This window comes from Myotis myotis, unplaced genomic scaffold (genome assembly GCF_014108235.1).
Source record: "Myotis myotis isolate mMyoMyo1 unplaced genomic scaffold, mMyoMyo1.p scaffold_m19_p_13, whole genome shotgun sequence".
NCBI lineage: Eukaryota > Metazoa > Chordata > Mammalia > Chiroptera > Vespertilionidae > Myotis > Myotis myotis.
This window is the reverse complement of record NW_023416317.1, coordinates 14,434,059-14,920,129: the sequence shown is the minus strand read 5'-3', so window position 1 is coordinate 14,920,129 and position 486,071 is coordinate 14,434,059. Positions and strand designations below refer to the sequence as shown.

Sequence of the window (486,071 nt, the reverse complement as noted above, 5' to 3'; positions counted from 1 at the left end):
CTACTGCCTCCCAAGCCTGCTACGGCTATCAGACGATTCTTGAAATTTTTAAACCTCACATTTGTAGGTAACTTTCTTTTCCCGGATGAACATGTGAACATGTACATCAATTCTCATCCATCAGCAGTGTGTGTGTGTGTGTGTGTGTGTTTTCTTTTTACTTCCTCCATAATAAATCTTTTTTAAGTTGTCTAAATAACTCAAAACACAACAGGCCTATTCTGTCTTTTAGATCTTCCTGTACCCAAATGGATTTTTTTTAAAGCAGCTTTGACCTTTGGGGCCCAGCTGGAATTTTTTTATATTTTAAAACTCTGGACAAATGATAAAAGTTTCACCTGCTGTCCACTTTCTCTCCCTGTGAGTCAGAGGCAGGTAGTTAGACTGCTTTTCTGCAGGCGAATAAATACAGATGAAATCTCTTTGTAGACATACCATTTTGATAGTGATCATTTTCTACCTGGATTTTCATCTTTGAAGTTCAAAAGGAAGCTAGAAAAAACAGTTCAACTCAACAAACAATGTTTGCATGGTTCTCCTAGCTGAGACTTCTCCGGGGATAAGTCTAAGCCTAAATTGGATTTAAAAAGCAACTTCACTTAAAGGGATCTGTTTCTAAGAGCAGCCAAAATGGTAGGAGTCGTGTGAAAGAGTTCCGAGAACACCGTATTTCCCTGAATCCAGAGTCATACATCTATTCTGAGTTATTCATCTATTCTGAATAATTAATTCCTTCTGCTCTGTGTTCTCTACTCCTATGGCAGTTAGAGGTGGTAAAGTTGATTTACCTGGCCAGTGCGGGCATCAATGAGCTGCTTGTAGCATGTCTACAGGATAACAACAAGTAGATTCAGATTATTGGGTAACTTATCTTAACCCAGAATACATCTGGTTGCCAGATAAAATGCGTGCCAGCTATTGCACGGGAGTTGTGTTGCTTTATTCAAATATTCACAATCAATCAGTAGCTGACACACTCACTGATCTTTTAGAATAGAAACGTCCCCAGAGGCATTTTGAAACAAACATGTTAAACTAGTTTTAAGAACTATTTTCAAAGAAATCCAGCGTTTGCACTTCTGTGGTCAAAGGAAAAGTCTATTGTTTGACTTGTTCTCTGTGACAGGCCCTTTTTAAACATATACTTATCACCTGCAGAACAAGTATTATCATTATCCATATCTTAGTGATGAGGACACGGCGCAGAGAAAGAGGCTGCACTGCCAAGGACATACAGCTGATGTCTAAACTGTGGTTATTTGGCACCACTTCCTGGGCTCTTTTTACCCCCACCAAGTTTATTAACCTTTTTTTTTAGGTTCAGCAGACTCATCAGTGACTTCTTGGACTTCACAACTTTGAATTCATTTAGGTCTTTATCTTTCTAGCAAGGAACTGAACTCCCTCTATAATTTCATTTCAGGTCATTTGCCATCAAGATTACAAATGACTCCCTTTCAAAATGAAACAACGTTGATGTAGTTATAATCATTCCTCTGGTTTGCAGACCTTGGCTGCATTTAATCTCTAGTCACAGAAGAGGTACTTCTGGTCTTGCATTATAGTTTATAGAACTGTTAACATATGAAAACATTCAAAGCTGTAAAGAATTTTTGTGAGTTTGTTTGAACCAATTTGTGGACAATTGCTGGGAAGCAGAATCTCAAGAATATTGGGGTTATGCTCCGGAGAATGGTGGCTTTTCACCTAATTTTATAAATTACCACTAATGGTGGAGAGGGAAGTGAGTTTCATGAAATCCATTGGTGATAGATGAGGGAGGTGGGAGAAAGCAAAGGGGGCAGGGTGGGGGGGCAGCCTCTGGGATTGGATAAAAAGTAAAATGATAAATACTAAAAGAAAAAGAAAAAAAGTAAAATGATAGCCATCTGCTTCTTTTACATAGGTGGGTACAGGATAGTTAACAGTCAACAATTAACAAAATAACAATAACAATGAGGGAATTTGTGGCGCCAATTATTGTGCTCTGAGGGGTCCAGAAAAAGGGAAGTTACAAGTTACCCTGACATTCCACAGGTACGTTATCTTAAATGCAAAAAGACAATAGGCTCAGTAAAGATCAAAGTTGATCTTTGTCAGGGAAGGTACTGGCCTAGGACAGTGATGGCGAACCTATGACACGTGTGTCAAAGGTGACACGTGAACTCATTTTTTTGGTTGATTTTTCTTTGTTAAATGGCATTTAAATATATAAAATAAATATCAAAATTATAAGTCTTTGTTTTACTATGGTTGCAAATATTAAAAAATTTCTATATGTGACACTGCACCAGAGTTAAGTTAGGGTTTTTCAAAATGCTGACATGCCGAGTTCAAAAGGTTCGCCATCACTGGCCTAGGACATGACTACCCACTATAAACTACTTTTTAATTAAACGTTTTAATTTCAGACCATCCTTTGTGGTTATGTTAGATCTCTTGAGTTTGCAAGACCACCATGCAGGCCTCTCCTGAGCTTGTCAGGTTAGCATGTGTCCCCTTTTCATCCATGTTAGGTCGGAGAGAGCCCAGGATCGGATACATGCAGACATGACAAGATAATGGACTTCCCCTGGAATTTCTCACAGATCAAGGTGCCAGACACAGATACCAGCTTCTTCTCCCTGAATTCACATACCCCCACACAGATAAGAACTTCGTCCTGAATATTCCGCCCATTCCCTGCAGCAGAGAATTCCTCAGCTCATGTCCCCGCCCCTCACCCAACCGCAGTATAAAAAAGCGCCCCCCTCCCTGTTGGTGTGAATCCACGTGCCCTGTCCTTGGGGTACGTGGGTCTCCCGGGGACGCAGAATAAACCTTTTCCTTTCCTTTCTTTTCTGATTCACTGGACTCTATTTCTTGCGCCGCCTCCTGAGCCACCTAACCTAACATTTGGTGCCTTGAAACCCGGGTGGCGCGAGCACTCCCTTTGGCCGTCCCTCCACGGCTCTGGGTGCCCGCCTCTCCCTCCTCGTGGCTCTGGACCCATCAGGACCTCATCTCTTCAGCTCAGCAACTTTTCCCAGTTTGGCAGCATCAGCGGTGAGTCCCGCCCCGCCCCGTGCCGGTCCCAGGTGGCCGCCCGCCCGCCGGCATCTCTGTCCGTAAACCGTGGCCACGTCAGAGATTGCCTCTCCGGACCCTTCCAGGAAGGCTCCTCCGGACCTGGGGGGGGTAGCAGGGACGCCTCTACCCCGCCCACGGTCCCTCCGTCCCTCCGTAGCGTGGGTTAAACCGCTGGGACGCCAGCCTTTAGCCCCGCTACAGGCCACAGGGGTCAAGCACAGGGGGAATCCAAATTCCAAACCTGACCTGAGCACACCTCTAGGGTGCCTGCTCGCTGATCTGGCTAAACGCTGGGCCTGCCCCGGACCTGCGTCCTCAGTATGAAAACGGGACCCTGACTTTACCGTCACACCGACCTCAGTAATTTCTGCCAGCGAACTGGGAAATTTGCCCAAGTCTCTCTCTCAGTCTCTCTCAGTCTCTCTCAGTCTCTCTTTCAGCCTCTCTCCATCTCTCTGCGTTCCCCGTCCCTCCCCCAAAGTTCCTTCCGCCATTTCTCCTCCTCCTGTCCTTCCTCCTCCCTCCGGGCTGTCCCTGCGCCGTGCCGCTCCCCGCACCGCTGAGCCCGCGGTGTGTGTGGTGCATGTGGGGGTGGGTTCATGTGCTGTGTGTGGGTGGCGGAGCGCCGTAATCATCATCATTGTCTCTGTGCTCTCCGACCCCCCCTTCACCAGAGGCCACCACAAATTCCCCCGGCATAAGCCGCCGCTCTCCCACCGGCCTCGTGCCCCTGTCCTTGGGGTACGTGGGTCTCCCGGGGACGCAGAATAAACCTTTTCCTTTCCTTTCTTTTCTGATTCACTGGACTCTATTTCTTGCGCCGCCTCCTGAGCCACCTAACCTAACAATCCAAAGAACAAAAATGGAAATTATATGGAACATGTGCTGCCCCCTGCCTCTGTCAGATGAGGAAGACATTGATAAACAAAGATGGTAGTGTTGAGAAGGCAAGCTGAGAGCAGATAACGCTCCCCTTACTTGCTCCACCATAACCACGCCCTTGGATTCTGTAATCTCACTTGCTTCTTGCATCAGCCAACCGCCCTGGCTGCCACATGTTTGGACAGATTCCTAAATACCCAGAAGCTTATCTAATCTATATATATAAAAGCCTAAGCGACCAGCAGACTGGCCGACCGGCCGGTAGCTATGATGTGCAATGATCACCAGGCAACAGACGCTCAATGGACAGGCATAGAAACATGGAACAGACTGATGAATCTCAGAGGGGAGACGGGAGGAAGGAGAGTGGGAAGATATTAACCAAAGATCTTATATGCATACTAGAGGCCTGGTGTACAGATTTGTGTACCAGTGGGGTCCCTTGGCCTGGCCTGTGGGCATCGGGCCAAAACCGGCTCTCCAACATCCGGTTGCACCGGGCCTCTAGTCATGTATAAAAGAAGGTCAGAACCTGGACATGGTGCTCAGCCTCTGGAGGTGACTCCCCTGAGCCAGCACCAGTGCAGAATAAACAGTTGTTTTCTGAACCTCCAAGTGCATAAGGTTTGTCGCTTCCCACCAACCTGATTTCTGCCGTCAGTGTGACCAGACAATCAATGGGTCCAGGCTGCCGGCACTACTTCAGCTAATTAAGCAGAGACAGGGTTGAATCATATATGAGCATTTATTCCAATACTGCCAGCATTATGGGAGAGCTGCAGGTCATCCACAAAAATCTGCTCTGCCCTCTGCTATGAACCAGCTATTTATATTGGGTAGAAGGAGGAAGATTACATGGGGAAATAGGCAAAAGGGATAAGAATGGGCATGCAAAATAGGCAGTTTACAGGTAATTCGGGGTGGGGGTTTGCAACGACCTAGGGCAGTGGTTCTCAACCTTCCTAATGCCTCGAACCTTTAATACAGTTCCTCTTGTTGTGGTGACCCCAACCATAAAATTATTTTCATTGCTACTTCATAACTGTAATTTTGCTACTGTAAACAACAGGTAATTATATATGTGTTTTCCGATGGTCTTAGGCAACCCCTGTGAAAGCGTCGTTTGACCCCCAAAGGGGTCGCGACCCACAGGTTGAGAACCGCTGACCTAGGGTTATGCAAAGGGCTGGGGTTTTTCAAAGAGCTGGTGCTTCTGCTTCCTGCAACAAGGTTGTTAATCTTCCCATGATAATAGGCAGCTCCTGGATGTAGAAGATGGGCCTCATTTCCAGGTGAACTCCCAGGTTTCACCCAGGTCCCACGTGCAACTCCCAGCCGGGTTAGAATATGCTTTCTTTATTCAGAACAAAACATGGTTAACAGAGCATGATTAATATTTCTTATAATTATAGCTGGTCCTCAATATTCTATCTCTGTCCCTAACAGTAGCCTTCCCTACAGGGTTCAGGGCTGGGCTCACAATCCTCAACCTGACATTTCAGGCAAATCAATCAATTAAAATTGGCCAGAGATGAAATTGCCTTGCTATCACCGATACAGAAAAACCTCCTTTAAGCTTATTATATGCAGAAACCTCTCTTAATTAGTAAAATGTCCGAAGTACCAAAAATCATCCAAAAAAAATAACTGCTAAGTATGCACGTCTGAAATTCAGATTGTCTTATGTGAATCAAGAGGTAGCCCATAATCAAGAAGAATTTGTAATTAAATCAGAGCACTGGCCAAATAGGCTTTCAATGTAATCCTAGAAGCACCTGGTGCTACTTCTCAGAAAGCTGAGGTCTCTGGACACCCAAAGTCCTTGTCTGCTTTTTAGTGGGCGTTGGGATCTTTAGCATTTCAAATGCAATTCTGAGTCAACCAATCAAAGGAGCTGTCAAAATAATCTGATCAGAAAGGCAGGGGGATTAAATTCCTCTCTTTTTTTCTAAGAACCTTTTTTGTTTATTCATTCACGTAGCAAATACTTACTGAGTGCCAACTCTGCCGGCCAGTGCTCAGTGCTGGGGATGCAAATGAGACCATGGAAGGGGCAACTCTGCCCTCCTGGTTGTGCTCCCTGGCAGCAGCTTCACCTGTGGGCAGTCAAGAGGAGCAGGGGGCACAGGGAAGGGAGAAGGAGGCCTACAAACTGCTGATTTTGCTTGTTGTAGATGCTGCTGCAAAGAGCTTCAGAAGCTTCCTGATACTTCTTTTTGAACCACATGGGCATTTAACAGCTGACATATATCAAGGGGGGAAAAAACCCACAAAACCATGAGCACAAATATGGTCTTTCAAGCTGCCTTTTTCCATGGAGAACGCCAATGTAGTAATTCCTTGAAAGAATTATTCACTATAACTTGAGAATAACAGACCCATATCCAAATGTTTGAAGAATCCCTAATTTCTCCATCTTATTTTAAAGAGAAAGAAATGAAATTAGGGGAAATGGGCATGTGAGTGAAAGGTAGGAAAAAGAGAAATAAATACTGTATATTAATTCCCAAATGTGAAATAAGAATTCTTTTGGACTCTGCTGTGGACTTTGGCAGTTTTTTGACTTGGATATTTGAAATATTTGACCAGTCAAGCTATATATTTTCTTCTAAGTTAAGCTAACACTAGACTGTGCTAACTCCACACGGGCAGGGATTGTCCCCATCCCCAGCACCTAGCACCCAGCTCCATACCTGGCACAGAGTAGACGCTTGATAAATAATTAAGGAATAAATAAGTGAATAAGCAGGAGACTGGTGAATTATAATCTACTTTCTTTACATTTTACCTTTGTGGCTGGCGTGGTTCAGTGGTTGAGCGTTGATCTATGAACCAGGAGGTCACAGTTAAATTCCATGGTCAGGGCACATGCTTGGGTTGTGGGTTTGATCCCCAGTAGGAAGCATGCAGGAGGCAACTGATCAATGATTCTCTTTCATCATTGATGTTTCTATCTCTTTCTCCCTCTCCTTTTCTGAAATCAATAAAAATATTTTTTTAAATAAATAAAATCAGATTGCTCTAGTGCTTTCTCTAATACATCATGTGCATAGCCATTTCTCTGGGCATTACTGAGCTTAGGTGATTTCCTTCCTGACATATTCTACTGCTTTGATCTGGGGGGAAATCTGCAGCTTTGAAGGGTACTATAACTGTGAAAACAAATTTCAACATATTGGTTTTACAATTCAGGCCTACCTGATATCTTTCCACTAAGTCCTAGCTTGTTTTGTTTTGTGTTTTGCTTAGATTGGCCAGAATCAGTTGTCTTGTTGCTTGCAACCCCAAAATCCTGGCACTAAGGCCCCTAACCTTTTGAGTTCAGAGTTATTGAAACTTATCTGATAGTCTGGAGTTAAAAGAGTGCATGGTTAGACCCACTGTGGACCCATTGGCATAGGCCCTGGCCCAGGTTGGGGGCTCAATCCCCAAGGGATGTCGGGGGCATGCAGGAGGCAGCCCATCAATGATTCTCTCTCATCATTGATGCTTTTATCTCTCTCTTTCTCTCCCTTCCTCTAAGAAATCAATAAAAATACATTAAAAAAAAAAAAGATGTAGAAGAAAAACTGGAAGCAAGTTATATCACAGAAGCCAAAGGCTTACATAGTAATTAACAACCATAAATGCCTAAGAGGTGTTGATTGAAATGAAAGTCATTGGTGAACTGAGAGCAGTTTTAATGGAATGATTGAGGATGGGCAACAGTCTAGTTGAATATCCATACAACAAATAAATAGTAAAGGAAATTCAAGAGTTAGAAGGGTTTGTTAAACTGGATTATCCTTTTCAGGTTCCTTCCTCCCCTGAGATGATGTGATTCCAGATGCCCTCCAAGGAAGATCCCTCAAGCCCTCCTGATCTGCTGGTGGCTCCTCACTTTGTTTACATGTAAAACCAGCCAAGTCTCTGCTTGCCCTACTCATGTCACATGGAATAAAAATCCAAGGAACTACCAGTTGCTATGTGGTCTGGACCCATGATGAAAACTAAATATCGCTTTCTTTATGTCATCACATAACCAACAGTTAAACAATAAAAATTTACCAGACTTTAAAGGAAGCTGTGGTTTAGAAAGAGGCTGAGTTCATAAGTGAATCTGAAGGTGTCAGGTTTAAGGTTAGTCTGAGAAGAAAGGAGTTGAGTTAAAGTCACCTGAGGGCCTGTTGGAAGGATTGTGTATGGTCCAACTACTCCAGACTTCATCCCAGGGGCTGGCGCGGAAGAGGAGAGTCCTTTCCACAGATCAAACCAGCGGGAGCTGACATGCTCTGAGAGGGCCCAGGGAGCTGGCATGGCCAACAGCCTACACAATCGCCAGCACTCTTTTCTGGGTTTTGAATAATAAAAATAACTTGTAGAGTAAAAAAAAAAAAAAATTGAAAGCAAAGATCAGGTTTTCCAACTAAGTCAGAAAGAAAGCATAGCAGAGATATTTTTTTAAATGCTGATTTAAGAAACAAGAGTTTTAGTCCTGGTTTAGTTACTAATAAAAAGTGAATCACAACCCTTCTCTGCACTCAATGTCTACACCTATAAAATCGGGGGTTAGCACTAAGTGGTAAGCAAACCCTTCTGCTTCTCTAGTGGGAGTAGGGCGTTCCTAGCATGTGTTTCTACTGTGGAGGTTCTTATTACACGTTATAGTCACAGACTGGCTTGTTTAATCGGCCGTCCTCCCACCAGACTGTCAGCCCCAGAGGAGGCACAAGCCTCTCTGTCCACCACTGGGACCCAGCACCCTGCAGTGCTTGATAGATACCTGTTGGAGGAAGTGAATACCAAATGCCAGCTCCAATGCCTGGAAAAGGCAGCTCCAGGAAAAGGTATCAATCTTTAAGAAGTGAGCCAAGGTCAGAGCCTCCCCCTTCACTTTGCCTCTTTACGTTTTTATAGAAGCCCAGCAACAGTACATAATCGGTGGCAACATCTTAAAACATTCCCCACATCTCTGACACGGATAGAACTACCATCCTGTCTTATGACTTCCAGATAAACCACAATTAGAAACTGCATCTCAAGTCAGTTACTTTGGGAAAAAAAATGCTGTTATATATGTTTCTGGCATGTTCTGAAGAGGTTAATTTGCCTTGGGATGCTAGGAGGATGAACAAAAGAACAAAAAAGAAAATACTTTAAGATAAAACATTTTGTTTGTGATTTTTCCTATAGGATAGGTCACTAGGAGCAGGATTACTAAACACTGAGAAACTCTATAAGTTTCCAGAGTTACCCCCAAGGATTATTCACGTTAAAGTGATTAATTTGATATTATGTGAATTTCACCTCAATAAATTCTTTTATTTATTGATTGATTTGAGAGAGAGAGAGAGGGAGAAAAACGTCAGTTTGTTGTTCCATATATTTTTGTATTCATTGATTGATTTTTATATGTGTCCTGACCAGGGATGGAACCCGCAATCTTGGCATATGGGGACTACTCTTTAACCAATTGAGCTACCCAGCCAGGATAAAAAAGAATAAATTATTATTTTAAAAAGATAACATCTTAAATATATATTTTTTTCTTGTGAATGTGCAGTTTCAAAAAAACCCCCTCTGTATTAAACATTTAATTGAATACAAAAATTAATTCCAAATTAAATAATTCTTTTTGGAGAAAGGCCCAGAAAAAGAAGATAGAGCTGTTCATAACTCATTGTTAACTTGCAAAGGCTTCTGCATAATGAGGTTCAGTCAAGTGTTTGATAATGAGCAGTTCCTTTGGAGCTATTTTTCCAAAATAGAGGATGCTATTTATGAAATGATCCTTCGGGTATTTATAGTTAAATGGCAATCTTTGTTTTTTTAGTTTATGGGAGACTCCTTTTTGGAAATTCCAAGTTGTGACTTGAGTAACTAAAAGAGCCTAAGGATGCTTTTCATTGATGATGGATCCTTCCTGCTCCTCAGATCCCAGGTATTTAGGCCAATGTAATACTTTGCGAGGGCTACCACAACAGAAATTCAATTTCTCACAGTTCTGGAGGCTAGAAGTTCGAGATCAAGGAGTTAGCAGGTTTGGTTTTCCTTGATGCCTCTCTCCTTGGCTTGCAGATGGCACATTCTCATTGTGTCTGCATAGGTCTCTTTCCTGTGTGCACACATCCCTGGTGTTCCTCTGTGTGTCCAAGTTTCCTTTCCTTATAAGGACACCAGTCACACTGTGTTAGGGCCCACCCTGACAGCCTCATTTTAACTACTCACCTCTTCAAAGTCCCTGCTTCCAAATATAGTCGCATACCAAGGTAGGGGGGGTGGGGAGGGGGGTGGGGGAGGGGGGAGAGGGAGGGGACTTTAGGGCTTCAACATGTGACTTGGAAGGAATACAATTCAGTCCATAACAGGCAGTACCTAAACTGACCCAACAGATTACAAAAGTTTCAAATAACAGCACAATATTAAAATAGAATCAACCTTACCATTGGCAAAGACAGGCAGTTTCAAGATATTTTTCTTATTTTGCTTCTGTAGCCAAAAGAAAAAACATAATTATTTAAAATAGCATAAAGATGCTTTTACTTTCCAAGAATCTAATTTTTTGCTAGGCAAGGCCTAGTTATCAATGAAGTAATGAATCCTAAAATTATCAAGTTCTGGATAATTTTAATTCTCTTTTAAAGTAATGGCACATTGTAGATTTAACTAAATGAATATTAGAAGACAGAGAGACTTATTCCCATTGGGAAATTCATGACTTCTGAGCCTGATTCCCAATTTGTAAAGCAGGAGTGATACCCATCTTGTCTTTATCACTAGATAGTATTGGAAAGACTTAGAAATAACACATAAGAACAGTGATTCTAATCTATGAAATGCAACATTAATACAAGGTGAAATTATTAATAATGATATCCAGTGTAACAAATGGCAGGTAATGTGATAGTTTGAACAAAAAACTTCCATGACCGAAAGCTTTTCTTTTTTTAAAAAAAAAATATATATATTTTATTGATTTTTTTACAGAGAGGAAGGGAGAGAGATAGAGAGTTAGAAACATCGATGAGAGAGAAACATTGATCAGCTGTCTCCTGCACATCTCCCACTGGGGATGTGCCCACAACCCAGGTACATGCCCTTGACTGGAATCGAACCTGGGACCCTTCAGTCTGCAAGCCGACGCTCTATCCACTGAGCCAAACCAGTTTCGGTCAAAAGCTTTTCTTAAAGAAAGAGTTTATTGATCCAAATTCTAGCCAAAAAAGACCAGGTTCTGGAGGCATGTAGTCTGTACCGCCAACAGTAGGGCTAGGTATAAAAGACAACCATATCCGTGGTCCACTTTCCCAAGCTGACAGGAGTTTTTACACATTATGTTTCTGGGAAGAAAGATGTAAGTTGTTTTAAAATGCCAGAAGCCGATCCATCCTTGCTGCTTGACACAGTCGCTGCAGGGAAGAAATATCTGCACAGCATATGTTTCAAGGGACCTGGTGTATATGGCATACTGTTCTTAATATGTTTGCTCCCCTTCTTAGTGCTATGTGTTTTAACCAAGGTCACCTCTCTGAGAAAGGTTGTTTCCTCAGGTGGGGATTTTTCCTTGGAGTTAGGGATTAACAGAACTAAAAAAGGGAATAAAACCCCCTAACTAAGTGCCAGGCGGGTAATTAATCACTTTAACTACAAACAATCACTTTTAAGCTACATAATCTTTACTTAGGATAATCTCCTTCAGTTACTTCCTTGTAGCTTAACAGAACAATAGAGTAGTGACCTTGGAATGGAGATAACAAACGCCCTAACCTTTGGAATAGAATGGATAGGATTAAAATCAACTGGTATAAATACAGATGTAACAAGAGAATAAAGACAGAACCTGGCTGGAGATCCTGGCTAGAGAATCTGGCTAGGCTGCTGATCAACTGAACGCTGCCTCCGTGTCCTTCATTCTTCGCCGACTCCGTCCACACCTTTGGGAACCCCTGGACCTGCTGGGGCTGGACCCCAACATTAAAAGAATTTACATTGACTACTGATGAGGAAGGTGGGAAAAAGTGAGGGCAGGGATATCCTATGATAGACACCCAGTCTGTAAGTGAGAAATATTTACTACTTTTGCTGGTTATAGGCAACAGTCCTGAAAGTTCATGCATATGCAGGATGCAGAGGCGTTTGTGGTGGCTACAGAAGTTCATTCAAAGCTGTAACATTCATTCAGAAAGGTGAGCGGTCTACTGTTAGTTGCCCCACAGCTATTAACTGGTTAAATGTCCGTGTCTCTGTCACCATAATTTAATTTAGGACATCTCAGAATTTTTCTCTTGTCAAATTAAGTAAGAAGTTTGTAACAAAACAGAATTTTCGTGTGGCCTGTACTTTTTCATCTTGGTTTTTACTTCAAGGATTATTGAGTGAGTTTAGAAGTAGTGAGGTGTATTTTTTGCCATTGAGCAAGCTGCTCCTTCCATTAACTAAGAAAAGAGTCTGGAGGTGGGGGGTTGGAAAAGGAAGACTCTCAGCCAGATTCTAATTTTGTGTCTCTCTATGTATGCATTTTTTTGGATTGAGTTTGAACTCAATCAGTACTCCCTTTGTGACGGAAATGTGTGAAATGAAGGGGTTGAGAATTGGACCAGTGTCTATGGCAGCACATCGTTTTAAGAAACAGCAGTGCACTGCAGTATGTACTACCTGATGGCAAAGGAGAGGAGCTGGGTGGATGTCTGGAGAAAGGTAGCAATCAGCTGCAATTTGTCTTCTGTAAATAAGGGTTTTCTTTCTTTCAATGGAAGTTCAAAGCTTTCCTTTTTTGTCGTTCCTCTCTACAGAATGCTCATCAAGGAAGCCTTAGGCTTAGAGAAGAGTCTCACAATTAGTAATTGGTTTCTCTTTTCTCTCTTGTGAGTTGCATGTTGTGAATACTGTAGGAAGACTGAGTTGTTAACACTAATTATTTCCACCCTGATTTATTATTCAACTTTGCAAATGTCATTCCTCATATATCTCTTTCTACACTTTACTACTCTGAAGGTTATAGGCAAGATAAAGATATATACATTAAAACAGCGGTTCTCAACCTGTGGGTCACGAACAATGAAAATCAGATATTTACATTACGATTCATAACAGTAGCAAAATTACAGTTATGAAGTAGCAACAAAAATAATTTTATGGTTGGGGGTCACCACAATATGAGGAACTGTATTAAAGGGTTGCGGCATTAGGAAGGTTGAGAACCACTGCATTAAAATGTTCAGTGAACAAATAATGTCAATCTTACATAAATCTCCCCAGAGAATAAAAAAAAAAAAAAACAAAGAAAAAATTCCACATCATAATTTAAACTTAATATAACCCTGGTATCAAAACAAAATAAGGAATATACAAGAAAAGAAAGTTCCATGCCAATTACATTCATAAACATCAAAACAAGAATCCTGACAACATGGTAAACTAAATTATACACTGTCATCATAACCAAGTTGGGTTTATACAAGAAATGTAAGATTGGCCTAACATTAGAAAAAAATTTTAGTGTACTCAATGACATTTATAGATTAAAGGAGAAAAAAAATCATAAGATCAAGTCAATAGGTTCAGAAAAAGTATTTGATAAGATTTAATACACACACAACAAAAATTCTCATAAGTCTCACTTTTCCTTAACCTGTAAAAAAGATAACTATAAAATATCTACAGCAAATATATATCTTTTAAAGATGTTGTCTTTAGTTTTGTGTGTTTTTTAAATCTTCACCCAAGAATTTTTTTCCCATTGATTTTTAGAGAGAGTGGAAGGGAGGGGGAGAGACAGAGTGAGAGAAACTTTGATGTGAGAGAGAACTGAGGTACATGCCCTTGACCAGAATCAAATCCAGGACCCTTTAGCCTGTGGGCCTATACTCTATCCACTGAGTCAAACTGGCTAAGGCTTTTTTTCTTTTTTAAAGGTTTGGATGAGAAGTTGATGAGTTAAATGAGTTGGTTTTGCTTTTTTTTAATATATATTTTTATTGATTTCAGAGAGGAAGAATGAGGGAGAGAGAGAAAGAAACATCCATGATGAGAGAGAATCATTGATCGCCTGCCTCCTGCCCACCCCACACTGTGGGGGATGGAGCCTGTAACCTGGGCATGTGTTCTGATCAGGAATCAAACCATGATCTCCTAGTAGTTCATAGGTTGATTCTCAACCATTAAACCATACCAACCCAGCACAAATAATTTTTGTAATGGCAAAATCTCAAGTCTACCACCATCATCAATTCTACTTAGCATTATACAGAAATCCTAACCAGAAGAGTAAGAGTGAAATGAAATGAAAAAGAAATAAAAGTTACTGAGATTGGAAAGGAAAAAAAAATAAGTTGTTTATTTGAAAATGACATAACTGTTTACATAGAAAAACAAAATAATAATAATAATAAATCTATAGCCCTGGCATGTGTGGCTCAGTTGGTTGGGTATCTTCCTGTGCACCTAGTTCAATTCCCGGTCAGGGCACATGCCCGGGTTGCAGCTCAATCCCAGGGGACATGCAGGAGGCAGCCAATGGACGTTTCACTCTCACATTATGTTCCTCTTTCTCTCTCCCTCTCCCTTCCTCTCTCTCTAAAAATCAATTAAAATATTTTTAAAAATCTACAGATTACTGAATTAATAAAGTTATGAAATATAAGATTAAGAAACCCATGAATAATAAATACACAATATATTTTTTAAAGATACTATTTACAGAAGCAAAAGCAACTATAAAGATGCCATTTGCAGAGTCAAAAACTGTGAAGTACTTTAACAAGTGGTTCAAAGACTTTAATGTAAAAAACACACAAGTTGGAGGGCAGGGGGAGATTAGTAGGTGGAGCATAGAGGATTTTTAGGGCAATGAAAATACTCTGTGATATTATAATGATGGCTATACGTCATTATACATTTGACTAAACCCATAGAATGTACAACACCGAGAGTAAAACCTAATGTAAACTATGGACTTTGGGTAATAATGACATGTCAATGTAAATTCATCAGTTATAACAAATGCATCACTCTGGTGGGGTATGATGATGGTGGGGGAGGCTTTGCATTTGTGGGGGCAGGGTGTATGTGGGAAATCTCTATACTTTCCTCTCAATTTTGCTGTACACTTAAAACTGCTCTAAAAATTGTCTTTAAATTAAGAAAAAAAAAGCACACACACACAACTTGGGAATGTTCTGGGGTAGGGAAAATTTTCTTAAGTAAGAGACAATATATGTTAATAATAAAGAAAAATATTTACATATTTTACTATATTAAGCTTAAAAATTTTGGTTAACAAATACACCATAAAGAAAGTGAAAAGACAGGTAACAAACTGAGAACATATTTGTGCAATTCATGTAAGTCACAAAGGATTAGTATTGGGAATATATATAAGGATATGTCAATAAGAAAAAGACAACCCAATATAAAGAGTAGCAAATAAGAGGAGAATGCACATCTCATATGTAAAAGAGCAAAATATAAGTGACGTTTCACAGAAGAGGATATACAAGTAATTAATAAAATAGAAAAAAGATGAAACATTTTCTTAATAATTAGAAAAAATGCCAACTAAAACCAATCAGATACCATTACCTATTTTCCAGATTGGCCAAAATTAACACATCTGAAATACCAAATGTTGATGAGGATTTGGAACAGCAGGAATGCTGGTGTACTGGAAACAATTTAAAAAACACTTGGTGGGAGTATAACTGGAAACAATTTTAAAAAACACTGGCTCTATCTGGCAAAGTTGAGTTTGCATGAGCAGAAAGAAACCAGTATAAAATTATTTATAGCAGCATTGTTTCTGAGAAGAAACAAAAACTAACAAACAAAAAATCAGGTAAACACTCTAGTGTACATTAATAGGTAAATGGATTTTTTAAAAGTGGCATGTTCAAAGAATTATGTTCTATACAGCAATAAAAGAGTGAACATCGATATGGGTGGATCTTAGAAACAGGACATTGTGTGAAAAAACAAGTCACAGACTACTTGGAGTATGAACCTATTTATTCACAGTTCAAGAAAAAATTAAATTAAACAACATACTGTGAAGGATACTATATTAATTTGCTAGGACTGCCATAACAAAGTACCACAGATTGGGTGGATTAAACAGCAGGAATGTATTTTCTTATAATTCTGGAGGCTTGAAGTCCAAGAACAATGTATGAGCATAAACGGGTTCTTTTTTAAAAATATATATATATTATTGATTTTTTACAGAGAGGAAGGAAGATAGTTAGAAACATCAATGAGAGAGAAACATCCATCAGTTGCCTCCTGCATACCTCCTACTGGGGATGTGCCTGCAACCAAGGTACATGCCCTTGACTGGAATTGAACCTGGGACCCTTCAGTCCACAGGCCGACACTCTATTCACTGAGCTAAATCTGTCAGCGCAGAAATGGGTTCTTTTGAGGCCCTTCTTGTGGATGGCTGCCTTCTCCCTATATCTTTACATGTCCTTACCTGTGTGCATGTGTGTGTCCAAATTTCCTCTTCTATAAGGACACCAGTCATATTGAAGTTAAGGCCCACCTTAATGACCTCATTTTAACTTAATTATCTCTTTAAAGACCCTATCTCCAAATACAATCATTTTCTGAGGTACTGGGGGGGGGGGGGGCGGGCATTAGGACTTCAACCAATGAATTTTGAGGGAACACAATTTAGCTACACACACACACACACACACACACACACACACACACACAAAGTTAAAATAAAAAGCAAAAAATAATTAAATAGATAATCAAAATAGTGGGTCTTCTTGGGGCTGGGTGAGAGATGAACCCAGGAAAAAGCACACAGGAGACTCCAATGGTCTTTGTGATGCTCTGCTTATGTGAGTGCCCTGATATTCATTTATTGTGTCCATTAGGTATGTTCTTGTGTGTGCTTGAAAATTTCATAATAATAAACTTCTTTTAAAAAAGAAACTAGAAGATACTTATATCAGAACAGCTTGTGCATGCAACAGGAATCTAACCAAGTTAGCTTAGAAAATGTATTGGCTCAATATCTGAGAATATTAGAAATCAAGATGGCTTAAACATGGATGGATCCTAGGACTCAAATGTTATCATCAGATTCCTCACTTGCTCACTCTCTCCTCTCTTGCATACTTCCCTCCATTGACAGAAAGAAGTTCCTTTGGTTTTGAGCACAAAATTTGCTCAGTTTACCTGAATATTTTTCATTGTTAATTGTCATTCATATTTAAATTATTTGGGTTACTTTACAATGAAATAGTAAATTAGTATCCTGGATAAATTGTTATGCCTCCCCAATGCTTTTTTTTTAAAATCTATAAATAAAGAACATTTCAGATTAAAGTTATGGTTTTCCTGTTTCCATAGCTAATTCATTTCAGACAATAATAGGGTCCTCAAGTTCATAGTCTCATAGTTTTGGAATATGTAGCTAAGTCTATAAAAGATGCAGAGTAAATTCCTGAACATGTGTTAATTGTGAAAGTTCCATACTAGCTCATCTTTTCAAAATTTGTACTATACCATAATTAGACAACAAATTCTAATATTCACATTTGTTTCTTTTGAAATATCCATAACCCAGAAAAAAGTAATTATGTGTAAATGACTAGATAAAATGTTTTCTTTTGAATTGGAAATGCGATCACTCTAAAAATCCAATCTCAAAAATACTGAGCTTCAAATTCTTACACTCGGAAAAAAATTACCAAGAAAAGAGAAATAAACAAAATAAGAAAAAAAGAAAGAAAAAGAAAGAAAGAGAGAAAGAAAGAAAGAAAGAAAGAAAGAAAGAAAGAAAGAAAGAAAGAAAGAAAGAAAGAAAGACAGGCATAGGGTGGGTGTGGGCTAGAAGGGGTCAATGGGGAAAAAAAGAGGGACATCTTTAATACTTTCAACAATAAAGATAATTTTTTTAAAAAAGAAAAGAGAAATAAGGACCTTTACATGATGAAATGAAACTACTTTTGTTTGTTGTTGCAATATTAAACCCGAATGGGCTCATGCAAATTTGAAGAGAGATAACTTCAGGGCTTTCCTGCTTTATTTCTGGTGGTATTTATACCTCCAGAAAGAGACAATAGATGAGATGACAATTACAGAGGGCTCTCATTGACAATGGAAACATTCAAGAAGATTTAAGCAAAGCACCTGAAAGGATAGAATTGGATCGTATTTCTCTTCTTTATAACTCTTAAAGATATATTGTTTTGCACACTGGTCCAAGAAGGAAAGAAATATTAAAAAGTAACTACAATACATTCAGCAGACATTATACATGCAATGTACCAGAGACTCCATTTATTGAGCTCTTATTATGTGCCATGGACATGTTAAACTACAGTATATGCAATTTCTTCCACATTTTTCTCTGGCTTAATTGAATTTAACTAGGACAAAAACTTCTGTAAAGGAACAAAAAGTAGATCAGTGGTTGCCTGGGGCAGAGGAGGGAGTGTAGATTGGATGCCATTTATTTTTGAAATTGGATTTTTGAGATTGATGGGCTTGCCTAATCAACAACAAACATTTTATAGTAGTCATTTACATATAATTTTCTTTTCAGGCTATGATTGTTTCAAAAGAAAAACATAAATTTAAGAGGGAACTTTTTGGAGTAATGGTAGTGTTTTAAAACTGGATGGTGGCTTGCGTGCTTCAGTGGTTGAGCGTAACCAAGAGGTTACGGTTCAATTCCCAGTCAGGGCACATGCTCAGATTGTGGGCTCATCCCCAGTTTTGTGCCTGCAGGAGGCAGCCAATTAATAATTCTCCCTCATCACTGATGTTTCTATCTCTCCCTTCCTCTCTGAAACCAATAAAAATATATTTTCAAATAAATAAAAAATAACTAGATGGTGGTTATGAATGACTTTTAAAAAGGTTTCCCCCCAAATCCTATGAATTTAAAAATATGGCCTGATGTGATACTGAAACTTTGAACTAGTGTTAAAAACGCTTCTATGTACCAGCCTTTACATGAAATAGGTATTTGTGCATAAAAAAATGTTTCTAAAGAACAATTACAAAGTTTGATCTATGTTTTCTTCACTTTTTATTTTACAGTTAATAATATATTGCTAGAATTTTTAAAACCCAAGCAAAATATTTATGTCTAGAATAAACATTTAATTCTATTTAGTAGACACGTTTTAAGGTGTCATGTTTAATAATTACAGACACAGATACAAAAACATCTATCTTAGTTCTTGCAATTTATGCAAATTTCATATAATTATTCTCTACAGAGAGTTCATTTAAAATAATTTTTTAAACTTTCATTTGCATTTATTTTATGCTGAATTTATTCCCGTGCCATTAGTTTTTGCTTCTTCAATTTCTTCTGGGGTATCTTTTTCTTCTGTGCCACCTACTCTTCTGGTTTAGGAACCATCTGCTCTTTTTTCAATAGGATTACCTCCATGTGGCAGGGAAAGCTTATGTGGGGGTTAATCAGCCCATGAGCTTTGTAAATTCTGCACCATTTCTTGGGGGTTTTATTCACCTAGATGTGCTCAATGACCAGAGAATCTACATCTAAACCCTTAAATTGAGCATTACTCTCTGCAGTAAAAATTCAGCTCTCTTTTTGGGCCTCTGACCCTGTGTCCAGCCCCAATTTTTTGCTTGGGCACACCTACCAACTCCACCATTGTAAGGACTGAATGGCACACTTTGCTCCTACAAAGGGACACCCTTCAGACGCTTGGTGGCTTTTTGAATATGCATACCCTTGATAGCCTGGGCAGTTTCACAAGTATTCTTAAAGTAAACATGAAGACTTAAATCTTTTGATTTGCATGATTTTGTACGATTATTTCAAGTGAATGGTGAGCCATCAAGCCATTTATAGGAAAAGCTAAAACAAAATTTCTTTAGCCCTGGCTGGTTAGCTCAGTTGATTAGAGTGTTGTTCTAATATGTCAAGGTTGTGGGTTTGATCATTGGTCAGGACACATACAAGAATCAACCAATGAATGCATAAATAAGTGAAACAATAAAGCTCTCTCAAAAGCAAAACAAAACACAAAACAAAGAAAACTTGCTTTAAATTATGTATTTTCCTCATTGTGAGTTACATAACATGATCATTAATATCATACCACAGAAAGCTACAACTTGATAAAATTTGACTTAATTTTACTGCAAAATGTTTATTCAACCTCTAGGTGTGTATCAGCTAAAATACAATAAAAAAGTAATCATTTGTGTCCTCAGGAAAGTAGGTGACCTCATGAACCCACATTTTAAATTTTCTCTCATTAATTGAGGTACCCTCATATCACAAATAGGAACAGGTGGAGTCAACTGTAAATCTGTGTTTATGTCAAGCTTGCCAGATGCTGAGAGAGAAGTTGCCACTAGGGTATAACGTAGGCTCCTCCAGCCCCGGGTGTTTCGCGCACTCTGTTAGCTTTGTAGCCATACTCTTCATTCAGCCCTCAGATCTCAGTTTTGGCATCTATTCTGGTAGAAAGTCTTTCCTCAGCTCCCAAGTTAGATCAGGCTCCTTTGTTGTACACTGTCCTAGAGGCATTCATTTCCTTCAGAGCATTTCTGTGGTTTGCAATTGTATAATCATTAAGTTAAATGATTATACAATTGCAAACCACAGTTCTACCCTAGAGGGGAGCAGAGCCTGTGTCTGATTTTCTGGGTCATCTCAGGCCTACCCTCAGTCCTACTCTCCAGGGAAGCAGAGCCCCTGTCTGGCTTTGCTCTTTATTGAAGACTAGAGGCCCGGTGCATGAAATACTTGCACAGGTGGGGGGGTCCCTCAGTCCAGCCTGCACCCTCTCGCAATCCAGGACCACTGGCTCCTAACCGCTTGTGTGCCTGCCTGATTTCCCCTAACTGCTGGCCTGCCTGATTTCCCCTAACCATTCTGCCTGTCTGCCTGATTGCCCCTAACTGTTCGCCTGCCTGCCTTATCGCCCCTAACCACCTCTGCCTCAGCCCCTGCCACAATGGCTTCATCCGGAAGCACGTCTGTAATGATGTCCGGAAGGTTGTTCAGCTGTCCAGTCTACTTAACATATTACCCTTTTATTATATATATCTCTTTCTCCTAAGAAGCACCTGGCACATAGCAGATGCATAATGTACACACTGAAGAAGGAAAAGAAAAACACACTAGATTTATTTTCCTAGAGCCACCCTTCCTCAGGTCCAGCCAACCTTACTAAGAGCAAATGGGACCCTGGCTGGTTTGGCTCAGTTGATAAAGCACAGACTGAAGGGTCCTGGGTTCAATTTCAGTCAAGGGCACATATCTCGGTTGCAGACTCAATCCCTGACCCTGGTCCGGGTGGGTGCGGGAGGCAACCAATGGATGCGTCTCTCTCACATCGATGTTTCTCTCTCTGTCTCTCCTCTTTCCACTCTCTCTAAAAATCAATGGAAAAATATACTTGGGTGATGATTAACAACAACAACAAGAGCGAATAGGGATGATTAAAGTTACATATTCAGTGCCCTAAACTAAGCACGTCAGACTTGCAGAAGAAGCCTGCACCAGAGGAAGCTGAGGATGACTGCGCAAAAGCCAGCCCTTCCACGTGCAATTTCCCTCTGATAGTTCCTGGGTACTGTTGCCACGGTGATAATGACTGTCCCGTGTCATTTCTATCCACCAACAGTAAGAGAAGCTTTGCAGTTGAGATATCATTTAGCAGACAGAGTGGTTCCTGTTGGACACTAAGTACTGCTACAAATTTTAAAATAAATAAATAAAGTTATGTATTTGGAAAGCCATCTGATTGTGACCATATGCCTGGAAGCAAGTCCATCAGATCTGTTCTGGAATTTAAATTTTCAGGGGATTACACAGGAGGACAAACCCTTGGAGATGCGGCTGTCATCTGGAAGGACTGAGGCCCTGTGGAGATGGGCTGCCAGCTTTTGTTCCATTGGGCCCTTTGGGTCTATGCCAGGGGTGGGCAAACTTTTTGACTCGAGGGCCACAATGGGTTCTTAAACTGGACTGGAGGGCCGGAACAAAAGCATGGATGGACTGTTTGTGTGAACTAATATAAATTCAAAGTAAACATCATTACATAAAAGGGTACGGTCTTTTTTTTCAATAGTTTTATTCATTTCAAACGGGCCGGATCTGGCCCGAGGGCCGTAGTTTGCCCACGGCTGGTCTATGCTCTCTGAGATATGAGTCTCCAACTTTAAATCCTGTGAGCTACTCCAAAAATTTTTATTTTTGCTTAATTTTGCCCGAGTTCATTTCTTTTGCCCAATAGCCAAAGATCCCCAGCTGTTATATCTTCCCACTTCTTTTACTGTGATCAGATGTGAAGACTTCTACATTGCATACTTCTCAAGACTAGGGATTAATGCTGTAAGTTTCAGAAGAGCAGCTAAAGGAATATACTACATTTAACCAACGCAAATGCTCAAACTAAATGGTTGTTTCCACCTGTCTGGGTGGTTTTGAACTCACCCAGAGCACACCCTTTTCTAGCCACCCCCCTAGTGCGTCTCTAGCACACCTTCCTGAACCCCAAATCCTCCTTCATTTTTCATGTCTGAGCTGTGATGTGTGGTTCCTTCCAATGATACTTCATCAAAATTCAAACAGCTTTTTAAGCCTCACACCCCTAAAATAATAAAACCCCAGTCGCATGAACTCCCTCATTTCTCTCTAGGTTCTTACCTCCACCTCATCCTTCCTCCTTCCCTTCTATCAGAATAACAGACTCCTTCCCATCAAGGCCACTTGCCACCTCCCACTTGTCTGGTCTCTGTGGTCCCATCCTTTGGGTCACAGCTAGCATTCATTGAGCCACGGACAGTTCCAAACACTTGTGTGGATTACCTCTTTAAATTCTGAAAACATCCCTGTGAAGTTGAAAGTATTATTGCAAGTCAGGGAAATAAATCTCAGAGAAGTTAACTTACTTGAGTAAGTTCTGTAAACATTTGGTCAAGACAATTTAACTCCTGAGCATGTGCCTGGAATATTTTTCTGCCTCAATATTTTTTTTTCTACCTCAATATTTTTAAAGTTTCTCAGTATTGTTCAAATCAGCCCCCACCCCCACCCCCCAATGAAAAATTTTCTTGATTCTACATCTTCCTGGGGCCTTTTTTTTTTTTTTAATCTTCCATTTTTCACTGAATCCAGGTCCAAGAGCCACTTCGGCCACTTTTCAGCTTTTCTCCTACTTAATCGCTGCAGTACTAGTCATGCCAACCATTTCCTCCTTAAAATTTGGGGCTTTCTTGGTTTCCATGAAGCTTCTGACACTTGCTCTTTCTCTCCTTCCAGGACCACATCTTCTCAATCACTCTAATAAATTCCTTCTTTTTTCTGTCGACCCCTTAAACATTGGAATTTCTAAGAGTTTTATCAATAAAAGCCCGAAACTCAATTTCCCCCCACCCCATTCACATCTTTCTATCCTTATTCCTTGTTCTTGTTAAAGCAGCATATGTCACCCAATCTGCCTCTCCCTGTCTGCCCCCACACTCTCATCCAATGGTTAGAAAATCCTGGTAGTATTTTTCCTCTGTAGAAGTTTACTTTGGGTCTTTTAAAAAATATATGTTTTTACTGATTTTAGAGCGAGAAGAAAGGAGAGAAAGAGGAGAGAGAAAGAGAGAGAGAGAGAGAGAGAGAGAGAGAGAGAGAGAGAGAGAGACATCAATGTGAGAGAAACATCGCTCAGTTGCCTCCCTACGAACCCAGACCAGGGACTGAACCCGAAACCTGGGTATGTGCCTTGACCAGGAATCGTACTGGTGACCTTTCAGTACCCAGGACGATGCTCAACTCACTGAACACTAGCCAGTGAGTGTTGAAAACTGGTATATCTTCTATATCTCTATTTCACTTTTTAAATATATGCAGTAGTTATAATAACTTTTTATGTCATTCTCTGTTAATTTTAACATCTGTGTGGGTTCCCAGCCAGTTTCAATTGATTGATTATTCCTCTTATTGTGAACCATGTTTTCCTATTTCTTTGTATGCCTGGTCATCTTTAATTGAATGCCAGACGTTGTAACTTTTGCCTGTTGCATACTGAATATTTTTATATTTCTATAAATCTTCCTGAGCTTTGTTCTGGCATGCACTTAAGTAACACAGACACAGTTTGATCCTGTTAGGGCTAGCTTTTTTGATTAGTTAGGTAGGTCCCAAGCGGTGTTCAGTCCAGAGATAATTATTCCTTAGTCCTGAGACAAAACCTTCCTGTTTGACCTGATCTGCCCAGTGCCATGAATCATTGGACTTTCTAACAGTGCGGCTGATGGGAGGAGGTACTGCTCCTGGCTTTGCAGGGGCATCAGGCACTGTTCACTCTACACTACTTGACCTCACACGTGTGCTGATCAGTACTCTGTTCTCTGTCCTGTGAACTCAGTCCTCTCTGCTCTGTCCTAGGAGCTCAGCTGTCCTGATCTCTCCAGACTCTTAGCTCTATCTCCTCAATTGCTGGGGTCCAACCCCAGCAGGTCCAGGGGTCCCCAAAGGTGTGGACGGAGTCGGCGAAGAAGGAATGACACGGAGACAACGTTCAGTTGATCAGCAGCCTAGCCAGGATCTCTAGTCACAATCTCCAGCCAAGTTCTGTTTAGGATCTCCAGCCAGGTTCTGTGTCCATGTTCTCTTGCTAGGTTCTCCAGCCAGGTTCTGTAGCCATGTTCCCTCGCTAGGTTCTCCAGCCAGGTTCTGTCCAGGTTCTCCAGCCAGGTTCTCTTGCCATGTTCTATGCAGGTTCTGTAGCCAGGTTCTGTCTCTAGGATCTTCAGCCATGTTCTCTCGCTAGGTTCTGTCTCTAGGTTCTGTCTCCAGTTTCTGTCCAGGATCTTTTGCCATGTTCTCTCCAGCGAAGTTCTTCTGTCTCTAGGTTCTGTTTAGGTTCTGTGTCTAGGTTCTGTGTCCTGTTGTCTTGTTACATCTGTATTTATACCAGTTGATTCCAATCCTATCAATCTCTATTCCAAGGGTTAGGGCGTTTCTTATCTCCATTCCAGGGAGTAAAGATTATGTAACTTAAGCACGTAGTTAAAGTGATTAATTACCCGCCTGGCACTTAGTTAAGGGGTTTTATTCCCTCCCTAACTTCAGGGGAAAATCCCTACCTGGGGAAACAACCTTTCTCAGAGAGGTGACCTTGGTTAAAACACATAGTGCCAAGAAGGTGAGCAGACATATTAAGAACAGTATGCCATATATGCCAGGTCCCTTGAAACAGCAAGGATGGACTGGCTCCCATCACTCAATCTGGGAGACCACGAGCCCAATCGGGTTTTCCCTCCCTCGCAACACAGTCTGGAAACTTTCTCAAGGCAGTGAGCTGGGGCAATCAATCATAAGGCTCATCTCATTTGTTTCCTTTGTCACAGGGATTTCTGTCCTTTGTTGCCTGATGTCCAGTGTTTTGTAAGCCATTGTTTTATATATATTGTTTTATATCCATTGTTTGTTTTATATGTATTGTTGGTTGTTGTTTCAGGTAGGAGGGTAAAGCCAGACTTGTTATCCCATACTCACCAGAAAAGGAAGTCTATGAAATCTAATGGATCAGCTTGTCTCAAACATTAGCAATCCATTTTCTTTTCACTTTACCAGAGCTTTATTTTTTCCTAAAATATTAATCTCTTATTATTCCCCTGCTCCAGATCCTTTTATAGCACCCTGATTGTTTATAGAATAACGTTGGAGCTGCTTAGCATGGCATATTTTATGCCTTCATGACGAGGCCCCTTCCCATCCCTCTACCGCCCCCACCCCTGCCATTTCCCCATATGTTCCATTGGCTCTAACCAAATCAAGGTATTTATAGTCCTCTCCATCCCACTAATCAGCACTTACCAGCACCTGCCTCCGGGTCTTTGCCCATATTGTTTTTTCTGCCTGGAATATTCTTTCTCATCTTCCACCTGGTGAACACTTCTTTAACCTAGAAGATCCCTTTAAGCACATGTAAACTTTGCCACCAAGTACAATTGCTCCCCTGCCTATTGTACCATTATGAACTAAATATTGTGCATGTCCATTTTATAGCACTTATCACTCTGTATTATATATATATTGCTTATCTGTTTCCACTAATATATAGAACATTCTAAGAGGGTAAAGAATGTACTATCTTTATATGCCCACTGTTCAACTTATCCAACCAATAACTATTTACTGAGTTCTTCGCCATGTCCAGGCACTGTTCAATGTCATAGAGATACAGCATTGAATAAGACAGAGTCCTTGCCCTCATGGATTTTACACGGGGGTGAAAGAGGCAGTTAATGCATGTAGAAAAATATAGCATATTTACAGAACAGAAGTTAGGATGTTACTGTCATCTGGGGAACAGAGGTGATATTACCTTGGAATAGGACGAGGGAGGAGAAGGGGGAAAGAACTGGATCCACGTGAGATGCATTTCTGAGATAAAGTTAATGGGGTTTATACATGGATTTTTTGGAGGTGAGGAGGGAAAAGAAGAAAAAAGATGACTTTTATATGATAGATACCTAAAAAATTCATGTGTGAATAAGCTCCTTGATAACTGAATACTAGTTTTAAAAAGATGAACCTATGGATTTGGTTCAGAAGCTAAGTGGCCAGTAGACTAGTTACTAGAGAATAGTAAACATGGAGCAAAATGGGTGAAGGTGGTCAAAATGTACAAGCTTCCCGTTATAATATAAATAAGTCCTGTGGATGTAATGTGTAGCATAGTGATTATAGCTAATAATACTGCATTGCATATTTGAAAGTTGGTAGAAGAGTAGATCTTAAAATTACTAATAAATAATTATAACTGTGTGGTGATGGATGTGAACTAGACTTATTGTGTTGATCATTTTGCAATATATGCATATATAGAATCATTATGTTGTACACCTGAAACTAATATAATTTTATACATTAATTACATCTCAATAATGAAAAAGAATAGTAATATTGAGGTTACCCTTACTGTCTGACCTTACTGACCTCAAGTCATGTAACTTCTCTAAGCCTCAGTTTTATCATCTGTAATGTAGAGATAATTCTAGTATCTACAGTTGAGTTTTTCTTTTTTTAGGAAGAAATTGAAGTAACACTTTTAAGTTATTTAGTACTATGTCTAAAATATAGTAACTGGGAGCTTATTTCAGTATGTTACTAGTGAAACAACCAATCATTTGTTCAAGAAGAATATCATGATTAAAACTTTGGTGATTCTCTGTAAAATAAAGTTAGGTAATTCTTGCTGTGATATATAGTTTGTGTTCTAGAAAAATTAACAGAGCTTTCAAAAATATATACAAAATAAAATAACAAAATTAAACTGTCACAAAAACCTCTCCCACTGAATGAAAATTCTATAATGATTTAATATCTCCAAGCATCTTTCTAAAGTGGCCCATTTTCAAATATTTCTAACACTGGGAGAAAAGTCACTCTGGTCAATCTCCTGGATGAAGCAAGGAGTTCTCAGTTCTCCTGAGCCTTTGGGGGGACAGGGGAGAAAGGTGGGTGGACCCAAAGAGAAGATGGCTGTATCCCCAGCAGGGAAGGAATAAACAAAGTCTGTCACCAATTTCTTTGGAAATTAGGAGCAAACGAAGACAAACACTGGTAAACAAAATGAGAGAGAAGAGTTTCAGAATAGGAAAGAGAATGAGAAGGAAAGAGAAACAATCAGTGCCTAATGAAGGGCAGCTCCAAAGGCGGGGAAGGGAAGGTGCTGGGTGATGGGTGTGTGTACACATTCTGTGAAAGGGGAAGTGGAGGGAGACAAAAGAGAACCCTCCAGGAAGGTTACAGTGAGAGTGGAGGGAGCCTGGCAATCCCCCGAACACTCACCCGTGGTAATATTGTGTACCGATTGTCACAATAAACCTAAATGCTAATTGCTATTATTACCTCCATTGTACAGGGAACGAAACTGAGGCTCAGGAAAGCCAGTTAGCTTCCCCTCACAGCAGTGAGCAGCAAAGCAGGAATTTGAATCTGATTCTGTTTAACCAGGGCTTGTACTCTCCTGCATCTGGCTGCACTGCCTCTAGTTCTTGCTAATGCAGCGGTTCTCAACCTGTGGGTCGCGACCCCTTTGGGGGTCAAACGAGCCTTTCACAGGGGTCGCCTAAGACCATCGGAAAACACATATATAATTACATATTGTTTTTGTGATTAATCACTATGCTTTAATTATGTTCAATTTGTAACAATGAAATTGGGGGTCACCACAACATGAGGAATTGTATTAAAGGGTCTCGGCATTAGGAAGGTTGAGAACCACTGGGCTAATGGGAGGAAAGCAGCAGGGTCAAAAGAATCTGCAGAGAGGAAACAGAATCTGGGAAATGAGGGAAATGCAAACAGAAAGTACTGGCAAAATGTTGTATCTAGTTAAACAAAAATCGATTTAATCTTTGTGTTTAACTTAAAAAAAAAAGTCTTGCAAAAAATGTAATCTTACACCGTGGAAATAAAACATGAAGATTCTTAAGTACTTTTCTGTAAGGGGATTATTTGCCAAAGACAGACTGGAAGTACTAGTTCAGACAATCACTCAAATCTTGTGAGAATGAGGGTTGCTCAGTATCTCTTAAGAGGTGATGATTCCCAATTTTTAATGGGTTTAATATAATTAGAAAATATGTCTCTAAATCCCCAGGAAGAGTCATGACACTATAATTTTATATTTTCTATGTTAACCATATAAAATCACATTTTCTTCAGCTAAAATAAGTTTTATCTGTGAACATGTCTGCATGTTATTAATTGTATAAGAAACTGGACCTACACTGCCATCTGCTGTATCACGATTAGGTGAAAATCTCCCACATAAACTGGGCTTGAGCAATGCAAAATATACATATGAAAGCCTGTATAACTTTGCTTTGTGGACAATTAGTGCAGTTACATATTTCAAATTGTATTGTAAGCATGAGGAGGGATTGTGTGTGTGTGTGTTTACTATGACATGAAAAAAATAATAAATAATAATGTAACAAAACTTGTATCCCCACCACCTGTCCTTGAGGAATCTGTGAGACCTTTAGTGGATGCCTGATATGGTGGATACTATTGAACACTATATATACTACTAGAGGCCTGGTGCACGAAATTCGTGCATGGGTGCAGTCCCTAGGCCTGGCCAGTGATCGAAGCATGAACGTCTGGCACGGAAGGGCAGGTCCCAGCTGACCTCTGGGCCCTGGGCAGCACCTAGGCCTCTGGGCCCCCACATGCACCCCCCTCTGCCTGAGTCATGACACCCGAGTCCCCACGTGGAGATGTGGTGATCACGGCCAGACGCTGCAGGCCGGGGGAGAGCATGGGCCTCTGGGCCACCCAGTGGTGCTGCACGGAAGCTGGGCAGGCAGCGTGCTCTCTCCTGGCCAGCCTTGCAGACTGGCTCCTGCGTGAACCCACGGGGAGCTCGACTGGTCCCTGCAGTCCTGCGGCTGCAGCCTGGCTCACCAGGAAGACGCTGTATGGGTGCGGGGTGTGCTCCTTGCGGGCGCCTGGCACCTGAGCCCATTTCAAAGGGCACTTGGGCCCTTTGAGCATGTTTCCTTTGTAGCTGACAGGATGTTAAGCTTTCTCAGTAGAGGGGGGGCTGGAGAGACACTGCAACAAGAAAAAGTCCTGTTCCTGAGTCCAGTGTACTTACATGGCAGGGTCCCCAGAATCCAGCTCCTCTGCAAATGAGGCTTCCCCCAGTTCCCAGCTCCTGCAGCATGGAGTCTCCAGCCCCCAGCACTCAACTCCTGTAGAGCACAGTGGTCCGCAGCACACAGCCACCTGCAGTTCCCCAGCAACCTGCTCAGGCAGTTTTGTAGTGGAGGGCCGCTGGTGAGACACCTTCGTGAACAGATTCCTCCAGGACCCTGGAGAGGCACAAACCTCCAGCAAGGTCAGCAATCTCAGTCCTGGGGACAAGGAGGCTCTCCCGTGGGTATTTTGTCTAGCTGCTTCTTATATCTGTTATTCCTGTAGTTTATAGAGCTCTCTTTACTTCTTACTACCCAACCTCTCATTACACCAATCTCCTGTTAGAATGAACAATTCTCATATTAAACGTTCCCTGTTCAAATTATGGTGTGAATTCTCTCTCCTGATTGGACCCAGGTTGATGCAAACTCCCAGAAGCAAAATAAAAACATGATTTTAACTTAAGACTACCTTATCAGGCACTTGATAAAAGCACCAATTTATTCATACAGAGATGAAATACACACAGTATTTAAAGAAGGAAATGATTTACACATTTGGAATTTAGGTGACTAAGCAAAACTAATGCATATGAAGAGATTTTTCTTATGCTTTTTTTTTACTGATATAAACTATTCAAATAATCATAATTACTTTTGTTTACTTTGTGATGAGAAAGATGTATACATTCATCATCTTAGGAAAGTCTTGCACTGCCCTTAAAATTGACTTAATTGAAAGTTAAATTCAGGGGAGTACAGACAACTAAGTAAGTTATAAGCTCTCTTCCCTTCATAGTAAAAAGTTTTCAAAACCTACTGTAATTTTAAAGAAATCATTTCTTTTAAAAAAATGTTTTTATTGATTTCATTGAGGAAGGGAGAAGGAGAAAGAGATAGAAACATCAATGATGAGAGAAAGTCATTGATCCACTGCCTCCTGCATACCCCACACTGGGGATCAAACCCATAACCCAGGCATGTGCCCTGACCAGGAATTGAACCGTGACCTCATAGTTCATAGGTCAACACTCAACCACTGAGCCACGCTGTTCAGGCAGAAAATATTTCTTTGTAAAAGCTCTCTCTCTCTCTCTCTCTCTCTCTCTCTCTCTCTCTCTCTCTCTCTCTCACACACACACACACACACACACACACACACACACACACTATTGGTTCTGTTTCTCTGGAGAACCCTGACTAACACACAGGGATTCAAACAGACATCAACATTCACTGCAGCATCATTATTCACAAGAGCTAAAACATGGAAACAACCCACCTGCCCATAGAAGAATGATACACAGATGTGGTATATATAAACACAATGGAATATTATTTGGCCATAAAAAGGAGTGAAGTTCTCATATAGGCCACAATACGGATGAACCTTGAACATTATGCTAGAAAGAAGCCAGGTACAAAAGGACAAATATTATATGACCCCACTTGCCGGGGTCCAACCCCAGCAGGTCCAGGGGTTCCCAAAGGCATAGACGGAGTCGGCGAAGGAAGGAAGGACACGGAGATAGCGTTCAGTTGATCAGCAGCCTAGCCAGGATCTCTAGCCAGGATCTCCAGCCAAGTTCTGGTCTGGATCTCCAGCGAAGTTCTGCTTAGGATCTCCAGCCAGGTTCTGTGTCCATGTTCTCTTGCTAGGTTCTCCAGGTTCTCCAGCCAGGTTCTGTAGCCATGTTCCCTCACTAGGTTCTCCAGCCAGGTTCTGTCCAGGTTCTCCAGCCAGGTTCAGTTACCAGGTTCTAGTCAGGTTCTCTTGCCAATTTCTGTAGTCAGGTTCAGTCCAGGATCTTTTGCCATGTTCTCTCGCTAGGTTCTGTCTCTAGGTTCTGAGGCCAGTTTCTGTCCAGGATCTTTTGCCATGTTCTCTCCAGCGAAGTTCTTCTGTCTCTAGAGAACGTTCTGTGTAGGTTCTGTGCCTAGGTTCTGTCTCTCTTAGTTCTGTGTTCTAAGCTCTGTATTCTAAGTTCTGAGTCTTGCTGTCTTATTACATCTGTATTTATACCAGTTGATTCAATCCTATCAATCTCTATTACAAAGGTTAGGGCGTTTCTTATCTCCATTCCAGGGAGTAAAGATTATGTAGCTTAAGCATGATTGTTCGTAGTTAAAGTGATTAATTACCCACCTAGCACTTAGTTAAGAAGTTTTATTCCCTCCCTAACTTCAGGGGAAAATCCCTACCTGGGGAAACAACCTTTCTCAGAGACCTTGGTTAAAACACATAGTGCCAAGAAGGTGAGCAAACATATTAAGAACAGTATGCCATATGCCAGGTCCCTTGAAACAGCAAGCATGGACCGGCTCCCGGCACCCACTTATGTGAAATATCTAGAATAGACTAATTCATAAAGAGACAGAATGAGATTAGAAATTTCCAGGGGTTTGGGGAAAAGAAGAATTGGAGAATTGTTTCTTAATGAGTATACAATTTCTGTTTGAGGTAATGCATTTTGGAAACTGATATTGGTGATGGTTGCACAACATTGTGCCACTGAATTGTACACTTGAAAATGGTTTAAATAGAAATTTTTGTTATAAATATTTCTATAGTAAAAAATAAAATATGTAAAGGTTAATCGTTTATTAATAAATATACTGTGTTTTTCAGGAAAGAGAGGGAGATAGAGATAGAGAGAGGAAGGATCCTTAATGCCATGTGTAATCCTTGATTGGCTCTGGCTTTCTCAATAAAAAGCTGTAAGATATTCTTAGTATAAGTGGGAAAGTTAAATAGAGATGAAACATAAATAGGGACAGAACATTTGATGTTATCATGAAATTGCTAACTTTCTTTGGTGTAATAATAATGCTACGATTAATAGAAGATCATATTCTTAGGAGATACAGACTTTTAATGTTTATGGGAAGTGTTATAATGTCTGTAACTAACTTGCAAATAGTGATGCAAAAAGAAGTGTGTGTGTATTTAGGGAGATGGGGATGGGTGTGCCTGCCTGCTCCTGTGGGGGGGGAGGGGAAGAGAATGATAAAGGAAATGTGCAAAACATTAACAACTGTCAGATCTAGGCAGAGGATCCAGTTGTTCATTGTACTATTCTGTCATTTTTTTGTTGTTTACTTAAACATTTTCATAATAAGTTAGAAACAAAATAAAAAATTTAAAGTCACACCATCCTACCTCCCAGAAATACTCCTGTTAACATGTTGCTTTAAATCCTTTAAACCTTTTTTTAATATATAGATATATCGATAAGAATTCCTTAAAAACAAAAACATGGGGTCAAATGTACATTGGTACCTCTTTATTTATTCAGTCAAGTAAGTTAACAAATGTTTACTTAAACATATCCTCTACGTCCCAGGTACATAGTAAATATTAAAAATCTCTGAGTTTTCACTGAATGTCCCAAGAGAATTCAATGTGCCTAATTTATTACAACTATAGTTTGTAAAAAATCACATAAGAGTAGATGAAAAAACTGTGAACTTTTAGTAACTGCATTGTCATCCAGGGGCATCTTCATCATGAAATATAATTCAGTCGAATTTTATAAAGTTGTCTTTTTTTTTTTTTTTTTTTTTTTTTTTGCTGTTCATTCGTTTAAGAAATATGTGCTGTCTATACTGCTCCGCGATCGAGGCGAATGGTGGCAACTGTCTGCCCGGAAGCTCATGCTGACACAGGATCTCCGATGCATTAGGATCTGATTGGGGAGGTCAGAGAACCGGCTCCTGTTCTACCGGCTAGTGGCCTCCGGAGGCGCTCAGGGTGGTATTTGGAGGAGGAATAGGAGTTAGACTCAGGTAACACTAGATTGGGCCCTGCACGGGCTCTGGATCAGCGAGGGACCCTGGGACAAGTTGCTTCACTTCTCTGTGCCTCAAGGATGATGTTGTAAAGCTTCAATAGTAGACACGAGGGGCCTAGATCCATGTCTGGCATCTGAAAGCTTAATTTGCTGAGCACCTGTAACTGTTGCTGCTAATTTACAAAGAGCTACAATGTGCTAGGCTTCGTGCTTGAGGTCAGGGCAAGAAACAAGCCATGCCCTGCACCCGCCCTAGTGGTTTCCTCCCGTACCCTTCTCACTTATTGTACCCTTAAACAAGCCTCTATTCCGGGTATAAAACTTAGAAAACGTTAAATTCCTAAAAACGTGTATGCTTTTTGTTTCTCCCTGTTTTTGCCACCTCCACCTGGGCTGAGGCACTTCTCCGAGGGCTTGACCTCTGGGGCGGGCACTATTCCGAGGCACGGAGCCCTCTCCCACCCACGTGTGCGGACCCGGAGCGCCAGGTGGGGCACGGGAAGCCGGTCCCCGCACAGCTGCGCCCCATGAGCTCACCCACCAGCAAACCCAACCCCGATTGGTCCTCTCTCCGCCTCGCCGGCATGGCTGTACCCAATCGGCGTCGAGCTTCTTGATCCGCTCCGGCAACCGACGTACACAAGGGGCTTGGGCGTCCGTGGAGGGAGCGAGAGGTCAGGCCATGAACTTGGGGTAAGCCGGGCTGGGAAAGGGGCCCCACTTGAGAGGGCGTGAGGCTGGGTGGGCCCCGGGGCTCCCCGGAGAACCTTCGGGGCCTGCGGCGCCCTGAGGTGAAGTGGGCGGGGCTCCGGGGCGGCCTTCACCGTCCGCCACTGCCCTCGCTTTCCACTTCGCAACGGAGTTAAAGCCCCTTTTCCCTCCTGAGGGAGGAGCGGCGTGCAGGAGTGGGGTAAACGCGGGGGAGGAGGGGGATGGCGGGTTCCGGGGAGGAGCCTGGCCCAGGCCGGTTCTCTGCACCTGCCGTGGTGGTCTGCAGGTTGTGCGGGCGCGCGGAGGAGGTGAACGCCCGCCGCGGGGCCCGGGCCCCTCGGAACCGGCCTTGCCTGTGCGCCGCGCAGGACCGGCCCCTCCGTCGGCGCTGAGTAAATACAGAGGACTGCTGCCTGGTGTTCATCCCTGAGAAGTTTAATATTTTAAGGAGGCGAAAAGTCACCGAACGCAGGCCACTTCCCATCGTCTGGCATGTAGACTTTTTGTTCCAGGATTCAGGAACAAGAAAACAGGGCAGCCGGTCGGGATTTACCGCGCGCGGTGCTGCCCAACAGGTGTTCTCTGCGGTTTCATTTAAAGCAGCGGTTCTCAACCTGTGGGTCGCGACCCCTTTGGGGGTCGAACGACCCTTTCACAGGGGCTGCCTAAGACCATCGGAAAACACATACATAATTACATATTGTTGTTGTGATTAGTCACTATGCTTTAATTATGTTCAATCTGTAACAATGAACATACATCCTGCATATCAGATATTTATATGACGATTCATAACAGTAGCAACATTACAGTTATGAAGTAGCCACGAAAATAATTTTATGGTTGGGGGTCACCGCAACATGGGGAACTAACTGTATGAAAGGGTCGCGGCATTAGGAAGGTTGAGAACCGCTGATTTAAAGTGTGTGTTTCACCGATGTCAGCACGGACTCTTGGTATCCCCGCAGCAGGGGAGCCCTCGGAGCCGCCTTTCCCAGCGTTTTATCTTGGTCGGCACCTCGAGGTGACGTGTGTCCCCCTTCTCCCCCCCAAACACCTCCTTTTCGTGTTCCTAGTCAGACCTTCCCAACCGCGCTCTTCGTTGACTGGCCCGCCGGAGTGAGTTTTGTCTCTTGGAAGTCACTTTTGTCCCACCTTTTTTTTTTTTTTTAAGCTAAAATAGTAAATTAACTTTGTGGGCTGCTGCTGTTGTTTTTAGAGGAGTTTTTATGAGGACCTTCACAGATGCACGCGTTTATCGGCAGCTTCTGCCGGGACCCTGCTCTCTGCTTTGACGCGCACAAGTGAAGAGTAGAGGAGCCGGCCGGCCTGTGTGCTCAGGGGGTTGGACGCCGTCCCATCCCGAGCCCCGAAGGGTTGCCGGTTGCATCCCCCCCCCCCCCAATCGGGGCACGGGCTCCATCCCCAGTAGGGGGCGTGCTGGAGGCCGCCGATGTTTTCCTCTCTCGCCCTCTGTCCATAAAATCAGTTTAAAAATCTTTAAAAAATGTATAGCAGCCACAGTTTCTTGTAGCGGGCAGGGCAAAAGTAGATTTACAGTTGTTCGTATGGAAAGTAATACAATAATTAACAAATAACACAAGAATCAATTATTTTGAATACTCAAAACTGTGAAGCTACATTTGCCCCTCCCTGTAGATTTATTGTTGTGATAAATGTGTCAGTAAATGTGAATATATATTCGTTGAATATTGAAAGCATCTGCGCTCAAACAGTGAGTAACTGGGGTGGCAGTGTGATAGCTCATTTTCAAATAATGCACTAGCATGCCATAAAATAGGTTCATCAGGAGACCATTATGAAACTAATAAATGGAGTTAGACATGTTTTGCTCCTTTAACTTGAGTTTTGTTAGCATTGCTTTTTCCAGTCTAGAGTTATAAGAATTAAGTGATAATATAATAACTGAATTAATTTGTTGCTTACTAGTAACAAAATGAAGTGTCAGGTTAAAGATAATTCTTTTAATTATTGGAAAGTTTCAATAATGTGGATCTCCCTGTAGTTTCAGTTTTATCTTTGATTGAAAATGTTTTTAATTAAAAGAATGGTTTAATATTTACAAGATTCCTGTGTAACTCAAAAGAACATTTACTTTCAGGTTCAATTGAGCATTTCTGGCTATTTAAAATGTTGCTGTTTCTTACAGACAATTTTCTTTTATTTTGCAGAGATGGTTTAAAGCTTGAAACTGAATTATTGGATGGAAAAACCAAGCTAATATTGTCTCCATATGGTATGCTCTGTTACTGGAATCTAAAAATGTTAACTTTTAAAATTCCTATATAAAATTTTTACTACTTTAACTGACTTTTTACTTGTAGTAGAGGGATATTTAAATGGTACTTTGAAAAAAAGCAGTTTACCCTAACTTCCTCAAATTGATTTTTAGCCAATTCAGGGTACATCACTGCTTACCACTGTCAGTATTCATGAAATTTAATGTTCCAATATAGTTCATGCGTTATATATCTCTTCATTATATTTGCATATGGCAAATATCCCAATTGCCTAATGTATAACCTAAGTGAAAATGTACTTAAGTTCTGTGCATGTAAAGAATGTAATGTTTGAGAAAATCTACAGTAAGACCACAGTTGCTAAAGCCATTTTTCATATTAATTTTAAAACTCAGAGTATATACTTTGGTCATCTTCTCATTCACATTATTTTCTTTTTCCCTGACCTGTTTATAGTTTTTACCTTGGAAAATAAAAATGAAGTAGAAATGTTTGAGCCATACTATAAAACAGCACTCAGGACCTAAAGTTAATGCTTTTTGGGGTTAATATTTCTACTGGTAATAATATCTTAAAACAATGCTAATTTAATTTTATAACTGCCTTAGTCTGTTTTCAGTTGATAGTTTAGTAATTTTTTTTTTTCTTTTTTAGAACGTAAATCAAACATTTCTGTAAAGGTAAGCCAAACAAATGACTTTGACCTGACCTATTTTCAAATGTAAAATGTGTTTTCTTACAGTGATTTGAAAATAATCTGTGCTAAAATATTATAAGGAGTTAGGAGTGATGGTAAGAAGTTATTGTTCCCTTGTCTTCAGGCTGGTTCTTTCACAGGAATGGAATAATAATTTTTCTGTTGTAAAAGCCTTTTAGAACCCTTTTCTCTAGTTCAATGCTGGAAATGTTCTAAAAATAGTGCTTTCAATATGGTAGCGACCCTCTAGTGGTATGTTGACTGAGGAAGTGAATTTTAAATTTTATTTAATTTTAAATGTAATAGCTACTGTACTGGACAGTACAGTTCCCAAGATGTTTAAAAATAGATATTCATACTTGAAAACAAAAATATTTTCTTTCGTACTCATTCCATTTTTTAACATTTTTATTTTTCAATTGCAGTTGATATTAGTTTCAGGTGTACCGCATAGTGATTAGACAATAATAAACTTTAAAAAGCATACTCACCTGGCACAATACACAGATAATACAACATGGACTATGTTCCCTATACTATACATCCTCATACTGATGCCATTTTTCCACACCAAAAGGGTATATTTGATTCACAAATTCTTAATATGCATTTAGCTTTCTCCTTTAAGAGATCAAACTTGAGCTTAATGATGATTTTTCTTTAACATTTTATTTTTTTTAAATCAGGGAACCATAGTGCCTTTTTCTTTCTTTCTTTTTTCTTTTTCTTAATCCTCACCAAGGATATTTTTCCATTGATTTTTAGAGAGCGTGGAAAGGAGAGGGAGAGAAAGAGAGAGAAACATCTATGTGAGAGAGAGACATTGATTGGTTGCCTCCTTCACGCACCCCAACCAGGGCCGGGTAACCTGAAACAAGGTACATGCCCTTGAAAGAAATCGGAATTGAAACTGGGACCCTTCAGTTGGTGGGCTGACGCTCTAGCTCAGGGGTGGGCAACCTTTTCGTGAGTGCGTGCCAAAGCCAGCAAAATCTGACTCAAAATTCTTCTGGTGCCAACCTAATTTTTTGAGAACATGTTACGCCTACTTGATATCTCTTAAGGTGTACGTATGTGAAGAACCTTGAAGAAATAATAAAATTCATTCGAGCGACAAAAACACAGTATATAATGATGAAAAATACATTTATTTTTTGGTGTATACATGTACACTGATAGTCCGACAGAAAACTATATGACTCCATTTGATATTATCAGTGGGACTTTTGCTGCTGCATCACTGATGACAGAGATTTTACATCAGGTTTATATTTCGTGACCTTTGGAGATATGCACGAGCTACTACTTTCATCCGTCAGGCTACTCCTATTACGAGACTTAACAAAATTCATCACTGAGAACAAAAGCGTATGTGGATGAAAACAGGGAGAGTAACGCTGTTGCAAAGTTTTTTAAACAGAAAAAATTTTCTGGAATGGCATTCCAAGTCCTCAATAGTTCGTTTTCGACACTTCTCTCTGGTACTCCTGTCTCTAATCGCTTTTTTTCAATGTTTTCCAAGTCAACTCTAAGGTCAATAAATTTCTGCTTCCAACTTGAGCTACTCTGAAATTCAATCAACTGCATTTCAAAGTCAGCCATGTCTATGGTCTTTAAGATAACTTGTTAACGTATAATTATTTATCTAAGATGCACCTACACTGAATTTATCTGAAATATAAACAAGTCGATATTCAGAAAAAAATTGTAAATGGAAGATTATAAGAGAGGGTTTCACGTGCCAGCAAAAGTTGCTGGCGTGCCATCTTTGGCACGCATGCCAGGGGTTTCCCACCCCTGCTCTAGCCACTGAGCCAAACCGGCTAGGGCAGCTGTGGGCAAACTACAGCCCGCGAGCCGGATCCGGCCCATATGAAATGAATAAAACTATTGAAAAAAAAGACCGTACCCTTTTATGTAATGATGTTAACTTTGAATTTATATTAGTTCACACAAACACTCCATCCATACTTTTGTTCCGGCCCTCCGGTCCAGTTTAAGAACCCATTGTGGCCCTCGAGTCAAAAAGTTTGCCCACCCCTGGGCTAGGGCCATAGTGCCTTTTTCAACAAAATTACATTACCAACTATTAAAAAAATGTTTGATATCACTACTTTGCCTGTACTCTTTTTTTTTATTTTTAGATTAACATCAGCAGAAATTTCTACTCTTCCTTAACTTTATTCCCTTTTTTCCTTTTTCTTTGCAGCATCTTAAAGTTTTTCTTGCATGATTATGAATGGAGCCCTTTGGGGATGATATGGCACTTTTCAACTCTGAGCCCTTGATGTCTTTGCTGTTTCTTCCAGGTTTAATCAAGGGGGAGAGTTTGCTTTAGTACCCACCATATTGATAAATGGATGATGATGATTAGAATAATTCCACAAGCTACCAATAAAAATTATTTCTCTCTGTACATGGTATATACTTACATACATTGTGTTTCTTAATGTTTGACTACAGATTGTGTATTTTTTCCTGGCCCTGCCCTGTTAAAATATTGCAACTATTTTTATTTGAGCCACATTAACCAGTACAGTGCCCCTTTAAGCTTCTAAATTAAAAGCTACTTGTACTAGATGATTTCTACCTCCCCTAGCCTCTATTCTCTCTCACATGTTCCCTCTTTCGTTGTTGTCCTTGATGGACTTGCTAGCTACACCACTTTTGTGAAGACATTTAATTGTTTTTTTAACGTAGAACATCTGGAGATGCCTTTCATGCCTATAAGTAAATAAAGTTACTAGTCAGACTTTTGGTAGAATCATTACAAAATTTTATCTGTGGTCTAGGGATATTTTACTCTAGTTTCTAGAGTAACTAATAAGTCACAGATGATGTTGATTTTAAATTATATATCTTAAAGCAAGTTGTTTGGATTTATCCCTCTTGCTTTTGAAACTCCAAAATACTGATAAATGGTAACCATGAGGTGAAGGTTATGTTAATTTAGCTTGAGTATGGTGATTATTTCAGTGTAGACATGTAACAAATTATCGTTGTATACCTTGAATAAACACAATTTTTAAATTGTCAATTATACCTCAGTAAAACTGGAAAAAAATACTGATGCAACCTAAGTTTTCCTTCGATATTGATTTTATTTCAGGGAGCTTTTCTTCCCTTGTTTACAGAGCTTGCCGAGATCCTCATTTCTTTCTTCACAGAAGATAAAAATCCCAAACACTAGTATTTGTTTTCCTTTTTTGTGTTAGTCAGTTTTTTAACTTAAACTTCACAATTTGGCAGCTATATGTTTAATTCTTTTTTTTTAGTAAGTTATTCATGAATTCTCTCTTCATGGTGCTTTTCTTTTTTCCCACTGGGGTAAGTTCCTACAATACCTATCTACAATTGTTTTGCCCATTCCTCACGGGTTGAATTACTACCGTCTTCGTGATGTGCTCTTTAAACACAGCTGAACTCTCCCATCTAGTTTAACACGTGTGGTCAGAGAACTTTCTTAATTCTATCAAAATCTCTTTTGCATTTTGAATCTGTATTAATGAATATGAAGTGAAGATAGTTACCAGCCTTATTTCTTAGGCTTATAGGAAGATAAATGAAAAAAAAATTAATGATTTAATGTCATGAATAATTTATGAATTCTAAACTTAAAATTATCTCACAAATTATTTGAAATATAAAACATTAAAAATTTTTGTATAGGTTTTTCTACATGTGAAAATTAGTGACACATTAAAGATATATACAATATTAGTGCTAGGAAGTACATTTTATATACTAGTATATATTTTTAATCCTCACCGGAGGAGTGAGGATATTTTTTCCATTGATTTTTAGAGGGAGTGAGAGAGAAACATCAATGTGACAAAGACACAGTGATTGGTTGCCTCCCACACGTGCCAATGGGGGAGGGGATTGGACCTGCCGCCCAGGTAGTGCTCTTGACTGAAGCTCCAACCACTGAGAATGCCAGCCAGGACTACACATTTTCTATTTTAAAATGTTACTTTTCTCTGATTCTGGCCTTGGGATCCTTGCCTCAGAAATTGTGAAATCAGCCAATATTAAACCACTGCATTGGATACTGTCTTTATATTATGAAAAATATTGGTAGAATTAAACTAGGTAAAAGAGCAACATGCTACTTAAAAATGTTTATGACAAAGACCCTCCTTTTTGAGCTATTAAAGTCATCTTATTCCATAACCACTGGGGAAATGATTTGGGCTACATTTTTTTCTTATTGGGTAACTTGAATATAATTGAATAGTTATTTGGTAGTTTACAATTTTTTTGCTGCCTCTTTTCATTATTCTTTGGCATTAAGCTACAAAAAGTATTCAGAGTTGAGCTGAATGTATAGTGTCCTTGTGCCAAGTTTTTTCTTATCCACCCCTTTGTTAAATATTTTTGAAGATCTTCTCCGTATATTCTTTGTTTTTGCATTTTTTGTTTCTTATTTCTTTTCTTTTTGTGTGTATATTATTTCTGATGTAATTGGAATGTGGTGAAGTAATTCTAGTTAAATTAGAGCTCCAATTAGTAGGTTTCTGTTTAACAAGGATTTACTACACTGTAAAAGTCCAATATATGTGTAGAGCTGTATTCTTGGCTTTATTCTGTGACTGGGAGAGAAGAGTAAAACCTAGTCCTTGTTTCCTGGAAGTGGGAGTATCAATCAGGTAAATAACTATATAATACAAGAATAAAATGGGTGTCATATTAGGGTTATAAATAGAAGAAAACAGCCCTTGCTGGTTTGGCTCAGTGGATAGAGTGTCAGCCTGCGTTCGATTCCGGTCAAGGGCACATGCCTGAGTTGTGGGCTCCATCCCGAGTAGAGGACGTGCAGGAGGCAACCGATCAATGATTCTCATCATTGATGTTTCTCTCCCTCTCCGTTCCTCTATGAAATCAATAACATATATATATATATATATATTGAAAACATTGAAAAGAGCAACTCTTTGTGGTTTGAAAAGACCAGGGAATACTTCATAAATGAAGTGACATTTTAATTAGAACTTAAAAGATGAGGGAGATATTTACAGCCAAAGAAGTAAGGAAGCATATTCTGAGCTCAAAATGGTGGGCAAAATACTGAGCTACAAAGCATAATTTGCATTTGAGGAATAGTGTGTACCTTGGGGAAGTGTAGAACATAAAGCTTGGTGGGATTACAATCATGAAGAGTTAAAATGAATACTCAGTTTGAATTTATTTTACCTTCATGTTGGGAACATTAAAGAATTTTTGAAAAGTGGGCTAGATATATTTTAATTTGTGTTGTAGAGCTTCAGGCAACTCTGAAGGATAGTTATAACAGATTCGTTAAAGAAGGGGACAGAAGTGAATGGTTTTCAAGATATGTTAAGGGAATGCACTGCATTTAGCAGTTCGAGTGAGACACTAATTAGAGAAATGAAATGCTTAACTGCTAATGACTCAAAAAAAAAAAAGGCTGGTATAAGTCAAAGAAGGGTGAGATTAGTAGGTGCTGTAGTAGTTGGAAACTAAATGAGGTGTTAGGGTTCAGTTGTATAAGCTATGTGCAGTCTGCTGATAATTTGCTTAATCCACAAAGTGGTTTTCAAAAACTAGAATGAGGTGCCAATATCTAAAAATTGGAAAATTTAGCCCAGACCGGTTTGGCTCAGTGGATATAGCGTTGGCCTGCAGACCGAAGGGTCCTGGGTTCGATTCTGGTCAAGGGCATGTACCTCGGTTGCGGGCACATCCCCAGTGGGGGGCGTGCAGGAGGCAGCTTATCGATGTTTCTCTCTCATCGATGCTTCTAACTATCCCTCTCTCTTCCTCTCTGTAAAAAAAAATCAATAAAATATATTTTAAAAAAATATATTGGAAAGTTTAAAATAAAATATGGCATTCTTGGTTTCCTTGAAATATTGGATGATCTAGTACAGTGGTTGGCAAACCACGGCTCGCAAGCCACATACAGCTCTTTGGCCCCTTGAGTGTGGCTCTTCCACAAAATACCATGTGTGGGCACGCACGTACAGTGCAATTGAAACTTCGTGGCCCCTGCGCAGAAGTCGGTTTTTGGCCTGGGTGAGTCCATTTTGAAGAAGTGGTGTTAGAAGAAGTGGGGGGTGTCGGTCGGTTGGGCGACAGGAGACGTGGCCCAGGCGGGCTGCGGGATACACAGCGCAGGGGAGGCGCACGCAATTCATGCACGAGTGAGCCAGTCATTCAGCAGTCTCGTAGTGCAGTGGTTAGTGCTAGTGACAAAAGTACCTACTCGAAGCATAAAGTTACCAGTATTTTTCCAACCAGCTGCAAATCCTACAGGTATTTTTGTCATCAATTTAAGAATTGTAATTATTTTGTGTTGGTGGCTTTATTGTTATAAAATGAGGATGTTTTTAGCAAAGGCCAGCTTAGGAGTACCCTAATTAAGTTAATAACAATATACCTACCTATATAGTTTAAGTTTAAAAAATTTGGCTCTCTTGCCGAAACCGGTTTGGCTCAGTGGATGGAGCGTCGGCCTGCGGACTGAAGGGTCCCAGGTTCGATTCCGGTCGGGGGCATGTGCCTGGGTTGCGGGCACATCCCCAGTGGGAGATGTGCAGGAGGCAGCTGATCGATGTCTCTCTCTCATCGATGTTTCTGACTCTCTGTCTCTCTTCCTTCCTCTCTGTGAAAAATCAATAAAATATATTTAAAAAAAAAAAATTTGGCTCTCAAAAGAAATTCCAGTCGTTGTACTGTTGATAATTGGCTCTGTTGACTAATGAGTTTGCCGACCACTGACCTAGTAAATAGATTTTTTTTTTAGTATAGTATTTTTTTGTTTTTGTTTTGTGTGTGTGTGTGTGTGTGTGTGTGTGTGTGTGTGTTTGGTAGTGTAGTTTAGTTCTCCTTTAGGCAGAAAAGTGCTGTTCAGTTTATCCTAGCTCCCACCCAGTCTGCAATACAATAGGTATTTGAGTTTTCTACCTCTCATTTACAGAATTCGTTATATTAAAACAGCCACAGGGATAGGAGAACACAAAGGTATTTTAGATTGCGGTATCAAAGCCTAAAGCCAGCAATAAATAGGTGTAGGTGAGGTGAATAAGATAATAAAGGAATCTTGTGGCTGATTTTACAGGGCCATTTTGAAAAGTAAGACAAAATGGGATTGGTGAATTGGTCAAGTTTGGTTGTGTATTATGTAATTTATTGTAAGACAGGGAAAATTGGGATGATAAGCTAGATGAAAGCCATGTGCATCTACTTCATTCCTTGATAGCAAGACTATTATCTTAATTCAACTTTACAGGTCCAATTCTTTTTCCCATGGTGGTGAGCCCATAAAAAACAACACTTAATAATTAAATGACTGTTGACTTATTTTAGGTTGGTTGGGTTTGCAGAAATGTTTAGTGGATTAAATGGGATAAATTTGAGATAGTCTGGCTGTGAACTAGAAATGAAATGAAAACCTGGTTTTAGGCTTATTGTTGTGTAAATGGTGAGAATAAGGCTTGAAAGTAAGAACCAATACTTGCTGGTTAGCTAAAGAAGACTATAAAAGGAGGATAAAGAGTCAAAGATAACTCCATGGTTTCTGGTATGAGAGATTAGCAGAGCCACAGAAATGGGATATTTTGGAAAGGGGAGCTAATTTGGAGGAGAGAGGAGAAAGAATTGATTTTCTAAAATGGCATAGTTAAGGATAGTCATTGAACAAAAATTTATTGAACACCTACTGGGAAAAAAGAGGTAGGGAGGTGGGAGTGAAAATAGAGCAGGAAACCTGCCGTTTTAAATAGAGCGGTCAGAGAGGACCTCACTAAGCTGGTGATATTGGAGCACATATTTGAAGGAGGTGAGTGAATGAACCATGTAGAATCTGAAGGAAGAATATTCCAGGTAGAGGAGCTGACTAGCGCTAAGGACTAAGACTGCAGGTTCTTGTTGAATTTAAGGAACAAGATGCCCTGGTGGCTAGAGGCTAAGAGAGAGAGAATGAGATTAGAGATGAGATAATGGAGACAAATGGGAGTGTGCCAGATCATTATGTCTTTTTTGGTCAGAGTGAGAAGTTCAGTTTTTCTTCTAAGTGAGATGGGAAGCTTTTGAAGAAAGTGGCATGCCCTGACTTAACATACTATATAATAAAGAGGTAATATGCAAATTAGCCCTCACAAAATGGCTCCATATGACTAGGCTGGCAGGGGGGTTAGTGAGGGACGACCAAACGACTGAACAAGCAGGCTGCGTGGGGCGACCAGGCTGGCAGAGGGGGACAGTTGGGGGCAACCAGACTGGCAAGGGGGGCAGTAAGGGGTGACCAGGCCTACGGGGGGGGGGGGGGGGTGGTGCAGTTAGGAGCAACCAGGCCAGCAGGGAGGAGGCAGTAGTGGGCAACCTGGCCAGCAGCAGGGGACAGTTAGGGGCGACCAGGCAGGCAGGTAGGTGAGCGATTAGAAGCCAGCGGCCCAGGATTGTGAGAGGTACGTCCGATTCCCTGGGATCGGGCCTAAACCGGCAGTTGGACATCCCCCAAGGGGCCCCGGATTGGAGAGTGTGCACACTGGGCTAAGGGGACCTCACCCACCCCCCGCACGAATTTCGGGCCTCTAGTCTATATCATAACAGGCCTGTGGTCATCACACCACAATGCGATTATGACCAAACAAGCAGCAGCCTCTCGGTGGGTGGGATGTGAGCTACTAACAGTGGGGAGCTACCATCAGTGGAGGGCGGGGCGTGAGCTACTAGTGGCCAAGAGCTATAGCAGCAGAGAGCTAGGAACGGCTGAGGGCACTGCGAGATGGGTGGGGCGGCCAGCTGAGGCAAGTGGAAATGAATCGTGCGTGCTGGGCCTCTAGTATTAAGATAATCACAGTGGCTGCTGTGTTGAGAATAGACTGTGGAGCAAGGGTAGAAGCAGGAAAACCAGTTAGAAGATTTTTCAGTAATTTCGATGAGGTAGTTGGCTTAGAACAGAGAGGTGGCAAGAGATGTTTTAAAGTAGTGTCAGATTCAGGATATATTTTGGAAATGGAGCAAAACAAGGTTTGATGACAAGGTAAATGAAGCATATCAGAGATGATTCAAGGATAATTGTAAAATTTTTGGCATTAGTAACTGAGATAGGAAAGACTGAGGGGAGGAAGTTATTAAGGGCAAGAAGAAGATCAAGAGTTTAATTTGGGACATGGTGAGTTTGAAGTGTCTGTTAGAAACCCAAGAAGAGTTCTTGGGACTGAGCCTTAGGCATTCCAGGTTTAAGAGATCTGAGAGAAAAGGAGAAACCACTAAAGACTGAGAAGGAGCAGCAAGAAGAACCAGGATTGTGGAGTCCTATAAGTGAAATAGAGAAAGGGCTTCAAAATGGAAGGAATAATCAACTCTGTAGGACACTGCCAGTAGGTCGAGTAAGATGAGAGTTTGAGGATTGGTAATTGAATTTAGCAATATACAAATTATTAGTGACCTTGATGAGCAGTTTGGGTCAGGTGGTTGGGTGAAAGCTTGTTTGGAATGGGATTATAGAAGATGAGAAAGTGGGATCAAGAATTTTTTTTTAAGATGGCAAAAAAGATGTGAACAGTGGAAAAGAAATGGTGATGATTCGCCGAAACCGGTTTGGCTCAGTGGATAGAGCGTCAGCTTGCGGACTGAAGGGTCCCGGGTTCGATTCCGGTCAAGGGCATGTACCTGGGTTGCGGGCACATCCCCAGTAGGAGATGTGCAGGAGGCAGCTGATCGATGTTTCTCTCTCATCGATGTTTCTAACTATCTCTCTCCCTTCCTCTCTGTAAAAAAAATCAATAAAATATATTAAAAAAAAAAAAAAGAAATGGTGATGATTCAAGAAAAAGCAAAGTATTGCTAGAGAGAGAGCCTTGAGAAAAAGGGTTATGGGATGTGTCCAAGTAACAGGAGGGCAATCAGCTTGCCTGAGTACAGATGCTGGTATAGATTTGATGGTAGAAATAAAGTTTTTTCTAAATACTTCCTTGTGAGATTTTCAGTGAAATATTAATCAAGGTCTTCAGCTGAGAATGAGTATGAAAGAAAGTATTAGGGGCTAGGACAGTGGTTCTCAACCTTCCTAATGCCGCGACCCTTTAATACAGTTCCTCATGTTGTGGTGAGTCCCAACCATAAAATTATTTTCGTTGCTCCTTCATAACTGTAATTTTGCTACTGTTATGAATCGTTGTAAATATCTGATATGCAGGATTTAGGCAACCCCTGTGAAAGGGTCGTTCGACCCCCAAAGGGGTCATGACCCACAGGTTGAGAACCGCTGGGCTAGGAGAAAGTTGAGATGATTGCTAAATGAATGAGATGAGACTAAATGAACTTTGGAAATGTGTGCTTGCCAGGTAGCATGAAGAGCCCATTGGTTGTTCTTGGGTATGTATTTAAGATGAAATCAGATGTTGTAACTGTGTGTTTTTCTCCTTGGATGCGGGCACAGAGTAGGTGAAAAGTTAGATTTTACCAGGTTTGGGATTTGCCATGTATATGTGGCATAGAGCAGAGGAGTTGAGAATGGAAAACAGTGATGGTTTTGGTTGATCATGGAATTTAAGATTGGTAAGGAGGGATGCAAGGACAAGAGGAAGGGGGTAGGATCAACAGATTATAGATCCCAGCAGAGTTAGAGAATTGTTGGGATATGTTAAGAAAGTTAAGCTGGAAAAAATAGGAGGTGGTGGTCATGTGCAGTGCTTGAAATAGATTATGGAGGCCGAAACCGGTTTGGCTCAGTGGATAGAGCGTCGGCCTGTGGACTGAGAGGTCCTAGGTTCGATTCCAGTCAAGGGCATGTACCTGGGTTGCGGGCACATCCCCAGTAGGAGATGTGCAGGAGGCGGCTGATTGATGTTTCTCTCTCATCGATGTTTCTAACTCTCTATCTCTCTCCCTTCCTCTCTGTAAAAAATCAATAAAATATATTAAAAAAAAAAAAAGAAATAGATTATGGAGGAATTGCAATTATGAGTAGTTACAAAGTCAGTATAAGATATCACTATGGGAATGAGTAACTGAGGTAGCATGAAGGACAAGAGTATAGGAGCAGTGTTCAAGGAAATGAGAGACCAAGATATTGGAAGCATGATCTATGGATATGAAAGCACTGATAATTAAGGCAGAGTTATGTTAGAGGGGTGATGACCCATGGGTTAAATTATTCAAGGAATAAGGGCTAGTAGCCTATGGGTCTATAATTGCTTATGAAGAGGAGAGGTAGTGTGGATGATATAATCACGACATGAGATTCAGTGCTGAAGTAGAATGGAGATGTCCTATAACAACTAGAATAAAAGTTCTATATACTTTATTATCCTATATAATAAAAGGGTAATATACAAATTGACCCTAACGGCAGAACAACCAGAACAACCGCTGGATGAGTCACTATGAGGTCCACTGACCACCTCTTGGTGCCTTTCCCGGGCTGGCAGGCTCTGATTGCCTGATGGCCACCTATGGCAGGGGTGGGGCTGGCGAGTGGGTGGGAACAGCCAACCTCTCAGTCCTTTACCCCGGTTGTCAGGCACCGGTCATCCAATTGCAAATGGAGAACTAGGAGTGGGTTGCGGCGGGGGGGGAAGGGCCAGCTGTGGGCAGCTGGGGAAGATGGCCCTGAATGCAGGCCTGGCCTAGGGACCATACCTGCACATGAATTTCATGCACCAGCCCTCTAGTTCTGAATAAAATAATAATTTCCAGTATTAAATAAAGCTTTCAAGTGAAGATTTGCAAAGGTTAAAAGTTAGTTTCTTTTGGGTATATATTAGCTAAATGGGAAAAAGATTAAAGGCCTGATTTATCATATATATCAAGATAATTATTGGTTTTTCATGGGCTGTTATAAAGAATAAATTTTTGGTATCTTAACAGATGGGAAATAAGACCAAGATTGGAAAATGTCCTTTAAGAACAAAACAAACCAGATGCATTCTAAAATCAACACAAAATACTTGTATCAGTAGTGAAAAACTTTTGGAAAAGAAGAGAATTGGTTCAGAAACGTCACTGGTAAAAGGTGAAAAAAATAGTATGGCTAAGGATTTATGCAAGCAGTATGCTGATAAAGACTGTCTTCATATCCGGAAAGAGAGTTCACCTACAACCCCTAAACTACAGAAGACTGGGAACACCTTAAGTACACCTGTAATAGCTAAACAGAAGCCTTGCAAAAATCACATCACAGGTGAAAATATGAAGAGTAGTTTGGTGTGTCTAACAAAAGACCAGCTACAACAGATTTTGATAAATGTAAACCACGGAAATAGACCCATGTTTCTGACAGAGAATGGAAAGGAGGAGGAAACAAGTAAGACTTTCTGAAGTTTTAATACATTTTATTGACATAAAATGTTTTAGAATTTCAGGTTCATTGAATTTTACATAACTGTGCCTCTTAAATTCTATTTTACATGTAACAATTTTTCAAAATGATTGGTCTCTTAAGGTAAATAAATATACAGAATTACTTTTATAATATGCTATATTTTACAGTTAATGCCCAGAATATTATTCTCATGAACCATAACCTTAAGAAATCCAGTTTTCTGTGAACTCTAGAAAAGATGTTAATACAGAACACTATTGTACTTATTTTAGAATGTAGAAAAACCTTACTTACATTAAAAAGAATTATATAAAATGTTCCAACAAACCATTATAGTACTTCTAGTGAAAATTGAGGGATCCCTACTATGAAGATTTGACTTGCTTGTTGAAAATGTTGATTTTCCTGGCCCCTACATTTTGCTTTTCCTAATTCTCAATCCATGCTAAGGATTGGCAGCACTACCTTTAAAACACAAACTTGAAAGGAGTAGTAGAATATTACATGCCTTCTGTTTCACTAATCATAATTGTACTTAAAAGCCTTCTTGTTTCAGCTTTGAGCTGAAGAATTGTGAATATGAGTAGAAATATAATTAACATTTTGTGAGTCAATAGTGAAATAAATAAATAAAAAATTAACGGTCACCAGGAAGAGTTCCCACAACTGGTTTGGAGACCAGGTAGTTCCTATATACTCCTAAGGTGCTGAGATAGTGTAATCTACTGTCTCTTGGTCTAGATCAGTGGTCAGCAAACCGCAGCTCGCGAGCCACATGCGGCTTTTTGGCCCCTTGAGTGTGGCTCTTCCACAAAATACCAACTTCTGCGCATGGGCCACAAAGTTTCAATCGCACTGTACATGCGCGCCCGCACATGGTATTTTGTGGAAGAGCCACACTCAAGGGACCAAAGAGCCACATGTGGCTCATGAGCCGCAGTTTGCCAACCACTGGTCTAGATTATCCTTTGTAAAATGAGAAAGCTAAATTTTGTCTTATAAGTCTAGAATTCTAGTTCAGAGAACAAAAAAATAAAAACTTAGCAAAGATAGTGAGAGAAAATATCAATAAAGTTAAAAGAATTTTCCTAGTCATATAATGACCTACATATTAGATATGCTTTTTCTTCACTAGGAGAACTAGCATGTTAAGGAGCAATGTAGAATAGTTTTTGAGCCAAGCATGAGTCCAAAATATTTGGAATAGCTATAGCTGGGGTATAAAGCCTGTGGTCCATGGTAAAGTTTTTCACTGATTTCCCAGCTAAATTAGGAAAAGGTAGTGAGTTTTTCATAGAGCTATTTGCTTTTATTCTCAATAAAGTCAATTGTGTTTTTGTTTATATTATTTTTAAAAGTGATGTTGGCAGGAATAAATGGAGGTTTATTTTTGTTGTTGTTGCTTGTTTGGTACAGGAATTTGTATGGCTGTGGCCATACATCTGGGTCATTAAATCTCTGAGGCTCAGTTTCCTTTTTGACAAAAAGGGAGTCATAATGCCCACTGCAAAGATTGCTGTGAGAAATAATTAGGTGATGTGTAAGGCAATGTTTTTTAAACTGTATAGCAGTATGCTAAAATAAGGTATTGTAATAGATGCAATTATACTGTTAATTTTAAAGCATGCATTTTATTTCCTAGGTCAGTACAGTCTACATTTAAACAGTATTCCTAATCAGCAAAAGGATGAGAACATTATGGGACTACTCCAAAAAACTGAGGTTGTTTCATGTGTCCAAGATGAAAATAAATCTGTTTTAAATAAAAGTCAGGAGACATCTAAGCAGTCTGAGCATAAAATTGCCATGTATGTAACTCATATCTTATGAATATGATTTTTGCTTGACTTTCTTATGAAATATTAACTCTGAAGACTAAGAGCTAGTTAAAAGTTTATTACGGAATACTATGGAGTATGTTGTGTCGAAATGTGTAATAAGGTTTCAGTCATTATTTTGTGTTTTGTCTCAGAGAGAATGTGTGGAAACCAGCGGACATATTCAGTACTCTAGGGGAAAGAGAACGTGATAGAAATTTGTTGGAAGCAAAAAAAGCCCAGTGGAGGAAAGAGCTTGGTAAGTAATTATTAACACCTATTATTGTAGTTTGGTTGACTTACAGAATATATATAAAGGATGAAATATATCCTTCAATATAATATTATCAAAAGTCTTGTGTTATAACATTTGCCATTTAGAGGAGTTCTCTGTAAATGTATAAGAAGATTGTGGCCGAAACCGGTTTGGCTCAGTGGATGGAGCGTCGGCCTGCGGACTGAGGGGTCCCAGGTTCGATTCCGGTCGGGGCCGTGTGCCTGGGTTGCGGGCACATCCCCAGTGGGAGATGTGCGGGAGGCGGCTGATCGATGTTTCTCTCTCGTCGATGTTTCTAGCTTTCTGTCTCTCTCCCTTCCTCTCTGTGAAAAATCAATAAATATATATAAAAAAAAAAAAAAAAAAAAAAGAAGAAGATTGTGGTTTCACATTCGCTCACATTGTACCTTTTTGTTTGGCACTCTGTGGTGTGTACCAAAAGCCAGAGGTGAGCATTGATGTCATCAGTATCATTCTAGAGCTCCTGGATCTCAAAAGATTCCTAAACTTTTCTCATTTCTTGAAAATCCACTTATCATATTTTTTCATTACAGAAATCCTATGGGTTTAAAGATGGTTTTATTTAAAAATAATTGAGTTCATTTTTTAAAAATAATTAAAATGTTCTAATGACAAGTTATCAGTATGATATCAATTAGTGTATTCCACACAAAAATAAGCTTATTGTTTTTTGTCAGCCTGTAGAAACTGTATAACAGAAATATTTATAATTTTTGTTAGGGTCTTAAAATATTGATAATAACTAAGAAACTCCCATTGCTTCTTGGACTAGACTTGGAGTCCATAGTTTGGAAAATACATGAAGTGACAGTTGTACTTTTAGAAATAGCTGTACTAAGAGCATGAAGATGGGCTTCACCCTCCTGTGAGGCAGCCATGCTGGTACAGGATAGGTGATGTAGAAAAAGAGATAAGCAGAAGAATTAGGGAATGAATTGATATTGGAAGTGATGGTAATAGAAGAATGAAGAAATTTAATATATGGTAACAGAGTGAGAAGATTTGGAGATCTGATCTGTGTTTATAGCATAATTTCAGCTTTAAATATTTTTAAATAAAATTCAGCTTATCAAAATACAATACAAAACTTCTGAAGTAAGATATGGAGCTACTTGGAAATGACTGAAGTGTTTTATGCTTTAATTATCTTTAAAAATACAATTTACTGTTACTTGATACTGTTAGTAAAAGCACATCTTTCTTTCTTAAAGCTTTGCTTTCATTCGTTTTCTTGGAATTTAAACTTATATATCTTTGACATTTTAAGAACTATTGATTTGGGGTCTTGTTTATTTATATTGTTCTGTTAACACAAGATTTTATATTTTTTACTTTTTTTACAGTTATGAATAATGCTGACATTTATTAAATATTTATTTTGTGCCAGGTCCTGTACTGAAATAGGCACTATTATTACTCTCTTTTTACAGAAGAACAAACAGGTTTAGAGAAGTGAACAGTAATTTGTCCATAGACATATTGTGGGGAAATAGTTGAACTTGGATTTGACCCCCAGATTTCTCTGAATCCAGAGTTTTTACTTTTGAGTCTCTTACTAAAAATTGACTGAACATTTCAGGAAAGTAGAACCTCAGAATAATTAGCATGATATAAACTATGTTGTCCTGAAAAAATCTCTTTATTGATAATTATAGTAGACATTATTACATCCATTGGTGCCATACTTAAATTTGGTTCTGATTAAATGTTTTATTCCATCTCCTTTAAAATTTTTCTTTATCTTGTGAGTTAATCTCCTCCGTACAAAACAATTTTAATCTGTGTTGGAATCTGCACTCTTTAAGAAGGTCATGATTTGTTTACATGATTTTTTTTGCAGTTATTGTACATTTTTTTAAAAGGGACATTATTTCCAGATGAACAGGTTGCTTTAAAGAAGAAAGAAAAAGAAACTCCTGAAAAATGGAATAATACTTGGGAAAAATCTGAAAGTGATAAAATAGTATGGGAAAAACTTCAAATTCTTGACCAGTCTAAGGTAAGAGTATCAAAAGCAAGCATTTATGGAATATAAGACATCTTAATTAATTGAAATTTTGTAATGCTAAGTCATGTTCAGATCATAAGTTTATTTTTAAAGCACATTTATTATTTCTATTTACTAAAGGTACACTTTGTTGTTTTTTTACTTTGTTTTTATTGTTTGCACTATTACAAATGTCCCCATTTTCCACCCCTTCCCTCTGGCCATCACCGCATTGCTTTCTGTGTCCATGAGCTATGCATATTTGTTCTTTGGCTAATTCCTTTATCCCCTTTCATCCAGTCCTGCCTCCCCCTGACATATTTATTTAAAAAAAAAAAAAAATTAAAAATAAATATATATGTATGTATATATATATAATTCTATTAAATATTTTTAAAAGCATATTCTTTTTAAAAAACTTATTTTTCAGATGCTATTTGAGAACACTGTTATCTTGAATTTAATTATGATCTCAACTAGTCTCTGTTTGCATTCTGTAAATTATCTTACTATGTTAGTAGTTATCAGCCTTTAGGCACCATCTTTAGGCTCTTATAAAAACTACAATTTTTAGATGTCCACAAAATTCTACCACTGACCATGTGGTATCAACTATAAGCTTATCAAATTGAATATAAGTACATACCAGGTGTCCCTCAGGGCTTGCTTTGATGAACTTTAAATTTTTGCCTGTGTTTGATATGAGAGGAAGAAAATGTGCCCTTGTTTTTCTATTTGTTTTTAGACTTCTCCTAGTGTTTCCAGCATTCTGTCACAGTCTCCCAGACAGGTAACGGTGGTCCAGGCTGATAGTCACTCACCATCTAGAGCTAGTCACATTTTAGAGGTAAGTCCGAAGTGTCATTACTTTGAATATATATGGTTTTTAGTACTTGATCACTATGTAACCTATTTTCCTTGAAGTAGTGAATTTAAGTATTATTTTTAATTACCAGATAATATTTACTGAGTACATTGTGCTCTTTAAATTTAAAAAATGTTATAAGCTATTTCTTTTTTACACATATAATCCCTTCTTCCTAGTGGACATTTACATTTTAACAAATGTGTTCTGAAAATAATACAGTAACCTAAAGGGATGATTCTGGTGGTAGACATTTTCATTCAGCACTGTAGGTTTTTTTTAAAGGCCTCTCCAGATTAGATTGTTTGCATGGCTGTTTATTCTGCTCCATATAGGGTTGACTTACCTACATCAGTTTTGTAGTTTGTTGATAATTTTACATTAACAAAAGAATGAAACTTCAATTGTATTTTGCCATGTTTCCAAAAGCACTTTGACTCTTGAAAGGCAGTAAATTAGTATTGATAGACATAATTTGGAAAAAAATCTATATTTCTGGGTGATAATTTAAGTGTAAAGTTTAGAAATTAATGCATATAGATACTACTGAAAACTACACTAAAACTTCATGAAGTTGGTGAAAATAGGCTTATTTACTTTTTAAAATTAGGATTGAAGAATCTTTAATGCTAAAAATATTAAGTATTTCCCATTACCAAAATTTAGGTTGAAATGATAGAATATTTTTTATTTTTATTGATTTGCATGGTTCTTTAGGTCATTTATTACCTTAAAGTAACCCATACTATTTTTATTAGTGCAAATAAAGAACCATTTGAGGTGACGTTATTTGCAAATAAGGAAATAACTAGCCCTGACCAGTTTGGCTCAGTGGATAGAGCATCGGCCTGTAGACTGAAGGGTCCCAGGTTCAATTCCAGTCAAGGGCATGTACCTTGGTTGCAGGAAGCAGCTGAATCGATGTTTCTCTCTCATCAATGTTTCTAACTCTCTATCCCTCTCCTTGTCCCTTCCTCTCTGTAAAAAAAAAAAAAAAAAAAAAAAAATCAATAAAAGAAATAACTGTGTGTGTGTGTGTATACACCAGGGGTGGGCAAACTTTTTGACTGGAGGGCCACAATGGGTTCTTAAACTGGACCGGAGGGCCGGAACAAAAGCATGGATGGAGTGTTTGTGTGAACTAATATAAATTCGAAGTTAACATCATTACATAAAAGGGTACGGTCTTTTTTTTCAATAGTTTTATTCATTTCAAACGGGCCAGATTCGGCCCGCGGGCCGTAGTTTGCCCACGGCTGGTATACACACACACACACACACACACACACACACACACACACACACACACACGCTAGAAGCCCGGTGCATGAAATTCGAGGATGGGTAGGGTCCTTAGGCCTGGCCGGCGGGGCGATTGGGACCCCTGCTTGCACCCCCCTTGGCCTGGTGCCACCCGCTCACCTGCTCCACCATCCCGCAGCAGTCCTGCTTACATTGGGGCCCATCGGGGCCTGCAGCGCTCCACTGCCTCCCACTGCCAGCTCTGGGTCACCGACACCCGCCATGTTCCACGCTGCCCCCTGGTGGTCCGTGCACATCTAACTCCCAGTCAGTCAAATTACTGCCCGTGGGGACAATTTGCATATTATCCTTTTATTATATAGGATATTTAATAAAAGCATGTGTCCCTTTTTTTATAACCCCAAAACAATAAAGTTATTTATATTTTGGAGTCAGAGTTGGGGGTTGAGAGTGGGAGAAGGACAAGAAAGCAAAACACACACTAAATCTATGGCTGAATAACCAAAGGTTAAGGAGTACCTACTTATTCTTTTACTATTTAAATGCAGTTTTTTGTTTGTTTGTTTTTAATATATATATATATATATATATATATATATATATATATATATTTTTATTAAGATATTACAAATGTGTCCTCATCCCCCCCATTAACCCCCAACCTCTCCCCCCCCCACACACAAACTCATGCTCCCATCCCCCTGTTGTCCATGTCCATTGGTATGGCTTATATACATGTATACAAGTCCTTCGGTTGATCTCTTCCCCTTACCCCCGCCCTCCCCTACCTTCCTTCTGGGGATTGATAGCCTGATTGCTGTTTCTCAGTCTTTGGGTCTGTCCCTTTTCATCAGTCTATGTTCTCTATAATCCACAAATGAGTGAGATCATGTGGTATTTATCTTTCTCTGACTGGCTTACTTCACTTAGCATAATGCTCTCCAGTTCCTTGATTTTTTACAGAGAGAGGAAGGGAGAGAGATAGAGAGTTAGAAACATCGATGAGAGAGAAACATCGATCAGCTGCCTCCTGCACATCTCCCACTGGGGATATGCCCGCAACCCAGGCACATGCCCTTGACCGGAATCGAACCTGGGACCCTTCAGTCCGCAGGCCGACGCTCTATCCACTGAGCCAAACCGGTTTCGGCTTAAATGCAGTTTTTATGTATTTATTAATGAATGTGGTAAGATACCTGAAAGATGTTGTTGAGGGAAAATGAGTTGTGTTTTCAAAAAGAAAAACACCCTTTCTTAAACCTGCAAGCAGTTGGTTTCAGAAATCCCAGCTATACCAGGACTATTTTATACTATTTGAATATTAAGTTAACCTCTTCATGTAATTGAGAGGCGGAGAAGTTTGGTTGTCGGCAGGATCACCAAGACCCATTTTGTTAGAACAGTGGCTGACATATAACAAGTGCTTAATGAAGGTGTCAAACAAACTCAAAAAGAGTCTGGAGGCTTTGACTAGAAATAAATGATAAAGATTTATTCAAGGGTCTTAGGCTTTGCAAAACAAAAATACAACTAGGCAAAAACCCAGAAGTGTTCCATAGAAGATAGACAAGTTAAGAGTTTTTATAGTAAAAATATATTCTTGAGAATAATAAGTTCTGCATTCTTAGCCCTAGGATTGGTCCAGGACAGTTATCGGTCAGATATTGGGCAGTCTGGATAGTATGGAGGATGGGCGCCAGGAGATCTGATCACATCTGGTGGTCTGGATAGTGGATATCAGGTGGTCTGTATACATGAGTCCTTGAGGGGGTGGAGGTCTGATTTATATCCAGGCATTGGTGTAGGACTGGAAAGTTCAAAAGTTTTAAGTTCTCAGGCTAGATAAAACCTACTTGATTTTAGTAATTTAGCAGCTTGACTATAGTGACTTCATTATATTGCTTCACTGTATTCCTCAGAGGTTTGCTGTAGTTGTAGTGTACAAAACTGGTCTATTTGGAACTCTGAGGCTGTTGAGGGTCAATTCCCTTAACAGGTTTCTTTCCTCTCTCTCCTCTATTCTCAATCTCCTACCTTAATTGAATAGCCCTGTATTCTCATCCTTGTATTGTTCAGCCCAAAACATTCTTTTACACTGTGTAGCTTAAAACTCCTTTTGTGATTCTTAGACATTTAATTACAGCCTCAGCCTTTTTGAGAATGCCTTACCTTCATAAAACTTGTCTTTTCCCTAATAACTACCAATCCCTGAGAAATCTTTTAAGTACAGGGAGTATATCCTAATGTACTCTCTAACAGGGGGTAGAATGTGAGGCTGTCATTCTACCAGCTTCTTATTGCTACTACCAAACCATAGTTCTTCAGTTGGCCAACAACAAATTCTATCTAAATGTTTCCTTTTTATTTTTACCTTTTTTATTGTGTAAAATGTATATAACATTTTTATCATTTTAAAATTCAGTGGCGCCCTGACCGGTTTGGCTCAGTGGATAGAGCGTTGGCCTGCGGACTTAAGGGTCCCAGGTTCGGTTCCGGTCAAGGGCATGTACCTTGGTTGCGGGCACATCCCCGGTGGGGAGTGTGCAGGAGGCAGCTGATCGATGTTTCTCTCTCATCGATGTTTCTGACTCTCTATCCCTCTCCCTTCTTCTCTGTAAAAAATCAATAAAATATTAAAAATAAATAAATAAATAAATAAAATTCAGTGGCACTAACTACATTTACATTGTCACGCAACCATCACCACTGTCCATCTTCTGAATTCTTTCATCATCCCAAATTGAAACTACTCATTAAACAATAACTCCCCATTTCTCTCTAGCAAATCACCATTCTACTTTCTGTCTCTATGAATTTGACTATTCTAGGTACCTTTAAGTGTAATCACACAATATTTGTTCTTTGTGTCTGACATATTTCACTTAGCATAATGTTTTTAAGGTTTGTTTAAGCTGTAGCATGTATCAGAATTTCATTTATTTTTTAAGGCTGAATAATATTCCATTGTATGTGTAATACTAAATTTTGTTTATCCATCCAAATGTTGGTGGATATTTGAGTTGTTAGCACCTTTAGGCTGGTAATAGGAATGATGCAATTGTATACATTGCTGTACAAATAATCCCTGAGTCTCTGCTTTCAGTTCTTTTGGGTATATACCTATAGTGGAATTGCTAGACCATCTGGTAATTTCATGTTTAATTTTTATGTTAAATTTTTACCTATTCGGTGGTTTTATATTTCTTGGCTGTAAAAAAGAAGGAAACCTTACCGTCTGCGACAGCATGGATGGACTTGGAGAGCATTATGCTAAGTGAAATAAGCCAGTCATAGAAAGACAAGTACCATATGATTTCACTCATCTGTGGAATCTAATAAACAAAATAAACTTACATACAAAATAGAAACAAACTCATAGAGAACAGACTGACAGCTGTCAGGGGGAGGTGTTGCCGAGCTGAGTGAAAATGGTGAAAGGAATAAGCAAAAAGAGAAACAAGCTTATAGACACAGACAACACTATGGTGATTATCAGAGGGAAATGGGGGCCAGGAAAGAGGGGATTAATGGTGATGGAAGGAGACTTGACTTGGGGTGGTGAACACACAATACAATATATATATGATGTATTATGGAAATGTACAACTGAAACCTGTATAATTTTGTTAACCAGTGCCACCCCAATACATTTAATAAAAAAGAAAAAAATTTAAAAAAATGTAAGTTAATAAAAAGAAAACAGTTGTGAATGAAGCTCTTAATCAAAGGTAAGGCAAATTGAAGAAGCATTTGTAAGAAATCTGAAATTTTATACCTTGGTGTAGAGTTTATTGTTATCTATACAATGTGCTAAAACTAAAAGGAGAAAATACTTTTTTTAAAATTTTAAATAATTTGTACTGACTTATAGAGAGAGGAAGGGAGAGGGAGAAAGAGAAACATCGATGTGATAGTGGAACATCAATCGCTGCCTTCTGCACACCCCAGTCATGGGGATCAAGCCCATAACCCAGGCATGTGCCCTGATTAGGAATCAAACCAGCCACCTTTTGGTGCATGGGATGACATCCATCCAACTCAACCATACCAGCTAAGGCAAAAATTTATATATTTTTATTGATTTCAGAGAGGAAGGGAGAGGGAGAGAGAGAGAAACATCAATAATGAGAGAGAATCATTTGTCAGCTCCCTCTTGCAGGCCTCCAACTGGGGATTGAGCTAGGACCAGGAATTTGAACCCTTACCCTCCTTGTTCATAGGTATTGGTCAACCACCGAGCAACACCAGCCAGGTAGAAAATATATTCTTAATAACTAAGAAAAGTCTAGTTAATATCAACATTGATGAGTTGGTAGAAGATGGCAAGATCAGAGGATTTGAGAGCATACTAAAGTTCTTGTGTTATTAGAAGAAGACATTTATAGACATCAAATTAAAGAGAGGCTTAAAAATAAAGTGGGAGAAACTGAAATGTAAAATTAAGATAAAAGAAATAGGACCATCAATAAATATAATAAATCTAAGTGAACTAACATTCACTAGTCAACATATACTGACAGGTTGGAATAAAGAAATCTAGAGATTTTCTAGAATACAAGACATACCTAATGCATAAGAACACAGCAAGGTGGAAAATAATAGGATTTTAAGAACCACAATAAAGTTGGTATTGTTACACTAATAAAAATAAGAAAACATTATTGGGGATAGTGGGGGTTATAAATATTAATAGAAGATCCAACATCAAAAAGGTATAGCAGTTTTTAACATGCATGTACCTAGCAGATGAATAAAACCTTAAATATATGAATTGAGAAATTACTAAAACTTCAGAGAAATTTACAAATTTTTTATTAAAGGTAGATTTCAACATGGAAATCAGCAATATAGCAAGTTGATTTTAATTAACATATCAGATTCTATGTCCAACAATTAGAAAACATTTTTTTCAAGCACACATGAATATTTATAAAAAGTGATACTGTGTTGAGCCACAAAGACTCAGTAAAATTTTAAGTAGCTATTATATAAACAGTGATTTCTACCTATAAAGCAAGTAATTTAGAAGTTACTAAAAAAAAAGATTTTTTAAGCCACTACATATTTGGAAATTAAAGACCACAGCACTAAATAATTTGAGAGTTAAAGAAAAAAAAATTGAAATCACAAATATTTGGAACAGAAAGATAGTGGTTATGTACATACATCAAAATGTAAGATAGAGTAGGATTCAAGGAAAATTACATTAAATAAGGAAACCTTTAAATCAATATGCCAGGTGCCCATCTTAAGTTAGAATTAAACTAAAATAGAAGAAACATCATGAAAAATAGGAGCATCTGTAAAATGCATAACATACAAAGCTGAAAATTGCCTTTTAAAGTACAAAATCTTTCAAGACTGATTAAGAATACAGAATCAAGAGTGAAAATGCAATAATTGTAAGTAGAAAGTAAATCATTAGTAAATGAATATCTTATGCCAACAATTGTGAAAACTTACATGAAATGGATAAATTCCAGTAAAAATTAATAACTTACAGGAGCTGACTTAAAAAACTTGAGTACTTTTGTAACTGTTAAAGTAAATTTAGATCTTATTAAAAAAGTTTTCCCACAAGTGGAACAAAATGTCCACATACTCTGACATTTTCTACCAAATTTTAAAGGAGTGAATACCAAATTTATTTAGATTACTAGGCAGTAGAAGTATAGACTAGCCCACAATTAATTTTAAAAGCCTGGTATAAACTTGATATTAAAGCCAGAAAAATAAATAACAGAAAAGGAAGATTAGGTTTATTTTGTTTCATGAATATACACACAAAAATCTTAAAATATTAGCAAGTAAAATTCAATAATGCGTATCATCAGTAAGATAGGTTCATACTAGGTAGTTAAGGAAATGTTTTAAATCCACAAATGTAATGTTTCTTTTAACCCAACAAAAGAAAATATCTCAGTACAATAGGAAAAGCATTTGCTAAAATTCAAAACCAGTTCATTAAGAAAAATGCCTCTGGAAATTAGACTAGAAGGGATTACCAATTGAGCATTAAAAGCAAAAAAGACCTAAAACAAACATCATCCTAAGTAAGCCATTTTAGAAATATTCCATTTAAAATAAAAAAAATGAGATGCCCTGGCCTGTGATTAGAGCATTGGCCCATGCACCAAATGATCGCAGGTTCAATTCCTGGTAGGAGCACATGCCTGGATTGTGGGTTCTATCCCCAGTGGGGGGCGTGCATGAGGCAGCTGATCGATGATTCTCATTATTGATGTTTCTATCTCTCCCTCTGTCTTCCTCTCAGAAATCAATAAAAAAATATATTTTTAAAAATGAGTATATTATGAGCAACTTCTGCCAGTACATTAGAGAATTTAGATGAAAAATTGAGAAGTTATTAGACATCACTAAAATTGACACAAGAAATAGAAATGAATGAATGTATATTTATTAAAGAAATGGAACTTGTAATTAAAAAATTCACAATGTAGACTCAGGCCCAGGTAAGTTTAATGGTGAATTCTTCCAGAAAATAAGGTAGAAGGCAAAACTTTCCAAGGTTCTTTATGAGGGCAGTATCCTCCTATATAATAAAACCCTAATATGCAAATTGACCGAACAGTGGAATGACTGTTTGCTATGACACACACTGACCACCAGGGGGCAGATGCTCAATGCAGGAGCTGCCCACGGTGGTCAGTGTGCTCTCAAAGGAGTGCCATTCAGCCAGAAACCGGGCTCATAGCTGGCAAGCGCAGCGGTGGTGGTGGGAGCCACTCCCCCCTCTGCTGCAGGCGGGCAGTAAGGAGCGAGGGGTCCCGGACTGCAAGAGCCGGAATGTGAGGGGGAATATCTGACTGCTGGATTAGGCCCAATCCAGGGATCAGGCCTAAGCCAGCAAGCGGACATCCCCTAAGGAGTCCCAGACTGCGAGAGGGCACAGGCCAGGCTCAGGGACCCCCCTGAGTGCATGAATTTCATGTACCGGGCCTCTAGTAATTAAATAAAAACCCAATGCCCAAAGCTATTAAGACCAATAAGTTTTATAATAAAGCCTGACAAAAAAAAATACAAGAAAGAAAAACATTAAAAATAATATATCATGATGAATTGGGTTTAAGTAACACAAACTAGGTTTAACATTCAGAAATTGAGGCACTAAATTTGTAGAAATAATAGGTAAATTTAATCACAATGGCTGGATATAAAATGAATACACAAGTGTCACTGCACAAAATTGAAAGCTGGGTGAAACCAAGATGGCGGCATAGGTAAACACCAGAAATTGCTGCCTCGCACAACCACGTCAAAAATACAACTAAAAGACAAAACGGACATCATCCAGAACCACAGGAAGGCTGGCTGAGTGGAAATTCTACAACTAGAAGGAAAGAGAAAGCACACTGAGACTCAGAGGAGGTACAGAAGTAAAGTGCAGAGGTAGGGAGGCGCATGTGGAAAGGGCTGGCAACTGAGGACAAGGTTGTCTTTTTCAATCGGGAGGGAGTCTCAAGCTCCTGACTGCTCTGAACTCACGTTCCAGGCGAGTCTCTGAGGACCCAGACTCATACGGGGAGAAACTGGACTGTCTGGCATCGGTCGGAACTCAAGGACGGCTTTCTCTCAGAGGTGCTTGCAGTGATTACCCTGGGACACTGAGACGTGGGGCTTCTTAGGGTAGGACTGAAGATCTGCCATAGCCGTTTGCTCCGCCCTGTTGATTCCCTGAGACCTCGCCCCACCCAAGCTGTGTGCAGAGGCTTTTGCATATGAAAGGCCTGGCCGTTTGCAATCTGAAAATTACCTAACAAACTGCAGCTGGGTTAGAGAGACCCAGAACTTCCAAAAGAAGGCCCCAAGGCCCCACAGCAGCTTGCATTGCTTCAGAACTGGGCCTCATCTGGGCACCTCCAAATCCCAAACAAAGAAGAGGAATCTGCAGATCTCTCCGTAGCTCCTGTTGGGCAGCCTCAGGCAGAGGCTAAATTAGCACCTCCTTAGAGATCCAAGAGCCAGTGTACCCAGTGATCAGAGTGGGACCATCCAGATTACAACTCCTCAGATCCATAAGGGACACACTCGGGGGGCAGACTCAGTGAGCACCAAAGCCCCACTGAAGCAAGTCTTGCCCCAGAAGGGTGTCTCCAGCACAGAAGTTCTCCTACTGTAGACACAGCTGATTCTCACAGCCAATTGGCCTGGAGGTCAATTCCTCCCAGTGATACCTACAACAATCAAGGCTTAACTACAACAAGACTGTGCACAAAGCCCACAAATGGGTGCACCAAGAGTGTCCACCTCAGGTAATTGGGGAGGCTGAGCCACTGGGCCCTATAGGACACCTAGCACTGAAAGCCACTCTATTAACACAGGGAAGCATAAAAAATGCAGAGACAAACAGGTCACAAATGACAGAAATGGAGGAAAGCACACTACTGGATATAGAGTTCAAAACCAAACTTATAAGGTTTTTCACGAATTTTCTAGAAACCACCGATAAATGTAGTGAGACCCTCAAGAAAACTAGTGAGACCCTCGAGGATATGAACAAGGACCAACTAGGAATTAAGCATACACCGACTGAAATAAAGAATAATATACAGACTCCCAAAAGCAGACTAGAGGATTGCAAGAATCAAGTCAAAGATTTGAAATACGAAGAAGCAAAAATCACCCAACTGGAAAAGCAAACAGAAAAAAGAATCCAAAAATATGAAGATAGTGTAAGGGGCCTCTGGGGCAACTTCAAGCATACCAACATCCGAATTATGGGGGTGACAGAAGAAGAGAGAGAGCAAGATATTGGAATCCTATTTGAAGAAATAATGATAGAAAACTTCCCCTACCTGGTGAAAGAAATAGACTTACAGGTCCAGGAAGCACAGAGAACCTCAAACAAAAGGAATCCAAAGAGGACCACACCAAGACACATCATAATTAAAATGCCAAGAGCAAAACACAAAGAGAGAATCTTAAAAGCAGCAAGAGAAAAAAAGTCAGTTACCTACAAGGGAGTACCCATACAACTGTCAGCTGATTTCTCAACAGAAACTATGCAGGCCAGAAGGGAGTGGCAAGAAATATTCAAAGTGATGAATAGCAAGAACCTACAGCCTAGATTACTTTATCCAGCAAAGCTATCATTCAGAGTTGAAGGTTAGATAAAGAGCTTCACAGATAAGAAAAAGCTAAAGGAGTTCATCACCACCAAACCAGTATTATATGAAATGCTGAAAGGTATCCTTTAAGAAGAGGAAGAAGTAGAAAAAGGTAAAGATACAATTATGAACAACAAATACACATCTATCAACAAGTGAATCTAAAAATCAAGTGAATAAATAATCTGATGAACTGAATAAACTGGTGAATATAATAGAATCAGGGACATAGAAAGGGAGTGGACTTACTATTCCCGGAGGGAAAGGGGTGTGGGGCGTGCGGAAAGAGACGACAAAAATCGTACACCTATGGATGCAGACAGTGGCAGGGGGGTTAAGGGCAGAGGGTGGGATGGGAACCGGGTGGAGGGGAGCTATGGGGGGGAGGGGAAGAAGGAACAACTGTAATAATCTGAATAAAGATTCAATTAAAAAAAATTGAAAGCTGGCATAAACAGTGAACAATTTGTAAAATAAAAAGATGATAAATCCCCTTAATCAAAAGTTCTTTTTTTTGTTGTTGTTGTTTTTTGAGGCAGCTCTTCCTCTGTATCTATTTTTGTTCATAAGTTTATAATGGTCTTTATTATCCATGAATGAGTGAGATCATGTGGTATTTTTCCTTCATTGACTGGCTTATTTCACTTAGCATAATGCTCTCCAGTTCCATCCATGCTGTTGCAAATGGTAAGAGTTCCTTCTTTTTTACAGCAGCATAGTATTCCATCGTGTAGATGTACCACAGTTTTCTAATCCATTCATCTACTGATGAGCACTTAGGCTGTTTCCAGATCTTAGCTATGGTGAATTGTGCTGCTATGAACATATGGGTGCATATATCCTTTCTGATTGGTGTTTCTGGTTTCTTGGGATATATTCCTAGAAGTGGGATCACAGGGTCAAATGGGAGTTCCATTTTTAGTCTTTTGAGGAATCTCCATAGTGGCTGCACCAGTCTGCATTCCCACCAGCAGTGCATGAGTGTTCCTTTTCCTCCACATCCTCTCCAGCACTTGTCATTTGTTGATTTGTTGATGATAGTCAGTCTGACATGTGTGAGATGGTACCTCATTGTTGTTTTGATTTGCATCTCTCGGATGATTAGTGACTTTGAGCATGCTTTCATATGTCTCCTGGCTTTCTGAATGTCCTCTTTTGAAAGGTGTCTATTTAGATCCTTTGCCCATTTTTTGATTGAATTGTTTACCTTCCTTTTGTTAAGTTGTATGAGTTTCCTATAAATTTTGGAGATTAGGCCCTTATCAGATATGACATTGGCAAATATGTTTTCCCACGCAGTGGGCTTTCTTGTTGTTTTGTTGATGGATTCTTTTGCTGTGCAGAAGCTTTTTATTTTGATGTAGTCACATTTGTTCATTTTCTCTTTAGTTTCAAGTGCCCTAGGAGCTGTATCAGTGAAGAAATCGCTTCGACGTATGTCTGAGATTTTGTTGCCTTTGGATTCTTCTAGAATTTTTATGGTTTCCCGTCGTACATTTAAGTCCTTTATCTATTTTGAGTTTATTTTTGTGTATGGTGTAAGTTGGTGGTCTAGTTTCATTTTCTTGCATGTATCTGTCCAATTTTCCCAACACCATTTATTGAAGAGACTATCTTGACTCCATTGTATGTTCTTGCTTCCTTTGTCAAATATTAATTGAGCATATTGGTTCGGGCTGATTTCTGGGCTCTCTATTCTATTCCATTGATCTATATGTCTGTTCTTGTGCCAGTACCAGGCAGTTTTGAGAACAGTGGCTTTGTAATACAGCTTGATATCTGGTATTGAGATCCCACTTACTTTGTTCTTTCTCAGGATCGCTGCAGTCATTCGGGGTCTTTTTTTTTTTTTTTTTTTTTAATATATTTTATTGATGTTTTACAGAGAGGAAGGGAGAGAGACAGAGAGCTAGAAACATCGACGAGAGAGAAACATCGATCAGCTGCCTCCTGCACATCCCCCGCTGGGGATATGCCCACAACCAAGGCACATGCCCTTGACCGGAATCGAACCGGGGACCCCCTAGTCCGCAGGCCGACGCTCCATCCACTGAGCCAAACCGGTTTCGGCAGGGGGTCTTTTTTTATTCAAATGAATTTTTGGAGAGTTCGTTCTAGATCTGTGAAATATGCCGTAGGTATTTTGATGGGAAGTGCGTTGAATTTATAAATTGCTTTGGGTAGTATGGACATTTGAATGATGTTGATTCTACCAGTCCATGAACACGGTATGTTCTTCCATCTGTTTATGTCTTCCTCTATCTCTTTTTTCAACGTCTTGTAGTTTTCTGAGTAGAGGTCTTTTACCTCTTTAGTTAAGTTTATTCCTAGGTAGCTTAATTTTTTGGTGCGATGGTAAGTGGGATTTTTTTTTAGTCTCTCTGAAAGTTCACTATTGGTGTATAGAAATGCCTTAGATTTCTTGGGGTTAATTTTGTATACTGCTACATTGCCAAATTTATGTATTAAGTATAGTTGTTTTTTGATGGAGTCTTTAGGGTTTTGTATGTATAATACCATGTTGTCTGCAAATAAGGACAGTTTTACTTCCTCTTTTCCAATTTGGATGCCTTTTATTTCTTCTTCTTCTCTAATTGCAATGGCTAATACTTCCAGTACTATGTTGAACAGGAGTGATGAGAGTGGGCATCTCTGTCTTGTTCCTGTTCTTAGGGGAAATGGTGTTAGTTTTTGTCCATTGAGTATGATGTTGGCTGTGGGCTTGTCATATATGGCTTTTATTATGTTGAGGTATGATCCTTCTATTCCCACCTTGCTGAGAGTTTTTATCAAAAACGGGTGTTTGATTTTGTCAAATGCTTTTTCTGCATCAATTTATATGACTGTGTAGTTTTTTTCTTTCAATTTGTTTATGTGATATATCACCTTTACTGATTTTCGGATATTGTACCATCCTTGCATCCCTGGGGTAAATCCTACTTGGTCATGGTGTATGCTCTTTCTGATGTACTGCTGGATCCTATTTGCTAAGATTTTGTTGAGGATTTTGGCATCTATGTTCATGAGGGATATTGGCCTGTAATTCTCTTTTGTGTTGTTTTTACCTGGTTTTGGTATTAGGGTGATGCTGGCTTCATAGAATGAGCTTGGAAACATTCCATCCTCTTGAATTTTTTGTAGCAGTCTGAGGAGGATAGTTTTTAGTTCTTCCTTAAATGTTTGGTAAAACTCCCCTGTGAAGCCGTCTGGTCCTGGGCTTTTGTTTGCTGGAAGCTTTTTGATGACTGCTTCAATTTCTTCCATAGTTATTGGCCTGTTGAGATTTTTAGATTCTTCCTGATTGAGTTTTGGAATGTTGTATTTTTCTAGGAATTTGTCCATTTCCTCCAGGTTGTCTAGTTTGTTGGAGTAGAGTTGTCCATAGTATTTTTTAACAATCATTTGTATTTCTGTGGGGTCTGTTGTTATTTCGCCTCTATCATTTCTGATTCTGTTTATTTCAGTCCTCTCTCTTTGCTTCTTGGTGAGCCTGGCTAGAGGTTCGTCAATCTTGTTTATCCTTTCAAAGAACCAGCTCTTGGTTTCATTGATTTTCTGTATTGTTTTTTAGGTCTCTATGTCATTTATTTCTGCTCTAATCTTTATTATCTCCTTCCCTCTGCTCACTCTGGGTTTTTCTTGTTGCTCTCTTTCTAATTCTTTGAGATATAGAGTTAGATGATTTACTACCATTTTTTCTTGTTTTTTGAGGTAGGCCTGTAGAGCTATAAACTTCCCTCTCAGGACTGCTTTCATTGTGTCTCATAGGTTTTGGATTGTTGTGTTTTCATTGTCATTAGTTTCCGGGATGTTTTTAATTTCTTCTTTGACTCATTGGTAACCCAATCAATATTTAATAACATGCTATTCAGCTTCCAAGTGTTTGAGTATTTTGGGTTGTTTTTATTGTAGTTTACTTCTAATATTATGCCCTTGTGGTCTGAGAAGATGGTTGGTATGATTTCAGTCTTCTTGAATTTGGGGAGACTTTGTTTGTGACCCAATATGTGGTCTATTTTTGAATATGTCCTATGAGCACTTGAGTAGAATGTATATCTGGGGTTATTGTTCTGGGGTGAAGTGTTCTGAAGATGTCAATTAAGTCCATCTGATCTAGTGAGTCATTTAGGATTGCTGTTTCTTTGCTGATTGTTTGTCTAGAGGATTTGTCCAGTGATGTCAGTGGTGTATTAAAGTCCCCTGCTATGATTGTAGTGTTGTTGATCTCTCCTTTGATATCTTCCAGGAGTTTTTTTTATGAATTTGGGTGCTCCTGCATTGGGTGCATATATGTTTATCAGGGTTATATCTTCTTGTTGTATTGATCCCTTTAGTATTATGAAGTGGCCTTCCTTATCTCTTATTATGGCCTTCACTTTGAGGTCTATTTTGTCCGATATAAGTATTGCTACCCCAGCTTTCTTTTCATTTCCATTTGCCTGAAAGATATTTTTCCATCCCTTCACTTTCAGTCTATGTGAGTCCCTTCTTCTGAAGTGGGTCTCTTGTAGACAGCAGATGTATGGGTCATGTTTTTATATCCATTCAGCCACTCGATGTCTTTTGGTTGGAGCATTTAGTCCATTTACGTTTAAAGTTATTATTGAAAGGTACTTGTGTGTAGCCATTTCTTTTTTTGTGTTACTGTTTTCTTTCTGAGCTTTTTATTTCTTCTTTTTACACCAGTCCCTTTAGCATTTCTTGCATTGCTGGCTTGGTGGTGATAAACTCCCTTAGCCTTTTTTTGTCTGTGAAGCTTCTTATTTCCCCTTCAATTTTGAATGATAGCCTTGCTGGATAGAGTATTCTTGGATTCAGTCCTTTACTTTGCATCACTTTGTAAATTTCTGTCCACTCTTTTCTGGCCTGATGTGTTTCTGTTGAGAAATCATTTGATAATCTAATGGAAGATCCTTGTATGTAACTTTCCATCTCTCTCTTGCAGCCTGTAAGACTCTCTCTTTGTTCTGAACAGTTGCCATGGTAATTATGATGTGTCTTGGAGTGGGTCTTTTCAGGTTCACCTTGTTTGGGACTCTCGGGGCTTGTGTGACTTTTTTCTTCCCCACCTCAGGGAAGTTTTCTGATATTATTTCTTTGAATAGGTTTTCTAATCCTTGTTCCTCTTTCTGTTGTTCTGGCACCCCTATTATTCGTATGTTGTTTCGTTTCATTTTGTCCCAAAGCTCCCTTAGGCTCTCCTCCTGTCTTTTAATTTTTTTCTCCAATTGCAGTTCAGTTTGGGTGTGTTTTGCTTCCTTGTCTTCTAATTCACTAATTCGGTCCTCTGCTTCTCCTAGTCTACTGTTGAAACTTTCAATGGTGTTTTTTATTGCAGCTATATCGCTCTTCATTTCTTCTTGGTTCTTACATAAGTTATTGATTTTTTCATCTGTTTCTTCTTGCTTCTTGCATAAGTTGTTGATTTTTTTCCCCTCCATCCGGTTTATGCACTCTAGGAGCCTTATTCTGAATTCTTTTTCTGTCATGTTGCATGCCTCTGTATCACTTAGCTGCTTTTCTGGCGAGTCCTCCTTTTCTTTTCTCTGGGGGTTTCTTTGTCTACCCATGTTTGATCTCACTGACATATCTAGATGTTGAGTCATTCAGGGGCTGCTCCTTGGGTGGCAGTGGCTCCTCGGGCTGTGGTTGCTCCTTGGGCGGTTGTGGTAGTCGCTGCTCCTCAGTTGGCAGCAGCTCCTCTGGTGGGTGCTGTTCACAGCTGTGGTGGTTTTTCTGGCTGGTAAGGGGAGGCTTCACGTACAGCTGCTGTTCCTCAGGCAGAGGGTGTGGTGATCAGGAGGCTGCTGTTGCTTGGATCTGCTGCGTTGATTTAAAGGCACAAAATACAATACAACAAGGCACAACGTACCAGGCACTGAACACAAATGTATTCACGATCTTAATAACCCCAAATAGAGGTGACCACCCGAGCTAAGAGAATTAGGGGATAAGGAAGAAAGAAGAGAAAAAGATAAAAGAGGAAAAAAAAAGGAGTGTAAAAATGAAATTGGGAAAAAGGAGGCAAAAAGAGTAAGAGCAAAAAGAGCGAATGAAGTAGAAGAGGGGAAGAGACTACTTATATGAGGAGAAAACTCCAATAGGACCGCCACTACTCCCAACAAATTCCAGCAACAGATCCCTGGAGATGAATGCAAAGTATAAACAACCAATAATATGAAGCGAGGCAAGGGAAAACAGAAGCACGAAAATAACCGGGGGGGGGGGGGGGGGGGAACCAGCAGAAAAAGAAAAAGAAAAACAAAAACAACCTCACAAACAACCCTAAAAATAAAAACCCAATATACTCAACAATCAAGCAAACAACAACAAAACAATAGAAAAAGAAAAAAAAATTTGGATAGTGAAGAAAGATAAGGGAGAGGTGTATAAGGATTTAGAGCAGGGGATTGGAAATAGGATATATAAGTAGGGTGAAATTTTGACAGGGTAAAAAGAGTGAGTAGGGAAAATCTAATGCAGGAATAGGGTAAGAGAAACAGGACAACAAAAGGGGAAAAGTGAGGAAGAGGGTTTTAGCATAGAGGCAAAATTGAGGTAGAGAAAAATGATGCTAAAGGAATGATGAAAATAGAATGTAGAACACTAATCCCAAAATAAAATAAAGAGAAAATAAAATGACACTTTAAAAAATGGTAAAATGGTAGCAGTAACAATACTGGTTAAAGGTAAAAATGTAGTAGTTAGAAGGGTAAAATCGGGTGATGGAAAAAGACAAAAAAATGGTTTCTTAGTTAAAAGGTGAAAAAATTAAATAAAAAAAAAAACAACACAAAAATTTGCAATAGGGAAGGTCCTTCGGTTCTTCTACTCTTCAGTCTGGCACGCCTTAGTCCTGCCAGGTGTTCAGGAGAATGATGAATTTCCCTGCGATACACTGTTCCTCTGTGTTGTAAACCACAGTCCTGATTTTAAAGCAGGCCGTATTTGTTTCCCAGACTGCCTTAATTTGTGTTTACCTAAGAGTCAGTTTGTGGCTCAGCCTCTGGGTGGCAGTGTGTCTGGATTGACCTTCGAGGCTATATGGCCTCTCTGTCCAGTTTAGGGTTTATTTTCTCTATTGCACTTAAAACTGGTTTGGGGAAGTCCCCTGCCCAGAGCTGGTTCTTTAATTGTTACCCCGCTCTGTGTTGTTGCTGGGACTCCAAAAGTTCTGTCTTTTGATGATTACCATTATATTGTAAAATATAGAGAGGGAAAAAATTATCTAATTGAAATGGATTTACATCTAGAATATATCTTTTTTTAAAAAGCAAATTAACGGAAAACTCAATTTTTTAAAATAGGCAAAAGATTTTGAACCGACATGGCTTTATGACAGATAAGCACATGAAAACTAGGATTTTTAGCCAGAGGATTTCAAATTTTCAAATTCAAATTACCTCTACCCACCCCCCAAAAAGTGTTGTTAGCTCTTTGTTTTGCTACTTTTCCTCTAGGACAGCGGTTCTCAACCTGTGGGTCGCGACCCTTTTCAGAGAGAAAGCCTCTCTCGAGTTCCGACTGATGCCTAAGACCATCGGAAAACACATATATAGTTACATATTGTTTTTGTGATTAATCACTATGCTTTAATTATGTTAAATTTGTAACAATAAAATTGGGGGTCACCACAACATGAGGAACTGTATTAAAGGGTTGCGGCATTAGGAAGGTTGAGAACCATTGATCTAGGAAGATCCTGTTTTTTCTAGCCCAGTGCCATCAGCGGATATGTGTGGTGGCTTGCTGGCCCCGATCACCCCTGAGGGCTTCTCCACCTCCCCCTGCTCCTGAGAGGTGATTGGGCCAGCAGCCGCTGCTCGCACCCACTGACAGCTCCGGCCCCAATCGTTCTGCACAGTCAGCGGGTGCGAGTGGGGCTGGCACTGTCAATGCATGGGAGCAGCAGCGACGGGAGTGGGGCTGCTGCAGGAGGGGCCAGGCAGGGGTGCGGAGGATAGGCCGAGACCTGCCCCTGTGCCCACTGCAGCCTCACGGCCCACAGTGCCTTTAAAGGTGCATGAATTTGTGCACTGGGCTCTTAGTAAGGGGATAATTAAATAAAACTGAACCAGGCATTTAATGTAGTGGACCATTTGAAAAGCCATCTACTTTCAGTTTGGATTTAGCTGCTGACATTTATACTGTACTTGTTTTAGGAGTAAGACTTAATGTTTTCTAACATAGAATAAGTTGAAGGTGGGGAAGGTTTTAGTGAATATCTATGAAAATAAGTTTTCACTCAAGGCTGTCATTTGAGAATTAGGCTCGAAATGGATGTTTTAAAAATGAGTTTTTATATAGGAGAAAGGAAAGTCTCAGGTCAATAGTATGAGGGAGATAAAGTGAAAAAGTGTGAGTGAGCCTGGGGAAAAAGGGTTCTTTCTTTAACCATATGGAAGAATTAGAGGAAGGGGGTGCTAGATGTGGCCAAAACACATTTGTTAAACAGTGTGTCTTGCATGAGCATATTTGCCTTAGCTTAAACCAAATGAGCTCAGTGACCAAAAGGAGATTCCATTCCTACCACTTCTCTCCACCCCACAAATCCTTATACTTTCATTCCTCTAACTGAATACACATTGGGGAAAACTTAAGAAAAAGAAAAGAATAAAATGTTTCCTAGACATTCCGCAGACGTTGAGACTGCTGAAGTTTACAGCATGCTGCCCTGCCTGCCTGACACTGAAGGTTTCCAGCCCATGAAGGCCTGGCTCTCCTTTCTCCTTTCTCTGGTCTGGAGAGACTTGGCATCCCACAGCAGGAAGCCCTGCCTGATGAGATAGAGGTGATAGAGGAAATGGTGGCTGAGATGTCTGAGGTACCCATGGGAGCCAACCCCGTCCAGGTCAAAGTAGTAGAGTTTGATGAAAGTACTGAAGAAGCTAAAAAGGAGGTGGTGGTTGAAAACCCTGCCAGAACCAGCACTGCAAACTTGTCAAGGTGTGTGAACTGGATGAAAACAACACCCCCATGTACATTTGTCAGGACCATGCCCCCATTTGTGAGTTTGAGAAGGTGTGCAGCAATGACAAACAAGACCTTCGACTCTTCCTGCTACTTTTTGCCATCAAGTGCACCCTGAAGGGCACCAAGAAGGGCCACAAGCTCCCCTGGACTATGTCGGATCCCTCCCTGGACTCTGAGCTGACTGAATTTCCCCTGTGCATGCGGGGCTGGCTCAAGAACACTCTGGTCACTCTGTATGAAAGGGATGAGGACAACAACCTTCTAACCACAAAGCAGAAGCTATGTGTAAACATGAGAATGAGAAGCACCTAGAGGCTGGAGATCACCCCATGTTGTTGCTGCTGGCCGGGGACTTCAAGAAGGAACTACAACATAAACATCTTCCCTGTGCACTGGCAGTTCAGTCAGTTGGACCAATACCCCATTAACAGGCACCTGTCCTATACTGAGCTGGCAGCACTGCGTGCACCTCTCATCCCCATGGAGCACTACACCACCTGCTTTTTTGAGATCTGGATGAGTGGTCTAGCTCCTTCGGCATCAAGGAGCAGGATATCAATATGTGATCTACAGTACCTCCTTACACAGTACTGGTATTATTGGTGGGGTAATCTCCACGTCTCCACTGGTTGCTAGTGGGAGTGGGCTGCTTGTGATATCCCGAGAAAATGAATTTTCTGAGAGTCCCACAGGAGGATGAGATATTGTAGAAAGCTTTATTTCTGTGGAATCAAATCAGAGTTTCCATAGTTTCATTTTGCTCAGGCCTGCCATTAAAGAAGTCCCATTTTGCTTTCAGCATAGCTAAAATGAAAGCCAATGTCCAGAGTTTCCATTCCATCTCTGCACAGTCCAATGCAGCATCAGGCTAGCTTAATTTGTGTTCCCAGCTGCAGTTCATTAGTCCATTGCATGTGGGGTCTGCATGGCCATGGGCCATGTGGTTATAGAGGACACACAGGCAGGAGCAAAGCCAAAGGAACCAGAGAGAGCGAGCAAGCTCCTTTGTCTGCAGGATTATGCATTCCCAAATTTTCACGGGCTTGCAATGGCCCTGCCTACTCTATCCAACCCATCGTTCCCTAGTCTTGACTGAGGCACTTTCCCTTGTCACCCCAACTCATTGCACATGTGCCCATTTCCCCCTTTGTTGGACCCCTTCCCACAGTAACCTGCAGGGAATGGACTGGTGGTTCACTGGAGAGTTTGAAATTGTAGCTTCTTGGTGATACTGCCCAAATGGCCATGCTTATAATATCTGGCCTCCCTTTTGCTCCTTTCCTATTATTAATAACTACCTAATTACAACAGCATCACTGGATTCTCTTTAACCTTTCCCTTTCCATTGCCTCTAGCATTTAAGATGTTTGGGTGGTTTGTTGTTCTGCCTGGGGAATATACTAATTTAGATTTAAATGAACACATTAACGGTGCTAAAAATGGACATTGTAAACAAGTCATGACATCTTAGTTGTAACTCTGCCCCTTGCTCACCCACTAACCATCCCGTTTTTCTCTGGCCATTTGAACCACTGCCCATTGTGTTAGTGGCAGATAGGTGAGAACTTTGATCTGCTCACATCTGCCATCAACACTTATTGCATCTTCATATTTGTTAGGGTTGCTGAAGGAGGAATGCACGAGGCCAAAAGGGGTAAAACATTATGAATTTATTAGGTCATCTGTAAACCCAGATGGGCTGAACCCCAAAATGGTGCCAACCCCCAAAGACGGGGAGTCAACGGTTTTTAAAGGACTCTAGGCAGGCTTTCTCTGGGCAGAGAATTCTCTATGCAGGCCCGGATTCTGGAAGAGATAATGGTCTTAGCAAGTGGAATGTGGTCTAAGCAAGTGGAATGTCCATTGTGAAGTGACCTAAAGGTCTGTTCCCAGGGGAGGGTTATCGATTCAATTATTTGATCAGACCTAACATTCTAGCCTTTTTGTTTAATGGACTATGGACAAAGGTCATATCTTTCGTAATTTCTTCCTGCTGATGTGGGACGTCTCAATCACAGGGGGATGGAATTTGATAGTAGTCTGCTGGCTGAGGGGTCGCAGCAGCATCATTTCCCCAAGAGACTGGTTGGTGAAGGCTTGAAAACGGCCCTGTTGAGTGACTTGGGAAGTAAAAGCTGGTCCTGAGGCTTCCATAGCGTCACTTGTGTGGTTTTGCTGCTTTTCTGGGCCTGGAGCTGAAACAAAACTGAGGCCTAGATGTTATCTTTAGGGAGGAAAAAATCAGGGGTGTAAGTTGCCTGACTAGTGATATGAAAGGGGAGCATAGGTTACCCTGGGGGTGGGGTTCTTGTTTTCCCAGTTTTTCCCCTTGCTAGGCATCCAGAGCGTTCGTGTGGGTCCCGAGACAGGATTTCAAAATAGGATGAGCAGTGGTTAGGCCCCCTATGCCAGTTCCAAACTTTTCTGTGATGCCAAAGGTTATTAGGAGAGGGATTATCTGAACTGCCCTTTTGTAGGATATGGTGGGTTATGGGGACCAGTAAAGACTGATTATTGGGGGCTACATCTACATTGGGTGAGTGATAGATGAGAGTACAGGTTCCTGTCCAGTTGGTGGGGAGACAGATGTATGTGTTCTCCCCACAGAGGAAGAAGGATCCCTGATCATGGAGACAAGCTGAAAGGTATTGAGAGAAGATGTGGACTAAAGGGTATGAGGTTCCCTTTCCTGGTTCCATGCTCCAAGCTGAGAGGGTAGTCCCCATGGCACTACCAATAAGGGGTGACAGATGAGTGGTTGAGATTTTATTGCAGTGAAAGTGGGATGGAATGCTAGAATGGGCTGTTATCCAAGGGAAAATAGAAAGGAAAGGAAAGGAAAGGAAAGGAAAGGAAAGGAAAGGAAAGGAAAGGAAAGGAAAGGAAAGGAAAGGAAAGGAGCAGTTGAAGCCTGGGGCCTGCTTGGTTGGACAAGAAGTAAAATGGACTGGTTGTAGGAAAGAACCATTGGCTTCTAGAGAGACCTGGTAGTCAACCCATTGGGACCAATGGCCATTTGGCAGTTCTTGGTTAACTGGTTAACAGTGGTGTTGCAAGCTGATGATGGGAGATGGCCTTTTGTTATATTGCCCTGTGAAATTGTAGCATAAAGGGGACTGGGCAATTAGTGGGGTGTGTACTTTGATAGGACCTGCGACTTGGAGGGAAGAAGGAGCTACTTTAGTAAGAGATAGAATATGAGTATAGAAAAGAAGGTAGGCTTGATTTGCCTGTGCTGTAGGATAATTACCTAGAAGGGTGTCTGCCTTTTCGAGAAATATAGTTCCCTTTTCCTTTTTATAAGCTAGAGAGTTTTCTGTCTGATTCCATCTCTTGATTGGTATAGTGGTGGTGGTATACACTGAAGAGGAGAGGGAAAGGCAGAGCCAGCAATTCCTGGCTAAGGAGGGTATGGGTAAGGTTAAGTGTTCCTTCAAGATGAGTGGAGGTGAGAAAGTTCCTTGTGGGTGTAGGAGAGGAGGGCTAGGATAGGATGAGAAGGAGAGCTAATTCATACTTCCAGGGTTGGGATTGTCCCAAGGCCTGTGGGGGGCGGGGAGGAGTGTATGTTTAGGATCTAGAAAGAAGGAAATCTCGTCCCATGGGTAATCGAAGTCCCCTTGTAGAAGGAAGTCCCATAGAAAGGTGAGAATCCTGATGTAAAGGGAGGGGGGACAGTAGCTAGGACCTGGAGGATTTGTATTGTGAGAGAAGGTGGGCTTCCGGGGAAGTCAGGGTTGGTAGGGTCAGTACATAGGGGGCACGTGCATGGGTGCTCACTCATTCGTCTTCTTCCTCTGGGATGTGGGCAAGTTGGAGTCTGATGGGCCCAATCTGGTGGCTGTAAAGTTAGGGGACTCCAGCTCATGTGATGGAGGTGTTCTGGGGATGGGTTTTAATCTGGAAAGGTGGAATCATGGGGTATATCCTGATAGTTTAGCTGCAGTTGGAGCAGTTAAGAGTACCTGATAAGGGCCTTGCCACGAGGGCTGTTAATTATTGATGGATTTCCTTTAGGAGGAGTAGGGGGGATGTCTCCTGTAAAAGTTGAGGGAAGACCTGATCAGCATGTTCTTCAGTAATTGTATGATGAGATTTAAAATGGGGACTTGGTCTCTGAGAGGGATCTCTGTGGAAGGGAAGTTTCCTAATAAGAAGGGTCTTCCATACATGAGTTCAAAGGGACTAAGAAAGGAGGGTGCATGGGGGGGATTGCCCTGATGTGCATAAGGGCTAGAGGTAGGAGAGTAGTTTAAGATTCTTTAGTTTTGAGAGTTAATTTAGTTAGATGAGACTTAATTAAGGAATTTGCCTTTTCTACCTTGCCTGAAGATTGTGGCTAGTGGGGGAGGGGGATGTAAGTTCCACTGGATGTTCAGAATAGAGGAGACCTGTTGAGTCATTTGAGGTATGAAAATAGGGTCATTATCTAATTGTAATGAGGTGGGTCAGACGTAGTGGGGAATGGCTTCTACCCAGCCTGAGACTGGGTTAAAAGATATTTGAGGATTAAAAGATAATTTGGTTCTTTTAATAGGGGGCATGCGAGTGAAATCAATTTTCCAGTCTTGTCCAGGGATTTGGCCCCTTGACTGATGAATGGGGAAAGAAGGAGGTCTAACCTGTCCTGGGGGAGATACTGAGTAATAAGCAGAACAGGTTTTGGTGATATCTTGCAGTAGGGAGACTAGGCTAGGACATGTGATGAAGGGGTTTAGGAGTTGTAAAAGCAGTCTTTCCTATATGTAGGTAATTATGAATAGCCCGTAAGATATCATAGGCCTGTTCCTGGGGAAGGATATATTTTCCCTGAAATTTTAACCATGGATCTTCCTGAGTGGCCCCAAGAGCTAATAGGGACTGAATTCCTCTGAAGTGTATTAGGGTGTTATATGAGGTATAGCTAATAGTTGGGGACATGGGGGGTTCCTCTGAGCCGCTGCCTTGGCTTCCTGGTCTGCTTTGTTATTTCCCTGTATTACGGATTCATTCCTGGCTTGGTATCCTTTGAAGTGTATGACTTTTAAGAAGGCTAGAAAAGGGGAGAGAGGCTCCTAAATACCAAGCAGGAAGACCTATTGAGACTTTCAGTGATAGTGTCAAGGACTGTGAATGAGCGGTGGAAATAAAGTCTAGGCTCAGATATAAGGCCTTAAGCAACAGGAGAGAGCCTGGGTGGGGCTGCTTTAGCTTACTAGGAGAGAAGGGGTCCCTTTGGACATTAGGTGATCAGGTCCTGACTTAATGGACAACATAAAACCTTCTACCTATTCACAGATAACCAGCTGTAGCCAAAAAGTAAACAACCAGCATTTACATTTATGAACACACTCTTACTTTTAAGAAAATATACATTCAACAAAGTACAAGAGGTCTTCTATAATAAAAACTAAGAGCAGGAGAATTAAAACTTGTCTAGCAATCAGTGTTTCAGTATTTTATGTTATTTAAAAATATTTAGATGTTTATCATTTAACCCAGCAATGCTCCAAAGACTTTAAGTTATTAAGACTTTGGAAAATTATGTATAGACATATGAGGCTGGAGAAAAGGCAGGGGGAGGAGGGAGCAGGCCCAGTAGCCTGTTCTAGGACTGCAGTTTCCAGGTTTCTAGCAGCTTGTATTTAAACTATCACATTTTTCCTTAGAGATAACATGCTAAGGTTTGGGTAATAATGAGTTCAACTTCTGATAGTAGCAGGACTGCTAAGTAAGCTTTTGCAGTTCTGTAGTAAAGACAGCTGTTCTTTGGGAAGAGGGGTTGAGAAGGTGCTGAGGTGAGAGCAGTTTTCAGAGTATTAAAGGGTGAGAATGCTGGCCTTGGAATCTAAAGGCTCAGTGAGGGGGGTCCCTTTGCCATGTCATGTCAGAGGAGCTTTGCGAGAAGGCTAAAGTTAGGAACTCAGAGGCGAGAGTACCCAGCGAGCCTGAGAGAAGAGGAGGGGACAGTCATGGAGGAGATAAGGCATTTACAGTCTAAGGATTGGCGCAGCTTTGTGGGGTGAGAGTGAAACTGAGGTAGGTCATTTGGGACAACTGGGTTTTATGAGGGGATGCATGGTATCCCTGGCCGGACACCGAGGGAGAGTGAGAAAAGAGTGAATGGGGGTATTTAGTAAGATGCCGTGTAGAGGTGATGTGGCTAATGACTGAGGGGCTAGTCTGTCAACCCCCATAATAGAGACTGAGGACAAGGGTCCCAGTGAACTTGGGGAGGGCAGAGTAAGTGGCTGCTGTGTCAGTTAAGACGAGATCGGCTTACCTGCCACCACAGTCGTTACCCGAGGCTCTGTCCTGGTGATGTAAGTCTGTGGGGCCCTGTCAGGGCCTGGGCAGCTTCTTCAGAGGCCAGTCCAAGGAGGTCTGGGGGTTCCAAACCGGATCCAGAGGGCTGCCGTGCTGGACTGGCTGAGGTCCGACCCAGAGGGGCCAGAGTACAGTCTGATTTCCAGTGGCCTTTCCTTCCGCACCTTGGGCAGGGCCCAGGCGGGGGTCTCGGGCTTGGGCAGAACTTGGCTCAGTGTCCTTCCTTGTTGCATTTGAAGCATGGGCCCAGAGGAGGCTGAGCCCCTGACTTACCCTGGGTTCAGGAGGAGGACTGGCACTTTGTTTGGGGTTCATGAGAGTGTTGGCTAGGAGCTAGAAGGATTCCTTCTGGGCCTCAGCCTTGGCCTGATCTCACCTTTGTTTTGGGATTTGGGTCTCCTTATCTCTATTATTAAAGACTTTAAAAGTCAGGTTAACGAGGTCTTGTCGAGCGGTTTGTGGACCTGTGTCTATTTGTCAAAGTTTGTGGCGTATGTTGGGAACTGATTGGTATTATAAAATGGGTGTTCAGAAGAAGGGCTCATTTGGGGAGGTGGAGTCTAAGGAGGTAAATTTCTGTAAGGCCTCCATGAGGAGGAAGAGACAGAGAGCTGGGTTTTCATCAGGGTCTTGAGTGATTTCACTAAGTTTGTCATAATTGACCACAATATCCTCAGTTCCTGCTGCCTCCCTCAGGTGTAGAATGGGGGCAGGAATAGAAGGGGCTGTTGAGGAAGGTGGTCTTTGGGTGGCAGGAGAGCAAGTGTTAGGTGGGAAAAGGCTGTTTTGGAGCATGCATTTTGGGGATTTGGGCTCTCAGGGGCTAGGGGAGATGGTGGTTGCTGGTTAGGAGGGTCTGGGTTTGGGGGATCTACTGCAGGTGAGGGAGGGGATGTGTAAGTGGTTAGAGGTTGGTGGTCTGCTGGGTCAAAAGTAGATTCAGAATTAGAAGTGTTAGGGAGGGGTATGATGTTTTGTGTGAAGGAGAAAGACCTGATGGGGAGAGCAGGACTGAGAGAGAGGATTGGGATTAAAGGGTGAAAAAGGCCCGGACGTAGGGAGTCTCTGACCATTTTCCATTGCAGTGACAGCAATTATCTAAATTGTGCAATGTGTTAAAATTAAAAGTGCTGTTTGAGACTTATTATCTAGTTTATATTGTGGCCAAGCAGTGTTACAAAATAAAATGAGTTGGTTGGGCATGATCTCGCTCGTGAGTGTGCAAAGGGAGTGTTGGCATGGCTCACGAGAGAGGAAAGGTGACAGACCACAAATCCACAGTTGACTATTTAGGGCCGGTGTCCCACTGCTAAACAAATCACCATGAGAAATGAGAGGTGACCCTCTGGACTGGGCGTCCCCAATCTAGAAGGACCCAAAGCAAAATGGCTGAGGAGTCTTCTGGTCTAGCACTAGGACTTTTGAGACAAGAGACTTTCGAGAAGTCAGTGAGAGAGAGAGGGCGGAAGACTCGAGACAAGGGAAATTGTGGAACGTCAGTCACTTAGAGAAGATTGACTGGTGTGAGATGGAGGGACAGCAATGGAGAAGGAGAGATTCCTGATCCAGCATCCTCCTTGGCTGGTTCGGGAGGGTCCTTAAGGGAGGGAGGCCTAATCAAGGCCAGCAACTGAGTCACCCGAGTAGGATTCAGAGGTAAGCCCAGGTCCAGCTGCCGCTGCCTACTGCTCTCCGAGTAGCAAACTCAGGATGATCAAAGCCGGATGGCTCCCTATCCCAGTGGAACCCTCCCAGGTTTCGGCACCAAATGTTAGGACTGCCGAAGGAGGAATGCATGAGGCCAAAAGGGGTAAAGAATTATGAATTTATTAGGTCATTTGGAAATCCAGATGAGCCGAGCCCTAAAATGGCATCAGCCCCCAAAGACGGGGAGTCAGAGGTTTTTAAAGGAATCTAGGTGGGCTTTTTCTGAGCAAGAATTCTCTGTGCAGGTCTGGATTCTGAGAAACTCCATAGGGGAGAGAGAATGGTCTTAGCAAGTGGAATGTGGTCTAAGCAAGTGGAATGTCCATTGTGAAGTGGCCTAAAGGTCAATTCCCGGGGGAAGGGTTATCGATTCAATTATTTGATCAGACCTAATAATATTTGCTCTCTATTTTTCTGTTTCAAATTAATGTTCACCAAGTGAGACTTTGGTGTTAATTTTATTTCAGGGTGGCGGCTGGGGGGAGAGAGGTCTTCCCCACATAGCCTGAAAATAGGCAAAGGGAAGTAAGAGACCTGTGAGGGTGGCAAGAAGGTTTCTGGGCCTAGATGATCAGTGGGGGAAGAATTCCCTGGAAAATCGACCAACCAGAATAGCAGACAAGTACCCTTGCTTGCCTGGGCTGGCTACGTTAACAAAATTATATATGCTCTCGCTTAAACCCAGTTCCTCACCATTTTCTTTCTCATCTTCCAGTGGATTTTTTTTTCGCCATTTTTTGGTTTTCCAACACACTTTTTCAACACCATCAGTTCTCTGGAATCCACCAAGCCTAAGGGGCGAGGGGGGGTTGGATCACCACATCCTACTGTCGTTGGGAGAGGCAGGACTGGGAAGCTGTTTCAGCCAGGAAGGCCAAAATCAAGAGTGAGGTGTAGGCCCGGCCATCATTGCTCAGTGGTTGAGCATTGACCTATGAACCAGGAGGTCACGGTTCCATTCCTTGTCAGGGCACATACCAGGGCTGTGGCTTGATCCCTAGTATGGGGTGTGCAGGAGGCAGCCGATCAATGATTCTCTCTCACTGATGTTCCTATCTCCCTGTCCCTTCCTCTCTGAAATAAAAACATATTTTTTAAAAAGATTGAGGTATAGAAAGTTGTAAAATAGAAAAAGTGGAGTTCGTGAATTGGTTTTGTTTTTGAGGTGTTTTGTGGGGGTTTTTTCAGTTCTGGATGGCTGTCATGAGGAATGTTTCCTTTGGTTTTAGCATGCTCCTCCTCCTCCCCTCCCCCTTGTTTTTTTTATTCAAGAGAATCTTCAGTCAATGGGATGGTCAGATCATACAGGTTGAGAACTCACTCCCCTCCAAGCATTTCATGAAAAAGCTGCTTATTAATCATGTAAACTATCACCAGGATGTGGAAAGTTTGACAAATCTTTTTAAATAAAAGAAGAAAAAAAGAATTCAACTGAAATGATTTATTCAGGTGGCAAGCAAGTGGGTGGTAATGGCTTTGTAAACATCCATGAATAAGAAATTGAAGACTGCCCTGAGCAGTGTACTCAGTTGGTTGGAGCATCATCCCATACACCAAAAGGTAGCAAGGCTTCGATCCCTGTTGGGGTGTGTGTGCGAGACAAAACTATCCATGTTTTTCTCTTTCTTAAAAAAAAAGAATCAATTAAAAAAATTTAAGACTTAATCCAGAGAGCTGATTATTAAATTTCCCACTCGGTTGTGTAAATATTTGTGTATAAGACATTTTTTTGAGCCATTTTAGGAATTTTCAAGGTATTTTTGATTTGTGCTAAATAATTTGCAGCTCCACTGAAATTTGAAACCAGATCTGGTTACATCAAACTTCAGAAACTGATTACAGAATTCTAAGGTGATACAGTGCCAATGCTGAGAATTTCTTACAAGGAGTTCAGAGGGCCCACATGTTTTTCTTTTCCATTTTGACCTCTAAAATAACATTTCTAGAGATAGAAGACTTGTTGAATCACTTACCTGAAGATAATCTTCCTTTTGAAGTTTCTCTTTTAGGCTTAAATAAATATGATGGCTTTTTTTTTTTTTAAATCTGTTAAAGATATGTAGGCGTACCTGAGATATTAAAAGATTTTATTTTTGTATAAATATATCCTTTTATGAAAGTAATTGTAAACTATGAGCTTTTGTCTTTATTTCTTGTATAAACAAGGGCAGATAGTAACATTTGGAGGTTTATTGCCATTGTATTCTGTCAAACTATTTGGAATTACGTCTTGCAGTTATTTCACAACAAAATGCTTGTTGCTTAGCTGTTGCATTTAAGGCAATTTGAGTAGAATACAGTACATTCTTTTCTTTTTGTTAGAGCATACTAACTCTCATAAGGTAAAGCAACAACAAATTTTTATAGTACTTTTTTATTTTTTGCTTTCTTAGAATTCAAAATTTAATCTGGACACTATAATAAGTTTTTTGATAATTCTACTTTTTTATTATCATTGATTTTTTTGAGAGTGGGAGGGAAAAAGGGAGGAAGGGAGAGAGAGAGAAACATCAATGTGAGAGACAAACATTGATTGGTTGTGTCCTGTATGTACCCCAACCAGGCATCGAACCCACAATTTGGGTATGTGCCCTGACTGGGAATTGAACCAATAACCTCTGGTGCACGGGATGACACTCAACCAACTGGGCCACATCAGTCACGGCACAATATGTTTTTCTTATTGAAATGACATAGATTGTGATAGGGCTATAGTAGCAGAAATGGAAAAGAAGGGCATCCTAGAAAAAGACATTACTATTCAATAGAGAAAGTTGGTCTCCTATCCTCCTGGCTCTGGATCCAAAGGCAATATTTTTTGTATTTTGAAGCCAAATGTAGAACAGTATTCATCTATTTTAAATTATCAATATAACTCCTTTCCAAATCTAAGTGAGACTATTTTAGGTTAGAATTTTGGAAACTATCATTGCTTTGGAGAAATAATTTTCTATTTTTTCATTAGAAAATTTCCTTTCCTTATACAGGGTAGGGTACAAGTAGGTTTACAGTTGTACGTATAGAAAATAATACAATAATTAATAATAATACAAGAATAAACTGTTTTTTTGTACTCAGAACTGTAAACCTACTTTCACCCACCCTGTATTTATCTTGTATCTTTTAGTATATGTTACAAATATGATTCTGAAAATCAAAACATATCTGCTTAATTCTTGTATACTAGAATTTTTTGTTTAAAATTATTTCTGTTCTTAGAAATAAATTTATTATATTAAATTTGTGTAAACTATGGTTAAGATTTGTAAATATAAAGTCGTTAGAAAAAAAAATCTGTACTTTAAATGGTATTGATGACTATTATTTAGGAAGCAGTCCTGCCAGAACACCCTTTCAGTGGTGTGAAACAAGAACAGAGCAAATGGATTGAAGAGTTGAACAAACAAATAGAAGATAACGGGCAAAGAAAAATAGAAGAAAAAATTGTATCTTCAAAGGTAGCTTACAAAGTTTTATGGATATAAATGGAAAAAATAATTTCAAAGTGAAAAAATTTTTTTCAATTACAGTTGACATTCAATATTACATTAGTTTCAGGTATACAGCATAGTGGTTAGACATTTATATAATTCATGAAGTGATTCTCCCTTGCCATAAGTGCAGTACCCACCTGGCACCATACATAGTTATTATATTATTAGAGGCCTGATGTACGAAATTCTGCAAGAGTGGGCCTTCCTTCCCCCGGCTGATGGCACCGGCTTCCCTTTGGCACCCAGAACCCAGGCTTCCCTCCAGCCGCCAGCAGGCCACCCGGGCTTCGTCCAAAAGGACGTCCGGTCTAATTAGCATATTATGCTTTTATTATTATAGATTGAATACTAGTATATTCCCTGTGCTGTCTTTTACACCCTGTAACTATTCTGTAACTGCCGATTTGTACTTATTAATCCCTTTATCTTTTTCACTTAGCTCCCAAATCCCCTCTCATCCGGCAACTGTCAGTCAGCTTGTTCTCTGTATCTGTGAGTCCATTTCTGTTTTGTTTTTTATTTTTGTTAATCCTCACCCAAGGATATTTTTTCCATTGATTTTTTTTATTTTTTATTTTTTGAGAGAGTGGAAGGGAGAGGGAAAGACAGAGAGAGAAACATTATTGTGAGAGAGACACATTGATTGGTTGCCTCCCACACACACCCCACCAGGGCCGGGGAGGAGCCTGCAACCGAGGTACGTGTCCTTGACTGGAATTGAACTCTGGACCCTTCTGTTTGCAGACTGATGCTCTACCCACTGAGCTAATCTGGGCTTTTTTTTTTTTTTTTTTTTTTTTTTTTTAATATTTGACAGCCCGACTGGTGTGGCTCAGTGGTTGAGCATTGACCTATGAACCAGGAGTTCAGGGTTCGATTCCAGGTCTGGGCACATGCCTGGGTTGTGTGCTCTATACTCAGTGTGGGGCATGCAGGAGGCAGCCAAACAATGATTCTCTCTCATCATTGATGTTTCTCTCTCTCTCTCCTTCTCCCTTCCTCTCTGAAATCAATAAAAATATATTTTTTTAAAAAATATTTCACGTATAAGAAATCATGTGGTATTTTTCTTTCTCTGTCTGACTTTATTTACTTAGCATAATACCCTCTAGGTTCATCCATGTTGTTGCAAATGGTAAAATTTCATTTTTTTTATGGCTGAGTATTGTCCTATTGTGTGTGTGTGTATGCGTGTATGCATATATATATGCATCTCTTCATATATATATAATATATATATTTATATACTATATATATATATATATATATATATATATATATATATATATATTTATATACCACATCATCTTTATCCAGTTGTCTGTTGATGGACATTTAGGTTGCTTCCATATCTGGTCTATTGTAAATAATGCAACAATGAACAGAGGGATGCATGTATCTTTCTGAATTAGTATTTTTTTATTTATTCAGATAAATACCCAGAAGTGGAACTGATGGGTCATAAGATAGTTCTGTTTTTAATTTTTTGAGGAACCGCCATACTTTTCCATAGTGGATGCACCAATTTACATTCCCACCAACAGTTCCCTTTCCCCCATATCCTCACCAACATTTGTTGTTTGTTGATTTATTGATGCTAGCCATTTTGACAGGTGTGAATTTCAAAGTTTTTAATCTTAAAGATATTCTGAAACTATTTGACAAGACTAGATTATATGAGTTATTCTACATTTATTCTTGTGACCCTTTCATTGATGCATTTAATACTGCATTTTGCATAGTTTCTTGTAACTTTTTAGAAATTTCCTAATTCTTTGAATTTCTCTTATTCTCCAAGCTATTTATCTAAATGTATATGGAATCAATACAAAAAGCAGTTTTGTTAATTTTTATGATGCTTATTCTGCATGGTGACTTAGAAATCATGTTTGATTGTCATTTAAGATTTTATATGTGAGAACAATTGGAAACATTCTTAGCAATTCTTATTTGTCATAATTAGGGTGAGGAACATGACAGATGGGCAGTGCATTTTGATTCTCAGTCTCAGCTGTCCTCTCGGTCAACATACAAACAACCAGAGTACTTCTGTATCTCTCCGGACCCTCAGGAGCTGGCTGATGTCAGCAGTGTTTATACACCTACAACTGGAAGCCAGATTGAACCTTTAGAAGAGGAGTATATAGCAAAACCTGTTAGAGGTGTAGCAATCCCAAACAGTCAAAAAACAAAGTAAGTTTATACTTCAGTATTTATTGATGTTTTAAAAAGTATGCTTTTTTAGGACTTATTATATTTATAGTATTTCAGTTGATATTCTATTTCAGGTTTGGTATTTTTCTGTAAAGTAGAAATGATTATAGATATATTCCAAACAAAAATGATTTAGTATCTTGTTAAATTCATATTTTGGTGGTTTTAAATAGCTAATGTATCTATCTTGCCAGCTTTCTCCGTTCTATGACTGCTCTCTTGGACCCAGCTCAAATTGAAGAACGAGACAAGCGGCGACAAAAACAGTTAGAACATCAGGTATTGCATTGTAAAGTATTGTTCTTTGCCTTATTTATGGCCAATAGATACCTAAGTAAATGGAAATTAAAAATTCATTATAAACTTACAGCATTGGCCCTGTCCAATCCCTTGATCAATCTAATCCCTACTCCAACTGGTATTATATTAGGTTAATACTCATAGTACAGCTACCTGCTTTCCAGAAGGGAAGATTTTTAAAAATATGTTTTTATTGATGTTAGACACAGAGGAAGACAGAGGGGGAGGGAGAGAGAAACACTGATAGGCTGCCTCCTATATGTCTTCTACTGGGGATCGAGCCCACAACCCGGGCATCTGCCTTTCCTGGGAATCAAACCAGTAACATCTTGGTATATGGGATGATGCTCAACCAACTGAACCATACCGGCTGGCAGAAGGGAAGAATTTTTTTTTAAGCAGGAGAAAAGCATATAGATAGATTTATTTATTTATTTATAATATATCTTTTATTGATGATACTATTACAGATATCTACCATTTTCCTCCTCCCAGCCCCTCCCCACACCCCCAGGCCTTCACTACTCTGTTGCCTGTGTCCATGCATATCGATATCTATAAAAGGTTAATATGTTAAGTGTCCCTCTGGCTATGAAGTGTACTGACCACCAGGGGTAGACACTCAATGCAGGAGCTGCTGTGACGTGCACTGGTCATTTACAAAGAGACGGCACCACAGACCTGGTGCCGACAAAGCAATACTCGGCTTCCCCCAAGTAGGACACAGGCCCTGCCACCACCCTGGAGTGACAGCCCACCAAATCGCAGCCAATGCTGCCAAGACTCCATGGCACAAAATGCGGCCCACAGCCCAGCCCAGCCTGGAAACAGTGGCTGTGGGCACTGGGTAGTGACATAATGTAGCAACGCCCGTCTTCCTCTCCCTAGTGACAGGCCATCTTACCTAATAGACAAACATGTAAATTGACCGTCCCTCCACTACGCTCACCAGCGAATCAGGAGAATATGCAAATTAACCCAACAAAGATGGTGGTTAATTTGCATACGCAGGTGTGGAGCGAAGACTGCAGGCTCCGGCCGGAGCAGCGAAGACTGAAGGCTGAAGAGGCTTCGCTTCTCGGCTGCAGCCGGAGCGAAGGCCTGGGTCCCGGGTGCCAGAGGAAAACCGGTGTCAGCAGCCAGGGGATGGAAGGCCTATTGCATGAATCTCTTTGTGCAACGGGTCTCTAGTTTAACAATAATCGGCACCATGGACCTGGCACCCACAGAGCAACACTTGGCTTCCCCCAAGTGGGACACAGCCCCGCCACCACCTGGAGCGACACCCCAACAAATCGCAGCTGACGCTGCCGAGACCCGATGGTGCAAAATATGACCCCCAGCCCAGCCTGGAAATAGTCGCTGTGGGCACCTCATGTAGCAATGCCTGGCTTCTTATCCCTAGTGACTAGCCTCCTTGCAGTTTCTTCAGCCCAGGAACATGACTTGTATAATAGCCAGGTGGAAACATTTTACACTTTAATCAAATATCTGTGAAGCGTTTTCACATGTCTCATCTCATTTGATCCTCACAGAAGGCCTGGAGTAGGTAGATAGGAGACTCGGTGGAATCCTATTTTCATTAGCCAGAAAACGGAGATTTAGAAACTTGACCCAACTGAAAAGAAGTAAGAAATGGTGGACCTTGAAAATGACTTCAGGTTTTCTGACTGCGCAGAATATAGTCAAACACTGCTGCAGTTAAGTATTTTACTCTTTGTTCTCCCTGCGTGATCTACAATAATAATCTTTGTGTTGATATTTACTGCTGTGTTGCTGAAAATTACCTGAAAGAGAAGTTGGGGTGCTTCACTGGGCTGGAAAAAGTTTAACTAAATCAGAAAGCAGGTCTAATTAAGCAAGTTTAATTTATATATATAAGAGGCTTAGTTGACTCCCGCATGCATGATACAGACAAAGCTCTCGGTGGCACCAATCACACATGTGTTTCAATCTGTCATTTGTTGATCGTGAATTTGGTTAACACTTATGTTGTAGAGAAAGGGCAAATAGCGATATCAAAATATTGTAATTAATTTCCTTTCGATGTGCACAAATTCGTGCACTGGGCCACTAGTAAGTATATAAGTTCTTTGGTTTATCTCTTCTCTTTGGGTCTTATTTTGTTAATCAATTCATTTTGTTCATTAGATTCCACAAATAAGTGAGATCATGTGATATTTGCCTTTCTCAGATTGGCTTAATATTTTGAGAAGATTTTTAATATATAGATTGCATATATGAAATGGTACTAAATCTTAAGTTAATATTGGATATTTTTCGTTCTCCTGAATTCCGTCAGAATGAGAATTACTTTCTGTATACTGATAAACTTATTTGTTTTGGTGTTTGGTTTAGAAACACCAAAGCAAATGCATCCTGGGTTTTTTTAAGTTTGTGGCAGTGATTTATATGATTATTTATGTCTAGAAAGCCATCTCTGCTCAGGTAGAAGAAAAGCGTAGGAAGAAGCAGTTGCAAGAAGAGCAAAGAAAGAAGGAAGAACAAGAAGAGGAGCTTCGCCTAGCACGGGAACGAGAAGAGATGCAGAAACAGTATGAAGAAGACATACTTAAGCAAAAACAAAAGGAAGTAGGTATTTATATTCTAACTGTAATATTTTAGAGTAAAAGTGGATGTGTTCTTAAAGTAAAAATAACCGAAAGTTAAACATTTTCATGTATTTTGAAATTGTAAAGCTTTATGGGGAAACATTAAAGATTTGCATAAAGAAAGTTATGAAAGTTAAGGAGCATTCTGGAGAAGGTTTTATTTCAAATGATTAGTGATTAGTTCACAAATGTTATATTGCTTGGGTTTTTTTCTCCACTAAGAAGGAAGTCAAGATGAGTTGTTATAGCACAAAACAAAAATTATCCACGTGCTTGGTCTTGAAATGTTTCTAAGTGATTTTTAATATATTAATGTTCTAGAAATGTTAAGAAAATGATTGGCCTTTTTGTCTGTATTCTCTGGTGAATAGGAGCATTTATATGTAGAGTGATTGACAGGGATTGATAATACAGTTTGTTGCTATGTTAGAGGTTTCCTCTGTGCTAATTAAGGGTCTTTTAAAAAGACTAGATATCCAAAAAATAAATACGTGAAAATAAAAAGAGTAGATATCTGGTTGGCTTGGAGAATTGCTATATTAAATGGTACAGACAGTATAGGTATGGTGGTGTCAAGCTGAGTTGACAAAGAGCAACTCATACATTGACATCAATTACCAAAGATTCTTGAGGTTTACAAAGTAGAACATAGAGCACTTCCTTTGGAGTAGGGAGGTGGGGCTGAAAGCCAACATTTCTTGCCTTTTGCACTTGCAGCCTTCAAAATTAGTGAAGGGACACATGGTCTGGGTTCTGATTTCATTATGTTGAATAGGCTGAGTCAACTACTATGAAATAGTTAACTATGTGGTGTTTTTTCATGTATAGCTATATACATGAAAAAAATCAAAGTATCTTTTGCTTGAATTGCAATAAATGCCCATAAGATTTGTGTTTTACCTCTTAGTAATCTATTTTTAATCTTAATAGAATTCTGATGGAATTGACCATTGGTTTAGAAACTTTGAAAGCTTTATTAGTATAAATTGAATGTAAACTAGTTCTTATATTTGTGGTCTAACGAAGCTGTAGAAAAAGTTTAAACTTCTGGTCAAGATGTTGGAGTAGGTAAATGTGCTCATCTCCTCCCACGATTACATCCAAATTACAGCTAAACTGCAGAACAGCTATCATTGATTATCACCTGAAGTCTAGCTGAACAGAAGTCTTATAACTAAGGATATACAGAAGAAGCCACGTGGAGACTGGTAGGAAGCACAGAGATGTGGATCTGGCTGTTTCCACACCTGCATGTAGTGGTTAAAAATTGAGAGGGATGTCTCAGCTGCAGAGGTCCCCCTGAGGAGCGAGGAGTCCCAGCTCCATAGCAGGCTCCCCAGCCCAGGGTTCCATTGCCAGGAAGAGAAGTCCCCCCTAACTTTGACTTCAAAACCAGCAGAGATTGTGGAGTAAGATGGAGGTGTCCTAGAGTGCACAGACTTACTTGCTGACAGTCACTCACTCTGATCTTCAGCTCTGGGGCAGCAACTTGAAAAGCTCAGTGGACATATGGAGTAGAACTGAATTGTCTGGCTTCAGGCCAAGGGTTGTATGGTCAGCTTTCTCCTAGACTTAAGTGCTGGCAGAAGCCATTGTTTCTTTGTTGTGCCCAACCCACACCCAGCCTGCAGGCTTAAGCGATGCCAGATCTGACTATTCATCATTCTGGCTAATAGCAGTCATCCCATCTATTGATTCCCTGATACCCTGCCCCACCCAACTTTTGGGCCCACCCAAGTTGCTTCCAGTGGCTTTTCCATACAAACAGCCTGTCTTAGCTCATGCCTCAGACAGTCCTGAAATCTCAAGGGTTCACAAACTCCAGATAAGTAACATCGGGCCTCAATGTGTTCTGTATCTCTTGCTAGGCAGCCCCAACTCTGGCACTAGTGGCAGCTTGCCTCAGCTCATAGCTTAGCCTCTCCCACATACCACCAAGCCCAGCATCAATGGCAACCATCCTCAGGTCACTTTGTCTTATACCAAGTGGCCCCGGGCAGGGCATAGGCAGTAGCCTACCTTGGCTGCACCAGAGCCTCTCCTAAGATGCTCCAGAACAAATACACCCAGTGCCAGCTTCAGACCACACCAGAGTACCACGCAATCACCTCCACAAAGGATACACCGAAACGGTAGACTCTGCAGGCACCAGAGCCTTGATAAAATTAGGGAAAATCCCTGCACAAGAGTTCCTGTGCTGTAAACAAGGCCAGCCTTCACAACCAGTCAGCCTGAGGGTCAATTCCACAGAACACACAACCCACACATAGGACCAGGTAGATTGAGCCAGTCAGTACCATAGGACACCTATTACATAAGGCCACTGTACTAAGACTGGGAGACATAGCAGTTCTACATAATACATATAAATAAATGCAGGAAGGCAGGCAAATGAGGAGACTAAGAACCATGTCCCAAATGAAAGAACAGAACAAAATACCAGAAAACTAATTAAATAAAATGGAGACATGCAGTCTACGAGATGTAGAGTTCAAAACACTCGTTATAAGGATGATCAGTGAAATTCAGGGAAGAATGAATAGTTAGATTATCTCAGTGAGAACTTCAACAAAGAGACAGGAAACATAAAAATGGAGATAGAAAATATAAAAAAAGAGCCAATCAGATGTGCAGAATACAATGACTGAAATGAAGAATATATTCAAGGGAATCAATAATAGTTTAAATGAAGCAGAGATTTGGAAGATAAAGTAGCAGAAAATCAGAACAGCAACAAGAAAAAAAATCCCCAAAAATGAGGCTACATTAAGGGGTCTCTGGGACTACTTCAATCATACTAACATTCTTAACACAGGAGTACTAGAAGGGGAAGAGAGAGCAAGGAACTGGAAATCTATTTAAAGAAATAATGATGGGAAATTTTCCTAAACTGGTGAAGAATATAGACATACAAGCCCAGGAAGCACTGAGAGTCCTAAACAAGATGAACCCAAAGAGGACCACACCAAGACACATCATAATTAAAATGTCAAAGGTTAAAGACAAAGAATCTTTAAATCAGCAAGACAAAATCAGTTAATTACGTACAAAGGAGCTACCACAAACCGTCAGCCGATTTCTCAAGGAAACTGGTAGGCCAGAAGGGATTGGTATGAAATATTTAAAGTGATGAAAAGCAAGGACCTACAACCAAGATTACTTTATCTAGCAAAGCTGTCATTTAGAATCAAAGGACAATTAAAGAGCTTGCCAGATAAGAAAAGGCTAAAGGCATTCATCATCAAACCAGTATTACAAGAAATGTTCAAGGGACATCGAACATTTGTAATTCAAAAGACAAAAAATAAAAATATAAAACATGAGTAACTACATACCTACCAATAGTTACTTTAAATGAAAATCAATTAAATGCTCCAAATGAAAGAAATAGGGTGGCTGAATGGATAAGAAAACAAGATCCATACATATACTACATACAGGAGACCCGCTTCAGCTAGGAAGACACAGACTGAAAATAAAGCAATGAAAAAAGATATTTCATGCACTGGAAACAGCAAAAAAACTGGGGTAGCAATATTTATATCAGACAAAATAGACTATAAAACAAAGGCTATAGCAAGAGACAAAGAAGGACCCAGCAATTCCACTTCTGGGTATTTATCTGAAGAAACCCCAAACACTGATTCATGAAGACATATATATCCCTATGCTCATTGCAACATTATTTACAGCAGCCAAGATATGGAATTAAACTAAGTGTCCATTAATAGACAAATGTGTAAAACAGGTGGTACATATGTACAATGGAATATTACTAAGTCACAAATAAAGAATGGAATCTTGCCATCTCCAACAACATGGAATTGATGTAGAGGGAATTATGCTAAATGAAGTGAGTGAGTAAGAGAAAAGTCAATACCATGATTTCACTTGCATGTGGAATCTAAAAACCAAAATAAACAGCACATAGAGAGACTCATAGATAAAGAGATAATTTTGATGGTTTGGCAGATGGAGAGGAGGGTTAGGTGAAAAAGGGGAATGGTTTAAGATGTGCAAATTGCCAGTCATAAAAACAGTCATGGGGATGTAAAGTACAGCAGTGGGAATATGGTCAATAATATTGTAATGTCTATGTGGTGTCAGATGGGTAGGTACTACTAGACTTGTTGGTATGTTGTAAGTATATAAATGTCTAGTCACTATGTTGTACTCCTGAAAGTAATATAATATTGTATGTCAACTCTAATTGAAAAATAGCCTGGCCAGTGTGCCTTAAATGGTTGAGCGTTGACCTATGAACCAGGAGGTCACGGTTCGATTCCTAGTCAGGGCATATGCCTGAGTTGTGGGCTCTATTCCCCATGGGGGTCATGCGGGAGGCAGCCAATCAGTGATTCTCTCTCACTGATGTTTCTAGCTCTCTTTCTCCCTTCCTTTCTGAAATCAATAATAATAATCTTAAAAAATTAAAATTGTATAAACCAACAACAAAAAAGACAAAAACCCAATGGAAGAATGAGCAAAAGTCTGGAACAGGTACTTTACCACTTTACAGAAGAAAAACAGCCAGTGAATATTTAAAAATAGCTCAGTCCCATTTGTTATCAGTGAAATGTAAATTAAAACCACAATGAAATGCCATTTTATATCTACCAGAGTGACTGAAATTAAAGACTGACTGCTTTAAAAAAACAGATATTAAAATGTAAGCTACCAAAGGGAAGGAATTTTCTCTGTTGACTCTTCTAGTATCTTGAATACAACTGGGTACATAGAAGGAGCTTAGAAAATATCTACTGAGAGAGAATATTTAAGTTTGTATGTGTTTGGTAATTTACTTAATACATTTCTTTACTTTAATATTGATAGGAAATTATAACTGTCAAGACAAATGAACTCTTCCAGACAGTGCAGAGAGCACAGGAGCTGGCACAGAGACTAAAGCAAGAACAGAGGATCCGAGAATTGGCTCAAAAGGGACATGACCCTTCTAGGCTGATTAAAAATCTTGGCGGTAAATACTTAACTAGAATTCTATTTGTAATATTTTTTGAAGTTGATTTTAAATAATTGACTATTTTTAATACTTTTAACACAACTATTAATTAAATATTTTTAAAAGAATTTTAGACCTTGAACTAATGTATCTTTATAATACGCATTTTATTTGGGAAATTGTCTTAAGAGTACAACTAAATAATAATATACTTTTCATATATGTTTTTTTATTTTGCTCAGAGTATGTAAAGTGAATATTTTGTACCTATTTTTATCGAGACATCTATTGAGTAGTCTCCCTATATTCAAGAAGGGATTAGAATGAAGGTAACTTTTTATAAGAAACATTAGGCTAGCCCTTCTAAATTATTTTGCATTGTTCATATTGATTAATTAAAGACTTGCGCATAGTTACTGCTACTCATAATTTCTATTAATATTCCTGAACTATTATGTTATCACAAAATTTATTTCTCTTCCATTTGATACAGTTCAAGTGGAATTTAATGAATCTACTAAGAACATTTCAAATTCAAGACATGGCTTGGATGAAGTCAGTGGTAAAATGAACACCTGTATCAATTCTACGAACTCTCCTAAGAAGGATACTGGTGTGCAAACAGGTATTTGTTTAGAAATTGTTATTTGGTTTAAATTTTACTTAAGATTAAAGTCATAATTGTAATTAAGTTCAAGTAATTTAAAGTTTAATAATTTAAGGAAGTCAAAGTTTTTGGTAAGTTAAAAAGTAAAAGGATCTCTTGGTTTTTCACTTCTTTATAACAATTTTATTGAGATATAATCCCATAGTATAAAATGAAACCTTTTTATAAACTAGTGTTTTTTAAAGAGTACAGTTCAGTTTTTGTATTGAGTTGTATAACCATCATCACAATGAATTTTAGAACATTTTTATCGCTCTAAAAAGAAACCCAGTACCCATCAGCAGTCATTCCATTTCCTCCCTCCTCTCCATGTCTAGGCAACCACTAATCTACTTTCTAGCTCTAGATTTGCCTATTCCAGACATTTCATATAATTGGAATCATACCTAATGTGTGGTCTTTTTGTGTCTGGGTTTTTTTTTTCACTTTATCATAATGTTTTAAAGTTCATCCATGTTGTGTTATGGGTTAATACTTCATTTTCTTTTATTACTGAAAAATACTCATTTTATGAATTTCCTATAATTTGTTTATTCCTTCATTAGTTGATGGGCATTTGGGTTACTTCTACTTTTTGGCTATTATGAGTATACTGCTATGAACATTCATGTGCAAGTTATTATGTAGAGATATACTTGCAGGTGTCTTGGGAGAGATGAATAGCATTGCTAAGCCATATAGTAACTGTATGTTTAGCATTTTGAGGAACTATCAAACTGTTTTCCAGAATACTTGTACCATTTTATATTTCCACATCTGCAGTGTATGAGGGTTCCAATTACTCTATATCTTTGTTCACAATTATAATTGTGAACTAATGATATTGAGTAACTAATTATGTTGAGCATGTTTTTACATGCTCATTTAAAAGTTTTACATAGTAATAAGGTAATATCCATGTTAGGTGGGTACCATTATCATAGGTCTTCATGCTTACATGAATTCTTTCAGGCCTCTACCTATCTATCTCAAAAATCGTTTTTTCTGTTTTTAAAATAACTTTCTGCTCTCTTTACCTTTTTTTTCAATTGATGTATAACTGACATGTATATTAGTTTCAGGTGTACAACATCATGATTTAAAAATTTTATATTTTTGAAATGATCACAAGAACATTTAGCACCATAGTTAAAACTTTTTCTTTTCATGAGATCTTTTAAGATTTATGCTTTTAGCAACTTGCAAATATTCAATATGGTATTTTTAATACAATTGACCATTGAACAACATGGGTTTGAATTGCACTGGTCCAGTTATATGTGGGTTTTTTCTAATTGACTTGTGTAGCTCCATTGATCCACACAGTTTCAAACCTGTGTTGTTCAAGGGTTACTCTGCTGCCAGAAATCTGAATATGCAGGGCCAACTGAAGTTATATGTGGATTTTCAATTTTGCTGGAAGTTGATGCCTCTAACCTTCACACTGTTGAATGGTCAGCTGTAGTTACCATGATGTAAGTTATGTCTCCATGTCTTATTGTATAGCTGGTAGCTTGTTTGTTTTGACCCTTCTTTCACCCACTTCCTCTACCACACCAACTGTTCTCTATATCTATGCGTTTGTTTTTTTGTTTCCACATATAAGTGAGATTATTAGTATATGGTGTTTGTCTTTCTCTGACTTATTTCACGTAGCATAATGTCCTCAGGGTCCATCCATGTTGACTCAAATACTAAGATTTCATTTTTTTATGGCAGAATAATATTCCATTGTGTGTATGAATATTGTATGTATTCATACTAAATTTCTTCATTCATTCATTCATAGACACTTAAGTTGCTTCCCTATCTTAGCTATCTACATATATATCAGCCTAAGCAACTGAACAACCGGTTGACTGCAGCCGCTTCCCCTCCTTAGACGCTCCATAAGGATGAAATAAAAGCGGCTGCCAGGTGGCTCCCAACAACCAGTGCTAAGGCCAGCAGGATGGATCCAGATCCCAGGCTGGCAAGGGTGTCCCACAGAGCTTCCCCAGATCAGGACTGACTGGGCGTGAGCTGCAGCAGGCACACTGGGGACAGGTTGAGCAGGAGCGGCAGGTGGCATTGGATTGTCGGTTTCATCCTGATCCCTGCAGGCCATGCTGAAGGACCCCACCTGTGCATGAATTTGTGCACAGGGCCTCTATACTAATAAAATGGTAATATGCTAATTAGACCAAATGTCTTTTGGACGTCCTCCCTGACAAAGCCAGGGGTGTGGCTGGCCTGCAAACTGCCCAGGGCCACGCCCCCCAGTGGGGACCCCCACCCTGATTGGAGGAGTGGCCGACCTGCAAGCCACCCCAGGCCCGTCGTCGCTCAGGCTGGCCCCGCCCCCCAGTGGGGACCCCCACCCCAATTGGCATGGCCAGCCTGAAAACTGCCTGTGGCTTCTCGCCCAGGCCAGCCCCCGCCCCCAGCAGGGACCCCCACCCCGATCCAGAGCCCCCTTTAGGGGAGGCCAGCTGATCCCCACCCATGCACCAGGCCTCTATACTAATAAAAGGTTAATATGCGAATTAGACGGGGACACCTTCTGGACATCCTTCCAGACAAAGCCATGGTGGCAGGGTCAAGGCAGAGGCGGTTGGGGGCAAGCAGGCTGGCGGGGGGGGGGGGGGGGGGGCGTGCAGTTGAGGGCAAGCAGGCCGGCAGGCAGAGTGGTTAGGGGCAAGCAGGCAGGCAGGAAGGTAAGTGGTTAGGAGCCAGTGGTCCCGGTTTGCGAGAGGGATGTCCAACTGCCAGTTTAGGCCCTATCCCTCAGGGGTGTCCCAGATTGGAGAGGGTGCAGGCCGGGCTGAGGGACACCCCCCCCCCCCCCGTGTGCACGAATTTCATGCACTGGGCCACTAGTCCTATATATGCAAAGTGATCCTAACGGCAGAATGACTGCTAGACCAGTCACTGTGCGGCGCCCTGACCATCTCTTGGTTGTTTTCCTGGCCGGCAGTCTCCAATTGCCTGATGGCCACCCACAGCAGGGGCGGGGCCAGCAAGCAGGCGGGAACAGCCGACCTCTTGGTTCCTTCTCCCAGCCGTCAGGCACAGATCACCCAATAGCAAAAGCGGAACCGGGGATTGGTGGCGGTGGGGGGCGGAGCCGGCTACAAGCAGCTCGGGAAGATGGCCCTGATAGGCCAGGCCTAGGGATCATACCTGCACACAAATTCCGTGTGCTGGGCCTCTAGTATATACTAGGTGTACAGTGTACAGGTTAATAATGAGGATTTTGTAACTAAAGAAAACATGATAATTTCAAGGGAAACATCAAAAGTGCTTTATTCAAAGTAATGTCTATCGCTAGCTACACATTTCCTCATCTTTCAGGTAATTTGTAGATACCGTCCCAATAGAACTTTTCTTGTTTTGAGGCAAACCATTCAGAGACCCAATTTTCCACTTCTTCAAATGTTTTAAAGTGCTGCTCAGAAAGTGCATGTGCCATCAATCAGAACAAGTGGTAATCTGAAGGAGCAAGGTCTGGTATATACTGTAGGTGGGTTAACACTTCCTAGGCAAGATCTTTTAACGTATCTTTAACTGGTTTTGAAGTGTGTGATGGTGCGTCATCATGAAGCAAAATTACTTTGCCGTGTCTTCTGGAACATTCAGATCGTTTCATCATCAAAGCGTGGTTCAAATTGATTATTTGTTGTCGGTAGCAATCAGTATCAACAGTTTCACCTTATTTTAGAAGCTCATAATACACCTCCCCTTCCTGATCCCACCAAACACAGAGCATTGTCTTCTCTCGGAAGCGATTTGGCCTTGCAGTTGATGTTGATGGTTGACCTGTATCAACCCATGATTTTTGTGCATTTGGGATTCTCAAGTCCCCTTTTCATCGCCAGTCACAATTCGATTTCTTTTGTGCCATTGAAGCAACATTTTATTGATGACTTCTCAGTTTTCCATTTGTCTTTCATTCAGTTGATGTGGCACCCATTTTCTTTCCTTTAAAATCTTTCCCATTGTTTGTACACGGTTGGAAATTGTTTGCTGAGCAACATTTAATCTTTCTGCAAGTTGTTTTTGAGTTTGACACAAATCTTCATCCAATAATGCTTGTCATTGTTAGTCTTCAAAATTCTTTGGTTGACCTGGACGTTCTTTGTCTTTCATACCGAAATCATCACTTTTAAAGCGTTTAAACCAGTGTTTACAGTATCTTGAGATGGAGCATGTTCACCATAAGCTTCCCGAAATATTCAGCAGCACTTCTCTTCAAAATAATGAATTAAAAAGTCCCGCAAATGCTCTATTTTTGGCATGAAATTTGACATTTTTAAGTGTAAAGATATCTATGATGTTAATACCTTCAGCAAATTTGACATAAGTTTTGAAGCTTGTCAATACAACAAAATAGCATACATATCAAACCGCATATATATCAACATATGTGTTACTACACCTAGTAAATAAAAGCCTATGCGACCATTTGGTCACTATGACACACACTGACCACCAGGGGCAGATGCTCAACACAGGAGCTGCCCGCTGGCAGTCAGTGCGCTCCCACAGTGCGAGAGCCACTCAGCTGACTGACGAGTGGCAGACGCTGGGCTCATAGCTGGCGAGCACAGCGCGACGGTGTGAGCCTCTCCTGCCTCTGTGGCATTGTCCTACTGAGTGGCAGCAGGCGCAGCAGGGCCGGGATGAGTGGAGCGTTATGGCGCCCTGCCCAGCCTTGGGTTCCTCCCTGGCTGCCTACTGCGTTGTTGGGGGATGGTAGACTGCTGGTTTTAGCCCGATCTCCGCAGGCCCTGGAGATTGGACGGAAACCGGTAGTCCAACATCCCCTAAGGCAGTGGTTCTCAACCATAAAATTATTTTCGTTGCTACTTCATAACTGTAATGTTGCTACTGTTATGAATCGTAATGTAAATATCTGATATGCAGGATGGTCTTAGGCGACCCCTGTGAAAGGGTCATTTGACTGCCAAAGGGGTCGCGACCCACAGATTGAGAACCGCTGCCTTAAGGGGTCCCGGATTCTAAGAGGGTGCAGGCCAGGCTGAGAGACCCCACCATTGCACGAATCTGTGCACCGGGCCTCTAGTCTTGAATCAAAGTGGCGAGAGTGAGCAAACTTTGTCTTGTTCCTGTCTTAAAATAAGCTTTCAACTTTTCATCATTGCATATGTAAACCTCTGTTATGTTGAGGTACATTTCCTCTCTACTCACTTGGAGAGTTTTTATTATAAACTAGAGGCCAGGTCATGAAATTCGTGCACTGGGGGGGTGTCCTTCAGACCGGACTGCACCATCTCGCAGTCTGGGAGCCCTCGGGGGATTTCCGACTGATGGCTTAGGCCCCCTCTCTGTGGGCCTAAGTTGTCAGTTGGACATCCTTTGCGTTGCCACGGAGGCGGGACAGGCTCCTGCCATCGCTGCTGCGCTTGCCAGCCATGAGCCCCGCCCAGGGCTTCTGGCTGAGTGGCACTCTGCCTATGGGAGCACACTGACCACCAGGGGGCAGTTCCTGTGTTGCTGTCCCCTGGGGGTCAGTGCACATCATATTGACCGGTTGTCCCGTTGTTCGGTCTATTTGCATATTAGCCTTTTATTATATAGGATGTAAGTTGAATTTTGTCAAATGCTTTTCTGCCTCTGTTGAGATGATCATATAATCTGTATTCTTTATTTATTAAAGTGGTATATCTCATTGATTTGCGTGTATTGAATCATCCTTGTATCCCTGAAATAAATCAAACTTCCTCATGGTGTATAATTATTTTAATGTATTGTTGAATTCACTTTGTTAATATTTGCTGGTGATTTTTGCATGTGTGTTCATGAGGGGTATTGGGTTGTGATTATACTTTCTTGTGGCATACTTTTCTGGTTTCAGTATCAGGGTAATATTCATTTCATAAAATTAGCTTTGAAGCATTCCCTTATTCAATTTTCTTGTAAGGTATTGGTAATAATTCTTCTTTGAATGTTTGGTATAACTTACTAGTGAAGCCATCTGGTTGTGGACTTATTGGGAGGTTTTTGATTACTCATTCTCCTTACTAGTCTGTTTATTCTATTCATAATTTAGTCTTGTTAGATTTATGTTGCTAGGAATTTATCCATTATAGATTCCAAAATCTCTTGGTATATAATTTTTCATAGTCTTCTCATGATTCTTCACATTTCTGTGGTATCAGCTATAACATAGCTTTCATTTTTGCTTTGAGATCTTTTTTCTTGGTGAATCTAGCTGAAGATTTGTCAATTTTATCTTTTCAAAGAACCAGCTCTTAGTTTCATTTATCTTTTGTATTGTCTTTTTAGTCTATTTTATTTCTGCTGTGTTATTTCCTAACGTCTACTAACTTTTTTTAAAAATTCTTTATTAGTTAAGGTATTACAAATGTGTCCTAATCCCCCATTAAACCTCCATCTCCCCCCCCCCCCCCACTCATGCTACGTCTACTAACTTGTCATTTTTCTTTTTCTAGTTCCTTAAGGTATAGATTGAGATTTTTCTTGTTTCTTGATGTAGGCATTTATTGTTGGAATTGCTGTTACTACATCTCATAACTTTCGGTTGTTGTATTTCCATTTTGTCTTAGGGTATTTTTTGAAATTTTTTTGATTTCCTCTTTGACCCATTGGTTATTGAGTGGCATGTTGTTTAATATCCACGTTTGTGATTTTTCAGTTTCCTTCTAATTCATTTTTAGTTTCATACTATTGTGGTTGGAAAACAGTGTTTGGTATTATTTCAGTCTTCAAAAATTTATTGACCTGTTTTGTGTTCTTACGCATGATCTATCCTGGATAATATTCTGTGTGCACTCAAGAAAAATGTGCATTCTGTTGCTTTTGGTTAGGCTGTTTTGTATATATCTGTGAATTACATCTGGTCTAACATTTCATGTATGGTCAATATTTTCTTACTGATTTTCTGATATAAGTGGGTATTAACATCTATTATTACATTGCTATTTCCCCCTTTATGTCTGTTAATAATTGCTTCATATATTTATGGGTACATAAATATTTATACATTATATCCTCTTGTTTGATTGACCTTTTTATCATTATATAATGTCCTTCTTTTATCATCTCTTTTAGTTTGTGTGTGTCTTTACATCTGAAGTGAGTCTCTTAAAGTCCTCCCTTATCCACATATTCACTTTACGTTCTGTTAACTTTGATTAACTGTGGTGCAAAAATTTTATATGAAAAATTCCAGAAAGAAACAATACATTTTTAATTGCATGCCATTCTGAGTGGTATGATGAAATCTTGTACTGTCCCACCTAGGACATGAATCATTCTTTTGTCCAGGAAACCTACTCTGTATCTGTGTGCTACCTTCTCATTAGTCATTTTGTTATCAGACACATAGGTCAATGGAACAGAATAAAGAACCCTTTAGTTACTTGTAAATTTAAAATTCTAATCATAAGTTAAAGTCTTTGCAAGGTGGTTGTTCAGTTGTTTATATAGTACAGCTGTGCTAGCTGAGCACATCACTGAATATTAAAATTTAACTAGTGGCCCGGTGCACAGATTCTTGCACATTGAAAGGAAATTAATTAGAAGAAATATTTTAATATCACTATTCGCCCTTTCTCTATAGTAGAATGTCAGAGATGAAAGAAAATTAGTAAAATATATATGAAAATAAATTGATAAACATTATAACAAAGACATGATATAAAAACATTGATAAAAACAATGACTGATAAATTGATTAAACTTATTCTAATATCTCCCTGTATACCACATTAAGAGTAAAAACACTTTGAGTGCTTGACTAATTTCCCTTGTGATGAAGTATTTACAACTTTAATGTCACACGCTGTTTGAACTTGAGAGAAAGCAACATTATAACTGACCATGTCCGAAAACTTGTTCAGGTAGGAATATTCCTACTCTGTCTAGATTGGCACCAGCGAGTGCTTTATATGTATCGCACACACACGAGTCAACATTTATTTTTAAATTGCCATTGCACGTCATATGTACCAGTCAGACGGACATACAATAGGTAACTTAGCCATATATATATATATATATATAGAGAGAGAGAGAGAGAGAGAGAGAGAGAGAGAGAGAGAGAGAGAGAAAATTTTCAGTATCTCTTTTTCTTGAGTGGTGAAACTTTTCCTGTTTTTTAGAATGGAAAAAAGTGAAAGGTTGTATGTGATTCAGCAATGATCTGCAGGGAAAGCACAATGGTACGTGAGATATGAGATAAGGACTTAAACTAGTTAACTGCCACACTATTTTGAATTTAAAAAGGCCCGTCACTTGAGTCTATAGATGCTTATGGCATAGGAATGGTAAAAGAACATGAAATGCAACATGACTTTATATCAACAACATTTCCCTAAAAATTTGGTTCCAAGAGAGGAGTTCTTTTCCCCCAGTTCCTCTGGAATGAAAACTGAAGGATATTTTCCAGATCCTTTTATTTTTATGTACTTTGCTAATTTCAAACCAAGAAAACTTCACATCTCACAAGATATTTTTTACATTGCTTTTGATGAAAAGTTTGTCAGTTACCGTTGATAGAAAAAATGTAGACTTTTTCTCAGAAGTATACTTAAGTATATAAGATGGTATTACATATGGTGTTTATATATTCAAGTGAAAGCCAAGACAATCCTGTGGGGTTCTGTTTAAAAAATGGTCTAAAAGAAAATGGTCTATATTATGTGATGCTACGAATGAATCATACGAAGTTCTGATATATAGTATAACATAATCAAGAGTGGGGAACATCCGGCCTGCAGATTGTATAAAGCCTTGCCAAGGCATTAGGGATGAGTTAATTACATGTTTGACCAAATATAGCAGGCTAATTTTTAAGTTGATTATTTATATGGCCTACGAATGTTATAATTATCCAAATGGCCCTTGGCAGAAAAAAGATTGCCCACCCCTGGCATAGATGATCCACTTGTTTGAGAAACCTAGGGTGGGTGAACAAATTTAGAGACGGAAAGTGGAGTGGAGCTTGCTGGGCCTGGGAGAGTGTATGAAATGGGAGATTCTGCTTAGTGGGTACAGGGTTTCTGTTTGGGGTGTTGAAAGTTTCTAAAATTGTGTGGCATTGAAGGTGTGCTTGATGCCACTGAACTGTACACTTAATGGTTTAAAAGCCCAGCCACAGGCTCAGTGGTTGAGTTTTGACCTATGAACCAGGTGGTCACGGTTTGATTCCCAGTGTGGAAGGAGGAAGCCGATCATTCATTCTTTCTCATCATTGATGTTTCTATCTCCTTTTTCCTTCCTCTCTAAAATCAATAAAAATAGATTTTTTAAAATGGTTTAATGGAGGAAATTGGAACCCTTGTGCATTATTGGTGGGAATGTAAAATGGTGCATATAGAAAATCATATGATCTAGGAATTCTTGTATACCTGCAAGAACTGGAAAGTAAGATCTCTAAAAGATATCTGGACACCCATATTCATAGCAGCGTTATTAACAATGGGAACAACCTATGTGTCCCTTGACAAATGAGTGGATAAACAAATGTGGTATACAGTGTATTATTGAGCCTTAAAAAGGGAAGAAATTCTGACACATTCTACAACATGGATAAACTTTGAGGACATTATGCTAAGTGAAAAATAGCCAGTCACAAGAAGACAAATACTGTGTGACTACTTACATGAGGCACTTAGTAATAAAATTCATAGAAACAAGTAGAATGGTGGTTGCCAGGGACTCTGAAGTGGGAGGCATGGGGAGATATTTAATGGGTATAGAATGTGTTTTAAGAATTTTAAGAAAAACATTTTAGAGGGCAGTAATACAACAATTATTATTTTAAAATGGTAAATCCTGTTAGGTATATTTTAACCACAATTTTAAGAATCATATTAAGCTCTTTTTTCAGATGACTTAAATATTGCAATATTCACCAGCGCAGAATCACAGTGTGGATCAGTAATGGAAAGGGAAATTATACATTGTTCATCTCCCGAGATTCCTGCAGAATTTAATGAACAGTTTAACACTCAGAAAAAACAAGAACTAAGAAGTCAGAATAAAGGAGCCAACTTAGAAAAAGAAAACAGTTGGTGTAATGACCAGTGTAGTCAGTTCACAAGAACAGAGAAACAAACAAAACATATGAAGAAATGTTCTAAAAGACCTGAATGGAATATAAATAAACCACTCAAAGGGTATATTCCAGCATCAGAAAAGTACCCTAAACAGCTTCAAAAGCAGAGAGAAGAAAAAAAAGTAAGAAGGCAAATGGAACTGCTACATTTAGTAGAAAGAAATAATCCTGGAAACCTCTCTCAAAACAGAGGCACTTCACCAGTTCTTCATTCATCTCATCAAGACACAGAGCCAAAGTTCAGGTGGCATTTAGTCAAAAAGGTAAAGAAAGCTCTTCTATCTTAAAATATATTTAAGAACATGTACTGATGTTCTAGATTGAAAACACAGTTCCCCACATGCATGTTTTCACAAGGCTCTTTCTATGTCTGAACTGGAGTTGGTTTACACTGGGGGATGGCAAACTATGGCCCATGGGCAAATCCATCCTGCTGCCAGCTCTTGTAAATAAAATTGTTGATACACAGCTATGCTTATTCTTTTATGTATTACTTTGGCTGGCTTCACACAACAGCTGCTATTTATAGTAGTTGAAACAGAGATCACATGGCCTAGAAAGGCAAGTGTTCACTATCCGGTCCTTTATAGAAAAAGTTTACCCTTAAACCTTATATAGATTAAAGCTGTTCTTTATTCAAATACCCATTCAGAACTTATGATCCATATAGACAGAGGATAATTTATAAAATCAGAAAATAATGGATTGGTTCTGACTCTGGAAAATTACAAAGTCCATCTAGTATCTTTTATCCAAATATTATCCTTAGGTTTTTTTCAACAAATAAACACAAAGTATTGTGGAAACATATGCAAATACTATTACTATTTTCTGCATTTATCCATCTTTTAGGAAGAAGAACCTCTGAAAATTAATTATTTCAGCAAAGAAAGGTATGTTATGAATAGATTGATTTCCATAGTTAGTACTGTGTATGTGGTACAAGAGATACAACATATTTGCTCAAAATATAGGTGAGGTCAAGTATATATGTATTTGAAGACAGAAACAGGAAAGTGTGATTTTGAGGTGAGGAATAGAGGTTTAAGGGAAAGGGTAGCTGGCATTTAAAATTACCTAGATTTTGAAGGCTAAGTTGGATTGGGTTTAGGTATGTAAACAAGTGTCAATCTAAGACATTCTGCTTGGATTGTGTGGGGGGAGGGAAGAAATGACTGGTGTGAATAATGAAAAATTCAATTAACCAATGAGAGATTTATAACTTAGAATTTTTATGTCTGTATGTAAGAAATAGCTGGTTCAGAGTTGTCTCAGAATGTGGCTCTAACAGCAAGTTTAGGTCAGATGTAAGTATATTACTTTATGATGAATTGAGAAACATTAGAATTAAATAACCTAGTGTTGACCCCCAGGATCTAGTAGTTTAATCCCTATCCCACTCCACCCCCAGGAGAGTATACATATCTTTAGCAAGTACTATTAAAAACTCAAATTAATCCCGTTCTGTTTCTAAAGGTGTTATAAGTACATTTAGGATAAATTGAAATGTAATTAAAGATTAGGTATGGTTAATCTGAAATATACAATTTACATTGGTCCTTATGCTTTTTTTTTGAAAAATACAGGTGTCAATCACCACCAGTTCCTGTGATGAAAAACAGAACTCAACAGACACTGAAAAAGAGTAATTACGAAAGAGAGGATCTGATCTCAGGAGGCAATCAAACAGAGTTATCACCCAGGATTTCTGAACCATCTCATTTTATTCCCTATGTTCGAACCAATGAGATCTATTACCTTGATCCAGATGCGCCATTGTCTAGGCCTCTAACCCAGGATCCTCAGTATCAAAATCCACATAGTAAGTATTCTCCCCTTTAATTGTAAATTCAAAATTGGTATTCCTATCCTAGAAAGTATCTTAAGGTTTGCCCAAGTTTTTTGAGGTCCATTATTAAATTTTGCTTGGTGCTTTCCTAGGATATAAATTTATTATGAATCCTTAGAATATATTATAGCATAGTGCTATATATATATCATAGAAATTTTTTTGTCATTTTCATCTGGCTTTAGATTGTGACCAAGAACGACAGCTATTTGACTTGGACAGGGACCCACTTCTTAATCCTAACTTGGTGAAAAACAGGGATAGACAGCAAGCAATCCTAAAGGGACTATCAGAACTGAGACAGGTATGAACTTTTCTTTTATGAAGTGTGGATATGACTTTTCTGTGTCGGGATGACTGTTTTACCAAATGCCAGGTTGGTTACATGATTTATGTGACTGCATCCCAGTTAAAAATCATTATCTACAGGGATGGAGAAAAAGTAGGTTTATAGTTTATATTTTTGTATTATTTTCTATAAGAGCTGTAAATCTACTTTAGCCCCACCCTATATATGTTATTCTTGAATTGAAACAACTTTCAGTTTGCTTCACTTAGCCATGCTTTAAGAATTTCCAGCATCAAATAATGATACAGTTCAAATATTAAGACATTTTTATTGAATGAAAAACAAATTCATACATTGTAAGACATGACCAATCAATAAGGCCCTAAAACCAAAGGCAGAAAATAAATATACAATTATGGTATAAGAGATTCTTAGAAATGCAGTTCACACTTTTAAAAAGTGGATGTGTTGGCAGTGTTTAGAATTGAACATTGACACAAGTCCCAAAGAATAGAATGCAATATGAAATTATATGTATAACCTTACTCAGACTACTTTTTATCCCAGACCAATTACTGTGAATTTTAATCTTTCTCCATCAGTTAGCTTTAAAAAAAAAAAAGGCTCGCAAAATTTTTTCTGCTGTTTTGATTCACAGTGTGCCTTTTGTATTTGGGGAAAATACACTGCCATTTTAGGAATGCCTTTTTCCATGTTAAGTCATTTATCAGCAATGCCTCTTGCATTGCAAATTGGTGATTCAAGTATTGCTTACTAGTTCTTTCTGTAGACCTAGAAAATAATCCTTACTAACACAGGATTATGAAGAAAACTGTTTTGTTTTTTTAAATGATAGGTTTGGTTTCATACAGATTTAGATTTTTTACCTAACACAACTTTGTGGAGACAGGTCAGGATGAAGGAATATGATGTACACATTCATCCCCATATTATTTCAGCAGGGTTTTGTATTAGCACTAATGTTAGTGCAGGCAAGATAAACACTAGGCAGTGATGGCGAACCTTTTGAACTCGGCGTGTCAGCAGCGTGTCAGCATTTTGAAAAAACCCTAACTTAACTCTGGTGCTATCTCACGTATAGAAATTTTTTTATATTTATTTTATATATTTAAATGCCATTTAACAAAGAAAAATCAACCAAAAGAGTTCACGTGTCATAGGTTCGCCATCACTGCACTAGAGCATTTGGCGGACAGAAAGGGGGGAATTTCAGCCCCATAAATATATTGACTTTAAGAATAAAGTCATCCCTATTTGTTTCTATACTAAAAATATAATCTTCAAATATTGTAATAGCTACACACCTTACTAACATATCGATGTGATTTCAGGGCCTTCTCCAGAAGCAAAGGGAGTTGGAAACTAATCTCATGCCTTTAGCTGCCAATCAAGAAGATAACTTTAGTTCTTCATTTTCAATATAGAAAAATCCTTCACATTTGTCTTCCAAATTATAAAATGTCCTCGTTGCTTAACTGTATTTTTTCAAATAGCCTAGATTTATTTTTAAATGCTTATTTAAAATTTGTATATTCTGTAGTAAAATGCTGTATATGTATATATAATAATTTTTTAACAATAAAACACTTTTCTGCTCTGTCACAATCTGGGTATTAAGTCCTATAAAAACACATTCCTACTTACCTTAACACAGCCTGGAGTCTGTAATCTGTTAATAGACAATGTTGTTCCACACTTTTTAAATGCCTATGTATTTTGCTCTATAAAACATTTAAAGGTCTTCTTTTGAAGTGCCAAAGGAAAAGTCTGGTTTAACAGATCCCAACTTTTATGACTTTTACAAGTTTGCATTAGTAATGGGGAGGCAGTTATTGGCAATAGCTGTGGGTTTAAAATTTGTCTCCACCACATACTTTATCTGTGAATTTAAAAAGTTATTTTAATCTAGCATTAAAGTACTTACCACCTCAGAAAGATACTTCTTTTCTAAGACTACCAGTTTATAAATTTATAGGCAAAGGGTTTGTTCCAAATTGTCCAGTGCCTTTAATAAACCTATTTTTTGAAATTGAATTAGGATAAGTCAAGGGTCACATAAGCACTGGAAATAATTATCAAGTACTCTAAAATAATAGGTTGACCAGAATTTTAGCAACATGCCAGAAGATAAAAAATAATGCTGCCTGGTATTAAGGCCTAAGTCTTATGTACATAGTTTATAATCTAAAAATGAAACGGAATTGTTAGATAAATCTTGAGGTATTGAGCCAAAATCCTGTAAATATTAGTATCACTGGCTTATACCTGTGTAAAAACACTATACAAAAGCTTAAGTGAAAATAAATACAATAGTTGATACATCATTTCAGCAAAAGTAGTTGGTATCATCTAACAATAGAGGAAAGCCATTGCTGTTCACTATCCTTTTGCAAACACCTTGTTTTATATATAAAAGACTTCAATTTGAAGCCAAAGTACAGATAACATACAAACATAAAACTTAAAAAGTGCCAACATGAGATAATTCAAGTACAATATATGTTAAAAATATATATATATATTTATTTCAATTTTCATATGCTTTAACTGTAACAGGCCATCATGATTTAAATAAGAGGGGGAAAAACATTTGAGAAAGGACAGAAACCTCTTGCTTAAAGAATGAAATATAAATTGTTAATTCACTTTTAAGAAACAGAAAAAAAGTCCATTAACAACCTATGTAAAAAAAGTTAACTGTAATTATTTCTCTTTTGAAGATGGCCTGCAAAATCATTTTTCCCCCAAGCTTTCAGTATAAGCAGATAAAAAGTAATTTTCACTTTCTTGAGACTGACTCGATGAAAGGGCATATGGTGTTCCCAAAAATGTCTGGTGAGTGAGAACATTAAAATGACTACACTGATGGGACATATTTAATTGATTTTGATAAACCTGAAAGTTGCTATATGAATCTTGTTCAGCTGAATTGTTGTTCTGTCCTTCAGAGCTTGCATCAACCGAAGCTCTCTCTTCAGAATCAATTTGATAAGTCTTATCTTCTAATAAACTTTTTTGCACGTCAAGAGACGATTGCAACTCAATTTGAATATTCTTATTTAGATCTGTTCCACGTGATCCTTTGGTCTCTTTCGCCAATATTTCTGAACTGCTGTACACTTCTATTTTTGAGATTTCATCCCCTGAATCCAGAGACATATCCTCTTCATCCTTTTCATCGTTTTCTAAAAGAGCTACATTTAAAAAACAAAAAGTCCTACTCTATTGAAATACACAATTTAAATTTTAAAATTATACACTACTCACACAATATAATGCGTCAGGGTCTGCAAGTCCACAATCCCTTAAATCTTGGTCTTCTGCCACAAGTTCACTTAGTCACAACACTCACACTAGGTGTGAATGTCCAGATAATCCGATGCTAAAAGCTTCTGCGAAATGTGTTCACGTTTAATGTTGGGAAATCCCAACTCCCAGCTCCAAAGGGGTTAATGTCAAAACAGCATCTAAAGTTATACGGTAATTCAGTATTTGACAAGACAAATACAAAATAAAAATTCTGACATCTAGCTTCACTGGATTACTAAACTGGTTAGCTCTATCAAATGATCTCTGCTTTTCATCAAAAACAAAAAGGCATCTTTTACATAAAACCTGGAACCAAAGCAGAGGCCATTAATGGCATGAAAGACTAAAGCTATGGATATCCCTACTACTTTGTATTAAATTACTTTGTACATCTGGGGATATTTAGTACCCCAATGCCAAATCCCCACTTCTGGTGTCCTTTTAAAAAATATAACCCCTTCGCTGACAACAGCAGCCAATAAAGCTTACAATACCTCAAAGAGAAAATGCCTACTTTATAGTGTGTAGGTCACAGAAACGAACAGCTTGTATTGACTACTGTATAATAAATGAGATTTTGTGTATACTAAAAATGATAAATTCATTGAAACACTTCCCTGAAGCTGTTTACCTGTGGTGTGAGTGGTTTCAAAATAGGCATCTCATCATATGAAAAGAGTGAAAACATTCCTCTTTCTGTCTGCCTTAAAGAAAAGGAAAACTACTAAAACATTACCTGACTGCGACTCAAGAGTCTCATTAGCACCAAGCAGTGGAAGGTTTTCTTCTGTGACTGAGTTGTGATAGCCCACGAGATTTTTAAAGTTTTGCATAAAAGCTTCAGCAGATGCAACTACTATTCCACTATCTGTATAACTGGAGGGCATCTGGATATTCTTTTCTAAATTAAAAAGAAAATGTTCTGAGTGTAAAATACTTAAAAATGTGCATGGACAAATGATGCCTCCTCCCAGCCCTCCTAAAATTCTTTCCACCACCCTTATCAGAATCATAGCTTAGCAATCAATACCCACTATGGCCCCACAAAATCCTTTCATCTACATTCTTATATTACTAGTAGAAAGCTGAAGACCACTGCTTACCTGTTAAAAAGACTATGTGTCGTTGCTGTATATTCTGCGCCTGAAGTCTGATAAGGCAGTCCAATTCTGGAGCATTTCGTGTTTGTGAATCACAATTGTGGTAAGACAAAATTTCAACCAGATGTTTCTTCTGATAGACATTCAGAAGCGTCAACAGACTTAGAGCTTTAGCATTCAACCTGTGAAAATAAGTAGTTCAGTATCTCCTAAAATTTACTGTGGAAGTTTCTGCTTCAAATTAAAACTATAATCTCTAACTTGAGGCAACTAATGACAACTGCATTGCTTAGCCCACTGCCTGATAAAGGGGTGCTTCTTAGGGGAGAGGGGGAGAGAGCAGCAATTGTGCAAACCACATGTAAAGTTCAGGGGCTTTCTCTGCAGGCAAAGCTTGAGGGCCAGCTATTCAGTGTAGACTAAAATCTCAACCAGTCACTTATTAAGTAACGAATTTACAGTTTTTATTTTCCCCAATTTAGAACTTTAGTGAAGGCATAAATGGGTAACAAAAAAAATAAATGAACAATAAATAGTACAAACGACTGACTACTGTCAGGAACAGGATGGTATTAACTTTGTACAAGTTAGAACTTTGGGCCTCAGTACTGCTATGTTATGTAAAGATAAGATCTGAAGGTGAAACAAGCTTTTAAAACGTGAATTACTACCGCCAGGCTGGGTGGCTTCAGTTAGTTGGCATGTTGTCTCCTACACCAAAAAGGTTGCAGGTTCAATTGGTCAGGTCACATGCCTAGGCTGTGGGTTTGATCTCTGGTTGGACCACATATGGCAGCCAACCAATCCATGTTTCTCTCCCCCCGTCCCCGCCCTCCCCGTTTCTCTCCCTCTAAAATCTGTGAAACTAAGTATTCTCAGGTGAGGATTAAAAGAAAAAAAAAGAATTACTATCAAAAGTTAAATACTTTAAAATTATTTAAGCATAAATTTCCCTAAGTGTGTACCATGGAATATCAATAAATATTAGAAATATTTTGTGATCTAAGTTTAAGAAATGCTGGTTGACAAAATGTAAAACAGAATTCTTAACTACAGAGTTGGTCAGATCCTTACATATGTGAATACATTGTATGGACTCTCTAGTAGCCTCCCAAAGTGATTGTTGCTCCAAGGTTCACACTTTGAAAAGTGACTTCTGGCCGAAACCGGTTTGGCTCAGTGGATAGAGCATCGGCCTGTGGACTGAAAGGTCCCAGGTTCGATTCCGGTCAAGGGAATGTGCCTGGGTTGCGGGCACATCCCCAGTAGGAGATGTGCAGGGGGCAGCTGATCGATGTTTCTCTCTCATCGATGTTTCTAACTATCTCTCTCCCTCTCTCTCTGTAAAAAAATCAATAAAATATATTTAAAAAAAAAAAAAGAAAGAAAGAAAAGTGACTTCTGGCCATGTAGGTGATTAGGACATAAGTGAATGTCCTGATCACAAATCCCCATATCATGTTGAGACCAATCTTTGTCTCAGTTAAGTGAGCTGTTATTAAATTAGCAGCCTAAGGTAACCCTCAAATGGGAGAAAGCCTGATTTAGTTAGCATACACACTTCAGTAAAAACAATAAAGACTACTGATTATTCCATTTTGATTATTATTCAAAACCCCCAAGTAGCAAAGATTAAACCAATTTTACCTATATATATAACTAGAACTATCAGCAAACTTCTACCTAAACAATATCACTTGCAAATAGGCTAGAATAATTTAGTATCACATTCCCTTATGGCTGGTTAAGGAAAAACTGAACAGCATCCATAATCTAAAAAAACAGAAATTCAGAAAGAAATTTTGTCAACATCCACATGCACAAAATGTTAAGTCAACAACCATCATATAGTTTTTTTTGAAATCTCACCTTCCCAGTTCCTTAAGTTTTTTCTGAAATTTACAGTGGACTTTCCATTGCCATTTTCCTTCTGGAGTACTAAGTTCTTCAAGGAATGTCAAAAAATTTTTAAGGTTCTCTGTTAGAGATAATGAAGTTGATTTTAAATTCAATAAATTACAATCACCCAAACTTAATTACAAAAGAAGTGTCTGGTGATATTGTTTAGAAACACCTACATTCCTAAGTAGTATTTTCTTTCCCTCCCTCACCTCTAAAGACACATTTTTATATTCTCTTTTAGATCTAAGAACATCACATCTACACATTATAAAAAAGAACATGTTGATAACAATAAACCAGAAGTAATCCAAGTGCAGTAGAGAGCCTTGCTTGCTTTAGATCAAATTAGAGGAAATTATTTGTAAAGACTAAGAATGGGGAATTTGAGGTAAAAAGCTCAAGAAAATGAATGGAAATGTACTAGTTATCTGTGATTGGCTGAATGGATAATACATAAACAAATGTGAGTCATTATTGAGAAAAACTTAGGCAAGACAGAAGTTACATGCTCAAAAGAATGCATAAATCTTACCAATTGTGATAACTTCTGGATTTAGAATGGATTCATCGGACACAATAAAACCTCCAGATATAAATAATTCATTGTATGTATGATTTTTAACATCATCCAGACTATCAACACCAGCAAAACTAACACAAGGGAGCTTCTTTAAAGTCACCAGGCCAGGTACCTATTTAAGTAGCAAAATAAAAACAGAAATAAGGACAGACAAGGGAATGAACTGACCCTAGTGTGAAGTAACCTACAAGAGAAGCCTTAACAAAATGCACCATGACTAACCTAAGCCAAGCACAAAATAATATTCCCAACATTATTTCCAAATATATAAACCAAGATTTATGTAATGGGTACCTACCATGACTAGAGAACACTCTAAGGAAAAGGCACAATAGATCTGAAACACAATTAAAAATGCTAACTTGTCTGGCCCTGTGAGTACAATGAGAATTCAAATGACAGCAAGAACCTACATACTGAACAGTTAGGAAAGGCTTCAAAGGGCAGCAGGACTTGAGAGAGGCTCAAAAGACTAAATGGGTATGCATGCATATAAGCATAACTAATGGATACAGACACTAGGGGGGTGAGGGCACCAGTGGGGGGTAGGGGAACAATGAGGGCATAAGGACATATATGTAATACCTTAATCAATAAAGAATAAAAAAAAAGGGCTAAATGGGATACCTCCAAATCCAAGGGATAACGGCCAGTTTGGCAAAGGGGGTAAAATTGGGTTTTACCTGGGACATACAAATGAAGAGATGACAACAATATAAAGAGAGTCAGCAGACTTGAGTGACATAGAAGGTCTGTGATGTGCTGCCATTTAAAATTTTGCAGGGGGGTACAGACTTGAATCTCACAAGCTGATTCACAGAAGGGTTGTTTAGGTCTCAAGCCCTAAATATCCAAACCTCAAGTTTTATCTCCTCTAAAGTTTATGAGGATATTTTAAAAATAAACAGTTTTAGTTTCAAAGGCAGTAAGATTCTATAATAAGGATGTTTTTGTAACCAAAATAAGTGATAAATTTGACTTAATGTACCTTGTGGATGAAGCCTGCAATGTCTTCATTTTGAATAATAATTAATAGTTTATCTAATTTTGATCTTCTTTCCAAAAACTGTTCTGGATGACATTCTGTATTGCCTAACTTGATAAGATATTCCTGTTAAGAAAAGAAAACTAAATCAACATTACAAAGGTCTTTTGCAAGCATCCATTTAACAGAACTGCAAAATAAACTGATAAACTTAAGCTAGATCCAAGGGCCTCAGGGATCATCAAGTCTGCTCTTACTGAATCTAAAGCTCAGAGCTTGAATGGTCACAGTCACATGTTACAATGCTATGCAATCAAAGCTAAGTAAATGCCAGTGTGGGGTATAAAAATAAACACAGTAGAAACAATGGATTAGCCCAGGTTCTTAACCCAGCTCCACTACTTATTCTGGGCAACCCAGAGTCCAATCATTAACCATTTCCTCACTCCCATTTTCCTTTTCTTTCAAAGCAGGCCCTTGGTTATCTGCAGCCATGTTATTGGTATACTCCCTCCTTCAGAGTTACAAACCCCTTTTCTGACCACTGTAGCTCATTTAACTCACAACATTCCCAAAATCTTTTATAAGGAGCTTCAGGACGTACAATGGTATTCATACTATAATTAGTCATGCCTGCCCAGTTTACACCTCCGAGCAAAATAGACTCCCATCTAATACCTCCCTCCATGCCGATGACATGGTACTACTACCTTTCAAAGGACACAAGGTAGTAGGTTCAGGCAGAGCTCCCTTTGCTTGCTGGAGGAATCCTGAACTCTGAAGCAAACTGCAGGATCCTGGAAGTCACATTCCTCATTTCACAGACACAGGAGCAAATTCATATTCTCAAGGTTGGCAGGCTAGTTAGCATAAATCTAAACCCAGCTTACCTCACAACCAGTCTACTGCTCTTTGTATCACACCCAAAGGGGCTGTTTCTATGGAGCCCCAAACTAAAGTAGATCAAAACAGTTTGGTTTTGATTTAACCTGTAAAGCTTCTGGGCAGATCTGAGAGCAGCTTACGGTCAGGTAATAAAAAGATAAATTACTATCAGGCCTGCTTATAATTTTTGGTCTTTTTACATTAAGAACTTTAAATGACAGTTCATTTTAATGCATACAGTAAACCCTCGATTTAATGGATTTTGGATTTAACGGACAAATTTTTCAGTCTGTATTGTCATGTGAAAATTAACACCCTGTTAATTTTAAAATGCTTTTAACCAAGATTTGCCTATAATTAAATTAACAGGTTATTTTTTTGTTATTAATTCACTGTTATTTTAAACAAACTTAGCGAATAGGCCTATGTTGGAAAAAAACACTGGTAATTTCGCCAACATAGACATTACATATCTACAACTACAGTATACATATTTAAATCCAAGTCACTGCTCATAAACAGTGTTCAGCAAATGATCTGTTGTCACGTAGCGTGACTTTCTGCAGCAGTTTCAACACATGCCAGTCGATGTTCTGACGTGCGCTACGCCATGCCCCAGTAATGTGCATTTGTTTATTCTCGGTGACTAGTGCAAGCATTTACTAGCCCTATTCAGTATAAATTTTAAATTGCTGTAATAGAAAACATTTCTGTGAAATTAAACGTTTCACATATAGTTAATTTTAATTACACAAATGTGTCTAAGTAAAAACAGGTAAACTTGCCGTAACCAGTTTGGCTCAGTGGATAGAGCGTCGGCCTGCGGACTGAAAGGTCCCAGGTTCGATTCGGTCAAGGGCATGTACCTTGGTTGCGGGCACATCCCCAGTAGGGAGTGTGCAGGAGGCAGCTGATCGATGTTTCTCTCTCAACAATGTTTCTAACTCTCTATCCCTCTTCCCTTCCTCTCTGTAAAAAATAAAATATTAAAAAAAACAGGTAAACTAATTTATCAATTTCTTAACATACGCATTCGGAAAACCTACTTTATTATATAACGGACTTTTGGCTTTAACAGACACCCCCTCACCCTAATTAGTCCTTTATATCGAGGTTTTACTGTACAATAACAAATCAGGTTGACTCCAGAAATCTTTAGGAAACTTAACCTTTTATTCACAGTTTTCATTCCTTGTAACATTTTTCCCAGAAATATTCCAATGGATATTGATTAAAAGAATTAAAGTTCCAATCTGATTTCCTATCAGATTTGTAAATCAGAGCTTTACCTCCCCTAAACAACAGAAATATGACTTAATCCATGCCAGAATGAATTAAAAGCATTTCCTATGTGTTATCATCAGTTTCAATTGTGGTGGGGGGAGGTGGAGTAATGCTGAGTACACTAGGCCCAGGGTTCTCATCTAGCCCCACACCAACACGCAGTTATGGCCCAAAGAGTATACCGTGCTTGGGCACATGTTGCTGGCAGTGGGAAAAAATCGAGAAGCTCTATGTTCAATCATACAAGGCAAAATGCAACCAAGGAATTGAATTCCTAGTAAGTCTGGTTGCATCCTCCCAAGAAACCACCGGGAATTAAAGACACACCGAGCACTCTCTTTCATTTCCATGCTCTGTTCTCCTGGGCACACCACATGAAGCATGCTGACATCAATAGGAGATCCCCAAATTGACAAAGGCTCAGGACATAGCAGCAGCATGGAGTTTCTGGGCCACTCTAGGTTTATAAGCCACTGATTTATAGTTTCTTCTGCTTCCTCTTACAAAACAATCAGAAATTCATCATGGCAAGTAAATTCCATAATTGGGAGCACATATTTAAAACCTAAGGCATTCCCTTAAGAAATTAAAATCCTACAGTTTAGTGAATTCTAATTGCTTAATATTAAACCCATAGAACTGTTTGGATATATAATTTACACACCCATTATTACAAATTTTATAGACCTATGTCTAACCCTATACACACATAAATACATGTGGTGGTGTTTTTTTAAAACCAAAAATCCCATCTACTCTGTAGCTTCAGTAGAAAAAAAACATATCTTGCAGTGAAGAATCTTTCATGACTGGGGAGTCTTTCAGGATCATAGTATTTTTTTTTTTTTTATCAATAAAGGCTATAGGGAACCTGACATAATCAGGTATCAAGAAACACCAAAATATATTATCATTAGGTTATTCCTGGACAGTTTTATTTTTTTATTTGATTGATAAAACCCATAGGGTATATAATGACAATTTCCTTTTCCCCTCTGTATCTTTCCTTCCCTGTCATTAAAAACCCAAGTATGAAATATTTAAAATCTTTGAACAATTTAAAGGTATTTGCAGTATGTAACAACAGTCTTTAAACAATAATCTAAATTCTAAGATATTTACATCACAGGGTTTCAGTTTAGTTGAACTTAGTCTTTCATTCCATTCTGCATTAAATTATGAAAATATATTTAAAAAAACAAAATAATTCTTTATAGAGGTCAAACCCAACATGACAAGTTCATACAACATGACTATAAACTTCTCTTTTAGTTACCTTTATTTCTTTACAGAGCATGCTCTCTTCTTCTTCATGAATGTAAAATTTCACAGTATTTCTCTGGACATCTTTCATGATTTTAACCAAACTGTTAAATACTTCAGGTTCTAACTTGCTTATAAAATTTGAAAGAGCTGGCTGGGCAGAAATGTCTACATCACTGGGTGATTTTGTTTCTTTTTCTTCTGGTTCCTGAGCAGTATCATCAGGTACAGTATGATCAGAAGTCACCATTAGCTCCGTGGCATGGTGTGGCTGGTTCACTTCTACTTCAGTTAAACCCAAAGTTGAAGAAGAATGCTGCTCATTAGAGTTGGTGTCTTTCAAAGTATCACTACAAAGTGGTTCAAAGTGTTTACTGAAGTCACTTGAGGAAACTGGTATGACATTTCTTCCTAAAGGATTCAATGCTATCTTAGTACCAGAACCATTATGACTGACTGGTGGCAAATTCCCACCCTTGGCTGATGCTTTGATAATAATAGAATTTAGTTTCTCATGCAAGCCATCTACAAACTCCTGTACACCCGTTTTGGAAGTCTTAGAATACATGAACTCAGAAAGTCGTTTCATCTTCTCTTGTGTTGAAAAGATAGGTGTGGGAATTCTACTGACATATGAAACATTCTTTTGCTTCAAAATCTCTTCTATCTTCCTAGAAAAGAGATTGTATTCTCCTAACACTGTCCTCTCTGTGGTTTCGTTCACTGCAGGCGGCTCTGCTGCTGGCACACACTGCTCCTCCACTGTCATCACCTGACCTGTTAACACGTCCTCCTCAGTGGTGCCCTTTAGTGTGTCTGTAAATGGAGAGGATGGAAACTGGTAATCAGAACTTCTCTGTCTACTTACTACCCGCGGGTCGTTAGGAAAGGTCTCCTGTGGTGGCAGATACACCAGTGGTTCTTCTGGTGATTTCATACCTATACAGGAAGAGTTTTTTATTATAAGAGTAATTGAAAAAAATAACATTTGAAAAAACAAACATTTTTTGAGGGAAAAAAAAAGTCAGGTCATTAGAACTAATTACACATTGGAAGATAGAATAAAAATCACAAATAATGGTGTGAAATGGGCCAATTTGGCATTAATACAAGTTATTTCTGCTTCCCTACCTTCTGTCTGACTTTAATAGACATGTTTTAATCAGGACAGTCAGCTGCAATAGATTGCTCCACCCCTATATTCTTTGCCAAGTAATGTCTACTATTGTAATACTAGAGGCCTGGTGCACAAAATTTGTGTGGGGGGTGTGTGTGGGGGCGGGAAGAGGCAGTCCCCTCAGCCCAGCCTGCACCCTCTCCAATCTGGGACCCCTCGGACATCCCTCTCACAATCCTGGACCAGTGGCTCCTAACTGCTCACCTGCCTGCCTGCCTGATCACCCCTAACTGTCTGCCCCTGCCTGCCTGGTCACCCCTCACTGCCCCCCCCTGCCGGCCTGGTTGCCCCATGCAGCCTGCTGTTCGGTCGTTTGGTCGTCCCTCACTGCCCCCCCTTCCAGCCTTGGTCGCCCCATACAGACTGTTTGGTCATCCATCCAGTTGTTTCGGTCGTGAGCACCCCTGGCTTTTTATATATTAGGATAGTCTTGATATGAAAATTTGAGAGTAAGACAATTGAAAGAATGCCAAACTAAAATGATGGGGGAATAATGTCCAACTTAAGAGATGCATTCAAGATGTAGGATAATTAATTTTATGCTTCCAGATTATTCTCTCCTATGAAGTTGCTTAATGGATTTCCTACAATGTTAGGAACTTCAATTTATCAGGGGGAAAAAGGCTCAATAATACAGGAAGAGAACATATTTCAAAGCTGCATTAAAGAGTAACATTTTTGATAATGCTTTCTTAAGTATTTTTATTTTGTTTCAAAATAATTTCTAGAGAAATCACAATAGCTAATATCCCATTTAAAATAAAGATCTCATTCAGCTAGTTGATGCTAATAGAATTATTTAACTTTTGACTCTTTTTTTTTTTTAAATATATTTTATTGATTTTTTACAGAGAGGAAGGGAGAGAGATAGAGAGCTAGAAACATCGATGAGAGAGAAACATCGATCAGCCGCCTCCTGCACATCTCCCACTGGGGATATGCCCGCAACCCAGGCACATGCCCTTGACCGGAATCGAACCTGGGACCCTTCAGTCCGCAGGCCGACGCTCTATCCACTGAGCCAAACCGGTCTCGGCTAACTTTTGACTCTTAACAACTAGTTCAACGCATACAATCATAATTCCCTCCCTGACCACAAATCCTAAATTCAAACAAAATGTTTTTGAAATTACATTTCAAAACAGGTACCCAAGTCCCTTTTTAAAAACAAGGGGAAAAGATCTTTAACAACCATTTAATATTATATTTTAGACAAATAAAAAATTTCTGATCTTTGCCTTTAAGATTGATACTACACAATTTTATCCTTTAAAAAATTACTAATTTTTAAAAAATCTTAGCCAACATTCCATAACAAATTGCTATTCCAGTATATGGAATGGTGCCTCTAAATCAGAAAGTCCAGGTACTAGTTTTCAAAACTACAGTACTTTAAAGATACAATGAATTCCCTATTCACCTAGGTGTAGCAGCATGTCCTCTTTACACAAAATTCAGATTTTATTTTCCCACACTCATACTTATCTAAAGGTTTTAAACAGCCTCAGTAGCAGTCAGCTTGTGACATTTCTCTATCAACGCCAGTGGTTACCATGAACCACTGTAACCATTAACTGCTATAAAGGTACCAGTCTGCAGGGTAAGAAGACCATAGCAGGTTTGTAGGTGGAAGAGAAGGGGAGCAAAATATCCAATACCATGGTATGAATTAAAACTGTATAAACTGATAAATCAGAAAATTCAAGTTCCAGAAAATAACTCAGTAATACTGAATATTCTTCTTAAGTTTCAATATGGGGTCTAGTGCATATGTAAAATGTTTGTGCTAGGAGTGGAAGATATACTTTTTGAAGTATTTTTTGTACTTCTTCAATTATGTATGTCAAAATACCTGATTTGGTTAAATAAAAAGATTTTTAATTGTACCTCATAAAACAAATGGGTTGAGGACCACCTGTAATTTAAAAATTTCTGAATCATTTATTATTTTAAATGAAATAGTTGCTCCTAAAAATCTATAGCTATAGTTCAGACCTATAAACTTATTCTTGAAGGGCTATCAATAAAGGGAATTTTTAAAAGATGAAATATAACTTAAATCTACCTGGGGAATTCTCCATATTAAAAAAACTCTAAACCAAGTCCATTTAAAAAATGCAAATGATCACTACCTAATTTTATTTTGCACAAATTTCCCCTATATGATTTTAACTGGTAGGTTGACTTTATTATTTTTAAAATGTCTTCCTCAATTATTTAAAAGAAACATGTCAATATCCATAATAATGCATGTTTTCTATTGTTATTCAAGCATTGCAGTACTTTGACTTTTAAGTGAAAAGGGAGTGGTATTCAGATATTTGTACTTTCAATCACAATATATGAAGATGGCATGCCAAATAAGAGGATTGCTGATGCTGATGAAGCATTTTGAAGCATAAAGATAGCTCCTGCTCCTAAAGAGAAAGAATTACTGATAGATACAAAACACGGGTGAATCGCACACATAATACTCAGTGAAAGACTCCAAAACAAGAGGATAGGTAGGTTCCATATATCTTAAATTCAAGAACAGGTAAAACTAACCTATGATGAAAGAAGTCAGATTTAGTGGTTACTACTAGGGGCAGGGAGAGCACTAACTAGGAAGATGCAAAAGCAAGCCTCAGGTGCTGCAAGTGTTCTACACATTGATCTGAATGGTATCACCTAAGTGTACACATTTAGATCATCTTTTTCTAGGAAATATAATAGCTTTCTTCAAGAGAATCTTGAACTAAAAGTCTTTTTAATTTCCAAAAGAGAGGAATAACTGTAAAGAACTACTAAAAATAAAAAATCATTTAGCTTTCCTTCCCACGCAAAAACCACTTAACACGTTAAGCACCATGTCAGTCACCGGTGATTGAAACGGAAAGGAAGACAAAACAGGCTTGGTGCTTAACATGCTAAGATTTCTAAAAGAGTAAGATCAACAAAATGAAAACAAGTAAAAAAGTCCCAGTACCAAACTCTAAGAAAACAAAGCCTATGACCATGCAGGGATGTTGAATTGACTGAGCTCAGACAGAAGGAAGACTCTTTTAGTTGCACCCATTGCAACTAGCTAATCATTACTACCTGTAAATGTTTCTGGAATCCAAAAGTTCCCTAATCTCTGATTTAAATTATCTGCAGAAATTAGCTTTACAATTAGAAGAAGAATTAGGTAAAAAAATTTCAAGATTAGGAATAATGTACCTAAAAGATAAATGGCTTCACCTCCATGTATTTGTATAAATTTAAGAGAAACTTAAAGACTGCTTCACATAAAATATCCTACCGAAATGGATTAAGAAAAATATTCCCAAATCATCATGTCAGATAGAATTGATTGTAGGTGAAGAAAACACCTGTAATCTCTATGAATATGTAGTCACTTCTTTGAACACATTATTTATATAAGAATATTTGATAGAAATCAAGTAATGATATAAATATGATATAATCCAAATTTTCTGTAATTAGCAGAACTTAAGTTGATGCCCTATTGATAGAAGACCAGAAATACAAGTAGCAATTCTGAAAAAGGGCACAGTGGGAGGGAGGAAAAGCAAAGAGAGCCTTCTCACCTGGCGTTTGTTTTTCACCATGTTTCCCCAGCTGGTCTTCTGGGCTTCTTGCATTCCCTCCTGACAGAAAGCATCCATTAGATTTGTAGACTCTCTTCAGATATGGTGATACCTATTAAGCAGCTTTGAGACAACCCCAAATGCTAACAAATCCAAGTAGTCCTTCTTTTGTCTAAAATAATCCTGAAGGCTCATTCAGAAATGGGAAGTTGCTTCCCTTTCTATTCAGGTGATGATGGAATATCAACACCTAGATATTGTGCCTTCAAATGGTTCTGAAATTAACTGTAAAGGTTAAGTTTGAGTGGGAGAAACTGACACCTTCAGCTCCCAAATGAGAAACAGTTGCCATCATTTCTAGGCCTCTTACCCTCTCTGGTAAGGTACTAAGTAGAGAATGGTGCTGAAGCCCAAGGAAATTCATCAAAGTTTTAGAAATTCTTCTCAGAATCCTTTCAAGTCTCAGTAGCTTCTAGGTTACAAATCAATCTACTTTTTTCCCTTTTAAAGGTTAAATAAAGGTCTAGAAATGGAAAAGATGTGCCCTGAAATATTTCAAAAAATGCTTAGCTAACAAAGATGAATAAGAACTTAGAATATTAAGATTATGTACATATGTGCTCATATATGTGTTTGCACAGAGAAATTAGGATACTGCAAAATGATCTTTCAACATTTGCTAAACTATTCTTACCTCATGGTTCATTAAGCTTCCCAGAATATTTGCATTTCAGGACATTCTCCACAATGATCCAATTATGCCAAGATAATCCAATACTAAGAAATCAAATTTCTTTTAAATAGATGAACCTCAATATGACCACTTCTTTGAGGACAGCTTGTTATAATGAAGCTTATACTTTGAGCAGACAGCATTTACTGGCTGTCCAAAGACCATCACTGCATCTCTGTATCTACCTCACCTTATTAGAAACTCAATTTCTGCCAACAATTTTCATTTGGAAATTTACATGCTAAACTCCATAGAGAGAATAAGCATGTTTTAAATCCCTATTTTTAATAGGGCTTTTTGCAGATACTTGCTGATGCTGCCCAAGAACAGTAACATTCAATAAACATTATATTGCTCAAAATAAGACACTGAAGATGTCGGAGCCAAGTAAGACAAAGCACTCAAGAGTGGAATCTAGAAAAGATGAAACCTTTCATGAAACTGGTCCCTAAGTAAAACCAAGCGAACCTAATTCCCAGTACACTTGTTCTTACCTGTAATTGGAATCAGTTTCCAATGTATTTCAGTCTCTTCAACATTACTAGACTTAGATTGTTTATGGAATCCATGTTCAATGGGAATGGTGGGACACAAACTGCAATCTTCAAAATTATTCATGCTAATTAAATTTGGTTCCTAAAAATTGGAGGACATATTCATTAGCTTTCTTTTCAATTCATCTTAATGTCAAGAATAAACAACCATTTTTCACAGCAAACTCACAACCTTCACTCTGAACACTGAAAATTAGTCATTCAAACATGGTAAATTAATAATACTTCAGCCTTACATTAAAACACCTTTCCTTCAAAACATAATTTAATATTGATTTAGAACTGAGGTTGCTCAACTTATTCAGTCAAGCACTAAGTATTTGAGGCTTTGCGGGCCATATATTCAGATACTCAGCACTGTCATTGTAGTGCAAAAGCAGCCAAGGCAATACCTAAACGAATGGGCATGGTTGTGTTCCAACAGAACTTTAGTTACAAACATAGGTGGTGAGCGGAGTTTGGCCTATATCAACCCAATTTAGAGAAAAAACATGTTAGGAAATGCTAACAACATAAATTAGTTTCTCAGTGCCTATTTTACACTTCTCCCCATGTGAGCCTCCTACAATCATCCTCCCCCTAAATTAAATGTCTGAAAACTACATGGACAAAGGCTAGGGACATATATATGACTTTTAGCCAAAGGCAGAGAAGAGAAAATGAAGGAAGAGTAAATTAGAAATAAGCCCTTAGGATGGTGCCATCCTAGTATTGTTCCTCAGTGATGCAGCCACTTCTTGGGGGAATAGAAGGCTACTTCTCAGCTAGACATCAGTACTCTAAACAGAAGTCATAAATAAACTGGATGCCCTGTCAAGCAAGGCCAAGTGTCACTTCAGTGGTAATCCTAAAGGCAATTCATTTTCCATTCCTATTTGTAAGAGAAAGACAAAGTACCTAACCTTGTTTGTAACACTAGTGCACTGACTTTAGTCACCTCATCTGCTTCACCTATGGGTTATGGTATTTCCAGCAGAAAGCCAATGTTTCAAGAATTCAATTTTATTATGAAACGATATGGAATTAACTCCCAATAAGCCATTTCTGAAAAATAGATTGTCTAGCCTTAACTTTAGCACCATAGGTAAATCTTGGACTATCCATAAACTTGTAAGCAGGAAGGAAAACAACTACTTCTATAGTTAACTCTTTGTAAAAAGGAGTAACTTAGAAATACTATCCTGGACACTTTTATTGAAATGTTTATTTCTTTTTAAAAGGGAGAAAAAACCCATTAAAGCAAATCCTCTCTTTCACACACACATTCACAAAAGCAAACAATATAATCAAAAGATATAAGCTTACTTCTTTCAAATGTAGTTTATGGTCAGTGCCTACTTCACTGGTAGAAAGAGCAATAGGATACTTTACAGATGATGTATCAGCTTCTAACAATGGGATCTGAGTGCCCTTAAAATGAGCATTTTCAATTTTTGCACAAGTAAGCTGCTCATATTCTTTCTTATCTGGGTTAGAATTCAACTCATATTCATGCTTTTGCCTCAGCTCTTCATAGGCACCATCAGAACTCAATCCTAAGGCTTTGTTGACCGTGTCTGTCAGGGATGCATCCGAATTGCGTGCATTTGCCAGTGTTTCTGATAGCCAATTAAACAGCCTATGGATTCCAGCAACACCAGAGTTAGAGGTATCCTCCTGCTGCAAGTCAGTGTCATGCCCAAGTGAGCCAATGGGCTGTGGAGACTCTGAAGGGAAAAGAGAAAGAAGTCATCTCTTAAAGTTGAGTTTGGAAGGCTAGCATAATAATTTTAAAACTTAATGTACATAAAAATTAATCATCATAGACATTTATGGGCAGGAATTCAGTAGACTTTACATGTACATCCACCCCTTACTTTAAAATATGACTGGTTCTAAACTTTTGCACATAAGTCAAAATTCCTATTAAATGAAAATTTATTTACATAATTTGAAAAATCTATTAATGGATAAATGAGCTCAAACATCAAGTTGATAATATGGATAATATATTTATTAATGACCATACTATAGCTACCTTAAAATCTACTAACAAAATCCCTAAGTCAACCAGATGCTTGACAAGAGATAAAATATTTGTTGCTACTTTGCAAAATATCAGGAAGATATGCAGATTATACTGAAAGAAAAAAAGAACTCATGACTTAATTTGAGTTCTATCTCCTTTATAGCTATTACGTTTTGTCCTTAAGATACTGTCTGACATTCTTATCATCTAACCCTTATCTCAACTGACTAGATTACCTAAAGAAATCTGCACTAACTTTGCACTAAGAACAGAAAGCACTGTAAGAGCTGGCTCAAAGCAGGTACAAATCAGGGAATTCTGCACAACAATATATTTAAAAACTTTCAAAGGGTGTAGACATTCAGAAAGTCATGTGCTTTTAATGCTAAAGAAAGGAAAAACCTGGGTAGGGTATAATGTACCACAGTGAAAAACAAAACATCAAAGAGCAGAGTACATACTGTATGATTCTAATTACATGTACATATAGAGCAGACAAAACTAATCAACAGAGACAGAAAACAGATCAGTGTTGGGGTGAGATTAGCTACAAAGGAGTATAAGGCAGTGTAATAAAAATGTTTTATATACTGGAGTGGTAGTAACATGAAAAATGTTCTATATATTGGAGTAGTATTAACATAGCTATAAAAATTCATCAAACTGCACTTAAAATGGGTACAATGTACATCAATCATATCTTAAAAAGTTTATGTTAAAGAGGTCAGGGAGGATAGGATTATAAAATGAGTGGGTTCACTACCAAATCAAGATCAGGCTATTTTAGCCCTGGCTGGTGTGGCTCAGTCGACTGAAGCATTTTCCTGTACACCAAAAGGTGGCAGAGCACATACCCAGGTTATGGAACAATCCTCAGTCCGGTCGGAGCACATACGGGAAGCAACCAATCAATGTTTCTCTCACATGTATGTTTTTTCTCTCTCTCAAAAAAAATCAATAAAATTTACTTAAAAAAAAGATCAGCGAATACAATCTTTACATCTCTAAGTTTAGTAATCAGAACTAAAGTGTGCAAAATGACTACAAAGAAACAAGTGAGGAACACCTAGAAATGCAAGTCTGATCATCACTGTTCTAGTTTAATTAACCTATCCACCCCTTCTCCCTGCTGCATTTCTCCTTTGGTCTATTATAATTAGCATGGCTTCACCATCACTTTAATTATTGATAAAGACTGATTTTCACCCACACTTTTTCACAGGTACAAAATTAGTCAGTATCAGCTAAAAATGGCACCAAACTTTATTTATCTTGCCTCTCATGTGCTCAGTGCTAGGAAATAGAGCCAAGTTTAGGAACAATGCTTTAGAGTTAGTCAAACTGAGTTCAATCATGGATTAGTGAACTACATAGCTTTAGATACTTATTTAATTTCTCTGGAATTACTTTCTCATCTGTAAAATAAGGGTAGTAATGTCTAGCATTCAAGAACTAAATGAGTCCACATATGTAAAGCGCCTTGTACATAGGAAGTTCTTAAGTCTCATGATACATGTTGACAGTATGGACCAGACAGAGTCAATAGGTTCAGCACACAGCAGAAATCCAACATAAGCTAAAGGAGAAGAAAACCATCAAGGAGCACAACACCCAGAAATTTATTCTGGAGGGATCTGAACTGCAAAGATATGAACACTTGAGAGAAATTAAAGATGCTTCAAGAAGAAAGAGAAGTAAAGTGCTAATCATGACATATTCTCAGAAAGATAAGCTTTAACCAAGGAGCATGTGAAGGAAGAATGGGAAATATGGCTATTCAGGATAGATGTTGCCAGCCCAAAAAAAACCTGAAAGATGAATACAGAAGCTGAGATTGGTGGCAAATCAGCAAAGCAATATTGAGAAGAACATCATACTGAAGTGAGTTATAGAAGCCAGGAAGGCCACCCAGGTGATAAGAATATAGACAAAGATGATACATTATAAAGAAAAAGTAAAAAACGTTATTGAAAACAACACAGTCAAATAAAACTCTCTGCAAGGATGCAAATGTTCTTGATCTGTGCTGTTCAATACAGTAGTGTAGCTGGTTTAACAAAGGAAATGGATTTTTGTTACATAAAACTTTCTGCACTATCCAATATGGCAGCCACTAGCCACATGTTATTTAAGATCTGCCTAGTTAATAAGAACAGTAGCAGTCCTAACTGGTTTGGCTCAGTGGATAGAGCGTCGGCCTGCGAACTGATAGGTCCCTGGTTCGATTCCAGTCAAGGGTATGTACCTTGGTTGCGGGCACATCCCCAGTAGGGGGTGGGCAGGAGGGAGGTGATCGATGTTTCTCTCATTGATGTTTCTAACTATCCTTCTCCCCTCCTCTCTGTAAAAAATCAATAAAATATATTTTAAAAAAAAACACAGTAGCTGCCCTAACCAGTTTGGCTCAGTGGATAGAGCGTCAGCCTGCGGATTCAAGGGTCCCAGGTTCGATTCCGGTCAAGGGCATGTACCTTGGTTGTGGGCACATCTCCAGTGGCGGGTGTGCAGGAGGCAGCTGATCGATGTTTCTCTCTCATTGATGTTTCTAACTCTATCCCTCTCCCTTCTTCTCTGTAAAAAATCAATAAAATATAAAAAACAAAACAAAAAAAACCAGTAGCAGCAGCATAAAATGTAGACTGTTACATCAAAGGTGCCTGAATATAAAGAAACATATTTCATGCTTATGTGCTAAAAGACCTCCCATTTCTTATGTCAACTAAAACAAAAAACAAACAAAAAACAAACAAACAAAAAAGCAAAGAAAACTAGGAAAAAATGGAGGGGGGGGGGGGAAGCATACATATTACTGGGCTCCCAGGGTAGAAAAAAACATGTATGCATCTAAGAAATTTAATTTTTTAAAATATATTTTATTGATTTTTTACAGAGAGGAAGGGAGAAGGAGTGAGAGTTAGAAACATCCGTCAGCTGCCTCCTGCATACTCCCCACTGGGGATATGCCCACAACCAAGGTACATGCCCTTAACCGGAGTCGAATCTGGGACCCTTGAGTCCACAGGCCGATGCTCTATCCATTGAGCCAAACTGGTTAGGGCATAAGACATTTTATTTTAAAGCTAAGAAGATTCCTTTCATTAAGTAACTCCCCTCAAACCCCCCAATATTCTATACTTTTCCAATTATAAAATTAAAGAAATATAAAAGCAAAGAAACCAAGATGGCGGCATAGGTAAACACCGGAAATTGCTGCCTCACACAACATCAAAAATACAACTAAAGGACAAAACAGACATCATCCAGGACCACAGGAAGGCAGGCTGAGTGGAAATTCTACAACTAGAAGGAAAGAGAAAAGCACACTGAGACTCAGAGGAGGTGCGGAAGTGCAGTGGTACGGAGGCGCGTGTGGAAAGGGCTGGCAACTGAGGACATGGCTGTCTTTTTCAATCGAGAGGGAGTCTCAAGCTCCTGAATGCTCTGAACTCCAGTTCCGGGTGAGTCTCTGGGAACCCAGACTCATAAGGGGAGAAACTGGACTGTCTGGCATCAGTCGGAACTTGAGGGCGGCTTTCTCTCAGAGGTGCTTGCAGTGATTACCTCAGGACACTGAGACGCGGGACCTCTTAGGGTAGGACTGAGGATCTGCCATAGCCGTTTGCTCCGCCCTGTTAATTCCCTGAGACCCCGCCCCACCCAAGCTGTGCGCAGAGGCTTTTGCATATGAAAGGCCTGGCCATTCGCAATCTGAAAATTACCTAACAAACTGCAGCTGGGTCAGAGAGACCCAGAACTTCCAAAAGAAGGCCCCAAGGCCCCACAGCAGCTTGCATTGCTTCACAACTGGGCCTCATCTGGGCACTTCCAAATCCCAAACAAAGAAGAGGAATCTGCAGATCTCTCCGTAGCTCCTGTTGGGTAGCCTCAGGAAGAGGTTAAATTAGCACCTCCTTAGAGATCCAAGAGCCAGTGTACCCAGTGATCAGAGTGGGACCATCTAGATTACAACTCCTCAGATCCATAAGGGACATACTCAGGGGACAGACTCAGTGAGCACCAAAGCCCCACTGAAGCAAGTCTTGCCCCAGAAGGGCGTCTCCAGCACAGAAGTTCTCCCACTGTAGACACAGCTGATTCTCACAGCCAATTGGCCTGGAGATCAGTTCCTGCCAGTGATACCTACAACAATCAAGGCTTAACTACAACAAGACTGTGCACAAAGCCCACAAAGGTGTGCACCAAGAGTGTCCACCTCAGGTAATTGGGGAGGCTGAGCCACTGGGCCCTATAGGAGGACACTTAGCACAGAAAGCCACTCTATCAACACAGGGAAGCATAAAAAATGCGGAGACAAAGAAACAGGTCACAAATGACAGAAATGGAGGAAACCAAACTACTGGATATAGAGTTCAAAACCAAACTTATAAGGTTTTTCACGAATTTTCTAGAAACCGCCGATAAATGTAGTGAGACCCTCAAGAAATCTAGTGAGACCCTCGAGGATATGAAAAAGGACCAATTAGAAATTAAGCATACACTGACTGAAACAAAGAATATTATACAGAGTTCCAACAGCAGACTAGAGGATCCCAAGAATCAAGTCAAAGTTTTGATATACAAAGAAGCAAAAATCACCCAACCAGAAATACAAAAAGAAAAAAGAATCCAAAAATATGAAGATAGTGTAAGAAGCCTCTGGGACAACTTCAAGCGTACCAACATCCGAATTATGGGGGTGACAGAAGATGAGAGAGAGCAAGATATTGAATACCTATTTGAAGAAATAATGACAGAAAACTTCCCCTACCTGGTGAAAGAAATAGACTTACAAGTCCAGGAAGCACAGAGAACCCCAAACAAAAGGAATCCAAAGAGGACCACACCAAGACACATCATAATTAAAATGCCAAGAGCAAAACACAAAGAGAGAATCTTAAAAGCAGCAAGAGAAAAAAAGTCAGTTACCTACAAGGGAGTACCCATACAACTGTCAGCTGATTTCTCAACAGAAACTATGCAGGTCAGAAGGGAGTGGCAAGAAATATTCAAAGTGATGAATAGCAAGAACCTACAACCTAGATTACTTTACCCAGCAAAGCTGTCATTCAGAATTGAAGGTCAGATAAAGAGCTTCACAGACAAGAAAAAGCTAAAGGAGTGCATCACCACCAAACCAGTATTATATGAAATGCTGAAAGGTATCCTTTAAGAAGAGGAAGTAGAAAAAGGTAAAGATACAAATTATGAACAACAAATACACATCTATCAACAAGTGAATCTAAAAATCAAGTGAATAAATAATCTGATGAACAGAATAAACTGGTGAATATAATAGAATCAGGGGCATAGAAAGGGAGTGGACTGACTATTCCCGGGGGGAAAGGGGTGTGGGGGGTGCGGGAAGAGACTGCACAAAAATCGTACACCTATGGATGAGGACAGTGGGGGGGAGGGTAAGGGCAGAGGTTGGGGTGGGAACTGGGTGGAGGGGAGCTATAGGGGGAAAACAGAGGAACAACTGTAATAACCTGGACAATAAAGATTTAATTTAAAAAAAAAAAGAAATACAAAAGGACAGGTGGTCCAATTAGTAGGCTAAAAGCTGAGAATACTGTATTTTCTCACATTTGTCTAAGCTACACAATTCAGAAATCCAATGTGCTAAGGTAGGAGTTGGCAAATAACTGTATTTTCTGTGAAGGACCGGACAGTAAATATTTTAGGCTTTTGGGCCATAAAATCTCTGTCCCAACTCTGCCATTATAATGTGAAAGCAACTATGTATACACATAAATGAATAGGCATGGCTGTATTCCAATACTTTCTTTACAAAAACAGAAAACAGGCTGGATTGGTTTTCACTTTGTAATCTGCAGACCCCTATGCTAGAAGAAAGGACAGAACTACTTTACTATATTTTTGGTTATTATTTTTATACTGTGTAAGAGCAAACTGATATTTTACCTTCATACAGATGGCAATTTTCAGCTAAATTACTGGTTTTGGCGAACTTTCTCATATTTTCAGGTAGATCCTCAAGCTTCCTCTTCAAGACAGTTTTGCTTCTCATATCTTCTGTGTCTGAGTCCCCACCCACATTTTTTTTCCTAGACTGAATCAAATTAATCAATTCTTTGAATCTATCCTTATCATGATCCAAAGAGTGAGATGACTTCTGCTTTCCAGGTTTAATAGTCTCACCCCTTGAGTTATTTCGTTTCCCAAATTTCTTTTTTGTGCCATTCATTTCTTCGTGGCCTTCATAATCTGAAAGTTGACCGAACTGTTGAAGTTTTCTATTGTCTTCAAATAGCTCTTTTAACTGACAAATAGGTAACTGATACATTTCAGGCCGAAAAATATAGGTATGCAAACAATCATCAATATGGGATTTATTTCTTGGAGCTGGGTATAAGAATTTTTTATCATCTAATCGTGAATCATATGGAAACATAATAAACTCTCGTTTACCTGAACCAAAACCTCGCTTAAAAAACTCACTTACATACTTTTCAACACCAGAATGAAAATTTATACTATTTATATCTTTTAATTCCTTTCGACACCGAATCAAAGCAAACTGTAAAAACTGAGTTATTTTCAATATATCTGGCATGCTCTCGTGTCTCTCTGGTGGTGCTACATTGGTTGAACCTTTTTGTGCTGGTGCTACATTGGTTGAACCTTTTTGTGCTGTAAACAAACAAAAAGAGTAAGCCATGTTAGCAATGAAGAAACTAATCAAATACTGATCTACATATTGTCAAAGAAATGTTAACAACATTCATACATTAACGGTGAACCAAACTCGTATGTACCTTAATACATGTATGTAACATAGAAATATATGAATCACATGTTTCTAAGTCTAGGGAACTAAAACAAGCCGATGAGAAACTAAAACAAAGGAAATTATAGAACATATTTTTAAAGGGGAAAATATCCACTCATTGAAGATCTCATTTCCTTTTGTAACTAGGCCTTTCAACTTGGGGCAAGCAAAATGTCAGGAGAAATAAAGAAGTAGGGCAAGATATGAGGCTCCTCGCAAGATAGTCCTACCCAGGATAGCAATGGCATTCCTTTCTGTTAAAACAGCTTCGTAAGAACTCTATCCCCATAAGGAGATATGCAGGCACTGAGTGTTACAACTGAGAATCTCATTCTTAATCTAACAGTGAAAGCCATTAGTGGGAATTTTATCTTAATATAGCACTAAAGTTAGTTCTTAGGAATGGTGAAAAGCAAATTTTGTCTGATATCAGTGTGAAAAATTCTAATTAATTTTGAATGGCCTAATATTTAACCCAGCACATGATGCTTTTATAGTTGTTAAATCTGAATGCAAAAATGAACTAAGATTTTTAAAAAATCATATTTTATAAAACCCTGAAAAATTAAGCTATTGTGTTATAACGATTACAATCAACATTTAGTGAAAAAAACGATTAAAACCCAAATAATTTTTCATAGTAAAAATAACAAATCAAGTCATATAGTTTGTACTTTACTTTGCTAATAGCTCTTACTACCCCCAGTATTTCCTAAAACATGATGTAAGAAAAACAAACTGCTTAGGGAGTTATCTGGAAATTTCAATATAGGTATCTATAAGCCTAGACAGTCAAAGAACTTACAAGTAACTATGCCTCTAGGTTCTTGAAATAGAAACAAAGCATGTAGGATTCGAGATCTGGCAGTTTGATGTTCTAAAAAAAAATAAAATAAAGAAGTCAAATTAATTGGCAATGTGTTTTACCTAAAAACTTAAAAAAGAATTATAAAAATTAAAGACATTACCTACCATATGGAGAAACCATTTGATAAGGAGAGAGAAGAAAAAGGTATCCTCGGTCTCCCAAAGGTTTAACCAGAACCTGCATTTTTAGAAGAGGGAAGAAGTTCAATCTGCTTTATTATTACTAACCATAAGGCAGACACAGAAGTTTCTGCTAATTGGTTCTTGATCATCTTTAGAAAAAATATTGTTCCTTAATTGTTAAAAACTCTTTTCCAACTCTGCTAATTCACAGAATTCTAATAAAATATTCTTTAGTTTTTGTAACTTAAGTGAGAAAATTCCTCTAATTTACTATGAAACCAACTTACTGATTTCCCCTTGACACTAAAATATAAGGATCAAACTAAAGCCTTCAAAAGCAATTCAAAAGACATGTTAATTGCAAAGGCAGTGTGCTGGATGTTGGAAATATAAAACAAGTATGACACAAATGCTGCCTTTAAGAGTTCAGGCTAATCACAAATGAAATGTGTTGCTAATTCGTCAGATACTTAATGAAAATCTTTCACACGTAAGGCAAATTGCCTTGCCAGAAATAACTTCAAAGACAAAACAAAATATCTGATCACTAGTTTATAATTGGGTGGACAGAGCAACACAGGAAATATCAATAATTAGATTAAGTGAGACGAATTCTTAAAAAGATTTACAAAGCAACATGAAGGGAAAAATACAGTTCATTTATGATCAGAAAAGAAACTGAAAGTGTACTGGAGGTGAATTTTGAAGGATGGGTACAGTGCCAAGAGCCTGAGGTTGGGGGAAGGACATTTCAACAGAGGCAACATCATGAACAAAGGCAGAGTTATAATATGATAGACATCAGAATACCTATGACTGGCAAAAGGGTGAGAACAGATTAAGACAAATGTATAAGACAAGTATACAAAGAAAGATCCTAGGATAAATTATAAAAAGACGAGAATGCCTGGTTAGCCAGGAATGCACTGGAGAGTATACCCTTTTGAACTGGAATGATTCCCTTGAAAGAAAACTTGTGCTACAAATCCCTATTAAATAATTCCAATAAACAAAATTTGTGTAAGGACCCATAATTTAAAGGCTGAAAACTGACTGTGCTACCAATTTACATTTAATAAAAACACTGTTTGAACACTCAAAAAAAAGGTAGACAGTGTACATGAAAATTTTGTTTCAGACTCAAACACTTTTATCTAAAAGTTTTCTATATCACTAGAGGCCCAGTGCACAAAAATTTGTGCACTCTGGGGGGAGGGGGGGTCCCTCAGCCTGACCTGTGCCCTCTCGCAGTCTGGGACCCCTTGGGAGATAACGACCTGCTGGCTTAGGCCTGCTCCCGGGTGGCAGAGGGCAGGCCCAATCCCTAGGTGCAGCCCCTGGTCGGGCTCAGAGCAGGGCCGATTGGGAAGTTGGGGTGCCTCCCCTTGTCATGCACAGAGCAGGGTGGATCGGGAGGTTGCGATGCCACCCTCAGTCACGCTCAGGGTAGGGCCGATTGGGGGGTTGGGACACCACCCCCGTCACACTCAAGGCAGGGTCGATGGGGAGGTTGGGCGCCACCCTCTGTCACGCACAGAGCAGGGCCAATCCGGGGGTTTGGCACTGCCCCCTGTCACACACACAGCAGGGCCCATCAGGGGTGTTGGGGCTCCGTACCCTGTCATACATAGAGCAGGGCCCATCAGGGGGTTGGGGAGCTCCCCGCTGTCACGCACAGAGTAGGTCCGATAGGGGAGTTGGGGCACCGTCCCCTGTCACACACAGAGCAGGGCCGATCAGGGGGTTGGGGCGCCGCCCTCTATCACCCACAGAGCAGGGCCGATCAGGGGGTTGGGGCACCGTCACTCTCACACTCAGGGCAGGGCTGATGGGGAGGTTATGGCTCTACTCCGTCACACACAGAGCAGGGCCCGTGGGGGGGCAGGGGGGTTGGGGTGCCAACCTCTATCACCCACAGAGCAGGGCCGATCAGGGGGTTGGGCCGCCGCCACTCTCACACTCAGGGCAGGGCCAATGGGGAGGTTATGGCTCTACCCCATCACACACAGAGCAGGGCTCGTGGGAGGGGGTTGGGACACTGCACCCTGTCACACACAGAGCAGGGCCGATCAGGGGGTTGGGGAGTTCCCTCCTATCGGGCACAGAGCAGGGCTGATCAGCAGGTTGGGGCGCCTTCCCCTGTCACGAAGAGAGCAGGGCGGATAGGGAGGTTGTGGCCCCGCCCCGTCACACACAGAGCCACAGGGCGATCAGGGGATTTGGGCGCTGCCCCCTGTCACGTTGATCCCAGTGCCGGGAGGCCTCGCAGCTCTGCTGATCCTGGTGCTGGGAGGCATATTACCCTTTTACTATATAGGATAGAGGCCTGGTGCACGGGTGGGGGCCGGCTGGTTTGCCCTGAAGGGTGTCCTGGATCAGGGTGGGGGTCCCCACTGGGGTGCCTGGCCAGTCTGGGTGAGGGGCTGAGGGCCATTTTCAGGATGGCGGGTGACTGAAGCTCCCAACCGCTCCTTTTTTCCTTTTTCTTTTTTATTCTGGGCCAGCTTTAGCTCTGGCTCCAGCTCTGAGGCCTCTGCTGCTGAAAGCAGGTATCTGGTTTGTTTGGGTTCTATAATCGAAAGACTGTATCAACTCCAGCTCTGAGATCTGGGCTGGCTGAAAGCCCGGCTGGGGTTTTGTTTAGCTTCTATAGCTTCTATATTTGTAACAATGTTTCAAACTGCAAGCTCAGAGGCCGGCAAGGCAGGCGGGAACGTTGGAGTCCTCCGTCACTGAAGTAAGCAAGCCTCATGTTAGCTTCAAGCTGCCTGGCTGCCGGCCACCATCTTGGCTGGCAGTTAATTTGCATATCGCCCTGATTAGCCAATGGGAAGGGTAGCGGACGTACACTAATTACCATGTTTCTCTTTTATTAGATAGGATATCCTTTATAACATTTTGTCCGACTCCTGGTTGTCAAAACAGGAAGTTGGAAAACACAAATAAAATTTTCATATTTTGTGTGGTCACTGAGGAAAAACAATTAGATTCTTTTAATGTTTCACCTACTCCAAATACTAGGCTTTTAAAATTTCCCTGGCTCCCCTGACTGGTTTGGCTCAGTGGAAAAGTGGAAAGAGTGTCGGCCTGCAGACTGAAGGGTCCCAGGTTCGATTCCAGTCAAGGGCATGTACCTTGGTTGCAGGCACATCCCCAGTAGGGAGTGTGCAGGAGGCAGCTGATCGATGTTTCTCTCTCATTGATGTTTCTGACTCTCTGTCCCTCTCCCTTACTCTCTGTAAAAAATCAGTAAAATATATTTTTTTAAAAAGAAAGTATTAAAATTTCCCTGGCTTAGTGGTCTTTATAAAGACCACTGTCCTCAACTCTAAGGGAATCAACACCCTAAAAACACCCAGGCAGACAGGCTTTAGAAGTAATATCTGTGGCTTTAGCTCAAAGAAAGTTTAAGCCCTCTAGAAAAGGAAATACAGCTGGTCAGCATGGCTGAGTGGTTGAGCATTGATCTATGAACCAGGAAATCATGATTCCCGGTCAGGGAACATGACTGGGTTGCAGGCTCAATCCTCAGTAGAGGTGTGCAGGAGAATCAATGATTCTCTCTCATCATCAATGTTCCTATCTTTCTCTCCCTCTCCTTTCTTCTCTGAAATCAACAAAAATATATTTTAAAAAAGAAAGAAAAGGAAACACATACCTATAAACTCTGTGCTCCTACTGCCTCTATTTGTTACATCTTACTGTTTCCTTCAGAAAACAGTATTAACCCAGTCTGTGCATTTTTATTACTAGAGGCCCAGTGCACAAAATTCATGCACTTGGGGGGCCGGGGGGGGGGGGGTTCCCTCAGTCCAGCCTGAGAGACTCCCACCACTGCCATTGTGCTTGCCAGCCGTGAGCCCAGTTTCTGGCTGAGTAGCGCTCCCCCTGTGGGAGTGCACTGACCACCAGGAGGCAGCTCCTGCATTGAGCATCTGCTCCCTGGTGGTCAGTGTGCATCATAGCAACTGGTCGTTCTGAAGTTTGGTCAATTTGCATATTAGCCTTTTATTATATAGGGTTCTACTATTTTCACTTTTCAATAACAAAACAGGTAATTAATATGGTACAAAAATGCATTAAAACATAAAATATTTTAGCTCACAATCTTAAATGACCAAGCTTACTTAGGAGGAAAAAATCTACTCTAAGTGACTCAGCAGAAACAAGATTCAAGCACCTAAGAGCTTCAAATTGGAATTATCAGATGCAATATATACAACAACAGATATGAAATGTTCAAAGAAATAAACAAAATAAGTGGCATAAATGAAAACACGTTCACACAAAAATTAGTATACAAATATTCAAAACAACAATATTCATAATAGCTAACGCATTATAGCTGATGAATGGACAAAATGTGGCATTATACATACAATGAAATATGATTCAGCCATAAAAAGGAATGAAGTACTGATATATGCTACAACATGGATGGCCCTTAAAAGTACTATGCTAAGTGAAAGCAGCCAGGTACTACAGGCCACATAATGCATGATTCCACTCATATAAAATGCCCTGAATAGACAATCTCATACAGACAGAGGTAGATTAATGGTTGCCAGGGGCTGGAGGGAGGAAGAAATGCAAAGTAAATGCTTAATGGGTATGAGGTGTCTTTATAGGGTGATGAAAATACTCTGGAATTAGATAGTGGTGATGTTTGCACAACACTCTGAATCTACTAAAAAATCACCGAATTATACATTTTAAAATGGCTAAAATGGTGAATCTTATATTTAGATAAAAAAACAACAGCAAGAAATTATCAGAATATAACCTCCATCTCCTAGAACAGTGACTAGTACATAATAGGTTTTCAACAAGTATTTCTGAAAGAATTAACAAGAATGTTATAATAAAATGAGACAGATCTCAAAAAGAATCAAATATAACTTTCAGAAATAAAAATACTCTGTGAAATTAGAAATTCTATGAATGGATTAAACAGCAAATTAGACATAGCTAGACAGAATTTATAAACTTGAAGATAGCTATGATGAAATTATTTGGAATGCAACACAGATAAATAAAAGTAGATGAAAAATACTAGTACAAGAGAAATTAACAAACATGAAGAACAGAATGAAAAGGTCTGACATATGCTGGTTCATAGTCTTAGAAAGACAGTCTAAAGAAAAGAAGGAGCCCTGGCCAGTTTGGCTCAGTGGTAAGAGTGTCGGCCTTCTGACTGAAGGATTGCAGGTTCAATTGATTCTGGTCAAGGGCACGTACCTCGGTTGCAGGCTCAATCCAATCCCCAGCCCTGGTCAGGGCAAGTGCAGGAGGCAACCAATCGATGTCTCTCTCTCACAGTGATGTTTTTCTCTCTCTCTCTGTCTCTCCCACTCCCTTCCACTCTGAAAATCAATAGAAAAAATATCCTTGGGTGAGGATTAACAACAAAACAACAACAAAAAACAAAACAAAAAAGAAAAAGAAAGAAGAAATGAAGTCGATATAAATCCGAGATAATGACTAATATTCCAAAATGAAGATATAAGTCCACAGATACAAAAGAATATATACCACGCTGCTTAAATGAGAAATCTACACCTAGATATACTTAATGTTAACTGCAAAACATCAAAAACAAAGATTTTAAAAGCAATCGGAAAAAAAAGAGGTTCTACAAAGGAATAATTACACTAAGAGCTGACCTCTCAATAAAAATAGAAGCCAGAAGATACTGTAGTATATAATCAAAGTGCTAAGAGAATATCAATCCAGAATTGTGTACCCAGATCCCAACAATGCATTAAAGATATGCATTTTTCTCAAATACAAGGGCATGTACAAAAATTGACTACGAAGTAAATTTTATATCAAATCTCAATAAATTTCAACTAATCACCACCTGTTCTGATTACAATGGAATTAAATTAGAAAAAAAAAAAGACAAAAATATTCTTATAATTTGGATATTTAAAAATATACCTATATATCTGTGTCAAAGTGGAAATCATAATAAAAACTAAGAAATACTTAGAACTGAATAATAAAAATACTACATAATAAAACATGTGGAATGCTCACCCCCTCAAAAACCACACTTAACCTTATTGGGATTTTTTTAAACTGGAATTGTATTAAATCTGTAGATCAAATCTGAGAAAATTAACATCTTTATGATACTGCCTTAACCATTAGCAAGATTATCTCTTTACATTTTTTTTTTTTTTTTTTTTAAATATCCTCACCTGAGGATATTTTTCCATTGGTATTTAGGGAGAAGAGAGAGGGAAATACAGAAATATCGATGTGGGAGAAACACATTGATCATTTGCCTCTTGCACGGGTCCTGACCAGGTACATGCCCGTGACAGGAATTGAACCTGGGACCCTGTGGTCCACAGGCCCACACTCTATCCACTGAGCCAAATCAGCTAGGACTCTTTACTTCTTTAGAGTATTCTTGGAATAGAATTTTATAATTTTCTGGATCTAAGTCTTGCTTATTTTGTTAGATTTATCTATTGCCAGGCATCTTATATTGTAAACAGTATTTTTCATGTCAGTACACTTTCTATTATGTATACAGAAATGTAATTGATATTTATATGTTGATTTTATGTCAGATCTATATATAAAATTTGAATTATTTTTTTTTGTACATTCTTTAGGCTTGCTATATAGATTTTATTATCTGGGAACAATACTGTTTTGATTTGTCTTCTCCAGTCTTCATAGTTTTTATTTTTTTCTTGTGTTACTGTGCAATCTAGGATCTGTAGCATGATGCTGAATAAAAGTGGTGATTGTAGGTATTTCTGTCTTCTTGATTTTCAAAAGAACACTTGCAATATTACCCATTAAGTAGAAAGTTTGCAGGTTTTTCATAGATACCTTTTATTTTTTCAGTTTAAATTTTTTTCTTGATTTTTTTAAACCATACTGGGTTTTGAATTTTATTCTTTTTTTTTTTTTTTTTTTTGCATTTACAAGATAGCCACATAGTGTCCTTTCTTCTAGTATGGAGATCTGCAGATTACAACTTGAAAGCCAACCCAGCCTGTTTTCTGTTTTTGTAAAGAAAGTACTGGGTCCTGACCGGTTTGGCTCAGTGGATAGAGCATCGGCCTGTGGATTCAAGGGTCCCAGGTTCAATTCCAGTCAAGGGCATGTACCTTGGTTGTGGGCACATCCCCAGTAGGGGGTGTGTAGGAGGCAGCTGATCGATGTTTCTCTCTCATCGATATTTCTAACTCTCTATCTCTCACCCTTCCTCTCTGTAAAAAGTCAATAGAATGTATTAAAAAAAAAAAAGTACTGGAATACAGCCATGCCTATTCATTTATGTGTATAGATAATGGCAGAATTGGGACAGAGACTTATGGCCCACAAAGCCTAAAATATTTACTATCTAGTCCTTCACAGAAAATTGCCAACTCCTGCCCTTATTAGCACACTGGATTTGTTTGTTGTTGTTGTTTTTGTTAATCCTCATCCAAGGATATTTTTCCATTGATTTTTACTTATTTTTTCACATTGATTTTTAGAGTGGAAGGGAGAGGGAGAAATATTGAGAGAGAAACATCGATGTGAGGGAGATACATCAATTGGTTGCCTCCCACATGTGCCATGACTGGGGCCAAGATGGAGCCTGCAACCAAGGTACCTGCCCTTGACCAGGATCAACACTCTATCCACTGAACCAAACCGGCTAGGGCACACATTGGATTTCTGAATTGGGTAGCTTAGACTAATGTGAGAAAAGAAAGTATACTTAGCTTTTATCCTACCAATTGGCATTCCTGTCCTTTTATATTCCTTTAATTTTATAATTGGAAAAGTAACACATAGAATATTGGGGGGTTTGCAGAGTATTGCTTAATAAAAGGAATCTTTTTAGCTTTAAGATAAAATTTCTTAGATGAATACACGTTTTCCCCCCCTAGGAGTCCAATAATATATTTGGCTTTTCTTTTTTTTTCTATACTATATGTGACGCTTAGTTTTATGTGTCAACTTGACTGGGCCACAGGGTGTCAAGATATGTAGTCAAACTTTACTCTGGATGTTTCTGAGGATGTTTTTGGATGAGTTTAACATATATATGGATAGCCTGAGGAAAGCAGATTACCCTCCCCAAGGTGGGTGATCTCATCTAATTAACTGAAGGTTCGAATAGAAAAAAAAAGACTGACCCTTCCTGGAGTAAGGGGGAATTCCTCCTGCCTACCTGCCTGGCTTTGAGTTAGAATATCAGTGCTCTTTTCCCCACATCTTTGGACTCAAACTGAAACATCAGCTCTCCTGAATCTCTAACACTCAGACTCAGACTGGAACTACACCATCAAACTCTCCTCAGTCTCCAACTTGCCAAATGCAAATTTTGGGACTTTTTAGTCTCCATAACTGTGAGCCAAGTCATTTCTTTTGTGTGTTTGTTTTTTGTTAATCCTCACCCGATTTTTAGGGAGAGAGGGAAAGACAGAGAGAAACATTGATATGAGGGAAACACATCGATTGGTTGCCTCCTGCATGGGTCCTGACCAGGGCCTGGGGCAGGGAAGAGCCTGCAACCAAGGTACGTGCCCAAATCCAGGACTCTTTGGTCTGCAGGCCAATCTCTATCCACTGAGACAAACTGGCTAATTCTTTATAATAAATCTCTCTGTCTTTCTCTCTATATATATCCCATTGGATTAGTTTCTCTGGAAAACCCTTACTAATACACCATGTAACTATCTTGATAAATGCAAGAGAGAGAGAGAGAGAGAGAGAGAGAGAAGCATTAAATAAAATTCAAAACCCACTCATGGTTAAAAAATAAAGAAAAAATTTAAACTGAGGTATCTATGAAGAATGTTCACAGCAGAAACAATATTCAAATTTAGGTACATTGCTCTCATAGGTTTTTTATATTAAAGTCAACTTTTAAATTAACTTGAGTTATCATCAACCAAAAGAGCTAAATATAATTTTACTTATTTTATAACTCTCCCTGTGGGAAAATAAAACTTCCTCAGATTCCTCAGTGCTTCTGCCAAAAGCCCTCACCTTCCATCTACACTAATAAAAGAGAAACATGGTAATTGGCGTACGACCGCTACCCTTTTCATTGGCTAATCAGCGAGATATGCAAATTAGCTGCCAGCCAAGATAGCAGCCGGCAGCCAGGCAGCTTGAAACTAACATGAGGCTTGGTTGCCTCAGTGACGGAGGAAACCAACGTTCCCCGCCTGCCACTGCAGGCCTCTGAGCCTGCAGTTTCAAACATTGTAACAAATACCGCTGGACTTCAGCCAGCAGATTCGCAACATTGTATGCAAAGGCCAGAAACCTACTTTCAGGAGCGGAGGCCTAAGAGCTGGAGCCAAGCCTCAAGCTAAACCTGGCCCAGAATAAAAAAAAAAAAAGGAAAAAAGGAGCGTTTGGGAGTTCAGTCACCCCCAGCCTGAAAACAGCCCTCAGCCCCTCACCCAGACTTGCCAGGTACCCCAGTGGGGACCCCCACCCTGAAGAGTGTGTGGCCAGCTGCAAACAGCCATCATCCCCTCATCCAGGCTGGCCAGGCACCCCAGTGGGGACCCCCACCCTGATCCAGGACACCCTTCAGGGCAAACGAGTTGGCCCCCACCTGTGCACCAGGCCTCTACCCTATATAGTAAAAGGGTAATATGCCTCCCAGCACCGGGATCAGCGGAGCCGCGAGGCCTCCCGGCACCGGGATCAGCATGACAGGGGGCAGCGCCCAAACACCCTGATTGGCCCTGCTCTGTGTGTGACGGGGCGGGGCCACAACCCTCCCCTGCCCCCCGGGCCCTGCTCTGTGTGTGACGGGGTAGAGCTATAACCTCCCCATCGGCCCTGCCCTGAGTGTGAGAGTGGCGGCGGCCCAACCCCCTGATCGGCCCTGCTCTGTGGGTGATAGAGGGTGGCACCCCAACCCCCCTGCCCCCCCCACGGGCCCTGCTCTGTGTGTGACGGAGTAGAGCCATAACCTCCCCATCAGCCCTGCCCTGAGTGTGAGAGTGGCGGCGCCCCAACCCCCTGATCGGCCCTGCTCTGTGTGTGACAGGGGACGGTGCCCCAACTCCCCTATCGGACCTACTCTGTGCGTGACAGCGGGGAGCTCCCCAACCCCCTGATGGGCCCTGCTCTATGCATGACAGGGTACGGAGCCCCAACACCCCTGATGGGCCCTGCTATGTGTGTGACAGGGGGCAGTGCCAAACCCCCGGATTGGCCCTGCTCTGTGCGTGACAGAGGGTGGCACCCAACCTCCCCATCGACCCTGCCTTGAGTGTGACAGGGGGTGGTGTCCCAACCCCCCAATTGGCCCTACCCTGAGCGTGACTGAGGGTGGCATCGCAACCTCCCGATCCACCCTGCTCTGTGCATGACAAGGGGAGGCACCCCAACTCCCCAATCGGCCCTGCTCTGAGCCCGACCAGGGGCTGCACCTAGGGATTGGGCCTGCCCTCTGCCACCCGGGAGCAGGCCTAAGCCAGCAGGTCGTTATCTCCCAAGGGGTCCCAGACTGCGAGAGGGCACAGGCTGGGCTGAGGGACCCCCCCCCCTTCCCCCCGAGTGCACAAATTTTTGTGCACCGGGCCTCTAGTATTATATAAAGAGGGAATGTTGCTTTCATTTTTACCAGAAATATTTTGCTGTTTACATACCTTAAGAATTAGATCTGTAGCAAATTATACAGTTAAATGCTCTAATCCAAAGGAGAATTAAATTTTTCTTGTTCCCCTGAGAGTGTCAAGTGGTTCCCCAAGAAGGCAGAGGTGAATGCACAGATTAATTCCTAGTTTCAGTCCCAAGATGCCAGGAAGATAGAGCTTTCTCCTATTTACATTTTAAGCAAGAATGAGTCCTCGGAATTTAGAGATGTCATTAGAACAAAGAGAGCTAACTGACTCCTGTAAAGATATGATTTATTTACCAAAGGGTTAGAGTTAATATTCATTAACATTTTCAGAGGCCTTTTCAGGGGCGGAGGGAGAGAGCTACTTCCTTTCCTTTATAAGCAAAGAAAAGTCACTGTTTCTCACCCCTTATCTATGGGATGGCTACTCCATAAATAAATGACCTGTACCTTGTTGCATTTCCCTAACAGTAATGACTAGAGCAGTGATCGGCAAACTGCGGCCCCTTGAGTGTGGCTCTTCCACAAAATACCACGTGCAGGCGCGCACATACAGTGCGATTGAAACTTTATGGCCACACTCAAGGGGCCAAAGAGCCACATGTGGCTCGCAAGCCGCAGTTTGCCAACTACTAGACTAGGGCAAAGGAGGGCCAATACATTTATTACTTACTATAAGGTATTCACTATATTTGTCTGATCCAGAACACCTCATGTAGATCCAAGATAAAATTATTAACAACCCAATAGTTCTCAATGCACCTCTCATTATGAGAAATATGAAAAAAGTAACTATAATTAGAGTAATTTCCAATGAGGTGCACGAAAAGGAATGCTACACAAAATACCTAGGTCTATTAGATTCAGGTAGTGTATTCTTATGGAATGCCCATAGCCTCTGTTACTTCACTTCTTGATTCTGGAAAGACCCAGTCCTCCACAAACCTTGCTCAGATTAAGAACAAAATGCCAGCATCCTTCTTATCCTTCCAATGATTCTCATTATTAGGAACTGAGGAGATACTATGATTTTCTGATAAACTCCTCACTGTTAAGATTCTCAATACTCATTCTCTGAAATGTAAAAATTATATGATTTGGATAACTCACGACATCCAAACTATCTAAACTTTCACTTTTACTTTCTGAACTCAGTAATTGAATAGATTTTGATCATGAGGAACACTTGTATTATAGACAGGCTTTCAGAGGAAAACAAGAAATCCTCCTATATAATAAAAGGCTAATATGCAAATTGACTGAATGATGGAACGACTGGTCACTACGATGCGCACTGACCACCAGGGGGCAGACACACACTGGTGGTCAGTGCACTTCCTCAGCCAGAAGCCGGGCTCACAGCTGGTGAGCACAGCAGCGGTGGCAGGAGCCTCTCCCACCTCCGTGGCAGTTGGTCAACCCCCAAGAGCTCCTGGACGCAAGAGGGCGCAGGCCAGTCTGAGACCTCCCCCCCCCCCAGCCCCCCCCATAAGTGCACCGGGTCTCTAGTGTCTAGTGTAATTATAAACGTATATTCACATGTATTGAATGTGTATGCATGTGTATGTATGTGTATGTTGTAAGATGCCTAGCCCAAAGGTTTCTACCCAGTTGTTCAAAGTGTTATTGCTGGGTGTCCACCAATTCATAAGGTTACAAATTCTGCCTACAAATTTGTATATAACTTGACGCTCCCATCTATAAACAATGTATTGGTTAAGCAAATCTATATGCATACAATGAAAAATCTATGTAGACAATAAAAATGAAGTTGTGGGTTCTGAAAATCAGTAATACAAATCTCCATTTGAATACCTGGAAACTGAGGCTCAATAACATGAGGAGTAAAAATAAGTCAACTGCTGAGTAAACTGTATTAAATGGCATACCTGTGCAAAAAAAACCCTCTTTCTTTCTACTGGAACATCTGATCAGCATTTAAACACGAGTTCACCTATATCTCATATTAACAGAAACCTTGGGATAGCCACTACTCTATCAACCACTTCATCTCCTTCACTAAACTGTACATATTAGCATCACTCCTGAACCCATCACAATCTGATCCCTGAAGTAATTTAATTTCTCTACCTAAACTCAATATATTCCACACCCATTGACCTGGATACTACCTACTAAATATGTCTTAAACCAGTCTCTTCTTATATCATCATTCTTACTTTTCTCATCCAAACATACATCACCCTCTATGGTAATAGTTTCCTACCTCATCTCTCTCTCCCTCCTTCAATTCATCCTCTACATAATAACCAAGGTAAGCACAAAACAGATTTGATCATGCTGCATACATAATCAAAACCTCATCCAACTCCCTTTAAAAACCATTGCTCTTAGGATCAAGTCCAAACTTCTAAATATTTGAACATTGCCTGCATGATGCTGTAGGATATAGCCTCCTATACCCTTTTCCAGCCTCATGTTCTACCACTTTCTCCCAATTACTATGATGTTCTTTTATTTCTTCAGCCTCACAAATCATCTTTTTTTTGAATCTTTAAATATGGCACTGTCTCTTCTGGAACCACATCTATCTGAGTAATTCCACTTACCACTCTGTGTAGTCCAGGAGAACAGAGTCTCTTTCCTTCATTTTTTTACTGAACTATACACCTGACATAAATACATGACATTCAAGAAGTATTTTTTTAATATCACAGTCACAATTACAAAATACAACAAAGATACTTCACAGAAAGACTGGTCTGTAGAAGGTCTAAGTATCATGGCTATAAAGGAGAGTACCAAAGGCCATAGTAAAATGCTGTTAACTAAATGGCAGCAACAAAAACAGACTTTGTGGTATTTTCAGAGATAAAAATGAAATAAATTGAAATATTATATGATCACTTATTAATAGTTTCTAAGGGAGAAAAAAGAACATTTTAAATTTTACTCACAAGTTTTTCTTTCTCTAGTTTTTGCAGTAAACTCTCCATGTTACTTCCAATTCTTGTCTTTTCTACAACTTCATAAAGACTGCAATACATTCCATTCTTCAAAACTGACATAAGAAAAAATACATAGTAAATATTCAGATTCAAGTCTGCTTCTTATATTTCAGTAAAATTACATTACTTTACCTTCATTTGAACCGAAGTATGCTTCCCTGTAAAACAGCGCTGGAGGAATTTTCTGTTTCAGATGATCAATACTCATAACTGTTTCAACATCTAGCTTCTCAGGACTGAAAGAAAATTAAAAAAGCCTATTTCCTTACATGTATTTTTAACTCTAGCAATGGTATCTCTCTCTCTCTCTCTCTCTCTCTCTCTCTCTCTCTCTCTCTCTCTCTTTTATAGACACACACACACACACACACACACCCGTCTTGCTGGAAAACAAAGAGCATATTTATTAGCACCGTACTTTAAAGAAGATTTGATATGGGAAGTCCAGATGTACAGGTAAATAGATACATAGCCTGGCAATACTACCAACCTTCCAAATGTAAGGCAGAAGCTAATTCTACATGCCAATATTACTAATAACAAAAGATATAAGGTTGTCATTTTATTAAAAACAATTCAAGTATCTACTGTTTACATAGTCCTCAAACATTTATGAAGGTTCATGTTTATTGTGATGGTAGCAAAAGATCATTTTATTTTCATTTTTTAAATTGATTTTTAGAGAGAGAGAAAAGGGGGAGAGAGGCAGGTAGAGATGGAGGGAAGAGGGAAGTAGAGAGGGAGAAGGAGCGAAAAAAAAAAGAGAAACATCAATGTCAGAGCAAAACATGAATCGACTGCCTACTGGGGATAAGCCCTCAACCTGGGTATGTGCCCAGACAGTAAATTGAACGACAACCTTTCGTTGCATGGAATGATGCCCAAACAACTGAGCCACACCACAGGGCAGCAAAAGATCATTTTAGACTTTTCTATTCTAGCATATTCCCAAGACTGAAAACAGCCTATAAATTTTAATTTAAAACATCAAAGCTGTTTCCAACAAACAACTGATAAATTTTAAGTCTATCATGTTCAAATTGCCAAATGGAAAATATATCTAATAAAGATAAGAATTTTTGTATTGATTTTAGAAAGAAAAAAGGGGAGAGGGAGAAAGAAAGAAACATCGATATGAGAGAGAAACATCAATCGATTAGGTTGCCTCCTGAACGTACCCTCACCAGGGATTCGAACTTGCCACCTCTCAACAACACTCCAACCAACTGAGCCAAACCAGCCAGGGCTTGGATAAAACTTTTTAAAATCAGAGAAAATAAGAGTCCATTAAAATCTCTGTCAATTACTTTGTTTTAGTGATCAGATTCAAAGAAATGGCCTCAATACATTTTTAAATGTAGTCATTAATCATTCAATAAATATTTACTAATATTCTAAGTAAAAGGACTACAGGGATGAATAAGTCCCCTGCCTTCATAGAGCTTATAATCTTACGAGGCAGACAGACAACAATAAGAAAGGTATTTACCAGATGGTGATGGTTTAAGTTCTAAGGAGTAAAAAAAGACACTAAGAGTACACAGGATAAAACTTTTTAAAATCACTTTTAAGATTTAAATTCATTAAGAAAAAGTTTTATGCCACGAATGTGTATGACTTTTTAGCCCATCCTCAAACCAAGACAGAAAACCAGAGGGCTCATTATGCCAATTAAGTTTCTAAAGATATCAAATCAATCTTTTTAAAAAACAAACCAATATTGATATCGAAGTTCTTATGGACTAAAGTACCAAATAAAATTTAAATATAAGTAAGAAAGAAAAGGAAATAGGGAAATAACTATTTTTTGGTAATATACCATACTTACAGTTTGATAGGCAAAAAAGCACGAGTGGCTGACCTCAGAGAAATATAGCACAAAAGCTTTCCTTTATTTAAAAGCTGTCCTTTCCACAATGTGTAGTGAAATTTATCTTAAATAAAAAAAGAAAAGGACACAATTCTTGGCAACCCAGAAGCAAATATATGTTTACTAGAAAAAAGGAAAAAAAAAATCTAGAAACAAGGTTTTGTAGAACAAAACAAAATATTTGACATTTATATTTACAGGAGAGTCCAAATATTAGGATTTTTTGTTTAAACTATCGTTTCCCCTACAAAATCATTCCAGCTGCAAAGAATAACAATTTTGTCTAAATGTCTTCACATCAGAAAGCTGAGGAGCAAAGACAAATAGTCTGCCCTCTTATTTCCCCCAAAAGAACCTATATGAAATTCGGTTAACTACATGAATCCATACAATGTCTCATATCTTCTTCTGAATCTCTTTTCATTGTGGAGAAACCTGACTTAAACCTTTGATGAATTTAATACTTTTAAAGGCTGAATTGTGAAACTTGTATTGTTTACTATTATCGATCCAAGTGGTCAAACATGATCTATTCACAGCAGCAGCAGCTTCTCAAGGACACCTTATGCCTGGATGACCAAATGTTGATGCTATATCATAGCATGGCCTCACCCTTCTTTTCATACTTTGCAGATTCTCATTCATTATGAAAATAAATCAAAGCACTTAATGTATTAATTTTTTACTATGTGCATGTACTCTTTCAATTTAGAAAACTAAAGAATCTTACCTGTGTTTCTATCTGCATTAAAGCTGTTAGATCTACAAAAAAAAAAATTTATTTTTAAATTACTAATTGTTAATATAAAAGTTAACACTCAGGACCTTGAGATAGGTGCTATTTTTAATGGCATACTATACAAGAGAATTAAATTCTCCTTCCAAGTAGGAGGAAGCAGTTAACTACTTACTATAACATTTAATAAATCCAAGTTTACTTGGAGAAAAGAATTACTTACTTGACTTGAATTACCTTATTTGCCCAAAATTAAGGTACTGTTTTACCCAAAAATATCCATCAGGAGAAAATAAGAGTCCATTAAAATCTGTCAATTACTTTGTTTTAGTGTTAAGATTCAAAGAAATGGCCTCAATACTTATTTAAATGTAGTCATTAATCATTCAATAAATATTTACTAATATTCTAAGTAAAAGGACTACAGGGATGAATAAGTCCCCTGCCTTCATAGAGCTTATAACAGCCGTGGGCAAACTACACCGGTGTATCCGGCCCGTTTGAAATGAATAAAACTAAAAAAGACCGTACCCTTTTATGTAATGATGTTTACTTTGAATTTATATTAGTTCACACAAACACTCCATCCATGCTTTTGTTTCGGCCCTCCGGTCCAGTTTAAGAACCCATTGTGGCCCTCGAGTCAAAAAGTTTGCCCACCCCTGGCTTATAATCTCACGAGGCAGATAGACAACAATAAGAAAGGTATTAACCAGATGGCGATGGTTTTAAGTTCTAAGGAGTAAAAAAAGACACTAAGAGTACACAGGTTAAAAAAAAAATCACAGAAGACCTCACTGATAAGGTCACCTTTAAGGAAGTGTAAGTGTAAATTATGCAGCTAATTGGGGAAAGAGAAGAACAGCAAATGCAGAGGCCCTGAGGCAGGCACATTAACGGGTGGCATTCAAGGTACAGCAAGGATGTTCAATCAATGCTTGTTTTAAATGCTTTGAAGGTAAAAAGATGGAATCAAACAGGAGGCAAAGAAAATTAATGGATAATCATTATTCCTGGGAGTATGACCTCATAATTATTAAAGCGCTGAGTACCTTCTGAAGATCACTGCTGAAAGGCAGCATAACAAATGTATCATGGAGATGATAAATACAGACACATACACACACACAGAAAAACCCAAATGTCTGGATATTATGTGAATCCATACTTGTGGCTGTGGATGGTTTCCAGGACTAATCACGATATGAAAAAAGTGTTAGATCTCAAACAAGTAAAATGAAGATGATGCTTTGATCTGGAAACTAATAAAGAAGTCAACCTCAAAAATGTCTAGTATGTTTAAGAATGTGGCTTTAAAAACAGCAATATTTCTAAACGAATGTATATCACACACGACTTTGACTATGGGTACTCAAATTAAAAATACGTAGATATTTGACCATTTCACCTATATTCTTACTTAATTTTGCCAAAACATTTTCTGGAATAACTACATGGGAACAAAAAAAGGGGAAACTACTTTATATTTGGTCACCTTATATTAGAGCTTACAGGAAATCAATAGTACTCAACTCTGACTAAAAATCAGAATCAGCCTGGCCCGTTTGGCTCAGTGGTTGAGCGTCCAAGAGGTCACTGTTTCAATTCCCAGTCAGGGCATAAACCCGGGGTTGAGGGCTCAATCCCCAGTAGGGGGCGTGCAGGAGGCAGCCAATCAATGATTTTTCTCTCTCACTGATGTTTCTATCTCTCTATCTCTTTCCCTTCCTCTCTCTAGAAAAAAAAAATCAGAAATCACTTGGAAGCTTTTAAAAACTACCAATGCCTAGGCTACTTAATACCTGATTTTGGTTTAACTGGTTTGAGGGGGGAGCTGGGGCTTCTTTAGTAGAAGCTCCCGATTTCCAGGAGAGCTAACATACAAAATTTCACTTTTAAAAACTACATTTACTCAACTATGCAAACCTTCAATATCAAGGAAAAAGAGGTTTAACTGTGAGGTTCAAGTAAACTTTAGCTTATATTTCCATATAGTTTCAGTATCTGTCCTTTATATTAACATTTTAAATATATTTTTACTGATTTCAGAGAGAGGGAGAGAGAGATAGAAACACTAATGATGAGAGAGAATCACTGATTGGCTGCCTCCTGCATGCCACTGGGGGGTCAAACCTACAACTTGGGCATATGCCCTGACCGGGAATCGAACATGACCTCTTGGTTCATAGGTCGATGCTCAACCACTGAGCCACACCAGCTGGGCTACACTGACCTTTTAAATCACAATGAACATTTATGTATCTAATTAATATTAAGGGGGGGAAAAAATAGGAACAAAACAAAGTGTTCCTTCTAACTATGCAGTCCAGGTTATATAATATAAATACCATTCTGGATGATGCCCAAAACTCCTAAACCTTACCTTAATGAAGGTACAAACTTCGGAGGTTGTATGTCATCTTGGTAAGTAAAAGACACAACAGCATATGGACACACGTGTCTTGGTCTTTGCCTTAGTTCATCAAAGCCATACTCATAGAAGTAATACTAAAATAAAAAAATGCAAAATTAACTTCATTAAGAAAGCAAAAGTACAGAGTGGGAATCTTGTATTTATCTGCCTAGTTTTTGAAAAATATAACACTTAAATGTGCCTCTACCAGAAAATATCCTTAAACACTGCTTGCCAATTTAACTATAATAATTTATACTTTATATTCATTTTAGGATATAAATTTTATACACACACACACACACACACACACACACACACACACACACACATATATGCCAGAATACTAGTAGGTATTCCAAAAGTTTACTTCTGAAGACTTGACAATCAGGAATATGGTCAACAAATTTCCTCATAAAAAAATGTTACAAATGGGGCTCCCAAATCAGCTCAGAAAAGCCAATTTGATACAAAATTAAAATACTACAGACACAACCTCAACCAAACCTACCATGTTGTTCATGTCAAAAGGAAAACATAGTCTTGGCTCTAACTGCAAACAAAGTAGCAAGAGAAATCACAAACAGAGGTAGCCGACCCTCTTCCTACTGCCCATCTGCATCTCCCCTTCACCTATTCACAACATTCATTAGACCAGGGTTTTGTGACTTGCAGACTAGTAGTTTGGTCAACCCATGAACCAGGAGGTTATGGTTCAGATCCCTGGTCAGGGCACAGGCCTGGGTTGTGGGCTCGATCCCTAGTAGGGGGGTGTGCAGGAGGCAGCCGAGCAATGATTCTCTCTCATCATTGATGTTTCTATCCTTTTTTCCCTTTCGCTTCCTCTCTGAAATCAATAAAAACATATTTAAAAAAAAAAAAGAGTGCCCCAGTTTATAAACAAGGCATTATCCTTCGAAGTCCATTCCCTTGGGGTAATGATTTCAATAATGTTGTTGCTCTGAAAACGCCTGGAAAGTTTTTTGAAATACAAACCAGTTTACAAGTTCTGCTAAAAAAAGCCAATCCTATCTAATAACAGAGAAACATGGTAATTAACCGTAACTTTGCTACCCTTCCCATTGGCTAATCAGCGAGATATGCAAATTAACTGCCAGCCAAGATGGCGGCCAGCAGCCACACAGCTGAAGCGAACATGAGGCTTGGTTGCTCCAGTGACGGAGGAAGCCAAGGTTCCCCACCTACCACAGCCCAGCTCTGAGCTCCGGATGCAACAATGTTGAAATTATAGAAGCTAAACAAACTCCAGATACCTGCTTTCAGCCAGCCACAGCCTCAGAGCTGGAGCTGTCTCTCAGCTCCAGTGACAGCCATAGAAGGTAAATAAATCCCAGAATTAAAAAAAAAAAGAAAAAAAGAGGCTGGGAGCTTCAGTCACCCGTCAGCCTGAAAACGGCCCTCAGCCCCTCACCCAGACTGGCCAGGCACCCCAGTGGGGACCCCCACCCTGAAGGGGGTGTGACCAGCTGCAAACAGCCATCAGCCCGTCATCCAGGCTGGCCAGGCACCCCAGTGGGGACCCCCAAACTGAAGGGGGTGTGACCAGCTGCAAACAGCCATCAGCCCCTCACCCAGGCTGGCCAGGCACCCAAGCGGGACCCCCACCCTGATCCGGGACATCCTTCAGAGCAAACCAGCTGGCCCCCTCCCATGCACCAGGCCTCTATCCTATATAGTAAAAGGGTAATATGCAAACTGACCCTAACAGCAGAAAGACTGGGAATGACTGGTCACTATGACACACACTGACCACCAGGAGGCAGACGCTCAATGCAGGAGCTGCCCTCTGGTGGTCAGTGCGCTCTCACTGGGGGGAGCTCTGCTCAGCCACAAGCCAGGCTGACGGCTGCCAGTACAGCAGTGGTGGTGGGAGCCTCTCCTGCCTCCTCAGCAGTCCTAAGGATGTCCGACTGCAGCTTAGTCCTGCTCCCCGCTGGCAAGTGGACATCCCCTGAGGGCTGCCAGAGGGATGTCTGATTGCCATCTTAGGCCTAAGATGGCAATCAGACATTGGGATACAAAATTAGTAATCCCCCGGGGAGCAGGCCTAAGCCAGCAAGTGGTCACCCCCGAGGGGTCCCAGACTGTGAAAGGGCACAGGCCGGGCTGAGGGACCCCCTACCCCCGAGTGCACAAATTTTTGTGCACCGGGCCTCTAGTAATTACTGTAAGTTTATATCTCTTATCTACCAATACTACCCCTGTCCAGAAGGTAATCAAATGAGTCCAGACAAGTTTGGTGAATATAATTTTTGCTAAAAGCCCCCACCAACAGGTCTTGCACACTGAGATTCTTCAGAAAGAAAAAATTAAATTTTTTTATTTAAATATCAATCGGCTGCCTCCTGCACATTTGTAACAAACATTATTTTAATTTAAAAATTACCTTACTTTATAGTCAGACATCATATAAAACACAATGACTAAAATTTATCAATTAGAACACTTTCAAGTATGTGTAGTTTACTGTGTATCAATTATATCTGAGTAAAGGTTAAAAATTAATTCTAAGTTTGCATCTTAAAAAGTTAATAAAAGTAGAAAATATTTTATCAAGTCAATAGTACAAAATAGTATGAATTGAGGTATTTCAAGGGGCTTCAACTCTACCTTGAAAGACAAATAGTATTTTATTAGGCAAAAACTTTCTAGGCCAAGAAAAGCCAAAATTTCTAATGAAATGAGGTTAAGGGCAGAGCTCATACAAAAGAAAAACAAACAAGCAAAAAAACCAAGATGGAAATAACAGTGTTCAGGCAGGGTGAGGTAGGCTAAGGACTCTGAATATTATCTGTAAGTATATATTTCTAAGTTGTCTTGGAAACACTGAACAAACAGCCAAGACACTGGAGTCTGGCAGTAATATGTGGAAACCAGAACCTAGACTGGTGTGGTGGCAGAGGGAATTGAAAATGGGGCATTTTAAAGGATTTGGTGATAAACAGATATTAGGTCATAACACTAAAATGGGTTCAGGTACTTACTTGAGTAAGCTCATAAGCTCGGTAAGCCAAAAGTGATGTAATTCTATTGGCATTCTTCGACACATGACATTCATGCTTTGGTGTTGGATCCAAAGCACTTTTAGGTTCCAAACTTTTTACACCCATGGGGTCATATATACTTTTTATTTTACCCTAAAACAGAGAAAACATTTTAAGTCCACCCAAACCTAATTATTGACTATATAATTATAGAATATTTCTTTAAATATAGATCACCTATAACAGTTTTTTCCTTTAATATCTGACAAAGTATCACCCACCACATTCTGCAAATATTGAAGAAGAAAAAGTTAACCATAAAAAAAGTGTTGTGCCGAAACCGGTTTGGCTCAGTGGATAGAGCGTCGGCCTGCGGACTGAAAGGTCCCAGGTTCGATTCCGGTCAAGGGCATGTACCTGGGTTGCGGGCACATCCCCAGTAGGAGATGTGCAGGAGGCAGCTGATCGATGTTTCTCTCTCATCGATGTTTCTAACTATCTCTCCCCCTTCTTCTCTGTAAAAAATCAATAAAATATATTTTAAAAAAAAAAGTGCTGTTTGAATTTATTTTATAACAAAGAAAAAATTTTATTCACAACACTTTTCACTAGCCTAAATGACATTACCAATATATTATACCCTCCTTTCTTCATTCTATGTTTTTGGAAAGGAAAGGCAAACTCTAAAATACAGTAAGCTTACATCAAAGATGGCAAATCACTCTCAAAAGTATCTTTCTATACCAAACACAAGCAAGCTGTTTTTTAATTTAATCTCCTAAAAACAAGGTCAACTAAAATCCAAATCAAATGTTGTCTTTGATATATGAAATGTAAAAGTTGAAATTACCTTCATTATTTTAAAAATAACAACATCACCCACTGTCCCAGCTTCCAAAGGATTAGCCTGTAACAAATCAGGATACCTAGAAAGATAGATACCTAGTAAAGAGGAAAAAATGTTTTTAATTTAAATTTGACACGAATACAAAAAATACAAATATTTAATCTAATGATAAGAAATAAATGATATGACCAACACCTTTTTAAAAAAATGTAATGACAGTGAAGATCACTTGTATTTCACCAAGGCAAAAATAAAACATGAAACAAATAAAAAATTTCAAAATCTACTAGTACTCGACTAAGACCAAAAAGAAAAAGATACTTAAAATCAATTTGGATAGCATGCAAAAATCAGAAACAAGTAATAAAACTGGTTTCAAATCACAAAACCTAACATCAATCTCCTTTTCTGGGACTATGACAACTAATAAAAGGGTAATATGCTAATTAGACCAGACATCTTCCAGACATCCTTCCAGACAAAGCCATGGTGGCGGGGCCGAGGCAGAGGCGGTTACAGGCGATCAGGTCAGCAGGGGAGAGCAGTTAGGGGGATTAGGCCAGCAGGGGAGAGCAGTTAGGGGGATTAGGCCAGCAGGGGAGAGCAGTTAGGGGAATCAGGCCAGCAGGGGAGAACAGTTAGGGATCAGGCTGGCAAGGGAGAGCAGTTAGGGATCAAGCCAGCAGGGAAAAGCAGTTAGGGGGATAAGGCCGTCAGGGGGGAGCAGTTAGGGCGATCAGGCCGGCAGGCCCTAAACCAGCAGTCAGACATTCCCTGAGGGGTCCTGGATTGGAGAGGGTGCAGGCCAGGCTGAGGAAGAACTCCCCAACCCTCAGTGCACAAATTTCGTGCACCGGGCTTCTAGTACATAAATGTAATTATAAGAATTGCAGTAAAATTAAATAATATATTTTTAAATGGCAACTTCATAGTACACAAATGAAAAAAGAAAAAAAGATTACCCATGGAAGGACTGCCAAGAATTGTTATTTTGGACTGGCCCACCTGTAGTCCTTTTTCACATATGCTTTGAACCTAAATAAACAAAACACTTCATCTTGCAATCATTAATATATTAAAAGTGTGAAAAGATATTTTGTAAATTTGTTTTAAATAAAACCTAAGCTTCTAAACTATGTATTTTTAATGAAATACATATGTATTTTAACTATGTATTTTAACTACGTATTTTTATAGAAATTTTATATGTAAGACAGTTTATGACAAAATATTAATGTGAAACTGGCTTACACTTCCAATGTAACCATAACTGGAATCCAGTTTTGTTTATGCTAGATACTCAGAATTCATATTGCTCATATATAAGCAAACATTTTAGAGTGAATTAAAACTATTTAAAGAGAAAGTAACTCTGCCTAAAAATCTTCAACTAAAGCCTGGCCGGCATGGTTCAGTGTTTGAGCGTAGACCTATGAACCAGGAGGTCACGTTTTGATTCCCTGTCAGGGCACATGCCCCGCTTACAGGCTCAATCCTCAGTAGGGGTGTGCAAGAGGCAGCCAATCAATGATTCTCTCTCATCATTGATGTTTCTACCTCTCTCTCCCTCACCCTTCCTCTCTGAAATCAATAAAAATATTTTTAAAAGAATCTTCAAGTGAAGATGAAAAACTGGTTCCAAGCACATATAACCAACAATAAAGGAGATAATATATTTTAATAAAGGGAAAATTATACATTATCAAGCACATTCTAAACTAAAAAAAAATAGGTTTCGTCAGAAAAAAATGAGCACATTTGAAAAACAAATTACAAAACAATGAAATAGCTTTGCCTCACTAAATTATTTCTTCTACTTGTACATCAAGAAAATGTTACTTATAATTATTAAGTGTACTGCTGAATAAAAAATTAGTAAAAATGAGAACATTCTCAAATTGCTTTTTTTAAATGAATAACTTACCTGATAGCGATCAACCATCAAAAATGCATAGGATTCTGAAAGTTCTTTATCTGAACGGCCATCAGACTTCAGTTCTCTTCGCTTTTCTGTAAACTAAGTGAAATTAAACCTATAAATAGCTCTGTAGCATGTAATTATATTTTTTAAGCTAAGAGTTTCAGTAATTTTATTTCTAAAAAAAACCCCAAAACCTACTAAAGTACAAATTATCTTTTCTCTCCTTATAATTTCTGTGCTCCCATTTTTTTACTGTTTTAATTGGTTTTTTACCTTCACAATATAGTCAAATGAGCATCTAGTATTTATCAATTTTAATTTCTATTAAAATTTTACAACTCCAACTCTCTATTTTTAAGTTCATGTTTTAGTTTTCTTTGGATCACTCATTTTAACATGGTGCACTGCAAAGAGTGCCTTAATAAATCTGTTGAATGACCCACTTCTAAATTATAAACTCAATTAGACAAGAAAAAATGTTTCATTTCTTTATAAGTGTATTCTCAATGCTACGTACATAAAACATGCTCCAAACATATTTCCAGGATAAAAAGCGACTTGGTGTAAGTACATCTGAACTCTAAGTCACCCGAAACTACTGGCTTTTGCTTGTATCTAAAGATACAAGATAGATACATTCAAAATATGGAGCCCATATCTAATAGATTCATATGTAGTATGCAAGCCATTACTGATCTTTAATAATATAATCAGAGAATCCATAGACTCAATTTTCATATAAAAGTAACAAATAATCTATCATAAAATGAAACCACATCAAACTACCAAGGTTTTCATTTTCTCTGGGAGTCAGTAACATTAAAGGTCCTTTCAAAGTTAAATTTTGGTAGCACTGAGTTAACCAACTTAAAAGAGTACAAAATTAATAGTATTGCATGTACATTAGAAAGCAATAAATACATCAAATATTTCTAAACACCTCATTTGCATTACTTCAAAATTACATGTTGGCTTTTCCTAAATCAAAATTCAAAGAATATTCTAATATATACATGAAATGTAAATTCACTATCTAACATGCTTAACTGTTTCCCCCGTTCACACTTTTTTCACTAAGAATTTCAACTAATAAGATAATCCAAACATCAATCAACAGTTGGGGGGAAAATTAAGCATAGCCTAAAAAAAAAAAAAAAATACACACTTGATTTCATTACGCTCCAATTTAGGCATAATATATAGTTAAAAAGATGTCATTTAAAACTAAGTGTTTTCCCTTCCATAATTTGGCTTTCCTAAAAACTTTAGCTTTCTTTTTTTAATCCTCATTCAAGGTCATGCTTAGAAAGAGGAAGGTAAAGAGAGAGAAAAAAAACATTTATGTGAGAGAGAAAAACACTGATGTGAGAGAAACATTGATGGGCCACCTTCTGTACATGCCCCAACTGGAGATTGAACCTAGGACCCAGGCATGTGCCCTGACTGGTAATGGGACCTTTTCAGTGCACAGGACAACACTAAACCAGTAGTCATTCTGGCTGGGCAAAAACTTTAGCATTTCTAAAGAAAAGAAAAATAAAACCAATTCCAGGCTACTAATTGATGCTGTAGAATCTGACAATCACAATTTAAAACATACCTCCTTTTCCAAAAGCTCATTATGTACCAAGCAAGCACATTTGTAGTTAAAATTTGTTACTGAGGTTGGTTCAAGGTAAGATGAATGGAGAATATTTAAAACATCTTCAAATTCACGAGATCCTGGAGTTAATGGCTGAAAAAGTGCTAAAATAAAAAATATTAATTTTAAGATGGAATCTTAAATGTAGTTTCTTATATTTTTGTGGGCTTTTACATAAAATTTTCAAAGGCTTCAAGATTATCTTACTTTGTGATATGCAGAAGAGATACTTATTGAGTCACTAAAGAAAAATTAAAACCAGTTGCCCAAATCCTTTAGCAATAAGCACCTCACATTAAACATGCAAACAATGTTATAATTTTGCAAATCTTAGGGATGCTACATTAGGCAACCTAAATTGCTTAGACTCTCATATGAACTTGCCCATATACTTAACTCCTACTTTATGTTACACTGAAATAGTGGACCATTTATTTCAACAAACTGTTTACACCCTAACTGATAAAGCATAAAAACAGTGAATAAAACATTTAGGTGTCTATAAAAGAAAGTGATTCCATTTGGTGTTTAGTACTACAGTTTGATATGTTGCATCCACTGGCACCTTGTATTATCAACAAGTGGTAGGACATTTATTACAAAAACTTAGTGAAAAGATGTGAAATTTTAGAGTCAAACCTGAATGCAAATATCCTATCTAGCATTTTCTGGCTTTATGGAGACCCTGGGTAAATCAATTACTTAACCAAACATTAGCTCAGTTCTCTCATTTGTAGAACAAAGAAATTTAGCTATCCTAAGTAACCACTATATGCCACATTCCACACAGACAACACATGGAAAAGGTTCTAAGCACAGCATCTGGCACAAAGATAATAAAGGTTTTTATTCTCCACTCCTCCAACTATTCCACACCCCATTGAATTTCTAAAATACTTAAGTCAAATATTCTTAGACCAGTGGATTGCTGGTTTAATAACCTCAAATTTCTACTTTATGCATGAAATAGTTTAACTTACTCATAAATTTCAAATATCAAGTATATATACATATAAATTTTCCCCAAACATAAAAGGAACCACTTATTTTTCACTGTAAATAACTTATTACCATTCTTTCAAAACACTTATAACCAATAAATGTCACAAAATACTTATGAAAACAGTGTTCTCTTATACATATTCCTTTATTATAGGAATTTTTAAAAATTGATTTCAGAGAGGAAGGGAGAGGGAGGGACAGAAACATCAATGATGAGAATCACTGATCAGCTGCCTCCTGCACCCCCTCTACTGGGAATCAAGTCCACAACCCAGGCATGTGCCCTGACCAGGAATCAAACCTTGACCTCCTGATTCATAGGTCAACACTCAACCCTGAGCCACACCGACCAGGCTCTTACACAATACTCTTAAAGATACTATACAGCAACAGCGAATAAGTTGTTTTGACTGTGTTTTCTCTACATAGTTTTAAGGTCATGATGTCAAAAGATATATCCATCCATCCATCCATTCACCAGTCCATATATATTTTTACAAAAGTGTCTGTATGATACAGAATGAGTATCAAATGGTCACCACTACTGTGGGATCACACACTAAAAAAAAAATTTTAAAGGAAGAACATTAACAGTTATAATGCAATAAAGACACTGACTGGGATGAGTAGTAGGGAAAAAAATAAAGCACTCACAAAAACCCCACCCTAATTAGCACTATATGAATATACTCAATAATCTATAATAATAAAAGCATAATATGCTAATTAGATAGGACAACCTTCCGAACTAAGCTGGGGCCACGAGGGAAGCCAGTGCCGGCAGCTGGGGGAAGGAAGGCCTATTCTTGCATGAATTTTGTGCATCGGGCCTCTAGTCTATTATAAGCTCCATGAGAGCAGTAACTATATCTACCTTGCTCGTTACTCTAACTGTACCATGCCAGTAATCAGAATTGTAAGCACTGATATAAGTAAAGGAAAATAAAAGAAAACCTGACAAAGTTTATTCTCAATAAAAAATGATTGTCATCATTTTTTGAATGACAAATTCAACAATTCAGTAATATATAAAACAAAATGAAAGCTCAAAAAAGGAGAAATACATTGTCTAAATTCAAATCTGTTCTATAGAATGTGGTAGGAAAAAACAGTTTTTCTTTGTGACAGTCCCCAACTAAGTAGAGAAAAACTTGGCAAGGAAAACAGCATGTGGACTAGTCTTACAGGCTTTCTTTCATATCCCAAATGGACCAAGCATGATTTAAAATTACCATATGATTTCACTTATATGTAGAACCTAATGAACAAAATAAGAAAATAAGTAAACTAACAAACAAAATAGAAACAGACTACAGATACAGAGAATAAACTGACAGCTGTCAGACGGGAAGGGATTTGGGGGACTGGGTGAAAAGGTGAAGGGATTAAGCAAAAAACAAAACTCATAGACACAAACAATATAAACAGTATGATGACTACCAGAGGAAAAGGGGGATAAGTGGTGATTGAAGGAGACTTGACTTAGGTAGTAAACACAATATACAGATGATATGTTATAGAATTGTATACCTAAAATCTATATAATTTTATTAACCAATGTCACCCCAATGAATTCAATTAAAAAATACTTGGATAGTTTATGCATGATTGATTTGTATGTTTATTTCCCCCCATTGATTTTCAGAGGGGGGGGGGGAGACAGAGAGAGAGAAACATTGATGTGACAGACACATCAATTGGTTGCCTCCCACATGTGCCCCTACGAGGGTCAGGGATCAAGCCTGCAACAGAGGTACATGTCCTTGACCAGAATCGAACCCAGAACCCTTCAATCCGAGAGCTGATGCTCTATCCACTGAGCCAAACTATCTAGGGCAATTTGTATGTTTCTAAACTAACAAAGTGACTTCAGATATCTAAAATATGCCAAAAAGTATCATATGGCTTCAAATTTCTAGGAAATTTTACAAGTCTTCATAAAAGAAATTACTTTCTTAGTTGAGCTGCTCCAACACTATTTTCACTATCAATCTAATCATGAGTAAAATTAAGTTAAATCATATAAATTTATATAGCAATTAACATTTAAGTTATTTTAAAAAAAGTACTTAACATTTCTGTTTCATCCCCAAGTACTGTCCTAAAGAGTACCTACTTTTAAGAATTCAGGTCAATATGCCCTTAAATGTAGTTTAGAAATTTAACTATTCTGTTGTGAATGTGCATTCCCTGGTGGTCTATATTGTCCTTAATAATACTCTAAACACTAGATATACCCTGGTCAACATATCTTCACTTCCTTTACAGATACGACATATACATCATAATCTTAATTTTTTGAGGTAGGAATAATAAACAACCCTGTGACTATCCAAATGGGGAATAGAACATTTTATGTATTAATCATTCATTTCACTTAAAGGAAGTCAGCATCCAGCATTTTGTTCTCTGGATTCTGACAATTATTAAGTCTAATAATTAGTGGGTCATTACTACTTTTCAGATATTATACTAAGAGCTTTACATGCATTACCTCACCTCATCATCAAAATCACCCTATTTAGTTCATTGTGCCCATTTCACAAATGAAACTGAGACAGCTGAAGTAAACTTGCCCAAGGTAACACAATTAATGAATAGGAAAGCTGGGATTCAAACTCAGGCTGCCCAGAGCTCCAAATCTTATATCCTAAACCAGGGGTCCTCAAACTTTTTAAACAGGGGGCCAGTTCACTGTCCCTCAGACCGTTGGAGGGCCGGACTATAGTTTAAAAGAAAGCTATGAACAAATTCCTATGCACACTGCACATATCTTATTTTGAAGTAAAAAAACAAAAACTGGAACAAAAACAAGTATTTGTATTTGCATGTGGCCCGCGGGCCGTAGTTTGAGGACCCCGGTCCTAAACTATAAGTTAAAAAAAAAAAGTGTGTGTATAAGTGCTCAAGCTATATTTCCAAGATCTAGAATATATATATATTCTTTTTCCTCACTTTAGAAAAGTCATATAGAACACTTAAGACATAGGAAATTAGCTATAAAACAAAAAGAATTTGATGCCTAGGATTATGCTATTTCTATCCTCTTATGTGTCTTCTCTGAAATCTTTCTCATTGTAATGCATTTAATAGGGACAAAAGCAATGGAACCCTTTTTTTTTTTTTTGGTTTATAAAGGTTAGCAACAAGAACAACAGTTCTTTCACACATTAAGAAACATGTAATTTTACTTATTTACATGACTTCCTTCAAATGCATGCCAGAATGATGACTTATGAGTTGATTTCTGATCACAATTCACAAGATTTCCCTCTCACAACAAAACTGATTATAAATTAAATTTTATAGGATTAAAGAAGAGACTTACAAAGGCACTTGGAGATTTATAAGTCAGATAAGAAACACTGTATCACAGAATCAGAGCTAGAATCCAAATCTCCTGACTCCCAGTCCATATTATCACTAAATATTTTTCGTTACTGGTAGCATACAAAACAAACTCAAGAATTTAATGTTAGCCCTAACCGGTTTGGCTCAGCAGATAGAGCGTCGGCCTGTGGACTGAAGGGTCCCGGGTTCGATTCTGTTCAAGGGCATGTACCTTGGTTGCGGACACATCCCCAGTAGGGGGTGTGTAGGAGTCAGCTGATCGATGTTTCTCTCTCATCGATGTTTCTAACTCTTCATCTCTCTCCCTCTTCCTTCCTCTCTGTAAAAAATCAATAAAATATATATATTTTTAAAAAAGAACTTAATGTTATATTTACGAAGTTGGAAGAAAAATAAAATTTAAGACATCAAATAATTCCTTAGTCAAAGGAACATTTTTCTGCCCTAGCCGGTTTGACTCACTGGATAGAGCATCGGCCTGGGGACTGAAGGGTCCCAGGTTCGATTCCGGTCAAGGGCATGTACCTTGGTTGCAGGCACATCCCCAGTAGGGGGTGTGCAGGAGGCGGCTGATCGATGCTTCTCTCTCATCGATGTTTCTAACTCTCTATCCCTCTCCCTTCCTCGCTGTAAAAAATCAATAAAATATATATAAAAAAGGAACATTTTTCCACAATTACCTTTACCAATTTATTGTCAATGCTGATCTTTGTGTTTCTATTAAGATTGTGTATATGTAAAAAAAAAATACTATGTACATATACACAAAAACAAGCTAAACTTTTAAAAGGTGGACCACTTTTCAAAACACACAAGTGGATAATATGAAATATACATTCCAATTTAAAGTGACTAATTCATGGAAGAAAAGGAAATAACAAAAAGTCTGGGGATCACATGTGGTCTGTAATTCTCTCTGTATACAACCTCTCTGAAGTCTACTAGTATTAATGATTAAAACTCAATAAATATCCATTTGTTCCTTACAATAATTAAGTTACTTTAAAAATCACTTTTCTTCAGTCTAATAAAACTGCTATAGACTTTAGGAATGGTGTTTCATCTCTAATTCTAGGTTGAACATACTGCAGAATTAGCAATGAATACGCTGGCAGAGATCTACAGAGACAAGTACAAATATGACACTATTGACTTTTTCTTTGGACTAGGGACAAGGTCAAAAAAATTTTACTTCCATTATCTAGAATTTACATGCACCTATCAAACATTTTATGTGAATAACCAGATTCTGTCTACACTTTCATTCTCAGGTTTACTTCTTTTTTTAAAATATATTTTTATTGATTTCAGAGAAGAAGGAAGAGGGAGAGAGAGATAGAAGCATCCATGATGATAGAGAATCATAGATTGGCTGCCTCCTGCACATCCCCCACTGGGGATCGAGTCCACAACCTGGGCATGTGCCCTTGACCGGAATCGAACCTGGGACCTTTCAGTTCGCAAGCTGACGCTCCATCCACTGAGCCAAAACGACTAGGGCCTCAGGTTTACTTCTATGTAGGGAAATCAATGGTACTTAGAACCTAGTCATTCATACAGAACTACTGAAACACCATGCACATTTCCTCAAGAAGGAGACAGCTCCAAAAACAATTACAAATTTTGTGGGAAAAGATGGGAAGTGAGGAGAATTAGCCCAAGACTAGACCAGTATCGATGCAGGTGCATGATGATACACATGCACAAGACACCCATACATGAGCAGTTAATCTTGTGCCCTACAGATACCATTAACCAAAACACATTTTACAGAAAGTGATTTCCCAAAAACTTTGGAGGGAAAAACCCTATCAAATACAATTACCATTTTAACTTACTTTTGATGACCTACACTATTAGATTTTAGAAAGAAGGCAATAGTGAAATGTCTACTGAAAAAATGCAATTCTACAATTTGTTTAAATGTAGAACAGTGCTTTACACTATTATAGAAACCAGCCCAGCCAATAAATAACACAACATATATTAGAGTAAAATTTTACTCTTCCAGTCAATAGGTCATTCAATCGGTCAGTACTGACTAAATGTATTAATTTTATAATGAACATAATCTCAATTCCCCATGGATGAAGACATGCTAAACATTTCTAAATTTAGGTTAAAAAGGAACACTGTTGCCCTAGCTGGTTTCGCTCAGTGGATAGAGCATTGGCCTGTGGAAATAAGGTTCCCAGGTTTAATTCCTGTCTAGGGCACATGCCCAGGCTGTGGGCTCAATCCCCAGTAGGGGGCATGGAGGAGGCAGTCGATCAATGATTCTCTCTCATTACTGATGTTTCTCTCTCTCTCTCTCTCTCTCCCTTCTTCTCTGAAATAAGTAAAAATACATTAAAAAAACAAAGCTTTTAAAAATATATCAGATCAAAAACTAAATAAAACTCATATATTTAAAAAAAAAAAAGTCTTGCTACAGTTTGAGTAGTGACAGGTACTCTACACCTAGGTTCAAACTCCAACTCCACCATTTACTAGCTGTGTGACTTGGGCAAGTTATTTAATCTCTCAGTACTTCACTTTCCTCATCTATAAAATGGGAATAGTACCTACCACATAGTATTGTTGAGATTTAACACATATAAATTGCTTAGAGTAATGCCTACAACTTATTAAACATTATAAAGTATTTGACATTACTTAATTGGAATGGCAGTATTTTGGATGTTACCCTATTGTCAAGATAAAGAAAACTGAGTCAACACGTTACTATACTCACATAGTATTTACCTTTAAGGAACCAAAAATATTCAAGTTCTAATCTTTAATTTCACTGGAAAACATAGCCACAAGAAAAGGTTTTCCGTATTAAAATATGAATGCAACAGAACTATTGATACTTGAAAAGTTCAAGCAGAGGTATCTACTAAAAATGATCTACTACTCATGATTAGTAGACTTATACCTAGCCAAATCTTCTACCTTTCAAGAGATGATTTTGAAATTAATTGTGAAACTCACAGTACCTGCTGCACTGCTTCTGATAAAGCATTTTGTTTTAAATAATGAAGCCCTGGCTGGTTTGCTCAGTGGGCAGAGCGTCAGCCCCCAAAAGGGTCCTGGGTTCGATTCCGGTCAAGGGCACATACCAGTTGTGGGCTTGATCCCTGGCCCTGGTTGGGGTGCATGCGGGAGGCAACTAATCAATGTGCCTCTCTCACATCAATGTTTCTGTCTCTCCTCCTCCTTTCGACTCTCTAAAAAAATCAATGGAAAAATATCCTCTGGTGAGGCGTAGGGGAAAAAAATTAAAAATTAGAAAAAATAAAAATGAAAAGTTGAATTTTTCTACTAAATTCTATCACCAAGCACCAACTGCTCTCAGCTTGGACAGAATAAAGTCCATGGTGGTAAAATAGCTGTTTATTTAATTTTAAAGGCTCCATTTAAATCATTTTAATGATTGCACTATTTGAATAGCTGCTGCTCAGCGTATAAATATTTAGACAACTTAAAAATTACTCATTTCCACTACACATGAAAAAGTCCATTGTGTTATATTTTCCTTATCCACAACCTCCCTGAGTTTGCCTCTAAGTGAAAATGGTAAATATAAATTTTCTCCAAAGAGTATCAGACTCAGGAGAGAAAACAAGTTTCATATTTCCTAATTCCTGAATTATATCCACTTTTAGTGTGTTCAAATACAGCATCTTCACAATTTATCTTAAAGACACAAAACACAGGGCCTCTCAACACTTTCTAGTGCCTTCTCTCATTTCAAACCACTGTGAAAGTTTCTAGGCCAATTTTCTGATCCTATCAAAAGGTAAAAGGTGGTACATCATAAACCATGATATGCCAATAAGCCATATTAACGAGGGCCCATCTGAATTTACTTCCAACCTACTATCAATTGATAAATTAGGCTGGGCATCAACTTTCCTCATATAGTCTATACTCTATACTATACAACTCAACCAGAAGAACTGACAACCTTGACCTTTACAAACATCCTCTTGAACCCGGAAAATATTACATTAACTCATTTAAAAAGTATTTCTAGAAACATCCTCATGCTGGTGGACAAAAGGTAACTTCACCGTTGCCACCACTTTTTTCCCACAAGGATCTTCTTGGCTTTGTCATCCAAACAGAAATTAACAGTATGTGTACCTAACTGAAAAATGGCTCTAACAATTTCAGTTGGGCAAATGGAGTTGGCTATGCACATGGAAAGAAGCACATGCTTCATTCCAGATCCTGTCTTTACTAAATTAGAAATGTTTTCTATAAATAATTTCCTCTATTTTCCTAAGTAAATCATGACAAACTGAACCACGCAGTAAATAAAAAAGAGGGTTTAAATCCAGAACATCCCAAATCACTGGCTAGTCAAAAATATAGTGCTATAATAGAAAACAGTAATTCTGATCTCCATTAAAACGTGTCACAAATATGGCAGTAAGTTTAAAAAAAAAAAAAAAAAAAAGGGTAAACGTAGTTCATCTCACTGTTCCCATATTGGCTCCAAAAACTTGACTGGATTTTTTTTTTTATCTGAAGTTCTCAGATGCAATATCAAATTGGTGACTCTTGGGCATAAGCTAACCTCTCCCTATTTTTTTCCCTAGGGAAGTTACTGCACCAAGAGCCTACCTTCCCATTCTTCTCAAATACAATATAAAAATGCACTGAAGTTTGGATTTAAAGGGAGAGAGAGTGAGAGAGAGAGGCCTATTTAACCAAACGCTTCAAAAAACAAGAAAAAAAAATCTACATGGAAATGAAGTGTGATGGAAAAGAGCAGTGTGCATGAATCACATCTAAGGGAAGACGCTGACATCCGGCCCATTTCAAGGAGACACATAAGAGCTGAAGAACTTCCACAGGGAGAAGCACTGGAGATCCTCTGAACAACGCACGGCCTGGGAGAAAGCTCCAGAATCCAGGGCCACGGGCTACTTCCACAGTGAGACTTCTCAGAAGCATCCTGAGGAGGCACACCGGCTTCTCTGCCTTCGGGGGCTGGTGTGGAGGGAGGGGCCCCGAGCACCATCTTTTCTTTACAGAAACGCTTCAAACCTGAGCTGCTTCCAGCTTCCACGGGGAGAGGGGGAGAGGGGGAGCGGAGGAGCGTGGCGCCCCCGCTTGCCTCTCGCCCCGAAGCGCAGCGGCTGGGCGGCCGGCGCTGCCTGCGTGTTTACGTCTCGGATGGGTGTGGGAAGAGGAGACGAGAGATTCTAATGGAAAGATGGAGGGGAGAGAGGAAGAGGGGTTGGGGGAGAGGGAAGCACCACCTTTCTTTTCTCTGCTCTTCCTGGGGATCTGAAAAATCCTCCTAACGGGTCTTTCGGGCTCTTCGGGGCCTTTGGGGAGAGCGGCCGCGCCCGCGCCCGCCTCAGCCGAGTCCCGAGGCTGCTCTTGGCTGACGCTCGCGGTGGCCTCGGTCGCCGTCTCCTCGGGCGCGGCGCCGCCGCCGCCGGACTCCCAGATGCTGGGGCCGCCGCCGCCGCCGCCATTTTGTGGGGAAGACTCGGGCTGCGGAAGGCCCCGCTTCATCTCCTCGTCGCCGCCGCCGCCGCCACTTTCGCAGCTCGAGGTCGTCGGCGGAGTGGCTTCCGTCTCCGCAGCAGTCGCCATCGCGCCGGCCCAGGAAGCTTCTGCCAACAAGGTGAAGGGGGTGGGGGGAAAGGGGCGGCGGGCCGGCCTGGCCGCCTAGCTGCTCTCAGCCCACCCTCACCCTCCCCGCCCTGTGGCCTTGGGCCGCGTTCCTGACCCAGGAGCCTCTCGAGGGCCCCAACCGTGCCGCCCGGCCCCACGAGCCGCTCCTCGCGCGCGCAGTCCTTCGCCGGCCCCCGCCACTCAACGTGCTCGCGTCTGAGCTGGGAGGAGGCGGGGTCCTCGTGGGCCGCTCCGCCAATGGGGGCGCGGCGCCCACCTCCGCGGGCGCCGATACGACGGCGCCGGGGGGCGGGGCCTCGGGCGCTGGAGCCCGCCAAAAGGGGCAACCGCAACGCCCCGCGAGTACCTCGACGCCCGCCGGCCGCGGGGGGGGGGGGGGGGGCCTCAGGGCGAACTGCCCGTGCTGAGGCCGCGCCGACCAGCGCTGCGGGTCATGGAGGCGCGTCCGGCCAGGTGTCTCCTATTTTGAAAGAAAACTACCTTCCTTGTCTGCGCAGGCGTCACACCAGCCAAAACGGGACTCGAGCAGCGGGTGGGGAATGACCCACCCTGTGGAACAGCTGCGATCGAATAGAAGCCTGTAGAGGAGATAAGGACGAGCTGCAGCACCGGAGCCTGAACGCCTCCGGCAAAGCCTCACCCGACTTCAGCCCGGTGCCAGTCCCACTGGATCGTGCCTCTTTACAGTTGATTACTTCCACCAGCCCCCCACTCTTTTATCTTTTTAAAAAATATTATCTTTTTAAGAGCGAGAGGGAGAGAGAAACATCAATAATAACAGAATTTTCGATCGGCTGTCTCCTGCATGCCCCTCACTGGGGATCGAGCCTGCAACCCGGGCATGTGCCCCACCTGGCAATGGAACCCTGACCTCCTGGTTCATGGGTCAGTGCTCAACGACTGGGCCCCACTCTTTTATCTTAAGGAGTTAGAAGCGGTTGTACGCCTCCCGCAAGCAGCCAATACCTGGGATCCTTTGGTATGACGTCAGCCTAGTGTTTACAGGATTTTGTTCTGGTGAGCCTGAGGGCTGCTGACTTAAATGTTTTTCCTTTGGTGTCTTTGGTTTCCTAGGGTGAGTGTATCCTGAAGAAAAATATATTCATTTGTAGCCACATTAAAAAATCTACAGCGCCCTAACCAGTTTGGCTCAGTGGATAGAGCGTTGGCCTGCGGACTCAAGGGTCCCAGGTTCGATTCCAGCCAAGGGCATGTACCTTGGTTGCGGGCACTTCCCCAGTAGGGGGTGTGCAGGAGGCAGCTGATCGATGTTTCTCTCTCATCGGTGTTTCTGACTCTCTATCCCTCTCCCGTCCTCTCTGTAAAAAAAAATAAAAAATAAAAATTTCAATAAAATATATTACAATAAAAAAATATATAGCAAGTGATACTTGAAAATAGTCAAGTGGAATGCCTTTTGAATAGTTTTTGCTGACTAGGTTGAAACCACTATCACTGAGTACAGACAGTATTTTCTGGTTGCTTTCTATATGCTAGGCACTGGACAAGACGAGTTACATCATCCTCATTTAATCCTCACAATAACTACCAGGGAGATACCATAGGTATACCTTGCTTGATTGAGCTTCACAGATGTTGCTTTTTTTTTTTTTTTTTTTTTTTTACAAACTGAAGACCAGTCTCTCCACCTGCAAAATGATTACAACTGACTTTATTAAGGTAATCTGGAACCGGTATATCTGTGCTATGCCGGTGTTATGCACAATTTAAAATACGGATTTTTAAAAGTATTTCAAGACCTTGAACGAAATGAAGTTATGAAAATCAGAACTTGAAGTCAGGTCTGTTTAACTCCATCACAAAGTCCTTACACTTGACTACTTCTCCAAGACCTGATCTTGACAGCACCTGTGCACCTTTATGCATTATGGATGAAGACATGAGGATTGACACCTAGTTCAGTCTCCTGGCAGCAAGATCAGGATTGGAACCCCAAGTCTCAATTCTCAAACTCCAGCGGTCTCCCAAGGAGATGACTGACCAAACCTATAATTATAACAAAATTCTAGGCCAGGGGTGGGGAATGTTCACCTCTCGGGCCATATAAGGTCCGGGAAATCCTTTGGTCTGGCCCTGCCAAAGCATTAGGGGTGAGTTAGTTAAATGTTTGACCAAATATAGCAGGCTAATTTTTAAGATGATTATTTTGTAGGGCCAGCAAATGATGTCAGAAATATCCAAATGGCCCTTGGCAGAAAAAAATGGCTCCCCACCTCTGCTCTAGGCCTTGCTACTTAAAGAACATCCTCAAGATCAACATCAAAGTTGAATTCCAATGTCCTGTGATAAACATCCCTGTTTAACAGCCTATATGGAAAAGCTACTCATGGTTTGCCCCACCTATTTGAATCAGCTGAGTAAATGGAAGGATATTTGAATCAACTGAGTAAATGGAAGGACAATGAGTGTAATAAAACAATTATTCCTTTTAGTAAACAGTTCATGTAAAAACATGAAAAAATACTGATGAAAACATGAGCTATATTGAAACAAAATGTTCATTATTTTAAGATAAAAGTGACTTTAAATTTGGAGGAAGAGGCACTTTACTTGATATAAAAGAGGCTACAGAAGATCAGAAACAAATGTTGAGGTCTCTGAACATTTTTGTTGGTTTATTAAAAGTATCCCTAAAAGCTAATTTTATCAGATTAAAAGATAATAAATATGAACTAGTTGCATACTGGTGCCACTACTCAATCAAGGTAATCCTCATTTGTTTATCAACAGCCAGCCTGGAAGGTAGAAATCCTAGGCCAGGGGTGGGCAAACTTTTTGACTCGAGGGCCACAATGGGTTCTTAAACTAGACCGGAGGGCCGGAACAAAAGCATGGATGGAGTGTTTGTGTGAACTAATATAAATTCAAAGTAAACATCATTACATAAAAGGGTACGGTCTTTTTGTTTTTTTAGTTTTATTCATTTCAAACGGGCTGGATCCGGCCAGCAGGCCGTAGTTTGCCCATGGCTGTCCTAGGCTATGCATAAAGCAAACACACCAGTTGGTGGTAAAGGGTACCTAAAACTAAGACTAGAGAACCAGTAGTCTTCCACAGAGACTACATCTTAAATTTTGTGATGATAAAAATTTTATATTACAAATCATTTATTTAAAATTTTTTTAATGAATCAGTATTATACATTATAAGGTATAAGAAAATTGGAAATCTCTAACATAATTTTAACTACATAGTCAATTATCATAGATAGCAAAAAAATTCAGGTTCTGCTGGATATTACTAATTACTAATATTCAATGTTATAATATTTTTTAGTTGTTTAATGGGTGCTAACCATTGCTATGTGCTGAAGATGTAACCCTGAAGCAAGTGGACATGGTTACCTCCTTTGACTTTATGGTTCAATGGGGAATATATCTAAAACTAGAGTCAATAGTTGTGCTCGCTTCGGCAGCACATATACTAGAGTCAATAGTGATGGCTAAATGGAGACCTACAGGTTAAGTGAAGAGTCAGCTCTAGGAGAGGGATAGAGGGGCATACATTTGGTAAATCCTACCTATCTCAGGAAAATTAACACGGTGAGAAAAAGAGGATATACATATGTGTGTGTATATATGTATGCATATAGATATCCAGTATGTATGGGGGAAGGGGAGGTGTGCAAGGGGAAGAGCTACCACAGATGTAGTACATGGATCTGGGGCACCGGCTACCAAAGGTTAGAAGTATAAAACCTATGATGTCCCTTACCCTCAACAACAACACAAGGAACATTAGAGAATATGAGAGTATATCATTAAATACCCAGGGACCACAATTTCATTTTTAAAATTTTGAAACATGAAAATAATCCAATTCAACTCATTTTAAAAATAAAAAAGCATGGGGGGGGCGGCGGGGAGTGTTGAGGGAAGTGAATGGATTGAACAAAAAAGAACTCATGGACATGGACAACAGTGTGGTGATTGCGGGGGCAGGGGGAGGGGGAGAGGAGACAAATGGTGATGGAAAAAATAAAATAAATAAATAGGAAAGGGCAGTAGCCCAAGATCACACAGCAAACTAATAATTACAGTTAACATGCATCGAGTACTTTCTATAAGTCAAGCACTGTTATAAGAGTATTAAATGTATTGTCTCATTAATCCCCACACAAAGTACTAATGTTATCTCTATTTTACAGATAAGGAAACGGAGACAGAGTATTTAACTTTCTTAAGGTCATTTAGATCATAAATGGCAGAACCAAGATTCTAACCCAGGCAGTCTGCCTCCAAAGCCCATGCTCTTAATAACTGCTGTATGCTAACCTCTCTTCTTAGTGGCAAAACAAAGTCCAGAACCCAGTGCATTTTCCACTTTGCCATTTCATATCACCTCCTCAAACAGTACTTTAAAAGACAGGATATAAATGGTACAACTCAGCAATAATATCAGTATTACTGATGCATAAACCTTTGACTTCACAATTTTACTTCTAGAAATTTATAATACAGATATACATATTCATTCACATTCTTAATGTTTATTTATTCTTAATGTTTATTCAAGGATATCCACTGTTGTTTGTAATGGGACAAGTGTTTGTAATAGCAAAGGACTGGAAACAACCTAAATATCTACCATAGGGTATATCCATACAATGGAATACAGCCATATAAAGGAGTGAAATATTGATACATGCTACCATGTGGAAGAACCTTGAAAAGATTATGTTAAGAGAAAAACCAGATACAAAAAGTCACATATTGTATTATTCCATTCATATGAAAGTTTAAAATAGGCAAATTCATAGGAACAGATGATAGGTGATTACCAGGGGCTGGGAGAGGAGAGAATGAGGACAGACTGCTAATTAATTATAGGATTACCTTTGGGGTGATGAAAATATTCTGGAACTGGATATGCTGTTAGTTGCACAACTTTGTGAATATACTAAAACCCACAAATTATACAGTTTAAAAGGGTAGATTTTATAATATATGGATTATATCTTAATTTAAAAAAAAAACAAAACAGAGAACATACGCATTCCCTGAGGACAGATCCTCCAAGCAGCAGACTCTCTTTCCCATCAGCTTTGAAGAAGCAAGCTGCCATGAATTCTACAGCTGCCAACAGCTTGAGAGCACTTAGAAGAAAATTCTTTCCTGTTGAGTGTACAGGTGAGAAAGCAGCCCAGCTGACACAATGATGTCAGCATTGTGAGACCCAGGCACAGAAACCAGCTAAGCCATACCCATACTCTGACATATAGAAACTGTGAGGTTATACATGGTTATTGCTTTAAGCCACTAACTTTTTGGTAATTTGTTACACAGCAATAAAAAACTAATATAGAGCCTGGCCGGTGTGGCTCAGTGGTTGAGTGTCGACCTATGAACCAGGAGGTCACAGTTCGATTCCAGTCAGGGCACGTGCCCAGATTTCGGGCCAGATCCCCAGTATGGGTTGTGCAGGGGACAGCCAATCAATGATTCTCTCTCATCATTGATGTTTCTATCTCTCTCTCCTTCTCCCTTCCTCTCTGAAATGAATAAAAATAAATGTTTATTTTATTTTTAAAATTCTCAAGGTACTTCGTTGTTAAAACAGGTCACAACACTAAGCCTCTGGCCTGTTCTGCCAATGCACAAGCTACAAATGCTTGCCCAGCAGCTAAGGGGCACTCTGCAGTAGCATGTTTGAAAATTGAATAAAAATCCAGATAAAACAAACATTCAAATAGTTTCCATAGGAACACAGATAAGTATGACCCCGTCACCTAGGCCTTCCACCTTCTTCCATTTGTGCCAACCACACTTACAAAGACATTTCAAAATTATCCATAATTAAGTTAAATGGTCTCCCCAAGTCCCTTAAGTCAAGCTTCACTTGCATAACAGCTACAAGAATAGCATCTACACATTAACAGGAGCTGAAATCCCGCTCTCCCAGGCACCAGACACAAGTAGAGCGCTGGTGTTTCTGCTTCTCCACCTCCGGCTGGAAGTTGTTCTGGACTTGCCACATCAGTTGCCATGCCGACCCTGACATCACATAATAGATGGTCAGCCTCTGGAATCCATTGAGAATAGAAGCAGCGGCAGTGTAAGCACCCATGTTGTCAAAGAGCATCCAGTCCCCCACATGCATCTTGGGTAAGCCGCAGCACTCTACAATGCGATCAAGGCTGTCACAGGTTGGTCCCACATGCTGGATGAAGAATACCTCTCATCTGGTTTGGGATGCTTCTGCAGAAGGTGCTTCCCGTGCACATGATCATAGAAGATGCAATTAAATGATCCATATACTCCATCACTCACATAATACATAAAGGTTTTTTCACTTAACTCATCTTCATCATCAGAACCTGTTTGTCCCTTTGATACCAGTTTTTTTGGCAATGATATTAACTGCAAGCGTGAAAGCTGATGCAGCATAGTATCTGCCTGGCTCAGCTATGAATGTCACTCCTGAGTCTGTTGGAAAATACTGGGTTGATTACACAGGCGATCTCCTCGAATTTAAGCTTTGCATACTCAGATCCAGGAAAGCCACCTCCAATATCCAGCAGATACATGTTGAAACCAACCTCAGCTCCCATGTCAAAGACACAGGGGGCATCAGAGATGGAGATCTCAGGGTCAGTACAGCCACTTCCCATGTGGAAGCTGACACCAATGACATCAATGTTTTGCTCTTTTGCCTGTTCCAAAAGAAGCTTGCTCTTTTTAAGTATGGCGCCAGATTTAACACTGAGATGATGGACTGCTTTGCAATCTTTGAGACCAACTTTGCCTTTGGATGTGCTCTAGCAACTTTCATCAACTCAACTTCACTATCAAAAGTCATCATCTGGATTCCATTAGTGGCATCATATTTAATCAGAAACACTTGTTTACGAGGATTTGCATAGATAATCCTCCCGGGAGGCACCCCAAAACTCTGCACTAATTGTATTTCAGTCTTGCTGGCATAGTCAAATCCCGTCCCGATGACAACTAGAGTCTTCCCTATGGTTCTGCTATCACTGCATTTGACTGCATAAAAGGGGTATACCAAGGAAGAGCTTTTAACCATTTCAGATGTTTCTTTAGAATGTCTCCCAGATCTGCAGCAGAGAAGGCATCCTTATCATTGGAAGAAGAGACTTCATCAATTTTTTGGTCTAGAACAGTGGTTCTCAACCTTGGCTGCACATTAGAATCACCTGGGAATCTTTTTAAAATCCTGATTTCTGGGCCTCATCCTCCAGAAATTCTGTTTGTTATGGGGTGTCTTTTTAAAATCCTGATTTCTGGGCCTCATCCTCCCGAAATTCTGTTTTTTTGTTACTAATGTTGTGGCCCCACCCCATAACAAAGAAACAGAATTTCCGGAGGATGAGGCCCAGAAATCAGGATTTTAAAAAGATTCCCAGGTGATTCTAATGTGCAGCCAAGGTTGAGAACCACTGGTCTAGAAGGTCCTTGGCAGTAAAGCCCTCATTGAGGAAATGGCAGTCAAACTCTTCATTACTAATGTTGTTCATCTTTATAGTTTTTGGATGTTCCAAAACACAACACAAAGGAAAATGAAGAGGGTAGGACTTAAGAAATTATCACTAGTTGTTCATAAATGCAGCTCTCCAGGAATTCCAAGTCCAAAGAAGATGGGTGTCCTCTTGGTGCAGCAGTAGAAATGCCCTAGGAGCACAGGGGCGCCTCACGCTGACCCCATGGGCCCCCTCCCTCTTCTACTTTCTCTAAAAGTCAATGGGGAAAAAACCCTTGGGTGAAGGTTAACAACAAAACTAACATAGAGGTTACAACATGCCTGGCATTTTTCTAAGTGCTTTACATAGGTTAACTTTATTTAATTTTCACATAAACTCTATGAAGTAGTTACTCATGTTTTTTCTGATAAAGAAGCTCATTATGTGCCAAAAATAATTTCCATTTTTTTTCTGAAGTTCATTATATGCTAAAAAAAGAAGAAAAAGTTAGCATCTGTACCCCCAGAAAAGGAAATGCAGTTAAGTATATACACTTATTTGTATAAAACTTTTGTGGAAGGCTACCTAAGTAACTAGCAAATTGGTTGCATGAGGAAAGGGAATGGGCTGGAAGAAACTTTTCACTTTATATCCTTTCATACTTTAAAGCAAAAGAAGATTTTTAAAAACCCTCTTCATACAAGAATGAAATAGTAATATTTACAATAATTTTAGCCAATACAATAATTTTATGTTTTTTTAAAAAATATATATTTTTATTGATTTCAAAGAGGAAGGGCGAGGGAGAGGTAGAAACAGCAATGAGAGAGAATCACAGATCAGCTGCCTCCTGCACACCCCATAGTGGGGATCGTGCCCGCAACCCGGGCATGTTCCCTTGGCTGGAATCAAACCCAGGACCCTTCAGTCCGCAGGCCAATGCTCCATCCACTAAGCCAAACCAGCTAGGGCTATGTTTCTTTTTAAAAATAATTTAAAATTTTTTTCAATTACAGTTGACATACATTATTATTATATTAGTTTCAGGTGTACAATGCAGTGATTAGGCATTACTTACTAAGTGATCATCCTGATAATTTCACACCCATCTGACACCATACATAGTTATTAGAATATTATTGACTATACTAGAGGTCTGATGCACGAAATTCGTGCAAGGGGCTTGGCCCTCACAGCTGTGGCAGCTTGCCTCAGCCCTTGCAGCCCTGGCTTCGTCTGGAAGGTCATCTGGAAGGACGTCTGGAAGGTCGTTCGGCTGTCTGGTCTAATTAGCATATTACACTTTTATTATTATAGATTCCCTATGCTGTACTTTCCATCCCCATGACTATTCTGTAACAACGAATTTGTACTTCTTAATCCCTTCACCTTTTTTACCCACCCTGCCAACTGCCTTCCCATTTGACGACTGTCAAAATGTTCTCTGAATCTGTAAGTCTATTTTTGTTGTTCTTGTTCATTTTGTTTTCTAGATTCAATTGTTGATAGATAGGTATTTATTGCCATTTTGGTGTTCATATTTTTTATCTTTTTTTCTTCTTCTTCTTAAAGAAGACCCTTTAACATTTCATAAAATATGTAGGTGTGACCAGCCCAGTCTGTGTCTCTGCCCCTCCTACCAGTCTCAATGTGGCCTCTTCTTTAATTCTGTAGTTGTAGCACTTCCATTCAGCCAGATTTCAGGTGATTCTGAATGATGGTTGTTCTGTAGTTTAGTTATAATTTTGATGTCTTGACAGGAAGCTCCCATATGTTTCAATATAGAGGAATTATACTAGTAGACTTCCACATGCTAATCATAGCAATTAAGTAAATATATAATCAAAGTTAAAGGATTCACATATAGTAAAACAAAAGCATTAACAATGTACCTTTGAAGTGAATAAAGTCACTAATAAGAATTGATAGTAACAATAATCATTAACATTTGCAAAGCAATTTCATGTTTCTTTTGTTTGTTTGTTTGTTTTTTAAGTAAAAGATGTTATCTGATGCTTACATATACCTGAATCTTCAAACCTTCAAAGGCCACACAGCTAAAAAGTTTTTCTTTCTTTCTTTCTTTTTTCTTCCTTTCTTTCTTTTTTTCCTCTCGACATTTCCATTGAAATGCAGCTCTAGGGAAAGATAATAGAGGCCAGTCAACAAAACCACCACTAATTGATCCAATTCATATAACTTTAAGGATCTTAGAGATTAATTAGTCTGGTCATTGTATGAATAAAGACAATATTACAAGCCTACAATCTCATTGCCTGTTCAGATGCATTTAAAAATATGAAATTGCCATTCCTTTCATTAAGCTAAAACAATAATCTCATTGAGCAGATATTTCTTGCATTTATCCCAAGAAAGTATAAGAAAGACCCTTTTATTTTGGCAACAAACTGGGATGAAATTCACTAATGGTTGATGTTCGAGAGTCTTTCCATGCAATGAAGAGAAGGCAGAAAAAGAATCCTAAGTTGAGAAATAAGAATATAACCCTAACCGGTTTGGCTCAATGGATAGATTGTCGGCCTGTGGACTCAAGGGTCCCAGGTTTCTATTCCGGTCAAGGGCATGTACCTTGGTTGCGGGCACATCCCCAGTAGGGAGTGTGCAGGAGGCAGCTGATCGATGTTTCTCTCTCATTGATGTTTCTAACTCTCTATCCCTCTCCCTTCCTCTCTGTAAAAAAACCAATAAAATATATATTTTTAAAAAAGAATATAGTTGGAGAAGAGCAAGTATGCAAGTATCCCTTAAACTACCATGTCACCTAATTCTGATAACTACAAATCTCCCCTAAATCCAGTAGTTAAGAGCTGCGACTAAGGTTTACATTTTTGTTTCCTTTTTGAGTCAAACCCTTCTAAATCTTCTGTTACATGTAATGCCATGGATGAATCTTAAAGGCATAATGTTAAATGAAATAAGCCAGACACAATGGTATATAGACTGTATGATTCCATTCCTATGAGTTCTAGGCCAGAAAGAAATAATCTAAGGTAATAAAAGAATAGTGGCTCCCTTGTTGCGGGGAGGGAGTTTATATTGACTCAAAGGGGACATTAAATAACTTTCTGAAATTATGGAAATGTTTTATATCTTGATCTAGGTGATGTAACAACAACATAAGCAAAATGAAACAAAACTCCTCTACAGGTTCTCATTATTCAAAAGATACTAAAGATAAGAATTTTTCATATGACTTTTAGAGCCCTGCTGACTCTGACCTTTGTTGACCTTTCTATGTCCACTCCTCTTTCCTAAACTCCTTGGTGCTTCCTCAGTCTGGCACACTTGCCCAGCTCCCCTGGCCACATGGTCAACCTTAGCACATGCTATTTCCCCAGCATACTATGCTCTCCTCACTATTTTCCTCCCCCATTAGCTCCTGCATTTCCTTTGGTTTAAGTTTCACTTCCTTGTGTAAGCTTCTTTGATCAACCCACTTCTGTTCTAGCTTGGGTTCCCCTCTTGGGTGTTCTCATAGAACCTTGTTCCTTTCACCCAGACCAGTGGTTGGCAAACTCATTAGTCAACAGAGCCAAATATCAACAGTACAACAACTGAAATTTCTTTTGAGAGCCAAATTTTTTAGACTTAAACTATATAGGTAGGTACAGTGTCATTAACTTAATTAGGGTACTCCTAAGGCTTAGGAAGAGCCACACTCAAGGGGCCAAAGAACTGCATGTGGCTCGCAAGCCGCAGTTTGCCGACCATGGACCCAGGCTATTTACATCCCACTCAATCTGTGACTACTCCCTCATTTGTGGGATTATTTAATTTAAATCTCTCTCTCTCCCACTAGACCCTATGCTCCACTTCATGGGCTGAGGGGAGATGTCTTGGTTTACTTACCATAGTATTCCCAAAGCCTGGCACAATGCCTGGAACACAGTAGATATTTACTAAATATGTTTGCTTGTTTTTTAAAATATTTTTTTAAATATATTTTATTGATTTTTTACAGAGAGGAAGGGAGAGAGATAGAGAGTTAGAAACATCGATGAGAGAGAAACATCGATCAGCTGCCTCCTGCACATCTCCCACTGGGGATGTGCCCGCAACCCAGGTACATGCCCTTGACCGGAATCGAACCTGGGACCTTTCAGTCCGCAGGCCGACGCTCTATCCACTGAGCCAAACCGGTTTCGGCCTAAATATGTTTTGACTGCTGAGGACAACACAGTGGCTCTCTGGTATTTTCTGGTAAGAAAATCGCCTATCTCATACTAGAGGCCCAGCACATGAAATCTTATGCGGGTAGGGTCCCTAGGTCTAGCCTGCAATCAGGGCCATCTTCTGCCTGCTCGCCAGTCCCCAGTCCTGCCCAGCCACTGCCCACCCCAGTTCCCCGTGGTTCCACGTTTGCCATCCAGCAATCTGAGCCTGTGGGCTGGGGGGAGGGACCAAGAGGTCTGCCTTCTGCCTGCTTGTCAGTCCCCAGTCCCACCCCGCTGCCACCCACCTCGGTTCACCCGTGGTTCCCTGTTTGCCATCCAGTGATTGTAGCCTGCGGGCTGGGGGGAGGGACCAAGAGGTGGTCAATGCACCTCATAGCAACTGGTTGATCGGTCGTTCTGGTCATTATGTTGTTATGGTCACTGGCCTTTTATTATATAGGACTAGAGGCTCAGTGCATGAAAATCACACACTGGCGGGGGGGGGTGTCCCTCAGCCCAGCCTGCACCCTCTCCAATCTGGGACCCCTCGGGGGATGTCTGACTGCCGATCTCCTGTAGAGATCGGGCCTAAACCGGCAATTGGACATCCCTCTCACAATCCAGGACTGCTGGCCCCTAACTGCTTGCCTGCCTGCCTGCCTGATCAGCCCCTAATCGCTTCTGCCTGCCAGCCCAATCACTCCCTAACCACTCCCCTACCAGCCCGATCGTCCCCAACTGCCCTCGCCTGCTGGCCTGTTCACCCCCAACTGCCTTCCCCTGACGGCCATCTTGTGGCGGCCATCTTGTGACGACATGGAGCAGCCATCCTGTGATGACGTGGGGTGACCATCTTTGTGGTGGCCATCTTGTGATGATGTGGGGGCGCCATCTTGTGATGACGTAAGGGTGTGACGGTCACCTAGGCTTTTATTAGCATAGATCAGTGGTTCTCAACCTGTGGGTCACGGCCCCTTTGGCGGTCAAATGACCCTTTCACAGAGGTCGCCTAAGACCATCCTGCATATCAGATATTTACATTATGATTCATAACAGTAGCAACATTACAGTTATGAAGTAGCAATGAAAATAATTTTATGGTTGGGGGTCACCACAACATGAGGAACTGTATTAAAGGGTCACGGCATTAGGAAGGTTGAGAACCACTGGTATAGATAATCTGATTTGGGTTTATCCTATTAAATATTTACAGGTCTATCTTGCTTTAAACAAACCGGCTTCATTATATGGGAATCTAGACTTAACCAAAATATAAATTAGGGTGTGCCTATGAACTCCATTTAAATGATTTATACAAATTCAAAGTGCCTTATACTGAATGTGAGAAGACAGGTAAATTTCCTTTGCCAAATCCAAGACTTGTTGAAAATCAAAAAGCTTTAACTCTTGGAAGTGATCATTGTGTTATATCAGCTGGCTGACCAGTATAGGCCTAGTTACAAGATCATTTACACCACTGTCATTTTCATCTGGAGAAAGACTCAGGTTTATACTAACTTCAGATTGTGTTTGTGGAGTTTTCTAAGAAGGATGGTGCACAAAGAGAAAAAAATGCTCACGAGGAAGTGGTACACTACAAAAGTGCAAAGAGTGGTAAAATATGTGGAAAAAATCAAGTGTCTTAGGTTTTTATATTTTTACTAGAGGCCCGGTACATGAATTTGTGCACAAGTGGGGTCCCTCGGCCTGGCTGGCGATCAGGGCCAATCGGGGTTGTGGGAGGTTGGCCGGGGGGAGGGGCTGAGGGAGGTTGGCTGGCTGGCTGGCCGGGGGAAAAGCCACCCCGATCGGGGTCAATGGGGAGAAAAAAATGCTCAAGAGGAAGTGGTACACTACAAAAGTGCAAAGAGTGGTAAAATAATTTATCATATGCTTCATTTATTCTCACAACAAATATTTCTTAGGGACTCTATCTGCTACCAGACCCCAGACTGGGCTTCTGGGGAACCAACTGAAAGTAAACATCTATCCTGGTGCTCCCATCACCTGATTTAATCTTCACAGCAGTTGTCAGTGAAATATTGCCACTTTTAGCAGAGAAGGAAATGGTAGCTTAACTGTCTTGCTGAAGGAAACACCACTATAAGTGATGGACAGGACTCAAATTTACATCTCCTTACTCCAGTTTCAGGCTCTTGCAACTACATTTGCTTGTAGGTCTCTGTGATCTCTAATTTGTTAATCAAGGCTCTCAAGAGAAATAAAGATAACTTATGAAGTTACAGCACTAATACTTTTTAATCACTCCTCTATGTATCTCTTTTCCTCCTCTGTTTGTCCCTTTATTATTCTCAGTGAATAGGAAACTTCCCACCAACAACCTTACAAACACACTTCATTTTCACTTTTTCCTAATGGCACCTAGTGATTTTTATGTAATTTGTGGACAGACAGAATTAAATCAGTCTTCCAGTTTCCTTGAAGAACAACTGGACTGAGAATCTGCTTCCCTTTTATATCACACTAGAGGCCTGGTGCACGAAAATTCGTGCACTTGGCGGGAGGGTGGGGGGGAATTCCCTCAGCCTGGCCTGTACTCTCTCGTAGTCCGGGACCCCTCAGGGGATGTCCACCTGCCAGCTTAGGCCCGCTCCCTGGGATATTGGGCCTAAGCTGGCAGTCAGATATCCCTCTGGCAGCCTGGGAGCCCTCGGGGGATGTCCGACCAACGGCTTAGCACTGCCACTGCGCTGGTCAGCCATGAGCTGGCTTCTGGCTGAGCGGCGCTCCTGTGGAAGAGCAGTGACCATCAAGGGGCAGCTCCTGTGTTGAGCATCTGCCCCCTAGTGGTCAGTGTGTGTCCTAGTGACCAGTTGTTCCACCTTAGGGTCAATTTTCATATTACCCTTTTATTGCTTTATTATTTGGTGCTTCATAGTACCAGAAAGCTACTCAGACTTTAACTTTGGATATTTTCTCCCCAATGCATAAAAGCCCAGTAATAAAAGGTATAGCTGACATGATCTTTTGCTACATAGTAAATACTGGTTTTAATTAAAAGGACCTTAATTAGCCCTGGCCAGGTAGCTCAGTTGATTAGAGCGTCCTCCTGATACACCAAGGTTGTGGGTTCAATCTCTGGTCAAGGCACATAGAGGAAGCAACCAATGAATGCAAAAATAAGTAGAGCAACAAATAGATGTTTCTCTCTCTCTCTCTCCCCTCCTCCTCCTCTTTCTCTCCTCCCCCCTTTCTTTTTCTAAACTCAGTAAATAAAAAATAAAATAATAAATGGAGACACTAATTAATAAATGTCCCATCAAATGAATGTGCAAAATATGTAAATAATGCCACATGTAATGCCAATAATATTTGGCCACACAAAAAAATAAAATACTGACACATGATAAAAAATGGATGAACCTCAAAAACTATGCTAAGTGAAAGAAGCCAGTACAAATAGCCAAATACACAATTTGACTTATATGAAATGTCTGGAGTAGGGAAATCTATAGAGACAGAAAGTAGTGGCTGTATAGTACTGGAGGAATGGGTGGATTTAGGGTAGAAGCTAAAAGATCCAGGTTTCATTCCAACTTCTTTTTTTTAAATATTGCATTTTAATGATTTAAAATAAAAGTTAGATTATTGTTTGGCTTTAAATAGCTATTTCAAATGTCCTTTACCATAATATTCACAAATACACACAAAAACATGTTTTTCCTAATTATCTTCCCACTTAATGTAAAAATATTCCTGTCTAGGAGAAATATGCAAAACTAGATACTTACAAAAATTACAACCTAGAGTACCGCACTCCCAGTGGCTCTGAAAAGATAGGCATTAATTATTATTCTAAGTTTTCTTCTAAGAAGTCTTTGGGGAACCAGCCAAGTTTAAATAGGGTAATTATAGGTCTATGGTTGCAATTTACATAAATTATAGAAACATAACACCAGACATTTATCTAATTGAAGAAAATACGGTGTTTGGTTACATATTTAGAGGAATTCTATATGTGGTTTGTGCCATTCTCTTGAGAATCATATTCTCTTGGGACAGAATATGCTAATAGTGTTTAAAAATTCAGTCTTGCTTTACTTCTTGAAAACTCAAAACATATATTAAATATAAAATACTATTTGTATTTTTTAATAAAATAGTATTAAAATAATATAACTCCATAATTCCTTTAGAAGATATTTATCCACATCCCTAACAGAGATGTCAATCAGTTACACTCACCGTTATGTGCTGCTGCTTTCTTTAAATGTGAATGAACTCTTCACTCTCCTAATCAGTCTGCAATCATAGGTACTATGACCTTAGTTGAGTTTATGTTTCCTGCAAATATAATGACAATGTAAGATATTTAATACTGTCAATTTTTACAAGTATTTTATACTCTACATAAGTGTGAAGATGCTATTTCTATAGAAAAAGCATATTAGAATTTAGATTCTTGTAGAATTGCACATATGTTGTCCCAAATATTTAAGCTACAGAAATTATTCAAGCAAGATTCCACATCCCTATTTCCTACATAAAGAGGTCTGAAATAGAGTCAGATTACAAGTTTTATGTGTGTGTTGTTGTTGTTTTTTTAAATAATAACATAAAAGTCGGTCTCAATGCCTCAAACAACCTCCAACCACCGCCTATCTGCAGTAACCTAGGACACTTACAAGACAGGAAAATGCCTCATGCCCTCACACCGGGACACTGCAACTTGGAGATTACCACACCGATGTCACTGGTACTCATTTGTTAAACTTGCTTAGTTAGCAATTACTTATTGATCAACTTGTGCTTGCCAGAACTGTAACTGATGCAGGGATTAAAGATAGGCATATATCCTGCTTGAAAAGACAATCAGGCAAAGGAGGCCATCTAGTAGAGATTCTGAGTTAGCAAAGGCCAGAGAGGAAGTTCAAGTGGAAGGGAGCGTGATAGGAATCTAGGTAGAGAGGACAATAAAGGAATAAAGATACCACTGTGAGAAGCAAAAAGATTTATGCTGCAGGGAAGCACAGTTGGTCCTGTGCTGTACAGGGTAAGGCAAGAAGTTGAGAGGCAGACTGAGCTGAACCACAGACCTGACATATCTCCTGCTTGAAAAGATGAGAGATGAGAATTTAAAGACTTTAGGTAGAGTTTGTGTGTGTGTGTTTTTAAACAAAAACATTGTGTTTTTTTCTTTTGCCTTACAATCTGCCTTTAATTTTCAAATGGAGACCTATACAGCAGAAATAAAGGCACAAAGGAAAGATGGATTTAGAGGATGGGAGGAAGCTTGTTCAAATACGTGTAAGTTGACATTTTCATTCAAGTATAGTATTAATGTAGAGATTTCTAAATGGGCCACCAGCTTAAAACATCACCTTTAAAACAGTGAGAAATAAACAGCTATTATCTTGTGCTTTTCTTCTCCAATAACTTTGTTTAAATGGTCATGGCTGCCCCTCCATGGAAGGCAGCTAACTGCTGCCACCATATCAAGTTATAACCAGACATGCTTTTGCAGCCATCCACCCACTCAGTCCATCTCATTTCCAAGTTTCTCACATAGGCGAGTAGGTTCTGGTTAATAAAACTTACTGTTGTGTGAAAGACATCAGGGACCGAGGATGGTGTCATCAGCCACCTTCTTGGCCAACAGCATGGTCAGCATCAGCACGGCCCTCTCCGCCTCCATGTCTGTAGGATACTCTGCTCCGGCGCAGCAGCACTCCCTTCAGGCTGCTGATTAAATTGCAACCTGGGGGCACAGTCTTACCGCAGCATCTTGTGTGCAGAGAGAAGGATCAGAGAGGGAATGCACATACCCCTTACAAATAAAAATTCCTCACAGAGCAGGGAACGTCTTAACACTAAGGAAGCAACAGTCCTCCTGTTTAAAAAAACCAGACAACTCAGGAGGGTCTGGACTAAAGCTCCATACTCAGACAGAGGGAAAATCAGGCCTCAGAACGTCTGGCTTTTTAAAAAAATTTTTTAATTTTTTATTTTTTAAACCTTCATTTCCTTTTACAAGAGTCCAGGAAAACCATAGGCAAATTAAAGGGGTGGAGGTGATTTAAGGGCCCAAGTCACCCAGTTTTCAAACTCAGGTAAGTAAAGCCACCTTTTCTGTTTAAGGTGGTGAAGTACATTCCATGGCGAATGTTTGATAATAGTATTACATTTTCATTTCCCCACTGAACCCCTCAGTTCATCCATGCCCAAGAGGCTGCATAAGGAGACAACAGATTTTTCTGGGCAGAAAAGATGAAAAAACTAACTTAAAAATTGAACAGTCAAGTGGTTGCTTTTCCTAGAGACACAGCCAGAATGCAAATAATAACAAATCGTGTCTCTTAGATAGTACCCAAATAAACCAGGAACGAGTGAATTTAGGAACAGTGCTGCACTCAGCACTATTTTCCTAAGGTTCCGTTTACACGTATGATGGTGGATGTTGGGTCCATATCACACATTCCCTTTACTCTACAACGGGGGTAGGAACCTTTTTTATGCCAAGGGTCATTTAGATATTTATGACATCATTTATGGGCCATACAAAATTCTCAATTTAATTAGCCTGCTAGCCCTAACTGGTTTGGCTCAGTGGAGAGAGTAGCAGCCTGCGGACTGAAGGGTCCCAGGTACGATTCTGGTCAAGGGCACATGCCTGAGTTGTGGACTCGATCCCCAGTGCTGTTTCTCTTTCTCTCTCTCTCTCTCTCTCTCTCTCTCTCTCTCTCTCTCCCCACACACACACTCTGAAATAAATGAAAAAAAAAATTTTTAAAGTAATGAAGTACTAATAAATATTTCCTTGTTACCAAAACAAAAGTAAAAATAAAGACTTTAGGTAGAGGCTGATTCAATCAGATGTGCAATTTTAGACCAATCGTTCTGGTTTCTGTTATAGAAGGTGGTTTATAGGGATATAACCTGAAAGCAAGAAGACCAGTTAGGAGACTTGTTGAATAAATCTAGGCAGGAGATGGCTTGGGACTTCACTATTCTTGGTCATTGTCAGCCTAGACACAAACAAGGCTGTGTCACAGCATGAGAGAATTTCAAAGGGAAGAAGGAAAGAGGTGGGAGAAACCAATGATAGCTGCTGAAGAAAGCTATTGCTGTCCTCCTTCTCACCACAATCCTTTTTTAAATGTGCCAGTGATTTATATTCTCTGAAAGGACCAAATAGTAAACCATGAAATGATGCTGCCAGGTGTTTCAAAATAAACCACATAAAGAATGGAAACGCTTCCAATTTGTAATTCAGATGCAGAAGACTTATAACAGTTCACAATTTTTAATCCCCTGTGAAGCATTATAAGTATTTTCCCTATTGGAATGATTTAACAGAGGACCACAGGGTTTGAAATGGAGTGATAATGAGAAGACTGGATGGCTTCAGATTTCTTTTTTCTTTTTAAGATTATGAGTTGATTTATTCAGTAACAATAAGCCAAGTCACAGTGGAATAAATTACTTGCATTGAATATATAAGCAGTTTATTATCTAAAAAGATCCCATTTAGCAAAGATGTATGAACTCACTATATTGTGGGGTTATATTGGCCTTTAGCATGTATAGCTGAGCACTATAATATAGAAAACTCACTTATTCAGGAAAAAAAGATGTATGTAACAAAACTTGATCTTCTCCTCATCACTTCACCCAACCACCAACTTTCCTTCTAACTTGCCCCTTTATTTTGTGACATTAACCAGACGGATTCCAAACTTCATAGTCACATTTGACCTTTTCCACTTTGTAATTTCTTATATCCAGGAAGTGACCAGTGAATTCCTATAAAGTACTTTGTAATCCATCACTTCCTGCCTGCTCTCACAGTGAATGGCTTAAGATACTCTTTTTCCATTCTAAGACTAGTTTCAGGCAGTATCTGGTGTGTCAAAATTGGCTCCATAACATTTAAATGCATAATATTGTTTTTAATGTAAAAAACATAATTTAAATGCGTTTAAAAATAAAATTTGAAATCAAGCACTTGCAGAATATCTAAGACACCTCCTTGAAGCTTAAGGCTCTGAGAAAAGAATCTAACACTGGACTAATTTGGCACTTCATAATCTCCCCCTTTATTTTCTGCAAAAAAACACACACCCTCAGGAGCATATACACAAACAGTCCAGCAGAGAGCAGCAAAACATCACTAACCAGTTTTTTTTAACCTCCCCGCCCCCCCCCCCCCCCCCGCCCCACCAGCTTTTCTACATTGCTTAAAAATTATTTTATGTTTTTAAACTAATATTATATTAGTTTCAGGTGTACAACATAGTAATTATACATTTATGTACCTTGCAAAATGATTATCACAATAAGCCTACTCCCAATCTGGCACCAGACATAGTTATTACAATATTATTCAGCAGAAGAGTCATGTGAACATATTCGTTTATATATGTATATGAATTAGTCTATCTCATAGTAATCATGAAATTGTAGCACTTATGTTTAGGCAGACTAGATTTCTTTCTCGAATTCTGAGGCTGCTGAAGGCTTTTGGATGGATAGAACCTGAGATAATAGCAAGAGGAAACAAAGGTGGGCCACAATGTCTTTTTTTTTTTTAAATAATATATTTTTATTGATTTCTGAGAGGAAGGGAGAGGGAGAGAGAGATTGAAACATCAATGATGAGAGAGAATCATCAATCAGCTGCCTCCTGCATGCCCCACACTGGAGATCGAGCCTGCAACCCAGGCCAATGCTCCTGACTGGAATCGAACATGGGACCATTCACTCCATCCACTGAGCCAAGCCAGCCAGGATGGGCCACAATGTCTGAATGTCTTAATGGGGTCATTGGCTGGTGGTTTGCCAACTCTTTTACAAAAAAAAAAAATTGTGGTTTAAGGTACAAAGGGATTCTTTTAAAAAAATATGTTCTATGTGCCTGAGTTTTTCCATCTGTAAAATGAAGATCATTGCACCTAAACCACAAGGGTTTGTTGGGCAGATTAAATGTAAAGTGAGTGGAACACTAAGTGTTCACTGTTTTATTTTTTTTAAATTCTGGCAAAAATACATTAAAAATTTTACCATCTTAATCATCTTAAGTGTATAGTTCAGTAGAGTTAAGAACATTCACATTACGTATAACCAATTCTCAGAACTCTTTTCATCTTGCACAACTGCAACTCGATACCCATTAAACAAAACTTCCCCATTCCCCCTCTGCCAGTCAGTGGTAACCACCCTTCTACTTTGCCTCTGGTTTTGTCTATTCTAGGTACCTTATATTAGTGGAATCATACAGTATGTCTTTTTGTGATTGTCTTATATACTTAGAATAATGTCCTCAAGATTTATCCATGTGGTAGCATGTATCAGAATTTCCTTTCTTTTTTTAGGCTCTCTAATATTACATGTAATGTATATACTAGAGGCCTGATGCATGAAATTCGTCCAAGGGGCTCAGCCCTCACAGCCCCGGCTTCGCCTGGAAGGTCGTCTGGCTGTCCAGTCTAATTAGCATATAATGCTTTTATTATTATACTAGTAGATACCTGATATATTCTAGAACAGGAATTTATAAAATAATTTTGTGACTACTGCTTTTAGTCATGGTGGAATAACAAAGATCAGACTTACCCTCCCACTATAAACAACTAGAAAACTGGCCAAAATATATACAACAGTCATATTCAGACATTAGACAACACGCAGTATGGATTATAATCCCCAAGGGAAGGAAACCAAAAGGTAAGCTTTACAACCACCCAGATATTTTATTAGAGGTAGTCCCCAGGTTTTGGATGCAGGAAGGGTGATGGAAACAGAGCCCAGCACCCTGTCTGAATTGAGAATCTGGGGAGGCCAAGGTTGTCAGGCCGAACCTTAGAGAATAGGAAGCAATGCAGAAAAACAGCCCCAGATATATGAATCAGAGGTCTCCTTGACCATGCATGTGTAGGTGAACCTTCTTGAGGCAGGCAAAGGAAGACTGGGTAGTTGTAAACTGAATAATACTCAAAGCTCTTCCTGGGTGAAGAGATGTGAAAACTTCAATTAGCCGAAGTCCTCAGTAGCCAATGTAGTACACAGTAATCAACCGAGCCACTCAACAGATATTGAGACAGGTCATCACTTAGTAGTAATATTGAACAATTCCCAGAATAAAGGCTTATTTATATCTATTGTAGCAAAAATTAAAATAGGCCTTGAAAGTATCAAATTGATCTGTATAATTAGTTTACCTGCTTACCAGAACAACGCCTAAGATTCTTTAAAGTAAAACAATATTCAGACACTCAAATGGCCAGTATCCACCAATATCACTCACATGTCAGGAAAATGTTGACTCATAACCAAGAGAAAAAAAAATCAATAAAAACAGGCATAGAAATTATAGGAATGATGGAACTAAATAGAATATTTAAACAGCTATTATAACAATGTAAACACATTTAAATGAAAATATGAACATAATGAGGAAAGAATTGGAAGATACAGAAAAGGACCAAATGAAACATCCAGAGATGAAAAGTAATAGTATCAGAAATGAAAGTTTCTCTGGTGGCACTAGTTAGATTAGACACTGATATAAAAATAAATTAGTGAGCCCTAGCTGGTTTGGCTCAGTGGATAGAGTGTTGGCCTGGGGACTGAAGGGTCCCAGGTGTGATTCTGGTCAAGGGCACATGCCTGGGTTTCAGGCTCTATTCCCAGTAAGGGGCATGCAGGAAGTAGTCAATCAATGATTCTCTCTCATTGATGTTTCTATCTCTCCCTCTCCCCTTCCTCTTCAAAATCAAGAAAAATATAAATAAATAAATAACTGAACTTGAAGACCTAGCAATAGAATCTATAAACATGAAACACAAATTTTTGAAAGATTGGGCGGAAAAAAGAATAGAGCCTCTGTGACCCATGTCCATTAATTAAAACACCTTATTATTAAAATGCCAATTATCTCCAAATTGACCTATATAATACAATACCAGTTAAAATATCAGCAGGCTTTTTGTAAAAATTGACTAGCTTACTCTAAAATTTATTTGGAAAAAGCAGAGGATGTAGAATAGCCAAAATAATCATGAAAAAAAACAACAACAACACAATAGTTATTTACACTACCTTATTTCAAAAAGTGCTATAAAGCTGCACAATCAAGACTGGGCAGTACTGGTGTAAGAATCTACATGTAGAGCAATGAAATAAAACAGAAGGCCCAAAAACAGAATATCAAGTGATCCAGTGGTCACTTGAGTTTCAAGGTACTGCATTAGTGGCGAGGGGAGAGGCTTTTGAACAAACGGTCCTGAAAGGTATATATCCATCTGGGAAAAATGAACCTTACCACATGACATAAACATCTTCGTCACCTTTGGTAGGCAAATGTTTCTTACACAGGATACAAAAGCTTGAAACATTAAAGAAATGAATTAGACTTTATCAAAATTAAAAACTTCGCTTTCAAAGGCACTGTTAAGAGAATAAAAAGACACAATGAGGAGAAAATATTTGTAAAGCAAAAACTGGATAAAGGACTTGCATTTAGAAATATCCTCAGGTGCCCTAACCAGTTTGGCTTGGTGGGTAGAGCGTCGGCCTACGGACTGAAAGGTCCCAGGTTCGATTCTGGCTAAGGGCATGTACCTTGGTTGCGGGCACATCCCCAGTAGAAGGTGTGCAGGAGGCAGCTGATCGATGTTCCTCTCTCATTGATGTTTCTAACTCTCTATCCCTCTCCCTTCCGCTCTGTGAAAAATCAATAAAATATATTTTTTAAAAAAGAACGAAATATCCTCGGGTGAGAGTTAACAAAAAGAATTTTTTTAATGGGCAAAATATTTGAATAGACACATTGCAAAAGTAGATATGGGATGGCCAATAAGGTACATCAAAAAAACAATCTCAACATCATTAGTAATTAGGGAAATACAGCTTAAACCTCTATGAGATATGATTATACACCCACTAAAATCATGAGAAAGAGAGAGAGAGAGGGAGAAGGAAGAGGAGCAGGAGGAAGAAATGAGGGAAGGAAGGAAGGAAGTGAGGAAGGAAAGAAGGAAGGGAGGGCCAAACAATACCAACTGTGTTTTCAAGCATGTGGAGTAACTGGGACTTCCTGTTGATACTGGAATATGAAAAATAGCTTAGAAGTTTCTTATAAACATACACTTGATCTATGTTTCATTAATTGCATTCCTAAGTATTTACACAAGAGAAATGAAAATATAGCTCTACGCTAAGACTTGTACATGCATGTTCATAGCAGTTTTAGTTATAAGTCCATCAACATGTGGATAAACAACCTGGTATATTCGTACAGTAGAATACTATTCATCAAGGAAAAGGACTGTGGTACTGATACATATACAACCATCTGGATGAATATTTAAAGTGTGATGAGAGAAAGAAGCCAAACACAAAAGAATACATACTACATTGTTCCAATTATATAAAACTCTAGAAAAGTAAAACCTCATCTATAAGTGGCACAAAGCAGAACAGTAGTCACCGGGACCTGGAGTGGGTGGCAGCACTGACTGGGAAGGAGCAAAGGGAAGTCTTTGGGGATAATGGAAACGTTCTATATTTTTACTGTGGTCTGGCTACGTCAATATAAACATTTTTCTGAAGTCATTGAGGAGTACATCTAAAATAGGTTCTGTTAAGTCTATGTAAGTTACACCTCATTAAATATGAAAAACATATCTTTGCTTACTCCAGTAGGTTACAAACCAACTGTTCACCAGGCAGTCCTAACTCAATCGCCTGTCCTGCTACTTGGTGTCTCAACAGTCGACTCCAGCGTAACATGGACAAACCTGAACTCACGGTATTCTTCCCGAGACCTGCTTCTCCAGCATTTGCTATTCATTCTCCACATTGCAGCTGGTGCTCTTTTCTTTTTTTTTAAATCCTTGCCTGAGGATAATTTTTCCATTGAGTTCTTCGAAGAGAGTGGAAGGGAGAAATAGAGAGAAATATCAATGTGAGAAAGACGTATCCATCGGTTGCCTCCAGCACACGCCCCTATTGGGGCTATATGTGTCCTTGACCAGGAATTGAACCTGAGACTCTTTGGTCTGAGGGCCAATGCTCTAACCACTGAGCCAAACTGGCCAGGGCACATCTGGTGATCTTTTAATTGAAAAACTTTGTTGAAATAATTGTAGATTTACATGCAGTTGTAATAAATAATACAAAGAGATCCTGTTGGCCCTTCACCCAGTTTTCCCCAATGGTAACATTTTGCTAAACTATAGAATAATATCACAACCAGGATATTGACATTGATAAATATGCCAGTCATATTCAGATTGCCTCAGTTTTACTTGCACTCATTCGGGGGATGTGTGATGCCAATGTTGGATTTTTCTTTTCCGTCTTATAGATGCCTAGGCTCTGTTCATTTCTTTCTTTTTAGTTTTCTCTCTGTGGTTCAGATAAATTCTGTTAATCTCTCCAGAAGTTCCTGATTCTAGTGTCTGTCACCTCCACTTTACTACTGAGCCCATTCAAAGGGGTTTTTAAAAAAAAAAAAAAATCTGTAATTGCATTTTTAAGTTCTATAATTTTCTTTTGATACTGTTTTGTGTTTTCTTTGCTGAGACGGTCTAGTTTAAAAATTTTGTTTCAAGAGACTCTGTAATTGATATTTGAAGCATTTTTGTGACAGATGTTTTAAAATCCTGGTCAGATAATGCCAGAATTTGACGTATCTTGTTGTTGGCATCAATGGGTTGTCTTTTCTTATACAAGCTGTAATTTTCCTGGGTTTGGGTATGATAGACTTTTTAATTGTATTCTGGGCATTTTTTTATTATGTAAAGACACTGGCCCTTAATCAAGTATTTTACTTTTAGTAGACAATTACCCTGTTTAGCCTGTCGGTCCTGCCCCCGTTTTGTGGACTGTGGCTCCAAAGGCCATTTAATTTTCAGAATGCTGATGGGGCTCCCACTGGTTCCTGCTGGTGCTGGGGGGGAAGAAGGGCTGTCTCCAAGTTGGGGAGGTGGTCACAGGCCCATGGTGACAAGTTCACATCCTGGGCTTGTTGTTCATGGTCCTTGTGGTACTTCTGGGTGGAGAAGGGTATTCTCAGGCCTGGTGGGGATGGAGAATACCTCCTGGAAGCTTATGGTTAGCAAGACTCCTAAGAAATCCCCTTTGCAGGTGGTACTGAGTTCATCCGGTGCTGCCAGAGGGACTTCTATTTGATCTGGGGAGGCGTGAGCCTATCTGGGCTCCCTTCTGTTGCTAAGTAAAGAAATGCTGGGCATGGATCACCTTCTTCTGTTAGGTCGGAAGACCCCTGCCATGGTGTGTTCCTCCAGTCCTGGGGTCCCAAACCAGTTCACCTTCCTGTTACTATCCGTCAGAGTTTTTCTTTGGTTGCCTCTTGTATTATTTCCAGGATTTATAGCTGTACTTAGTGGGGAGTAATAGGGAGAAATGAGCCTGCACCATCTTATCTGAACCAGAAGTCTGGTTAGTCTTCATTTTTTCATTTATTTTTATTTTTTAAAATATATTTTATTGATTTTTTACAGAGAAGAAGGGAGAGGGATAGAGAGCCAGAAACATCGATGAGAGAGAAACATTGACCAGCTGCCTCCTACACACTCCCCACTGGGGATGTGCCCGCAACCAAGGTACATGCCCCTGACGGAATCGAACCCGGGACCCTTGAGTCCACAGGCTGATGCTCTATCCACTGAGCGACACCAGTTAGGGCAGTCTTCATTTTTATTTATTATTCTAATTGTGGTACAAAACACAGATCATGAACTTTACCATCTTAAGTGTGCAGTTCAGTAGTGTTAAATACATTCATGTTGTTGTACAACAGATCTCCAGAACTTTTCCAACTTGCAAAACTAAAACTCTATACTCATTAAACAAGAACTTTCCATTTCCTCCTCCCCCTTGCCCAGCTGTTAGTAACCACCATTCTACTTTCTGTTTCTGTGAATCTGACTACTTTAAATACCACCTATGAGTGGAATCATGCAGTATTTATCTTTTTTGTGACTGGTTTACTTCACTTAATATAATGTCCTCAAGGCTCACCCATGTTGTACCATACAACAGCATTTTTCTCTTAAGGTGAAATAACATTCCATTGTATGTATATATCACACTTTCTTTATCCATTCATCCACTGATGGACACTTTGTTTCCACCTCTTGGCTATTGTAAATAATGCTCCTATGAACACAGGTGTGCAACTATTTCTTCTACATACTATTTTCCATAGCAGCTGCACCACTTTACATTTCTACCAACAGGACACAAGGGTTCCAATTTCTTCACATCCTCACCAACACTTCTTGTGTTTTGGGTTTCTGTTTGTTTTAATAACCATCCTAATGGGTGTGATGTCAAGTATCTTTTCATATGGTATTGGCCATGGTTCATCTTTTAAATTTTTAAATTTAGATTTATAATGGGTGAGTAGTGGTATCTCATTGTGGCACTAATGAATTTGTTTCAGTTCTGGGTTGTTTTCAATTGTTTTTTATATTTTCCTCTTCACCATGGGTTGCATTTTCCTGCTTCTTGGCGTGCCTTGTAGTCTTTGATTGGATGGCAGGCTCTGTGAATTTTACCCCGTTATGTGCTGGATGCTTTTGTATTCCTATAAATATTCTTGAGCTTTGTTATGGGATGCAGTTAAGTTACTTGGAAATAGTTTGGTTCTTTTCGGTCTTTCTTTTAAGACTTGTGAGATGAATCACAGTACTGCTTATTAGAGTTACTGAAAGTAGGTCCTTCTGAGTACTTTACCCAATGATGATATTCTTCTAGTGCGGTTTGTGGGAACAGGCACTATTTCCAGCACTGTGAGTTCCCTCAAATCCTTTTGGATAGTTTCCCCACCCTTGGATAGTTTCTTACATGTGTGCACTGATCAGCACACAGATGAGCGCCTGAGGGGTTCTCTCTCCATGCAGTGCTCTCCTGTGTCCTCTAGGTTGTAGCTGCCTTGGCCTCTGTCAACTCGCAACTACATCTCTTCCACTCAGGGGGTTCACTGGATTCTATTGGGTTCCCCTCCTGCACTGCTGCCTGAAAACCCCCTCAAGGCTGTAAACTGGAGCCATCATAGGGCTCCCCTTCTCTCAAGGTCATTGCCTGGTGTCCAGTCTCTTTAAAACCATAATGTCATGTATGTTGCCTTTCTTTTTTTCTTTTCTTTTGGTTGTTTTAGGTGGAAGGTAAATCTAGTCCTTGTTACTCCATAATGATTAGAATGCATTACTTTTATTAAAATTTTTTAAAATTTATTGATTTGAGAGATTGATTTGTTGTTCCACTTACTTATGCATTCATTGGTTGATTCTTGTACATGACCAGGATTGAACCCGCAATCTTGGTGTACTGGGACAATGCTCTAACCAACTGAAGTACCTGGCCAGGGCTAGAACTTAATACTTTTAAAGAGATTTAAATAATAAAAGTCTTTTCAATTTTTCTACATAGTTGCATTTTAATGCTCTTCATTCTGTTGTGTGGATTCATATGTCCATCTGCTATTGTTTTCTTTCTATTGAAAGAAGATCCTTTTACATTTCTTGTAGTATCAATCTGCTGTGATTAACTCAGCATTTTTATGCCAGAAGATAAAGGTTAGGAAATCCACCAAGAGAGAATAATATCTACGGGGAAAAATAGGAATAAAGAGATAAGAATATCAATAAGAAAATCAACCCCGGAGGTAAGAAGCCACATCCAAGAGGTTCAAGATCTCTCTTTCTGGAGTTCCTGAAAGAGAAAACAGAAAATTGTAGGAAGGAAAATACCAAAAATACAGGGAAATATTCCAGATTCTCTGAACTCAGAACCCCACCCCCTCCCAAGTATGCAGCACAATGAATGAAAAAGATCCAGGCCAAGGCCATACATTTAAGACATTTCATAATACCACGTGCAGATTTAAAAGTCATTATTAAATCCTTCCCTAGGCTGGAAGGATTACTGGAATTCAAAGTGGAGCTGTGACTTCATGTCAAGAGATGCAGCCAGCCCAATGAAAACTATAAGCTCTTAATAGTGTTCAGAGTGATTTCACATACACTATTTCACCTTTTAAACTGCCTGAGGGCTTACATTGTCCTCCTTTCATAGACATGGGATAAGTCAGGGGTCCTCAAACTACGGCCCGCGGGCCACATGCAAATACAAATATTGTATTTGTTCCCGTTTTGTTTTTTTACTTCAAAATAAGATATGTGCAGTGTGCATAGGAATTTGTTCATAGTTTTTTTTTAAACTATAGTCCGGCCCTCCAACGGTCTGAAGGACAGTGAACTGGCCCCCTGTTTAAAAAGTGTGAGGACCCCTGGGATAAGTAGATACACTGAATAGGAAACCTAGAATGACATTTTTCAAACCTTCATAGATAACACCATTCACTAATATTTAGGTGTGTTTGTTTCTGAACATGGACAAGTTGCTTGGAATGCATATCCAGTTTCCTGAAGAAGCAGAGCCTGGTTTCTAATTCTTTTCTAATCCACCAGGTCATTTTTTTGGGAAGCTGTTTCCAAATTTATTATTTTTTTTGTAAGAAAAAAATTTTTTGCTTTGTTAATTGTGATCAATTTCTTGTGTGCAGTTTTTTTTTGTTTGTTTTTTTTTGCTAAATTATAGTTGCCATACAATATAAATGTTGAAACACTATATTGTATGTGAAACTAGTAAGGTATTGTATGTCTTCCAGGTCAATTGATGAACTGCTTCTTTGGGTAGATGTACAGAGCTGACTGACACGCTTCGTTGGTAGGAGATGTGACATGAAGAACAGTGATCTGCAAACTTGTTTGCATAAGTACTCTTGAGGTACATTGAATACAGTTGTCTTTTCTCATTGTGTGTTTATATGGGCAAGGTTTTCAATCTCCATCATCTTCAGATTCCTTCTGGTGGGTTTGGGTTTCAGGGACCTTCTTCAAATTCCCTTCCCACACTGTAATTCTACCATTCTGCCAATTAACAAGGTAGCATGATTTAAATGAATCAGCTACATCAATAAGAGGGCTTTTCTACCATGCCAAGGGGAGCCCAAGTGGTCAGATGTTCTCTTTATCAAATCTTCCAGTGTCCTCAGGCTGGTGGAGAATTTGTAGGTGGGCATGGGCTGAATTTAAATGAAAAGTTGAGTGGCGAGCTCACCAAAATGGAGGGTTGCCATTTCCTGTAAGCACAGAGACATGGTTAAAACAGGACTGTTATGAAGAGCTCTTCAGTCTCAGCTGCTGCAGACTGTGCTAGGAATGGAAACAAAAGCAGTCGGCGGTGGTGACCACAGCCCAGAAGCTGAAACCACACTCTAATTTTGCACAAAACTGCTAGCTGTGGCTCTTTTCTTGGCTTGTGACTTCATTTAGACTGTGAGGGTTACATTTCGTTGTGTGTCAGATAACATCCTGAAAGTAGACTGGAGAAAACCATTTTGCCCTCAGTCATTTGAATTAACCCACTATTGTCAGTAAAGATGTTTTCTAACATGCTAGTCAGATACACTCGAGTATAGAGGTCAGTACAATCCTGGTGCGAAAAGTGGGAGGAACAGCCGAAGTGGCCCTGAAGAAGGACAAGAAGGCTGAAAAGGAAGGAGGGGAAGGGGACAAGGAGAACAAGGAGGAAGGAGCTGTCATTTGGGAAAAATATTTGGAGTTAAATTTATGTGAACATTTTTGATTACTCTGGAAATTAACAGTATGTTAAAGAAAATGGTAAGAGCTTCTTATAAAGAGAAGACCAATTACCAGCTTTATTGGACCAGTATGCTATTGACAACTAGTTACCAGCAGCTTAAAACTGTTTAACTTTTTCATCCTAAAACCACTCTTTGGGGGAATACAATAAACCCTTGATTTTGTGGACCTCAACTTAACGGACTTCAGATTTTTTTAAAAATTAAATCTTTATTGTTGAAAGTATTACATATGCCTTTTTTCCCTCCACTGACCACTTGTAGCCCACACAATCCCCCACCCTGGGCCTTCACCACCCTATTGTCTGTGTCCATGGGTTATGTACATATGCATGCAAGTTCTTTGGTTGATCTCTTCCCACCCACCCACCCACCCTCCCCCACCTTCCCTCTGAGACTCTGCAAGGCATGCGGTAATTGGTTGGATTGTCACGTGGTGGCATGACTTTCTGCAGCAGTTCCCAGGGGACAATGCCCTAAGCCACGTCCCAACCATGTGCATTTGTTTACTCAAGGTGGCTGGTGAATGCAAGCATTTACTAGAGCTAGACCTATTAGGTATAAATTTTAAACTACTATAATGCATGTAGAAAACTGTGAAATTAAACTTTTCCTACATACTTAACGTTAATTACACAAACCTGTCTACCTAAGTAAAAACAGGTAAGCTAACTAATTTGTCAATTTGTTAACATAAGCATTCAGAAAACCAACTTTATTGTACAATGTACTTTCAGCTTTAACGGACAACCCCCACTCAAATTAGTCCATTATATCAAGGTTTTACTATAAAACTAACCAAAGAATTTCAAAGTGAAATTTGCCTTCTATTGTTTAGCCTTGAGTGCTTCAACAGTCACCTATGCTAACAGTGAGATCCAATACTTCTTGTCTATAAGAATTCCGATTTATCACTTGACACATAGTACAGATTCAAGATATAGTTGTTAAAAACTAATAAATGGGTAAGTGGATGAGCAGAGAATGATCTTAGAAATACTGAGTTCTGCAAAAGCTTTGATAGATCAAAGCAAAGCATTCATTTCAACCTGCACCCTCTTTTAAAGTTTGCATTTGGGAACAAGCAAAAATTTTGGAAAGAACCTCCCGGGGAGGTAGTTGAAATTTGATGTTTGTAGGGTATAGACTGTACACAAAGAGGACAACATTTTAAAGTAATTTATTGGAAATACTCCCAGAAAGTTTAAGGCCATAATACAAAAACATTCATTTCATCAAAACAGTCATTGACTTTCTTCCCGAAGGTCAGCTCTTGACAGACCTCTTTTCTTGACGCACTGGCCAAAGTGGCAGATGGTTCCTGCAAAGAACGAGTCATTCTTTTTCCCGACATCAAACACCTTCTCTCTGCTTCTATCTGCAGCAGGTTCATTCACTCCCCAAATCAGTAAGAACTTGAGAAATGAAGCAGTTTTAAATAAACTTGCAATAGGAAAAAAATTTTACCATGTTTAAGATCTATAAATACAGAAATAAGCTTACAGGGTAAAATTGACCACAATATTTTTTGTTTTTGAAAAATAAGTAATATACCTTGTTTCTATATTGATAAATCTTGTTACACCACTTCTCTGAATGCACATGATAGCTGTACGTAATAAAATGACAACATAGTATTTACTGCTTTCTTTTCTGTAAACTTGAAAGACACAGAAGATTAAAAAAAAACCTTTTTGGCAATAATTTAGCATCATCACTACTAGTGCTGGTGTGGGTATAACTTTGCACAGGTCACCCCTAATATTTACATTCGCAGGGGCTTTTGTGTGTATTCAGTTAACTTTTTAAAAGGTCTATGACCCACTTGGTGCTGTAAATCAAGGCTGGTCAAAGAGATACTAGTTTGGCTACCTGATCCTAATTAATCATAGACTTAATTAAGTTGGCCTTTGGAGAAGGTAATTGTGATTCCCAACACAGAGCCAGAGAGGGCAACCTCAGGACCCAAAAGCAGAGCAGGAAAGCCCGAGGCTCCGGCTGCTTCCAGAAGGGTGCTGGGCCTTGCTTTTCTCTTTTACTATTTCTCGCGTAAGGTCCTGATGAACGTACTTCTTCCAAATTCTTCTCACGTTTCTATAAACAGAGTTGCTGACTCGGTTTCAGTCCTTTTTCCTCATCCCTTCACTGATGCTCTAACAGATGAAACACAGTGGAGACCCTGGCAGATGAAACACAATGGAGATGGGCTTCCTCGCTATCCTGCCGGGTTTTCCCAGGCGCTCTGAGATTTATTCTCATGTTTTAGGCTAGAAATTGGCTCTCCTAGGCAAGCCAGCTACAATGACAGAGACTCTGGGTGCAATGCACATTTCAGTTCAAGATTCAGAGCTGACAGGTGCGTTTGTGCTGGTCCTGTTAAGGCCAGATTCTAGTTCATGTCCTAAGATTATTGCATCAGATTTGCACTGGATGACACGACAAGGTCAGGAGGGTATTTCTTCCTTTGCAAAATGAAGCCTCCAGGGCCCCCGGGGATGTTTACAAGCTTTGTGGTTGTATAACATCGAATCAAGTTCACTGCCAGGATTGATCTTTCCCGGTTTTCCTTCGAATGCCATCAGGGCACACGAGTGCCTTCCTCGTGCCCTGTGTGCAAGGCCCCCTAACCTCTGTGCCTTCAGCCACCACACCAAAGAGCTAGAAAAGCACTAGGGAACATGGAAGGACTCTTTAAGAATCTACATGAAACAGTAGTTTAGAGACTCCTTTTCTGTTTTTTAAAAATCCAGCAGGACATTTGAAAATAAGTTGTTCAAGTACCTCTTGATCCATCCAGACACTTGCGAAATACAATACAGGAGAACAGGCCACAGATTCCAGCTTACACAGACAGACGGGCGGTTACAGTACTGGGGACAAAGATACAGACACGAGAGACTGGGTCAACACGGTCACAACATATTAAAAAGTGCTTCTCCAAACCGTTCCATGAGTGGAATGCAAATACTGTACAGGTAAGACACAGGGCTACTTTCAGGAAGTACTTGCTTCTGTCAGACATTGCTTTCAACGTGCTTGCTGTTCCCACAGGAAGAGTCTGTCTGTTCCATGCGCTCACAGTCGAGGCTGACCTCACTCGTGTCCATACTGCAGTCTGAGTCACTGTCCGATTGGTCCATCTGCTCAAGTTTCGTTTCTCCCTGCGGCTCCTTGCTCCCGGCGGCGGGATTTAGGAACGGTCCCTCGGAGTCGAGCACCCCAGCCTGCCCGGCAGCACACAGCACTGTTTCTTTGGCTTGACGAATACAGTTGAGCCACTGCTGTTTGTTGAAGGTGTCATTGGCTTGTAGTGAGTGGGTCTGACTTTGGGATCCATTTTTGAAACTTACTCTAAAGAAGTTTTTAACTAGAAATGAAAACACATGGAAAAAAAGGTCAATGGACAGATATCCTCCCAGGCCAAGATAACACATGTCGTGACACTAACCCCAGGTCCCTATGGCACAGGCATCACCGACTGATTACAAAATATGACCCATGGATCCGGGACATGGCTCAGAAGTGCCCTGCAGCCACCATCAGTCAACCAGAGTTGACACAGGTCTAGCTCTCAGTTGCCCTCAGAAGCTAGCAAATGGGTATCAGCCTGGAAAAAACTAAGTCATGTTTCAGGGGACCCCGGAGTACTGGTCACCCAACCTGGCTGCATTATCAAAATGCCCTGGGGAGCTTATTAAAAACATAGATACCCGGGTTCTACCCTTAGAGATTCGGAATCACTAGGTCTAGGGTGTGCCTGGTTGTCTGTAATTTCAACAATTTCCTCACCTAGAGAGCATTTCAAGTTTCAGAAGCTCTTTGTAACATCAAAACTTGCCTATGAACCTCCACGATGGAACCTTTTCATTTATATCCAGTGATTGAGAAGATATGCAATGACGCAGAGCGGTTATAAATTCGGTTTCATTTAAAAATGAAATTACATTTTTAAGATCTCAACAGGAGTTATGTGCATTTAAAAAACAGTAGTGCACACTACAAAAGACATTTTATTTAGTTTAATAACAACAACATCAACTGGCATTTAATGGCCCCACGTGCCACGTGCACTGCTTGGTTCAAGAAGGATCTGCGTCCAGCCAGTTCCCTTGCATGACCTTGTAGTCAAGGCTGGGAGCCATCCCCTCGGATACATTTGGGCTCCACTCTTTGTCTTGGGAAAGTGCCTAACTCCTCTATGTCTCAGTTTCCTTATTTGTAAAATGAAGGAAACAAAGAGAATCTGCCTTATGAGATTATGATGAGGAATAACAGAAGTCCTTATACAATGCCTGGCACAGGGCCAGTATTCAAGAAATAGAAGTTACTACTACTACCACCATCACTAGGGTGGAGGACTGATGAATAGCTAAGAGGTAGTACATCCTAATTACTCTGACAATATGATGCCAATGTTACCACAAGAGTCAAAATGTCACTTTCTCAAAGAAGTCTGCCCTGACCATCTCATCTAAAACAGATCGCCTACTGCTATCCCATCTATCCCCTTACTTGGTTTTAGTATCCTTAACAGCACCCATCTATCTCCTCCTCCATCACAATGTAAACTCCATAGGAGCAAGGCATTGAACTGTTTGTTCACAAGGGTGTACTAGTGCCTAGAAGAGTGCTTGACACGTAGGAGATACTCGATAGACATGGCTATCTTAGCTTCTCTTGGTTAGCGCCTTTGTTTATTCAGTCTCAAGTTAGAGAAGCTTATTGGAGTATGGTAAGTACAAACGAACCCGCAGCCCAATCGACCATCCTTATGTCTCTTTAGAGACAAGCCTGCCAGCTCAACTACAAAAGGCACTGTTATGCAACTGGTATCCACCTAGGGACTATCTGGTATTAAGCACGCTTTTATAAAGAGAAAGACAGAGAGAAAGGGAGCTTAAGAAGCACCAGTTCAGTTATGTGCAGGCAGGTTCACTTGCAGTATCTTACTTAACCCTGAAGACCACCTTATGGAGTAGGTCTGCATGTATCCCCACTTTGCACATGAAAAACCGAGGCTCACAGAGACTGAACAAATCTACACAATCAGTAAGCACTGAGCTAGCTCTGGGATGCAGTTCAACTCCAAGGCCATGGCTCTTCTCTTTTCACCAGCCAGCCACGCCCTCTGAACCACCATTGCACTAAACGTTCAACAGGTCAAAACAAACTGTCGTCATACTTCTCTCATTGTTGCTGAATGCCCCTCGCAGGGAGCCGCCCAGCCTCACTTCTCCATCCTGCAGGTCTTCCAGCAGGAGGTCCTTCACAGGGATCGGCTGCCGGTACAGCTGGTAGCAGAGCTGCTCATTGTGGGTGATGGCTCGAGTGATCACCAGCACTTCTTGGAACAGGAAAACGTGCAGTTTCTAGAAGAGAAGAATCCACAGGATGTCCCTAAGCAATAATCTAATGAGTGGTTGATTACTGGACTAAGAGGTCCACAGGTACCAAGTTCACACTGGATTATACACTTCAGGCTCAAGTCCACCTCCAGGTGAACAGAAGTCAGGCAGGTCCCAGATGCACCCATTGCCTTTCTTATAGGAGCCTCCCGAGGGCCCCGTGGAGAAGGCCTTTCTGCCTACAGACACCAGCAGCCAGGACTGCCTTCACATTGCAATTCAGAACCTGTGCAGACACACACGGTCCCAGCTCCCATAAGAAAAAAATAAGAAAAGGGGAACAGAATAAAAGGGGGTAATGAGGGGGTAGGGGGGGGAGATAGTACCTCCCTGACTTTGGTTTACTTTACTCAATATAATTCTAAGAGATCAAAATGAATAATCTGTAATAATAAAAGCATAATATGCTAATTAGACCTGACATCCTTGTGGACGACCTTCTGGATGAAGCCAGGGCTGGGAGGGAATTCCGGGTCCCGGGTGCCAGAGGGAAGCTGGTGTGGGCAGCCGGGGGAAGGAAGGCCTACTCTTGCACGAATCTCATGCATCGGGCCTCTAGTAGTCTATTAAGGATAAGACTGGTATATCAAAGCCTAATATTAATCTCTTCTTCCCAAACTCAAAAAAACACTTGTTCCTTCAACCACAGAGCTGATTATCAGCTTCATGCAGGCACCCCCCCCTCGGAACACTGTCCATTCCCAGGGAAACCAGAGCATGCTGCCGCAGCCAAGAGAAAGAAGATCAAAGACGTCGTCCTCCTCAGTTGAGTTCCTCAGAACCTCAGTTCCCTGAAGAGGTTGTGTTTAAAAGGCTGACGACCGATGTGTGTGTTGTGGGCAAAAGAAAATCTCAAAAATAAAGGCTTGTGTCAAACCACATCATGAAAGCAATTTTGCCAGGTGGGTGGGGGGTTGGGGGTAAACTGGCTCCATTCAGTTCCATGTGCCAGACTCTTCTCTCTGTTGGAAATGCTTAGGGAGTGAAGTGAAAAGATCCACCACTTTGCAGCTGGGATTTGTTTTTCTAGTATTTGGAAGTATTTGGGACTGTCCACTTAAAAGTCTCAAAAAGGAAATGGGTAGAAACTCACATTGAAAATTTTTGTTTGTTTGTTTTTTGTTATAGAATAGTATGTATTTTTCTATTACTCAAGAAGAGAAAATAATTTTTCGAATTTATTGGCATAAACTTGTTCCTGGTAGTATCTTATTATCTTCTTTTTTATTAAAGTATAGTTGACACAATGTTACTAGCTTCAGGTATACAACATAGTGATTTGATATTTATGTACCTTACAAAGTGATTAATACATTAAGTCCAGTAACCTTCTGTCACCATACAAAATTACTATGATATAACCGACTATATTCCCTGTGCTGTACATTACATGCCGTGACGTAATTAATTTATGACTGGAAGTTTGCACCTATTATTCCCCTTCACCTTTCTCACCCATCTAGAATCTTGATTTGGGGCAGAGGAAGCACATTCAGCATTCTCAGATACTTTCCTATTTGGGAGAAGTGAGACCTACCGCCACCCCATCACAGACAGACAGACACACACACACACACATGCATGCACATGCATATGCACACACACATGCACACCAAAAACTAAAGCTCAATCAAATGTTGGCTGGTGGAAACACAAATGATGATTCTGTATTGTGGCGGGGGGAGGGGAGGAGAGGTTTGAGGAGTGAGAGTTTGTTTATCAAAATGACTAAACATGCATTTAAAATAGTTGAAAACATAGTAAAGCACAAAATAACCAAGTGAAGGGCTTTTTTAGGGGAGAAGTGGTACAAAAAATGTGTTAAAACTTTTTGTTTTTGGGCAAGGAGAGAAGGGATTGGTCATCGTTGTGCACACTAAACATTATCAGAGATATTTATACTGTTTCTACTTAAATCAATCTTATAGCCACTGTAGACAGTTTGAAAGATTATCTGGGAAATCTTTTTTTTTCTCCTTAAAACAATTTTTTATTGTTGACACTATTACAGATGTCCCCAACCCCTTGCCCCTTTGATCACCTCCACCCAGTCCCCACACCCCCACCCCTGGCCTTCATCATACTGTTGTCTGTGTCCAAGGCCTATCTATATATGTTCTTTGGCTACTGTTTCCACCTTCTTTTACTCAGTTCCCCACACCCGCCTCCCCTCTGACATTTGTCAAGTCTGTTCCATGAATCCATGCCTCTGGTTCTATTTTGCTTGTCAGTTTATTTTGTTCATTAGATTGCACATATTAGTGAGATCATACGATATTTGTCTTTCTCGACTGGCTTATTTCACTTAGCATAATACTCTCCAGGTCCATCCATGCTGTGACAAAGGGTAAGAGTTCCTTCTTTTTTTACAGCCATGTAGTATTCCATTGTGTAAATGTACCACAGCATCTTTATCCACTCATCTACTGATGGGCACTTGGGCTGTTTCCAGATCTTGGCTATTATAAATAATGCTGCTATGAACATAGGGTGCATATATTCTTTTTGATTGGTGTTTTGGGATTCTTAGGATATATTGCCGGAAGTGGGATCGCTGAGTCAAAAGGCAGTTCCATATTTAATTTTTTGAGGAAACTCTATACCAGTGATGGCGAACCTTTTGAGCTCGGCGTGTCAGCATTTTGAAAAACTCTAACTTAACTCTGGTGCCGTGTCACATAAGAAAATTTTTGATATTTGCAACCACAGTAAAACAAAGACTTATATTTTTGATATTTATTTTATATATTTAAATGCCATTTAACAAAGAAAAATCAACCAAAAAAATGAGTTCGCCTGTCACCTCTGACGCGCGTGTCATAGGTTCGCCATCACTGCTCTATACTGTATCTGGGAAATCTTTAAAAAAAGTTTTTTTTTAATCCTCACCCAAGGGTATTTTCCATTGATTTTCAGAGAGAGTAGAAGAGAGAGGGAAAGACAGAGAAATATCAATGTGAGAGAAACATCGATTGGTTGCCTACTGCACTCGCCCTGGAGCCTGCAACCAAGGTACGTGCCCTTGACCGGAATTGAACCCGGACCCTTCAGTCTGCAGGCTGATGCTCTATCCATTGAGCCAAACCGGCTAGGGCAGTATCTGGAAAATCTTTACAAAGATTTATTATCCCTTACTTATGAATGCTCATTGAGGATTCCTGTTCCTATTTTCTGCTTCTTTTTGCCCTCAAGAAATTGGGTTCTTTTCCTGACACAAGATTTTGTTTATAATGATTTCTACAATTCTACCGGGGAGGGGGGAAATAGCTAAAACAAACCTCCCATCTCAACTACTATCTTTGTTCTCAAAAATCTTGCCAAAACCGGTTTGGCTCAGTGGATAGAGCGTCGGCCTGCGGACTGAGACGTCCCAGGTTCGATTCCGGTCAAGGGCATGTACCTGGGTTGCGGGCACATCCCCAGTGGGAGATGTGCAGGAGGCAGCTGATTGATGTTTCTCTCTCATCGATGTTTCTAACTCTCTATCTCTCTCCCTTCCTCTCTGTAAAAAATCAATAAAATATATTTAAAAAAAAAAAAATCTGTCTGCCTGCCATATGAACTAGAGTTCGTCTTTAATGCCCTACCCATCCAACCAGTCTCAGTCCTTGACTGAGGGACAGAAAGAGAATAGGCTCTTATCCCATGGAGCACTGCCTCTTCCTGACAATTTCCCACAGAGCTCCTAACAATGTGTGGTCAGGAGCCAGAGCATTCAGTGTTACAAGTCCACCAGTGCTTTCCAAAAACCAGCAAGAAGCAGAATGCAGCTTTCTACCCATCGGCCACTCCCTAGTCAGAGAGAAACACCTTTTAAGCAGTGGTCTGCGACAGGTCTCATTACCTCCACTGCAGCACTGATAATGGGTGCTGCGACATGTATTCAGTGATTTCAAGTAACATTTCCAAGCCTGCTCTTAAACGCCATTTCACAGTCCAGGTCAAATGATATTCCTTGAATTATCACAGCTCGATTAAGAACTCTTCAATATAGTTTTGGCTGCCCAGCCAGCGTGGTTCAATGGTTGAGCGTCGACCTATGAACCAGGAGGCCACGGTTCAATTCCTGGGTTATGGGCTTGCACATCCCACTAGGAATGTGCAAGAGGCAGCCAATCAATGATTCTCTCTCATCATTGATGTTTCTATCTCTCTCTCTCTCTCTTTCCCTTCTTCTCTGAAATCTATACAAATATATTTAAAATATAAATATAGTTTTGGCTTTCATTCCAAGATACTGAAGGTAAAATACAGTAAAAGTGGAGACTCTTTCTCAACACTGAATTCAAATATATAGTGTAGATAATAAAATTTATATGTTATATAAAATATGTTTTACATTATAACATAAAAATTATAACATATAACATGTATTAGCATTATTTTCTACTGACTATACATAAAAATAGCCTGGTCAGTTGAATGAATTTTGAACTCTCATATAATTCAAATTCATCCTTTCTTTATATAAGGATTCACTCATTCATTCATTCACTCACTCATAATAGGTTCTGGGAATTGACACAGCACAGTCCTCTCTCAAAGAGTATGGTATAACAGGAGATACTGACAGAGAGGTGGAGAACTGCAACCCACTGCAGTAAGCACTCCAGGGGAGACTTGTACAAGGTGCCATGATAGGAGAGGAAGAACAATTTCGATATCTACTCAATAATAAAAGCCAAGAAATGGGGTATCTACAGGTCAGAGGTGGATACACAGCTAATGGAAGGTAGGTTACTATTTAAAAAAACAAAACATTGGTCTCAAAATGTCAGTCTGTCAATGGGTACCAATCCTACGAAAGAAAAGAGCTTCTCACAATGCTAAATGCACTCCATGCGAGAGCTGTTTCCCTGAGATCACCCGCTGTTTCCTGATATTCAAGTGGGAGGAGATACTGTTCTGTGTTTGCTTTAGAAGGTTACGATCAAACAAAATAAAACACTGGCAACTCTATGTTGTTTTCCAAAATTCTTTCTATGTTATGGTCATAAAATTAAAAAATATATATGTATACATAAATTATAAACATGTATTTGTAATATATGTTATATATAAACTAGAGGCCCGGTGCACAAAATTTGTGCACTCGGGGGGGTTCCCTCAGCCCAGCCTGCGCCCTCTTGCAGTCCGGGAGCCCTGGGGGGGATGTTCGACTGATGGCTTAGGCCTGTTCCCCAGCCATCAGTCAGACATCCTTAGTGCTGCCGTGGAGGCGGGAGAGGCTCCCACCACCACCGCTGCACTTGCCAGCCATGAGCCCAGCGGCACTCCCCCTGTGGGAATGCACTGACCACCAGGAGGCAGCTCCTGTGTTGAATGTCTTCCCCCTGGTGGTCAGTGTGTGTCATAGCGATCAGTTGTTCAGCTGTTCGGTCAATTTGCATATTACCCTTTTATTATATAGGATTATAACCATCTATATCATAAAAGGCCTGTGGTCATGACACCGTAACGACAGAACGACCAAACAACTGGTCACCAGGAGGTACATGGAGCACCTCTCGCGGGCCGGGACTTGCGGCGAGGTGGGGCTGGCACAGGGCTGGTGCGGTGGAGGCGGGGCCCGCAGCTTGTGCAGGGCGGGTCTGGGTCTCGCGTGATTTCGCGCACTGGGCCTCTAGTATAATATATAAACATGTATAATATATGTGATTCTCTGATATAAAAGACAATGGAAAAGCCATTTTTGTCTAAAGAACACGACCCTGGGTAGGGAAGGCATAGTAACAGGAGGCTCAGCATCAAATGGATTAAGTGTTGGGGAAGGCCCAGGGAGAGACCACTGAAGGGGAGTAACCACTCACCATGCCCCGGTTGTTCTTCAGTTCGCCATGACAGCACAGCACTCTCGAGCTGTCGATCAGAGAGTCCTTCTGGCCTTCTTCCAAGTAAAGAAGCCGTTCTTTATAATAATGGCATTCAGATTCCCCAGTCTTGATGTTGATTTCTGCTACAATTCCCTGAATGATGTTTATCTATGGAAACAAAAAGAGTATGGGGAATGGAAGCAAGCCACCCACACTAACAAGTCCCAGGGGCTCAGCCTAGAACAGTGGTTCTCAACCTTCCTAATGCTGCGACCCTTTCATACAGTTCCTCATGTTGTGGTGACCCCAACCATATAATTATTTTTGTTGCTACTTCATAACTGTAACTTTGCTACAATTATGAATCGTAATGTAAATATCTGATATGCTATATGTGTTTTCCGATGGTTGTGACCCACAGGTTGAGAACCGCTGGCCTAGAAGGTCGCCATGATCCACCTGGATCTAATTCTGAGATTCTGTTATCCAAGTTGCTGCTTTGGGAAAGGGGAAAAATAGAATGCTTTTAATATGCTGTATCTATCTATCCATCTATACACATACACTACATACACATGTATTTATACACATGTCCACATACATTTATCTGTAAACACATACAGATATTTGTATTGTATATAAAACTAATGTTGATGAATAATCTTATTTGAGAGGACAAGATATAAGGTACTATTTTCGATAGGCAGGACTCACAGCTACTACATACACTTAGGCCCAAGCCTCAGCACATGTGAACAAGTGAGGGGGCAGAGGGATTTCAAAGCAATGACGGATGCAATTCTGTTAATACAAAATGAAGCAAAGCAAAACGAAACAAAAACAGCACGGCACGGAGACGTGACGAGTGGGCGTGAATTCTGATGGGTTGTTCTATCACATAGGTACATCGAGAAGTTAGAAAATACTAGAAAACAAAGGAACAAGAAATCAGCTGAATAAAAACTAAGACGCCAATCAAAGGCAAAGTAATGACTTCCTCTGTCCTCTAATAGTGAAAAGACCAAAAGTCCCAACTGCCTTGCGGTGGTGTTAACTGAAAGAGCTAAAAAGTGACCAGGTCTTTAACGTGTTGAAGTGGTAGTGAATTGTCTCTAAGATGGTTAAGTGATTATTTTTCACATGCGAGTGAAATGATCTTCTCAAAGGAACTGGATGAAAACTTCTACCAGTTATAACTGGAACATCCACGTGAGTGTGACAGAAAAGTGTACAGCTCCGAGCTAAAGCCTGGTGACGGTAGCCTATGAACAGATGCATAATCTGTATACTTTTGTAGCTACTGAGAGTTTCAAAGATCATTTATTTATTTTTTATTTAATTTGTTTATTTAAAAATATTTTTATTGATTTCAGAAAGGAAGGGAGAGGTAGAGAGAGAGATAGAAATATCAATGATGAGGGAGAATCACTGATCAGCTACCTCCTGCATGCCCCCTACTGGGGATTGAGCCCACAACCTGGGCATGTGCCCTGACCGGGAATTAAGCTATGACCTCTTGGTTCATAAGTTGACGCTCAACCTCTGAGCCACACCAGCCAGGGTCCCCTCTTGGTTTTCAAAAATGACTGATTATTTACTGCTACTTTAAAAAACAAACAAAAAAAGAAATTGCACAAAATATGTTAAAGCTATGACTCATCCTTTAACTTAATTAAACTAATGTTCGTTGAGCATCTGTTCATTGTTAACATAGGGTGCATTCAAAGAAACGGGAGGGTCTCTATCCTCAAGAAGCTTAAAAATATTATATGGGAGGTACCTGAGCCACTGATTCATTATCCTTTTATTTTATTACATTTTTAATATGTTATAGAATCCATATAATTTCCTTGTTTTTAAAGATCTTAGCATTAATTGTTATGACTCATAAGTTAATTATTATTAAGTATAACTGGGCAGCTGACATTAACCAGCACTTGAGTCAATTTTCTGAGTTTCCTGCAAGGGTCCAGGAAACCAGAAGGAAAATGCACCACAGGCATAAAGACGTGTTCACTTCCTAATTTAACTCAGGAACTGAAGAGCTGGCATATCACATGAAGATTAATAAACTCAAACACCACGTGGTTCCTTAGGCAGCTATGACTACTTTCAAAGGTGCTTTTTTTCCTCTGGTGTTTGAAAGTATAAAGAGCCAAAACAATGGAAACCATCAGTGTTATTCCCTATTCTATATGTACGTTTATAATAGTAACTCTGGATCTGCTTTATTAAAAAATCTTATTTTGTATTTATAGCCACCTGTACACCGTCAGAGTCTACTCTCTCTGCACTGGTTCCTAAGAGGAATTTATTTTGTAGAATTTCATCGAGGAACAAAGCTAAATATAGTAGACTGCCAAGAGCAAACAGTCATGGCAGTTGTACATTAAAATTAAATTTATTGTTGCATCTCTCATCAAATCAAAGGGAAGGGGCCGGTAAAGGGAGATGACGAGAGATGCCTGGTAACTGAACTGGGATTAAGCCCACATATGCTGGACTCATCATCCTCAAAGTGGAATCTGAAAGCCCTGTCTGGCTAGTCCCTTGGGTGGTAAGAGCATCTCCTCACAGGCTCCTGACACGAACCAACAATAGCAGCCTTCACTGCTGCTGCATCAAAAGCAGGACTGTTCTTCCCATTGATTGCAGCGATTTTTTTATGTTATAGGAGTTGGGGAACAGCAACTGGCAGAGGGGAGAGACAGCCTTCAGGATCATCTTCTGGCTGAAACCATCCTGAGAATTTAAAACATTAAACAACTAGCTCCCGGAATATCTGAATATACAGAGTCCTATTTCAAGAATTTCTCTTTCAGGGGAAATTTCTATCAAGCCTCCGAAACACTGTTAAGAAATTCTAATAACGATGTGATACTTGATGCATTGCATTAGCAGCAAGACTTCCTTTAGCTCTAAGTCACAGGACTGAACGCTTGGTGTAGAAGCAATTTACTTAGTGTTCTCTGTTTTATTTTATTTTCATAGGTGGAAACTTTATTCAGGGAACATGTAAGTTAAGCTACATTTATGTTTATCAAACATTCACCATGCTCCCAAGAGTAGAGGGCTAAATATTTCTGCTCATCTGGGGTAATGCCACAAGGATTTTGAAAAGAAGATTAAAAAGTGCTGTGCCTACATTGTATAAGTGGGCATTCAGAAGACTTGCTTTGCAGACATTTTCCAGTGTGGGTTTCCCATGCTTCGTGCACAAATCTGCCTGAATTACCAGGTGCAGAGTCAACTTCGGAGAAGGGCATCACATTTTATGCACTAGGGAAAGTGGTGCAAACAATCATATTCTTTTTTCCCTTTTAGTTCAGGCTTTAGCTCACTGGGTGTTTTTTTATACACAGAGTATTATTCTTTCATGCTGCATATTAAAAAGAAATCTTCACAATAAAACTGTAAGCAAGCTTGTGTGCTTTAAAAAAGTAATTATTTAGACTAGCGTGAGCTCCCTCTGCTTTCATTCCTGCAGACCACACACTGGCTGGGATGAAATATGGAAAGGAGGCAACTCTATTGCACTCTTCCCGGTAATAAAAACAGACATGATGAAGTGAGATGGGCCTCATCTCTGGTGCCCGCATCCCCCATCGTGCTGGACTGGGGGCCTGGTCTGTGTAAGTCAGGCCTGCCAGACACCTCATGAATCAGGAGAGTCTTTTCCCTTTCTTCTCTGTCCTTACATGGAGGCACTGGCCCAGCTCTGCACCAGTGAGGCCTCTCCGCAAAGCTTGGTGGGCAGCTTTCTATAATTGCAAAGGCAACGGGGCCCAGAGTATCCAGGCTTTCTGCTTCACGGTATAGGATCACAAGGAAGTGGAAACAGCCCTGGATTTGCAATCTACACTGACAGGTTCAGGCAGCAGCCCCATCCCTTGCCGGCTCTGGACCCGACAAACTGTCTTCCCCTCCAAGCCTCATCTAGAAAATGGTCCTAACAAGAAGTTACCTCATAGACTACTCTGAAGATGAACTAAGAGCTGATTTACTGGGTATTCAACAAACGTCTGCAGGTATTGTTGTTATTACTTATTATTAAGCCCTTCTTTGGGAGGAGATGGGCAGGGTGCTCAGTAGGGTCAAGGCTTCTGATTTTCAAACCACCGACGCACATCCTCTTTCTGCTACTGTCACAGACCCAGTCAGGGAACGAGCCCTATGAATTGGTCTCTTAGCCTCCACACCTACTGCCACCTCTGAGCAGGCTCCTGTGACTGCACAGCTGGGCAGCTGCACCAAGGGACTGTCCCTAGTCTCTCCTTGTCTGTCCCCCGTCCTACAGACCAGGAGGTAACTTGTCCAAGGTTACATTACACAGTTTGTTGTGATGGAGCTGGGATTTGAACCTGAATCCCAGCTACTTAGAAAACAAAAACACAACAAAGAGAAAATGTCTCCAACTGACATTTAAAATCCTCTATAGTCAGCTACAAGCCCCCATCCTCTGCCTTCTCTCCCACTGTTTCCTCAGACTATCCTCAACCTCTGGCTGACCGCTCCATGCCTCTGCCCAGGCAGGACCTGTCCTGTCACATCTTCACACCCTGCACAGGCCCTTTGCTCCTCCAGCCCGCCATGTCCCCTGCCTGCCCCGCCGAGTACCCCAATCAGAACCCAGCTCTCTGGGCAGAATGCTCACAGTTCACATTATTCTCATGATGTAGACCCCATTTCCCCCCACCTCGATAAACATTCACTGGAGGCCTGCATCCAATTGATTGGAGCTACATTTTAAGTGGGTGCTGATTTCAAAAATGGGCTTTGGGGCTCAGGTAAAAGGCAACTCCAATTTGCTAACTAGGCAAAGATATTCAACTTAACATCTCCACAGAGATTTTGACCCTCACAGCAATGGTAACAAACAGACTGCAGAATCAAAAAACCGTAGTGTCAAAGGAACTTTAGAGTGCATTGCACGTAAACACTACATTTTATAGGTTAGGAAATGAGAGAGGAGAAGTGACTTGCAAAATAAAAAAAAATAGATGATTGATAACACAGCCAGGCCTAGAACTCAAGTTTCCTGAAGCCCATGTACCCACCCATTTACCTAATCCTCTACCGTCCCATGGGGGAACATAATAAGGCAGGAGAGAAAGAAAGAAACTTACAGCTTCTTCCAGGTGCTGCTGGTCTGGGTTATCATTTGGCGTGTGCCTCAGGATTTCTCGAAGGAGCAGAGGGTATTTTACCAGGCGGCTCCTTGGAATATCGAGGAAATTCCATAGATCTAGTTTGCGGCTGAAGGGGGATTCTAAACATCGCTGAAGGAAATCCTGGACTCGGTGGTCTTGTTTCTTGTGGTCCAGCAGAGCTTTGGCGGCTACTTGATTGCTGCAGTAGCTGTCGTAGGAGCTGAGACAAGGCAGCTAAGAAAGGAACATGAGAAGAGGGTTGGAGTGTTACAATCACTGGAGCTACAACTGACATCACTTGCTGGGACTGAACAAAACCTAACTGGTCTCCGGGCCTGGCCCACGTTCCTTTATCTGCAAAGGCTGAAGGACACAGACCAGTGGAATCTTCAAGACGACAATGGAACAGTGTTTTCTGGCTCTGATTTGCTTGCACAAATTGTCTTAGTTGCATGTTTACTTTCTTGATAGTTAAGACCCCTATCCTAATTTGTTTGCATTTCTGCTAATCTAAGCTAAAAACAAAATAGCTAAAATTATTGCATATGCATTAGTTCATAATTTTCCCAAACTTCCAAAAGTATCTGGTGAGGGGAGAACCTCCTATTACAAATTGTCTTTTAAAATTATTCATAAGAAACATATCTAGAAGACTTAGTAGCGTAAAAAGAAAACAAGCAGCCAGACTCTGCAGCCAGCCCTTGGCACAGCTTGGAAAAAGCACCTCGACGTTAGGTTAAGGCTGACTGATTCAAAGGTGGACAGACGATGAGGAACTCCAAGAAGTTAAAGCAAAAATGTAATCAGTAAAAAAAATGGATGCAAGAAGCGTTTAGTAAAATCTTTTAAATTAGTTCTGACAGGCCAGAAGCCGTTCTGGCTCTACCCACTGGTTAACACCACACTACCACGCAAAAAACAACTTAAGCTTAAAGACTTTGGAACACTTCAACTCCACTCTCTCCTTCCAGCAAAATACTAATCTCTCTGAGGTGTCCCATCAGTCCAATCGTGCAAACACAGGCTCAGAGACTCAGGAAAAGGGCTGCTCCCTCCCTTTTCCACTTTTCCCTCAAAGAGGCACCCTATACCATGCATCCTAATGCATTGGCTGTCAACTTCCAGAAAGTTCCTGGAGGCAAGAAAATGCAGCCAACGGCCTTGCTGTGTGCTTCTCTCCCTCCGACTATGAAGCCACATCCACCACGACACCTGCTCTGCAGTGGGATTCAGTGAGAGTCGTTTGTTTCTGTATCCTTAGCACTTTGCACTGGGCCTACTATACAGCAGTTTGCATTCTGAATTAACAAATAAATGAATGTTTAATGGATTACCAGATTAGGTAATATTTGATTGTTTGGGAACACGGCTTAAAAATAAGTTGTGGCAGCATCTGAACCATGGGTCAAAGTTTAAATAGTCTGCTGCTTCTTTTACACCTCTTATTGAAATTATTTTTTCAGTGACTGAAATAAAAAAAAAAAGATACCAAGGAAGCAATGTTTAAAAAGTTCACTGTTGAGTTTAATATTCCTTGGAAATGTCTACCTTCTTTAGATGTTATGAAAAACCTCTATTTGTGTTAAAAAAGAGTTGCAGAAATTCTTTCCGTAACCTTGTATATGAAAGTAATAACTGGTGCGCGCACACGCGTGTATACACATACATACACACACACACACACACACACACACACACACACACAGCAGATGTGGTTTGTGGATTGTAATTTAGATTTTCAGAGTTAATTAAAAGGAGCCTCAGGCCCTCTCAATTTCATTTCCACTTCCTCGCCTTTTAAAGAGACTTGGAAATGTCTAATGTGGTCATTACAGAGAAAGAAAGCAGCAGTAACTAGTGAGGAGGCCCCAAAGACACTGCTGCTCGCTGCCCAATGAGCCATTACTCTCTGATCCTGCCGCCGCTGCTGCCATGGCAACCAAATCAGGCTCTGGTCCTGTGTTCACACCTGACAGGGTGCTCATTTCCTGGGCATGACCTGCAAGGCTATCTGGTGCAGTCCACTGACTAGAAAAGGCCACAGGTGATCTATAGCTAGATAGGAAATGAAGAATGTACACATCTTGGTTCCCAATTACATACACGTGTACTTAATGAAATGTGAGAGGTGACAGACAACACAGTGGTTAAGAGGACAGACTGGGATCAGGGAGAATCGTTTCAAAGCCTTAACTCAGGCTGTTACTAGTCACGTGACCCTTCTGAGCCTCAGCTTCTCCACTTACAAAATGCATAGACTAATGTCCTCCTCTCCTTTAGTTAAATAAGCAGAATAAAAAGCATAGCACGAACGTGGTTCCTGGTTAAGAATCGGTAAGGGCCAGCTATTATTATTATTTATCCTTAGAATATTTTTATGGAAGAAACTGGTTTAGAGAAGCAAGACTACATGCTCAGCTGGAGACAAAACCAGTCTGAGTGTGTTCTCTCCCCATCCCACCTGCAAAGCTCTGCACTCACCATCTCTTTAAATAGACTATCAAGAAAGAATTTATAAGGGAAACTCACTTTTTTTTTTTTTTTAGAAATTCCTTCTATCTCCCTAACATTGTGAAAAGTGACACAGAACAAATCTATATTTTTGCTTTCATGTGCCCTGCCTCTCTCCTTGGAATTAAAATTGAATTAGGACCCAAATTAACATGAGAACTTGTGCCTTGGAGAGCTTATCAATTATTTTATTACTGAAAAAAGGGTTTGTGTGAAGGTAAGTCACTTGGGAAGTTGTTTCTTTATGATGGGGAGGCTGATGAGAGCAGGCTGACCCCCCAGGGAGACTGATCTTCAGTACCCAGAGAGGTTCCCTGAAAAAAAACCAAAAAACAAAAAAACCCCACACTCCTATAAGGCTTTCAAAGTAAAAGTAATTGATTCATTCAAAGGTCAAAAGGACTGGTCAGGGCTAACCCACTTGGCAGACTCACTTGTTTAAAAGGGTTTTCCCCCCTCTTTTTCTTATGGGGAGAATAAATCAATTTTTCACGGGTCAAATGGGCTCTGACTTTTCTCATTCAAAGTCCACTAAGATGTTTATTTTGTTCTGTTAAAAAGACCAGAACTCAAACAGATGTACCCTTTGGTTTACAGTTCCCACTCGCACGGACACATCTGCAGTTAAAAGAGGGAAAACACTTAACAGCTCGTCAGCCTGATAAACAAGGACCGTTTCTATGAGGTCTGGTAACAACGGGCCAGTTGTTTAATTTTAGGCTGCTCCTCGAGCTGCAAGTCCCACTTGATGTCTGTAGGATGCAGGTAGCAAGGGGCCCAAAGGACTGCAAAAGCTACCCCTCGAGCAAACCAATGTTCTAATAGAAGTGACAAACATTTCTTTCAGAAAAAAAAAATTAATAAGGCAAATGCCTGTACTTTTGCTTCTGATACAAACTGACAATTTGTATGTTGGTGTCTGAGGAAACCATGCAGTTCCATGTGGCCATCTCATCAGGAACAGCAGTCACCACGCTGATTCTGGAGTGGGGTTTCTCTGGCCCTGGCCCCCATCAAAGCAGCCCACAGACTCAGAAGTGTACGCACAGGGAGCACACCCTCTCTTCTCATTGCACCTTCTCTGTCTCCAGCTGTCTGGCTCTCTTTAGAGAAATTTCTTTGTGGGCTAAAGAAGTTAAAACATCTACCACAGCTTATAATAAAATGAAAGTCAAAAATATAAGATGAATGACCGCTCCTGAAATATTGAAGCACATTTTCTAAATTATTCACATGAGAACATTACTTGCCTTTCAGAAGCCCTTGGGATATTTCAGCCTCTCTGCTAAAATTGACTCCCGAACTAACGCTAGCTAAGTCATGAAACCCTCAAAGTTTCTGGATCAAGGCAGTAATTGAGAAGCATAAGTTACTATAAGAGATCAATGTCAAAACTTAGGAACCAGAAGGTTTTGGGAAGGCTAAAACACAAATGCAAATGGAACTGGATAAAGAGAACGCACATGGTAAGAGTAGAGCTCATAACCTTCACAACATTCTCCAAACAGCGGATGTCCCTAATCCTTGCTCTTGTGGCACTATCTGCCTATTTTCTAGATCAGGGGTGGGGAACGTCTGGCCTGCGGGCCATTATAAGGCCCTCAAAATCATTTGGTCTGGCCCTGCGAAAGCATTAGGGGTGAGTTAATTAAATGTTTGACCAAATAGAGCAGGCTAATTTTCAAGTTGGTAATTGTGTATGGCCTGGGAATGATGTTATAAGTATCCAAATGGCCCTTGGCAGAAAAAAGGTTCCCAGCCCTGTTCTAGATCATTGTGTGGATCAGAAGGATGAGAGGCCTAATCCTGACTGGAAGAAGTCATCAGAGTACTCGGCTTTCACGACCTGGTTCATAACAAATGGAAAACACCTGGGGCTGGGGTAGAACACTCAAGCACTCACAGAGGGAAACAGAAGCATGCCATAGGAGTGATGGGGCCTGTGGCAAAATAGAGAGTACATGCCTGGCCTAAAATAAATCAGTCAAATGAACAACCACCGTATGGACCCAATAAAACACACGTTCAGCCCAGGACCATACATTTAGAAGCCCTGATCTAAGGTCGCAGCTGATCTCTTCAATTAGGAAAGAAAAGGGGTGATATTGAGATGAAGGTCAGCATATATGAAGTTACTTAGAATCAGATATATGCTAAACAACAACAACATTTAGTTATCACCTTGTTTATGAAACTACATTTGGCTATAAGAGGTTTTTGACAGCCTGAATAAAAGTTTTTTTACGGCCCTGGCCAGTGTGGATCAGTGGTGGAGCTTAAACCCATGAACCAAAAGGTCACAGGTTTGATTCTCCGTCAGGGCACCTACCCTGGTTTCTCATTCAATCCCTGATCGGGTGCTTTCAGGAGGCAACTGATGGATGTTTCTCTCTCACATCAATGTTTCTCTCTCTTTCTCCCTTCCTCTCTCTCTTAAAAAATCAATATAAATATATATTTTTAAAAATATTTAAAAGTTTTTTTATGATGATGGATAGGAATATGTCTCTAACTTTGTACTGGAATAGAATTGGTAATAATTATATTACAATTGGCCTGAATAGAACATTAACTAATGTTACTTTATTTTATTGAAATAAAGGGGCATGTTCTCTTTAAATGCAGTAAATGTGTAATAAGAAAAAAAATTATTTCCCTGCTTAGAAGAGCTACAGCCTAACTATAATGATAAATTTTACTAGGAATTTGCTGTTTTATTTGTTTCTGGTGTGAAATCGGTGTTTGTTAATAAAAAGAGAAGTCTAGCTAATATGAAACTCCATTTGAATTATTGAAATTTATCTTCAATCAAGACCAGAGAACTTTTCTTACCCAGCCCACGAGGATGGCACCGACGTGTTCAGTTGAGCCATCAGGCTTCCGGACATCTCGAAGCTGACTAAGGAGCTCTGATAAACAAACAGAACACTTACTTTGTTAGGCATTCAAATATGAAGGAGGCTAGAGGTAGGTTCTGGGTTACTCACATTATTACATAATCATGACTTGTATAAGACAGCTCAATTAAGGCTACAAGTCACAACTCATCCTTGGAACAAAATTATACCTTCATGTAGAGGAATCAGAGAGTCCAGTGTTCCAAAAATCTGATTCAACTCCTGTTCTGTCATTATGGAGAGTTTCAGCATGGGGTCGTGATAGGCCTGTGCAAGAACCACAAGAGATGGAAGCAAACATTTAAACTTGGAGGAAGTAAGTTGTTAATGTAAATGGTTTCTGAGAGGCCCTGAGAATAACAAAATATTTGGCTCTCTCCAACAACTTCTCCCATAATGCTGCAGAAACAGCAGATGGGTGTGGCTGGAGCAGATAGGAATCCAGCATTGCCTTGAGCCTTTTGTGGTTGTTCATAAACCAAAGTAGATTTTTAAAAAAAATTCTAGTGTATCATACATCTAGGAAAGGGCACAAATCCTAAGTATAGAGCAGATGTGATTTGTATGTTTTAAAATTTTACATTATTACCACCTCTTATTAATGATAATTAACCCACAAGAACACCCAATTATTTCCAGGGTACTGTAATAGAATACAAAGACTCAGATGGCACAGTCTCTGCCTTAAAGATTTATAAAGCTAATTGGGAAGATAAGAAAAACACACGGAAAGTTAAATATATGTTTAAGAAATAGTTCAAGCCCTGACTGGTATGGCTAAGTGGTTAGAGCATTGGCCCATGCACTGAAGGGTCCTGGGTTTGGTTCCCAGTCAAGGGCACATACCTGGGTTGCAGGTCTGATCCCCAGCCCTAGTCAGGGCAGGTGCAGAAGGCAACCAATTGATGTGTCTCTCTCACATCAATATTTCTTTCTCTCTTCCCCTTTCTCCCTCCCTTCCTTTTTCTCTAAAAAAATCAATGGGAAAAATATCCTCAGGTGAGAATGAAAAGAAAAAAAAAGGGGGCTACATAGGCTACAAAGCATAGGTTTCATCCATTTTCCCACACACAATGTGATTAAAAAACAAATCCTATATAATAAAAGGCTAATATGCAAATTGACTGAACAGCAGAATGACCAGTTGCTATGATGCACACTGACCACCAGGGGGCAGACGCTCAACACAGGAGCTGCCTCCTGGTGGTCAGTGCGCTCCCACAGGGGGAGTGCCACTCAGCCAGAAGCCCGTGGCAGCGCTAAGGATGTTTGACATCCCCCCCGAGGGCTCCCAGACTGCAAGAGGGCGCAGGTTGGGCTGAGGGACTCCCCCTCCCCAGTGCACCTCCCCAGTGCACAAATGTTGTGCACTGGGCCTCTAGTTTCCATATAAAAGACCCTAACTGACATGATAGTACACAAGTGACTCACTTAACCGTATTATCCACTTATGAGATTCAAATGACTATTTCTAACACACAATTCCAGTTTCAGACCATCTACACTTTCTCTCCCGTGGATAAGGAGGCCCTGCACGTGAAACTTCTAGGACAACAAAACATACGTAAAGCCAGGCCTCCACCAACACTTTCCGATTAAACTGAAGTATTCTTTGAGGTGCACTAGAAGCATGCAGAGGAGAACCCCTAAAGGTGCCAGGTCCGGAGAGCCTTCTTGTTTTGAGCCATTTCCCCCACTGCTTGGTTTGTGCAGGTTTTTCTCAATTTTGGATGAACCTTAGTCATAAAAAGAGTGCTCATAAAGACAACCTTAGAATTGTGAAGTTAGAGGGAAAAAACATGAGGTGACTCACATGACCACTGGATTTAAATTTACCTTTTTTGCCAATTTCAAGTCCTCTATTAAGTCTTCTTCTCCTTGGGAAAGCTCAAAGATCGCCTGCGAGGAAAGATAAAATACATCCACTGAAGCATCTCATTTATGAGACCAAATTCAAACAGTGCTCAAAGCTCCAAATCTACTTACTTCTTAAGTATTTTTAAAGGATTCTTAAAAAGTTAAGTTGAGCTGCAGCAAATGTATTGAGTGGCTAAAAACTACAAAGGGAAGATTTTGCAAAACTTCTGTATAATGTGCTTATCTGTTTGTGGGATAAAGGGGGTTCCAACGTATGTTTCCAATCCAACAAGTCATCTTTCATGTTATAGATCTCTGATGCAGCCAAACAAGAGGGAACTATTTTAGGTAAAATAATTACAGATTGAGCCACGGATACGAGTTTGTTTGAGTGGCAATCATAGTGAAGGATTCAGGGTCTGCTCTCAGTGATGGATGTGGCAGTATTATTAATTGGGCCATCACAATTTGTCTTCCTTCTACTCAACATAAGGTGCATCTCAACGGAAAGTGTTTCCTATCAACTCTTGTCCTGAGGCTGGAATTATAGGAAGAGTCTAATATTTTATCGCTCTAAATGTCCGGTGAAGTTAATTCATTCTCAATTACTTTGCAGGCCTACACGGTACAATAAATAAAATTACAGGAGCTGGCTATGTGCAAGAGTGCATAAAGGGACCATGTCTAATTTGGCTCTATTAAGCCATCATAATTTAAAGGCTGTGGTGTGCAGAACGCTCTTCCACTCTCCTCTGGGAGTCTAAATGGTGGCAAACATTACATTATGAAAAGACTCCACGTTGGTGGTGCTAGTTCGGGGACTCCTACATTTCTTTTAGACGACAAGGCAGAAGTGAGCAGGGTGGAGAACCCCTCCATTCCTGGGGTTGGTGGAGCCGGACACTCGCTGGAGCTCAGTACACGGTGTCCCTCCGAGGCCCAGCAAGGCCTTGACGCCATGCCCTCCTGCTACTCTTTTTTGATTAATCTTTTATTTTGAAATATAGACTCAGGTGTGAAGTTAAGCAAATAGTACAGAGAAGTCCGGTACACAGCCTTTTCAGCTTCCCCGAATGGTGGCATCTTACATAACTACAGAACCAGGAAGTGCACTGGCACAACATCCTTAACTAGCCTTTACTTGGGCCTTCCTCACCTTGTACACCTGTTTTACTAGAGCTCACGTACATAGCCTGACTGTCTGACCGAATGTGACCCCAGGAGAGGAAAATCACAGAACTCCACAATGGGGTAGGCCACAGTCAGTTATCTGTGGGGGGCAGCACAGTGTCACCGTGCAGGCCGAGGGCTTTGGAATAGGACAGGACCTGGGTTCAGAGGCTGGCTCTGCCATTTTCTGGTGCTCACTGTGCGTGCTGATTTCCTCACCTGCGGAATCAGTCCCTCCCTCCTTCCTTCCCACTACCAGGCTGTCCAAGTAATACATGCACACTAGTCACCCTCGGAAAACACAGAAAAGTATAAAGAGAAAATTTTTTTGAATGCCCGTAATATCATCTCGTTAACCATCATTAAGATCTTGCCATATTTCCTCACAGGACTTTTTGAGTGCAAGTAAATGCTTTATTTACTCATTTTAAAATAGATAATGCATTGCTTAGGTTCAAAATTTAGAGTGCACACATTTCTACTTGCTGAAAACTTTCTCTCTCACCTCCTTCCAACCACCCAGTTCCCCTCCGAGGAGGCAACAATGTTACCAGTTCCTTGTGTTCCTTCCAGAAATGTTATATATTTTTAAATTTAAAAAATTACTTATTTATTAAATTGATTGGGGTGATATTGGTCAACATGAACATAGGTTGCAGGTGTGGGTTAGGTTTTAATGTTTTAAAAGCAAATATATACTTAAAAACACATACGTTCATTTTTCCTTCCCTCTTATTTCACATAAATAGTAGCATACTCTTCACCCTATTTTGTGCTTTGCTTTATCCATTTAGCCATTCATACATATCAGCACTTTTGTGTGTTTCTACAGCTACACAGAATTCCATGTATGGACATTCATTATTTAACCACTCCCTGGTAATAGATGTTCAGGCTGTTTCTGGCACTATTATAAACGTTACTGTGATGAATGAGCTCACACGTACATCTTTTCATCTGTGTATAAGTGTGCCTGGCAGATAGATTCCTAGAAAAGAATTGCTGAGTCAAAAACCTAGAAAATTGCCGAAGCCGGTTTGGCTCAGTGGATAGAGCGTCGGCCTGCGGACTGAGAGGTCCCAGGTTCGATTCCGGTCAAGGGCATGTACCTGGGTTGTGGGCACATCCCCAGTAGGAGATGTGCAGGAGGCAGCTGATCGATGTTTCTCTCTCATCGATGTTTCTAACTCTCTATCCCTCTCCCTTTCTCTCTGTAAAAAATCAATAAAATATATTAAAAAAAAAAAACCTAGAAAATTTTCAAGTACTCCCTTTTCCAAGGTCAAATTTGCCTCAAAAAATATAAATTCTAAGGATTTCACAAGATGATGCACATTTGACGTATTTAGCACAGCCTGGCACGGGATGAACTCTCCATAAAGGGTGATATGATCATAGCCATTTAGGGCTATTGGTACAGAAAACTTATCGGAAATGAAATTAACTGCATTCCCCAGAAGAGTTTTCCACAACACTGAATCAAAGTTTCATTAACTGAATATTTTAAAATATTATAGAAGTTGCTATTAAAATATCACTAAATGATTATGATTATTTTTTGTGAATTCCAGGATCGAAAATAAACATGTCCCAATTCACCTTCTTTGTAAATACAGATGTTCATATCAGTTTCTTTTTCAAATGGGGGCCACACCCACCCAGCTGAATGCTGGTTTCTCGGTTCCTTAAAAGGTCTGACACCCCCATTTGTCTTCCTTCTACACATGCCAAGGAGAATGGATTTGGAAAAGGGGTGTAGACCTGCAGTGCACCTGCCGCCAGGCACACGGTCAACTCCGTGGGCCCCACGCCTACCTCCTGACGTTTGATTTCCTTGGATGTAAGCATCTGATTGACGCACACGTCGAAGGTCTCACTCCACAGCTTGCTGTCTCGCCGCTTGGTGCTTGAGGGGGCGGCATTTCTGGACCAGGGCCGGGGGGTGAGGATGTCAGGACGGCTCTCGCTGCGGAAGCTAATGGAACGCTGAACAATAAGAAAAACAAACGGTCACGGGGGCCGCAGGGCTGGGTGGATCACTCGAGCAGCTTCCTGCCCCTGACAGAACATAAATCAGACATCTGCAAGAAAGAGAGGACAATGCCAGAGGCCTTTTGGGAAGGAGGGCACTGTCTTGAGCCTACGTGCTAAGGAAAATTGGGCAAGGGGCCACTTTCCCGCACGCACGTGCTGGGAGTAGCCACGACCTGGATAAACACAAGAACATGCACAAAAGGCAGCTCTCAGACAAGCGATGGGTCTACTTTTTTCCATTAAACATTTCCACTCTTCCGAAGAACAACACTGACAGTAGTAGATGTCCTTAAAGAATTCTACTCCTACTCTCCTCCTCCTTCTAGGAACAGAAGCCCCACTCTCCTTGCTATTCTACTCACTCACTTTGGTTGGGCTCTCCCAGTCCTGGCCAAGCAGAGTACTCCATCCTGGTTCTGGAAGGGGCATGTGATTCCCTGAAATTTCATGAATCATGGGAGGAAGAGTGAAGGACTCTTTATTCTTTTGGGATGGTGAGCTCCAAGAGTTAACATAAGCAGGAGTTTTTTGCAGCTACTCTCCCTGGTCACAGAGAAGAGTCGGTTGATATAGGAAAGAATGAAGGGACACAGAATGAAGGATGGAGAGAGACACCAATGGAGGAAGGCGGGGAGGGAACAAGCTTTACCCACACGGTGAGAGTCCCCGGATCCCACTGTGCTTGAAGCCAGGAAGAGCCACTCTCAGACTAAGGCACTAATACATTCTCCTTTCTGTTTGCATTCATCTCAGTTAAGGTTCTGTCAACTTAAAAGTACCAACTAATACACATACTAAATATCAAGCAAATGATGCCTGTCCCCTAGTTATTTTCCAAAGAGGTCCCAGTAGATTTTGGGGTGGCCCAAGCACCCAAAGTGCACCCTTAGGGCTGAAACATGCTACCATAGTGTTTTCTCTTGACAAATACAAATGATCAAGACGAAAGCTATGTGCATCATATTCAGCCTTCAGCCTAGAAGATTTCAACACACTTATTAGAAAGTTTGCTAAAGTAATGAGGTATTGCTGTGCTCAAAAACCACATTCTTGCCTGGCCAGCGTGGCTCAGTGGTTGAGTATTGATCTATGAACCAGGAGGTGGTCACGGTTTGATTCCTGGTCAGGGCACATGCCTGGATTGCAGGTTTGATCCCCAGTAGGGGGTGTGAAGAAGTAGCCAATCAATGATTCTCTCATCATTGATGTTTCTCTCTCTTTCTCTCTCCCCCTCTCCCTTCCTCTCTGAAATCAATAAAAAAATATTAAAAAACAAAACACCCCACATTCTTACTTAGCAAGTGCTCCCTGCCATGGCTGTGGCCACATATCCATGGCCTTCAGTGTAAATTTCCAACTCTTCAGTGTGGTACAGAATGCCTCTTATAATCGGACCAGAGCATGCATGTATATAGTATCACTTCCTGCAACTCACCCATTCTCTAGCCCTACTATGGTATCTCTAGCCCTATTAGACTATCTGCCATTCCCTAAATGCATCATGCCTTGCCATCTTCTGTGCTTCTTTCAAGAAGTCTTCTCTTCCTAGAAAGCTTTTCTGTCATTTCTTACCTAGTTCATTCCTGACTGTCTTCAGGATATAACTCAAACACCTCCTCTAGGAAGGTTTTACCAATGTCTTCCCATGCTCTCCTAAAGCAATTTGGACATATTGCTGATACAGTAACAATCACATTTTATTATACTTAGTGGTCACCTGCTCTGAATTATAAATTTACTGAGGGCAAGAATTGATTTTATATGTGACATATGTGTCATCCTCACTAAGACATTATGAGGTAGCTTCCAAATATTTTGAGATTCAACAAAATTTACAAAAGAAAATTTTAAGACAACTATTCACATGAGGACATTGCTAAATAAGGTATACTCATCTGCTTAATGGAATATTATGTAGTCATTAAAACAATTCTGAGCTAATTTAACAGACAATTTTAACAGCTGAAAATCCCTTCTATGCAAAAAGATTAAATCAGTATATGAGCCCGTTTGGCATGGTTGAGTGTTGACCTAGGAACCAAGAGGTCACAGTTCAATTCATGGTCAGGGCACATGCCCAGGTTGTGGGCTTGATCCCCAGTGTGGGGCATGCAGGAGGCAGCCGATCAATGATTCTCTCTCATCATTGATATTTCTATCTCTCTCCCTTCATCTCTGAAATCAATAAAAAAATTTTTTAAAAAATCATTATATGAACAGTTTATGATCATGAAAAAAATGCACATGAGCAAAGATATAAAGGGGATGCCACAAAACTCTATTTTTTTTTTACCTGACTACATTATAGGTAATTTTTAACCTAGTTTACAAAGTTTTGTAATTCAAGAAAAATGAGTAAGTGAAAAATGTAAAAAGAAATTTCCAAGGGACCTCAGGGTATTACCAGCAGGAAGCCAGTTCTGTCTACAAGTAGCAACACAGCTCCTTAGGCTGACATGGCATCCCTGAGCTGCTGGGCTCATTAACGAGCTCGAGCTCACGATTGCTGGGCCAGCCTCGGGCTGGTCAAGAAAGTACTTGCTCCAAATACGCAGTTCACTAATGGTATCTCATGAATCCTCGTGATCTCCTGAAAACAGGCCCTTCTGAAAGAGGGAGCAGACTAATGTTGCAGCTCCCCAGCACGCAGAATCAATTAGCCACAGGCACGGAAAGGTCAAAACAAGCAAAGTGAGTCATCAAATAACCCACTCATCTCAGTTAGTGGTTCTGATCCCAGCCTGGGGGAAAGGGGAGTTAAAGAGCAGAGAGAGGAACACACAAAAAAGCAGATTCAAATGAAAGACATTTTCCACTTTCACTTGAGAGAATCAACGGCCCACCTGTTAGTGCCTGACCAACTTCAAAATCCCCCTCCCCACCCACAGTGTGAAAGTAATTTATGCTAACTTTAAATTTTCATACGTTACAAAAGTATATAAAATTAAGTACGTGGGTGGGGGGTGAGGGCATGCGCTGGGGGGTGAGAGTGGGTGGGGAGAAGTCAATGGGGGGGGGGAGGAGACATTTGTAAAACTTTCAACAATAAAGAATTTTTTAAAAAGTGTAAAAAAAAATTAAGTACAAATCCTCTCATTTTTCCAAGACCATTTAGTAGAAGTGAATGCTATTAAGTTTGTTCTAGATCTTGTCAAACCTTTTTTTCACATTTGCTAACATTCACAGAAAACAAAGTTTTATCTTCTCATTTAATAATGTCTTTCTGTGTTAGTATAAAAGACTGACTTTTTAAAAAATAATTTATCGTCCTAACCGGTGGTTCAGTGGCTAGTGTTGGCCCTTGCACTGAAGGGTCTCAGGTTCGATTACTGGTCATACCTGGTCTGCAGGTTCAATCCCCAGCCCTCGCCCAGGCTTGTGCAAAAGACAACCAATTAATGTGTCTCTCACATTGATGTTTCTCCCCTGCCCCCACTTCCTCCTTTCTACTCTCTCAAAATCAGTGGAACAATATCCTTGGGTGAAGATTACCAAAAATTATAATAATAATAATAATAATAATAATAATAATAATAATTTATTGAGGTGAAGCTTCACACAACATAAAATGAACAATATTTCAAGTGAACCATTCAGTGGCCTTTAGTATATTCATAATGTTGTGCAACCGTCTTTATCTAGTTCCAAAACATCCCATCACCCAAAGTCACTCATTCTTTGTTTTTTCTTTAATCCTCACCTGAGATTTTAGAGAGAGAGGAAAGGAGGAAAGGAGAGAGAGAGAGAGAGAGAAAGATGTGAGAGAAACATCAATCGGTTGCCTCCTGTACGCACCCCAACCAGGAACGGAACCTGCAGTCTCGGTCTGGGCCCCAACCGGGACGGATCCCGCAGCCTTTCTGCTGTACAGGACAGTGCTCCAATCAACTGAGCCACCTGGCCGGGCTCACTCTTTTTTAACGGCGGCCGAGTTAGTGTCCCATATCTGGGTGGACCACATGGACTCAAACAAACTCCAACTGATGGACACTTAGGTCCTTTCCCGTGTCTGGCTATTACAGAACGTGCCTCAGTGAACATCCTTTCCGATTCTGTGCTGGTATTTCTGTAAGGCGGATTGCTTAAGTAGAAGTCCTTGTTTAAGAAAATCAACACTTTAACCTTTGCTCTGTGCTGCCAAGTTGACCTCCAAACAGTCTGTCCCAGAAAGGCACATGGCACGACAGGACACTTTTTCCAGACTCTCATCAACAGGACATTATGATCAACCTAACAGGAAAAACAACCTTACCTCCTTGATTTCCGGGTCATGTTTTGAATGTCAGATTGGGCATATTTTTATGTATTTATTGAAAACCTTCCCAGAGAGTTGGAGATTTTCTTCTGTTGCGGTTTGAAGAAGAAAAGAGATGTGAGCCATACCAGGTGAGCTCTGTTGCTAAGGATTCCTTGTTTTGTGTTTCCTTGGTGATTGCTGGGCTAGGGTACTAAGGGGAAGGGACGGGATGATGTTCACCATGTATGTCACACAGGGGCCGTTATGTGCTTCCCACGCTTAGCACTTCTGGTGAGTTCTCTCCGATCCTCACAAATGCCCTGCAAGGTGGGGATTTATTCCCATTTTATGATAAGGAAACTGAGGCTCAGAGAGGGTGCCTAATGAATGAATGGCATGCGCTATGTGCTGGGCACTGAGGGGAGCTGTAGAGCCCTGCTATACCCCCAGGTAAGGAGTCCTACCCCTGTTTTGCACATGGGGAAACGTGAGGTTCAGAGAGGGTGACACTTGACTCAAGGTCACACAGCTAATGAACAGTGCCCCCGAACTTAAACCCCAGCCAATGGTGAACTCAGAATGACACCTAGGTCTGGTCTATTTCAGTCCAACCTCTCCTCCCCCCAATTTTTATTTTTATAAATATATTTTACTGATTTTTTACAGAGAGTAAGGGAGAGGGATAGAGTTAGAAACATTGATGAGAGAGAAACATCGATCAGCTGCCTCCTGCACATCTCCTACTGGGGATGTGCCCGCAACCAAGGTACATGCCCTTGACCGGAATCGAACCTGGGACCTTTCAGTCCGCAGGCCGATGCTCTATCCACTGAGCCAAACCGGTTTCGGCTCCCCCCAATTTTTAACCAATATCCTGCTTTGCTTCCTCTAGGAGAGTGGTTCTCAACCCTCTGGCCCTTTAAATACAGTTCTTCATGTTGTGACCCAACCATAAAATTATTTTCATTGCTACTTCATAACTGTAATGTTGCTACTGTTATGAATCGTAATGGAAACATCTGATATGCAGGATGGTCTTAGGCGACCCCTGTGAAAGGGTCGTTCGACCGCCAAAGGGGTCGCGGCCCACAGGTTGAGAACTGCTGCTCTAGGGTAAGACTCAAGTGTGGTGTGGTGCATGCACCCAAACAGAGGAGTTTCAGGCTACTTCTGAAATGTCCACTAACATTTTGGACCAGAAAATTCATTTTGGTGAGGGGCTGTCCTGTGTATTACAGGATGTTTTGCAGTACCCTTACCGCTAATCGATAGATGCCAGTAGCGCCCCGCCCCTGTTATGACAACCTACACATCGCTACACATTGCTGGCTGTCCCTGGGGTGAGAAACAGTGGTCTATGGTGGCCAGCAGGGGCTTGCTTCGGAAAGAGGGACCCAGCCTTGGGAGGAACTGCATACAAAACAGAAACACATATACAGATCCCCCGCCTGGCATGATGGTGGGGTTCTGGGTCTGGAATGAAAAACATTCCAGGACAAGTAAGAGTTTCCATGAGGGAATGCTGCCTGCACGAGTCAAAAACCCGAAGCTCATAACTCCTAGCAGCTACAATAACAACGGCCATAACAGGCAGAGATAATGCAGACTGAGGAAATGGGTGCTCGTGTTTATGCCGAGTTGGTATGTGGAAAAGATGCTGCAGGTGCACAGGGGGCTGTCTGTCAGGTGGGGGCATGTGCCAGAGGAAATGTAAGCCCAGCAGGTGAGGCGCGATGGAACAGATTTGGTTTGTTAATGCTGCCTGTTCCGCAGGTTGCTCCCTCACCTTTTCCAAAAAACAGAAGGTCTCTCCAGCCAAAGATAACACGCTCCAAACAAAGAGCTCCAGCCAGGAACTTCTTTATGCCTCTTGCTATTTTGTAACAGACAGTTTATTATTAAATGGACTGGAAGCTAGGGGCTATAGAGGAAAACACATTTCTATGTTGCTACGACAATGGGTTAAGCCAAAATGTTCAGCGGCTACGGCTGGGACCAGAAAATGTTCTCCAGCAGCCCAGCGGGGGAGTGTCTCATGTAAGGCTTGATGAGAACATTTAACTTAAACCGACAAATGACACCTTCCCGCTGTGTGGCCTCCAGCATGTCTGACCCTCATGCTGATCCTGGGAGAGGCACCGGGCAGATGCTTGTGTGTTGCTCCCTTTTAATAGATGAGAAATCCAAGTACCAGAGGATTAAAGTGACTGGCACAAGGCAAGTGCTGGAATCGGATCTGAGCCCAGTTTTGTGGCTACACAACGTGGATTTAGGTAAAGAACACAGGCTTTGAGGTCAAACAGTCATGGCTTCAAGTCCACTCGGAAGCCGAGGTCACCTTGGGAAAGCTAATCCCTTTGGGTCTCGGTTTCCTTTTATGTGGAAGGGGTGTGGTCATAGTATCTCACAAAGTTGTAGTGAGGATTAGATAAGAAAAAGTATGTCAAGGGATTAGCCAAGTGCTGGCCCATGGTCAGTAGGAAATGAATGTTACCTATCATTGTTACTACACCACCGTCTGCACTGCCACCATCAGTGTTTATTCATGTTTTCATTCATTAGCAAACAGCAGGCATCTCTGAACTACTGGGACCAAGTAGCACCCTGGGGGCCGTCATTAGGATAATTTACAGGAGGCAGCGTTGTTGAAACAGCCTAACATGACCAACAACAGGGATGAAATAAATTACAGTGTAACCGTAAAATGGAACATTATACAGTTGCTAAAAACATTCTTTTTGAGAAAAACTTGATAATGGGAAGGTCTCACATGCAGCATTAAGTAAGAGAAGGGAGATCCCTATTTAAACACAAAATGTTAATAGGTGTCACCCTGGGTGGTAGAGACTATGGATGATTTTCATATCCAACTTCATACTTCTCTACATTTATTTTCCAGAATGAAGAGGTATTAACTAAGAGAAAACAAAACCAGTAGACAAAACCAGCAGGACCGTGAACACTGAGTTCAGTGACGCTGTAAACATAAAACTACATAAAAAGAATCTGGTTCAGATTGATGCACATTAAAAACATAGTAAAAAGAGAAGAAACCACTGGCAGCAAAATCTCAGACATCTCTTGTAGCAATATGTTTATGGATACATCTCCTAGGACAATGGAAACTAAGGAGAAAATAAACAAATGGGACTAGATCAAAATAAAAAGCTTCTGCACAGCAAAATAAACCATCAACAAAATAACAAGAGCCCACTGCATGGGAGAATATATTTGCCAGTGATACATCTGACAAGGGGTTAACCTCCAAAATTTATAGGAAACTCATACAACTTAACAAAAGGAAGATAAATAATTCAATTAAAAATTGACAAAGGACCTAAATAGACAGTTTTCTAAAGTGGACATACAGAAGGCCAAAAGGCATATGAGAAAATGCTTAAAGTCACTAACCATTAGAGAGATGCAAATCAAAACAACAATGAGGTACCACCCTCACACCTGTCAGAATGGCTATCATCAATAAGTCAACAAACGACAAGTGCTGGTGAGGATGTGGAGAAAAGGAACCTTAGTACACTGCTGGTGGGAATGCAGACTGGTGCAACCACTATGGAAAACTGTATGGAGTTTCCTCAAAAAATTAAAAATGGAACTCCCATTTGACCCAGTGATCCCACTTCTAGGAATATATCCCAAGAAACCAGAAACACCAGTCAGGAAGGATATATGCAACCATATGTTCATAGCAGCACAATTTACAATAGCCAAGATTTGGAAACAGCCTAAATGCCCATCAGCAGATGAGTGGGTTAAAAACTGGTACATCTACACAATGAAATACTGCCTGCTGTAAAAAGAAGGAACTCCTACCATTTGCAACAGCATGGATGGACCTGGAGAGCATTATGCTAAGCAAATCACATCAGTCAGAGAAAGATAAATATCACATGATCTCACTCATTTATGGAATATAATGAACAACATAAACTGATGAACAAAAACAGATCCAGAGACAGAAAAGCATCAATCAGACCATCAAACATCAGAGGGAAGGTAGGGGAGTGTGGGGATAAGGGGGAAAGATCAACCAAAGGACTGTATGCATGCATATAAGCCTAACCAATGGACACAGACACCGGGGGGGGGGGGGGGAGGGGGGCGGGTAAGGAGGGAATAAAGACACATATGTAATCTCTTAATCAATAAAGAAAATAATAAAAAAAGAAAAAGAAAAAGCTGTGGACCATTTATACTATGGAATACTATGCAGCTATAGAAAAGAAAGAACTCTTACCATCTGCAACGGCATGGATGGACCTACAGAGCATTATGCTAAGTGAAATAAGCCAGTCAGAGAACAATAAGCATCACATGCTCTCACTCATATGTGGAATCTAATGAACAATATAAATTGATGAACAAAAATAGACCCAGAGACATAAAAACATCAAACAGACTGTCAAACCTCAGAGGGAAGGAAGGGGAGGGGGGTGGGAATAGATCAACCAATGAATTCATATGTGTATATGCATAACCCATAGACACAGACAATAGGGTGGTGAAGGCCTGGGGGGGCGGTCAAGGGGGGAAAAAGGGGACATATGTAACACTTTCATAATAAAGATGACAAAACAATAATAAATAAAAACATGGTAAAAAGGCAAACCCCATAGACCCAGTGCAAGGAAAAAGCTTTCTGTAGCTGGGAGAGATTCTGAGTAGATGAATGAAAAGCTGAAGAAAATATTTGACTCAAGTGTGGGGACAATATTGCACAATTTGCTTAATGTAAGCCAACAATTAGGAAGCCTTCCAGAGACTTGGGGCGGCAGCCCAACCTCTTCATTGGGCACCATAAAAAGGCTTTAGTACAATAATATTCGTGATAAAATACTCCACGAGCCTAAGTGGCAATGATGGCCCTCCCGCCACACAGGGAAACAGAGAGGGAGGGTCAGCAGTGAAGTGGGATGACCCCGACGGACAACCTGGCCATTATGTTGAATCCTGGCAAACTGCAGGCTTCATTATGACCAAACTGACTTTTTGCAAAGGCCTACTGCAGGAGAGGCACTGCGAGAAGGCTGCAGAACCCCAGCTCCCGCACTTCCTGGCCATGTGACGTCGGGCACATTGTCAGCCTGCAGGTTCCTCCCCTATTAAGTCGTGAGGAAGCCTTCCTTGCATCATTATGGAGGAGAGGAAATGAAGCGATGAATATAAAGTACTTTACACGGAAGCTGGCTCACTGTAAATACTCCACTCACGGAGTTGTTACCACTACGTAAAAACTGACAAGTTTTCAATTATAATAGTCAACTATTACAATGGTTTAACTACTACTGTAGGAGAAGTAAAGATTGGCAAAAGGTCAGGAGTTCCCCTTGACATGGAATACAGGTCATCTCTCAGCTATACCCTTACCTTCCAGATGGAAAGGCAGTATGGTTTCTGGTTGCTTCCTCCAAAACACACACACACACACACACACACACACACACACACACACACACACACAAGCTTGTCTGTATTTGTCAAATAACTTAGGGCAGGACCAAGGACTTTTGTCACTTATGGAAAGTGTGTGACCTTGGACCAGGGGACTAAGTGTGAGGTCCGTGGAAAAGAAAATCATGGTTTCCAGCTCATGGAAAGTAAGCAAATATGCTTTTGGGTTCTCCTCCTACTTATTTCCCAAAGCGAGATGCCATCAGTCTTCTCTCAGTCCCTCCTCAGATCTGAAATGCCCTTTCTCCCCTCCATCCTCATCACCCCTGAGCCCTTCCAGGCCCAACACAACTCCCCCCACCCCCCACCCGCCCTTCCTTCAACCCCTGTCCCAGGCCACTACCAAGCGTCTTCTCTCTAATATGCTCATCATATAAGATTTTCAGATCTTAGATATTTTTATCTGGTTGCAAAGGTAACATTATTACAGGGTGGGGTAAAGATTTGTGATCAGGATGTCTAAAGCAGTTTATAATGGTGGAAAATGAAAACAACTAAAATATCCAATAACAAAAGGATGATTAAATAAACTGGTATATCTTTTTAATGAAACAGTGTATATACCCAGGAAGAATCGGGTTTGTGAAAAATATTTAATGACATGAATATGTATTCTCATACTATAAGGTTATCTTATACTGTTAAGACAAAAGCAAGTTAAAAATAGTGCTTATAATATGATTATGGTTTTGTTTTTAAAAAATACGCATGCAAGTATATAGTAAAAGAAAAGATTGCCTGAGTATATGCCAACATGTTAATAGAAGTTTTGTGGTGATGGGAGATGGGATTACAAGGGACTTTTATTCCCTTTTCTGTGTTTCTCTATATTTTTTAAAATGATGTTATGTAACCAGAAAAGAAAGCACAATAGAAGGTAGGTATTTAAAGAAAAAAGAACAAGTGCCTTCAAAAATCATTCTTCATATAGAGTTATATAATAATGTAAAAATATTCACAGCCTAAATATCCATTAATAGGAGACTGACTATATAAAATAAATCACATCTACACACTGGAATAATATATGCACAGTCCATTAAATTACAATCATATTTCCAAGAATAACTGTGATATAATATTTCCCTTAAGCCATAACAAAATTCTCATCCAGCTAAATTACAAAGGGAAAATAGGAATGAAAGAGATAAAACACACTAGGAAAAATGCAAAAAAAAAAAAATTAAAAAACCACAAACATTAAAAGATATAAACAGGATTATTTAATTTTAATAAAAGGTATAATTCCCCCAAAAGGCTGTAACAATGATAAACAGGAGCCTTTAAGTACCCAACTGTATAGCTTGGAAATATGTGAGGCCAAGACCAATAGAGATGCACAAAAAACCAATCACCCACAGTCTTTGTGGGGGGTCTCATCCAAAAGTGAACAGATCACACAAAGATAAGGCTGGATAGACTGGGAGTAACCCCAAATTAGTCTCAGAGTGTGTAGTTTATGTAGTTATACCTGGAATGAAATTGAAAGGGAATTATTAAAATCTTAACAGGGGCTATTTTAGAGTGAGAGGCTATGTGCGTTCTTTTCTCTCTCTCCTTTTCTGTATTTTTCCATAATGAACATACACTTTTATAATGGAAAAAAAAAGGAAGTTCATGTTCAAAGAGGAGGCAGGGCTCAATCACACTGTAATGAACATGGCATTCCACAGCACACGCTAGACTCAAATGAGTCCGCCAGGCGTGCACAGCTGTGGCGGGAGGTGACTGGCCAAGGGGCGGAAGGCGAGCTTGCCTTCCTCACTCCACAGGGGTGCAGGCAGGTCCCTCTTGGAGCTGGGCTGGATTTTCCTCCGGGCAGGCCAGCGGAGGATTTATGGGCCCAGAGGGATCCAGACATCTGTGCTCCATCTACCAGCAGTGCTAGCCTCCCCCTGGTCAGCAGCAGACGGAGCGCCATGCAGTCGGCTGTCCCTCTCTGATTTCCACAAATGCTGCCTTTGTGCTGAGGCCCGAGCCCCCAGTCCATGTGGGGCACAAGGGAGGCAGGAGAGAACAAGGCCTGCAGTGTCTTGCTGAGCTGCTGCGAGCACCACTCCACTGGTGATTGGGTTTTAACCTTTTTGGAAGAGGCTGCCAGCCCCACACTCTCCTGATATCCTCCCGAGGAGCCAGAGGAAGGACTGCTAAGTGCTCCATTATTGATTAAAGCATCGTGTTTGGGTATGTGAGCCTCACTCATCCCTTCTCCTATAATGAAAGGAGCCCAACATGAGAGACACAACTGGACATCCAAAGGGATATATATAGCTCTAAGGTGCCAGGAACCAGCGGCGAGGGGTACTGTAGCAGAGAATCAGGCTGCTCAATCACAGCCTTGAGTTGCTTTTGGAAGGAGAAAAGGTATAAATATATACACACATGGGTAAGAAATGAATGCTGAGAGGCAGCCCCTACACTCCTTGTTCTCTGTTCCTCTCCTTTTAGAATAGGCATCAAGGCCACAGTAGGCAAAATGAGGAAGGATATGAGGTTGGGTCACTGAGCACCCCCTTTGGGACTTCCCCTTCCCCCTCCTCCTCCCTGCTCCTCAGGCTACATCAGCATCCTTTCCCATTCTAGCTGGTGCGGGAAGCATAACGACATGAGATTATTGAGATGCTAGGAGTGGAAATAATTTTGCAGAACTTGCACTGCATGCACCAAGGTGACTGCTAGAAATATCTGGTTGTACTTCACAGACCCCCCTGCAAACATGGCTGTCTAACTCTGCATACAACCACAGGAGCCTATTTCCACTTGCTGACCCCTCAAGGACGCACTCACAGCATAAACACATTGTTCAAGTTCTCTCTGTGTCTATGTGCATGACTATTATGCATAACTCTGCTGGGTTGTTTCTGCCCATAAATGGAGCCTGGAGGTAGCTATTCACCAGGATATTTTAAAAAAATAAATAAAAATGACTTTGCTACAAAAAATATTTGAGGTTTTAGAGACTAATCTCCACATGTCAAATTCCTCCCTGGGGTCTGGCTTTCTCATCCTTGCTTGGCCTCGTCTATTGCATTTCAGACATGGCTTGACTTCTTTCTGCCCCAGTTCTCTTGATCAATGCAAATTGTCAAGACGATCAAATATTTCCTGCAGCGTTCCATGGTAGGTTCTGCATAGAGCAGAAACAGAAGAAAAGAAATAGAGGTTGCCTGGGAAGCCAAAGAAAAGATTTTGAAGGTATGACAATGGGGTATGACAATGGGGACATTTGCAGATTACCGCTGGCAGGCTACTCAGGCACAGCTCCTTACTGCCATGTGGAAACAGAGGCCCAGCACCACCAAGCCTGTAGCTCACGTTCATTCCTCAAGAGGAGTCAGAAGGCCAGGTCCTTACATAGATTGTTTTGATTTTTAATTGTTAGCTCAAAACACTGTGCGGCCAAACAAAACACAACTTGGGGGCCAGATGTAGGCCATGAAGTTGTCAGAAAGCAACTCCATCTAGAATGTAAGCAACATGAGCTCAGGAAGTAGGGCCTGGTGCATGACAAGGGGATGAGTGAGGCCCTTCCTTGAGCAGAGGGTGGACTGTCCTAGGAGAGACAATGGGAAGAGATGCTGGCAACATGGGGGGGAGGGTTCATAATCAAGGGGGGGAAATAACTACAGAGTGAATGAACTTGAACCACAGTCACTGGGATGGAAAGGAAAGGGTGAAATAGCAGTAGACAAGCAAAAGAATTTCCAAAAAGCAGAACTCAGCAAAAGACCAGATGTGCAGGACTAGGGCAGTGATGAATCTTCCAGAGGAAGCCTGCCATGAACTTGGCCAGAGGGCTGAGGGGCTGGTCACGGGGGAGAGAAGGTAAACACATTTTTCTCCACTAGCTTCAAAGCCCTTCATCTGCCTCCTCCAGACAACCTTCTTTTTTCCTCCTCTGTTCTCCCACAAAGGGGACCTGGGGTACCCAGAGGCCCCAGCACCAATCGAACCAGAGCCAAACCTATAGGTAATTATGTGCTGAGGTATTCATTCAGAAGACACTGTGAGCAGAGTTAACAGAGGAGTGGGCCCGTCAGGGGAGAAGCACCAGAGAGGGGCGGCATCTCTAGGGAAGTGGCGAGAACAGCTTGGGCTACTCGGTGTCATAGCACATTGGCTGAACGGTGTGGAAGCAACGACAGGAGGGGATGAGAGAGACTCAAATCGTTCTCAAGTCACAGATTATCAAAGCATGGGACAAGCCTTGGGTTCCAGTCCACAATTTTCCTAATGACTCACAAAGTCAAGAAAAAAATACTACAAAGAAAAGTGTTCAGGACAAGTGAGAAAAGGCAGACTCAAGTCTACTTCTCGGCTAAACAAGATGAGCCTTCTCATGGCGTGACTTTTGCGGGCGTCAGTCTACAAGAGGGCGTTTATGATGATCAAATTGGGTTGGAGGCCTGGACAAATCTCAGTTTTCACTTTAAAAGATAAACTTTATCAGGAGTTTAAGAACAAGAACAACTACCACCACTTGTTAACCAAAGAATTATTACAGTAGATAATATTTACTTCCTGGCTAACTAATTAGTAAATTAGTGATTGCTAACTAAGGATCAAGGCACTATACCAAGCCCTTTAAATGCACTATCTTGCTCTAGCCAGTTTGGCTCAGTGGATAGAGCGTTTGCCTGCAGACTGAAGGGTCCCAGGTTCAATTCTGGTCAAGGGCATGTACCTTGGTTGCGGGCACATCCCCAGCACGGGGTGTGCAGGAGGCGGCTGATCGATGTTTCTCTCTCATTGATGTTTCTATCTCTCTACTCCCTCCCTTCCTCTCTGTAAAAAATCAATAAAATATATTTTAAAAAAATGTACTATCTTGTAAATATTTACAACAATGCTATAAAGGAGCTGGTGGCATCAACTCCAGTTTATCCATTAGGAATAAAAGCAAGACCTAGAGATGTCACGTCATCTGCCCAAGGTGACAAAGTACTTGAGTGACAGAGCAGAAGTCAGAGCTGAGACACTTCATTTCTGGGGCCCCTGTTCTAAGCCAGGGGTCAGCAAACATTTCCTACAAAGGACCAGATAGCAAATACTTTTGACCTTGTGGGCAATATGGTCTCTGTCACAACTAGATTCTGCCACTAAAGTACAAAAGCAGCCGTAGACAAAAGCAGGACATATACATTGGGCATACCTGTGTCCCAACACAACTTTATTCACGGACACTGAAATTAGAATTTCATACCATTTTCATGTGTGGGGGAATATAATTCCTCTTTTAATTTTCCCCCAGCCATTCAAAAAAGTAAAAAACATTCCTAGCTCGTGGGCCGTAAGGAGACAGAAGGTGGGCTGAATCTTTTCCCATGGGCTATCATTTGCAGATCCCGACCTGCACCATGAGGCTCTCTTGCTCTCGGACTCGCATCCTTAGAAGGCCCGGAGACATGTTAGCATGAAACCTGTCAGAGGGCGTCTGAACGGGCCACACAACTCGGAAACACAATTGTGAGAAAAGACTGGACAGAGATGACTCTTCAAGTTACCCCTCTCAAAGGACACCGCCTCACCCCAGTTTACAAGTTGAAATACCTCTCTCTTCCTTTCGGTCCACTGCCTTGCTCCCTTCTGTTGAAATAAACCTTGATTCAGGTCAGTCTGAAACCAGGGCAGATTCTCGGTAAAACAGCAATGCCCTTCCCGCACATGGTTTTCTGCAAACAGGAGCCCACTGCGCCCTCCTTACCTGCAGGGTTTGGCTGAAGCGCTTTAGCGGTGTAGCCTTCACGGGCGGGATGAGGTTTGCTAGTGATGTGACTCTGGAAAGGGGTTTGACCCGTTTATTACTTGGCTCCTGTAGATCAAAACAAAAAAAAAAGAAGGAAGAAATGAAAATGTCGTCAATTATGAAGAAAACATAACTCCACCACAAGTCCTCCCCACTCATGAGCTGCACATGGATCTGTGAAATGCAAACAGTGCCCTCTCTCACCCCAGCTGCGCGGAGGTGACCTGGCTTAGGCGCCCGAAGGGGCAGTGGCAGCCAGATGTCAACAGAAGCAGCCTCTGAGCGCACAGCTCATGGGCCCAGATCTGCTCCCTGCCCCCACTCCCAATATCTGCCAGTTTTTAACTCAGTAAGATCATCCTTCCCAAACCCTCCTGAGAGAAAAGCTGCCTCAGATTCCCCATCCAATGACCTTGTCAGGCGGCTGCCTTTGATACTTCTGGCTTTTTCTTTTGAAAAACCTTTCCTTCACCTTGCCTAAAGCCACTCTCCACATTTCTTTATGCAATGGATTTTCTAAAGCACAAGGAATCTTTTAGTTAATTAAATTTTTAAAAAAACTTAAAGAAGTTCTTCTATTCCTGGGCTCTTAAAAAAGCATATTTGCATCTTCAGTATATTTGAAATGTACACCTTAATACTTACAAAGAATAATCAGACAGCAGAAGAAAAGGCACAAAGAGAAAACCCTGCCATGGGCACCGGTTTTTGTATTATATACAACCGTAAGCTTTGAAAATCACCTCCATCACCTCCACATAAAACACTGTCAAAACTGCACGTTACCCCAAACCAAGCTGATGGGGGAGAGGGAGCCAACCGTTCCAGTGACTTTGCAGACAAGAATTACAGAAATCAAACAGCAGACTGAAAGACAGAGATGACAGACAAAACATCCTGCAAGGACAAAGAGAACAGTTACCCTTGTCTTCCTAAGCTCCATCTGACCTGCGGTGGGCGCTGGACAGCACATGAACACACCAGGTTTTAACGGAAAAGGCCAAGAGTGACAAGCGTGGTGGCGAACCTCAATCATTTCCACAGGGAGTCTCAAGATGCTCATCTTTCTTTTTCAGCCATCGCTTTCTCTCAGAGTTTTGAGGGGTAAGCCAGAAATTCCGCTTCTCCAGGACGTCCCTGTAGGGTGTCCTGAACATAGTAGGTGCTTGGGAAAATCTCGTCTGGATTTGGAATTCTGCCAAATGTCATTTTATGCCCTTGCCAGCCTCGGAAACCAGAAGCCTTCTTTGACACAGACCCAACTTTTCTGGCATTTAAATACAAAAATAAGAACAATTCTACAATGTGGCCAGGAGTGATGTCACGGTTTCTCGAAGCAGTAAAGCACTTTTCCAAGACAGAGAATGAATCCAGGCTGCTGGCTACCTCTCCAGCTTCTCGGCTTGCTGAGCTGAGCAGACAGCGGGAAACTCTCCCAACACCGGGAAGGCTCAGTTCCAAAACGCAAAAGATAAATCTCTCAGCGAAAGAGACCTCGCATTCTAATTCCTGGAGTGGCTGAGAGAAAGATCCAATAGCCCCCTGCTTCCAGGTGACAGTGCCCTTCAGGATGCTCTCCGCCCAAGTCCTGGCTCCTGAGCATCTGTCCTCAGAGGAGGCTTTTAAAAATATGCTTTACGTAAGAGCTGCATCACTGGCATAATGAAAACACACACACACACTCTTGAGCACCCCCTGAACTCCTCTAGGTGGGTGCTGCCTTAGGCTGGCAATGCCAGCATAGTGATATTACCACCTTTGGTGGCATGAACTGCACTGCAGCAAGTGAGGTGAGAGATTTCCTGGGGTGGGGGCCAGGGCTTGGTCTCCAGTAATCCTGCACCCACCTCAGAACCTGGAGACTCCTGGGCCTCTGTTTCTTTAATGGCTAAAGCGGCTGGGCCACAGAGTCTACGTCAGAATGGGGAGATGGAAGGGCACATGCCAATTGAGTTCTCTCGCTTTAAAAGGGGTCAGGGAGCACTGCACGCGCGGCGGGATAGGGGAAGACTCAGCTCTGTTCCACTGCTGTGTCATCTTTTCTACGGTTCTGCTGACTTTGCTGTCCTTTCACCGGACCCAGTTGGATGGGCGTTTTCTGTGCAGCGACAGAACGTACGCATGATGCAAACGGATGCAAACGCCAGCTCCGCTGCAGGCTGTGCAGTGCTGCTAATGAGACTGCAATGAAAGCTCCCTTCCTAAGGCACTGACCATGTGGAAGTAAACATCGGGCTGCTCTCTGCAGGTCTCATTCCCAAGTAACAAACAACTGAACCAGAAACTACGTTTGCGTGACTTAGTGCTGCGATCCAGCAAAGCAGGCAGGTGCGATTTTAAAACAAGAACATTTACAGGCTACTGGGTCTATGGAGGAGGTTTTATGCATGACCCACATGAGTAAAATATGAATTATGGTGTGCTCTTGGAGGGCTTCAGTGAAAATAGGCGATTAAAAAAAAATCTTGGCCTAATTTGATTTTTCTTTTCCATTTAGTCAGTATGTCTCCAGCTACCTTTAACGGCTGTCTAAAAAGAGCCCTCAGGGAAAATGTTTCCAGAGTCTTGGTAAATAGCTCTACTCAGAACTAGCAAACGCACTACCAGGGTTGCTTCCGGGCTTTACAGAGAGATGACAGAATACGACTTGCAGAGGCTTCTGAGTCCAACAATTCCAAGGCCAGACCAAGCTGGGCAGGGTCAATGCTAAACCTAGGAGCAAGGTGTCCTGTTTCAAGTGCAGACACCACCCTCACCATGCAACTTCAAGACAGAGCAGAAGGGCAGCGCACTAAATAAGTTTAAAAGAGAAGAAAAGTAAAAGGCATTGCATGTTTTGTGTAGGCAGCACTTTCTGAATAACAACATAGTTCTGTTGCATCTTTTCCAGCCTTATAGCTTTCTGTTTTTCTTGTCTTATTGCACTGGCTAGGACCACCTATATATTGTTGATTACAAGGTGAGCTAGTGTGTACACTAGTCTAATTCCTGAATCAGAAGTGATTATTTTTTTTTAATATATTTTTATTGATTTTTTACAGAGAGGAAGGGAGAGAGATAGTCAGAAATATCGATGAGAGAGAAACATCGACCAGCTGCCTTCTGCACACCTCCCACTGGGGATGTGCCCGCAACCAAGGTACGTGCCCTTGACCAGAATCGAACCTGGGACCTTTCAGTCCGCAGGCCGACGCTCTATCCACTGAGCCAAACCGGTCTTGGCCAGAAGTGATTATTATGAAGCTTTCATCCTTAAGTATTATGTTTCTTGAGAGCATGGACAAGACACCCCTTTTCAAGTAGAGAAAGTTCCCTTCATGCTAAGTTTGCTGTGAATTGTTATCATGAATCCATATTAACTTTTATCAAATGTTTTTTTCCTTTTTCAGAGGACAAGGAAGGGAGAAAAATAAAGGGAAAAAAGAAGAGAGGGTAGGAGGAAGGGGAGAATGAAGAAAGGCATGAAGGTCATATTTTTTTCATCAATCAGGGCATGTGCCCTGACTGAGAATCGAACAAGCAACCTTTCAGTGCATAGGATGTGCCCAACCAACTGAGCCACACTGGCCAGGACTAGCACAATTTTTTTACTCCTTCAAAAATAATTCCATTCTAATAGGCATGACATAAGGAAACGCCCACTCATTCTCCCTGCACCTCATCGTTGCAGTCTGAGTGGGGCTGGGAGCCACACCATAGTTGTGGCTGCCCCAAGACTACCTTCACTGGGCCATAAACACAGCCCAGAGGGCCCAGGAGCATAGCCACATGTGCGGGATTTAGACTGTTCTACTGCAAGGCAGCACTGCTCCTGGCTGCTCTGCATCTGGCCAGGAGCAAGGGAGAGGAGAATCAAGTGTGCCAGCAGCAGATGCTTTTGCCCATGAGTTGCTGGAGTCATAAAAACATGCCTTTCCGGTGCTTGGAAATACCAGGGAAGGGTTATGGAGAGCTCCATCTGTGTAACAGGAGGTGTGCAGTTCCCAGGGGTTACATTTCACCCACCCAGTAACCCTCTAGGATGCTTTCATCACCTTCATGCTAAAAAGGAAGTTCCAACCTCAGAGTAATTGAGGAGCTCTAGCATTATTAAATAAGAACGAGCTAACAACAGAGTGATATGCCCTTCTCGGTGCATCACATCGGGGTGCATTATGTCACTATATGCTATTGCTGCTGATGTTAACTCTGACCTGTTGGATAAAGTGGTGTAATGGGTTGAACTGTGTCCCTCCCAAAAGATGTGCTGAAGTTCTACCCCCCGAACCTATGAATATAACCTTATATGGAAATAGGATCTTTGCTGAGGTAATCAAGCCACACTAGATTACAGTGGGACTTAAATCCAATCACTGGTGTCCTTAAAAGAAAGGAAATTTAGACAGAGACACACAGGAAGAATGCCAGGCGATCACAACGAGAGCAGCTAGAGTGATTTATCTACAACACACAGAACACCAAAGACTGACAGCTAACACCAGGAGCTAGGAGGGCAAGAAAGGATTCTCCCACGGGTTTCAGAGGGATCATGGCTGTGCTGAGACCTTAACTCTGGACTTCTAGTCCCCAGAGCCATGAAAAATAAATTTCTGTTATTCGAAGTCACCAGCATGTGGTGCTTGGTTAGAGCAGCCCTGGGAAAGGAATACAGGTGTGTCGTCAGATTTCTCGATTGTAAAGTTACTAGCACAGTAGCCACCCCCACCACCCTCGGGGAAAATGTTCCAAGACACCCAGTGGCTGCCTGAAATGGACTGTACTGAACTATATATACGATGTGTTTTTCCTAAACATACATATCTATGATAAAGTTTTATGTTTTTATCATCTTAACTAAGCACTTAGCATGCACTGTGGCCATAACTTTTGCAGTTTGAGCAAAACTAACACAATGTTCTTTTTCCTTCTTTACAATTTCACAGAAGATTTGTTCTTACTGCAGAGTTTAGCAACCTCAGCATATAAGTTTTTTTCTTTCCTTACATAGAGAAATTTCACTTTTCACTTAAAGGACGCACTTGATGGCTTCTCTTTGGCATATCTGAATTGCCAATATCACTACTCTTGTGTTTTGGGCCATTAGTAAGTAAAGTATGGGTGACTTGAACACAAGCACTGCGGTACCCTGAGAGGTGATCTGATAACTGAGATGCTACTAACTGGCTAATGGGCAGGGAGCATAAACAGCATGAATCTGTTGGACAAAGGGATGATTCATGTCCTGAGCAGCACAGCACGAGATCTCATTACACCACCCAGAACAGTGTGCAATTTAAAACTTATGAACTGTTTGTTTCTGGAATTTTCCATTTAATATTTTGGAGTGTGGTAGACAGCAGGTAACTGAAATTGCACCGTGGATAAGGGAGAACTGCTGCCCTTCCTTTGTAATGAATACAGATATTGGAAGAGATACTTTGTGACTATGTGCATCCTTTTAAAGTGGGCTTCACTGACAGGTGCACTAGGAAGAGCATCTCCCAGTGAACAGGGGGAGCCAGAGGTTGATCCAGGCAGAGTGCTTAGGAGAGTCGGTGTTGGCTGCAGCGGGCAAGGAGTGGGGCATGTGGGCATCAGGCAGGGCATCCCCAGTGGCTGCAGGGCAGAGAGGCAGCAATGAGGAGGCCTGAGCAGAGCAGTGGGGCTGCAGAAACAGGAAGGGGAGCTTCTCTGGAGCCTGAAAGTGACTCTTCACCTTATATCAATTTATTTATTTATTTAGAAAATAGGGAAAAAAACAATAAAGAAATAATGGTTTCTAACTCCAAAATTTCCATAAAAAATATTTTTTTCTGTTCTCTTTCCTCTGGCATCTGTTCCCAGAAATTAAAAAGAAAAAAATGAGTCCCAAATCTAATGGAAACCTGGCTTCACTGATTAGGCCAAAGCCATTTCAGAATTATCGACCTCTAACCCATAAGGTGAGCAGAAGATCTTCAAATCCAGACCTATAATTTTCCCCAAGAGATGCTAATCAGTGATTCCAACAAAGGACTACATGCGCTGTGGACGTTGATAAACCACCCGGAACAGCTCCCGAGGGAGCCTGATACCTTTGTCTTGGCTCCCCTCAAAGACGGAGGCCACTCCCCTCTGTTTATTTTCTCCAGGAGTCAGGCTGCCTTGCTCCAGCACCCAAGGGAGATCTGATTTCCTCTTTGATAATATGGCCCAACTCTCTCCCTACCGGACCCTTTAAGGAAAACATCCCAATTTCCTTCCTTCTTTAAAAGAAAAAACAAGTGCTGGTTTGTGGGGGGGGGGGGGGGGGTATCTTTATTTGCTAATGGGAAATAAGGAGAGCCTGGCTAAATGACATCTCAGAACACGCTGAGTTAGTTCAGTCCCATGGCCATGTTGCTGCAGACAGGGTGTTGGATTGCTGTGTTTAAGATCTGATAATTTCTCTAGCCCCCCGCCCCCACCCCGCCCCCCGCCCGTGGAAATGCTGAAAAGCATATGATGGAGGTGTCACAAGATGGTCTGGGAAAATCCACAAGATCAAACCATCAACCCCCAGGGCCACACCACTGAACACATCAAGGTTGGAGAAATTACACTTATTCCTGCATAGTGAGTTTCTCTTTGCCTGGGACAGTCAGTCAGCACTAAAGAGTCCGGTCAGCATCTCCAGCATCTGGTCAAGGTCAGTCTATCTGGTGGTCATTTTTAGGGCAGCTTTGATTAAGGGAGAGGCATTGGGGGGATATATGACTGAGCTCAGACAATGCTGGCATGAACCTCTGAAAGCCTGCTCAGTCCCTGCCCAAACACAGCCTCCCGTATAGTGCAAGGAAGAAAATGAGGGTTGAAAGAAATCGTACTTCATGACAGTTTCTGTGGTCATCCTGGCATCATTTCCTCCAGGCCTTCCCTGTTTCCTGCAAGTCCAAAACATGCTAGAAAAACAGTATAGCTCTCTAGTGTTTGTATAAACCGAATGACAAAATGAAGGAAAGGTGGGGTGTGGAGTGAGCTAGATGGATTTCATCCAGTACACATACCCTAGAGAAACACTTAATGCTACTACAAACTTTCAGAGGGCGTGCCATTTTGTTTCTGAGGGAAGACCTCAAGCACATTATTATCTTTATTCTGCTCATTATCATTGAATTTCTTCTACATTGGAAAAGTAACCTATCCTACTTGTCTTCCACAGGGAAATTCATTTTTCCTGAATGATGGTTTGTAGGCTGAAAAAAAAAAAAAGAAAGAAAAGAACCTTGGGAAATAACTCAGTAAAAGGTAGGACTCTGAGCCCTAGCCAGTTTGGCTCAGTGGATACTGCGTCAGCCTGAGGACTGAAGGGTCCTGGGATCGATTCTGATCAAGGGCCTATACCTCAGTTGCAGGCTCCTCCCTGGCCAGGGCCCTGATCAGGGCTTGTGTAGGAGGCAATTAATTGATGTGTTTCTCTCACATCAATTTTTCTCTCTGACTTTCCCTCTCTCTTCTACTCTCTCTAAAAATCAATGGAAAAATACCCTCGGTGAGGATTAAAAAAAAAAAAAGGTAGGACTCTGAGAGCTGCAGCAGGCAGCAGCAGCCTAGCTTATGGAGTGTAATCTCTTAGCAGTGCCAGTAAAATAAAACAGAACCACTGTTTCAGACACTGTATTTTTGGCTAAGGTTTCACTCCTCAATTACTTTCAAAGTTATTCATTTCAGTCAACATTGTAAGGGTAAGTCAACATTTGTCCTGGCAACATGCCCAAAGTTGTTATTTTATTAGTCTGCTACTGGTTAAATTGGCCCAAGATTAAACACATCCAATAAATAGCCCTAAATATTGGAGTTTAGTAGAAAACCACATTCAAGTTCTCTTGCACAGGATGTTACTATTACTTAACCTTGGGCAGAAGGAGACATGCATACCCACACCCGAATAAGTTCCTTTTAGCAAATGCCAGCCCACTGCCTGAAACTCATCTTGGTCATGCCCAGACGTGGCACTACAGACCTTCGGAGAAAGAGGAAGTGGAATATTTAGCCCTCTCTGCGGTCCCTGGCTCACATCTGCCTCTGAAAGGCAAGCATAGCTCTTCCTCTGTTGAGGCAGCAGGGCCAGCTGATCAGAGCTGTAAGCACTTCAAGAGTTTGACCTTCTGAAAAGTGAGGGCTGCCAGCAGTGCCTGGGGCTTCCAGGAAGGCCAGCCTTGGGCCCAGAAGATGTGTTCTCATGAATAGATTGAGGCTATGCATTTGGGGCAAGAATGCCACAGGAAGGATGTGACCACTATGCCACAACCATCCCCAGGTCTGGAAAACGGGGCCAAAGCTGCGCACCCCTGGGGGGAGGATGCCAACAAAGGCCCTGGAGGTGGCAGTGGTGGCCTAATCACAGCCACAGGGCCCAGAGGAAGGCCCTGCAGTTCTGGGGTTTCGCAGTCGGGTCATTTCCTATTGACTTCTTGGAAACCTTGAGGTGGGATATCAATGCTGTACTTGTTTATCTCTGTAAAAGGGCTTCCCTGGCTTCCCTTTTGGGCTGGAATGGAAGGGGGTGGGGGGTGGGGGGAGAGAACAATGCCACTGGGCATTCCACCCCTGCTCAGGGTTCGGGAACTATTGTGTACAGACACTTAGCAATACTCCTGAAGAAAACACCTCCTGTAGCAAGTGACAAAGTTCTTATCACTATGGCTCAGAGAATGTTGAATCTCTGCATAGGACCTAAGGGTAAAATAGGAGACAACCTTTCTGAGCACAATATCCTATGGTCTCAACACCCTGACTTTGAGCCAAAAAATGTAACCTCCAAGGGCTCTGTCTCCCCAGTGAAGTGGGGGTGACTCTCCTATTCCCTCACAGTGTTGCTGGGGAGCTGACAAGAGATCATGCCTGCCATGTGTCTGGAAAAACCTGCCCCATAAGTGGCCCAGCCTTCCCTCCTGCCCTGTCCATTCTGCTCTGGATTTCCCCTGGCCTCCCAGGGACAACGCTGGAGCCCCAAGTCACCTGCCACCATCTCACCAAAGACATGCTCTGACCACCGAGGCCCTGCAGCTGGGAGACCAGCATTTTGATTTCACATTCCTGCCTTCCCTTTCTTCCTGCACCTTTACTGTCTGTTTAGCCAAGCTCTGGCTAGATAGAGCAAAACAGGGGGGGGGGGGGGGGGTGGTTTGGCAGGATCCAAGGCTATGTCCTGAGGAGAGAAAAACTTTAGCCTTGAAATCCCAAAATCAGAACCTGAGTGGGGGAGGGAAACCCAAGTAAGTGGGGCTTGAGGCGGTCTGCCTCCACCCCTCCCACTGCACCCCACATTGCTGTATTACAGGCTAGAAAAACTGGTCTCCGATCTTGCCTGTTCCCAGTACTATCAGGGATTAGGCAGTGATAGGAACTCACTGATACTGACTGACTCAATGATATGCATTCAACCCCTGCAGATGTTCAAGGTGGAAGGTCTCCTCCAAATAACATGTTACCTTTGGCTTCCAGAAAGAACGACACAGATCCACTGACATGTTCTCTATCTCTCATCCACCTGTCATTCCTCGAAGCTTAGCATTCTCTTAACTTCCCAGAAGAGGGGGGGGAAAAAGTACAGAGATGACAAAGGATGCCTAGATCTTAATCTCAATGTCCCAAAGGAAGAACAGCCTGTTCCAGCGGAATCTGGTTCAATCAAACACATCTCAGGCAAGCAACGCTGACAGCCAGGTCTGCCATCGGACTGAGGACTCGGCTGGGACAGGGATCCCACATTCAGCTGCTGGCTAAGACCTACAGGGACATCTGACCAAGGACCCCGGGTCTGCAGTAGAACATGGACTCGCATTGCATGTTCACCAGACAGCTTCTGTTTCTGAGAACAATGACTTTGAGCAAACAAGCCTTGAAGAGATGAAACACAAAATACACTTGCCGTGCCGTGCTCCCTGGTAGCACCTGGCCTTCTCTCCTAGCACACCGCATTCCTCAGATCACTGGTCCACGCACATCCTCAGCGGCACGCGCTTGCACTTAGGACCCAGAACACAGCATCTGGGTGTTTTAGAACAGCCTGCTCTCAGCTGAGAACAGAATACACTGAAACCTGATTATTCAAAATGGAAAAAGCTACCAGTCACACAGCACAAGTGACTGATTGAATTGGGAATAAAATAAAAAATTTTAACTTTCCTGTGTGTGGCTTTCAGCTAGTATCTTACCACTCACTGACCTATGAACGGGAAGCAGAAAAAATAACGTGCAAGGCGTGCTGTTCACGAAATTGAACATGCAGAACACAACATTAACTTTATTTGAGAGATAGTAGTTTTCATTCTGTACCACATTTTTAATCACAGGAATTAAAAAATGCCCACGAACAATGGATTTTTCCAAAGGCTCATAAAAAACACTGGCTCTCAGTGCTATACATTTGCAACCTTGAAACACAGTGATTATGTGTTATTTCTAACTCTCAGCAATTAATATGCAGCCGGATGTATCATTATCTACAGTCTATTAAAATTCAGAAGCCTGTGAATTTGAAAAAGAGTGAATCACACCATCCACAAAGGAGGCAGAAGCCTCAGAGAGCCAGCTCTAGTCCCCAGTCACTGGCGGCTCATTTCAATTACAAAGACACAAGAGGGAAGATGAATAGACAATGGCAGTTGACTCAAAAGAAAAGAAGTAAATACAAACCTGTCATTTGACTGTTACGTTTTTTTGTGTGTGAAAAATGTGGTTAAGCCATTGGAGAGTCGGTGCTAAGGGGTGCCAATAAAAGTTTCCAGGAGAAACAAAGGCAGTTTTGTGGTAAAAGAAAAAAGTTATTTATTCCTGCGGTAAAGTACCCCTGTGGCAGAAAGGGGCAAAGTTCCCAGGAGTTTTCCAGCGCAGGCCATCCATAGGGGAAACTACAGGGCGTCTAACGAGGCAACAATTTCCCTGGACAAGGTTCCCCAAGGGCCCCCAGGGGTGGAGGGAAAGGCTCATTTACCTGGCAGGCACTTCCTCCTTCTGCTACGCAATTTAGGAGTCAGGCTCTGGGCTGCTCCTGAATTTGCAAAGCAGAATTGGGATGCAAGGGGGCTGCCTGAGCCTGCAAAGCCTCCTGAATTACTAAATTACATGCTGCCAGGGCCCCTTCCTACTCAGACTCTAGCAATTCTCTAGAAACAGAGAAATCGTCCCACCTGACCCAGCTGTGATTCTTCTGACTGCCTGACAAGTAGAGAAGGACGTGCTATGTAGACAATGGGGACCCCTGGGTGTGAAGGAGGCACCAAAGGCATGGAGTTACCCCATGCCGGGGGCTGGAACATTAGCAGGAACATGCACACATAAATAGGAAAACACACTCACTCACTCACTCACTCACTCACTCATTTATTTGGTATAGCAACCCCCATCACTCCATTTTATAGAAGTGGAGGCAGGTGTTCAGAGAAGTGGAGTGACTTGCCCCAAGTCATACCCAGCAATTAATTGGCAGAGTTGAAATTCAAAGTCAAATCTACCTGAGTTGAAAGCCCTCCCCGCCATCCCCACACTGGCTTCCCAGGATATACAACCTCCTTTTCTAACATAAACAATGTAATAGCAATAACACTGAGGATGACTTCATGCCAAGCTGTGCCAAAGTGCTGTCAGTGCCTGATTTCCTTGACTTCTCTTAAGTTAGTATTATTAATAGACCCATTTCACAAAGCAGGAAACTGAGGCTCAGTGGGGGTAAGAACCTTGCCTAAGGTCATACAGCCAGTAGTGTGAGTGGCAGAGCCAGGAGCGAGTCCCAAGGCTTTTACTCAGCAAGGACTTGGCTTTTAACCACAGTGCTGCTCATTTCCTAAGCTAGGTGGGAACCCTGAAGGAAACCAAGATTGCAGAGGCAGAAGGACAGTGGAGACTGAGGCAGGGGGTAAAAAAGTAGAAGCTGTTCTTCCAACATTCGAGCCCTGTCACTCTCACTCTGGAATCCATAGCCCCTCTTGTCTCCTCCCCCAGCATCTTCCAGTGGCCAATAGTCAATGTTCTCCCTTAAAGGCACACCTGGGAAGTGGTGGTGGGTTACCAGCCAGCATCGAAGATTCATTGGATGGCTACCTCCCAGTACTGCCCTCCTCCTAGTCTGCCAAACTCCCCAGTGAGATTGCCTGCTTCCCTACACCCCTTCTGCTGACTGACAATTACTGCCTGTATGTTAGGATTGTAAATGAGTTGGTCAAACTGAAGTAGAAGTTTCTTACATGCCTTTCTCTTCTTTTTTTAAACCCAGGAGGAAAAATGCTAGCTGGAGTCTAGTCTCAGTAAATACTTACTGACAATCCAAGAGCATCAGGGGTCATTTTTAGTTGTCTAATTCTTCTCCAACTCATATCCATCACGCTATGGAGTTTCCCCACATTTCTATCACAGGATCCACTTGTAATTAAAGTGCCCTGCTAATGAATAGGGCATCCTCACCTTCCCTGGGTCTGTGTCCTCCCCAGTGGTTAAGATTTCCTGATGAAGCCTGTCAGCTGGGAGCTGGCCTTGAGGACAGATGACATGCTCCTCATTTCCTGTGACCAGGGTGCCTCTACCCAGAGCCCAAACCCCACCTGCTGTGTGAAAGTCTTTATGGAAACAGTTGAAAACCACACTAGATATTTTTCATCCTACCTGGCAGGAATGAACGTGAAGCGTAGCAGTGAGTTTGGAACAGCTTTTGTGTTGTTGTTTTTTTAAAAATAGTGCCCAGTGCCAATGCGAATCCCTGGGAAACTGGGTGGGTGTTTCCTAAAAGGAAAGTGACCTCCCAGCAGACCACTGACAGGGCTGGTCATCCAAGCTTCCACTCGAGGAATATCTATGCAAAACAGAGGCTGCTGCCGCCGCCAGTGAGCTGTGGGCCCTTGATCTGTGGCGCCCTCTGCATGCCCATTTCATCTCCAGGATTCCCTGGGAAGTTCTCATTTTACAGATGAGGAAAGTGAGGTTTAGAGGATGAGTCACTGGTCCAAGGTCCGCTGACTCACAAGCGGCCATTCAAACACAGCTCAGTCTGACCCTCAAACCCAAGTTCCTAACCACTTCACTCGATGGCTGCCCCCTATGAAAACGCAATCTTGCTCAATCCTTCCCTCAGGGTGAAGGGCAAAAGAAGACGGGTTAAATGATTTCAGCTGGAACTATGGAAACTAACTTTGAAGCTTTGAAGAAAAAAAAAGAGAGAGAGATTTTTGTTTTTAGAACAGAAATCCAGTTTAATTTATTTTTTAATTGGTCAACATCTAGTCAAGAATAGTTACCTACAATACATTAAGACCAGTGTTTTTTTTTAAGGCCAGTTTTTATCAGTTTAAAAATCAAATCTTCAGTATTTAAAATCTGGGTCCCATGCTCAAAGTCCAGATTTCAAGTTTAGCCTATAAGTGGCTGTGCCCAAATTTGAGAACTTACTGTGGCAGAATTCTGATTCTAGCATGGCCTCAGAACACTCCTAAGCACTGTTTCTAAACGGTTGATACCATCATGACAATTTTTTTTTTTGGTAAAATGTGCATATCACCTGTAGTTAATATTTTCTTAAGTAACTCATGTCTTACTTAAGCAAACTTGTAAAAACAAACAATATCACTGCCTTACAGGGAAAACCACTATTACTTGCCATAATCAGAAACTAACTTTAAAAAATGAGTCCTATTGTTAAATTCTGGTTAGATACCCCTGCCCAAGAATGCAGAGCCCGAAGCCTGCACTTCCTTAAAAGTGAAAATTAGCAAGGGATAAAAATTGTTAAGGATACACAGGCAGCAGGTATACTACCTGCAAACTGAAACTTTCTCCTGGACACAATCAGAGGGATTGGTAGAGAACTGAAAAGAGAAAGTGATTCAAAATTATTTTATGTCTTGCCTTGGCCTATGTGGCTCAGTTGGTTGGAGTATCGTCCGGTACACCGAAAGGTCACAGGTTCCATTCCCCGTCAGGGCACATATCTAGGTTGTAGTTTGATCCCCAGTTGAGGTGCGTGTGAGAGGCAACTGATTGATGTTTCTCTCTCACGTTGAGGTTTCTCTCTCTAAAATAAATTTTTTTAAAAAATATTTTATTGATTTTTTACAGAGAGGAAGGGAGAGGGATAGAGAGTTAGAAACATCAATGAGAGAGAAACATCGATCAGCTGCCTCCTGCACACCTCCCTCTGGGGATGTGCCCGCAACCAAGGTACATGCCCTTGACCGGAATCGAACCTGGGACCTTTCAGTCCACAGGCCGACGCTCTATCCACTGAGCCAAACCGGCTAGGGCTAAAATAAATTTTTTTAAAAAACATATCCTTGGGTGAGGATAAAAAATATATATTTTGTGTCTTGCCTCTGTATTACCTTGTCCTGTGTCACCTGAGCTATGCACAAGAGGTATGAAACTCACCTTCTGAGAAATAATGATCTAACCTAGCCCGCTCATTCCAGAAACAAAGGCTCTGAGGTTTCAAGAAGCTGAGTCTACTTGTGCCCTGTCCCCAACTAGTAGGGAAACTCTTGTACGAACCAACTGAGAAATAAATGCTGGTAAAGAAACTCAGATGAGTCATTAAGAGTCCTCCAAAGTGAGTTCCCATCATTCCATGTTGAGCCAGAACAAAGCTCTCTCTCCTAGACTCTTAAAGCCTGGACATAAGACATTCAGAGACTAATAAGAGAAAACCAGGATTCTTTAACGATATTTCTCCTTCAAAACTCGCCAATAAGACACCATCAAACAGCTGAGGCAGAAGGAGGTTACTGCTCGCCTCATGTCTGTGGTTGACACTTAAGCTACCATCAATTTTTCCTCTTTGAACAATCTATTTCCTTCTCAGCAGTTTCGGCCCCCTCCTGCAAGACCACACCCAGAAGCACCCAAGGCAATCACCAACCAGCAAGGAGGATGGCTGACAGAGGTGTGTGAAAATGAGACAAGACTGTCAAAACCTAGCAGGATATTGATGAGCCACTCTCACCCCTCCCCCACATGTGTGAAGTGAAAAATAAGAATAGTCTTCACCAGTGACCTTTAATTATCCTCTCTATTTGCTTGGGGTTGTTCTTGACATGCCTGTGTCAAGTGGGGATTATGAAATGTTAGCATTTCAATATAAGATAACACACTTGAGCAGGGAGTTTACACTGGCCTTGTGTCAGGGCCAAAAAGCACACAAAAGGATGCCTTATCACTTAGCCTCCTTGGCCATGGGCCCAACTCCATCTCTTTCCAACCACTAGCTGGTTCCTTATCCCCTTCGCTGGCTTCTTCCTCAATGTGAGGTACCTGCTAAACATTTAACTTTATTTTTTCAAGATCCTGACATTGGATCTTAGTTTGATTTTAGCCAGGTTGCCAACTTCTAGTGATGTCTACAGAAACAGTACCCTCAGGGAAATGCTCTATTTCTCCTTAGCAATTAAGGATCACCTCTGATGCAAACTAGACCTGCAGAGCTCAATAAGACAGTATTTTAAGGGATGTCATCTACATGGATAGAAGTTTGGTTCTAGCCAAGCCAGCGTGGCTCAGTGGTTGAGCATCAACCTATGAACCAGGAGGTCACAGTTCGATTCCCGGTCAGGGCACATGCCCAGGTTGTGGGCTCGATCCCCAGTGTGGGGCGTGCAGGAGGCAGATTAATGATTCTCTCATCATTGATGTTTCTATCTCTCTCCCTCTCCCTTCCTCTCCAAAATCAATAAAAAAATATTTTAAAAAAAGAAAGAAAGAAGTTTGGGTTTATCCATTCTCTGTGGGCTTTTTGTTGACTCTAACAGGGATTTCACATCAAATATGAAAACCTTGCACTTGGGTCTGCTGGAGTACACGCCAAGGGAAAGGCCCACCGGTCCACTGGCCCCAAGGCAAGGTCGCTGCATGCTGTGTTCCAGCCAAGTTTATAGGGTTCACTTTGAACACCCCCAAAACAGTGTTGTTTACAACTGACCTCACTCAGGAACATGCCTGGCTTAAGCCAACATTGTGTTATGCCAAGAGGTCAAGGCTAGGCAAGGAGAGACCAACATTTTGGCCCTGCCTCCTAATCGCTCTGAATCTGTTTCTTCTGTTGATAACAAAGAGGACAGTCCTTGCCTCACTCAGCTCCCTCAGCTGGTGCAAGGTTCAAAGGGGATAATGCTATTTGAATACTGGGTGGCATTTCTGCGAATGAGAACTTAGCGAGCACGATGAGAAAGGGAGGTGCTCTGTCTGGAACATCCTTCCCCCCACTTCTCTACATCCCATGTTCATGCATATATGTTCAGATTGGTTACATCATGTATATAATTATGCTCAACCTTTTTCCTCTTAATTTTTTCCAGGAACACTAGGGTAGATCTGTTTGCTAGTGTGTAATGGCTCAAATGATGTCCCTGACTCTTGTGCCAGAGGCCACGGTACATGGAACCATTCCTCCATTATAGGTCAGAGAGGTTGTTGGCTTTTCTGACTCATATAAATAAGTTCGAGAGGGTGCTGGCCTGGAATCAGACAACTGGACTTGGAGAGCTTTAGCTCTGCCATTCCTAGCTGTGTGATCCAGGGGAAATCATTGAATCCCTCTGCCTCTTAGTAGCCTCATCTTTAAAATGAAGAGAGCCCAGCTGGTGTGGCTCAGTGGTTGAGCATCGACCTATGAACCAGAAGGTCATGGCACATGCCTGGGTTGTGGGCTCTATCTCCAGTATGGGGTGTACAGGAGGCAGCCGATCACTGATTCTCTCTTATCATTGATGTTTCTACCTAGTTCTCCCTCTCCCTTCCTCTCTGAAATCAATAAAAATATTATTTATATATATATATATATATATATATGAAGATATACTCAAGTGAGGCAAAGAATATAAAAGTGCTTTGAAACTTATAGAATGCACAAACATAAAATGTGAGCATTATTGCAAATGATATCATTATGAACAACTCTGGACAAACAGCTCTCCTTCCCCAGAACTGGGACACAGGGCCCAAAGATTTTTTTGTCTTTTAATGTGCACTGACAAGTTCCCTCATTCCACTAGTCTGTTATTTCCCTGCAACATCCCCAGTACTGGGTTTTATCGTGTCTTTCAAATATCTGTGACATCAATTAAGTATGAAATAGCACCTTATTATTTTTTGCCTCTTTTATTTCTATAATGTCTATTAGGGTGAATATTTTAAATAATGTTACTTTGATAGATCCTGTGTGCGAATTGCACATTTATCACTGGTCATCTTGGAGTGTTCTTTTACATCTGTATAAATTATTTATATGTCAAAGATATTAATTTTTAGTCTGTCATCTCTATTTCAAAAATCTATTGCAATGTATTAGTCTACTTCCCTTGTCTAAGGAAGCACATGAAGTATAAAAGAAACCTTGTGTTGGTACAGCATCATACAGTGCTTTGGGCTGATCAATACTCAAGATTTCCAGGCACACTGGGGATGCCCAGTAGAAACAAGCAAGCAAGAAAAATAAGTTGGACAGCATGTTCTATTTGGAAGTGTTAGAGGATCCGGGAGTCTAGCCAAGAGAAGGTGAGCACCTGAGAGGTTGGGGAGAAGGGGGGGGGGGGGGGAGAAAAGTTTTCAAATATTTAAGGGGATAACCCACGAGGAAGTATTACCCATGAGAAAGTAATATTCGGCTCCAGAAGGCATCACTACAACTAAGAAAGAAGTTTCTCATGATCCACACTGAACAAAGACAGAACGTACAGCCTTAAATGTAATGAGCTCCCTGTCCCTGCAGGTGTTTAGCAGGCTGAATGGATCACGGAGGGGATACAAACTGGGCTCCATATTCTCAACAGGCCTTTCCCACTCTGAGGTTCTCTAATGAAATGACCCTGGGTCATTTCCTGGAGGCTAGTTTTGTTTACTTGTTCATAAATCTCCGGGGGGCGGGGGGGGGGGCTTGTTTTGTTACTCCTTTTCTCCTCATCTTAGAGCCCCGAGAGAAAAAAAGTTCAGTGAGTTTACCATAAGGTTTCTGGTTCAGCTTCAATAAACTGACCTTTAGTAATAATTGAGCTGCCTTCTCGCAAAAAGACACAATGGCCCAAACACAGGAGGTCCAGGCACAAGTGTTTCTCGACTTAAAAAGACCCACTCCTATTCCAGCCAGTCAAAGGTCCAGAAGCCTTTCTTGATTAATTTATGACACCGCCTCTTCTGAGCTAATAACTGGTGTCAATTCATACAAAACGAAAGGTATTAAAAGCCACCGCCCTTCACTCCAATGGTCCATCAGCCAACACAAGAAAAATGGCAATGCAATCACAGCCATGGCCTCCTTTTGTGTGACCTGAACCTGTTACCAGCGCTGACAAATTATGGAAGGCAACTGCATGCATACATCACAAATGAAGTCGCCTTTCAGATATACACCCGATGCCATTAATAACAATTACATGTGCACAGGGCTTTGCGAAATTAGGATATGATCAGTAATTTATTTTCATTCAGTTGTTATGAAAACAGTGGCTCTGGTCCAGGATCTTACAGGCACTCGCAGAGTGTCTTGAGAAAATGACACAATTTGCAAATATCCATATGGCAGTCGGGGCCTTCCTGCTATCGGTTTACTTAGAAGGCTGGTGGTTAATGTGGACTAGCAAAGTGACTAATTGCAGAACTAACTGTGTCACCTCCACAGAGCTGAGCCTGCAGAATTCTGCCAAAGACCAGCTCCCTGCTGAGAAACACAAACGGAAATTATGGAAACCTATCGCCTGCATGCCTCCCCCCCTCCCCCGCCCCGCCCCAGCCCGCCTCCCTCCAAAGAGCGGTTTGCAAATCCCACTTCTGTGGGTCCCAGTCTGAAGTATTGACTACTGGGGAGGTCTCCCATCCAGACACTCAGGAAAAAAATGGGCCTCTGACCATGAGAGGGTTCATTCTTCATGTGTTATGCGGTGAGGAGACCAGTGATTTAGTCATTTAGAGGCAACGTGCTGTGATTGGGAAAGTAAGGACTTCAAGGTCAGACTAGGGTGGGAGTATTGGCTCCTCCACCTACTAGCTCAGTCACCCTGGAAAGGCCAATTACCCAGCTCTGATCCTAACGTTCTTCTACAAAAAGGGGCAATTATACCAACCCCAGAGAGTGAGGATGTTTAGAAGACTACAGGAAGATCCCTCCTGCACTGCTGTGCTCAAAACAGCATCAGGAAATTAAGATGGTGATCACATCTTAAGATTGTTTTAGGAATCCTTTTGAGATGCAGAGGTGTTGATGATGATATTTATTGAGCAACTACTATGTGTCAAGCACTGTGCTAAGCACGGTACAGGAATCATCTCACTGACCCTCGCTATGGTCCTAGGAAGGTAGAACTATTTCATCCCCATTTTCACTAAGGAAACAGGGGCTTAGAGAGGCACAGTAACTTGTCCAAGGCCACACCATTAGCAGGTGGCATTGGGACCCAGGCAGTCTTATTCCAGAGTGGATGCCTTGACCTCAAATGTACATGTATAATGTCACCATATTTTCCTCTAATAAACCTACTCCTAATTCATGTGCATCCTGGAGGCCCAAGACCCCCCAAGATATTTTCCATGTGAACAAGATTGGATGACCATAACCAAATCCTATCAGCAAGGGATAGCTTTTACCTGTGTAACTCCATATGGCTCCTCACCCAGCAAGATCTGAGGTCACATGATTCACGGAGTCTATTTATTTAGTCATTTGAAGAAATTCGATTCTTAGTGCAATAACTCCTTGGAACTATTTCCATGCAGTTCTTTGTACGTACTGTCAGTTCAACACTATATGATACAGATTTCAAAAAATGTATAAGCCAGTTGACTCTTTTAGCTCTCCAATGGCATGCAGGGAATACAGCCCCAGGTGCATACAATTTCCAAATACACGTGTGGACTGATTGGGGCATACATTATGACAGAGCCATAGGGTTCACTTTATTCTTTAGAGCTAAAGCTTAAAGGTACTTCTCAGCTACAGAAAGTACTCAAGATTCTATATTTAAAATAAATATTTGAAAGCGTTTTACATTGTCTGTTAAGTTTTACACCCCCCCCCCTTTTTTTTCTTCACAGAGATAAACACTCTTAGATGCCCCTAGGTACATGGGTATTAAACACTGGACTAAATCTGGCATTGGATCTTGGTTCAGCTGCTGATTTTCTTTGTGACTTTCTGCAAGTCACCTCCCCTCAGTGTCTTTATTCATAGAGAGGATAATAGATGCTTTATGTTAACCTTACAGCATGGCTGGGTCTCAGGTGAGACACTAGACATGGTACTTAGAAAAGAATCAGAAATCCTTCATTTCTCAGTAGGTGTCATTCCAAGGGCCACACAAGGCTACTACTGGGTGAGTCAAAACCAGAACATATAAGAGACAAAGGGACAAAGGCAATGACTACAAATATCACTAACTAAATCTGGCTTAATCCTGACCAATATCTGAGATAGTGAATCTTAAAACCAAAACTAAGCTGTCCATCACACTGTCAGGTAATTCTTAGAAAGAAAACAACAGAAACACCTCTTTGTATTTTCATTAAAAATGAAATGGACCCCAAACCCTTAAGACCTTAACACCAGGCTCCAGAATCCTTAGCCAACATAGTCATTCATTTGAGTCTTTTTTAAGAGCAAACCTCCCCATGGGGAAACACTGGCTTTTAAGTTACAATTGGTATAATTTGTGAGCCTAATAGCTTTCCTTTTAATGACTTGGTCAGGTGTTCGGAGCATCTAACATGCTAGAAGCACCAGTCCCTCCTGGCATGGGAAGTAAGCACCCAACAAATATAAAAACAAAGATCAATTGAGCAAAGCTGCATCGATGATCAGAAGAAGTAAGCTTAGTGATGCTCACGTGATACCACGTTTCTCAGTGAAAGTCTAGAGCCACGGACTAATAAGCTCCTTAGATTTCAGTTAACGATTAGAGTCGGGAGGACCTACCTGGTTATGGGTATTAAAACTGAACATTTGCAACCCAACTCATACGCCCATGTCATAAGAAATACTAGATAAGAAGCAGTATTATATTAATGTCGTAATCCATACAGAACATTTTTGTCTAAAATATTTTAAGAAAATAAATTTTCAAAATATGTCATTTTCCCCCTTTCATTGGGGACCATCATTGAAATAAAAAAAGTTACAAAGCACTTAAATCTCTAGTAGAAATTTTGTTAATGATTTTAAGAGAATCTTTATTGTTGGACATTTTTACTCAAATGTCTGATATCAAATGCACATCAATGACACCTGCCCCTTCCCCATGAGCCTTTCCCTAAGTGCCCTTCCCTAGCACATTGGTTGCAACGACAAAAAACAAACACTAGAAGGCACTTTCCCATTCAGCACTGTGCCCCTGTCCTCCCATAGCAAATGCAGAAGGAATATCCATTATACATCTAAAGGGCACAGGTGCTTTGTTGAGGCTGCCTTTGAAGGTCAAAAAGGATTTTAGAAAGGCCAGCTTTTTAAATTATTATTATTATAACCACATTCCTTCTGCAAAGAAAATGATCAATGTTAAAAAATTACTTCCCTAGAAACTAACAGTCAATGCCTCGTTTATAAACAAGTATATAATCATGTTTTCAAAAGGCCAACTAGCGTATGCTGGTTTTTAAACACAAATACTGATGACACCTGCTGGTAGAAAATATATTTTCATTAACTGCTTATGGAGAAGTGAGCCCTACAAGGTTTAGCTGTCTTTTGCACTGATACTGAAACCAGAAAACTAGCCCCCAAACTCACTTAGGTTTCTTCTTCCAGCCTTGCCTGTCGTCATTATCAGGAAGTGATACGCCAGATCAATGAAGCTTGGAAATATACTGGACTGGGCACCTCTGTCTCAAGGTATATACAGCATAAGAGATACTTCTACTCGGATTTACACACTTTAAAAAAAAATCCTCAATGGTGTTACCTGATAAACATTTACCAACTACTTTTGAAATAAAATAGTTCCTCCCCCATCCTTACTCCCACACCAGGACATCTTCATAAAATGAAAATAAGTTACGTTATATAATCTGGATCCCTTAGGAAAATTAATATTTGGCATTTCTTTGTGATGATACATTTCTTTCATCACATTTGTGACACAGAGATATATTTACATTCTAAGTATAAGAATAAGAAAAGACGAAGCAGATGGGTGTTAACCCACATCTTTCACCAAACTCCTAAAAAAACACAGGAATACGTAATAGCAAGAAGGAACTAGTGAGAGCCCAGAGCTGTTTTCACTATTATTTTATGTGACCCAATTCAATGTACTAGTTAAACTCGGTTATGCTTTGCTTCCTTCCAAAAGGAAGCTAGTTTGAGGGGCACTAGCTTCACTGCTCCTACATTCATTAAATTATGAAGTTCCCATTGGAAAACCATTCTATCCATTCCAAGCCTGAACAACCTGAATCCTATGCAGGTGCCGTCCTGTCAAAACTTAAATAAGAGTCCAAACACCACTGGGGCCATAACACTTCCACAGCTGCTGGGAACAGAAACTCGTGAAGATGTATAACTGAGCTGGGGTGGAGGGCAGGGGTGGGGGAGAAGTTAGTTTGGGCTCAGCTTACAGAAGGCTGATCACAACTCGAGACCGGAATCTTGTCAGCTTAGAGCAGTTCTCGCTAGAGGCAATGAATCTTTGATGCTATCCTCCTGAATATACATAATCCAGTGAGCCAAGTGCACACAGCCGAGCAGACCCAAGGGTGCCAGGTGGGTGGGACCCCCAGGAAGGCCGGATGCACACCGGCCTCCATACTTTCCCTGGTCCGGGTGGTGGTGGAAAGTGTCAATCTCCCACTCACACACGAGCAACAGTGATGAGCTGGGCCCTGTGAGTCCCACCATAGCTAGCCAAGAGAAGAAGGTGGCACAGGCCTGGTCCACAGGGAGGGTTCAGATCCACAGGCAAGTTCCCAGGAAGAGAAATATTTCTAATGTTCCAAGACAGCTTCCCCCTGCCCCCGAGATTTTAACTCATTTTCAGGACCCATGTGGGAAGCACTCAAATGATCATTTAGCCCCCAGACCACGAGCTGACTGACCCCATGGCCGCAGGTGACATGCAGAAGAGCGGTAGCCTTTGTTGCCAAGCCTGACAGGTGAGATATCCAACCCCGGCAAGAGGAAAGGGACCCTTAGAGTAGCTCTTCCCGGAACTGGGCCTGCTGATACAGTAGGAAGTCCCTCTGCCAGGTCTCTGCAGAAGATTGACACTTTGAGAGCCTTGCAGGAAGCAAGGGTGAGGGAGGTGGGGGGGGGGGGGTAGAGGAGGGGCAGGGGCAAAAGGCTGCTGCTCCCTGGTGGAGAGGAGCAGGGACAGGGACAGGGACAGGCAGAAGAAGGCGGCGCAGGCTTGATCCACAGGGAGCGCACAGAAGGCAGACAGTGAGAGAGGGAGAAGGGAGTGTGTGTGAGAGACGGAAAGAATGAGCAGTGGAAACAGAGACCGTGAGTGACACGAGCCGGACCGGAGAGTCCAGGGGGAGCCCCTACCTCGGCGTCCTTGGCCGGACTGCTGGCCGGGGAAACCTCCAGGCTGCAGTTCGCCCTCTTGACCGAAAGGTAGAAGGGGTAATCCTTGGCCACCATGGCGGCTGCCGGGCCTGCCCTTTGGGGTGTCACCGCTGACCCGAAGCGAGAGCAAAACTCCCAGGCGAAAGGGGGCCCCAGCTCCACGGTGCCGGGCGCCGCGGCGACGCGGAGACTGACAACCGGCTTCTCGCCCGAAGGCACCCAACCCCGCGCGCCGGCTGGAGGGGGCGGGGCTAGGGCAGGGCACGCCCACCTGGTGGGCGGGGCGGGCGTCTCGGGAGCCCCAGGTGCCGCCCCGCAGAAGCGCCTCGGGCGGGGGCGTGATGGCCGCCTGGCCCCGGGGCCGCTGCGCTGGACCCCGCAATCCCTGGCGGGAAGCGGTGGCGGTGGCGGTGGCGGTGGCGGTGAGGCCCGGGAAGAAGCCGGGCGGAGGGAAACTGCCCCGGGGAAAGCAGGCGTTTGGAAAGCCCGCCTTGCTTATTCCCAGCCAGGCTCCCCTCACACACATTTTTTTTAAATGAACGCCAATATAAGAGTCTATAAACAGTAAAATGCGCCCCATTTAAAAAATGTTTTTATTGATTTGAGGGAGAAAAAGGGAGAGGGATAGCGAGACAAAAGCATCCATGAGAGAGAAACACCCATAGGCCAACTCCTGCACGCCCCCCACTGGGGATCGAGTCCGGGCACGTGCCCAGGAATCCAACCGAGGACCTCCGGGTTCATGGGTGGACGCTCAACCACTGAGCACACAGGGACAAACGCGCCCATTCTAAGTGTACAGCAGTTAAGTGATGACAAATATAAATGCCTGTAACCTCTGTAACCTCCTCCAGAGAGCTCCCGGGGCCCTTTCCCTGCTGCCTCAAGGCAACCAATCTACAGCACCTTACTAGAAAAAAACACATTGCAAATGCCCAGCAGGCAATTACAAGGTCATCTGCTGCAGCCCTGTCTGGGCAGTAAAAACCAAGTGGCACCTGGAAACAGCTAATATCCACCAACAGGGAATCCTATATAATAAAAGGTCAGCCACCATAAGCATATGAACAGAACCACCATGGCCCCTCCCAGGGCTGGCCCCACCCCCAAGCAAGTGGGGGCAGGCATGTGGTTAGAGGCGATCAGGTAGGCAGACCAGCAGTTAGGAGCAATCAGGTAGGCAGACAGCCCCTCACTGAGCTGGCTCCACCCCCAAGCAAGTGGTTAGGGGCGATCAGGCAGGCAAAGTGGTTAGGGGTGATCAGGTAGGCAGGCAAGTGGTTAGGGGCAATCAGGCAGGCAGACCAGCAATTAGGGGTGATCAGGTAGACAGGCAAGTGGTCAGGGGTGATCAAGCAAGCATAGGGCCACTCGCAGGGCTGCCTCCCCTCCTCCAGCAAAGAAAGAGGGAGGCCCAGGCCAGCCAAGCCATCACACCCCACACCTGTCTCCTGCAGAGGGAGGTCACCAGTGGCAGTGGAGCAGGGGGCAGCGCTGCACAGATGGCAAGCAGTGGCAGCTGCGGGGTGGGGCCAGCTGCCTACAGCTGGGGGAAGAAAAGCCCGGATAGGCCCTGATCTCAGGCCAGGCCTAGGGACCCTACCTGAGGGGTCCTGGATTGTGAGAGGGTGCAGGCTGAGCTGAGGGACCCCCCGAGTGCACAAATTTTTTTGTGCATTGGGCCTCTAGTACTTAAATAAACTCTCCTCATTATGGAGTACTCTTAGCAGCGGTCAAAAAGAAGATGGGTCTGGAGTGGAAAGGTCTCTAATGTATGAGGTTCAGTTAAAAATTAATTGCAGAGTAAGCACAGTATAATGCCATTTGTGTAAAAACACATTTACAAAAGAATACCATGTATTTTCTATAGATACCTGGAGGTAAGTACCATTGGGAACCATCCAGAAGGCTCCACAGCAAACTCCCATCACGAGTTCTCAGGGCGGAGGGGAGGCAATCAGTACCAGAGGGTACCTGGCATTAAGGGATTAAAGGTAACAAAGGAGACTACAAGTATAGCTAATGCTCTTAAAATTGTTTTTAATCCTCACCGGAGGGTGTTTTTATTGAATTTTAGAGGGATTGGAGAAGGGAGAGATAAGAAGAGAGGGGGGGAGATAAGGAGGGAGGAAGGGAGGGAGGGAGGGAGGGAAAGAGGGAGGGAGAGAGGGAGAGAGAAACATTGACTGCTTGTCTCCCATACCCACCCCCATCTGGGATTGAAGCTGAAACCTAGGTATGTGCCCTGACTCAGAATCAAACCCAAAACCTTTGGTGACTCAGAATCAAACCCAGGACAATATTCCACCTGGCTAGGGCTGTTCTTAAATTTTTTACAAGAGAAATATATTCATGTGTTTCTTGGGAAATTAGAAATTAGTTTTTAAAAATTAAAATGATCATTACCTCAAGTTACTTTGTGGACTGCACTGTTGGATTTTCTACCCCCTCCTTCTCAGAGTCCTGGCCACAGTGAGTGTGGTTTGGGGAAGCGTCTTGTTTCGACTTCCTCCGTGTGTGCAGGAGGGAGTGGGAAAGGAAGTGTGTAGTCCCTGCTTCCATGTTCTCTGCTTCCAGCTGAGGCCAGAATCCTCACTTCCCACTTCCCAGACAGGAAACCTCACGATACAGGACTCTTTCATCTCAGGTACCAAACCCACACGCTGGCACGAAATCCACCCACTTCCCCACCCAACAAGTGGAGATAAACTGCCTCCAGACGGAGTTCTAGGGAGAGTCGGGACCAGCTTTGCAGCCTCACTGCTGCCACAGATGTGAAGGAGGCTCCTGAAGGAGTGCGTTCCCAGGGAGACGGAGGAGAGCGCCTGCATGCTTCCTCTTAAACATGGACCATAAAGCGGTGATAAGGCAGCGGGGTGGGACCACTGATTCCTCCTGCCTGTACTCCTGAACACAACTCTGTCCTTTCAGCCTGGGCTGGGCGGATGGGGGGCTTACACAGGTGGTCTCCACAAGCTGGGCTAAGCTTGGTGGAGGAGAGAGATGCCCTCATCTCCAAGGCCACCTTACCCAAAGCAGCCCCTGGTTAATTCTGCAGCCAAAGTAGGGCCAGGAGGCAGGGAGATGCCTCACTTAAGGCTCCCCTGGCTGCCAAGGGCATGAGCTGAAGCACTTGCAGCTGCTCCTCATTCCCTCCCTGCTCTTCTGGCTCCCATGGGCCCACCATCCCAACTAGAGCAACGGTTGCCAACCTTTTGGACCTCATGGACCACCAGGGGTCTGTGGGCCACCGGTTGGCAACTGCTGAACTAGAGGACTCTGCCAGCAACAGCCCTTTGGCGGTGGGCTTTGATCCCTGGTGGAGCTTGCTGGGCCTTGTCCTCCAGTTGGGAGGGTGCTTCCGGCATTTGGTGAAGAAAAGAGTGGCCCAGCAAACTACGACAGCCCTAGGATTAGACTACTCACTGTAGGATCTGCAGGGCCAAGCAGGAAATCTGACACACCATGAAATCCAGTGTAGTAATAAACTAAGCCTAAGGAAGGGAGGGCACTTTAACCTCAAGTTTAAGTACAACTACCACAGAGCAAAGAATAGTCATTGGCTGATGAGAACGCTTCCATATTCACTTTCTTATAACGTTTTTTATTTGCCCCTCCTTAAAATATTTTGATCCTTAAAAATAACCAATATGCTTGATGACACAACATATGAGCAAAGTTACATCTTTTCTACTATCCATGCTAGGGAGAACTGGAGGGAGAGGAGAGAATTGATTTATAGCTAATGGCCAATAATAATTTAAATAGCGCTGCCAACAAAACAAAACAAAACAAAACGAAAATAGGCCCCAAAACAAATGTGAAGGGAAAGATGGCAATCTGGAGTTTTCTTGGGAGGCCTGAGACAAAGGATTTTCAAGGGTATTGACCCCACGCAATTTCCATCTTGTGCCCTGACTTTAGAACCTTCTCAGTGTGTGATGTGCTGCTCCCAAATTAGCAGATTTGGGCTTTGGGAAATCTGCCTAGGATTCCAACCAGAGGTGTCTGTCACCAAAGACTTTGTCAGAAAGCAGGCTGCTCCACAGAAGGGTCCCCAAGCACACACCTGAGGCTGGTGTCACAGTTGAGCGAAGCCACCCAACTCTGCAATGCTGCCCAGCTGAGCGGGCCCTGGAGCTCCGCAATCCCCATCCTGCCTGTGTGTGTGTTTATGGGCTTAGGAACAACACTGCTCTAACAGTCAGCTCCACTCAAAGCAACAGCACAAAGTGCCTTTCAGAACTCGCCTTGGGCAAAGCCCGTTATAATCCTATAAAACGCTTCACAGCCGGGCAGTGTTCCTCGCTAGCCAGAAGCCTGGAGACTGGAATAAAGAAGTCTGTTCTGCATTTCCAGGACCGGTGCCAAGAGCAGGGCCTGCGTGCTCGCCTGGGCCGAGCGGGGCTCATTTGTGCTGCTGGTAGAGTGGTGGGTCTCCACACATAAGCCCACCACTGATTATGAGCTCCTTTCAGATGAACAGTCAGCCAGGCGTGGCTGGAAGACCATCAATCAACTTCTCAAATCCACTGCCGTGACTGTGAGCAGAACAGGCTCAGCATGAGGCTAAAACTTCAGAAGTTAGAGCGGTTGTGACAGTCTTCTCAGCCAACGGGACGATGCTTTGTCCTGTCAGCGCTATACTTAACACCAGGGTTAGGGTGTTCTTCTTTTTCCTAAGCCTCATTGTTCATTCGTTCGTTCATTTATTCATTCATTCATTCATTCATTCATCAAGTAGGTAAGAATGCCTATTACAGATCAAGTGCTCAATTAGTTACATTTCTCCCATCTTTTCTGCCCATTCCTGAACCTCTATGCCAGGAATACACACCTGCTCAAGGAACATGTTGAGTGTAAAACATGGCCGTTCGACGGTAACCTCTGCAGAGAGGTATGCACTTGCAGAAGAAGCTCAAGTAACAGTAGCCCATCCTCCAAAGCATGGCCTTCAGCTTCCTTGGCATCTAAAGCCATCTCTTCTGTCCCTGCTAGTCTGACATGGTCATGTAGATACATGTCAGACACACATGTGTACCAACACCTCTCCCCTCCCCTTCCATTTGGGTGACATACTCAGTTAATGGCCCAGCTCCCTCCCCTCTCTGCAACTTCAGTCTTGATGGGAGAGGGGAGTTAAAAAAGCCTGCAGAAGTCCTGGCAGTGAATTCTGAGAGATTGGGACTATGGTTTACTGCCAGACAGGTAAAAATGGCACAGATGAAGCACTGAAGATATCTAAGATCATACCAGTGTCCAGTGTTCTCTCCCTCTGTCTGGGGATACATGTACTGGCTCCAGGCTAGTCTTATGAAAATACATCCCTAGATATTCTAAAGCTGGAAGGCTTCATTCTTGCATTCTCTTAAAGATCTCATTTTCTGAAACAAGTCTGAAAAACTGGTTAAGTGACAGAATTTTTCTCTTTCTCCTAGGATCGAGCTAATCCTGTGGATTATTAACTCTAATGCAAAAATAATCAAGACTCTATGTTTGGGGAAAAAGGAGGAATGAATATCTGTTTTGCCCTGATATGCCACATGCAGGTGCATTCCCTAGGCTCTGGTTCATTTACAGCTGTGATTCTCAACGGGGGCGGGGGGGGGGGGGGCTGGGGGGGGTGATTTTAATTCCGGAGGTGACATTGGCAATGTCTGGATAGACTTTTCATTGTCCCTGGGGGAGAGTGCTAGTGGTATCTAGTGGGTAGAGGCCCAGGATGCTAGAAAACATCCTATAATGCACAGGACATCCCTCCACAACAAAGAGTTAACAGGTCCAATATGCCAACAGTGCCACTGTTGAGAAACACTGCATTACAGAGAGAGTAAAGCTGAAATATGGCATTAGAGCCAGAGAATCTTTTAATTTTGACCTCAAGGATATTTTCACCTTGATCATTGATTGATGTCAAATGTTAGCTTAGGCATGGCGGTGTAAAGAAAACAATGGTTGACTGCCAGCCCTGGCCTGGTAGCTCAGTTGGTTAGAGCGTTGTCCTGATACACCGAGATTGCGGGTTCAATCCCTGGTCAGGGCACATACAAGAATCAACCAATGAATGCATAAATAAGTGGAATGACAAATTGATATTTCTCTCTATGGCTCTCCCTGCCTCTGTCTGTCTCTCTCTCTAATCAATTTTAAAAAAAGGGTGAGTGTCGCCAAAACCGGTTTGGCTCAGTGGATGGAGCGTCGGCCTGCGGACTGGGGGGTCCCAGGTTCGATTCCGGTTAGGGGCATGTACCTGGGTTGCGGGCACATCCCCAGTAGGGGATGTGCAGGAGGCAGCTGATCGATGTTTCTCTCTCATCGATGTTTCTGATTCTCTATCTCTCTCCCTTCCTCTCTGCAAAAGATCAATAAAATATATTTTAAAAAAAAAAAAAGGGTGAGTGTCAAGAAGCCTCAGAATATTGACATGCCTAGAATCTTTCCCTGATGCCCAAACTTGACCCTTACTGAATGACAGATTTCATAACATATGAAATCGACAAGAGAATAAGGAAGGATATGGGAGTAAGGCAGGCTGGGGGCGGTATAGAAAATTGTCTTGGGAGGGGCACGAAATGTTCCAAAGCTTGGTCTTTCCCAAAACAACCTTTACTGCCGCATCTCATTGTTTTGGGGGGCAGAAATGCAATCTCAGTGATGAAATAAAAACCCCACAGAGTTCAATTTATTATTGTTTTGGCTGCACAGCGTGTGTGATGGGAAACTTGTCTTCGCTCCAGATGTTGCAATAAGAATCCTGACCTTCTCCAATTTTAGCTGATTACTATCAGTAACTTATTTTGCTTAGAGAATCCAAGCTATCTCTGAGACTACTTTCTGTATAATTCTAGAGGGTCTTTGAACTTTATGGATAGTCTGCATTTGTTTGAGAGTCTTTAATATTTTTGACCAATAATTCAATAAATTTGTTTATACCCCAAAACTATTTATTCCCTGTAGACTACGGCTAATGTATGCATTGCGTAGGTTTTAAAATACTAATCATTGCATGGAGAAATTAGAATCCAAAACGTATAAAGTCTAGCTTTGGATATTGGAAGTGTTTTCTATCAACTACAAACTCAGCAAAGTACCATATTTCATCAAACCTAAGATACCACAGACTGTAATATGTGTTATTATTTTATGTACTACCAGGAAAGAAAAAAAAAAATGCTGCCAATTATAACACGTGATCAATTCCAGAGAAGTTAAAAAGTGGAGCAAATGTGCATAAAATAAAATATAACAGTATTCATCCATCTGGCTGGGATTGGAAAACACACATTTGTAGAAACATGACTTCTGGGAATTCAGGGACAATAATTCCAGAGACTACCTGCGATGAAATCAACCAAGAAACTTATCAAATCCGTATCCCTGGGCCCTACTTTGGGTCCATGGAATTGGAGTCTTTAGCAGTGGACTCCAGAAATTCGGATCACAGTTATCAGCAAGTCCAATAATGAACCTAGGCTTCCTCCTTCAGAAACACTTTCATTGCAGATCCTCAAGCCAGAGCTGCCCAGGGGTAAAATGTGGCAGCATCAAAATCCAGAATGGGCACGGGAGCGGCTTATTTGCCCACCCAACACTGAGAAACTATTCTGTGCGGACAGGCTGCTATATGCGTATGGATGCCTTGGGGGATACAATGAAAACTATGCAAGTCCGCACTTCAAGTAAACTACCAACCTAGCCACCCACCAGGAGCTGTGTTCTGGCTCTCGGGACTTGATTTACAATCTAGTATCCAGTTCCAATGAAAAACATGCTTATCTTCATAGCCAGGGGGCACGACTGCATTTAGGTTTTTAAAAAATTAGCTGTAGCAGTCGAGAACGGGAGGAGGGTAGTTGGCTTGAGATGTTTACTTGGACAAGACCTGCGTCTGAGGGGAGGCGGGGAGGGGGCTGGCATGTGTAAACTTAACTACAGAACAAGTTCAGCTAGCAGAAGCAGACTCCCAGCAAGCACATGCCTCACTCGCCTGGCGGGAGCGGAAGTCGGCTGGGGTGTGCTAGAGAGAGCAGCCCATTAGCTGAAGTGTTCTTCCAGCCCAGGGCGTCCGACAACACTGCAGAGAGGTTAGGAGGTGCAGGTTCCCTGAGCACTTTGGTTAAGTGGGTGCTGACTTACATGCGCTTCTGCTGTATTTGAATGGTTTTTCATCTCACATCCAAAACTAAGCTCAGCAAACACAGGTCTCCCATGCCCACAATTCTGACTGAACTAAGAGCCTTGGCCAACAAAAGGCTGAATACAAGCATCAGCCCCTGGTTCACCAACTTTGATCACCGCCTGGTCATTTAGTTCTTTGGCATGAGGAGATAGACCACCAGATGGCTTTCTGGCTAATGCCTCTCATCCGAGGCTGTCCCTGATGCCCAGGATCGGAGAACCCTTGCTTTGTGCCCCCCCAGTGCTGAGCGCCTCTCTTTCCCCCGTACTCATCCTGCTCACAGGGACTGACTTGCTGTGTCTCCGCTGCCCAACAGCAGTGAGCTGCCAGGGGACAGGGGCTGTGTCTGTCTTGCTCACCACAGTGACTCCAGCTCCTTCCATCACTCTGGCACATGGCAGAACAGTGATGGCAAACCTATGACACGCGTGTCAGAAGTGACACACGAACTCATTTTTTGGTTGATTTTTCTTTGTTAAATGGCATTTAAATATATAAAATAAATATCAAAAATATAAGTCTTTGTTTTACCATGGTTGCAAATATCAAAAAATTTCTATGTGACATGGCACCAGAGTTAAGTTAGGGTTTTTCAAAATGCTGACACGCCGAGCTCAAAAGGTTCGCCATCACTGTGGTAGAAGGACCCATAATTGTTAAATAAAAATTAAATTGAAATGGAGCTATTCAAAGAACACATCATGAAGGAGGTAAATCCAGAGAATTTTTGCAATGAGGGACAGAAGTTTCTGAGATGGAACTGAGAAATCATATGCACAATACCGCAGCGAAAAGACATTTTGAAAAGCATGCCTGAGTCCCTAACGCTTATCTTCTTGAAGAGTCCAAGACTCACCGAAAGCACTTGGAGAGCCAGCTCCTGCAGTGTAGGCTGTGGGCCCTCTCGGATATTACTGAGCTTTCAGTTCCCCTGGCTTCTTATAACACCCCCGGCAAGTTACACTAATTCCTGAACAAGGTGGACTTTCCGGGAGACTGAAACTCTGGGGGCAAAGGTATGTCAAATAGTTTTATTTTCAGAGACACCGTGTAACATGTTCATCTGAACCTTTTCCTTCCTCCAAAAGCACTTTCTTCCTTTTCCTGCTCTGTTTTTTATTTCAGGCTAAACTATAATTTTGTTTTTCTTTTCAACTTGCCATGTTTACACCTAGTGCTATTTAAGTATATTTGTATTGATTTCAGAGAGGAAGGGAGAGGGAGAGAGAGAGAGAGACAGAAACATCAATGATAAGAGAGAATTATTGATCGGCTGCCTCCTGCACGTCCCCCACTGGGGATCGAGCCTGCAACCCATGCATGTGCCCTGACCGGGAATCGGACCCTGACCTCCTGGTTCCTAGGTCAAAGCTCAACCAGAGCCACTCTGGCCGGAGCCACGCCGGCTGAGTTAAACTTTGCTCTCTTGAGTTGGGCCCAGAGGGACTGACTTTGAAAGGGGTAGGAGGGATTCTTGCCTGTTTCTGCAAGATTAAGCATGGCACTTATCTAAAGTGCCCAGACTGATGGGAAATTATGGACTCCAGGACTTTTTATCCAAGGAAACTGCCCTGCTGGCTACTCTACCAAGGGATGACCATGGTCTCCTGTCTGGCCTTTCTGGAACATTACATGCTCTGAGAGCTCAGTTTGATTTAAACCCAGTACATGCTGCACAAAACCCATCTGTCAGTGAGTGGGAGGAAGGGAGGGTAGAGGTAAGAGAGAATTAAAATTGTAAAGCCAACATCACGTGGCTTCCTCCTTGAACTTTAATAACCCAGGGCTGCCTGCGGGCTCAGAAAAACCAAATGCAATGGGTAGGGACAAGGATTGCTCTGGTGCCAGGAAAATGCAATAAGACATAAACTTTACAAGGTAAGCAATGAATAAATGCCCTCCAGAAACAAAAAGCCTTTAACATCTCTGAAGTTGGCAGCCAGATGCCTGAAACGTTGGTTCAGTGCATCCAAAAGGCCCAACAGGTAGGACCACCTTTTAGATGAAGTCATCGTCCAGGGCAAACAATAGCTGGGGAGGCTGGATTTCGTGATTCAAGGAAGGAGGGGAATTAGTTCAGTATTTTCTTTGCCACAGCAAGACCCATGTGAATGCACATTAGAGGCTTTCCACATGTTGGGCACATTTTCTAGAATGTCTGTAAAGGAAACACTGCAGACTGCCTTGGTTTCTGAAAGAGCTGTCTTTCTCCCTGGGAGGGGGAGGGATCTGATTTGTCCCATGATGGTTCTTGAGAAGATCCGCAATTCCAGGTCTTCCTTCGGGTCTCCTGTGGTTCTGAAATGCAGCTCGGGGTGTCTTGTTATGCTTTACCCCCAGAAGTGTTGCAGGAAGTGCCTGTCACCATAACTCAAAAATAAAATTGAAAACGATGCTGGCAGAGCTCAAAAACCAAAGGGATCAGCATTATGCTGCAGTTTCCTGTTCATAAAACTTTATAAAAACAACCCACCCATCAAAGAAAAAAGCCTACAACAATAGCTCATTATTCTCTTCCTTACGCTTGCCTCATACCACTCTGAAATTAGGTGCCATCACATTTCCTGAGTTATGGGCTCTGAACACCACATCCCTTTCCTCCCGTCCTCGCCCCTACCCCACCTGGCATCATTCCTGAATTTACTTCTCTAGTGTATGGGCTCAGCAGAGAGAGGCCAGCATCCTCCTTCCTACCTGTCCAGAGACCAAGCACCTGTACCGGCTGGAAGCAGGAGTAATGGAGGCTTCCTTCCCTCAAATTCATTGTCATTTCCTAGAGAAACTTTTAATATGGAAGGTGCAAAGTTACAAAGTGAAAAAAAACCCCAAAACCATACAGACTGCTCCAATAAACTGAAAAATAATATAAATGCATTGCCTTGTGACATTAATTTTTGGCTCTAAAGTAGAAATGTATGGAATATTCAACACCCCATCCTTTAGTACCTGATAGACTATAGGACAATACAAGCTCTAGAAAAAGAAGCTTAAAAACAACAATGAGGTACCATCTCACACCTGTCAGACTGGCTATCATCAACAAATCAACAAACGACAAGTGCTGGAGAGGATGTGGAGAAAAAGGAACACTTGTGCACTGCTGGTGGGAATGCAGACTGGTGCAGCCACTATGGAAGACAGTATGGAGTTTCCTTAAAAAACTGAAAATGGAACTCCCATTTGACCCTGTGATCCCACTTCTAGGAATATATCCCAAGAAACCAGAAACACCAATCAGAAAGGATATATGCACCCCTATGTTCATAGCAGCACAATTCACCATAGCTAAGATCTGGAAACAGCCTAAGTGCCCATCAGTAGATGAATGGATCAGAAAACTGTGGTACATCTACACGATGGAATACTATGCTGCTCTAAAAAGGAAGGAACTCTTACCATTTGCAACGTCATGGATGGAACTGGAGAGCATTATGCTAAGTGAAATAAGCCAGTCAATGAAGGAAAAATACCACATGATCTCACTCATTCATGGATAATAGAGACCATTATAAACTTTTGAACAATAATAGATACAGAGGCAGAGCTGCCTCAAACAGATTGTCAAACTGCAGCAGGAAGGCCGGGATGGGTTGCGGGGCAGGAGGTAGGGGGGTAAGAGATCAACTAAAGGACTTGTATGCATGCATATAAGCATAACCAGTGGACATAAGACATTGGGGGATAGGGGAGGCTAGGGGACTGTCTAGGGCGGGGGGATAAAATGGACACATATGTAATACCCTTTGTAATACTTTAAGCAATTAAAAAAATAAAATAAAATAAAATAAAAAAATAAAAAATAAAAAAAAAAAAAAAGAAAAAGAAGCTTAGATGCAAATACCACGTTTTCCACTGGCTGTCTATAGGACTTCGGACAATTTATTTAACCATGCCAAACCTCAGTTCAATCATCTGTGAAATGGGGATATGAGAGTTTCAAGGCTTTAATGAGATAAAGCATATTAATAGTTTAGCGAGTTAATACATATGTCAGCATTTTAGATACAAGGTAAACAAATAATCCACATTGCTATTACCTTTCTGGTATATAAAACATCCTGCTCCCTTTTGTTTCCATGAATTAGAGAGGAAAACATGGGATTTGGGGAACCTTGCTTCCAAAGGGGTTAATTCTTTAATTTAAACCAATGGTTTCAAATGCTGATTTAGTTACTGAACATACATAATAAAAGCAGCACAGAGAAGAGTGGAACTGACCTAACGTTGAAGACATGGGGTCCAGTCCTGGTTCTACAACTAAACTTGCTGTATGACCCTCGGCAAGGCAATTAAACTCTTTGGGGTGCAGTTTCTTGAACTATAAAATAAGGAGATTTAAACAAAAATGCTTATCTTCCTAGCCGGCGTGGATCAGTGTTTGAACCTTGACCTATGAACCAGGAGGTCGTGGTTCGATTCCAGGTCAGGGCACATGCTCAGGTTGCAGGCTCGATCCCCAGTGGGGGGTGTGCAGGAGGCAGCCGATTAATGATTTTCTCTCATCATTAATGTTTCTATCTCTCTCTCCCTTCCTCACTGGAATCAATAAAAAAATGTATATTAAAAATGCTTATCTTCTGTGATTCTGTAAAAATAGCAACAACTGATGTGTATATGAAGTATTGTTTCAATTTTATCCTATTTCATATCAGGAAAGAATAAAAATGATAATGCTATTGATGAAAGCATCCTTGCTTAAAACCAGCATGTTTGATATAGGCAGCCCATAGTTTGGGTCGGTTCAGAATAATCATATTTCATAAGGGGTCATCAGAAAATTCAGCTCGATGTCCTCATTTGTCAGGAAATGCATAAGCATATGGATTTCTTTAACATCAAATGGCCAAGAAAACAAGATTGAAGCAGGGGTAAGATCAATTATGACCAATGAAACACTAAGGAGAAAATGCAGCTAGACTAAAAATGGAAGGGAACTGGCCTAAAATATACTGTCACTTAAAAATAGGCACTTGGCCGCATGGTGCCCTGTTATCTGTACGACAACATTTGGTTCCTACTGTGTCCTCTTCCTACAGCCTGTTATGACTGTGAGAGCTCTCTGTTCCTTCAGGGACAAAGTCTTGCTGCCGTGTGGATTCTCCCCCCAGTCATGACTTCCTCTCTGCCTTTGGATAGGCTCTGCTTATGTCCAAGTAGCAGGGCTGCAGCCGGTTCTCTCCCGAGTGCAACACACAGATGGCTGCTGGCGAGAGCTGAGCACCAGGGGCTTCTCAAGGCTGAGGGCCCTGTGCACCCAGGCCAGCTGCCAATGCAAAATACTTACTGATGTCACACATTTTAAAATTCGGAACTAAAGACAAAGATGCATTGCAGCAACTACTGAACAGTGCCTTATAGATAACAAGTAGAACTAGAATTAGCCAACAAACCATAAGCTTCATTATTCTTTATTCTGTGTCTTCCACTTGACTGTAAGTTCCCTAAGGGCAAGAACGATGACTCTTGTTCACAGCTGTAACCCCAGTGATGGCAAGTGACCAGAGCTCAACCGGTGACGGCCATGGCTGATGCTGACTGAGGGTCTGCTCTCTGTCAGGCACTGTTCTTTGACTTTACAGGATGTATCTCAGATAATCCTCACAACAATCCAATGAAGTGGGTACATCTATTAAAGGAGAAACTGAGGCACAGGGACTTGCCCCAAGTCCTAGAGCTGGTAAGTGGCAGAGCTGGGGTTTAAATGCAAGTACTTTGCTTCAGAACCCGCAGTTCCAATGATGAAGTGGAACATAATTTCTGCAGTCTATTTGCAACTTAGCAGGTCTCCTAATGCCAGAGACCATGACACTGAGGGTCAAGAATGTGAGCCTATTAGCTATGTTGGAAAGAACAAATGGCAGTCAGAAGACCTGGGTTCAAACCTTAGCCCTGGACTCCTATACCAACTTTGGTCAAGTCCTGTGACCTCTTTGCTCACCAGTTTCCCTTGCAGGTTAATACGAGGTTGGATGGTCATGCAGGTCCCTGACCGTTGTAAATCCCAAATGCTAGAGTCACCCTAAACACACTCCTACATCCAGACAACTGCAGGTCACACAAGTGTGCTCCTCCGTCCTCCAACGAGGGAGAACCACCAAAATACCCTCGACAATCAAGCAAGTTCCTCAATCTCTCAGAGCCTCGGTGCCCTCATCTGCAATTAGGATATAATAGCACCTACTTCAAAGGGTGGAGGGGAAGATTATAGAGAAGCCAGGTAAGGGGCTGACACATAGCAGTGATTTCATAAACAGTAACTAGGTTTATTATGGTCCCAAAGAGAGCTTCGAGGTAAGTCTGGAGGAAAAAAATACCTTCTCAAAGCCCCTGAACCAACCAACCCATCAAAAAGACAGTGTGGAAACAAAGATTTTAAATAATTTCTAAGAGTAGAATCCCCAGAGCAAAAATTCCGTATTAGATTCTCTTTCAAAAACTGGAGCAATGCAGCCAGGTTTGAGTTGACTTTGGATAGAGCAAAAAGGAACCCCTGTGATTGTGGGGAGTTCACGTGTGAGTGCCGAAATGCTAGAAAACAGTGTTGGGTGCCATTTGCTCTACGCCAGGCCCGTGACAAGCACGTGACATGTATTATCTTACTGAGTCCTCGCAGCCTGATGAGAGAGGGTGCTTTCCCTGTTTTATAGCTGAGGGCAAAAAGGCTCACACAGGGGAAGTGATGTGCTCAAGGTCACGCAGCTACTGATCCACACTAGAACTCAGTCTGCTAGGAACACTGATGGCCTTAACCACAGCTGCACCCCCTCCCCAAGGATAGACTGTTGTTGGTCTGGGCATGGCCCAGGTCCACAGGGAAGCGATCTCTGTCCACAACATGGGCGGGTGGCTTCATATGTAGGGTGTGTGTGGCTCCAGCGGACTTGGGTGTTAGTCTCTCTTTAGCGCCAGACTCCTGGAAGCTGTGGACAAATCATTTGATGTTCCTGGATCCTGTTTTGATCAAACAGAATGCAATGGATTAGAGCAGCGGTTCTCAACCTGTGGGTTGCGACCCCTTTGGCGGTCAAACGACCCTTTCACAGGGGTCGCCTAAGACCATCCTGCATATCAGATAGTTACATTACGATTCATAACAGTAGCAACATTACAGTTATGAAGTAGCAATGAAAATAATTTTATGGTTGGGGTCACAACATGAGGAACTGTATTTCAAGGGCCAGAAGGCTGAGAACCACTGGATTAGAGTTTTCCAATCCAAGTCTTGTGGAATATTAACCACATTCATTTTATAACCAGGAGGTCAGGGATGAAAGAGTCAAGGCTTGAGCTGACCCTCTATCGTGATATCCTGGTTGGGGGAAGTAGTGGGATATGTTGGCAAGCAGGACTCCTCAATTCCCTTTCATCTTGAAAATTCTGAAATTCTACTGAATATGACGGGACAGAGGAAGAGAAAAGGGAAGAGAGGACTTCACAGGAATCATGGGGGAGGTTGCAGGGGCTCACCTTGAAGCTGTGTTTACATACCAACCACACTATACATACTTAGCTTATTTGGGATGCTGTTAGGTGGAGGGAGCTGGTGCAGAGAATGGGGAAGAAAGCTAAATCTCTCCTTTTGAAATGATCCCCACAGCACACAGTAAGCACTCAATAGATGCTGATAGAATCGACTTCAAAGGAAAACAGATCTGGATCAAACTGACAGAAGCTGAGCTGCTGCAGAAGATGTATGAATATGTCAAAAATACTAACAGCAATGCCTTTCTTTTGTTCCCAGCCACCCACTCCACCATAAGCCATTTTCAAACTAAAGATCAATTCTCTTTTGTGCGAACGAGCACACCTCTCCCAGGGGGATAACCACAGGTAAACCCTCCCCCTGCCTCTATCCCACACATTTGGAATCTGAACAAAGGTGAGCTGTCTGGAGCTAAAGAATTCTTCTCATTTTCAATTGTATCGTTGCCCAGGGTAATGACAAATATTGTTTCATGCGTTTCCAAGCTTAGCTTTAGAGCTCAAAGGATAAAGTGCTTCTGCAAGAAAGAAAGAGTAGAAAGGAAAGAAAATAAGAGAGTGAAAAAGCTTAAGCCACACATATATGACTTTAAAAAAAAAATTAAAATAGCAGAATCTTGTCCTCCCCGGAAAGGTGGCAGCGTGCCACAGCCTCAGACCTGCTGATGTCTCCATCTTGAGACACCAGGAGTGACAACCTCAAGGAGTTCTCTTTGTACTGTTATTCTAAAAGCAGGATTTCAGAGTAACCTCGGTTCATCTGACTCCTAGCTGATGTTTCTTCCATGATACCAGGTAACCTCATGAGCCATGTTCCCATCACACACACACACACACACACACACACACACACACACACACAGGCTGGCGCATAATAAGATCTCCATACATATTTGTTGACTAAATTAAAGAAAAAGATTCAGAAGATATGTACCGAAGGCCACCCACATGAGTGGATTGATTGACTGTTGATTGACATTTAAAAAGTTTTATGTAACTTTGAACTCATGTCCAGAGCAGCCCCTCCCTCCCCCTTCCCTGCCTTTTCACATATCACCAATTATTCAAATCCTAGACCAAGTGTTTCTTCTGAGAAGCCTTCCCAAATCAAACAGCCCACAGGAGATGGTTCCTGCTTTTGAGATCTAACAACCCTTACTACCACCACTTAGTGATCGTGTTCTGCCAGGCGGCAAGTTTTGAAATTACTTAACTTTCTGTAGCCACATAACTTTTTATCTCCCAACCTAGAACTCCTGAAGGCAGGGCCTTTCCATGCCTGCCTCTGGATCCCTTCTTAGGGCACTGGAGCAAAGAAAGAATGACTTCCAGAACAATGACTAATCCATTCAACTTCTTCCAACTAGTTTCATGGTCAACTGAATCTCTGTGCTGTTCTCCTGATGCTGGGAAGGCCAGTTACAATTGGTAGCTGGTCAACTGCATAAAACTCTACTGAGGGAAGGACTGGAAGGATGTGTTGTCCCCATAAAAATTAAGGAAAATACTTATCAAACCTCCAATTCTACTCACCAGTTTACAGAGAACAGGAGGATAGAGGGAAAAGTAAAGCTATATTGTGAGAAAGCAATCCCTGAACCCCGAATAGAAAACATTTCACAAGACAAATGACCGGGTTTCTACAACAGATCAATAGCATGGGAGAAAAGAGAGGGAGGCAGAGTTTTACAGAATATCACCCGTAAGAAATGGGTGGAGCATGCTGGGACCCTGATTCAAACAGGCCAACTGTACAAGAACCTCTTTGAGACAAATTAACAAGAATCCTTTATTATTACCTATAATGCAATCCAAAGGCAGATTTGAATTTGGGGAAATTGATGATACTAAGAAATTCTTAGTAGTCGTGTTAAATGTGGTAGTTATGTAAAAAAAACAAATAAATTGTCCCTATCAGGTAGAGATGTATACCGAAGTACTGACAAGTAAAATGATATGAGGACTGAGGTTTGCTTCAAGTACCCCCCAGAACAGTGTGGTGAGATTGTGGAGGCTGAATGCTGGGGGAACGGAGGTGCTAATTTTACTATTCTCCCTACTTCTCTACAGTGGGCGGATCATAAGGTGTCATGTTTAACATACTAAATTGCCCACCTTGGAAAGTTAGCTTCCAGTGCTGGTGAGGGTGTGGTGAAAACGGCACGCTTACAATTGTCGGTGACAGTAAAAACTATCACATCAAGAGATGTCAGTATATACCCAGAGCGATATAAAAGTGCAAATGTTTCGGCCCTGTGTTCCTACATGTGTGAATTTACCAAAAGAAAATAATTCAAAATAAAACATTTTCAGTGCCTAGTCATTTAATAGTGATGAACTAGAAATAATAATAGGATAGCTACTAAATATGGAGAACGCACTACGTGCCAGGAACTATGTTAAATGCGTTAGATGCGTTCTCCTCTAAACAACCCTTTGAGGAAAGTATTCTCCCAGTGACGTCCCCAAGAGGCACAACTAGGAAGTGGCAGAGCAGGAAATATGGGTCAGGCTGGCTCCAGGCCCTGCACGCAGCTACCCTGAAATCTCAATGTCGAACGACAGGGGATGTTTAATGAAATTATAGGACAGCCACTGGATAAGCACTGTGTAAACATTAGCAAGTATAGTTATGAAGTCAAGCAACGTGAAAAATGCGAGGTTAAAAAGGCAGGAAGAAAACTGATTATCAGGGCACCCCTGCAGCCTGTATATACGTGGAAAAGCGTGGCAGGGAAAACACACAAAATGAAAATCCTGGTGGCATCAGAAGGGCAGTCTCCCGATTATGGGCCATGTGGTTATGTTATTTTTATAACGAAAATAATGAAAGGGGAGGTTATGGAGCTGAGGAGTGCGACCACTGCTGATGCAAACAATTTTGGTGGCGGGGTTTCCATAAATATTGTGAGCCATCGGTTTCTTCATGTAAGTTTCTTCCCCCCTTTTTCTTTGGAAGTCTACCAAAATTAAAGAAAGAAATATTCTTTTCCTTCCTCCCCACACCACCCCCCCCTCCCCCGCCTGCCCCCAAATATCTTTCCAGTGAGCTCTGCTAGGAATTCACCTATTTTGATCAGGAAGCAAGAATTATCCCACAGTTTCCTCTTGCAGCAGAGGCCGAGTAAGATGTTACAAGATAAGATAGATGTCTTAGACATAGCCCAAGAGGAAAAAAAGACAACAGTGTAAATGAATCTACAAAGGACTGTTTTATGATTGAGGTTGCCTCTGAGTCTTGTGAAATCCTCTCACAGGTCATATATTATTCGCACGACTGAGAAAAGCACCAGAAAACAGAGGTATAGTTCTCCATCTTATCATGGTCCAGCCCAGGCACATCCTCACGGCATCTACCAGACTGCTAATCACCTCAAAATCCCATCCTGCCATCAGCATCCTGGATTCTCTCCTCTTCCTCCCCCTCACCTCCCAGACAGACACATCTGATCTGCTGCAGAGACAAGTTCACGGTGAGATTACAGACACGGAAGTGCTTTGGAATCTATGAAATGTTCTACAGATGGGAGGTTATCCTGATTAAAAATCTGATATGTGCCCTTGTGTGTTTCTTTGGCCATAAATGAATTCCAGGGACGTGCCTTGGGGAGGGAAAAAAAACAACTAACTAGACCCCGGGTTGTTTTAACTGCGAGAACCAGGGTTGCCATAAATAATCAGCGTTTTATGACAAAGGTTCTACAGGACCCTGGGGATCATTATCACCTGGAATAATGCACTAATCTGTGAGCCAAGCCACACGACCATGTGCGACTCTCTGTGGTATTTATCAGTACCTGCCACCAAGATAACAGCTTAATCTTGAACGGAGGAGGCAAGAATATTTTAGAGAAAGCCCTGCCAGATATTCCTCTTAGAAAAGTTAAACAAAGAGGAAAGACTTGGGGAAAGAAGGGAAACAGAACAAGCTAGACAGCCAGCTGGGAGCGAAGACAGAGCGATAGCCACCGACCCTTCAGGGAGTTAGTGCAACTTCTGCTAAAGATTAAGGAAAAGCTACTGTTTCCAAGCCTCTGGACACCAGAGGGGGGAAAAAAACACACAAAAGAGAATTTGCTGAACAGAAAGCTTTAAACAATTCAAGTTCAAACGAACAGAATTTCAGGAATTAGGAAGAGAGGAAATTGCAAGGTGCTTTGCAAACCACTGCAAAGAAAGATGTTTATTAAATGTCAGTGATGAAAATGGAGCTCTTGTTGCCGTGCAGTTTCTTTCCGAAGGGGGAAGGGTGAGGATAAGAAATAATCATAGTGGCAAATAATAATAGTACTTGTAAGAATAAGTGATTGTATTCCTGGCAGCTGGCCTTTTGGACCCCTTATTAGGGGCAGCACTGCTGAGTACTTTGTAAGCGTCATCTCCTTTAATCCTCATACGGCCCTGTGAGCTCAGACCTACTAATGACCCCCTTTATAGACGAGGGACCTGAGGCTCAGACAGGCTCCACAACTGCTTTGAGGTCACCACGACAGGACTATGATTCAAACTCAGACCTGTTTAAAAGCTCAGCCTTTGAGCGATGTACACACAGGTATATAATTACCAGACCTTACAGATCATTCTGTTTTTGAAGATTATCGATAATTCTAAAATTCACAGCTAATGGCCATTTTGGTCAGTATCCTGGCTCCTTGCCTTCCTTCCTAAAGATCAGGGGAAAGGAATGGAATGCTAGATCTGGAAAAGGTGGGAGGAAACCAATTAGGAAAATCTGGGGAATTTTCTTTTTTATTTGTGGTCCATCATTATCAAGAGGTCAATAGACACCAGGATTCTCAGAGTGAAACACATTAGTGGCATCACTGTTTAAAGATTCTCCTAACAACCCAAGTGCTCACCTCTCAAAGGGAATGCGAAAGCCTTGTGAGGTGACAAGGTCAGGGCTCCACAGCCAGCTGATGACAGCACTGTAGGAGCCGGGACACTGGAGTCTGAATTCTGACTCACCTTTGCTCTGGGATCCTGGGTGAGTTCATCTTCCTGAGCCTCAGTTTCCTTGCCTATAACATGGGGATGGAAAGAGGACACTTTCTGTTGTGAGGACTGAGTGAGATGGTGCCTGGAAGGCATGAGCAGGGTGCTGGACACAATGTCAGCCACTGCTCTTGGCACAGCCAACAAAGTAGCCAGACCACTTCACTGACAAAGACCCCTGCACTCATGCCACACTCTTCACAAGATGTAGAACATTTGGGTGTGGAATGAGGACATGACTTTGTAAAAGCACCAACTAAGAATCCTGTCTGCGCCCTAGCCGGTTTGGCTCAGTGGATAGAGTGTCGGTCTGTGCACTGAAGGGTCCCGGGGTTCAAGTGCAGTCAAGGGCACATGCCCGGGTTGCAGGCTCGATCCCCAGTGTGGGGCGTGCAGAAGGCAGCCGATAAATGATTCTTTCTCATCATTGATGTTTCTCTCTCTCTCTCTCTCTCTCTCTCCCTCTCCCTCTCCCTCCCTCCCTCCTTCCCTCCTGCCCTTCCCCCTCTCTCCATCTCCCTCTCCCTCTCCTTTCCTCTCTGAAATAAATTATATCTATATCTATATCTATATCTATATCTATATCCATATCTATATCTATATCTCCTGTCCAATTCAAGACCTTGTTCTTTCCCCAAACCATAGTCAGCGGTCGAGAAGAGAAAAACAGTACCTCAGTATATATTTTTTCTATTGGGTTTTGGTGTTTGACAAACACTGATAACACCCGATGGTAGCTTTTCCAAAAAATTCCATTAGAAACTCGCAAACCCGACAGGCAGCAACATTTTCTGTTTGGGCAGTTTTATTTTGTAATGCTGGTGAGAACTGACAAAAGCTATTACTCTTCACCATCACATGACATAACTCAGTGAACCTTCATTTTTATAGGCTTAACCAAGCCCAACTGCTCCAGTCATGACTTTCACTGCTTATGTTCTTGGCACCTGGAGTAGATTCTTAGAACAAGAAGTTCGAGCTGCAGGGCACTCTGGGCTTTGACTCGCTCAGCTCAGCAGCAGTCCCTCCCTCTTGTAATGACAGTTCTTCCCTTTGCTTTGGGGCAACTGCCTGTCTCTCGGTGCTTGTCATTTCAGAGGGGCTGAGCCCAGTCAGTCCCTTTGGAAGGACATGTGACTCAGGACTGGCCAACCAGCAGCCCCTCTTGCTGGTCACAGCAGTGGGTTCAGGAAAGAACATGAGAATCAGGCTTGGGATTTTTGCAGGAAGAACTGGGCCAGAAAGCAGCTGGAAATTAGAAGCAGGGAAGCTAAGAGCTGCTGGGGGCCATATTGCCACCAGGAAGGGGGGACATATCTGAGAATGGAACCACCCAAGAGAAATAAAAACTGGGAAGTGAAAAGAGAGAGAGAAATTCCTCTCTCATTTTTCACTTCCCAGTTTTTATGAGCACCTAGATCCAGCCATGACTGAAGGCAAAAATCCTGGACTTTTCTGTTATGTGAGCATAAATTCCCTTTTTGCTTAAAGGAATTTGAGTTGTGTTTCTGTCACTTACAACTGGAAAAGGTTCGATTCAAATGCATACACAAAGGTCTTTACCATATAAATGAGTACTTGCCTCCTTACTCCCTTACATTATTCAGGATTTACATTACATCTCTAAGTCTCACTTCCCTCAATGAGATTGTGAGTTCCTTGAAACTAGCAGACAAGTGTGATAACCTACTGGTAAAGTAACACTTTTTGCCAAACCCAAACTATGTGTTTTTAAACCCATATTTCACATGGTATACCAGGAAAAACTTCAAATGGATCAAAGATTTAAATGTAAATGTGGAAACAAATAAGTTCTAGAAAAAGATGGGCAAATTTTCTGGTGTAGTAGGGAAGATTTTTCTAACCATGACTCAAAGTCTAGAAGAAAAGAAGACATTACTAGATCAAAATATAAAATCATTTTATAAGAAAGCCAAATAGAAGAATGTAGGAAAACATGGAGGATGCTTCACAGGGGAGCTTTTGGAAGCTGATGGCATGAGGAACCAGGGTCTCATGAGTATCCGAAGCTCCCTCCAAAAGTTTCATTTGCCTGATTATCCTCTCTCAGCTGTCCACCACTCTGCACTTGATCATCGCAGCAGACAGGAAAATCCTTACCAAAGCTTCAGGTCAGAGGTCTACTTAGAACTGTGAACAACTTCTTACTTATCATGGTGACACCAATATACCTGCTTTTATTATTTTATTTTATTTTTTTTATTATTGACTGTTTTTTTTAGAGAGAGAGAAACACTGACTTGTTGTTCATTCATTGGTTGACTCTTGTATGTGCCCTGGCCAGGGATCGAACCCATAACCTTGGTGTATCAGCACGACGCTCTAACCAACTGAGTTACCCGGCCAAAAATGTTTTGAAGTGTTTTTCTTTAAATCCGTATTTCACATGTTATACCAGGAAAAACTTCAAATGGATCAAAGATTTAAATGTAAATGTGAAAACAAATAAGTTCTAGAAAAAGATGGGCAAATTTTCTGGTGTAGTAGGGAAGATTTTTCTAACTATGACTCAAAGCCCAGATCAAAATATCACAAAACATAAAACACAAAGACCCATCTACATGGCAAACACAATAAAACATCATAAACAAAGTAAAAGACAAACAATAAACTCGTATCAGAGAGCTCTGATCTCCATAATATATGAAGTCCTTCTAGAAACCAAGAAGCAAAGGACCAACACCATCTCTATATGACTGTGTGTTTGATTAGTATGAAAACAAAGCCATTTATAATGCACCCCCCCCCCGCCCTACCCCTTCTCATACACATACAAAATGACCTGGATGAACCGGCACACCTCCGGCCAGACGGCTAAAACGGGGCCTGACAAAGTGCTGAATCACCCACAGCTCACCCCTGACCTCCAGGAAAAAGGAGGGAGAAACCGAATCATGCACCTCCAGGAGGCCCTCCTGTGCAAGAAGATTCCTCAGAGAATTAAGAAATGACTTGTGCTATGTTTCCTCAGTTTCCCCAAAGTCAGAAAAATCACAAATCTTAGGAAAACTGCTGGTGTTTAGCATGAGCATTATTTACCTTTTTTTAAAAATGTATTTTTATTGATTTCAGAGAGGAAGGAAGAGGGAGAGACAGAAACATCCATGATGAGAGAGAATCATTGATTGGCTGCCTCCTGCATGTCCCCCACTGGGGGGTCGAACCCACAACCCAGGGATGTGCCCTTGAGCAGAATCGAACCTGGGACCTTTCAGTTCACAGGCAGACATTCTATCTACTGAGCCAAACCAGCTAGGGCCATTTTTTACCTTCTTGACACGGTGCAGCAGGCAAAGGCATCAAGCTTATATCTGATTAATGCAAGCCCTCTGATCACTTTTCCTTGCTCCTCCCCCATCCGCTATGCTTAAGAGGCCTGATGTTTGCATGAGGCCAAGTTAGCAAATTTAGGAAGAACCAGGGGAAAAACCGGTGTTAGTTCTTGATAAGTCATTGATGAAACGTTTCTAAAGGAATAAAGGTCACCTATTACCTATAGGGAAGGAAGCCTTGTTTAGAGTGGGTTTTGTTTTGCTTTTAAGATTCCTTCGTCCTTTCTTTGTGCACAAAAATGTTTCTTTGTGCACTAACTTCAATCCATTACTATTTGGGGGGAAATGAGAGATAGTTGACATTTTGAATTACAAGTTAGTTCTGAAACCTTATACTAGTAAATTCCACCATGGGATTATTCTAATTAACTGGGACACCCATTCATTTGATTCAATTCATTCAGTGATTTCATTTATTCAATGGTTCATTCACTTACCCAACCAGAATCCCTATACGGGCTCATCACGATCCTATACCTGGGGATACAAATGTGATTCCAACCCCATTATGAGTGATCCACACCTGTTCTGGAGACACTTCTAAGACAACTAGAGAAGATACAAGGTGAGCAAAAGTAGGTCCACAGTTGTGGGTACATGAAACACAGAGCTTATTCTTATATTCTTATTTATTAATTATTGTATTATTTTTCATACAAACAAGTATGAAAGACATTGTGAAAGAGCCAGCAACGATGCAAAGAATTAGCCTGCATTATGTAGACCTTACTCTCTCCAGAAGGCCCATCCTCCAGACATTCAACACGAATGCATGCTTTTAGAGACGCAGAGCCTGCGGAAAGTATGCTTTATTTGATAAACAAATGATTTCCTAAAGAAAGAGTAGAGTCAGGATCAGAATCAGAAAGTTAAGAAATTTTATTTTTAGCTCTTGAAAAGACGGTTGCTGAATTGTTCATTAAAAAGAGTGGTGGTGATGCCTATGTCCCAGAGAAGAGTTTAAGTGAAAGAGACTTTATTTAAAAGAAAGGGGAGGGAGCAAGCAAAGAATCCAGTTATTTTCCTTCTTCTGCTACCCTGTTCTGAAAAGAGTGTGACCAACTGAGTTCGTGAGGGATCAAGCCCATGCCTCCTGGTCCGGCATTACCTCCACAGTCCCATCAGCCAAGCTGACTAGAATTGACTGATCAGTGGAATTAGTCTTCCCTTTCTAACTGGCTAGAAAACTTGGCAAGAAGTTTTGCCTGACAGTCCACCAGGCAGAAAAAGATGAGGATAAAAGATGGTCCAATAATTACCAACGGGAAGAGGATGACTACTCATTAAAGAGGCTATTTCATGAAGCTATTTGAAGCTGGCAGGCAAGGAAGTGCTGTGGAGGCAGAGCCTGTGGAAACCTGCCCCTTGTAAACCCTGGACTCCAAGGCCATCACCTCTAGCCCATGAGGTCACAACAAACTGCAACAGGTCTCGGCAAACAGTTTGCTCCCAGGAGTCAGTAAAGGCTTAGTTCTGACTGTGAATTCACCCCAGCGTGAACACACAAGCAGTGATTCTGGGGGAGACAGGGCTGTTTGCTTTGCCTTGTGAGTGCACAGCCGCTCAAACAACTCTTCCCTGGAACGTCAGGATTATAAACTTCCTTCGGCAGCTGGGAAATTGCATATTGTAACACTCTGCTCAATGTGGCCATCAGAGCCTTCAAAGTGTATGGTTTTGATGCAATAATGTCACTCCTGGGAAGACAGCCTCTTGGATATGTGCGGAAGTATAACTACCAGGCTGTTCCTAACAGGGCTGTTTATGCTTTAAAAAATAGAAACAACCTAAATAACATACTATAGGTGCTAAATATAGCCATAAAATGGAATATTATGTAGCCTTTCAAAATAAAGATATAGGAAAAAACTCATCGATGTTTCCCCAGTTTTCTATGATAAACAAATATTTTTGTAAAGCATGTGGAAAACACCACGGGGGAAAATAATGAAAAATTTTACATGGGTCAGTGGGTACGTAGTGAAATCATAATTCAAATGCATTGAAAGAACATAATACCGGTGTGATTTTTTTTCTTTCTTTTTTTTTTTTTTTTGTAAAAATCTCTACATAGTACAACCTAGATTCCATTAAATATCACTGAATTTTGCATTGTTATTTATCAAAATCTGTTCAAAAACTGGGAAGAGAATAAAAGGGCTTTTGAAAAAATGTCATAATTCACACGCTAATATAGCCCATGTACCTCCGTTTTAGGTATTTTTCCTCCCGTAATTCTAGGAAGCCCAAGTACCTGGTTATAAAGTCTTTAAAGGCTAGCAGCTGAAATATAGATGAGAAAGAGCTCTATAACATACAAAAATGCTGACGGCAGGAAAGTAACAGCTGGCAGCCTGGCAATATGACAGGAGCCAGAAAAGCTGTAGCCAGCTGACCAGAGGACTCAAAAAGCACAAATTCCTGGGGCCAAACAGCCCGAAAACATCAAGAAGCCAATGCAATGCAGCAAAGCATAATGACTGGTTGCCACCCAGTAACAGCAGGTGATAATTATGTTCACCTGTCAAAAGGCAGGGGGACATAACATCTATTTATATAACTGGATAAATTGTGTATTTGCAAATGTACATTTTAAAAGTGGGATTTTATATATATTTATATATTGGTGTGTGTGTGTGTGTGTTTCATTATTTTGGTTTTTATATTAAAGAAGAATGTATGATGAAATTCAAATAGACTGTACTTTTGTTAGCAGTACTATATCAATGCTACTTTCTTGATTTTGACAAATGAACCAAGATTATGTAAGATATTAACATTAAGGAAGCTGAGTGAAGGGCATACAAGAACTCTCTGTACTATATTTGCAACTTTTCTATAAATCTAAAATTATTGCAAAATGAAAGTTTATTAAAAATACAAAATAGCCCTGGCCAGTGTGACTCGGATGGTTAAAGCATCATCCCGTGCACTGAAGGGTCATGGGGTTGATTCCAGTCAGGTCACATACCCAGGGTTTGGGTTCGATCCCAGTTGGGGCTTGTTGGGAACACAACTGATCAATGTCTGTCTGTCTGTCTGTCTGTCTCTCCTTCTCCCTTCATCTCTCTAACATATCCTTGGGTGAGGATTACAAAAACAAAGAAGAATGAGGGCTTGGTTATTCAGACATATTTCTCCACCCTGCACCCTCTCCCCAAATCTCAGGGGGTCTAGTGGCTGAGGTTTTACTGATTGGGTTTGCGGACACTGTTGCAAGGACCCTTTAACTCTAGAAGGCTACCTTCTTTACCATCTGACTGTCCTAGCAAAGGATCACATTTTAACCCTCTACCCTCCTGAGAAAGGGAGTGAGCAGAGTAGTAAGAACACGGGACTGGTCCCCAGGTTTGCAAACTCTGCTGCAGGATCCTGGCACCCTCAGGCTCGGAAGTGTTTCATCTGACAGGAAGCCCTTTAGGGATGACTTAAACCACCAGATCCAGGCATTATCTCATCTTGGCACTGTGTCAGCCTCAAGTGGCTAAGAGGAAGTGGGAGATGAGCGGCAGCTCCAGCAGCTCACCTTGTTTTTAAGGGCACATTTTTAGCACTTTGAGGCAAAGAGGTTACTTTCTTTTGTTTGTTACTCCTCACCCAAGGATATTTTTTCCCATTGATTTTTTGAGAGAGTGGAAGGGAGGGGGAGAGACAGAGAGAGAGAAACATCAATGTGAGAGAGACTCCCACACGCACCCTAACCAGGGCCGAAGACCAGGCCTGCAACCAAGGTACGTGCCCTTGACTGGAATCGAACCTGTGACCATTCAGTCCCAAGGCCAACACTCTAACCTCTGAGCCAAACCGGCAGGGCAAGAGGTTCCTTTTTAAGATCGTCTCAGACATTCTGCACAGGAGAGGTGGAGACTTTCTCTGCTAAACTCTATAATGAAAAACCCAGGCTGTGCTCAGGAGAGCAGCCAATGGTCAGCAACAGGAAAAAACACTGCTCCGGGGGGCCATAAATATTACTGTGTCCAACGTGTACTTGGTCTTCAATGACCATGTAAAAACAAGCGTCCTCGGACAAGACATGGTCTGTGTTTCCACAGGCTCACAGAGAGTCAAAGCGGGAATGGAACAGAGATGTCATCCAGTTCCCACATTTCACAGATAAGAAGGCTGAGAGTCCAAGCAGGCTCCCATCAGACGTCTCCTGTTAACGTCTCCTGTTAAAAATATCTCTATTACAACACACATTCCCTGAGCCACAGTTCATTGTTTACACGTTTGTCTCACAAACGTGTGCTTGCTGAGGGGCTTAGTACAGTGAGCATCAGCAGCAGTCAATAAAAGTTTGAGACAACAGGATGGAAGTCCAGCTCTGCCCTGACTCATATTCCCAGGGACCACTTCACTGCACCTTATTTTAACGCTGAGAAGACAAATCTTCCTCTTGAAAGGATGCAAAGTCAGACAGGAGTACATGGGGAATTCACTAGGTGATATATTATGAAATTAATACCATGTATTCAAAACTTGAAAAAAATATTATTTCACTAGATAAAGACTAAAGTAGTATTTTTCCTCTTTTTAAAAGGTAAGAATACCTATGATGTTGCTTTATTAAATTTCATGGGTAGGAAGGTTTACTGAGCTAGAAAAGGTTTAAAAAATAGTGAACCAGCCCAGCTGGTGTGGCTCAACGGTTGAGTGTCTACCTATGAATCAGGAGGTCACAGTTCAATTCCTGGTCAGTGCACATGCCCGGGTTTCAGGCTTGATCACCAGTCAGGATCATGCAGGAGGCTGCCAATCAATGATTCTCTCTCATCACTGACGTTTCTATCTCTCCTTCTCCCTTCCTCTCTGAAACCAATAAAAATTAAAAAATTTTAAAAATGGTGAGACAGAAATAGAAAGCTTCCTGTTATTAACATATACACAATTAAGCAATGCTAAAAAAAAAAAAAAAAAGCCTTTTGCCCCATAATATAGCCTTAAGATTGCTGAAAACCCCTTTTCTTCATCCCTAATAGATGAGTACTTCCAGCTCCTCATATGTACTAGTCAAGTTCAGGGTAAAACAGAGTCTTTGCCTAGAGTAGCAGTGGCGGGAAAAACCTAGGCCATCAGGTAATGAGGCAGAAGCTCTAAAGAAGTGATGAAAAGGTGAACTTGGGGGCTTCCTAACAGGTGGGCGTCCCAAACTGAATCACCTTTTCAGCTACAGCACACTCCCACTTGCTCTGTTACATGAAATATTTGAAGGCCTTCATTTAGGCACAACTTAACCAATTAGCTGCCATCAACTCTGCAAGGTTCACACTCTCCCTCCCACGTTCTCTATCAAGACGATCACTTGAAAGCCAAGTAGCTGCCCAGCTGGTGTGGCTCAATGGTTGAGCACTGACTATGAACCAGAAGGTCCTGGTTCTATTTCTGGTCAGAGCACATGCCTGGATTGTGGGCTCGATCCCCAGTGTGGGATGTGCAGGAGGCAGCCTATCAATGATTCTCTCTCATAAATAATGTTTCCCCCTCCCTAACTCTCTAAAATCTATATATCTATATGTATATCTATATATATATATATATGTATGTGTGTGTGTGTGTATATATATATATATATATATATATATATATTAAGAAAGCCGAGTAGCTGAGTAAATTTCACTTTTCTAAGTACAAAGAAGTACAAAGTTAACTAGCAAGCACTAGAGAGAGAGCACATATACAGGCTGGGAGCACATAAAAAGTAGGGTTACAGTTATAAGTACACGAAACAACAGTTTGTTCTTGTATTATTATTTATAAACTAGAGGCCTGATGCATGAAATTCGTGCAAGGGAATTGACCCTCACATACATCGTGACTGCCTCAGCCCTCGCAGCCACGGTGCCTGGCTTCGTCCAGAAGGTCGTCTGGAAGGTTGTCTGGAAGGTTTTCCAGAAGGTCATCTGGACGGTCATTCCGCTGTTCGGCCATCCAGTCTAATTAGCATATTACACTTTTATTATTACAAATTATTGTAATATTGTTCTAGTTGGTGTAACTCAATTGGTTGGAGGGTGGTCCCATACACCAAAAGGTGGTGGGTTTGATTCCCGGTGAGGGCACATACCCAGGTTGCGGGTTCAATCCCTAGTCAGGGAGCATGTGGGAAGCAACTGATTGATGTTTCTCTCTCTCCCTCAAAAAGTCAATAAAAATTTTTAAAAATTATTGTATTATTTTCCATATGAACAACTGTAAACCTATTTTTGCCCCACTCTACTAGAGACTCCACCTTCACAAAGACCATTTAATTAGAAAATTTTTTGGGTGTGAGTCTATGCATTTCAGAGAAGCTATGTAATCACTTAGAGTATGTGTTTTACCTTTTTCAGCCATCAGAGTGATTTGATAGGTAATTCCATTATCCCATTAAAATGTTAACACAAAGAGGACCAAAAAGTAATAGTATAGAGAACGCCCCCCCGCCCTGCCACCACATACACATACAAATTTCCAAAATGAGAAGCTGAGCACTGAATCATCACCAAAAGATGGCAGCAGCTTTTATAGATGTTATACTTACTCAAAGATCTTCACATTTGTTTTATTATTTGCAAAGACCTTTTTCTTTCGGTAATCGTTTGTAAGTACTACACATTACGCTTTATAGATATTAGCTCAGGTAATTCTCACAACTACTCTATGACACAGAAACTACTATCAGCAAGCCTACTGTGAGGTGGGGAAATTGAGTCTAAGAAGGTTAAGGCAAGATTTGAACCCAGTTCCTCTCCAAAGCCCAAGCTCATCACACTTCTGACAATGTTTCCCCCAGCATGGCCCATGTACACTAGCAGATTGTGAGATATCATATTAAGATGCACATGGATAAACAGATTTTTAATAGTTAAGAATGTGTTCATTTTAATGCAGATTAGGAAAAAAAGTATTTAACTAACTTACCATAAGTTACATACATTGCAAAAGCCAGAAAAATAGTCAGGAATTGTCATGCCATTTCTCCTAGGAATTAAGGGATCTGGCCCACCAAGGGATGGAGTCCATGCCACTCTCATTAGACTGGTTCTCAACTGAGTTCATCAGCCTGGACACTAAATGATTCCTAGTAGATACCTAGAACCAATACTTTTACCTTCAAAGAAGAGTTTCTTTTCTTAGCCCTCTCTTCTCCATCAACTATCCCCCCTTATCCCCCCCCCCGCCCCCAACACACAGACTGGTGAAGTGATGAAGCACAGAGATGTCTGGGAGGAAGCCGACCTGCTCACTCATCTCTGTCCCGAACGGCTCATCACAGGACTCCCCAGGGTGGCCATAGCTAACTCTTGAGCAAGGGCTCTAATCAGACAATGGTCAGACATCAAAGACCTCGCTGACTTAGAAATCTCGAGGAAGGGGGGGCAGGGGGGACGGGGAATCCTCATGGTGATGTGGTATTTTTAGTTCATCCTTTTCTACTTGTTGAAATGACTTACAAATAACTGCAGCTTTTGGCTGGGCTAGTCACAAGGTGGGCTGACGTTGTGTTCCATACTCGACTAAGGAACTTCTAATTACACAAGTAACACATAAATACTTTCTCCTTGTAGGAACTTAAAATATTAAAGATTAGACTCAAGTTCTCCAAGACTGCCACTGCGTCCAATACCGGACCCCATCCTCAGAGGGATCATTTTAATAAATTTAGGGTGTTACCCTTTTAGGGTGTTACGCTCTCAATTAATTTGTTTATCTTTAAAAAATAAAATGACTTAGCCCTGGCCAGGTAGCTCAATTGGTTAGAGTGTCACTCTGATAAAACAAGGTTTCGGGTTCAATCCCCAGAGCACATACCAGAATCAGTCAATGAATGCATAAATAAATGAAACAACAAATCAATGTTTCTCTCTCTAAAAAAATAAAATCAATAAATAAAAATTTAAAAATAAACAGAATTGCTTTTATCTTTTTATGTGGTTTGATTTAGCACACAAATGGCATCATATTCAAATTTCTGTGACTTGATTTGTTTTTTATTGTAACTTGATGTAATAAATCTACCAATATATCTTGGCAATCTTTTACCTCAGACCTACCTCATGTTTTCACATTTTTTTCCCCATTAATTCATTCATTCATTCTTTCCTTCCTTTCATTTCTTTTTTAAAATTGCTGAATTGTACTCCAGAGTGTGTGTATATATGTTTTATATCTTAAAAGGTGAAAATATCATGCAATTCAACCTTTGGTTTTTCTATAATACTTTTTAAAAAAGAATAACTTATTTATTGTTTTTTAAAGAGAGAGGAACAGGTTGTGGGGAGGTGGGGAGGAGGAGATACTACTGGGGATTGAGCCCGCAACCAGGGCATGTGTCCTTGACCAGGAATCAAACCAGCAACCTCCTGGTGCATGGGACAATGCCCAATCAACTGAGCAACACTGGCCAGGGCATATAACACTTTTTCTTAGAGAACAATGACACAAGAAGAAACTCCCCTTGAAGTTCTATGGTTTCTGGCTCCTGAAAACCTGCCACTAGAAAGACCTACGGGGCATTCAGGCATGGTAGGACAACCATGTGAGGACAGAGCAAGAACTCAAGAAAAGAGGCCTCAGGAGAAACCAAACCTGTTGACACCTTGATTTTGGCCTTCTGGCCTCCAGAGCTGTGCGAAAATAATGTCTGTTGTTTAAGCCAACAAACAAACAAACAACAACTGCCACAGATTTCATTTCAGGAAAAATAATACATGGATAGCAATCTGAATGAGGGATCAACCTGAGTTCCATAATTCCTGGTTCAAAGACACGTTAACAGGATACGGAGTCAGGCAGAATCCTAACTCATGGTCTTGTTAAACAACATCCTTGAATCTCAGACTCATAATTTGCAAAATGAAGATAATATTCACCTGTCAAGGTCACTGTCAAGACTGTGTAAGAAGAGAAAATGAAGAAAGCAAGCACTTAGTATACGACAATTATTTAAAGCTTCATGGCACGGTTCTGCTCAATAGTGAAGAATGCAAATCAATTTCTATTACGTAAGATTTCCAGTTTATGTTAAAAAATTATGGTGTCCAAGTTCCCCTTGGAATATCTTATTAGTATGGATACTGTACCTTGTGGATTTATAGGGAGGGAAACTGAGACAGAAAGCTACGCTCAAGCTACACCATGGTACCAGGATTAGCTTTTCTGAGAACCATTAAATTCCTGTACTTATGGTTCATCATTATATTAATGAAATAATGCTTGGAATTGCTACCTGAAGCCTTCTCAGCATGTCTCTGGAACCCTGCCTGCCTCTGTTAATCTTCTTCAAAGGACTATTATTCAAATTAGTTGAGTTAAACAAATTAGAGTTAAGAACAACTAAAAGGAGCAACATCTTTCAGGGAAAGAGTATTTTAAAAATGAAACAAAACAGCCCTGCTGGTGTGGCTCAGTTGGTTAGAGTGTCATCCTGTGCTCCAAAAGATGGCAGGTTCATGCCTTGTCAATGCACATACCCAGGTTGCAGGTTCAATCCCAAGAGTCTGTACAGGAGGCAACCAATCGATGTTTCCCTCTCACACTGATGTTTCTCTTTATTTAAAAAAAACAAAACAAAACACACACACACACACACACACACACACACACACACACACACACGAAACAAAAAAGAAAAATAAAACCAATACCAACTGGATGGGACTAAACTAATCAGCCTGAAAGATCTGGTGGGGATTCTGGAAGAATTTCCCAAGGTGGTCATGTGACAACAGTAATGTTTTCTGGGAGACCTACAGGCTGTGGTCCCTTCACCCTCTTGTCTGTTCCATCGCCTCTACTAAGTCACTGAACATCACAGATGGCAGACAGCTTCCTAGGGTGGCCCTCATGACCCCTGCTTTCTTGTGTTCATGTTCTTGAATGATTCCTTGCCCTTGAGTAGAGGCTGGCCTATTAATTTGCTTCCAGAGATATAGAATATGGAAAAGTCACAGCATACATGACTATGTGTATGTGATTACATGATTATGTGTAAGACTGTAAGGCCTGTATTTCTCCTTTACTGGCACTGAAGAAGCAAGAGGTCATGTGGGGAAGCCCGTGTGGCAAGGAGTTGAGGGCAGCCTCTAGAACTGAGGGCAGCCTTGGCCAATAGCCAACAAGAAGCATGTGGCTCTACAATCACAAGGAACTGAATGCTGCCAACAACCACGTGAGTTTGCAAACAGATCCTTTCCCAGGCCAACCTCAGATGAGACCACAGCCCTGGTCAACAGGTTGGTTGTAGCCTTCTGAGAAGTGAAAGCAGAGGACCCAGATAAGCCACACCAGACTCCTGACCCACAGAAACTCTGAGATAATAAACATGGGTTGTTTGAAGCTGCTAAATTGGTGGTAATATTGCTATAGATAATGAATACCTCACATGTGCTTCTGCTCCTCCCTCTGAACCCAGGGGAGAAACCATAGAAAGCCTGGTCTCGCCGGTAATAAGAGAGCAAAAATCTACAGCAGTATTGGGCTACCAGGTCTATTTGATGACCCCTGAATAGAAATAAGCCTTATTCCAAACATTGGTGCTATATGTTGTGTTTCTTTGTTCATTGATTTTTCCTGTTTTGTTCACAGTGAGACAGAACAACATACATTTTAACACATAGAACTCCATGAGGAAGCGATCTCCCTGGGAGATTTCCCTGACTTCCTGATTGATTTACCAGCTGCCAGGCTCTGACTTCATTAAGCCACTCTCCTAGTTTTTGACCTTCTGGAAAAACCAATCCAATCTGAGCATCTCCCTCTTCCAAAGCCTCTACGACATGAAGAATCAGAGCCAAACTCCCTAGCAAGGCCCCAAGGCCAGGTTTGTTGAACAAATAAAGAAAGAATAAAGACATGTGGAAGAACACTTATCATACTGGACTGCAGTTGTGATTCCTCAACGCCGTATCTCAGGCATCTTCACTTCCCCAGCGCCCAGCACAGCACTTGCCATGTAGCAGCTGCCCCTAAACTTCTAATGTGAGGCTGAAACAAAAAAGCAGCATCTCTCTCCACGGCTCTAAGGATCTCTGAGTTTCCTTAGTTCTGGAAGCCTGCACTAGTCCAGCTTGCCCAAGGTCATCAATCTACCCATTATATAATATTATTAGGGGCCCAGTGCACGAATTCATGCACCTTGAAAGGAACTGTGGGGCACAAGGCTGCAGTAGGCACAGGGGCGGGTCTCGGACCATCTTCCACACCTCTGCCCAGCCTCTTCTGCCGCGGCCCCCGGTCCCCTGTCTGCCATCAGCCCAGCTCCCACTGCTGCTGCTTCCACGCACTGACAGCACCAGCCTCACTCGCACCCGGTGACGGCGCAGAGTGATTGTGGCTGGCGCCAGCAGCAGGTGCAAGTGGGGCCGGCACTGTCAGTGGGTGCAATCGGCGGCTACTGCCCTGATTGCCCCTCAGGAGCAGGGGGAGGTGGAGAAGCCCTGAGGGGTGATCGGGGCTGGCAGCCGCTGCTGGCGCCAAGCAATCGGGATCGGCGCTGGGTGCCAGCAGCGGGTGCAAGCAGTGGCTCTGGCACTGGTAGCAGGTGCGAGTGGGGCCAGTGCCGGCAGCAGATGTGAGCGCCCGGTGGGACTCTGGCACGTGGGAGCAAAGAATTTTCAGTAACCACCAGAGGCTCACCCCAATGACAGCAACCGGTGCCCCGCCTTGGTCTGGCACTCCCGCTCACCTGCTCCACCATCCCACCGCGGCCAAGGCCCGCCATGGTCCACGCTCTGTTGCCTGCTGCCGATGCCTGCCATGTCTGCACATGGCCCCCGGTGGTCAGCGCACATCATAGCGACCGGTTGTTCGGTTGTTCTGCTGTTTGGTGTATTCGCATATTAGGGCTTTATATATATTGATGTTTAACAATTACTAGTAAACTTCTTCTTGGGTCCATAACAATTCCCTTTTCACTCCAAACCAAGGGACTTTTATTTATGCCATTCATTTACTATATTTTACTCTCCTTCACACCTCAAAGGAGCACAAGAACACAAACACAATTGAACAGAAATGTAGAAATTAGAAAATGGGGCTAGAGGAAACAGGAGTTGAATGAAAAGACCGGGTCATATGGTCTCAGAGTTTATGGAGGTATGTTGATAGTGAAAGTGGGCTGTCGGGGCAGCAACAATTAACAAGAGCTCATTGTTAGGGTAGAAATGACTAGAGACCTTCCGGGCCCAGGTGTTTATTCAAAAGGGACACATTTGTAGAAATTGCTGTGAATGGGCTCAAAGTATGTGTAAGCTGTTGGATTTGCTGTTTTGCTGCTCTGAATGCTCTTCTGTACACCAGAAATTATGTGGTACTCCTTTGGAACAGGGCTTGCTCAAGGACTAACTTCATAACCTTTCCCCATATACACAGTCACCCCTCTTCAGATCCAGTCTTTGACCAAATGGGCCCTTAGTGGGCCCAGGGCCTTGTATCCTGTCTCCTTCCCCTCCATGTCAAAGCTCTAAAAAGTGAAGACTCATTTATAAGGACACAGTACTATTCAAAGTGCTCCTTTTCACTTACATTTTAACAAGGAAAACACCATAATTATTACAAAATTTATTGACAAATTATTTTCACATATACCATCTTATTTGATGCCTGGTGCCCAGCACATGGTAGGCACTCAGTTGTATTTACTGAATAGATGGATTGAGAAACAGGGGCTCAGAAAGGTTAAGTGACCTGCCTAAGGTCACACAGTGAATCAGAGGCAAAACGGGGGAGGGCGACAAAGATTTTCTGATTTCACATTCCAAGCTTCCTTTATTCCCACCAAGTCACAAACTATAGACAGAAAGATTCACAAGAATTGCAATTTGTAGGGAAAACTTCCCAACTCTCCAGAATTTATTCCATGAAAGCAATTTCTTCTGCTCTGCAGCCAATTCACTCCTACCTAAATTGTGGCATAGTTCTAAGAATCAAACTCACAAATTCATCCCAGAATTCAGCCTTGTTTCAAACCTTCAATTCAGTTCCCCTAAGCAGTTACTGGCCAACTGTGCTGTCCACACATGTAAGGTGCTTCCGCGGTGAGGCAGCAGGCTGGGGGTTCCCAGGAGCACTTTCTCATCTCTCCCTTCAAAGAGTCTCTTGTTTTCCGAGGCTTGCTTGAAAATGGTGACCCTCCACTGTTTGAAAAAGTTGAGATGCCTCTAAGCGCATTTACCTTTCATTTTTATAGATGGGAGCTGGGCCCCACCGACTCGGTGCAGAGTGTGGGGGTGAGTGGGGAAGGGGGGAGGATGACACAGGGCTGCCCCCTCGGAGGCTGTGAGGCACAGGAAACAGCACACAGAGACGTCACAACCGCGATAAACCCTGTGAACTGGAGAGAAAGGTTCACTGTGGAGCAAAGCAAGGCTTGAGCGGAGTAGGAAGCAGCTTTGCAGCAAAAGAATACTGATGTTGTGACATTTAAACTACCTTTGGGTTTTATTTATGGATTAAATGATACGATGCTTGAATGTGCTTAAGATTACAACAACAACCAAAGAAAGAGTGTGTGAATGGGGGAATAGGTAAAAGAAAAATGGTAAAGCAATGGGTAACTATTGGAGCTGGGTGAATCAGTTTATGGGGGCCTCATCAGACCAGTCTCTTGAATTCCGTGTATGCTTAAGCATTTCTACAATGCACAAAAGTAAAATATTTGGAGAGCCACGTCTAAGATGGGCCATTTGCTAGCTCTGTGGCTACAGGCAACTCACTTAATTTTTCAGAGGCTCCGTTTCCCCAAATGTATAATGGCTACGGTATGCTTTCACTTAGAGGGCTTTTTTGAGATTTAAATAATAATAAAATATATGTAAAGGACCTGGTACCACTTCTGAAAAAAAAATGGAGGAGCTCAACAAGCAGTAGTTACTACTGTTATCATGTAATAAAAGTTATTTGGGGGAAGGGGAGAGAGAACAGCACTCAGCTCTCCCACTAAGACATCTTAATACACATGCTGTGCAGGTGGCTTCTAAAAAAGACTGAACTGAACCATAATTATTATCAGCAGGTATCCAGGTCTTTATTTAGTAAAACCATAAAAGAGATTTATTTTTATCTTAATTGCAGTGAACCAAGCCTCATTCACCTCCCGTGGACATGAGAGCCAGCCTTTTCTGAAGCGACTTCATCCTGTGTATCCCAGGGATTACAAAATATCACCTATGTGTCCTGGACCTACAAAAGCATATGGCCTTTCACCAGAAATGTGCATAATCCTTCTTTACAGGTTTGCATGAAAAACTGGAACTCTGATTTATTTAAAATAAAAGTAACGCATGCTTAAGGCGGCTCTTTTGTACATACATACAGTACAGTTTAGGATAGCCTCTGGATTCATTCTAGCAATGCAGAGTTACAGCTCTGATCAAGTTTCTTTGCCTGTTTCAGCCTCATTCGTTTCATCTGTAAAATGGGGACAGTAATAGTAAGTAGCAACTTCTCAGGATCGTTGAAAGGTATAAAGGAGAAAACAGATGTTAGGCCATACAGTAACAGCTCAATGCAGGCTAGCTGCTTTTATTATTCGTGTACCATGACCTCAGTAGAAAGTTCTCACATTGACTCATCCCTCCCTCCCATGATGTCTGTGGCCTGTTACCTTAAAGATGAGGTTTTACCAACTCCCGTAGCCCAAAATAGATGGTCCCTCCCCACCTCTGGGTGAAATAACTTAGTTAGCAAAGAAAACACACTTTGTTTTCTATTTCTAGATACCAATCTTAAAGTAGCACAAAGAGTGGAAGAGTGTGCCTGAAATCCTATTTTCAACTTAGGTTGGCTGTTTCTAGAATTCAGGGAACAATGTATTCTAAAAATACTGTGCCTGCCTCTCCCCATCCCCCCTCAAAGGCTGCCTCAACACTGCAGTCGGGACATGACAGCTGAAAGGGCCTTTTGGAAAACACGCCTTCCAAAATGTAGCCCCGTGCCTTAGATCTTATCAATTTTGGCCCAAGATCCAAAACTAAGTTGCTTTATGCATTTTCTGAGCTTTAAGCAGCGCTTCTCCCACCACAGAAATGCATTGCCAGACACTGCTCAATAGAGTTTTTAAGCCCTATTTGTTTAATTGATGCTTTTCCACATCATCCATCATATGTAAGTACAGGCCCTGTGGTTCCTGGAATTTTTGAAAACACAGGCAAGCTGTCCTCATCTGATGAAACAGTTGTGTACCAAGATTTCTTTGTAAACTTGGTTATTTGGAACTTGAAATGAAGTGAGGTTCCCCCACCCCCACCCCCACCGCCCCATGCATAGAAAACCAAGCCATCTGAGATCTAATTACTGATGAATTGTCATGTTTATTTATTTGACAACTATATGCAATGCATAGTGTTTACAATATACCTGCCTATCACTATGTGAGGCACTTGGAGAAGGTCCAATTAAACATACATTCCCAGTCCTCAAGGGGCTCCAATTCTAGTTTCTACTTATCAGTCATTATACAGAGCTTACGAATGCCAGGTCCTGTGCTAACCACTTTGCAAACATTAACTCATTTAATCCTTATAACAACCATACGATGTAGGTATTATTATTATCCCCATATATAAATGGGGGAAACTGAGGCACAAGAGAGGTCAAGGAACTATTTAAGGTCATGCGATTACTAAGTGACAGAGTGAAGCCCAAGAAGCCAGGTGGTCTGGCTCCCAGATTCATCTACTTGCTTGTCCACCATGTGGCCTTTCCATGGGGAGATGCTCTCAAATTCCATCCGAGGTCCCCAGCTGTGTGCTGGGGTGGGGGCCTGTGTCCCCCATGTCCCCACTTCCTCTGCACCTACTGGGTATTCCTGTCCCTTCCTCCTCCATCCATCTCTGCTCCAGGGACTGACAGAAGGCCACTGAATATCACTAAGGCCTCCCCTGCCTGTCTCCTAGCATGCTGGATTCCACTTTAAAACCCACTTCCCTCCTTCCAACACTGTCATGCCTCATCTGGACTATTTTATACCTCCTAATGGGCTTTCCTTTCCTCAGTCTTTCCTCCAATACTCTCTTCTTTTTTTAAATCCTCACCCAAAGATATGTTTTTATTGATATGAGAGAGAGAGAAGGAGACAGGGGGAGGGAGGGAGAGAGAGGAGAGAGAGAGAGAGAGGAGAGGAGAGAGAGAGAGAGAGAGAGAGAGAGAGAGAGAGAGAGAGAAACATCGATCAGGTGCCTCCCACAGGCTCCCCAACTAGGGATCGAACCCACAATCTGGGTATGTGCCTTGACTGGGGATTGAACCCGGGACCTTTTAGTGTACAGGACAATGCTCCAACCAACTGAGCCACACTGACCAGGGCTCCTTCAATACTCTTTTTTTCTTAAAAAAAAAACAAAACAAAACCTGTTATTAGTGTGGGTTGTTTTTTTGTTTTATTTTTAGTTATAAGTAACACATGATCTTCCCAGAAAAACTAGAAGATACAGACAAGCAAAAAGAAGAAAATTAAAATCACCCAGAGCCTACCTCCAGAGATAAACTTTTCATCAAATCATTTTAGATCTTGTCTCTTTTTATATATAATACTAGGGGCCCGGTGCACAAAGACTTGTGCACTGGGAGGGGGGTGGTGGTGGAGGGGGAGTCCCTCAGCCCGACCTGCACCCTCTCCAATGTGGGAGCCCTCAGGGGAGCCCTCTGCAATCCGGGAGTTTCTGTCTGTCTTAGCAATCATATGAGCGAATTGTCTGAGACCCCAACCCAGTTTGGTTTGTTGCTCACAGAATAATAGAGGCATTTTTTCTCCTCTGCTCCATTGGTGGAGATTTCCTGGAAGTTTTAGGATATCTTCCCTTTAATTTTTCCTAAACACTCTGATTTTACTTATGTCTCTCACCTTTGCTTTCCCTCCATCCCCCACCACAACAGTAACGTGCTCCAGGCTCACTTTGCTCTAGTGTCTAGGACAGTGATGGCGAACCTTTTGAGCTCAGCGTGTCAGCATTTTGAAAAACCCTAACTTAACTCTGGTGCCGTGTCACATATAGAAATTTTTTGATATTTGCAACCATAGTAAAACAAAGACTTATATTTTTGATATTTATTTTATATATCTAAATGCCATTTAACAAAGAAAAATCAACCAAAAAAAATGAGTTTGCGTGTCACCTCTAACATGCGTGTCATAGGTTCGCCATCACTGGTCTAGGAGATCCTTCTGCCACCAGAACTATGATTCCCAGCATTCCTGGTGTTCCCTGCGTTCTGGGCTTCCGCTTCCAGTCCTGGGGCTGCCACCAAAACTACTATTCCCAGAATTCCTGGTGCTCCCCACACTCTGGGCCCCCCCAAGCCTCTGGCTCTCCTGCTCTGCTCTCGGTCTGGTGAGCGAGGGAGCCACGTCCCCCCAAGGGAGCGACTGAGGGAGCCACGTCCCCCCAAACTGCTGGCTCTCCCACTCTGCTCCGTGTATGCAAGTTACCCGCCATCTTTGTCGGGTTAATTTGCATACTCACTCCTCACTGGCTGGTGGGCGTGGCTTGATGTAGCAGAGGGATGGTTAATTTGCATGTTTCTCTTTTATTATATAGGATATACACCAACATTTATCTATGAAATCTACTTTTTTACAATGACTCAGTATTATTAAGTTGATTGGATCACATCAGCTGTGGGGCAGAAAACCCACCTTCAGTGGTTCTAGGTGGAGTGTAGCCTTGTTGATTTGGCCCGGAGCCTGCTGTCACCTGGTTTGCCCTGGGGGGTTCCAGCAGGCCCTGAAGACCTCTGAGTCTCCCCATCCCATCTTACTCATTCTGCTCCCACCAGAGTTTTCCAACCTTAGAGTTTGTTAGGGCTGCTCCTTGTGCAGAGCAAGCCCACTGCAGATCAGAGTTGTGGGTCACTGCAACAAGCATGCCTTAGTATAGAAACCAGAAACTCCCCTCTGAGAACCCTACCAGATGGGAGTCTCTGAGGCCCCATGGCCCCCTGGGTGTCTAATCCTATTTCATTACTCATTGCTCTTTTTATATCTGGAGTGAGGGTCTGAGTAAGTGTTCTTTCCTGGTTCTTCCTCTTGCAGTTTCTTTGAGTTGAATCAGAGCCCAGAAATGTTGGAGACCTGACAAAAAGGGGACCTCTGGACCCACACACTGACTGCCAGTGACCTGATCCCATCACAGCACCAGTGCCCAGCAGGCACAACCTGGCGAGCAGCCTGACCCCCTGCATGCTAACATCACCTTTGGAAGACACACACACACACACACACACACACATGCACGCACGCATACACGCATACGTACACATGTGTGCACAACCCCAAAACCTAAATTGCTGTTTTCTGAAATGCATAAATGCATCAAACATAAAGCTACAGGACTGGGCCCTTCCCCCCTACTTCTGCAAATCAAAACCATGGCTCATTCTCTTTTGTTTCATAGGATTAAAGGAAAAAACCCCACAGAGTTGTCACAAGCTGATTCACGTGCTGTAAAAAACCCCACTCAGATAATATGCCATTCTTAACGGTCAAATTGGAGAAGAAAATGTGAAGTATGCAGCTGGTAATCTTTCCAGCTTCAGGCTTGAGTGGCTGATTCATCAAACCTCAACCTGACATGTCCACTTTATCCTCTCAACCATTCCCTTGACTCACGAGCATTATAACTTCCCACAGAGGAAGCCTGGCCGGCTGCTCAATGGATGCATAGCTAGCTCATGCCTGCACCTCAGAGTGGAGAAAGCGGGGCTAAAAATAGCCAGCGCTTCAGTTGAGAGTCTCCCTTTGAAGTTCAAAAGATTTTCTGTTTAAGAAAACAAGACCTCCCAGGAAGAGGAGATTTTTAAACGCTGCATTTGATCCATAGACGGAAATCTGTACACATGTTGCACCTCGTTTTGATTTCCTGCAAATGGGCACTTAGTTTCCTCTGGTACCTGAGCACAGGGCGCAGGGGTAACAGAACAGGTGACACAGTGTTGTCAGAGGAAAAGCTGGGGATGACAAGTCAGAAGTCCACAGACAAAAAGGTCTGGTGACTAGAAGAAAGCTTCCATCTTCCACCCTCACAAATATCACCGAGTGCCCCCGCCAGTTTGGCTCACTGGTTTGAGTGTTGGGTTTATGGACCAAAGGGTCACAGGTTCAATTCCCAGTCAAGGGCACATACCTGGGTTGCAGGTTCCACCTCTGCACCGGGGCACATGCAGAAGGCAATCAATCAATATCTCTCTCTCTCTCTCTCTCTCTCCCATTTCTCCCCTCCCTTTCCCTCTCTCCCTCTCTTCCACTGTCTCTGGAAATCAATGGAAAAAATATCCCTCAGAGAGGGCTTAAAATATATATATATATATCACTGAGTTACCTTGTGGTTCAAGGTTTTCTTGCTGAATTTTCATTGGAGACTTTTGTTAAGAATCCAAATCAATGAGTGCTGTAAACTTTCCAGAGCCTCTCTCCCCCTCCATGCTGAGTGTCTGTGAAGCACAGACTACATGCCAAGAGTTGTGCCAGGCACTGTGGGCACGTCATAGCAAGTGAATGCAGGCTTCTGCAGAAGCCTCTAGAAGGGGCACCTCATTCTCTCTGAGCATCAGGGAGGGCTTCTCAGGAGAAGTCACAGAGAAAGCAGAAGGACCAGTAGGTGGGCAGGACTATGTTCAGAAATGACAGTGCGTTCAGCTAGCTTGGGGGTGGGGCGCGGAATGGTGAAGCCCCAGAGGCAAGCTGGGGCTGCCTCTTGAAAGCCACATGAAGAACTGGGCTTTATCCTCAGGATTTCTCTAGAGGGAATGGGAGGAGTCGGCAAAGGTGTAAAGTAACAGAGCAGCAACCTGACTTGTGTTGTGGGAAGAGCCCACTGGCTTCAGGAGGGATTGGGTCTGAGCGGAGGAAGGAGGCAGGCTGATCTCCCAGGTGACAGCACGAATGCAGGCCAAGGACGGAGTGGAGAAGACTGGAGGATTCCAGAGATACTGAGGAGGCAGACGGGTCAAGATTTGAGGGAAAGGTAAGAAGCCATGTGACCTCCCAGGTTTCTGGCTTTGGCAACTGAGAGGTACTCTTCAGGGGGACACAAATCCGTCAAAGGGCAATGGGTTTGGTGGAGTGAGGGGGAGGAAGGAGTCACAGCTGAGACACTTGAGTATGAAGCCTCGGGGAGACTATCAAATGCAGCTGCCCTGGACCCCAGTGGCCGGCCCACAGGAAGAGGAGCCCACAAGAAAATCCCAGCGGGAGTGGCCAGAAAGGTGAGGGTAGATAGGAGAGTGTGTGGTCCAGAGTGAGTCTAAGGGAGAGCTTGACCAGGAAGGGTCAGCCACACCACATAGCAGAGGTCAGGAGGGAAAAAGAGACATTAGACGTGGCCACGGCAGTTGGGTCATTTATTCAACCAACATATGCAGTGCGGCTACAAGGGGTAGGGAGGAATCCAGACTGGAGTGGATCCGAGAGTGAATGGAGCTTGAGGAGAAAGGAGAGGAGAGAGATGAAGGTGAGGGGCAGGATGGAGAGGTGCCTGCAGACACCGAAGGGTTTCTTCATGATGAGAAAGATGAAGGCTGTCAAGCAAAATTACTGTGCCCATTGAAAAGAATTTTTTTTTTTTGGTTAATCCTTGGCTGAGGATATTTTTCCATTGATATTTAGAGAGAGTGGAAGGGAGAAGGAGAGACAGAGAGAAACATCGATGTGAGAGAGACACATTGATTGGTTGCCTCTCGCATGTGCCTGACCAGGGCTGGGACTGAGCCTGCAACCAAGGTATGTGCCCTAGACCGGAATGGAACCTGGGACCCTTCAGCCCGAGGGCCGGTGCTCTATCCACTGGGCCAAACCGGCTACGGCTGTGCCCATTTTTATCCAGAGTTTATGATAAAATGATTTCTCAAGAAAGTGGATTCTGACTCTTTAAAAAAATCTCCTCTTTGTAGCAACAAATGGACCTATATTGATAGAAAAACAGGTCATCTGGGCTGCCTCCCCCTAAGTGAGGGGAAAAGCTATAAGGCTGAGCCAGAATCCTCCCAAATCTGCGGCCCAGAGGATGGATGACAGATGCCATCACCAGTGGTAATCCCAAATATTTACCCTGAACCCTAGAATAAAAGGAAATTTAACTTTGACAACCACAAAAAGACAAGTGTCATTTTTCAATTTCACTATTTGGCTTTCAAAGTGTCCCAGTTATGTCACTTCACTCAGTTTTATTCTAAAGACCAGAGCGTTCGACGGTGAGGAAGGAGATGGTGGGGCTGGGGCCTACCCTGGTGTCCATGGGAGACGTCTGCCAGGGGCTGGATGATCTGAATCCACCACCAGCCCATCCAGACCCCTGGAGGACATCTCCAAAGGGAGGTGACCATGGAAGAGCACCAAGCCACATGAATTACACACAACTTAAGTAGCAAAAGAAGTGTGGGGTAAGGGAAGGAATAACCTCTTTCTCAAGCCCTTTACCCCAGAGCCTTCAAATACCAACATGGGAATGGAGGGTTATTATTGTTTCTAATCCTCACCCAAGGATATGTTTTTATTGATATTAGAGAGAGAGAAACATCGATATGAGAAACATTGATTGGTTGTAGGTGCCCCACCTGGGGGTGGAACCTGAAACCTAGATATGTACCCTGACTGGGAACTGAACCTGCAGTCTTTTGGTGTATGGGATGATGCTCCAACCAACTGAGCTACCCAGCCAGGATTCTTAAGTCATCAAATGTAAGATCCCCTCTCATTTACTTGTATCTTTTGTTTTAGAATTTTCTCAAAGTGAAAATTCTATTCTACCTCAACAGTATTTTTGAATTTCATAGGCTCCATCATAATAGCAGCTGACCCCTCTGCTGTAATAAAACTGGAATTAAAAAAAAAAATCTACAGGCTTTCTAGAGCTTGGTTAGAAGTTTTGCTCTGCCTCCCAAGATCAATTGACTTGCTTCTTTATAATCTCAGTAAGGTCTAAGCAATGTTATTTCTTTGAAAATTTATATTAGAGCTTTTCAAATCCTTGACACACATTCTCCCTTTAAAAGAAACTATGGGGCCGAAACCGGTTTGGCTCAGTGGATAGAGCGTCGGCCTGCGGACTGAGAGGTCCCAGGTTCGATTCCAGTCAGGGGCATGTACCTGGGTTGCGGGCATATCCCCAGTGGGAGATGTGCAGGAGGGAGCTGATCGATGATTCTCTCATCGATGTTTCTAACTCTCTATCTCTCTCCCTTCCTCTCTGTAAAAAATCAATAAAATATATTTAAAAAAAAACAACAAAAAACTATGGGGCCAAAGCCTGTTATATAAGCATCCAGGGCTACAGCCATGGGCCCTGTTTCCTAAGCTGCCAGATCACAGACCGATAACAAGGCAATAATTTTAAAACTTTTTTTTTTTCCAGAAGAAAAAGGCCCAGGTATTTGAAAAAATAAAAATGGAAATAATTAGAACTGTTCCTATCAGAACCCATTCAAAGTGGTTATTACTGTGGATGAAAAAAGGGGTTCTTTGAAGAGTAGCCTCACAGGATGATCTGATCATAAATTCTTAACTTGGCAGGTTATGGTGGGTGTTCATACCCCAGGCACATAACTTTTTGTTTTAATAACTATTTTTATTTTTACTTTACGCAACAGATGCTAATATAAGGAAAATGACAAAATATTATTCCTTTATTCGATTTGGGTTTAATTCAAAACTGCTTGATCTTTATGAATTAGTATATGGAGCTTGAAAAAAGTAAGATTCTGGTCTTCAATACAAAATTGAATCAAAACAGTGCCCAAATAACTTACATCCTTCAGTAATAAACTACCTTATGTGTGGAAAAATGGTAAAGTATTTCAGCATATAGTTGCAGATAAAGCTCTAGTTGACAAAGGTGTAAAGAAAAGACAACACTTTTTTGTAATATGCTTTTATGGAATTTCTTATAGTGCTTTATCTAATCCATCTGTTTTTAAATGCAAAAAGTGTCAATAAATGGATAACCTGATAAAGGTCTATAGTATTTATGGGCCATTTTCAATGACTGCAGGCACATAACTTTTTAGTAAAAGGTTTACCTTTGCCTTAAGCAAGCCCTGTCATTGTTTCTATGCATCTAGGTTAACACACCTTTGAAATAAACACAACCACCCTCAAGAGACCACATAATCTTTTTATTTTTATTTTTTTATTTTAAAATTGATTTCAGAGAGAGGAAGACAGAAACATCAATGATGAGAAAGAATCATTGATTGGAGAGCACATAATCTTAACTACCTGTAATCCAGTCTCCATGTGGCCACCCCAAATCATTTTTAAAAAATATGTTTTTATTGATTTCAGAGAAAGCAAGGAAGGGAGAGGAAGAGAAAGATAGAAACATCAATTATGAGAGAGAATCTTCAATAGGCTGACTCCTGTAAAGCCCCTACTGGGGGGACTGAGCCCACAACCTGGGCATGTGCCCTGACCAGGAATCAAACCGTGACCTCCTGGTTCATGGGTCGATGCTCAATCACTGAGCCACACCAGCGGGGCCATCCCCAACCTTAACTATCATATAATGCCATCCCTGAGTTGCTCCCTCCTACCTTCATGTAATCTTCCTTTCATTCCCTCCTTAATCTCAAATGCATAAAAGAAACTGCAAAACTTATTCTCCAGGGCATTTGAGATCTTGCTTCCTGGCACATGTCATCAATTTGGCTCAAACAAACTCTTAAAAATTCTCTACAGGTTTGGATGTTTCTTTCACCATTGACTTGGCTTACTCAGCAGGATTCTGAAGAAGCCCAGTCAGAACCACTCTGAGAACCAGGACTTGGTGCTAGGTACAAGCAGGGGCTATTGTGCCCACAAGCTCCCCGCTTTGCACCTGGTGAACTTGGGTGACGTTCTCTCAGAACCCCGGGCCTCCTTGTTTCAAGTAGCAGGCCATGACTTTATTGGAGCTGTTCTTAAAAAATCCTTGAGGTGAATAAGGGTTGAGACAAGCCAGAAAAGGGGAAAAGAAAAAAAAGTTGCTGCTTTTAATTTTGGCTTTTTAATTGCATTGCATACAAAACCTTTGTTGGTTAAATGGATCCTTTAATACTTCTAAATTAAATTTTGCATGCACTATTAGAAAAAGCCGACTATAAAATTAGGTAGAATGAATGGAAAACATTTAATTGGTCTCGAAAAGAGGATTTTGATAAATAGATCAACCTGTGATGTCCTTAGGTGTCAACCCATAGGACAGTGAGAGAGTGCACTAAAAATGTGGGGTTTCCTCTGGCCAGTCTGATACAAAGTCAAAATCACAGGTTGTCACCCATAGCTTGAAATGGGGCTTAAGTGTAAGTCCCTGAACTCCTCGCCATTTGGAATCTACAAGGAGTAGCACCGAGGCAAAGGCATGGCGAGTGGTCTGGGAGCGGGAGCAGTTTGTCTGTCTTTAAGTGTGAGAGCCCCCCATATGACCTGAGAGCCCCCCCAAGAACCTCTCTACCACAATTCCCCCACCCCCATGCCCACTTTGAATCCTGATCTGCTGAATAGCTAGTGCTGAGCCAACATCAAACCACTTTTGAAGAGGGTGGGGAAACACTCCTTCCCTAAATCCCTGCTCTTGTTCCAAGGGCTAAACAAAAAGCTTTTATCAGGATTATTTCGCTGGGCAACACGTCACAAAGAAAGCAGTTCGCTTGTAGTCTGAAGGCCAACAGAGCTGCTCTTGTTTGAATCTGCAGCTCCGCTATGAGGCCAAGGCTAAATCGTGCCTCCCCGGGGGGATCTCCGTGGCAATGTACGTTCATTTAAAGACTCACACAGGACCAGGCTGCTGTGGGCAGCTGACCAAGGCTGACCAGCAAATTACACCTCCTGCCTTTCCTTTGGCCCTGTCATTAGATTTTTTTTTTTAGGTCAATGAAACGTTATCAACACTCCTCCACTGGAAAATGTTTGTGGTGGCAGCTAAGCGTGCCGGTTACAACTGCTGACAAAGGATTCCAAAGTCAAAGGACAGAAGAGGCAAATGAAGCCCCTTAGCAAAAACTCCTCTAGCTTTTTCCACTTCATTTCAGCTGTGTACCCTGGGCAGCTTCATTAGAATCTCTGCTTTCACCCCTCCTCATCCGAAGGGTTTTGTTTTTCTAATGAATCACACATCTGGTGTGTTTTAAAAAGGCATCTGTTCTGAGCTGCATGTTTATGTCCCCCCCAGATTCATATGTTGAAGCTACCCCTTGGTGTGATGGTATTTTGGAAGTAATTGGGGGCGTTTGGGAGGTAATTAGGCTTAGCTGGGGTCATGAGGGGAAGGGGGCAGGCACGGTGAGCTTAGTGTCCACATAAGGAGAGCAAGTGAGTTCGCAGCTCTCTTTCCACCAGGTGAGGACAGTGAGAAGGTTAGAAGGTGGTTGTCTATAAGCCAGGAAGAGAGGTCTCACCAGGGACCGAATCTGCTGCCACCTGATCTTGGATTTCCCAGCCTCCAGACTCTAAGAAATAATTATTTGTTCTTTAAGCCACCCAGACCACGGTATTTAGTTACAGCGGCCTACAGTGACAGCATCCTGACTAAAGATGTGTTTGCTATAATAAGAAATGGAAAAGCACACATTAGTGGCTCCTAACTGCTTATGTCTTCTTCCACCATCCCAAGGAGTTGGAGAGGAGGACTTGAAGCAAGGTGGTTACATGAGCAAACTTACATATTGGTTTCCCATTATTAACCAGCATCTAATTGCATTTACCTTTTAGTCATCTACCTGAAAAAACCCTGGTACCCAAAACGTCATGGACACAGGGAATTTGGGCACTGGAAAGGATGTAATCTGACTAGATTACTTTATAGATGTGGAAACTGAAGTTCAAAATCGTTTGGCCTGGCCCTGCCAAGGCATTAGGGGTGAGTTAATTAAATGTTTGACCAAATATAGCAGGCTAATTTTTAAGTTGATAATTTGGTATGGCCCTCAAATTATGTTATAAATATCCAAATGGCCCTCGGCAGAAAAAAGGTTCTCCACCCATGCTCTAAACACAGCCACACCAGCCAGGACTTGTTCACCATTTTATCCACTCACCATCAACACAGTGCAAGTATAGAAGATGCTCAATCAACATGAATATGATGAAAAAATAAATGAGAAAAGGAATTTAAACATACATGTAAGGCCCTTTATTGAGGACCTAGACATGTCTTCCTAATCACCTGTACTGTGGGAAGCTAATCAATGATCAATGCCACTTAACAGAGACCTTTCTAGGAAGAGGGAAATTACTGGACACCCTTCTCTCAGAAGCATGCTTGCATCTTTAAGACCACATCACATCTATGGTAACAAAAGCATAATATGCTAATGAGACCGAGAGCCTAACGACCTTCTGGACGAAGCCAGGGCTGTGAGGGCCAGGCCCCTTGCACAAAGTTCGTACATCGGGCTTCTAGTAAGATATAATAACATTTCAAAGTGTACTCAGTAAAATATCACTGCTCCACCAACAACGTGAGACCCTCAGTCAAACATAAGCTCCCAAACTAAACAAAACCTCCAGGTGCCAATGGCAATTTTGCTCCTTACCGTGGTTTCCCGGGAGCCCATAAATCATGACCTTCATTATAGAACACACAGAGATAACCCTCCCTCATGCCATGCCTACTTGCAGACACATTCTTCATGACTGTCTCCAGCAGCCAGCTCATTTCTCATCTCAGACACTCCTCCACATCCCCATGGGGACGGCATGCACATGGCAGGCCTACTTCCGCAATATGACAATAATGCAAATTAAATTTCAGCCTCAATTGCTGGTTGTATTAGGGAGAGAGACCACCACGGAGAAACCCAGCAAAACTTAAAGCAGCAATGTGGCAGAGACACGATGCGACGGAGCATGGATGAACCCGAAAGAAGAATGATCCCGCCATGGCAAAGAGCAGGGCAAACAGAGTTGTCAGCAGCCGTGCAAAAAGCTCTTCAGAAACATAATCACAAGCAAACTCCCTGTTCCATGTGAAGGTAACACAAGGTGAAATATTGACTATAAGAAGATAATTTACCATTTTTTAAAGCCAAAGTTTTTTTCAGCTAAGCATAACATTCACATTTGTGAAAAACAAACCACGTTACGATGTTGTCTCTCTTCTGCCTCCTCGATGGAATTTAGTGGCTTTGATGCCATTTAGACAGGGGGCTGGTGAGGTGCCATCTGTGAGCAGTGGCCTCTGTTAGCGATAGCGGAACCATCTGCCTTTTGGGTTATTAGCAAACTTTTCAAAGTCCTTCTTTCTTTTAAGCTATAAGCATAATGCAGCGGAGGAGACCATCAGGTCCATTTGGGGGTCCATTCAGCTCCTCTTCTGTAGTTTCCCACTGTCTTTGAAGCTTATAGTCAATGAAAGGCATTTAAACCACAGCCTTATTCACCTTCTCCAGGTACGAGGAGCTAAACACACAAGGTAAAGGGGAGGCGCCCTGCATTATCTTCCCAGGCGAGGCTCCTCCACTAGGCCCCGGACGGGGAGCAGGGAAGAATTCCACCCAGGTCCAGCTGGGAGAACTAGAACATTCTAGTCCCTACAAAGCTGGGTCTCTCCAAAGCAGCTTTCTTATTTTCTTGAAAATGCTCAGGAATTCAAGGCATGCTCACATTTCAATGTAATCACCAGAACGCATTCCAGGGTGAGATACGGATGATGTACATCCTGGTAGTCCACCGCTTTAAACGGCCTGGCGTATACTCCTTCCCATTAAACGGATCACCCGGAGATGAGTGTGACTGACAGCTCCTTACACACTCCTCTCCTTCTCTCTCTACATGGAGGGCACCCGGAGCGGTGCTTTGCACTCAATAAATGCCAGTTAAATGGAAAGAAACTGAGACTTCAAAGGGGGGGTGGTTTTCTTTTACAGGAAGTTTCCGTTCCTACTATTCCCCTGAGATTCCTGCAGCACCAGCTGGGCTAGATGTGGAAGCATTGGCATTAGCGACTCCACATCTTCAGGAATCCTGTGTGCATTCCACACTGCTTACATCTTATGTCGGGGCTGATTTATTTTATGAGCTCGGAAAAGCCTGGCAGCAAGCTCACTTATCTTGGTTTGTATACCACAAGATGTCTTCAGGTAGGCCTTGGTTTTGCCTCTTGTTTTATGGCCTTTCTTAAAAATTGAGGAAATGCACATACATACATAGAGGAAGACAGACATCCTTCAAGTGTTGCCAAGATCAAGCCAGCTCATGGTTACAGTAACCTTCTAAAGACAGCATGAAACATATGAACATTAAAGTGGCCACTCATTTATCCGACAAATGTGAAGTGGACACACTCCGTGCCAGACGCCATCCCAGATATTAGGAATATGGCAGAAAAACAAAATAAAAGTTATATTCTAGTGTGGACAGACACTAATAAGTAGAAAATGCATCGTGTGGCAGGTGATGATAAATACTATGAAGAAAAAAATAAAGTCGGGTAAGAGGCGTAGGGAATGCAGGGATGGAGTGAGTTCTGGGGATGGAGATGATTTTCAACATAGGGAGACAGAAAAAGCCCCTCTAAGCACATCTGTGGAAATACCAGAAGGAAAAGGGGGGAGTCAGTCACACGGGTATGTAAATAGGCTCTCCACTTAGAGCAGTGGTTCTCAACCTTTGGGTCGCGACCCCTTTGGGGGTCAAATGACCCTTTCACAGGGGTCGCCTAAGACCATCGGAAAACACATATATAATTACATATTGTTTTTGTGATTAATAGCCATGCTTTAATATGTTCAATTTGTAACAATGAAAATACATCCTGCATATCAGATATTTACATTACGATTCATAATAGTAGCAAGATTACAGTTATGAAGTAGCAACGAAAATAATTTTATGGTTGGGGGTCAGCACAACATGAGGAACTGTATTAAAGGGTCGCGGCATTAGGAAGGTTGAGAACCACTGACTTAGAGAGCCCCAGCAATTGCTAAGCCCCCGGGTTTGAGCGCAGGAAAATAAGAGGTGGGCAGTGTGGTGAGAGTCCAGGGAAAGGGGAGGGAGTAGGTGACGAGGTCTAGAACCTCGAGGGCCACTAGGAGGATGTGGCAATACAACTGAGTGAGGAGGGAGACATGAGAGAGACAGCATGTGATTTAGGCTTAAAAGAAACCTTCTAGCTGCTGTGTTGACAGTGGACAGCAAAGGATCAAAGGCAGATGCAGGGCGACCAGGTGGGGGGCCCCTGGAACCATCCAGCCATTGTGATGACTGAGGCCTGAGACAGGTGGTCCCGCTGGAGGTGGTCATGATGTGGTTGTGGCTCTACTGAAAGGCAGAGCTGAGCTGACAGTGCTGTTATCAGTCAGTCACCTGTTGATTGAGACTGCTTGGATCTGAATCAAGCTTTGCAGGATGAAATCAACAGCTTTGTCAAATACCTCTATTAATTATTATAGAAGTGGCCTGTTTAAAAACAAACTCGTTCCACCTAAAAAGGCACAGAACTCCACAACCCTCTTGTTTTAAGCAACACATGAACATCTTTATTTTCTCTTTCCTGTTATCACGTATTTATGAGAGTTACAAATTTACATTAGAAAAAAATCTATTCAAAAATCTAATCTTTAACTAATGGTTGAATATACTAGGCACTTTCTTGGGCAGCAGGGAGACACTATTGCCTAAAATAGACAATATCCCTGGTCTACGGTCCTGGATTATTTTGCAATATCAATAGTAAGTGTGCTTACCTGTTGCCACATTGTGCCACAGCCCGACTTGTATCATCGTATTGAGCCCGTACAGCAACCTTATTATCATCTGTATTTTTCCAGCCAAGAAAACCATAACACAGAGAGTTTGAATATGTTGTCCAAGGTCACACAGGTAGGAAGTGGTAAGGCCAGTATTAAAAACCAGAACTGTTAGCTTCTACCTTCTCTGGGATTTAAGGTCCGATCTGGAACATGAGGCCCAAGACTTGTATTCTCACTCGTCATCAGTCACTTTGGGCAGGACACTTGACTTACCCAAGCTTCAATTGCCACATCTACACAATGAAATGCATTCAACACGACAATCTCTTCTAGGTCCCTTTCAAGTCTAAAAGTTTGAGAGATCTTGCTCTGAAATCCAGTGCTCCCAATCCCTATCAGCTCACAGTAAGGAGAACACAGGTGTAAAGCTCGCCTGCCATACAGTACAATTTCTCAAGGTCAGCTTTTCCATAAAACACTGTGAAGCACATCCCCAGTCGAAACTTTGGGTTGACCAGCAGGAAGAAATCAATTTCAAGATACTCTAAGGTAGAAAAATGTTACCAGAAGAACATACAGCAAAATTTATTTATTTCAAAACCAACCAACAAACAATGTGGAATCACTCCCTTACAGAAAGCAGAAAACCAGTCCTGGGTGCAGTAAGATGTGCCTTCTCCGTGCCTGGTTAACTTGTGACAAAATCAAGAGCAATTTCCACTCCTTTGCAGATGAATGAATCCTAAGTTTCACTTCCTTCAGTGTCCTTGCGTCTGACCCAGGGTAGAGCTCAATAAATACCGCTTGACTGAATTAGTGATGCAATGAATGAACATGAGTTCATTAATTCTATAGTAATGATTATAACCCTTGGATGGGATTTATATGGACCTCGTCGGCAAAACATCCCTTTGCCCTGCCAAGGAAAGGCAAAGAAAACACTTTAAATTTATTGATTTTAGTGTTCCTAGAAGATTCTAATTTTAGAAACTGATATTTTGAGGTGTGCGGGGAGTAAAAGAAATCTCATTTATAGAACCATCAGAGGAAGAGGTCAATCTGCTCATGAAAGCACCACAATAAACACCTTTACGCAGTTCCCTGCAGGACTTCTAAGGAGTTAACCCGCACTGGCATTTTGACCACTGAGGATAAGCAGATGATTCAGTTTCAAATGCTTCACCATCAGTACTGGCCATGAAGTGATGCTTACAGAGAAACCACGTGCTTATTCTGGGTCGACTTTCTCCATAACATGATCCAAACACAGCAGTGTCAGTTAGACAGCAGGTGCAGGAAGACACACAAACCACGAGAATTCACCTGGATCCTTCATTATTTTTACCTTTTTCCAAAGTTACCCAAGAATTTAAATGCCAAGGGAAAAAGAAAAGGGAAAAAAAACAAAAACTTCTGCTACTGAAACCAGGAATATATAACCAGATCAAAGATGAGGCTTGATGCAATTATATAAGTCATTTGGGGAAAAACTCAATTATCTGGCAATGGAAGCCTGGATGGAACTTCCTAACCAAGATTATTTACATAATTTTCAGGGGGACAGACCCAGGCTACCTTTTAGAGAAAGAAATCATAAGAAAAAGCATTTGTGGACAATTATTTTCTAGTGACTGTTTTTACTGCAAATAATCTCAAAGTAGAGTTAATGATAAACAACAAGATGTTAAAGGCAGTTGAGATGGAAACTTTGTCAACATAACAAACGTATTCTTTGAATTCACTATGACAGCCTCTTGTTTCTTTCTTTCTTTTTGAACCACAGGTGCTATTTCTGGATATCTAAGTTTAAAAGCTGCACACACCATTATTTAAGTGAAACATACATGATGGAGACAAAACTTTCCTTCTCCATCAATTTTCACAGCCTGCTCAGATCTGCATTTGGCAACAGTTTGCTTTCTGTTTACTTTACATTGGCCTCTATGAGTGGAACAAAACAGCACATGCACCTGAACTATAACAATGGCAACTTACTACTATTCACACTAATGTCAGAGAGCAAGTGTCCACAGGCATTTTTTTGCATCGACCTTACTACTGGTTCTGGGCTACGGGATGGTCATTGTTGGAACGGGGAAATACTGGAAGCGACAAAAGTGCCTCTCCATGGAGAATCGGGTTAAAACAAACCATGACTCATTTGTTTTGTGCATGAACAGGCAGCCATGCAATGAACCATATCCTTCATGAGGTGAATGGACAAGTAAATTGTGCTATGTGCATACAATGGAATATTACTTCAGTGATTAAAAAAAAAAAAAAGAGTTCTCAAGCCACATGAAGACATGGAAAACTTCAATGCATACAATTAACACATTGTATGCAGGAAACGTATTTATACGTTTTACATATTTATACGTTCTACCAGTGTAGTAGAGCGTGGGACACGTATTAATACGTTTTTTATAGACTAGCGGTAGAATGCGGGTAACGTATAAATACGTAAACTAAAGTTATCGTAATTTTACTGAACGTTGCCATTTGCGCAAAAAATTAGCAAAAATGGCCCGTGCCACCTGTTAGCGTGCGATAAAAACTACCCACAAACAATGTGTTAAGTGAAAGAAGCCAGTGTGAAAAGGCTACCTACTGTATGACAGACTGGAAAAGGCAAAACTCTGCAAACAATAGAACTATCCGTGCTGCCAGCGGTGAGAGGGTAGAGGAATGAACAGGTGGGACACAGAGAATTTTTAGGGCCGTGAAACTATTTTGTAAGACACTATAACGGTGGATATGTGTCATCACACATTTGTCAAAACTCACAGAAGGTACAACACCAAGTGAACACTAATATAAACGATGGACTCTGGGTGGTTATGATGAGTGTGCTTACCAGGTGTCACAAACACACCGCTCTCTTGGGGAGGTGGATAGTAGGGGGAGGCTGTGTGCGCATGAGGGCAGAGGGCAGATGGAAGCTCTCTGTAATTTCTGCTTCATTTTGCTGTGACCAGGGCAAGACTACTCTGCCCAGTTAGCAAGTTTCAGAACAGACCAAGAGAAACAAAACCACAGAAATGGGATCTTTTTAAAGTACCTGGACTCTGCTGGACAGAGATAAAATACGCCTGCTGCTACTCGGTGTCTGGTTTAACATACCCTAGCAGGGAAGCATTATTTGGCTTAATCCAGACAGGAAGCTTTTCCCCTTGACAGCAACACTTGTGATTTGAGCATCCATGCAACAGGGGAAGTAACTGGAAAGCACAGTATGGCAATTGGGGATGTATGTCATAAACCTTGAAGCTGGTTTGCCAACAAGACCCGTCACCCACCACCAGCAGCCATGGAGCCGAACACTTCCTTTTCCTGCCTGTCCTGGAGGCAGCGTGGGGAAGCAGTGAAACCCAGCCATCCTGGGTTTACATCTACAATAAGCTGGGACTTGAAGCAAATTGCTTCTCTCTCTGAGCCTCAGTTGGGTGTGATAACACCTACGGTCAGAGGACAGTTGTGAGATTAAACAGATCTCACCCCGCCCACAATCATGGTTCCACGTGCTACCCTGGAAAAGCCCCAGGTCCCCCAGCGCAGCAGGAAGGATTCCTCCTAAAGAGGGGGTGTAAGCAAATGTCCCATGTGAAAGTATCTGATTAACAAGGGACCAGAGAGATAGCTCAGAGAGAGAGACGGGCCAGAGAAACCTGAAAACAACCCCCACTCTAAGTCTCCGTACAAGATACTCAACTGCTCTGAACGGCGTTTCCACCTCTCACTGCCAGGAGGGGTACAAACCTGTTCACGAATTTAAAAAATATCCACACTCTTTTAGTCAGGTCCACATTTTATCCTACTAATAAGAGATTACACAATGGTACTCTAGAATGCCCAGTGGTGTTATTTACAATAGAGAAAAAAGTTGTAACGTATCTAAATAGCCAATGAAGGATTGGTTAAGTAAATCTGGTGCCCCCATGTGACAATGTACTTGGCAGTTACTAGAAATAATGCCCTCGAAGACTATTTCAAGATGTGGTAACATGATCTCAATAAGTAAAGTAAATGAAAAATACAGGAATAAATTAATGAGTGGCTTTGCTGTTAAGGGCATATTTCTTCAATTGCATTGATAGCTACATGGAATCTTATATTATCCTTTACACCATTTTGTATGTCTGCACTATTTCCTAATGAAAAATATTTAAAGTGAGTGTGTGTATAATGCCAGGAAGGCAATACATCAAAATGTAGCTACTGCTTCATGATGGGTTTATTGAATTCTATTGTTCAAAGTTCCCAAATCTTCTGCAAAGAACATATATTCCTTTTTGTCTTTTACATTATTTTTATCATTGGAAACTATTTTTATTCTATCCACCCCCCCCCCCCCGAACTCATTTGTTTTTTTAGAAAGGATGCTTGGTGCTAGGCAGTGCCCTCCACTGGGACACACCTGGCTCTTCTACCCGGGCCTTTCCTGGGGCGCCATGAACCCTGCTCTTCACTCAGGTGTCTCTCATCCATTAGAACTTAAACTAGAAAAGTGCTGTGGGGGAAGAAATGTCCCTGAAATCATCCCACTCATTTCCTCTGACGTGAGGGAGATTTGTAGGCGGCTGCTGGGAGCATTCTGTATTCTGCAAATTGTTCTCAAAAGTATAGGTTGCTCTTTTTTTTATTTTTCTGGAACAGTTTCTATTCTATCCTGCCAGGAAGCTGGGGGCTCAGCCAGTGGATTGGGTAAAGTGATGGGAAAAAATAGAGACCAATTATATCATCACACAATTCATTTTTCACCAAGGGCTGGGGGTGAAGGGTGGGAGGATAGTTCTTTGGAGATACGTCACTGTGCCTTTAGACCAGTGGTTCTCAACCTTGGCTGCACATTAGAAGCACCTGGGAATCTTTTTAAAATCCTGATTTCTGGGCCTCATCCTCCAGAAATTCTGTTTTTTGTTACTAATGTTGTGGCCCAACCCCATAACAAAGAAACAGAATTTCCGGAGGATGAGGCCCAGAAATCAGGATTTTAAAAAAGATTCCCAAGTGATTCTAATGTGCAGCCAAGGTTGAGAACCACTGCTTTAGACCCTTCCAACCCCTTTTTAACATGGGGTCTTGGCTGGGCTCCAGGAGGCCCATGAAATCACATGTCAATCTTGTAAAACTTTCTGGAGCCCAGTGCTATTACCAGATTCCCAACGGAGTCTGTGATCCCCCAAACAATGGAGGACCCTGCTCTATAAAAATAAGCTCTTAGCTTATCCACTCCTATTTGGTCTTTAAGCCCAAGTTCTATAAGAGGTTGGAGAGAAGTGTAGAAAACTCTCAGGCAGCTATCAGAATCGTCATCTGAGGCTTTAAAAGCAAGCAAGATGTCAGTGGGAATGTCACTCCAACACCCTGAGGGGCTCTATGCACACCTTTGATATCTGTCCATTGATTTTCAGAGAGAGGGGGAAGAGAGAAGGAAAGACAGAGAGAAACATTGATGTGAGAGAAACATATTGATTGGTTGCCTCCTGCACGAGCCCTGACCAGGGCCCGGGCTGGGGAGGAGCCTGCAACCAAGGTGTATGCCCTTGACCGGAATCAAACCTGGGACCCTTCCGTCTGCAGGCCGGTGCTCTATCCACTGAGCCAAACCAGCTAGGGCTCTATGCATACTTTTTAATCCACGGGAGAAGATTTCATCTGTGTGAACATTTCCCAGTTTTATGTCACTGGTACATTTCTTTAAAAGGGTGAATGCCACATAAACTGGGGGGCTCACCATTTTTAATTTTTAAGATTCATCAGCAAGTAACTATTTACCAAGAGCTCACCGTGTGTGCAGCATTCAGCTGGGACTCAACAGAAGCCTGAGCATGGTCCCCAAAAGACTCCTTCCCCTCATCTAACAGCTTCTTGTTCAAAGCTATCTGGTGAATGTCTTTCCACTTATTAGTGGAATGAAAATCGAGAGTTACTAATATTACTTTCCCAAACCCTCGCATCCTCCAGTATGAGTCACCCATCGGAACCCACCTCTTTCTTATATGCTACTTTCCACGACACATAGAAACAGGCTCAAAACAGCCCTGTAGTCATGCTGTTAGTTAAGGGACTGTCACTCCACTGCGTATCCCCACTTAAAAGCCCCTTCACTCCATCATGCCTGTTTGCATCACAGAAAACTCTGTAAGAACTAAAAATAACTAAGAGAGCATTGCTCACACTGGCAAATAAATGTTGTCAGATCAGAACCCAATAATCCACGATCTATGAAGATTCAAAAAGAAAGCTCTTTACTTGCACAGAGCCTTCAAGGGCCATTTATTTATCAGAAGGTTAATTTATTGGACTCAGATATTTATTTAGACATTGTTGCCTTTATGGCAAAACGTTTTCTCAAAGGTGACCTCACCCCCCACTTCATTCAATTTCAACCCCTCTCTCCCGAGTGCCTGCGAGGTGCAAGGCACTGACAATCAGGACCACTTCCTCAACCTGTCACACATCCTGTCAATCTCCATGTGACAAGAACTGTCAGTAAACCTGCAAAACATCGGTTTTCATGTCCTCCAACGGCTTCTGGGATTCTTCCAACTTTTACAATTTTTATAATAATGTGACACTGTCTGGAGGGAACTCTGCCCAGGCTCTAGAATCTGTCTGTAAGATCCAGCAAAAATGCCAGGCAAATCAGAAAGGAGTGTGGCCACAGTTGAATCCCGAAGTATCAAAAAAAGTCTCTTTACTGTGACAAAACATGGTATGAGATGCTTAAAAGGAGAGAAAGAGGGAAAAAAATCACAATCTGTAATTGAAAATACTAATCTTTTCACACAAAAGAGATTAGAGGTTCTTTGCTAAAAAGCTACTAGAGACATGTTTTCCTAAAAAATAAATACAGTCGAGGAAAAATGAATGATGAGGCATGATCTTAGGAATGGCCTAGATTAAAGTCTTGCCTAAATGACTACACCTCCCTGGGCTTCTATTTCTTCATTGGCAAAGTGAGGGAACAGGCTAAGGGTGACTTAAATTCTGAAAGCCAATGAGTCTACTAATTTCCACAAAACTTAAAGCATTCAAACATAAAAAAGTTGCTGCTGATAGTGGAGGTTCCATAGACTTCACCTGTCAATAATAAAATAAGTAAAACCCAGAAGCACATCAGCTTTTTGTTTTGTTACCATGGCAACCTAGTAAACGGGTCCAGCTTCTTTAATAATAGCCTAAAGACAGAAACAAACACCATACAGTGAAATAAACATGTGCAAATACATTAATTAGACGACAGCTCAGGTTCACTCCATCATGGCTGTTTGCATCACAGAAAACTATAAGAACTAAAAATAACTAAGAGAGCATTACTCACACCAGCAAGTAAATGTTGTCAGATGAGAACCCAATAATCCACGTTCTATGAAGATTCAAAAAGAAAGCTTTTTTCCTCTACCATCACCAGCACTCAACTACCATGTCACTGAAATAGCTTTTGCAAACTTCTTTTAAAGTAAACACAGTCAGGCTAATTAGTATTAATATTTGGTGGGTGCCTAGTACATGCTAGGTAATGTGCATCATATTCTCACTTTTGTTTTATTTGATCCTCATAAAAATTCACCCCTGTTTTCCAGATGAGGACTCAGAAGTGAGGAAAGGTGTCACAAAGATAGTAAGACTCTTCATTGAAACCACCATCTGTTGAATCCAAAGCCCCTCACTCCGACAGCTGCTGGAGACTTCTGGCCTTTGGGTGCCAGCTGCCTGGGTTGGGTCAACTCGCTAACTTCTCCAAAGGGGGACAAACATCTAGTCCATCTTCTCGAACCGGCTTCTAAAATAGCACGGTGGCCTTTTCCTATATTCTACCCAGATGCACTGAGTTCATAACCCATGTTATGAGAGAAAAGATGAGTGGTGTACAAGTTGGCTTGCAAGTTTAAGTTGGCCACACAGCTTTCTCCAGTAAAATGAACCATTTTGTTTAAAAAGAATTTTCTCCCAGGTCACGACTTCCATAGTCAGATCCTAGAAGCCACGTAACGTGCACAGCATGTTAACAAATAGACTGAGAATGAAAGGTGTTCCCAGTGGGAAGTGCTGTACTTACACCAATGTCGAGACTACACAGGCTAACAGCATCTTCATCTTGGGCGCTCTGCTTCCGTTTTCGCTGCAAAACAAACAATAAAACAAAGTTCAGATGTAAACATGGATTATGGCTTTGATTAAGGAAAGAAAAAATATTCAATCAAGCAGCACATGCAATCCTTGTCATTTCTACCCTGCTCCCCAAAACCTTTAACGTAAACGAATAGTTCTAAGAAAGTATGGGAAACTATTACGCTCTAACAGTGATGGCGAACTTTTGAGCTCGGCATGTCAGCATTTTGAAAAACCCTAACTTAACTCTGGTGCCGTGTCACATATAGAAATTTTTTGATATTTGCAACCATAGTAAAACAAAGACTTATATTTTTGATATTTATTTTATATATTTAAATGCCATTTAACAAAGAAAAATCAACCAAAAAAATGAGTTTGCGTGTCACCTCTGACACACGTGTCAGAGGTTTGCCATCACTGCTCTAGAATAACTGCTTTATGTTATTATTTGTATTCATGCTGCTAAAATTTGTTTCTCTGTATTTTTCCCTCTAAATTTCTTCATATATCAAGGTTTAGAAATTTAGACACAAAGTTCATATTCTGACTAACACGAAAGAAAAAACTGGAGAGAAAATCTAATTCACTTAAAGACATTCCATTTTTAGAACTGCTTTGTACTAGGGTAATTTAAATTTGTTCTAAACCTCATCCAGGGCCCTGACGTAATTGCAGAACCAGAATGCTGGAACAAACCTTAGACACCGTCTCCAACCTTCCTCTTTTATAGATATAAACCCTGAGTTTCAGAAAAGTCATTACTTGAACTGAGGAAAATTGTATTTCCAATGAACTTATGACCAAAGAAGTCTGCCAGGTTAGCTGTAGAAAAATATATTTTCCACTTTATAAAAAGAACAGAAACTCAAATCTCCAAACCACAATAAAGGCTCATCCAAGATACACTCACCTCTCTTCTGCATCCCAGCTCAACCAACCAGGCAAGTACTGCTTGAGTCCCTCATCTGTGACTTACTAAGTCTCCCTCTCCGACTTGGCAGAAAGCTACCAATGGACCAGAATCACTGGCATGAAGTGATGGTGGAGTCAAGAGCCATCTGGAGCCTTCAGCCCCCAAAGAGGTCCACTCCTTCCTCCTCCTCTATCAGGCCCTGAGCGTGAACACTGGCAGAGGCTGGAAAGCAGCCAGAGTTGTCCTTGTCCTTCTTACTGTAGTTTTTCTATTATTTTTTCACTTCAGTTAAGGTTTGTTGCGCAGCCACTATGTGCCAAGACGTGCGCTTGTTCCTGGGAAGGCCAAGAACAGCAGCTCCCACGGTTAGGAATTTACATGCACCTAGCCCGAGGGACAGACTCTCATATGATTAACGATAATGCAGTAAGATCCCAACAGTCTAGGGAAAGTCACCTCACTTCTCTGAGTCACCCTTTCTCAACTCTAATAGGGGGGTTCCTATTCCCCTCAAGCAGGGGAATGATTCAGAGATCCAGTGCCGGGAGCCAGGACGCGAAATCAGCCGCTCTGCGATGGTGCACAGGCACCCGCATCAGCCAGCTGGCCAAGTGGTTCCTGGGAGCCAAATACACCACTTTGGAGGGAGCCTTGAGAAGATGCTGCTAGCCCTTGCCTTTTTTGAGGATGCGTCATGTTTGGGGAGGGTCCTGGCCCTCACTGATTCGTATCCAGTTACAATGAAAGTGGCATGGTGCAAGCAGTGAGGCCGACTCCCTGGCTTATACTTACATGGTGACTTGTGAGGCAAGAGGCAGTTACGGCCATAGGAGAGTTCCCCTCCACAGGTAAATAAACCAACAGGTCAGGGGCAATAAGCAATCTGCTCAAAGTTACACAGCTACAGAGTAACACTCTGAATCCAGGACTCTCATTCCTTGCAAAACCCTTCACATACATCGTTCAAAGCAAGTTTGGCAAATAGGTTAGGATTCATCCGCCATCTGGGATGTCTGGTAGCATCTGCCTGGAGGGTTGTACTGAGCAGCGTTACACAGCAGAGCAAATGGGAGAAGGCCGCCATCAGTTAGTACTGGGGTGCAGGAGCGGGGAACAGCCGTGCTGGTGCCCTGTGGCCCAGGACCACTCGGCCTTTCCTGAGTCCAGCCGCTCTTGCTGTGAGAGGCTACAGTATTATACCTGGGATCCTGGGAAATGCCAGGGATGTTGTTTGTGAAGTGGAAATGATGCCTACCAGTCAGGCAGTTGTAAGGCACATAGATGATTTGTGTAGGGTTCCTGGAAGGAATCCCGGCACAATAAGTGGTTATGGATTACCCACACTGTAAGCCACGCAGATGTGTGCAGCTCCCTAGCACTGTCAGGTTACAGAACTTTATGCTGCTGTCGTTCCATTCCTAGGGCTCAATGATGCTGTCAACTTGGCACATTAACAGCAGTAGCCTGTTACCCCAGGAGGAGTAACAGGAGAGGGGATAACGAGAGGCTCTTTTCCTCACAGGCACGCAGCCCTCTCCAGACCAACTCAACACACTACCCAGTGCTCAAACCCAGTCTTCTGAGTAGCCCTCACCCCAGACACTTCTGCCCAAGTGTCCGATCCAGAAGACAAATGCCCTCCAGGGGCCTTTTTCATTAAGCCATGGCCAGTTAATCTGGCATAGAATGATCTCCTTAAGAAACCCATAACTTTTATGCAATAAAAGCTGCATGGATTATGAAAGTGGATTTTTTTTCCGATTTCCATTACATAGGGTGGTGACTGGCCGCTGCCAGCAACAAAGAAGAAACCTGAAGTTTAAAACTCTGGCCCAAAGCATTACTTAGTCATTTGTCCACTCATTTTATGTTCACCAGGCACTTCTGATGTGCAGAGCCCTCCTCTGAGTCCTGGGCTATGAGCCAGGCATGATCCATGCCCACTAATTGGGAGTAAAAAGAAAAAAGAATAATTCGGTTGTGATCTCCACAGTGAATGAGTCAGAGGAGATGCTGAGATAGAGAGTAGCAGGGACACCCATTTCATAAAGACAGTTTAATTCAATGTTTTGTTTTATAGTTTTTGGTTGACTTTCTCATGAGATGGAAGCCCATGAAGGCAGGACTTGGTCTGTCATGGTTCTCTTTCCTAGAACCTGGTTCAGTGCCTGGTACATGGCTCACTCCCCCCAGAACAGTATTTCTTTATATATTTTTTAATACCCTGGGTCCTGCTTTCTTTGAGAAACTTGTCCTCGTCACCAATTACCCAACTCCAGAAAGGACACGGTGGAGGGAGTGGAGAGAAAAGGGCACCCCTTCCAACAGCCTGGCCAGCATAACCAACCCACGTGATGAAGAGCCCCATGCTGGTGCTGAACATCTCACCCAGGGACTTCGAAATCCCACCCCGGACTTTTCTAAAATATCGGGAAGCTCGTTCATGGCAATGATCTAAAGAACAGTTCCTGGAATAAATCACCAGCAGGAAACTTAAGCCCTGGAGACACGGACAAATGAGCATCTCCAAAAACAGAGGGTGTGGCTCTACTTTGAACTTCCCCAAAGCGATTGATTAATAATGATCATACTCGAACTGGTAAGAATGGCAGCGTTAGCCTGTTAAACACACACTAAATATTGACCACAGAACTAAATCCTTCCATGCATGATCTCGTTCGATCCTCATGGTCACTCCATGAGGTAGGGACAAGTATTGTATCCAGTTTACAGAGGAGGAGACAGAGGCTCAGAGAGGGGCTGGGACTTGCCCAACATTCTATAATTAGCAAGTGGCAGAGCCTGGATTCTAACCTAGATCTACCTGGCTTCAAGCTATGTGCGTCCCCACTGTTCTGTCCTGTCCCAGAGTCTGGGAGAGCGCGTCACACCTGCAGAGGAGGTCGAAGAAAGTACTGCACATCAGGAATTTTGGAGGAAACATCTTTATAACTCTATTCTACTAGAGAATTGGCCTTGAAGACAGTATACCTATCTGGACTGGATAACCTATACCATTCTGTGGTCCTGGGTAGGCTAGCGAATGAGCCATTTTACCTCCCCTGTGCACCGGACGCCATGCACAGCTGACCTGGGGGAGTTTCTGGGCAGGAAGGACCCTGTGTGTGAACCGTCTGCATTTACACACTTGGTCTCACAGGTTCTCAGCTAATTTGAGGAGCCACAGACCCACCCTGTTATTCCTGTCAAATTTATGAAGCCAGTGCACAGTCCACTCCCTTTCAACCATGGAAGCAAAGCGCCGTGGGTGAGCCCAACAACCGTGCCTTGGTCTGCGGCCTCCGATTTGAGCACATGACTTGAAACCCCAGTGTCCTGCGTGGCAGGTCAGTGAATAATTTCTGAATGAGTGACTAAAAGGATGAATAACGGAGGTCCGTGTTCTTGGGGTGACACCCTTCCTTTCCGCTAACCACCTGGCTGCCAAAATTAAATCAAAACCTCAAAAGCAAAGTCACTGAAGGCTGAAATTCTTCAACCTCAAATTTCCTTGGAGACTCAAAACCTGCAAGTTCAGGCTACACTTCTTGCTTTTCAAAATAAGAGAGAGCATTTTCCCTACCAGTGGGGGCATTTGTTTTCCTTAAAATACACAGACACGTGAAAAGAAATCACAGCTGTTCAGACATCGGTCCACGTGGGGCATTTGTAACTTCCACTGCTCCTGTGAGAGGGAAAGTCAGATCTGCTCAAGGGCGAGGCACCCATGGCCTGAGCAAGAGCATGGGACGCAGCCCTTGTGCTTTAGGAGCAAGGAATCCAAGACTGGTCATACCTCACTTGCAAGGAAACAGGCGGCTGAGTCCAGTCATAAATAAACTGAAAGGGCACCTGAGCCCTCTGTCTGAACCCGAGGTGCCTCGCTGGGGCAGGAAGGAAAGGCAGTCACAGAGGGGAATTTATGAAAACAAAGAAACATACTATCCGATTCCTTAGCCCTGTCGGTTACATATTCGATGGAGACAATTTCTAGAAATGTTTGGGTTCTGGGAAAACCCTCTCATGCTTCTCAAATCAAAAAACAACCAGGAAGAGGCCCCTTGTTACGTTGCAACCGAGCAAAGGCCTCTGTATACTCAGATGTGAGATCTGATGGAGACACAGGTACCTCTGGACGGACCAGGTGGACTCTCGGATTCATCACTGGTGCCTCCATCCTGCTGTCTCAACGTTAAGCCTCCACTTGTCTCCTTCCCAATCCACTTTTGTCACTGTCCCCGGGGCCACACAATGGCTGTCTCCTTTCAGGCGTGGCTACCTTCTGACGGCACAGGGCAGACGTCTAAATCTCATTAGTAAATGGTCCATGAACAACTGCTGTTGTTCTGGGTGAGGCTGTCTGAAGAAGCACTGACCCATATCTCTGCTGATCGATTTTCAGGAGAGCTGGCCCTGGTCCAAACCTGAATACCTTAACCTTCCTGGGCTCGGCTTCCATTCGGTCTAGATCCAAATCTTGGAGTCCTTTCATATTGTGTCTTAGAACCAAAGGAGAATCGCCAGGTGCCTCCCAGTACACAAGTGGAGGGACCAGGGCACCTGCAATGAGCCATGCAGTGTGCTCACAGTTGAGAGGACTGGTCCATGTAAGCTCCCCGTCAGCCCAGGGTAAGTAAGTATTACGTTCGTTTTACAGAGGACAATCAAGCTCAAAGGCTTTCCTGACTTGCTCAAGGTCACAAACTTAGTAAATGCCAAAGAGGGGATTTTTCTTTAGGCCCGGTTCCCAAGCCACTCATCTTTCTGCCATACAATGCTACTTCTCTTTTTATATTTTTTGAAACAATATGTGTTTTATGTAAATTAATATATTAAGCTAATATAAAATAAATTTAAATATCTGTTTAAAACAATGTGCTTGACAACAATATAAAAAGGCTCACAATGCATTTACTTACGTACTTCAAGGAAATTAAGAGCATAAATGAGACAGACCTGAGTCCAAAGTCCATTTGCTACTTGTTATGACCTTGAGCAAATTACACAGGTTCCATGTGTGTGGGATGTATGTGTCTATAAAACATTTCTATAAGCATTGGTTTCTCCATCATAGAGTTATTTCCAGGATTAAAGGAGATAAAATATTTAGAACAAGGCCAAGCAAATGGCAAAGATTAAAAAATAGTCATAATTATTGCTACTGTGGTATTACCATCTTTACCATTATCACTGCTGTGCTATTGTTAAGTGACTTTGAGAGGCAGGCAGGGTGGGTAACTGTAGATGAGGGGGTCCTATAGGAGACCTGGGGTGCAGCCTGACCCTCCTCTAACCCACGTCACACAGGGTTGGAAAGGGGTGCTCTCTGGATACCTTCAGTCATGTTTGCTGCGTGTTGCTCCCACTTCTTTCACAGAGACAGGGCAAATGCGAGGCCTGACCATCCTAAATGGCCGAGATTGAACCGGCTGGTGTCGGAACAGCCCTGTTATTTAATCAGAGGGCTTTTCTATTTAATAACCAAGTGGCCAGAGCAGCAAAGATGCACTGACGGAGAGAGTGCAGCACCCGACCCGACAGCAAATTGCCCTGATTAGTCATTTATAATTAATAAACTCAAACCAGATCGCAAACCCTTTTTGATTTATCTCTTTGCTGGCAAACAGCTTTGGTGGTTTCAGAGGCTTTGATGCCTTGCTTTTCATCAGTGCCTTCTTTGGGGAGAGATTAGCGAAAGCATTTTGTGTTCTTGTACTTGCCCTTACCTGGAACTTGACACGCTAAACTCACGTTTTGAGCAGGGTAAGGATCCACATTTTGTTTCTCTCCTGTCTGACGCTCCAGGGGTGAGCAGAGAATCGAGAGAGGGACCCTCTACTTCGTTTTTAATACACTGCTGGGGGAGGGAGGTTTCCTCCTATTTAAAAAATATCCTCTCTTTTCACAGCATCCAGGAGCACTGTCCTTTTCTAGATTTTTCAAGGTGCTCACCGGGTAGAGAACCTGGAAATCATGGTGCTCTCTGAACTATTGGTAAAAAATCTTAACTAACAAAATAGGCGGTTTTGCACTCAGATGTCATTAACTGTGGTTTGAAGGTGCGAGGTGGGCCCTAACCTCAGACTTGGTGGGCTCCAATGCTAGTTATGCTATTTATTTGGTGTAGAACCTTAAGCACATCACTTCACCTTTGGAACCTGTTTCCTCATCTGTAAAATGGGAACACAAAGGTTACTGTGAGAGTTGAATGGATGGATGTGGGAAAGGGCTCAGCACAATGCCTGGCGCACAGTAACCACTCAGGTACCCACGATTAGTGGTAGCAGCAACAGCAGCAGTAACGGCACGCGAGAGCAGCCACCAGAGGGGAAAACCATGGGGCAAATATTTAACGTGTGTAAAGTCTGCCCATGAACTTCACTCTGGCCAGCCAGGAAAAGCCCCAGATATTGATTTTGGCCATAGCTGGTTTGGAAGCAGAGATGAGTTCTTCTTGGTCAAGGAGAGGTCTTCCCCGTCTGTGGGAAGGAAAACATATCCCACCAGGCAAGTGGGAGGAGGAGCAGGCCCAGCCCAGCCCCCAGAGCCACCACCAGCCTTGACAGCCAACAGCCAGAGCCACTGTCATTTCACAAACATTTACAGACCGCTCTTCCCTCCAAAACACTCAAGGCCAAGGAGCAGGAAGAAGGCAGAAAACCTGTCTACTCAGGGCAGATGGCTGGTAGGTATATTTTCCAGAAAGACTGTTCTAGAAAAACTTCCTGATGGGCACCAACCTAAAATGGTATAAGGGGTTCACAGTCACAAGTATTTTCAATAATGGGATATGCAAAAGCACAAAACCAAATTAACCAGAGCGCTTTTTCTCTAGGCCTCTAATAATTGCAATTATTTTTTTCTACTGGGTCTCAGGCACACTGAATTAGATGAATCACAACCTTGGTTCATAAAACATTATTAATACTGGTGCTTCCCTGTCCCTCTTTTATTTGTTTATTCATTTTTTTTAAAACAACATCATGAACTCCTATTTAAAAAAAAATATTCCCAATCAGCAAAAATATTATCCATATAGTTTAAGGAATGCCCAAATAATTTCTTAATTTCTAGAGAATTACTCCATGGAACCAATCAACTTAGATGATTCAACTGCACAATTCAGATTCAAATGTGATTATACTGGGAACCAGAGTTTTTAAAAATATATTTTTATTGATTTCAAAGAGGAAGGAGAGGGAGAGAGAAATAGAAACATCAATGATGAAAGAGAATCACTGATAGGCTGCCTCCTGCACTTCCCCACTGGGGATCAAACCTGAAACCCAGGCATATGTCCTGACCGGGAATTGAACCCCGACCTCCTGGTTCATAGGTCGATGCTTAACCACTGAGCCACACTGACTGGGCTGGGAACCTGATTTTACAAGGAGAGTTCTCAGTTCTTCACGCATTTGTGTTCCTGCCTTTTTCTATCTTGAAAGACTGCAGAGCCTTAGCCACAGCCTGAAAAACAGTATTCTCCCATTACTCTAGATAATTTTTTTAAATTCATGCTATGAATCTAATCAAGAAGAATCATCTAATAAACCCACATTAGGAAAACTGTACAACATAACTGGCCTCTACTCTTCAAAACGGTCAAAATCAAGAAACACTAAGAAAGCCTAGAAAACTGTTCCAGATAAAGAGAAATGACAATAAATGCAGCACATGATCCTGAACTGGATTCTGGTCCAGCAAAAACAACAGCTATAAAATACATTACTGCGACAATGGTGAATCTAAAAAATAAATGGTGGATGACTTAATATGTCTTGTCCATGCTAAATGTCCTGCCTTTGATAGTGATACTGTGTGAGAGGATGCTCTGTTCTTAGGAAACACACACTGAGTTGAAGTATTTGGGGTTAAAGGAACATAATGTCTGCAACTCATTCTCAAATAGGAAAGAAAGTAATTTACATTGATATGCTAAATACACATATATGTATATACAGTCTACATATCTATACTAATAAAAGGGTAATATGCTAATCAGACTGGATCGACCAGACATCTTCCGATGTCCAACTTCCTTTCGGACAAAGCCATGGTGGCGGGGGCCGAGGTAGAGGTGGTTAGGGGCAATCAGGCCAGCAGGGGAGCAAGCAGTTAGGGGTGAGATCGGGCCAGCGAGGGGGAGCAAGCAGTTAGGGGCGAGATCAGGCTGTTGCGGGAGAGCAAGCAGTTAGGGGGCGATGAGGCTGGCAGGGAAGGGCAGTTAGGCAGCAATCAGGCAGGCAGGTGAGCAATTAGAAGCTAGTGGTCCCAGATTGTGAGGGGGACGTCAGATTGCTGGTTTAAACTGGCAGTCTGACATTCCCCCAAGGGGTCCCAGACTAGAGAGGGTGCAGGCCAGGCTGAGGGACGCTCCCCCCCACCCTGCACAAATTTCATGCACCGGGCCTCCAGTAAATATATAAAGAGACAGACATACAGGGAGACAAAGGGGAGAGGAGTGTATAAAGCAAATGGGACCAAATGTAAACAATCGGAGAATCTGGCTTTGGGATTCAGGAGTATCTTACTCTAGACTTGCAACTTTTCAAGTTTAAAATTATATTAAAACAATGTTGCCATGTTCTTGTTTCTCTTCAGAGAGAATAAGCCTTTTGCCTTTAAAAAATAAACAAATAACGCTGCCAAAGTAAAACAAAATGAATTTACAAATAACCTATACATCCCCTTCCTGTCCTGAAAAAAAGAAACGTTGTAAACAGCTCCATGCCCATCCGTTCCTCTTCAGGGCATCGATCTGCACTCAAGGCCGGGGGCACCAGGCCCTCCGTGCATGGCCTGCCTTGCCTGCCTGCCTGCCTACCGAGGGCTCAGCTCCGTGAACTGCCAACCCTCCGTGCCCACGACCCAGTGCTCCTGCAAGACAGCGAGTCCGCCCCGGCACTGCAGCAGAATTTGGTTGGTAGTAATTGGAGCACGATTCCTTAGGCCCCAAATGAATATAATTTAAGGATCTGATCAAAAACTGGGCTCTCTCTCTCAAATAAAACTGGAAACTCTCACCACAGGCTGTCTACCTATACAGACGTTCCTCTCTCTCAGATACAAAGGGACAACCATAAGCAAAATAACTGTGTAATCATGAATACCCTTCTCCTTAAAACCATGTACTTGAATATACCAACAATGTCTCTTCATTGTAGCTCCTCACAGCGTTGCCTCTGGAGGCGATTCCGGAGACGCCGCGGCCTGTCCATGTGACAAAGACCCCTCTCCCTGTGCAGCCCGAGCTCGTTAGCACAGAGGCGGCCAGAGTTTTCCAAGCGGTAGACCCGTCTAACTTAAATAACACTCTTGGCAACAGTCTGCAGGGAAGCCACCAGAACAGTAATGTGAAAGCCTGTTGCCATTTGGTGCGGTGTCTGGAAAGACGTCAACTGTGATTAGAGGGACATTTTCCTTCTGCAGCTGCCTTTGAAAGTGGAGGAGGGCCTCCCCACAACCCCAGGTTACAGGAGGGGGCAAAGGGCCCCCGAACGCCGGGGACATGCAGGTATTCGGCACCTCCCTTCTTTAGCAGCACTGTCATGTCCTGTCAAGGTCTGAGTAAAAAGCAAAAGTTGTGGTGAGCCACAAATGGCTGCTGGGAGGGGAAAGGACTTTGCGCTGAATTTTCTAATCCTGATTTTTGCTTCAAAGCCCATCCCGATCGCTTTTATCCTGGAGTCTGAAACCGAGGGTCTGGCTTTTGCAGAATCGAAGCCTATTTATCCAGCATTTAATTCATCTCCCAGGAAATCAGTGTTTTGCTAAGAATGGAAGTCTCTCGTGTCCAGAATTGCCCTGGACGTTTCTAAGGCCTAGCCCAGCAGAGAGAACAAAATCAACAAATGTTTGTTGACTGATACATATGGACAGAATAACCCTCCTACCCCCAAATGGCAAGTATAATGCTGCCGAATTTCTTTTCAGGAAGACTAAAACACCAAGACATGTCAACCATAAAATTTTCATATTTTATGCTGGAGCCGACAATATTGATGAATTCTGACAATAAAAGCCCAGGAACAACAGACATTCTAGGCACAGACTCTAAGCTGAAGACAAGAAACCCTCTCCCCATTAGAACATCAGTTCTGCTTTGAAACTGCTCATGGGACTCAGGTCGAAACAGAAGCTCCATCTGCAGAAGCGCCTTTTTAATCTCCCTAAGTTTGGATGTTAACCTTTTTGACTGGGCACCCCTCAGGTAGAGAACACAGGTAGTCATAGGTGGGTACAGGGGATTGTGCAGGTAGCATTTGGGTGAGGCTAAGGGACATGAGTGGGAGAGTCTGCTACCAAAGGATTTACCCAGCCTCAGATCACATAATAAGGAAGTTATTACGTTTTTAATTCACTGTCCAGCTGGAAGGAGAAAAGCTCAGATGGGGGCTACCTCACCTTTAACACCCACCTAATGCTTACCAACCTCAATCTTTCTCTTCTGGGTGAAACAGCATCTTCTAGAATCTAGTTACACCGTTTCGTGTGTTATTTATTTATCTTCATAGCTGTAGTCTATGTATGGCAAGCATATTGGTTTTGTTGATCATGATAATATAAACTTTCCATTGAAGATAAATATAAAAACTGTTTTGTCGAAAATGTCAAGTATTTTTCTGTGTGGCTATAGTAAAAGGTGATTCACAAATGAGTGAAGTTTAGGAAATACTTTCTTTGTGGAAATTCAGTCCCATGACTGTCACACAAAGTAACCGGCCCATGCATGTTTGCTGCTCATGACAAAGACAGACAAAGCAGTGCTCTGGTCCCCTCTCCCCTGGGAGCACTGCAGAGCGCCTCCTCCTCTCCCCATCCTCTCTAGAGAGGATTTGTGGCCCTGTCTGCCCAGTCATGGATTAAAAATGAAATTCGTATCTAATAGGTCTAACTTTAGCCACAGGAAATGGGAGCGCTTGTGGGACCCAGAGAGTCAGCCAGGCTTTGTTTGAGGATGGGCACGTTATCTTTACTGGGCACGTTTTCCCTTTTGGGGAGGGGAGGGCGTGGAGGATTGGGTTTGGGGAGTGAGCGGGAAGCGAGGTCCACTGGATCGGTTTCCTGGTCGGCTCTGTGGGAGACTTCTCCGCCTCTGCTGTCACAGTCCTGTCTCTCAGAGCTATACGACATCTCATAAGGGTCTATAAAAGACTAGAGGCCCGGTGCACGAAATTTGTGCACTGGCGGGGGTGGGGGGGAGGTCTCTCAGCCGGATTGTGAGAGGGTGCAGGCCAGCCTGAGGGGCCCCACCAGTGCACGATTGGGACCAGGGCGGGAGGTTGGCCAGCTGGGGAGGGACTGTGGGAGGGCTCCCAGGGCATGTCTCGCCTGTCTCGCTCAGTCCCCATGGGCCGGACTCCAGCAGCAAGCTAACCTACCGGTTGGAGCGTTTGCCCCCTGGTGGTCAGTGCACGACATAGCGAGTGGTTGAGTGGCCTTACTATATCATTAGCATATTATGCTTTGATTGGTTGAATGGATGACCAGACAACCGGACACTTAGCATATTAGGCTTTTATTATATAGGATATTTGATGATGAGAACCACCCAAACAAAGAATTTAAAAGCCCTTTATTGTTGCAAACATATCTATGAAATGCTTCAGTTAAAAAAAAAAAGTTTCAGTCTAAGTAGTTTTTTTAAAAATATATTTGTATATTTTCTCTGGCTTGATTACAATGTACACAATGTGCAGAAATCTGTTCTATAAGTTTCTTTTTATCAGAAGTTGCCAGATCACAACTGATGTTCTCTCTCTCTTACCTGATGCATAAGTAGTAAAACAGAACAACTGGGGGACACTTACTAACAGGTTGTTATCTATTTTTTAAGGCCATCAAACTAGCTATGTGACTGTGGGCATTTCACTTTCCCTCTCTGGATCTCAGTTTCATTATCTATAAAATAAGGGCGCTGGTCCAGGTGACCTCTAAAGTTTCCTTCCAATATTGTCTGCCTGTATGAAAATGTGCGGCCAAGGAGACTGCTGGGTTAGGGAGGAAAAGTGGAAATGAGAATGGTAGAGGTTGGAAAACACTTCCTAGAAGTAAATATGAGATTCTCGATTTGCCTCAAAGTCACATATTGCAACAATCCCATCCCTAGGTGATACTTTTAAAACACAAGGTTGGTGCTCAGGTCCCAGCATGGCCCGGTGCACGGCACAAAGAAAGTGACCACAAATGTGTACTGAACGAATGGACAGAGGCACCTTCTCTGGATAACTTTTGAGGACTCAAGGTTAATGCCAGAAAGACCAATGGTCCATGACAGAGAACAGAAAATGCAAGGGATTGGGAGAAGAAAGAAAAGAGGTAAAAAGGAGAGTGAGCAAGGGAGAGAGTACATACATACATACGTACACACAGTGGGGGCTTGTTATTCACAGTGGTTAAGTTCTATAAGTCTCCATGAGCAATAAGTTAGTGAATGCTGAACTACTGCTCCTAGAGGAAATACGGGGGTAAGTTCCTGCCACCCTCTGGTCACAATATTTCCATCAACCATTTCAAGACATGTGTCTGGTTGTGTGTGTGTTTATTTAATGTATATTTTTGATTCATTAACTTTTAACTCATGGCCCATAGCAAGTTATAGAACTTGTGCCAGAAGGCAGCCCATCTACCAGGTGTACTTGCTCTGTGAGGCACCCCGCAGCCTCCCGTGCCCAGGAACCGTGGGCAGCGTGGCAGCACTGCAGTCAGGGGCATTGTAAACAGTGCAGTTAACCAAAAACACAAAAATGAGAAGAGCATGGCACCGAACAGACCATGAAAAAGAAGATACTTGCTTACAGTATGAGAAGTGCAACAAGAAGGCAGTGTTGCCTGGTCAGCCCTCAGCTGGGAAGGTGCATGTCAGGTGACGCCAATGTTCACTGCTCTGTTCCTGTGCGTGAATGGCTGCAAAAGCGCTGTGAGTACTGATTTGGGGTTTACAAATAAATTTCCGTAAGTAGGCAAATACAGAATCTGTGAATCCTGAGGACTGACATATGCATGTATATTTATATGAGTGTGTGTGTGAGTGTGAGTGTGAGTGTGTGTGTGTGTGTGTGTGTGTGTGTGTGTACAATTCAGAACTTAGTATCTTATGCTCCAAGGTGGGGAGTGGGTGTAAGAGTGATGGTGGGGTAGGGGTTAAAAGAGCCAGATGCTATTTCACACCCACTGGATTGGCAACATTTAGAAGTGGGATAATTCTAGGGGCTGGAGAAATGGGGACTCTCATGCAGGGCTGGAGGGAGGGTCCAGGTGAGAGCGCAACCTGCCATCATCCAGCCAAGCTGAAGATGCATGTGCCTTGCTGCCCAGCACTCCACTTGCAGAGAGACACTCTAGGGCAGTGATGGCGAACCTATGACATGCGTGTCAGAGGTGACACGCGAACTCATTTTTTGGTTGATTTTTCTTTGTTAAATGGCATTTAAATATATAAAATAAATATCAAAAATATAAGTCTTTGTTTTACTATGGTTGAAAATATAAAAAAATTTCTATATGTGACACGGCACCAGAGTTAAGTTAGGGTTTTTCAAAATGCTGACACGCCAAGCTCAAAAGGTTCGCCATCACTGCTCTAGGGCAACTCCTGCATGTGGCTGGAGGTGGCGTGTGCATGGATGTTCAGGATGTTTCTAACAGCAAAGGACCGAAATAACAGATGTGTCTATTAGTGCAGAAATCGGGCACAGGGCATGCACTGACATTCCCACCAATCAAAACCGATCCATCCATCCAGCTTCCCCTGTCACACATACCTGCCCACACCATCTCGTCGCACTCAGACACATAAGGCGCACTCCTGCTCTGGCACTGCCGCTCATGCCTGCTCCCCGACGCACGCTGGGATAGCTGCATTTGCTGCCCGGCAGTTTCTTTTGATCCAACCAGAATTACAAGCACACAGGACCTCTTTGCCTCTAGACCAATAGTTCTCAAATTTTTTTTTTTTGTTTTAATTTCAGGACACCTCTATACTTTTAAAAGTCATTGCGCTCCAAGAGCTTTTGTTTATGTGATTTATATCAATATTTGCAGTATTAGAAAATAAAATTAAGAAATTAAAAAAAAATTTTTTTCCAAAAAGAATTGTTACTTCCTTTTTAAAAAAATCCTGACCTGAGGATGTGTGTGTGTGTGTGTGTGTGTGTTTATCAATTTAGAGAACAAAAGAGAGAGAGAGAAACACTAACTGGTTGCCTCCCATACATGTTCCGACCCAGGATCGAACTTGCAACCTGGGTATATGTCCTGCTCGGGAATCAAACCCGTGATGACACTCCAACCAACCAAGCCACACAGGCTAGGGCCATTATTACTTTTACTAGTGACCCAGTGCATGGATTCATGCACATTGAAAGGAAATTAATTAGAAGGTGGCCAGCAAGGCAGGACTGGGCAAGACGGGCCAGGCATGCCCTGGAGCCAACCTCCTTCAGTCCCTCCCCAGCATCTGCGGAGTGAGTGGGGTCCCTCTGGCAGGTGGGGTCCCTTGGCCTGGCCTGCAGGGATCAAGGGGTCCCAGAGAGCAAGAGGGCACTCTTGCAAAGTTGCTATCATACAGGATGTGGCACACAAATGCAAGTGTACAGTAAACCAGATTTGGGCTGATAGTGCCCCAGCAACAACATAACCCCCGGCCAAAGGTAGAATTGTGCGGGCCCCACGAGGAATCAGGCTCCTTCCTCTCTGGTTTCAGAGTGTGTCACCCGAGAACCACCACTGCCAAGTCACTGCAGCTCGGCAGCAAGCATCTGCCCCCTGGTGGTCAGTGCGCGTCATAGCAACCGGTTGGACAGGAGGAGGGACACTTAGCATATTAGCCTTTTATAGTATAGACTAGAGGCCCGGTGCACAAAAATTTGTGCACTCGGGGGGAAAGGGGGCTCCTCAGCCCGGCCTGTGCCCTCTCACAGTCTGGGACCCCTCGGGAGATAACGCCCTGCTGGCTTAGGCCTGCTCCCGGGTGGCAGAGGGCAGGCCCAATCCCTAGGTGCAGCCCCTGGTCGGGCTCAGAGCATGGCCGACTGGGGAGTTGGGGCGCCTTCCCCTGTCATGCACAGAGCAGGGCAGATTGGGAGGTTGCGATGCCACCCTCAGTCACGCTCAGGGTAGGGCCGATTGGGGGGTTGGGGCACCGCCCCCTGTCACACTCAAGGCAGGGTCGATGGGGAGGTTGCGGCGCCAACCCCTGTCACGCACAGAGCAGGGCCCATCAGGGGGGTTGGGGCTCCGTACCCTGTTATGCACAGAGCAGGGCCAATCAGGGGGTTGGGGCGCTGCCCCCTGTCACGCACAGAGCAGGGCCCATCAGGGGGTTGAGGAGCTCCCCCCTGTCACTCACAGAGTAGGGCCAATAGGGGAGTTGGGGCACCGCCCCCTGTCACACTCAGGGAAGGGCGGATCAGGGGGTTGGGGCGCCACCCTCTATCACCCACAGAGCAGGGCCGATCAGGGGGTTGGGGCGCCGCCACTGTCACACTCAGGGCAGGCCCGATGGGGAGGTTATGGCTCTACCCCATCACACACAGAGCAGGGCCCATGGGGGGTGGGGGGGTTGGGGCGCCGGACCCTGTCACACACAGAGCAGGGCCGATCAGGGGGTTGAGGCGCCGCTCCCTGTCACACACAGAGCTGCAGGGTGATCAGGGGGTTGGGGAGCTCCCCCCTATCAGGCACAGAGCAGGGCTGATCAGGGGGTTGGGGCACCTTCTCCTGTCATGAACAGAGCAGGGCAGATAGGGAGGTTATGGCCCCGCCCCCTGTCACACACAGAGCCACGGGGCGATCAGGGGGTTTGGGCGCTGCCCCCTGTGACGCTGATCCCGGTGCCAGGAGGCCTCTCGGCTCCGCTGATCCCGGTGCTGGGAGACATATTACCCTTTTACTATATAGGATAGAGGCCTGGTGCATGGGTGGGGCTGGCTGGTTTGTCCTGAAGGGTGGCCTGGATCAGGGTGGGGGTCCCCACTGGGGTGCCTGGCCAGCCTGGGTGAGGGGATGATGGCTGTTTGCAGCTGGTCACACACCCTTCAGGGTGGGAGTCCCCACTGGGGTGCCTGGCCAGCCTGGGTGAGGGGATGACGGCTGTTTGCAGCTGGTCACACACCCTTCAGGGTGGGGGTCCCCACTGGGGTGCCTGGCTAGTCTGGGTGAGGGGCTGAGGGCTGTTTTCAGGCCGACTGAAGCTCCCAACTGCTCCTTTTTTTCTTTTCTTTTTTTTATTCTGGGCCCGGTTTAGCTCTGGCTCCAGCTCAGGCTTCTGCTGCTGAAAGAAGGTATTTGGTGGTTTGTTTCGGTTCTATAATCGAAACACTGTATAACTCCAGCTCTAAGATCCCGGCCTCGCTGAAAGCAGGTTTCTGGGGTTTTGTTTAGCTTCTATATTCGTTACAATGTTTCTTAAACTGCAGGCTCAGAGGCCGGCAAAGCAGGCGGGGAGCGTTGGTTTCCTCCGTCACTGAAGCAAGCAAGCCTCATGTTAGTTTCAAGCTGCCTGGCTGCCGGCCGCCATCTTGGCTGGCAGTTAATTTGCATATCTCGCTGATTAGCCAATGGGAAGGGTAGCGGTTGTACGCCAATTACCATGTTTCTCTTTTATTAGATAGGATAGATGATAGATAGATAGATAGATAGATAGATAGATAGATAGATAGACAGATAGATAGATAATAGCCCCTTATATCCTTAAGCTTTCTTGCCAGATGCCTTTGGAGCAGGTACTTTCTGGGCTGGAGCTTTCGGACCCTTCTGAGCTTTTGGAGGTGCTGCCTTCTGGCCTGCAGCTTGCTGGGCAGGAACCTTCTGGGCTGCAGCCTTCTTGCCTACAATGCTCACCTTTGCTGCTGGAACCTTTGCAGTAGCAGCACCGTTAGCAGCAGGTGCTTTTTGGGAGAAGCTTTCAGGAGAGCTGCCTTTTGAAGCTTCATAACAAAGCTTGACTATTCACTTCCTTATTTTCTTGGCCTTCATGACTTTGTAATGAACAAAACCTGTCTTCTTGGCTTTTTTCCCTGGCTTCAATCTTCCTGGCCCACCTCGTGGCTGCCCACTTTGTACTGATATCTGCCTTCTGCCAGGCTTATCAAACATTCTTCTAGCAGGCACTGTGTGGGAACCTTTCACAATCCAGCCCAAAGGTCACCTCCTCTAGGAAGCCCTCTCGATTCACCTTTCCCTTGGAGTTTTCTCTATGTATGTTTTAGATATTTATTGTTTGAGCAGATAATTCAAGTGACTGAAATTCCAAAATTTGTCATTGTACGGTGTATCCGTAGGAGGCACCATTGTGATCAGTTTCTTTCACATCTGTCCAGAGCTGCTCTAGACAAAAATAAGTCGTTTCTTTAACCCAGTGGCATCATACCACATGCACTACATGCACTGCTCAACACTATACAGTGGGGCCTTGACTTACGAGTTTAATTAGTTCCGTGATGGAGCTTGTAACTCAAATTACTCATATGTCAAATCAATTTTCACCATTACAATGAATTGAATGCTGGGCTGATGTTGTGGCGTTCACTGTGACGTTCGCTGCGCCAACTAGCGGTGGGGTATCTGAAGCTGGCTCGTAACCCGAATTTAAGCTCGCAACTCAAAGCAAAAAATTGGCCGAGAGACGGCTCGTATCTCGAAAAACTCGTTAGTCAGGACACTCGTAAGTCAAGGCTCCACTGTACCCTGGACAGCCTTCCGCACCATCAAATAAATATTGGCTTCACATTTTACAGCAGTTGCAAATTGCATTTTAAAAATGTACCATAACTTATTTAACTAGTCCCCTAATGACTAGCTATGTATGTGGTTTCCAATCTTTTGCTGCAGCAAAAATCCTTCTACATAAGTTACTCTACACACATAAAAAGCTATAATGTTCAGGATGGAACTGCTGGGCCAAAGGCAATGCACATTCGTAATTTTCACAAACATTGCCAAAATGCCCTACCTTGATAAAGGCCATTCTAACTTATTCTCCTACTGGCCATGCGTGAAAGGTCCTGTTACCCATGCCAAACAGTGTTATCAAACTGTTTAATCCCTGCCAATGTGGTAAATGAAAAACAATACTTTGATCAAGTTTAATGAGTAATTAGTATTTTGCTAGTACCACCAAATCTCTAGAGTCGCACTGTCCAATATGATAGCTATGAGGTGCATGTAGCTGTTTAGATTTAAGTGGTTTCCGTAGGAGACAATGCAGGTATAAAATATTACCATCATCATAGTTCTGCTGGATGCTGCTGCTCTAGACCTGCACTCTCCAGAGGCTACTGTGAGCCACGTGTACCGAGCACTTGAAATGTGGCGAGGGAACTCAGAGGTGTTCCAACGTTATTGACACACACTTGATTTTGAAAACTTAGTATGAAAAAGAAAGTAAAATGTCCTCTTAATAAATGTTTTTATTAGCAGGGATCTCACTTTATTTTTTAAAACCTTTTGTTGGAGAGAGAGAGAGAGAGAGAGAGAGAGAGAGAGAGAGAGAGAGAGAGCAATCAGTTGCCTCCCATAAGCTCCCGGGCATGTGCCCTGACTGGGAATCGCACCCACCACCGCCTTTTGGTGCATGGGATGATGCTCCAACCACCTGAGCCATTGATGGCCAGGGCCTTAATAATTTTTATACTGATCACATGTTGAAATGCTAATATTTGGATGCATGTATTGGGTTAAATGCATCATTAAAATTAATTTCGTGTATTTTAAGGTGGCTACTAGGAAAGTTAAAATGACATCTATGGCATGTGTTCTTTCAGAGGGCACAGTGTTCTGCTGTTGAGACCCGGATTTTAGCATTCTTCTTTTTACACAGAAGTAAGTGTAGCTAACTAACTACTATTGCTACAAAGAAGAACAGATTCACCGGACTCTTTTTTTCCTCCTCGTCCTTCCCTGTGCCATGCAGACAGGGTGGGCACAAGCTGAGAAAGGGCGGCGATGATCCTGATGATGAAATATCAGCCCTGAAACAAACCAGTACAATTCCCACCTGGGCGGCCCCAGCAGGAACCAGGGGCACTGCTGACCCTGAGCAGGGACTGATTTCCTGGCTGCTGCTAAAACAATGCACCCGAGAACAAAGTGCCTTCGAAACTAAGAATAGAAGAATGGCTCCAAATAAGAGTTCCAGGACGGTGCAGGAACCAACCCCTCCCCTGCCGCCTTCCACCCTTGGCTTGACCTGACCCCCTGGCTTGACAAATGTCCCTCCCTGTCTCCGCCCAACCATCCCGCACTCTCAGCAGTCTGTACACACAGCTCTGGGTGAGGGCTGAGGGACAAAGTGGAAGAGATGACAAGGGCTCTGCCCTAAAGGACCCACACCACAATGGTCCTACAGTGGAGACTTGGCATTTATGTCAGCCATGTCTTTGTAATGTGAGCCATGAAACTGATAGGTCAGAATGAAGACCGTTTTTTTAACCAGGTACTGGTAGAATGAAACCTAATTGTATCTGAGCATAAGTCATCTGTTTGGAGGAAAATATTATTATTATTATTATTATTATTAACAGTTGTGTGCCTTTGGGCAAGTGAATTAACCTCCACATGTCTCCGTTTTATTGTCTACTTAGAGGCCCAGTGCACGAATTCGTTCATGGGTAGGGTCCGGCCAGGGGGAGGGGTCGTGGGTGGTTGGAGGGCCAGCCCTGCCCCTGATTAGGGTGGGGGGGGGTCCAACTGGGGGTGGGGCTGGCCGGGGGGAAGGGCTGCAGGCAGTTGGCCGGCCAGCCCCGCCCCCTGGTCGAACTCCTGGTTGAACTCCTGGTCAAAATCCCCGTCAAGGGGACAATTTGCATATTAACCTTTTATTAGATAGGATAACATGAGCATAAAAATAAATACTTGTTATTTTTTGCCACTGAGTTTGGGGTGGTTGTTGCTCAGCAAAAGTGGGCTGAGACAATCTCCTTTACCCTCATCCAGAGATTGCAGGCAGAGAGTGGCTTTGGCTTCTCTTCTCATTAAGGTGGGATTTCAGCAATTGGGTCATTCTGTGGCTCTCTCCATTCCATTTTCTCTGGGCTGGTAAAGTCCCACTCAAAGAAGACAGCAGGGGCAACCAACACCCATATTTTGGCCATCTTGGTACCTGGCACTGAGTCATGCACCAAGCTGGTTCTCAGGCAGTGTTTGATGGGTGAAAGGATCGGTGCTGTTCGTCTGGTGGGATGAGCACTGTCAAAATCACCAGCAGCAGCAACCTGGCCTCAGGCACTCAGAGCCACTGGCTCCACCGTCCCCAAAGTGTGGGAAGTGGACGTACTGGTGACACAATATCATGTCAGACCACATGCTGTAGACCTGGGTGCATCTATTACGATGTGTTTTAGGGAACACATTATAGTGTTTAGTAACGTCAGGATTATTATTGCTGAAGATCAGCCCAAGTTAAAAAACAAGTAGCGAATTTAAATAAAAACAGTAAGTAAAAGATAACAGTACGAGTGGTATGTGGATATGGGAAACATGACTGAAGTTTAGGAAACACTGACCCATATCAAGTCTCATTTCCCTACAAATCACAATCATAATCATAGCTGGCATTTTTTGAGCACTGACAAGATGCACTAGCTTTAAGGGTTTCACAGATATTTTATAAACTCCTAGTGTCTGAGGCGGATACTAGCATCATTTCCATTTTGCAGGGAAGGTACCTGAGGCCCAAAGGGTAAGGAACTTCGCGACGTCAAGTGGCAGTGAGGGTCAGAATCCCGACTGTCACCCTCCACGATCCACGTTCTTAACAGTCACGCCTCTACTGGAGAATCTGGCACCCAGGGAAGGTCAGCGCTGCCCAAGGTGAACCCCAACACCTAGAACTTGAACCCCAAACTCCTGACTCCCAGCCAGTGCTCCATGAGGAGCACTTTGGCGAGAGCATTTGGAGCTTGTGGCAGTGGCTGTGTGGGGTCTGCAAGGAACAAGGGAGAGAGAAGGTAAACTCCCCCAGCAAGATGTGGAAGGGAAAAGATGGGGACATAAACCCGCCAAACAGGCAGGTGCTCGAGGCGTGAGAAGCTAGAATATGGACAAACTTATTCAGGGCGGACGGAGCGAAGGGGCTGCTTTCTGAGCTCTCCCCACGGGACCCACGCTCAGGGCAGCATCGGGAGCTGGTTTCCCTGAGTGACAGCCACACAGTCTATATTTAGGTCCTAGAGTCACTCATTGTTTCTGTCCTAGTGGACACTCGGGGTCAGCACCCTGACCTTGCCCCCTCCGAGTCACCTCTGAGTGTTTCATCAAGAGAGGCCTTTTTAGGATCTGGTTTGAATCAACTTCCCCTTCGTGGCTCCCACTTGGCGTTCTGGGAAAGCTGTAAAAACATGGCTGGAATCGGCACTTTAAAACGAAGCACTGACCTTCTGTGGAATATGCTGCTTCCTTCCCTCCACAAAATCAAACTAGGGCCATCCTTACCGTAGGATAGAAGGTGTCTCATAGCCCTGTTGTTGCTAAGCCCTTATGCACACACGAAGAATTCTTTTCTTCTGGTAGCAACCAACACATTTTGTGGTCAGTAAGACCTGGGACATAAATCACTTTTGCTGAGTACTGACTCTGTGCTAGGCACCATCAGGAGTCATTTCATTTACCCCTCATGGCAATCCTAAAGGTAGACACTATTTATTATTACCATTTTACGGAGGAGGAAACAGATTCACAGAGGTTTGATAACACACATAGGATTGCATGGCTACTAAGAGGCAAAGCTGGGACTCGGACCTAAATCTCTGTGGTTTAAAAGCCAGGCCCTTAACGTCACACTCTATCATTTTTCCACAGATACAGAACCAGCTTGGCCAAATCTCGGAGGATGAATGCATGAGATCTGTAAAGGGCTTCTCCGCGCCCTTACTCACCCTCCACATCCAATTACCAAGTGTCCCTCCCACATCCAGCCCAATTCCTCCAGTCCTTTCCTGGAGACTCTCAGAGGCAAGAAATAAAAAATTCATTTAATAATATTTTCAAGAGCAGAATAAAGGTCAGTAGCTGGCCAGACAATTACATTTTGAGTTCCAGTGATATTCTTGGGAAACGTGCACTTAAAAGCACTCATTAAATCATTTGACTTTGAAATAGGGAAGATATGAGAACTATATTTTACTTTTAGGACAAGATATCTGCATACCTAAGATTCATATCAGAGCTAAAATGAGTTTAGAGACATGTCCGTTTGAGAGGTGGGGAAACTGAGTCCGGAGAAGGTGGTGACGTGTCACCAAGACCTCTTATGTCGGTGTTAATTGGACCATGGCAAACATCCACCAGAATAGGCTGATCTGCCAAAGTACTGAAAAGTAAAGTGTCACTGGAGATGCTGCGTGTGACAGATGTGGGAAGGGGCCCATCATTAAAACCATCATGTAGCACGCAATGGCTATGAGTGTCATTTCTGGATCCCTTCTGCCTGAATTTGAAGTCTGACCCCCTACTGACCAGCTAGGTGACCTTGGGCAAATTAAATTACTTGTCTTCTCTAAGCCTCAGTTTTACCATCTGCAAAATGGTAATGATACTAATAGCCAAACCCCACAGTGCTATAAGAATGTCATGAGCTAACGCGAATAAAGTGCTTAGTAACGTGAAAAGTATCTAATTACACGTTAGCTATTATTGTACTATTTCCTAGCACTGTTGCACTGAAATGTGGTAAATCATTTTAAATGTTGTCCATTTACATATCTCAAAGGCTCAAAAGTTATTCTTTATTAGGTGAGCAAATAGCTAGGTGAGATGGGAAAGAAGATAAACAATGAAACCACCCAAATCACATGAAAAGACTAAAAAAGTCATTCTATTTTGGGTGAGCAAATAGCTTGGCGAGTGAGATGGGAATGAAGATATGCAATGAGACCACCCAAATCACATGAAAAGACTAAAAAACATAAAAATGTATGTCTATAATGGTCATGCACAAAAGAGTTGGAATTAGTATTACAATTCTGAGAGGAACAGAAAAAGCAATGGGCATTTCCTTTAGAATACAGTTTTGGCTTCTCCAAAGCTTTAATTCTCACCCACAAACAAACAAACAAATGAATAAAAGGGGCAGAGAGAGTAAGCCTCAGGGCTCCTAATCAGCCCATAGAAATGAGCGTTTTCAGCCTCTCCTGAAATAACCCACGCCAGGCACCCACACTCTTGATGGGAACACCAGCTCGTCAGAGTCTCCGCTGATATTATCTGACTTCATCTTCCTGATGATGAATATATTCAAAACACCAGGATTACTTTAAGGAAACCTACAAAAAAAGGTTGCTCCGAGCAGAATGAACTCCCAAAACTGAGTTCGGCCATCTTCCAACGCAAAGAAGAGAAGATCTTGGAAATCCACTTTGTGATCCAAACAAACAAAACAGAAGGCAGATACATCCTTCCTTCTTCCCCATTAACTGAAAACAGGTCTCATAAAAATTAATATACCAGCCTCGTGGGGCGAAGCGTGAAAGGCCCACCTCCCCTTGCTCTCCTCCAATCACAGATGCTCAAGGACACGCTGACACCTGGGCGCTCCGCTTAACTCACCATCCCCACCAAGCTCAACCAGTTGTGGTCTTAAACTCAACCACACACTCTTTTCTGATTCAGACTAAAGTGAGGCAGAAGTCTGCCTCCACCATTCCAGGTGTTTTTAACAGCAGCTTCCTGCTCAGTTTCTTGGGAGAGAAAAAGACAGCTGTGCCCCCCTACACCTCAGCTCCTGGCACCGCTCAGCCAGGCCTGGGTGGGCGTTGGGAGCTGGTCCAGCCCCAGCTCAGCTGCAGGGAGCTTACCTGAGCTCGGACAAAGAAGCAACACCACACCATGGGGCGCTCCGACCTCATCCACGCGGGAGTCCCCCGCCCCTCGCTGTGGCGGAGCCCTGCGGACGGGATACTCCAAGCAGAGTAGAGCATGGTTTCCCTGAAGGAACTCCTCCCCCTACTTGGGCTGCATGACAGGAAGTGACAGGGGCGATCAGTTACAAGTGACAGGAGCTGAGAACCACACCAGCCAAGAGCTCTAGCGGTTTCTTCGCCCGCTGCCTCTGTGGCTGCTGCTTCTTCGGAGCACCCTAGCTTTGGGCATTCAAAGGGACACAAGAAATTCGGTTCCTGGCTGACAATCCCAGCCTGTAAGAAAGAAACCATGTTCCCTGGGTCCCCACCTAAAGCCACGCTGGGCATTTTGGCAGCTCTGAAGGGTGAGCTGCTAGGACATCCTGCCCCCACTCTGCAGCTTTGCAGACCAAACGCTGGGTGAAGTGAAGAGAGAAGGAGCGCTGGGAGGAGAGTTTGGGGTATTCAAAGAGAAATCAATAGCCCACGTGAACTTCACCCACAAGTTGGAGGCCCTGCCTGGACACAGAGCCCACACTGAGTCCCAATTTCACAACAACTCAGTTAATGAGAGCAGTGGTAAGCACCGCACCCATCCGCTGCTTTCTTTTTTTCTTAAGCAAATGTTCTCCTCAGAGCTTCTTCAAAACAGCTGCTTCTGCCGAAACCGGTTTGGCTCAGTGGAAAGAGCGTCGGCCTGTGGACTGAGAGGTCCCAGGTTCGATTCCGGTCAAGGGCATGTACCTGGGTTGCGGGCACATCCCCAGTGGGAGATGTGCAGGAGGCAGCTGATCGATGATTCTCTCTCATCGATGTTTCTGACTCTCTATCTCTCTCCCTTCCTCTCTGTAAAAAATCAATAAAATATATTTAAAAAAACAAACAAACAAACAAAAAAAAACAGCTGCTTCTGGAAACCTCCCTTTCAGCTTTTGACATGGATGACAAGAGGCCTGACTGCTCTTCTCAGAGTTATTATGGAAATAACTCTTGGCTGGCGTTTCTCATTTGATGAGCTGGGGACCTCACCAGACTGAACACCTTGCCCCAGTTCCCAGCCTTTTACAAAACCCAGATTCTCTGGGTGAGAAAGGCGGTTTCACAGTGAACTACAAGGTTTCAGATGAAAACTATGTCCATTCATCCCCTCCCCGCAAACAAATCAACACCCTCGCCCTGCATAGTGGCGGTGAGCCTCAAGCCCGAGGAGGCATCGCTCCAGTGTAGTCTTCAATTTTTTATCTTTATTTTTCAGTTCCCTAAGGAGGTAATATTTGAATCGCAAAAATCTTTTTTTTTCTTTGATTTTTATAAAGGAAGGGAGAGGGAGGGGGAAGGGGGAGAGAAAGAGAGAGATTGAGAGAGAGAGAGAAGCATCAATGTGAGAGCGAAACACTGATGATTGGCTGCACGCCCCAGACCTGGGAATCAAGCCCACAGCAGGGGCCTATGCCCTGACTAGGAATCGAACCAGCAATCCCTTCGTGCAGGCGATGACGCCAAACCAACAGCCACACTGGCCAGGGCGCAAAATTCTTTCTAATTGCAACTTCAGGCTGCAAAGATTTATCCCAGAGTTTCCCAAGGCATCCTTATAAAGACAGACTTTTTAAGAGCTTTTACCTATCTTAGCCCTGAGTAAAGTGGGGAGCCCAATGAAGAAAGAGGGTTCATTTGAACAAGATTCAATCCAAAACTCAGGCTTACAAGAAAGTAGCTCTCCCCACTCTCTCAGGCCAGTGGCTGGACCCCTAAGATAGGGCCTCTGAAGTGAGCCTTCTGCCCTGTCCATACGTGGATGCACTGGGCTCTGGTAGTAACAAGGATGAACTGCTGATGACCAAGAATAAAACAAATGCTGCCAGGAACTTGCAAAAAGTGTTGAGGGGGCCAAGAAATAAGTGAGCCTGGCAAATGCATTTTTTTATGGGGACAACGTCTGGGAAGGTTTCTCAGAGCAAGAGACACATGGGCAGAATTCTGAGGGTGTTCTAGGCAGAACTGAGGAGAACAGCAGGGCGAGGTGCAGAACCACAGGGCGCTGTGGAAGGAAAGCAAATGCTTTGAAAGCACTGCTCTGCCAGCTTGGGTTCTGCTTCAAGGAGGAAGGGGGGGGGGGGGGTGGAGGAGGGGGGGGTATCTGTTTGAGAAAGAAGGAAGTGAAATCACTGTGAAAGGTGCAGGCCTTTCAGGCAAGCTTCTGTGTCACCTTAAGACCCATATGCAGTCCCTACTAGGTCTGGCACCCAGGAAACACTCAGTAACGTGTGCACATCAAGCAGCAGGGTCCACAAAAGGTGGGTTTCGGCTCGGCCTTGGGATCCCCTGCTTCCCAAAGCTTGATTCCCCGCACAGCAGGGGGGCGGGGGCAGCCAAGGGGAGGCATTCCTGAGAAGGCCTCTTGCTCCAGCCTCCTGCACAGAAAGGGCCCTGAATGTGAACAGGCCGGTAACAACCTGCGGCTCCCCAGCTTTGGTTCATGAAGCAGCTCAGCTCACGAAGAATGTCAGTCCCCCGAGGACCCATGGAGGTCCCCATGCACACAAACTGGCCACTTTGTGGAGCCCAGCGTCCAAGGTCAGGACCCAAAGGAAATCTGAGATCACCGCGGCACACTGGGTTTATTTCTCATCAGGGGGTGGGGGAGGCACATTCACATGAACTAATCCTAGAATGATGAGGCCTACCTTCCGGCTGCTGCCTGACCGAGAATGGAGAACCGAAACCCGTGGGTGGCAGCCCTTCGTGGAAGAGGTGAAACTGGAGTGGGCTCTGGGGCAGGTAGCGGGGGAGGGGGAGGAAGGAAGGAGAACCAGCAGACGCCCTGGCAGGGCAGCGGGCAGTCTGCAAAAAGGAAGGAAGGAACGGGGCACGGCCGTTTCCTCTGATGCTCCTGCTCTGACCAGAGGCAACCACCCCCGCCATGAAGCCGGGACACGCAGAAGGTGCGGGAGGAGCACGTCAGCGGTGAGAGGCTCCTGCCCGCAGGACTCAAGGCCAGTCTGAGCTTCATAACGGGAGCTTTTAAAGGGACAGGAATGTGGGTTTCTGTGTGGCATCAAGGACCCCACCAAGCAGTCAAACATGTTTCTCTACTGATTTCTAAGTGTGAAAATTTAGTATCGCGATAACACATTCAAACCACACGGAAGCATATAAAGTGAAAAGCGAGTCTTCCCAAAGAAGACGCCCCACTCCAATCCCACCGGCCCGCATGGAACTTAACACCCATGTCGGAGCCCGATGTAGATAAAGGGGCACACAGCCAAATGCTGTCAGGGCTGGCGGTCAGACACCTGAGAGGCAAGGTTGGGTGGGCACTGGGGCACCACTGGCAATGCTGGCCTTAGGTCAGTTCCAGCTTGTTGGGGTCCCCAGGGACTACTGGCCCAGGGTGACCAGACATTACAGTTTTTCAAGAGAAGCTGGAAATTCCAGGTTTTATATAAAAATCTCCCACATTTTAAATGCTGGCAACTAATTCCTCATTTTTAAAAATACCACACAAAACACAGTTGCTGGCTAGATTTTTTAAAATATATTTTTATTGATTTCAGAGAGGAAGGGAATGGGAGAGAGAGATAGAAACATCAATGATGAGAGAGAATCACTGACCGGCTGCCTCCTGCACGCCCTCTACTGGGGATTGAGCCCGCAACCCAGGCATGTGCGCTAACCTGACTAGGAATCGAACCGTGACTTCCTGGTTCATAGTTGATGCTCAACCACTGAGCTACTCCTCCGGCCAGGCATTGCTGGCTAGATTTGACCCAAGGGCCACCAGTTTGCAACCTCTGGTTGTGATCCTTCTAGACATTTCCTTCTGAACACATAGGTTGCTGGGTATAACATTTTGGGGTGTGTGTGTGTGTGTGTGTGTGTGTGTGTGTGTGTGTGTTTCACCGAAAGTAGAATGGTAACATTATTCTACCACTTCCTTTTTCTCAGATATCATCCAGGGCATCTTTCCACATCATATACATATTTTGGACCCACATTGCAGAGCCCTCATGGTATAGAAGCACTTTGCTTATTAATGCATTAGCCCCTGCCCTGTGAACACTCAGCAAACATGAAAGATGCACTTGAAATGTCACTTCTAACTGCTCACTACTCTTACCTCTGCCAACGCTGAGAACATAACTCAGGACGAAAGTGCACCTGTGAGCAGATATGAAAACATTCTAAAGCCACAATTACTGAAACCATAAACGGTGACTGCAGACCTTTGATGTTTTAATATGAGAACTTACCATGAATTTTTTATTTGATTTTTTAAAAATATTTTTTTATTGATTTCAGAAAGGAAGGGAGAGGGAGAGATAGAGATAGAAACATCAATGATGAGAAAGAATCATTGATTAGCTGCCTCCTGCACACCCCACACTGGGGATCGAGCCGGCAACCCGGGCATGTGCCCTGACCGGGAATCAAACCATGACCTTCTGCTCCATAGGTCAACACTCAACCACTGAGCCATGCTGGCTGGGTCACTTGATCTTTACAACTGTCCTGAGGTAGGTCAGACTATCATCTCCACTGTATAGATTTCTAAAAACTGAGACTCACACAGGGGTATGAGCCTGCTCAACAGGGCCTGGAGGTGGCGGGGTCAGGAGTGGAGCCTGGGGGGGCTGACTTCAGAGCTCCCGCTGCACACATCCAGCCCCCAGAACAGACAGCCAGAAACCTGCCTGAGGAGATTCCACAATTTGACAGACGGCAAATGTTGGACTGCAAGCCACTGGTGGACAGAAGGATCACTAACAAATGGGACAATTCATTTCTTGAGGGAATAAAAAAAAAAACCATGCCTCTTTTTAGGCCCTACTTAACATTCATAAAAATATTCTGCATGGATTAAAGTGAAATACTGAAAAGAAAAATATAAAACTATGAAACTCTGGGGGTTCTCAAGGTATAGCATTTTTCTTTAAGTGTATGGAGTTGAAACATCAGGTATTTATACACGGGAAACTGCCTGGCACCTATAATGCAAAAACTGGCCCTGTTCACCCACGTCTATTAAATAGCCAACTTCTTATTGGACTCTAAGAGTCTGGAACCAACATGGAACCTAGCTAAGACCCCACAATGTTCCTCGAGTCACTGGAACTCTAAGTGATATATTTCCTGTGTTGTTATTCTATACACCTAAGGACATTTTCTGTTGAGAGGTTTCTAGCAATTTTCTCACCAAAAATATTATAAGAAACATACTCATCAGGATTTGATAAGTTCATTTACATAAAACAAAATGGTGAGATTTCAGTAGAATTACTTCTTCATTAAAAGTTGATGACCAGGCCTGGCTGGGTAGTTCAGATGGTTAGAGTGTCGTCCCAGTACGCCAAGGTTTCTGGTTCGATCCCCAATCAGGGCACATGCAGGAATCAACCAATGAGAGTATGAATAAGTGGGACAACAAATCCATTCCATTTCTCTCTCTCCCTCGCTCGCTCACTCTCTCTCTCTCTCTCTCTCAAAATCAATAATCAATAAAATTAAAAAACTTTAAAAAAAAAGTTGGTGACCAAAGACTTGAATGTATGACCTGAAACCATAAAACTCCAGAAGAAAATCTAGGTGGTAAGCTCCTGATATAGGCTTGGGGATGACTTTTTGAATCTGACACTAAGAGCAAATGCAAAAATAGAGAAGTGAGATGACACTAAGCGAAAAAGCTTCTGCACAGCAAAGAAAACCATCAATATGAAATCATGTATCTGATAAGGAGTTAATACGCAAAAATATATAAAAACTCATACAACTCAATAGCAAAACCCACAAACAATCCAATTAAAATGGGGGCAGAAGATCTAAACAGATATCTCACCAAAGAAGACATACAGATGGTAAAGAGGTACATGAAAAGATGCTCAACATTCATTAGTCATCAGAGAAATGCAAAGGAAAATCACCAAGAGATATCACCTCACACCTGTTAGAATGGTTATTATCGAAGAGACCAGAAATAACAACTGTTGGCAAGGATGTGGAGAAAAGAAAACCCTTGTGTACTGTTGGTAGGAAGGTAAACTGGAAAACAGAACTTTGAAAAACAGTATGGAGATTCCATAAAAAATTAAAAATAAAACTACCATATAATCCGGCAATTCTACTTGTGGGTATTTACCCAAAGAAAATAAAAACACTAATTCAAAAAGATATCTGCACTTCCATGTTCACTGCAGCATTATTTACAATAGCCAAGATATCAGTGCAGAAACTGCATTTGCACCAGCATGGATGGACCTGGAGGACATTATGTTAAGTGAAATAAGTCAGGCAGAGAATAACAAATGCCATATTATCTCCCTTATATGTAAAATCTAAAAAACAAAATACCAAACTCACAGATACAGAGAACAGATTCGTAGTTTCAAGAAGTGGGGGTGGGAGAAAGGAGTGAACTGAAGTCTCTTTTTAGTTTAAATAAATGAAATTTTTTAAAGTTGGTGACTAACGGTGATTCTTTACATTTGAATTTTATTCTGGTTCCTCAATATCTTTCCTATTTGTACTCGAGAGGCCACAGATTTTACAAAAGCTCAGAGTTGGCCAGTAATTTCAGAGTCCTTGGCCACATTCCATTTGGTGCTTTATGTTTTAAAATAACTCCACAAACTGAGGTGGTAAAGCAATCTCATTAAAATGGGGTTGTAGCAGTGACCAAATTCAAACAGGAGAATGTATATTGATTTAACCAAGGGTTTCAACATCAGAAAAGCGTTACCTCATAGGTCTCGGGCTTCTGAAGCTGTTGTCAAATTCGGGTAAGACTAAGAAAAAAACAAAGATCTATGCTGTGGCAGAGAAGGGAGGTACAGTAACACTCTTTGGTGTTGCTAGCTTGGCAGGAAGGAATAATGCACAGCAAGTCAGTGAGAAAGAAAAAGAAGTTCAAAGTATATAGAGCTTGGGGGTTTACTTGCGGCCACACTCGCTGAATGTCTTTATATCTACTCCTCAGTGCCAGACGTCTGTTCATCCAAGAAAAACCTGAGCAACTGCTCTGCCAACTGTGGGCAACTGGGAGGGGGCGTCCGGGCCAAGGTGGTTTGGACGTAAGGTGGTTTAACGCAAGAGACTCTTGGCCATTTGAAGAAGTGGATGCTCTTCTGGAGCCCCGCTTAATATCCCAGCACAACAAGATTGCAACCTGATGAGAAGAATGTGGAAGCAGACCTGGCTGCCCCAGGTCAAGAATGAATAAACAGAAAAGTCTTCATCTGTGGTTTCAACACGAGAACTAAATATAAATGAGGCCTGAACATGGACGTCTCCACAGATTGCTAATCATGGCTAATCTTGAGTGCTTATCTTGCTGGTTTCGTCACGAGCCACGGTCTGAGCACTGTATTTTCTCTCTCTCAACAAATCTGAACTGTTATAATCAAATTCCTCACATTATTTTGGCAACTGATACACAGATGGTTATTTTGAAAAAGCCAATGAAAACCAAGGAAACCTGTGTACTGCGAAGCTGCCCCCAGCCCAGCCTGGCCCCTTGACGAACACAAGCCCAGGAAGCCCCAAGAACTTCGGCGTGGAGCGGACTGGGCCCTTAGCAGATCAGCTCACTCGGGCTATTTCTTAGAAACTCGAACACTCTGTCTACGGCTTTTTCAAAGGACTGTCAAATCCCCTTTGCTAGACTGTCAGTTAAAAGCGAAACTCCCACGGGTTGCTGACCTCTGCCCAATTCTTAGGAAAAAGAAAGGTTTAAAAACTGGTTAGCTGATATCTATCAGCCTAAGCGCTTCCTTACTTAGAAATGAGACTCACTATTTAGCATTATAACTGTCAAAATTGATTAGAAGTGGAAAATCTGAACATGAGGGGGCTGGGATTCCCAACACTTGAATACTCAGGAGGGTTTTGAAAAAGTAAGTTGCTTCTATTAACAAAGCAGCTCTTGACAAACTGAATTTCTTAGATAAAAATATATAACAAAAGCAGAAATAATTTTTATTGAAAAGTTTCTCATTGTGATTCTGACTCCAGGTATCTCCTCAGGGGTAGTTTCTTGGAATAACTGGCTGTCTGGAATAACCAACCGTAAATTAATACGGGAACCCTGTTATTTTTGGCTCTGGCATTACTACTTAAATGACCTGGTAAGTCACTTCTTAACTTCCTTGACCCTCGGTTTCCTCATCTGTAAAACAGAAATAATGATTCCATTATCCCTCCCAGGCTACAGAGAGAACCATAGGAATCTAATTGATCCAGAACTAAAAATGACAAGGGATATTAGAGGGTCATTATATTATTCTTTCTATTTTTGTATAAGTTTAAATTTTTCCATGATAAAAAAATGTTAATGACAAAGCACAGTAATAATGTCTTTGCTTATTTTTTTCAAGCAGAAAAGGAAGTTTTTTGGTGTAATTATGAACGTTAGTTCAAATTTTCCTCTTAGGAAGCTGAAAAGTTGGTACTAAATCCCACAGAGTTTGATTTTTACCATGATTTACATGAGAACTGTCAACTGGGCACCTAATAAGAAAAAGGCAATAAAAATTTGCTATTTTCCATTTCCCCTCTTCACTCCAATAGAAGGGGAGAAATGGGAAGGATGTTAAAATTTGAGTACTACCTATATTTTAAATGTTATATAATGGTGACTTCCTTGAAGTCCTTGGGCCCATATAAAAAGTTGAAAACTTCTATGAAAATACCCCCAAGGTAATTAATCCCAAGAGATTGAAAGGCGTGTGTACATCCACGACTCAGGACAGTCTTCTGAATAACAGTGCAAGTGGGCTTTTGTGTTTTATTTTGTTAGATGTGTACCTTTGTGTCCTTGAAAAATAAATACTGTAATGCCACTTTTCCCCTTAAATTGGAATCAGAAAGAAATCACCAAACCACTGGGAACCCGCAAACCAAGTGGGGGATACTCTGGAAAGGCCCCTCCCTCGGGAAGCTCAGTGCCTCCTCCCCGTTACGGCTCTGCCCTGGAGGCTGTCCCTTTAAATCAGACTTCCTGGTGAGGCTCAGAGATTTGCGCATGCAGCTTCCTGGAGACAGCATAAGATAAACAATAAACTTTGCAGCAAACTCTTGGACAATAAGCCCCACGTGGCCATCACAAGAAGCAATTATAAGCACTGACAATGGCTAGGGCATTTCCAACAGGAATGCAAATCTTGATAAACACAGCAGAAACATGCTACCCACACACCTGCACAAACTCAACCAACTTTTTAAAAAAAAAATAGTTCCTAGCTTCTCATCAGTTGAGAAACAGTTGCTTCAAAATCTGGCACTCTTTTTTTTTTTTTAAATCACTAAGAGGAAAGCAGTCAGGTCTTCCTTAAAGTGCCACCACCCATTAGATGAACACTGCTAAGGTCAAGTGTCTCCAAGAGTCACTTATTCCATGTGCCTCTGTAAGGGACATTTATCATCCGCTGGATACTCTACAGTTCCAACCCCTTCCTAGGTTTGGGGAAGCCCCAATTCAGAAATCACAGGGTCCCCACATTCCACCAAAGGAGATGAGGATGCCAACATTCGCTTTCCCAGCTTCCCTTGCAGCTAGAGCATGAGAGCATGAGCGAGGCTCAGCCAATCAGATACTCCCACTTCAGACTTGGCATCAGAAACTGGCATGCAAAGCAGCAGGGACCCTGCAGACACTGTTCTGGTGAGGGTGGGGACAGCTCACAGAGGAAGCAGTGAGTGCAGACAGAGTAGCCATCCTATATAATAAAAGCATAATATACTAAGTGTCTGGTTGTCTGTTCAATCAAAGCGTAATATGCTAATGATATGCTAAGGCCACTCAACTGCTCGCTATGACGTGCACTGACCACCAGGGGACAGACAGTTGGTGGGTCAGTCACTATGATGTGTACTGACCACCAGGGGGCAGTAGACCAGTCGACCAGTCGATATATGTGCACTGACCACTAGGGGACACACACTCCGACTGGTAGGTTAGCTTGCTGATGGGGTCCGGCCAATGGAGACTGAGCAAGACACGCTGGACATGTCCTGGCGCCCTCCCACGGTCCCTCCCTTGCTGACCAACCTCCTGCATCCCTTCTGAGCCCCTGTTGTGCAATCCACCCTCTCACAATCTGGGACTCCTCAGGGAATGTCAGAGAGCCGGTTTTGGCCCCATCCCACAGGCCAGGCCAAGGGACCCCACTGGTGCACAAATTCATGCACTAGGCCTCTAGCATTCTATAACTGGCATCGGTGCTGCCACCAAAACCCGCCCAGTAGTGGCAACAATGGTATCCTTGTAGGAAATGTTTGGTAGTGTAATTTGGGGTTGTTTCTGGTTCCCTGATCCCTCCAAAATCCTCTTGAGCTTCCTATATCCTTTAATACATTTATTTTCTGCTTGATCAGAACTGGGCTTTATTGCTAGAGTTCAGTTCATGAACACAGAACACAAGAAGGGCTAGAGCTGAAGTACTCCAGAAATCAACCCCACAGATTATTCTTTTTAAAAAAATATATTTTTATTTATTTTAGAGAGGAAGGGAGAGGGAGAGACAGATCATCAATGAGCACTGTATTTTCTCTCTCTCAATATCAATGATGAGCGAGAATCATGGATCAGCTGCCTTCTGCACGCCCCCCACTGGGGATTAAGCCTGCAACCCGGGCATGTGCCCTTGACTGGAATCTAACCTGGGACTCTTCAGTCCACAGGCTGATGCTCTTATTTACTGAGCAACACCAGCCAGGGCCCCACAGATGATTCTGAGCCTAAGGACTGAATGGCTTCTTTCACACTTCGAATTCAACCTAAACACTGTCCCTGGCCTATAAGGCCCTGCATCAATGGCCCCATGTCTCCTTGCTGGACCTCACCTCATTCTGCTCTTCACCCTCCTCTCAAGCTCTGGCCACACTTGCTGTTCCTTATTAGGCTCTTTCCTTCCTCAGGGCCTTTGCACTTGCTCTCCAGGAAACTCCTCCGGCTCTTCACATTGCACAGCATCCTTCTCCTCGTTCAGTCTCAGTTTAAAGAAGGACTTCAGCCGAAACCGGTTTGGCTCAGTGGATAGAGCGTCGGCCTGCGGACTGAAAGGTCCCAGGTTCGATTCCGGTCAAGGGCATGTACCTTGGTTGCGGGCACATCCCCAGTAGGAGATGTGCAGGAGGCAGCTGATCAATGTTTCTCTCTCATCGATGTTTCTAACTCTCTATCTCCCTTCCTCTCTGTAAAACATCAATAAAATATATTTTAAAAAAAAAAAAAAAAAAAAAAAAAGAAGGACTTCAATGACCAGGCTGTCTAGGAGACCACACAGCCCACCCCCCACCATCCTCCATCACAATACCCTGTTAATTTCCTTTCTAGCACATATCCTGTGATTAATTTATTTCATTATTAATAACAATAGCAACCACCACTGATTGGAGGCTTGCTATGTGTCAGGCACTAGCCTAAACTCATTTAATTCTATTACTACCCTATGAGACAGGTACTATTATTATCCCTAGGAAATAGATGAGGAAACAGGCTCAGGTGGGTTAAGAAGTTGTCCAAGGTGCCAAGCTTGGCACTGACACAACAGGGATTTGAACCGAGGACTGCAGTGTGGGCTCATTACCACTTGCTCATTCAGGCAGTAGCCTGAGAGCGATGCCATAAGCATCACCCACAGTGCAGGCTCTGGGCCACAGGACAGGACGGGCTCTCACAGAGCCTACAGCCTGTGATCCAGATCTTCCACCTGGTAGTCTCCGTTCTATCCATGGCCCTCCTCAAGGAAGAGATGCAGCTAGGCCTGTGTAAAGAGGGGGCAGAGGTCCTTCATTCAACAAATAAGTGCCCAACTCTGTGCTCAAAGTGTCTGCAAACAAAAATACCACAGAGGAGCTCACAGGCCAGAGGGACATGGACCTTCAGACAATGCTTTCTGCTCAACCTGCCAAATTCCACCACCTTGGGGTGTGTCAGAGCTGCCAGGCTAAGGAGATGGGGTGTCGGGCAAGGGAGAGAAGTGGGGAACAACATGGCTCATTTGGGGAGGGAGGAGATGTTCAAAGAGCCTGTGGAAGGGACAGGTGGTAGGCTGGGAGATGAGAAGGTTGGACTTCCAATTCTAACTTGTAGATAATGGGGGGCCAGAGCAACCTGTTTTGTTTTGGTTTGGTTTTTGGCAAGGACAGATGTACAACCAGATAGAGATTCTTTTTGTCAAGAACAGAGGCCATGGCTCTGTAATACTGCTTGAGATGTTTTGGTACCCTGTTTCTATTTTAAATACATCAGCTAAACACCAGAATTTTAACAACAACAACAAATTCCGTGTCTATGCTGCCCGATTCCCTCTCCCTGCTGAATGAGAAGTGAGGTGAATTTGCCCTCCCAACAGGAGTTCAGCACTGCCTTTCCCTCCTGGAATGTGAAATTACACAGAGCTCTTGCATCGGAAATTTATGGAGGGAAGAAGGAATTCCCCCACTACTTGACTTTACAGCTCCAACCATCTCTGCCCAGATTCCCTCAGTGTGATAACAGGAACCTCACCTCTGGCTTGTGTCATCATAAAAATGAAAGGCTCATTAAAAAAAAAAAAAAAGAGTGTACAGGGTTGAGGCACAAAGGGCCTCCTGTGTTGAATGAGCATCTGGGGGCTGTGGGAGGGGTCCCCAGAAAGACTCTCTGGGGCTGGTTGAGACCAGCACACAGTAACAGGCCCTGGGAAATGATATGCTAAATTTGCAGCTGAAGTCAGCCAGGATGACAAGGGCATAGCATCTGGAAAGTAGATTGGAAATTAATAAAGGCCGTTTAGTACAGGAGTTAGGAATAGGAATTCTGAGCCAAACAACCTGGATTCAAGTTCCAGGGCTATCATTTACTGTGTGACCTCTGTCGATGTGCTTTAACTTTTCTGCACCTCAGTTTCATCATCTATTAAATGGGGATAATAAGAGCATCTGCCACACAAGGCCTTTGTGAGGATCAAATAAGTCACTTAAAACAATGCCTGGCACATGATAAGAACAACAGCAACTTCCTGGAGACTATATAAGAATGAGCTCTACAGCAAAATCATGGATAATAATGTCCCACGAGGGACAACAAAAAGCAATTATTAGTGCTGACAATGGGTAGGACATTTCCAATAGGAATGCAAATCTATGCAAATAGTTGTTACTGCTACCATTATAATATAAAATATGTATTATCCTATATAAGAAAGAGGTACTATGCAAATTGACCATCATGCCTTCACACAAGATGGCCGCCTCCATGTAGCACACGATGGCCACCCCCATGTGGTCACAAAATGACCGGCAGGATAGCTGTGAGCAATCAGGCCAGCAGGGGAGGGCAGTTAGGGGAGACCAGGCCTGCAGGGAAGGGCAGTTGGGGGAAACCAAGCCTGCAGGGGAGGGCAGTTAGAGGGGACGAGGCTGGCAGGGGAGGGCAGTTGGGGGTGATCAGGCCAGCAGGAGAGGGCTGTTAGAGGGGACCAGGCCTGCAGGGGAGGGCAGTTAGGGGTGACCAGGCCAGCAGGGGAGGGCAGTTAGAGGGGACCAGGCCTGTAGGGAGGGCAGTTAGGGGTGACCAGGCTGGCAGGGGAGAGCAGTTGGAGGGGACCAGGCATGCAGGGGAGGGCAGTTAGGGGCGACCGGGCCAGCAAGAAAGGGCACTTGGGGATGACAGGGCTAGCAGGGGAGGGCAGTTGGGGGTGATCAGGCCGGCAGGGGAGTGGTTAGGGGGTGATCAGGCTGGCAGGCAGAAGCGGTTAGGGGCAATCAGGCAGGCACCCTGATTGGAGAGGGGAGCAGTTGGGAGCCAGCAGTCCCGGGTTGTGAGAGGGATGTCCGATTGCCGGTTTAGGCCGGATCCCACAGGGATTGAGCCTAAACTGGCAGTCGGTCATCCCCCAAGGGGTCCCAGATTGGAGAGGGTGCAGGCTGGGCTGAGGGACAACCCCTCCCCAGTGCACAAATTTTGTGCACTGGGCCTCTAGTTATATAATAATAGTATTATAATGTTTTAAGCCAATTAAAGAACGAGTTTCTCAGCAAAAATTAGGGGTTTGAGGAGAGGTGCCCAGAAGCAGGTGCCTGGGCGGTGCTTGTGCAGTGGTTTTTGGCCACCTTCAGGTGGCACCAATGTGAGCTGTGGAGCCAACTTGCTGGGCCAGAGCCTGGGCTCCACCACATAGGATTTCCTCATTTCTGCAAAGGAAATAACAATATCACTCTCTTCATAGTTTGTGCCAAGGACTGCCGCTCAATTTTATATGCATTTTTCACATATAATTTTCCCACAACCCTGTAAATCACATGCAAATTATGATGTCCACTTTACAAATGAGAAAACCCATGGCTCAGAGATGTTAATCGAATTTGCAAAAGGGCACGCAGCTAGACTGATACCCAGAAAATCTGACTGGAGCCAGCACTCTAAACCCTCAATTCCTACACCTGTACAGCGTGAGAAGTGTGCGCAACAGGCCCTCTGCAGGATGCAAGGGGTAACCAGCGAGTGCACAGGAATCGCCTTTTAGAAGGGTGTATGCCATGACCACGTGGGGTTTATTCCAGGGATGCAAGGCTCGTATAACATTCACAAATCAGTAAATGTGATACATCACAAAAAACAAACGGAAAGACAGAAATCACATGATCATATCAATAGACACAGAAAAAGCATTCAACAAAACCCAACACCCATTTTTAATTAAAAAAAAAAAACTCTCAGCAAAGTGGGAATAGAGGGATCACACCTCATCATAATAAAGGCCATATATGACAAACCTACAGCCAACATCATACTCAATGGGCAAAAACTAAAAGCACTTCCCCTAAGAACAGGAACAGGGATGTCCGCTTTCACCACTCTTATTCAATATACTAGTACTGAAGTCCTAGTCACAGTGATCAAACAAGAAGAAGAAATAAAAGGCATCCAAATTGGAAAGGAGGAAGTAAAACTGTCATTATTTGCAGATGACATATTGTACACAGAAAACCCTGAAGACTCCACCAAAAAACTACTTGATTTAATAAATGAATTCGGCAATGTAGCAGGATACAAAAATAACACCCAGAAATCAATGGCATTTTTATACACCAATAATGATCTCTCAGAAAGAGAATCTAAATAAAAAAAAATCCCACTTACCATTGTAACAAAAAAATTAAGATACTTAGGAATAAACTTATCTAAGGAGGTAAAAGACCTGTACTCAGAAAACTACAGGGCGTTGAAAAAGAGATAGAAGAAGAAGAAGAAAAAGAGACAGAGGAAGATATAAACAAGTGGAAGAATATACCGTGTTCATGGATTGGTAGAATTAGCATCAGTAAAATGTCCATACTACCCAAAGCAATCTATAGATTCAATGCAATCTCTACTAAAATACCAACAGCATATTTCACAGATCTAGAACAAATACTCCAAAAATTTATATGGAACCAAAAAAGATCCTGAATAACCGCAGCAGTCTTGAGAAAGAAGAACAAAGTTAGAGGGATCAATATACCAGATACCAGGTTATACTATAAAGGCACTGTAATCAAAACAGCCAGATACTGGTACAAGGCATATAGATCAATGGAACAGGACAGAGAACCCAGAAATTGACCCAAGACATTTTGCTCAATTAAGATTTGACAAAGGAGGCAAGAGCATACAATGGAGTCAAGACAGTCTCTTCAATAAATGGTGTTGGGAAAATTGGACAGATACATGCAAAAAAAAAAAAAATGAAACTAGATCACCAACTTACATCATACACAAGAATAAACTCAAAATGGATAAAAGACTTAAATGTAAGTTGCAAAACCATAAAAATCCTGGAAGAAAACATATGTAGCAAAATCTCAGACATTTCTCATAGCAATATGTTTACCGGTACATCTCCTAGGGCAAGGGAAACAAAGGGAAAAATAAACAAATTGGACTATATCAAAATAAAAAGCTTCAGCACAACAAAAGAAACCATCAACAAAATGGAAAGGGAGCCCACTGTATGGGAGAACATATTTGGCTATCATACATCTGATAAGGTGTACTATCCAAAAAATATAAGGAACTCATAGAACTTAAAAGGAAGACAAACAATCCAATTTAAAAATGGGCAAATGATCTAAATAAACAGTTCTCTAAAGTGGACATACAGATGGCCAAGAGACTATGAAAAACTGCTCAGTCATTAATCATCAGAGAGATGCAAATTAAAGTGATAATAAAGTATTACTTCACACCTGTCAGAATGGCTACCATCAACAAATCAACAAAGGACAAGTGCTGACAAGGATGTGGAGAAAAGGGAACCCTAGTGCACTGCTGGTAGGAATGCAGACTGGTGTAGCCACTGTGGAAAACAGTGTGGAGGTTTCTCAAAAAATTGAAAATGGAACTGCCATTTGACCCAGTGATCCCACTTCTAGGAATATATCCTAAGAAACCTGAAGCACCCATCAGAAAGAACATATGCACCCCTATGTTCATAGTAGCACAATTTACAATAGCCGAGACCTGGAAACAGTCAAGTTCCCATCAGTAGATGAGTGGATAAAAAAAGCTATAGTACATTTACATCATGGAATACTATGCAGCTTTAAGAAAAGAAGGATCGCTTACCCTTTGAAACAGCAAGGAGGAACCTGGAGAGTATTATACCAAGCGAAATAAGCCAGTCTGAGAAAGACAAGTATCACATGATCTCACTCATATGTGGAATCTAATGAACAAAATAAACTGATGAACAAAATAGATCCAGAGACATAGAAGCATGCAACAGACTAAAGAATTTTAGAGGGAAGGCAGGGGTGGAGGGGTGGGAGGGATTAACCAGGGAACTTATCTGCATGGATGCATAGCTCATGGACACAGACAATAGTGTGGTGAGGGCCTGGGAGGGGCAGGTGCAAGGTGGAGGGGGTCAATGGGGAATAAAATGGAGACATCTCTAATACTTTCAACAATAAAAACAAAGCTTTTAAAAAGGGGTGTGTGTTTTCCCATTGTGGATATCTGCCCTATGGTAATTGCCAGGCAGTGGAACTCCCCCATGCTGAGCATCTGCTACCTACCCACCAGGTACCATGTCATCACATCACTGCCATCTCATCACCATGGCAACCTCCAATGCAAGGACTGGAGGACACTGAGACTCAGGGAGTTTGAGTTCCTGGTCCATGGTTACAGAGTTTGTCAGTGGCGACACCCCACCACACTTCTGAGTCTGTCCTATTCCCACTCGGACTTGGAGACAGGCTCTGAAAATACCCCTTAATGTCCCTCAAGAGCCCCTCTCTCCCTCATTACCTCCCACTCTTAGAGCACAAAACTGCTTATTCTGCACCAGGATAATGACCATGGGGGCCGAGCAGGACTGGAGCGCAAACTGTAATTACTGCAAACAATTTGCATTCCAAATCTGAAACGCACTCAGGGCCTCACTTGAGCCCTGTAATCAGCTTAGCCTCTCCCCAAATCTCTCCTGAAAAGAAGACATGGTACAACTGAGCCACAGTGGTGTTTGGAAACTATGCCTCTGTCCCCAGTGACTGCCACCTGAGGAAACACTGCTGAGAAAGGGCCAGGGTTGAGTGGGATCTTAAACTCCAGAGAGGTCAAATTCTTCAGTTGTAGAACCAAAAAAACAACAACAAAAACCCAGCAGCCAGGACAGTGGACGGGCACAGCAAGACCAGTAAATAGCCAAGGCAGGAAAGGCATTACATAACATATGGGCCTCAGTGAGAAGTAGATGGACACCCTTCCCTCCTTTATCGGAAGTTGCTGCCTTGCCTATGACTCACACATCAGGGTGTGGTGGCTTCGCTGCCCAGGACAACACAGGGAGCCCCCAAGATCAGTGGAAGGCCTACTATGTGCACACCAGGAGAACAAATACTTCCTCTGAGTTAGAGAAAAGAGTTTGGGGAGGATCTCCCCATGGATAAAGAACTCTATGATTTATGTGCTCCCAGGTGGGGAAGGAGAGTGTAGATTGGGGTGTGAGGGCAGATATATCAGAATTTTCAACCCTGCCTGTGGCTTCTTACACTTGAATCAGAGGGATGTGTACTGGTAATTTTGGTTCCAAGTGGCTGGAGTTCTGGGTATTGGTTAACTATTCACCATAGCCCTACTTTTCTGACTTGAGAGAGAGAGAGAGAGAGAGAGAGAGAGAGAGAGAGAGAGAGAGAGAGAGAGAGAGAGAGAGAGAGAGGACAGACCACATGTCAATTCTCATCACTCCAAATCCTGACTGAAGATCTCCATATGAAACCTCTATTGAGTTAACGGTATCTGCGAGCTGAATCTGGACTGCCCTAAAAGTCAGAGTGCCCCTCAGACTTTAATGTGCCACAGATCATGGGGATCTGATAAAATGCAGATGTGGATTCAGGCCTGGGTGGGGCCTGAGGTTCTGCATTTCTAACAAGCTCCCAGGTGCTGTTGCTGCCGTTGTCCACGAATCACACTTTAAGAACTTTTGCTAGGAGACATGCTAGTGGCTTAAGGAGACTGAAAAAAAAATCATCATTCCCTATTTTCTACTACAATCAAGATGTCAAGTAATGAAGTTGTTCTAAGAGCAAAAAAAAATTAACTCAAACACTCTGTATCTTTAATGTTCTTGCTTCTGAGTTATCCCATTGGATGATTGTTCTTGAAAGAAAACCTTGTTTTGATGTTATAAACTAAGGAAAATCAGCAGATCTTCCCTTGGCAAACTTTCTTTTCTAATTTTGTAAGTAATTTTTTTCAATGACAATTGATATTCAATATTATATTAGTTTCGGGTGTATGCATAGTGCTTAGACATGCATATAACTTATGAGGTGATCCACCCATAAGTCTAGTACCCGCTTGACATCATACGCAGTTATTGCAATATTATTGACTATATTCCCTAGGCTGTACTTTCCATCCCTATGACTATTTTGCAACCGCCTTGGCCGAAGTTTCTGGAATAGCCCTGGGTCCTCTGAGGTTCAAAGGACCTGTAGCATCAAAGGATAATGTGGCGAAGCAACTTGCCTTTACCAGTGATATTCACGGACGCCTCTCTTCCGTTCAGTGGGGTGGCCGACCCACTCCAGGTGCATCCATGTTCTAAAAGCTGAGTAACCTGCTAACCCAGCCCATCAGCGGCGGTTGGGGGCCTCTTAGGGACTTGAACTCTACCTCATCAGTCACAGGCTGCACCTTACCAACCAGACAGCACTTTAATAAAAATCATTCAACTAATTTAACACATTTTTTTAAACTGGCTTGAGCTGGATGCCCCATCCCACTACGCAAACAGTACACAATGAGCTCCTGATAGCATCTGCTCACCATTGCCAACATAAACACTGGAGGCCAGCAGGAATGAGCCCCGTGACTGTAAGCAACAATGGCTGCATGGTTTTGTTTAAGTAAACACAACCAACAACACGTGAAAATGTTTTTATCTCCTCCTATAGCTATACCAGAGACTATATATATATATATATATATATTTATTTATTTATTTATTTTGGGGGGATTAAGCCCACAACCTGGGCATGTGCCCTTGACCAGAATCAAACCTAGGACCCTTCAGTCTGCAGGCCAATGCTCTAGCCAAACCAGCTAGGACTATACCAGAGACTTTCAAGACTGAGTTTTTCTAGAAATAAAACCAGTGCCAAGTATAAGAAACAGAAGGCCGCTGAGTGGAGAACATCCAGAAAAACAACTCTGTGTTTCTTCCAGAAGTACACAGGTTTTTTAAATAAGTTACTAGAATTTCTAAAACCAAATTAACTGACTGACTTGCATTGTCTATTTACTGCCTAACAGTAAAGAGTTTTTTTTCCTATTCTTGTCCAGTGCACTTTTTAAAAAACTGTGTTTTCATTGATTTGAGAGAAAGAGAGAGAGAGAGAGAGAGAGAGAAAGGAAGAGGGATGGAGAAATAGGAACATCGATGAGAGAGAAACATCATTGATCGGCTGCCTCCTGCATGCCCTCTACTGGGAATCAAGCCTGCAACCCAAGCATGTGCCCTGACCAAAAATCAAACCGTGACCTCCTGGTTCATGGGTCAACATTCAACCATTGAGCCACACCAGACAGGCTGCAGCAGAAATATTTCTTATTAAAGAAGTTTGATACCACTAGATAACACAAAATTGCATGTAAAAGATACATATGGTAGGCAACATTTGTCTTTAAACCAAACCCTAAAATAGAAAAAAAAAATGCAGTGGACAAGTGAAGGGAAATGGGCGTTTATTCAAGCAGAGAGATAGTGTCAAGTAGGAGGGACGCAATGGAGGGGATGGGGTGGGGTGAGCTACGTCAGAATGACTCAGGAAACAAGAAGGAGCAGTTACTTCCTGAGCAGTGGGTGCGAGAGAAAGGACAGCGAAGCGCGAACAGGCGTTTAGTGGCACACATGCAGGCCTCTTAGTCATTCCGGATAATAAAATAAGTATATATTTAAAAGAAGGGAATAAAGACATGACATCAAGACTGTCAAATAGGCAACAGGAGACTCTATTGTGTCTCAAGAACAGCCGTCAAATAGGCAACAGACTTTATTGTGTCTCAAGAACGGCAAATCTTGTCCATTTGTGCCAATTCTGTAGACTTGAAAAGACTATTCCAGCCTAAAACTCAAGAATTTCCCTTCTTGAGAAGTTTTAGAATTTGGTGATTAAATCTCTTGATGCCTGGAAAAAGTTGGCCCCAAGAAAAACGCGTTCGACTTTAATTATACAAGCTCCACCGTGAGAAACTTATTTTGGGGATGGAGGGTATTTTTTAAAGCCAAGTATCTTTTTTTTTTAATCCTCATCTTAGAATATGTTTTTATTGGTTTGAGAGAGAGAAGGGGGGAAGAGAGAAACATCGATCGGTTGTCTCCCATATGTGCCCCAACCAGGGATAGAACCCAAAACCTGAGTATGTGCCCTGACTGGGAATCGAACCCACCACCTTCTGGTGTACGGGACAACACTCTAACCAATTAAGCCACACCGGCCAGGGCAAGCTAAGTATCTTTTTGACACCAAAATTCCTAAGCCAAGTTTGCAATCTGTAGTCCTCTGAGTTTCAATAATAAGCCCATGAGAAGGAAAGGCTGCCATATTAGGTATTTTTCTCTAATTTTCCCAAAGTGATATTCTAAAGTATTATCCCAAGCCATCATCCAGAAGCCATAAAAATAATGTGCCCCAACGCAGTAAGATGCAATTAATTACCTATTAATTACCTATTAATCTTTGGGATATTATTAACTCTTTGGGGGATGCTGGTTTTAGAGCTATGATTTCTCCTGACTGTACAGCATTCATTCTCATTAAGGTGCTTCCCTCCCCTCTCAAATATCCAAGTAAGATTTATGGCTATTTTTTGTTGTTGTTAGAAAAGGAAGACAAAATTCCTTCAAGTTCACCTTTACCAAGTTCTCACATTTGAAACTCCTCCACAAACACATGCCATATTTTAAAATTCCATCTTAAATAACTATGGAATTTAGACCAATTCATTGAGCTTTTCTAAGTTAGATTTATGCCTGTTGGGGGTGACTTTTTATTCTTAAATGTTCAAACCTAAAACTCCACTTCAAACCTGCAGTTTAAATATATGTCTTCTCACCTCAATTTTCTTCTCAATTATAAAAATTATGTATGTATGTATGCATGCATCCTGTAGAAACTTGGAAAACTCAAAACAAAACAAAGCAAAATGTCAAATATAACCCCACTTACTGAGAGGAAATCCTTATTAATAATTTGGCATCTTTTCTTTCAGTCCTTTTAAACAAATTTTTTTTCATAGTTGGATCATTACTGTATATACAATTTTATTTCCTACTTTAAAAATAACAATAAAAATTTCCCCTGAATTAACAGTCTTCCTTAACATCCCTTATGGATGCATAGCATGCACTCATATGGATAAAACACAATTTACTGCAACTGTCCCACACTGTTGGACACGCAGACTTTGTCCATTTTTTCTACCATTATAATGACTGCCACACTGAGCATCTCTGTGCATAAATCTTAATCCTGGTGACTTCTCCAGGACAGAGCCTAGAAGTGAAGTTATTGGGCCAATAACTATAAATATGTTTATGGTTCTTGACACAAATAGCTTTCCAGAAAGATGAGATCAAGTAACACTGGCACTGAACCCCTGTGAGAGCATCATCCTACTGCACCCTCGCCAGTGTTTCAAGTTATCACTTCTTAAAAGGATGATTAGGAGGTTATGGTTCAACTCCCAGTCAGGGCACATGCCTGGGTTGCAGGCTCGATCCCCATTAGGGGCATGCAGGAGGCAGCCGACTGATGTTTCTCTCTGATGGATGTCTCTATCTCTCTATCCTTCTCCCTTACACTCTCTAAAATCAATATCAATATATTTTAGAAGGCTGCTTAATTATGTAGGTGAAAAATGACTCGTGGAAAATTTTCCAATCCTTAGACCAACTTGCTGAGGTCAATGATTTCAAATGTTCCCTCAATATCAAAATAATCTTCTTCTATTATTCAAAACAAGATGTTAACTTTTCCCACATATAAAAATGCAATCAAAGCCACAAGCATGAAAAGAATGTAGACATTTGTTGGGTGTTTTCGTTAAGCAACTAAGGTGCCATGGTTAAGAAGCCAAGATCAGTCGGTTTGATGTACCAGGCTGTGACAGGACGGAGCGACGCCCAGTGCAGAGATGTGAGCAAAATAAATTCAGGCTGAATCCACTGCCAAGCTTCTCGAGATACATAAAATTTGAATGACCATAAGTCAACATTTATCAGAATGCATTAGCGTGTTCAAGAATATATCTAAACTACATTTAAAATTCATTTAATTCCTCCCTCTAAATCAGTGCGTAATCCCATGTACCTCCAATGTGTGTTTTTAAATTTAATAACACATACATGCAAAAAGCAAATGATCCAGACTCAGACTCCCATATCTCAAGGCCTGAAAATTGGTCATTCTAGAACATGGAAAAATATTAGATAAATGGAAAGTTTTTCTATTATACTGGTAATTTTGGGGGTATCTTTGCCACATTCTCTTTCCAGGAAATTTGCCCCACTTTTCCCAATGTGGCCCAGTTTCTGTTGAGTGGATATAATAGGGAAAAGTATTCAGCAATTAGTATGTCATAGACTCAGTGCTAAAAATTTGATGTGGATTATTTAACTTAATTCTCGTAAGAACCCTATGAGCTAGATACAGTTTTCAGATGGAAAGTCTGAGTCTTGGTGAGGTTAGTAACTTGCTCAAGCTGGTGAAAGGCAGATCCATTTGACCCTGGCTTTCTGGCCACAGAAGGAAGAGCTGATGGGATCAGAGTTTTCTTAGGGATTTTGGGGTGGGGCAACTGAGACTATCCTGTGAGCTGAAAAAATCAAACAAACAAAAACACACCACAGAAACAAAATAAAATCATGGTTCTCAACTGAATAAAAACAAACAAAAAATCCAACCAGATGCAATGCATGATCCTTACATGGTTTTGGGGGAAACCAACTATTAAAGATAATTGGAGAAATATAAATATAAATATAGACTGAATGTTGACTGGTAATTTCCTTAGGTTTGATAATTATTTTCTTTGGTTTGGTAATGTAGGAAAACATTTTTATTCTTCGTACATATACTGAAGTTATTTAGAAATGAAGGGTCATGATATCTACAAATCTGAAATAATCCTATATAATATAAGGCTAATATGCAAATCGACTGAACAGCAGAACGACCAGTTGCTATGATACGCACTGATCACCGGGAGGCAGACACTCAACTCAGAAGCTGCTCCCTGGTGGTCAGTGCGCTCCCACAGGGGGAGCACCGCTCAGCCAGAAGCCGGGCTCACAGGCTGGCGAGCACAGCAGTGGTGGTGGGAGCCTCTCCCGCCTCCACAGCAGCACTAAGAATGTCCAACTGCCAGCTTAGGAGGGAGTGGGCCTAAGCCATTAGTTGGACATCACCCAAGGGCTCTTGGACTGCGAGAGGGCGCAGGCCGGGCGGAGGGACACCCCCAAGTGCACGAATTTCATGCACCAGGCCTCTAGTTTAGTAAATAAAAGCCAAATTAAATAAATAGCTAGAGATGGATAAATAGGTAAAGCAAAATGTTAGCAACTGTTGAGTCTGGATGGTGGGAGTTCATTGCACTTATCTTTCAACTGTCCATGTTCAAAATTTTTCATAACAAAAAGTTGGAAAAATAGCATACAGAGTAAAAATAATAATCATGAAACTCCTTACAAAGACACCAAATGAAGCCTGACACTCCCTCTCCATAAACCACACTCAATAGTTGCCCCTCCCCTGCTGGAACAAAAACTGTACAAACATCTTCAGTTTGACCCCAGATGAAGCTGTTTGTTTGTTTTTAGGGTGCATGATGCACAAAAACCCCACGTTGGGGCCTAGAATCACCTTCACCCTATCGGGATCAACAGAGTGAACAGCAGGTTCACCATAAATCTAACACTCTAGCTGAGTCATAAATTCTCTCCCAACCCCTCTTCAATGAATCTGCATAAATTAAATGCATATCTGATACAACTCTACTGCACCTTCCTCAAAGCACAGCTATGATTTTAAACAAAGCCTCATCTGCTCATAAACAAGTAATCAGCCTCATCCCCCCCTTTTTCTAAATGAATGTTAAGTAAAGTCAGCCCCGATGATACAAAAACACATTGTGCATTAGTACCACCTGCACAGAACGTTTCCTCCTCCCTGAACACAGGAGGTCTGGGCACTGGTGGTCCATGTTGTTGCTGCAACATCTAATCCAGTTGGTTCCATTACCAGTACCATGTGGGAGTCAGCAGTAATAGTCGTGCTATTACTATTACAAAAAGGCTGGTCCAGGAGTTGTGTTCATTGAGATTTCCAGAGTTGATGGCAGAAGGAGAAAGCCTGGGCAGGAGATGACAAATGCGGGAGGCCCAAAAATCAAGTAAGAGAAAAATTTTCATCATCAGGCTTATATAGGGCAGCCCATTTAAAAACGGGACCTATGCAATCAAGTTGAAATGAGCATTTCAGCTTGCTTTTAGAGAATATTTATTTCAATTCCTGAAGATGAATACATTTGTAAGACTTACTCATCTTCAATAACAGAAATATTTTGTCATGTTAAGTATAATAAGTGGTTAGTAAGTAGAGCATGTGTATGCTAAACATAGATAGGAAAGGGTAGAAGAGCAAAAGATACCTAATATTTATAAGATACCTGGTTACTAACTGTTTGTTATGCACTAAATATGTGTGAGACTTACGAGGCACTAAGTATGCATGGGCACTTGCATACATGAGGCCTTATTTGGCTACCACTGGAGACGCTCTGGCTCCTCTGCCCAAGAAACACAAATGAAACAGAAATTAGTCAGATGTTCACCCAGCTAATCGGCAAACTGCAGCTGTTGACCAGGGAGACTTGCCCTTGAGTCTTTTTGATAAAGCAAGTGTATGTCATTGGCCCAGGGAACCTTCAGTCTGGGGGCCTCTTGCTTGAACTTCAACTCTGGTCCTTGCAACCACATCATCAGGGGAGAAGGCCGATGCAATAGAGAGAAAGGATGTACTGGCACTGTACACCCCAGGATTCAGGTGGGGTCCTTCCGTCCCATGTGCATCCTCTCCGTAGTTCAACTTACTCATCTTCCCCTCCCCCCGCCCCCCCCCCCGCCCTTGCTTCCAGTTGTATGTTTCAATTGGTTTAATTGACAGTGTGATGTGAGCATTTTAAAGGGGGGGGGGGGGGGTAGCTATTTAGAGTCACAATGAGCTAAACCCAGTCCAATCCATTAAATGGGCCATATTCACTGGGAAAAGAAAAATAACTGATGAGAGAGAAGAAAAGTTTAGTGACAGGACTTTCACTAACCCCCATGCAAGAGGCTTCACTTCCCATCCCCAGCTTCTGACATGGGCAGGAAATAGAGAAATAACATTTAACATGGAAGGGGAAAAGTTAAACTGAGGGGGTAAGTTCAGCTTCAGAAAAGAAATTTTCCAAACTGGTGTAATCCTCCGTTTCTCAAAAACACCGTCCCCTCCAACCTCGTCAAACTGCCTGAGGGCCTTTAGGAGGAGACAAGATCACTGCTGCGATATTGTTTGTATAATAAAAGGCTAAATTGATTAAAAGAAAAAATGGGGGGGCTCCATGAAAAGTTATAAATGTGACAAACCACAAAGCAGACTGATTCTGGGCCACCTATTTTTTTATTGCAAAGAAAAATTTTAATGGTGCTACAAGGATTACATTTAAATCTCTCAAAATAAGGCTGTGCCACCCACCCTCTTCCATCCTACGGAGGGGCCTCTGTCCTTTCTCACATATACTCAGCTGGCCTTCTCCCTCCGCTTCTCCCACTACCCAGATGTCTAGAATGTGGGCCCACCTTTTATTTAAAACCCCCAACTCAGCTCTACTACTTCCCAATATGATAGAAATGGTCTCGACCTTTTCAGAATGTAATTTTCCAGGGGCTGCTAGCATTTCAATTAATCTATAGAACTGTTGTTTTTTGTCACATGAACAGTCTAATTTTTGCTCCCAAATCAGACTGTCAGGAGTGAAAAAAAAAAAAAATTCAAACCAAATAGGAGTTTTGTTCACTTGAGAGATGGGGAAGACTTATGTAGACAAGAATTGCTTGCATCTATCTAGTGCCTCTGCCCTTCTTCCTCCAGGTTACTATGGTTACCATGGGAGCCACCATAGTGGTACGGCAGAACTCCGTTCCATGCCCATTGCTGATTGCTCCAGGAGTAGCCACCTGACCAAGCTGAGCAAATCAAAACCCCTCCCTGGTAATTTTGGCTCTGAGAGCAAAAAGGCTCTCTCTCTGCAGATGGCTGCATGTCTATGGTATAAAGAAATGGAGGAAGTCCGTCAGCAGAAAAAAAGGCAGCGAGTAGCAGAGAGGAGTCGGAAACCTTCATGGGATCCTGGTGCCTAGTTCCAGGGGCTCCAGAGGCCCCACTGCACCCCGTGAGATATTCCCCCACACCTCTGTCATTAAAAACTCTCCCTTGCTTTTAAGCCAATTTTGGTTGAGTTTCCGTCACTTGCAACAGGATTTCCTAATTAACCCACAAGACCAAAGTCAAAAGTATCTTTCGCCATGCACAACTCTGTGCATGAAATGCACAGAAAGGGAATAACTGAATTGATAACTGCATAAAATAAACAGAAGAATCTATAAACCCTGCATCAAAAATGCAGGATTGGCACAGCAGACATACAAGCCACTGCCCCCAGAGACCTCACATGTGACCAAAAAAAGAAACTGCTTTTGACTCTGAAAATGAGCTTCCATGTGCCTGGCATATTTTTGGTGTCAGCAGACGGAAGATGACATGAGCTTTTCCTCACAGGTGTCAGCATCTAATCGCAGGCTGGCTGCTCCCCCTCCTGAAGGGAAATGAGACAAGAGGTCTAAGCGGAAACCAGAGAGAGTCAGTTTTTCCCTTTGAGGGGGCACCGCACGTAGAAAAGGCATCTAGTAAGTACACGTTTATAAAACAGACATTTCGGGTAGTAGAGACTCCTGGTTGTAGGGAGCTAATATGTCTGCACACTTAACTCCATGGAGGCACTATTCGGATCACTTTACACATTACAGCCAAGCCTCGTGTTTTGAGAAGACAGCATTATTGTCCCTGTTTTGCAGATAAGGGGCTTGATGCTCTGAAAGGTGTCTTGTCTGAAGTATCCAGTTGGCATTCTGACCCCAAAGAAAGTGCCTTTTCACCACTTAAGCTTTTACAATAACTGCCCAAAACTGTCCACCAGACTCAGAGGTTGGGCTGTCCAGGGGCAGCAGACAGTAGACTCCCCAGGGTGCATGGAGACTATCAGGGCAGTAGGGAGTGTGGGAAGATGAGGAAGACAGTACCCTGGGGGGCGGGGGGGGGGTCTCTTCTATGTGCCCAGATTTTATCAGTCCCCAGATGTTTGCCACAACACATGCTCAATAATGCACCCTGATGTTCTCTAAGCACCCAAAACTTTACAATAAACCCCCTCTTGCTTATGGAAGACTGTGATTGAGGAAGAAGTTTGTTTTTAATTATTACAAGTTTATTGTTTTCACTCATTATAAAATGCTAGAGGCCCCGATGCATGAAATTCATACACTCAGGGGGGGTCCCTCAGCCCGGCCTGCGCCCTCTTGCAGTCCAGGAGCCCTCAGGGGAGCGGGCCTAAACCGTCAGTCAGACATCCTTAGTGCCCCTGTGGAGGTGGGAGAGGCTCCCGCCATTGCTGCTGCACTTGCCAGCCGTGAGTCCGGCTCAGGGCTTCTGGCTGAGCGGTGCTCCCCCTGTGGGAACGCACTGACCACCAGGTAGCAGCTCCTGTGTTGAGCGTCTGCCCCTAGTGGTCAGTGCATGTCATAGTGACCCGTCATTCTGCAGTTCAGTCGATTTGCATGTGAGCCTTTTATTATATAGGATATATTCTCTCTAAAAAAATCAAACATTACAAAAATATTTAACTAACACAGCAGCAATTCCCTGGGACCTCATCAACCCCAAATTGTCAGTCAACAGTGATAGCCTTTTGGGCTTCTTTCTGTGTATATATTAATATATTATCTCCTTACAAAAGGGGATTGTTTCAGTTTTTGTTATTTCAGTTTGCTTTTCTTGACTTACTGACTTAAAGATATACATACATGTTTTACATTATATGCTTCTGCATCATTTGCACTCATTCAGCAATTACATGGCTGAGAGCACAGGCTCTGAAGCCAGATGGCAGTGGGACCTTGAGGATGTGCAATTAAGATTCTGGGCCTTAGTTTGCCCATCTGGAAAGTGGGCGTAATAACAGTATCTATCTAATAGGATTGTTGGGAATGTGATGACATACAAAGCACTGGAATCAGTAGTTAACAATGAAAGAGCTAAATAAATGAAATATATTATTATAGTGTTATTTCTTATTACTTTGCAACTTAAGAATATTTTTAAAGTATGAGTTAGAGTGAACAATTTGACTTTGTTTACTGGTCATATGTATGTTCTCTTCTGTGCTGCCTATTCAGATTCTTCAATAATTTTCCTATTGGGTTTCCAATCTGGGTTATTGCTTTGCAAGAGTCCTTTGTAGATTAAGGAGGTTAATATAAGGTGAATATTGCACATATGTTCCCCACTTGCAAGTAATTTCATACTAACGAGAAGTTTCTAAAAGGTGCTGGCAAAGAACATGGGTTTGGAATGAGGTGAGCTCAGATTTGAATTCCAGCTCTGCTACCCCCTTGTCATGTGACCCTGAGCAAGCGCCACCAGAGCCACTAATGGAGTGGGCAGGATTCCAGAACTCCCCGACACCCCCACCCCCTAGGGTACACACCTTGTATAATCCCCTGCTTTTGGGTGCAGGCAGAACCTGAGAAGTAATGGGGTCTCATTATCATCGACTTTTAGATAATCCAGAGGAAGAGGATCCAGATGAGCCTAAGCTAATGGGGTGAGCCCTTGAGAGGAACTGGGCTCCTCCTCAAGTCAATGAGAGAGACTCTCTATCGCTGGCTTTGAAGATGGGAGGAGTCACATGAGCATGACCCCCAGCTGCCAGCCTGCAAAAAAACAGGGACCTCAGTCCGATCACCAATCACCTGAATGAGGTTGTAAGAGGCCCAGGAGCCTCAGATAAGACCCCACCGCAGCCAACACCTCGATTTCAGTCTTGTGAGACCCTGGGCAGAGAACCCAGCCATGCCATGCTCCAACCCCGGACCTACAGAACTGTGTGCTAATGGATGGGTGTTGCTTCAAGCTGCTAAATTTGTGGTAATTTAGAAAACTAAACTGCCCTATCTCCTCATCTCTAACATGAGGATCAGGCTCAAATAACATCTTCCTCTTGGGATTGTTCTGGGAAGTACGATACGCTTAAAGTGCTCAACAGAATGCCTTATATAGTAATGAAATGCTGGGGGTGAGTTACCTGGGGTTAATGGAGCTGTTACTGTTGTCATAATTACTGATACAAAATGAAGCAACAAATTATTTTTTCACAAATACAGTAGGAGAGATCAAAACTTTAAAACTGAAGTCCAGGGCAGTAGAAGGGAATGAAAGGGGATTCTAGGTGATGAAAAGTTTAGCACAGGACACTCCCTTGTTTTATAAAGATCTTCACGTCTAAACTCCTTTGGAAAAAGGTATGTCATCAGCCTTGTTTTAAAGAGATAATGTGCTCTAATGGCCTGGGGACAGACAATCCTGAGTTCAAGTGCTGGCTCTCACACTTACTACAGTGGTGACAGATATGCCAATTAGCAGTTTCCTAGTCTGTGAAGTGGGAATAAATATTATCTATCATGTGGGACTGCCAAACCCTTGCCTGAAGCCAATCTATATATATAAAAGGCTAATATGCAAAGTGTCCCCTCGGGAGTTCGACTGGGAGACCAGGAGTTTGATCGCTCACTATGACATGCGCTGACCACCAGGGGGTGGCATGGAGCGAAGGAAGGCCCTGATCGGCCCTCATTGGCCCTGATCGCCAGCCAGGCCTAGGGACCCTACCTGTCCACAAATTTTGTGTACTGGGCCTCTAGTGTTCATTAAATGGATGAAAATGTACAAACTGAGGCTGGCAGAGAAGAGAAAGCCGGACGCCTTCTTCTGCAGAGTAGCCATGGTAAGGCCACAATAAACAAGAACCTGACCAGGTGTGCTCTGAGTATCAGAGATCTTGTCACTCTCCTGAATTATGAATTTTAGTCTGACCTTTAAGAACCACTCAGAAAAAAAAAAAAAAGAACCACTCAGTTACACAGAGGGTTTGTCAACTTCCTTCCAAACAGACGACCAGGGATGTGTTAAGGCAGAGAGGAGCAGGCACAGGATTACTGTCTGAAGACACAGTTCTAGTCCTGACTTCCAACTCTGAGCGACCCCAGGAGCAGTCATCCTGATTTCCTGTCTGTCTAGGAACCAACTACCTTTTAGTTACAGTACCAAACTCTTCCTTGGAGCAAATGCCCCTTCCCCACCTCAGTAAGTGGCCCTAGTGGAGCTGTCAATCACAAGCCCTGTCCACCCAGCTCCCTCAGAGGGAGCACATGACCAAGGCCTGTCCAATCCTGTTGACCACACAGTGATTGGCCAAGGTATGTGACCCAGGAATCAGAATCCTACACGGGGATTTCCTATGTGTACCTTGGAAACAAAAATTGCTCTCTTTTCTCTGGGAATGTGCAGCTGCTTGTGATCACCCTCTTCAAAAAAGTCCATGTGCAGTAGGCAAAGACCAATACCCCAAGAGTGACAAAGCTGAGAGGGAGAATCCCAGAATAGCACCGTACCTGAAGCCTACCCATCTCAGTGCCCCTCCTTCAAATGAACCAATCAACCCCCTGTCCACTTGAGCTAGTTGTAACTGAGTCTCTATCATTTGTAACTCAAAGAGTCCTGACTAAGACACTAGGGTAAAGCCCAGAGTCTAAAAATGTTTTCCCAAAATGGTTCTCAACCTTCCTAATGCCGCGACCCTTTAATACAGTTCTTCATGTTGTGGTGACCCCCAACCATAAAATTATTTTCGTTGCTACTTCATAAATGTAATTTTGCTACTGTTATGAATCGTAATGTAAATATCTGATATGCGATATGTGTTTTCCGATGGTCGCGACCCACAGGTTGAGAACCGCTGGTAAGCAATAGTGAAAACCAGGCACTGGAGGCAGAGACAAGATGAGCATAGCCCTGAAATTTGGCTGATATTTAATTGAAACCTCAGTTCTGATATGTAATATAATGCCTTGCACACAGTAGGTCTTACTAAGTATTTCCTAAGTGACCAATAGCCAATGGCAGAAGTTGTGCTCCTGAAATTTTCACATTTCTAAGATAAGTTTCCTCCCTGAACCAGTCTCTCTCCCTCTCTCTCTCTCTCTCTGTCTTTCAGCTAACTGGAAGGGCTGTAGCAAATATTTTCACATGGGTGGAAATTTTGAGCTCATCTGCCCCAACCAGATGGGAACCAGATGTGCAGTGAGCACCTGACAGAGGAGCTGTCTCGAAGCAAGACACCCCCCAGGCTCCTGCCTTCTCATTCCCCCCCATTCTGTTCTGGGTTTATTCGTAATGTTCCCACCACAACTGCTCCAATCAAGACCATTGTCTTGACTTCTCTCCATGACTGTATCTGTAGCACCCAGGGGTCTGGTAAGAGCACCACCCCTTGCCTGGAAGGGCAGAGGAGTCCGAAGGGGTGGGTAACACCTAGGGCCTGTCTCCTTAGACAGGCGTGGGAACCGAAGGACACAATCTGCAGTTAATACCAGTGACAACTCGTGAAAGGGCCAAACTGCTTGGTAGGTAGAAGGGACGTGACAGCCAAGAGTCACCAGCCCTTCTTTAGCCTCTGTACAACCAAACACTCCAGCCAAAGAAAAGAAAACCGCAAATGCTACTCCTAATGCCTTGAGGAGCGATGCAGATCTGCAGTGCACGTTTCCCGTAAAGACGAAGAGGGGGGTACAACACAATTCACTCAAAAAGACTTTCCTTAAAAGTATTTTGAAACTCTTTCCCCAGAATGTCTGCTCCTTAAGCCGCCAACCACTCCTGTCCTCCCTGTGCTCTGTCCCCAGCTCCCTCCTTAGCCCTCACGTGTGTCCCTCCCCACATCTCATCCACAGCCATGCGGTTCCTTCCCCTCTCAGCCTTTCCAATCCGTTTCTCACCACCTCTTCTCCCCACCCCACCCCCAAATCCACCAATGCCCAGCACCGTGGTGAACTAACACAGGATCCTTTTTCTTTACAAGCTAAAGAGGAATGAAACTCCAAATGCTTATAATGGTTTCCTCTGCCATATACATAAATATGGGAAATTTGCTAGCACAGAGTCCTAAAACCTTACTTTCTCAACAAAGGAGAAAACAAAGCATTCACAAAATGCCGGAGGACAGCAAGCACAGCTCAGTCTAGCAGGCCTGGGAGCTGCATCTCATTGCAGGAAATGTTATCAGCTGGATAACGCATCCTTGCATTCTGAGTCGCTCTTGTCCTTTAGTTGCCATCACCATAATGAGGGTTATAAAGCATGTCCTGGCTGGGTGTGTGTTCCCACTTGGTTGGGTTCCCTTCCACCCCCGTGTCATGGAAGATTATGCTCCGAGGCAGAGAGAATAGATCTGAACACAGGACAAACTGGCAGTTGACCAAGGCCCCAACCACCTCACTCTGGTATATCTCGATCTCAGTTTGTCTAACTTTACCAATAAGTCACAGGGGCCAGAAGAAGTGAAAGCAAGGATAAGAGACCAAGGTAAACACCACAACTGACCTAACCACCCAGCAGACTCTATTCACTCCAAAAAGTCTTGGGAAATCATTAACTTTAAATGTTACCACTGCAAGAATAAGGCCAAGAACCTATTAGACACACACCTAAACCAAGTGTGTGTCTAACAGGTTCTTCAGCAGCAAGTTCTATAAACCAGCGTTCACAAAACACTGAGTTGAAGTGGTCTCACAGCCACAGGGAAGGTAATCAATTATCCCAGGTTGCCTGGAACTAAAGAGTTTCCCAAGACACGGGACTTTCACTGCTAAAACCAGGACCAGACCAGGGTCACCCTAGGTGTACCCCAAGCCTTGGCTAGTGACCACTATAGAATCAGAAGGAAGGATAGGATACATTGAAGGGAGGGTAGAGAGGGAGAGAAAATAAATGCCTTCAAAAAGGCCAACTTGCCCAGCTGGTGTGGCTCAGTAGTGAGCGTCGACCTATGAATCAGGAGGTCACGGTTCGATTCCCAGTCAGGGCACATGCCTGGGTTGTAGGCTCCATCCCCAGTGTGGGGCATGCAGGAGGCAGCTGAACAATGATTCTCTGTCATCACTGATGTTTCTATCTCTCTCCCCCTCTCCCTTCCTCTCTGAAATCAATAAACAAAAATGTTTTAAAGGCCAATTTGCTCACTGGAGGTCTAATTTCTCCATAGACCTATTTTGTCAACAAAAGGTTCATTATCAACAACTTTGGGAAATGCTACAAACTCCATCAACTCTCCTTAATGTAGTTTCCATACACATCGACACTCAAAGGTCTGAGAAGCCCTGCAGCAGTGGACATACTTACTTTTTCTCTCACTGTGGCCCACGTTTATTTGATCACACGAGTCTTTTTTCACTTAATGGTGATGATCATCCAATTGAACATACGTGGAGAAATGTGGATCTTATCCACAAAGCCATAAACAATTTAGGAGTTACCGGGCATATTCAGTAAGACCTACACATCTGCTTAAGAGGTCAACACAATTCTCCTTGTACTCAATGAAAGCATATTATAAACTTAGCTAAAATAGAGCCATGGTCTAGATTTTTTTAAAATAAGACACAAGGAAAATGACTGAGATCTATGTAGAATATTAAAGATGAACTGAACCAGTAAAAACAATGCTGAAAAGATGAGAGACTTCAACTTGAAACACAGTCTGAAGTGGATTTTGTGTCTGATGGATGTGAGAAGATTCAGTTATTCATTCATTAAACAAATTAGTTAAGCATGCGCTGTGCTAGAACTAGGAATACTGCAGTGAACAAGAGAGAGCGAGAAGGTCTCTACATACCTGACGCTGGGGCTTCCAAGCCTGCATTTCAGTAAAAGCTAACTAAAATCTTAACAATGAGAAGAACGTTCAGGGGTCCACATTCAGGAGGGGCCTCTAGCTCAGACCCGGGGCAGTCATGATGGCTTCCCACAGGAGGAGATGTCAAGGTTTAGACTCGATGGATAAGGTGGGTGGGCCAGCTGTAGTGTGTGTGTAGGAGTGTAGTGCTAGCCTGCTGGGGACAGTGTTCTGGGCAAAAGGAACAAGGCATGCAAAGGCCTGGTGGTGAAACAGAGCTCAGAGCATTCTTTATACATGCAAAGATCTTGCTCCTGAAGTCAAAGCTAGTACTCATTTTAGCACACAGTAGGGCTTCCATACACTTTTTATTATTATTATTATTATTATTATTACTACTATTATTATTTTAAGGAATAAAACTTTGCATCAAAAGGAGGTTAGCTCTGACCCTTCCTACACCTCTAAATGTCTATGACTTTGAGATTGGGAGACTTTTATGATTACCTTTAAAGTCTCTTTAAAGCTTACAGACTTCTGGAAAACAAAGCTCCCCATGAAGTCAGAAATCTATATATTAACAGACTGCACATTTTTTATTTCTTTTTTTTCTTCACTGTGCACGGGTTTCCTCCATGTTCCCAAGAAAACAGCCACAACGCCCACCCCATCAACCTTGACACCTCTGGGCTTCCTCAAGGTGCTTCCAGCAGCCCAAGACCTTCAGGGAGAGCGGACACTTGTTGGGCCACTTCCATTTGTTAATTAAACCGCAACCACAGATGCAAATGTGACTTCCCGAGTGTAAAGCACAGAAGCTTTCTCAGTGGAGACTGGTTAGTAAAGCGACCCTGAGAGGGTCCTTTCTGGTGCTTCTAGACTGGGACACACCCAGGGAAAACACTTACCCCTCTGAAGTTCCAGGCTTTAGGAGAGGGGAACATGGGAAAGTTGTTCTGCCGCTGCCTTTTAGGCCTAAAAGAGGAGAAAAGACAAGACAGTGTGTTTGTTATTCACTGGTTAGATATTCAGCGGAAGTCGCCGGCTTCAGATGCAGCTTCATCAAAAACAAAGATGCCTGGAGAAATGGCCCAGGCACTGGAGGCCGCTCTCCAGCTCCGCAGTCTCCAGCAGCCAAATTCACTCCAAACTTCCTCCCAGCCCCTGGAGGAGAGCTCCAGAATCCCTTAAAATAGTCTATCCCTCACCCTTCAAAAATAAAATAAATTCGAAAATTCAAACTAGATGCAATATCAAAAAGCCAGACCAAACTCCCAACGTTGATCTTTCTTTCTTACACTCACACGAGTCCCCAGTGGATACCACCAGGTGATGTTTATAGCTTCGGCCCAGCCTGGAGCTCTCCCTGCTCACAGGCCCTGGGGAGTCCCAGCACCTCCACACAGGCCACACTGGGGCTCTAGACTTTTAAAGGGACAATCAGCAGGACATGGAGCCACTGCCTAACAAGTTGGAATTGGTTCCCTCACCTATTCATCTCTCCACATGAGCCAGTCTCCTCAGATGCAATGGAGACAGCTTCAGGTCAGGCCTGCACAAGGGGCAGGTAACCAGGGAAGGAGAGTGCAGCAATGTGGCTGGGCGGCTCCAGGGACACCTCATTTCTGTCTTGTAAAGTGAATGCAATCCTGCGGCTGCCAACATACCTACAGGACACCTTTTACAAACATCTTTCTGGGGTGATAACTTCCTCCTCCCAGAAATGTCGCCTCTGTCAATATGGATATTCAAGTCATGTTTGCTTGACCATCTCACCAAAAAGCATCCCGGAAAAAGGTCCTCCTGTACTTTCCCAGAGGTTTTAGTCACTGCCGTACCAAAAGGGTATGTTGTTGGTTTTTACATGATAGTTGCACCTTTCCATAGTCCCCTGCCACGGTCAGCAGTGACCACTGAGTAGGCTCCACAGGGTGTCAGGTCTGGGTAAAAATCTTGATTGGCGCCTGGCCGTGGTGACTCAATGGTTGAGCATCAACCTATGAACCAGGAGGTCACAGTTCCATTCCTGGTCAGGGCACATGCCCGGATTGCAGGCTCAATTCCCAGTGTGGGGCATGCAGGAGGCAGCCAATCAATGATTCTCTCGCATCATTGCTGTTTCTATCTCTCTCTTCCTCTCCCTTCCTCTCTGAAATCAATAAAAATATATATTTTTTAAAAAATCTTGATTGGCTCTACCACACAAAAGAGATAACATGCAAGGTAATTCCTGTAATAGCAGCAGCTAATGGGTATTGAGTACTTAATAGAGCATATGCTAATAGTCCATAAAGTCACCCTCATTGACTCTCACACTGTGCGCTGGGGTTCATTACTGTACCCATTTAGTAGACAAGAAAATGGAGGCCTAGGATAAGCGACTTCACTGTCCTCACACAGGTAAAATCAGGATCCTGATCTCAACAGTCTGATCTCAAATCCCATGGTGTTTTATTAGCATAAGGCTTAATCTTTTGAGCTTTCAGATTCCTGGGAGAAATAATACCCAGCACAGAGAGTTAAGTTCTATCTCTGCTAAGTTCTCAACAGATGTCAGCACGGTGCCACCCCCCCCCCACACACACACACACACAAATCCAGGCTCCAAGAACAGCTTTCATCCAGGGACACAGGACTGACACGGAAAGCTGGGACAACAGATGAACCCCAGCTTATGGGTCTTTCTATCCAGCCCCATCCCTGCTCACCCTCCTCCTCGCCCACATGTACAACAATAAAACCGCAGGCTAATCATATCTCAAGACAAACAGAGAACTCGTGGGTGGTTATTTAGATTTAATATCCTTCTCTATTAAGTAACATGTTGGTCTAAGTTCTTCTGAAAAGACATTTCTCCCTTAAAAACAACAACACTTAGAACTCAACAATACTTCTCCCTGGATTCCATCCCCTCCCTCCTGGGTTATAAATGGGCTTTGCTTTCTAATCATTTGATGAGCTTCGCTGCTTCCAAAACAACAACACATACCAGAACGTTCTGGGTAAAGGTTTAGTTCACAGAAAATGACAATCACAATAATTAACAGTGATTAAGTTACATGATGTGCCGGGCCTTGTGCTAAACACTTTGCCTACATAATCTAAGTCTCAAATAATAATAAGATGGGTTATGACTCTAGGGTATATTATCATTTTAATACATAACATACAGGTAATATTATAATGGGGTTATGCCTTATAATATGTATAACACATTATAATGGCATTCTGTACTTTAAAAAGTAGTACATTACAAATTTGTGTCATAATGTATTTTCATATAATATTATGGTATAATGGGATATTACCATTACCCCATTTTATAGATAAGATCAACTCAGGCTCAGAGAGGCTAAACCATATACTATAAGTGACCCAGCAGGTAGGTGGCCAAGTTGGAATTCATACCCAGATGTGCCTGACTCCAGATTCAGAGGGTGTAGCCCCTCTCAAAAGAGAAAGCTCCACCCAGCCGGGCAGAGCACGCTTTTACAGGAATGCAGCCTGGGGGTTCCTTGTGGGAGGGCATCAGTTTGGCAGGGCCTCCCACCATGAGGCCTCTCAGAGCAAGTCTGTCAGTCCAGGGCACTCAGGCAACTTGGACCCACCCTCCTGGGGTGGGGAAGCTGCCAGGAACTAGGAGAGAAGGGCTCCCCACCCTCACATTCCACCACCAGCTTCCACATCACTCACATTTACAATCTAATCTGGCATCACAAGAGTCTCCCAATAGTCTCCTGCTTCTCCCCAGCCAAGCACTGCCACCCAGGCGGCCCTGCAGGACAGCTGCCGGGAATGAAACCGCTCTCCTGAGAAGCTTCTTTCTAAAGACAGAGCCCATGAGGGACGCTGGCAGCATAAGCTGCACCCCGTCAGAAGCCTGTCCCGGCCAGTCCTCGCTGCACGAGGGCCACATGAGGGCCACCCGGCCCGGGTGTATGTCTTCTGTTTCTGAAGCAACGTCTTTGCACTGCCAGCAGGAGTCCCACTCAGTCGACAGGTTTCCCCAACACAGAGAAATGCAGGCCTTGCAACAGGGCCGGAGGAGTGCCCTACAGCGTGGCCAGTGCTTGGGCCCCTAATGTGAGCACGGCCTGTGCGCGGAGCACACACACATGGTTGGGGAGCACAGCCCACCCACAGATGTCGGGGAGATAACACTATCCAGTGAGCACCCGCCATGCAGAGGGGCTGATGGGAAGCTGGGGATGGGGGACAGGGGGAGAGACAGTGCTGAGACAGGAGGGACAGCTTCTTGCCTGGAAGGAGGGTCCAACCCTAGGAAAGGTTAGGAAGAAAAGGTATAAACTCTCCTCCCTCAGGAGTGGAGAAATGCCCACGCAGGAGTGAAGAGTCAGGCTTCAAGTGCATTTAGGAAATGATCTCAGTCAGGTGTGTGGATGGCTGACTCACACAGAATGAGCTCAGGAGCAGTGGGCCTTGGGGTTGGCAACAGCATGTGCTTTCCCACCATGTGGAAACAGATGGGATTCTTTTTTAAAAAAAATATATTTTTATTGATTTCAGAGAGGAAGGGAGGGGAGAGAGAGAAAGAAACATCAGTGATGAGAGAGAATCATTGATTAGCTGCCTCCTGCACACCCCACACTGGGAATCTAGCCCACAACCCAGGCATGTGCCCTGACCAGGCATCAAACCTCCTGGTTCATAGGTCGACGTTCAATCACCGAGCCACGCCGGCTGGGCACAAATGTGATTCTTTCCCACCGCCCTGAGAAGAGCATTAGTGCCCATTTCCAGGACAGCTCCAAGGAGCAGGGTTTCAGAAGCAAACATTCCGACTGTTTCTGCAGCCTGTGCACTGCATGCGGCCAAGAGACTGGTGCTCAGGGTGGATCTCTGTGGGGCTCCAAGACTGGCTTGGCTCCCTCCCTATCTTGCTGGGACTTCCACCAGGCTGCCTATGCTCTACTCCCTCTGAGCCTCCATTTTCTCATCTGTAAAGTGGGGGTGACACTCTCCTTTCACAAAATAGATGTACTGTGTACAATGTTTAGCGAAGAGCCTGGCACTTAATGGGTGCTAAAATTAGCCAATATTATTATTATTATTGTTATTATTATTATTATTAAGACTCTTTAACCAATAGTTTGGAATGTTACCTATCATTATTGTTGGTAAGGCTCATGGTGGAGCAATGATGAAATCTGCACTGATTCTTACCGATTGGATAAAATATAAATAAAATAAAACAATGGCTTCAATGTGCTATGAATATTTATATTAGGTGACAACATGGCCACAAATATGAGCACAAGGTAACTGTGAAAAGAGACACCCCCCTGCACTCTAATTTCCCGCCCCCTTTTCCCCTTCCTAAAAATTATCATCTTTGCCAGCATGCTGTATACGTTTTAAATATTTTAATGTCTTAAGTCTCAATCAGAGCATCTTGCTAACCAAACTTTCCTTTTAGGCTCAATTGGTTAGAGTGGCACCCTGATACACCAAAGTTGTGGGTTCAATCCCCAGTCAGGACACATACAAGAAGCAACCAATGAATGCACAAATAAGTGGAACAACAAGTCAATGTTTCCCTCTATATATCAATTTAAAATCAAACAAATTTCCCTTTTCTTTCTTTCATTTTACTTCTCTCCATCCATGAAGAAAATCGTAGCATTACCAGGAAAACCGAACAGCTCTACTTTATAAGACAAGTTAGTGCCGAATGTAGTACCGCCTGTGCCAGATATTTTCATTCTGGCTGGACCACTTGAGATGGTGGTGGTTTTCTTTCACTTACATGTCTTTTCAGTTTCTGTCCTTAGTACATAATCGTGGATGGACTGGCAGGTGTTCAGCCAGGTGAAGACCCAGTTCTTGGAGGAGAAACTCGCTGTAAGGAAGTTTGCAGAATGAAAAGCTCACTGCTTTAGCTTCTCTCTTAAACAAAAGCACAGAGGCAACCACTCACCAACATGTTCCGTGCTCACTGAACCACACTTGGCTTCATTCTACTCATGTTATGGCTCAACTCCAGCTCTCTATTTCCTGTCAATTATGTGTCCACTCAAGGGCACAGGCCTGGGTTGCAGGTTCGATCCCTGGCCCCGGTCGGGGCATGTGAGGAAGGAAAAAAACAATTGATGTGTCTCTCTCACATCAATGTTTCTCTCTCTCCCTCCCTCCCTCCCTTTTACTCTCTCTAAAAATAAATGGAAAAAATATCCTTGGGTGAGGATTAACAAAAAAACATTCTGAAGCCTATAGGACAAAATGTTTATTAACTCTATATGGTGGGTACAGAGATGAATGTTATAGTAGTCTATATTTTGCTATATGGGTGAACTATTTTATAATTAAAAACAATATGAAACAAATGAGTAAATTATGGCACAGCCATACAAAATACTAAGGAATCCATTAAAAATATTGAGGTATACTTATGTCCTCACCAGCAAAAACCTTAAACTATGGTATGTGAAATAAGAAGTAAGACAAGCTGTAAACCTGTTTATGTCTATACTAATAACCCGGTGCATGAAACTCATGCACATTAAAAGGGAATTAATTAGAGGAAATATTTTAATATTGCTATTTTCCCTTTCTCTATAATAGAAGTGTCAGAGATGAAAGAAAATTAGTAAAATGTATATGAAAATCTTCCCCCTGTCAGAGTCTGGGGTGTACCACGGGAACAAGAGTCAAATCCCCACCCACCCACGTGTGCCTTGAAATCACGTGAGACGCAGACCCAGCTGGCCCCACTCCCATTGGGCTAGATCCAGACCCAGCCGCCCCCCCCCAATCAAGCCCCACCAGGCGGGGGGTGCAGCCTCAGGTCCCCTGCCCCAGCCCAGCGCCACACAGCCTCAGGTCCCTGCTGATTGCTCGTTAAGGCTCGTTACGGGAACTCAGCCTCCGCTGTGGGCGCAGCCATCTTGTTATGGTGTGACCGTCAATTTGTATGTTCCCTCTTTATTAGATAAGATATACATATATGCATGTGCACACACACACACACAGAGCATCAGCTATGTGTATGCAGAGTGAGGGTCCTAAAAGGGTACATGCCCAACTGTTGACAGTGATTAATTATGTAGCTGGGGTGGGGGAAGGGCAGAATGAATGTGGACATTACCTCTTACCTTATGTATTTTAATATCCTTACTATGGAAACATATTGTGCATAAAATGAAAATTGTAATGATGTTTATAAAAAGACCCTGGCAGGTGGGAAAGGAGGTCGAGAGGCATGAGATGAGGCTGGCTAGGGCAGAGTCTTAAAGGCCAGTGTTGGGTGGCGGTGGCCATGGGGCTCCCCCGAAGTTACACGTGGGGAGTGACATAAGATTTGCCTTTAGAAAGCTCTCTGTAGCCACAGAGAGGAGAAAACAGCCAGGGGTCTCAGAGTGAAGGCAGAGACCATTGGAGGGGCCACTGCAGGCATCCAGACCCACTGCAGCCTCTCATGGGGCACATTCACCATTCCGAAGGCGCAGATGTCAGAGCATCTATGCAGACCTCTGCCTCCTGTTCTCCACCCTCTGCCAGCTCTTTTAAAAACTTTTTTAATTAATTTTTTAATTATTATTTTTTTCAATCCTCACCCAAGGATATTTTTTTCCATTGATTTTTTAAAGAGAGTGGAAGAGAGAGGGAGAGACAGAGAGAAACTACCGATGTGAGAGAGACACATCGATTGGTTGCCTCCTGCATGCCCCTGACCAAGGCCAGGAGCCTGCAACTGAGGTACGTGCCCTTGACTGGAACTGAATCCAGGACCCTTCAGTTCACAGGCTGACGCTCTATCCACTGAGCCACACCAGCTAGGGCTGCCAACTTTAGAACAGCACTATCCAATAGAAACATTGTGCCAGCGACATATGCAATCTTAAAATTTCTATTAGTCACATTAAGAAAGGAAAAAGAAACAGATAGGCTTAATTTTAATAATATAGTTTATTTAACCCAATATATCCAGATATTATTGTCAATTCAACATGTAATCAACAGAAAAAAATACTATAGATATTTTACATTATTTTTATACTACGTCTCCAAAACCGAGTGAGCATTTTACCCTTACAGCGCATCTTACCTGACACTGGCCAAGTGTCAGTGCTAACAGTGGCGTGTGGCGTGTGCCTGCACACTGGACAGCAGAGGTGCAGAGAAATAACACATGCAGATTCAAGGAGCTTCGGGCTTTGAAGACCCACTGTTCTGTCTCAGTAGTTAGTGACCAGCCTAAATATGTAAATTTAGACCCATGTGAAAAGAGACACTTTTCATTTTTAAAAACATTGTCCCCAAAATGATTTTAGTGTCCACCTGAATTCAGAAGAGGGGGATCACCTGAAACTCAAGGGCAATGACCTTCCGGTCACAAAAGTACAAATGTCCTACTTGAGCAGAGAAACAAATGAAATTCTGCCCGAATGGAGAGTGTCCCAAACCAACATCTCTGATCAGTTCCCAAGTAACCTGAACTACTCTACCAAACCAATCCCAGAGTTACCCAAAAAGAAGAGATTGAAGAGATTTTTAAAAACAATGAAATTATTATATTTGTAGTTCCCCTTTTGTGAAACGCTTGTTCAGGTCATTTGCTCATTTATGTAAAGGGATATTCTTTTTTTGATACGTGAGGGCTCTTTACATAGTCAGGATGTAGCATGCAGCAAAGTGTCCAGCACATGGCTGGTAGGCTAGTAACCATATTAAAAAGGTACATATTAAATTCCATCGACTGGTCAATGAATAAACAAATATGCCATGTGCATACAGTAGAATATCATTCAATCATAAAAAGGAACGAAGTACTGATAACATGCTACAACATGGGACAACCTTGAAAACGCACAAAGTGAAAGCAGCCAGGCACAAAAGGCTACAAATTGTGTGATTCTATTTCTATAAAATGCCCAGAATAGGAAAACCCATGGAGACAGAAAGCAGACTAGTGGTGGCCAGGGGCTGGGGGAAGAAAGGAATGAGGATGACTGCGGAATGGGCACATGGTTTCCTTTGGGGTGATGAAAAGTTCTGGAGTTAGTGATGCTGGACGCACAACACTGTGACCGTAATTAATGCCACTGGATTATTATATACTTTAAACTGCCACTGAATTATTATATACTTTTAAATAGTAATATGCTATGTGTATTTAACCACATATTTTAAAAAGTGGGGGTGACATTCAGATATTTGCTGGCAAAATAGGTATATTTATAGAAAAAATCCTCATGAAATCATAATGCAAAGTAAAATGCTATTAACTGCTGCAGAAGAAGGACTCCTGTAAAATAAAGCAAGGAGAGCAAGCCTGCTGTGCAGCCTGGGAACTGATGAAAATGGCTTCGATGTGTAGTTTATCGGCACTCCTGAGAAATCTGTCCTCCACGCCTGCTTCTGAGACACGCATTTACGTGAATCATTCAACCAAGATAAAAATTCCCACACCCTCTGGCAGCCTGCACCTCCTCCCTCTCTCCAGCCCCAGGTCTCTACTCCGAGATTCTGCAGCAACACCCTTTCCCTCTTCTCCCATCTCACCGCCCATTCTGCAGCATTTCCCTCTTGAACTTGGGCTTCCTGCACAGCCTTTATCTTTAGAAGAACTTTTCACAGGTACAGTCTCCCAGAAGCACTGCCCATGGTAAATACATTTCAGTGACTCTTGAGTTCGCACCATAAAGGAGCAGACTGGTACAGTGGTGAAGAACACAGACACTGGAGCCAGCGCTGCCATTCATTCGCTGTGCGACAGGGGGCAAGTGACTTAACCTCTCTGTCCCCTACTTCCCCATCTGTAAAATGGAGGCAACAACAGGACTCCCTCCCAGGGCCACTGTGAGGATTAAATGAGTTAATAAGCTCTTAGGGCCTTGCCCACACAAGGTGTGCGTTAAGGGTTAGCCCCCTTCCTGGTGGTGAGCTTTGGCAGGTCAGGGACTACGTGAACTGGATTCACTGCTGTCTCTGCACTCCCTGTTGCTCAGAGGAGCTTAATAAGTAGCTGGAGACTGAACGTACTGTGCTTGCCCTTGGTAAGACTGTGGTCAACAGTGTCACAGAATCGCCTTATGTACACACTGACAACATCAACAAAATCACATGTATTTGAGGGGGGAGAGAGGGAGGAGAGAGAGATGGAGGGAAGAAAAAAGGAGGGAGATGAAGAGAAGGAGGAGAGGGGCAGAGAGAGAGAGAAGTGTCCCATAGTTGAGGCTACCTCACGGGGCCTTCTGAGCACGGGGCATGGCCCCTGGGCAAGCCTGCCATGCGCTGTGGACCAGCTCAGCCTCCTCTTCCCCAGGCCTCTCTCAGGCTGAGCTGGACCCTCAATAGGCACTTTGTGAACAAAAGGTCCTCACATTCAGCCAGGCCCCTGGCCAGAGCTGCCCTAGTGAACAGCGCTGAAGGGAACCCTGGTGGTGAGGGCAGGGCCGGCTCCAACGTGGCGCCTTCCCGGGGGCCTAGAAGAGTGCTCTGGACCTCCTGCAGTTTCACCTCACTCGCCCCAGTGTGGTTCCCTTGCTGTCTCCTCCTTCAGGAGAAAGTAACTGCAAGATGCCAGAACTTCGCCATCAAATTAAACCCCAAACACCCCAAGACACCATCCCATCCTAACAAATACTCTCTCCATTTCCCTATTCAAGTCCAGGTAGGCCACTGGGTGCTCCTTCACATTGCCATGCGTTGGGCAGCCCCGTAAGCCTCTCCAGAACAAAATAAGGCCACGATAAGGAGACAGAGGTGGTCAGAGCATGGCCTCTGCAGTCTCCAAGACCTGGGTTCAAGCCCAAGCTCACCAGTGGCCTTGGGCGATTTACAGAACTTCCCCAACTTGAGTTCCTCAGTTACCAACCTGAAAATGGGCGTGACAAGACTTACACTTGATAGGGTTGCCATGAGAAATAAGTAAACAAATACTTCCTGCAAAGCTCACCCTGGATGCTTGCTAAATGTTAGCTCTAAATATTTGCTGAGTGTCGATTACATGCCAGGCATTGTTGCAGGCCTAAGGGATCCTGCAGAGAGTAAAACATAGCTCCTGCTCTCTCAGAGATTACATGAGGAGGTGATAAGTTCTGTGCAGAAAAACAGAGCACGGTAGGGGGCAGGGATAACGGGATTAGCTGCTGTTTTACATGGAGTGCTCAGAAGCTTCTCCAACAGAGTGATGTTTGAACAGAGACCTGAAGGAGGGGGATGAAAGTCTAGGTGGACAGCACAGCCTATGCAAAGTCCCTGGGGCACGGCTGAGGGGCAGCATGTCCAGCACCGCTGGAGTGGGGGGTGAGAGGGTGAGCAAAGAGCAGACAAAGTCATGTAGGGGACAGGAACCGGATGGCAAGGGTCTTACAGATTCTGCAAGGTCTCAGAATTTTAGTCTGAGTGAGATGGGAAGTCACAGGAGGATTCTGAGCAGAAGAGAAACATGATCTCTCCCAGTTTTAAAAGGACTGTTCTCATTGCTGTGTGGAGAAAGCAGGGGAACGGGCAAGACAAGGAGCATTGAAGGGATGAGGAAGTTTCTACAGGGCCCGGGTAAGGGACAGCCAGGACCTGGACCTGAGATGATGGCAGTGGGGGTGGTGAGCAGTGGTGGAATCATGCACGTATTTGAAGGTAGTAGGGTCACAGGACTTGATGGTGGACCGGATGTGGAGGGTGAAATAAAAAAGGAGTAAACGATGCTCTGGATTTTAGCCTGAGCAATTGGAAGGGCGGAGAAACCTGTGGGAGGGGCAGATTTGGAGGCAGAAATCAGGAGCAGACACAACTCATTTCAAATGAGCTAGCTGGTCTGGACCTCGAAGTGGAGATGTGGAGCTGGCAGCTGGATGTGAGAACTGGAGACTGTATTCGAGAGTCATCAGCCTGCAGACAGGAGTCCCACCAAGGGGAGGGAAGAACTGAGAGAGGGCACCGCCAGAGGCCAGCAGAGAAAGTGTTTCAAGGAGGACTGCCCGGCTATTTCACTAAGTAGGGGGTGGGGAAATGCCCACTGAATTCGGCAAAGCAGAGATCCCTGGTGACTTGACCAGAGGAATTGAGTGGATGTGGGAGGCGAGAGCTGAGAGGTACCTAGAAGCACTGATTGCAGAAAATATAAGTTGATGGAATCTTAGGTATTGGCCGTTGTACTGAAGTCATTAAAACGTGAGCTCCTTGCGGGCAGGCATTTCATCTGTCTTTTTAATGTTTCATTCCCACTCTCTGGGTACCTGGCACACGGTAGATGCTCCATAAATATTGGTAAGACCTTCTTGAACTTTCTTGATATTTTTCCAGCCAAGGAGTATAGGTCAATGGGAACTCCCCATCCCGAACAGGATGGCATGGAAGACAAATCACACACAAATCATCCCAAATGGAATGTTTCATTCCCCTCCCTTAACTAAAAAAAAACTGGAATCAATATTACGTGGCATTCAGTTAGCATGAAAAATAATGTGTTTCCCAGCTACTCCCCTCTGACATTCGGATCTCCATCATTAGGGATGGATGACTTCTTGCTGGCCGCACCAAACTTCAAATAACGAAACTAATTGTAAGCCGGTCTAATGAGCAGAAATTACAGAATATTTCTGCAGGGAGATTTTGTCACAGAGGTCTTTTGGAAATTCAGTTTAAGAACATTATTATTATTTTTTATATATTCTGAAAGTGCTGACCTGCAAATGATGTCTCTAACATGTTTAGGGGTTGCCTTTAAAAGCAAAGGGATTGTTCTCCCTCTTCCGCCCACCCCTCCCCACCCCTCATCCATCAGAATCACGGCACATTTTCAACAGTGAAGGCTTCATGGCGTCCTAAGGAAATCCACGTCCTGCACGCCCAGGTCACAGCCGGCAGGCAGGCCTCGAGGCCCTCCGGAAAGGATAATTAGTTTGCTACCCTTTAATCAAGGAGCAGCAGCAGATTGTTGTTTTTCTAAAGTTCTGCCTGGGAAGAGCCCGTTCTTTCCTGAGTGTGTGTTTTCCTAACCAGGACTCTTAGTCCGTACCCTACCTGCCCTTGAGCCAACACTGAGAGGCGCCCCGTTGTCTGACCTGAGAAACTGAAGCTCCCCAATGGTGAGAGCCCCTCAACTTCACGGATGTGGGATCAGGTCAAAGTCATCCCAACTCATCGACACCTCGCACCTTTGACTTGAGACTGGGAGAATCCTCAGTCACTCTGTCATGGAGAGTATGTTCCTTAGGGTTTACTTTAAAAACAAAACCAAACCAAAAAAAACATGTACCAGACACTGTTCTAAGGGCTTCATAAATATTAACTCATTTAATCCTCAAAACAATTTTAGGAGTAGGTACTTTTATTATTGCCACTTCACAGATGAGGAAGCTGGAGCTCAGAGAGGTTAAGTGGCTTTCCCCAAATCACACAGCTAGTAGGTGGCAGAACCAGGATTCAAACCTAGGCAGTTTGGTTCCAGGGAATATGAGTGAAAGAAACACATATTAAAACCATTGCAGAAGCAGTGACAACAAAGGAAAGGAGGTGGAAATTAATATGCTTACAATGTAGTAGGCCCAGAGCCAGTTTTACTGGGTTGGTTTCTCTTTAAATGGAGTGCAACTGGAGTTTTAAAAAAATAACAATAATAAAGGTGAAAATTAGTCTTACTTATTGGTTTCTCTACATCTACAAATAAAAATCCATGCAGATTAATTGGTATACTTTACTGCATGTATGTTATTCTTTAATAAAGGTATAATTTTACTTTAAAATTTTAATGGCTGAGTTCCTTAATGTTTTAAGGGCATCTGGATTATACAAACAATCCTTACAAGACATTTTTTTAAAAATCACCCTGAACTTTCTTTCCAATTTTTGTCTTAAGAAGAAATTTAAGAAAACTCTTTGGAATTGTTCTGTGAAACTATATACAAATCAGAGACAAATAGGAAAGAGATCGATCCGTGTTTTCCAGGTCCTGGAGAGCGCTCACTCCCAAAGCAATCGACAGACATCATCCTTCCGGGTCCAAGTAACAGGGGCTCCAGGAGGGCTCTGTGCCCAGGGAGGGGAAAAAGTCTCCACACTTCATTCAACAATACATTGATCAGAAGCTAATAAGTCAGTATGTAGGTGGCCCAGCACCTCCAAAATGAAAACCTCAACCCTACAAATGAGTTCTTAGAGATGGGCATCTCTAACAAATGTTCTGTTGATCCTAACTCAGTTAAAAACACCCAAAATTCTTCAATTAGCCAGCATCGCTTAAGGCAGTTTATTGACTCTGATACAGGACCTACCACATTCTCCAAGGTAATTAGAAGCTCCATAAATGCTGTTTTTGGCAGTGACTGGGGCCACACATAAAAACATGTTTATTCCCAAACTGTCAGTGAAATATGGGGGTGGGATCACGTAGGACTTGTTACCGCAAACGTGCAGAAAAGGAAAGGTACTGCCAAGGCCCCATTCAAATTGAGATTACTCATCACTGTGACAGAGAGCAAACCACCCCCAAAATCCTGGGGAAGAGAGCAATTCTGAGTAAGGGCACTTCTCAGAGAAAGACATTCTGAGTAAGAGGAAGAAATATTACTCTGCCTCACGGTTACTAAAGGTTACAGCCGGAGAGCTGGCTCTCGGCCCTGAGGCTTTTCCTAGCCACAGACTGGGGAGAGAGAAATGAATCGTGCTGATCACTAACATTTCGATCAAACAGGATCCATCTGAAGCACAGGGTAGAGCAAGCCCCCACCCCATTCTCTTGGGCACCTTAACTTCTGTCTCACCAGCTGGGCTCCCGTGGGAACAGGGCCTGCGCTTGCATCAGTGTTGCCATAGCTACTGTCATGGCAACCAGCCCTTGTTGCCCAGGCAAAGATACTCTCCGGGCTTGGGAACCCAGATTTAGGGATGTGGACCCTTCAGACACTCATCTTTTTATCTGTTCCCGACTTGCTCAAGTCTTTACAAGATGGGGAACCTACTGGGGGTTCCCCAGGTCCCTCCATGCATTTGGACCAGACTCATCTGAATTCAGGGCCGGCAGGGAGATGGGGCTCAGAGAGGCCATGCAGAGTGCAGAGTGGGTGGTTAAGCTCTGCCGGGACCTCAGTGCCTGGCAGGGCTGAGTTTGAGTTCTGGCTCTGGGACTTGTTAACTGGGGACCCTTCGCAAAGGGTTTGGCCTCAAGGATGCATTAGCGTAAGAAGCAAAGGGATACTGTTGGATTGTACACTTTACAGAGCTGTTGTGAGCTACAAGTAGACCCAAGCACATAAAGGACATACCGAGTGAATGCTGGTTGGTATTGGTGGTTATTAATAACTCTTATCACCAATGCAACGGTGCTGGCAGAAAAGCAGGAGCCCTCGGCCTCTCCCCGGCCACTGCCTTTACAGCTCCACAGCCCGACATTCAAAACAGAAAGCACTCCTGCCGACAGCACTGACCGGAGGGCCGGGCAAGGCCAGTGTTCGCACAGTTCACACAGACCCCGCTGAGCGCTGGGAACAGGCTAGCGGTCAGTGTGACCCCAAGTTCAGTGCCCTTCTCACTGGCTCCTTTGAAAAGATTATTTATCAAAATAAACCCACTACTTATATTCAACATAAACACCACTAGGCAAAACTACCTTTTAAGGTACTTAAAGAAATCTTTAAGGCCAGATGGTAGCATTCCAATTTTTCTTTAAAATTCTGAAAACCTCATGTCCACACTGTCAGCAGTGATGGTCTCTCGGGGCTCCCACGGACCCAGGGAAGCCGCACTTGCCATGCCAACAACCACCACCTGTGTTTCACCAGAATCCATAACCTTGTCTTGTTTGAAACCCAGTCATTCAATTAAATAGTGTCTGTTTTCAAATGATGTGGAAAGATCCTCCAAGAACCATCTGGTCTCCCACCCTCATGTAGAGGCTGGAAAACTGAGAGCTGGCTCAGGGTTATGTGGTCATTTGGTGACAGATTGGGACCCTCGTAGGTCCCCCTATTGCAGGCTCTTTTCTCCCTTCTTGCTCTCCTGAAGCCAGTGTTGCTTGGGTAGATGCCAGCTGTTTCTCACTGCCCGACATTTAGCTCCCCTTCTCCTGCCAACAGCACCCTGGTTTCCTGTATGGGATGCCTTCTCCCCGGCACCTAGACCCTGTGAGTCAGGAAGGGCCAGCCCTAGCTCCCCGAGACGGGCATGAATTGTGCAGGGTGTTTTGTACAGAGAGCCTACCCGAGAAGAAAGCTCGTCTAGGGAAAGCAGAGTGAGAGGCCTAGAGAGGTAGATTCCTGGTGACAGAGGATTAGCCACCTGGATCCAGCCATGCCTGAAGGCAGAACTATCACTGGATTTGCTGAGTCCATTTTTTTAAAAATTCAAACAAGTGTACTTGCATTACATATCTGTCACATGCAACCCCAAAAAACTATGTTTTTTTCTTTGTAAAAGAAAGCAAATGGCAAAACGGAAATGTTCCCAGGACACCCTCTCCAGTGCCTAGCAGAGTGTCTGACACACAGTAATAAGCGTGATGCATGTGTGAGGGAGTGAAACCTCTCCTTCAGGTCTCTTTCGGTAGGACTCTCCTGACCACCCGGCTGGACACCACAGCCCTCCCCAGGCTCGCCACCCCCGCCCCTGCCCTTTCCCTGTGTGTTTATCACCATCAGGCCTAGCCCGTGACTTACTCATTGCTCCTTGTTGGTTCCCTCCACTCCAATGCCATGAGTGGGGACGTTTGTCTGCTTTGCTCACTGCTGTATCCCAGGGGGCAGATCAATGCTCAACATCTGGTGCAACAGTGAATGAGGGAAAGGAGGATGGGATGAGTGAGGGCACAGAGCGAGCAGAGGAGAGTGCCCAGCACGTAACAGGCACCCAGGTCCCCACCCGCCTGCTGCCTCAGTCAGCAGACCCTACGACCTCTGAGATGTGGGTCCTCTTCCCTCTTCCCTGAGCCAACACTCCAGCAGCAACGCCCACAATCCAGGCAACCTGCCGGCCTCCCACCTGTCCAGGTAGCATCACCAAGAATTAAAAGACAAGTAGCCCTCTGGGTTATAAAGATGTTTTCCTTGTGTCCCTTGCTTTTAGAAATACTATATGCTCATTACAAAAGCATACAATGGAACGAGTAAACAATGAAAAATTATAATATTGAACCCCTCAGTTAAGCTTTGGGCACAAGTCATAAACAGGCACACTGCTGATATATCTTACTAGTATATGACCCAGAAGGTGATTTGTGGCAGAGAGAGAGAGAGAGAGAGAGAGAGAGAGAGAGAGAGAGAGAGATTGATTGGGAGATTCTACTAACATTTTAAAATCCGGGAGATTTCATTTAGAAGCCAGGTATCTGTCTTCAGCTCACCGTCACAGAGGGCTCTCCTTCCCACATATGACAATGGCCAGCGGGGTTGAGTGGCAGCTGCCCCTTTTAGGTGGGGGTGGGCTCTTGGCACCTCTGCCTCTCCCCCTTGTGGCCCTTGCACTGCCCTGGCTGCTGGTTCCAGGTGCTGCCTGGTCCCTGTCACATGCAGAGCTGGTGACTTCTGGCCTGATGCATATGCCTTCAGACTTGGCTGTGCTCCTAAAGCTTCCTACAAAACCCCTCTGATAAAATGTCCCTCCGCCTCCGACAGCGGCCTGCGACGCTCCAAATACCCACCCGCATCAGAAAACACTGCCCTGGCAACCCCTTCTGCAGGCTCCGCAAGCCGCCCCAGGTCCCATGGCTCCTCCTCAGCCGAGTATCCCAGTTCATCAAGCGCTCTCCACGCACTTCGGCACACAGCCTCCCAGCTAACCCCACATGGGAAGGTCCCACAGTCCTGAGCACCCAGGGGCCGCCTTTTCATAGGGAAACTCCAAATGGGCTGCCCCTGCACTGGGTCTGCAGGCCCAGGGAACCCCGATCTGCTACCTTCCCGTGTGTTTGTTTTCACTCTGGTCCCACTGGTTAACCCCCTGACTGCCTCACTGATGGCTGTTTTCCCGGAGCCTAACCTGTTCCACACAGAGGAGGTCCTCAACCCACGACGGATGGATGGTCGGTGAGCGGACAGACTCACCATAAGGGGTGGGGTGCTGCGTAGGTTTCAGGGTGGGAGGGAGGGGTGAGCCCCTCACTGCAGTTTCTAATGCGCCAATGTCATGGGGAAATGAGTATAGTAAATTGCTGAATTTTAAAGTATGGTACAAAGTTACATAATGAACAAACGCATGCTAAAAAAGATAAGGAAAACACTATCATACATCATGATAGAGGTAGAAGGTTTTTTTAATCCCTTCGTGCACTTTCCACTTTCTGTTTTATAAAGTTCATTTTTAACGGCCCACACTGACCTATGACCACGTGCATGTTCACCCCTGGACTTCACAGATAGCGCACTGCCAAGGGCCCACCGAGGAAAGGATAATATTTTGAATTCGTTTGGCTCTCGGAGTGCATTTGAGAGGAGGAGGAAAAGCAAACACGGAGGCCAGGCTGGCCTTCCACAGTGGAAAGCGACCCTCAAACTCCTCGGTGGCCCTGCATTAGCTGACACCCCACCCCCACCCCACCTGCTATCAGCAAAAGAAACACTGGCTTGCCTCCTGGATCCTGGAAATCCAAAATGTTATGGGAAATTATATTTCTTTTGGAGCGAAGGATGGTAATTTTTTCAGCACTGGCCTATGAATGCTTCCAAAAGAAAAACAAAGAAACATAAGGAAATCTAATACAAACACCATGAATTTAAATTAAAATAGACATATGCCTTGCAAAGCACACTGCCCAGGTGCTGGAACCATCCTCACCCCTAGAACAGCCGTGCTCAGCCCACTGAGGACACGGCATGTTCACCGCTCCTGGGAGCCCTGGACCGGCTCTGCCACCGGGGCTGGTCTCCGGGCAGGGTGGGCAGCGAGAGCTCGGGCAGCTCCTTGTAAAGACGGACGGACGAGGAAACCGAGGCTCTGAGAGGGGAGTGTGCACTGCTGAGGACAGAGCCGAGCAGCTGTCTGCAGCCCTCCTGCCTCGTCCCGCATTCATTTCACAATCGTTTTCTGAGTGCTCCTGGGGGCCAGGCCCCGGTGAGAGAGCGAACCATGCAAACCTAAAACTCGCAAGCAAACAGGGCCAAGGGGCGGTGGGGAGGCGTGGACCGTTAACAAATAACCAACCAAGTGAATGACCAAGATAACCACAGACGGTGACCTGGGCCGGCAAGTGGGACAGAAAAGCAAGGAGCAGCAAGTGTTTTCTGGTCTCCCAATTCGTGCCCAGGAGATCATCGGCCACTGACTGCCAGGCAGTTACAGATGCCCCCGGGCCCCGCCAGACACGGCTTATTAACAGATTGCATTTAGGTGCTGGAGTCTAGGAGGGATGAGTGAATCACCGGCAGAGCGGACTGAACTGGAGGCGTCCCCGCCACCCTAAGGCCCCAGCAGCAAGACAGGAAGTGCGGGTGTGCAGCAGGCGGGCCTTCAGAGACGGACGGATGGGACCAGCCCTGCTTCCCGGCGCAGGCTCCCCGGAGCCTCGGACTGAACTCTCCTTTGCCTACAGACACCTGCTGCCACCAACCGCCCCCCACGCCCTGTCCTCAAGGCCCTCCTCCCTGGCCCTCTCTCCACACCGCTCTTGGGTCATGCATTCCATGCATGTTATCTAGAGCTCTAGACGGTGGGGGAGACACCAGCCCAACTGCCTGCATCTCCCAAGAGCTTGGTCCTCAGCTCCCAGAGCAGCACCCAGGGCCTGGAGGGGCTGAGGTGAAGGCAGAAGAGAAAAGAAAGAAACCTTCTCTCCACCAATTCCCAAAGGCCCCTAGCCTCAGTTTCCACATCTGTAAATCTGGGGTGAGGACCGACCTGCTAGAGGGTGTCGGCAGCGTATCTTGTCTTCCCGCCCAGCAGCCTGCATCTTATGAACTCATTTTTAAAATTACACTTTTACATAGACTCAAATTCACACTTTGCTGTGCAGATGTGAGTTTTGACAAACACTCAGAAGTATGTGGCCCCACAATGAAGACACAGTTCCACACACCCCCACCCCCAAAAGTTCTTCCTACACCGCTTGGTGGTCACACCCTCCTCCCCAGCCGGGTTCCTGGCCACCAGTGATCTGTTTTCTGTTCCTGTAATTCTGCCTTTTCCACAAGTTGTGGAGTGGGGTCGTAAGCAGTGTCTGTGTGTCCAACTTCTCTCACTCAGCACAGCTCATCGAGACTCGTTCCTTCCCATCATCTTCTCCCTGAAGAAGCCTCCTCACTTGGGGCCAGGCTCACAGAAATAACAGTGGACCTGCTGCCTTCTCCACCCCTGAGACTTTATCAACAGCTTTCTGGGACCCATTCCAGCTTGGGAAGGAAAGGTGAGCCAGGAGTCAAAGGCCCCCCTTCCCGGCTAAAGGGAACCCAAACTCTGGGATCTGTGCAAGCCCCCACCCTGCCTCTCTCCGAGGTTGCTCTTTTGTAAAATGGCCAATAACACCCAAGCCTCCTCAAAGACGATGCCGGCTCCAGGTGGTGGACTCAGAAGGCAGAGTGCCATTGGGGAGTCAGAAGGCAGGACTAGCAGTGGAGGGTCTGGAACTTGGTTTAACACATACCAGCCCGGGGGCCCTGCCAGGTGCAGGCAGATCGATCCAGCACATGATGGGACTGGGATTTGTAGCTGAGGTCAAAGAGAAGGCCCTGGCGTGGATGGGCTGGCCACAGGCAAGAACCTCCAGTGAGAACAGAGGCCAGGACTTGGGGAGGGGTGCACCTGCGGGCAGGGAGGAGGAAGCCAGCAAACAGGAAGAAGTAGAGTTGTCCAGGAGGAGACGGGGCCAGGGCCCGCTGCGGTCAACGGGGCACCCACGCTGCAGACTGTGCGAAGCGCACCTGACAGCCTTGCTCTCGGCCACAACCTGTTTGAGGGCAGTAGTGGGGGTGCGAGGGGCGGTCGGCCAGGCTCTGAGGAGGAAGAAGTGGAAGCAGAAGAGAGTGTGAACTCTCTTGAGAATACGGGGAGGAAAATGAAAGAGAACAATGGGATGGTGATGGTCATCATAATACTAGTATTAATAATCATGAATACTCACAAAGGCCCATGGTTATTGAATACTCACTCAGGGCCAGGTGTGCGCATTCGTCTCAGATAATCCACACAACTTGATGGGGAGATTCTATTAACACCCCATCTCACAGATGAGGAACCTGGGGCACTAGGCGAGTGCCCAGTGGTCTAGCAGGTAGGGGAGCTGAGCTTTGGCTCCAGGACTTGTCATCATCATCATAGCCCCCACCCCACAGGAGTTGAGCCCAGCTGCTGGCAATGCGAAGGCTTAGCAGGAGCCAGGGAAGGAAGTGTGTGCCCAAGAGGGAGGCAGGAGGGAAGGAGCCACTGGAGAGAGAGCTGGAAGATGAAGGGACCCAGACCCGTGGGGTGGATACCGCTCCTGGGCGTGCTCTTGATCCCCTACACTGGGGGTTCGCTAATTCTTTTTAGTAACAATCCATATGTCAAACGCGATCCTCCTCAAAGACATCCACTTGGTGGAAGCAGAGTTGCTCTAGGTGAAAGAAAGGAGGAGCCCAGCAACCTCCCCTGACCCTACCCCCCACCGCCTACACCTCCATCCTGGTGGCCACTGAGGAAGGGACCTTCTTAGGAACAAGGGATTCCTTAGGGCCTCCAATCTCAGATGTTTGCTTCCGGAGAGAGCTCTCTCTCAACTTTCAAGCATTTAAACAATAACACATTTGAAATTAAAATTAACCAGAGATGTGCTGTGTCTTGTGCCTGCACCACACAATCCAGCCTATAATTGGGACTCAACATAAGGCTGATGGAGAGGTCTGGGCAATACCTGTGTGGGTCAAATCTGGATCCTCCCTCCCTGGCTAAGTGAACCTCAGTAAGTGTCTGACCCTCAAAAAGCCTCAGAAGACCCAGCAGTTCCCTCGCCTCTTGAGATTTTAAGGTCAAATAAGCTGACACTCATATGAGGACTTAGCCCAGTGCCCAGCTAATGGCAAGAGCACAATAAATATTACCTATCAGTATTATTAATAGCATCAACAAGATTAAAAATATGTTGGGGAAACACAAAGAATCCACTGGAAGGAATTAAAATGCCCCCCTGGGAAGCACAGTGTCCTGTATGTCCCAGTGTTGTTTCCCTGGAGGACTGGCCAGTGAAAGCTCTGTTTCTGAAACCATCTCTTGCATTTTTGCACCAATGGGAGGCGTGGCCTGGACCATGGAGGTGTGCAGGTCGGGCGCACCTGAAGCCAAGCATTTATTCACTGGCGTTTATGCAAAGCTCTGTGCCCACTTGGCCCCCCTTCTGTCTGAGTCTGTGTTCTAAGAACCTTGGAGAATGCACCTCCCTCTTCTGACTTTTATAGGGCTTTGCTTGCTTGACAATAGTGGGTGCCAATGTTCAAACAACAGCACAGACATTGCAGCTCTAAGAGGGGAAAGCCCCACCTTTGAGAACTCAGAATTAAATGAGAAATACCCAGAAGTGAAATCTTTTCCGGGTCTGAGGGCATGAGACAGCAGGGTTCCTGCCTTCACAAGAGAACCGTTTCAAGCAGGAAAACACACTGAATGTGAGGGAAGAGTGCCCCCTGCTGGCCAGTATTAGAAACGCGCAGCTGAAAATAAGTACTGCCTGGAGGCGTCAGTCTCAAATATCTTCTGTTGTTCTTTGTTTTGTTATTAATCTGAACTCCAATTAAAAAAAAAAAAGATGAGAGAAAGTACAAGGTCATAGAGTATTTCATTTCACTCCTCACTTGTTTCTCTCGCTAGTGCACTTGAATGTCACCTAAAAAGTGAATGCTACAGCTCTGCATCAGAGAACTCACGCAACTTGGGGAGTCTGGCCAAGTGTCTGCAGGTGGCCCACAAAAGCATCCCATTTCCATCATAAGAGGCTGTTCTTTCAATCAGACTCCACGCTTCACAGACACACACCCCAAATCAAAGCTACCTGCTCCCTCCCAGAAAACCCCACAGGGTTTGAATGCACAGACAGCAAGATCCCAGTGGTCCAGACTCTATGAAGTTAGGATGTTAACTTGTAAAAGACTGACAATTTCTGACAGGTTAAAAATAATTCCAAAGGTTACAATGTAGGACCTTAAACAGTTTATATTTCGGGTTGGGATAAGAATCTTATCGCAACATTCTTTTTTCCACATTTTTTCATGACTATATACATGCACATATGTATACACACATATATACACATATACACACATACAACAGTTTATATGAGTATACTAGTATATATTTATATACACACACTCACATGCATACACACACACACACACACACACACACACACACACACACACCTTCCTGGATACTTCTTAGGACCAGCTTTCTTTTCCTCAGTCATTAAGTTCTCTCATTAATGAGTTGAATAGGTATTTTACCAAGGCTAAGTATATATTTATACAAGAGTTAAGGAAGGTTTTCAGAAAAAGTAAACCTTTGTATGAGCTCTATGAGATGAAGAATGGTAGGGGAAAGCATTCCCAGCAGAAGTGACATGTGCAAAGGCCCTGTGACAGGGAGTATGGCACATTGGAGAAACGGAAAGAAGGTTGTGTGACCGCCAACATCTGTGATTAGGGCCTTTCTACCAACACCTACTATATCAACATCGTGACATAACTGTCAAGCAGAGTCCCTCCTGTGTGTCCTAAGGACACAGAACTGACCTCACAGGGTGGGAGAGGAACTGTGTTCCCAGAATCATATTGCTGTAACTCCATGTAACCCTTCTCTAGTATCTGGGGAGGAGCCAAATCAAAGACAGCTGACAAAGTCCCAGTTCTTGAGAGGGAGAAGACGCCTCTGTACTGGATGCCAAACTCAGCACACATCACAGGGGAGAATCGTGATCCCTGGGCATCAACAGCTCTGTGCCAGGCCCTCTGCCAACCTCAGTGCCTTCTTTAGTTTGGTCCAGCTCCACGGTCTGCTTATTCACCAAGTCAACACGGCATAAATACCTATTCAAGAAGGCTTGTTAGATCCTACAATAGGATAATTTCTACACATTCCCAGCAAAAACACTGCTGTTCACTCAAGTCGTACAACAGCCTCCTGAGAAGGGGGATTTTCCTCTCTCCCATAATATAAACAACACCAGCCCTGGGAGCAGAAAACCCTCGCCAGAGGCTGGTATTAACTGTGTGACTCTGGACATGTTGCTTACCCTGCCTGAGCCTCAGTATCCTACTCTGGGAGGGGAAATATTCATAACTCATTAAAGGTTCAGGGATCATGGATAAAAGCACATTATCCTATATAATAAAACCCTAATATGCAAATAGACCAAACAGCAGAACTACTGGCAGAAAGACCAGTCACTATGATATGCACTGACCACCAGGGGGCAGATGCTCAACGCAGGAGCTGCCCCCTGGTGGTCAGTGTGCTCCCACAGGGGGAGTGCCGCTCAGCCAGAAGCCAGACTCATGGCTAGCGAGTGCAGTGGCAGTGGTGGGAGTCTCTCCCGCCTTAGTGGCAGTGCTAAGGAGCAGCGAGCCAAGCGGTAAGGAGTAGCGAGCAGGTGGATGGTAAGGAGCGAGGGGTCCCAGACTGCAAGAGGGATCCTGGACTGCGAGGGGGATGTCCGACTGCCGGCTTAGGCCTGATCCCTGGGGATCAGACCTACGTAGGCAGTCGGACATCCCCTGAAGGGTCCCAGACTGTGAGAGGGCACAGGCCAGGCTGAGGGACCCCTCTACCCCCATGCACAAATTTCATGCACCGGGCCTCTAGTAGAGTATATAATACAATGTGCACATGTTACTTTCATAGTTGTTATGACTACTGGATGCTATATTTAAAATATCACGAGGCCTTACATAAACAATACAACTTTATATAAAACTTGGGCAAATTTTCCATATAAAAATGCAAAGACAAAAACAAGCATATGAAAACATGGCAAAACAGCAGGTAGAAGTCTACAGGCTGCAGTAACAGAAAGCCTGCAGGCATCTACCTGGGTCGATGCTGCGTCAGGCACTGTGCTGGGCTCTCACCTGCTTCAGCTCAGGCACTGAAGTAGTAACTTACAGAGAACTTGAGTCAATGTGTTCGAGTTTTTTCTTAAAGAGCCCACTTTGTGGAGAATATGAGTATTTCTCTAAAATGATTTGTCAGACAGGGAAAAGAACTTCGACAGCCCCATTCATTTCCCAGAAGAGTTTATTTTTCCCCCCATTATTATGAGCCTTAATTGCCTCAAGATACTACACTCAGATGGATGGGTAATCTTTTAATATTTTTCTTGATAGACCTAGAACTCCACACAGGACCTCCATCCCATATTCTCCAGAACCCAGGACAATAGAAGAAAATAAGATATTTAGCAGGAATGATGACTGGTACACACAGCATCAATTCTTAGCCTTGGGTTTGTAATACCTCAAGATATTAATTAAATCAAAGAATAATGTGAAATGTTAAATATTAAAAATCCAGACCTATCAATTCTATATGCCTTTATGCTCCCTTAGGGACTCAATGGCTGTGATAATATCAGACAGTGAGGAGACATGCACTCCTTATTTTTTAAATCAATTCCAAAGCAGTTAGAACTGAAAACAGGTGTTCAAGAGTCTGCCACTAGAGGTCCTGTTAGTGTGGTTCAGTTGCTTGGGTGTCATCCCATGCACTGAACGGTTGCCAGTTCAATTCCCCATCCGGGCACAAGCCGGCATTGTGAGATCAATCCCGGTAGGGGGTATGCAGCAGTCAGCCAATCGATGCTGTACTCTCACATCGATGTTCCTCTCTCTCTCCCCCTCTCCCTTCCTCTCTAAAAATAAAATATTCTTTAAAAAAAATAGAGTCTGACACTCGGGGGCGAAAGGGAGTACAAAGTATATAATTTTTCATATCTAGCATCTTTTCTGACCACAATGGCATAAAACTAAAAATCAATCAACTACAGAAAGAAAACTGGAACAAAACACAAACATGTGGAGACTAAATAACATGCTATTAAACAGCCAACAGATCAAAGAGGAAATCTAACAAGAAATCAAAAACTATCTTGAAACAAATGAAAATAAAAACACAACTTTTCAAAATTTATGGGATGCAGCAAAAACAGTTCTGAAAGGGAATCTCATAGGTATACACGCCTACCTCAAGAAAAAAGAAAAATCCCAAACTAGAAAAAAAGAATAAACAAAACCCAAAGTAAACAGAAGGAAGGAAATAGTTAAAGTCAGAGGGGAAATAAACAAAATATACATTAAAAAATACAATAAAAAGATCAATAAAACTAAGAGCTGGTTCTTTAAAATAGACAAACTTTTAACCAAACTCATCAAGAAAAAAAGAGAACCCAAATAAATAAAATCATATATGAAAAAGACATCACAACCACACAGAAATACAAAGGATTATTAAAGAATACTATAAACAATAAATTTGAAAACCTAAAAGAAATGGATAAATTCCTAGAAGTATATAATCTTTCAAGTCTGAACCAGAAATAAATACAAAATTGGAACAGACCAATTAGTAGCAATGAAATTGAAGCAGTAATCAAAAAAACTCCCAACAAATAAAAGTCTAGGGCCAGATGGCATTACAGGTTAATTCTACCAAATATTCAAAGAAGAATTAATACCTATCCTTCTTAAACTACTTACAAAAGTCAAAGCGGAGGGAATGCTTCCAAACTCATTTTACTAGTATAAAGCCAGCATGACCCGATACCAAAACCTGTAAATTCCTTTTTTGTAACTTCTTACAAAAAAAGAAACTATAGGTCAACATCTTTGATGAACATAGATGCAAATATTCGCAAAATATTAGCAAATTCAACAACACATTCAAAGGATTATTCCCCATGACCAAGTGGGATTCCTATGAGGGATGTAAGGATGGCTCACCATGCACAAATCAATTAATGTGATACATCACATTAACAAAATAAAGCAAAACCTCAATAGATGCAGGAAAAGCCTTTGAAAAAATTCAACATCCTTTTATGATAAAAACTCTCAGCACCTTTCAGATTTGACCTTCTGTGGTGAATGTGGATGGTGGCCAGAAGAAACTGAGCAGTAAGTGGGGTGATCATTGGTTCCATGGCGCTCTGCCATGATGACGCAAGCTGCTGTGCCCAGTAGTTTGTCAGGCCTGTTAGGGGGTCCCTGCACCAAACCTCCTGGGCACCGTCGGCTGAGGGGGAGCTGCAACTGGATGAACGTGCTCCTTTCACAGCCCTTCACAAGGACGAGCCACTTTCTCATAAAAGAAGGAGCTTAAAAAATGCCTGGAAGCTGAGAAGAAGGTAATGGAGAAGGAGGCCAAGCAGAAGGAGCTCAGTGAGAAACAACCAAGCCAGGCCACTGCTGCGGCCACCAGCCACACCACTGACAAACGATGTGGGGCTGAGGAGAGCCTGGACCCAAACCAATACTAACAGGTTCGCAGCCCAGCAGCCCACCAGCGAAAGGCCAGTGGGGGAGACCCGTACCCACACAAGTTCCATGTAGACGTCTTGCTCACTCACTTCATCCAATAATACAGTCACCTGCAGCCTGGGGACCACCTGAGTGACATCACCTTAAAGGTGGCAGGCAGAATCCATGCCCCAAGAGCTTCCAGAGGAAAGCTCATCTTCTGTGACCTTCGAGGAAAGGGGTCAAGGGGCAAGTCATGGCCAATTCCAGAAGTTATACATCAGAGGAAGAGTTTATCCGTATCAGTAACAGTGCCAGGGAGACATAATTGGAGTTCGGGGAATCCTGGGAAAACCAAGAAGGGTGAGCCGAGCAGCATTCCCTAAGAGATCGCACTGCTGTGTCCTTGCTTGCATATGTTACCTCAGTTTCGCTTTGGCCTCAAAGACAAGGAAACACGATATCATCAGAGATGCTTGGACTTGATCCTGAATTATGAGGCAGAACTGTATCACCTGCTCTAAGATCATCACACAGTATAAGAAGTCTCTTAGATGAGTTGGGATTCCTAGAGATTGAAATTCCCCTGATGAACATCATTCCAGGGGGAGGTATGGCCCAGCCTTTTATCATGGACCACAATGAGCTGGACCTGACTTTATATATCAGAACTGCTCCAGAACTCTACCATAAGATGCTAATGGTTGGTGACATTGACCATGTTCACAAAATTGGACACAAGTTTGCGTGGCTCAGTCATTGAGCATTGACCTATGAAGCAGGAGGTCACAGTTTGATTCCAGGTGAGGGTACATGCCTGTGTTGCGGGGCTCGATCCCCAGTGGGAGGCATGCAGGAGGCAGCCGATCAATGATTCTCTCTCATCATTGACGTTTCTATCTCTCTCTCCCTCTCCCTTCCTCTCTGAAATCAATAAAAATATATATATTTTTAAAAGTGAACACCAGTTGCAGCCACTGTGGAGAACAGTATGGAGCTACCTCAGAAGACTAAAAATGGAACTCCCATTTGACCCAGTGATCCCACTACTAGGAATATATCCCACGAAACCAGAAACGCCAATCAGAAAGGATATATGCACCCCTATGTTCATAGCAGCACAATTCACCATAGCTAAGATTTGGAAACAGCCTAAGTGCCCATCAGCATGAGTGGATTAGAAAACTGTGGTACATCTACACAATGGAATACTATGCTGCGGTAAAAAAAAAAAAGGGAACTCTTGCCTTTTGCAACAGCATGGATGGAACTGGAGAGCATTATGCTAAGTGAAATAAGCCAGTCAGAGAAAGATAAATACCACATGATCTCACTCATTTGTGGATTATAGAGAACAACATAGACTGATGAAAAGGGACAGACCCAAAGACTGAGAAACAGCGATCAGGCTATCAATCCCCAGAAGGAAAGTAGGGGAGGGCGGGGGTAAGGGGAAGAGATCAACTGAAGGACTTGTATACATGTATATAAGCCAAACCAATGGACATGGACAACAGGGGGACGAGAGCATGAGTGTGTGTGTGGGGGGGGAGGTTGGGGGTTAATGGGGGGGATGAGGACACATTTGTAATACCTTAACTAATAATAATAATAATAAAAAAGAAAGTAACAACCAAGAAAAAAAAAAAAAAGTGAACACCAGTTCCAGAATGAAGGAATTAATTAGATTCACAATCCTGAGGTCCCCACCTTTGAGTTCTTCGTGGCCTACACAAATTATCACAATCTCATGGAAACCACAGAGAAGATGGTTTCAGGGATGTTGAAGTACATTATAGACAGTTACAAGGTCACCTACCATCCAGATGGCTACCATCCAGATGGCTACCATCCAGATGGCCCGGAAGACCAAGCCTACCAGATTGACTCCACCCCACCCTCCCGGAGAATCAGCACAGTAGAAGAGCTCGAGAAAGCCCTGCCAGAAACTAACCTTGCAAAATTCTTGATGATATCTGTGCGGCAAAAGCTGTCAAAAGCTGTCGAATGCCTTCTACCTCGGACCACGGCCAGGCTCCTTGATAAGCTAGTTGAGGAGTGCCTGGAAGTGATAAGCATCAATCCTACATTCGTCTGTGATCACCCACAGACAATGAGGATCTGACTAAGCGCTTTGAGCTGTCCGTCATGAAGAAGGAAATATGCAATGCCTGCACCGAGCTACATCACCCCACGTGGCCATGGCAGCTTGTCAAATAATAGGCCCAGGCCAAGGCCACTGGTGATGATGAGGCCACGTTCATAGATGAAAACTTCTGACCACGCTGGAATACGGACTGCCTCCACAACTGGCTGGGGCCTGGGCATTAACCAAGTCACCATATTTCTCGCAGGCCAATAACATCAAGGAAGTCCGTCTGCTTCCTGCTGTGAAACCAGGAGGCAAGGAGACTTTAGCAACTGCTGATGCACTGGAAACCACAGCAGCTGGCCCTTCTGGCCAGAAAATAATAATTGCAAGTCGTATGCAAACTCAGCCATCTTTGCACTTCTGCAAAAGATCAGAGCCCGCGAGGGAATTGTTGCGTGCGGCTAGCCATTTGACCATTGCGGTCCAGTCAGCAGAAGAGAGATGAATTAAGAATTCCCTTCTACTCCTTGTCACCAAATAAACCATTTGTTTCAAAACAACAACACATAATTCTCAACAAAGTGGGCATAGAAGGAACATATCTCAGCATACTAAAAAACATACATGACAAACCCACAGCCAACAGCATACCCAACAGTGAAAGGCTGAAAGCCTCTCCTCTGAGGTCAGGAACAAGACAAGGATGCCCTCTCCCACCAGCTCTATTCAACATGGCACTGGACATCCTAGCCAGAGCACTCAGATAGGACACAGACATAAAAGGCATCCAAACGGGAAGGAAGAAGGAAAACTCAGTATTTGCAGACGACATGATACTGTATATAGAAAACCCTACAGGCTCCTCCCGAAACATACAGGAACTAATAAATGACTTAAGTTGCAACATACAAAATCAATACACAGAAATCTGTTGCAGTTCTATACACCAATAATGCTCAAAAGAAGAAATTTGTAAAAAGCCTCTTCATAAATGCATCAAAATGTATAAAATACCTAGGAATATATTTAAGAGTTAAAAAAAAGTACCTATACTCTAAAAACTATTAAGCTACAGAAGAAACTGAATAAAATACAAATAAATGGAAGGATACACCTTGCTCATGGATTAAAAGATTAATATTGGGGGGAAAGCCAGGGGGGGACGGAGACATGTACTACTATTTGCAATACTTTAAACAATAAAAAAGATTAATATTGTTAGAATGTCCTTACTACCTAGAGTAATATACAGATTCAATGCAATCCCTTTTAAAATATCAATACACTTCTCAGAATTTGGACAACTAATCATAAAATTTATATGGAACCACAAAAGACCTAGAATAGCCAAAGGAATCTTGAGAAAGAAAAAAGTGAGTTATCATGCTCCCTGATATCAAACGATACTATAAAGCTACAATAATCTGGTAGCTATCTATGGCACTAGTATAATAACAGATATATAGATTAATAGAATAGAACAGCGAGTCCAGAAATAAGCCCTTGCTTATATGGCCCATTAATCTATAACAAAGGAGGCAAGGGTATCTAATGGGGTAAAGACAGTCTCCTCAATAAGTGGTGTTGGCAAAACTGAGCAGACACACGCAAAAAAATGAAATTGGACCATTTTCCTACACCACCTACAAATACAGACTCGAAATGGATTAAAGGCTTAAATGCTAGACATGAAACCATAAAAATCCCAGAAGAAAACACAGGCAATAAATTCTGTGACACCACGCTTAGCCCTATCTTTTTGGATATTGTATCTCCTTGAACAAAGTAGACTAAATAAATAAATAAATAAATAACCAAATGGGACTACATAAAACCAAAAAGGTTTTGCATAGCAAAGGAAACCATCAACAAAATGAAAAGACAACCTATTGAACTGGAGGTGAAAGTTATACATGATACATACAATAAAGGTTTAATATTAAAAATATATAAAGAACTCATATCAACTATCACCCAAAACCAAAACAATCCATTTTTAAAATGGGTAGAGGACCTAAATAGACATTTTTCCAAAGAGAACATACAGATAACCAACAGACATATGAAAAGATGCTCAACATCACTAATTATCATAGAAATGCAAATCAAAACCATAATGAGATACCACCTCACACCTGTCATAAAAGTTATCATCAAAAATTAACAAACAAGTGTCGGCAAGGATGTGGAGAAAAGGGAACCCTCCTGCACTGTTGGTGGGAATGCAGACTGGTGGAGCCACTGTGGAAAACAGTATGGAGATTCCTCAAAAAATTAAAAACAGGATTACCTTATGACCCAGCAATTTCACTCCTGGGGATTTATCTGAAGAAATCCAAAGCACTAATGCAAAAAGATCTATGAACCCCTATGTTCATTACAACATTACTAGTAATAGCTAAAAAATGGGAGCAACCTAGATGTACATCACTAGATGAATGGATAAAGACGATGTGTATATATACACATACAAACCACATATGTAATATATACTAGAGGCCCAATGCACAAAATTCGTGCAAGAGTAGGCGTTCCTTCCCCAGCTGCCGGCACTGGCTTCCCTCTGGCATCGGAAGGCACCAGAACCCGGGCTTCCCTCCGGCTATCGGCAGGCACCCAGGACCAGGGCTTCCCTCGCTGCCCCGGCTTCATCCAGAAGGATGTCTGGAAGGACATCCGGTCTAATTAGCATATGATGCTTTTATTATTATAGATATTACATATATAAGATAACATTATTATATATGTAATATATATGATAAAACTAGACTATTTTATATTTTTTATATATATGTGTGTGTGTGTGTATGTATGTATGTGTGTATGTATATATATATAAAGGAATATTATTCAGCAATAAGAAAAGAATAAAATCTTGCTATCTGTGACAAGGATGGACCTTGAGGGTATTATGCTAAGTGAAATAAGTCAGACAGAGAAAGACAAATACAGTATGATTTCACTTATATGTAGAATGTAGAAAAAGCAAAATAAATAAATAAACAGAAACAAACCCATAGATATAGGAAACAAGCTGATGGATGCAAAAGAGGAGGGGGTGGGCAATGGAAATAAAAAGATAAAATAAAATATCACAGAAAGGAAGAAGGGAGGAAGAAGAGGGGAGGGGGGGAGAGAGAGAGAGAGCACGCGCGTGCTTGGTGGTGGGTTCGTGAAAATTTTGGTATTGCCTGCACACTTTTCTATATGCTTGAAGTATTATATTAAAAACCAGAGGCCCAATGCACAAAATTCATGCAAGGGGCTCGGCCCTCACAGCACCGTCTTCATCTGGAACGTCATCTGGATGGTCATCCAGACGGTTGTTCTGCTATTCGGTCTAATTAGCATATTAGCTCTTTATTATATAGGATAAAAATTTAAAAAATTTAAAATAAATTAAAATAAAAAATAAGACCCCAGCTGGTGTGGTTCAGTGGCTGAGCACTGACTCAGGAACCAAGAGGTCACTGGTTCAATTCCCAGTGAGGGTAAGGCCTCGATCCCCAGTTGGGGGCGTGCAAGTGGCAGCCGATTGCTGTTTCTCTCTCATTGCTGTTTCTATCTCTCTATCCCTCGCCTTTCCTCTCTTTATAAAATCAATAAAAGCATTGCTTTTTTAAAAATAGTAAAATAAAATTAAGATGAAAACTTTTAGGACAATTAATAAAGTATGTAGAAAAGAAAATGATAATGAACCCATTATGTTTACATAAATAACACATTTTTAATGAAAAATAGCTTTTATTTTAAAATCAATAAAATAAAATTTAAAAAGGTGTTCAAGAGTCTTCCACGAGAGGGCAAAAGAGAGTAAATTTTCATAGCATATCATTTTTTTTTAACCTGGTCTCAATTTGAGACTCTACTAGAGGGAACCAAAAAAACATAAGTTGAAAATAAAACTGGACAATTGATGGTTTTCTGGTAAAACTCTAATGAAAGTTTAGGGGCTGATCTAAGAGTTCTGAGGACTCCTTTAGTCCAGGCAGGCCCTGAGGACCTGTTTAAAATGGAAACAGGTTACCACAACTGGATGACATATTAACACCGACCAACCATTACCTCCCACACGTGAGGAGAAGTAATCCATCAGCTGAGACAGCAAAGGGAGAGGGGGCACAGGCTAGGTGGGTGTCACTGAGAGGAGGGGGCACAGGCTGGGTGGGTGTCACTGAGAGGAGGGGGCACAGGCCGGGTGGGTGTCACTGAGAGGAGGGGGCACAGGCTGGGTGGGTGTCACTGAGAGGAGGGGGCACAGGCTGGGTGGGTGTCACTGAGAGCAGGAGGCACAGGCTGGGTGGGTGTCACTGAGAGGAGGGGGCACAGGCTGGGTGGGTGTCACTGAGAGGAGGGGGCACAGGCTGGGTGGGTGTCACTGAGAGGAGGGGGCACAGGCTGGGTGGGTGTCACTGAGAGGAGGGGGCACAGGCTGGGTGGGTGTCACTGAGAGGAGGGGGCACAGGCTGGGTGGGTGTCACTGAGAGCAGGAGGCACAGGCTGGGTGGGTGTCACTGAGAGGAGGGGGCACAGGCTGGGTGGGTGTCACTGAGAGGAGGGGGCACAGGCTGGGTGGGTGTCACTGAGAGGAGGGGGCACAGGCTGGGTGGGTGTCACTGAGAGGAGGGGGGACAGGGGTGGGTGTGTGTCACTGAGAGGAGGGGGGACAGGCTGGGTGGGTGTCACTGAGAGGAGGGGGCACAGGCTGGGTGGGTGTCACTGAGAGGAAGGGGGACAGGGGTGGGTGTGTGTCACTGAGAGGAGGGGGGACAGGCTGGGTGGGTGTCACTGAGAGGGGGGCACAGGCTGGGTGGGTGTCACTGAGAGGAGGGGGGACAGGGGTGGGTGGGTGTCACTGAGAGGAGGGGGGACAGGCTGGGTGGGTGTCACTGAGAGGAGGGGGGACAGGGGTGGGTGGGTGTCACTGAGAGGGGGGCACAGGCTGGGTGTGTGTCACTGGGAGAGGCACAGGGGTGGGTGTTCTGGATGAGCAGGCCCATAAGGCCGCCTTCGTCCTCAGCGCTGCCCCCACAGCACCATTCTGTAGACCTGGAATCGGGGGCTCCCAGTCAAGGAAGAGAGTCTCAGTGACAGGCGTTACCATCTCCCACACCCACCTGGGCCCCAGGAGACTGAGCCTCCCTTCCCCTCATTTCTGCATCCACTTGGCCTCAGACACTCCTCCCCTCCCCGTCCCCTCTCTTAGCTCCCCCTGTGCACGGAAGCCAGCAACGCTGTTCATCTCCAGTACAGCCATCCTCTCCTCATCCCTACGTCCCACCTCAAATCTTCAAAAGGTTCCATATCTCTTATGGAATAAAATCCAAGTTAAGCAGACCCTCTAACCCAGCCGTGGGCAAACTATGGCCCGCGGGCCGCGGCCCGTTTGAAATGAATAAAACTATTGAAAAAAAAGACCGTACCCTTTTATGTAATGATGTTTACTTTGAATTTATATTAGTTCACACAAACACTCCATCCGTGCTTTTGTTCCAGCCCTCCGGTCCAGTTTAAGAACCCATTGTGGCCCTCGAGTCAAAAAGTTTGCCCACCCCTGCTCTAACCACTACCCCATCCTGACCCACCTGCTCCTGCACCTGCTTCCTGGGGCTCCCGCCCCAGCATCCCACCCCTTCTCCGGCCCCGCAGAAGGCAGCCCCCCGCCCCCCATCCAGGCCTGGGATCCTGGTCCTCTCTGAGCCGTGGAGCCCCGGGAGACCCAGACCCCATCCTGTCCTCTGAGAAGCCTTCCCGACCCAGGACCGTCCTCAGAAAGACTCCTCCCCTTGAGGCCCCAACTCCCAGCTGAGATCCCCAGCCTGTCCACCCGCGTGCCCCGTGGGGGGTTCCTTCAGGGCAGGGTCCATGCGTGGTCGTTTCTGCCCCGTCCCTGGCCTGGAAGAGAACTGGCTTGAGGAGGGCTGGGGGACTGGCTTCTTGGAAGGGGCTGCTAGCGAGACGAAGAGCAGCTCAGGTTGGGCAGGAAGAGATGCCAAACACACACTCTGCCCCCTGACAGCGCAGCGATGGGCTGGTCTGAGCAAGAAGGACCAGGCAGAGCGGGGCCTGGCAGCCTCTCCATAAACAGGGCTCACTCCACACAGAGCCTCCCCGGGCAGGTTGTCCCAGGAACTCAGTGGAGCTGTTTTCGGGGGCTTTTCCCGCGTCCACATTGCCTCTGCCCTGCTCAACAGAGAGGGGCAGCCCGGGAACAGAGCGAGAGGCCTCAGAAGATGGGGGACAAGGGGTCAATGATCCCAGGGTCCCCGGTGCACCCCACCCCACTGCCCTGTCTTGTCATCCCCCCTGTAATTGGGGTTTTATATTTTCACTCCTTCGGGGGCTCCATTCCAACTTAGAATTCCTGGAGGAGGCTTGTAACTTGTAAAACTTCCACATTCCAAAAAGCCACACTCCCCGTGAACCCGTAAGCAGCGTTGCGTGCAGGCTCTGCTGGCCTCTGTTTCCTCCTTTGCAAAATGAGGCCGGCAGGACGCAATCACCTTTGATGTCCTGAGTATGGTGTGCAGTGCAGTTTTCAAGGCTCTCGGGTTATGTATGCAAACCCCAAAGCAGTCATATCACAAACTTCTGCTCGCTCTCCAATGCCAACTTCTTCCAGCTGGGCCAGGCTTCCTGCACACAGACAACTGAAAACAGCCACCCCTTTATCCCACTGAGAACCGCCCCCCCTTCTCTCTCTCTCTCTCTCTCTCACACACACACACACACACACACACACACACACACATCCGTGAAATTAAACAGAAGGATTGCCCCCCCTCGCAATCACTTGGCAAGGCTGTCACTTGGTAACAGATACTGCTCAATATTTACAAATATTCGCGCTCATTAAATGTGACCAGGAAGGTGGCTTGGTTCCTTCTTTCCCAGTCACACTGCTGTTTTTCCTTTCCCTCCCTGCAGCCAAGAACAACACTGGCTGGATCCTGGTTTATTCCTTGCTTTCCCTGCGGGGGGCTCCGGGGCGCAAAAACTGGTCCAGGGCTCGGAGGGGGCCGTGAGCTCATCCGTGGCTCAGCAGTCCACGGTGGGAGACACAGCCACGCCCGCAGGCCAGACCTTGTGCCCAAGCACCTTGAAGACCATTCCTCAAGTCATCTTCCCCAAACGCCAGCAGAAAGCCAGCAGCCAGCCACTGGGGTTTTCTTGGTCTGGCTTTTAACTCACTGTTTCAAGGAAAGACGGATTCAAACACAGCTTGTCTTTATCCTTCCCCCCACTGTGGGCTTGGTCATTTCAGGATTCAGAGGAAGCCTTGTCCATGTTTATGCACACGGGCACTCAGAGAGTCCTGTCCTCAGCCGCTACCATCACACCGACCCACGCGCACACACATGTAAGCATGCTTTCCGGGGCCTCACGATGCCTAAGTACATCCCTATGGGAAGAACATCATTGAGCTTTATTACTAGCAAGTCGTCAGGACTGACTTCTCCATTATTCACAACTGAACTTTGCATCAGCTCAGCCAACAGATTAAGTACAAGGATTCTGGAAAGCTTTTTGTTTTATTTTGTTTTTACTTTCATTTTAGAGAGAGAGGAAGGGAGAGGGAGAGAAAGAAACATTGATGTGAGAGAGAAACATCAATCAGTTGCCTCCCGTATGTGCCCCGATGGGGGCTCGAACTTGCAACCTAGTTATATGCCCTGACTGGAAATCGAACCCGAGGCCCTGCCGTGAATGGGACAATGCTCCAACCCACTGAGCCACAGTGGCCCCGGGAGGAATGTTTGTTTTTTAAATCAAAAGTCTTTTAATCAATGACATTTAACTCATCACAAACCGTTCTTGCCTACTCATCAAATCAACTGCTTTGAGAAATACCACTAAAGAGCACACTGATTCCAAAAATAACCTCCACGTGATGGGAAGAAACACTGTTTTGAGGTCGTATTGCCCTTCCTCTGGTTAACGAGTCTTTACTGAAGAGAACATAACATTCACGAAACAACGGAGAGATCCCTAGGTGTGGTATGCTTGGTCCACAGTACACAGGCCTATTCTGCTCCATGAGTCTGAAGCCCAACAAGCAGTGTGGCCTTGGGCAAATGACTGTCCCCCTCTGAGCCTCTGCCTCCTTAGCCATAAAAGACAGCTAATAAAAGCAGCATCTGTATCATAAACTAGCTGTGAGGAATCAATGAAAAAAAATCCACCAAATGCTTAGCCTGGTCCATGCCCTATAGCAAGGGCTCGTTAGCTACTGTGATTATGAATGTGATTATTATTCACCCACAAAGAGCAGCCCACAAATCTTCAGGAATGCCGTCTCAGTACACTACACACACTCTCGCAATCACCAGTCAGAGGCAGATTTCCAGTAAAGCCCACGGTGGGGCCCTCATTTTCTTAAAAAGGAACCCCCAAATTACATATGTAGCAGGCCCCGCAAAACCTGGATCCTTCCCTGATTAAGGTAATGACTGATGCTCGCTGTCCATCCCTCCCTGATTACATTCCTCCCCCTTCCTCCCTTCTGAATGTGTTGATCCCCCATTCATATGTTTATATTCCTATGTAACTATAAGCAATAGTGTTCCTGCATGTAAACTTTACATAAATGGAATCATACTATGTTATACTTAACCTGCAATACTCTATTTGATATATTTTTGAGACTTATACACATGGATACATGCAAGTCGCATGCTCTATAGCACCTGACTGTGTGGCTATGATAGCAACGTGTTTGCGAATTCTCCCAGTGTTGGATGCTTAGGGTGTTTACGGTGTTTCACGTTACCAATGATCCTTTGATAAACCCGCAGCCATGCTTGCTCACATCTCCTTGGAGACCTGCACCAGCCAGAGTTCTCTAGGCAATCACAGCAGACGCTGATGCACCCTTTGTCCTTACTAACAGAATCCACCTTTTCCCAGGCTGCAATTAAACTCTTACCTTCCAGACCTCCCTGCAGCTACTGGACACACCCCTCAGGTGTGGTCAAAAATGTGGACAGAAATCTACTGAGGACTCCCAGAAGCCTTTGCTTCTGTGATAGTGCTGGATCTCTCCCCCACCCCCCAACTGGAACATGGACATGAGGGCAGGAAATGAGCAGCCATGGTGAGAACATAAAGATGAAGTCGCACCAAAGGGATGGCAAAGTGGAAAAAAAAAAAAAGACTTGAATTGTAGCCAATTGGATCATTTAGATGCTAAGTCAACCTGTTCCTACCTTTTAGCACTATTTATGTCTCCTTCTATAAAGGAATAGAAAATATTTCCTCACAAAAGATAAGCTAGTCTTGTAGTCTTACGTCCTAAAACCCAAAGTGAGATTCTTAAATCAAATGTGTATATTTACTATAACAACAAGACGTCTCATTCATTAAGTGCCAATAGTCAGAACCACCGCACTGGAAAAGGGAGCATGCCTTCAACACCCTCTGAATGGTTATTAGGAACAAGATAGTGACGGGGGCGCGATAGAGACAAGGGGATGGGAATGCCTTCCCCAGGGGCCAACTTCTCTCTCATGGCCTCTTTAAAGCAAAAGGCTTCCAGGGCAAATGCCTGTAGTGCTTTGGAAGGTGAAAACCTCTCCATGCTACAGACTGATTTACTCAATACCACGTTACACGTGCCTTTTTTAAAAAATATTTTTTTATTGATTTCAGAGAGGAAGGGAGAGGGAGAGAGAGATATAAACATCAACGATGAGAGAGAATCATTGGTTGGCTGTCTCCTTCATATCCCCCACTGAGGATCGAGCCCGCAACCCGGGCATGTGCCCTGACCTGGAATTGAACCGTGACCTCCTGGTTCATAGATCAATGCTCAACCACTGAGCCACGCCGGCCGGGTAACACCTGCCTTTTAAATGACCGATTCAACCTCGGTTGGGTTGTTCACAGTTTATTAACTCTCAACTTTCTACTACCTCTGATTAATGAAAGCTGGATGGATTGAATATTCTATCTCCTTACACATACGTATTTCCCTTCTGGATAGGAGGTACCCAGACAAGTATGATTCAGGTAACTTTATGTTAGAGAGACAAAGCCATCAGTACATTTTTGCATATGGTTAAAAGTGACCCAATAGAAGCAGAGCACATTATGCTAAGTGAGTAAGTCAGACACACACACATAAAAAAAAAAGAAGACAGCAACAGTGAGCATAGGTAATACTCCAAGTGCACTTACTGTGCCAGGCACTGTTCTACGCACTTTACATCTGTTACTTTAAGTCTCAGAAAAAGGGGAAGTACTATAATTACTCCCACATCAGATGAGGAGACTCTTTAAAGAGACATGACATAACACCAACATCACAAAGCTGGTGAGGGGCCGAGCCAGGATCTGCGAGCTTAGCCCTGCAGACACGTGTTGGTGTGGTGGGCTGAACAACGTCCCCCAGAAGATGTCCATGTCCTAATCCCCACAAGCTGTAAATAGGCTACCTTCCACGGCAAAGGGACTTCACAGATGTGATTAAAGATCTTGAGACAGGATCCCTCTGTTTCCGCTTCTGGCGTGACAGAGGTCCTGGGCAAAAACGACGGCAGCAGCGAGGTCCCGGGTTCCTGGGCTGCTAGGGCGGTTCCCGCCACAGCTGGCGTGGCCCATGTCCAGTGTGCCCACGCTGAGGAGTGTGAGGAGGTCTCAGCTCGCACGTGGAAGGCCCTCACCTGCTTCACCGCGCCCCCGTGGGGGGAGTGAGCACGCTGAACGTCTTTCTCAAGTCGCACTAGGAGAGCACGGGAGACCCGGGGTGGGCCTACCCCCGTGTCCGCAGCAGGTGCAAGCCTTTCCCCTGGTGGATGGTAGCCATACTCTGTTCCGTAATCCTCATGTGATTCTGCTTCCAACCAGCTATGACGGTGAGTGAAGAGAAGCTGGGCCATTACCCAGTGGGGAGCACAGCACGGGGGGACCCTTACTCTGCACACGGACCAGAAGAGTGTATGAGACCTGAAGCTGACCTTCTTTCCTAGTATCAAAGGAGGACTAGAGTATACTAAGCTGACATCTCTTTGCTATGGTGGGAGATGGCTTCAATAAATACCTTAGGTTGGTCATGAAAATAAAGGATCTTGAGATGGGGAGATGATCCTGGAATCAGCTGGGTGGGCCAATGAAATCAAAGGGGTCCCTATAAGAGGGAGACTGTCCCTGTAAGGGGTCCTTACTGCAGAGCAGTCATAGGTGAAGTGATGAAGCAGAGGTTGGAGTGAGGCAAAGAAGGGGCTACAAGCCAAGGAACACCAGGCAACCTCAAAAATTGAAAAAGACAAAGATGGACTCTCCCCTGGAGTCTCCAGAAGGAGCCAGCACCTGGACTTTAGCCCCATGAGACTGATTTTAGGCTTAGGAAACAAATACAGTAGATAAGCCCCCCCCCCCCCCACACACACACACACACAGTCCTTGCGTCAAGGGGCTCATTCATTCAGAGAGGGAGACAGGCAAGCTGCCACCTGTTTCTAAACACTGGATGGAATAAAGGACACAGGACACCAACAACAAAGTGCACGGGGCCCCTGACCATCCTAGCAAATGCCCTTGTCATCTACAACTCGTTACAAAACCCAGAGAGGTCATGGCAGTCTGGAGCCACTTACTAACGGACTTTGCAGTGGATTCACTTTCTAACGGACCCGCCCCGATAATGTTCCCACATTTGTAAGGGACAACAACTTGGCGGCAGAGAAAAGGCAACACCCTCAGAGCTTCCTTCCTGGAACCCCTCAGGGGCTTGTCTGGATTTACCAGTGGGCCTCCCTCCCGTCCCCTTCAACTGGGCCCTGGTCCTCCAGACGGCCCACGCCTGGCCTTTCCTTTTTCTCCGGCCAAAGTCAAGCACATCAACACATTACTCTAATGTAAGAGAGGCAGCGACATCTTCAATCTGCAGATCCCTTTTCCAGTAACTGCCTGCCACCTGCACCAATCCCCCACAACAGCCAGTCATAGGTGAAGTGATGAAGCAGAGGTTGGAGTGAGTCCAACCATCCAGCCAGTCCAAGCAAGCTGAGATTTCATGACAAGCCTTCATTACATGCAAACCCCGAAATAAGTGGGGGTGCAAAGAGAGAATGGATCTCCCCTTTATAAGAGGTTTTCTTAAAATTCACAAAGGAGCCCAATCTTCCTAAAATGGAAACTGTATAAGACCTGATGTTTTAAATTCAACATATTAATCATTTTAAAGTATACAATTCAGTGGCATTTATTACATCCACAATGGTGTATAACCATCACCATTATCTAGTTCCAGAACATTTTTTATCACCCCAACAAGAAACCCTGTACCCGTTAAGCACTCACTCCCCATTTTCCCCTGCCCCCAGCTCTTATTATAATGCCAACTTTTTTAAAAAAAATCAGTATTTCTCTTTTAAAAATATGTTTTTATTGATTTTAGAAAGAGGAAGGGAGAGGGAGAGAGAGATAGAAACATCAATGAGAGAGAAACATTGATTGGCTGCCTCCTGCATGCTATCTTCTGGGGGTGGAGCCCACATCCTGGGCACCTGTCCTGATGGAGAATCAAACCGGTGACCTCTTGGTTCATGGGTTGACTCTCAACCACTGAGCCACACCTGCAGGGCAAGGCCAGCATTTTAAGCTACACTGCTGGGTAAGAGACTGCTTCTCGTATGTGAAACACAAATGGCTTCAGAATTGGGGAGATGGGATATGCAGGAACATGCAGGAATAACTGAAGATAAATCTCAGTGGGTATTTACTGATTACTTAATTTTGATGATGCTAACAATTCTGTCATAGGTACTCATATCAAACCCATTTGACAGGTGGGAAAACTGAGGCACGACCGCAGTCAGTAAGCAGCAGAGGCCCAAAGAGGCAAACGCTAACTTTGACAGTGGAAGCATCTGCTGTAACCCACCTGCCACCTGGGTGCCTCCTGCACCCCCCCCCCCCACACACACACACAATCAAATGCGAAAAAGTGAAAGGAGTGTTACCAATGAAAACCATACTTATTGCATAACAGAAAACCTCAACATGAGTAACAGAGACACAGGGATGTCCTCTGATCCAGTTGAGCATTCCCACAGCCGGACAGCCTGTCCCTCCTGTCCCATCAGCTCTGTCGACATCCTTACTTGCCCTTGCCTGGCAGCTGAGGGTAAAGAATTGAAGCTGCTAAACTGGGTTCTTGAAGGAGCAAGGACGTTACCTCCATGAGGCTCCGTTCCCTGACATGTCAAGGTGAAGAATAATGTTTGTAGTGTGTCCAGCACAGGGCCGGCACGATATACTGTAACCTGGACCATAAACAGAAGGCTGTCGGCCCTGGAATAAAAATAACCCCCAAACTAACTTGCCAAGCATTTCCTAGTGTACACAGTTTCTTACATCTATCATTTTTTGTTTGGGATCAATTTCTCCTTAGGACATGAGACGCACACCGCAGAAGAGACAAATGCACAACATACAGCCTTTAAACCAACAGCTCACTCACCTGTGAGACTGCACAGCATAAAGGCCGATGACTCTGACACCTGGAAGGAAAGTCACACCTCGCACCTGGTGCGCGTCGGTGCTCATAAATGTTGAATGAACACTGAATAAACAGGAACCACTTCTAATGGGATCGGCCGCTTCCCTTGCTCTTTTGAGCCCCACAAAGCAAGTATATATATAGAAACCATCCCAGCCACACATTCAAGTAACGTGAGAACAAATCATTGAGAAGCCCAGCGACGTCCACACCTGCCGGGGGAGCGCCCAGCTGCTGGGGTCAAGGACCAGCACGAAGGACACGTGGAACCTCCACACCGACAAGCTAGATTTCAGTTGTTTTTAAACAAATCACCAAAGCGGCTAATGGCTTCCCTCGAAGAAACCCCACACCTTGTGCCAAGAGACAAGGAACTCATTAGGCGGAGCCGCATCCTCCGTCTCCTTTGTGAAGGGGCCTCGGAAAACAGGAGCCCGCATGCTGACAGGCCGCATCCGGGGACGATCAGATTTCTATCAGCCACGACACATGGCGTTGCTCTCTGGCTCCAATTCAGGACCCCACTCCACCCCCACAGGCAGCTCGCCACTTCCTGAACAATCAGGCCTGCAAGCGGTCACGTATCAGTGGCACACACAACATCGCCGACACCATCACAAGGTCAGTGTACGGCCCGCCCTGGACAGCCCCCCGCCTGCACTCAGGGAGAAGCCCACAAATCCACCTCCACCCAGCCAACGAACCAACATCTCCCCCCACCCACGAACACAAGAGTCTCCCGCCTCATATTCAGAGTTATTTCCTGGCTGAGTTTTCCCTCAGCTTTAGGGCACCACCCTGCTTAGGACTCTTTAAGCTCAAAACCACAACATCCTGGGGATGCCACTTATACCAAGACTAGAGGCCCGATGCACGAAAATTCATGCAAGAGTAGGCTTTCCTTCCCCCTGGCTGCCGGCAACGGCTTCCCTCCGACACCCGGGACCCAGGCTTCCCTCCTCCAGCCGCCCGCAGGCACCCGGGACCCGGGTCGGCTTCCCTGGGGCTGCCTGCAGGCACCCGGGACCTGGTTGGCTTTCCTCTGGCCCCGGCTTCGTCAGGAAGAACGTCTGGAATGACGTCCAGAAGACATCCAGGCTAATCAGCATATCCCTATTTTATTAATATAGACTAGAGGCCCAGTGCACAAAATTCATGCACTGGTGGGGCGTCCCTCAGGCCAGCCTGCACCCTCTCCAATCCAGGACCCGTCAGGGGATGTCCAACTACACTCTTGCAATCTGGGACCGCTGGCTCCTAAACACTCACCTGCCTGCCTGCTTGATCACCCCTAACCACTCTGCCTGCCTGCCTGCCTGATAGCCCCTAACCACCTCTGCCTGCCAGCCTGATCGCCCCTAACTGCTCCCCTGCCTGTCTGATTGCGCCTAACAGCCCTCCCCTCCCGGTCTGGTCACCCCTAACTGCCCTCCCCTGCTGGCCTGGTTGGCCCTAACTGCCCTCCCCTGCTGGCCTGGTTGCCCCTAACTGCTCTCCCCTGCCGACCTGATCACCCCTAACTGCCTGTCTCGGCCCCCGCCACCGTGGCTTTGTCCAGAAGGATGTCCGGATGTGTGTCCAGAAGATGTCCGGTCTAATTAGCATATTACCCTTTTATTAGTGTAGATTCTAGATGGCAGTCAGGATAGTGGCTCCCCGGGAAGAGAGCTACGGGAGCACTTCTGGGGCACCGGGCATACCGTGTTTCTTGATCTGGGTGCCGACTGCAAAGGTGCATTTGGTGTGTGAAAACCCAGGAAGCTGTGTGGTTATTTGTACCCTTTTCTGCATGTATGATATTTGTCTATAAAAAGGTAATAAATAAACTGTTGATTCACATGAATTCTCAGTTTGTTCTAGAACTTTAGGGCCTGGAGGTGGGGGGTCAATCACGCCATATCTCAGCTACATAAATCACACTTTCTTTCTCAAGAACCTGAAAAGCCAGTGGTTCGTGCTGTTGAGAGCCACAGAGGGCACTGGTTTCAGGAACACTTCCAGCCGCCCCAACGGAGGCAGTCACCAAAGAGTTGCCATTGCACGTGCCTGCTGTTGAGGCTGAGCGAGAACCGATTCTGTTTATTCCACTTGGTCTTCCAGAGAAAAGCAGGCAGCCAGCCTGGATTTCTGCAGAACCCTTTTTTTTTTTTTAAATCGCCTGGTTGCTCACAGGGGTTAGATGTTTTGACTATAACACACATTGATTTTTTAAATAGAGTTCATGCCTGAAGCGCCTGCCCCACCCCTCCACAATTACCGCCTTGCTTAGCCTCTTCCTAGCTGGCCATGCACGGGTGTGTTCCGGGAACTCTGGGCTCATGAGTCACCCTCCCAGGGCTTGACAGCTAGTCCTGGATCCTGATCAACTTCCTTCAAGAGACTGACTTCGGTGTTTGGGGTTGGCGGTGCTATAATTTGCAAAAACAAAACTTCTCTCCTTTTTATGAGCAGACAGAGCAGCACATGGCACATAAGGCTCAAGCCCCTCCCCTCCTGCATAACAGGAAACACTGATTTCTGAGCCCCTTGGCCAGTCATTTGGCCACAACCAACCATTCAGCAAAGGCAAGTCTCTCATCGCTTTACCCCAGTAGGGCTGCTCCTCTGGGCACCTAGGGTTCGATGCCCGGTCCAGAGCCTGACCTTTTCAGCCAAAGGACAAGGCTGGATTCCTGCCACCACAGGAATTACCCTGGCCTGCTCTGTGCAGGCTATGATCGCCAAAATATTTTAAACTGTATAGATTGTTGGGCAGAAAATTCTCTGTCGAGCCACACCGAATGTGCTTTCCTAGAACAGATTAAACTTCAGCAACATTAAGCCCAGGAGCTTTTCAGGATGATGAATTCGAGGACCTGGCTCTGCCGAGAACAGCCTCCTCTGGGTACTGGGAGCTCCCCGGAGTCAACCGAGAGTGAAGACCAGGCTCACGCCTCCTGGGTTCCTGGCCTGCCACCCTCCCGCGGCTCCACAGCGGAGCCCGGACGGCCCGACACCTGCAATAAAACCCTGCTCAACGGCCCCCTTGGAAGCTAAACAGGAACACACTCTCTGGAAGGAACTGCAGGAGAAAGGCCAGCGGTGGGGCCCCAGAGATCCGGATTCAAATCCACCTCTGCAATCACGGCCAAGTCACTTCTCTCTGAACTTCAGTGTCCTCGTCTGTAAACCCTAAAGGACAAGCACAGCATCTCTCAAGTCCCTTGCAAGCTGCTGACTTTTCAATTCCAGCCCAGAGACATTATTTAAAAAAAAAAATCCCCAGTTAGTTGCCAACATTTCAAAATCTGGAGAACTCTCATGGGAATTGGGGGATTTTTACATTAAGATTCTGCTTTCAGGATTATCTTGGCAGACGGTAGATCTGGCCACAGTGGACCATATTCCCAATCGGAGGCTGGAACGAGGACGGGGAAAGTGTTCCTGTGAGAGGGAATGGACCGCCCGGCGGCGGCTCCCATTCTCATCACTGGCTGGCCCTGGCCCCTTTTAGCTTTGGAACTCCTCTTCCTGAGTCTGGCTTATTTTTTTCCCTTTACCGTATTGCTTAACTTTTCACTTCAGCTGGAACACACATGAATAAACTCTGAAGTTAAAATATTTCACAAAAATCAGTACCAAAAAAATCCATTAAGTGGAAATCCACAAAGCTGGGGTCCTGTGCCCCCAGCCAACAATTCTAACATGGACCGTCCAGGGACCCAGAGCTGGTTTAAAAGTCCTCCCCAGACCCTCTGACCTCTGTGGGCTCTCACACCACCTCCACTCGTCACCGCGGCCCCTCGGCCAGGGACGGTGAGGTCAGAGGCGGGCGGGTTTGGGAGGAGGTCAGAGCCACATCTGCATTTTGTCATCTGCTGGCCAGGCCAGGGCGTGCAGGGCGGCTCTGGGCCGGCCAAGTTGCTGGAGGAGATGAAACAGCGAGCCCCGTTGCGGCGGGAGAGAGCATGGGAAGGGCCGCGGCTCCCTCGGCGTGTCTCGTGAAGGGCGGCTGGGCCAGGGAAAGAGGTCGCTGTCCACATCTCCTTAAGGGACACTCGAGCCAAGAAGACTCAGTGATGGCGAACCTATGACACGCGTGTCAGAGGTGACACGCGAACTCATTTTTTTGGTTGATTTTTGTTAAATGGCATTTAAATATATAAAATAAATATCAAAAATATAAATCTTTGTTTTACTATGGTTGCAAATATCAAAAATTTCTATATGTGACACGGCACCAGAGTTAAGTTAGGGTTTTTCAAAATGCTGACACGCCGAGCTCAAAAGGTTCACCATCACTGCAAGAAGTGCAGGAATGAAAACCAAGTTCTCAAACTCACTGGTAATAACGTAATGACACTGACAGCTAACACTCAGTGAGCCCTCGCTCTGTGCCAGGCGCTGGTATTCTTATCACCATCCCATTTTAGAGATAATGAAACCGAGGCCCAGCGGGGCCCCAAACTTGAACGAGACCACAAGCAGCAGGGGGTGGAGCAGGAGCCTGATCCCAGGCAGCTGCTCCCTTCCAGCCGCCCCGCCAGCCCAGGCTTCTGACCACGGGGCTCTCCGCTGCCACAGCACAGCGCCTTCGAGGTTCAGGACGCAGGGGCGTACACTCCCTACACATTCGTACGTTACTAAAAGCCAAGGGGAATTTATTTGCACGTGCACTCCTCACTGTGTAGTCACTGTACGTGGCCATCGAAGTGCATATTTATTGCGCAGAGCCGTACACACCACACCACGGACGCTCTTCTTTCTGCGCGGCGTGGAGGCTTTTAGACGGACGGATCGTGACCATTTGCAATCTGTACCGCACTCACTGGCTTTAGGTGTGGAAATTGCCCCCCTCCCTTCTGCCCCTCAGGGCCCTGACTCCTAAGAATCCGAATCATCGAAAACAAAGGGCCCCAACGTTTGTGAGAGGTCTGAATAGCAGAGGTCCCTTGAAGAACAGAGATGGGCTGTTGTACAAAATATACTTCACTTCATGAGGTGTGCCCTCACTCACTGTCTCTCACTCTTCATTTAGACGCAATCCTTTACACTTAGGACGGAGAGATTAGCAGCAGCAAACTACAAAGAAGAAGATCAGCAAAGGAGGTGGGTGCTAACAGGTGACATGGGAGCTCCAGGGAGGAGACCAAAAGGAAATTTCAGAGCAGGCTTCAGTCCCAGGGAAAAGGTGTGCACCCCCTCCTGGTTGCAGGTACGTGGCTACACGGCTGCGTGCAAGGTGGCCACGCGGGGGTGGGAGAGGAGAGGTGAAAAGGGGACCCGTGTGCCACATTTAATGCAGCAGGAGGCCTGCTGCCTGGTGAAGTAACACAATCACAGTGGATGGAAATAGAATACGTTTTGGGCAAAAGGAGGTAAAGTTAAGCGAGACCTGGTTCGGGAAGGGCTTTGTCCATTGCAGGTCTTGTTCCCCTATACTCCCCTCTCCTCGTGCTCACAGAGCCTCTGACCTCACTGAGGAGAAAGAAGCAGCAGGGTCTGGGGTGGCGGGGAGGGTGGCGATGCTTCAGAGAGACCAGCACAGCCCAGGTCCTGCTCGGTACCCACTGAGGACGTGAACTCCCTCGTGGAGAGCCCGTGGGAGCCCCCTGGGCCTGGGACTGGGCTGCTCCCCATGAAGCCATGCCAAGATGGGTGGGGCTGAGCATGGACTGTGGTCTCAGGGCAGGGCATCGGCTCCATGACCTGCCTCAACCCCAGGAACTGCTACCATCCCTACAACACAACCCCAGTAACAACAATAACAATGTCTGATAGGCACCGAGCCTCACTCTGTGCCTGGCCGAGAACCAGGCGCCCTCCATGGATTATACCAGTTAATCCTCACAACCGCCGTGGAAGGTGGGCAGGATGATTATCTCCATTTTTCAGGTGAACTAAAGGGACTGGCCCAAGGCCTCACAGCCCAGACAGAACTGGCCTCACACGGAGGACTCGGACGTCTCTGTCCAGTCTTACATGACAGCACCCTCCTCCCAAACTACACCCCCACCATCATCACCTGCACCCCCTATTCGAGAAGGAAGCCAGAAACTGCATGGACAGTATAATTAATTAAAATACCCCATGTGCATGCATGGGCAGACCAATGCAAGGAGGAAATGTCCCGCAGTAGCCCCTGACTAATAGCGTTTTCTGATGGTAGCATTATAGGTGATTTTTAAATTTTCTTTTTTTAAAAATACATTTTATTGATTTTTTACAGAGAGGAAGGGAGAGGGAAAGAGAGTTAGAAACATCGATGAGAGAGAAACATCGACCAGCTGCCTCCTGCACACCCCCCACTGGGGATGTGCCCGCAACCAACGTACATGTCCTTGACCGGAATCGAACCTGGGACCCTTGAGTCTGCAGGCTGACGCTCTATCCACTGAGCCAAACCGGTTAGGGCTTAAATTTTCTCTTTAAATTTTTCTAAACTTCTCAAAGTTTTTTAGAGTTAATAAATTAATAATCATACTATTTATTAAATTAATGTATCCTAACAAAATTAATAGTTAATAATGTAATAAAAATTAAACTTATAAAAGTAAAATTTTGTCATTTTTTAAATTAAATTTATTGGGGTGACTTTGGTCAATATGATCACATGATCATATAGGTTTCAGGTGTGGGTTTCTATGCTACAAGATCTGTAGATTGCACCATATGCCCATCACCCAAAGTCAAATCTTTGTCACCATATATTAGGAACCCTTTCTCCCCCCCCATTAATACTTGTTTTTAACTTTTTAAACACACAAACTTTTTAGCAAAAATCTGCCAAACAACCTGAAATTGTTAATTGCCTACGCCAGAGGTTGGCAAACCTGAGGGCCAAATCCAGCCCTCTGCCTGTTTATATCAAGTTTTATTGGAACACAGCCACGCCCATTCATGTTCATAAATGTCTATGCCTGGTATTTGCTACAACTGCAAAGTTGAGTAGCTGTGCACACACACGGGAACACTACACCCCCGTTCTAATCTGGCCTAGAGACGCCCTCTGACTTCCCCACCTCCGAATTTCTCCTCAGTGCATCTCTGCTGGTTTTGCTGCAGCGCCAAAGGGTTATCCCGGAGCCTAATGCAGCTCAAGCCCCTCCTCAGCAAGGTGTCCATATGGTCTTGTGTTTTTATAAAATTCAGAAAATAGTATTTTTAAATTATTTTTCTTGAAGCTCCCCTAAAATGATGTTAGATTCCTCCAAAGTGCGCCTGCCTCTACAAGAAGCCCAGATATTTCATCACCCTTGTTCCATCGTCAAGACCGCAGCATGTTCAGTGACAAGAAAGGATTGTTCCACAAACCCCCAGGCAGCTCCAGGCATGATGGAGCTTTGATTTCCAGCCCCCAGGGGGCCAACTCTCACAGGCTGAGGCAGCTGCCCTTCAAGATGCACCTCCGGACACAGCAAGAAGGGGACCTGCCCGAGTGCGTCCTCAGGCTCCACCAGGGAGCTCACAGAGCAGACCATTCCCGGGGAGGTCCCTGATGACACCCACACTCACACCTGCTCACACACAGCTCTTCAGCCACTCAGGACCTCCACTGAAGCCCCACCACCCAATTCAATGTATTTCATGATACATACATGACACATATATCACGTCATCAACCACAGCACTTTCAAATGATGAGGCAGGTGGATGATCTAAAACTGCTCTCAAAAAAGCCGCGTTGCTCCCAAGAACAACAAAAAAGGGGGTCACATTACATAGTGTACACGCAAACGTTTTACTGTCTATTTAAAAGGCCTCTCCCAAGCGCAGCACAACTGTTATGGTGGGGCGTTCACATCAATCGAGAGCCTGTGCAGCCCAGTTGTCCAATCACATGCCCACCCACGCCTTAACCGTTGCTGGACGGTGTCAGCGCTCTGGCAAGTGGTCCCTCCCTGGTCTATTCTCATCTCCCCTTGGGGGAGGGGCAATCTTGGTGGAGCGCAGCTGGCAGTTTTGATAAGCAGGTGTCAGGAGTTTGAAAATGACCTTGCTCATCAGCTGGTGGGAACCTAGCAGACAAGGGAGTCACTGTATCACTGTCTGCCGGGTCCCAGCCCCCAAAAGAAGGAAGGCACCGTGAGGCCTGGGAGAGGGAGAGAGGGAAGTTCTCTCTCTCTCTCTCTCTCTCTCTCTCTCTCTCTCTCTCTCTCTCTCACACACACACACACACACACACACACACACCAGGAGGAAGTCACCAGACAAAAGGAAATCTGCATCATTTCCCCCAGGAGAGGAAAGACTTCTACTGAAGAGGAAAATAAAAATCTAACAGTGAGGATGTGTTGATGTGTTTCCCAAACAGCAGAGGCAGGCAAAGATACACAAAGTAGACTGATCCTTAGGAAAATCCAGGGGAAAGTCGGCATTCCCTGCGGAACTGGCCAATTCGGTTACGGTTACGAGAGAGCTGGCTGGAGGCGAGGGGTGTATGCTCCCCCAGCTGGCTCCAGCCTACGACAGCCAGGCTGGGTAAATGGCCGTTACTGTACCAGCCGCTGGACAAGCTCCAACATGCGGGACATGTCTGAGAGAAAGAGAAAGTCCACTAACCCAGTTTCTAATAAATGTGGGCTAACTGGCACTGCGCCCCGCAGCTCAAGGGGCTCATTCAGAGCTGAAAGGAGCGCTTTTTCAAAATAAAAAGGCCGAGTCACCAAGATAGCACCTTTTATTTTCTCACATCCTTTCAGTTGCTCAACTCGACCCAGTGCTAGTTGGGTTGACTCTTTGGTCCTGGGAGAAATAAACCCTCCCTCCCCTCCCCACCCGCTCCCATGGTGCAACCACCAACTCCCTCTGGGCACACGTGGGACTGAACTCCATTCTGCTTTTCCCATGTGTGGCCACTGCTGCCCAAGGATGAGTCATCCATGAAAGCCACACATTGTCCCCACTGGACAAAACGCTCGACCCAGGAGAGTGGCCCATTCATGCTTCTCCGAGAGCCGACCTCTTTCTGCAACGTCTGGAGGATGCTGCTGCAACAGCGTTCAGGCTTCTCCCCCAGTTCCGTGACTACCAACCGTCAGGACAAATGGGCACTGAGAGGACTTACAGAGAAGCGCCAGTGCAAAGGGTTTACAGACTGAAAACGAAGGCCAATGTCCACCAAGACATTTAAAGGGCAAAGAGAAATAATAATAATAAGCCCCATTATTACTAATGCAATTATCAGAAAATAATAACTATTATTATCACCTTTATTGCACAGCAACCAGCACTTGGCTAACAAATTGTGTTATATGCATTGTCTCATTTAATCCTCAGAACTACCCTATAAGATAGGTCCTTATATAAGCCTTTTTTTTTTTTTAAATATATTTTATTGATTTTTTACAGAGAGGAAGGGAGAGAGATAGAGAGCTAGAAACATCGATGAGAGAGAAACATCGATCAGCTGCCTCCTGCACATCTCCCACTGGGGATGTGCCCACAACCCAGGTACATGCCCTTGACCGGAATCGAACCTGGGACCTTTCAGTCCGCAGGCCGACGCTCCATCCACTGAGCCAAACCGGTTTCGGCTATAAGCCTTTTTTTATACTCAAGGAAACTACAGCACAGAGAAATTAAGTAATTTGTCCAAGGTTACACAGTGGTACAGCACAGTCAGGATTTGAACCAAGGCAGCCCATTTCCAGCGCCTGGGTTCTTAAACACGATGCCTTCATTGATTACTAAGCTACGTTAGAATTGTAAAATTAGAGTTGTGTTAAAGTGTTCACATTTCAGAGAGATTGTGTTATTTGTCATCTTACTTTTATTTTTTAATTATTTTTTAAATATATTTTTATTGACTTCAGAGAGGAAGGGACAGGGAGAGAGAATCATTGATCAGCTGCCTTCTGCACACCTACAACCCCGGCATGTGGCCTTGACCAGAATTGAACCCAGAACCTTCAGTCCGCAGGCTGACCCTCTATCCACTGAGCCAAACCAGCCAGGGCTGTCATCTTACTTTTATGTCACCTCACATCCTCCCCACAAGAAATGCTATAACCTGGTTTTACAAATATAAAAATAGCACGTTCCAGCCCTAGCTGGTTTGGCTCACTGTATAGAGCATCGGCCTGGGGACTGAAGGGTCCCAGGTTCGATTCCAGTCAAGGGCATGTACCTTGGTTGCAGGCTCATCCCCAGTAAGGGGTGTGCAGGAGGCAGCTGATCGATGCTTCTCTCTCATCGATGTTTCTAACTCTCTATCCCTCTCCCTTCTTCTCTGTAAAAAATCAATAAATATATATATTTTTTAAATAGCATGTTCCAGCCGAAACCGGTTTGGCTCAGTGGATAGAGCATCGGCTTGCGGACTAAAAGGTCCCAGGTTCGATTCCGGTCAAGGGCATGTACCTGGGTTGCGGGCACATCCTCAGTAGGAGATGTGCAGGAGGCAGCTGATAGATGTTTCTCTCTCATCGATGTTTCTAATTCTCTATCTCTCTCCCTTCCTCTCTGTAAAAAATCAATAAAAATATATTTTTTAAAAAATAGCATGTTCCAGACTGTGTGCTGAGCTTGTAATACATATCATCTCATTCAATCCTCACAACCACCCTGTGAGGTTGGTATTAATATTATCCTATTTACAGATAAAGACACTGAGGTTCAGGCAGGTTAAAATCCTTGCCCAAGGTCATAACACAGAGCAGGAATTTGAACCCAAGACTATCTGATTCCAGCATCTACATCCTTTCTACTGTCTACCATTTCTCACAGCATTTCTAGAGGGAAAAATCAAGAGTATGATGAAATGAGGAGTGATAATGACCAAGTGCAATGATTCAGCCCAAGGACCACTGAGTGGGACAGCGACGGCAGCAGCAGGTGGCTGGCTGGTAGCCACAGACCATCCACCTGCCTCCTGCTTGTATCAATCAGCCCATGACCTTCAGCAAATCCCTTCTCTTTCTGGGCCTTGGTTTTCTCATTTGTGAGAGAAGAGCAAGAGAATAGGGAGCCTGCTGGCACCCCGATTAGATGACGTGCACTGGGTGGGCACTCACTGGGTCTGGAGCAAAAACGGCTCCACGGCAGCTGACTCCCCTCGTGGATGGTGGCTCCCCCTCCCTTCCCAGCACAAGTCTTCAGGAGCAGCTTTCCCTGTCCCTGGCCTAGGTCTCCACACCCAGGAGAGCTCTCAGGTGCAGCCTGAGGCCCAGCAGGGGAGGAAGCCACAGTTCTTCCGGAAGGAGGTGGGGAGTGGAGGGAAAGGGGGGGGCTAAAGGAGAAGCTGTGGTGGAGTACCTGGATCTGAGGGCTCCGAGTTTTACCCTGAAGTTGGCGTACACACGCCATATATACTTACAACTTATTAAAGGTTAGAAAAAGAAAAATATTTGAAGAGATGATAAATCAGGCCAGGCAACATTTTGCCAAATTAAAATGTTGTTACTATAAATGCTCCACTTAAATATTTCCTATCCCATCAGACACACCTTTAAAAGTGTCTACCGCCGAGGCCGGTTTGGCTCAGTGGATGGAGCGTTGGCCTGCGGACTGAGGGGTCCTAGGTTCGATTCCGGTCAAGGGCATGTGCCTTGGTTGCGGGCACATCCCCGGTGGGGGGTGTGCAGGAGGCGGCTAATCAAAGTTTCTCTCTCATCGATGTTTCTGGCTCTCTGTCTCTCTCCCTTCCTCTCTGTAAAAATCAATAAAATATATTTTTTAAAAAAAAGTGTCTACCTTCTAAGTTCTTTTTCAAAAGGAGACAATACAAAACCACCAAGACGAATTATTATGTTGGCTATGGGGTCGGGGTGAGGGGGAGGCCAGAATCGTTCATGAACAACCAATGCATTCACTCTCCACTCCTGTTTCTATGTACAATTCAGTGGAGCAAATGAGGGCCTAGAACTTCAGGTAGGGCCTTCGAATCCTGGTTCTGCAACTGGCTTGCTGGGTCAGGATCACCGCCCCTGGTAGCCTTCCCTCCCACTTGTGAAAAAGGAGAGTTAAGACCACAGAACAAAGGACACCTCTGGCCAGGTGGCATGAACACTGGCTATCTCTCCACCCAGCATCTGGTTCCCTGTCAGTTGGTAATACCTCCTGGCCTTCCCATTGGGAGACCACCTCTCCTTCGCTCTCAGTCCAGAAGAGGCTGACCTATGACCCCACCCTCACGCCCCAGGAGAGAGCACGTGGCCCAAGCTGAATATGAGTGCATTTGGAACGAGTGTGAATGATAAACTCTCACTGCACAGCTGTGGGAGGGTGTCAGCCTAGAGCTCCTGGGAGGAATCACATGGAGAAAGGCTTCCTGGGAATAAAGCCAACACAGAAGAAAGCAGAGCCAAATAAGGAAAGAGCGAGCCCAAGGCCTGATACCACTGAGTCCCAGGTCCAGCCATGCCTGAAGCTGCCTATGGCTGGGACTTCCATTTATCTGAGCCATTGCATTCCCTATGCTGCTTAATCCAAACGCCAATTGTGTTTCTGTCACTTGCAAGAGCAACATATCCTGACTAATGGAGTCACAGGTCTCTGAGTTACAAGGGGCACTGGAGGCCACGCATACCATATCAAGCATTCGGTAATGGTGCGCTGACCTAATGAGTGAATGACTCGTTCCCCACTCTAGCTCAGACTTCTCACACTGAAGTAAAGCTATCCTGTCGGCACTGTGCGCCACAGAATAAACCAACAGCATCTTTATGGAGCATTAATTTAAATGACGGCAAGTAGCTTAAAATACTTTTTTACTAAAAAAAATTGTATCACAGCTAAATGTGATTCACTCCAAGAACGCAAGGATCAGTCAATATTGGGAAATCTATCACTATAATTCATCTCATTAACAGTCAAAAGAAAAAAATATATGGCTCCTTAGATGCCAATCTTGTTAAATTTCTACACTTATTCCTGACTTAAGATAAATATATCTTAACAAAATAGGAAGAGAGGGAAACTTCCTTCAGAGCTAGAGCTCCAACCGCAAGCTGCATCACATCTCAAGGAGACGTCAGGGCTCCCACACGGAAGTCAATGTACGTTAAAAATGACCCTCGATGCCCGGCCGGCGGGGTTCAGTAGTTGAGCTTCGATCTATGAACCAGAAGGTCACAGTTCGATTCCCAGTCAGGGTACATGCCCGGGTTGTGGGCTCCATTCCCAGTAGGGGGCATGCAGGAGGCAGCCGATCCATGATTCTCTCTCATCATAGATGTTTCTTTCTCTTTCTCCCTTCCTCTCTCTCTAAAAATCAATAAAAAGATTTTTTTAATTTATTTTTTAAATATATTTTATTGATTTTTTACAGAGAGGAAGGGAGAGAGATAGAGAGTTAGAAACATCGATGAGAGAGAAACATCGATCAGCTGCCTCCTGCACATCTACTGGGGATGTGCCCACAACCCAGGTACATGCCCTTGACCGGAATCGAACCTGGGACCTTTTAGTCCACAAGCCGACGCTCTATCCACTGAGCCAAACCGGTTTCGGCAATAAAAAGATATTTTTTAAATGACCCTCAATATCATAATTGTTTAACATTATTCAGGAAGCACCTGCCATCCAATTAGACAAATTTAAATTTTGTTTTCTACCAACTAAAGAAAGAGGAAGTGAAATTTTATTAACTTGCAGATGATGTGATTATATGTCTGGAAAAATTCCTCCCCATAAAAAATAAAATAAGATCTGAAAAACTATTAGAACCAGTAGGACAACTTCATAATAGTAACCAACATTAATAAAAACGGTTATACATCAATAGCTTCCTTATATACAAAATAAAAACACCATGAAATATGATGGTGATCCAGCAAACATAAATGATTACTCTAAAGCACACTCCCTCTTGCACTCAGTCACGGGCCCTCTTCTCTGTGTGAATTTTGGTGGAATGCTTGAAATGCCCAGCACACCTCTAAGCAAACCCGACCCACCAACCAGGTGCTTATCTTGCCTTGGCTCAACCATCTCTGCTGACTGGGGACCCATCTCCTGAAGCTCTTCACTCCCCTGTCACCTGGGCAAGCCCAGTAAGTCCCTCTCCAAGTTCGGTCTCCCTTCAAATATTTTTTCCTACTCTAGCCAGAGGTCTTTACTCCAAATGCAAATTTGATCATGTTGTTTCCCTACTTAAAATGCTTCAGTGGCCCCTGGGGCCTGGTGGGAGGAGGGGGAGTAGGGGGGGGGGGGGGGTATACATATGAGAACCAACCAATGAATGCGTAAGTGGAACAATCTATTTCTCTTTCTCTCTCTCTCTCTCTCTCTCTCTCTCTCTCTCTCTCTCTCTCAAATTAAATTAAAAAAAACAACAACTCACTCAGACAAATCCAGAACACGGATCTGACTCTGCAACGCCAACATCATGGAGGGCAGAAACCAGGGAAGGCCTGCTCGGGACTGAAGGAAACAGAGAGCTAAACAACCAAACGCAATGCTTCAGCCAAGAGTGGTCCCTGGATGGGTGGGTGGGGGTTAGGGGAGGAGGAGAAAGAGCTGTAAAAGTTCTGTCACAACTGAGGAAATTGGAATATGCACTGGATATTTGCAGATATTCTAAAATCATTGTTTATTTACAGAGGTGGATAAGAGTAGGTGGTTATGTAGGAGAATATCATTACTTTTAGGAGTTACAGGCCAAAATATTTAGGGTTAAAGCATCAGGATGTCTGCAACATGTGTCCAAATGGTTCAGAGAGGAAATGGTGTATATGTGTACACACACACACACACACACACACACACACACCACAGGAGGCAAACGTTCAGACAAAATCTAGGTGAAGGACATACTATTCTGTTAATCTTCTGTAGGCTTGCAAATTTTCCAAATATACACCTGGGTAGAAAAATACAAGGTAACCCCTAGTTCCTTTAATAACACATAATCAACAGGTAGAGAACACAAAGAAAGGCTGTTAAATGTTTAACAAGTGATTAGAGTTCTGATCATTTCAGAACTTAAAATAGACCTATCCCACAAGCACAACCATCTCTGCAATATGAATAGCTTTACGATACTTTTCACTTTCCACAAGAGAAAAAGTGTGCCCTCTGCACGCCAGGGAAGCATCCCCAGATCTCATTGAAGAGGTGAAACCTCCCTTTCATTTGCTTTGGGAAATAGGGACCAAGTTATTAAAACTTGCCCACACTCCGTCACTGTGACCTCACAGAGTATCCCGTCCACGTGATGATGCGTTAGCAGCTGACTTTCCCAGCAACCAGCACTGTTAGGCAGGGACAGCGTTAGGCTCCTGCTCACTCAGCCTCAGTGTAGGGCACACAGTAGTCACTCAACATGTGTTAAGTGAATGAGATATTACACAGCCCTTTAAATGCATATGAAGATAATGTAACAAGAAATGACTGATGAGTGAGACTGGAACAATTAGAATAACACTGAAAACGAAAAACTGGCAAAACACCACCACAGTAGCTACATGGGCGGGGGGGGGGGGGGGGGGGGGTGGACGACTGAGAAAATGAGTTGCTACAGAAAAATCCTAAGAGTATGATGGGTACACCAAAGAAATGAGGACTACAGTGACTTGGGGATACGGAGACAGTAAGTATGCAAGGGGGTAAGTCGGGAAATGGTGGAAACTTTTCTCATGAGTCTGAATTTACAAATCGAAAAAAAACCTTAGTCCTAACATGAGGACAGCCTGGCAAAACACAACTGGGCATCGCCGCCGCCTAATTGCCATCATTCGAGGTTCTAACTCCACCCCTGCCACTAACTCACTGTGTGACCTCCAGGCCCATCACCCCCCGGGGCAGTCCCCCCGCCACTGGCAAAACACGAGGGTGGGTCCAAGGGAGCAAGAAGATCACATCCTAAATAAGCCATAGAAATCCAATGTACAGTACACTGAATACAGACAATAATGTTGTGCTGTAAGTGTGTAATGTGCTAATTATTACAGCAGCAAGCATATTACAACATATAAATGTACCAAAGCAACATGCTGTACACCTTAAATTTACACAATATTACATGTCAAATTTATCCAATAAAAAAATCCCATTCAATGATTCTATTCAAAGGACGAAATATATCTCTATTTTCTTCTTTCAGTTGCTTGTGATTGCTTAGGTTTCTACAAGTAATTTGTTATTCCTTTCTGAAATACAGAAAAGGTTTACATTTTCTTAAATAAGTTGTTTTTATTTTAAAAAAAAAAAAAAGGTTTTAAACAGATCATCCTGTTTATCACACCTGCTCTTGGCCATGGGTGCCGAGTAGAATAGTTGGGAGACAGTGTTAGTCATGAAACTTCAAAGCTATGAGAAATCGTCACCACTTTACATTTACGTAATGCTTGGCAGTTGGCCAAGGAATTTCCCCTTGTCCAGTCCCACCCACTCTCTTCAGCGATCAGGACACTGCCCTCGGAGGAGGGGCTCACGCGGTGCTGTGCTGAGGCCAGTCACCCTGGGAGAGGCGAGGGGGCACACCACAGTGGCTTTGCTTAGTAGCTTGAAGCTAGCCATGGCGGGAGTATTTACACCACAGAAACAGGCAAACACTAGGAGTATTTACACCACAGAAACAGGCAAACACGACTAATGCAAGCTTCTGTCCCCCACACTAGCCAGTTTATCCTCACCCTTCCCTTAAGCCTACCCCCAAACCAAGACTTGACTTCAGGCCTCTACGCTTCCCATGCAGGGCTCCTTTCATGTTTATTCTGCTTCTTGTTTCGTCCAGGGCAGGGATACTGTTAGATTAACATCAGGCCCCCCCTGCCTGTCCTAGTCACAAATCTACCCCTGAGCCCAGCACAGTGCCTGACACACAACAGGCCCTCCATCAGCACCCGTCCCTAAAGAAGACACTGGCTCCTGCTCAGACTGTACCCACACATACAACAGTGCACATAGGTGGGACCAAGACCACATGCAGCTCAAGTCCCATTAGTGACCCCTGGGAGAACTAAACCGAGTTCCCACCCTCTTCTCCCACCAAAAAACAAAGTATCAAGATTCTCCCAGCCTTGGCTGCATGGATGGAGCTTCGGCCTGCAGACCGGAGGTCCCAGGTTCAATTCTGATCAAGGGCACGTGCCCCGGTTCCCCAGTAGGAGGCGTGCAGGAGGAAGCTAATCAATGATTCTCTCTCATCAATGATGTTTCTATCCCTCTCCCTCTCTGAAATCAATAAAATATTTTTTAAAAAAAAGACTCTCCCCAGCCACACGCTAGCAGAACACCCCAGACAAAACCAGCACTTCCTCCATGCATCCTGCCAACTGTGCACATCTGTGGGCCCAGTGAGTGCCTCAACCATCGGGGTTCAATGCCCTCACTCCATCCTTGTGCAGCTCTCCAAGCCTGATTCCTGGACCTCATGTTGAAAGGTCAATTTACCACCAGGCGAAGTGCTATGCTCTTGGCTTGGCATGAATTTTCCATCAGATTCCCAGGAGGGAGACTGACATGCGCACACGCTCTCCACCCAGCAGAGCTCAGCATCGGACAGACGCTGCCTTTCACCCACCACCATCCGTCCACAGTGCAGGGCTGGGGGAGCTCCACTCCCAGTGAGTGGGGCCAGAGACCAAACCCTCAGACACTCTCCCCACCTGCTGTGTCCCATGAGCTGGGTTTCCTGGTGCCACCTCAGAGCGCTGTGCCCTTTTGAGTCTCTCCAGTTTGTGTGTTTTTAAACATTCCCCAGGTACACGCTGTGTGCCAGACCCTGCGAGGCCCTTGTTAAGCCCTGCTTGCCTCCCATTGCATAAATGCATCGACCCTTCTGGACTGTAGGCATGGTCCAGGCCTGACGTCCACGTCTGACTGTATCCCCAGGGTGCCTGAACGAGTGCTGAGCACGTGGTAGGTACTCAAATAATTGCTGAATGATTTTTTTCAAAGTGAGCACCACGCCTCAGGGGTTGTCATAGGAAAGTAAAGGGCATGCGTTCTGACAGCTCCTCTGGGCTCTGTGGTTGGTGGGAGAATGATATACAGGCTGATAACAGACGAATGCCATGTGCTGTCGGCCAGGTGCCCAGTGACCACTAGCTAAGCATTTCTGACCACACTGAACCTTCACATCAACTTTCACAACCTACTAGTAAGTACCACTGTTCTCCACCTTGGCAGGCTGAGACTCAGAAACTCCGACAATCGAGCCAGGGTCTCACCACCTCCCCTTTGCCCTCCTGCAGTTCCCTGTCACTAGGGCCACCCTGTGAGAAGGAGACTGCCTGGAATTGGAAACATGCTGATGGGCTCCCAGGGAGACTAGAATGCCCACCCCCGGCACCTCATTGGCTTATCTTGGCCGAAGCCCAGCCTCACCCCTGGGGCAGCCACTGCAGCTGCCCCCCATTCTGCAGAGGGACTCTGCTCCCATCTACAGGGAGAAGGGAAGATGAGAGTCCCTATCAGATGAGAAGCGGGGCGGGCGGGGGGGGGGGGGGTGTCCGACACACAGTAGGTGCTCACTCATGTTTCTGAACGGACAAGTGGAGGGAGCAGATAAGGACAAGGAGTGGGCCCTGCATCCCAGAGGTGAAATGATGTGACAAAGCCTGCCAGTAAGAAGGACCTCAGGCTGCCTGGGGCCAACCCCACTTTCCCAAAGGAGAGGGGCTCCCCAAAGCCCTGCCCACAGACCTCGCGTCCCCCTGCAGGAACAGTTGTACTCCTGTGATCTATGGACATTTTTTATTTCAATCAAGTGATTTTATTGTGAGGAGATGTATTCCCACAGCATTTATTGACTCAGCAACCATTACTTGCCACTTCTACTTCTAAATGCTGACTCAGAAGGACACAGGATTTCTAGAAAATTAAGCCCCAGGGGAGTGCAGTTTTCTGCTGCCATCAGTGACTGTGGGCAGGTCACTTCACTTCTCTGTGCCTCGGTTTCCTCAGCTGGGCAGCAATGGAGTTCAGCAAGCAAATCTCTGATGTTCAAAGAGAATTTTAAGGGAAGAAGTATTTGCCCTTTTTGTAAACCCTTCCTATGAACGGACTTGGAGATGATGAGGACTCAGCCCCCACTGGAGGAACGGAAAGGTTTAAGTTTGTTCATTCGTTCGTTCATTCATGCATTCATTCATTCATGCATACATTCAATAGGTCAGTCAGTCAGCCAGCATCCCATCATTGCTCAGCAGCCTTACACACTTGAGGGAAATGCTCAAAGAAGGCAGGGCCTTCACTCTCAGATTGCACAAATGCGTGTCTCTTTTATGAAAGTAAAAATCTTCTCTGGCTTGCTCGTTTCTTCCCGTGTGTTTGAGCACCTCCTTTGTGTGGGCTCTGTAGACTTTACTCCCTATAAGGCGGGGCCTTGCCTGGGGCAGACACCCCATCTCTGGCCCAAGCAGGGCCCAGCACACAGTAGGCTCTCAGCCTGTGCGCGGCCTTGGTGGACTGAACCGACTGAAAAACAGTGCTTTCTAGATGGCAATGTGAAGGCCTGCATCCAAAACTGAGGCTTGTCCCGCAGCCCTGTGCCATGTTCATGCTCCAGGGGTAGGCTGCTCGGTACACCTCAGACCGGTTTGTTCCCTGCCTGTCCTTAGTGCTAATCAGCTCCCATCTCGGCCTTCAGCCAGAACTGTTTTGGTCACTGGTTTTATTAGCTCTTTGTTCACTGCCCAAAGGGCTGTGTGCGCCTGCTCCACCTCCTCCACCCTCCAGGAGACAGCTGCTGACCTTGAGAAGCTGGAGAGCCAACAGAGGGAGCATGCAACCTCTCCTGACCCCAAGCTGTAGCCTTCACTCTCCGCTCACCAGCCCCGTGACCTGGGACAAAGCCCTTCACCTGTCCAAGGTGGCTTCTTGGAGAGTCCATCAGCTTTCCCCACAGTCTGCTGTAGAGCACTGGTTTCCTCCAAACATCAGTAGGGACTGCAGGGAAAGAATGGGGCCTGTGGCCAAACTGTTTGGGCACTGCTGGCTTAAGCTCAGTCAAGTGTGGCCTTTCTCACAGGATCCAACAGAGCCTCTAAAAGGTCAGTGTGCATGAGGGGTCTCTCAAGAGAAGGGAGGTATCAGCCCCGACACCTGCTGCTGCACAGACCTCACTGGGGACGTGCAGACAGGGAGATCTGGAAGCAGGGGGTGGTGACAGTCTCAGACACTCGGTACCTGTGATATTGGGCAGGTACTTAAAACTGTTTTCTCATCTGCAAAATGGAGGCAAACCATGTGTGTTCTGCTCGGTTGCCGTGATGTTTGGACAATGTATATAACAAGCCCCTTGGAGGTGCCTGCCCAGAGCTAGCAGATATTATTACAATGTGCTGTGTAGAGGATTAGCCACACTCACTGAAGGTCGTTTTCAGTGGCTCATGGCAGATCCTACAAGACGTTGCCCTAACTGATGCCTTTGGCCAGTACAAGGACGGATGAAGACTTGGTTAGGTATAAAAAACAAAACAAAAAAAACACACACACACAACAATGCAGAACATAGGGCTCATGGCAGATCCTACAAGACGTTGCCCTAACTGATGCCTTTGGCCAGTACAAGGACGGATGAAGACTTGGTTAGGTATAAAAAACAAAACAAAAAAACCAAAAAAACACACACACACACAACAATGCAGAACATAGGGCTCATGGCAGATCCTACAAGACGTTGCCCTAACTGATGCCTTTGGCCAGTACAAGGACGGATGAAGACTTGGTTAGGTATAAAAAACAAAACAAAAAACACACACACACACAACAATGCAGAACATAGGGCTCATGGCAGATCCTACAAGACGGTGCCCTAACTGATGCCTTTGGCCAGTACAAGGACGGATGAAGACTTGGTTAGGTATAAAAAACAAAACAAAAACACACACACACAACAATGCAGAACATAGGGCTCATGGCAGATCCTACAAGACGGTGCCCTAACTGATGCCTTTGGCCAGTACAAGGACGGATGAAGACTTGGTTAGGTATAAAAAACAAAACAAAACACACACACACACACAATGCAGAACATAGGGCTCATGGCAGATCCTACAAGACGGTGCCCTAACTGATGCCTTTGGCCAGTACAAGGACGGATGAAGACTTGGTTAGGTATAAAAAACAAAACAAAACACACACACACACACACACACAACAATGCAGAACATAGGGCTCATGGTACTGAGCCTGGGCTCTTCATTCTTTGCTACAAGACTACCGCCCAGCCCTTCGCCTTTCAAAATCTCAGTTTCTCATCTGTAAAATATTACTTTCCTCACAGGGTCTTCATGTGTCTCAAATAAGATCATGTGCACTCATTACATCACTTCAACAATAATTTAATAATAAGGTTATACCAATGAATGTAATGAGGAGCCTATTCCATTCCCATATTTACTCAACAAATGTTTAGTGACTTCTATATCCCTGGCACTGCCCTGGAGAACCAATGAGAAGACACACAGATCCTATCCGCCCTCAGGAGGCTTACAGTTGTTTTAAATAATATGCTTAAAACTTTAGGATTGAAAGGAAAATCATCCATCAACCAACTCCTTTCTTTTAATCCAATGAGGGATCTGAGAAAGTAAAGGGCCCCCCCCCCCCCCCGCAAGGTCACACAGCCAGGTTTTGGCTACAATAATATTTTAAAGCTCCTAATGAAAACACGCGCACACACACACACACACACACACACACACACACACACAAAAGGTAAACCATTAAAAAAAAATCCAGCAACTGTGTCTTTGGCTATTTTGCCTTTCTGTCTGAGGCACATTACTGAAGCAGAGTGAATGAAACCGGCAAGACTTGGTGCCCTGGAATTCAGCCCAGTGGGGGAGGTAGCCACTAAGAAGGTACATACGTAGAGGATGAGAAACTGAGTCACCTCATTACCGTTCCAACACACAAGTCTGGCCCTATCAACCTCCTGATAGAAAAACCTTCCTAGGTTCTTCTTTCTATGCAGCAATAAAAATAAACAAAAATGACAACAGCTGCCTTTATTAGGTGCTCACTACATGCCAGGTGCTTTCCCATGATTAACTCAGGACTTGCCCCAGCAACCCCCTGCAGGAGATACTATTATTGTCCCTATTAACCAATGAAGAATTGAAGTTTTTCATTTAACCATTGCTCACAGTATATGCAACCGCCTCCTCAACCCCCAAGACTCTGAATTCCCTAAGAATTCACATCTTACCCACCTTTTTGTCTCTGGTGCTCGGTATTAAATACATGCCCACTGAATGAATAATCAACTGATTGATCAAATGGGCTATTTTTTTTCCAAGGCACCATCTTGCTAATAAGCTCTAGTCTGGGAACAAGAGCTGATTGGTCTCCTGATAATCACATGAGAGGTAGCTGTGATGTTGTCCAAAGAGCCAGGGCCAGACCCCAGAGACCTGAGACCAAGGCTTATCTCCGTGTGGACTCGAGCCATCATTTCATCACTCTAGGCCTGACTTCTTAAAGCTGTAATGATGGAGATGCAAGAAATGATACACTGAGCCTAGAACTCTCCTAGCTTGAGAGTCTCTGAAACATAATGAGAGGGGGTGCTCAGGAAGACATCTGAAATTGCACTCTGCCTCCCGTTAGAACTAGATCTAAAGTAAAACGCTTTAGAGTAGGATGCTGAGCAGGTCTATTGGGGGTAAGTAAAGAACTTCCTCTCCCTCCACAGGCCAGTGGGTGTATTTATCCTAATAATGTAGAGTTTCTCCCCATAACAAAGATGCTCAACCTGAGCATCTTTTCCAGAGAAGTATTTTGGATGAATGTGAGTGAGGCTGCCACCACCAACTGTCCACCAGAACAGAGGGCTGGTGGTATGCAAGAGCCCACATGCACATGCTGGATGGGGACAAAACCCTAAACCATCCTCCCAACTCCCACATGCTCCTCTCAAAGACCCCGATGAGGAATAGTAACTGAGTGCGACCAAGGCAACTGCAAACATGGCTGATGGCTCCACAGCTACGTCCACAAGAACTCACCCCTCGGCAGGTGTGAGTCTGTCAGTCACTGAAAGTGAGACAGTTTTTGTTGTCATTCTTGTTGTTGTTGAGGTTTTATTTATTGGTTTGTCTGTTTATTTGTAATCCTCACCCGAGGTTATTTTTCCATTGGTCCTTTAGAAAGGGAGGGAGAGAGAGGGAAAGACAGAGAGAAACATTGATGTGAGAGAAACATATCGACTGGTTGCCTCCGGTACACTCCCCAACTAGGGCCCGGGCTAGGAAGAAGCCTGCAACTGAGGTATGTGCCCTTGACTGGAATCAAACCCGTGACCCTTTGGTCCGCAGGCCAACACGCTATCCACTGAGCCAAACTGGCTAGGGCAGAGGTTGGTTTTAAATGAATCTCTGTCCTAAAGTTACTGTTGGCCATGATGGGGTTAACAATCAACTTCCTACTTACAGGACCATTGTGAGAATTAAATGAGTTAAGTAAGCTAAGCGACCCACACAGAGCCCGACACCTGGCAAATACTCATATTGCTGCCCTTGATGATGAGAACGGTGCTGGTGGTGTGCTGGTGCTGGTGCTGGTGGTGGTGGTAGTGATGGTGGTGATGATGGTGATGGAGGTGCTGGTGGTGGTAAAAGTGATGGCGGTAGAGGTGGATAAAACAACCTGAAGTAGAGAAATCCTACCAAAGACTCTTCAAAACCCCCTCGGTAATCCTGTGACAACCTCTCCTGGAGGAGCATACTTGAATACTTTTCAGGAAAAAAAAATGAAGTGGCACCTACTCCTGGGAAGGACCAAGGCTGACAGATGCCCTGGGCATCAGGATAGGTCACTGGGTCCCTGTGAGGACAGAGGCTCACCAGGGCCCCTGGGAGATGAAAACAGGTAACAGAGAGACCTGAAAAGATGAACTTCCCCAGAGTAAAGAGAAGGAGGAGGAAATTATCATGGCAGAGAGATGCCACTGTTCAGCAACAAACAGGCTAAAATGAAAAGGCATGAGGAGTAGAGCTGTGACAGGAGGTGGGCAAACAGGAAATCTGGGACTCTGTAGACAAGTGATGCTCTTCAGAGAACGATTTGGCAAGATTTATTGAGATCTTAAATGCAAACACAGGATGATCCAACAACTCCACTCCACGGTAACCACCTAAGAAAACAATCTGTCCCTGTGCTCAGGAGGCCTGTACCAGAAAAAATGTAACAAATGTGTTATAAAGGCAAAAAGCAGAACTGACCCACCCACACCAACAGGAAAACAGCTCAATGAGCAGAGGGATTCTCATACTATAGATACACGGGCATGTGCCTTGACCAGGAATTGAACTGATGACCTCCTGGTGCATGGGGTGACGCTCAACCAACTGAGCCACACTGGCCGGGCTGTCCACAGTTTTTGGAATAAAATATTTAATTCTATACCACATCAGTTCTATTTATAGAAACTCTTCCCTCTAAGTCCTAGAGAAATTCCCTTATACTTAACAAAGGTATCTTCTCTTCTGGTGTCAGAAATTAGAGATATCAGCCCTGGCCAGGTAGCTCAGTTAGTTAGAGCATCGTCCTGATATGCCAAGGTTATGGGGTTGACCTCCAGCAGAGCACATACAAGAAGCAATCAATGAATGCATAAATAAGTGAACACATCAATGTTTCTTTCTCTCTCAAATTAATAAAATAAAAAGAAAGAAATTAGTGGTATTAATAGGGGACACGTGAAATTTGGCTACCTCCAAATTTTGTGATGCCCTCCACTGTCTTATACAGGTATAGATAAAGTTCTGTACTGCATTTAGCCATTGCATGTAAAAAATTTTTCATTTCAATTTTTAAAGATATTTTTACCTTTCCTTGTTTTCTTCCATTCCTCTGAAGACACACTGATTCATCACTGTAGAACTCTCCCCATACACAGTGTGGCAGGCTAAGGGGTTTTCTTCCTGAAAAAGGCAAAACAACCAATATTTATAATCTGGTTGCATTTATATTATAAACATACGATGAACTGCATTAAATACATAAAGGGGAATATGTGAAAGGCTGCCCACTGGCCATCAAAATCCATTCTCCCCTTCTTCCATAATTATTCAAGTTTTAACAGCGTCTACATGTCCCAGGCATCATTGCAGCTAGGTGCATCCAGGTATCTAAATTCCCAAGGAAATGTGAAAGGAAGTGATATGTGCCACTTCTCTTTCTAGGTCTTAAGACATAGGCATATTAGAAAACTGTGGTACATATACACAATGGAATACTATGCTGCAGTAAAAAAAAAGGAACTCTTGCCTTTTGCAACAGCATGGATGGAACTGGAGAGCATTATGCTAAGTGAAATAAGCCAGTCAGAGAAAGATAAATACCACATGATCTCACTCATTTGTGGATTATAGAGAACAACATAGACTGATGAAAAGGGACAGACTCAAAGACTGAGAAACAGCAATCAGGCTATCAATCCCCAGAAGGAAAGTAGGGGAGGGCGGGGGTAAGGGGAAGAGATCAACCGAAGGACTTGTATACATGTATATAAGCCATACCAATGGACATGGACAACAGGGGGATGGGAGCATGAGTGTGTGTGGGGGGGGAGGTTGGGGGTTAATGGGGGGGATGAGGACACATTTGTAATACCTTAACTAAAAAAAAAAGAACTGAACAGTATCTAATACAGATATTTGAATAAATGAAATTATCATAACAACAACAACAAAAAAAAGACATAGGCATGCGTGGCCACACTGGCTGGAACTCAGCTCTGACCATGCAGATAATGACAATACTCTTGGAAATAACAGAGCAAAAAAATAGAAGGCACCTGGGTCTGTGACTGACTGGAGCATGGCCATCTTCTCACCTTTATTCTTTGAGTCACTGTTCCATTGGGCCCTGTTTTTATGGCTACTTAACTCTCATCCCAGTTGGGTCTATGATTAAGTAATTCCACCGGGACTCTTCTGAGGTGCATTTGGTTATTTGGAGCTTGAGATATGCTCTGTCTATGGAGACAGGTGAGGCCAAACTATTTTTTGTTACCATTTTTGTAAGACCACATGCAATTTCAAGTAGGCATGCAATCAATGTTTGATGGATGAGGAGGCATTGACAAGCTTGTATTATCTTCTAGTGTGAAGACTCAGAAAAGCATGAGTGGTGAGCCTGGCTCCACAAGGGGACCACTTGGCATGGTAAAATGTCATCCAAATGTACCCAATACCCAAGGATTCCAGTCTACGTGCTTAGGAATGACAGAGAAAGCCATGGGGCAGAGACTGACAGAGCTAGAGAGGGACATGCCGATGGTGGAGGATTCCGCCCACTCTTCCACTCCCTGAGCATCTGCCCCCAGGTGAGTCTGAGGTAGGACGCTGAGGTTGCCTGGGCAGTCTCAGGCACTGCATTCCTCACCACCCGGGAGGTGGTTTTAGCATTAAAAGATAGATTCTCTTTCGACAACATGGTTTCAAACACAAACCAGCTACTTCATTTGGTGTCAACCAAACAGTCGTCAGTTGCAGTGCTGAAAGGACTGGTTTTGCAGATCATATTGAGGGATGGAATGGTCTCCAACCTGGTGCCTCTTAGGCAAAAGGCAGTTCAGGGTAATTTTGACACCCACGATCTTCCATGCTAGTGCCGTATTTATGGCCCAGCTCCACTGCATCAGCTGTTTTGACTGCTGAGTGTCACAGGCCTGCTTGGCCAAATCTCCACATGCTCCACCATGCAGTGGGCCTACTCCTGAATGAAACCATCATTTGAATGAACTCTCAGATCCAGGTGAGCGGGACCAGACACATGGGACCCTGCACTACAAGGCGCTGGACAGTCAGTGTGGGGAATCCCCAGCCACAGCTTCCAGCGCTGCTCCTCTAACTTGCAAAGAGCATGCCTTGAGATATTTTTAGCATCTAGGTCCAGGTCTTGGGCTACTGCTCTGGCTTCCATCAAAACTTAACTTCATCAGCCAAGGTCTGTGCATTACGGAGGGCTCAGAATACGGCAAAAGGGAAGGTTTGGATCCCGGAAAGAAGAGAGATGGAAGGGTAGTGGGACTTGAGCGCAGTCCCAGAGGCGCCACTGCATCCCTGCCACAAAGGGAGAGGGGGGAAAGCAAACACCCACACCAGTCATTTGGCAACTGTGAACACCTCAGCCACCTCACCTCAGCCTGGAAGCCACATTAGCTCAGCACACGATGCTCCTCTGCAGCCCAGGAAATGCCCCAAAGGGATCTGACAGCTACATCCCCAAATGGTGCCCACAACAGGACTCTCCTCACAGCCATACGTCCAGTCCTGAGCAACAGGCAGAAGTCAGAGCCCACCCTCCACTGGCTCACCAAGGGGGTGATATTCTCAGACTCTTCTCAAGGCAGCCACTCAGCCCCCTGGACATCTGAATCCAGAAATGCCAACTTCTGTGAAAGGAATGTCTGTGCTCAATAGGGTTGTCGGTAGCAACCACAGCCACGCTGGCTCAGCACCTATTTGTGGGCAGTAAACCAAGGCTCTCACACAGACACTCCACCCGTCCACCTAGCCCCCAGGGGAGGCAGGATCACACCCATTTGATAAATGGCAAAACCAGAGCCCAAGAGGCAGCATGTAAGGGCAGTTTTCCAACTCTGAGGAGCTGGCTGAGCAGCTCAGGCTTATTTCCACTTCGCAATACCCACCACTCACCTTGGTTCATTGGAAAGTTACAAGCGAAGTGCTGTTCTAACCCTTCAGCTGGAAAGTTCTGCATTAATCTTAGGTTCATCATTATTTCCCATCTCAGGCACTCCCATGGAGAGGAGCTGTAAGGCTCCCCAGCAGGAACTCTGGCACGGCCCCTTCCTCATTCCTCTAATCGCTGGCTAGATCAGCACTGGCTGAGCATCAATCTCCTGCACAGTGACCCTTGGACACGAAGTCCCACTAATTCTGCACTGAAAAATAGCTCTTCTCAGGAGGCACCAAGTGTTGGTGAGGACGTGGAGCAACAAGAACTCCCACACCTGCGGCTGGTGGGAACATAAATTGGTCCAACCAGCCTGGAAGACTGTGGCAGTAACTGCTCAACTTGCATGTGCTGCTACACACACCGGTGCATCAAGGGGCATTTTCTAGAATGTTGTCAGTAGTCCTATACAGAACAGCCCTGCTTTAGCTTCCTACGGCCTCCAAAACAAATTACCACACACTTAGTGGCCCCAAACAGTGCACATTTATCATCTGATAGGTCTAGAGTTCAGAAATGAGACCTTCTCAGCCTCAGATCTCAAAAGAGGACACACCCTCTCGGGAGGCTTGCCAAAGCACCACATGCTCCCTGCTCTGCATCCGCTGGGCATTCGGCGGGCATCATAAACGGGTGTCATAAACATTTATCAGTAAACAACAGTCAGGGTTTGTCCTCCAGGTTTTTATCAGAAGAGGGAGAGAGCTGGATACAATTTTTTTTTTTTTTGTCTGCCAATCTCAGGGCCAAAGTCAGAGTTAAAGGCTGAGGGACAACTGAGGCTATGACCTCAAAGTCCCAAGCCATCTGCCCCAGATGACCTCACCTCCCCAACAGCCGAGAAACGTGACCCAGAGGCCTTGACTGAAAACAAGGCCACTGCGCCTAAGGGCTCCTGAGGCCACTAAACTGAACCAGCGATAACAACGCACGCGGGGCAGCGGCCCACAATGCTGGCAGTGGGGTCAAGCCTGGGCACTCCTTCCCTTGAGACCTGGCCCAAGGTCAGTTACCAAACAGTGCCCGGGCCAGTGTGGCCACAGCAGAACACCTGTCCCGTCCACTGGCCCCCAGCACCCCATCCTCCCGCAGATCTGCTGCAGCACCCCATGGACACAGAGGAAAGGCCTGTGCCCAGGGGTGTGAAGACCACTGAGGAGACGTTCTGTGTTAAGTGGCTGCCTCTGAGGAGGGACCTGGGACTGGTTGGAGGTTAAGATGGATTTCAGTTATGCCTGTACTGCTAGCAGCTTTACAACAAGAAAAAAGGTGTTTATGTACCGTAGGGTTGCTAAAAATGTTGCAAAGTTAAAAAAACAAAAAACAAAAAACAACCACATTGATTGTAACAGTACAATGTGATTAAGCAGCAACTGGGATGCACAGTTTCAGGGGGGCGGCACCTCCACCAGCCTGCGGACATCACGGACAGGATCTCACCTGGGGGGGGCGGGGGCGGGGGCGCCCCTGGGTTAAATGAGATCCTCTACATTGAGTGTTTAGCCAAGAAGACGTACTCAGTTAGTGGTTGGCGTTATCTACTTTATTTGTATTTCTACCCCAACCTTCTTGGAGGCCAGACACTGGGAAAGTTTTGGGGGACTGTTGGGGTAAGACTCTGGAAATGAGGTCCACCCTCTGATAGACATCCTGTACACCCAACCGCTCACATTCCCGCAGACTCTCCCAGAGCCCCCAGGCCCTCCCCCATACTCCCGTGCACACCTTCCTCACCCACATTCCACCTGTGTGCCCAACTTCCCCAGGGTTTGTGGCTCCCTGGCTGTGAGCACACTGACAAGTACAATACTTCTTGAACAAATGAACACATTCGACTAACTGCATTCTGCACCCTAATCAGAGAGGACACAAGCCTGCTCAGAATCAGGACGCCACGGAGGCCGCCGCCACCCAGCTGAAGAAATAAACAGCCCCCATGCAGAGCTGGCCACCAAGATTCACGGAAAAATGAGGCTCCACACCACAAAACCCCACAGTATCCACCCGAGCCCTATGCCACTCACTCTATCCAAGGAAGGAGTACGATGGGGACTTAAGGTGCTATATTTCTAAACACAATGTCAAGATGCCCCCTGATGAAATAGATGCAACAGGCGAAGGCCATTATCATACTTGCTCCAACGAGGACTCTGAACACTCTTGCCAGGCGCCTTCAGGCTCAGCACCTGACCCTCCGCAGTTAACTACAAGGACAGGCTGGGCTGAGCGTGCCTCAGGGCGGGTAACAGTCCAGGTCTCACTGCACGTGTGAAGGCTGGTGGAGTGGGCATGGGCTCCATCACAGGCTCCTTCGGGGAGGGGTGGAGAGGAGGCTGGGCCAGTCCTCAGTGCCTTGTCACGAGTCTTCACTGTTCCCAGGGAAGGTCAGATCCCAGATTCTAGAACGAGGGTCCACTGGGGACACCACAGGGGTCAAGTCCTGTCCAGCTCCAGGCTGCCTGCCCTTAGGCGAAAGGGTATTCTGTTTTCAACAGAAGCATCACCTCTCCCATATGATTCAGATACGGGGGCTTGGGGTACGTTCTCATATTACGAAATAGTTCCCATGCAACAACTAAGCTTGACAAATCTTACTTTATACAAAACTACTACCACCTGCCTGCCTCTCTCCAGGGCTCTCCCAATAACGTCTTCAGTGGACACTCGGGACCCTTTTATTGATGGACAGAGACCATGCTTATCCATTCGGGGAGGACCCAAAGGCAGGAGGAGGGGGACTCATGGCCAGGGGAGTATGGGGCCTCCCGGTGCACTGGCTGCGATAAGATGGACAATGTCCAAGCAGAGTCGGTCTGAGGGTCGCATGTAGGCTACCCAGGGATCTGGGAGCCATGGCGTCACTTTCACCACCGTCAGCACTGTCCCCTTCCTCACTACAGGCTGCGGTGAAGGCACCTTCCCACACGCTGGCACCTGCATGGAGCTCCGAACGCCTGGACCCATTTGCTGCTTTCAGCAATCTTGTGAGGCAGGGACTCTTACCTCCTTCTCACAGATGAGGAAACCGCGGCACAGAGGAGTTCGAGTGACCTGCCCGGGCTCACAGAGCTAGTGAGTAGAACCAGGGCATAAGCACAAAAGACAATGACGCTTGTCCCTCCTCCCCCAAAACAGAAGTCCACAATGGAGAAAAGAGTCGTGCTAAATGACCCTAGAAGGAGCCTCAATGTTCCCAGCTGGGGATAAAACGGGATGTTTTGGACGGGGAACGTTTTCCCGACCTGACCTTCGCCAGCCCGGTTCACGCTGCCTCCACAGACTGATCCACTCCACACCCTCGAACTCAGCTCCGGCTGGCGGTCTGGGCCGCCTCCTCCATCACCGCGCACTGCCTGCCAGGACAGGGGTTTCAGTAGAGCACTCTACATGCCCAGCAGGTGCTCCACAGCGCCTGCAAAAACGTGCACCCTCTTCTACCCCGGCTATAAACGATGCTTCTGACACTGTATGTAGCTAGCCACAGGACACAACTTCAAGTTCTCTGAAATCTCTGGGGTTTTAGCTACAGGGAGGAGATGACCAAGACATATCAACAACCTCCTCTAACCGTCACTAAGTGACACACGAGCCCGGTGGGAGGCACACTGCTGTCCAGATGTTACAGAGAAGGAAGCAGGCTCCAGCATACACAGCCGGGCCACGCTCCAGCAGCCGGGAGTGGACGACGGGGATTAAACAGCTGAGTGTGTCTGACCCCAGGTCCAGGCCTGCAGACGTCCACTCTCCCCTGGGCCCTGGTACCTGAGTAAGTATGCAGCCCGACTCCCCATACAGTAAGCCTCTCTGGCTAAAGCTTGGCTCCAGCTCTGTGCTCTGACACCAAGTGTCCCCTGAGAAAGACCCTGAAAAGGGGGGACCAACTGCAGCTTTCTGGAGGGCAAATTCTAAAGCCAGTGAGAAAACCCTGCAGAATCCAAAATCCCCCTAGGAAAACCCTCAGGAAGAGGCAGCCTGGAGAGGGGCTCTCTCCCCCAGGAGCCCAGCAAGGCCAGTGCTGGAGGAGGGGGCTGTGTGTTCACCTGCCTCCAGGTAAAGTCAGCGGTCAGGACAGAGGGGACGTACAGACCTGTAACCCCCAGGCTCACACACGGGACTGCCCACACTAGCTGGGGCGCGTGGGGTGTGGGGCCAGGTCGGAGGACCCGCAGATCCACCCCCCCCCAAACTCCCACTCTCTCCAGAACATACACTCACTTACATGGAACAGCGGATTAAACCGTCGTTTCTTCTTTCTAAGAGCTTCTAGTTTAGTTTACATAACCTAAACACAAGAGAGATGTGATTCCGTGATGCCATAATGCCACAGTAACATGATTTTCCCTAGCTCCTAAAACATCTACGTTATAAGTTATAAAAACATTTACAATATAGACAGCGATTGAGGCCTCGGGCTCTGAAGGAAGACGGCTTGGTCTCTAATTTGAGGCGTCAGGAGCTGGGATGCTGAGCAAACAGGAGGATGAAAAGCAGGGGAAGCACTTCCCGAGAATATGAAATACCCAGGGAGGAACCATTCCAGACCCACCCAGAAGGCAAGACTGTACAGGCTCAGGGATCTCAAGAGGCAGCAAACTGGCCGCCTCAATCACAGTGACAAAGAAAGTGACTTGAGTGACAGTCGCTCCAGACAGGCAGGCCCTTGAGCCTCCGCCCCTCCTGCTGGCCCAGACACGCAGAGGCTGCAGCCCACCGCCCGCTTCCCGACCCAGGCGGAGACCCCATCGGCTCTGCCTCTGCGAGAGGCCCTTCAGGGCTCTAGACCGCTCCCCTCCTCTCGGAGAGGCACACGCCCACAGCACACATGAGAAATGACAGTGAGCAGTGAGCAACCTGGAGCCCAGCCGGCCAAGTCACGTGCACAGCTCCGCCTCCTCTGCCAGCAACCGAACCTGCACCCACTGCTCGGGCAGGGAACACAGCAGGGAGACCCCGACACGGTAATGGGACCCCTGTCACTCAGCAGACCTGCAGCGGTCAAGAGCAAAACCCACCCAGAAGTGTGCAGGGAGCAGGGAGAGAGGCATGAAGGAGGACCTGTCCACTTGGTTGCAATCGCTCCTGTGTCCAGGGAAGAACAGACAATGGAAGGGGCAGATGCTTCTGGAGGCAAAGCCCAGCACTTGAGTTCTGGCCTCTGCTGAGGTCAGAGAAGCTGGTCCCCATCACGCCTCCCAAGGAGCTAGCAAGGTAAATGAGACCACAAACCTAAGCAAACTTGAGGGCACAGGCCCCCAAGTGGTTGGGGCATCAGCTGTGATCAAGATACTTGGTCATCACTGGAGGAAGCAGCAGGACATTCGAGTTCAAAACATCCGGGCAGTTAAATTCCTGCTGATGGCAGGAGGGGGCAGCTGCTGCCACTACCCAGAAACCCCACCTGGTGACCTGGCAACAAGAAAACCAACCTCACCCAGCAGGGCGGGGCCTGAAGACCATGAGAGTCACAGGATGTCGGAGCCAGGAGGACCCACAGTCCTCAGAGCCCGCAGGTGTCCTGACGGGGTGGGGCACAGAGCCATCAGCACAGAGTCATGCTTGGCCCCAGCGCACACCTTCTGAATCAGAACCTCCGAGGCCAGGCCTGAGAACTGACACCTCACAGGCCCTCCCAGGGGACTGAGGCAGCTGGCCCAGCACCAGGCTGCTGTGGAACTGGATGGGTCCAGCCTGCTGGCTTATCTGTGGGAGGTCAAGGCCATGCAGTGGCTGGTGATGCGTTCATTCCCACGCTCATGCACTCCAGCAGCACCTCCCCAGGGTCGCCCTTGCACCCAGCTCTGAGGAGACGGCTCCTGCCCTACAGGGAGCGCTGGGTCCACCGAGGGAGCTCCTCAGCAGGTGTCCAGGCTCCGGACACCTGAGGGACCCTGAACCCAGCGGGAAAACAAAAGCAAGGCTGAAAAGAAGAGGAATCCAGAAACTGACGACTGGACGGCAATTCCAACAGAGAAGCGAGGTCTGGGGAGGCTGAGAGGTGGCTGCGTGGCACAAGGGAGGGAAGATCTGCACCCACCCAGCACCCAGGACGCGCCAGCCCCTTGGCCGCGTTAGCACTGTCAGCACTCACAACCCTCCACGGGGGCCACGCAGGTCCCCATCTTACAGACAGGGCAGCGAGGCACAGGGTGTGGGGACTGCCCGCCCGAGGACCTGGCGCCAAGTGCCCGCTGGGGTTTGAACCCCGGCAGCCAGAGCACTTGCTTTTTTCACTACCATCCCTCCCCCTCCTGAGGCAGGACACCTCCATCCACCACAGCCTGAGTCCAGAGGCCTGGGGGGTGTCCTTGACCTTTCTCTCTTCTTACCCCTTATGCACTAAGGCCGTCTCCCTCCACCCCTTCCCTCCAGCTCAACTGCTAACACCGCTTACCACCTCCATTTAACCTGCGGTATCTATACTAATAAAAGGGTAATATGCTAATTAGACCGGGAGACCTTCTGGAAGACCTTCCAGACGTCCTCATGGACAAAGCCATGGCAATCAGGCCAGGAGGGGAGGGCAGTTGGGGGCGATCAGGCCGGCAGGGAGTACAGCTGGGGGCAAGCAGGCTGGCAGGCAGAGTGGTTAGGGGTGATCAGGCAGGCAGGCAGGTGAGCAGTTAGGAGCCAATGGTCCCGGATTGCAAGAGTGATGTCCAAGGGGTCCCAGATTGGAGAGGATGCAGGCCAGGCTGAGGGACAACTCCTCTCCCCCCCCCCCCCCCCCCGTCCTCCCGTCCCCCGCACAAATTTCATGCACCGGGCCACTAGTTTAAAATACAAGCCCAGTCAGCCAGGTCACTCCCTGGCTCAGCCCCCTGCAAGGGCTTCCCACAGACCTGAAGATACAAATCTTCCTCCCAAATAATTGGCCTCGGCGCCTTCCCACGGAGTGTCCCCACTGGGCCTGCTCCCTCCAGCTCCTCTGAGCTCAGAGGCCTTCAGTGCCCTGACAGGACTCCCAGAACTGAACGGGTCCCCAGCTTTCCCCAGAAGCAAGGCCCCAAAGCAGAAGCAGCCCTGTGCTGGCTGAACCCCTCCTCCCCAGTGAGGGCACACGGAGGGGGAGGGGGCCATCAGTGACTGACCACAGGACTCTGCAGCTGGTCTGAGGCCCAAGGATGAGAGGCGTGAAGGAGGACCCGTGGCGGCACCAAGGCCAGGGAGTCAGAGATTGGGAAGACAGGCCAGACTGGGAAGGGAAGGCTGTGGACACCACAGAAAGGAGCCAGGGCGCGAGCCGCACAGGCTCCCAGAAGCAGGGGAGTAATAGGACCAAATTTACATCCACACGCTGTTGGCGGGACTGTCATTTCCTCTCCTCTCTTTGGAAGGCAATCTGCCAATAGCTACCAGGATTTAAAATCTGCATGCCCGGTGGCCCAGGAATGCCAACTCTACCAGCCTCCTTTTTATATTCACCAAAAAGAGCAAATGGCCTACCTGCCCAGCTGGAGAATAAACTCTAGCAGACAAGCCCACAATCTGTCTTCCCAGCCCTCGGGGCCGAATGTGTTTCAGAATTCATAACGTTGGTGTTTCAGAAAGGTAATACTAAATATGTACAGTATGCTCTGTAAAACCCAAGCAGGGCCAGGCATCCATCGTCAAATACATAAATATTTCTGCAGCTGAGCATGTGACTATTTCTGCTACATACTATAAATAGCCTCCCCTTAAATCAGGTCAGGTTTAGTCATCGAATGAGTCTGCACCGAACTTTTTTACAGTTTCTTGATCCTAACTGTAGGTAAGGTGTGGCAGGCCTGCGGTAGGATAATGGAATAATAAAAACAGCCGAGCCAGTGATCCTCGCTGAGTGCAGGCATGCGCAGGGAGCCCCAGAGCTTTCCACGCACGCTTCCCGGGCCCTTGGGCACTGAGGCCCGTCCACGTGCTCTTCCCCATCGCCGGCCACCACCGCTGACACCTACGGGCGCTGACTGTGTGCCCGGCACTTAGTGCTTTATGTTAATTACCTCACTAACTCTATATAACACAGACGGTGACTTGTTACCACTCTCATGTGGTCCAGATCTGTCCCTAACTTACCCTCTGTTATCCAATGAAGAAACTGAAGCACAGACGGGCAGAGCGACTTGCCCAAGGCCACCAGCCCATGGTGCCTCTCACCCTCTCAATCCTCGGTGCCTGACCACTAGCTGCCACCTGCTCCTGGCACAGTGTCATGCCTGGGAAGCCAGGCATCCTGGCTTTCACTCTTACCCCTTACACTTTCCTCATCTTCTCTTGGTGTCTTAAAAGAGAACACGACAGGCCACAAAGGCATAAACAAACATAATCCAACCCTGCTGGCAATCAGATCCACACCAGGGCACTCACCCTGTCCCAAGCAGCCAGCCCATAGGCCTGGAAATGAAGCACGACCTCCTCCCATTAGAAAGAAGCCAGCAAGAGCACCCAGGCACACAGCACAAACCATTTGGGCACGGACCCCGCTCCTAGGAAACCACGGTCCATCAGCTTGGAGCTCTGCCCCAGCAGACCGCGGCTGCCCCGGGCCATCTACGTGACACCTTTAATCTGTTGTTGAGGATCGGCCAGGGTGTGGGTGCGAAGTGATGTGCCTGGGCAGACAGAGGCAGGTTCTTCCTCCTCCCTGGATCCCCTCCAACCACCATCCATCCAGTCATCCCAACCACCACCATTTAATCCTCGGCTCCATGGAAAGCTAGCCAACAGGCAGGCTCTGTTGCTCCCAGGCCAGGACATAACAGAGAGCCCCAGGAGAGCCAACTCAGCAAGCACCAGCTCGATGCACCTCTCCTTTAAACAACACAGAGCCGTGGGAGGCCACCCTCCCTCCCAAGTGCTGATCCTTTCTGCACCCTTTGGCTGACCTTGGCCGGAACGAATGGCAGCTGCTGCTCACAGGCTGCAGGACAAGACGGCGAGATGGGCGAGGATGAGGAGGAACACACAGACGGGAGCAACAGCCACGGCCAGCACCTGGGGCAGGGAGCAGCTCGATGCAAGGCAAACTCAGGCTTCTCACAGGTCCATCCTCACTTCCTCTCCTGCCTGCCCTGCCCTCTGACACTGTCTCATCTCCCCACCCTTCCTCCAAGGACTGGACCAAGGTACCATCCCATTGTACACATCAATAAAGTAGTTTGCAACATTCATAAAGTACACAAATCTTAAGTGTGCAATTCAGTGAGGTTTTTAGATATTTACATTCCCATGCAATCACCAACCAAATCAAAATCTACAACCTTTCCAGCCCTTCAGAAGGTTTCTTCATGCCCCTCGCAGTCAATGCCCTACCCTAAGGCTCTTTATCATGGCTAAGTATATTCCACTATACGGCTAGATCGTGATTTGCTTATCCATATGGCTGTTGGGTTGTTTCTATTTTGGGGTTATTATGAATAAAGCTGCTATGATCACTCATGAGCCCACAAGGCCTTGGGGGCTCATGCACTCATGTCTCTTGGGTATGTATATACGCAGGAGTGATGTGACTGTGACACAGGTCGGCATATGTTTTATTTCGGTAGACACGTACCAATTCATATCCCGCTAGCAGTGCATGAGAGTTCCAGTTGCTCCATATCTTCACCAACACTTTTATTATCAGCCTTGTTCATTTTAGCCATTCCAGGTAGACATTTGGTGGTATCTCTGATGGTTAAATTTGTGTTTCTCTGATGACTACTGAGGTTAAGTATCTTTCCATATGCTAATTGGTCATCTGGAATCCTCTTTGGTGACATGTGTGCTCAAGTCTTTTGTCTTTTTAAAATTGGGTTGTCTATTTCTTATTGGTTTGTAGAGTTGGACATAATGTATTTCAAATATCTTCTCCCAGACTTGCTTTTTCCTTCTTTTAATATTGTCTTTTGATAAAGAGTTCTTATTTTTAACAAAGTCTAACTTATAAACTTTTTCCTTTTTGGCAGTGCTGTTTGTGTCTTGTTTAAGAAATCTGTGGCTAGCCTAATTTCATGCAGATATTCTGCTCTATTATCTTGTAGAAATTCCATTGATTTACCTTCCACCTTTAGATCCTCAACTCATCTTGACATTTTTTGTGTGTCTGGTATGAAATAAAGGTGGCTGAGGTATACTTTTAGGGTAAAATTCTATCAGATGTGACCACAAACCAGACACACAAGAAGGACCGATCTTTGTCACCCCAGGGGAAGATGTGGCTTCCCAGACACCCCCATCCTTTACCGGAATTCCGCAGAGGCATCTAATTCCACACCACCTCCTGCAGCCCAACAGAATTCAGATATCGATGTTCCTATTGTAGGAGAGAATTTCTGGACACAAACCAGGCACAAAACACTCTCATCTCATATGAAGTTTCCACAATATCCCGTAAGTCCATTTTGACAATTGTACATGAGTAAAAACCTTTTAAAAGGCAAAATTACCAGGTAGGAATATGCACAGGGACAATGTAAGGTAGCACCTGGCTGTCAGATCCGCTGATTGCCCTATCGGCATCTACAGGCTGGGAGCCAGGAGGCCACTGAATGTGACCAGGCATATCCCCCTGTCACCATGCTCAGAGCCTCAGGAAGAGACAGCTTAAAAAATGAGCCCCGCCCGGTGGCTCAGTTGGTTGGAGGGTCATCTCGAACACCATAAAGGCTGCAGGTTCAATCCCTGGTCAGCTCATGCAGGAGGCAACCAATCCATGGTTCTCTCTCACATCATTATTTCGCTCTCTCTCTTTTCCTCTCTAAAATCAATAGACATATCCTCAGGTGAGGATTTTAAAAAGTGGGGGAAGAATGGGGGGGGGGTATATCTGTAATAATCTGAATAAAGTTTTTTTTAAAAAAAAAAAGTGGGGAAGAGAGTAAACAGGGAGAAGTACTCAGGAAAGGCCTCCTTTGTAACATTCGAGTCATGACATGGAGGAGCTAACCCTGAGAAGAGAAAGGGGAAATACTCTGAATAGGAGGAATAGCGTGCTCACAAGCTGAGAAAGGAAGGGATGGGGATCTTGCTGGAACATTCAAGAAGGCATGACAAGGATTGGTAGGGAATGTAAGTGAATGTTAAAAAAAAGAGGGGGGGGGATTTCTTCTAAGGAAGAATCACAAGCCATTGGAGGATTACGCTAGATCTCCGTTATCTTCTTGAACCTGTACAAAAAACTGAGACTGAAGAGCAGTCGGTCAACTGGTTTACCCTAAAATGCTTCTATCACACCATGGTTCAGGCAGGCAAAGAAACATAAAGACTCCTCTCAGCCTCAGCCATGCAGTGCGTACATGCATGTACACACACGCACACGCACACACCCCTGCCCCCGTGGTGGTACCTCCAGCTGAGAACTCTTAGTTTATCCTCCAGTCCTGGATGGAACGGGGTCTATACTGCAGACTTCTGCGTCTCTGCTCGTGACTTCTCAGCACTTATCCCAGCTGTAATTAATGTTTCTTGCATTCATGTGACTATTTGATTAATATCTGTTTCCTGAGTGAGTCTGTCTGTTGACTCCAGAAGAGCAGAATCTAGTCTGTCTTGGCCACCAAAGCTTCCCCAGCACACAGCACACTACAAAAGTAGAAAGAATGTGCCCACCATACAACTTCAATGGTCAGCTCATTTCTAATCTTATGTCCTCTATGCCCTCCCAGTGAAGTAAACCCCAGCCATCATACCACTCATACATACTTGTTGGATAAAGGAATGAATGAACAAAAAGTAGGTGCGTAATTTTTGCTCTGGATATTAGACAGATGGAGAAAAGGTGAGGGGAGGCCTCCTAAATGAATCAATTTCGCCACCAAGTTAGCACCTCTGATAAAATTTCAGAAGACAAGAGTTAAACCATTAGCTAAAATACATTTCCTTTCCCCCATATTTATCAGGCTTTAACTTTTCGGGCCTGTCCTTAACATTGCCCCATTCATCAAGAAGTGACTGTAAGGCAAGAAAAGGTTATATATTTCCCACAGTCTATATATATATAAAAGCCTAAGCAACCAGCCGACTGGCTGGTAGCTAGGACATGCAATGACCACCAGGGGGTAGACGCTCAACACAGGAGCTGCTGAGCGACAGCAACTTTGCAGAGTGCCCTCTCGCACTCCGGGACCCCTCGGGGGGATGCCAGACTGCCGGTTTCGGCCCAATCCCCACAGGCCAGGCCGAGGGACCCCACCTGCACAGATGCCCTGCAAGCCCAGATGCCACCCCAGGTGTGGCTGGCTGGGGAGGGACCTCGGGAGGTTGGCTCCAGGGTGTGTTCGGCCCATCTCGCCCAGTCCTGCCATGCCGGCCACCTTCTAATTAATTTCCTTTCAATGTGCACGAATGCGTGCACTGGGCCTCTCCTCTCAAATAAAAATCTTAAAAGAGATTTTTCTGTAAAACAAAACATGTGGCCTTATAAACGCAGAGTATATTCTGAGCAGAAAAACAAAGAAAGCTTTGGGAATGACAATTACCGCTTGCTCCCTAAGGGGGCAATCTACATTATAACTATTTTCTCTATTGTAACATTTATGATCCCTTGTTCCCAATGGGCCTGGTTTTTTGTTTGTTTGTTTTAAGCAGGATGCATTATATATGTGTGTGTGTGTGTGTGTGTGTGTATGTAAGTTGATTTCAGAGAGAGAAAGGGAGAGGAAGAGAGAGAAACATCAATGATAAGAGAGAATCACTGATAAGCTGCCTCCTGTATGCCCCCTACTAGGGATTGAGCCTGCAACCCAGGCATGTGCCCTGACCGGGAATCCAACCCTGACCTCCTTGTTCATGAATTGATGCTCAACCGCTGAGCCACACTGGCCAGGCTGGGCCTGGTTTTGAAATGTCATCACAGTTTTACAAACATTGGACAGAACTGTCACTACTGTACTCCCAGTGTCCAGCACAGTGAGTGGCACTCAGAACTCCGTGGGTCTGTTTGATGTCATCCACTCTTCAACACCTGAAATGCTACACTGCAATTGTATTTAATGATGTCCTTTTTGTTGTAAAATATTATTATCTATATTTTCCCATTTTTTTCACAAGCACAAGGAAAAGTTACTAAAATTCTCTTTAAACCTATGACCTAGAGATAAGTCATATTTTGGAGTCTATACCCCTAGATCAGCGGTTCTCAACCTGTGGGTCGCGACCCCTGTGGGGGTCGAACGACCCTTTCACAGGAGCCGCCTAAGACCATCGGAAAACACATATATAATTACATATTGTTTTTGTGATTAATCACTATGCTTTAATTATGTTCGATTTGTAACAATGAAATTGGGGGTCACCACAACATGAGGAACTGTATTAAAGGGTCGTGGCATTAGGAAGGTTGAGAACCACTGCCCTAGAGTGTGTGTGTGTGTGTGTGAGAGAGAGAGAGAGAGAGAGAGAGAGAGAGAGAGAGAGAGAGAGAGAGTATTAGTATGGTTACAAGTTTAGGCTCCTGAGTCAGCAAATGTTCAAATCCAGCTTGCTCATTTGCCACCTGTGTAGCCTTAGGCAAGTTGCTTAACCCTTATAAGCCCATTTCCTCTGCTGTAAAGTGAAACTGATGAGGCCAGCTGATAGGGCGAGAGTGAGGCTGAAAGGACATGAAATGTGCAGAGCCCCTGTGCCCAGGAGCAGTCCAGCAAGTGCTCAATCAATGCAGCTGCTATCTGTGTTTTCAAAAAAGGAGCTGCCAAAGAACTCTGGACAACTCCCAGGTTTGCTGGGGCGCCTTCCCCGTGGCCTGCCCAGGAAGTAAGTACACCTGCCTCCACCCCACAGGGAGAAGCAGATCCAGGAATTGAAGGGGCGGGAGGTGCCTGGAGGAAGCCTACAGCAGTGGCCTCTGAGTCACAGCCCAGCCCCTCCCTGCCACATCCCTTTGTCCACGGGAGGCTGAGCTGTGACTCACGGGCTCCAGTCCTGGGCTGGGCCATCTGACCCGGGACCTGAGTGACCTGCCCACACTCACCAAGAACTCTCTTTTTCCGTCATTCTTCACCCCCTGGCCTGGTGGCCTGCCCCTGCCATGCCAGATCCCCGCCTGCAGTGTCAGATCTTAGCAGGACCCGCTGGGCTCCCGTGGGTGGCTTACGCCCCTCCCCCACCACCACTTCTTTTTCGGTTTGTGCCAGTTTATTCACTGTGTCCACGTTGATTTAACTTCCACCTGTAAACAAAAGTCCAGGGAGCTCGATGTAATGTTCACACCCATTCACACTCTCTAACTCCTCTTATGCTTTTTTAAAAGTGTGGTAAAATATACATAACATGCAAATTACTTACCACTTCAACCATTTTTAAGTGTACATTTCAGTGGCATTAAGTGCATTCACAATGTTGTACCACGGTCACCACTATCCATGTCCAGAACGGCCTCATCATCACAAACACAGCTCTGTCGTACCCATGAAACAGTAACTCCCCAATAACTCCCCATTCTCCCCTCCCCTGGGTCCTGGCAGCCTCTCGTCTACTTTGTGTGTCTATGAATTTGACTCAAGAATCTGTCTGAGACCTTACTTTCTATTCTTTTGGGTTTCTACCCAGGAGTGGGACTGACGGGTCATAGGGTAGTTCTATTCAATTCCTCTTACACTTTTAAAAGCCTGGCACCATAACGCAGCAGCCGCCATGGCTGATGCTCGGGGCGCGCTCTCCCGCTGCGCCACACCACCCGAAGGACGCTGTGTGCAGTAACCGCTTCATCCTCAAATCCGTCTTCTGAAGTGGGCTGTGGTTATTTCCACGCCCAGTTTACAGACAAAGAAGCTGAGGGTACCCTGGCAGGTGGCAGTGCCAGCATCTGAACCCAATGATTCACATTGTTTCTCCAGTTGCGACCAAAAAAATATCGAACTGCTCTGCCTACATGCATTTTCTGCTTTAAACAATGCGTTTCTCGGGTCTTTAACACCTTTCCTTGTTCTGGATTAAGAAATAACTTTAAAAGAACGGAATGGGGAGGTGATCCACACCATGTCTTGTTAGTCTAGACCAGGGGTGGGCAAACTTTTTGACTCGAGGGCCACAATGGGTTCTTAAACTGGACCGGAGGGCGGGAACAAAAGCATGGATGGAGTGTTTGTGTGAACTAATATAAATTCAAAGTAAACATCAATACATAAAAGGGTACGGTCTTTTTTTTTTCAATAGTTTTATTCATTTCAAACGGGCCGGATCCGGCCCGCGGGCCGTAGTTTGCCCACGGCTGGTCTAGACTCATTCCTACTGTGAGAGATCCAACTCCAGCTAGGTCGGTGAAAAGGGAGCAGCTCACACAGTCAAGAGATCGGATCCAAAGATGATGTGCCCAACCTCCCCTCATGCTGTGGCCACTCACACTCAGAACCCTGCCCTGACTGCTCTGGGCCCAGGGGCCTCCGAACATCTTTTCTGCTGCTTCTGAGCAAGTTAGGATGACCCTGGGGAAGCCCACAGCCCGGCCTGGCTGGGCCCATATGTGGCCCCGGACCAGTCACCACAGGCAGGAGGGTGGGAACCATGACGGGCCAGCCTGGGCTGTGGGCTCGGGAGGATGGGGACCCCCTCCAGAGGGGAGGAAGGGAGGCTGGGCACTTGCCCAACACTGACACTCACTGTGGAGCAATCTACAATAGCAAGGAACTGGAAGCAGCCCAACAGTGCTGACCAAAAAAACAAGGTTAAATAAAGTTGCTACATCCATTCAGTGAATCACTTAGCTGTTTAACAATAATCAGGAAGACTATGTAGCAACTTTAAAAAAAAGGAGGCTTTGTGCAGGAGTCTGTTATGGGAAAAGACAGGGGCCACACACACACACACAGCAATTTACAGGTAAGAAAAAATGCTGGCAAAATTGTGTCATAATAGAGGAATCATAAAATGCTTTGTATATCTATTTTCTAAACTTGCATTTATTGGTTCAACAAATACTTACTGAATGTCTGTTCGGTGCCAGGACAGGTGCTGGGATATGGCAGGGAACAAAACGTAAAAAAAAAAAATAATAACCCAGCCCTCGTGGAATTGACATTCCGGTGGGGGAGGCAGACCACAGGCCAAGTAAGGAAAATGCACCCTGTATTAGTGAGTGACAGCAGGAAGGAGACGAATAAATGGAGGGTGGCGGGAGGAGTGTGCACAGAAGTTGTGACAGTTATACGATCACCTGGGACAGTGCATAGAGGCTGAGAACCATTCCCCGGGGGGCCAGCAGGTCAAAGGCCTGAGGTGTCCGATCAGAGGCCAGCGTGGAGGGGGGCCTGAGGGGAGAGGAGTGGAGGGGGAGTGGAGAGGAAACGTGCCAGATGGTGGGGGCTCCCATGCCGACGTGAGGACGTTGGTTTGCGCTCCTGCACGGGTTTTGAGCAGAGCAGCGCAGGTGATCTGCCCAGCCCTTGAGAGGGACCCCCCTGGCTCTGCATTGAGAACAAGCTGGAAGGACATCAGGACAGAGACTGGAGACGACCACAGTCACTCAGGCGGGAGGGAAGCGAGGCCGGGACCAGGTGGTGACAGCAGAGCATGAAGCACTGCCACGTTCTCGGTGGACTTTGAAAGTATGGACAGTGGGGTTTTCTGATGTGTCGGATGAGAGATTCAAGAGTCAGAGATGCAACCCAGTCTGAGCATCCGGGGGATGGAGTTGCCCTGAACTGAGATGTGGGAAGAGGACCAGGAGAGCAAGGTGCCCTGGAAGCCAGGTGAAGAAAGGGCTTCAAGGAAGAAAAAACTGCAACCCAGGCAGGCTGGGGCCAGAGGATGGGCCATCGGGATGGACACCATGGGAGCCACTGCACACCGGGGCAAGAGATGCTCGTAATAGCATATTCATAACAGCCAAGGTGGGAGCAACCGAGTGTCCCTCAACAGATGAATGAACAGAACGTGGTCTGTACACAATGGAATATTATTCAGCCTGACACATGCAACAAGACAAACCTTGAAAACATTATGCTAAGTAAAATAAGCCAGTCACAAAAGATAGTATCTTAGTGGTACTGATTCCACTCATATTTGGTACCTAGAGTGGTTAAACTCATCCTATATCATAAAAGCCTAATATCCAAATAGACTGAACGGTGGAACAACCGGCAGAACGACCAGTCGCTATGACATGTGCTGACCACCAGGGGGCAGACGCTCAACACAGGAGCTGCCCCCAGCCCGTAGGCCCCGACTGGCGGCAGTGGCGGGGGGCAGGGCCAGCGCCAGGCCAGCCAAGGCGGGCATGAGCAGGGGCCCTGATCACCCCGCCAGTCACCCCACATATAGGCCCTGATTGCCAGCCAGGACTAGGGACCCTACCTGTGCATGACTTTCATGCACCGGGCCTCTAGTAGAGATAGAAAGTAGAATGCTGGTTACCAAGGCAGGGAGAGGGGGAAATGGAAACTCTTGTCTAAAGGATGTAGAGTTCCAGTTTTGCAAGATGAAAGAGTTCTGGAGATTGTTGCAGAAAAATGTGAACATACTTAACACTACTGAACTGGATAGTTACAACGGTTAGAATGGCAAATGTTATATTATGAGCATTTTATCACAACATTTTTAAGTGAGAGAGAATGGGAGGAAAAGAACTGGAGTCAGCAAGTCCAGACAATTCTTTCAAGAAGTTTGGCTCTAAACAGAAGAGAAATGGGGACAAAACTGGAGGGAGAAGTCAGGAGAGAAGAGGATTTGGGTTGTGCTTTTTCCTTAAGTTGGGAGAAATAACAGCATATCTGTCTGCTGATGGGACTGATCCAGAAGACAGTGTTCTTTCATGTTCAAATTACTTTGAAAATAAAAGCTATATTTTGGGGTGATGAAAATGCTCCGGAATAAATAGTTGTAATGGCTGCATAACCTTGTGAATATACTAAAACCTACTCATCTGTGTATTTTAAAGCAGTGGTCCTCAAACTACGGCCCGCGGGCCACATGTGGCCCGCCGAAAACAGTTATCCGGCCCGCCAGGTGTTTTTGCCGCCGCTGCCTGTCCTGCTTAGCGGCCGACTCGCCCTGTGCCCGCAGTGCACATGTGTGGAATGTCTGAGGGACAGTGAACTGGCCCCCTGTTTAAAAAGTTTGAGGACCTCTGTTTTAAAGGGTCGATTTTGCGGTAAATTATATCTCAATAAAAAATAAGATGAAATAGCTGAAACCGGTTTGGCTCAGTGGATAGAGCGTCGGCCTGCGGACTGGAGGGTCCCAGGTTCGATTCCGGTCAAGGGCATGTACCTGGGTTGCGGGCACATCCCCAGTGGGAGGTGTGCAGGAGGCAGCTGATCGATGTTTCTCTCTCATCGATGTTTCTAACTCTCTATCTCTCTCCCTTCCTCTCTGTAAAAAAATCAATAAAATATATATTCTAAAAAAAAAAGATGAAATAAAAACTATAATAAATTTGATGTTGTCTGGATACCATGTTCTCATATATAGTCTGAGGTCCCACCCAGACAACCCACACCCAACAGTGACTGTGGCCAGTGACCCACAGGGCACCACAGCTGTGTGGTGACTTGTGTCTTCTATGTTTAGGCTGAGACACAAATGCTGCATTAGCACACACGGGCCCCTGCAGATAAATCCACTGAGCAGTTAATGGCTCTGTTTACTTAGGGCCACGAATTCTCAGGTGTCTGGTCTAAAAGTGACAGGTAAGAAAAATCCATTCGACTCAAAGCAAGAAAATCTGTTCCCCCTCCATCTGCCAGCCCTTGTTGCCCCCCCCCTTCGACCCCCCTTCCCGGGGGCACATGGGAACTGGAGATGGACTCATTTTGCAATCAATCATGAAAAAGGTAGTTCATTCTGAAACGTTCTCCTGTTTGTAACAATATCACACTCTTGCTTCCCACTGCCTTTTTCCTTTCTTCTGGACAACTTCAAACGCTATCTTACCCCCTGCGATGCTTAATTTTTTGTGTCAACTTGGCTAGACCATAGTGCCCAGATATCTGGTCAAACATTATACTAGGTATTTCTATGAAGGTGCAGGTATTTTTTAGATGAAATAACTATTTAAATCAGTAGACTCTGAGTAAAACAGATCGCTCCTCGTAATGTGGGTGGGCCTCAACCAATCAGTTGAAGGCCTTACTAGAACAAAGACTGACCTCCCTTAGCAAGAAGGAGTTCTGCCAGCGGACTGCCTTTGCACTCAAACTGCAACTCCTCCCAGAGTCACCAGGCTGCTGCTACCCTGCAGACTTGAACCCTCCCCCTGCCTCCATAATCACCAATTCCTTAAAATTCCTAGGAAGAGTAACATCTGTCTATATATTGATCAGAGCCATCCTACTGGATACATTTGTTTTTATATGCAACTTTTAGGTGACAAAAGGGATATTAATTTTGTATCTCTTTTGTGACTACTTTTTCAATATATAAGAACTCATTAGGATATGAAATTACATCCTATTCCCTAATCACTACAAGAGAGAGGTATGTGACCTGGATTCACACCAGGAGCTTTTAACGGGGCTCAGCCCTTCTGGGTTCAGTCCCAGCTCCACAACTCACTGGCAGTGTGACTCTGGGCAGGTTATGTCTCTGTGCCTCCTCGATGAGGTCACTGTGAGGACTAAATGAATAGTAACATGTAAAGCACATTGTACATTGTCTAGCAGAGTGTTTTTCAAGCAACGGGTTTTGACCCATTAGTGAAGTACATTTAGTGCGTCTCACAACCATCCTTTTTAAAAAAGCATAAGTTCACTAATGTAGAAAAGAATTATCAAGGGCGGCCTCGGATAGGGAAAAAGAAAAGAATTATCTGAGGACACACACTAGACATTCAAAGGGTAAGTATTGTTTTACCAAACTTTTTTTAATTTTTAATTTTATTTTTTTATATTTTTTCATTGATTTCAGAGATGAAGAGAGAGGGAGAGACAGAAATAACAATGATGAGAGAGAGCCATTAATCAGCTGCCTCCTGCACGCCTCCCACTAGGGATCAAGCCTGAAACCCAGGCATGTGCCCTTGACTGGAATCGAACCCAGGACACTTCAATCCACAGGCTGACACTCTATCCACTGAGCCAAACCAGCGAGGGCTGTTTTACCAAACTTTTGCTTTAGATCTGCACAAGGGCATGTTACAGTCTAGATCAGTGGTCGGCAAACTGCAGCTCAGCAAACCGCGGCTTGCGAGCCACATGCGGCTCTGTGGCCCCTTGAGTGTGGCTCTTCCACAAAATACTGACTTCTGCGCATGGGCCATGAAGTTTCAATCACACTGTACATGGCGCCCGCACGTAGTATTTTGTGGAAGAGCCACACTCAAGGGGCCAAAGAGCCGCATGTGGCTTGCGAGCCGCGGTTTGCTGACCACGGGTCTAGATTTATTTCTTACCGTGGGTCACTGCCAAAAACAAGTGTGAAAAGCCAGCCCCCAGTGTGCTCAATAAAATTTGGTAGCATCACCATCTCACTCTAAGAGATAAAATAACTTTATTAGCATAATAAAGTAGAGCTGCGAACCTTGCTATCAACTCTGCCACTCATTTGCTGCAGTGCTGTGGAGAGTCACTCCACCACCGCCCTCAACTGACTTGCCAACTCTCTCTCCTCAAAGGATTCAGGCGGTCATTTGAATATTTTCTGGCTCACAATGCTGGCCAAGGATTAGTGAGGCCCTGCCCAGCCCAGTACTCATGAAATGTGCGTGATTTAAGAAAACCACTTGAGTCTGCAAGACTTCACAGGGCTTTTGTAAAATTAAAGCCATGCTGGAGAGAAGCAGTCCCCCACCCCCGTGGGAGATGTGTCACAGACAGAGGTTATTCCAGGTCAGCTAAGCTGCACCTTCTGAGGCTAGAAACTCGGCTCTGAAACACGCTTCCTTGTTTTGGGGTTGGGTTATAGCATTGTGTTTTTCCCCTAACTTTCCATGTGCACACACCCCTCACTGAAGAACGGAAAATAAAGTCCCTACAAACTGCCTGTTCTAACAGCTGAGGTACCGAGAGCCTGGTCAACCAAAGGCGTGTAGATTTTAAAGATCTCAAAGAATTTCTGTTGCAGCGCTGCCCAGATGGCTCAGTAGACTGGAGCATCATCCATACACCAAAGGCTGCAGGTTCGATTCCTGGTAAGGGCAGATACCTCGGTTTCAGGTTCCATCCTTGGTCCGGGGTGCATACTGGAGGCAACCAATCAATGTTTCTCTCTCACATCAGTGTTTCTCTCTTTTTCTCTCTCTCTCATCCTCTCTCTCTAAAATCAATAAACAGCCCTGGCCAGTTTGGCTCAGGGTTCAAATCCAGTCAAAGATCGGACCTCAGTTGCAGGCTCCTCCCCAGCCCAGGCCCTGGTCAGGGTGCGTGCAGGAGGTAACCAATCGATGTGTTTCTCTCACATTGGTATTTCTCTCTGTCTTTGCCTCTCTCTTCCACTCTCTCTAAAAACAAAATCAATGGAAAAATATTCTCGGATGAGAATTTAAATAAATAATGAAATCAATAGACATATCCTTGGGTGAAGATTAAAAAAAAATAATTTCTATTGCATATAACTTTTTCCTCTCCAGAAACAAGTAAAAACTCAGCCTAAATTAATGCATTTTTGTTTGCTTCTTTGAAACACCGGTAGTAAACAAGTCCATCCACCCACACACAGGAGCACCGTTTTGTTTAAAATGGAGCTCCTCGCCCCGGCTCAGAGTAAGCTGCGGTGTGAGTGGACTTGCAGGCTGTTCCTGACGTTTGGAAAACCTGGTTCCTATTGATACACATGCAGGCTCTTCGCTTTTTATTTCTCCTTCCATGAGGATACAACCTTGGACTTGTGCCAAAGCATTACATCTGGAGCACGTAAGTGCATGTAGGGGTGTAAGCTAATCTTTTAATATTTTAATATGTGATTAGTATTCCCTTATTTTTTTTTATCCCTTCCTATTTTTATTCCATTCTTCAAACTATGATGCCAGTGAAATGGGGCAGAGGGGGCACAAAAGTTGCTTAAGCAGCAGAACCGTTTCCTTAAATGAAATGCCATGTCTTTGCCCAACAGGTAAGGATGTCAAAATGTGGCCTCAGCCCAATACTATGAGGGCCCCCAGGTCTCACCAACCTTCCCGAGGCAGGGAGGCAGGGGAGTGTGGGAGGGCCGGTGGGGATCCCCATCACGCCCTCCGAATAGAGAAACCAGGTCCGTCACGGGCTCAGCCAGGGCCAGGTGTACTCCTATTTCTAATTCAAGAGTTAAATGTTTTATCCAAGGTCTCCGGCCTTAAATTAAACAATACACCGTATTGTGTCACTTTCTTTAACAGGGAGAAGAGAGGCGGACGGCCCTGGATTTTTGCGCAGCTTGAAGGATGGGCTTCTGAGAGTCTCCTCAGGAGACTCACTGACTAGGGGAGCTGAGTGACTGATGCACCCAGGAACAAGGTACTTCAGGATCCAGACTTTGTGCTGTTGAGAGGGATAAACTACCACTGACCTACAGCCTCAGCACAACCCCTGTCAAAATCCAGCTGCCTGTTCTGCAAACATTGACCAGCTGGTCCTAAAATTCATATGGGGACCCAGAAAAAACAAAACAGTCGTGAAAATGGAGAAAGTTGGAGGACTCACACTTCTTGATTTCAAAACCTGCTACAAAGCGACAGTAATCAAGACAGTACAGACAGTACACTGGCATAAGGACAGACATCTAGGTCAATGGAACAGAGTGGAGAGCGCAGAAATAAATACTTACATTTATGGCCAATTGACTTTTGACAAGGATGTCAAGACAACTGAATGGGGAGTATAGCCTTTCCAACAAATGGTGCGGGCACAACAGGATATCCACAAGCAAAAGAATGAAGTTGAACCTCTACCTCACACCACACACACAAAAAATTAACTCAAAATGGCTAAAGACCTAAATCTAAGAGCTAAAACTATAAAACTCTTAGAAGAAAACTTAGGTATAAATCTTCTTGACCTTGGATTAGGCAAAGGTTTCTTAGGTATGATACTAAAAGCACAAGCAACACAAGAAAAATAGATAAATTAGAGTTCATCAAATTAAAACCTTGTGCTTCAAAAAGCACCATCAAGAAAGTTAAAAGATAACCCACAAAATGGGAGGAAATATTTAAAAATCATGCATCTGATAAGGGACTGAATTTAGAATATATAAAGAACACTTATAACAATAATAAAAATACAAACAACCAATTTTTAAAAATAGGCAAAGGGTCTGAATTGATATTTCTAAAATATATATATATATACACACACACACAAATAGCCAATAAGTACATGTAAAGATATTCAGCCAACACAATATTGAAGAACAAAGCTGGAGGACTGATACTATCTGACATCAAAATTTACTGCAAGGCTACAGTAACCAAGACAGTGTAACACTGGTAAAAGAATAAACAAATAGAACAATGGAACCAATTAGAGAGTCCAGATATAGACCCACATTGAATACAGTCAACTGATCTTTGACAAAGGAATAAAGGCAATACAATGGAGCAAAGCTAACCTTCAATAAATGGTGCTGGAACAAATGGACCTCCACATGCAAAAAGTGAATCTAAACACAGACCTTACACCTTTTACAAAATTAACTCAAAACAGATCATGTACCAAATTATAAAATGCAAAAGTATAAAACTCCTAGAAGAAAACCTAGGTGACCTTGGGTATGGGGATGCCTTTTTAGATAAACCAAAACACGATTCATGAAAAGAATAATTGAAACACTGGACTTCATTAAAATAAAATATGCTCTGTAATAGACAGCACTGGAGGATTGGAAGACAAGTCACAGACTGGGAGAAAATATTTACAAAAGACACATGTGACAAAGGACAGTTACCTAAAATATACAAAGAACTCATAAAACTCAACAATAAGGAAAAATAAAGGCCAAAGATCTTAACAGACACCTTATCAAAGAAGACATATTAACCAAAGAATTTATATGCATATATGCATAACCATGGACATAGACAAAAGTGCGGTGAAGGGCTGGGGGCGGGGGGGGGGGCGTGGAAGGTGGAGGGAGTCAATGCAGGGGGGAAGGGAGACAGCTGTAATACTTTCAAACAATAAAGATACTTTTTTTAAAAAAAAGAAGATATACAGATGGCAAATAAGCGTATGAAAAGGTGCTCCACATTATATGCCACCAGGGAAAAGCAAATTAAAAACAACAATAAGATAGCACTACACACTTATTAGAATGGCCAAAATCTAGAACACTGACACCACCAAATGCTGACAAGAATGTGGAGCAACAGGAACTCTCATACATTGCTGGTGGGAATGCAAAACGGTACAGCCACTTTGAAAGACAGTTTGGTGGTTTCTTACAAAACTGAACATGCGCTTAAACCATATGATCCAGCAATTGGTCTCTCTAGTGTTTGCCCAAAGGACTGGAAAACTTATGTCCCCCCAAAAAACTGCACATGGCTGTTTATAGCAGCTTTATTCATAATTGCCAAAACTTAGAAGCAACCTAGATATCCTTTAGTGAGTGAATAAATAAATAAACTGTGGTACATCTAGACAATGAAATACTATCCAGCACTAAAAAGTAATGGGCATATCAAACCATGAAAAGACTCAAAGAAACCTCAAATGCATATTACTATACTAAGTTTAAGAAGCCAATCTGAGAAGACTACATAGTGTATGATTCCAAGTATATGATATTCTGGAAAAGGCAAAACTATGAAGACAATAAAAAAGATTAGTAGCGTCAGTGGGAGTGGGGAGGTGGGGCTGAATAGGAGCACAGAGAATTTTTAGGTGAAAATACTCTGTACAATATTATGACACACTTGTTCAAGCCCATTGAAAGTAGAGCACCAAAAGTGAACCTCTGGGTACACTATTGCCTTTGGATGGCTATGATGTGTTAATGAATGTTCATCCTTGGTAACAAATGTATAACTCTGGTGAATGACACTGACAATGGTGGAGGCTATGCATGTGTAGGAGCAGAGGATATAGAGGAAATTTCTGTACCTTTCTCTCATTTTTATTATAAATCCCAAAACTGCTCAAGAAATAAAGTTAAAAAAAAGATATTGCACACCACTTCCCATCCTATATAATAAAAGGCTAATATGCAAATCGACCAAATGGTGGACAACTGGTCACTACGACATGCACTGACCACCAGGGGGCAGATGCTCAATGCAGGAGCTGCCTCCTGGTGGTCAGTGTGCTCCCACAGAAGCCAGGCTCGCCACTGGCGAGTGCAGCGGTGGTGGCAGGAGCTTCTCCCGCCTTCACAGCAGCGCTAAGGATGTCCAACTGCCGGCGTAGGCCCACTCTCCTGCGAGAGGGCGCAAGTCGGGCTGACGGACCTCCCCGAGTGCACAAATTTCGTGCACCAGGCCTCTAGTTAGGGAAATAAAACTCAAAACCACAATGAGATACCACTTTAAGTGCTCTAGGATGGCTAATAAAAAGGATGGACAATAACAACTGTTGGTGGGGATGTGGAATAATGGGCATCCTCAAACACTACTGGTGAGATTGAAGATGGTGTAGTCACTTCAGAAATCATAGGCAGTTCCTCAAAATATTAAACACAGGGTTATCATATGCCCTGCAGTACCACTGCCAAGTACATAGCCAAGAGAACTGAACCCATATTTCCACAGGAACCTGTACACTCTTCCCAGGGGAGGGGGAGTCAAGGCAAGTAAAAAAGAGGAGAGATGCTATGGACAGTATGACTAAATGGGAAAAAATTAGTTGGAGAATAAGACTTATAAAATGAGCCCATTATGTTGGTTTTCAAAGCTATTCACAGGTACACACACCTAAATGTAAAAACATCAGAGAAACACACAGCCACCTGATCATAAATGTTCCCTCTGGAAGCAAGCTGAAATGAGGAAGGTGGAATTTTATTATTTCCTCTACGCCTTCTGACTTGTTTGCATTTGTGTATACTAAAGATAAAATTGGGGTTTTTCATGAAAAAAAAAAAGGCATTTTTCTAGCTGAAACGAAAGAGGCCACTGGAGCTGGGCAGTGGGAGCAGTCTGCGAGTGGACAAGAGCAGAAGAGGATTCCAAGTGGAGGGACAAGCAGGAGCAAAGATGTGACCGTGGAAGCCTCTGGGGCCTGTGGGGGACTGTCGGGCTCAGTTCCATCAGAGGGTCCAGCGGGCGAGGTGGGTGGGTCTGGTGAAGGTAAATCACTGGAACAGGGAGTTGAAGCAGCCAAGTTGCAAGGGTGTTGTATACCCTTCAGGGACCAAGGGCATGGGTACATGTAAGGACCACAGTAGGCGGGGGGCTGGGGAGACTGGTGTGAGAGCACCATGTGAGAGGACGGTGGGCTGTTGTGATCGGGCAGGAAATCTTGGTGGCATTTCACACCGGGCTTCTGTCTCACAATAAGCTGACCTCAACTCCATTATCCAGATTTGGCTCCTAATAAAGGAGAGTGCCTACCCTTCGTGAAAATCTCCAAATCTGGTTGCTGGCTCGATCCCCAGTGGGGGGCATGCAGGAGGCGGCCGATCAATGATTCTCTCACTATTGATGTTTCTCTCTCTCTCCCTCTCTCTTCCTCTCTGGAATCAATAAAAATATATTTGTAAAAAATCTCCAAATCTGAATGATGACCTTCCATCGTGTGAGCACACCTTTCCCACAGGAGCACACAGCCTGGGCCGGCTCAGTCATCGAGGATGCCACAGCCAGCCCTCCCTGCAAGCTAGCTGCGGCAGGGAGTAGCACTTGTCACATAATTTCTCATTTAATCCTCACAGCAAACCTATGAGGCAGAGCCAAACACTGTCCCCACTTACAGAGGATGAAACTGAACTGAGGCTTGGAGAGGCTGGGCACCGTGTCCACGGTCACTCCACTGGCAACAGCGCGGCCGAGATTGGAACACGGGACCCTAACGGTGTTCCAGTTTCTACAACCTCCAGACATTTCCATTTGCTTCAGAGGCAGCCAGTGCACTGCTCCGGCTTCCAGGAAAATATTACTGAGCTCCGAATTGGAGAAGAATTCAGGGCTTGGGGTTCTGTCAGCAGGGACAGCAGATCCAGACCCACAAAGTTACCATGTGCTGGCTGGAAGTGGAGGTGGGGTTTGGGGACAAGGAACCAAGTTAGACTGTCCAATAACTATCTGGATCTTTACTACCTGAGCCAGGCAAGACAGCAAAAAGCCTCCTATGTTCTTCTCCAACTCTGGCCAGGGTCCCCAGCCTCTCTCTCTGTAGCATT

At 43.0% G+C, this 486,071-nt stretch overlaps 3 protein-coding genes, 1 non-coding gene and 4 pseudogenes across 33 annotated transcripts; 4 read left to right on the top strand and 4 right to left on the bottom strand.

Moving 5' to 3' along the window:
• Positions 1-19,222: 19,222 nt before the first annotated feature.
• Positions 19,223-19,722, bottom strand: LOC118667881 (annotated as a pseudogene).
• Positions 19,723-21,384: 1,662 nt separating this feature from the next.
• Positions 21,385-21,633, top strand: LOC118668736. Its single transcript, XR_004971741.1, has one exon.
• A 12,289-nt stretch (positions 21,634-33,922) lies between these two features.
• Positions 33,923-109,619, top strand: CCDC66 (coiled-coil domain containing 66). Of its 12 annotated transcripts, none has more exons than XM_036331875.1 (20): positions 33,923-34,070; positions 36,281-36,345; positions 37,004-37,029; positions 48,885-49,320; positions 50,981-51,146; positions 51,311-51,414; positions 53,331-53,452; positions 54,186-54,287; positions 85,012-85,140; positions 85,612-85,668; positions 87,140-87,369; positions 87,585-87,669; positions 90,121-90,282; positions 95,136-95,280; positions 95,756-95,887; positions 105,765-106,255; positions 106,845-106,885; positions 107,579-107,814; positions 108,027-108,145; positions 109,483-109,619. In XM_036331875.1, the coding sequence occupies exons 1-20, from the start codon at positions 34,060-34,062 to the stop codon at positions 109,573-109,575; spliced, it is 2,952 nt and encodes a 983-aa protein (XP_036187768.1). In that variant the 5' UTR covers positions 33,923-34,059; the 3' UTR covers positions 109,576-109,619. The 12 variants fall into 12 exon arrangements, with proteins under 12 accessions (XP_036187768.1, XP_036187769.1, XP_036187760.1 ...); XM_036331870.1 differs by lacking the exon at positions 85,612-85,668 and adding an exon at positions 39,256-40,373 and having other exon boundaries at positions 33,979-34,070; positions 53,316-53,452; positions 105,753-106,255; XM_036331868.1 differs by lacking the exon at positions 85,612-85,668 and adding an exon at positions 39,256-39,466 and having other exon boundaries at positions 33,982-34,070; positions 53,316-53,452; positions 105,753-106,255.
• Positions 72,291-75,749, top strand: LOC118667968 (annotated as a pseudogene).
• Positions 108,442-171,287, bottom strand: TASOR (transcription activation suppressor). Of its 12 annotated transcripts, none has more exons than XM_036331850.1 (24): positions 170,901-171,287; positions 161,251-161,396; positions 159,654-159,746; positions 158,692-158,764; positions 157,733-157,824; positions 156,883-157,035; positions 153,848-153,972; positions 151,459-151,490; positions 150,687-150,792; positions 148,991-149,094; positions 148,808-148,911; positions 135,269-135,341; positions 135,102-135,173; positions 133,429-134,157; positions 126,801-127,201; positions 125,436-125,577; positions 124,209-124,268; positions 119,473-120,398; positions 116,031-116,153; positions 114,995-115,154; positions 114,430-114,538; positions 112,564-112,742; positions 112,197-112,361; positions 110,654-111,345 (listed from the first exon to the last, which is right to left on the bottom strand). In XM_036331850.1, the coding sequence occupies exons 1-24, from the start codon at positions 171,241-171,243 to the stop codon at positions 110,885-110,887; spliced, it is 4,971 nt and encodes a 1,656-aa protein (XP_036187743.1). In that variant the 5' UTR covers positions 171,244-171,287; the 3' UTR covers positions 110,654-110,884. The 12 variants fall into 12 exon arrangements, with proteins under 12 accessions (XP_036187755.1, XP_036187743.1, XP_036187744.1 ...); XM_036331851.1 differs by having other exon boundaries at positions 133,429-134,127; XM_036331853.1 differs by having other exon boundaries at positions 119,473-120,275; positions 170,901-171,286.
• A 5,890-nt stretch (positions 171,288-177,177) lies between these two features.
• LOC118668579 lies at positions 177,178-188,557 on the bottom strand (annotated as a pseudogene).
• Positions 188,558-202,720: 14,163 nt separating this feature from the next.
• Positions 202,721-463,172, bottom strand: ARHGEF3 (Rho guanine nucleotide exchange factor 3). 8 transcript variants are annotated; one of them, XM_036331844.1, is made up of 14 exons: positions 463,156-463,172; positions 456,060-456,154; positions 389,314-389,380; positions 329,024-329,086; positions 243,804-243,911; positions 243,650-243,685; positions 228,175-228,345; positions 225,169-225,231; positions 223,503-223,599; positions 223,268-223,344; positions 217,901-218,158; positions 212,772-212,942; positions 206,739-206,925; positions 202,721-204,923 (listed from the first exon to the last, which is right to left on the bottom strand). In XM_036331844.1, the coding sequence occupies exons 2-14, from the start codon at positions 456,101-456,103 to the stop codon at positions 204,571-204,573; spliced, it is 1,695 nt and encodes a 564-aa protein (XP_036187737.1). In that variant the 5' UTR covers positions 456,104-456,154; positions 463,156-463,172; the 3' UTR covers positions 202,721-204,570. The 8 variants fall into 8 exon arrangements, with proteins under 8 accessions (XP_036187737.1, XP_036187734.1, XP_036187738.1 ...); XM_036331841.1 differs by lacking the exons at positions 456,060-456,154; positions 463,156-463,172 and adding an exon at positions 454,238-454,308; XM_036331845.1 differs by lacking the exons at positions 456,060-456,154; positions 463,156-463,172 and adding an exon at positions 405,022-405,074.
• LOC118668561 lies at positions 413,282-418,361 on the top strand (annotated as a pseudogene).
• Positions 463,173-486,071: the final 22,899 nt, after the last annotated feature.

Coding starts and splice junctions, on each gene's coding strand:
- TASOR (XM_036331850.1), bottom strand. CDS start 171,243: ATGGCGACTGCTGCGGAGACGGAAGCCACTCCGCCGACGACCTCGAGC. Junction 127,202..133,428: donor AAATTGCCATCTGTATGAAG/GTAAAATATCAG, acceptor TTTTCCCTTCAG/AGTCTCCACAGCCCATTGGC. Junction 112,743..114,429: donor AAACTTAAGGAACTGGGAAG/GTGAGATTTCAA, acceptor TTATTTTCACAG/GTTGAATGCTAAAGCTCTAA.
- ARHGEF3 (XM_036331841.1), bottom strand. CDS start 454,293: ATGACAACAAAAACTGTCTCACTTTCAGTGACTGACAGACTCACACCT. Junction 329,087..389,313: donor AAGCCTGGAACTTCAGAGGG/GTAAGTGTTTTC, acceptor TTTGTTTTGCAG/CGAAAACGGAAGCAGAGCGC. Junction 243,686..243,803: donor GCTTCAGCCAAACCCTGCAG/GTAAGGAGGGCG, acceptor TTATTTCAACAG/AAGGGAGCAAGGCAGTGGAC.
- CCDC66 (XM_036331875.1), top strand. Junction 51,415..53,330: donor CCAGTGGAGGAAAGAGCTTG/GTAAGTAATTAT, acceptor CATTATTTCCAG/ATGAACAGGTTGCTTTAAAG. Junction 107,815..108,026: donor TCAGTATCAAAATCCACATA/GTAAGTATTCTC, acceptor ATCTGGCTTTAG/ATTGTGACCAAGAACGACAG.